We start from the raw sequence: 576,716 nt of genomic DNA on the forward strand, positions 1-576,716 counted from the left end.
TGGTAAGTGCCCTGCTCGCCAGATGATTGCCATCCAATCCAATGCCCGGCTTGGAAGCGGGGAACACCTGGAAATGCCACAACAGGCCTTTTATCACATGCAAAACCTGCCTCAGCTCTGCCCCCAAAACCTCCTGCTGGAGCTGAGGGGGCACCTGGCAACCCTACTTGCACCCCAAAGCGGGGCCTGGATCAGGGGATCCCCCACCCCTCGCCGGGGCCTGGCAACCTTTATATGCATGACAAAATAATGATAGAACAGAAGAGAGAATAGTGTAAGCCACTTTGGGTTCCCATAGGGGAGAAAGGCGGCGTATACATGAAGGAAATAAATAATGATAAACAAAAAAAAAAACAAGTATATCAAGGCATATTCAGTATTTCAAGGATGCCAGATTTTTTTTAGCTTTTCTCTTTTAGGATAATTGAAGTTGCCCACAGATCAGTATATGCTACCTCCAAATGCACTTTTATTCCTCTCTATGTATAGGGATTTTTCCCCTTGAAAGTTGTGAGTCACTTAAATCCAAGAACAGTGGCTGAAGATAAAAGAGAAGAAAAGCTTTCTCCTGGTATTTCAGTGTCGGCTGAAACCCATAATTCCGTGTCATGGGTGATGATGTAGTGAGTCAGCAAACATGAAATATCTGCCAAGGATCCTTTATTCAGCTCTTTTTCCCACCCAGGGCCTCAAGTTGTCAACAGGAAACCATAAAATAAATTTTAGATTCTAAATGAGGCATCTTTATATAGGATACTAATACATCTCTTGGCTGAAAAATGGAAGAAAATCGAATCAGGCACTGATGTAGAATGTTGTTTTCCTGAAAGAGCTTTTGCGAGGAAGCCTGAAGGATGATGCTAATGGAGTTGATTTAGGATCAAGGAAGGAAATGAATAAAACCATCTTCAACTACAAAATCTTTGGTCTGCAGAATGTAATGATTTCCTTTTTTTTTTCCCCTAGTTGACCCTGAGGTGGTTCTGTCCAGTTAATTCCCTATTTAAGTAAAGGTAGTCCCCTGTGCAAGCACCGGGTCATTCCTGACCTATGGGGTGACGTCACATCCCGATGTTTCCTAGGCAGACTATTTTATGGGGTGGTTTGCCAGTGCCTTCCCCAGTCATCTACACTTTACCCCCAGCAAGCTGGATACTCATTTTACGGACCTCGGAAGGATGGAAGGCTGAGCCGGCTACCTGAAACCAACTTCCGTCAGGATCGAACTCAGGTCGTGAGCAGAGCTTGGACTGCAGTACTGCAGCTTACCACTCTATGCCATGGGGCTCTTCCCTAATTCCCTATTTAAGGGGATATTTTTAAAAGCATACACCTATGATTACAAAAATGTAAAAGGTGAATGTGACAGAAATGAGTTTGCAAACACACCTTAGAGACGTGTTCATCTCTAGGGTTGCCAGGTCTCTCTTCCCAACCAGCTGGAGTTTTTTTGGGTGGAGCCTGAGGAGGGTGGGGTTTGGGGAGGGGAGGGATTTCAATGCCATAGAGTCCAGTTGGCAAAGCGGCCATCTTCTCCAGGTGAACTCATCTCTACTGGCTGGAGATCAATTGTAAAAGCAGGAGATCTCCAGCTAGCACCTGGAGGTTGGCAACCCTACTCATCTCAAGGCTCCATTTCCTCTGCACTTCATGGCAAACCTAGCATGCCAGGCTCTGAAGAAAACATCCAGGCGACTTCAGACAAGCCTATAGTATGAATGTGCAGGACTGGCTTCAGAGGTTGGTACTCCCGAGCACTTACTGCAGGCCCACCATCTGGGGGGTGCTCATGATCTCTCACCACATCATGGACCACTTGCTGCCTCTATTGCCATTGAGCTCTGGCGTGTACACTGTCATCCATCCCCAGGGGCTGCTCTCCCTTCTGGGCTGTGCTTTCCCCATCAAAGCCATTGCCAATGGGAGAGAAAAGAGGGCTTGTATTGGTTTGGCTATTGCTCCTTCTATTATTCCTTGCCACCAAGGTTGCCAGCTCTGAGTTGGGAAATACCTGGAGATTTTGGGGGTGGAGCTTGAAGAGGGCTGGTTTTGGCGAGGGGAGGGATTTCAATGGGGTATACTGCCATAGAGTCCACCTTCCAAAGCGGCCATTTTCTCCAGGTGAACTGATCACTGTCACTTGGAGATCAGTTGTAACCCCAGAAGATCTCCAGGCCCCACCTGGAGTTTGGCAACTCCTTCTGAACAGCTCCCCCTCCCTGCCTGGCATTCAGGAGATCGGGCAGCCCGGAGCAGCAGCAGTAAGGTTGCCAACCTCCAGGTACTAGCTGGAGATCTCCTGCTATTACAACTGATCTCCAGCCAGTAGAGATCAGTTCACCTGGAGGAAAGGGCTGCTTTGGCCATTGGGCTCTATGTAGGGGTGTGGAAAAAAACTTGGTAAATTTCGGGTTCAGGTTTATTGGGCCCGATTTTTTTCAGGAAACCTGAAATAAGCCGAATTCCCATACTGGCAAATATGGGAATTCAGCTTTTTTTCGGGTTTCCGGAAAAAAACAGCCCATTAAAGACTTTTCATGGCTTTTTGTGGCACTGGGGGGGGGGGCATTTTTGCAGGTAAAGGTCCTAAATTTTCAGGGTAGCTTGAAGGTGTAGATTGCATCAGGGGTCCCGAAGTTATGAGGTCTGGAAGGGGCAGGCCCCATCCTCTTCCATGGAGAAGAAATAGTGAGGTGGCCACGGTCAGATTCTCTATTGCGAACTTCGCTTCTATGGAGGAGCCCGGCAAAGTTTTCCTCCCTTGAAAGCAATGCTAATCAAAAAATTTTTTGCCTTTCTCCCCAATGGGGGCTAGGGTTGCCCGCTCCAGGTTGGGAAATACCTGGAGATTTTGGGGGTGGAGTCTGAGGCGGGCAGGGTTTGGAGAGGGGAGGGGCTTCAATGTCATAGAGTCCAATTGCCAAAGCAGCCATTTTCTCCAGGGAAACTGGAGGTGTAATTCCGGGGGATCCCCAGATCCCTCCTAGAGGCCAGCAACCCTAATGGCGACCCAAAGTGGTTTACATCATTCTCCTCTCCATTTTATCCTCACAACAACCCTGTGGAATAGGTTGGGCTAAGAGCATGTGACTGGCCCAAGGTCACCCACCGCGCTTCCATGGCACAAGTGGGGATTCGAACCTGGGTCTCCCAGATATGAGGCTGACAACCACTACACCACACTGGCTCAGAATGGGCTGCTTCTGTCTGAATCATCCAATAGGAACTCTACCGGGAAAAGTTAAGATCTGCCAGGGGAAGTTGTAAGTCCGAAGAAGAGGAGTTTTGAAGACTAAAAGAAGAAATTAAGTTTTAAAGGCTGTGGGGGGCAAGTTTGGCTTTGAAGACTGAGAGCTGGGAGTTAACGTTTTGGTGGCTGAGAGAGAAGCGGAGTGTGAATTAAAGATCTGAGGGGATATCAGATCTTTGTGTGAAGTTTCCTTGTTGAGGGAGCTGAGCGTACGGAGGTGATAGCGTAGCCCAGCAGGGTTTTGGTGTGTAATGTAGTTGCTGCATAGTGCTATGTTGATAGGTTACAAAGCTGCCTGAGGGAGTGTTTTCCTGATACATGTATTATGAAAAGACTTACAACCCACACCTCATGGTTAAGTGTGAATATTTACCTCCGCTGTGTGTTTTTAACTGAATAAACTTGGGTGTGTTTTTTTTTTCCACCTCTTTGACTGCAAACCATCTTGGGCCTGTCCGTTTACCTCCGTTATCAATCAGGCCTGGATCCGTTTGAACCACATTCTCTCACTTTTTTAATTTCCCGCTGGAAACCCCTTGTGCAGGGGATAGGCAGGAAATTGTATTGTGGTAGGAGGGAAATCCTCCCTGTAGGGTAGTGGTTAGCCTCCAGGAAATATGTCGCAGCCGCTTTGCAATAATAGCAAAAGTTCCACAAGTTGGAACGATGAGTTAGCCGCCAAGACACTGTTCTGGCCTAAGACACCTCCCGGTTTGCCAGGGACTTCTCTGAGCTGTCTGTCTCAAATGCAGCTGGTTTTAGTAGTAGCTCAGTGCCCTCTTCAGTAGTATGTGGGGATGGAGAGACAGATCTAGTCAATTATAAGGGGGAGAGGGATGGAGAAGAAAAATAGTCCTCAGGGTGGATTTCATGCATGTATTTGTGAGGCTGACTGTAAAAAAAATTTAGGTCAATGAGTATCATTGCAAAACCTAAAAGAAGGCATTAGAAATTTAACAAAATATCAAAATTGTACACATTACATTTACAATTAGGGAGTGCAGAAAAGCAATCCTCCCTCCCCGTCTCTGGTCCCATATGGTAATCCCTTAGAATCACCTACAGATCTCTAGTTATTGAGAACTATTAAAAGCAAACACAGCAAATGCCATCAAAACATTCTGGGCTTCTATCCTGCTTCATCTTAAATATATCCGAGAGCCTTTGAACTTTGCTGCATCTCTTGTCCCCCATCTGAAATCACTCCTTCCATACCCCACTAATAACTGACATGATAGCTCTGTACATTTAATAAAAAAACGTCTGTTGATTGACTTAATGTATTTTATTCTACTCTGGCTCCAAGTTGCTCGGGGGAGTATGCATGGTTTTTCCTTTTTTCCATTTTATACTCACTCCAACCCTAGGAGGTTAAGCAGACAGAGAATGGGTGACCCCAAATAACCTAGTAAGCAGGGATCTGAACTCAGGTCTCCCTGACCCTAATACAATGCTTTTAACTGCTACACCACACTGGCTGGCTCTTAGTGACACTATCATATTGCCATACAGGTAATCATTGATCGACTGACAGGCAAATGCATTCAGTACATCCCCAATGGCCCTTTGTTTCCAGGAGGAGTAGCAGATGTGAAACAAAAAGGGGGGAGCATGCATAACCCCTTTCCTGCTCATTCTCTGCTCTAAATTGTCCTCCAAACCACTCTCCGCCCCCCACCAGTTCCAACTGTGTTTGCCTTTGGCAGATCCATTGTGGAGTAGAGAACTATTGCCTTCAGGAATGTGTTGCACATATTTATCTGAATCTGTCCCTGGATTCTGAAGTTCTGAATTAGCTGTTCTTGTGCCCAAAGTGAAATAAATACATTAGCAGTCCTAGATTGTCTCAATTTAAAAAAACAAAAACAAAAAAGTTTGCATTTTGTGTAGAAAATTGCATACATGTGGTTTACCAAAGAATTCTTCCATGTCTTTTTCCTTCCTCTATTACTAGGGTTGCCAACCTCCAGGTACTGTGGAGAAACAAAGGTATCAAGCTCACAACAGTAATGCAAAAAGTGCTCTATTATTTACAAGTGCAAGCGTCGAAAATATCATGAACATATACAAACATAACACAATGACAATGTGTAGCTGAAAGCTACCTGAAGAAGACAAATGTTTGCAAAAGTAAGTACAATGACTTGTTTGACAACTTTCTTCTTTTAACAGAAAGCAATAATGGAGCCTAGAATCGGGGGAGGCACGCCTCTGCTGGAGCATTTGGCAGATGATTTAAATGCTTTCGCCGTCCGAAGACAGCTTTGTCAGCAGGTGGCCTCAAACTGTTGCTCCTATGATAATATAATAAAGCAGTGTTGCTAAATAGAAGCTATATAGTTTCTTTCTTCTTCAATAAAAATATATATTGCAATTCAAATTATTGTGAGCTTGATACCTTTGTTTCTCCACAGTTCGCTGTTGGTATCTGTGCTGTATGTTTGCTAACCTCCAGGTACTAGCTGGAGATCTCCTGCTATTACAACTGATCTCCAGCCGATATAGATCAGTTCCCCTGGAGGAAACTGGCAGCCCTGGCCATTGGACTCTATGGCATTGAAGTCCCTCCCCAAACCCCACCTTCCTCAGGCTCCGCCTCAAAAACCTCCCGCCCATTGCACATAGGTGGTGGTGGAAATTGCCATCAAGTTGCAACTGACTTATGGTGACCCTGTAGAGTTTTCAAGGCAAGAAACATTCAGAGGTGTATATTTTTTGCTGTTGCCTGCCTCTGAGTAGCAACCCTGGTATTACTTGGTGGTCTCCCATCCAAATACTAACCAGGGCCGACCCTGCTTAGCTTCCAAGACCAGATGAGATCGAGCTAGCCTGGGCCATCCAGGTCAGGGCAATACACATTAGAATATTGATCAAACAAAGCCGAAAGGCAATCAAGATATGACTGTATGTAGGGGGGGGGGGGGTTTGTTGTCAATGCACAGGAGTACACATATGCATCAACACATAAAAGATAAAGATTTTCATATTATTTATTTATGTATTTTTTAATTTGATTTATACCCTGACCTTTCTTGAGAAGGGCTCAGGGCCGGCGGTAACAACATGCGATTATCATACATATGTAAAATAAAATACACAATTAAAACCATAAAACCTAGTCTAAAATCAATTTAATATCAATATATATTGAATATATGTCTTAAAAAACTCATCCGTATCATCCATATGATCAGCTCAAGATACCTTTTTTGCAGTATTTTTTTGATACGCACATTCACATCAATAATATGGGGAGAAACAGATGAAGGGAAGGAACTGCAGCTGTAGAAAACTGCATGTACTACAGTTCTAGAATTAATTTTAGGAATTCTCCTTGTTTGACCAAAATTGAGGAGTCAAGAAGACAAAAGTAATGACTATTGGGGAATTATACAAGATTGAGGATGACAAAGAAATTGAAATTGTTCAAGATTTTCTGTTCCTTGGTTCCAAAAGGGAGAGCGCAACCAAGAAATCAGAAGGACACTGAGACTGGGAAGGGCAGCCACGAAGGAGCTAGAAAAGGTTCGTAAGTGATTTGATTCATTTGAAATGTGGTGTTTTACAGATACCATGAACTGCAAACAAGAAAAATAAGTGGGTTCTAGATCAAATCAAGACTGAACTGTCCCTGGAAACTAAATGACTAATCTGAGGCTATTGTACTTTGGTCACATTATGAGAAGACAAGAGTCACTGGAAAAGACAATAATGCTAGGAGAAGTTGAAAGCAGCAGGAAAAGAGGAAGACCCAACTTGAGATGGATTGACTCAATAAAGGAAGCTAACAGCCCTCAGTTTGCAAGACCTGAGCAGGGCTGCTAACAATAGGAAAGTTCACAGCATGCCTATTGGATAGTGTTGTGGTCAAGTTTTCTTAAGCTTGCTTTCTTTCTTTCTTTCTTTCTTTCTTTCTTTCTTTCTTTCTTTCTTTCTTTCTTTCTTTCTTTCTTTCTTTCTTTCTTTCTTTCTTTCTTGGAGGTTGTGGGCAAGATTTCTCTCTCTCTCTCTCTCTCTCTCTCTCTCTTTCTAGGAGGTTGTAGGCAAGATTTCTCAAGATTTCTTTACTCATTGCAGTTGGGGTGTCAAATACTGATTTTGAGGTAAGCCTGGAAAATAGGCACACATATATTTTGTTATTGTTGCCATGTTTTTGGCTTTGTGTGCAAATCCATTAGTTGCTACCCTTTGGCAGTTGGATCGATGAATAGATCTTCAATGTGGCTGCCAGTCTACATTCCCAGGTATGCACTTCTTGACTCTACCTGCTTAGGGATGCAAGACACCAATATTATGCCTCTTGCCAAGATTGTGTTAATAAAGAAATTCCATAAGAAATATTACTTGCATACAATTTTTAAGACGATCAATATATAAGCTCAGAGCAGCAAAAGGGGGGGGGGACTTTCATAATTGCTTAGAGTTACACTTAAAACTCCATGCAAACTACCATTCAATATATGACAGAAATAACCCTTCTGCATCATTTAGCTCCCTCAGCTCTGCAGAGCCGTTACCCATCTCATCTGCTTTTTTCACTGCTGAACTAACTGTGTCAAATTATTGAAACGGTTGTTTGCAGGGGTAAGGAAGACAACAAGTCAAGCCCAGCGTGCTTCCTTGTGCAAGTGGGTGGATTGGTAAGTTGCCTGCCTGCCTGACCAGCCAACAGTTGGGGAATGTAGGAACAGGGCCCATCTCTGCCTCTTATTCTCGCTCCTGGCAAAAGCCCACAAACAACCCCAGATACAGGTCTGGCAGCTCACAAAGAAAAAACTCTGTTCACTTCTCTTTCACCTTGTCAGACATCCAAAATAGACTTTACAAGATGGCCAGCTGTGAACATCTGCCTTTTAAGAGTCACATGGACGGCGATTTGCATGTCTGTGTATCACCTTTTCTATACAGCCCAGGTAATTATTAGCCAAGCTTGAATATATTCATACGGATACCTGGAGATTTGGGGGGTGGAGCCTGAGGAGGGCAGGGTTTGGGGAGGTGAGGCACTTCGAGTTCAATTGCCAAAGCGGCCATTTTCTCCAGGTGAAGTGATCTCTATCGACTGAAGATCAGTTGCAATAGCAGGAGATCTCCAGCTAGTACCTGGAGGTTGACAACCCTAGCTCAGATGGATATCATCTATGGTGGTGAAGACAGTGATGGGGGGTGATGAAACTGAATCTGAAGATGGCTTTGCTAAGTAAAGTACAGCGAGCCCCTCTTTCTGGGCTGGCATCGAGGACCAGAATCCTTGCAGACCCCCCGTCATCCCAGAAGGACCACTACTGACCTCTGACCCACCACTGCTGAGGAAATGCGGCTGCTACTACTACCACGTGTTTTTCACAAGGCAGTAAGGATCTTGCTCCTGCAGTGATTCCCTTTCTGCAGCTCCACCAATGGATATAGTGCTTCTCTATCTCTCTGCCTAGATCATGAAGGAGGATGATAGGTAAGGTTGCTGGGTCCCTCTTCGTCACCAGCGGGAGGTTTTGAGGGTGGAGCCTGAGGAGGGTGGGGTTTGGGGAGGGGAAGGACTTCGATGCTATAGAGTCCGATTGCCAAAGCGTCCATTTTCTCCAGGGGAACTGATCTGTTGGCTGGAGATCAGTTGCAATAGCAGGAGATCTCCAGCTAGTACCTGGAGGTTGCATTGAAGTCCCTCCCCTCCCCAAACCACGCCCTCCTCAGGCTCCACCCCCAAAACCTCCCACCAGTGGCAAAGAGGGACCTGGCAACCCTAGGTGGGATAGAAATCAATCAATCAATAAACAGCCCTGTAAGGTAGGCCAACACAATTATCCACATATTGCAAAAAGGGGGGTACAGCTGAGTGTGGTTTGCTGATGGCCATGTTGAGAGTGTTTGTGCACTTTCCACATCTTGTAATGTATTTTGGTTCTGTTTTATTAACCTGAAGGAATTCATGATGCATCTCCCTCCTGGTATATCATCATCTGCACTTCCATAATTCTCTGTGCATTCACACTTGTCTCATACATCTTTAGCCAACTGATCACACGAGTGAAATGAAATCACTTCTCTCAAATGCTGGTGGCTGCACATTTAAACCTACATTGAAAAGCTATTAATTGATGAAGATCCCATTGTTTCAAAGCAAGTGGCCAAATGTTGTGCTTATGTGGTCAAAGCTCGAAACAAGAAAAGGGTTGCTGGTAATGATAAAGAATCGTATTAACTACAGATCTATGCTTGGTATTGCTTTATATTATTTAAATAGAATGATACCTGTTTTGCTAGTATATTTTGAAAACATACATTGTTAGGTTGTTAGATTTGTAGCATAGATTCTGCACCTTGATATTTTCTGGTCTATGACTGCAATAAATTGTTGTTGTTGTTATTCCTACATCTATTTCAGGATTTTCCCCAAACCCAAGAATGGCAATTCTGTCAGTCCAAATGCTCCTAGGTCCAGAATCCTATATTCTGACAGGCCAAATATATCTCTCCAATAAACTTTGCAGGAACAAGAGGAACGCTGCTCACTAAGATCAATGATTCATCTAGTCCACATCCATTTCCCACAATAGCGAACCATATGCTACAGAAGGCCCATAGTAGCCCCTCCCGCAAGCAACTGGCATACAGAGCTACTGCTTCTGAACATGGAGGTCCCGTTCACCCATCATGGCTAACAAAGCCATGTTCCATCATACATTGAAGATGGAAAACGTTTCAAGCGTGGTGCAGTGGTTAAGAGCGGTGGTTTGGAGCAGCGGACCCTGATCTGGAGAACCGGGTTTGATTCCCCACTCCTCCCCATGAGCGGCGGAGGCTAATCTGGTGAACTGGATTTGTTTCCTCACTCCTACACATGAAGTCAGCTGGGTAGCCTTGGGCTAGTCACAGCTTTCTCAGCCTCACCTACCTCACAGGGTGTCTGTTGTGGGGAGGGGAAGGGAAGGTGATTGTAAGCCTGTTTGAGTCTCCGTTAAGTGGTAGGGAAAGTCGGCATATAAAAACCAACTCTCCTCTTCTTTCTTCTTCCATTTTTCATGTCCAAACACTTCATGTCCAGACACTTCCCAAAATATCTTTCGTTCAAGACTTCCTCTAGACTTTAAGAGTTTGTTAATATACTTGTTGAGCTCACAAAAGAAATAAGCATGCCTCCGAATTGTGCATAGTTTGGAAACACAGCTACAGTTTGGAAACAAAGCACCTCTTTTTATGGTACACACACCTTATGGTAAATAATATACATTTTTACTTACATGTTCAGCATTAAATAACTTTGTTTTTAAATATGTTGCACTCAAGTATTTATAGCATAATGAAATGTCTTTTCAAAACAAACACTGTTGATAAGGAGCATAATGTCTTTATCTCACACCTGGAAGAAACCACAGTCAAGGATCACATACACAGAAAGATGCTATACTGGATATTTATTCAGAGATCAAATAGCCAGAGGGTTACAAGTTCATACCCTTTGGATTTGTGCTCAGCCCATCAAAAACATATGGATTCAACAAAAACTCTTCCTTCTACTTATTTCCCCAGGTATGCCACAGTCATGTTCCCTGGCTGTTGTGAAAGTTTTGAAAAGTAAATAATCCCAGGTATGTTGCTACCTTTGAGAAAGGGAAAATACAAATGTGGAACTTTCTCATTTTTGAAACGGTGGGTTTGGAGTTTTCCAGAACGTTTAGGTTTTCTCGGTCTCTCTCATGCCAGCCAGCCACACAAGTAAAAATGTAATGGTTGATTGTGTGATACTTTGGCTGCAATACATGCTTGGAGAATAAGTATCCCTGCATATTCCTGTCTATCTGTTAGCTCCCCTTTGATACTGTGGATCCTGACATTTTGTTGACCTTCTTCTCTTAAGACACACAATTTAAAAAAAAAAAGATCTTGAATGTTTTATAGTCCACTCCCCCAAGGGAGTGCAACTAGTAAGGAGCATCTACCTGACCTGAGCGTTATTTCTCTTGCTTATAATGACTATCAAGTGAAATGACCTTTTCCCACTAGTCTTCTGTGTAGTTTTTGACTTGCATAATGATGGCTAGATGTTTGTTTAATGAGCATTGATGGTTGGTGGCTACTAGCTTGAGCTTTTTTTGTCACCTATTTGGGCAGAAGATGGAGTGGGGCCGTGGCTCAGCGGTACCTCCGCTTGGCATGCAGAAGGTCCCAGGTTCAATCCCCGGCATCTCCAGTTAAAGGGACTAGGCAGGTAGGTCATGTGAAAGACCTCTGCCTGAGACCCTGGATATCTGCTGCTGGTCTGAGTAGATGATACTGACTTTGATGGACCAAGGGTCTGTAATCAGTATGTGTTCATGAGAGAGACAGCTTGGGCAATGCAAAGGTAGCCAACAAAGAAGGCGGAAGGTCTCAAAATTTTGCAGTTGGCTATACTGGTGCCCCATACTTCTGTTTGCTTTTGGGAGGAATCAATCTGCTTTTAAAGAATCATTCTGTTTGCCTGGGTACCAGCTCAATCCCTTATGTTCAACTGGCATATCTGTAAATAAACAGATTATCAGAAAAATGACATCAATCTCCAGAGTTTCTCCCTTAAACTGATTTTATCAAAGTTTGCTCTCCTTTCTACAGGTCCATCCAACCAAGTACTGGGTTGACTAGCAATTCTGCAGGGTCTTAGGTCTTTCCTAATTGGAGATGCTGAGGAATAGGCCTTTTGCTGTAGATCTGAATTATGGTCCTAGAAAATTTGAGGGTGTGTGTGTGCTGATAGTCCTGGAGAAAGAGGATCAGACTCCAGGGCTATCAGGGCCTTTTCCCAAAGGGCTGCCTTCAGTCAAAAAGCCCTATTATCACTCCTGGCTTTAGGGGTGAATCCCTGTCAGGGACAACAAAAAAATGAGGGAGACAATCCTACCAATAGAAAAAAATGTTTGAAGAAACATAGAGTTAGAAGAAGATGTCTTATCCAGATGGCAGCGGAGAAGGAACAGAGGGGAAATGGTGCCTCTTCCCTTGCCGGGTCAATTTTGGCAGGAAACACTGTGTTGCGCACTGGTGGGGAGGGTCGCCTTTTCAGTCACATTGAGCTGGAAAATGTTCTCTCCACGGCTGGCCTGCGCCCACATTGGGACTGCAGGGAAGAATGAAGATGAGCAATTTGTTTCCAGGTGATATTTCAGTGGGCCTGGATGGGCATATCGAGGATGGAGAGAGTCCAGAGCGAATTTTACTTGGGAGCCCACAGGAGCTTTCAGCAGCCCTGTTGACTTTACATTACATCTTTTGTGACCACCTGCTAGGTTTGGAACTGGAGAGAATCGTTGTTAACTTGTTGAATGTAGCCTTGGATGTAGTCTGAACGTAGTCTGGATTTTTGCAGCTGGTGGGGTTACTGTATCAACTGCTGTTATCCATGATAAGTAAATGGAACCTCCATATTCAGTGGCACTGTGCATCTGAATGCTAGCAGCTGGAGGGGGGGCAGAGGAGGATATTGCCTTCAGGCCCTGCTTGATTCCTGGAAGCATCTGACCACCCTCTGTTGGAAACAAGAGACTAGCCTGGCCGGTCCTTTCCTCTCAGCCCGCTGGGTTCTTCTGATGTTCTTTAACAGTAGCAATTTTAATGCCGTTTTCAATCTTTAACATGCTTGCCCTCCGTATAAGATTGCATCTCCCTGTGAAATATTACGTGGACTTGAAGACGCCCATACAATCCTCACGGTCGAGCTCCGTGTTTGTCCGCAAGAGCCTGTACTTTGAGCCCACCTTTTGCTGTAAAAAATGACCTGTCCCTTTTTTATGCTTTGTAGAAAAAGTGCAACCCCTCAGTCTGGAAAGGGGACGGATTAATGCAAGGAGTTCAATCAATCAAGTTTTCTTTCGATAAAATATCAGCTCTGAATAAAATCAAAGTTAGGTTAAAATAATAAAATAAAATTATAAAAGTTGATGATTCTGGGAGGGATGATTTGAAGACGAGGAGGAAAGATTTTCTATGGGGAAAGGTTTTCAGTCAGCTGTTTACGAATCCCACTGGACCGGAGGCAAAATTTGGCTACTTGAGCGGTTATCTCCCGAGAGGAGTCTGCTAAGAGAAGGGAAGCTTTAGCTTCTTCCGTTCTCCCAGGAAAGGATGACAATATGGGGAGAATGTACCACGATCTTATGTCATTGTAGAAGGGACTTTGCTGCAGAACATGTTCTATTGTTTCCACTTTATCTGTTTTGCATGGGCATAGTCGTCGATGAAAGGGAGTACGGAGATACCAATGCAGGGAGTTAAAACCTAGCTTGCTGTTACACCTTTGGCAGTCTCTACCAAAAGTGGGGTGTTTTTTTTACTCTTTGGATTCTGCTTGCAGGTTAATGAGAGTTTGAAAGGTCTTTATCACAGCTTCAAACCCTGCAAATTGCGATACAGCAAAAAAATAAAAGAAAATAAAACGGCCCCCAACGATACCACTTGATGTGCAAAATCAGATCAACTTCAAAGGGAGAGAGACCGGCTTGGCTGCCATGAGTAATTTCTTCCCTTCCCGGCGATAACAAACAGTAACCGTTCGGCATGGATTCTGCTCCCTTCTTTCTTCCCTGAAACCCGCGGATGACTGGCCTCCCCAGCTACAGACTTTCTCCGCATACAGTCGCACCGTCAGCATCCCTTTCATGAAACTAGGACAAGAGGGGATTAGAGCAGGGATGCTGCAGCAGAAGAACTCTGGTGTCTCACCTGTACGGGCTGAGGATTGCATTTGTGTCCGGCTTCAGCGCTTTTAAGAATCTTCTCTGTTTCAAATATTCGGCGGCTGAGCTCCCCACCGTCATAAGCCAGCAGAGCTCCCCACCTTCATAAGCCAGCAAAAGAGTGCACCGCTAGGCAAGAATGAAGAGAAGGGGGGGGGGTCACAGCTGAGCAACTACAATCTGCTCTCAGGTTTCTGGCATTAGAAGGAAAGAGTACAGCGTGACTCCCAGGAACGGCTGAGCTCCAACCCCATTTTTGTTTAATGTAGAAGAAGAGTTGGTTTTTATACTCCGATTTTCTTTACCTTTAAGGAGTCTCAAACTGGCTTACAATTGCCTTCCCTTCCCCTCCTCGCAACACCCTTGTGAGATAGGTGGGGCTGAGAGAGTTCTGAGAGAACTGTGACTCGCCCAAGGTCACCCGGCAGGCTTCATGTGGAGGAGTGGGGAAACCAACCCAGTTCACCAGATTAGAGTCCACCGCTCATGTGGAGGAGCGGGGAATCGAACCCGGTTCTCCAGGTTAGAGTCTGCTGCTCTTAACTACTACACCACGCTGGCTCTCAGTTAAGGAGTCTCAAAGCAGCTTGCAACCACCTTCCTTTCCCCTCCTCACAACAGGCACCTTGTGAGGTAGGTGGGGCTGAGAGTGTTCGGAGAGAACTGTGACTGGCCCAACGTCACCCAGCAGGCTTCATGTGGAGGAGCGGGGAATCGAACCGGGTTCTCCAGATTAGAGTACGCCACTCTTAACCACTGCACCACGCTGGCTCTTTTGTTACTTCATGTCATCATATGTAGCTAGGCAGGAGTCCTAGAGCAGTTTCAGGTATACAGATTGGCAACTAGAGCTTTTCACAGCTAGGTTTTCCAACTACCTGGAGAAAAAAAACTCCATGCCTTTAACAGTGTAGGATTGCCAACCTCCAGGTGGGGCCTGGAGACCCCCTGGAATTACAACTGATCTCCCGACTGCAGAGATCAGTTCCCCTGAAGAAATATACCGCTTTGCAGGGTGGAGGCATAGGGCATTATACCCTGCTGAGGTCCCTCCATCCCCCAAAACATGCTTTCTCCCCTAAAGCTCCAAGAATTTGCCAGCCTGGATTTGGCAACTCAAGCTGGTTTTCAGAGGGAGACACATTTCACATCTAGTTTGGATCTAAAATCCACTGGAATCAGGGCATGCTTCTGAGAAATTACGAACGGGACCAGGCTGCATGGATCCAAACGACAATCCCGGCCCCCCACTTCTGAATACATCTTCTGAATGTGTTTTTTAATTAAAATTTACCAAAGGTAGAAGCCAGTGACGCGTCAGGGACACAAAGCATTTAAAGGACCTTGTTCGCAGTAACTAGGGATGAGTAGATCATTTCGCAGCAAGGGCAATACCCTCGGTTGAGGCTGAGGCGAAGAGTTTGGATTTTTAAAAATTTAAGACTAAAGGAGTTCCCATAAGCAGGAGTTTGTTGTTTTCTGAAGTCTGAATGCAGACAGAGCAGAGATTATTTAGAGTGTTAATTATTTAGCAAGAGGAGGGACTCTACCCTTTCCCCCTCTTGTCTCTGTGTTACTAATTTTGCCGGGTGGGAGGAAGGGGCTGGGGGGGAGCCATCAGCATCAATGTGGTGTCACTTCCCAGAAAACTCGAATGTGATGCCACACCTTTCTAGCAATTGCCAGAAACTCTATAATGAAACCATAATGGTTTCAGCGATTCCTAGAAAGGTGTGACGTGACGTCCCTTCCAGTTTTTCATGGAAGCAACGCTAGTCCTCTCGAGAGATTGCCATAGAGTTGCTAATGAATCCTAGAAAGGAATGACATCACTTCTGAAGAAAACCTGGAAGTGATGTCACACCATCAACCCCATGAAAATTTAATTCCCCCCCCTGCAGTGGGAAACGAGAGGCAGGGATAGGAGATTCCTGCAACCCTAATTCGCTTACCCACTATTGCTGATTGTCATAGAAGGAGAAAGGGGAATTGCATCCAAACCCTGAAATGACAAGCAACGCTCTATGAATCCTCCCCAGATCTCTATGGTCTTTGCCACAAAGATTTGGGGATTCCTAGAGGGTTACCCAGAAGTGCCATTACTTCTGGATTTGGGCGTGACCCCACCCCCTCCAATTTCTCCCACTACAAAGATCAACAGGCCTGGCAACCCGAGGCGGAGGCAATGGGTCAGCCAGCACCCATAGTTGTCACTGCTGGTCAGGTTTGAGCAGAGTGACCCCTGCAGTACTGGCAGAGCTACTCAGGGTTGGGTCTGCTTTCTCCTCGCTGTTGTGACTGTCCGGGGCAGTGGCCTAATGGGAACTTGTCCTGTAAGTGAAATGGCTAGTCTGCTTCTAAATCTCAGCCCCTTTCTGCACAGAAGCTTCCTCTGCAAAACAGTCTGATAACTTTGCCCTCAGGGAAGGTCGGGACTGTTTGCTTCTGTTGCCCGAGTCAGCCAATGAGTGTTAGAGACTCCGCTGTCAGAAGCACAATCTGGATTAACAAAAACACTTTATCATATACTTTTTTTAAAAAAAGAAAAGACAGAAATCCTAGACCACGGAAATTCCAAGACCACGGTAACACAGCCCGGATAACCTACAAGAACCACAGAAATCCTAATTTTTTGTTGGTGAATTTTAAGGGAATTGTGTACTCACTTGTGAGTTTGGCTACTTTTCACATTTTGTTCCCAATCCTGCAGAACTTCAACACTTTTAAAGTCCCATTTACTAGAACTGGAAATAAAGTAATTTCCCCCCCATCAAGTCACATCTAATTTATGACGACCCCTGGTGGGCTTTTCAAGGCAAGAAACGTTCAGAGGTGGTTTGCCATTGCCTGCCTCCACATTATGACCCTGGTATTTCTTGGAGGTCTCCCATCCAAATACTTGCCAGGGTTGGCCCTGCTTAGCTTCTGAGATCTGACGTGATCAGGCTAGCCTGGGCCATCCAGGTCAGGGCAAATTAAGCATACCTGATTGGAATTAATGGGACTTAAAAGTATTTACTTAGTGAGCGGTGGATTCTGATCTGGAGAACCAGGTTTGATTCCCCACTCCTCCGTGTGAGCGGCGGAAGCTAATCTGGTGAACTGGATTTGTTTCCCCACTCCTACACAGCTGGGTGACCTTGGGCGAGTCACAGCTCTCTCAGCCCCACCTACCTCACAGGTGTCTGTTGTGGGGAGGGGAAGGGAAGGTGATTGTAAGCCGGTTTGATTCTCCCTTAAGTGGTAGAGAAAGTCGGCATATAAAAAATGACTCTTCTTCTTCTTCTACCCTCCCTTGTTTTTCTAAAATTCCTAAATCCAGCAGTATCCATAAGGGGTAACGTGAACAAAAAAAATCCATATGCTTTTACAGACACAAATGAGCTGAGAGAAGTTGCCTGAGGATTTTTCTCCTCGAGCTGTTTCAGTTCTTGAATCCCCCATATTACTCAGAAACTTGCTTTGAGAGAATGAGAGTAGCAAAATCGAGCAGATGCCCAAACACAGACCTGTCTAGGCAGCCTTTCCTCCAAGGAACACAGGGTGATATATGGTTTCTCTTCCCTAGTTTATTATCACAACAACCCTGTGAGGCTGACGAAGCTGAGAAAGAGTGACTGGCCCTAGCTCACTCAGTGAGCTTCATAGCAGAACAGAGATCTGAGTTCAGATTCTAGTGTGGCATTCTAAGAAGAAGAGTTGGTTTTTATATGCTGATTCTCTCACTTAAGGAATAATAGAACCGGCTTACAATCACCTTCCCTTCTTCTCTCCACAACAGACACTTTGTGAGATAAGTGGGGCTGAGAGAGTTCCGAGAGAACTGTGACTACCCCAAGGTCACCCAGCAAGCTGCATGTGGAGGAGTGGGCATTCGAACCCGGTTCTTCAGATTAGAGTCCGCCACTCATAACCATGACACCACCCTGGCTCTCTGCTGGCTAACCACCGCACCGCACTGACTCTTGTATCTTTTGCCCAGCTTTTCTCTTTTGGCCTACATTCCTTTGAGCAGTTGCTGAGTTTCTATATACACAGCTGTTTCCAATGTGTTTATTTCCCATTTTCTTAGCTTCCCTAACTCTCGATGGCTTAGTTTCCTAACTGCAGCAGTTACGGGCCTCTCTCCCCCCTCATTTCTTTCAGACTTCATTGTGAACTAAGCAAAAAAGTCTCTCTTATAACCTAATTACAGTCTCCATGGGGGATGATGGAGCCATAGTGAATTTCCCCGAAGATCGAATCATTTAAAAAAACTGAGATATGTGTGTGTGTTCCCCTGTATTATTACTCATAACACAACAATTAAATAGCTAACGAAAGAGACAAAATGATGACAGCAGGATAAATTTAAGGAGGTGCAACTTCTCACTCTTTGCATGACAAGCTACAACGCTGGCATCTCCTCCCTACACTCTTAACAGGAGCTCTCCCCCCCCCCTTTGCCTCTGACCTCCCTATTTTGGGAGGGGGCAGGTGGAATACAGAGAGAGCAAAAGCAACCAGGCTTTCAATAGTTCCCCCCCCTTTCCACATTAATAAACTACTTCCTTTCTGCTCTTGCACTGAGAATAAAAAGACACTTTACATAGAGGTTTGCTGAAGAAGAGAGGATGACTGCAGTTCATTGTGGGGTTTTCAGCGTTTTCACACATACTGAATAATACACTTTCAATGCGCTTTAATGATCATTTGCAAGTGGATCTTGCCATTTCACGCAGTAAAACCCATCTGCAAAGTGCATTGGAAGTGGATTGAAAGTGCATTATTCGGCAAGTGTGAAAAGCACCTTAGATGGGGGCTTGGTAATAGTCCAGTTACAGCTGCAACCTTATTTAGGAGTTCAGGGCGGGGTTGTCTCAACTGAGCGCTTTCATACATACTGAATAATGCACTTTAACAATTGTTTGCAAGTAGATTTTGCCATTTCACACAGACCATTTATGCCTGGGAGGTTTTGCCTTGGATTTGCCGCTCCCTAGGTGCACATTTTCCCCATCCCAATTCTCAAAACTCTGCATGGGGGCTTATTGTTGAGTTTTGAGGATTCGGATGGGGAAAACGTGCATCGATAGAGCGGCAAATCCAAGGCAAAGCCTCCCGTGAATAAACGGCCACAGTAGAATCCAGCTGCAAAGTGAACTGGAAGTGGATTGAAAGTGCATTATTGGGCATGTGTGAAAATGCCTTCCGCTTTAAAAAAAATGGCCAGGTTCGGGCTGTAAACTTGCCGGACGGGCTTGTGGCGTAGGAAGCCTTTTCTAACAGTCAAAGCAGCTCTTCAGTGGAACAGGCTTCCTGGGGAGGTGGCAAGCTCTCCTCCCCTGGAGGTTTTGAAGAGGAGGTTATGTGCATCTAGAGAGTTGCAAATCCAAGGCAAAACCTCCCTGGCATAAATGGCCCAAATGAGAGAGGGGAAGGGGGGGGAACACACCCACCCTTTTTTTCTGGTCCTCCCATGTGCTGGCATCCAAATAGCCCAGGTACCACTGTGCAAGTTAAAGCATGGAGAACAGGCGCTCCCTTTGACCCCCTCGAAGGTAAAATTATCACATGGTGGGAAGGGGGGGTGGTTAGCTGGAGCTGTCCAAAAGAGCAATGAAAGAAGCCAGGCCACCTTTCAGCAATGCTAGAAAAGGGCAAGAGTCCAGTAGCACCTTAAAGACTCACAAAAATATTTTCTGGTAGGGTATGAGCTTTCGTGAGCCACAGCTCACTTCTTCAGAGCTGTGGCTCACGAAAGCTCACACCCTGCCAGAAAATATTTTTGCGAGTCTTTAAGGTGCTACTGCCCTGACCTGGATGGCCCAGGCTAGCCTGATCTCGTCAGATCTCAGAAGCTAAGCAGGGTCAGCCCTGGTTAGTATTTGGATGGGAGACCACCAAGGAAGACCAGGGTTGCTGTGCAGAGGAAGGCACTGGCAAACCACCTCTGTTAGTCTCTTGCCATGAAAACCCCAAAAAGGGGTCGCCATAAGTCGGCTGCGACTTGACGGCACTTTACACACACACAAGGTGCTACTGGACTCTTGCCCTTTTCTACTACTGCAGACAGACTAACGTGGCTACCCACTGTGAATTGTCAGCAATGCTGATTCTGTGACCTTAGGCAGATGATGAGAGGGAGGGCACCTTGGCCATCTTCTGGTCACTGGGTGTGTGTGTGTGGGGGGGGGGAGGTAGTTGTGAATGTCCTGCATTGTGCAGGGGGTTGGACTTGATGACCCTGGTGGTCCCTTCCAACGCTGCAATGCAATGCAATGCAATGCAATGCAATGCAATGCAATGCAATGCAATGCAATGCAATGCAATGCAATGCAATGCAATGCAATGCAATGCAATTCTAGGACCCGGGCATCCCTGCCAGGCCAAACGGGGAGCTGAGTTTGCAAGCCGCCCAGGGACGGCAGGCGAAATTTCTTTTGGGGGGGGGTGCCGGTGATGTCACAGCCGGGAGCCGGCGCTGATTGGACCTAATTAGACTTTGCGGCAGCAAATAGAGGCGCTCCCTCGCCCGATTGCCTTCAAAGTGGCTGCCGGTGCCAAACAACCAGCAGAGGGGCAGGAGAAGGGAGGGGGGCAAAAGTGGGCGCCTTGCATTTGCAGCCCGGAGGAAGCGAAGGAGGGGGGGGTCTTTCCGAGGGAGGGGGGGACCCGAGGTCCCGGCCAGCTCGGCTTCCACCGACCGCCCCCCCCCCCCGAAGTCAGCCTCTACCTGCGCACAGTCCTGGACAGGAGCTTTGCAAGGCGCCGAAGAGCACGCAGCAGCAGCAGCAGCAGCAGCAGCAGCAGCCGCCAAAGCTGCCTTTTTGCAAAACTGCAAGCTTTGGAAAGTCCGCAGAGGCGGGAGAGGCGAGGAAGGGGCGCATTGCAAGAGCAGAGACCCGGTGCATTAGTCTCTCGTTGGCTATGACCTCGGTCCTGGGGTCCGGCAGAGCCCCGGGGGGCCCGAGCGGCCAGCTGAAATGCAAGTCCCGGAGGCGGCGGCGGCGGCGATGCAAGAGGAAAGGTAAGCGGCGGCTCCTCTCCTTTCTTTCCCCCTCCTTCGCCTGTCTTTGCTCTTCTCCGGCTGCTCCGCTTGGCGTCCGGCTTGTTTGGGGGGGAACCGCCAACAAAGTGCGCCTTCTCTCCTCTTCCTCCTCCCCGCCCCCCAGGTTGCCAACCCACCCTTGGGTTGCCAACCTGAGAGATTCCCCCAGGCAGGTGGCAACGGGAAGCCGGAGCATGCCTTTCCGAGGGGGCTATGTTTTGCAATGGAGGTTTGTTTCTGGCTCTGGGAAACCAATGCCATTTGTGCCTGGGGGGGTTTGCCTTGGATTTGCCACTCTTTAGATGCACATTTTCCCCCCCCCCATCCGAATTCTCAAAACTCAACAATAAGCCCCCCAATGCAGAGTTTAGAGAATTTGGATGGGGGGGGGGGAAATGTCCATCTAGAGAGTTGCAAATCCAAGGCAAAACCTCCCAGGCATAAATGGCCCAAATGAGAGAGGGGAAGGGGGGGGGGAACACACCCACCCTTTTTTTCCTGATCCTCCCATGTGCTGGCATCCAAATAGCCCAGGTACCACTGTGCGAGTTAAAGGTACCACTGTGCAAGCCCAAGTACCACTGTGCAAGAACAGGTGCTCCTTTTGACCCCCTCGAAGGTAAAATTATCACATGGCGGTGGTTAGCTGGAGCTGTCCAAAAGAGCAACGAAAGAAGCCAGAGCCTCCAGGCTTCTTTTCCTCTCCTTTTTAATACCAGTTATCTCCATCAGATTCGCTTGGGGTGGGTAGGCGGATGCTTTTGCTGGGGCCAGAGCGACACATGGCCCTTCTGCACAAATGCAGGTGTGCAGAGCATCACTTCCTACTTGCGCAAGCCCCCTGTGTTGCCTCTCAGATGTTTATTTTCAAGGGGAAAGGTGTGGAGAGGGAGCATTTTGCTTGTTAACCAGATATGCCGTCAAAATAGGGTATGGGGAGGGGAGAAAGACGAACCTTGCAGTGTGGTTGCGCCCAGCAAGCTGGCCGGTTCTGTGCCTTGTTGTGAATAATGTTGCCCAGGTTTGCGATGCTTAAAGTTTGGGAGCGCGTTAGCGCTGCTCCAAGCTCTCAGAGGCGACCGGCATACTATAAAGGGGAGAAGAGTAATTATCCTAATCCCAAAAAAGAAAGAGCCGAGCTTCTGAATGTCATAGGAAGCTGAAAGTCTGCCAGAAGATTAAAGGTTTCCCCCAAAGCTGCCCTGTTTTCTCATCAAGGAAAGATGAGATGTTGCTGCCAGCGGGTTGCTAATGCTTGTCTCCACAGTTACCATTAGGATGCTCCGAATAGTTGAAATTCGAATAACTGACAAGCGCAAAGTCAGGCAGAACCCCAGTTCGGGGAAGGTGCGGTCCATTGCAAAGATGCTCAGCCCCCAAAGTCTCTTATCAGAGCAGTAAATTCCACCTAGACTACAGCTGTCATTGTTACAGAGGCCTGAGATAAGTTTCTGTCGGCTCACTCAATCACCTGGAGGCTGATGTTTTTGTGGTTGTTGATAGAAATGTTTCTTTCCCTCTCTGGATGTTAAGCAGTTCTGACTTGTTAGAGGCCTAAAATATCAATTGCACAAGCGAGTTTTTTTTTTGTATTACTTCCGCTCTTTCAGATCCGGAGTATGTGTGGCTGAAGTTTGGGGGAAGATTTAGGGGGAACCGTTCTGAATGAACCAAACCTTCCTTAAGTTATGCTAGACTCGTAATTTTCTTTCTGTTGCTAGACTCGTAATTTTCTTTCTGTTCAAGCATTCCACAGCAGGTAGTGACCCACACCCAAGTTAACTAACAAGTGTGTTGACAGGAAGGCACACGCATAAATCACTGTTAGACACATCATGTCGTCTTAATATATTTGGCGGCCTTCTTTAAAAAAAAAATCTTATTCTTGTAGTTCCATTTCAGAAGAAGCTTCTGGAAACAATAATTGAAATGTCAGTTAGAAGAAAATCCTAACGTGATTTTAAATTTCGGACTAAAAGTATCGAACATTAAAGTTTCACTACACCTCTCCCATATCGTGCTGAGTAAATCAGTGCTTTAAACATTCTGGGGTTATGAATTCTGCCTGTACTTCTGTATATCCTGAGTGCTTGTATCAGTTTGATGTGCTTTCTAGGAATTTTAAAGTGTAACATCATTCTACACTTGGCTTTTGAAATGAATCAATAATTAATTTCAGCCCAAATTCCCATGCTTGGATTGCTTTGCATACAGATTCCACTGGATACCTCTGATTGTAAGCCTGTAAGTTTGAAAATTCTTTAATGAACGTTCAGTCCATCTTTATTATTTCCTTCTGCCTGTCTGTAAGCACTGCTGCAAGGAGAAAGGATAATTCTTGGAAAGTATCACTTGTGAACGTTTGGGGTAGCAGCTGTTGGGAATAAGTTATAGGTAGCTCCAAGCATCAGTAACTATATGAGGGAACTATCGGACTGACTAATGTAAAGTAACTATATTCTGGAGTGTGAACTTTTTGTGAATGGTTATGATCTTTTACCTTTGGGAGTGTACTGGTTGCGAAGACTCCTTTGACAGTTTCTTTTTGGAGATGCATAGGACCGCGTTTCTCAAGGGACATAGGTATATATATACCTAACAATGAAAGCTGTGTCTTAAAGACACATACGGATAACCTGTTGAATTTGCAAGTTGTGTAACGGCGCACGGCAGTTTCAGAACAGACTCTGTTGTCACTGAATTAAAATTAGAATTAACAAGAGGGTTTGTTCGATGATAACCGCATACAAGGCAAGTAAGTACAGATGTTGGTTGCAAGAATGAAAGAGGTTTTTAAGCATCAATGTAGGATAAACCTCGGGGTTTTTTTACTGTATCAGGACACCTTTAAAGACTTGTATTTCTACACTCCAAGGTATATTATACTATCTATAGTAGATCTTCTTGATTATTCTTTTAATATGTAAACTATCAATACATCCATCATCTGAGATGTAAATGTCCACTTCTCACACAGATACAAACAGTGTTCGTTGAGTCCGTAGTAAATTTAAGCCAGGCTTTGAAGGGTTTAAGAAAATGAAATGCACAAATGAGCTGCTCCAATGACAAATGCTTGTCTAGAAAATGGAGTATTCTTCTTCAGCTGCCTAACACGTGATGCATTCATGTATCCCACTGCAAAGGTGTGCTTGTATTTAACCAATAATGAATGACATGAATCTGAAGTGGTTAATTTCTGTCTGATACTATAGCTTGCTTAAGCCCTCCAGGATTTCTCACTGCTCGGTGTGATGTTTTTAAGTTTGTCTGGCAATTTATATTTCTGATGTATGATGTATAGCTCTGTTTTGTTTTTGTTTTTTCCTCTTAAGCACTTTGCTGATGGGAATTGGCTGAAAAAGAGTTAAAGTGAAGAGATATTTTATGAATAGCTAAGCATTAGGATGTATTTAGAATTAAAGGATTTGCTGTGGCAGTCTTTTAATTTCTGTGACTAATTCAGAAATTTTGCTGCATGATTTGTCCTGTCCAAAGATATTTAATCATTGCTTTGTGCTTGGGGCACGATCCGGCCAAATCTAAACCCGCTGATATTTAGTTCTCTTATTATAATCAGTGGGAATGAAAAGTGCTTAACTTGAGCTGCAGGATCATGCTGTTGCTAAAGATCTAACTGGGGTTTTTATGGTGGGCCAAAACACGATTTTGAGCATTCAAGAGATGCTAAAAATCAAAACGCTAACAAATGTCCATATTGTACGGCAGGTGTGTTTCCACTGACCAGAATTCTAAACACATAATTCGAAAGTGGGCCCCTCTTCCCAAAAGAAATGCCTGCAGGATTAGAGCATGTTGCTTGCTGCCAGTTTGTTACAAGGCAAAAAAAGGGCCTCCTTTGTAGAACTGTTGGTAAATAGCTGTAATGGATGAATATATTTGCAATATCAGTCTGAAAAAGAAGACTTTGTCTTCTAATTCCACATAAGTATTACCGTTTCTTCAAAGCCTCCCTAAATAAGTTCCAGTACCAAAATGCTGATTTTGTAATGTTTTGAATAATTGTAATAGTTCCTTTGTAGTGCTTATTTTAGTTCCTTCCTCTTATTTTAATGCCTATCTATTGCAAACGTTAGCATTGATGAAATGAATTCCCCGACTTGAATTTGCTGTTTAATATGTACTAGCTTTTAAAAGCAACCAGGTTTTATTTTTATGCTGGATCTCTCCCCACCCCCACCCCCCGCATCCCGAAGTAATCGATTTAGATAACTAGAATAAGAGAGAGAACCTGGAATTCAGTTCGTACAAAAAGGAATGCAGACCATTTAAAGACTTACTTAAAAGACGGTATAATTATTTTGGGGACAAAAACACTTGAAGATGGTGGAGTCTTTATACTCAGGTGATAAACTTTGAGATACTGATAAATGTACCGAAAAAAAGAAAGAAATCCTTGAAAATATGTGGGCTGGGATTTTCTCTGTTTTCTTGTTTAATTGTTCATAATAGCAATTAAAATGACTAATGGTTTGGAGGGATGGGTTCTCCAGGGTTAGATTAGGTCTGAGGCGGTGAAAGAAGTGAGCAAAAAGTGGAATGCTACATTATGGAAGAGATGGAGGAGGAAGTGTAAACGTTGGTTGACTAGAAAGGTCTAGCAAAATGGGAACGAAATACATGCTGCAAGGGGTGTCTTGAGAAATGAGATTATAACATAATGAAATTTCCATGAAGAGTAATGACATCGCACGACAGTGTTAAAGATGACATTGTTGAGCTTGTGCGGATTTCCATTGTCCCATAATACCAAGGAAATAAATGAGTGTTTTCCATCTTGTGCGGGATTCAGGGACAAACGTGTTCTCCTACAACAGGCTGGTGTCTCTGTTCAGAACGTGCTTTGCTTATCTCTCTCTCCCACCCACTCCCCCGGCTGCTTGAGGAGAAGGATTGGATTTGGTGACAAAATTAAAATTGATCAAAACTTTGGATTTGGTGACAAAATTAAAATTGATCAAAACTTTAAGTCCGGCATCTTATTTTGAGCTTCTCTTCCACCCCACCTCCATTCTGTGATTTACCTCTGATTTCTAGTCATCTGTAGTAATGACAGCAATTGGAGATTGTATCAAAAGCATTAGCTGAAATGGCTGAATTTAAATTGAGACGGGGGGGAGGAGAAAATATGGAATTCATGACTATGCATCTACACGGTGGTGGAGTATCTCATAAATAACAGAGCTGCCTCTTTCTAGCAAAAATACCTAAATGAAGAATGCTCGATGGGAAGTGGGAAAGCAGTGAAATGAATCATTCTACTATTAGCAAAAATATATTTGGACTTCAGGTTAAAATGTGTATTTAAAGGAATGAATTGCTTATTTGACTACTTGTACTGTTCTACCTGCCAAGTTATATTAATTTTTTTCCCAATAAAATGGTGATCGCACTTAAGAGGTTTAGTTTTGGGGGAGGCTTTTTTCTTTTCTTTTCTTGCTCCTCTTACTTTTGTAAGCTCTGTAAAAAGTGTTTGGAAACGGATAACCGTCTGACTTTTAAATTTTGTAATTCTTCTTCGATCACCTGAAGCCACCCCCTTACATACCCTCGTCCCAGCTACTCATGCATAGAGCATTTGTTAATTGAGATGAATGAAGTATTTAAAAGACTTGATGCTGGACTGTCTGAGCTGGTACTGACACGTGTGAAACCCTACGATTTTTTCCGAATGAAAGTCGTATGAAAATGCCAAAAGAAAGATCAAAGCCACGTAAAGGGGAGAGCCCTATGGGTTTTCTTATCTGTGCTTCCTTTTTTATACAGCTCCATGTAATCTTGCAATCATTATAAGAAACGTGGTTAGTAAGTTTTAATATTTAGAACAAGAATACTGTCTCTTTCGATTAACTCGTTATTAGATTGCATTGCATGGACGTATTATGCATTAGCACAATGGACAGAACAATGTACCGCAAACAAAACTGAAGTGAACTACTGAATTGAGAAAATAATCCTACTTCAAAAATCTCTAACCGTGGATGAGACCCCTCTCATTTCTACCCTAAATTCATATCCCACCGCCTTTTCAGTCACTGAATTTATAGGTGTTGCATATTTGCAAAATAAGAGAATAACTGCATTCAAGGGCAAAGGAAAAATACTTTAACCAGATGAAATAATCCTTCGCCAGTGTGGCTCCGGTTATGTGAGTAGCAATGAACTTTTAATTCAGTCTCATATGTATAAAGATATAATACCGCTACAGTCTTCACAGCTTTTTACAACCTTGGTGTACGTGTAAGTGATGAGTTTTCTGGACAAAAAGCGTCTTTATACGCATTGGCAGATCCATCATTCTAAAAGGGCCTGTGATGATCTTGCTGTGTTCCTTCGTAAAGCCTCTAGTTCCCATGCAAGTTGCGCTATTCCTGGTACAGAAAATAAAAGGCTTGCATTCCTCCTTTATCTCGCCTTTTCCTGTTGGCCTGCTTTGTTTAAAGTTCTGACAACCTATCAGGGCTTGCAAGAAGCAAGTTGCGGTGATGGATGGAACATAGCAATTTGCTAATTTCTCTCAGTAGCTTGGGATCGTCCTAGTTATTCTGCCAGATATTATGCGTTTAGTATGAATGTGTCAAGTAAATTTTGAGAGCTTCTCATGTTTGAGTTCTTAATGTTGCTAGCGTGAAGGTAAGGTCTTCTGGGTTTTCATATTTCTGTGCTTGTTACATGCACAGTGTGTAAAATTGCATTTTTGAAGCCTAAATTAATACAGCCGTTGCTCACGATGAGGAAAAGAGACTTAGCCTTGATTAGAAAAGTCGCTAAATGTTAGGTCACGGGAGACCTGAATGAAAAATTATGTTGAATGCTCTTGGCAGAGTGATTCCTTAATGGATCGGTTTGCCGTTGTTAGAAGGTGGCCTTCTGTTAAAACCATTTTTTAGAAACCGAGGAGATGAAAATGATTGTGGGCATGCCTTGTATTCCTGGGGAAAGTGCACAGCGTAACGTTGTAGGTAGGCTTGCAAACAATGAGGAGCTACAGAGCAGGTGAATTGGGGATGGGGGGGGTCTTGGCTGTTAACAAAAGAATAGTCACCGATGCTGAAAAACAAAGGGCCAACTCCAACGCTCCATGAGGCTCTTGTGTCCGGAAATAGCTACACGGGATGAGGGGCTGCCCTGTTTAGTGCTGGTGTGACACCCGGCAGCGAAGAGAACACCGCAGCCCCTCGGCTGGAGCAGAAGATTATAAAATTAACTCTTTTCTATTTCCCGCTGACTCTGAATTGAAGGGATGCGATGCGCAGGCTTTAGCGTCAGTAGGAGTTACTGATGAGGATAACGAGAAACTCGTTTACCAATAATATAGTATCTTGTGCGGTCCGAGCCACAACAGTACGATGAATAAAGGCATAGGATGTGGCGCGCGAGCTGCCGTTTTGCAAGCGCAAGGTCACGGCAAGGGCATTGTACAGCTGTTCCGAGTTAACCCAGGATGTTACGTGGCTCAATGAGAGAGACTGGCGCATCTGTGCCGGATGCAGGTTTGAGGTATTGCCCAAAGCTAACAGATACGGTAGGTGGAGCTGGGGATGGTCCATCTACTTGGCATCCTAAAGGCCTTGTGGCCAATACCGAGCATGATGCTGCACTGCTCACCTAAGAGAGAGTAGGGAGGTTTTTGAGTGGAATTGCAACTGATGTACCGTTACAGGGATGGAGATGCCGTAGGAGAGGGGCCGTGGCTCAGTGGTAGAGCATCTGCTTGGCATGCAGAAGGTCCCAGGTTCAATCCCTGACATCTCCAGTTAAAGGGACTAGGCAAGTAGGTGATGTGAAAGACCTCTACCTGAGACCCTGGATATCCGCTGCCGGTCTGAGTAGACAATGCTGACTTTGATGGACCAAGGGTCTGGTTCAGTAGACGGCAGCTTCATGTGTCTCAGTTGCGTAAGGTAATGAAATGACCGTGTTATCGTGTTTCAGCTTAGCGTGTCTATAGGATCAGAGTACAATTTGCACTTAAAGACCTTCATGCCTTGCGTCCTAAGTAAATGCTTACAAAGATTCTTCATGTATAAGCAGATCACATTTATTGTTTTCCAGTGTCTTTTTGCACTTTACTGTCAGATGGCTAGAGCTGAATGGGAAGGGGGCGAAGTACTCCCAGACGAGGAAGCTGGCATGTTAAATTTCTTAGAAGGTGGTCAAGGCCAGCAGTATCTCCCTCTCCCATAATACTAGAACACGGGGTCATCTGCTAAAGCTGGAGGGTGAGAGATTCAAAACAGATAAAAGGAAGTATTTTTTCACACAAAGCATAGTTAAATTGTGGCACTCCCTGCCCCAGGATGTGGTGATGGCTGCCAGCTTGGAGGGCTTTAAGAGGGGAGTGGACATATTCATGGAGGAAAGGGGTATTCATGGCTGTTAGTTAGAATGGATATGAATCATGCTGCATACCTATTCTCTCTAGTATCAGAGGAGCATGCCTATTATTTTGGGTGCGGTGGAACACAGGCAGGATGGTGCTTCAGTTGTCTTGTTTGTGGGCTTCCTGGAGGCACCTGGTTGGCCACTGTGTGAGCAGACTGCTGGACTTGATGGGCCTTGATCTGATCCAGCAGGGCCCTTCTTATGTTCTTATCTGAGGGAATACACAGTTATTTCCAAGCATCCAAGTTCTCTTTGGACTTTTGTTCCTTTACTTCCAGGACAAATTGCTTTTTTGGGGAATGCACGGGAGTTTCACATTAAAAAGAGAGAGAAATCCCAAATTGACAGAATGCATGCAAGCTCTATCCTCTGAAATAGCGTAGCCTCAGATCTGGTGCATGCTTTACTTTAGGATTTGGGGTTTGTTTGTTTTTGTCTTCATGGGTATCCTCTTTAGGATTTGGGGTTTGTTTGTTTTTGTCTTCATGGGTATCCTCTTTCAACACAAGTTGGTGTAGTATGCAAACCAGTAGGTCAGAAATCTCATTCAGTTTTCTCCTCCATCTTTCAACTGATGAAGTGTGCTCTAGCCCCCAAAAGGTAATGCTATAGTAAAGCTGTTATTCTTTATGGTGCTGCAAGGCTCCATTTTTGCTGCAGCAGACGAACATATCTACCTGTCTGGACCCTGCTTCCAAGGTAGTAAAAGTTGCAGTGACTGATCTGTGAGTTACTGACAAGTTGCGTTGTGCCTGCGTGTCGACTGTCTTGAAAGTTGAAAATGGTAGTATCCTGTGCCAGACGTCTTTTGTAGTTACAGCTCTTCTTTTTTATAAGGAGCGTTAACCTAATCTTCAGTGCTAATTGAACAAATAAAATGTGAAGCTAAACAGATTTGATAAAGTATTTATTTTTAAAATTTATATACTTCTCTTTCCCAGCCAAGGCCAGGCTCAGTGCGGTTCACGTCATTAAAACATCAGCTAAATAAAACAATCAGTAATAGATTAACATATACGTTTACATTTAAACCATAAATTCCTAAATCTAAAATCCAGTTGGCGCCTAATTCATGGTATGCAGGGCAGTAACCAGCCTGGGAAGGAATGGTCAGGGTCCCAAAGGTAAAGACCCCAGATGGAATAAGGAGAAGGAGAGAGGGAAGGAAGGCCAGCTATGATGGAAACTATTGCTTTCCTCAACCCATAGGCCTGGTGGAACATCTCAGTCTTACAGGCCCTGCAGAACTGCATCAGGTTCCTCTTCAACACTGGCAGGAGGTTTTTGGGGCGGAGCCTGAGGAGGGCAGGGTTTGGGGAGGGGAGGGACTTCAGTGCCGTAGAGTCCAATTGCCAAAGCAGCCATTTTCTCCAGGTGAACTGATCTCTATCGACTGGAGTTCAGTTGTAATAGCAGGAGATCTCCAGCTAATACCTGGAGGTTGGCAACCCTACTCAGGGCCTTGATCTCACTAGGTAGAGCGTTCCACCAGGCCGGGGCCAGGGCCGAAAATGCCCTGGTTGAGGACAGCCGGACACTTTTTGGGCCGTGGACTACCAGAAGGTTTGGGAGAGGGGGTGTGAGTTGTATGGGGATCTGTCTTAAGCTGCACACTATAGAACTATAAAATCTGTGTTTCTTAGAAGAGTGACTTTTCCACAATTATTAGCGGTGTCTCTCCATGTGTAAATGAAGCACTAAAGGTAAAGGTCCCCTGTGCAAGCACCGGGTCATTCGTGACCCATGGGTTGACGTCACATCTTGACGTTTACTAGGCAGACTTTGTTTTACGGGGTGGTTTGCCAGTGCCTTCCCCAGTCGTCTTCCCTTTACCCCCAGCAAGCTGGGTATTCATTTTGCCGACCTCAGAAGGATAGAAGGCTGAGTCAACCTTGGGCCGGCTACCTGAAACCAATTTCCGTTGGAATCGAACTCAGGTCGTGAGCAGAGCTTGGACTGCAGTACTGCAGCTTACCACTCTGCGCCACGGGCAAGCACTAGCCTTGCATAATGAAGGGATGCAAAGGTAGCTGGGAAAGAGAATAGAGTGGGACAGGCTGTGGTGTAAAGTTTCTTTGACTTTGCAAAACAGTAAAGTGGTATTAAGCGGCTTACAGCCCCGTGCCATCTTAAGCAGAGTTACACCCTTCTAAGCCCATTAATTCAGTTGGATTTAGAAGGGTGTAACTCTGCTTAAGGTGCTACTGTTAATAGTTAAACTACAGAAACTACCTTCTTGTGTTTTAGGCATGAGCCTGTGAATAGACCCCCTCTGAATGATGCTTTAAGGCTACACAAGGTGAATGTTCTGTTAGAGTGAACAGAAGCAGACAGACTCTCTGAGCAAGGCACTAATCACTGTCAGATGCAGTGACTAAATCATGGCCGCACAATACAGTTGCCTCCATAAACCATGGTTGGGTTGTCTTGTCGAATGCTTATGTGTCGGACCTTCAAATCAAACCGAGCAGCAACTGTAAAGAGGAATAGGAAACTCGCAGTCCATTTTGGTTCCAGCTTTGGATTAATTTTGTTTTTTTTTACTCCTTGACTGAGAGCTTTAGCATATGGCATAAATACGCAGTTGACGTGTATAAACTACATGCCCTGACTACCATGGTAGTTGTGAACATCTAATATGGAAGACCTACTAAACAACAATAACAAAACATTGCAGTCGCAGCAACGTTCTTGTGGTTTCTATGGGTCTCAAATGACCCCTAGAATTGAATGGAAACTTTTCCACACCTGTTTGCAGCCAAAGCCCAGATTGCAAAATAAGCACGTCGGTGTGGTATACTGCTTAAAGCAGGGGTGCCAAATGTAAGGCCCACGGGCCGGATCCACCCCCTTGAGAGCTCTTATCCGGCCCGCGAGGCAGCCAGACACCCTTGCTCTTGATCTGGTTTAGCGAGGCATGGCCCGGCTGGACCAAATGGCATGTCTGTCATATCCAGTCCTCATAACAATTAATTTCGGCACCCCTGGCTTAGAGTGTCCACACAAACTCGGGACCTGGTTCACATCCCCACTCGCCGTAAAGTCCGCCAGGTGACCTTGGGCCTGTCATCCACTCTCTTTTTCATGGGGTTACTTTGGAGGGGTAATGTGAGAAAAGGAGATGGTTTGCAGCCTTGAGCTCATTGGAGAATGGGCAGAATAAGAACGGAATCCGTTTTGAAATGTGGGCTGTGGAAGAGCTGAAATTGCATGGTGTTGTGGTTAAGAGCGGTGGTTTGGAGCTGCGGAGTCTGATCTGGAGAACCGGGTTTGATTCCCCACTCCTCCACATGAAGCCAGCTGGGTGACCTTGGGCAAGTTACAGCTGTTAGAGATCTCTCAGCCTTGCCTACCTCACAGGGTGTCTGTTGCGGGGAAGGTGATTGTAAGCTGGTTCGTGTCTCCCTTAAGTGGTAGAGAAAGTTGTCATATAAAATCCAACTCTTCTTCATATGGACAGCAGCAAGTTGAAAACACAGAGAGCTTAAAGCAGTTCAAGACCTAATTATGTGGCGTTCACTGATATGGATGCTGCTACCCCTCTCCACCCCCCCCCCCAGTCATTATCAGCTCTTTGAATGTTTAGATTTATATGAATGGTAGCCTGGAAGCAGGAGAGGGGTTGGAAACATTAGAGGTCTCCATTGTTAAGCAGAGCAGACAGTAATTAGATTGCACCTTAGCGCTTGCTGTTTACATCTTAAGTTTAAAGGGGAAAGCCGGAATAGATGTTCCCTAATGTCATTGACAGAAGACTTTTCCTCCAGCTACAAACCGCTACACCAGACACATTGATTGATCTGCTCGGTACCGTTTATTTATGCTAAGCATCTGATATTTGTTTCTGCAGTCTGGTCTTTCAAAACCAGGATAATATTTGAAACATTGGCATCCCCGGCATGGTTTTAAAGCCACAAGCTATCCAAGCGACTTAATTTATCTTGCTCTCAACTGTTTGCAAAGCAAATGCTGCTTGTTCGGTGCATAGCGTGAACACATTTTTTTTTTTTACTTTGAAAAAAGAAAAGCAAAGTTTCTTGGTGCTGATTGTGATCTCCTCCCGCATTGGAAAAACCAGTTTTGCAGACTGCCATGAATATAGCCAAGGTCAGATGCACATGTCACTGGACAAGAATGGTGTCGGCATTTCTGTGGTATGTGGTGTTCACGTTTCTTCTGTAGCAGTTGCAGTGAAAAGCTTGTGCAGGTGAACATATACATCTTAGTCCAAGAGTCAAGAATATTTGGGCCTCTCAGGGGCGTGCTTCTGAAGTTGCATGCCCTGGCCTTCTGAATTTACTGAAATGATGCTGTTGAAGTGGTGTGGAGACATAAGGTGGAGACAGCATGGTGGAAGTGGTTTCCGTTGCGTATTACCTTTTATATTGCAACATGCAACCATGGGGAGGAGCTGTGGCTCAGTTGTAGAGCATCCGGTTGGCATGCAGAAGGTCCCAGGTTCAATCCCCGGCATCTCCAGTTAAAGGGACTAGGCAAGTAGGTGATGTGAAAGACCTCTGTCTGAGACCCTGGAGAGCCGCTGCTGGTCTGAGTAGACAATACTGACTTTGATGAACCAAGGGTCTGATTCAGTAGAAGGCAGCTTCATATGTTCACTTACATCTCTTTACAGTTCGGTCACTATATATGGAATCCAAAGCAGTGTCTTCAAGGCAGAGAATATTTGTCCAAACTACTTCCAGCACATGCCGATCATCTCTCTCTCATCAGTAGAAACCCCACTAATATGAGAACTGATTTACAGGCATGGCTACAGGCCTTATGAAGCTGTCTTAAACCTATTGGTTCATCTAGCTCACTTTTGTATCCTATGGTTGGCAGTGTTTCCCAGGGTTTTAGGAGGAAGATATCAACACCTGCTACATGGGATGCTTTCACTGAAAGCATGAGGGGTTGAACCTGGAATTTCGGCACCCAATCACACCCTGTGCCAGTGAGCTGTGGACCTTTCCTGTAGCGCAACTAGAGGCTATGTTAGGAGATCTGTGAACAAATTTCCCAGGGGCTTTTTAAAGAAGGAAAATAGAAGCCATGCAAGACCATGATTCATATTAGGACCATGGTGGGTTCACCTTACCTCATCCTGCATAAGTTTGTTGATTGAAACCCCAAACCAACCCATACTAGGAAGGAAAAAAGCAGGCAAAGAAGGACCCTTTCTTTCTTCCCCTTCCCTGCAGTATTTTTGAACATGCCTTTTTTAAAACAAGGTTGTCCCATTGGTCCAGGCAATAGATACTTTTGTTCATTATACGATCTACTTCATTCAAGCCTTAGAAAAATCTAAGCTTTTAAAATTTCATAATGACCTCTCCGCCAGATAAATGGGAAAGCAGCGATCTTGAAGAATTTTCAGAAACCTTGGCCTATTGATGAGCTGACCCTAGCATACATGCACGCCCCGCAAAGTTCAGGCATCGCTTATAGCAGACCCACCATCAGTCTGCCTTGAAAGTTCTGCCCCCTGTCCCCATTCTCAAGAAAATGTATTCTTGTAAATAAGGATGCTGAACAGCAGAGATGCCTGGTAGGGTTGCCAGGCCCCTCTTCGCTACCAGAGGAGGCCGAGGAGGGCGGGGTTTGGGGAGGAGCTTCAGTGCCATAGAGTCTAATAGCCAAAGTGGCCATTTTCTCCAGGTGAACTGATCTCTATCGGCTGGAGATCAGATGTAATAGCAGGAGATCTCCAGCTACTACCTGGAGGTTGGCAGTTTTACTGACTGATGAATGGCAAAGTCTTGTATGCCTCGGTCTTATTACTTGCTTCCTTAAAAACATGCCCAGGTTCCCCTTTCTGCCGCAATTGTAGCTTCTAACTTTCACAAAATCACACAAGGTTGGAAGAGACCACAAGGGCCATCTAGTCCAACCCCCTGGCCAGGCAGGATCCCAAAATCAAAGTGCTCCCGACAGATGGCCATCCAACCTGTGCTTAAAGACCTCCAAAGATGGGGACTCTACCCCCCCCCCGAGGCAGCACATTCCACCGTCAAACCGCCCTCATTGTCAGAAAGTTCTTCCTAATGTTTAGGTGGAATTGCTTTTCTCTTAGTTTAAATCCATTACTCCGTGTTCTAGTCTCTGAAGCAACAGAGAGCAAGCTAGTTCCCTCATTAACATGGCATCCTTTCGAATATTTAAACATGGCTATCATGTCACCCCTTAACCTTCTCTTCTCCAGACTAAACAAACCCAACTCCTTAAGTCTCTCCTCACAGGGCAGAGATTCCAGACCTTTGACCATTCTGGTCGTTCTCCTCTGGACCCGCTCTAATTTGTCAACATCCTTCTTAAATTGTGGAGCCCAAAACTGGACACAGTATTCCAAGTGAGGTCTGACTAATGCAGAATACAGTGGTAGTATTACTTCCCTTGATCTAGACACAATACTTTTTTTGATGCAGCCTAGAATTGCATTGGCCTTCTTAGCCACCATATCACACTGTTGACTCATATTCAGTTTGTGGTCCACTAAGACTCCCAGATCTCTTTCACATGTACTGTTGTCAAGCCAACTATCCCCCATCCTGTACCTTATGTTGTTTCTGCCTAGGTGAAGTACCTTACACTTCTCCCTACTGAAATCCATTTTATTGTTTATGGCCCAGCTCTCCAGTCTATCAAGGTCATTCTGAACTCTGACCCTTTCCTCTGGGATATTAACTACCCCTCCCAACTTGGTGTCATCTGCAAATTTAATTATCATGTCCTCTATTCCAGCCTCCAAGTCAGTTATAATAATGTTAAATGGCACCGGTCCCAAGGGAGACCCTTGTGGCACTCCACTAGTCACTGCTCTCCAGGATGAAGTTGTGCCGTTAATGAGCACCCATTGGGTTCGGTTGGTCAACCAAGTACCAATCCACCTGACAGTAGCAGCGTCCAGCCCACATTTTACTAGCTTTGCTTCAAGAAGATCATGGGCATTTATGGCCAGGGACTAATGACCTCTCCTGTTTTGGTCCCTCCTCCTTGTGTTTGTTTCGGAATAGGAGGGACCAGCAGGGACGGCTGGAGGTAAACATCTCCCAGCCTTGGTCTTCTCCAGCCACTTTGGACACAAATTTCCTGAGAGAGTTCAGATTGAACTAACTGGAGGGAACTCACCCATGGCTACGATTTCGGTATGTATGCCTATTTTAAGAGAATGCAAACCAGATTACAGTGCAGATGTTTTCCAGCCACTTGTAACATACTTTACTTTCTCTACATCCCTTCTCTTCTACCTAATACAATAATCTGTGGAACATGAAAGAATGAAGACGATATCATTTTTCCTACTATGTGAAATAAATGAAAATGTGCAGAGGGCTAGACCTTCAGTTTAGTGTGAATTCTGCTTTGGTAAATAGAACTAGGAAGCCGTACTTGTAGGGGGAGCCTGGTTTAATAACAGCCTGTTCTGCCAGTCTAGTAAAAATGCAAAGCATAAAAAGCTTACGACTGGCTTTGGACATGAGATGAATAGAGAGAGAGCAGGAAATGTAAGGGCCTTCCAGTTCCTGTTCTTCTGCATATTCTCAGACTCAGCTGTCTCCCAAAAGGTGAACTTCTGGAAATATGCAAGCTTTTTTGAGAATTAACTTATCTTCCAGGTAATAGAGAGGTGGAAATTCTGTTTAATACCATGGAAATGTGGGGAAATGCCCTTGGCCATTCTTAGGCCTTGCCTTGCAAACTCTGATAGGCCTATAAAACTAGGGTTGCCAGGTCCCCCTTTGCCACCGGCGGGAGGTTTTTGGGTCAGAGCCTGAAGACATTGGGGTTTGGAGAGGGGAGAGACTTCAATGCCATAGAGTCAAATTGCCAAAGCAGCCATTTTCTCCAGGGGAACTGATCTCTACTGGCTGGAGTTCAGTTGTAATAGCAGGAGATCTCCAGCTAGTACCTGGAGGTTGGCAACCCTAACTGGTGATGTCAGCAATCTGTACATGCTTGGGATGGCCTGCAGAATCTGTCTTTTGCAGAGTGAGATGACGCCAAAACATTTTAGAGTAGTCGTCGACTAGCATGAGGCGCGCACAGACTTGTGAAGCATTTGTGTTCATACTATGTGTTCATACTTTGAAAAGCTGCCTTTAATAATACCCCTTTATAACTATTAATCAAGTGCATTACCTTCCTCTTCTACTAAATAAATATGCGGCTGAACCATATTATTCGTTCCATTTGTTCCCATTTCATGAAAGGCTACTTCCACTGCTCTTAAGTATTTATTTCAACACAAAATAGCTTTCAGGTTCTTCAGGACTGTTCTTCTAGGGTTGCCAGGTCCCTCTTCGCCACCGGTGGGAGTTTTTGGGGCAGAGCCTGAGGAGGGTGGGGTTTGGGGAGGGGAGGGACTTCAATGCCATAGAGTCCAATGGCCAAAGCAACAGTTTCTCCAGGGGGACTGATCTCTATCAGCTGGAGATCAGTTGTAATAGCAGGAGATCTCCAGCTACTACCTGGAGGTTGGCAATACTAGCTTCTTCAGATTGGATGTTAAATAAAGGTGTGGGGTGCAGGAGAAAAAACTTTATTTCAGGCCATGACTCTGAGGCCATTTGTCTGCTCCTTTCTGAAGAATCCTGCAGATTCAGGAAGCCGAGTTGGAATTATGCATTCTGGGCCTAGTGGGAATGTGAGAACAGTAACGGACTGTGCCATGTAAAGGAGCACAGAATCTGTTCTGGTGATGCATATGCTTAAGGAGCCATTATGCATTATCCACTGTACTATTAGGCCCCCAACTCCTGGGTAGAACAGCTGTCATAACACATTTTGTACTGGACTGCCCCCTTCCCCAGCAGTCTTGGATCTCAGATGTCAGATTGTCCCTGAGTATGGTCTTCCTGGCCTGGGAGGAAGACCCAAGGAAGTTCCTTGTCTCCGCAAGACAACTGCCCCTCTTCTGGAAATTTGGAAGACAGAAGAAGAAAAAGTTTTGGGAGAAATGCCTTAGTTTTCCTCAACCAAAATTGCAAATAGACCTAATACTTGAAAGTTGCAAACTATTGTAACCTATTCCACTTTAGCACATGAATTTTAATTTTGGCCATCAGAGCGGTAGACAAAAAAAGTTGAAATTAAAAAGCAAATTTTAGCACAAACAGAAGAAACTATATTTGGACAGAAACAGACTCACAGTGATGACACTACCAGCATATTAGTGTTTTCAGTGTAGTATTAGCATATTGTTGCCAGGATTATTTACATTTAAATGATGACATGTATTTTTGAAAGTCTATTGAATATGTCTGTGGGGGGGTCCCCAATGGGTGACTGCTGACACCTTTTCTGGTGCCCACCAAATGTTTTTAGGAGGTGGGTGGGGCCAGGTAGGGCTTTTGCCCAGGAAGGCTTCTGATTGACTATTGGAGATTTGATTGGCAGCCATTTTATTGCTGTGCCTATTATGCGGTGTCAGAATCCCAAATGTGCCCACAGGCTCAGAAAGGTTGGGGATCCCTGGTCTACAGCATACATAGGAGTTGTCATTACTTAATTTATTTACTGTGTTTATATCTGACCTTTCTCACTGAGATTCACGCCGGGTTACACAGCGTAAGTCAATATAATCGGTATGATGAGAGATCTAATACACAACAAATTGTTGTGCACAAAAACGTTCAAGCGACACATTTTGAATTGGTAAAATCTTGAAAGACATTTGCTTTGGAAATTTTTGAAAAGTTTCACTCATTCCAAAAGAGACACTATTTCATAGGTAGTTTTTCGCACATACACCGAATTTCCCAATTTTTACACCGGAAAAGTTCGGGGGAAAGTGTGCGGGGGAGAGTTTCCTGGATTTTTCTGAACTTTCACATCTCCGTGCCCCTATCAAGTCAGGCTTTCCTGGAATACACCGTAGCATGAGCTGAGTAGCTGGCTATACTGGAAGAAGCCCCAGTAGTCCCAAGATGGTAGAGTTGTACCCTTCTAAGCCTATTGACATCTTTTGTGAACTTAGAGCGCAACTTCGTTAAGGATTAGCCGGTGTGGTGTGGTTAAGAGTGTTTACCTAGTACCTGAAAGTCCCAGGTTTTGTTCCCCCCTCCTTTACTGTATCCTCACAACAGCCTTGTGAGGCAGGTGAGGCGGAGAGGGTGTTACTAGCCCAAGGTAATCCACTGAGCTTCCTCGCCCGAGTAGGGATTCATATCTGGGTCTCTGATTCTAGTCTGGTAGTCTATCCTCTACACCACACGTTCCCAAGTATATTTCTTTCTCAGCGGGCTCACAATCCAAATAATTTATCATGAACCAGTAATGGTTAAGAGGGTCGGACAAATATCTGAGAGACTTCGAATCCACTCTTGTGCCATGGAAGCTCGCTGGGTGGCCTTCGACCAGTCACAATAAGCCTAATCCACCTCACAGGGTTGTTGTGAGGATAAAATGGAGGAAAGGGGAATGATGTAAGCTCCTTTGGGTCCCCATTGGGGAGAAAGGTGAGAGAGAGGGCTTTTACGTGTTCTCAGTTTACTCACATCTGACTTTCTGTTTCTTGGGTTTTTTTCCAGTTCTGCACACATTTTGCTCCTTCTGATGGTCAATTCGACATCACATGGCTTTAAATGAAGTGTTTCTCCCTGCAGTTTAAATCAGCAGCTTTTTGCGCTTGATAAAAATTGGTGTTACATTGAATTGACCACTAGAAGGAGCAAAATGTGTGCAGAATTGACCCCCCCCCCGAAGAAACAGGAAGTTAGATGCGAGGAAACTGGGAAAGCATAAAGCCCCCAAAGCACATAAATTAATTAAATACTTTGTAAGGTTCCCATGTTTAAATTCTGCTTTTCTCTTTTTAAGAGTTGATTGCGTTAGTATTCGAGAACAAAGTCATCTAGCAGGTATTTACAATAACAAGAATTGGTTTGCTGATCTTTAAAGGGAATAGCTGCTGGGGCGAAATGGCTTAATCTCCAAAGTTGATTTTCATTCTTGACAGCACAAAATAAAATTAAGAGGAAGTAGTAATTTAGTGAGCCATATGTAGTAGTGGCTTTGTTTCATAATGAAAAATAAGCTCATTGCAGAGGATAAATTATTTTGCCTCATTTGTTTAGACACAAATCCTCCCGGGGCTTTGCAAAATGCTGACCTAAGGTACGTGTGGAAAGGGCACAGCAGAAGCTGCTTGAGTCTATTGCAGTTTGGTCTGCACAAAATATACACCAAAACTATAAGTCCTCTGAAGCCGCTACTATCATCACAGTAGGTAGTTATTAAAACTAAGTCTTGCAGATCGCCCTCCAACCCCAAATGCATGTATAATTCACATGGTATAATTGTCTTCGCCTGCAACTACTTTTCATCAGAACTGTGCCTCTGACATCCTTGCCTGGTATAGTTCTGATAAAACCCAGCATCTTGTCTTTTTGTTTGGTGTTCGTGTGCAGAAACGGCAGCCCTATTCAATTCTGGAGGGAGAACGAAGAAAGGCGAAGGTTGCATTCAGACAACACGAACAAACTCTGGTTTGTTTGCAGTGAAAAGAACTCTGGCTTATTCTTAGGCTTGCCTCTTTCTCCTCATCTCCCCTTGTGCACAGAGTCAGTATCAAGACACTTCCTGATTTAGGAAGTCTTCAGTCTAACTTTGTTAATTGGTTAATTTTAATTTAGTTGATTTGTTGTGAGGCCTGAAGTCAAGCACTTGAGCAAATTAAGGTTGTCTCTTGTCCATCCTGGTTTAGAATCCTAGTTTGTGGACAAGAAAGAGGCCCAGTTTTTCTTAAAGGTATTTTATTAACATTTTCAAAGAAAAACAGACAAATTACATACACATTCATTCGCACAATTTGAACTCCTTCAGGGAGTCTATTTCATCATACATTTCAAACATCTTATACATTGTTCTTATATTCTACAGTTTGATTAATAAATTCCTTCTATACTATATAAGCTAATCCTTATGTTTAACAGTCTACCCTTTCCATTTAACATAATCAAAATAACATTCCCATTTCTTTTGGGATTCTTCAATCCCAAACAGGCCCAGTTTTAACATGCAATATCTGAGAACATCTTCAGGAGTACAGAGAAAGGAGCTGGGTATGTTTAGCCTGAAGAGGAGAAGACTGAGAAAGGATGTGATAACCATCTTCAAGTACTTGAAGGGCTGTCATATAGAGGAGGGTGCTGACTTGTTTTCTGTTGCCCCAGAAGGTCGGACCAGAACCAACGGGTTGAAATTAAATCAGAAGAGTTTCCGCCGTGACACTAGGAAGAATTTTCTAACAGAGCGGTTTCTCAGTGGAACAGACTTCTTCAGGAGGTGGAAAGTGCTCCTTCCCTGGAGGTTTTTATGCATAGGCTAAATTGCCATGTGTCAGCAATGCTGATTCTATGACCCTAGGCAGTTCATGAGAGGGAGGGCATCTTGGCCATCTTCTGGGCATGGAGTAGGGGTCACTGGGTGTGTGTGGAGGAGGTGGTTGTGAATTTCCTGCATTGTGCAGGGGGTTGGACTAGATGACCCTGGTGGTCCCTTCCAACTCTATGATTCTTCTATGAAATACCAAGAGAATTATGCATTTGCCCTTGCATGCACTAGACTTTCAGTGATTAGAACTTGCACATCTTGGTGTAGGCAAATGTATGATAACAGAAGTACACAAAGGTGGGAAAGTTGCACCTCGCTCTATCATGTTAAAAGCCATCTTGATGCACATGCCTGGCAAATCCCCTTGAAGCAGAGTCAACCAACGTATGCCTCCAACTTCCTCTTGACTTTTCAAGCAGTATGAACCTGTCAGTCTCGTTCTTTCCAGCCACTTGCCTAGGTATGACTGAAGAAGGCCATGAATAAGGGAAAGCACTTTGTGGATGAAGGGTCACTTGAGCCAGAATTTGGCCACCATTTATTGTTGGTGTGCTATCAGTAAATGTGGTAATTTGCAGAATGATATAAGTTTTTTAAAAAAGACAGGTAGCTTTTAAATTTCAGCAGTTCGGAAGGCAAGAGGTCAGAAAGAGAAAGTAGTAAATGGAAACAAGGGTAATTGGAATGAATATTATTTAGAACTTTTTGATGTCCAGCACACGAATGTGTGTATACATGTGCTTTTTTAAAAGACTGGTTTTTAGTAGCTTTGTGTGTGTTCCCTTTCTAGCAAGATGATACAAGTCATTACTCTTTGCTTGTGTGTCTGACAAAGGGAGATTTGACTCTCAAAAGTTTATATCCCCCAAAATCTTGTTATTCTCTAAGGTGCTACTGGACTCAAATCTAGCTGTTCTGCTTATGTGATCACTGTAGGGGTCCTTTTGTTTGTTCCTTGTCAATTTCTATTCCTTGTCTTGGGTTTTGTTCTCTGGGAAAAGCTTTTAAAATAATTTCAGTTTTAATGTTGTTTTTTAAATGACACTGTGCCCCCATGTCCCCGCTTTATATATACATACACACGAGCGCGCACGTATATACATATATAAAAATAAATAAATAAAGGTCCCCTGTGCAAGCACCGGGTCATTCTTGACCTATGGGCTGACGTCACATCCCGACGTTTTCTAGACATACTTTTGTTTTTCAGGGTGGTTTGCCAGTGCCTTCCCCAGTCATCTTCACTTTACCCCCAGCAAGCTGGGTACTCGTTTTACTGACCTCGGAAGGATGGGAGGCTGAGTCAACCTTGAGCCGGTTACCTGAAACCGACTTCCTTTGGGATCAAACTCAGGTCGTGAGCAGAGCTTGGACTGCAGTACTGCAGCTTACCACTCTGCGCCACGGGGCTTCTTATACACACACACACACACACACACACACATATATATTCATTCCATAAAGTTGCCAAATAGTAGTATAATTGTATATGCTAACTAAGTTGTTCATAATGCATTTTAGGTTGTTAAATCAACCTAAAATAATGCATTTTAGGTTGTTAACTCAGTAGAATATGTTTCAGTTGGCTAGGAAAGTAAGTACTGCATATATTTCCACACACCCACCCCTCCAGTTTCCGTCCCTCCCAAAAGAAATGGCGGGGGGGGGAGTGTGTTTTTCTGTGTCTTCGAAGTTTGCATACATTTTAAATCTCAAATTCTGCTGCTGGGTGAGCGTAGTTTGCTTGGACGAGCGTTCACAGGAATTGGCACCACTTCTGTGAGAATTATGAGCGTCGGGCCCACTAATTCAACCTGCTGGACACCAGCAGACTTTTTCTGTTTTGCAGCACCTCCTAGATCAGGAAGACGCAGGGTCAGGACGTGGGATGAGATAATAAACCAGGGCTCAGATAAATATCGGACAGCTGTGTGGAACCTAAAGGGGGCGGGGAAGTGGCTTAGAATCGATTTATGGTTTTGCAGAAAAGCAGTGGCTGGGGGCGAAGCTAAACTTCTCTCTCACCTCTCATTTCTGCCACATCGCCCTCTCCCCAAACTGCTCTTTCCCCACAGGAAGGAGTCGTTGGGTGTTGCGTAGCACATGGCAGTGTGTAGTGTGTGGTTCTACCCCAGTGTTGGTTCCTCAGGCTTCCATCCATATCAGTGGTTCCCAAAGTGGGTAGTACCACCCCCTGGGGGGGTGGGATTACCTGGGGGGGGCAAGGGGGCAGCAGGGGGGTGCTAGAGGTAGGCCTTTTCAACTGGTGTTATTGGATAGGGTAGGGGGTGCTGGGTTCGTGGAACCAAGAGGGCGGTGGCCCAAAAAGTTTGGGAACCCACTGGTCTATATCATGAGGACTACAGACTGGATTCTCTAAAGAACTTTCTTCGTTCTGTTCCCCTTTGTGCAATTTATGCTTCTAGATGCATTCTCACCTGACTACTCTTTTCTATGTCCATATTTCTCCTTCTCAAAATGAGGAAACCTGGTACGGATCCAAAGTGACAGAGATGGCTCCCCTCGACCTTTGAGGTGCCATTTTGGCTTACAGATGCACAAGGCTATCGTTACAGTATGTGTCACGGTCTCGGCAGGATCTGAACAGTGAGGCTCAGAAGTATGAGTCAAGTAAGGATGAGACGGGAACCCTGGCACAGAGCCTCTTGCTTTTGTTGATTTCACTTCAAGCATTCAAGGCTACGTTCTCAGCCACAAATGCCAGCCAGCCCCATGGAGGTATATTTACAAATAATAGCTTGAATTGACTTTATTTTTTCCTCTTCCTGGTATTCAACAGTGTCTTTCTAGTGAAAGCTGCACTGAATTGGAGAAAGCCCTGAATTAAGAAGGCTGGAAGTTTCCTGTGCATATATAGAATAGAATATAGAATCATAGAGTTGGAAGGGACCACCAGGGTCATCTAGTCCAACCCCCTGCACAATGCAGGAAATTAACAACTACCTCCCCCCACATCCCCAGTGACCCAAGTCATTTATAAAAATATTAAATAGTACCGGTCCCAGGACAGACCCCTGTGGCACCCCACTGGTCACTCCTCTCCAGGATGAAGTTGTGCCGTTAATGAGCACCCTTTGGGTTCGGTTGGTCAACCAATTACCAATCCACCTGACAGTAGCAGTGTCCAGCCCACATTTTACTAGCTTTGTTTCAAGAAGATCATGGGGGACTTTATCAAAGGTTTTACTGAAATCAAGGTACCCTACATCTACAGCAGTCCCTTCATCTACCATACTTGTCCCGCTTTCAAAAAAAGATATGAGATTAGTTTGGCATATAAATACCCCTTTCACAAATTCTCTTCTTTTGATGCTAGTTATGCCAACGGATATACAAAGAGTGTGTTCTGAAAAGGGCACATGCTCCTTGCATCCCAAAACAGCAGAAGGTGAGATTAATACTAGGGTTTCTGGCTTGGGTTTCAGAAGCAAGTTATAACTGTCCTATGGGAGATTTTGGTTGCACATCGAGACAAGTTTATGCATTTTTCCGGCAATGCCTTCTTGAAAACTTACTCCAATAATGTTGCTTAAGGTATAAAATAGCATTTTGGCTGCCTTAATACATATTCCTCACATGAAAGCTTAGACAATTATTCTGGTAGTTTCTCTGCCAGATGCCTGTTTTAAGATTTAACAGACACTTGATTTGACAGAATAATCCCTGGAAATTTTTTTCTGGGCTTACTTGTTTATTTTCTGATGGGGACCCATTGTATGGGGGGAAAAACAAGACAGCAAGCATATTTGAAGATGATTGCATTCTGGCTTTAACATCGTTTTGCTTTTTGTCACTTTTAAACCAAGAGGACAAAGGAAAGTCTTCCAGGGTAAGCAATGAACCTCCTACCCGAAACGTTCTATATACAATTCAAAAAACTAGCCTTAGTGATGTTTTTAAAGAGGCATTTTATCATGTTTCTCTCCCTAAACAGTGGGAGAGGCGGAAGGGATGTTAGGTTTTCACACCTGTTACGTCATGTTAGGTTTGATAAAGTCTCTGATTATGCAAAGAGAAATATGCATGGTAGTTAGGGTTGCCAACCTCCAGGTACTAGCTGGAAATCTCCTGCTATTACAACTGATCTCCAGCCAATAAGAGATCAGTTCCCCTGGAGAAAATGGCTGCTGTGGCAATTGGACTCTATGGCATTGAAGTCCCTCCCCTCCCCAAACCCTGCCCTCCTCAGGCTCCACCCCAAAAACCTCCCACCGGTGGTGAAGCGAGACCTGGCAATCCTAATTGTAGTTTATAACAAACCAGCCTTTGGGATAACAGACTCTCAGGCTGAGTGAACATTTAAATGAAAAGGAAAGTTCCAACATCAGTAACTTGCCATTTGTTTTGGGGTTTTTTCAAAAGTGTTGGGTTTGAAAACTGCAATTGCAAAGAGAAGGGCGCAGCTTATAACAGAGAATGCTAAAAGAGCAGCACCACCGTGAGCGAAGAAACCGCTTATTGAAAAACGAAAAGAAACCGCTGAGAATATCCAATGTGTTTTCCTCTTGGGAAATCTGCTACACAAGTCAGGCATCTCCCCGATACACTATTTTTGAACTTAAAAGAGGAGGGGGGGGGGGATTCAGTCAGGTAATCCTCCACCTATATCTGAAATGGTATAGTCCAGGAAGTGTTGAACTTCCTACTCTTATTGTTCAGGTGAAGCTGAACTAGCCCATAATGATTGTGAGCTCCGCATGGTGATGGAGATTGGGTATAATACACTAAGCAGTAGCTACGGGAAATGAGAATTCCTATCTATTTCATGCTACGTGAGAGCTGGTTGTAATGATAATTGCTTATCCCTTCTTTCTTTGGAACTTCCCTCTTTTCCTTCCATTCCTGCATTTTACATGTGCGTCAAGTGTGAATTTCTTGGGCAGGTTCTGCATTCTAGGAGGATATCAGTTTATGATGGCTGGGGGGTGGAGGGTGGCGTATTCATGCCTTATATTCGGCTTCCCTCTTCTTCCCAACAAAGGGAAGACAGCTCTGCGACTCAGAAGCTTGGCAGCCTACCAAACATAACCGGTCGGCAATCATCCCTTACACATCTGATAATATCCATACTAATGCAAACATTTGCATGTATTCTAGTAATGTGAACATTAACCAACCTACGCGTTCAGTGTCTGACATTAACTTGGTGTCATCTGCAAATTTGATTAGCATGCTCTCTATTCCATCATCCAAGTCATTTATAAAAATATTAAATAGTACCGGTCCCAGGACAGACCCCTGTGGCACCCCACTGGTCACTCCTCTCCAGGATGAAGCTGTGCCGTTAATGAGCACCCTTTGGGTTCGGTTGGTCAACCAATTACCAATCCACCTGACAGTAGCAGTGTCCAGCCCACATTTTACTAGCTTTGTTTCAAGAAGATCATGGGGGACTTTATCAAAGGCTTTACTGAAATCAAGGTACACTACATCTACAGCATTCCCTTCATCTACCATACTTGTCACTCTTTCAAAAAAAGATATGAGATTAGTTTGGCATATAAATACCCCTCTTCTTTTGATGCTAGTTATGCCAACTGATATACAAAGAGTGTGTTCCGAAAAGGGCACATGCTCCTTGCATCCCAAAACAGCAGAAGGTGAGATTAATACTAGGGTTTCTGGCTTGGGTTTCAGAAGCAAGTTATAACTGTCCTATGGGAGATTTTGGTTGCACATCGAGACAAGTTTATGCATTTTTCTAGCAATGCCTTCTTGAAAACTTACTCCAATAATGTTGCTTAAGGTATAAAATAGCATTTTGGCTGCCTTAATACATATTCCTCAGATGAAAGCTTAGACGATTATTCTGGTAGTTTTTTTTTCCAGATGCCTGTTTTAAGATTTAACAGACACTTGATTTGACAGAATAATCTGGGCTTACTTGTTTATTTTCTGATGGGGACCCATTGTATGGGGAAAAAAACAAGACAGCAAGCACATTTGAGGATGATTCCATTCTGGCTTTAACATTGTTTTTCTTTTTGTCACTTTTAAACCAAGAGGACAAAGGAAAGTCTCCCAGGGTAAGCAATGAACCTCCTACCCGAAACATTCTATATACAATTCAAAAAACTAGCCTTAGTGATGTTTCTAAAGAGGCATTTTATCATGTTTCTCACCCTAAACAGCGGGAGAGGCGGAAGGGATGTTAAGTTTTCACACCTGTTACGTCATGTTAGGTTTGATAAAGTCTCTGATTATGCAAAGAGAAATATGCATGGTAGTTAGGGTTGCCAACCTCCAGGTACTAACTGGAAATCTGCTATTGCAACTGATCTCCAGCCAATAAGAGATCAGTTCCCCTGGAGAAAATGGCCGCTGTGGCAATTGGACTCTATGGCATTGAAGTCCCTCTTCTCCCCAAACCCTGTCCTCCTCAGGCTCCACCCCAAAAACCTCCCGCCGATGGTGAAGCGGAACCTGGCAATCCTAATTGTAGTTTATAGCAAACCAGCCTTTGGGATAACAGACTCTCAGGCTGAGCGAACTTTTAAATGAAAAGGAAAGTTCCAACATCAGTAACTTGCCATTTGTTTTGTTTTTTTTCCAAAAGTGTTGGGTTTGAAAACTGCAATTGCAAAGAGAAGGGCGCAGCTTATAACAGAGAATGCTAAAAGAGCAGCACCACCGTGAGCGAAGAAACCGCTTATTGAAAAACGAAAAGAAACCGCTGAGAATATCCAATGTGTTTTCCTCTTGGGAAATCTGCTACACAAGTCAGGCATCTCCCCGATACACTATTTTTGAACTTAAAAGAGGAGGGGGGGGGGGATTCAGTCAGGTAATCCTCCACCTATATCTGAAATGGTATAGTCCAGGAAGTGTTGAACTTCCTACTCTTATTGTTCAGGTGAAGCTGAACTAGCCCATAATGATTGTGAGCTCCGCATGGTGATGGAGATTGGGTATAATACACTAAGCAGTAGCTACGGGAAATGAGAATTCCTATCTATTTCATGCTACGTGAGAGGCTGGCTGTAATGACAATTGCTTATCCCTTCTTTCTTTGGAACTTCCCTCTTTTCCTTCCATGCCTGCATTTTACATGTGCGTCAAGTGTGAATTTCTTGGGCAGGTTCTGCATTCTAGGAGGATATCAGTTTATGATGGCTGGGGGGTGGAGGGTGGCGTATTCATGCCTTATATTCGGCCTCCCTCTTCTTCCCAACAAAGGGAAGACAGCTCTGCGACTCAGAAGCTTGGCAGCCTACCAAACATAACCGGTCGGCAATCATCCCTTACACATCTGATAATATCCATACTAATGCAAACATTTGCATGTATTCTAGTAATGTGAACATTAACCAACCTACGCGTTCAGTGTCTGACATTACCGAATTCAATTAAAGTTTTGCCCTGGGCGGTGAAGGAAGCCCACTCGATGTACAATTTAATATTATGAACTAATGTCTGAGGTTGGAATTTGGCTCCTGTGTGTTTTAATTACCTGCCACAGGCCTTTAACGCAAGACCACGGTCAACTTTCCTTTTAAACATTAATGCTTTTTTTTTTGCATTCTTAAGTAGTTCCTTCAAACTACCTCTACCCTCTAATGCTTCGCCTCCCTTTCTTTGCTTTCCTTTAAAAAAATTCTTTTTATTCTGTTATGTTAATTGATAGATTAGCAATTTGAGGTGTGATCTCTCCCCCTCCCCCCTTATTCGAGCCATTTATAACCTTGGCAGAAAAGCTGAGATGGAAATTCAGCCCTGTAATTAATCTCATATCTCACTTTCCTCATGAAAAGGTCCCCCCTCCCCATTCCTTCTTTTTATCTGGCCATTCAAGAGACTCATTCACAACAGCAGTTATCCTTAATATAAAGGCAGCGGAGGAGGAGGATGGAGGATGCGAAGCTGGCTTCTCCCCGGCAGATCACTCAGCCATTTGAACATTTTTGCTTCCTAGCATGAGTAGTGATTCCGGGACGGAAGCCAGGACGAACAGCCAGCTCCTTTGCCAGCCTGACACATAACACGTGCCGGCTCACCACAAGCCTTTGCATATTACCTGCACCGCCTGTGCAAGGTGAAATGTGTGTTCCAGGAGCTAACGTCCCTCTACCATCTCTCTTCATGCCCTCAGCGAAGGTAATTGTCAGGGAAATCGAGGCTCTCTGAAGGTAAGGTTTCCCCGGGTGGGGGGAATTAAGATTGATGGAGACAGGAGCTTAATTGTAAGGCTGCTGCCGCTTGAACTGAACAGATCATAGATCATAGAATCATAGAGTTGGAAGGGACCACCAGGGTCATCTAGTCCAACCACCTGCACAATGCAGGAAATTCACACCCACACACCCTCAGTGACCCCTATTCCATGCCCAGAAGTTGGGGAAAAATAACCTTCAGGATCCCTGGCCAATCTGGCCTGGAGGAAGATTGCTTCCTGACCCCAGAGTGGTGATCGGCATTACCCTGGGCATGTAAGAAAGGGCCGCGAGAGCCAAACGCTGATGCAACCCTTCCTGCCCTCCCTCTCATGATTGGCCTAAGGTCATCGAACCAGCATTGCTGACGGCCATCTAGCCTCTGCTTAAAATGACACAAAGGAGGAGACCAAGCTGGCTCATCGTCCCAATAACTTTGAGGAACGGGACTTTGTAGCAAAAAGGGGATGCAAGCATATCTGCCAAGTGCAACGCTTCATGCCTTACAAGCATCGAGCTTTCTGGAAACAGGACATGGGATACTGTGGAAACCCCCCCCCCCCTTCAAGCCAACACTGACGTTTCAACAGTGAAGATGGTAAAGAATTGCATGGGAAGAGAAAGTAAATATCTGTATGAAAGAAGGACAGTGATAACCTCTGATGGAATGGCCAATGCTAGGGAAGTAAATCAACTACATACATTCAAAACTGACTCCCCTCTGGACTGTCCTTAGCCCTCATAGCTATGTGGGTTTCCTTCATTTGAGGGCTAATAACAGCACGGGGGTAAATTTCATGAAACCATCTGGGGGTGAGGTTTAAGTCTCTTATGCCACACAGGCCTGGGCCGTTTCTGGCTTCTATTAACCGTTGAAAAACACAGGGAGGGTCTAATCACAGACTTCCTAGATTCTCATCTAATGTAAATGTACAGAGTACCCCAGAACCCATGGTGCAGAGGGAATTCTACAACACACACTAAATTGAGAAGAAGAAGAGTTGGTTTTTATATGCCAACTTTCTCTACCACTTAAGGAAGAATCAAACCGGCTTACAATCACCTTCCCTTCCCCTCCCCTGTGAGGTAGGTGGGGCTGAGAGAGCTGTGACTAGCCCAAGGTCACCCAGCTGGCCTTATGTGTAGGAAGGGGAAACCACCCCGGTTCACCAGATTACTGTCCGCCGCTCATGTGGAGGAGTGGGGGAATCAAACCTGGTTCTCCAGATTAGAGTCCACCGCTCTTAAGCACTACACCACGCTGGCTCTCCATATTACTTCCTTTGTCAGAGTCCCCAGGAAGACAAAAATCTGGAGCTGCCTCTCCTTGTTCTGCTACTATCACGTGGCTGTTTTCTTCTTCTTTTTAAAATTACTATTGCATATTGAGGTCTGTGGCCTTCTCTGTGTTGTCCAATGGTATACTGTAAACTCCTAGGGGCACTGACTGTATTATGCTGATGGATTATCCTTCAGTAATACTAATAGCCTAATTCCATCCATCCTCATATTCTTGATGTTGATCAGGCCATGCAACCAGGCATTTGGCAAGTGAGTGCAGACAATACAATTTGGATTAGCTTGATACTACACTTTTAAATGTTTCACCCCCCCTCAACCCCATAAAATTAATTGTTTGCAGTATTTTCTGTAGTCTTATCCATATAACTAAAATCCCAAAGTTTTCGTTTTTGTAGCCTTAGAAGATAGATGGATTTCACCTTGTCATGCAGATGTGTGCCAGGTATAGGAATACACTTTTGCTCTTTTTGATCTGCTTCACCACAGTGCTGGCAGTAACAAGGGCATGGATGCTGCTCCTGTAATGCTTTGTCTGCTTGAGAACAAACTAGAATAAATATGAATCCAATATTTATTTCCTTGTTACTTTTTATAGTACCTTAAGTCACTGTTTCAATCTCCTGCTCGGAGAGCCAATGAGATTTATCCATCTAGGAAGAAGAGGTCCTCACCAGATGTCCCATAATTTATGTAGCAATTACTGTTTACTTGCCACCAAAGCAAAACCACTTATGGATATGTCAGAGCAAGGAATGAAAGCTTCTAATTCAACTTGAGACATTTCCGCTGGGGACCGTGCAGGCTTTTCAAGGGTCATTTCACTGAGAATTCCTGCTAAAGGCCTTCCCCTTGTTCCAGTGGGTTTTGGACAGAAGACCCACACATGCCCCCCTGCCTTGCACATGTATCCTACTCAATCTCTGAGACCCAGTTCTTGTAATCTCTTTTCCACCCAATTGTGTTTTAGGATGCAAGAAGTGGTTAATTGGGGGAAGACAGACTAGTAGATGGTATCTACTGATGGAGACGGCTTGTTCATAATTCCCCTATAATATGCAGCAGCCAGAGGATGCTTGGAGGCCCTGGGTCACAGGGCAGCTCAAAGACAGTAGGTCAGGGTTTGTTCACTAGGAGAAGTTGTGCTCCATTCTTCCCCACCCACTCCCTATACCTTTTATGAATGGTTGTGGATGCACACATTGTTTTTTATTGAAATATCTATAAACCCATACATGTGTGAAGTTAAATGCAGAAACACAAGAGTACTGGAAAGTCCTTTGTGGTGGTCCATGCTCAGCACCGTGGTTGTATTTATGGTTGTGGGAAATTGACCTCCTTTCATTGTTCTGGGGTTTTGCAGCTCAAGTAGAAAAGATGAATATGTTTTACCGTTGTCTTAGGGCAAATTATGATTGTTCTCCCTGCATTTTTCCCTCTCTAACAAAAACAGGATGCTGTCACAGGGGCTGCAGTTTAAAGAGGGAGTCTGGTACAGAGAGCAAGAGAGAATATTTAACTTTTAGCTCTGCTGCTGTAGACGCCCACCACACTCTGGTCGGGGAACTGCAAATCTTCCATCATTTTATCCCTATGTAGACATAATTCTTAACCATGGTTGTTTCTATTAACCATGGTGAAGGTTTATATCTAAATTTCTGAATCATGGTTTAGGATTGGGCAAACCATGGTTAGAAATGCATGGTGAAAGGCACTAGCATGCTGTTTCTCTGTTAACACCCATGGGGCGGGGGGGCGCTCGCAAGTTCAGTCAGTTTCATTGTATTTTTGGGATTTCAACCATGGGCAACGAAGTTAATGTTAACCCTGGTTAAGTGTTACGGCTGCACCAGGTTTATTATCTGACCCATTTAGGACACCCTGTGAATTTCCGTTCCAGCTTAGGACAGAGAGGTCTTTCCCCCTCTGTTAGCTGTTGAAAAGCGTCGATGGCACTCAGTATTCAAATCACAAAGAAGTGTTTCATTTCAAATTGAAATAGCTAACAAAACATGTATCAATATAAGGACATGTAGGGCACAAATGCTTCTGGTGCGGAGGAAAATTAATAAAGCAACTCATTAACATGAGTGCTGCGCGCTCTTCTCTCGCTCTTTCTCTCTCGCTCTTTCCTAATTCATTGCCACAGATCCTGATTAACTGTAAAATATTCCCAGGTTTAGGACACCGTGTCCTCCAACCGAAGGCTTTAGCAGGGAAAGGTTATTAGCATTGAATGGGGACCGTTCTCTCTGGAGGGCTTTGCAGATAAAATGACCAGGGAAAGAAATAGCACAACTTCTCAGATTAGCATAATTAGTAATTATCTCTTAATAGCCCCACTTGGCTTTAGAGACTTGGCACTTGAAATTCTGCTTAAAGTTCAGTGAGGGAAAAACAAATTTCACGCTGAAAATGTCTCAATAACACAGCTGAGCTGCCGAGGTAATCGTCTGGTGTAGGTAAAAGGCAAGGAGAGGAGCATATGGACGGCCGCGCAGTTTTCGCGGTGTTTGTGTTTGCCTGCGCACTAAACAAAGGTCTGCGGGTTGCAGCTCTTCATTTAGGTCAATTTCCTTTTAATTTCTCCCTCTGGGAAAAAGAAAAGAAAAAGAAAAATATGGTTGTTTAACTGGCACAGACCTGCAGTACGTTGCTTAGGAATAGGGTAACGTTTTTCTGTGTGAACTAGAGAGAAGCGGGTGCGGAAACGATAGCAAACACATTCGTGAAGGAAATAGCAAGTTGCATTACAGCTAGGCAGTGGCAGACGAAAAACGTGCCATTTTTGAACATTACACTTCAGGCAAAAGATTTTGTGTGTGCGCCGTGAAGTCACCGCTGACTTACGACACCCCGTAGGGTTTTCAAGGCGAGAGACATTCAGAGGTGGTTTGCCATTGCCTGCCTCCGCATCACGACCCTGGTATTCCTTGGAGGTTTCCCACCCAAACCTTTCAGGGTCGAGGCGGAGAGTGTGTGACGGGCCCAAGGTCACCCAGCAAGCTTCCATGGCAGGCTGGGGATTTGAACCTGGGTTTCCCAGATCCTAGTCCAATACTTTAACCACTACACCTCGCTGGTTTTCCGGGCAAAAGGCAGATAGGGCGAAAGACTGGCCCTATTTTTTTTCCCTGGTTCTTCATGGTGAAAACCAACTCTGAGAACCTTTCAAAATGTTTCTCTGAAAATAATTTTGCAGTTCTTACACACCCAGCTTGCTGGGGGTAAAGGGAAGATGACTGGGGAAGGCACTGGCAAACCACCCCGTAAACAAAGCCTGCCTAGTAAACGTCGGGATGTGACGTCACCCCATGGGTCAGGAATGACCCGGTGCTTGCACAGGAGACCTTTCCCTTTTACCTTTACCTTACACACTGCAGTTCTTACACACTCCTTATCATGCCTACCCAAGTAAGAAGCTTCATAGCTGATCTGAAGTTAGTGTTCTATGTGGCCTGCATCCGAGTTAACTTGGAGACTTGGTTTAAATATGATGTGTCTCAATTTTCCATGCCCATTGAACCTAGTGATAGGAGCTGTCCAATATTTGCATCGCTGATGGGGAACTTCGCAATATTTCTCCATGGAGGGGGGTAACCCCTTCCCGACCCCATAAAATCAGACCCCCTAACCCAGTCTTCACCAAACTTCGGGGGTCGTGCAATGAGAGTCCCTTCAAGCTACGCTATGAATTTGGGGTCTCTACATCCAAAAATCCCCCCCGGGTTTAAAAAAAATCCCCATAAATGGGCCCGCTTCCAGTAAACCTGGAAATAAGCTGAATTCCCATATTTACCAGTATGGGTATTTGGCTTAGTTCAGGTTGACCGGAAAAAAGTGGGCCCAATAAACCCAAACCCTAAATTTACCAGATTTTTTTTTTTTTTTTTTTTGCACAGCCTTACCTGTCCCTGAGATCTTAGGGAGCCGGTGCTCCAGAGGTCAGAGTATACAGTACTGGCCTCGCTAGACCAATTGTTTGACTCAGTATAAGGCAGCTTAGTGTGTTTAAGAAGCCAGAACACTTTAGCACACATTTGAGAAGTGAGCAAACTTTGCCACAGTATAAGATATTATTTGTACCTGCTGTTTTTTATCCCATTTTCATGAAATTGCAGGAATCTCCTCAGTCTGACAGAATCAGGAGGACTGGAAAACCTAGGGCTTAGTAGAAGGGGAGTGGGCACGTTCTTGTAAACGTCTGTAGAACTCTATATAAATTGAAGGGAAGGATGGATATGTATCTTTATCCCAGGTGATGATAAGGAAGGAAATCTGACAGCCAAGAAGGAATCTGTGAACAAAGGAAGCCCCTTGGCAAACTTTCAGTAGCTGGAGAGAAGGCTGATAGAAGAACCAGAACAGAAGGGAAGGCTGGTTCTGAAAGATCTGATTTTTATCCTTGGCATCAAAGGTTATGAGAAGGCAGTAAGAACATGAGAGGAGTCTTTCTGGTTCAGATCAGTGGGTCCATCTAGTCCAGCATCTTGCCTCCCAGAGTGGCCATCCAGTTCCTCTGGAGGTCCATCAACAGGGCATAGAGGCTGAGGCCTTCCCCTGATGTTGCCTCCTGGAACTGGGATCCAGAGGTTTACTGCCTCTGAACAGTAGCTGGTAAATCAAATACTAGGCTGTTTCTTGAATTCCTCCAAACGAGAAGCAGTTTTTTGATTGAATTTTAGGTATTACTCAGACGGCTAATGGTTTCACTAGTTGTCACTATTTCCAGCTTTCCTAGGATGATCTGGGTCCAGGATACATCAAGGATAGCCTTTCCCCACATGAATGTACCTGAAGTTTTAGAGCAGGGGTGTTGAACTCATTTGTTACAAGGGCCGGATATGATATAAACATCACTTGGTCGGGACATACAATGTGTACTATAAAATTTAATGCTAGGTGCCGGAGATATACACTTTATAGAAGATATAGGCAAAGCCTATTAATGATATTATTTTTTAACTATATGTTTTACTTAAAATACAAACATGCTTCAAACAATAACACTATTACAGTATTTTATCTTATTTAACAATCTTTGATAATTGACACTGCGGGACTTGGGGGTGGCTGCCTCGGTTGGCTTGTGGGCCAGATCCGGCCTCTGGGACTTGTGTTTGAGACCCCTGCTTTAGAGACTTGGATGTGTGTGCCTTCACCATCTGAAGTGTGGTGAATGGCTGTCCATGCCTTAAGAACATAAGAAAATCCATGCTGGATCAGAGAAGGAAGGGGGAGAGCTCATTCGTAGAGCATCTGCTTGACATGCAGAAGGTCCCAGGTTCAATCCCCGGCATCTCCAGTTAAAGGGAGTAGGCCAGTAGGTGATGTGAAAGACCTCTGCCTGAGACCTTGGAGAGCCGCTGCTGGTCTGAGTAGATAGTACTGACTTTGATGGACCAAGGGTCTGATTCAGTATAAGGCAGCTTCATGTGTTCATCAGACCAAGGCCCATCAAGCTCAGCAGTCTGTTCACACAGTGGCCAACCAGGTGCCTCTAGGAAGCCCACAAACAAGATGACTGCAGCAGCACTATCCTGCCTGTGTTCTACAGTTTCCGATATATTAGGCATGCTCCTCTGATCTTGGAGAGAATAGGTATGCATCATGGCTAGTATCCATTTTGACTAGAAGCCGTGAATACCCCCCTCCTCCATGAACATGTCCACTCCCTTTTTAAAGCCTTCCATCTTCCTTCTGAGCAGTGGCACCAAAACTATGGAGTTCAGTTCCCAGGAGGATCATCCCTACCCCGAGAGCAAGAAAGAACCACCACCATGCATTTCCATCCAGAATGCATGCATATCTTTTTGTAGAAGAGCTAACTTGATGTCTTCTCCTGGTATGCAGACATTAAAAAATAACTACACACACTGATTATCTAAATTCACTCTTTGTGGCAGGATTTTTCTGCAACACGGGCCACCTATTTTATCCTTCGGAGTTCCCATGTTAAAATAACCAGGTTTTCTGAAGTACTTGCTCTTAAAACGCACCATGTCTCTACATTTGGCAGTTTCTCTTGAGGGGAAAAAGTGCAGTACTCAAGGCTGCAGATAGGTAGAACAAAAAGCTTTTCTCTTTCTATAAAATACATGCTACTTCAGTGCCAAACCAATGTGAAAAATAGGAAATATGAAGATAAACGGCTCAGAGCAGGTTGACAGTTATTACAGAACGGAGAGGTGGCTGCTCTTGTGACCAGAAGAAGGGTGAAAGGACTCAGCTTGGAAGCTCTGATTAAGGCTAGCCAAGGTCCATTAACTCATCTCTACTCATAGCATCTTGGATTCACACCCTATGGATCATCCTCATTATACTAGTTCTAGGTGAGAAATGTGATTAAGCAATCCGCTAAGGCTCTGTGTTTCAGCCATCTCTCTCTGAAAGCTTTTCAGACAACCCTTTATCGGCTGATAAAATTCTGTTCAGAAGTGGAGAATGTGTTCGCTGGCTTGGGCAGCGGTATATGAGAGAGAAGAAATGGAACTGGATCAAATGCAATGAAATGACAGGTTGAAAATGTGGAAATGAGAAGAATCTGAATCAATGGCAAAACGGGAAAGGAATTAGAAACCCAGCAAAGCTGTGTGTAAATATTTCGAAGGAAGCAGATTTGAGAGTTGGGTGAACAGCACAGCAGTGAAGAAACCGAGCTCGCTTTCTCTTGGCAAATAAGAACTTGGAAAGCATGTTCAGTTTAACAAAGGCCTTCGTCACAACAGCAGTGACTTAATTTTATTAAATGATCTAAGGCTTGATTTGTATCTTACATGAGTTGTGGGCTATATAAGTGACCGTCTGCACAAATATCATTCCAGGTGAGAAGCCATATGCATGAAAGTGATTTCAAAACATTTCAGCCAATTCTAACCATATAATTGCTGGGCTTTTGAATTTAGGCAGATTACCACAATAATTTTATTGGGGGGGGATATTGTTGGAATTATTTGAATGGCATGAGAAGCTACTTGTTACAACCTGCTTCCCATATAGAATGAGATCCACACTTTCAGATACCTACTAGGCTATTAGTGCAGTGCATCCCATCAAATAAGTCCTGGAAAGTTACTAGCCCATAAGAATGGTACTAGCCATCCTGCCCGTACATTCCTGTGCCCTATGTATATGAAAAGAACCAAGTTTTGTAAATGGTTGCTGCATGGTTAATTGGAAGAGAGCTTTACTCACCACAGGTGATCAGGTAAGTGGCTGTTTGAAAGTCTGGTGAAATACATACAGTTCCCCTCAAAGGGGAACAGGAGTAAGGGAGGAGCAGCAGTTCGTGCGAATGTTAAGACTAAGGGTCACTGTTTTCTGGAGTGCAAGGTGTGTATGAATATCTACAAAGCAGTAGAGTCTGAAAAAATTGCCCCCCCCCCATGACTACAGAGACATGGCTTCTCTTGGGGAACCATTGGATAATGGACAATGTTAATTAAAAAATAGCAATAACAGTCATTCTTGCCCACTCAAATAGAAGAATATTCTGCTGCTTCCCAATGTATTTGGGCTCTGGTGGGCCTTCAGCCTAGGGAGAGCTTATTCCATAGTAGTAGTAAATTAAAAAGCAAAGATGCAGATAAAGTTTGAATTTAAACTACTGGATTTAAAAAGTGGAGAAACCTGATGGCTGTTTTGTTTATAGGGAAGAGATAATTGTTAAAGTACTATGTGGTAATCTGATTTTAATCTTGATAAGTTTTTTATATCCTATTTAATTTGAATTTGTTGTATGATTGTTGCATATAGTGTGCATTTATTGGTCTTTGACCGCAAATAAAATCATTAATTCATTATTCCATTTGAAGCAGTGTCCAAGAGCGGTATCTCCGTGCACTTGGGGGAGCTGTGCACCCTGGTATTCAAACACACTATGCAGGTGGTTGAGGTTACCCAGTGTGCTGCAGTGGATGAGAGTCTGGGAGACCCAGGTTCAAGTCCCCGTTCTGGCATGATACTTGCTGGGTAACTTGTGGGCACCACACCCTCGCCTCACAGAGTTTTGAGGGTAAAATAGGGAAGGGAGGAACCATATTAGCTGTTTTGTGCTCCTCAGAGGAATGGTGAGCAATGGAGAGTCTCCGTCAAAAGCATATGGTGAATTCTGTTGGTTTGATGCGTTCTGATTTAAGCAAGTTAATGTTTGATGGGCGTGCTAAAGAATATCAGCGTTTTTAAAAAGACGAGTAAATTAGAAAACCCAGCAGCCCAAAAGAAGATCTGCTTGCTTTCATCTAATAAAACTAGGTCAGTGTTTTATGCTGTTCACACTAATGTCATTTGTTTTTGGTTCTCGCTAATAAAATCTAATGGTGAGTTGAGAATTAGAGAGAGGCAGAATCTTCCAACAAGAATTTTTTTACAAATTAAAAAAAAAATCATTGAGCTATGCCTGTAACACTTTTAAAGCTATGCTAACTAAATTATATTTCTGTGCATCTTATGTTTCAGTTGGTATCTTCTTTTTCTGTGCATCTTATGTTTCAGTTGGTATCTTTAAATTTGATTTTCTTAATGTTTTGATGGGTATATTGTATTTTAATGGTTATCTGATGTTGTCTTGTAAGCCATTTTGAATGCTTTTATGGGAGACAGACAAGAATAAGTTGGGACCACTGGACGTTACTCTCTTCAGTTCCTTGAGGCTTCCCATTCCTCTCAGCAAGGACATTCAGTTTTCAACAGAACAGGTCAAGACAACTGAGATTTCAGTTTGGGACAGGGGTTTATTTCACAGTTCAGCCTAGAGATTTACTTATGTCCAGGTATGTACACACATCATAGGTCTACCAGGTTGTCTTGTGTATCTACCCAGATGTCCTGTGCACACAAGGGTGTCCCCATTGCAAAAACAACCAATCAAACAAGTCTATTTAGATTTGTTCATTAAAATCAGTTAAGAAGTTGAATTCATTGGTATATGATCAGGCATGTCAGCAGTGAAAAACTAGCAAGGCGAGGCAAGAGCTCACAGTGACAGCACATGAAAGCGAAAAGGAGCTAAACATAGCACAGCCATACAACTGAGTTTGCCAGGTTACCAACTTTGATGGGTAAACCATCTGGTGCTCCCCTTTAGCAAAATGGGAGGGGGGGATGGTGTTGTGTGATGAAGTGACATCACTTCCAGGTACTTACCCGGAAGTGATGTTTGATTCCGTTTTTGACAGCCTCTCTCCCCCCCCCCACTTCCCGCCAGTGGCCAGTGACGGGCTGGCAACCCTACATAGAACCCTATTCCATGCACTGATCTTTCTTGCTGAATCCAGAAAAAGCTGTTTATTGAGAAACCAATAAACATAAATATTAGGAAGAACTTTCCTAAGTTAGAGCGGTTCCTCGGTGGAACAAGCTTCTTTGGGAGGTAGTGAGCTCTCCTTCCCTGGAGGTTTTTAAGCAGAGGCTAGATGGCCATCTGACAGCAATGCTGATTCTATGACCTTAAGCAGATGATGAGAGGGAGGGCATCTTGGCTATCTTCTGGGCATGGAGTATGGGTGTGTGGAGGGGAGGTAGTTTGGAATTTCATGCGTTGTGCAGGGGGTTTGACTAGAAGACCCTGGTGGTCCCTTCCAACTCTCTGATCCTATGATTCTGTGGAATCAGCAATGTAAAGAACCAACTTCTGAGGTTGCACTTTTCATGATGTTTAACACATGCTTGTTGGTATCATGGGGCCCATTCTCCTGGCATTGCAAACTGTGTTTTATGCAGCTTGAGCTGCATGTATCATATGAAAAAAAGCTAGCAGCATTTCTGTTTAGCTTTTCCAGCCATTGCTGAGAAAGATTTCTTTCATTCTCTTCATTTTCTACTGTAATCACAGAAATTCCACCTTGCCTGCTGAGCCAAGGACACCTACCAAGCAATTTAAGGTATTAGCAAGTAGAGGGGCCTTGTAATTAAGGGATAAATAGGACAAGTGCCCTATTTCACCTGGTAGAAATCGAGTTGGTGAGTGGATAAAATAACAAGGCATGCTGTGTTTACTTCTCCCTACGTAACTGTCAAGGTTTATTGCAAGCCTTCTGAGATACGAGTTTCGGAGAACATCTGAGTATCCTGGATGATTTGGGACTACTTCATTCAGAATCAGACAGTGTATAGGTTCAGCTGGCCAAGGAACAACTGTGTATATTCACAAGGGCAAGCTGGTCGTGGACAAAGGTTTTGACTTTTAACTTCTCAGCGAATGACTGAGAAGGAGGAGGGTTGGTTTTTATATGCCGACTTTCTCTACCACTTAAGGAAGAATCAAACCGGCTTACAATCACCTTTCCTTCCCCTCCCATAACAGACACCCTGTGAGATAGGTGGGGCTGAGAGAGCTCTTAATAGAACTGTGACTAGCCCAAGGTCACCCAGCTGGCTTCGTGTGTAGGAGTGGGGAAACCAACCCAGTTCACCAGATTAGTGTCCGCTGCTGATGTGGAGGAATGGGTAATCGAACCCGCTTCTCCAGAGCAGAGTCCACCACTCCAAATCACTGCTCTTAACCACTACACCATGCTGGCTGAGAAGAAGGCAACTTTAGTGGGGCACTTGAATTTTGAGAGGATGGACATTTTTAGTGTATGAAAACTCAATAGTAGTGAGAAGTGGTGGTTTCTGGTGGCTCTCTTCCAAGGAGAAAGCAGAGCTGTGTGTCCAAAGAAATATGTGCATGGATAAAGCAACCACCAACTGGACACCACACACGACCAAGAGGAGAACATATGGGATTAGTCAAAAACCCATTCAAAAATGTATAACATCTGCATTTTATCATATAGTATGTACATCTTCTCCAGAAAGAACCCTGCCATGACCTGAGGGACCAATAACCACAGCCAGTTTTGATTTGGATATATCTGTAGTTTGGGTTTAGATAATCTGTTCAACATCTTGCTTTGACACCTATCAGAAAAGGGACAGGAATCTTGAATAACTGGGAGGAGTGATAATGTGTTTGGAAACATAGGTACTGTTCTCAACTAATTTTCTTCCTATGTGCTAGAACAATGACGCACCCTAGAATGTCTTCCTCCAGAAACTGTAATGTAAATGATTCGATTGTTTCCCCTGAGAATTTTTCCTGATAATGGTTTTTGACATCATGTAAATACAAGCCATAGCAAATGTTGTATTCATTTAATCTCAGTGTATGTTGTATATCAGAAAAATGTCTTTAACTAAAGGCTGGCATAAAATTATTTTGCTTTTTTGCTATTTTCAAGCACTCTAGCCTGCAAGGAACGTTGATTGATTAGATACTGCTGGCAAATGTTTAGCTTGCCTACATGCGTGGCCCTTCTGAAGTAACTGAGAAAATTCTTCTGGGTCTATGTACATTCACATTGGTTTGTTTGGATGCATGTTACAGTGGTCCTTATTCTGAACCATTGTACAGCTGTTGATTCCTTTGTAGACCTGGAACACTTGGAAGGGGCAAAGATGTTGATCATGCCACTGTGCCTGTCAGTCTGTTTTTCTTGTGTTCGGTTTTCTCTTTCCTAGTGGAGAAAGTGGTCATCTTGGAATTGGGAGGAAAATGGACAGCTGACTGCATTCTTAATCTGTAATAATATAGATAGAACACACTAGCAACATTTTGTTGGGCTGTTTCTTGTGATACAGGCAGAACACACTAGCAACATTTTGTTGGGCTGTTTCTTGTGATACAGGCAGAACACACTAGCAACATTTTGTTAGACTGTTTCTTGTGATGCAGGCAGAACACACTAGCAACATTTTGTTGGGCTGTTTCTTGTGATGCAGGCAGAACACACTATCAACATTTTGTTGGGCTGTTTCTTGTGATACAGGAAGAACGCACTAGCAACATTTTGTTGGGCTGTTTCTTGTGATACTGGCAGAACACACTAGCAAAATTTTGTTGGACTGTTTCTTGTTCACTACACATCTGTGTTGTCCAAATCTGATCTTGTTGGTTTCCCTAGTAAGGACCGGTTGCATATGTTCCAGCTGGATAGATGGACAAGACTGATCATGCACTCAATTTTCCTTCCTATCCCTCCTTACTTTCTCATCTCAAAATATTCTTGAGATAGCAACATTTTGTCTGTAACGCTGCAAGCAGCATTGGGACACTGTCTGGCTTAGGGAGAGTATTGGGGGTCAGGGATACAGGACTCCTTTTGTATGCATTGTGGTGTATGCTGGATGAGCATGAATATGCTGTTAAAGGCAGATATTCCTTTCAAGTAAGATGTCTAGCAAAACCAGGCACAATATGCTGACCCGGTAAAGTTGTGAGTTTCCCAGAATCTCTGCTTGTAAAGTTAAACAACCCAGTGCCTTGTTAGCTATCGACTTCCTGTACATGGCTAACACCATTGAAACTCACTCCTGGTTTCATACAAATTGGCTGCTTGTCCGCTTTTTTGTTGCTGTTGTTACACAGGTTCACAGCCTTAGAAGTGCTCAGGCAAGGATCATTATAAAAAACTCTTCCAGCTTCTGCTTTCTTACCCGGCCTTCCGGTCATGTTACTCTAATGATGAACTCCATATAGTTACACCATTCATTTAATTTTTTAAAAAGAGGCCTTTTACTATTCCTTGCATAATCTCTGCCTTTTTGACCTTTTTAAGTTTGCAAATTAATTATTTAATGAACTTGGCTAGACCGTTTGTAACGTTCGTTACCACCAGCTAAAACGTCTGTCTGTGTTTAACAGAATCGTGTGAATATACCTGTAGCATCGCATGATGCAGAAGAACTGTGAATTCACACGGCTTTATTATTTGTCCCGTCTGACAGTATTAAATTCAGATTGTGTTGTGTTTTAGCCATGGCTTTTCAAGATCCCATGGTTCTGTAAGCTACTTTGGGGGCACTCTGATGCACAGCAACTTACAAATACGTTAATAAAATATTAACAGTGCTTCAGTGTTCAGTTGATTCATCAGATAAAACCTTTTTATTGACTCCAAGGTGCACTTGATTAGTTTTGCAGCCTAGGTTCTTTTAAAGGTCATTAGTTTTCTTAACAGGAGTTCTTATTTAAAATTGCTGGGGGCCGGGGCTGTTTTTGACTAATCAGCACCCCCCCTTCTCCACACAGAAGGCAATGCTTCTTCTAAGACGGCACTCTCTATAACAGTGGTTGTCAACCTTTTCTGACCGTGGCCCCCTTCCGACCTGGTTTCCTTCCTGTGGCCCCCCTGTCCTACCGGTAGAAAGGTAGCTACTGAAATGTTTTGTTGGTAAAAAGCACCCCCCACGCACTGACATGCGCAGCAGTGGAGTGCGGAAGTGGGAGGGAGAAGGAAGCGGAAGCGATGTTGCCGCAGAGTGCTCATGGCGATCTATCCACTGGGAAGCATGGTCACTTCTCTGTTCACGCTACTTCTCTGTTTTCTTTTGTCTTTTCTGTTTTCTTTTCTCGGTCACTTCTCTGTTTTCTTCACTTTTCACTTCCCGCTGTGGCCCCCCATTTATTCAGTTTTCACCTGTGGCCCCCTTGGAATATCCTGGGGGGCCCCGGGGGGCCACATGGCCCCAGGTTGAGAACCATTGCTCTATAACATGTCTGCCATCTAAAAAACAATTGTTTTTTTTTAAAAAAACAAAAAACTTGGAGTGATGTTTAATTTATATCCAGCTTTAATTGTTCCATGTTGAAATCGTATGCAGAATTACTCTATTCATTTCAGCGGGCTTGGACTGGAGAAACTGTGCGTAGGATTACACTGTAAAACTTGCATGGTCTACTGAGGGCCCTTTATTTAGGGGGTGGCTCCCCTTTAAAAAGTCTAGCTTCATGACAGTTATAAAAAGGAACAGAAGATGTGAGAGCAGACTTTCCCAGAGTGTACAGAGCCTGCATCCACATCTAGAAATCTGTCTACCATCCAGAAGCTTGCCCTCGACTTACTTGGGAGAAAGTCCTGTTTGCATGACAATGCAGCGTATATTGATTCATAAATAAGTCCTATTGGGTTCAATGAGCCTTACTTTCAGGTAAGTTTGCTTGGATCAGCACTACTGACTTAAGAGTGAGCACAGAAGTGAAGTGTCCTTGATTCTCTTCCCCCGCAGAAAAACTCCTTCCTGCAGTGATTCGCTGAAATTCGAAGTGGAGCTTCAGCTCAGCTGAAGACCCATCTAATTTGAATTTGTGCAGGAGGCATAGATTTAAGCTAATATATAATGGGAGTTTCCTTTTTTTATACTTCAGCAATTTTCTTTAGAACTGGAAAAGGATATTTAGAAAGCAAATCTGGTGTAATAGTTGAAGTATTGGACTAGGACAGGAGACCTGGGTTCAAATCCCCACTCAGCCATGAAGCTCGCTTGGGGGACTTATCTAGTCTTTCTCTGTGTCTAATGCACCTTATAAATTTTTATGGGGGACAACAGGGTGGGGGGACCATGTACATTTTTCTGTGCTTTTTAGAGGAAGGGTAGAACAAAAATGTATAATATTATTTAATCTGCTATCAGATGCCACCTCAGTGTGGTACAGTGGTTAAGAGTGGCGGACTCTAGTCTGGAGAACCAGGTTTGATTTCCCACGCCTGCACGTGAGCAGCAGACTCTAATCTGGAGAACCGTGTTGGTTTCCCCGCTCCTCCACATGAAGCCAGCTGGGTGACCTTGGGCTAGTCTCAGTTCTCTTCGAGCTCTCTCAGCCCCACCTACCTCACAGGGTGCCTGTTGTGGGAAGGGGAAGGGGTTTGTAAGCACTTTGAGACTCCTTAAAAGTAGAGAGAAGTGGGGTATAAAAACCAACTCTTTTTCTTCAGCCATGTGGGGAAGAGCTGGGCTACAACCGAAAAATTCATAAATCCAACGAGTTGGACCAAAGTCTACATTTCAAGAAACGAAAGGTGAAATTGTAACCGGAAATGAAGAGAGGGCAGAACTCCTCAATTCTGACTTTTCCTCAGTCTTTTCTCATGAGGGAAGTGGTGCTCAACATGGCATAAACAGAACATGTGATGAGGGAAGGGATTTGCAGCCTAGAGTTGGCATTAGGTTAGTGCACAAACACCTGGTTTCTGTAAATGAAACAAAAAACTCTGGGCCCGATGAATTGCACCCAAGGGTACTCAAAGAACTTGCAGATGTAATTTTGGAACCTCTGTCCATTATTTTTGAAAAGTCTTGGCAAACAGGTGAGGTGCCAGAAGATTAGAGGCGGGCAAATGTTGTCCCCATCTTCAAGAAGGGGGAAAAGGAGGATCCGGGTAACTACCGACCCATCAGCTTGACTTCTATACCAGGAAAAGTGTTCGAACAAATCATCAAACAGTCAGTCCTTGAGCATTTAAAAAGGATGGATCTGATCACTAAGAGTCAGCATGGGCTTCTCAAGAATAAGTAATGTCAGACTAATCTTATCTCCTTTTTTGAGAAAGTTACTACCTTGCTGGATCAGGGGAATGCTGTAGACATAGTTTATCTAGATTTCAGTAAGGCTTTTGATAAGGTTCCACATAGAATTCTAGTTGACAAATTGGGAAAATGTGGTTTAGATCCTATTGTTAGGTGGATCTGCAACTGGTTGACAGATCATACCCAAAGAGTGCTAGTAAATGGTTCCTCATCCACTTGGAGAGAAGTGACTAGTGGAGTTCCTCAGGGATCGGTGCTGGGCCCTGTGTTGTTCAACATGTTTATAAATGTTTTGGATGAAGGCATAGAGGGGATGCTTTTTAAATTTGCAGATGATACTAAATTGGGAGGGGTAGCAAATACGGTAGACAGAGCCAAGATGCAGGATGATCTTGACAGGCTGGAGAAGTGGGCTAGAACTAATAAAATGCACTTCAACAAAGACAAATGTAAAGTTCTGCATTTAGGTCGGAAAAATCAAATGCATAATTATAGGTTGGGGGAGACTTGTTTGAGCAGTAGTGTGTGTGAAAAGGATCTTGGGGTCTTAGTAGACCAAACACTGAACGTGAGTCAGCAGTGTGATGCAGTAGCTAAAAAGGCAAATGCAGTCTTGGGCTGCATCAACAGAAGTATAGTGTCCAGATCATGCGAAGTGATGGTATCGCTTTACTCCACTCTGGTTAGACCTCAGCTAGAGTACTGCGTTCAGTTTTGGGCACCACAATTTAAAAAAGATGTAGACAAGCTGGAACATGTCCAGAGGAGGGCAACAAAGATGGTGAGGGGTCTGGAGACCAAGTCCTATGAAGAAAGGTTGAAGGAGCTGGGTATGTTTAGCCTGAAGAGGAGAAGACTGAGAGGGGATATGATAACCATGTTTCAAGTACTTGAGGGGCTGTCATATAGAGGATGGTGCCGAGTTGTTTTCTGTTGCCCATGAAGGTCGGACCAGAACCAACGGGTTGAAATTAAATCAGAAGAGTTTCCGTCTAGACATTAGGAAGAATTTTCTAACAGAGCGGTTCCTCATTGGAACAGGCTTCCTCGGGAGGTGGTAAGCTCTCCTTCCCTGGAGGTTTTTAAGAAGAGGTTAGATGGCCACCTGTCAGCAATGCTGATTCTGCGACCTTAGGCAGCTGATGAGAGGGAGGCCATCTTGGCCATCTTCTGGTCACGGGGTGTGGAGGGGGAGGTAGTTGTGAATTTCCTTCATTGTGCAGGGGGTTGGACTTGATGACCGGTGGTCCCTTCCAACTCTATGATTCTATGATTCTACACAATACCCTCTCTCATGGCTAACAAAGATTCCTTAGGGTTTTTAGAATAGCAAACACTTTTTATGGTGGTTCCTCCTCGACAGATACCACTGACAGTGGGTACCTTTAATAATACTTATTTCACTCATTATAATTCACATCAATCTCTGACTTTTGTCTTCTGGGTTTCTGGGGTTTTTCCTGTTGTTATTCTGTCTCTCACAGCTACAATAAACCTACCATTAAAATTATGGACTGGTCATTTCTTCGTCAGAGGGCAAACGGGCAAATTCAGCAGGGGATCAAATACTTTCCCCCCTCACTGTAAGTGACAGCCCTTCTAATACTTAAAGCAGTGGTTCCCAACCTTTTTTTGACCAGGGACCACGAGGACTTTTTTGTTCGGTGCAGGGACCCCAAGGTTCAAAATAAAAATTCTGAGAATTTGAAAATAAAAATTCCGAGAATTTGAAAATAAATTTTAATCATAACTGTTAGTTTAACATTAAACTTAGAATAATATTTGAATATATATATTTTATAATAGAGAACTTTTATTTATTATGGGTTTATAACTTTGTTTCGTGGACCTTAATTTAGTTCTCGCGGACCCCTGGGGGTCCACGGACCCCCGGTTGGGAACCAGTGACTTAAAGAGAGCAGTCATGTCCCCCGTCATCCGCCTCCAGACTAAACATTCCCAAATCCCTCAGCCTTTCCTCGTAGGGCTTGGTCTCCAGGCCCCTGATCATCCTCGTTCCTCTCCTCTGCACCCGCTCGATTCTGTCCGCATCTTTTTTGAAATGTGGCCTCCAGAACTGCACACAATACTCCAGGTGCCGCCTGGCCAGTGCTCCCTTACCAATCATAGAACTTTATATTTGTCTGTCACTTACTTTGCCCCATGAACATTTCTAGCTGTTCCCCCAGCACAGAATCCCACTTGTTACTGTCGTTCACCCAGTGCAAAAAGAAATGTTGGTACTGGACATCATCTGGATTCTTCTCATTTATTTACCTGCCTTGACGTCTCTCTCCCTTCTCCTTTTTCTGCTGGGCTATAAAAATAATGTCTTACGAAGTCGCTTACTCTGGCTCTGAACTTCTATTGTAATAGGCTCTGACCTTTGAAACCACCAGGCCTACCGGGGGCAACATTATAGACTTTAGATCCCTGGGTGCCCCTTAGCTGTCATAATGAAGGAAGTTTACTGTGGGAAAGTGAATGGCGCCAGCATGTTTTGAACCATATGGTAATTATCTGCTATCTGTGCAAAAGATATAAAGTGTTGTTTACCGGTTGTGAAAAGAGCATCTGAGAAGGGATTCCCTGGAGAAGTTAGGAGGAGAGATTTGGCACAGTGGCTGCTCTTCAGATGGCTGGTAATAGACCCTATAAATTTGGAATATGCTGTTGTTAATCAGCAGAGATTGGAGACGGTTGGCTCATAATGTTTCAGCTTAAAGGGGCAGGTGATTGTCTTGCCAAGCAGAGCCCCCCCCCCATAACTGTAATTGAATTATGCAAATGGTAATTGCTAGTGGGGGGAAGAACAGAAATGTGGGAAATGATGTTCTTAACTCTTTGAAGTCAACAGTGCATTTAATAGAGTGCAGGGAAAATCCCTGCTGATAAAACTGGAAAATGGATTTAAAAAAAAGGGGGTGGGAACGTTCCTAAATGACAGAGCTCGTCTGTGCTCCTTTACTCTTCCGAATGAGCATAATTCAAGTGGAAGCATTTCCACTTGCTTGCAAGGATCATGCAGTACGTTTCTGACAATGTCGCTTCTGAGAAAGGAGGAAGAAATGGTGGTCATGCTTGGAAGGGGAGCCGCACGGCAGTGCAAAATTCCAAAACGTTTAATTCAGGGTATTAAATTACTCCGAAAAGTTGCCAAGCCTCATTTGAACAAATCTCCTTAAACCGCTTCAGCATCTTAATAACAAGACAATGTGTTGTGAATTTCCAGCAGCGCAGTTTCCAGAAGCTACAGTTCAGGGCTTGTCGGGCGTTTTCTCTAATAGGGGCCTGGGTGCTGCTGTAGGCAGGCAGCTCAGCTTAAAACTATTGGCTATCAACCCCATGGCAATCACTTGTTCTCTGCCAGGGTTTCCCAAGCAAATAAGGATAAGTGACGGGATTTTTTATTTTTGTTGTTATTTACTGCTGATTCTTTGGCAAACAGTTTCTGTGATAATTGAGCTCATCTTATCTCACCATTCTTCCCATTCACGTATTGATGGGTGAAATGGGAAATAAGTAGGGTTGCCAGGTCTCTCTTCGCCACCGGTGGGAGTTGTTTGGGGTGGAGCCTGAGGTGGGCAGGGTTTGGGGAGGGGCTTCGATGCCATAGAGTCCAATGGCCAAAGTGGCCCTTTTCTCCAGGCGAACTGATCACTGTCGGCTGGAGATGTTGTAATAGCAGGAGGTCTCCTGTGACTACCTGGAGGTGGCCAACCCTCGAAATAAAGGCCATATTCATTGTTACCACTTAGAAGCATGCCTCATGATGGCGTTTGCTACTTGGGAGGTGGTCATGTTCAGATGCTGGTCTCAAGAAGAGTGTTAGTACTCCTGTATTCCTCGTGTGCAGGAATGTGGCAATTCTTGAATGTCACAAGCTTGCCTTCCTGCTGATGATTGTTTCCTTTCCTTGTTTCCTCAATGGAACACAAGGATTTTTCCACATGTGCCATCAACCGGGCGGGGTGGAGAGATATTAAATTTTCATCCTAGTTATTTACAGAAATGCAAAACCTTTTGTGTATAACTTATTGTCTTTATTCAAGGTTGTCTTTTTGGCGGGCCCATGCAGTATTTATATTTGGAAGAAGAAGCCATGTTATTAATACCTTTTACTGGAAACCATCTGAACTTACACAATGTACTGTGCCAGTTTTTGAGAGAGCTCTTCTTCATTCTGGTGGTAAAAATGGGGGACGGGAGCATAGTTTCTCAGTTCCTCTTGTCTGCATAAAGTTTGCAGGTTTCAATAGGCAAATGGGTGCCAGGTAGAACTATGATTGGTTTGCATAGGGTTGCCAACCTGCAGGTACTAGCTGGAGATCTCCTGCTATTATAACTGATCTCCAGCCAATAGAGATCAATTCACCTGGAGAAAATGGTTGCTTTGGCAATTGGACTCTATATCATTGAAGTTCCTCCCCTCCCCAAACCCCACCCTCCTCTGGCTCCCCTCCCAAAAAAACCTCCTGCCGGTGGCAAAGAGGGACCTGGCAACCTATGGTTGCACCTTTTGACCTTCTGGGGAAAAGTGTGGGGAATGAGAACCTCCAGTTGAAAATATAAAACCTGTGTTGATTAAATGTCTCTTGAATACTGGTTTTGTATGTTTATGTTAAAGTGCTATGTGTGTTCTCGATTACACTCCACTGGTTTGATGCAAACTAGTGCTGTTAGAACAGAATCTAAGCCTGTTAACATTTTTCTTGGAATCTAGGTTTTAGACTTCCATTTCTGTGATTATTCCCTATCCTCTCTGTCTTGCAATCATCAGATTAATTCGCTGTTTGGTTCTTCTTTCCCTCCTCCCCCTCCTTTTTTTTTTTTAAAAAAGTAAAAACAGGGTTGATTCACATGCAGAAGAAGAGAGCACACTTTAGCACATAGAGGGTTAAATTTTTATCTCCGACTCAATCAGCAGGGACCTTTAGTGAGCAAGAGGGTGCCAGCTCATTTGCAGAGCACATTGAGCAGAGCACATCCAACAATCAAAACCTGCTTTGTGAGCATCTGGGAGCTTTTAATTGAAAGCTCGAAACTGCTAGATTGACGCTTCATTTATTTAAAACACTATAATCCCACCTTTCCACAACTGTTCAAGGTGGCTCACAATATTATTAAAACAGATATCTACAAAGCCACAGCATAATTAAATGTATACATGCAAAAAAAATTCCAAAAACATAACAATGGTTATAAAGTTCACACAAGTTATTAAGGAAGTGGTTTTGGTTTCTGTAATCCATTTGGTATAAATTAACAAGTCTGTTCCCATTGAAAGTAGCCTGTGGGAAAGCCGTTTTGAAATTTCATCCATGCATAATTTAAAGAAAAGTTGGTGACCAAAGGTTGGGTGGGAACAAAGATGGATGAACTCTGGCAGGATCCGGTCCAATATAGTGGAGTTAGACTCGAAGGTTAGCTTCCAAGATTGTTCAAGTTAGATATGTCTACGTATACTGTACAGCTTTAGGAGCAAGACCTGAGAAACTGTACAGAGGCAAAACCTGAGAAACTGTACAGGGCCAAAACCTGAGAAACTTCACAGGACAATGCCCAGCAGGCAATTATTCAGATATTTATTGCATGAACATATACATTACAAGTGGAGTTATGTGGTTATGTGATCCAGCGTTGAGCAATATTTTTGTAATTTTGCATAAAATGTACATAATGCTTACATCAAAGGAAACAACTGACCCATAATGCCTTGTCTTACAGAAGCTAATAGAATGGGTCATCAGATGTGGGGTTCCCACATACATAAGCATTACTGACGCAAACTAGACTTCAAAGCATATCAAGGCAAATCTACTTTCCTCCAGCTCTGAGAGCTACATGTACATTTATGGCACACTGTAAGTACCAGATAATAAGAAGGTTCAGGACATTACACCCAATGAGCTACATCTTGCTTACTTTAAATAAGATTATTGAGCATAGCCAGAACATTAAGCTATCAAAATAAAAAAAAGATTTTTTTTAATGCCTTAGGCTTGGAACCTTCCAACCTCTTCCCCCTGATTAGAATCATTTTGCTTCGATGGCATGACTTCAGAGTCTGTGGTTTGAGGATGGCAGCTTTGGCCCATAAAAGCGAATGGCTCACAAAGCAGAGACCATCAAATGAACTCCAGGCCTGGTGGGTAATAAGAGCTGTGCTTTCTAGCAGGTCAGTGATCTGCTCACTTGAGAATCTTTGCTGTGGGCCTCTTTTAAAAAATTAGGCTGTGAGGACAAGCTGGGGCAATAACTCTGAGTTTAATTGCTCTGGAACGATAACTTTACCCATGTGGGGATCACCATGTTTTAGGGGTGTGCTGGGTATAAAACACTTTAATGATGCCAACCCCAGATTAGTTTAAAATTAGCTGCTTCCTGTGGGGACTACCATTGGTTGCGCTATTGGGATGCTAGGGAGACCTCCTTCAACCTTTCTGCTAATCATACATAAGAGGTCTTCCTAGTTTTAGACTCAGGATGAAGTTGTCCCTTTCAGTCTATGCCATGTTGATCTGTCACTGCATCCTTAGCACCTGTGCTGCTCAGCTTCAAATGGCCCTTCTTGCTCCGCGCTTAAAATGTCCATGAACATTCTGTGTCATCACCCGGCCAGCAGCAGCAGAAAAATACTGTTGTTCTTCCAAAAAACAACAGGCCCAGGCTTTCTTTGTACCACTTGTATAATTTTTTCACTGTAGACTTTTAAATGGCACTCAACGCTGTATTGCTGTAATATGCTTTTTTGTGCTGACATTGTCTCATTGATTGTCTACAGATTGCAGTTTGTATTGAGTTTTGAGCCATTTGTTGGGGCTGTATTGTTGAAGACATTGAATTGATTATTGTCTATGTTCTATCATATGTTGTTAGGCACCTTGGCCTCTTAGGAGGAAAGTTGGAATACGAATATTGTAAAATTGTAATATTGTCTATGTTTTATGATATGTTGTTGGGCACCTTGGCCTCATAGGAGGAAAGTTGGAATACAAATATTGTAAAATAAAAAGTAAACAACTGAATACCACTTACAGTGGGCAGAATGTAGCTTTCAGTAATGTGTTACTTACTTCAATGAGAATATTTGACATTTTTTCTCTCCAAAGGGAACCAAAGCAGCTTACAACATTAAAAAAATTACAATAGAAAAATATTCAGTTTAAACAAAACTAAAAGTTGCCAACTATAACTTGGGTTTGACATTAATTAATGGGCAAACTCATTCAAAGCTACAGGGCATGAGCCACAGGCTATAAGCCAAAGGCTTCTGCCTGTTTGTCTTATACTTTTGACCATGCTAAGGTTTTATACCTGGAGACAGGAAGAACAGCGGAGAAAGAACAAGTTAAAAATCATTTAGGTGGCAGCCATAATGGGTGTGGGTAATATTCTTTGGTTTGCAAGTGTTGCCTTTTTTCGTTTATAAAAGCTGGAGGGTATACCCTCATACTGTCCACCCACACTGAACACTTATTCTTTTCTAAACTATATCCAGAAATCCAATATCCAAAATACTCCAACATCCAAAACTTTTTAAGCGCACACAAAGGGTAATAAAATCGCATGCGTGCAGGCAAGTCACGCCAACAGCAGGTTAATCCACGATGCCCTACACGTGCAAAATTATTAAAAATATTGCATGACATTACCTTCAGGCTATGCGTATAAGGCGTGTATAAAACATAAATGAATTTCATGTTTAGGCTTGGGTCTCATCCCCAAGATATCTCATTATGTATATGCAAATATTCCAAAATATGGAAAGAGCTGAAATACGGAACACTTCTGGTCCCAGGCATTTTGGATAAGGGATACTCAACCTGTATTACATTTTGAAATCCCAACTCTGGATTTGAGGCATTACCCCTGCTCCCAGTTTGATTCACCTTTGTTATTAACAGGGCTACCGTGAGGAATCAGGTACTGATTATAGAAAGCTTTTTACAATGCAGTCCTGTATGCGCACAAAGCCTTTCCTTTCACGTAAGTCCCAAATAATTCAAAGAGACTGACGTCCAAGTGTTTAGAAACTGGCTGATCCTTCAGGGGCAGTGGTTCCCAAACATTTTGAGTCATGGAGCACTTTTCAGGAGAGAAATTAGTCAAAGAGCACTAATTTTCACCTAGCACCAATGTGCTAAACCGAACAACAGTAGTATTTTGCTTTCCAGTCTCTCCATGGAGCACTAGGAGATGTTTCCGGAGCACCAAGCGCTCCGTGGAGCACAGTTTGGGAACCTCTGCTTCAGGGAATGAACAGTCAACAACAGTCTGATCTTGGTGTCAGAGAATATCACAGGTGTCTGCAGTGAGTTGAATCTGCAGGGGAGGAAGAATGTGATTTTGTTGTGTCATAATCCATATCTGGTATGGTTTTTGAATGCGAATGTTGTCTTATTGGCAAGGCTTGCACACAGATGTGAGACATTAACATAGTGGATAATTGGATATTGCAAAAGAATTATCCAAACGTAAGTGACTAATGGGATAATATCCCCAGCTGATGCAGCCTATGCTCCTCCATCTTTCGGAAAAGCAGGAAAGCAGCTATAAGACAACAGTAATCCCTTGAATTGTACTGATTTTTTTAAAGTGGCTTTCTGTAGATTATAAGGAAAACTCACTAAATATGTGCATGTATTTGTACACACAGAGCATATCTATATTTAAATTACACTGTATGTACGAAAACAGCTAAGTCCCAATACTGTTAAATTCATATAGATATTTTGAAGTTTGGCAGCATTGCCTTTCAAAGCAAACAAGTTAGAACAGTAGTTTTAAATTTTCTAACTTTTGGGACTCCTTTGTATAATAACCAGCGGGGTATAGTGGTTAAGAGCAGCGGACTCTAATCTGGAGAACTGGGTTTGATTCCCCACTCCTCCACATAAGCGGCAGACTCTCATCTGGTGAACCGGGTTGGTTTCCCCACTCCTACACATGAAGCCAGCTGGGTGACCTTGGGCCTAGTCACAGCTCTCTCAGAAGCTCTCTCAGCCCCACCTACCTCACAAGATGTCCGTTGTGGGGAGGGGAAGGGAAGGAGATTGGAAGCCGGTTTGATTCACCTTAAAAAGGCAGAGAAAGTCGGCCTATAAAAACCGACTCTTCTTTTTCTTCTAATTTGAAAGACCTCTACATGAAACCCTGGAGAGCTGCCGCTAGTCAAAGCAGAAACAATGCTGGTCTTGAAAAAGCAGTAGTCTCAGTATAAGGCAGTTTCACATGTGTTCGCTGTGTCTTTTACTTGAGTTTTCTATCAGTGAAGAATATGCCGCAATCTCCCCTTCCTCCTCTTCCTACAGTCTGCTTATCTGTCTTTCTCTTATCATACGGAAGCATAGATATTGCATGAAATACTTATGGCTCACTCTGAACATTAGTGGATTACTTAATGTAGTATAATCAGTTCATTAGTCACAGTTTTGCTGTGTTCAGAGTTAGCCAGCAGCAGGGATTGTATCCTAGAAGATGCAGCAGAGAAGAAAAGGCCAATTTCTCCGATCTGGGGGTTCATCAGACTTCTGCTGACTCTGTTATGAGTCTAGGGGGTATACTGGACTCAGCATTATTCCTGGAGAAGCAAGGTAATTCAGTTGCAGAAGGCAGCGGTGGGGGGAAGCTTTCGTCTGTGTTCATTTAGCCTGGAAGATAGCTCCTTTCCTTGTCCTAGCAGACCTGGCCACATGGATCCATGCTACCAATGTAGAGGCTAGACTGCTGTAATGCTCTGTACTTAGGTCTGCCCTTGAAGTCAACTTGGTGACTGCAGCTCAATTACTATAGGGAACTAGGTGGGAAATGTAATTTGCACAAGGTCTGTAGTTCTGTTGGTTACCAGTTAGCTTCTGGGTTCAAATGGAGGTATTGACTGTCACCTAGAAAGGCTTTCATAGCTTTGAACCCACATATCTAAAGGATCACCTCTCCAATCTGTCCCACTGCAACTATAGTCCTGCATGCCATATACCCTGACTTGGTCTGAAGTAGTGGCTTCCCAAGGGTCTTTGCATCTCTCTTCCTGTCTGGACATCTCTGAAAACTCTGCAGGCTGAACCGTTCAGGTTGGATGACCCTAGATACTGGAAGGGTCTCAGCCTGCTCCAGAATGGGTCCAAAGTGGACCAAGCTCCAAAACTGGTGTTAGAACCTTCCACAGTTTTGTATCCTACCTAGTGGCTATCCAGAAGTGAACTTTGCGAGAAAACAAAGACCTTTGTGTGTGGTCAAACTATGGTTGGTACAATCAAGCATTAAAAGCTTTACAGCTAAAGAACACAGGGCTATTGCATGGCATTAGATAACAATGTGTGTATAGTACATACTTGACAGCACTTTCCACCACCATGAAGGATACATACATACAAGTGCATGTGTACGTGGTTTTCTCCACAGCTCCAAGAACTCTGGATCTGCCCTGGGTTGTTTGGAGAGCCTATGCTCATACATTTGTGCATCAGTAAGATTCTGTGTGGTCATTCCAATGAATGTGTACATGCTGGGGCAGAGTTTACTCTTGCAATTCTGCTTGCTACCTCACCCCTTATTCGTTCTACCTTCTAGGAACTGTAGCCCAAGGGGCTCAAGCTTTTTTGAGCCTGCGGGCACCTTTGGGATACTCAGGGTGGTAGGTGCAACCACACAATGGAAGCTGCAAGCGGTGGAGCCAACCACAAAATATCAGTCCTGGATGACTCTTCAACATTTGAGGCAGAAGCTCTGATTAACAGGATGCTTTTTAGAATGAGCATATTATTTCACACATGATCACATGAAGCTGCCACATACTAAATCAGACCCTCGGTCAATCAAAGTCAGTATTGTCTACTCAGACCGGCAGCGGCTCTCCAGGGTCTCAGGCAGAGGTCTTTCACGTCACCTACTTGCCCAGTCCCGTTAACTGGGGATGCCGGGGATTGAACCTGGGACCTTCTGCATGCCAAGCAGAGGCTCCACCAATGAGGTAGCCAAAACAACAATAGAGCCAAACAGATCTCCAATGGAGGTCCTTCTGGACAAAAGCCTCCCACTTTCTAAAAAAAACACTCGGTGGGTGCCAGGAAAGGTGTCGGCAGGCACCATGGCGCCCACGGGTGCCACGCTGGGAACACATGCTGTGGCTCTGTGGTAGAGCACCCGCTTGGCATGCAGAAGGTCCCAGGTTCAATCCCCGGCATCTCCAGTTAAAGGGACTAGGCAAGTAGGCGCTGTGAAAGATCTCCACCTGAGAACCCGGAGAGCCGCTGCCGGTCTGAGTAGACAGTACCGACTTTGATGAACCAAGGGGCTCATTCATTATAAGGCAGCTTCATGTGTTCATGCTGTAGCCATTTTCAGTTGCTCTTTCATTAGAAGCGTAATAACTGAAGTCTCAGGACCCGCCATGAGATTATAAGAGGGATCAGTTAAAGAGCCATCCTGTGAAAATATTGGTTTCTGTGCATTCAGTGTACCTGTAGCCAGTCTTTCCAGCTGAATTCTGGAGACACGTTTGAACTACCAGCCTTCAATTATTAATAACGTTCCTCTGAGTATTTAGCCGTAGATAACAAAACTTGCTTTTCAGCCCTGGGGAAAGTGCTTCGTTTGCAGCCCGTGGCTTCTAAATGCAGACTTGTCTTCTCATGACACCTTATTATCAGCAGAATTAAGATGTTTCCATTATCCTGAACAGCTAGATTGGTGATTGTGTGGGCCGCAAAAGCGAAAGCGTGCGGAAAACCTGGTTTGAGCTTAACTTACGTATTCTTTTTAAAAAAGAAGAAAAACGCCGAATGAGGTCTTCTGGGATTTTTATGACATTTCTTAGATGGAAGCATCAGCCTGACTTTTTCTGCCCTGCGCAGGATACCAGTATTTCAGTAGCTATTAATATCCTATCCCCAGGTTTGCAGCAACAGCAATTAAATATCCAGCTCCGAAGAGGCAAGTGTAGGATCCAGGGATCTTCAGCCAGAAATAAGGTGAGGTACGCAGATTTGAATCCTCTGGCCAGAAGTCCGGGTAGCATTTAGCCCGAGGAGAAGCTGCCCAGGCGATTAATCATAACTTGGTATGTTTTTGGAAAAGTCCTTGAAGACACGGTTGTCAAAGAGAGATAGAGAGGGAACGCAGCAGTCTGCATCGTCTCCACCTCTTATGTCCGGTTCTGCAAAACTTGATGGTTTTCTTGTCTGTTCTCCAGCATGGTGTAGTGGTTAAGAGCAGTGATTTGGAGTGGCGGACTCTGATCTGGAGAACCAGGTTTGATTCCCCTCTCCTCCACATGAGCGGCGGAGGCTAATCCGGTGAACTGGATTTGTTTCCCCACTCCTACGCATGAAGCCAGCTGGGTGACCTTGGGCAAGTCACAGCTCTGTTAGAGCTCTCTCAGTCCCACCTACCTCACAGGGTGTCTGTTGTGGGGAGGAGAAGGGAAGGTGATTGTAAGCCGGTTTGATATTTCCCTAAGTGGGAGAGAAAGTCGGCATATAAAAACCCACTTTCCTTCTCCTTTTCATTGCTTGCTGCTTTTGCAGAGGTGGGGAAATGTTCAGAGTGGTGGCATCGCATTCATTGTATAGATAGGTATAGATAGTTATATAGGTATAGATAGTTGAGGAAGAAGAAGAGTTGGTTTTTACATGCTGACTTTCTCTTACCTTAATGTGGTGCCTGTGGTTGCCATGCCATGGCACCCGCCAACACCTTTTCTGGTGCCAAGTGGGGCTTCTGCCCAGCAAGGGTTCTGAACGGCCTTTGGAGATTTGGTCGGCTGTGCAGATTTTTAAAAAATGTTGCTTTGGCAGTGAAGGATCTTCACTGTGTGCCTGAAGGCAAGCTGTGGCATTCATTTTTTTGGCTGGCTTCGCTTCCCGTGGCTGCCATTTTGTGGAAGTCATTTTGTGACTGTGCCCATGACACTATGTCAGAATTCGAAAGGTGCCTGCAGGCTCAAAATGTTCGGGCACCCGTGGAGTACAGAAGCCCATCTTCAAGTCTCCATTCAGTCATAAAACTCACTGGTTGACTTTGGGCCATTCACTCTCTCTTTAAACCCGTATTAGAGGGTTGTTGTGAGGGTGACGTGAAGAAGAGGTCAAGAGGAGAGCAATGTATCCTGCTCAGAGCACGTTGCAGGGAGGACAGTATAAGAACTTGATAAGCATGCTCCAGAATCCACGAGTATCATGGTCACAGGACCAGAGCATTTGTTGTACTGTTTACCTGGTGTGCAGACAGCTTGGATGTGTTTGCGCATGCGCAGAAATGCAACTGTAAATCCATCAAAAGCTCATGCTCCAGGCCAGTGTGGACACACCAGATGGATGTTCGTGCTTTTCCTATTAATTTTAATGGGCTAGCTTTGAAAGGTGGGCATCTGTCTAGGTCTGCCAAATGGTACGGTGTTCATATGCTTTAGAAGAAACGTCTGGGCCTTTAATTGTGGGTCTGAGGGAACAAGAATGATCACCTGAAGATATTCCACATGAGGAAGCAAATGCAAGATGATGCAATTGTGCATTTAAAAAAACCTCTGTTCTAAGTGGTTTAACACATCACTGAACAAATAGATTTTTCATTTCATGGGAATTCACAGTGGGAGCCATGGAATGGAAATCTAGAAAGTGTAACAGTAACAGGAAATAAATCAGCTTGTTCTGGGTTAGGTTAAAGTATCAACCAACAGTCTATTTTCCCCTTTTCTGGGTGATTGTATTCCTTTATTTTCCTTTCTTCTATTAATTTATGGGTTTTGGGTTGCCAGTTGTGTACAATGAAGAGGTAGCTGAAGATGAATGTCCTACAGATGTTTGTAAATAGTTGCTGGAACGGGTGGTTATTTCTGTAATGGGTCATATGAGGGGGCAGTTATTGGGAGATTATAATTAAAATCAGAATTCAGATAAGAGGAAAAGCATCTTTCTGCATGACCGAGAGAGAAAATATTTTCAGCTTTAAAGAAAACAATCAAACGAAACTATGTTGACCTGGATCCAAGGGAACATGGGGTATTTGGGGCTACAGTGTAGATGGAAGGTGAGAAAGTCATGCTCCACAAGTGAAAATTGTTCCACCCAAGAAATATTCTGTAGGATCAAACTCAGAATTACACAAGGATTCTCATATTTTATATTGTCAAATATTCTTCAAGGTTTCCCTTTCAGTTACTGAGCGAGTGTTTCTGCCCAAATAATACAGAATTTTTCTGCTTTCATTTTTTTAATTGTTTTTTTTTACCCCTGGCAGAAATTAAGATATACGTGCTAAGGTAGCATAGGATAAGACAGTTTGCAACTCTCTCTCAAGGATGGGTATATTTGCAATTTTTTCTTACAGAAAACAAAAACAAATGCATTTGTATAATTCCATAAATATGCCACATAGTACAATTTTATATGCCAGTTAAGTTACAAATGATGCATTTTATGTTGTTGAATCGTAAAATAAGTTTATGTTCGATAGGAAAGTAAGTACTGCATATATTTCAATTCCCCCTCCCTCAAAGGGGGATTTTATAGCTCTACAGCAAAACCAGGGCCAATGTTGGCATACCCACCAGATGTTCTGACAGGGCCTGCTGCGTCCTGCCTGGTTGTGAGCTTTTCTTCCACCTTCACACCTGGCTACGCATGTGCCCCATTGCTCCAAGGGGAGGGCGTGTGTGCTGTGTGTGCAACTGGGTAGGGAATAGGGTTGCCAACCTCCACGTAATAGCAGAAGATCTCCTGCTATTACAACTGATCTCCAGCTGATAGAGATCAGTTCGACTGGAGAAAATGGCTGCTTTGGCAATTGGACTCTATGCCATTTAAGTCCCTTCCCTCCCCAAACCCCACCCTCCTCAGGCTCCGCCCCAAAAATCTCCCGCTGGCTGCAAAGAGGGACATGGCAACCCTAGCAGGGAAAGAGGTCTATAAAATTCTGCATGGTATGGAGAGAGAGGACAGGGAGAGAAGCTTTTCTCCCTCTCTCATAATACCGGAACGCGGGGTCATCTGCAGAAGCTGGAGGGGTGAGAGATTCAAAACAGATAAAAGGAAGTATTTCTTCACACAACGCATCGTTAAATTGTGAAACTCCGTGCTCCAGGGTGTGGTGATGGCTGCCAACTTGGAAGGCTTGAAGAGGGGAGTAGACACTTTCATGGAGGAGAGGGGTGTCCTTGGCTGCTAGTAAAAATGGATACTGGTCATGATGCATACCTGTTCTCTCCAGGATCAGAGGAGCATGCCTATTGTATCAGGTGCTTTGGAACACAGGCAGGGCAATGCTGCTGCAGTCGTCTTGTCTGTGGGCTTCCTAGAGGCTCCTGGTTGGCCACTGTGTGAACAGACTGCTGGACTTGATGAACCTTGGTCTGATCCAGCAGGGCCTTTCTTATGTTCTTGTGTTCTTATGGCTTGTTTGTGGGCTTCCTAGAGGCACCTGGTCGGCCACTGTGTGAACAGACAGCTGGACTTGATGAACCTTGGTCTGATCCAGCATGGCCTTTCTTGTGTTCTTATGTTCTTGAAGATGCTTGAGAAAGTGAACTGGAACAGGGGCATGAGTGGAGGGTGGGGAGAAGGGCCTGGGCGACTCTCCGTCTCCCCCTCCCCCCAGACTTGAAACTGAGCAAAATGGGTGCTTGGTGTCCCAAGGGTGCCATTTTAGATTTGATTCGGGGGAAATGATTTTGTAGGAAGGGGAACAAATTCCAGAGAAGATGGAAGGCTCGTTTCTCGTAAGTATTTTTGTTTGAATTGTTTGACTAGTTTATAATAACCAGAGAATGCATCATATGATCTGCTAAGCAATGAATTGTGTATCATCTGAAATGCAAGAGCCCTCCCTCCTCCCAGCCCTCCCTGAATTGCACCCCAGGGCATACATGGTGATCTAAACGTTATCCTTTTATGAAATGCTCTTCCTACAGGGATGGGGAGGGGTTCTGAATAAAATTGAACTGTGAGTTTGAATACGCTTTCCTGCTATCGGTGATACTGCCTTGCATTCTGTTGCAGCTGCTGTGAAGACCCACAGTACATCAATACCGGACAAATCCATCCCCATTGATTATCTCTGTAAGAGAAGATTCATTGGTGCATCATCAACTTTCAGCAAACCAACTGCCAGCAAGACAATTTTTAAGTCTGATTGGCAGAATAAGCCCCGGGGCCAGCCACTAAAGATGGCCATTATCCTTTATTAAGCAGGTGTTGAAATGAATTGGTCTTTTTTATCGTAATGCAGATTTACAGTGCATTAGGCAATCCATTTTTCAATTTAGTGTACTGCCTTTGATAAATTAACAGATGTCGATTGATTTTTCTTTCCTCTCCCCCCCAGCCCCCTCCCCTTGGTCTCCCCCTGTTTACACCTGACAGGCAGTGTTTTATAGTTGAGCAGTTATTTGAAGTTATCAACATTATAATTAGCAATTTTTTAATTAGGTTGACAATTAACAGGAGAATTGCAAAGCTGCTAATTTGACATGTCATACTCTCCGCAGTGTTTGTTAACCACCACTTGAGTGAATTCAGTGGAATTGAACTGGTGGGGGGGATTTAAGCTTTAAGTAAACCCATTTTTCCCACTTGGGTAGCATTTTGGCACTGCTGGTAAAAAAAAGAGAATTTTGGAGAGATGTTATGGTATGCTACTGTGAGTATATAAGTAACATGCTTCAAGAGAAGATGAAGAGTTGGTTTTTATTTGCCGACTTTCTCTACCACTTAAGGCAGAATCAAACTGGCTTACAATCATCTTCCCTTCCCCTCCCCACAACAGACACCCCGTGAGGTAGGTGGGGCTGAGAGAGCGTGACTGGCCCAAGGTCACCCAGCTGGCTTCGTGTGTAGGAGTGGGGAATCAAACCCGGTTCTCCAGATCAGAGTCCACTACTCCAAACCACCGCTCTTAACCACTACACCACCCTGGCAACATGAGAATGTACGACAACGTAAGTCTCAAACTGGGGATCCTAGCAAACAGATCCACTCTATTAGTGTTAATGCTGATAGGCCTACTTAGTTATATGCAAATTTTCTGTGTTTCACGCAGTGTACACTTGAAGATTCATCTCCATTTGTCAGAGAGGTAGGCTTTTTTAAAAATAATTTAATGTAGCCTCTGTGTTAGAAATCCTTGATTTGTGTTAAGGATCTGAAAAATGAAACTGCAACTCTCAGAGCAGAAAGGGAAATGATGCAGTCCAGTAGTGCGCTGAAAGATGAATGGGATAGGCATGATGCGAGCAATATTATTGAAAGTTATACCTACTGGGAACCTACTGTGTATTCTCCAAATACGTATCTCCAGGCCCAAATTCTTCAACTTGCTCATGGATAGTTCAGGCTTCATAAAGTTGATGTTGTCTAGCATCAAGAGCAACTCAGATCTGGAGCACATGTGGAAGGGGGAGGGATCAAAGGGCACAAATTTGGGGGAGGAACATAGCTCAGTTGTAGTGCTTTGTATGCTGAAGGCCCCTGTTCCAGTCCTTGGCATCTCCAAGGATCATGGTTTGACTCCGCACATGGCAGCTTCATGTGTTCATGCATGTGTTCAGGTGGAGCAAGGACTCATGGGTGTACATGTTTCCGAGTCAGGAACATGAATCTGAGCATGTGCACTGTAGTGGTAAGACTACTGCGCTATTTATTTCTTTATTAAAAATATTTGTTTTGCACTTGTCAACAGTGCTTTCAAGGGAGCTTCTGCGTTTGTGTTAAGTGCTGTCAAGCCGCTTCCGTCGCATGGGGACCTATGACTCAATGTCCTCCAATATCCTTAACGGTCTTGCTCAGGTCTTGCAAATTGAGGGCTGTGGCTTCCTTTATAGAGTCAATCCATCTCTTGTTGGGTCTTCCTCTTTTCCTGCTGCCTTCAACTTTTCCTAGCATGACTGTCTTTTCCAGTGACTCTTGTCTTCTCATGATGAGACCAAAATACAATAGCCTCAGTTTACTCATTTTAAAATATTGTTGAAGGCTTTCACGGTCAGAGTTTATTGGTTCTTGTAGGTTATCCGGGCTGTGTAACCGTGGTCTTGGTATTTTCTTTCCTGACGTTTCGCCAGCAGCTGTGGCAGCCACCTTCAGAGGAGTAACACTGAAGGACAGTGTCTCTCAGTGTCAAGTGTGTAGGAAGAGTGATATATAGTCAGAAAGGGGTTGGGTTAAGCTGAATCATTGTCCTGCAAAAAGTATCAAAGGTAATGTGCTAACCATTGTCCTGTAAGTATCAAGATAATGTGCTAATGAGGGTGTGGTATGTTAATATGGAACCATTGTATCCTGAAGTGATCTGTTAATGTGTGAAAACCAAAGCTAATCTGCATGGCTATTGTTGACTGTAGTCTTAATCATTTAAGCTTCTAGGTTCAGTTCAGACTTGATTTGATCTATAGCCCACAGAGCTTCTACACCCAGATTAAAATAAAAATTCTATACAAATTGACCCACAATTAACTTGCCTACCCTACCTCCCAGGGTTGTTGTGAGAAATAAATGGAGGAGAGAGAAACCATGTACACAGTGTTGAGCTCATTAGAGGAAGGCATGGTAAAAATGTGCAGAGGCCGCATCTAGCCAGAAGGGTCCTAATTTTGACTGCTCTGTGAGCTCGGTAGCTGGATTCTGAAACAAGAGTGCTATTTGTACCACTGCATTAGCATTTGGGCATTATTTATTGACATCTCTGTGCCACTGTTCATCTGAGGAACTGGGACCAAATCTGAGAGTTATCCCATTTTCTCCTCACTAGAATTCTAGAATGTAAATTCGCAAGAGAGACACTAATGAGGCCAAGGTCCTCTAAGACGTTTCGTGGCTAAGTAGGTTATGGAATCTATTGCTAAGTAGGATATGGAATCTGGGTCTCCCTAATCCTACAAGACTGACTATTGGTATCACCTTTAACCCTGACCTTAGTTGGTCTGGCATCATGTTAGCCCTTCTCATAGAATCATAGATTTGGAAGGAACCACCAGGGTCATCTAGTCCAACCCCCTGCACAATGCAGGAAATTCACAACTACCTCCCCCCCACCCACCCCAGTGACCCCTACTCCATGCCCAGAAGATGGCCAAGATGCCCTCCCTCATCATCTGCTTAATGTCATAGAATCAGCATTGCTGACAGATGGCCATCTAACCTCTTCTTAAAAACCTCCAGGGAAGGAGAGCTTACCACCTTCTCAAAAGCTGCAGTAGGAACCTGCCTATTAACAAATAAAAAGGTAAAGGTCCCCTGTGCAAGCACCGGGTCATTCCTGACCCATGGGGTGATGTCACATCCCGACGGTCACTAGGCAGACTTTGCTTACGGGGTGGTTTGCCAGTGCCTTCCCCAGTCCTCTTCCCTTTCCCCCCAGCAAGCTGGGTACTCATTTGACCGACCTTGGAAGGCTGAGTCAGCCTTGAGCCGGCTATCTGAAACCGACCTCCGTCGGGATCGAACTCAGGTCATGAGCAGAGCTTGGACTGCAGGACTGCAGCTTTCCACTCTGCGCCCGGGGGGTGGGGGTGGAACCACGCAAGGCGTGCTTTAATTGGAGGGAAACTGTTTATTTTGAGCTGTTTGCTTAAGCGCAAGAGGATTCCTAATGGAGCCATCAGACCCCGCTCATTGGCTAATAGTTTAATTAGGTCCATCTGGTGCATGCTGTGGAGAGAACTGTCCCAGCTCCCATATTGGCAGGGAGGTAATTTGTCATTCCGTGGCCCCGGTGACTGGCACGCAAACGTCTTCAAAGCCAAACAGAAGCAGCGCAATCTGTCTCACATGAGAATAGCTGAAAGCTATTGGAGGCATTTTTTTTTTCTTTCAGCCGCTCACCTTGGCTCGCTGAGGAGAAATGACACCGTCCTGTCGTATCCTTGAGATAACCTCTGTGCGGAAATTAGACAAGAGTTTCTGAAAGTCGGGTCAATCTTGCCTTCGTCAGCCAGACCCATAATGATGGGAAGCTTTTCCGTGAAAGGGGGGGAGGTAGGGAAAGAAAACCATTTAAATGGTAATAATGTCTTCTGTCAGGGTCTTGGAGAGTATCCTGACGCCAGAAGTCAGCTTTTTGACGCCTGTCAAAAAATGTATAATTTTAGCTACAAGGAAATGGTGTTCTTCTAATGTGTCCATGTTGAGCAATTAAGGTAAATGTGGTTGGAAAGACAACAGGTATAAGTTGCTCAAGATACATGAGGAATGTCTAGCAGTTACTTCGGGGAACTCAGCTCATATCCTAACATAGGAATTTATTAAAAGAAATTGAGCTTGCTGGTGACTCTGAAAATGGATCCAGTAAAATACATGTTTGACTAGAAGTGGGGCTGAAGAAGAATTCGAAACGGCCGTACCCCTTCTATGATGATTTTCTTCTTGATACCTTGCTGAAGGATTACTACCAACTCTACACAACTCTACACAAAGAGGACGAATAGCCAATTAGAGATTGTTGGATACATTACCTATATGGATGTTTATTTCTCATTGGACTGAGTCACTTTTGGGTGTTACTTTGTAACTATATAGTTTATACATTTAGGATTAGGATAGGTTGCTATTCTAGCATCTCAATCTTACGGGTCCTGTGGAACTGTAGAGTTGAAGCTACTGCAGAGATCTTGACCTGAATGTAGGTGTGCGATTAGGGCTCAGATCTATCATCTTGGTGTATTTTTCCATTACATAGTTGTTCAGATGCATTTCCAGAGGACAGGCTGCAAGATGTCTGCTAGCATATATTTGTATGGGCTTCCTAGAGGCACCCGGTTGGCCACTGTGTGAACAGACTGCTGCAGTTGATGGACCTTAGTCTGATCCAGCATGGCCTTTCTTATGTTCTTAATACACATCAGAGAACTGGGTGCATAAGATGGTAATTGCTGTCTAAATAACACCAGCATTGGACAAGGCATCATGATGGAAACCACCTTTTTTCATGATATAGTCCTGCAGACATCACTTTAAGAGGTTCCATTGAGCTTTACAAGGGCTTAAACTTCAGGAATTCTACTCAAGCCCATAAAACCAGTTGTACGTCGCGTCTGTTTACCTGGCAGTCTATATAAGGCGCGCATTTCTTCCTCTTCGATTCATTCTAATATGACCGTCTCCCTCTTTACCAAATTCCCTAAAGCAGTTAACTTGTCAAATATTTCATCAACTTTTTTTTTAAACAGGCACACAACGCGGATGCTGACTAAACTAAAATCTGGCACAAAGCCCGGCCGATGCAAACGTAGCAGTTTCTGCTATAAATGACACTTAGCGTCTACGAGTGGCCTCGGGGGAAGCATCGCGAGCTTAAAAAAAATTAGTGCGTCGATAAATCATTTCCTTTTAGAGATGTCAGCTAGCTATCCCAATAAAATAAAGTGGGCAGCGTCATTGAATATTAACAAGCACACACTGATACATTCAAAGAGACGATGTATAGTGACCCCCCCATGCCAAGCTTGTGCTGAGGTTTGCACGTGTCAGGATAGCTTCCCCGTAATTCCAGCTATGTTCACATGAGAACGGTTTAAAGGAACTTAATACAGTTCCTTCCATATCCAAATTAATGGGGAGAAGAAATGTTGGCTTTTATACGCTGACTTTCTCTACCACTTAAGGAAGTATCAAACCGGCTTACAATCACCTTCCCTTCCCCTCCCCACAACAGACACCCTGTGAGGTAGGTGGGGCTGAGAGAGTGTGACTAGCCCAAGGTCACCCAGCTGGCTTCATGTGGAGGAGTGGGGAATCAAACCTGGTTCTCCAGATCAGAGCCTACTGCTCCAAACCACAGCTCTTAACCACTACACCATGATGGCTCTCTAGCCGCTGGGAGGGGCTGGGGCTTAGTGGTAGAGCATCTGCTTGGCATGCAGAAGGTCTTAGGTTCAATCTCCAGCATCTCCAGTTAAAGGATCGGCCACTTGGTGATGTGAAAGACCTCTGCCTGAGACCCTGGATAGCCATTGCCAGTCTAATTATGCAGTACTGACCTTGATGGGCCAAGAATGGGCCAATTCAATGTAAGGGAGCTTCATATGTTCAAAGTGAAGTAGGCCTGAGGCTGGCCCGTACCTGGTTGGGAGACTGGTAACATTGGGACCCCCACAGCTGTGATCTCCCTACAGTGGGGTACAATAATAACAAATACATTTAAGCCCATTCAACCCACTTTAAATTGTCTGCAATCTCATGTGGATTTGAATTTAAATGAACACGTCTCTTGCCTTGAAAACCCTACGGGTTGCTGTAAGTCAGCCGTGATGGAACACACACACATGGTAGAGAAAAAGCAGGGTATAAAAAACAACTCTTCTTTTTCACTAGAGGAAAAGCTGGCCGGCTCTAATCCTATGGGCACTTTCACACATGCCAAATAATGCACTTTCAATGCACTTTGCAGATGGATTTTACTGTGTTGAGGGGGTTACTGCATTATGTATTCCCAGCGATGTATTAAGAGTTTGAAAATGTTATAAAAAGCATTGCTTTAAAAGGGTTTTTGAATACCACAGCTAAAAAATGGTTGGAAGACGTCTTCACAGCTAAAGGGGCCGAACAAAGTGCGATCAGTATTTTTTATAACAGTTTCAAACTCTTAATACATCACTGGGAATACATAACATGGTAACCCCTTGAATTGGCAAAATCCACTTGCAAACGATCGTTAAAGTGCATTGAAAGTGGATTGAAAGTGCATTATTCAGCATGTGTGAAAGCGCCCTATGTCTTTTCACCCCTCTTCTGTTTGCAGGCAAGATTTAACTTGTGTCCTCCATTGTCACTACAACTGCTACAACTTCTGCATTTTGACTGGGAGGTTGTCTTGATCCTCAAAGAGCAATTTAGGAGGATGGGGGACTTCTACTCTACAAATACCTTCCAAGCCAATGTCTGCACATAATAGCTAATTTGCACACTTGTCTCGCTTAACTACTATACTAAATACTTGGATGAAAACTATTAGCTAAAGGTAATCTCTAGGTTCACAGGCAGTCTGTTTCCGAATTCCAGATAACCATCGCCGGGAGAGAATCATTACATTCATATAGGCTTGCTGGAAGTCTCTACCTGACCACGTTTGCAAAGTGGCTGCTAGACTAAATGATATCCACCAGTATTGCTTTTGCATTCTTAATTTAAAAATCTGCTACAGTTTTAATCAGCTGACAGCCGTAATAGGAAAATCGTAAAATAGTTTTACTATTTAGCGCAGGTTGTCACTGAATTCATAATGGGAGTTAAACTGCAGGTTTTCGAAAGACATCGCCAGTGAAGGCATTATTCCAGAAGAAGCGGTTGTATTGATTGCTTAACTCCCGTCAGGATTGCAGCCTAAAACAACTTAGCTGTTTTGATGTTGCAATTTAACGCATTTGAATGAATAATCAAGCAGAACAATTATACTTCCTTTTTTATATGGCGGTAAATACTCTTTAAGTGGTAACCTGAACTTTTTATTGTGAGTTTTTCAGTTGTTTCTGATAGAGTGTTTATTTGGCAAATATATGGCTGCATCAGCATTTGCATCTGAGAATAAAATGAATACTTCAACATGTGTGTTTTGCATTCTTTCCCGAGCTTGCCAATTTGCTTTGCAGAAGGGGAAATTATTTTCATTAATAGGGCTTGCAGCTTCCTGATAAGAAGGAGCAAGTGGACGCTTTTTTCCTGGCTGGCATTCTGCAGTGATTTTACAAGCCCAACTTATTCATATCTGAATCAAGGAGGTTATCTTTCTGAACATCTTCATCGCCCGAGGAGAAAAATGGCAGCAAATTGCCATGTTAGATTAATTTTGGCTGCCGGAGAGGGTTTTGAGCATTATGTTACTATGGTGGCACAGTATCTTGGGCTTCCAGTCTTCATATTGACTCCATATGGATTGAAAGAGCACTTTCATATGTCCTGCAGGAGGGAGATGTGCAAATTATCCCTTAGTCTCCCCACTGGGGAGATGCCAAATTCCTCTTTTTAAACCAGCTGAGCAATGAAGATGGAAGTACTTATGCCTTGCCTTACCGCAACACTGCATCGGAGAGGAATCAGTAAAGTTTAGAAAGCATGTTGCCAGTTTGTCAAAGTGTTGTGTTGCCTTTACAGTTGTCTAGCACTTCCTGGTACAAACAATCCATTTTATCCACCTTGCTGTTTTGTTGTAGGAATATTGGCAGTTAAATTCCTTGTGACTCTCCAAAACGAATGAGTCACATTGACCAGCGTGTCAGCTTGATTAAAAAAAATAATAATCTCTTTTGTGTGCTTTCTACATTCCATTAACAGCATTCAGAAATGATTCATTTGAGAATAAAGCATGCTCTAAGCATGGGAGGGGGCTGTGGCTCAGTGGTAGAGTATCTGCTTGGCATGCAAAAGGTCCCAGGTTCAATCCCCAGCATCTCCAGTTAAAGGGACTAGGCGAGTAGGTGATGTGAAAGACCTCTGACTGAGACCCTGGAGAGCCGCTGCCGGTCTGAGTAGACAATACCGACTTGGATGGACAAAGGGTCTGATTCAGTATAGGGCAGCTTCATATGTTCATGTGTACCCACTTTCTTAACAAACGTTTACGTGGAAAGGAAGACATGGGCAAATCAATTGACACCCTCAAATACCTATGGGTAACATAGGTCATATGTATCTGGTCTGCTAGTGGTGGAGAACATTTTCTCTGGAACATTTTGCAATAAAGGATGGCTCTTTCTATCAGAAGAAAGCTCCTCCGCTAGTGAAAAAGATTCACGGCCCACAACAAGAAGAAGGTGGTTGGTGTTTATATGCCGATTATCTCTACCGCTTAAGGAAGAATCAAACCAGCTTACAATCACCTTCCCTTCCCCTCCCCACAAGACACCCTGTGAGGTAGGTGGGCTGAGAGAGCCCTAAGAGCTGTGACAAGCTCAAGGTCATCCAGCAGGCTTCATGTGGAGGAGTGGGGAAACCAACCCAGTTCACCAGATTAGCATCCGCTGCTCATGTGGAGGAGAGGGGAATCAAACTTAGTTCTCCAGATCAGAGTCCACTGCTCTTAACCATTACACCACGCTGGTACCAACCTGTAGTGAGTCTCATATGGAAGTGCATTACTCAAATAGGGAACATTGGTTCTCCACTGCTAAGTAAAGTTGCAGCAATTTTTGAGATGCCCATGGGGTAGCAAACTGTGTTTTCAGAAATTTTGAGGACAACTGAATATATGAGCTGCATACATGAAGAAACAGAAGGCAAGGAAGCTGTTAGCAGGCCCTTTGACCAGGGGTAAAATTCTCTCCTGTTCTGTAGAATGGCAGTCTTTTATGGGCATCACTGAAGTTAGTGGGTCCCTGCGCATCTCTCCGCAAGCCTGGAACCGGCATATGGCAAAGTCATTGCCCTCAAGGATAGCCTCTGCAGATGGATAATGGATGACCTTATTATGTCGTTGCGTGATCAGTTGCTCTGATATTGGAGAGGAAGACCAAAATAATTTGACTCCTTTTGGTGTGCGCGCGCGTGGGTATGTTTGCTTTCTTCTAAAAGCTACACGAATGAAGCACTTGTGTTCTTATATATTAGGGGAAGTGCTATACAAACAGAAAAGCCTCTAACTGTCCATTTATCTTTGCGAACAATGATATGGTTATTTATCTTTTTAAATTGTGCTTCAATAGGCGTGTGCTGCAACAATAAATAAAACCAGGCCACAATTGGGGATGCAATGCAGAATCCAGAGGAACATCGTCCTCCTAGCTGTCCCCAGATGTCCCCTTTCCATAAATGTTGTTTTTGGGGTGGGGTGGGGGGAGGGTTTGCCTGGAATTTCTTTGTTTTCTCTCTTTCCATTTGATATATACCAAACGGCTATATTTCCTGGAATGAAGTGAGAAGCAGCTGCTGGCTGATTAAGGATATGCAGAAGATGGCAGGATTACATTAGTATGATGCATGTGTTTGTTTCTTGGGGACCAGCTCGCCTTCCGTATTTGGTGCCAGAGACGCGCACGTGGTCACGCCTGAGAATGTAGAGGTAATTATGGCACCGCTGCCGGATCCCTCTGCATGGAGATCGTCATGCCTAAGGATCTTATACCTAGCACAGAAAGGCAGTGACATGTTTAGATCAAATTTGTGTTAAGTGGAGAAGTTGGTTGTGATATTACAGAATTGGCATCTTGGACTTTTGCAGGGGGGAAATCGTTTCCATCACCGATAGTTTCCATTAAATGCCATCCATGAGTTTATCTTTAATACGTCCTTTTTATCTGCTTTTCTTTCTGGCCCTGCTGTCTGTCTGTCTGTCTGAAATGCATATATAAAATAGTAATTCTGATTGTTCAAGGTAATCTACTGCGTTAAAGCTGGCATCAGATGCTCCCCCAAACATTCTTGCATGGCTTTTGGAAGTTGGCCAGATATTTCTGTCTATTAACAGAAGAGATCTATGATTTTTCTGGCATGAATTCCAGTGTTGGAAATTGACAGGCAGCAAAGGGAATGAAAGATAAATTTATAATCTGGAGATGGGTCGTGGTGATTATAATACTAATTAATAATAATAATAATAATTGGTTCCTTTTTCTGCTCTTCTGTGAAAAGCACAAACTTACAGCAAGAAATTTAATAAATCTATTCTTTAAAAATCAACTCAAATAAGAGCAAGACATAAAACGTACCGACAATAAAACATTAAAATGCATTAGAGTGACAGACCAGAAAGGCACAGTAGGGTAGCTCAAATATAATCTGGATGCAAGTGTGGGGAAGTAGAGAAATAGGAAACCGAAATCAGAATGAGTGGGAAGAGATTACACTTTAATATCTGCTCTTTAATATTGTTTGTTTCGGATGTTTCAATGTCCAATTTGAGTTCAGCCTAGTTTTCACACTGAACTTTATTTACAGTTCTACCACCTCTGCTTCCCATTTGCCTTGAAAGCCCCTTTGCTGGAGTCACCATAAGTCAGCTGCGACTTGATGGTACTTTACACACTCACAGTATTGGAATCAGGGGAGGCAGGAGTGGTATTGGATATTGCCAGCCCAACCCAAAATATTAGGCATTTTATCAGGCCAGCCGATCACAAACCTTCAGAGAAGTCAACATATGTTGAGTTCAGTACACAAACATCACCCACACATTTATGTTGCAAGGGACAACGGGACAACTGTATAGTCTCCTGTTTGTACATTAAGGAAAACTCTGTAAGATTGTTTTAGAAGGGGCAGGGTGTAAGCAAATTTGCAAGATATGAGCAAGGTTGTCAAAGATAGGACATTTTGGAGGACTTTTATTCATAGGGTCGCCATGAGTCGGAAGCCACTTGATGGAATGCCAATAGAATGCATGCTCCGTCTAGCTCCTGATGATAGCAAAGCCACAGCATTCTGCAGCAACTGGAGTTTGAACACATGAAGCTGCCTTATACTGAATCAGACCCTTGGTGCATCAAAGTCAGTATTGTCTACTCAGACCGGCAGTGGCTCTCCAGGGTCTCAGGCAGAGGTCTTTCATATCCTGTACTTGCCTAGTCCCTTTTAGTGGAGATGCTGGGGATTGAACCTGGGACCTTCTGCATGCCAAGCAGATGCTCTACCACTGAGCCACGGCTCCTCCCCTAATGTGAATCAATTTCCAAATTGATTTTGATGGCAGACCAGTTTACAGTGCATTACAGTAGTCTAGTCCTGATGTTGCTGTGGCATGGATCCAGGTGCAGATAAGCTTACCCAAGGTCATCTTATGGGCTAGGCTGAGTTGGTAGAAAGTGAGTTTTGCAGCGGCATTAACTTTCTTCTCCAGCAATAGAGTTGGATCCAATAAGAACCATTTAACTGAGTAAACAGGATCAGCTGAACTCGCAAAGGGAAAAGTTACCATCATCATAATTTCATACTGTACCTTGTTGATCGTCAGCTGTCTCTGGTATGAGATGTGATGATGCCATTGCAGGGAAAAGAGTACACATTACACATTTCACTTTGTTGTCCTCAGCTAGTAATATTAAGTGAGAACTCAGAACTGCTGTGTTTTGCAGGAGAGGAGGGGGACCTTACTCAGGATTTTAATTTTTAGTGCCAACCCCAAACTCAGCATCATGTCAGATCCTGGCCTGTGACTTAATTGCTGGCATTGAGTTGGGGGGGTGGGTGGATTAACCTCTGAGAGTGTTTGCATTTCTGTGTCAGTTCTTGGGATAACCCACAACCACACAAGAGTTGGTGTGTGCTTGTTTTAATGGAAGCTGGCTGCGTCGCTCTGTCCCAAAGCCTGGGTAAGAAGTTTGTATGATGGATGTAGGTGGCTAAAAATAGTGTGTGTTTTTGTGTGTAACATACAAGCAAGTGAATAATTTTCTGCTGTAAGCAAGAATGCCAAGGGAGAGCAAAAATCTGATGGAAGCAGCACGCTTTAGTCACAGTGATGGAGTGCTGCTCCCAGTACAGTAAATCAGGGGCAGAACAGCTTGGCAAACTTGCCAACGTGCAGCAGATTGAGGAAAGCCCCCCCGAGAAATACTTCCTGCATTTAAAAATTATACTTTGGATATACCTGCTATATATAGGGAATTTGGTGATTTATCCTGGCTGCCTGCAAGCGGAGTACAGTAACAAATGAGGGGCTTGTTTTATATGAGAGGTTTTTTCTTCCGCTTCCCAAATGCACGGTCTCTGGTGGTGAGTATGTGCCATCCTCTTAAATGGGTTTTGCAAGAGGGTGGGTTTGTTTTCCCCAGCAGTTCTGCCAGCGCATGAATGCCGCAACCTTGCTGAAACTATGCAGGTGGGGGTCAAGATGGGACTCTTATATGTGCCACTTTGTGGAAGAAAGGTGACATATCAGCATCATAAAGAATTACATTCAAAAACAGTAATTAGCAAAGTGGAGCTGGCAGCCCAAAGCCCTATTCTTGAGAGCCAGCGTGGTGTAGTGGTTAAGAGCGGTAGTTTGGAGCAGTGGACTCTAATCTGGTGAACCGGGTTGGTTTTGCCACTTTTACACATGACACCAGATGGGTAACCTTGGGCTAGACACAGTTTTCTTCGAGCTCTCTCAGCCCCACCTAACCCCCCAGGGTGTCTGTTGTAGGGAGGGGAAGGGAAGGCGATTGTAAGCTCGTTTGATTCTTCCTTAAATGTTAGAGAAAGTCGGCATATGAAAACCAACTCCTCCTCTTCTTCGTCTTGTTTGTCTTTTTCTGCTGCTGGTGCTGCTATGTTATGGCTGTCATTTTTTTTTAAGTAGGAATGTACTGGATTAAGAATAGTTTAATGTTAGCATTTTTGGCCAGGGAGAGCAGGATATAAGAAAAATAAATACATCTTCATGTTCAAGCACATTGCTGATTTTTCTGATTTGGCTTTGATTGGTAGGGAGAAAGTGGAATAGAGCGAGCTGTTTTTCCCCCCACTCTCCTCTATAAGTTCCAGATTTCAGGATCAGCCAACAAAATTGCCATTCAGTATAGAGTTAGACCAAATAAATTGGCTACTTTTACACGGTGCACCGTCTGCTTGTTGGATTCATTGCTACAAGATGCAGCGTGATGGCTGGTAGCTTAGGTAATTTTTAAAAAGAAATTTGGCATTCCTGGAAGATAGATCTATTGATGGCAATTAGTCATAAAAACGAAATGGTGTCTCCATGTTCAAAGGTAAGTAGCCCTGGTTAGCTGTTAGTGAAGCCAGAATGCTGGTCTAGATGGAGCTTTGTTTAATCAGTATGTTATCATATGATTTGCCTGGGTAAATACTGCCTTATACACAGAGTTACAGAATACTGAACATTGCCCCTAGTTTGAACAGGGTTCCTATAGCTACAGGGTTCCTATAGCTATAGCTACCCTATAAAAGGACATAGGTGGCTGGTCTTGAGGGCTAGAAGCCTGAGCTTTTCCAGAGGATTACCAGCATAAAACTTGTCATCGAAAATTAGGGTTGCCAGGTCCCTCTTCACTACCGGTGGAAGGTTTTTGGGGCATCATAAAGAATTACATTCAAAAACAGTAATTAGCAAAGTGGAGCTGGCAGCCCAAAGCCCTATTCTTGAGAGCCAGCATGGTGTAGTGGTTAAGAGCGGTGGTTTGGAGCGGTGGACTCTAATCTGGAGAACCGGGTTTGATTCTCCACTCCTCCACGTGAGCGGAGTTTGGGGAGGGGAGGGACTTCAATGCCATAGAGTCCAATTGCCAAAGCGGCCATTTTCTCCAGGTGATCTGATCTCTATCAGCTGGAGATCAGTTGAAATAGCAGGAGATCTCCTGCTACTACCTGGTGGTTGGTAACCCTACCGAAAATGTATTGGCCACTCTACACCTTACATGAAGAACTTAGATTCCTAGTCAGCTTGAAGAATTCTGAGTATACTGCCCAAAGGAAGAAACTGGCTCGACCATGGGTGTCAAACATAAGGCCAGTGGGCTGGCCCAGCCCCCTTGAGAGGTTTTATCTGGCCCGTGAGCCAGCCGAGGCAGCCACCCTCCTCCCAATCTGGGCTGGCAAGCCTGCAGCAGCCCAGCCCGACCAAGCGACATTTATGTCATATCCAGCCCTCGTAACAAATGAGTTCGACACCCCTGGGCTAGACTATGAATTCTGAAAGGTAGAGTAGGAAGGGAAGTAGCACCTGAATTATCATGAACGTTCTCCTTCGCTGTTAAGCTCCAGTTCACACAAACTTGCCAGTAACTTGCTAAATGGATTCTGCCATTTCTGACTGCATCTGGGGTTATGGCATGGTTGACCCATTCTTTGTAAATCCACAAGCTATCGCATTTGGTAGAATGCTTTGCTAAAATATTTCTCCTTAACATGTAGTTTTTATGTGTAGGGGTCTGAGACATGGAAGACCGTTCAGGCATGTAACCCTCCCACCCCCAGTGTGAACTGGTGTAGCCAGAGAAATGTTTTTCCACCTCATCATCTGACTGAACTAGACCTTTGAAGGCCATAGGAAAAGAGGAGGACCCAACATGAGATGGGTTGACTCAATAAAGGAAGTCGTGGCCCTCAATTTGCAAGACCTGAGCAAGGCTGTTAACGATAGGACATTTTGGAGGTCATTAATTCATAAGGTCACCATAAATCGGAAGCAACCTGACTGCAAATAACACATGCAGGTTGGCCTTGCAGAAGGCTGGGAGTGCCAGTGGTTGCAATTGGAAGGGAATTCTGATATGACTGTGGGGATGAAACTGAATTTTGAAAGCTGTCTTGTTTAATTTGAATCTCCCCATTTCAATTTTGTTTCTTCCTGGCGAGAAGCAAACCTGTGAGTCTTTTTTTTCCCTGCTTTAGCGGCTCTTTCCCTCGCACCAAATGCTTCCTGTAAAAAAATGTGTGCATTTTTCAACACTTATTTTTGCGTGTATTGCATACAGATGGCATAAAAAAGAGCAAGAGGATCGTCAGTGAAAGTGAAGGGAACCGAAACCGGTGGCAATGACAACTCACGAAACCTAAAAGAAATGAAAGCGGCTATATCGTCTTATTTCTATATGACTGGCGCATTATCTTTCTATGACAACCCAAGTTCAGTGCAGTAACAGGATTTTCCTAAGAACCCGTCCATTTTCGCTTTCTAATAGAGTCACTCTTGAGCTCCTCTCTGAAGCCCCTTCAAAGGGAGAGAGGGGGTGAGGCTAATTTTCCCCACAGCACATAAAAGCCGAATGTTCCTAGCTGGGAGTGTGGCACTTGGCGGCACTTGGGCTCAGAAAGACTTCCTAAGACCTGGTCCTCCCGTAAAGCAGAATGAGGTGGTAACGAATGCCAAGGTAGTAGAATGAATGGGCTGTACTACTTCAGAATGCAGGGGTGGGCTTCAGGGCTGGATTAACCATTAAGCAAAATAAGCACCTGGGAAGGGAAGGTGGGGGCGCCACGGAAATTTTCCATTGCCGGATTTACCATGGACCGTATGGTGCAAAACTGCAAATGGTGCTGCTGAACCAGGATCTATGAAAAGGGCCCCCCACAATAAATGAAAAAATTACAGTGACTCAAAAAACAACAGTTGAACATCACAAAGCTCTTATCCTTTAAAAAACGTAAGGATGAAGAAAAAGTGGGAACTGAGAATAATCACACTGATCACACTAGGCTCAGTATATTATTATTTAACTATTAATTAATTTAATATTAATTGCTGTTTTTTACATATATAAGGGGGCGCCCAAATCTTTTAAGCGCTTAGGGCCTCTAAAGGTCTTGGTCCGGCCCTGGCGGGGTTACATTTTTCAGATGTGTTCGAAGAGTAATTCCTTTCAAATGGAAAATTACAGTACCTCTCTACCACGTCTGCTAATTTGTAATTCGCACAGAGATTTAACGCGGGGAAAGCAGTGAGCGTGTCACACCCCGCCCTGCAGCACGAAGTGGTATAGTCTGTGCTACCACCTTGGAATTGTACCTTCTCTCGTTCCACTGCATGTGCCGACCAGTTGAGAGCACATGCTCAGCGAGGTGCGCGAAAGATGCGTTTAATCTGACGGCAATATCTCAGATATTTCTAATTACGCTGTGATGCACTCATTCCAGTGATGCACACCCACACATTCTGTTTCCCTACTTTAGGAAACTATAAGAGACTGGGGTACGTGTGTCTTACTCTTTCCCCGCAGTCAGTGGTATGCAGCCTTTGCCCCATACGCCTTCATTATGTAAATAGGTAGGACAAATGTGCCTCCTTTCCCCCCCCCCATCCAAAGCCTGTGTTTTCAACAAAGACCCAGAGCAGTTGCAAAGACTGGTATTAGATTGTTCACATCATTAGTTTAAACGAGATTGCAATTATACCATCTGCATTCAATTGCGCTCCATTCAAACCCTGTCATCGCCTTTGCCAAAATTAACATCTTTTGGGGTGTTTCTTTGGAACATATTTGCAGCATCTCCAGTCTATTTAAAGATCCTGGAGCTGAAGTTAGGCTTTGTTACTTAAAGATGACTACATTGTTGGATTCCCCATTCTGTTTTTAAAATTGAAACGGTCACCTTTTTTAGAATAACGAGCCAGTTTTTTTTCTCAAGTCTGTGCCTTTAATAAGACCCTCTTGTCTTTTTTCACTTCCCATAGTTAATTTTATTCATTCTACTTTGTTATGTCTGACAGAATTCACAAAGCCGTTTAATATAAGGTCATTCCTTTTAGAGATCAGGTGGCTTGCTTCAACTCCTTTCTTACAGATATGGAAATGACGGCGAGACACAAAGACTTGTCTTAGGCTGAAATTGGATCGAAGACCAAAAAAAAAAAAAGAGAGAGAGAGAGAGAGAGAAGAGATAAACACAATTTTAAAATGGGCAGTCATCACCCACAAGCGTGAACTCTAAAGGCCAGAATAGCCTGCATGGTGGGAGGGCTTTGGACAGATCTACTCACCCTTTGTTAAAGGGAAAATTCAACTGTGGAGGGCCCTGGTTTGGATTGAGCCACAGTGCTAGGGTTGCCAGGTCCCTCTTCGCCACCGGCAGGAGGTTTTTTGGGCTGAATCTGAGGAGGGCAGGGATTGGGGAGGGGAGGGACTTCAATGCCATAGAGTCCAAGTGCCAAAGCGGCCATTTCCTCCAGGCGAACTGATCTCCATTGGCTGGAGATCAGTTGTAATAGCAGGAGATCTCCAGCTAGTACCAGGAGGTTGGCAACCCTACACAGTGCAGAGGGAGATAGGGGAGGCAGAGGGGGTTGAGCCTTTTGATCTTGTAAAGTTTTGCTGATCAAAATGGATAACGCCCTTCCTGCACTGGTAACGTCCTGGTGGAACAGCCTCTCTGGTGAGATTTCCGCAGGGCCTTTAAAACAGCTATTCTGTCGGTAGGGTTGCCAGGTCCCTCTTCGCCACTTGCAGGAGGTTTTGGTACGGATCCTGAGGAGGGCGGGGTTTGAAGAGGGGCTTCAATGCCATAGAGTCCAATTGCCAAAGCAGCCATTTTCTCCAGGTTGAACTGATCTCTATCGGCTGGACATCAGTTGTAATAACGGGGGCTCTCCGGCTACTACCTGGAGGTTGGCAACCCTATCCTCCAGGTACGGATGAGGCCAGGTACAGTTCCCCTATATATAAATGCTGGCCTCCCTAACCCCCACTGCTGCAGATTGTTCCCCATATTCAACTGGGTTTTTATTCATCCGCTTGCCCGGATGCAGTTTTATGTTCACACCCTAGAGGTGCCTTTAGATAAACGAGGACATTGTTTTATATGACTGTTGTATAGGGCTATTTTAATTGCTGCTTTAAGGTTTTTATCTATGTAATCGGATGTTCCTTTGTAAGCTGCTCTGAGCCCAGCCTTGGCTCGGAAAGCGGGATAGTAAGTTGAAATAATAAACACAATAACTGTGGAAGAGAAAGGAGGCAGGAACGCCCCTTTACTCGCATTCCTACCCTTCCACGGCTAATCGTAGTATGCAGTTGGTCAGCTTCCTTGATGGAAAATTATGCTGGGGAAGAAGGGTTGAACTCCCTCCCCACACGGTGGCCCTGGTATGAAACGGTGTCCTATAGGACTGGACCTTCCCAACATTGTAAAATGGAAACGCCAGTCTGTTCTTTGGAAGTCTGGCCTAGGTTGGTCCTAAGAGGATGAACGAAAAGAGGAGAAATTGAAGTGATGGATAACACCAAGCAAATTGAGGAGGACTGAGTAGAGCCTTTAAAAACACTTCTTGAAGGTAATGCATGGAGTGGAATGTGGGGAGAAGACCAAGGAAGCCAGTGCAAGGATCACCGTAGGGAGGTACTGAAAAATGAATTGAACCATGGCAACATCCACATGTTGTAGCCTGCATTATCTACCATTGATCCTGTTGATGTTTTCCCCGTTCTTGTGACTAAAAGGGGAACATGAGCTGTTGAAGCCTATGCGCTGCTGGTAGAAGATGCTCACCGAGGGAGGAAAGCCCTAGGTGTCGCACAAGGTCTTCCAGAAGCGGAAGTGCAGTAAGTCTGTTCATGTTTCCGCTTGCGCAACACTGGATCCAAGCAGGTGTCTCACACCCAACCAGGACGGTGCATCAAAATGGAAGCTGTTCTGTCCGTCTTGTATTAAAGCAGAACTTAACGTATAAGTTTACCTCTCATTTCCCTTGCAGCCTCCGTGGTCTTTGTAGGGTGTTGTGCATTGGCTGCAGATAGATGATCTGTCTGGGACTATAAATAATGCAGTCTTGTCCGTTTGATTAATGTCATCATAAAGATCTGAAAACGTCGCTGCTTTCACATTCCTCTCCTACCAGCCTTCCAAACGTCAGGGCTTTTGGTGTTATGTGGTGGGGGGCACGAGTGAGAAAAAAGGAGGAAACGGTTAAGGTGTGAAAATGTTGGGAGGGTGGTGAGAAGGCTGGGGAACGTCATGACCTCCAACTGTGGCAGAGAAATGTGCGCGGGGGAATGTTACATTTGACAGAGTAGGACTTTGGGGACACAAGAATGTCTAAGTGAAGAAACAAAGTTGGTTTGTATATGCCGACTTTCTCTACCACTTAAGGCAGACTCAAACCGGCTTGCAATCCCCTTCCCCTCCCACAACAGACACCCTGTGAGGTAGGTGGGGCTGAGAGAGCTGTGACTAGCCCAAGGTCACCCAGCTGGCTTCATGTGTAGGAGTGGGGAAACCAACCTGGTTCACCAGGTTAGCGTCCACCGCTCACGTGGAGGAGTGGGGAATCAAACCTGGTTCTCCAGATCAGAGTCCACCACTCCAAACCACCACTCTTAACCACTACACCACACTGCTCATTCCAATACCACATTAAACCTTATTATCTTTGTTGCAAGAGCAAACAATGAGACTCTATATGGTGCATAGGCATCAATAGCAGATAACAGAAATTTAATTTTCTCTGCATCCGAGTAATTTCCCAACCCAGAGCTGGCAACCCTAGGGTCAGAGCACCCTGTGAACAAACCCTAGATCTCTTTCAAGAAAACGTGCCTATATACAAGAGTTTTCCTGGCAGAAAGGTTGACTGTCGAAATGGCTTCCAGAAGGTAGAAAGCTTTGAAAACCACTGATGTAAAGGATTACGGTAGTGGTATGCTACCATTTCCTTCCCTTCCCTGTAATTATAAATGAGGGCTTTCCGGTTGCACATCCCGTGCTCCCCCTACAATATCCCTGGGCTTTGTACATGAGGCAGCGGAGCAGCAGCGTGATGTCAGATTGTACGATATCAGCTGGGAGCAGCAGGCTTCCTCCGTGGTTATTTATTTGACTACTGCCACCACTATTGCTATTATTTATCCTTTGCGAGGCTCCATCAACGTGTGGGACTTTGGCGTCGCATTAACAAAACATGTGTAATTGTTTTTGCATCTCAATGAACTTTTCGCAACACAACTCCGGGGGCTTTGAAAAAGTGTCACCTTCCCCCCCCCCCCCGCCCCGAAACCATCAAGGCTCCTTTCTCGTACAAATCAATCCGGTCTTTATCAATGATTAGAAGTCTGTTCGTTTCTCCACTTAGCATCTGATTTAACGTTGTGCTTCGAGAATCGTAATGCCGTCTAATGAGAGAGAGTCTTTCACTGTGGCAAACCTCCCCGTGCATCATTGAGAAGAGCCAAGTTTCCTTTCCTTGTTTATGACCTGACTCCCAATGATACACTCGGCTGGAGAGAAGGTAATTTAGAACCCCATTATTATCATGCAATCTTGAGCCGTCTTTGAAGCCGTCCGCTTCAAAAATCAACACTAGCCCGTCTTAAGTTCATTTCAAAACCCTCAGCTGGGCTTTTATCAAAAAATGGGACATAAACCTGTTTTCCGTCAGCATCCCTAAATTAGCCACTTTCCTCCCCTTTGCCGAGCAACAAAGGGAAACCTTTGCTCCGGGTTCTGGCAGTGATACACTAGCAGTGGTATCCGAAGACGCTGTGGTGGTATGTGGAAGGCGCATGCTAATTGAATTACTTAGCCTCTTTAAAAAGCATTTGCTACCCGTGCGGAGTTATGTGCAACTCCGCCGGCATGTTAATTCAGTTGTAAAGTAAATTATTTAAACTAATTATTAATAAATCATTAACTGCACATTTACACAAAAGTACTCCATCCAGCTGCCGAGATGAAGGAATATGCTGCCGCCTGCATTGGAAGGGAGAAGAGCGCTGACAGGTTTTCGTAGAGACCCAGGAGACTGGTTAAAGCTGAAGTTTTTATACTCAAATTAAGGAAGGCTTTGCTTTGGGTTCAGTCTTAATATTATGTCACGGTACTGAGTCTCAGCTTTCCATGCTATGAAATGGGCTCCTCCTGTATTTCTCAACTGGAAGTTGGTCCAGATATATTGATTGCCGCCTTTACTTCGAAGGTCTTTGGAAGAAATCAGAGGGCTTGGGAGGGGCTGTGGCTCAGTGGTAGAGCATCTGCTTGGCATGCAGAAGGTTGCAGGTTCAATCCCCAGCATCTCCAGTTAAAAGGATCAGGTAGTAGGTGATGTGAAAGACCTCTGCCAGTTTGAGTAGACAATACTGAGCACAGAGACAAAGCTGAGATTAGAAATGATGTATTAAGGGGTTCCGAACCACAAACTACTTTTGGTATTTGTTTGTAGAGATTTATTCTGGGGTGAGGATATGCAGTTGGGTTATGCTGGGCACAGATACTGAATGAAATGTAAAAATTTCCCCACTTGCTCCCCCCCTTTTTCTTTTCTGTACCCCCCATAAAAACCAATAAAATTATATAAAAAATAGCAAGTACAGAATACTTGACGGACCAACAGCCTGATTCAGTATAAGGCAACTTCATGTGTCTTGTGTCACATCCATTACTGAGGTAGAGAAATCACCATAAGATGCTTATTTGTTCTCACAGAATCACTGACACCCTGGGCTGACCCTGGTGGTCTCCGATTCAAATACAGATCAAGATCTGAGAAATCAGGCTAGCTTGGGATGAGGAAAAAGACAACTGTGTTGTGACCGCTTCCTCTCCAAGAATGACCATCTTTAAGTAACTGTATTCTGAAATCAGTGAGAGGAAGAGATTATTTTGGTTCTGTTCTAAAACAGGAAAGGATATTCTAAGCGCTAAAATAGCTCCACTACTGTAGCAAGGTAACTCTTTTCAGTGGAGTAAGAGTACTGCATAGGGATCGTCTTCCACCGTTAAAAAAAAAACAAAAAAACCAGCCTTTGGGGAGCAAAAGGATCTACTAGAGTGCAGTGTAGTGCACAAGGTTCCCTCTCTTAAGATGACTGCATTGCATTTAAAATGAAAAGCATACAAGTATTAGCTGTCACCGAGAGAGGTACTTGTTGCTAGTCAGCAGTTCCGTCATGCTTGCCAAATTTGAGAGGCTTTGTGTTTGGTAAATCAGACCTCCTCCCCCAAGCAAGTGAACCAGTATACGGGGGATGCAGTCTTGGATCCAAAAGGCCTCCAAGCATGCTCAGGAAAGAACTATTGAGGTGCACTGATGGAGCTCTGATGGCTATATTTGCCACTGTCAAAAGAGACAGGGCCCTTAAAAATTTGGAGGAAAAAAAAGGCTTGACTCTTCTGCAGCAGGAGCTGTTATGGCAAAAACAACAAGCAAAGCTCTGGCAGAAAGTAGCTATTTCTGTTTATAGCGTGGTCCCTTCTTTGGAGCCTGGCTATAACCTTCCCTAAGGAGGGTACATGTTAAAATATGAAGAAAATGTGATGGATATTTAAATGCTAGCCAGCACCCTTGTGATAGATAATACTAGGATATGTTGCTGAGAGCCGTAGAATTATTATTTTTTTGTGAAGTACAAGAGACCATACAAGACTGCTTTAGAAACTGCACTGTTGCACTGTTGGAGCGCTGATGGCTATATTTGCCACTGTCAAAGAGACAGGGCCCTCAAAAAAATTGAAAAAAAGGCTTGACTCTTCCGCAGCAGGAGCTGTTATTGCAAAAACAACAAGCAAAGCTCTGGCAGAAAGTAGCCATTTCCGTTTATAGCATGGTCCCTTCTTTGGAGCTTGGCCATCACCTTCCCTAAGGAGGGTACATGTTAAAAAATGAAGAAAATGTGGCTGCTATTTAAATGCTAGCCAGCACCCTTGTGATAGATACTACTCGGATATGTTGCTGAGAGCCATATAATTATTTTTTTGTGAAGTTCAAGAGACTATACAAGAATGCTTTAGAAATCCCCAGCAAAAGAGGTTCTGAGTACCTCTTCCAGTTACTTCAGTAGCTGGTGAGGATACTTAACATCTCAGAAACGATGCTTTAAGACTGGGATTATGTTTTTTTTAAAGGTGGAAGACAGAGTTTTTAATTTTTGTCTGGAATTTTTTTAAGTTTCTGAAGGCTTCAACTGTGGGAGGAATCCCCCACGCACACTATGAATGGAATCAGAAATCAAATTAGACCTGTTTTCTTGTCAGAGTCTCTTGAATACTGAGACCTTAATATAAATTCCAAAATCTTGTCCTTTCTGGAAACTTTTCAGGGTGTCATGCTGGATCAAATGAAGGTTCCTCTTCTTCAAAGCAAATGTAGTGGAATTGGTGGTATTCCTGTCTCCTGGGCATTAGTGACCTGGTTCACTGTGATGAGACGGGTGTGCGTATGGCAGGGCCAGTTCCAGGTTTCTGCCATTGTGCTGCGGCACTTCCAGAAGAGACAGGATCGCGTCGCTCGTGGCCGCGCGCGTGCGATCCCGGCCCCAGAATCTTCCGACAGAGGAGAGGGGGGACCTGGCAACCCTTACTGGGCCCCACCAGAAAACCTGGGCCTTGGCAGCTGCCCCTCCTTAGGGTATGCTGGTGCCAGCCTTAGCATGTGGTTTTGCTTCATCCTAAATGCCATTTAGCAATGATTCTACAGTATGAGAAATGTAGCCTTAATTGGGAAGTGAAAATGTTTTCTTGAGAACTGCCGGGCAAGAACCCCTGCTCCTAAATAAGGGACTGTACCTCCATGAAGAAGAAGAAGAAGAAGAGTTGGTTTTTATATGCCAACTTTCTCTACCACTTAAGGGAGAATCAAACAGGCTTACAATCACCTTCCTCTCCCTACAACAGACGCCTTGTGGGGTAGGTGGGGCAGAGAGAGCTCTAAGAGAACTATGACTAGCCCAAGTTCACCCAGCTGGCTTCATGTGTAGGAGTGGGGAGACCAACCCAGTTCACCAGATTAGCGTCCGCTGCTCATGTAGAGGAGTGGGGAATCAAACCCGCTTCTCCAGATGAGTTTGAGTCCTGCAGGGCTGGAAACCAAGGGGCTCTTATTCCGGCTGTCTCCGCTGTCAAGTCACCCCACAACGCAATTTATAAAAAGGTGATACAGAAAGGGTGTCCTTGGCATCACACAATATTTCATCACTTCACAGTGAATTAACTGAACCAGCGGACAACAGCCGAGCTTCAGATTTAGCCCACAAAACAGGTCCTTCAGATATTCCACAGGAAGTAAGGAAGATGCTGCCGGCTTTCTGGCAGCAACCTAGCATCAGCCGAGTTCCATTCGGGCTCAGTTTGTTCTCTCCATGCAAGTGCTTAACCTGGGTAGGCCCCAGGTGCAAACCAGAAGTCTCTTGGCCCTTGACTCTTCATCTGTGGCTCGCGAGCTTGAGGCCTGCAGTCGGCAGCTCAGCGGACCAAGACCGGCCCAGCTGGTCTTGCGTCTTCTTTGTTGTATTTGTGTAAATGGTTTTGTGATTTGGATTTTCCCGTAAGCTTCTTTGGGCCCCTTTGGGGAGAAAGCCAGCACAGAAATGCTCAAATAAATCAGAATATTCACCAGCACTGAAAAGAATAAGAGCGCACCTGTACATGCGGAACTTCACATGCACATGAGAATTTGAGCCCGTGCTCCGGAACAGTAGCATCAGGATGAATATAATATAGAGATGGATATAGATCTGTTTCAAATGTAGTTTGAAACTATGCAAATGAGCCATGAAGAACCTGAATTGGTTCAGTAGCAACCCATTCCATTTCAGAAATGTATTAGTTTCAGTTAATATGCATTGGATCTTAGAGAAACACTGACACTATCATTCAGGGCTTCAATGAAAATTGGCTTCTATAAATACCATCTGGTTTACTTCGGTGCATCCAAGTGTGGCGAAGAAAGGGGAGTGCACTGAACAAATCAGAAGAATTAAAATGTATTTATTTAGAGATGCGCCTACTGGTTTTTGTGGAAAAGCTTCCTTGGGGCTGATGCGGGATTTCAAAAATGACTACCTGTTGATTTATTTACGCGGCGTTGTTTCCATGTGTCAATGTTGGTTCCACTGCTAATGAAATGGATTCAATTAAATGGATTCAACCAAAGCGTAACAGCTAGAAAAATTAAACCAACATTGATGATGTAAAACTGCAAACATTTTGATGCACCCCTCCCCCCACAAAAAAAACCAGATCCCTAAGCTGACAGCAAATGGATGCAAAGCTGAATGAAACATACATGTGACCGACCATAAGTGTTGATTCAACAGTAAACATACCCAGTGCCCTTGCTGAATTGGATGTGGGGGCGATCTGGCTGCAACATCTGTCACCCCATTGATCGCCAGGGTTGATTCGGCTGATGTGGCTGGCTAGGTGGGTGTCCCCTACCTCCCTCACTGCTCCATGTGCATCCCTCCCGAAGTTGCGCACTCGGTGGAAGAGGACGCCCATCCCAGAGAGAAGGAGTGTACTGTTCTTCCGTCAAGGGTATACAATAGCTGCGCTCCCCTGCTTGAACCTCCAAACAACAATTCCTTGCTGAATTATGGTCATAAGATCTATTGTTTGTCTAACTTCCTATCATTAACATTTTTTCCTCCTTAACTTGAGTCAAGGAACAGGAAGTCCCAGAAGATGATGAAGTTCATATCTTGAAATGTGCTTAGTCTTCAGCATTTGCTTCAATGGGCAATTCCAGAGGCACACTGAAATATCCTGTATGATATTATCTATGTAAGATTCAGAAGTGCGCCTCGCAAGTCATGTGCAGTGTCTGTCCTGCTAGGTTGCATTTCTGTGGAAAGAGCAGAACATAGAATCATAGAGTCGGAAGGGACCACCAGGGTCATCAAGTCCAACCCCCTGCACAATGCAGGAAATTCACAACTATCTCCCTCCCCACTCCCCCAGTGACCAGAAGATGGCCAAGATGCCCTCCCTCATCATCTGCCTAAGGTCACAAAATCAGCATTGCTGACAGATGGCCATCTAACCTCTTCTTAAAAATCTCCACAGAAGGAGAGCTTACCACCTCCTAAGGAAGCCTGTTCCACTGAGGAATCGCTCTAACTGCACATCTAACATGATGTGCCGGATCTGGAAAAGGAAGGGGGGAGAGAAAAGGAGAGCGGAGATGAAAGAAGAAAGAATCGTGTTGCAGGTGGATTGCAAGCAGAGTTGGAAGGGTGTAACTCTGTTTAGGATTCCTCTGAAAGTGAATGAGATTCATTTGCTCAACTTAGTCAAACCCTGCATGGATGCCGGCCTCCAGATGGGAACTGGGGCTCCTCCAGAATTACAGCTCTTCTCCAGACTACCGTGCAGGGATATCGAGAGAATAAAATGAAATCTCTGTGTGTGCATAGTTAAATTGTGGAACTTTCTTCCCCTAGGATGTGGTGATGGCTGCCAACTTGGAAGGCTTTAAGAGGGGAGTGGACATGTTCATGGAGGAGAGGGCTGTTCATGGCTACTAGTCAAAATGGATAGTAGTCATGATGCATCCCTATTCTCTCCAGTATCAGAGGAGCATGCCGATATATTAGGTGCTGTGGAACACAGGCAGGATGGTGCTGCTGCAGTTGTCTTGTTTGTGGGCTTCCTAGAGGCACCTGGTTGGCCACTGTGTGAACAGACTGCTGGACTTGATGGGCCTTGATCTGATCCAGCGTGGCTTTTCTTATGTTCTTATGAGGAAAAATCATATGCAAACAGAAACCCAGGCAACCGCTTCATTGACTGAGAGTCAGGGGAAGCTACTCAGAGGTAGCTCTCATAAGAGTGTTCGCTTATTCCCTTCAATGAACAGCACTGACCCGTGTCGGGAAAAGTGCCACATGGTAATGAATGCATTGTATTCCTCTCTCTGTTTCCTTTCTCCCTCGGTCAGCTGCATTGCTCGTAGGGGTCAGCACCAGCTATTGAGGGGAACGCTATAAGATGCTCCAGTCTCTGCCAGCGCCCTGGTGTCAGGTTGCATTGCTGATTGGTCTGACCTGCATCACAACCACTGGTGTGAAAATTCTCCATCGGGGAACTCAGGGCTGGCTTTTTACATTTTCCCATCACTGGAGGGAAGATGAAGCTATTCAGTTCAGCGGCAGGAGAGAATTGGCTCCCGGACTCTCTTTTTGTAGAAGGTCTGCAGCTAAATTGAGCTTGTGCCATTATCTCGCTTCCCAGAATTCTGCCTGGCAATGCCGCCCACCAATCGGGGCCTCTCTTTTAAGATGTTCATTTGCAAAGGTATCACCGCATTATTCACCTGCAGCTTCTAGTTAAGAGCCTACCCCAGGACACCAATTAGAGCCTAATATGAAATAGCGCATCGCTGCGAGAGTAAATAAATGCTCAGAAGTCGGATCCTCATACTCTTCCATCATGATTTAGTTGAGTAACACTTGTCATGAGGCCTTTGAAGATAGAATGTTAAAAAAAAGATAACAAGTGAAACTTGAAGACACTATGGGGGGGGGGAAGCATTGGAACAAGGATAATTCAGCCAACTTGATACTAAGTGAAAATGCCGTACTAAAGATAGAGCTACACAGATAATTTAATACAGCAACAACTCATAAAACAGAATACAAATGTCCATGTACAATGAAACTGGGTAAGTGGGATGTGACTGTATTAATTATGTTTACAGTATAAGCCAAGAGCCCCGTGGCGCAGAGTGGTAAGCTGCAGTACTGCAGTCCACGCTCTGCTCACGACCTGAGTCCGATCCCAACGGAAGTTGGTTTCAGGTAGCCGGCTCAAGGTTGACTCTGCTTTCCATCCTTCCGAGGTCGGTAAAATGAGTACCCAGCTTGCTGGGGGTAAAGGGAAGATGGCTGGGGAAGGCACTGGCAAACCACCCCATAAACAAAGTCTGCCTAGTAAACATCGGGATGTGGCATCACCCCATGGGTCAGGAATGACCCGGCGCTTGCACAGGGGACCTTTACCGTTTACCTTTTACAGTATAAGCCACCGACGAAGGCTGTCGGCTCAAACGTGTATGGCATTTCGTTCTGTTTCATTGGATGTGGACATTTGTATTTTGTTTTGTTTTTAGTTGTTGCTATATTAAATTGACTGTACTTTACACACACACACACATTAAATTATTTGTGTAGTGTCGTGTGCATGCAATGGAATAGGTCATTATGTGTATATTGTGCTTTACATTGCTCTTTTTTCTGTTTTCTCAACCTTTTTGGTTCACCGTATCTTTATGGACTGGGTATTTTCCCCCTTTTCTTGTGGTGTTGGATCACGCCTTCTGTCTGAGGAGATAAGGTGAGAGAGAAATGCTTTCAATAAACATGTTATAGCAAGTGTGTTTACAACAGCTGCCCCATGTCAGATTTCCCTTCTCTCGTACAGCTTGCATGGTGTCCTGGCCATCGTTCTGCTGAATCTTTGTTTTCTCACAACACGAACAGCCAGTGATGTAGAGTAGGGGTGGGGAACTCAACGCTTAATGATATCAGAAAGGGAAATAATTGGACCGTGTGTCGGAGAGCCAGCCTAGTGCTGTGATTGAAATGTTGGTGTATGAATGGGGAGGTCTGGATTCAGATCTTGGCCATGGAGCTCACTGTGTGATCTTGGCCTGGGTGGCGTTCCCTCTCAGCCAACCCTATCATTTCAGGGCTGTTGTGATGATATAATGGCAGGGGGTTACCAGGTATGTCACCTGAAGTCTTTAAAGGAAAGGTAAGAAAAATATGATAGGAGGAGAGGGGAGGAAGAAGAAGAGTTGGTTTTTATACCCCGCTTTTCTCTACTGTACGGAGTCTCAAAGCGGCTAACGATCACCTTTCCTCTCCCCACAGCAGACACCTTGTGAGGTAGGTGGGGCTGAGAGAGAGAACTGTGACTGACCCCAGGTCACTCAGAAGGCTTCATGTAGAGGAGGGGTGGGGAAACAATCCTGGATCTCCAGATTAGACTCCTCCACCATCGTAACCACCCCCCATGCTGGTTCTCGAACATGACACACAACTGCCATTTTCAGCAGCAACTGCATGTTTGTTATTTTATTTATTTAAAATATTTAAGCCCACTTTTTCCCCCAAACAACTGGAACCCGAGGCAGGTAACAGATTTAAAATCATATAAAATGTGAGGTTTAAAACATCGAATGATTTAAACTTCTAGCGGTTGCTTTTTAAACGTCATCTGTAAGAGATGCCTCATAACCAGAAACTCCAGATTCCGTTCAAACGTTCCGTCTTGAAGCCCTTGTGAAATTGCAAGACAGGTCGAGTCTTCCTAATTCCTTCCGGAAGACTGTTCCATAGGGTTGGAGCAACTACAGAGAAAGTCCACGAGCGGGTATCAACAGAATGCGCCCTTATGCAGGTTGCACGGATTTTTGGCGACGGGCGGAGATTTCGGCAGGGCCGAAACCTCCTTAGGAGGCAGCGCCGCCGCGTTGCCTCCAAAGCCCGGCGCAGGCATTCCCCTCTGGAATGCACAGTTAGTCTTCATATTGGATCATTATCATTAGTACATGTGCTTTGTTTTCTTAAACTCGAGACAAATGCTATAATGAGAACTTTTTTTGGGGGGGGGGAGAAGAATCCAAATACAGAATCTTATAGAATCTATCCCTTCTCACCCTTGGCTTTTTTCATGCCTTTTTATGGAGCCCCGTGGCGCAGAGTGGTAAGCTGCAGTACTGCAGCCAAAAGCTCTGCTCACGACCTGAGTTCGATCCCGACAGAAGTCGGTTTCGGGTAGCCGGCTCGAGGTTGACTCAGCCTTCCATCCTCCCGAGGTCGGTAAAAGGAGGACCCAGCTTGCTGCTTGGGAGTAACGTGTAGATGACTGGGGAAGGCACTGGCAAACCACCCCGTAAACATAGTCTGCCTAGGAAACGTCGGGATGTGACGTCACCCCATGGGTCAGGAATTACCCAGCGCTTGCACAGGGGACTACCTTTACCTTTTTACCTTTACACCAAAAAGATATATAAGGGGAACATCTAAGGGTTTTGTTTTGTAAATCGAGACCTAGGTAGTGTGTTGATACTTAGCACCGTCTCGAAAGCACCTTTTAAAGCTTGACAAGTCTGAGGTTCCACCAGATTATTCCAAACGTCCTGGTTTTTGTTTTAACCCCGCTGCGGCTGGCGGTTCCAGAATACCGGCTTATTAAGTTCTTCTCGGTGCCATTACAGTTGCGGGATGCGAGACTGTTTTGAAAACATCCCTTAGAGCTAGACAACAATAATTAACAACGTCGCAAGTGTCGAGAAGGGAACCGGTTGATAATGACTCAGCCTAATGTCGACGGAACGCAATTAATCATGGATACTACCCATAGAGTTTAGGATTTATACTGGGTTGTTAAAAAAACACACACACACACACACATCCTGATGAGGCGGCTTCTCCATCCCAAGCACATTGTGCGAATGCAGAGGCATTAAGAGTATCGCCTCGCCATAAGCAAAAGAAAGCAGACGGGAGCTCTTGGAGGCCTGAATCAACTAATACGTTTGTTACTGCTCCATTATGCAGTTATTCACTCATATTCTCGGAGGATGGTGGTATCTAGGATAAACAGCGGCTCTCCTCCTTCTTATCTTCCCAGCAGACATGGCGGTTGCCAACGCATATAGCATGGTCTACGTCAGGACGGTGGATATTAGTCAGGCTTAATGTTACCACGTGTGCTTTTTTCCCCCCATGAGCGTCAAAAAGCTTTTCTTATTTTCCGCACATTTCTGTACTCAGGGCAACTACGTTTGGATTGCAAAACTGAGCGGGAGTCTTAAAAGGGCCTGCCGGGCTAGTCTGGGTAAAGTCCAGGGATTGTATCACCCCAGCGCTGAATACGTAGGGTTGCCAACCTCCAGGTAGTATCTGGAGATCTCCTGCTATTGCAACTGATCTCCAACTGATAGAGATCAGTTCACCTGGAGAAAATGGCCGCTTTGGCAATTGGACTCTATGGCATTGAAGTCCCTCCCCTCCCCAAACACCGCCCTCCTCAGGCTCTGCCCCCAAAACCTCTCGCCGGTAGCGAAGAGGGACCTGTCAACCCTATCAATAGGTTGCCAGCCCAGCAATGGCAATTCCCCGGAAATGGGCGGAGTGGCAGCTGTGGGGGAACTCCAGGTTTAATGAGCTGGATTGTAAGAAATAGATTCAGAGATACTTTGGAACTAAGATATGGAAGTTTAACATCAAACAATAGCAGTAGATAGACAGATAAAAGGAACCACATTTGCAAATGGGAGAGAGGAGGCATCTCTCTGAACTCAGTAGTAGGCAGCTTAGCATTTTATAGACCTTTGTAAACACCATTCCGTTGTTACCAAACCTCAGAGTCCAACCAGAACTATTCATAATTTCCCTAGGGGCATAATTATGGATGGTCCGAGGCATAAATGTCAAGTTGACCCTTTGGCACACCACTGTAAGAGGGAAAGTTCACTTCCCCACAACTGAACCCAGCTGTTGTTTCTATTTCAGCAAGGATGTTATTACAGAGTAGATGTATGTGTAAAGGTTCATAAGTGTGTTATTGCTCTAACTACTTTGGTTCATGCGTAGTATTGTGGGTATGGCCAGGCCTCAATGTCAGAATCCCCCCTTCACAACCAACAGTCACTGCCCTCAAAACCTCCCGCTGGTGGCGAAGAGGGACCTGGCAACCCTATGAGTGACCTTGGGCTAGTCCAGCATGGCCAAAGGCAGAAACATCCCCAGAAATAAGTGGATGGTTACAGCGCACAGCTTTGTGCTTCATTCCCAGTCACTGAAATCAGACTGGAATAACTGCAAAATAACTCTGTTAGTTACATATCTTTCTGTTCGCCACTTCCCACCTCTCTATGCCTTGACTGAGAACTGTGACCCGTTATTTTGCTCTGTACAGGTGTGTTCATGATTCATATTAAAAATCAGCGTATTTTTCTTTTCTTTTTTTTGCTGCTGCTATCACGTTCCACTTGATCGGTCCAGTCTAATAGCTATTTGGCATTTGGAAACTGGCCAGAACTTTAACCCTCTGAAAGTGAGCTTCTCTTTACTGTTAGGAAGTCAAAATACCATTGACAATTCCTGAATTTATCCAGTGAAACACAGCCGAGTATGAGAGAGAGAGAAAATCCTGCAAGCTGTAACTCCCATTTGTACAACATGCACATCTGTTGTGTTGAAGGCCTCCAGCTTCAACTCTCGCTGCAGTAGTTCATTTGAATAAATGGATTGTGGAGATCTGCAGAGATCTGAACCAATGACTGCTGTTTAGGTTTCTGCCCCAGTGTTTCAAAGCGTTACACACACACACACAGGGAGAGTTAATGTATTCCAGTATACTCTGCGGCGTTCTTGACTTCAGAAAGGAGATTGTCAAATGAAAGCAAATAGCTTGATAGGCCATCATTGAAACAATTGAGATTGAACCTCCTGACTGCTTCTGTTGAAAACTAGGCTGCATTGGAGTACTTAGTTTGGAACTGATCTTCACTCTACTTCCTGGGCCAGTTTCAATGTTCACTGACTTTTCTTGACAGGGTTGCCAACCTTCAGGTAGTAGCTGGAGATCTCCCACTATTACAACTGATCCCCTGCCGATAGAGCCTGGCTTGGCCGGGGGAGGGTGGAATACAAATGAAAGTTGTTTAAAATAATAATGATTATTATTATGTTTACTAGGGAAAATATTTGACACGATGTCAAGACGTTGTGCAGTTCCTGCAACGCTCCACTTTAGGGTTGCCAGGTCTCCTCTGGCCACCACCGGGAGATGGTTGGGAAGGTTGCCAGATCCAGGTTGGGAAACTCCTGGAGATTTGGGAATTGAGCCTGGGAAGGACAAGGACCTCAGTGGGGTACAATGTCATAGAGTCCACCATCCAAACATCCATGTTCTCCAGGGGAACTGATCTCTGTAGTCTGGAGATGAGCTGTAATTCCGGGGGATCTCCTGGTCCCACCTGGAGGCTGGCATTCCTCCTTCCCTTCCCCACTGACCCAATAATTTGGAGCAAGTGGAGAAATGTATGGTGCAAAGATGTCAGATCATGAATTGTTACAGGAAATTGAAGGTAGGATTGTCTTTTGGGCACTAATCTATGCTAAAGCGCAACCTATTAGAAATGTGAAGGGTATCAAGCTGGAGAAACCACCCAAATAGAAGGAGGAGGAGGAGGGTTGGTTTTTAAATGCCGACTCTCTCCCCCACTTAAGGAAGAATCAAACTGGCTTACAATCACCCCCCTTCCCCTCCCCACAACAGACATCCTGTGAGATAGGTGGGGCTGAGAGAGTTTGGAGAAAACGGACTGGCCCAAGATCACCCAGCTGGCTTCATATGGAGGAGTGGGAAAACCAACCTGGTTCACCAGATTAGAGTCTGTTGCTCATGGGGAGGAGTGGGGAATCAAACCCGGTTCTCCAGATTAGAGTCCACCCCTTCAAACCACCACTCCAAATCACCGCTCTTAACCACTACGCCACAGATTGCTAGGAAAAGACGTTCTTTTTTTAGGGAGTGGGAGAAGGTAGAGGGGGGATCAGCATTGTTCCTAAATCCATTATACTTCTTTAATTGCATGAACGGTATATTGGCACTGAAAACTAAATCAGATTTTTTTTTAAAAAAAAAAAAAACCTCTCTTCTATCCCCACACACACACATTTATAGCATCCACAAATTATATAGTTGAGAGTAAAAGGCATTCTTAATGCAATTTATGAAATTCCACTCCGATGGTTGCTAAGGCTGCTTTGCCTGAATGCAAGAGTTCTGAACTCAGCTACGATTTACAAACAAGTTCTAATCTAGAAAGACCCTGGCTGCTTTCCTCTACAACTGGGAGTCTGTGAATATGCTACCCTTCCTTTCTCTATCTTCTCTTTTTCCTCCCAAAATTGAAACCATGAATCAGTGCGGTTCTCACTTCTAAGGCACTTGACGACTTCCTAGTGCACTGTGATGGATCTAAATTTGGGCAGCTGACATTCGTGTGCATAATAAACGCTTGTTAGAGGTGAAAACGAGCCTGTGATGTATTTCGACTGCAGTTAATTTTACCGAAACCAGATTCTCACATGTTGGCTGATGCTGGGAGACAGCTCTGAATGCAGATCGGTTTAAATTGATACTATAGGGGACGGATTCACACATTGCACATGCTCAACAGAAAGGTGTAGCCAATGCTGGCTCTTTTTAAAGTGTACCTCCTGTGATGCTTGTTCTTGTGACATTCAAAATTTACATTTTTAGATGGACTCGTAAATCTTTGATGTTCACTTTTAAAGAAGAAGAAGAAGAGTTGGTTTTTATATGCCGCCTTTCTCTGCCTTTTAAGGAGAACCAAACCAACTCACGATCTCCTTCCCTTCCTCTCCCCACAGCAGACACCTTGTGAGGTAGGTGGGGCTGAGAGAGTTCACAGAGAACCGTGACTAGCCCAAGGTCACCCAGCTGGCTTCGTGTGGAGAAGTGGGAAAACCAGCCTGGTTCACCAGATTAGAGTCTGCCGCTCATGTGGAGGAGTGGGGAATCAAACCTGGTTTTCCAGATTAGAGTCCACTGCTCTTAACTATTACACCACACTGGCTTACCTACGCTGTAGTTTCATTACTGATGGGAGACTCAAACCCAGAAATAACTAGAGGTGTCGGCAAATACTTGACAATCGTACTGTCTTTAACGACACGATAACGTTAAATTATGTGCTAAACAGAGATATTATCAATGTACCGTTTATACCACTATCCCTATGAAGCTATTTATTTATTGTTATATTTGTAATTTTAAAACGATTTATGAATTCACATTTTAAAGTCATACTGTCTATAATATTTTAACATTCTATAATGTTGTGAATTTTGTTTTTATCTGATGTATGTTGCGCTCAGGATCTTTGGTCAGATGAGCTTGAAATAAAAATGAAAGGATTAGAGTCTACTGCTCTTAACCATTACACCACAGTGGCTTACGTACACTGTTAAAAAGACAGTGTGTGAAGGCACACTAGATGCATGTGTGTGTGTGTGTGTGTAAGAACCTTGAATGCCCTTGAATAGATGTTTTGTGGCATCAAGGAAAAATTTCAGCTAAATTCAGAGGTCAAAAACACACGTTCATCACCCTACCTAACCCCCCTCCCCAACAACCATGTAAAATGCCATCAAGTCACAGCTGACTTATGGTGACCCAATAGGACTTTCAAGGCAAGAGCCAACCAGAGGTGGTTTTCCATTGCCTCCTTCTGCATAGCAACCCTGGACTTCCTTGGTGGTGTCTCATCCAAGTGTTAACCAGGGCCAACCCACTTAGCTTCTGAGATCTGACAAGCTTGGGCTAGCCTAGGCCATCCAGCTCAGGGCACTTCTTGACTAGGACCAACGAACCTTGCACGAAACTGTGATTGTGTTAGTCTCTTGTTTGTCACCCTCTTGAAATGGAGACCAGGAAGAATAAAAACCTTAACAAGGTTCAGTGGTTCTGGGATATTGTCATCTAATTTAAGTCTGCAGCACCCCCCTTTTCTTCATTTCAGGGGACTACAGACTGCAGACTTCGGGCTTTGTTCATCATTCCCCGAAGCATCTTTTTCTTACCTATGTAGAACATTTCTGTGCTGCCTCTCCGGAGAGCCTGCTTGAGGCAGCTTACAAAGTAAAATAGGGTAACGCAAGAGTGGCGTAATGGTTAGAGTGTCGGACTAGGAAATGGAAGACCCGGGTTTGTATCTCTACTCTGCCCTCAAAGCTTGTTGGGTGACCTTGGGCCAGTCACGCTCTCAGCTTTTTACCGCACAGGTTGAGGGTGAAATGAAGGGGAAGAGGAGAGCCATGTTAACCACTTTGTGTCCCCAGCGGAGAGAAAAGTGGGGTATAAGTTAAGTAAAGAAAGAAAACATAAAATAGCACAAAAATTGACAATAAAAAAACAAAAGCAATAAATAAATAGAAACAAATTCATTATCATAAAATGAATTAACATAAAAATTCATCATACATAAAAAGTAAACAATTAAATTAATAAAAGGGGCCTTTTCCTCGCCCTCCCCTTCTTGTTGTTTTGTAGAACTATAGAATCGTAGAGTTGGAAGGGTCCATAGAGGCCATCTAGTCCAACCCCCTTCTCAATGTATGATCAGCCTAGAGCATCCCTGACAAGTGTTTGTCCAGCCTCTGCTTAAAGACTGCCAGTTAGGGGGAGCTCACCACCTCCCTAGGTAATGAACATCCGACTTGACAAAGAGTTCTGTGAAACTCAAAAACCTGCTCATTTTTTTGCGGCAGTTTGTTTGGGCCACATATTCCAAAACGATGTTTGGGGGAATATTTTTTTAACGAACTATTATCTACAGTCAGAAAGATTTAATCGTTTTTTATTCCACTTTAACCTGGTCCGGGGAGGGGGGAGTTCTGTAGAGAGGCTGCAGTTCATACCGCACGAGCACGCTGACATCATTTTCACCTCTGATGTTCCCCCCGAATAGCAGGAGGTATATGGAGAAGTTTGCATTGTTTTCTGTCAAAAGAGAAAAATGTCGTTTCTTAACTGCACCGGCTGCTGCAGCTCTGAATTAATGTTTCGATATGTGTGTTACCCTCATGATGAACATTTAATCTTCCAGGTGTAATAGTCAGTCAAGAAAAGTCATTTTATTTCCAGCTGAATAGGCATTCTATTGTACTGAGGAAGTCAAACAAAGTTATTATTTGGCTCCTTGCCAAGATGTACAGTGTAGAAAGGTCATATTTTTAATAGCTTTGTACTCTATAGTAATCAAATTTGTAAGCCTGGAGAAATAAACTACTTGAATATATCAGTGTTCCTTGTGCATGTTTAACCACTGGCTTGCTGTGTTGGGAGTATCGCAGGTAGTTGTGTTCTCCTCTTATCTTGCTTATTAGCTTTGTACAGGAAGGCGTAGCGTGCTAATCGTAAGCTAAGGGGGACCCGCGCAATTCGAGGAAATTCTTATTAGCGTCTCTCAGCGAAGAAAGGATTAGATGGGAGCTTTCTCCAGTCAGGCAATCCCGCAAATGCCATCCCATCCCATCCTCACTGTGCACCTCATATTGGGAAGGGATGACGTTGATCCATCGTGGTGTGATGTTTTACGTTGCTCGTAAAGAAACTGATGCCTAAGTATGAAAATATAATGTTGATACGGGGAATAGCACCTACCTGTTTTTCAAATGATGTAGAAGAAGAAGAAGTGTTGTTTTTTATATGCCAACTTTCTCTACCACTTAAGGGAGACTCAAACCTTCCCTCCCCACAACAGACACCCTGTGAAGTAGGTGGGGCTGAGGGAGCTCTAACAGAGCTGTAACTTGCCCAAGGTCACCCAGCCGGCTTCGTGTGGCAGAGTGGGGAAACAAACCCGGCTCTCCAGATCAGAACCCACTGCGTCAAACCACCGCTCTTAACCACTACGCCACGCTGGCTCCAAACCCAATTCACTTTTACAAAGCCTCACAATTCACTTTTACAAAGAGCCGCTCTCTGCATTCATTTTCTTCAGGACCTGGGTACTTGGCAGGCTTTAATGGCTCGGTGGGGTAGGATCAACAGCCCAAGTTGAGCCCATGAAAGATGGAACATAGAGCAAAGTTTTCCATACTTATTTAAGGAAAAGAGCTGGCATCTCTGTGCAGGGACGCCACCTACGCAACTCCAGACAAATTAGAGAGCGTTAATAGTGCAAAGTTACTGCAGTCTGTACCCTCTCATTTCATTGGGCTTGGCTTTAAGCAATGCTGCATAGGATTACACTCAAACAGTGCAATCCTAAACACAGTTTTGTGTTTGTATAGCTACTGAAAGAATTGTGAAAGTGCTAACCGGCAAGTTGAATTAGGTCTAGAAAATAGTAGGCACTAATGCTGTTAAGGTGGAACAGGAGTAAATATGGTTCCCTGTGTTCATTCTCTGGTGAGAGGTAAGCCCACCCCTATTCTGCACCAGCTATGAATGATTTGATTGATTGATATGGTTGGTTTATTTATATGCTGCCTTGGTAGCTTCATAAGGTGCCCTATTCAAAGGCCATAAAAATTATCTGGAAGAATGGTCGAAACGTAAATCCCAATGTAGACACTAAGTCTAGTTAACCATGGAGATAGATCACGATGGGTAGCCGCAGTATCAGTAGAAAAGAGCAAGGGTCCAGTAGCACCTTAAAGACTAACAAAATTTCTGGTAGGGTATGAGCAGTTGGGAGGTATCTGAAGAAGTGAGCCGTGACTCACAAAAGCTCTTACCCTACCAGAAATTTTGTTAATCTTTAAGGTGCTACTGGACTCTTGCTCTTTTCTAGTTAACCAGTATGTTTGCCATCCTGTTCCTCTCTTCTTGCATGTAAATCCCCAAACAAGAAGTTCCATGTATCTTTGATCGAACACTTCTTCCTCTTCTTCTTCTGATTGAGTCCAGATTAAATAAGTAACAGTAAAAAAAAAATTTTTAGAAAAAAATCTTTTGAGTACTCATTAAATACTTAACATCTAAAAAGAAAGAGAACTGGGCTGGCCTGCCAACATGTCACCAATATGTGCATGTAGGGTGTTGGAGAAATAAATTGTGTAGTAGAAAGCTAATTGTACATTCAGATTAATAATTGGAAGCACTGATGTTTCGAGCCATAGAGGATGCTTAAAGGTAAACCGATTTATTGTGAGATTTGTAACTTCCATCAAGCACGCAGAGTTAACAATTTCGTTCCGTTGAAAGCCATTTCTGTTCTTTTCAAATGTTCACGAAACGATTTTGTATGTAGTTAAAAGTTCAATTTAAATTCCTCCCTTAAATCCTTGTGTACATTGAAGACCTTAGACTGAGGCCCTTTGTTGTTCAGGCAAAAGGTGTAAATGTCAAAGTAAAGAGCAGCAGAACCTTGAAAACCACAGTGGAGAAAATGCTCACCTTTTCCCAACCTTTAGCGGAGGCAAAATCAGCTTTCTTTCAGCATTCTGGCCGCGGGTCTTTTTAATTTTAGATTAGCTTCTATTTTTGCAAGTCTGTGATAGCAGTTACTATAAATTGGCTTGGATTCAATGGACAATCTGATTGGCCAGAAGAGTTATTAAGGAGTAGCACAATGGCTGCGAGTTGAGTGCCTGCCAAGGGGATTAATTAATGTCAATTGTATTGATGTTTTTCCCTGATACGGGCCCGTGTCAGTCTTCGGCAACAATGACAACTTATCGTGCAAACAGCAGTACCTTTTAAGGTCCTTGGTCCTGTTTGACCCAAACAATCAAGGACCTAGAAGTGAAAGTAAGTCACTTAGTCACTTTACTTTACTTTTGAAGGGATGAGGGAGCATCACCTGAGCCACTCAAGCTTACTAGGGTAAGGTAGCTTTCTTGGTTATTTTTTTGCTGATTTTCTGGGACTGTCTGCTTTTGGTGGCTGGTGGCACACAGCTACATTCCTCGGGATACAAATTCAAGGGCCACTATGGATTTGTTTCCCCACCCCTACACACGAAGCCAGCTGGGTGACCTTGGGCAAGTTACGGCTCTGTTAGAGCTCTCTCAGGCCCACTTACCTCACAGGGTGTCGGTTTTGGGGAGGGGGAGGGAAGGTAATTGTAAGCCGGTTTGAGTCTCCCTTAAGTGGTAGAGAAAGTCGGCATATAAAAACCAACTCTTCTTCTTCTATGACATTGAGAGGTGGTCTGAAAAACAGCATTGTCCTGAACACACATGAACACATGAACGTGCCTTATACTGAATCAGACCCTGGGTCCATCAAAGTCAGTACTGTCTACTCAGACCGGCAGCGGCTCTCCAGGGTCTCAGGTAGAGGTCTTTCGCGTCGCCTACCTGCCTAGTCCCTTTAAGTTGAGATGCCAGGGATTGAACCTGGGACCTTCTGCATGCCAAGCAGATGCTCTACCACTGAGCCACAGCCCCTCCTCTCAGTTTCTTGTACGTGGTGCCACTTAGAAAAGGACCCACAGTTCCACATGAAACAGTGTGTTGCGGAACCTCATCATATCATCCAGTGGTTTCTTATGAGTTACATATTCCCCAGTTTAGTTGGTCTAAAGCATCTGAGGTTCCTATTGTAGTTGGGCTTCATGAATCTGAGCCCTGTGGGTTTGGTGCATAACCGATACATGTAAGTTAGGGAAAGCGTTTGTTTTAACCAATAAATAATCTCCAGCTAGCTAAATTAGAAGAGGGCTCCTTAGCAAAAATGGCAGTTGTTCAAATGGACAGATCAAATTAGTTAAAAAGTGAACTGAGATAACAGTGGTTGTGAGCTGTATCAGAAGTAACCAATGACTTCTTCAGAGTGTTTTCTTCTAAGCTGAACACGGGATGTGTCATTGGGAAGGCAGGTTGATTGCCTGTGAAAAAAAAATATTACTTAAGCTTGGAAGAAGATATTCAGTGAGCATGTAATTCACAGTTATGCAAGTCCACAACTTGATTTTGTCAAAAATAGAATTAATAGTAGTTCTATTACTTTTCCTCTGAGTGTACTTTCGCATTAAAAGAAAAGGAAGAAATCTGAAGTTTGCAAAACACGTACTTAGGGGAGGGGCTGTGGCTCAATGGTAGAGCCTCTGCTTGGCATGCAGAAGGTCCCAGGTTCAATCCCTGGCATCTCCAGTTAAAGGGACTAGGCAAATAGGTGATGTGAAAGACCCCTGGCTGAGACCCTGGAGAGCCGCTGCCGGTCTGAGTAGACAATACTGACTTGGATGGACCAAGGGTCTGGCTCAGTATAAGGCAGCTTCAAGTGTGCTTGTTTGGTACCTGAACATTGTATACTTCAGTATTTTAAGTCCCAAAACATGATGTGACACATTGAGAAGGGGCTCTGGCCCAATGATCGAGCACATGGTTTGCACATAGATGGTTCAGCCCCTGACATCTCAGTTAAAGGATCTCAGATACCACACCGGAGAAAATCCTCTAGCTCGGATCCTAAAGAAATGGCGCCAGTTAACATAGATGATTCTGAGCTAGGTAAACCAGTGGACAAACGGGTGTGAGCCAGCTTCATATGTTCATTAGCACATGTTCTCAGGATTGAAATGTGCAGATCTGTGCAGTAAGGCTTTGTGGCAATTTGTAAGAGTGCTGGGACTGTTATGGTTCAGAACATATTGAGACTTGGACCAAGAACTTGGCTTCAAATCTCTGCTTGGCCCTGAAGTTCATTTCCCGGTAACCTTGGGAATTGCTAATTCTCGGCCATCTGGTTTAAATATACATTTATGAAGAGGACCTCCCCACATTTCTTTGGAATTTTGCTGAATTTTAATGGCAACCCCAGATCTGACATCACATTCCTGTAGAAAGGGTCCTCTTCGGCTTTCTGTGTGCATGACTCAGGGCAGAAAATCAGCTCTTTTTTTCTCACCACGCTGCCAGGCTAAACTGTTCAAAAGCAAGCAGCCAGACAGTATTGTTAAAAGGGCTGAGCCCAAACAAAGCCGCTCTCTGAAGTAATGAGAAGGGCAGAGTTTGTGGCAGCGAGCAGAATTGCCTTTAATTGCCTGCCTTTAAGGAGACTGATAGATTGAAGGAATAATGCAAGTGATGTGTTCTTAAACCAGACATGAAATCACCTAGCCATTCCTTAATTGCATTCATTTGTATGAATAACGCTCCCCTCCAACAAAAGTTGTTTTCTGCAGTAGATGGCAGGCAGCAATCTGGAACCCAGCCTTTATTTTGCTTATATGTGATAAGGAAAAATAGAAGAGCAGAGAAGATCGAAGGAGCAAGAGACCCCCCCTCCGCTCATACATACAGCACGGAAAGTAATGTCCAAACTTCCGGAATGAAAATGTTTTAGTAGAGGAATGAAATCAGATTTCCAGCTGTCATTCAGGAGCTAACTCAGATGGCGTACCGGATCATGCACATACTGCTGACAGGCACCTGAATACCAGGAAAGCAGGCGATCTCACAGTGCATTGATCCAAAGTAGTATTACACTCTTCGGAGCATCTTGACTTCAAGGAGCGTAGAAGAGTGTGAGTTTGCTTAGGATGGCACTGGTGGTTTGTGTGCTGCAAAGACACAGCGCCACAAAATAGGGAAGTGGAGCCAATGAGCTGCTCAGCGGGAAAATAATGGCCGCCGCCTCTGTCGCTCGGTTTCCCCTCCCTCTCTGTTTCTTCCCTCCTCCCCCCCCCCCGTGCGTTGCTTTTTTCAAATTATGTATTTATCACACGGCCCATAGACAGCAAACGGTTAAGAGCCAAAGACAAAACCCACTGTGATGGCCAGGCCTCTGTGCAATCATCAGTAGAACTCGCTATTATAGCCAATTTAATAGCTCGAAAATGAACTCATTAGTGGTCTTTTATCAGTGGGAAAAAAGTCTATTAAATCCGGATGTGTGAAGAAGCAGTTTGGAGGCTCATTTCCATCCCGCTAGTGACCTGAACAAATCGGAGAAATGGCTTTCAGGGGACAGGGTCAGGCTTGACTGCAGCACGATATTTCCTCCTTACGGGAGTTGACCGGCTTCTTTCAGTTGGATTTCTGATGCAATTAATTTTTGTTTACGGGCTGTTTGTTGCTCCCTCCCATAAATATGCATGCCTTTGCATGCACCGCATTGTTTTTGTGACGAGTTTACCCCTTCGTGTTGCCTCCCCGTATCTGAATGGTTTGAAAGTATGTGAGCTAGGACCAAAAGCTGGTTCTTGCTTCAAACAGTGCCCCAGGTTAAGAGCGGTGGTTTGGAGCAGTGGACTCTGATCTGAAGAACCGTTTTGATTCCCCACTCCTCCACATGAGCAGCGGACTCTAAGCTGGTGAACCGTGTTGGTTTCCCCACTCCTCCACGCGAAGCCAACTGGGTGACCTTGGGCTAGTCACAGCTCTCTTAGAGCTCTCTCAGTCTCACCTACCTCACAGGGTGTCTGTTGTGGGGAGGGGAAGGGAAGGTGATTGTAAGCCGGTCTGATTCTTCCTTAAGTGGTAGAGAAAGTCGGTGTATAAAAACCAACTCTTCTTCTCCTCCCCCCCCCCCACAGAGCACCAGTATTTACAGCAGGAAATATGTGAAGTGTCAATCAGCGGTCAAGTCATAGCTGATTTATGGTGACCCCGTAGGGTCTTCAAGGCAAGAGACGTTCGGAGGTGGTTTGCCCATGTCTGCCTCCAGGTGGGCTGAGAGAGTTCTGAGAGAACTGGGACTGGCCCAAGGTCGCCCAGCAGGCTTCATGTGGAGAGGTGGGGAATTAAAGTCAGTTCTCCAGCTTAGAGTCCACTGCTGTTAACCACTATGCCACACTGGCTCTTTTGAAATGTCTGGAGGAGACCTGTATTGTCAACTGTGTTACATGCACACACCAGAGAGCCGTTGCCAGTCATGGCTCCTGAGAACATATCCACTGAATCTCTCCCAAGTATTTGGACACATATGCCTCCCCTTCGCACATTACATGTCAACCACTATATACTAGAATATGTCAGGACCTGTTAACTTTCCTCATCCTGAGAAAACCTCATTAGAAAAGGTGGAGGAGCCTGCCAAAAACCCTGGTCCTTTCCAAGGGGACATGCAGCATAGAGGTGGAGTTGAATCCAGGGTTCCTGAGATGCCCCCCTTGGCCACTGCTATTATGGTGACACATCCACCCTCATTATCCCAGATGGAAGCCACTAGTAGACAGCAGAGCACTTGCTTAGCAGCCTGATGTCTCCCTTCCCTCAGATCAGTTCCAGAAGATGGGATGCTGACCTAAGTGTTTCTTGGATGAGGACCTTTACTAATGAACCAAGAAAGGTGGAGATGCCGGAACTACAAGAAGAAGAGTTGGTTTTTACATGCCAACTTTCTCTACCACTTAAGGAAGAATCAAACTGGCTTACAACCACCTTTCCTTCCCCTCCCCACAGTAGACACCCTGTGAGGTAGGTGGGACTGAGAGTGTGTGACTAGCCCAAGGTCACACAACTGGCTTCATGTGTAGGAGTGGGGAAACCAATCCAGTTCACCAGATTAGCGCCCCCGCTCGTGTGGAGGAGTGGGGTAACAAACCCGGTTCTCCAGATCAGAGTCCACTGGTCCAAACCACCGCTCCTCACCAATATACCACACTGGTTCTCCACTACTCTAAAACCTCTCAGTTTCTACCTGGAAAATGTCCATAGACTATCTGAACCAGCTTTAACTTTTTAGCTCTGATTTCCTTGTGGACAGTTCCATTCCCGTTTAGCAATCACATCGCTGAACCTAGGTGACCTTTCACTGCTGGACAGCTCCCTGACATTCCTGACTTACCTCTGTGCTCATTTGATGGCGGAACACTGTACTGCAGTATCAAATAAACTGTGAACCGGCTCATCAGCACTTGATCTGAGGGGCGTCATGTCCCCTACCACAAAAAAAGAAAAGAAAACCGAGGCTGTTTTTGGGGAGAGAGATCAGAGGCTTCTGCTTAGCTAGCTCTGAAATTCTGCTTAGGATGAGCTGTCACTTTCCCCTCTTCAGTCTCTTTGGTCAACTGATAAGTCCGGTAATGGAATTAAATTATGTTTCGAATGTAATTCCTGACATTCTGTGCACATGTAGTTAAGTGTAAATTACCCAGTACAGTTTTAGCCTGCTCTGAAACATAACCTTATTATTCTAGTTGCAGCTTCTCAGTAGAACAGAAAGACATCATTGTGGTAAAAAAAAAAAAAATTCTTCTACATTATGCCCACGTCCCCCAACAATTCTCACTAGTAAACTGAGGTCCGGAATCCATTCATTCCAGACCACTGGTGTTATTATTATTATTATTTATTTAAAACATTTATTAGCCTCCCTTCTACCTTGCGGCACTTAAGGCGGCTTACCATATAAATAAAACGACGGTTATAAAGCACCAAAAAGGCAACAGTTTAAAATCTTGATTGGGTCTGCCAGTAAATGAAAACTAAATTAGTCAAAGGCAGTCCTCAATAAAACTGTCTTCAGCTGCGTCCTGAAGACCGACAATGAGGGGGTCAGGCGCAGTTCCCTGGGGAAGGTTGTACCATAATTATGGAGCAGCCATCAAAAAGGCCCTTTTCTCTCGTGTCTGTGCCCATCAAACTAGCATCTGCTGATGTCACCTGCCCCTTCAAACTCCTTCTCTTTTATTTATTTATTTACTTCATCTTATACCCCACCTTCTCCCGGCCAAGGCCGAGCTCAGGGCTGCTCACAACATAAAATTCCATACAATAAATACAATAAAATCAATAATTACCAGCCCCATAATATAATAAATCAATACAGTTAGCAAGTTGCACTTGTTTTGGAGTATAGGGCCACTGCAAGACATTTCAAACGTGGACGACAGTTCACTTGAATATAGTTCTTGAAACATGCTCTTCCATGTGACCTTTTATGACTGAAATGATGCTTCTTGAATCTGCATCTAACTTTTTTACCAGAGTTATCTTCACCCCGGCAAAGATATTTGAGGGCTAAAATGTCTCTGGACCTTCTCAGAAGGCGCAGGCCAATTCCCGACTCCTTTCCCCAGGTTGGATTGGTCAGCTTCGGCGCCACCAGGTGTAACCGGGACCGCCTCACCACTTTGCCCACCATTGGCAACAAAAGGCGCTGGGACGCCGCATGAGCAATTCTGTTCAGCACGTGAGACTGCCAGTGGAACGCTTACCTAAGCCACAGATCTCTAATAACTTAACATGGTGTGCGGAGCAGATGAGGGACCGGTTTAAATGGGATGCCGGGCACACGCCCTGTTGCGCGGGTAAGTTCTTCTTGCCCAATAGCGTCACATTTAAATCAGCCTGAATCTGCGGCCGAGACTTGTTGCCGAAAGAAACCGAGTGGCCGTGGCCTTTCAACCTACAATCGATACCCGACTTTCTAAGTCATGTCCATGTGGGATGTGTAATTAATTTAAGAATTAAGTACCAGAAGAAGATAAGGTGAAGTATGTTGGTTTTGCTGGCTTTGAAACAAGGCACATTCATGCAGGCAAGTCTACCAGCGGCTATTAGTCCTGAAGGCAAAATGTCAAGAGCCAGTCATTACCTAATTATCCAATTCCACCCCAAAAATGGAGGATTACTATTAGGGATGATCAGTGTTCCCCTTTTTGTTTCTTTTTACATTTGCTTATGTTTTTGTCCTGCTTTTTGCTCTTGGTTTTGTAAAATGGCTTGTGTTGTATATGCCTGTTTTGTGGGGTTTAAATGCAGCTGATGTGGTATTTATATTTACAATATACGTGCCCTGTCATATATTAATTGATCCACAAATAGATGCTTTATTTATTTATTTATTTATTTATTTACTTCATTTATACCCATCTTTTCTCTCCAGTGGGTACTCAAAGCAGCTCACATCATTCTCCTCTCCTCCATTTCTCCTCACAACCCTGTGAGGTAGGTTAAGCTGAGAGAGAGTAACAGGCCCAAGGTCACATGAAGACATGAAGCTGCCAGGGTCTCAGGCAGAAGTCTTACAAAAAATGGAGCAACCTGAAAAGAAAGCGGGGCGGGGGGGAGAGAGAAATCCTAGCCTCGGTTTTAAATAGCATTTCTTCTGCTCAGAAAGAGCTCCCAGGAAGCAGGAAGTATTTGAATCCCCGCCTCTGGACATACTGCTTTGTAATTAGCTGTGAGCAAAACTAAGCTTGTGTGTCCCGTACTTTGCCATCTGCATGGGGATTTCACCCAGGCTTTGCTCAGAGGAGAGGGAAGAGTCGGGTTAACAGAGGAACGGGAAGTCGAGGGCTGGCAGCGGGGTCATCTCAAATGGAGGGAAAACTCATGCATAACTCCAAGGAACAACCGAGACAGACGGGGGGTGGGGTGAATGTGAGTGAAAGTACCCATGCATAAACAACCATTGCCTAGTAAACGTCGGGATGAGACGTCACCTAGTGGGTCAGTAATGACCCAGTCCTGCTTGCCTTTACCTTTTCCCTCCCACAGTTGTACTTCTCTAAGGCACTGGGTTAAACCAGCTCTGCCTGGAAGTCCAAGCATCGAGAAACATGCTAATCCACCAGTTGCTGTAGGCACTGTACAAGTCCGGGACTTTTCATACGTCTGCCTGCTTTCATCTGCCCTGCACTGCATCCGAGCGCATCACAATAGGACAGCCAGGTTATTATAAAGCATTGTTACCTGTGTACAATCGCTGCCGAGGATTGCTCGAGTGCTTATGCTCGGCGAAGCTTTTGAGTTTGATGCGCTGCAAATTTGTATGTAAAAAAATTCAAAGCATTGGGGGTGTTTTTATTGTTGCCAAGCACATCTGCAGGCCAGTCACCGGTCTGAACGTATTTTATTGCCACGAAGTTAATTTAGTGTTATCTGAAGTCCTATTTTTTTCTGTTTCAAAGGCTTTCTGCATACATCACTGGGATTGTTAAGCTTTCACAAAGCAGAGACGGGGGGCGGAGGGGGAGAGGCCTTTAAATAACATGCACATTGTTAACCTGCTGCCTTTTATTCTCTTCTCCTCACACAGTATGCACTGTACAAGAAAAGAACATGGTCACCTATCTCCTTGCTAGAGGAACTGTCATTCTTAATTCATTTATACAGGGTACTTAAGATGCCTTAAGCAAAGCAAGATCGCTTTAAAGAGAAATTAATGCAGTTTGACTGTAGCAAACTAGGGTTTCCCCTCCCCCCGGATGTACGGTATATTCTTAAAGAATAGGTCACGCAGATCTTCCGAGCCGATTCATGGCAGGGGGAAAGAAACCATTATGGGGAACACCTGGCCCACATTTTAAGAGCAGGCAGAAGGCAGCATGGACCAACGTGGTACATTGAAAGAGAATCAAGGGTGTAATTGCTCCTTGGTGCCGTTCTAGTCTGTTTGGTGTTTGGCTCTGATTGGAAGCTTTAAATCGTAAGCTCGCTCCCAACATTCGTAGTGGGGGGCCCCCCCAGCCGAGGGACCTAAAGCGGCTTACAACACTCCCCCCTTCTCCGTTTCATCCTCACCACAATCCCGTGAGTTAGGTTAGGCTGAGGCCATGTGACGGGCCTGGGGTCCCAAAGCCAGCTTTCGTGGCCGAGTAGGGATTCGAAACTGGGTGCCCCAGTTCCCAGGCTGACATTCCAACCACTACACCACTCTGGCTCTCAGTCTCTCAGCCTTTGCCACCAAGGCTCGAGTTGCATTAGGACTAGGAGATCAGGGAAGTATTCTACCCCCTGCCCACACAGGCATGCCCATGGGGCATGTTAAGCGCTATGGGTCACGTTAAGCTGGCCCAAGGTCTCCCAGCTTCATGGCGGACTGTGGAGTAATCCCTATGAGTGCTTCGAATGCTACTGTAGAATTCCTGGGTTGTCCTTCTAGTTCCAAGGAATTCTGGTGAGACCAGTTCCCTGGCAGTGTCCAGTTGCCTTGGTCTCCCGCACGTCCTCATTCTCTACCACCCCAGGAATTCTTGGAGCTTTCATTGACCACATGAAGCTGCCTTATACTGAATCAGACCCTTGTTCCATCAAAGTTAGTATTGTCTGCTCAGACCAGCAGTGGCTCTCCAGGGTCTCACATCACCTACTTGCCTGGTCCCTTTCAGTGGAGATGCCGGGGGATTGAACTTGGGACCTTCAACATGCCAAGCAGATGCTCTACCCCTGAGCCACAGCCCCTTCCCTTATTATTAAGCAGCATTTCTCTGTTTGTCGGCAATATGTGCTAAAATAATTGCAATATTAATAATGCCTATTATGGTTAAACATAATCAGGGTGTGACTTATGATTTATCCCCCCCACCACCAACAACTTCAAAAGAACGAATGCTAATTAAGCATTGTTTTGTATCAGCTTGTTGGAAAATGTCAATATGATGTTAATCAAAGGCATAATAACAATTAGCTAGTGGCTTGTGCATCATATCTGAAGGGCTCAGGCAGCTTAATTGTTTTTGGAACGTTGTATAAATCTTGGGAAAGGTCACAGGATGGTGTTTTGTTTGTTCTCAATCGGAAGAAAAGAGACTCTCCAGAAAGTATTGGAGTTGAACAACAGCAACAAAACTTTTAACCAACCCTGATGTATCACAGTACATGCATTTTTTTTTCTCCCAGGGGTTAATATCAACGGCAATAATACAATAGAAAGGTGTAGGGGGGTGCTTTGGTGTTGTTGTTTGGTTTTTTTTGGGGGGGGGTTAAGGAAGGGGTTTTCAACTACCTTGAATTATTCTTAGCTGGAAAGGCAGTTTACAAATTCAAGGACTTTGTGGAACTGACATCCAAAACAGAATTAAGAAGGGTTTAAATCCATGAAGTCAATGGGTTCAGAAGGGTGTGATTCTGTTTAGGATTGCACTATAAATTCCTAACAGAAAGCCAGTACTATGGCATGAATTAATTTGATCTTGGTTGCCTCAGGTTTACCTTTAGTTAATTTTTTGCTAGCCTTGAGTGGACAAAGATTCTGTCCTGGATACCCAGGCTCAACGTGTTTGTCTCTCCGGAAATGAAGATACTATAAGTAAAGGACAAGGTGAGAAGCTGTAGGGCAGTGGTTCCCAACCTTTTTTTGACCAGGGACCACAAGGGCTTTTTTGTTCGGTGCAGGGTTTATTATGGGTTTATAACTTTGTTTCGTGGACCTTAATTTAGCTCTTGCGGACCCCTGGGGGTCCACGGACCCCTGGTTAGGAACCAGTGCTGTAGGGTGAGAGAAGATGGGATGAAGCCCACAGCCTCTGCAGTGGATGGTAGTGAGGGCTGAGGTTAGAAACAGCCAGTTCTGCCTTTTGAAGCGGTTGCTTCAGATCTGCCATCCAAACATGGCGGAAGTGATGCTTACCTGTTATTGCCTGTGTGATTTTGGTCCCACTCTTTATTCAAGGGAGCTGAGGTCAGCAGCTTAAGTGACTGCTGATATCCTCACAACAACTCTGTGAGGATGAGGCAGGTTGAAGGAAGAACGACCAGGGCCGAGGTCATCTAGTGAGCCTCATGGCAGAAGGAGGGTTCAGAACTGGCCTTGCATGCTGTAGTCTGATGTTCTTAATTATAATAAATAGAACTTTTAACTTCATGAAATATACATACACGTGTATATATGTATGCAAAATACACACACAAACAAGTATGTATGTGGGAGGAGGAGGAGGAGGAGAAGAAGAGTTGGTTTTTATATGCCGACATTCTCGACCACTTAAGGAAATATCAAACCGGCTTACAATCTCTTTCCCTTCCCCTCCCCACAACAGACACACTGTGAGGTAGGTGGGCCTGAGAGAGCTCTAAGAGCTGTGACTAGCCCAAGGTCACCCAGCTGGCTTCTTGTGTAGTAGTGGGGAAACAAATCCAGTTCACCAGATTAGCATCTGCCGCTCATGTGGGGGAATAGGGAATCAAACCCCGTTCTCCAGATCAGAGTCCAGCGCTCCAAACCACTGCTCTTAACCACTACACCACGCTGTAACAGCTCTTAAATATAACTGAATATCCCTTAGAAGCAGAAGAGAATTAATGAAAAATTTCGAGCTGGTTGCCTGCCTTCCAATAACAAAATCTTCTCCTTCGGGCAAGTTCCTTCCTTGCGGCCTCCTTCCCTGTCAACCTTTGTTGGCAATCGGTGAGCAGCGAGCGAAGGCGCTCTCATCCTTTCCACCGCTCTGCAAATTGCTGCAACTATTCAGATGGCCACTTTAATTTTTTAAAAATAAATAAAATAAAAGGTGAGCCTGGCCTGAATAAATTGCAATGATGCTAACAAGACAACAGCAGCATCTGATAATGACTTACATTTCCCAAACCTTCCTGGTGTCACAATTCCCTTATCCTGAGAGATGGATTTCATAAAGCTACCACAGGCAGGCACAGTAAATATAGCCGCCTCTGCCTCTTCAGCTGCCGGTGCGTAATGAAAGCGAGCAGTGAAGAAGGCACTGCGTGATTATTTTGATTCGCAAGATGAGGGAGATCATATTTTTCGTACAAAGATTATCGGTTGCGGAAGGAAGCGCTTAGATGTTTGCTGCGTCGAGGGATTGGAGCAAGCTTTAAGGTTTTATTGCTACCAGTGTGGCTCCGTGTGCTCTCCTTTGTGATTAGGTTAACGGTTTATTTCCGTTTCTGTTGTTTTGATTAATTATATTTTTATCCTGATGTTCCTCCAAGGCTTTCGAGGCTGCGTAAATGGTTCCCCTGCACCCATTTTATCCGCCCAACACCTCTGTAAGGTAGGCTAGGATGTAAAGTTCTCATTCCCTCAGAGGGGCCAGAGGATCCCCTGCCCCCCCCTGCCCATTTTCTGCTGTTGCTCTGAGTGGTGGCAGATAAAGGCTAATGGTATGACATCACTTCCAGGAGTAATATCACACCTCTCTAGGAATTGCTGAAGACTGTGTAGAACCATAGAGTGTCTGGTGATTTCTAGAGAGGACTGACACCTGGAAACCATGGAAGTGATGCCACACGGATGCCCATGCACTCCCCCCCCCCGTCTCCCACTAGTTGCCAGGGCGGGCTTGGCAGACCTACTAGGATGGATGATTGTGAAATCTGATGGGACTGTCTTTCACAACTGAAACAGGGTCCTCACTGCTATGGACTCTTCATCAGAAGGAAACATCTAAAAACATACACTTCGGTGATTAGGGAATCCATGAAGAGATGTGAAATCCCAGAGGGTTACCGCACTTGCATTCCCAGCGATGTATTAAGAGTCTGAAAACGTTATAAAAAATACTGTTCGCACTTTGCTTGGCCCAATTAGCTGTGAAGACGTCTTCCAACCATTTACAAGCCGTGGTATCCAAAAACCCTTTACAAGCGATGTTTTTTATAACGTTTTCAAACTTTTAATACATCGCTGGGAATACAAAGTGCGGTGACCCTTCCACTGGAAGAGAAACTTCTGAGCATCAGAAGCCCCAGGGAGAAAAATTAACTCTAACAGACCTCACTTCTAACTTGGTAGTTAAGTATTTCCACCATTACAGGCAGAACGAAGAAGAAAAAGAAGAGTTATTTTTATTTGCCGGCTTTTCTCTGCCTTTTAAGGAGAATCAAAGCGGCTTACAATCGCCTTCCCTTCCTCTCCCCACAACAGACGCCTTGTGGGGTAGGTGGGGCTGAGAGAGTTCGGAGAGGACTGTGACTGGCCCAAGGTCACCCGGCAGGCTTCATGTGGAGGACTGGGGAATCAAACCCAGTTCTCCAGATTAGAGTCCACCTCTCCGAACCGCGACACCATAGCTGGCCGCTGTGTTCGCTCACAGATTCATTCCAGCAGCTGCATCTGATATGTATTATTGTATTAATTCCCAATGACAATAACACAGTAGGAGGTTGAGAGTTCAAAGCAGTTTGTTTATTAGGCCCAATATACACACCGGGCGAGAATTGCCCCAAATGCGCAGGACAATTCACACACCAGAACAAAGGATTGCAACAACGTTTATAACTTCTGGTCAGGGGTGTTACAAACACGTAACATAGTGCGTAGAGACACAAAGACCCAATAATGGATACATTTGGATCAGCATATCCTATCAGTGTGGTTTTGAGGCGTGGATTTAGGTGGCTACATGATCTGTAATGGAGAAACGAAACTTAACATCCCCTAAATCACTGCCTTGGGCTTCATTAGGGCGGCTAGCTGTACCAGGCCTGCAAGGATGATCTCACTGGCACCTGATTCATAATGGCTTCTAGTTTATGCTAACTCAGTGATCACACAGGAGTGAATAGGAACCAAAGAATCAAACTTGACCCCTTATACATGGGGTATTGCCATTATATATGTGTGCAGAATATGGCATTGTGCTAGATGCTAACCCTTATGCCCCGGGCTTAGCATCTTTATAAGTGTGAGTATGCGGACTGAGTATAAAAGCCTACATTTCCAATAACAATGAAGATTATAGGCATTACACATCCACACCAGTTTCCAGAGACTGAGCGTTTCTAGCCTTCTGTCTCAGCCAACATTCATAAATTATGTCCCCTTCACCTCCATATTTTGCTTAGTAGGGCCGGGAGGCACAGATGAGTTTAAATGACAGCCCGCCCCCCTTCAGGGGAGCCCGCTGAAGGGAGGCGGGCTGTCATTTAAACTCATCTGTGCCTCCTGGCCGGGAGGCGCAGGTCAGTTTAAAGGGCAGCCCGCGCCTCTCCAGCGGAACCTGTGAAGGGGGGCGGGCTGCCTGGCGCAGATGAGTTTAAATGACAGCCGCGCCTCTCCAGCGGAGCCCGCTGGAGAGGCGTGGCTGTCCTTTAAACTGATCTGCGCCTCCCGGCCGGGAGGGGGGGCGGGCTGCCCTTTAAACTGATCTGCGCCTCCCAGCTGGGAGGCTCAGATCAGTTTAAAGGGCCCCCGCGCGCCTTCAGGGAATCCCTGAAGGCGCGCTTCAGCCGAATTTTCCCCCGAACTCCGGATCCCCCCCGAATTACCGGGGATCCGAAGCGGGGGAGTTCGGACTTCGGCACGTACCGACCCCACAAGGGTCAAATTCGGCCGAATCCGAACTGTACTGAATTTTTTTTTTGACAGCCCTATTGCTTAGTTTAAAAAAAAAACAAAAAAAACCCTGCAGAAATGCTACTTAGACAACTTGGTTGTGTCTGAGACTCCGCTTGCCTTCTCTTTTCAGGAACATTAACGTTGCCTTCTTCACCGCTGTCGACGCGTCAATTCTGGCTGTGTTAATTATGCACTCGAATTGGGTACCCTTCCCTCCTTCCCCTCCTACCACCAGCGGTCGTTTCCATTGAGCTTTAACGGGCTTGGAAACAGTCAGGGTTTAACAGACTCTGGAAGGGATGCTAACTTTCCCCCCCGCCCGCCTTTCGTGCATTGCATTGCCATGGCGACGAGCTAGCCCTTCTCCCTGACAAGTAACAAAGACGGCGGAGACGCCGCAGCCAAAATAGTTCAAGGACTGGCGCTGCAATGTTTTGAAAAAGATCCCTTTGCCACGAGACTCGGTTTCCTTCTTCGTGCCTTCTTATCATATTGTCGTTCCAGCTGTGGGGATGGTCCCGCAGGTCCCCCTGGGGTCTTAGCCCACTTTCTGCTCCGTGCACTGGATGACGTGCTACTCGCAAACAGAGGTGGCAATGTTCCCCATCTCTCTCCCTGTCTCTCTCGTGCTTTTCTCTCCCTCTAGCCTCCAGATACTGAAACATTTCCCTTCTCTTCTGTTAGTCACTTGGGGTTTCATCATCTCTCATCGCCTAGTTCAGTGCACAGAGTTTGGGGAATTTTCTCACTGGGGCTTCTGTGGCTCAGAAGTTTCTCTTCCAGCGGGATTTCACGTTCTCTTGATGAATCCCCCCCCCAAAAGGGTATGTTTTTAGCTGTTTTAGACCGCAGTATCACTTTTTAAAATTGATTTTTCTTTTTAACCTGCATCGGCGGAATCTTTGATTTATGTAAAAGACCCCCCCCCTTCTCTGATTGTAGCTGTTTCTGGAAGAGTAGCATTTCATAACAGGTATACATTCAAGGGCTGCACACTCTTCCAAAGCATGTACACTCTTTGCATATAGAAGGGAGAAGGATCAACCCCACATCCATGGATCTGCCAAACATCTGTAGGTGCATGTTAGTTTTTCGGTGTGGCAGTGGATGTGCGCCCTGACCTGGATGGCCCAGGCTAGCCTGATCTCGTCAGATCTCAGAAGCTAAGCAGGGTCAGCCCTGGTTAGTATTTGGATGGGAGACCACCAAGGAATGCCAGGGTTGCTGTGCAGAGGAAGGCACTGGCAAACCACCTCTGTTAGTCTCTTGCCATGAAAACCCCAAAAGGGGTTGCCATAAGTCAACTTCAACTTGACGGCACTTTACACACACACAAACACACACACACACACAGTGGATGCTGCAGAACAGTCGGGGTCTCAGTTGCACATTCAGAGCTGACACTTGTAGGTTCATAGATGTTTGGCTGAACATGTGAGGTCAAGGTAGGTCCAGAAGACCTGAGCTCATTTGTCGTCTGGTATGTACCATGTAGAACCCCGTGACGCAGAGTGGTAAGCTGTAGTACTGCAATCAAAAGCTCTGCTCATGACCTGAGTTTGATCCCGACGGAAGTCGGTTTCAGGTAGCCGGCCCAAGGTTGACTCAGCCTTCCATCCAAGGTTGACTCAGCCTTCAGGAAGCCGGCTCAAGGTTGATTCAGCCATCACGGTGCTCTACATGGTACATACTAGATGACAAATGAGCTCAGATCTTCTGGACCTACCTGGAGAAGGCACTGGCAAACCACCCCGTAAACATAGTCTGCCTAGTAAACGTCGGGATGTGACGTCATCCCATGGGTCAGTAATTTTTTTTAAATGTACCATGTACATACAGAGGCCTAACATTCAAATCTCAAGATGTTATAGTCCTGCTGTACACCGCATTAGTCAGGCTGCACCTGGAGTACTGTTTGCAGTTCTGGAGGCGTCACTTCAAAAAGGATGTAGGCAGAATGGAGTAGCTGCAGAAGAGAATGATGAGGATGATCAGGGGCCTGGAGACCAAGCCCTGCGAGGAAAGGCTGAGGGACTTGGGAATGTTCTGGAAAAGAGGAGGTTGAGGGGGGGACATGATTGCTCTCTTTAAGTATTAGAAAGGCTGTGACTTAGAGGAAGGCAGGGAGCTGTTCCTGCTTGCAGCAGAGGATATGACTCTCAATAATGGTTTTAAATTACTGGCAGAAATGTACCAGCTGGATATTGGGAATTTTTTTTTTTACAGTAAGAGTAGTTCAGCAGTGGAATGGGCTTCCTAGGTAAGTGGGGAGTTCCCCCTCATTGGCTGTCTTCAAGCAGTGGCTGGACAAAAGCTTTTCAGGGATTCTTTTGGCTGATCCTGCATCGAGCATAAAATGGACTAGATGGCCCGTAGGGCCTCTTCCAACTCTATGATTCTGTGATTTCTAATGTCTGTGCAGCCCTCATTCATGCTTTTGTGCCATGGGGCTCAGTACCTAACCACAAACTCTGCATTGGTGGTGTTATTGAACAGAAGTAAGCGAATGAGAAGAAGAAGAAGAGTTGGTTTTTTATATGCTGACTTTCTCTACCACTTAAGGAAGATTCAAACCGGCTTACAATCACCTTCCCTTCCCTACCCCACAACAGACACCCCGTGAGGCGGGTGGGGCTGAGAGAGTGTGACTAGCTCAAGGTCACCCAGCTGGCTTCGTGTGTAGGAGTGGGGAAACAAATCCAGTTCACCAGATTAGCCTCCTCCGGTCATGTGGAGGAGTGGGGAATCAAACCTGGTTCTCCAGATCAGAGTCCACCGCTCCAAACCACCGCTCTTAACCACCCCACCATGCTGAATGAGGAAGAATGGGCATTCCACACTTACATCCCTCTTGGAAAGATGACAGTTCACACACTCTCAAATATCACATTTTCCCAAGCAAATGTTGCCATTTTGTGGACATAAGGGTAGGAATCCGTCAGCATCGAGCTACTACCTGCCCAAGCTGAGCCAAATTTGAGCGCAGGATCCAGCCGGGAGACATTGGCCTGCGGTTTGGCGTCATGCGGAAAGTGGCTGTCAGATATGTACATGGTTGTTGTCTGAATTTCAAGCTAGGAGGCAAGCAGTAATGACGTCGTGTCCAAAGGGGAGACGGGCGGTTCCCCTGGGGCTTAAGGTCCCTGGTGGTCCATTTCTTTGGAGCAGCTGCTGCAGGCTGTTGCTGTCTTATGCTGTAATACTGATTGAAGCAGCAGCATGCCTGGAATCACGTCTGCTGGAGGTGCTGTGGATCCAGCACTTGCTTCATCAGAGAGAGACGAAAGAGACTGGTAGGTAGCAAGCAAGCAAGTAGACCCTGGTGGATGGATTCAGTCTAGGACCCTAACCTCAGATCAGGCTACCAAGAACTAGCCTGGGTTCTATACTATGAATGCTTAAGATTTTGTCAATGACCAATGAAGATTAATAATAATAACAATAACAACATAATAATGATAATTTAGCCTGGGCTGCAGGAGGGACACAGTGCCCTAGCAAAAGGATGGTTGTTGTTCGATTTTGTATACAACACAAACTGTGCTGAGTTAGTGACAGAATTTTGAAATAATGCATTTTTATAGAAGTCTTATGTGGGCAGCAGGGAGGGGTGGGGAAAGATCTGGGTTGGGAAATAGCTGGAGATTTGGGGGTGGAGCCTGAAAAGACGCAGGGTTTGGGGAGGGGAGGAACTTCAGTGGGGAATAATGCTGTAGAGCCCACCTTCCAGAGCAGCCGTTTTCCCCAAGCAAACTGCTCCATGCTGCCTGGAGAGCAGTTGTAATCCCAGGAGATCTCCAGCCACCACCTGGAGGTTGGCAACCCTAGGGTATTCAGAACAAATCAAATGGAAACGCTGCTAGGATCCAACCCACAGCTGATTGTATATGCATCAGTGTGGGGAATCTCATGAGGGGCTATTACTTAAAACTGAATGTTATTTAAAAGTTACACACAAAAAAAGCTTTAAGAAGTCGTTTCAGGACATGCTGTAGCGCAAGCTGAAATAAAGCTGTGCTTAGTGGCCTCTGGGAGACATCGTTGTGGAAGTATAAAAAGGGGAGAGTTCATGATCATTTGACCAAGGGAGGGAAGGAGACGAGCTATCATGTCTTTTTCAGTCCGTTTCACAAGTTAGTGATAACTTTTCTGCTTAAATATCATGTAAGCTTGACCTTTTATATTTGCACTTCTCCCCCCCCTTCCCCCCGCCTATTTCACTGTCTTTACTTGTCACACGTTCTTGAGCGTGTCTGGAAACAAGTCCACGAAACTGAGAGAAAAACTTTTGATGCTGCGTGTCTTGATTCTGTTCCAGCCGAACAGTCTGGTATTAAGCCACGAAGGTGGAAACCCGTTTGCATCGCTTCATAGCTATTCTTTGTCCGTGTTTCCATAACTCCATCTTGCAAAAAAAAAGGAAGCCTGATGCCAAAAGTAGGGAGTGTTCTCACGACAGCTTTCAGTATCCATAAATAGGATTGCCGGCTCCGGGTCGGGAAATACCTGGAGATTTTGGGGGTGGAGCCTGAGGAGGGCGGGTCTTGGGGAGGGAAGGGACTTCAATGCCAATGAGTTGAATTGCCAAAGTGGCCATTTTCTCCAAGTGAACTGATCTCTATCGGCAGGAGATCAGTTGTAATAGCAGGAGATCTCCGGCCATTACCTGGGGGTTGTCAACCCTATCCATAAAAAGCACGCTGTCTTTGTTGATAGGGTGGACTGGGCCGAAGTAGGGTGCATGTGTTTGCCCACTGAGAGCAAGGGTAAGTTCCCCAGAGAACTCTTTGATCATCAAATACCAACCTTCTGGTGGTCCCCAGCCTCCGAGTGTCCAGCTGGCCTCGAGGTCCACAGGGCCTGCAAGACAGAGCTATTCCACCAGGCTTATGGTTGAGGCCCAGCGTGGTGTAGTGGCTAAGAGCGGTGGTTTGTAGCGGTGGACTCTGATCCGGAGAACCAGGTTTGATACCCCACTCCTCCACATGAGCGGCGGAGGATAATCTGACGAACTGGATTTGTTTCCCCTCTCCTCCACATGAAGCCTGCTGGGTGACCTTGGGCTAGTTGCACTCTCTCAGCCCCACCTCCCTCACAGGGTGTCTGTTGTGGGGAGGGGGAAGGGAAGGTGATTGTAAGCCGGTTTGATTCTTCCTTAAGAGGTAGAGAAAGTCGGCATATAAAAACCAACTCCTCTTCTTCTGCTGCTTCTTCTTCTGCTTCTGCTGCTTCTGCTGCTTCTTCTTCTTCTGCTTCTTCTTGAATCATACTGCACATTGAGAGGAGCTGGAAATGTCCCTTAGGTAGAAGTTGGAATTAATGATATTGAGCAGTTTTTGAGGCAGCGGGAAGTTCAGAAATGAATCCTTCAGCTTACAGAAGTCTTGGTGGTACTTTTGCGAACTGCAAGAACAATCTTTGTGAAGCATATTGCGAGACAGTCATCCTTGACTCAACTCTGTTAGATGTAGAGGTGACTTTATCCTCTAACCAGTATGAGCAGCTAACCTATTATGTTACTAACGAGTTCGAAACTGTGAATCAGAGCCATTTCCTTAATAGGAAGATTTTGCTTGTTGCAGGGAAAGGTCATAACATCATGACAAGCCGGTGTATTGATTATTTCTGTTAAAGGCTGTGCTAACCAGCGGAATGCCTTGATTGCCAATTTATTTCAAGAGGACTTTTTCTTGCGTTCCTCTCGGCGAAAAGATGCTGCATGGCTTTACGGCGTTAATATTTCTCAAAGGCTTTTTATGAGCAGACTGGAGGCCTGGTGGTTCTCACTGCGTTGGTGCACCACTTCAGACAGCAGTTGAGCGCCCGCATGATTGATTGCTCCTCCATGCGCTGACAAGCTTTGCATATAGAAAAATAGCATGTCGGGAGACGGCTATTCTATAACCTTTTCCTCTAAAGCCCGAACGAGATGAGGTGTTACTCCACAAGCTGGGGTGCAGTTCTCCCAACTGTAGGCTTGATGCGGAGAACGAATTTCCTCAAGCATCTCTGGACCTAATTCAGATTTGGGCTACAGCACAGAGGGGGGCAGGGGACTCTACCTTTTCCCATGTGCTGTTTTCTAGAGCCAAAATGGCCCCAGGGAATCTCCCAATCCAAATCAAGTCGCACATGAACATACGAAGCTGCCTTATACTGAATCAGACCCTTGGTCGTCCATCAAAGTCAGTATTGCCTACTCAGACCGGCAGCGGCTCTCCAGGGTCTTAAGCAGGGGTCTTTCACATAACACCTACTCGCCTAGTCCCTTTAACTGGAGGAGCCAGGGACTGAACCTGGGACCTCCTGCATGCCAAGCAGATGCTCTACCACTGAGCTACGGCCCTTCCCCTCCTGTGGTACTTGGGTAAAATAAGTTCTTCACTGCTGCCATCTGGCTACAGGAAAGGCGAGTCAGATCAGGAGAACCCCGGCCGGGATCATGGTCTATTATCTCATCTGGTTGGGGCCTAACACATTTGTTTCTATGTCCAGAGATTGTTTATGGATGGAGGAGCACGCAGGCAGGTGAGTTCTGCAGTCTAAAGCGGTACAGCCCAGACCCAGGTATACCACCTCAGTGAGTTCTAGGCCTTTAAGATGCTTGTGTGTGTTTGTGTGTGTGTGTTTCAGAGTTTTGTGACAACTTAGTCTCAAATAGGGTTGCCATCCTCCAGGTGTTGGCTGGCGATCTGCTATTACTACTGATCTCCAGGTGACAGAGATACGTTCCTCTGGAGAAAATAGCTGCTTGGGAAGGTGGACTCTATGGCATTATGCCCCATTGAAATTCCTCCCCTCCCCAAACCCCACCCTCCTCAGGCTCCACCTCCAACAGCTCCAGGTATTTCCCAACCCAGAGCTGGCAACCCTACCAAATTGCTGCTTCTGCCAAGAAAACTACATGTGCTGTTGAAATGGCTAAGTTATGATGGTCATTGGTTCTCGTAGGTTATCCGGGCTGTGTAACCGTGGTCTTGGTATTTTCTTTCCTGATGTTTCGCCAGCAGCTGTGGCCGGCATATGATGGTCATCTTTAAACATGCTTAGAGTTGCTTAGAGTTGCCATCTTTCCAACTGCCCCCCTGTCACTGTGCATTGAACTGCAGCTTGATGTGCATGCCTTAGCGGTGATAATGCTTCATCGCCATTCTGTGAAAAGCCGCAGATTTCTGCCCATCAAGGTGCTGTTAAATGCAGAACTGAAAGCCGAGCCAGGGTTGGTTGGTTGGTTTGTTTTATTTCATTTAGCAGCTCTAAACATACTTGCAATCGTATGCATATTTATTGGGAAGCAAGTTCCGCTGAGCTAATGGGACTTAGACTGCAGTCTTATGCATGCTTATTGGGAAGAAGCACATAAAAGCATGACTCTCCTCCACAAGCAGCTATTAAAAATTTCAAAGTATTGAGAGGCCCACCCAATCCTACTTAGTCCCATAGTAACAGTGTTGTTTTGTCTGTGTTCCAGCTCCTCCAGATACTGGAATTCTGAATTACCTGGTCCTTTTTCTGAAGTACAACTGATGCATTATGAATCCTCCTTAGTTCTAGATTTTGGACGGCGTGCTGTGCGTGTGCAGTTTTGCCACTTTTTTTAGTTATTTCAGTTTAGTTCCTTCAGTTCATTTGCGTTTCATCCGTTTATTAGCAATGTGCTTGTGAGCTAGGGTTGCCGACCTCCAGGTGGTGGCTGGAGATCTCCCGCTATTACAACTGATCTCCAGCCGATCGAGATCAGTTCACCTGGAGAAAAGGGCTGCTTTGGCGATTGGACTCGATGGCATTGAAGTCCCTCCCCTCTCCAAACCCTGCCCTCCTCAGGCTCCGCCCCCAAAATCTCCAGGTATTTCCCAACCCAGACCTGGCAACCCCACCTGGAGAAAATGGCTGCCTTGGATGCTGGACTTTATGGCATGAAACCCTGCTGAGATCCCACCCCTCCTCAAACTCTGTTCTCCTCACGCTCCGCCCCCAAAATCTGCAAGAATTTCCCAACCCGGAGCTGGCAGCCCTATTGTGAGTGTTAATAAAACACTCCAAAAAAGCAATCTTTAGGTGAGTGTACGTGCACTCCTTTTAATCTGGCGTTGTACCAGCGCACAGGCGTGCATGTTGGTATCAGCAGAGTACCACACAAAGCTGGTTATAATAATAATAATTTATTAATACGATCGCTGACCAGCAAAAACATTTTGGAACCTACAAAGCTTCCTTTGCTTGTACAGATGGTCTTTTGCTGCCACTAAACGGTAGGCTAATATTGTCGAAGGCTTTCACGGTCAGAGTTCATTGGTTCTTGTAGGTTATCCGGGCTGTGTAACCGTGGTTTTGGAATTTTCTTTCCTGACGTTTCGCCAGCAACTGTGGCAGGCATCTTCAGAGTAGTAACACTGAAGGACAGTGTCTCTCAGTGTCAAGGGTGTAGGAAGAGTAATATATAGTCAGAAAGGGGTTGGGTTTGAGCTGAGTATTGTCCTGCAAAAGTATTGTCCTGTAAGTATCAAGATAATGTGCTAATGAGGGTATGGTATGTTAATATGGAACCATTGTATCCTGAAGTGATCTGTTAATGTGTGTAATCCAAAGCTAATCTGTATGGCTATTGTTGAATGTTGTTTTTGTCTGGAGGTTTTTCAGGGCAGGAAGCCAAGCCTTATTCATTCTTAAACTCTCCTCTTTTCTGTTAAAGTTGTGCTGATGTTTATGAATTTCAATGGCTTCTCTGTGCAATCTGACAAAATAGTTGGTAGAATTGTCCAGTCTTTCAGTGTCTTGGAATAAGACCCTGTGTCCTGTTTGTGTCAGTCCATGTTCAGCCACTGCTGATTTCTCAGGTTGGCCAAGTCTGCAGTATCTTTCATGTTCTTTTATCCTTGTTTGTATGCTGCGTTTTGTGGTCCCAATGTAAACTTCTCCACAGCTGCAAGGTATACGATATACTCCAAGATTGAAATCAGAAGGGCCATTAAACCAAACAAAAATCAGAAAACTCAAGAAAAACAGTCTCCCATAGGAAAGGTATTCTTGCCATTTATTAAAGGAGTCACTGATAGGATGGAGAAACTTTTGAAAAAACATAACCTACAAACAGTGTTTAAACCCACCAAGAAAATACAACAAATGCTACGATCAGCAAAAGACAAAAGAGACCCCCTCACCTCTGCAGGAGTATATCGTATACCTTGCAGCTGTGGAGAAGTTTACATTGGGACCACAAAACGCAGCATACAAACAAGGATAAAAGAACATGAAAGATACTGCAGACTTGGCCAACCTGAGAAATCAGCAGTGGCTGAACATGGACTGACACAAACAGGACACAGGGTCTTATTCCAAGACACTGAGAGACTGGACAATTCTACCAACTATTTTGTCAGATTGCACAGAGAAGCCATTGAAATTCATAAACATCAGCACAACTTTAACAGAAAAGAGGAGAGTTTAAGAATGAATAAGGCTTGGCTTCCTGCCCTGAAAAACCTCCAGACAAAAACAACATTCAACAATAGCCATACAGATTAGCTTTGGATTACACACATTAACAGATCACTTCAGGATACAATGGTTCCATATTAACATACCATACCCTCATTAGCACATTATCTTGATACTTACAGGACAATACTTTTGCAGGACAATACTCAGCTCAAACCCAACCCCTTTCTGACTATATATTACTCTTCCTACACCCTTGACACTGAGAGACACTGTCCTTCAGTGTTACTACTCTGAAGATGCCTGCCACAGTTGCTGGCGAAACGTCAGGAAAGAAAATTCCAAGACCACGGTTACACAGCCCGGTAGGCTAATAGTTCACATCGGCTTTTTCCCCTCTTCGTTTTTATTACTGTTTGGACACCCCTCGCAGGCCAAATTCAAACAAGTTTGGAGAAACGTTCCTGGCGGTTGCTGTGCCCGCTAAAGGTGCTTTCTGCGTTAAATTTGTGTTTAAATATCCAGTGCACCCCATAGGCGGTTTTAGACGGATAATATGGTTGTGTTGCCCCATTACCCCATCCTACTGGAACTGGGTTAGTTAATACTTCTTTCTGTCTCATTTTGGTTCCTCTCTTCCACTAAGCAGTTCAGGGCAGCTTGAATGGTTCTCGACTGCTCTGTTTTATCCTCACAACAACCCTGCGGGATGCGTTAGATGGAGAGAGAGTGACCTTAGGCCCATTACCCCTTGAGCTTTATAGCCGAGTGGGGAATTGAAGCTGTTTCTCTCCAATCCTAGTCCAGCACACTACCCATGACGTCTCATTAGTTTGGTGTTCTTAGTGACAAAGAATTAGAAGGGTAGACCCGGTTAACAGTCCTGTGGGCACACATACACAGTAGGGTTTACTTTTGAGTGAACTTGTATAACGTTTAAATTTGCTTGAATGTGAGTAAAACTTAGGGGGTAGATAAATGTCTCTGTATGTTTTCATTTTGAACAATTTCCCTTTTTTATTGCTTGTGTAGTCAGTCAGTCAGGTGTTTATTGTGCATGGCCATAGGCCTTTACAATCCAGACAATATTAAAAAAGGTAAAGGTCCCCTTTGCAAGCAACGGGTCATTCCTGACCCATGGGGTGACATCACATCCTGACGTTTACCAGGCAGACTTTTGTTTACGGGGTGGTTTGCCAGTGCCTTCCCCAGTCATATTCCCTTTACTCCCAGCAAGCTGGGTACTCATTTTACCGACCTCGGAAGGATGGAAGGCTGACTCGACCTTGAGCCGGCTACCTGAAACCGACTTCCGTTGGGATCGAACTCAGGTTGTGAGCAGAACTTGGACTGCATTACTGCAGCTTACCACTCTGCGCCACGGGGCTCTTATTACAACAATTTTATTATGATCTTATTACAACTATATTGCAACAACTTAAAACACAAATATAAAATCCCTTAAAAGTCATAAGATTAAAATACACCAGTTCAGTTCCTTTCCTCATTCAGTGGCTTTCTTTGCCCTAATTTTCCTGGCCGCTCGGCCATAAAGTGCCATTTTTCGGGAAACAAAAGGGTCGATATCGGAAAGTAAGAAAATTAGTTTGTCGGCGTCAGATAATGAGTTTGAAGCGGAAAGAATATTTACCAGGAACTTTATTCCGAAGTTCGATGTAAAGAGGGCAGGCCAGGATATACTGGGATAGATCTTCCACTGAGCTACCGCAGATACAGATACGTTGAGCCCAGGGTTTTTTCGAAAAACGACTGGCAAGAAGTTCCGTGGGCATAGTTTGAAATCGCAATGATGTGAAAGCAAACCACCTCTGTTCCCATCTTGCCTTGAAAACCCTAAGGGGTCGCCATCAGTCAGCTCCGCCTTGACGGCACTTTCTGCCACTACCATTGATGTGTTTGTTTCTTATGCGATTCATATGCAGTTTATGCATATATACAATTAACGTGTGCGGCGCATGTCATTTTAATAAGCTAAGAACATTCGTATTAACATCTGAATAATGCTGAAAAATGCACATATTTGATGGAAAACTTTGCCACGGAGTGAGATTGTGCAAGGGAAAAGCAACATCAAATGAAGCTTTTTGGGTCAAACCAATGAAGATTAAAAAAAATTGGACAGCTCCCCCCCCCCCTGGTAAAGAGCTGGTTTAAACTGCTGCCAGCGTAAATAGCATCTACACAAATCCAATTTACAGTTGTGTTTTGGCCCGCCTCTATCAGATGTTCTATAAACAGGATCAAGAGGAAAGATTTGAAGCAGGGGCTGAGATTAGCTTTATATTCTTAATTAATGGAGCTCTTCCGTGTTACCTGGGAAAAGATTTAGTTGCTACCTTTTACCCTCCTGCATTCCAATTGCAAATGTATATAATTCATTGAGATCAGTGCAAAAATACAGCCAAGCCAGAGGGAAAAAATTGATCCTGACCTTATTGCTTTAAAAAAAAGTTTAAGTTTTAAAAGTTTTATTTCAACACACAAAACAAACATAAAACATTCATATTCATACCATTTGTATGGAGCTTACTATTGAATGACTGAAAGCACATTTATTATGTGCTTTCATGCTTCTCCTACATCGAGGGCATTAATTGCCAGGCAGGGTTGAAAATAACCCCAGCCCCCTGATATATTATTAGAAGGTTTCCAGTAACCAGTATATGGGAAGAATAGAGGATTCCTCTGTCTCCTGAAATGCTGAAACCACTGATCTTATTGCACATAATATGGCAGGATACACATGTTCCTAAAAGCTTAGAGAGGGTTTCCTTTTGTAAAGAGAAAACAACTAAGTAGATACAATAGAAAAGCTGTGGGCAAGACCCAGAATTCAAAAGAGAAATGAAACTTGAGATGCATAAAACCTCTCAGTTTAGGCAAGTTCAAACTAATTTTATAAACCGTTCACCCAGCTCCGCTTTCCGTTTCCCATCTCATTTTCTCTTCTAGGTAAAAACAAATACAGCAAACAGCAGTAGACCTTGAAAAAACACATTAAAGTTGTGTGCGTGGTTCTTCCTCTTCAATATATCTCCACTAAATTGAAACACTGCTATATTTCCAAAGTGACAGCTTTAAAAGAAGCCAACGACATCGAGTCTGAAACTCAAAAAAAGGAGAACGCCAGGATCGTGTGGGTTGATTTTCCGAAAGTTTGGGCCAGGAGAAACTCCTCTGACCTCCTGTACCAAGCGCACTTAACCGAAGCCTCTTCTGGATAGAGCTTGATGCAGTGTTGCATCTTGGCTTTTCTTGTAAGCTAACAAGAAAAACTGCAAAATTGGGAGCCATAGTTTCGTTTCAGATTCAAAGGTGTGTTTCTCCATACTGTTACTGCGAGTGCCCATTTTGCCTTTATTCATTACCCTTGCTACAAGTCACCTGTCACATTTTTCATGCTTGCCTATCATTGGTGGGCTTGATGCTGTGATGTTTCTTTGAAGGGCCTTTGTGCATTGTTTTCTGAACAGGAAGTCATTCTCTCTCGGATCTTGGGCTCAGTTGATCTCCTTGTACAAACATACAATGGTCCATCTAGTCCAGCACCCCATTTAGAAGAAGAAGAGTTGGTTTTTACATGCCGACTTTATCCCCCTCTTAAGGAAGAATCAAACCGGCTTACAAACTCCTTCTCTTCCTCTCCCCACAACAGACACATAAGAACATAAGAAAGGCCCTGCTGGATCAGACCAAGGCCCATCAAGTCCAGCAGTCTGTTCACACAGTGGCCAACCAGGTGCCTCTAGGAAGCCCACAAACAAGACAACTGCAGCAGTACCATCCTGCCTGTGTTCCAAAGCACCTAATATAATAGGCATGCTCCTCTGATACTGAAGAGACTAGGCATGCATCATGACTAGTATCCATTTTGATTAGTAGCCATGGCTAGCCCTCTCCTCCATGAACATGTCCACTCCCCTCTTAAAGCCTTCCAAGTTGGTTACCATTACCATCATCTAGGGCAGGGGTCGGCAAATTCATTAGTCAAAAGAGCCAAATATCAACAGTACAACTATTGAGATTTCTTTTGAGAGCCAAATTTCTTAAACTTAAACTATATAGGTAGGTACACTGTTTATTAACTTAAATTAAACTTTAGTTAAAGTTTTAAGTCTTAATTAAACTATAGGTACACTGAATAAAACTTGATATCATACTTAATAGTGATCTTATTTATTGATAAAAATTAAATTGTAAGTCCCTGCCATTTCCCCCTCCCCGTCTGGAATCCTCGTCTGGAGGCCTGGTCTACAGCCATAAAAGCCTATTGGTAGACCTGGCCTCCGGCTGAGTCCCATTGGGAGGCCAGGTCTACCCATTGGCTTTCTTGGCAGTAGACCTGGCCTCCGGAGGCCCATAGAAGCCAATTGGTAGATCTGGCCTCTGAAGGGGGACTTTTTCCCCTCCTCGGAGTCCTGGTCTACTGCCAAGAAAGCCAGTGGGTAGACATGGCCTCCCAATGGGACTCAGCCGGAGGCCAGTCTACCAAAGGAAGCCTGCCCCTCCCAACAGCTGATAGGCGGGGGGCAGGAACCGTCAAGCCGCCCGCCCAGCAATTGCACGGCTAGAGGGGAGGGGAGGCTTTAGCCTCCCAACCATTGAGGGCAAGGGAAAGGGGGACCTGGCCATTCTCCACGGCGGGGGGGGGGGGAAGAGACAGCGTGCCCGCTCACCTGCTCTCTCTCTCTCTCAGGCGCGCCGGCTCCGCAGCCCGGCTGCCGGTGCGAGCAGGCGCGAGAGCAGGGCTCCGAACCAAGTTCGGAGAGCCGCACTTAACGGGCCAAAGAGCCGCATGCGGCTCGGGAGCCGCAGTTTGCAGACCCCTGATCTAGGGGACGGAGTTCTACAAGCAACTATGTGTTGTGTGAAGAAATACTTCCTTTTATTGTTTTGAATCTGTCACCCTCCAGCTTCAGCAGATGACTCCACATTCTGGTATTACAAGATAAGAAGAAAAGCTTCTCTCTGTCCACACTCTCCATACCATGCATAATTTTATAGACCTCTATCATGTCTCCCCTTGAGATGCCGGGGATTGAACCTAGGACCTTCTGCTTGCCAAGCAGATGCTCCACCACTGAGCCACAGCCCCTTCCTCGTGTAATGTATGCTAGAAGTGAGCATTACTTATTGGGAAAGTTTGATTATAGTGCAGAATTTTTACTTTTTCAAAGTAAAATAAATAATTCAGTACATACAAAATATACAAAGAGGAGGAGAGTAGTTCAGGCTGTGTGTGTGTAGTTTAAAGGAGGGAATAGCATACCTCTGAGTCCTCAGTCACTGCCTGAAAACTGCTTCTCATATTTAATCTTTAATAACTCTCTGAGCTGGCTAGCGGAAGGTGTTTTCGGTCCCATTCATTTCTGCAGAACTGCCAGTCCGGTGTCCTTTTTACATGCTGCGCGCACTTAAGAAAATGTATTGTTTCTACATATTGTTTTGAAGCTCAATAATGTCTTTTTGTCGAGAGCGACCATAATTCCCATTCTAATGAAAAATAGAGGTTTATATACTGATTTCATTTGACTTGTTTCATTTCATTTTTAGAACTCATTAAAATGTAAATGATAGCAATGGCCAAATCATTCAATTTGTGCCTTTTATGAAGCTTTCTTTTTTAAAACCGAAATTAACACCTTGGTGTTTGCATTGACTACCAGGCAGTGATAACCAAACAAGGCCCCGTTGTTGCTTTTCTTACATTAATGATACTGTGCAAACAGACAAAATTATCAGACAAAAGTCTCTCTTTTGCATTCAGGACAAAACCTGCCATCAACCCTGATAACACATGGCCAGCCTCACTAACATTTAGGGTTATCATGTCCCTCTTCGCCATTGGTGGGAGGTTTTTGGGGCAGAGCCTAAGGAGGGAGGGCTTTGGGGAGAGGAGGGACTTCAATGCCATAGAGTCCAGTTGCCAAGGCAGCCATTTTTTCCAAGTGAACTGATCTCTATCAGCTGGAGATCAGTTGTAATAGCAGGAGATCTCCAGTTATTACCTGGCGGTTGGCTACTCTACTCACACTGACCCTTTATTGTGGTATAATGTCTTTCTCTGCACGAGTCAGAAGGCTCGAGCTGAATAAGATGTTGGAAACCTGTAACTGGCACACGTGTTTCTTTAAATTCCCATAGCGTTGGGTGCACGACAAACTGGATCAGGAATATGGCATGGAGGGGATTGACCCCATCTTCTACGCCCTTTTCCTAATTAAAACTGTACTCAAACTGCTGTTTGTTCCGCTTTGGAAAGTTTGGGGTGTTACATTGGAAAACTAGCGTAGTGGAAAGGGCCACACCAGGTGACCCCAATGTGGAGTCTGTGGGCACCGTAGTGACTGCCGACCCATTCCTGGCGCCCATCAAGTGTTTTAAAAAAGTTGGCAGGGCAAGGTGTGGCTTAGCCCAGCAGGGCTTCTGAATGGCCAATGGAAATATGTTGAGGAGTGGCAATTAGTATTATTCATAACCCCACTCTTTGACATTGTGTGGCTGGAGCCACCTCCTGCGGCAGACATTTTGTGGCTCCATCCACCACCCTGTGTCAGAATTCCAAACTTGCCCACTGGCTCAAAAAGGTTGGGGACCCCGTAGGCGACACCATCCCTCCCCTTGTACATGTTTTTGATCTGATTCAGCCCTCCCCTTTACACCCACTGCTACTGAAAGAATTTTTAAAAGACCAGTCAATCCAAACACGGATCTCCAATATCTCATTTGCTTTGATCTAGAGATGCTATGGTCTTTTATGCATGGACACTTTGACCTACTTTCTCTGCTGGTCTGACTCGGTTTTTTGTTGGGGTCCCTTCGAGATGACCTCGCGCCCAGCCCGTACAATATCCGGGTCTTCCCGATCCTGTTGTAACGCGATTCGTCGATCTCCCCTGAGATCACTCCGGGTCAAACTGTCCCTATTTTCATGCATAAGCCAAAGCGTAGGAGAGGGGAGCGATGTTTTTCTCACAGTAAGCACTATGGCCAATTACAAAGCAGTGTTTTCAAGGGGCGGGGACTCAGACGCTTCCCAATTTAAGCTGGTGATTCTGCAGGACTCCGGAAACCCCAGGACTTTCTCCAGGGCAAACAACAACATGCATAGCATTTTTTGGATTCAGAACAGAAAACTGTGGGTCAAGAGAGTCTTGAACCCTAGGTAAAACTCCCATTCTTATGAATTCATGCTGGAGCCATAGTCCAGTTTTTGCCTAGAGTTTTGATCAAAAATGTTAAAGAAAGGGTAACAAACATTATCGAGGAGGGTTGCGGGTAGTGCGTCCCCACATGAGGTAAGGATGCCAAAAATGTGACAATTGAAAATGGTTCTTATCATAAAAAGGAATGGACAAATTTGCAGAGGAAAAGTGTATTGCTATGATAGCTCAATGGAACCTCTGTAGTCAAAAGCAGTATACCTCCTCTGACTGGGGACAAACAACAGAGGAGAGCCTTTTTCTTTCATTCCCCGCTTATGGAACTCCCTGTAGCATCTGGCCGTTGGAAACACGTTGCAGAGCTAGCTGAACTCTTGGTCTGATTCAGCAGAGGAGCTGAGCGTTTGTACGTAAAACATGCAAGTTCTGTGGTCTCCAAAAGAGGTCTGGCTGACTGTAGCTGAAATATTCACGACACAGGAGAGCAGCATCGCATTCTCGCTCTTTTTTTTTTTTTTTTTTTGTCCCACGGTACTCATCTGCTATTTAATCCGTCTCCCCATGCCATCCATCATGTAAATGAAATGTGGAACAGCCCCATGTTTCTTCAAGAGGCTATTAGCCTGCTAAAGCAAGTATTTGAGGCTTGATTAGATTAAGTAAGTAGACATGGACTCCACATTACAAATGTACTTTCCATTTAATTTATAGCTCAGATGTCAGAAAATCTGATGAACCATAATCAGCCATAAAGCGACACCTCCATATCTATCTAGAACTCGCCAGGCCCAATATATTAAGGTCACTAACATGGTGCAGTAAAGTCATCCTGCCAGTATTCCTATATGCTTTTTATTTGCAGGAAGAAAAGCCCTTGAATACCTTTTTATTAAGGCTGAACCAAAAAAAAACAGCAAACAGGGTGCAAACGCGGTTTGGTGGTACTTTGATTGGGGTTAATAAAAAGGTATTACATGGCTGTAGTTTTTGGATTTTGTTTTGGATTGATGTTGTTACCCTGAACCTGTCAAGAGGTCATCTTTTTCATTCCCCCTCCTTGCAAAAAAAACAAAAAACAAAAAAGGAAATTGCTGGACTGTCCTCAAGTGAAGTTAAACAACCCCCAAACTCACCTGGGCGCACCTTTCAGAAAAGAAATCTTCTCTTTTTGCATTTCCTGGAGGTGGGTTGCAAATTTATTCCAGACCACATAATGCGTGATCAATGCAATGCAAAGCCAACTTCAATGCAGATCCTAGAATACTGGAGGGAGTCTCAACATCTGGCTAGGCAAGGCTTGGAGGCCCCAGTTCCTTCCGCAAGCCAGCGTGGTGTAGTGGTTAAGAGTGATGAACTCTGATCTGGGGAACCGGGTTTGATTCCCCACTCCTTCACATGAGCAGCGGACTCTAATTTGGTGAACGGGGTTGGTTTCCCCACTCCTACGCATGAAGCCAGCTGGGTGACCTTGGGCCAGTCACAGCTCTCTCTGCCCCACCTACCTCACAAGGTGCCTGTTGTGGGGAGAGGAAGGGAAGGGGATTGTAAGCTGGTTTGAGACTGCTTAAGGTAGAGAAAATCAGGGTATAAAAACCAACTCTTCTGCTTCCACTTACAAAAACCTAGGAACATCAGCCCAAAAAGGACACTCATATATCAAACAACAATGTCTATACATGAATATACATTTGCCATACATAAAATGCACTTTTAATTATGGCAAATAGACAAGAAAACAACAACAACACATTTGAAAAACAGTCTTAATCAGTGGTCAAATTTAAACATACAAATTCACAGGTACCAAACGTTAAAATAGGTTGCAGCGGCCACCGTCTTAGAAGAGGAATTTCGTGTTTTGCAAGAATGAGGGGCAATAGCTATTCTATACAACTTTCCTACCACCCGTGTAAATTCTTATAGGATTTTTTAAACGTTTTTAAAGGTTTTTTTAAACAACGAATTCATCAGACCTTGAAGCTCTATCCCTAACATTGAGGGCTGCCAATCTACAGCATACGTTGCCTAATGCTTATGCCCACTGGCGAGAGGTTCTGGGGGCGGAGCCTGAGGAGGGCGGGGTTTGGGGAGGGACTTCAATGCCATAGAGTCCAATCGCCAACACGGCCGTTTTCTCCAGGTGACCTGATCTCTGTCGGCTGGAGATCAGTTGTAATAGCAGGAGATCTCCAGCTACCACCTGGAGGTTGGCAATCCTATTTATGCTGGCCCTGCGCATCCAACTACTAATCAGGTGGGGGTTTAGTGTCCTTGCACAGTCTGTATATAGCAATCATTCAGAGCATTTTATCACCTGAAGCTATAGTTTCCTTCCTTTCTGCAGGCTATCCCTGAATATTTGTTTTTATTTATTTATTTGAAGAATTTATATATGGCACCAAGGGTCTTGGAACAGCTCAATCTTGGCAAATTTGGAATCAGACTAGCTTGTGACGGGCATACCAGGCAAAATGCAGGCCTTAGAAGCTCGATGAACTCCCTGTTCTTGCAAACAGGGAACATGGTGGGCCACAGCGAGTTGGCAGTGTGGTCACCCAGCTTAATGAACTGACAGTTATGAGCACCTGGCTTTTGCCTGTGAGCTAGGGTTGCCAGTTCCAGTTTGGGAAATACTTGGAGATTTTTGGGGTAGAGCCTGAGGAGGGCAGGGTTTGGGGAGGCGAGGGACTTCTGTGCCATAGAGTCCAATTGCCAACGCGGCCATTTTTCCAGGTGAGCTGTTCTCTGTCGGCTGGAGATCAGTTGTAAGAACGTAGGGTTGCCAACCTCCAGATACTAGTTGGAGATCTGCTATTACAACTGATCTCCAGCCAATACAGATCAGTTCACCTGGAGAAAATGGCCGCTTTGGCCATTGGACGCTATGGCATTGAAGTCCCTCCCCAAACCCCACCATCCTCAGGCTGTGCCCCACCAGTGGCGAAGAGGGACCTGGACAACCCTATAATAGCGGGAGATCTCCAGCTACTACCCGCAGGTTAGCAACCCTACTGTGAACTAGCCAAAGTAAACCTTAATTTGAAGCCCTGCGGCTAATGCCAGACGTGTACAGCGCATTAAGTCTGTATGCCACCATGACTCTCTTCTTTCCTGTGTTTCATACGCTCCCACCTGGACCAGGAGCGTTCAGGAATGAAACTCAGCCCTCGTTAGCATCTACATGAGTCATATTTCTACCGTTGCTTTAAAAATTTATATGAGGTGAGGCGAGGACAGCCGGGAAGAGCTTCCTCCCTGAAATGCCACACTGACGCCGCACCAAAGCCAGCTCACAGCATTCGTGGGACCTGGAATTTTGCCCTTTGAAAGGTTACATGTCTTGCCAGTAAGGTGTCCTTAATGGATGCAACGCAGAAGGAAATCTACTCCAATAAACCCAACGCAGAAGGAAATCTACTCCAATAAACCCAAGTACACCCTATTAATTCCCTTTGGTGCCGAACGTTCACTTTCCGCTATCTCACAGCATCCTCCACCCCAAATCAAACCTGCCAGCTCCTTGCAGCTAACTTGCATTTAATTTAGTCCCGGGGAGAATCATCCCATTGTTTTCCCCCTAACCTCAGGCAGGTTCTGTTCAAGGTATGCTGCGTGGATGATTCCCTCCTTCCCTCTTGCCAAGAAATGGCAGCAAATGGTATTTTATGCATGGCTGTTTCCCTCGCCGTCACCCCTCTGACGACTTCATGTCTTTGTTTGGATGATGCATGCCGTTTCCAACCTTCAGAGGTCGCCTCGCTCTCCTCCTGCGTTTTCCCGCATTTTGCTCGCATTTTCAAATTCGAGATAAAACAGGTCCCTCAAAAAGCAGACAAAACACGGGGAAACACGGGGAAAGCGAGGCAACCTCTGACGGTCGGAAATGGCATGCTTAATACAAACATAGATGGAGGGGTGATGGTGAGAGAAACAGAAGAAGAAGAAGTAGAAGAGTTGGTTTTTATATGCCGACTTTCTCTACCACTTAAGGAAGAATCAAACCGGCTTACAATCACCTTCCATTCCCCTCCCCACAACAGACACCCTGTGACATAGGTGGGGCTGAGAGATTGTGAATAGCCCAAGGTCACCCAGCTGGCTTCATGTGTAGGAGTGGGGAAACAAATCCAGTTCACCAGATTAGCATCTGCTGCTCATGTTTAGGAGTGGGGAATCAAACCCGGTTCTCCAGATCAGAGTCCACCGCTCCAAACCACCACTCTTAACCACTGTACCACGCTGGCTCTCAAGGTATGCTGAGGGAAACAGCCATGCATAGAAGACCAATGTATAAAGGTTTAGGGGCAGCGTTAAGTTTAGGACTAATCTGCGAGATGCAACCCCTCCCTCTCACTGTTTCTTGGCTTATTTACCACTTAGAGTTAGACAAGTCCCAAAGCTTCACTGGCTGGAAAGGATGGGTAGTGGTGGGACTAGATCTGAGTTCAAATCCCCACTCGGCCAGAAAGCTCACTGGGGAACCTCGGGCCGGTCACGCACTCTCAGCCTGACCTGCCACACAGGTTTAGTGTTAGGCTCGCGAACTCCAGCTTGGACAATTGGGGGACAGTGACTGGTGAGGGTGGAGCTTGGGAAGGGGATGAGAGGGAGCTCAGCGGGGACGTTATAGGAGAACTCCAGACCCCTCTTGGTGGTTGGCAACCAGCACCGAAATGGGAGGGAAAGGTAGGGATGTGCCATGAAAACGTAAAGGAACGTAAATCGAAACGTACGATGCCGCCCACGTTTATGTATACAATACTCTGATTAGAGCAATGTTTCTTTTGCCCAACAGCGGAGAATTCAGGGTGGGTTCCCACCTGGCTTCCCCGGATTTCCCAGCGGTTGCGGGAGCGTTGTAGCACTCAGCTCACTGCATGGCTGGAGGCCACAGACAAGCGCCTCTCCCCACAGTTAGAGCCTCCACGTGGTAAGTTTTTAAGTGAACATTACACCATAAAATGTTTGTGTGGATCCATCCTTTGTGTAAACTGAACCAGTGTGTAACATTCACTCGATACAAGAAAGGAAACTAGTCTTAAAAAAAAAAAAATTGTCGTGTTAGGATAGTAATTTTAAGGTCATGTCCACGTAGGCCACTGGTTCCCAACCAGGGGTCCGTGGACCCCCAGGGGTCTGCGAGAACTAAATTAAGGTCCGCGAAACAAAGTTATAAACCCATAATAAATTAATATTTTCAATTAAAATTTCTCTATTATAAAATATATATATTCAAATATTATTCTAAGTTTAATGTTTAACTAACAGTTATTATTAAAGTTTATCTTCAAATTCTCCGAATTTTTATTTTGAACCTTGGGGTCCCTGCACCGAACAAAAAAGTCCTAGTGGTCCCTGGTCAAAAAAAGGTTGGGAACCACGTCGTAGGCCAGTCGGTTGGAGCTTGGGGGGGCGGGGACATGGTGGTCGTCACATGTGCCATGGCACTCCTTCTGTCGCTCTAGGACTGGCCAGAACTCTATGGTAAAATGGGGTCAGCAAGAAGTGACATCACTTCACTCTAGGAATCACTGGGAGTTCTGTGGTTTTATCACAGGGATTCTGGCAAGTCCTAGAGCAACATGGCAACACTTCCGGGTTTCCCCTGGAAGTAATAGCAGGCTGCGTGTGATGATGGCTTTTTTTTCCGTTTGTTCTTCTCCCACCTCCACTTGAAGTGGAGAACAGCAACAAAGGTTGCCAGCGGGAAACCTCTCGCTATAGCAGAAGGCCTGGCAACCCTATGCCCAGATGACATTGAAATTGTGTACAGCACATAGAAGGTGAGTTTAGTTTTGTGCCTCCAGGCCTGTGCATGCCTCTTGTCAGGTAAAGGTAAAGGTAGTCCCCTGTGCAAACAGCGTGTCATTAGTGACTAGGGTTGCCAGGTCTCTCTTTGCCACCAGTAGGAGGTTTGGGGGGTGGAGCATGAGGAGGGTGTGGTTTGGGGAGGGGAGGGACTTCAATGCCATAGAGTCCAATTGCCAAAGTGGCTATTTTCTCCAGGTGAACTGATCTCTATCGGCAGAAGATTAGTTGTAATAGCAGTCCTCCAGCTAGTACCTGGAGGTTGACAACCCTATTACTGACCCATGGGATTATGGCACATCATGACATTTACTAGGCAGAATATGTTTATGGGGTGGTTTGCCAGTGCCTTCCCCAGTCATCTTCCCTTTACCCCCAGCAAACTGGGTACCCATTTCACCAACCTCGGAAGGATGGAAGGCTGAGTCAACCTTGAGCCGGCTACCTGAAACCAACTTCCGTTGGGATTGAACTCGGGACAGGAGCTTTGACTGCAATACTGCAGTTTACCACTCTTTGCCCTGGAGCCCTTTTGTCTCTTGTCAAGAATCTCACAAAAACTTGAAGTCATATTACATGGCCAGGGCTGAAAATGGGCTATTCTTGCATGCAGACTATCGGTGATGAGAAAAGTATCAACGCACTCCCAACCACACTGTGCAGATAAAAGTACAGCATCTTTGGGGGGGGGGGAGCAGGGATCCTATGCCGTAACCAATCACATAACATTTGCAAAAAAACAACCCCAAAACACTCCAGCTTTTTTTGTGGCAGCAGCAGGGGACTTCTTCACCTGTTCTTCCTGTCATGAATGATCAAAGGCACTGGAGCTTGCTGGAACGAACTGACAAGCCTCTTCATGCCCCAATCCACCGGCCTTTTTGTGGAATTGGAGACTCTGATGTGTCCACAGAGTCATCCTATCCTCAATGGTTCGAATCTTCCCTTGAAGGGAAAGTGAGTTTTGTGTGTGCAAGAGAACTGTACGAAAGTGTAAGAGGAAATCTTCAGACGGTAGCTGGATGAGCGCTGCTTGCGTCTCAAAGGGAAACGTCTTTAGATGGTTCGGCGCTCGCTCAAAGGAAAGCTGGGCCCCCTGTAATTTGCCCAAAGTTGCTAACAGAAGTTCAGATACTCCAATGTCTAGCTGATTCTGGCTTGAAAAGTGTTTGTGCTTCGTGTAATTTGCCCAAAGTTGCTAACAGAAGTAGAGTTCATATACTCCAATGTCTAGCTCTGTGGTTCCCAAATGGGCAGTATCACCCTCTGGGGGGCGGTGGGATTACCTATGGGGGCACTAAGAAGCAAGAGGGCAGCAGGGGAGTGCTAGAAGTGGCCCCCTTCAACTGGGTTGATCTATTTACAATAGATCAAGCCATGGCACCATGTTGGCAAATTTGGTGGAAACTATCAGAAATTTTTTCCAGACTTTGAAGAGCTGGTACCACTGGATCAAGTTAATCAGTTTTGCTGAAAAAAATTTCAACTAAAAAGTTTTAATTTGATTTTTAATAGAAGTGCGATTAATTGTTACTGCTTTGAAATCTTATTGTTATTATCTTCTTTAGTGAGTCATGCAGACCCCTATTTTGAATAATGCTTTTTATAGGACAGGGTAGGGGGCGCTGGGGTTGAGTTTGTGGAACCAAGGGGGGGGTGGCCCGAAAAGTTTGGGAACCACTGGTCTAGCTGATTCCAGCTTGAAAAGTGTTTGCGCTTCGTGTAATTTGCCCAAAGTTGCTAACAGAAGTAGAGTTCAGATATTCCAACGTCTAGCTGATTCCGGCTTGAAAAGTGTTTGTGCTTCATGACTTCATGGTGAAAGCCAAAGGTGGGGAGGGGCAGGCTGGCCCAGGAGGGCTTGAGGCCCGTGCTCGGGGGGATTAGGCACCCCTCTTTTCCCCCATTACATGGTCTGGCTCTCCAGTTAGGTTTTAGATGCCCTGCAAGACCTTGGGATAATGAGCTTTCCTCCTGCGTCAGGTTTGCCAAATTCACTCTGTAGTTTTGATGTATGAGGATGGAAAACATTAAGGAAATTATACACACAAGCACAGTGTTTGGCATGGGCTGTTTCTTTCCCCACAATTGATTTGCTGCGGTGTCTTGTAATTTATTCATGCAAGGAAACAATGATGGATGGTGTAAATTATTCTTCTTTTTCCCTTTTGACTTAAATAATAATTGCCAATATCTCAGAACAGTATGGAAATATAGGGGGAAGACGGTATCAACAAAGTGTTGCAAAAGGCGCTACTAGCTTTTCCCCCTCTCAAAATATGGCAATTTCCACCCCCCACCCCCCAAGTTTTTTCTTGCTAAGACATTTTCCTCACTATGGTAATTTATGCATGGGAATTTTACCTGAGGTTCGTTGCTCGCTGGACCCACTCTTTCCTGTTGGGAATCTATGCACCAGCAGTCTCCAAGCTCAAATCAAGTCTCCCCCTTTAAATGCTGCTTTGTAATAGGCTTACTTGTAGTGAGAGAAAATCCCCTCCCCATCCTATTGCCACATAAAAAATCATTTTAAGAACAACAACATAAAAAATGGATCAATCTGAAAAAGGGGGGGGAGAAATCCAAGTCTCGGTTTTAAAAAGATTTTCTTCTGCTCAGAACGAGCTCCGAGGAAGCAGGAAGTATTTCAATCCCCGCCTCTGGACATGTTGCTTTGTAATTGGCTGTGAGTGAAACCAAGTTGTGTGCCCCGCACTTTGCCTTATGCATGGGGATTTCACCCAGGCTTTGCTCAGGGAAGACAGAAGAGTCAGGTTAACAGAGTGACGGGAAGTCCTGGGATTTGTGAGGGCTGGCAGCGAGGTCATCTCTAATGGGAAAAAACCTCATACATAACTCCAAAGAACAGCTGAGACAGACCGGGGGCGAACGTGAGTGAAAGTACCCATGCATAAATGACCTATGAATGAAGTTGCAGTTGGTGTGTTTTGTGTGTTTTGAGAATATCTTAAAATCTGCATATGACCGAGATATCTCATCTTGCAATCGGTAGAAAGTGCTGTCAAGTCGCAGCTAACTTATGGCGACCCCTTGTGATGTTTTCAAGGCAATAGATGAACAGAGGTGTTGCCATTGCTGGCTTCTACGGCGTGACCCTGGTATTCCTTGGTGGTCTCCCATCCTAATACTGACCGAAGCCAACCCTCTTAGCTTCCGAAATCTGAAAATACTGGGCTAGCCTGGGCCATCCAGGTCAGGGCCATCTTGCCATATATGAAAATAAATTTATATTTCACTGCTTTGTTTGACCACGTTATTGATTTGAAACATTAATTAGCCATCTTTCTTCCATAGGGAGCTCAAGGACGTTAACAGCATAAAAGCAAAATTTAAAATAAATATTCAGGACTGCTACTAAACTTAAGCATATGCAAAAATCGTCTTCAACTACCTGCTAAAGATTGAAAATGAGGGGGCCAGGTACACCTCTCTGACGAGGTTATTCCATAATTGTGGGGCTGCCACTGAAAAGGCCCTCTCTCATGTACCCACCAAATGAGGTTTTTTTTATTGATGGGACAGTCAGGAGGGCCTCTCCCTGCAATCTTAATTTCCGGACAGGAACACATGAGAGAAAACGGTCCTTCAGGGTTCTTATTTACACTTACCGCCTTATAGTATTGCGGGGTCTAACCCTAAGCTCACTTTTACTTTCTGCCTCTTCTACAGAGGTAAGTGCTTGAAACTAGAAACAGAGATTTATTCTCTTTCTGGGCGAAAACGCATGGTCGCTTTAGCCTCCTTTATTCTTTCTTTCAGCCAGGATTCAGCCAGGATCGAACACATGCGTTTTCACCGAACGTGCTTTCGATCCTGGCTGAATCCTGGCTGAAAAGGGAATAAAGGAGGCTAAAGCAACCATGCGTTTTTGCCCTTAAGTCTCTCTACCTCGTACTGCTTCTTAACATATTAGTTTTAAGCAGGTTACTAAAATATTAAAAAACTAGACCACATCTGAACAGCCCCGAAAATCAGTCACAAGGGCATAAAATTTGCAAATGAAAGAGCAATAGGTCTACTATTATCTTCTAATAAAAGAGGTAATGTCTCCCCTTGATCTATATTTTGGAGCAAAGAAAAAATTAAAGGATTTTTAGCCTCAGTATAATATTTGCATTCAAAAGTCACGTGATGTAGTGTCGTCACAACCTGTACTGCAGAAAGGAGTCTAAGTGAATTCAGACTCAGGTCAAAGAATATACTGAGCCACATGGCAATTAACTTGGCCCCGTTTCTGACCCATTCTTAAGAGGCATTGCTACAATTGCAAGCTGAATTTTACTAGCTTGAATCGTGTGCCTTTAACAATCTCTGCTGTACAGGAATATAGGCATGATGTTTCCTGGGCACGGAGAGAAAGTAACAATAAAACTTGTAGTTACTAAATTTTTGAAGACATTATTGGTATTTTCTGTTCACCATGCTTGACATGATTCTCTGTTTGACCCTTGGAGGAGTAATTAGCTCTGATCTTGTCCCTGCGGTTCCTTCTTTGGTGCCTCAGGTGTGCTCTCGCCCACAATATGATGCTTTTCAATGATTATTTGCCAAGGGGGCCCTGGAGAGCTCCTGGAATTACAACTGAACTTCGGACTACAGAGATCCGTTCCTCTGGAGAAAACGGCTGCTTTGGAGGGTGGACTCTATGGCATTAGAGCCCTGGTGAGGTTCCTCCCCTCCCCTCACCAAACCCTGCTGTCCCGTTGCTCCAACCCAAATTTGCAGGAATTTCTCAGCCCAGACTTGGCAACCCTTCCTCCACTAGATGGGTGTGGTGTTCTAGAGTCACCAAGCCCCAAAGTTAGAGAGAGGGACTAGCCTAGGATCACCCAGTGAACTTGTTGGCTGAGCAAGGATTTGAACCCCCAGGTGTCCCTGGCTCTTGTCTGACATCGTAATCATGACACCAAACCCATGTTGAGTTCTCTGCTTTGTCTTTGCAGCTTACTCCACTCCTGACGTTTCTGTGATATTCCTTTCCCCATGCTTGCCAGCTGTGGCCAGTGATGTGGGGCAGAGGTGTGGAAATGTACATAATCATAACAGAAGATGGGGTACACTAAACACTGTGGAAGGAAGAAGAGTTGGTTTTTATATGCCAACTTTCCCTCCCACTTAAGGAAGAATCAAACCGGCTTACAATCACCTTCCCTTCCCCTCCCCACAACAGACACCCTGTGAGGTAGGTGAGGCTGAGAGAGTGTGACATGCCCAAGGTTACCCAGCTGGCTTCATGTGTTGGAGTGGGGAAACAAATCCAGTTCATTAGATTAGCCTCCGCTGCTCATAGGGAGGAGTGGGGAATCAAACCCGGTTCTCCAGATCAGAGTCCACCGCTCCAAACCACCGCTCTTAACCACTATACCACGCTTAGTATATAAGTAGAGCAAAGAGAGGTCTGTCTCCCTCTACTGGCATCTTCCACCAGAAGGTGAAGACTTTTTTGTTTTGTTTGGCATACCTTCAATAAAAGTAACTGACCCTCCTCTCTGGTTCTGGTTGTGTATTTGTTGAATCATTTTATAATTTTAAATGTTTTTAATTGTTCAAAATGTTTTTATGTTAGCTGCCTCCGGGACCCCGGTCAGGTGGAAGGGTGGCGTAAAAACGTTTAAAATAAAAATAATAATAATAAGTGCAAGTTTACTCACAAATTAACCCAACTTCCTAATCGCAGGGGCGGTTTCTTCCCCTTTTCCCAACAGCTTGGCTTGATCCATTTGGCTTGAAAAGCACAATTTGTCGTGGCTTGCTTTTGGGTTGTTATCGCTACGTATCTGTATGCCCTTTTCCGTAGACGTGCTTGTCGTTCGGACTGCGTTTCCTTACTGTGGCACACTTGAAAGCTCTGCAGTCTAGCCCTGGGCCAAGAGGAATATCACATCGGCTCTGCTTTCCAGTTCTTACAAATACTCACGGCTGCCTCTTAAAGCCCCCCCTGCCGAACAGCGGGACTCTTTTCAAGGACAACTTTGAAGTCCGGATCTGCTGCCGTTGCTCCGGCACATTCTGCTGCAAGTCTCCGAGCCAAGGAGCCTTCCTGTAAAGCACTTACATGCGGAGAACCGAACAATGTCTGCTGAGGGTGAAGAGGGAAATTAAAACCTCTTAATTTTTTTCCGCCAGGCGCACTGGCCCGTGCGCACCAAAGGCAAAACTAGCATTATACTAAGAGGAGGGACAGCTAGAAAATTAGCTTTGGGACCTGCTTCCTGTGTGCGCTGGGTCTGTTTCTGCTGCCGCAGCAAAAGAGCAAAATCCTCGTGCTTCGGTGGGGAGGGCTAGCTGCAGGAACACAAAGGCAGATTTCTTTGGCCTGCTTCTGGTTTGTTTTAAGAAACAGCATCGTGCCTAATGGTGCGCTGTTGTAGTGCTTGTTTGGCTGACTGTTAGCATAGCTGCCCACGTAGCTGAATCCAGCGTATGAATTTACAGCGGTCTCCCCATCTGACCTTAAAGTTCTCAATCCCCATTTCTACTAGGGTCACCAATCTCCAGGGGGTGCCTGGCGTTCTCCCAGAATTACCTTCGGGATACATCACATCCCCAGTAAGATCCCTCCCTTCCTCAAACTCCACCCTTTCCGGGCTCCACTCCAAATCTCCAGGAATTTCTCAAACTGGAAGTGGTAACCCTAGTGTCCTCTGGTTCTTGTAGGTTATCCGGGCTGTGTCCTCTGTCTGACCCATAACAAAACATAAATGGAGAAACCCCATGCCATATTTTATTTACTCAAATTCTTAAATTTATCCCCTAAACAAAACTAAAAATTATTTTAAATTGCTCAACTTTCTTTTGTAAGCTTGTTTGACATATTCTTATCCTTTGGGGCAATTTTGGGGGCACTCCCTTACAAAATTGTTTGCTTATTCATAGTCATTTCCCTCAGGGATGGCTTCATGTAAATGTATTGGCCACTTGGGATGTTGACTTTGTCCTTGGTGGTGGTGGAAAGCGCCATCAAGTGACAGCTGACTTATGGTGACCCCGTAGGGTTTTCAAGGCAAGAGACGTTCAGAGGTGGTTTGCCATTGCCTGCCTCCATGTCACGCCCCTGGTATTCCCTGGAGGTCTCCCATCCAAATACTTGCCAGGGCTGACCCTGCTTAGCTTCCGAGATCTGACTAGATCAGGCTACCCTGAGAGATCCAGGCCCTTACCCACAGTATTCATTGAGCCTCTGGTGCAGGGGTGTCAAACTCAATTGTTACGAGGGCCGGATATGTAGGGTGGCCAACCTTGAGGTAATAGCTGGAGATCTCCTGCTATTACAACAGATTCCCAGCCGATAGAGATCAGTTCACCTGAAGAAAATGGCCCCTTTGGCAATTGGACTCTATGGCATTGAAGTCCCTCCCCCAAACCCCGCCCTCTTCAGGCTCCACCCCAGAAATTTCCTGCCGGTGGTGAAGAAGGACCTGGCAACCCTACGGATATGGCATCTCTTGGTTTGGCCGGGGCATGCCTTGCCAGTCCAGATCGAGAGCGGGGGGGGGAAGGGGTGGATGGCTCGCAGGTCAGACAAGAGCTCTCAAGGGGCCTTATGTTTGACACCCTTGCTCTAGTGGGTCTCTGTACATGATAGGGACACCGTGTTTGGTTGGCGGGTCCTGATCTGGTGGCGGAATGTGCTGTTCAGTCATAACCGACTTATGGTGACCCCATAAGGCTCCCAAGGCAAGAGATGTACAGAGGTGGTTTGCCATTTCCTGCCTTGACCTTGGACTTCCTTGGTGGGTTCCCATCCAAGCACTGACCAGGGGTTCTGATCTTACAGAGCAGAAATCCCAGATGGGAATGTAGAGAGGCACTGCTCTCTCGCATGTGTGTCATTATGTCTCAGTTGTCTCCAGCATTAATGCAACTGGGGTTTACCGCTCCCTCTTCCTTTTCTGCACTGCTTGCGGTGCCACTCCGGTCTCGCCTATAAAGTATTGTGCTTTTCCCCATTTGCTCTAGACCACTGCTGGTGCTAATGTGTAGTGACAGTTACTCAGTGCTAATGATCACCTTTGGGGATTTTTCAGAGCGCTTGCCTCTTGCTGGTCAATGGTGAAATGTAATCAATAAATCTGCCAGCCAAGCTTTTTGTGTTGCCTTTCCTCTTGGAATTGAAGGAACACCACTATTACTGATTTGCGACCAAGTCCCCCTCAGAAAGGTGCCCCCTTATGGGAATTAGGCCAGTCCAATTGATCTATGAAACAGGCTGGTAAATCTTACATGAATGAAAGGAGGAGGGGGAACAAGGAGTATTACTTACCAGAGGGCTGTTCCACAGCATGTTTTGGTTGAGATGATATAAAGAGGGAACAGTAGAGGAAGGAATGGGTTTGAGTTGTTTTCTAACTTTGGGAAAATCACTTTATTCATATACTCCTTCCTCATCTATTTAGTAGAACCAGTCCCTACCGATGCGGCCGATTTGTGGTGGGTGCCAGCTCCAGGTTAGGAAACACCTGGATATTTTTGGAGCGGAGCTTGAGGAGGGCGGGGTTTGGGGAGGAGGAGGGACTTCAATGCCATAGAATCCAATTGTCAAAGCAGCCATTTTCTCCAGGTGTACTGATCTCTATTGGTTGGAGATCAGTTATAATAGCAGGAGATCTCCAGCTAGTACCTGGAGGTTGACAACCCTAGGTGGAACCCACTCCCTGTTCTCAAAATTCCAAATAAGCACACAGGTTCAACAAGTTTAGGGACCCCCCCCCTTTAATATATATTAGATCAGCCCCTAATACTTAATATTGCTGGAATTTCCCTGTTTGTACAAATGCTGGATTTACACATCACGGCCACAACATAGAACACACTTAACTATTCCACGTGGCAGTCATGTAGTAAGTTATGCACATGGCGTGGCCCTCCACATGGTTTGGGGAATTACCACAGACACTAAAGAGCTTTGCAACAGCATGGAAAAACCACCCAGTTGGTCATGACGGGGCAACAGCCACAGTGTAGAGTTTGAAATTATTCCCAATCCATGTGGTGGCTACCAACTAACTACAATGCCTACTGCTGGTGTTAGAGGCATAAGAACATAAGAAAGGCCCTGCTGGATCAGACCAAGGCCCATCAAGTCCAGCAGTCTGTTCACACAGTGCCCAACCAGGTGCCTCTAGGAAGCCCACAAACAAGACGACTGCAGCAGAACCATCCTGCCCGTGTTCCACCGCACCCAAAATAATAGGCATGCTCCTCTGATCCTGGAGAGAATAGGTCTGCATCATGACTAGTATCCATTTTAACTAGTAGCCATAAATACCCCTTTCCTCCATGAACATGTCCACTCCCCTCTTAAAGACCTCCAAGCTGGCAGCCAGAGGTGGTGACGGCAGGTCCAGGTCTACTTCCAGGGACCTTTTTTCCATAGTAGAATATACATCTGCATATCATTATTTCATATACTTTCTGTACTTATGGAAGCAAAGTTAAGCACAAAGTTGTGTGTGATACTTTAGGAGATGCTGGTTTAGTGTTAAATAGTAACTATGGGCCAGGATGACGCCAGTCTTATCCCTCCCCCCGGGGGAAAAAGGAAATTAATCCAATCCCTTCTTGTGGGGTAATATCCCAGCACTGACTAAAGGTAAAGGTAAAGGTCCTCTGTGCAAGCACCGGGTCATTCCTGACCCATGGGGTGACGTCACATCCTGGCGTTTACTAGGCAGACTTTGTTTGAGGGGTGGTTTGCCAGTGCCTTCCCCAGTCTTTTTACTGACCTCAGAAGGATGGAAGCCTGAGTCAACCTTGAGTCGGCTACCTGAACCAACTTCCGTCGGGATTTAACTCAGGTTGTGAGCAGAGCTTGGACTGCAGTACTGCAGCTTACCACTCTGCGCCACGGGGCTTCCTAGCACTGACTAGATGCGGGATATTCCACCTGTTTAACAGCAGAGTCCTTAAACAGCCAATTCCTAGAATGTGGAGAAATTTTGAATAGCACTCATATCAAACGTTTAAGAAAAACCGTTTTAATGAATGTTCATAAAGTCTTTCAAAACGAACAACATTTTCTTTAAGAGGTTTCTGTAACTTTTACCTCATCTTAACTAAAACAGTGTAACATCTTGAGAGAGTGTGAGACAGACAGAGACAGGCACTTGTCAGTGGCAGTTAGCAGCATCAGTTAGTTACAGTAACTGTCAACAGAAGGGAGGGGCTGTTTCCAGACGAGGAAAGAATCATCTGTCACTCAAATTAGGCTCCAGAGATTTTTCCAACACACACCCCCAAATAACATTTCTGCCAAACTTTTCCACTGTAAGTTTATGCCTGGTATTAGGGTTGCTCAGCCTGGCAACTGGTGGGAGGGTTGGGGGTGGGGACACAGTAGGGGGGAGATGCAAGTGACGGCAGGTAGCTCTAGGGATCTCTGGAAACTCCATGGTGAACCATAGAGTTTCTGGCGATTCCTAGAGGTACCCGTCATCGCTTCTGGGTTTTCCCCGGTAGTAATGTTGTCACGACGGCAACACTGCCATTTGTTTTTGTTTTAAAAATTTTCCTCCACTGTTAAAGTAGTGGGCAATGAGAGCTCAGGTGGGAGATCCCACAGGGGGCTTGGCAGACCTACCTGGTATCCACTAAATTCATGACTGCCACATGCTATTTTAAGGTACAGTAGCTGAGACCTTCTCTCTGTCTTTACCAACTGATCAGCATTTGTGTACCAAACATTCTTGTATCTGCACAAGCTGGCATCCTCTTAGGGTACCTGTTGATCGGTTTGGGCAGTGCACATTGGCATGTGCTTCTTCACCTCGTGCCATACATACCAGTAAAGGGATGAACAGTATTCTTGGCTTTTAGATTAAATACCCGCAAACATTTTGTCAGTTTATTACAGCAAAACACTGTGTAAGCCGACATTTATTTTTTAATTAATGACCGGCAAAGCTTTTCTTTCAGGCTTTCCAGCTGCCTGCCGCTGAGTAATAAACAGCGCCGAGATGGATGCCAAATGCCTTCCCAGAAATGAGTCTACTGTGTCTGACAAAATTGTTACCTACTTTCCTAGTTCCTGACAAGGGCTGAGGATCTTCTTTAATTTAACGCAGGGTCTTACCGCCCATAAAAAAACCCACACTCTTCGACCTTAATGATCCAGTGGGAACTTGGGATGCATGTTTGTTAATTGAAAGATTAGTTCATGGTTTAGACCTTCAAGGAGATCAAACATAAATTCTGCCATCCCCAGAACTTCTCAAGTCCCTTGCCACTCAGCTACCTTTCTTAAGCACTCCTTTCAACCTTCTCCCCTTTTCCAGCTCTCTCTCACATTGCTAATGCTAGAGAGGAGCCATGGGTCCATGGATTGAGTAGCTACTTTCATTGTGGAAGGTTCTGGCTTCCGCCCCCTGGTCCTTTTCAGCAACTAGACTGTCATGATGTCACTTCCTGTTTCAAAACAGGACCTGACTTTCAAGAAGTCTGCGTCCATCCGGTGCTCCTGGAGATCTCCAGCCAAGGCCTGACATCCCTGCATCACGTCCTCCCCAAATTCTGCCCTCCCCAACCACTGATCCCCCAATAGGGTTGCCAACCTCCAGGTACTGGCTGGAGATCTCCTGCTGTTGCAATTGATCTCCAGCCGATAGAGATCAGTTCCCCTGGAGAAAATGGCCGCTTCGCCAATTTGCCTCTATGGCATTGAAGTCCCTCCCTTCTCTAAACCCCGCCCTCCTCAGGCTCCACCCCCAATATCTCCAGGTATTTCCCAACTCAGAGCTGGCAACCCTACCCCCCAAATGCCAGAGCAGTGTCGGGAACCTTAATCCTCTGTGTATTCAGTATATCCACTGGATCTCAGAAGCAGAGCTAGTGCTAATATTTATGGGTAGGTGCTGCTTGACATTCAGATGCCAATTATGCTCGAAAGCACCGTCCATAATAAAGAGATATTTATTAATTATTTTTGGCTTCCACGTGACTTTGAGCGTCCCCACTTAGCACTGAGTAACTGCACTATCTTCAGATACAGGAGCAAAACAAAACACCAGACCTTTTTCCCCATTCAGAGAGCTTTCACAAATGTTCCGCTTCTTTTTGTCCCGTCCTTTACCTGACTATCCTTTTTGCAAATTTATGGTCCCTTTTTAAGCCTCTGGGCAGAAATGTCCTTGTGTTTCTCCTGGGAATAATTGATATGAAGGTAAACATTAGTTGCTCTGCTTGGGGTGTTTCCGAGCAACACGGAATAAATGTTCAGGGCCGAGAGTGCAGGCATGTGATTGGCAGGTCTATTACGGCTGCCCTATGCTCCTCTCGCATTCCTTTTTATTAGTAATTATGATATGGGGACTCTGGCTTCGGAACACTGGCCACAAAGCTCACCAACATTAATAAGATGGTTGTCAATAATAATCACCGGGACTCGGGGTTTAATTTGGGATCAGAATTACTGGAGCTTAGTCCTAGCTCCTAGATCCTGTCTTTAGGGACAGGATTCATCCCATGGACAGCACGTGAAAATAAACTCTTTGAGCATGCGAACATGTAACGCTGCCTGACATGTTTTGATCCAGGGGAGATGCACAATGGTCTCGGTGCACATTCAAAACATGGTGTAGTGGTTAAGAAGGGTGATTTGGAGCGGTGGACTCAGATGTGGAGGACCGGGTTTGGTTCCCCACTGCTCCACATGAGCGGCGAAGGCTAATCTGGTGAACTGGGTTGGTTTCCCCACTCCTACACACAAAGCCAGCTGGGGGACCTTGGGCTAGTCACACTCTCAGCCACACCTACCTCACAGGGTGTCTGTTGTGGGGAGGGGAAAGGAAGGTGATTGTAAGCCGGTATGATCCTTCCTTAAGTGGTAGAGAAAGTAGGCATATATAAACCAACTATTCTTCTTCATCTTCTTCTTCTACTCCAAGTGTCAGGCTTTATGTTTGACACCCCCGCTCTACTCCCTCTTCAAATTCAATCTGGTGCATCCGTGCTTCTCTTTCCAAATTGGCATGTTAACATCAGTGGGTATTGAACTACAGCACATCTGCTTTACCTTGCCCTCCAGGCTAAGAAGAGAAAGAGTGGCTACCCCATATGCCCTTGCATATGGGTAAGAAGAGAGCATGGGGCATGCTGCCTTGGTAGAGGACATTCTAGCCAAACATTTCTGCTCAGGAGCACAAGCGTGGCCTTCTCCAGCCATTTAATGACTTTAAATGCAATAGTACAGCACTAGACCCATGCTTGCATCCATTTCCTATCCTGTATGTGTGTACAAGGGTGCTTGAATCATTATTTTTGCTGTCAAGTCATATGGCGATCCCGTAGGGCTTTCAAGGCAAGAGACATTCGGAGGTGGTTTGCCATTACCTGCCTCCCCTCGGAGGCCTCCCATCCAAATACTAGCCAGGGTCAGGGCTGAGAGTGTGTGACTGGCCCAAGGTCACCAGCAAGCTTCCACGGCATGAGTGGGGATTTGAACCTGGGTTTCCCAGGTCCCAGTCCAACACCTTAACCATTACACCACGCTGGCTCTCTTGAGTCATACCATAACAGAAATGCTATTGTGTGGTGCCAAGGAGAAAAATAATCTTTTCTGTAAATTGTTTCCGCTGGGTAGCCATGTTAGTCTGTAGCAGTAGAACAAAATCTGAGCCTTGTAATGACTTAAGATCAACAGAGTTCTCCAGGGTGTAAGCTTCTGCAAGTCAAAGCTCCGTTTGTATCTGACGAAGGTTTTGTATCTGACGAAGGTTTTGTATCTGACAAAATGAGCTTGTGACTCTATACATGGATAACTCGCCTATGGTCATTGATAGCCGGACAGTGCTTCTAGATCTAGTCAAAGAGGCTTTCTCAGTGGCTTTTGCTGGCTAGAAGATGTTCTTTTGATGAGCTCAGATGGTTGTTGCTACAAGATGGGACTCAGTGAAGTTCTTGTGCGGGGTCTGCTGGAAAGAAACTATTGCATGGTAAGAGTCAGGCATCTGAGCTCTAGCAGGTGGCTCAAAGAACAAACCTTGAAGGAGCATCGTGTTCATAGACTCATAGAGTTGGAAGGGACCACCAGGATTATCTAATCCAATCCCCTGCACAATGCAGGAAATCCACAACTACCTCCCCCACACACCCCCAGTGACCCCTACTCCATGCCCAGAAGATGGCCAAGATGCCCTCCCTCTCATCATCTGCTTAAGGTCATGGAATCAGCATTGCTGGCAGATGGCCATCTAACCTCTTGTTAAAAACCTCCAGGGAAGGAGAGCTTACTACCTCCTGAGGAAGCCTGTTCCACTGAAAAACCGCTCTGTTCCTAATGTTTAGACGGAAACTCTTTTGATTTAATTTCAACCCGTTGGTTCTGGTCCGACCTTCTGGGGCAACAGAAAACAACTCGGCACCATCCTCTATATGACAGCCCTTCAAGTACTTGAAGATGGTTATCATATCCCCTCTCAGTCTTCTCCTCTTCAGGCTAAACATACCCAGTTCCTTCAACCTTTCCTCATAGGACTTGGTCTCCAGACCCCACACCATCTTTGTTGCCCTCCTCTGGACTCGTTGGTGTTGCTTTATTTGGGGAGGAAACTGATGTCACTTCCTCTGCATGCTCTCTTGCTTCCTCATGCTGAACATGGATATTTTTATGTCATCAGATGTCACCAGAAAGCCTGTAAGCTTCCTTGCTCTGTACTCCCCTGAGGGATGCCCAGGAAGTCTTATTACATGGGGAAGCAGAGAGCTACATGTGCAAAAAAGAACTGTATTATGAATACCTCAGATCCGCACACTGACCTGCAGCAAATTACCAACACCAGCAATGCCCTTAAGCTAACATTGTGATTCAAATCCTACCTCCAGTAACACTTTCGTAAGCCCCACTGCAGTCGGTGAGATCTGGGCTCAGATTTAACCGGGTACCGCCTTGAAGTCTAGGCGTCTGTCCTCGAACGGAGAAAATGCAGGGCAAAATCGAATCGGCTTTGCCTGCTTTAGGCCCAATCTGCTGGGAGGCGTCGAACGCGAGCACATTTTCTCAGCGTGAGCACTTTGGTCCCTGCAATCCAGAGGGCTGACAGAATGAATTACGAATGGCACGGAAACTCCTTTCTTTTTGTGGGCTCTGTCGTGAATGAGTATCATTACCTGGGAGAGCGGCACTAACAGTTAGCGCTCAATGGCGGCGGGAACTTTGTTATAAATGGGTATCATTTTGTCACGCACACAAAAATGTGGAAACTTCGTCGTCTTCTAAGAGCCTGCTGGGTCCATTTAAGACCAGCATCTGAACATCATCTGCTCGCCAATATACTCCGACATATTAATCTTTTTTTACTGCTTTGCCGCTTGATTTGTGGCTCTCATTTCTCTAGCCCGAAGGCTATGGTTTTCTAAAGTGATGGTTACGCTCAGATCCTTACAGGGAGCAAAAATTACATACATAATACATTTATGGATCCCTTTTACTTACTTTGTAATAGATTCCGTATTATGGATTTCTCTCTCAATCTCCCTCTCTCTCACACACACACGCACACACCCCGCCACCCACCCCCGTGAAGAATTTTGCAAGACCAGAAGCATTAGGATTTTGCAGAGGTTGTGACACCGGGCAGGATGTTGCTAAGCTCTTTTCCCCATCCCATAGCAACCAAATGGGCAGAATGCCAGGGAGGCTTTATTAGGCATTTTACACCGTTGCCATCTTGGAGCTCTGCTGCCTTTCGGGTGTTAATAAGGCACCTAACTATCTGTTTCAGGCTTTTATGTTCTGGATAGGAAAAGGTGCTATCATCAAACATGAGCAGCCCAGCTCCCACTCCCCAATTTTTAGTATTTTAAGTATGCTTTTGCAATCTTGTTTATCTTCTTAGCAACTCGGCACTGTGGGCCACTCACCTCCGCATTGAGCGGCTCTTTAGATTTAGTACAATTTTGAAACCCGGCCTCCCAGTTCCAGTGTCTGTACTTAACATTACAGCAGTGTAACTGCTATCATCAGCGAGAACAGTAGTTTAACAGCGTGGTGTAGTGGTTAGGAGCTGTGGACTCTGATCTGGAGAGCCAGGTTTGATTCCCCACTCCTCTACATGAGCGGTGGACGCTAATCTGGTGAACTGGATTTGTTTCCCCGCTCTTACACCTTAAGCCAGCTGGGTGACCTTGGGCTAGTCACAGCTCTCTTAGAGCTCTTTCAGCCCTACGTACCTCACAGAGTGTTTGTGGTGGGGAGGGGAAGGGAAGGTGATTGTAAGCCGGCTTGATCCTTCCTTAAGTGGTAGAGAAAATTGGCATATAAAACCCAACTCTTCTTCTTTTTCTTCAAATTTACTTTTTAACTGTATTTGTTCTTTTGTATCCCGCAAACCTTTTTTTTTTTTTTTAGCAATGGGAAAAGGCATATTTTCATTTGGAAACAATGGCTGTAAGCTGCATATAAACCTGAAAATTAAATAAACCAAGTTGGATGCGAGGTGGGAGGGAATATTGAAGCAGCCGTCATCCTTGGAAACTCTGAGATTCCTGGGAAGATTATTCGAGGTTCTTTAATGAGGGAATAAGCAATGGAACTCAATTTCCCCTCCAAAGATAACTTTCTGCCCACCACTATCAAATTTCCCTGTGATGTGCAGCAACAAGTGTGTGGGGGTATTCCTGAATGTGTGCTCAGTCCTGGTTCACACATGTGGGAGAATGTGATTGTAGAATAGTCTGTACCTCCTCAGTCTATGTGTTGCAGTTTCCAGATTTGAATGTTCCATTGAGTGAAAAATCTTTCTGTAAATACAAAAATGGCCACCGCACAGTGAGAACGGTTCTGTCCTTCGTATTTCTTTCTCCATGCTGGTTTTCTGTTTGCTGTGACTTTTTAACATAGGGGAGCTTTCCAGAACATGATCTTTTATGGCTTTTGCACCTGCGGTCTGAAGGGATAGAGTCCACTGAACCACACCGCCATTCATAGAATCATAGAGTTGGAAGGGACCACCAGAGTCATCTAGTCCAACCCCCTGCACAATGCAGAAAATTCACAACTACCTCCCCCCCACACCCCCAGTGACCCATACTTCGTGCCCAGAAGATGGGCAAGGTGCCCTCCCTCTCATGATCTGCCTAAAGTCATAGAATCATCATTGCTGACAGATGGCAATCTAGCCATGCACACGGGACAACAATGAATCCCAATGAATGGGGACAACAATGAATCCCAATTTACCACGGGACAACAATGAATCTGGTGTGAAACCCAGAACCCTCTGCAGCATGGCCGAGTTTCCTTTTTTGCAGACGTTAGAGGATTTTTCAGCAGATAGGCTGTTTGGGAAAGGGTCAAATTTAGTCCTGAATTTGAACTTCCGCAGCTATTAAAAAAGTTGAATTCAACTTTTATTTTCTTGAAGTTTTGAAGCCTACGCCTAGAGTCTGTCAGTTGGATAAGATGGAACATAAAGAATGTGAATCATTTTAAAATAAGTGGCCAGTCATCATTAATTCATTTTGTGCTCATTACAGTGCCATTAATCATGATTTATGCATTTGGGTACTAATACGGAGTTCCACTGAAACTCTGGTTTGCCTCTAATTTTATTTCAAGAAAAAATAATTGGATTGCTTAAAAGTTGACCTCCTCTGCCTTGTTCCTCTCTTTTTCAGAAATGATGGCCATGGGGAAATGAATCATTTTTGTGACTGGCAAACGGGATGCAGAGCCCTCGATTCTCTGGCTCTTGCGTTAAATCTGGGACAGGGCAAAACGACAGCCCAGTGCGGGTTATATTAAATGAAGTGGAGGTGGTTGTCCACATCATGGCAAGATGATTCTTACATTGTAAAGCCCCACCACAGAGCAGATCAAGAACAGATATGACATTGGATCTGGAAGCTAGTTGGCATACCCTGTAGTCCTAGCAAGAAAGGAGCCTCTTCCTTTACTGAATACCGCCCTTTACAGCAACATTTCATTTTGTTTCTTTACCAGAGAGGGTAAGAAAATTGCTCCATAGGCTGTGGCCGTGGGCTTTCCAGCTGTGGCTGTCCTAACAGCGTGGTGTTGTGGTTAAGAATGGTGGGTTGGAGCAGTGGACTCTGATCTGGTGAACCGGGTTGGCTTCTCCACTCCTACACATGAAGCCAGCTGGGTGACCTTGGACTAGTCACAGTCCCCTGTTGTGGGGAGGGGAAGGGAAGGCGTTTGTAAGCACTTTGAGACGCCTTAAAAGTAGAGAGAAGTAGGGTATAAAAACCAATTCTTCTTCTTCTTCTAGCAAGACCACTGCAAGTACATGGAGGCTTCACTGCATGTTACATGAATTGGTTTTTAGTGCTAGCACATGACTGTTGGACATGCTTGGAGGACTTTGTTTTCTTAAAGATTTAATTTATTTTTGGAGAAAGAATCTTATTTATTTGTTCAGTTATTTGTTTACTTGCAACACCGTACCACTTTTCAGTCGTAATTGAGCAGATCTTAATGTCCAGGAGGTAGTTCCTATGGAAGAGTACAGACTGTTAAGGTTTTTAAAGATCGATACAGACACTTTGAATAGCGCCGAATGTGCTTCTTCCTTTTCAAACGGGCATAATGTATTTGCAGGAGCAAATGGCTAGCCACGTTCTGTACTCATTATTGGTGGAAAAACAACACACAAGTATAGTTATCTACTGCTGCTCCGATGAATTGTAGACTGCCTGTTAAACCTTTAATTATCTGCTTGGCTTGTAGATAGCTGTTCAGTTGTTGGCTTTTGTTCACTTGTCAGCTGCAGAAAAGCAAAACATAAAAAACAACCCATATTATTTGCAAGCAGGAGAAAAGCGCAAGACATTTGCAGATTGCTTCTAAATGTAGTTACTGTAAACTCGGTACAGAATTACATAATGTGATACATATTACATATTTAAGTTAAGTTTATTGCTCATTAGTGAAAAAAGTCATAAGCATATACAGAGACACATAGATGCCTAGAATGTATAAAATACATGTAAAAGTGTTAAAAGCTTATAATTAATTTATACATGTTCAACAATTACATAATTTTACAAAGTTTTGTATAGGCATAGTAACTTTATACTTATACTTCCCTGCAGAAAAGCCATCTATGTTGGCATGTTGCTTCATATGAAGAATTTCCTTCGTAACATTCTTCGTGTTACCGTGCAAAGATGAGAAATACAGGAAATCTTTCCTCTGAGTATAATATAGAGAGAAGGGGCAGTTTTCTCCCATTTTGGGGGGAGGGGTAAAAATAGATACCTTACAAGCTGGGAGCCGTATGGGGAAGAAATAATTGGGAACATTTACCCTCAGGCCCAAATCTCTCCCGGTAGTGAACATCCATAGTCCCATCAGACCCAGGTTTGTTTACTTTTAATTTACAAGCCAGTATTTTTCTGTACACCTTGGGAATCCAGTGAATATATAGAAACCCAGATTTGGTCTACAGGTATATCTCTTTTACTGCCTTTATGATTTGCTATGAAGGGTATATATATATTCCTCCTTCCATTGCAGAATGTATGCACTATGGGCTACAGCGAATAGATTGGATCATAAGAACATAAGAAAGGCCATGCTGGATCAGACCAAGGTCCATCAAGTCCAGCAGTCCGTTCACACAGTGGCCAACCAGGTGCCTCTAGGAAGCCCACAAACAAGACAACTGCAGCAGCATTGTCCTGCCTGTGTTCCACAGCACCTAATATAATAAGCATGCTCCTCTGATCCTGGAGAGAATAGGTGTGCATCATGACTAGTATCTATTTTGACTAGTAGCCATGGATAGCCCTCTCCTCCATGAATGTGTCCACTCACCTCTTAACACCTTCCAAGTTGGCAGCCATCACCACATCCTGGGGCAGGTAGTTCTGCAATTTAACTATGTGTTGTGTGAAGAAATACTCCCTTTTATCTTTTATCTGGTTTGACTCTCCCCCTCAAATCCATCCCACTAACAGCATGATTTCCTCTGGACGAGGAGCCTGGTGATAACACAGATTCCAGTGGAAGAGCTTCTTGTTGGGATCTAACCGCATGTGTTTTGAACCTTACTCACAGACATGGGCCCCTATCCAGATAAGCTTATTTTGACTAGATATCACAGAGCATGCACATTTGCCCCTGGAAGCAATTCTGACCCCCGTTTCTCTTCCAGAAAGTCTAATACTACCAATAAACGTGTGACTTGTTGTTCTCTGAAAGAGAGATGTATAAACATACAGCTCAGGGTCATTATGTCATGCGTTTTTTAGCATTAGCTATTACCAGACAAGATTCGGTGACCCGATTTCAATGAAAGCTGTGTGTGTTGAGTAATATCCAGGTCTGTACCAGTCTTATCTATAGCATTTTTATCTCTTCCAAGGCAAATATAGTTCTCTTTTATTCCATTTTTTCCTTACAACAACTCGGTAAGATAAGTTACAGAGAGAGAGAGAGAGAGAGAGAGAGAGAGAGAGAGAGAGAGAGAGAGAGAGAGATTGGCCCAAGATCGTTGTCATGAGCCACCAAGAGAACTGTATGGTTGAAGAAGGATTTGAACTCAGGTGTCCTCAGTCCTAGCCCATTACTCTAACCCCTACACAACACTACACAATTCCAAGACGAAGGGAGTAATTCTAAGCAAGTTTACTCAGAAGTAAAGCTCCAATCCTGGGTGAGCAGAGCTGCGTAGGAGTTAGCATGACCCCTACGCCGGTGTCCATGCCACTTTTACTGAGCAAAGTGGCACGGACACTGGCATTGTGTGACATACGCCATCGCCAGGGAGCAGCATGGCAGTGCCGGCCTCAGGTGCTGGCGCTGCAGCTTTCCCGGAAGCGTTTGCTCACTCTGGTGTCGGGGGGGGGGGCATTCCCACGATGTTCCCAGGGTTGGAGCTGACGTTAGCCCCAAACCCCTTTTGACCCAGGAACGCCCCTTCACGCTGCCACGGAGCTATGCCAGCAAAATGGAGTCTCAAAGCGTCTTACAATCGCCTTCCCCTCTTCTCCCCAGAACAGACATCTTGTGAGGTAGGTGGGTCTGAGAGAGTTCTGAGAAAACTGGGACTAGCCCAAGGTCACCCAGCAGGTTTCATGTGGAGGAGTGGGGAATCAAACCTGGTTCTCTGGAGTAGAGTCTGCTGCTCTGAACCACTATACCTGGCTGGCTCTCTATAGATTTTATAGCCTAGCTATAAAGTCCTTGACTTATATCTGGGTCGCCCTGAGGACAGTTAATGAGTTGTGAGTTGCAAGTCTTCACAGGGAAATCGATTCCCAGGCTCTTGGGGGCCTAATTCAGATTGGGACCCTGGCATACAGGGAAAGGGTGCTTTTGTCCTTTTCCCCCTTCACCATTTTCTTGACCTGAAACAACCTTGTTTGCCTTATTGGGGGATCCATGTGTATTGATGGGGTATAGATTTCCCCAGCGAGACAAATAGCACCCCTGGGCCATTTCAGGTCAAGAAAACAGTGCGGGAGGAAGCATAAACCGCCTTTCTCTTTATACTGTGGTACCTATCTGAATTGACCTCTTCACACTCCTGTGACCTTGGGGAGGGGCCATGGCTCAGTGGTAGAGCATCTGCTTGGCATGCAGAAGGTCCCAGGTTCAATCCCCAGCATCTCCAGTTAAAGGGACGAGGTAAGTAGGTGATGTGAAAGGCCTCTGCCTGAGACCCTGGAGAGCCGCTGCCGGTCCGAGTAGACAATACTGACTTTGATGGACCAAGGGTCTGATTCAGTATAAGGCAGCTTCATGTGTTCATGTGGACCTGAGGTCCCAGAGAGGAGCTTGCCCACTCACATTGGATTTTAAGTCTTTGTGGTGGACCTGGACACAATCCGAAGATTTTGTAATCCCTAATTGTATCTGAGGATTTTATATGCTGTGGTTGCATTAGAGTGGTTAAATTGGCAATTGCCCATTCACTTGCATTCTCTTTGGTGGCTCCTACAGTGTGTAATGGTCTACCAGAGGCTTTTAGGAAGCCCCCCACATTTCTGTCATTTTGCAAAATGTGCAAAACAGAATTGTTCAGGAGGGTATTCTTGTCGGAGCAAGGCTGTGGTGTAACTGTTTGGCTCAAGAGGTGACTTTTCTTACAGATGAAGTCTTTCCTGCAATGATGGTCTTGTTGCCTTTAAACAGATATGCATACAGATATTGTTTGCATGTGTTGTTTCCCTGTTCTAGAATCTGAGTCCCATGACATTGTTTTATCTTACTAGAAATCTATGCTATTAGATTCAACTATTTCAGATCTTGTAATGCACCTACTGATTGCCTGATGTTATCATCTTTTGTGATCTTTCTACTGATCGACGGAAACATTTTTTATCATACTTGCCAGCATGGTGTAGTGGTTAAGAGCAGCGGACTCTAATCTGGAGAACCGGGTTGGTTTCCCCACTCCTGCACATGAAGCCTGCTGGGTGACCTTGGGCTAGTCACAGTTCTCTTCAAACTCTCTCAGCCCTACCTACCTCACAAGGTGCTTGTTGTGAGGAGGGGAAGGGAAGGTGGTTGTAAGCTGCTTTGAGACTCCTTAACTGAGAGCCAGCGTGGTGTAGTGGTTAAGAGCAGCGGACTCTAATCTGGAGAACCGAGTTTGATTCTCCGCTCCTCCACGTGAGCGACGGACTCTAATCTGGTAAACTGAGTTGGTTTTCCCTCTCCTCCACATGAAGCCAGCTGGGTGACCTTGGGCTAGTCATAGCTCTCTCGGAACTCTCTCAGCCCCACCTACCTCAAAGGGTGTCTGTTGTAGGGAGAGTAAGGGAAGGAGATCGTAAGCCGATTTGATTCTCCTTAAAAGGTAGAGAAAATCAGGGTATAAAAACCAACTCTTCTTCTTCTTGTAATCCACCTTCAGTAAAAGTGAGAAAGGCAGATTAATCATCATCATCATCATCATCATCATCATCATCATCATCATCATCTGTCTAATGAATAGCTCCTTGGCTTATTAAGCATTAGAATCCTAGTGTTTCATCACAACCGTGAGCTACTTTCCAGTGCTGGACAGCTCCTCTATGCTGTTCCCTAGGCTGCAGCCTAAAATGTTTGTAGGAAACACGGCTGCATCGGGAAATCCTGGCGCATCCCCTACTCTATCCTTAGAGGCAATATCACTGCCCCCCATATTAAAGGGATGGGTAGGCCTGCCCCTCTCTGAAGAAATGGTGCGCACATCCAAGCCGTTGGATTAATTTTTCAGGACGCCCTTCACCCGGTTTTCACTTTTGCACACCCAGATTTGGGGATCGCCGCCCGAAATCTGTGAATGCCGCTTCAAAGGAAGTCTTCGTTCAAAGGAAATGGAAGTATTGGGCGCCTCTTGCTTTCTCGTCTTCCTCCCCCCTTTTATTGTGTCTGTGGCGCTGATAATAAATAACCTGCTGCCATAAGACATCAGAGCCAGCACTCTTGAATACTATGGTAGGTGTCATTGTGGTTATAACTGCTATATAGCAAAATGACGGAGGCTGTCTCTTTCCCAGGCTAAAATACAGAGATATGTTTAATATTTGACACATTTACATCAGCCACAGTTGCTAGATGTTGGAGGTTATGGTTCCTTCACTTTCTATTTTAACAAAGCCCAGGCTGCCAAAGAGAGAGCAGGAGAGAGATTTCCTCCGATGGCTGTTAAAATCCTTCACCCTTTCCCTCTTGTACCAGCTCTAGGCAATAAGCAATCCTTTGTTAGCCGGCTGGTGTATTTGAGCTAAGCCAACAACTGCAGGAAATACGTGTAGATTTTTCCGTAGTGCTGGTAATTTATTTGTCAGCTAGGTTTGTGCAGGGAGGATTGGCAGCAAGGATTCTCTGTACCCATTAAATCCTAATATTGTTCCTGTACTCTTTTCAAACTTTAGGCCAGAAAGGAGTCACAACAAGAGAGTTGGGTGCAACAACAAACAAACTTGCATAGAAAAGAAATCAGAGGTTTAGAACACAGCGCATGCCTAACACACGGCACTGAAAACAGATGAGGTACAAATATATTTAAGTTCTAAGTAGTAAGTCCATAATATACCACAGAAGGAAATATCCGACTTGATTCCTTAATTTGTCTTGCAATTCTAAAGAACATAAGAAAGGCCATGCTGGATCACACCAAGGCCCATCAAGTCCAGCAGTTTGTTCAAGTGGCCCAACCAGGTGCCTCTAGGAAGCCCACAAACAAGATGACCGCAGCAGCATTGTCCTGCCTGGTTTCCACAGCACTTAATATAATAGGCATGCTTCTCTGGTACTGGAGAGAATAGTTATGCATCATGACTAGTATTCACTTTTACTAGTAGCCATGAATAGCCCTCCCCTCCATGAACGTGTCCACTCCAGGTTGGCAGCCATCACCATAGCCTGGGGCAGGGAGTTCCACAATTTAACTATGCGTTGTATGAAGAAATACTTCCTTTTATCTGTTTTGAATCTCTTACCCTCCAGCTTCAGCAGATGACCCCGCGTTCTAGTATTATGGGGGAGGGAGAAAAGAAATTGGATGATGTCCAAAAGTGTCTTCAGATTGCAAACAGTCTCATTGGTTGGATGCAGCAGACTCGTTAGGCTAATAGAGGGATTTTCCTCCAGAGGAAGGAGTCTTCCTCATGCTCAAGGATTTAGAAGAGGATCTTGCATCACTGAAAGCTCTTCTCGCTAGAGGAAAGTGCCCCTGCGAGCAGGACAGATCTGTGGGATCCAGCCTAGTATTTTGTCCGCTGTTATATCAAATGAGTGGTTACGACTGTTTTTGTGGTTTCTCTTCTTTGATTGCTGGAGTAAAATATAAGTTCGTCCTAAGACTGAAGACAATTAATTAATAAGAAAATAAGTTGTTATGACAATAACTGTCAATACAGAAAGCAGTAATTATTAAAAGAGGCAACCCGATAGATAGATAGATAGATAGATAGATAGATAGATAGATAGATAGATAGAGAGAGAGAGAGAGAGAGAGAGAGAGAGAGAGAGAGAGAGAGCGAAAGAGAGAGACAGACAGACAGACAGACAAATATAGATACACACACACACAAAGTGTTCATAAGAACATAAGAAAAGCCATGCTGGATCAGACCAAGGCCCATCAAGTCCAGCAGTCTGTTCACACAGTTGACAGAGACTGCCATCCTCCTCTTCTGCAAATGGAAATGCTTTTCTGTCGGAGGAACTGCATGACTGGATACCATGCCGTTGTTTATAGGCGCTGGTGTAGCGTAGTAGCTAAGAGCATGTCCCGAATGTAAGTTGCCAGTTTGAATTTCATCTCAGCTGCAAACTCAGTAGGGAGCTTTGTATAATAATAACAGCGTGCCATCATGTTGCATCGTAACCCCCAGGATCATGGAGGTTTCTTTTTTTATTATTTTAATTTTTATTTAGTTTTCGCATTCATAACAAATAATACAAAACAAACAACAATACAACCCGCACATCTAACACAAGGCAATTCTAATGCAAAAACACTATAGCATACCAATACCTACTAATTTAATCACCGCTTTACTTTCTTCAACTATCCTTAATATAAAATAAGTTCCAACTAGGCTAATATCATATCAAAATATATATGCATTATATTTGCCTTACAATTATTATCTGTATCAGGGCTTCTTAAACTTTTTCCACTCGCAACTCCTTTTTGTCTAAGAAATTTTTATGCAATCCCAGCCATTTCCACCCAGCCTCAGTCTCCCACCCGCAATATGGGAATAAGAACACCGACAGGGCTGTTATAACAATTCCTGTGAGAAAGCACTCCGAGCTTTGAAAAGCATTACGCAAATGCAAAGTATGATTATGGACAGGCTGTTCAGGAACTACTGTGTTCATAAGCAGGGTGCAAATAGAATTAATGTGTGTGTGTGTGTGTGTGTGTGTGTGTGTGTGTGTGTGTGTGTGTAAAGTGCCGTCAAGTCGCAGCCGACTTATGGCGACCCCTTTTGGGGGGTTTTCACGGCAAGAGACTAACAGAGGTGGTTTGCCAGTGCCTTCCTCTGCACAGCAACCCTGGTCTTCCTTGGTGGTCTCCCATCCAAATACTAACCAGGGCTGACCCTGCTTAGCTTCTGAGATCTGACGAGATCAGGCTAGCCTGGGCCATTCAGGTCAGGGCATACAAGCTTTTAATGTTTAAAAAAGCTGTAAAAGAAAAGGGTTTTCTGGGAGATTCGTTCCCGCACGCTCTCCTTGCTCTCGTTATCACCCTTCCCTTAGTCGGATGATAAACGATGCCTTGACTTCTATTGACTGGAAAGGGACCACCGGGGTCAGAGGCAAGGAGATTCGGTGAGGCCAGCCAAGCAGGAGAAGCCAGTCACACCTCATTAGTAAGCACGTAGGTAGCGGAGCCTTTAGATTTGTTTCAGACCCCATTGCGCGAGGTGTCCTGACAGCATGAGTTATGTTGGCAGGTTCCCCTCAAAGGGAAAGAGTGTGTCACGCCGGAGAGATGAAACATGTTTCACTGTCACCCTCCACACAGAATAAATGGATGGCCTTACAATCTTTCCATCGGGCGGCATTCCCGTGTTTTGAGGGGGGAAAGGGGAGGAAAAAGGAGAGTCGAATTTGATGTTATAAATCACCATAATTTGTTACAATTTCCAAAGACAAATATGACAGGATGGAATTACTTTGCGGTGCTGAGACAGTCATTTGCAAAAGCCATAAAATGCCACTATAAATCGAAGGACGAGATATATTTAATCGGAGGAAACAGAGCACAATAGCCCCCCCTCCATTGTGTTTGCAAAGAACTTGCCGTGATGTCACGTTATTGCAAGTTGCCGCTTCTGTTTTATTCTTCCGACTCAAACTGGCCGTCGTGTAATCATCATAACAGCCAGGGGCAAATTCTTACGACTGGAAGAAAAACCAAAATTCACACCAACAAAAAATGTCTGATGCGTATGATAAAAAATAATAATAATCTGTGCACATAAAGAGTATTCTGGAGGAGGGGAGTAGAGAAGATGGGCAAGTATTTTTCTAATAAAATTATTCTATTTCATTTTTTCTGCTGCCTTTCTGACCTCAAAAAGGATCCCAAGACAGCTCACAACAATGTAATATAATTTGCTGTTAAGGCAATGAAAAGTTTCTGCCTTCTAGTGGATACTTTGAAAATAAAAAAGAAATAACTGGGGAAGTTCAATGCAACTTGATTTATAACATTGACCACTGTGATGGAAAAAGTTCAGGATAAGGCAATAAAACTCAAAACTTGTTATCTTTTGAATCATTTTGAAAATCTCCTCGTGAGCCCCCGAGTCCAGTTCCCCCTGATAGGTGCTTCAGAAACCCCACTCTGTCCCCATTTTTGCAGGCTCAGGCAGGTATCAACATCTTTACCAAGTATTCTAGTGGACTGCCATAAGTCACATACTGGCCACATGTTCTGCAGATCTGATATAGAAGTACATGACCCTGAATGATGCTCAGTCAGATTCCTCTACATTTGAACAAATGCAGTGGGGAGGAAGGGTACTCAGTTGTCTTTGTTGTGCTGATGTGCCCCTGTCCCCTGTTCTTTTCGTCTGTCCCCTTGTTGATCCCAAGTCAATGGCCAGCATGGTGTCGTGGTTAAGAGCGATGGTTGGAGCAGTGGACTCTGATCTGGAGAACCGGGTTTGATTCCCCACTCCTCGGCATATAAAAACCAACTCTCCTCCTTCTCCTCCTCCTCCTCCTCCTCCTCCTCCTCCTCTAGTGACACGAACTAAGGTCTCAAGACAAAAGAGGAGTAGCTAAAACTGGAGCCCTCTGATTTTTTTCCCTTAAAAGATTGGCTCAACAGGGTTTTGTCTTTTTTATATTTTTTTATTGGATTTTTCATAATGAAAACATAATAAAAACATACAAAAAAATCTTAAAAGAAAAGAAAAAAAGAAAAAAAAGAGAAAAAAAGAAAAATTTCTCCTCTTTTTTATAAATTTTTATTGCATTTTTCATAATGAAAACATAATAAAAACATGGCTCAACAGGGTTTTGGAAGTACGAGGAGATCTTATCTGCTTCCCTTTTCATACGAGGGGAAATTACTGTCAGCTCAGGTACATGGTCAAGTCTTCCATAATAATGAAGAGGTCTGCCAAGAGCCGTACTATCTTGGGTTCCTTTCCATACACTGTGACCCAGACTGCGTTAAGAAGTTGACGTAAATTTGCGATCTGTGATGCAACCAGGGTTGCCAGCTCCAGCTTGGGAAATTCCTAGAGATTTGGGGGCAGAGTTTGAGGGCGGCAGAATTCGGAAAGGGGTATGAGCTCAGAGGGCATGTGATGCCATAGAATCCACCCACCAAAACTGCCATTTTCTCCAGGGGACCTGATCAATATAGTCTGGAGGTCAATTGTAATTCCAGGCGAACTCCAGGCCCCACCTGGAGGTTGGCAACCTTAGATGTAGCCAGTCATTCGAATGGCCTCTAAAAGAGAGCAGTCTTCTGTGTCACACGGCATCATTAAAAACAAAAAGCAGAGGCAGGCTTTGATGTGGAAACTCTTAATTCGGGCACCTCTGGCAATCTCTTCTCCGAGCCTTACCTGTTCTGCCCTTTTAAATCCTCATTTTCTGAGTGTCAGAAAATAGATTTGGGTGTAATCAAGACAGAGACGAACTGCTGTTGTGTGTGCTGTGCTGAATAAATCAATCCCCAGCAGTGGAGCGTTGCTGTTATGAAAACCTCCTCCACGTGCAGAATCAGACAGAAGGGATGAAATGCTCCCCCCCTCCCTCTCCTCTTAGCTGGAGATCCTGATATGTTTATTCTGCTGCTGGGGAGGAAACCAGGAGGCATCTGAAACCTGAGGATGCAACAGGACCTTCAGCAGATGCTGACAAGAGGCGTGCAGGTGTTTCCTCCGCTTTCCATCCTCCTCTCTATAGGGGGCACCTTGTTTCATCCTTTGGCTGCTATTCACAGAGCATAACATCAGTGTCAAGGCAGCCGGCAGCCGCTAGCTTCACAACTGTCTCTTCTTTTCTCTCTCTCCCGCCACCCCACAATAAACCTTCCCTTCATTCTTGCCCAACTGCATGAGCGCGAAGTCCTTCTTCACAGCTCTTAGGCAGGGTTCCTTGCTCAGTCACTTGACTTTTACATCCATGCGCCACAGGAGAGAGAGCAAAGAGGAAAGGGTCGAGGCCCTGGTTGTGTCTGATATAGCTCTATGGCTGGCGCTGCTCATTTGATGTAAAAATTGTAGGTAGAGCCGCACTGGATTGGTCTAGGCGTCCACTTGTCCTGCTTCCCGTTTCCCACCTGATGCCCCAGAACGCCTACAGTTGTTCCCGGAGGACAAAACCGCCACATGTTATTGCTCCACAGAAACTAGTAATCCGAGGAATATTGCCTCATGTGGGACCTTCAGCAATGCATTGTGGCCCGCTGGGAGCTTGACAATCTTTTCTTCGGGCAGATACCCAAAACAGGAAGTGTAGGTTCCTAGTAAGTTGCTGTGTGGGGGATACGGGCTGGGGTTTTTTGCCTTGGAGGATCACAGATTGTACAGACCTCGTCCAGAGGGATCCTGGAAAAGCTGAAAGAGGCGAGATGGGAAGAGTGACGGGATCAGGTTCAGTCCCTGGACCTGACGTGCCTTAACCTTGCTGGCAATCTTTTAGAATGAAATTGAGAACACACGAGTTTGGTAACGGGACAGTTTAAAGAAAGTAAATCGGATCTCATTAAGAAGAGTTTTTGCATAAGGGTATAAGTCACAGGGTCCTGACCTGGCTAGCCTGATCTCATCACATCTCAGAAGCTAAGCAGGGTCGGCCCTGGCTAGTACTTGGATGGGAGACCACCAAGGAAGTCCAGGGTCGCTACACAGAGGCAATGGCAAACCACCTCTGTTTGTCTCTTGCCTTGAAAACCCTGTGTGGTTGCCATAAGTCATCTGTGACTTGGCAGCATTTTACACACACACACACATGAACACATGAAGCTGCCTTCTACTGAACCAGACCCTTGGTCCATCAAAGTCAGTATGGTCTATTCAGACCAGCAGCTGCTCTCCGGGGTCTCAGGCAGAGGTCTTTCACATCACCTCCTCGCCTAGTCCCTTTAACTGGAGATGTCAGGGATTGAACCTGGGACCTTCTGCATGCTGAGCAGATGTTCTACCACTGAGCCACAGCCCCTCCCCTAGCCACTGCTAGTCATTGCTGTGTGTAACACACAAGTCAAAAGTCAGTCAATTAGACCAGATATTTGGCAGCATAGGATTAGCATTAATGTGATGCAGGAGACACGTGCATCTCCTGTTTTTTACACTGAAATGCAGCTGCATAAGAGCAGTGCATATGATTGGCTCTGTGGAAGGGAATGGGAGGAAAGGTGGCATGGTATAGCCCGATCTTGTCAGATCTCGGAAGCTAAGCAGGGACGATACTTGTAAGGGAGGCCACTCAAGAAGACTCTGCAGAGGAAGGCAATGGCAAACCACCTCTGCTTCTCACTTGCCTTGAAAGCCCCTTGCTGGGGTCACCATGAGTCAGCTGAGACTGTTCCCATCTTCGCCTCTATTTTGGCTGTCATCCTCTCGCACAAAGAGTGTTGTGGATTTGCAGATAGCTGGATAACATAACCTACCTGGTTTCTTTAAACAGCAGTGTCTGCAAACCTGACACCTGTTTCTCAGGAATAGAGAAGGGAGAAGAGTTAATAAAAATAGCTTAGGAGCATTTGCAGCTCCCTGATCCCTTATTTACTTGTCCACGGTGCTGCCTCAGCTCAGGTGGGCCAAGGGGAAACTGCTTGTTTCCTCTAGTTTGTATTTACAATTAATCAAGGGCTTCACAAATGTCTGGAAGGTAGTCCAGGAGCACTAAAGCATTTCTACACTAACTAGAGAGAAGGGACTCAAGGCACTAGTTAATCTCCTTATAGGCGTGAGGAGATCAACAAGTGTTTAATAATGTTGGCAATGATCCAGCAGTGGCTAGGATGCGGTTTTTGCTTTGCAGAGGGAGAAGACAAGAGCTTCCTGTCTTCGGTTGCTTTTCAACTGGGCATTACAGAAGCACATTTAATGTTCTCCTCAGTTTGTACTCCTGATCCTTTTTGTCTCCATGCCCAGTAAAATCTTCTGTGGTTGCCATGAAAACTCCCAAGATGGGCCAACTTCTGTGTGTAACTTTTTGGAAGAAGTGCTTCCAAAGTTGCACTGGCCCACCTGAAAGCGTGCTGAGGGTTCAGAATGTCCACAGGATTAGGAAGAACATGTGAATCCATGCCCCACAATCTGACTGGTAAAAGCTGGGACAAGGGTTGTAGCAACCATAGAATCGTAGAGTTGGAAGGTACCACCAGGGTCATCTAGTCCAACTCTCTGCACAATGCAGGGAATTCACAATTACTTCCCCCCACACCCCCAGTGACCCCTACTCCATGCCCAGAAGATGGCCAAGATGCCCTCCCTCTCATCATCTGCTTAAGGTCATAGAATCAGCATTGCTGACAGATGGCCCTCTAACCTCTTCTTAAAAACTTCCGGGGAAGGAGAGCTTACCACCTCCTGAGGAAGCCTGTTCCACTGAGGAAGCGCTCTGACTGTTAGAAAATTCTTCCTAATGCCTAGATGGAAAGTCTTTTGATTTAAGTTCAATCCGTTGGTTCTGGTCAAACCTTCTGGGGCAACAGAAAACAACTCGGCACCATCCTCTGTATGACAGCCCTTCAAGTACTTGAAGATGGTTATCATATCTCCTCTGTCTTCTCCTCTTCAGGCTAAACATACCCAGCTCCTTCGACCTTTCCTCATAGGACTTGGTCTCCAGACCCATCACCATCTTTGTTGCCCTCCTCTGGACACTAAAGCTAAGCAGACCTGGGCCTAGTCAAGGCCTGGATTAGAGACCTCCTAGGAATCCTGTGCGTTCTGCCTAGAGTTTGAGAAAAGAAGAAAAGTGGGATATAAATTTAATAAACAATAGTTCTCTACAGGTGTGGAACTCCCATCATTAGTCCAAAACAAAAGATACTGGTTGGGTCACCCCCTCATATGTGCTACTGCCCTCTATCCTAGCTTTGTTTTCTCCAACCACAGCCACTACAGTGTCCTCTAGAATTACCTGTTGTCCCTTCTGCTCTGAAACTCCCAAAGTGACTGTGGCGAGGCATTCGGAGGGACATTTTTCAGCTCCGCGGGAGAGAGAAGTAATCCCAACGTAGAGGCCTCCCTGAGGTGAGGCACAGTTCTTAATGGAAGGCATTGAGGACATTGGTGGCTTTATCCAGCACAACGTGCCACTACTCCTAAGTGTCAGCTGGCCAGGCCACCGCTGCGCAAACCATTTCCACCGCCATTTCCACCTCTTTACCCCTCAGGACTCAAACAACCTTTAGTTCAGTGTTTTCATTTTGGAAGACGTTGCCTCTATTTTAAAGCCACCGCCAAATATATATATATATATGAGAAAGAGGGCACGTACTTCCCTTTCTATCATCTTTTGGAAGCTGTTACTAAACCGTGTAAAGCTTCAGCCAGTGAGGAAATGCTTTGAGGGCAATGTCAACAAGAAGGAGAGGGAGCTGTGAGAGGAACCTGAGAAAAGTACAGGAAACGCTGCGAGCTTTTTTGAGCCAGTCAGAATGAGAAATCTTGTTGTTTGCTGCAGGTGGGTTGATGTTTATTTGAAGGGGGGGGAGAAAGGACCTGTCTCGGCCTGCTTGCTGATGAATTATTTGTGTTGCCCCAAACCCTTTTTTCGGATTTGAAATTCTTACCATGTGTTCACGTTCACGGATCCCTTTTATTGTGGTGCGGTTAGAGAAGGATTTGACATTTTTAAAAATATATATATATTGCTTTTAAATGAGAGTGGGGCTGAATGAGCGGGATACGGGGATGTAATTGTAGAGAACGGCAGGAGCTTGCTTCCTCAATAGCTGAAGAGGTGGATAGGATAGGAGTAGCAATAGCTTTGAATTTCCCATCCCTACTGTTTCAATCTGAAAATGCCCAATTTCAAAATCACTTTTCTGCAAATTCTGTTTCCTAGCACTGAATTTCCTGCAAAACTTATGAACACAAGAAGCTGCCTTCTACTGAATCAGACCCTTGGTCCATCAAAGTCAGTATTGTCTACTCAGACCGGCAGCAGCTCTCCGGGGTCTCAGGCAGAGGTCTTTCACATCACCTACTTGCCTAGTCCCTTCAACTGGAGATGCTGGGAATTGAACCTGAGACATTCTGCATGTCAAGCAGATGCTCTACCACTGAGCCACAGCCCCTAATTCTTTTTTCCGCGTCTGTTGAGATTCAGTAGATCAGCATCACACAAGCAGAAACCTGCAAGTCTTGCAGAGGGTGAATCCTGCCCTCCCCACTCACCCACCCACCTGCATCACTCTCACCCTCCAGCTTCACCAGATGACCCCGCATTCTAGTATCACAAATATGATCAGCTTTGTTCCCTGACCTGCATCATTTTAGGAACACAAAGGTCAGAGGTACAGTACAAATGTATACAGGTTGAGTATCCCTCATCTGGAAGGAGGTTGTAAGCCGGTTTGATTCTTCCTTAAGTGGTAGAGACATTTGGCCTATAAAAACCAACTCTTCTTCTTCTTCAAATCAAACCAGGTAGCTTCAGACTTCAGTCAGTATACCTAGTTTGGAAGCACTTCAAACATGCTCTCCTCTGTCGGTCACAAGGTTAAGACAAATGTGCTGGTGTGCAAAGAATGAGCAGAAACGTGCAACAAACTTCAGTACCCCCACCCCAGTCAAGTACAGCTGCACAGTAGGCAAATTGGAGCAGGTTCAGGAAGGGCAAAGACTTCTCTGCTGCTCTGGAGGCCAAGGCTTGATATAATGGGCTTAAGTGACTGGAGGTCTGATTTCAGACAAACTGTAGGAGAAACTTGCTAACAGAAATGTAGTCCAGTAGTGGAACCAATTACCTGTGGGGAGAGGCTCTCCCTCCCTAGGGGTTTTCAGGCAGAGGCTGGACAATTCTAAGCAGCTATAGCTTTGGCCTTTCTGCACTGAGTAGGGGATCAGACCTGTATGTCCCCTTCTGATTCTATGCCCAATATCAGTTTTGCCCAATATCTGTTTTTATGCTATGGATTTCCCCATTTGAACCTCTCCCCCCACCCCCGACCCTTGTGGAAGCTTGTTCTACCCAAATCTTCCGTCTTAAGTTTCCCACAGGGATGGACTTCAACCATTTCCCTTGGAAGATCATTCTACACGCCGCTAAATCTCCCCATTAGCAAAATGCTCATGATATTCAGCCTACTATATCATGGGTCATTACTTCTTCACTTTCTGCCGTGTGTGCCGCCCCCCCCCCTTCTCTTGGTAACAAGATATTCAATCTGAAAATAATTCCTTTATTCTTTGTTCAAACACTTGATGTGTCTTTAAGCAATAAATCTCAATTGCCTAGTATCTTAAGCAATGAAGTTGTTTGCATAATAACGCTTTGGAAGTACAATTTGTAGTGTGGGAAAGACGGGTGTTTGGGAGGGGGAAGACTGTGTATTATACTCAGTATAGTGCTATCCTTGAGAAGAGAGTACTGTAAAGGCATTGATATATAATGTGGGTGATAAAGATTGGGAGTTGATGTATTTGTGATGTAAGGCAGAGGTGTATATCAAAACTAGAGGGAGAGCTTTGTCATAAATAAAGATGGCATGTAGTCGTGAGGTGTACCTGAGGGAAAAGAGGAGTAATTCTACAGCCAGGGTTTTTTTAAAAACCCGAGAAATTGAATAGAGTGTTCTTGAGAAGGCTCAAATTGAAATCCCTGTTATATCTGTTGAGTAGTTACACTGAGAAGAGCAGAATTACAAGCCACTCTCCATATAGAATGGAAATTACTTGGATTAGTAAACCAATAAAAGGCTCAATTGGTAAATTAATAGGGGTGGCTTCAAATTTCTCAAACTTGTTTTTTTGACCCACACCCCACCTTCCTATCATGCTTTCCCGTTGTGTGAATCAAACTTGTGATTTGTTCATTTTCATGCCAGCATCTGTTTCCTCTCACTGAATTTTCTCATAAAAATGTACACATTTTTTCAGCGTTAGTAGTACGTCAGTAAATCAACATTATACTCATAAATGACATATACCATATTATAAAATGGCATATAAATTATGTATTAAAACCATATGACTTTTGCATACAATTCAACAAAATACCATGGTACAAAACCACTGACAAAAATGAAAAGAAATAGGGAATACTTAATACTTAGTAGGGAATGCTTATTTATCTCTGTTAATAAACCTGTCTCCTCAAGGCCGGCTGGGAATTTCCATCCTGCAATTCTAATGCCATTTTGATAAGCCTTTTGAGACATGGCCCTCTGGGAGGTTTACTCGTACAAGTCCTACCATGAGGTTTGAGTGGTAGAGCCTCTGCTTGGCATGCAGAAGTGTCCCAGGTTCAATCCCCGGCATCTCCACTTAAAGGGACTAGGCAGGTAGGTGATGTGGAAGACCTCTGCCTGAGACCCTGGAGAGCCCCTGCTGGTCTGAGTAGACCATACTGACTTTAATGGACCAAGGGTCTGATTCAGTATAAGGCAGCTTCATGTGTTCAACTCTTTTGTATATCCTATTCATTTCAGATCATCTGCCCAAGAGATCAATTAGACCTAACACAAAAGTTTTAATAGTGTTCCCTCCGTTCTTGCTAACCGAGAATTTTCAGAAGAAGAAGAGTTGGTTTTTATACCCCGCTTTTCTCTACCGTTAAGGAGTCTCAAAGCAGCTTACAATCGCCCCCCCTTCCCACTACAGCCACCTCATTAGGTAGGTGAGAAAGTTCTGAGAGAACTGTGACTAGCTCAAGATCACCCAACAAGCTTCATGTGGAGGAGTGGGGATTCGAACCCGGTTCTCCAGATTAGAGTTCGCCGCTCTTAACCACTACACCACATGGCTCTCAGCACCCTCACCGAAGTACAGTTCTCAGCTGTGATAATTAAAAGCGGTATAAAACTGATGTCAATCTGTAGTACAGTTGTAGTCTTTGCCTCCAGTTTTGTTAGTTCAGTAGAGATAGGGTTGCCAACTGCCAGGTAGTAGCAGGAGATCTCCTGCTAATTCAACTGATCTCCAGCCGATAGAGATCAAATCGCCTGGAGAAAAATGGCCACTTTGGCAATTGAACTCTATGGCATTGAAGTCCCTCCCCTCCCCAAACCCCGCCCTCCTCAGGCTCCGCCCCAAAAATCTCCTGCCGATGGAGAAGAGGGACCTGGCAACCGTAAGTAGAGAACATGGCCATATTGCCCAAGCTACTTTCATTTGCTTTCTTTTGTGGGGAACAGGTACGGTGCTTATTGTCTCACAACTACAGGAGGAAATACCGGTAGTGGAGGAGGGGGAAATGAGATTTCTCCTCACAAGACCTTGTGGATTCTCACTTGTACCATATAATAGCAGTTGGTGCAAATTAAATGTTAAAAACAATGTACATTTATTGGGGAAATTCAGCGTGAGGAAACAGAAAATGGTGCAAAAATAAAGGAATAGGTTGCGCCTGCACAAAGGTAAAGGTATTTTGCTCCTATAGGTCAAACTTCTCCTAAACTTGCTGCTGGAATATTTAACTTTCATAACTGGTGGTGTAATCCTGATCAAGATTTACACCCTTCCAAGTTGTTTGACTCCAATAATCTTAGAAGAGTGTATCTCTGCTTAGGATTGCACTGTTAGTGAATAGGGGTTTGGATATGGATCTCACAAGTCACATCCATTGTGGGGAGGGGCTGTGGCTTAGTGGTAGAGCATCCGCTTGGCATGCATGAAGGTCCCAGGTTCAATCCCCGGCATCTCCAGTTAAAGCGACTGGGCAAGTAGGTGATGTGAAAGACCCCTGCCTGAGACCCTGGAGAGCTGCTGCCGGTCTGAGTAGACAATACCAACTTTGATGGATCAAGGGCCTGATTCAGTATTTGGAAAGTCCAGTATCATAACAATATAAATGTGAATTGTAAATTAAGAACATAAGAAAGGCCATGCTGGATCAGACCAAGGTCCATCAAGTCCAGCAGTCTGTTCACACAGTGGCCAACTAGGTGCCTCTAGGAAGCCCACAAACAAGACCACTGCAGCAGCATTGTCCTGCTGCAGGATAGCACACAGTATAATAGGCATGCTCCTCTGATTCTGGAGAGAAAAGGTATGCATCATGACTAGTCTCTATTTTGACTAGTAGCCATGAATAGCCCTCTCCTCCATGAACATGTCCACTCCCCTCTTAAAGCCTTCCAAGTTGGCAGCCATCACCACATCCTGGGACAGGGAGTTCCACAATTGAACTATGTGTTGTGCGAAGAAATACTTCCTTTTATCTGTTTTGAATCTCTGACCCTCCAGCTTCAGCTTATATATATATATATATATTTGCCCACATTTTTGCTTGGGCATAGTAATATTTTAAACAAAATATTTTGCTGGGAAGCTTTACCAGCTGCCCTGTTTGCCAAAGAAGGCTTTCTATAGTTCTGTTGCCCTGCCCTTTCCAGCAGAAGCCTGCCTCGCTAGAACTACATATGGATTTAATATATATAAACTCACGTTAGTAATAATAAAGCCATGTTTTCTCAGGTGAACAATTCCAGTGAGCTATAGAGGACTGAAACTGCGTAACAAAAGACTGTATAGAAAAGCAATTGATAAGGAACGTGTGCTTTGCGTGCAGGCTGCATGCACAGTTTGTAAAATGCTTTATACCACTATTCAAGCACACCTTCTCAACACCCCTGTGAAGGAACTCGTTGCAGCCAGAAAACTTAGGCTGAAAGAGAAAACGTACCAGGACCATACAAAGTTTCTCCTGGTTTTGCCACAAGCAAATGGTATTCAAAGATGCACGGCCTCTGAAAAGGAAGGTTCCATTTAGCGATTGTAGCGCTAAACCATAAGTGCTACATCCATGAATATCATCCATGAATATGTCAATTCCCCTAGTGGTCTTCACTACAACCTTTGGCACTGAATTCTTCCAGCTAATTGCTCTTTGAGTGAAAAGGTGCTTATTTGTCTGTCTCGAGTTGCTAAATTTGAATTGCGCGTTTGGGGGTGTGTGTTGCGTTTTAGAGGGATAGTTGCAGCGTGTGGGCGTAGATGGCCTTTGGGACTCCTTCCAGCTCTGCAACGCTGTGTTTTGTTGTCAATGTGAACATTTACCGTACTCCTCGATGTCTACACAATGTTTCTGAAATGCTAACTGCGGAGGACTCGTTTAAATGTACCTGGAGGGTGTCATGTAACACCGCTGAGCAATGCTAATTAGTAGACAAATTAGGTACTTTTATCTATATCTTCTCCATATAGAAATGGCAGGTATAATTTTGCAATTATCCCCCAGGCCTCCAAAATGTCATTTCATTAATTGGGGGGGAGGGGGCGGAGAACAGATTGAGCGTGGGTACAAATCACTTGGTGGGAGTGACAGAGAAGATGGTATCTGTCACGCTACCTTTGACCCCTTCCCCACAACGAGAATCGGTATGCAATGACACACTCCCCGCTACCGTAATCTAAACACTGTATTCGCGTCGTGCTTCAGTATTAGTGCAGAGAAGCTACAATACACGGGAGACCATTCAGAAGTTGTTCATTTCCTCACCGATGACTGACAGCAAAACAGTACCATATGCTTTGCAATATATGTATCGCCTTATCGGGGGAAATGTGTCACGCAGTCTTGAAGTAAAGACGAAACATTTGAATGTTCTGCATCCCCCTTGAAGATTCCCGTCAGGCTTTTGATGGCCATTTAGACAACGCTGTGGATCAGTCGGCGCAGCCGTGGATTCCTCTTTCTTTTGAGCCGTTTCATCTGACAGCTGCTGTTAGTTTGAGAAAACGTGCACTGTGATTCATTCTGCTTCATGTCTGGAGAAATGGCAAGAGTGCAGGCAAGTCGGGATGGTCTACCTAAAAGGGTTTTAACCCAGGTTGTTTATGCATGGGAGTTTTACTTGAGGTTCGTTGCTTGCTGGACCCACACTTTCCTGTTGGGAGTCTATGCACCAGCAGTCTCCAAGCTCAAATCAAGTCCCCGCCCCTTGAAATGCTGCTTTGTAATTGGCTTACTTTTTAGAGCTTACTGTGAGAGAAAATACCCCCCTCCAATCCCAATTGCTGCATAAAAAACAATTTTAAGAGCAAAAAACAGAGCAATCGAAAATGGCTAGGGGAGAAATCCAAGCCTCGGTTTTAAAAAGCGTTTCTTCTGCTCAGAAAGAGCTCCAAGGAAGCAGGAAGCAGGAAGCATTTGAATCCCCGCCTCTTTACGCACTGCTTTGTAATTGGCTGTGAGAGGAATCAAGCTTGTGTGTCCCGCGTTTTGCCTTATGCATGGGGAGTTCACCCAGGCTGAGCTCGGGAGAGGGAAGAATCGGATTAACAGAGGAACGGGAAGTCCCAGGATTTGTGAGGGCTGGCAGCGAGGACGGATAAACTCATTCATAACTCCAAGGAATCTCCCAAGCATAAATTCTCTGACAGAACAAATAAAGAGGCTGGGGTTCATTTTCAATTGAGAAAACAAAGCACTGCTCCTTGATAGGTCTCCTCAGCAAGTGTTCCTTTTTTAAGGACCAAATTTGCACATCTGGAGTTCCAACATCATGGGTCATTCAGCCTTAGAGGCACTATCACATATTACAACATGATACACTTCTGACTTTCAGTATTTGAAATCACCTGATGTCATTATATTATATCTCCTCATGTGGCAGCCAGTGATGTGAAATGGGAATGAGGAAATGGAGGACATCCTGACGTTATTACATGGGATAACTTCTGTTATACTGAAGAGAGGGGACGGCAGCCCTTGTGGTATGTCATTCTGCCCCAATAGAGTTTCACACTGCGATTTTTGCAAGACAGATCAGTTTCCTACTCTAAACGCCTTTGTTTAATGATGGAAGACAAGAACAGCATTCGACTTAGGAAAACTCAGCTGTATCTCGCAAGGTTCGTACAAAGTACTGGAAATAGAGGAATTTTCATGACATTCAACAGGCAGGAAATTTAAACCATTGTCAATATATTTTTGTGTGAATCATCAAGGTGCAAATGGCTAAAAATTCTGCAGACTTTATAAAGTTAAGTTGGGTTTATGCCAGATACTGGTTTTGGCAGGGAAAGAGATGGATTTTGCTGACATGAAGCACAGTTATGTGTTTTTAATGGACACAGAGATATCTGATGCCAAAGTGACTAGCAATGCTCCAGTAATTTCAGTAAAAATCCGCTATTACTCTTAATCCCCACTGATTTCAAAGAGAAAGTTGAGCACATACTTAAACCTCTTCCACTAAAACCAGCAGAACTTCAAAGGTCCCTGGGTTTTTTCTAGATCCTTCCTTAAATCCCAAACAACATAGTTATCCAGTCCTTCATCAAGGTTAGGATATGACCTTGGCTGTGGCTTAGTGGTAGAGCATCTGCTTGTCATGCAGAAGGTTCCAGGTTCAATCCCTGACATCTCTAGTTGAAAAGGGCCAGGTAGGAGGTGATGTGAAAGACCTCCTCCTGAGACTCCAGAGAGCTGCTGCCCGTCTGAGCAGGCAATACTGTCTTTAATGTACCAGGAGTCTGATTTGGTATAAAGCAGCTTCACGTGTCCATGTGGTGTATAAACCTATATGACACTGATTGTGCTAGAATGGGGCTACAGCGGCATGCTAAGAATGAAATCTTGGGTATTTTTTTAGCCAGGAAGTTCAGTATACTTCCCTCTTTCAGGAGTCCTCCTCTGATATCTTTGTGATAGTGCAAAGTATATGAATGTAGATCTAGATTGTCCTCTTTCCAGAATATTAGTTGCGATCTTTTGACTTGCTAATTATACAGCCTGTCTGTCTTCATTATGGCTGCGATCAATACCTAATGCAAAGCATAAGGCGGAACAGAGCAGACCGAGCTTGGAAAATACAACTAAAGGAATCTTCCCCATTTTTATGTTTGGTTTGGTTTTTTAAATGCATTTGGGGGAAAACTAGATTTCAGCTGTTATTAAATATTGATTCTTTTCTTCATTCAAAGAGAAAAAAACCTGAAGTCCCACTAGTATCTTAAGTGCTATGCTGCGGTAACCTGTGAGAATGCTTGAATGTTGTTTCAAGCTGAGAGATAATACTGGGTTTCCTAAACTGAAAAGGGTGTGATCTCTAGTACTTCCTCTTCCCATTCCTCACATTATGGCACTCTCTTAATTGTAAAGAGACCAACTGGTCATTCTTTTGTTCCTGAAAGACGTGTGCATCTCGCCCTCAATTTCTGCAAATTCTGCATAAACAGAGCAATGCCAATCATTGCAATTACTTTAGGAGGGCAGAGCATCTCTGGGCACTGGAATGCATTGCCTTTCAAGCCCTTCGCTTGGAGGCTCTTGAGGCAAATGGTGGATTTTGCATCCACCCTAACATTCTTCTTCACTTCAGCCATCCCAACTCTGCTTACATCGCTATGGGGGCGGCTTCGGTTTATTTTCTGCATTTATACCCCAGGTTACTCCCCACTGGGGACCCAGAGTGGCTTACAACATTCTTCATTTTATCCTCACAACAATCCTTTGAAGTAGGTTAGGCTGAGAGTGCGTGATTGGCCCAAGGTCACCTGGTAAACTTCCCTGGCAGAATGGGGATTTGAGTGTGGGGCCTTTTCTGCATGGCTGTTTCCCTCGCCGTCACCCCTCCAACGACTTTGGGTCTTTGTTTTGATTATGTGTGCCATTTCCGACTGTCAGAGGTCGCCTCGCTTTCCCCCTGCATTTCCCCGCATTATGTCCACGTTTTCAGAGACCTGTTTTATTTCGAATTTGAAAATGCAGGCAAAACTCGGGGAAACGCAGTGGGAGAGCGAGGCGATCTCTGGTGGTCAGAAACGGCATACAAGATCAAAACAAAGACCCGCAGTGGTCAGAGGTGTGACCGCAAGGAAAACGGCCATGTTTAAAAGGCCTGGATCTCCCAGATCCTGGTCCAACACTCTAGTGTAACCAGTACATCATGCTGGCTCTTACTACTATATCATACTGTTTGCTGGGTGCATTTAAATAAGGATGAGGTTCATATATAGCATGTTACTTTGACTGGCATTCAGCATTATTAGGACAAGAGAAAACTGGCCTGGCTGCCTTGGTAATGTGTTTATTTGTTTTATTTATAAAATTTGTATTCTGCCCTTCTGCATCTCCCACCAGCATTCATGAGGCTTACCAACACTAAGGTCTTGGAAAAGCACACACAACCCCTCCATTTTTGCTCAATGCATTACTAATTCCCCTACAATGAACTGCTTTACAAATTGAAAATGAAAGCACATATAACTTTTTGAAAACTCAGAATCTAAAACACATAGTGGATCCTGATCTGTAGAAATGATAGGTCGAGGAGGCTGAAAACTCAAGAAAGACAGATAGAGAAAACTTTAGGTGAGGAATACCTGAGGCAAAAGAGAAGGTTTAAGAGTTTATTGGAAGATGAGAAAAGATCCTCAAAAAACTCAAGAGGAAGAAAATTCTATAGAATTCCCTTATAAAGAAGAATTTTGCTTCTGTTTTGATTTCATGTTCTCAGTAGGGCCTGATTTACACATTCACGAACATCACTTGGTTACTGTACCCTCGTTTACTGAGCACTTTGTGACTTAAAGTAGAAAGTGTAAATGTATTTCATAGCAAAGGACTTTCGTTAATGGTAGTATAGGTCATGAAATCTCTAGTGGGAGGGGCCATGGCTCAGTGGTAGAGCATCTGCTTGGGACATCTCCAGTTAAAGGGACTGGGCAAGTAGGTGATGTGAAAGACCTCTGCCTGAGACCCTAGAGAGCTGCTGCCAGTTCGAGAAGACAATACTAACTTTGATGGACCAAGGGTCTAATTCAGTATAAGGCAGCTTCATGTGTTCATGTGGTTTGTACGTGTTGGGCCTTGCATAATAAGCATATATGTGTGATCTAGGCTGTACGTTCATAAACTATGTCTGTGAAGATACTCTCGGGAGGCAGTTTCAAATGGTAGTTGTGTTAGTCTGCAGTAGAACATCTGATGAGGGGAATCTTGACTCTCAAAAGCTCGTACCCCTCAAATCTTGCTTCTCTGTAAGGTGCTACCGGACTCGAATCCAGCTGTTCTTGAAAGGCAGTTCATCAAACTGTTGCGCGACCTCCATTTATTTTCATGGGGCTGGGCTTGCAAAGGAGCCTGCCCATTCCTACATAAACTAATGTTTACCGTGCTTCAAAATTTGATGGATTGGATCCATTGATGTCCCACCTGTCTTAAAGACAAAGGTTAGAAGAGGTTGTCATATCGAGAGACTACAAGGAAATCTATTTGCGCCATTCCCCCAATCAGTCAGCTAAGGGTTTGTGAGATTGACTTTGTGGAATCACTAGAGCAAGTTGTAAATGATGTATGAAATGAAAAAATCTTTGTCCACTGCACACAGAAAATGGGACAGTGCGATGCATTCTCGGTGGCCTACTCCTATCTGTTGCGCTAATCAAATAAGACATGATCACACACACACATACACACAAAATCGAAAAAGCAGAACGAAAAAGACGGAACACCACCAGTATCAAAAGTATATTATCCAGAAGAAAGCTGGAAGGGGCTCAAACATCCATGTTCATTACTTATTCCCCAAAGACTCATAATGTAGTGACTCAGAGCTGGATGTGTGAACAGATTCCACAGAAAAGCACTGAGCCTGAAGTGTGGTGATGAATTGAAAGTGCTGCCTCTGGTGTCTGACCTGTGATGGTGGTTACTGTATGTCACAGCCAACGAATGACGGTCATGCATGTGAATCATCCCTAAAATAGGCTTTGTGTGTTCAGGATGTGGGGGGTGGGAAGAGTGACTCATGTTGCTTGTTTCCTCACTTTTTCATAAACGTAAATAGAGGCTTGTTCGTCTCCCTCCATATGCAGGGATTTAGAAGTTATATAGAAAGGACATGGTCTATAATACGTGTGTCAAACTCAATTATTACAAGGGCCAGATATGACATAAATACCACTTGGTTGGGCCGGGCCATGCGTCGCTTGGCTCGTGGGCTGGATAAGAGCTCTCAAAGGGCCGAATCCAACCTGCTGGCCTTATGTTTGACGCCCCTGGTCTATAAGGATAGTGGCAAATAATATGTTTGAATGAGGTGCTAGGGTCTGTGAGAAATTATTTCAGATCATACCCCTGACCATCTTTGGTTTGGTCCAAATTTGGCCCATTGGAGGCTTCCGGCCCCTGGCTCACATGAATGACCATCTCAATATGCCAGGGGCTCTAGACCGACACTATACTGGAAATGTTTATATAATGGAGAAATCACTCCCTCAAAAAAAGAACTTGGAAGCTAAGCAGGGCTGGCCATAGTTAGTACTTGGATGGGAGACCACCAAGGAAGAGTGGGGTTGCTACATGGAGGAAGGCAATGGCAAACCACTTCTGCGCATCTCTTGCCTGGAATGCTACATGGATGGGGCCAGCCGGAATTGGTTGCAACTTGACAGCACATTCTTCTTTTGCCCTATTCTGGATGACCCAGACTAGCCCAATTTCATCAGATCTCAGAAGCTAAGCATAGTCCGACCTGGTTAGTACTTAGATGAGAGACCGCCAAGGAAGGCCAGGGTTGCTTTTCAGAGGCAGTCAATGGCAAACCATGCCTGTTCGTCTCTTGCCTTGAAAACCCTACAAGGTCACCATAAGCCGGCTTTGATTTCATGCCATTTTCCACCACCTCTAAGATGAGGGCGAGGATCCTCCACAGAAACCTTTCCCTTTCGTTGACTTTTGACCTTTTCCCATGTTCCAATTACGATCGGACATATAAACCCCAGGTTATTTATTTATTTATGTGATTTATAATCTGCCCTCCCTGGCCGAAGCCAGGCTCAGAGCCTGGCATATAAAATACATTAATATAATCAATAATAAAATTAATCCCCCCAAAAATCTAAATTTAGATCAATAAAATCCCAGTTTAAAACTTAAAAACTTCAAAAACTATCAGTGGTGCCTAAATACTCCTCATGTTGCCGGATCTAAGCAGCAGGTTACCCCTCAGTTGTCATCAGTAATATAACAGGAGGGAGATAGGAAGGCCAGCTGATGTCCTCAGCCATAGGCCTGGCGGAATAGCTCTGTCTTGCAGGCCCTGCGGAACTCTTTAAAATCCCGCACCAGATGTCACCAGACAGAGCATTCCACCAGGTGGTCCTGATGTCACCAGACAGAGCATTCCACCAGGTGGTCCTGATGTCACCAGACAGAGCATTCCACCAGGTGGTCCTGATGTCACCAGACAGAGCATTCCACCAGGTGGTCCTGATGTCACCAGACAGAGCATTCCACCAGGTGGTCCTGATGTCACCAGACAGAGCATTCCACCAGGTGGTCCTGATGTCATCAGACAGAGCATTCCACCAGGTGGTCCTGATGTCACCAGACAGAGCATTCCACCAGGTGGTCCTGATGTCACCAGACAGAGCATTCCACCAGGTGGTCCTGATGTCACCAGACAGAGCATTCCACCAGGCCGGCGCCAGGGCCAAAAAGGCCCTGGCTCTCATCAAGGAGAGCTGCACACTCTTAGGGCCAGGGACCACCAGTAAGTTGTTATCAGATGATCATAGAGATCTTCGGGGGGTATACCAGGAGAGGCGGTCCTGAAGATGCGAAGGTCCCAGGCCGCGTAAGGCATTAAAGGTCAAAACCTGCACCTTGAACCTGATCCGATACTCCACCTGGAGCCAGTGCAGTTGGCAGAGCACTGGCGTTACATGCTCTCGGGGCGAGACCCCTGTGAGGAGTCTCACCGCCGCGTTCTGTACCAGCTGGAGCCGCCGAGTCAGTCTCAAGGGCAGCCCTACATAGGCTAGCATTTCAAGCGCAGCAGTGCAACCGGGCGGAGAGACTTGAAACGGCACAGTGTTGCTTTGTGCTCCTCCTGGAGGAGATCATTTCATTTTCCGGAGCGATTTCCAATGCTTTCTGTTTGCGAAGTTAGTCTGTCTTGCCCCTTATCTCTCATACTTTCCGGCTCCAGTCATGAGTGACGGTCCTGCGCTCGGTGCTGAGGACTCAAAACTCTGCATTTAAAACTCCAGATAGGAGATCTTTCCCAAGTGATATTGAGAAGAGGCAGCTTGACTCAGTGGGCGCATGCCGACGCATCTGTTCAGAGCAGACTGGGCAGCAAGTTGAAAAGCTATGGGGGGAAGGAAATGGGCCCGTGGGTGTTAAGAGACAAGGTGGCTTGCCATTTCAAATTAATATTGACTCTCCAAACACACGGCAACTGCAGACTCCAAGTCTGAACAAATGTCTTATAAAGGCACCCTCCAGTACGACATTTAGGTTCCCTCTTAAGGAATTTTAATATAAACGCTTGTGAATTTAATATAAGTCCTCCTGTCAAGGGCTTTATTACAATTCACGCTGTGCTGTCTATATTTCTTGCATCAGAGAAATGGGAGAAAGTCTGTGGAAGGGATACCATTTTTATTACTTCATACCAGATGTTTTGATGCTGTCAGTCGATAGGGCCCAAAACTATATATATATATATATACTACACATACACATAATCTGCTTGTGAATTTTAAATCTAGACAGTGCTGTCTTCCTTAATTGTGTCTGGAAACTAACCTGTAACCCAAGTAGTGACTGCAGAATAGGTGTAATTTGCACACTCCACCTAGCTCCTGCTAGGAATCGACTCACAGCTTTCTCTACCAGCTGGAGTTTCTGAGTAGTCTTCAAGGGCAATCCCACGTAACGTGCCCCTCAGTAGTCTAGTGGTGAGGTTACCATGGCATGGATCAGTTTGATCAGATTGGCCTGATCAAGGTAGGGAACTATTCTCCAGGCAAAGTCTAATTTTAGAAGAAATGGCCCTCACCAAAGAGACAAGAAATAGAAATGAATCTGGATCCTTTCACACATGTGGCTACCAATGCAATACTCTAGGGACTTAGCATCACACCGATACTGGAATTTACCCAACATGTTACCAGTGCCAAACAGGGTTACTATGATAATACAGGGTCTAAGCATAAATATTCTTTTTAGAACTGTTTTGGGCACAAAATGGAGGATTTGGAAGTATGCAAAAGTGGTGGCATCTCGTTCATATGTTCCTGGCTTGGTGGTAATTGTGGGTTGGATCCAGCTTACCTGTTTTACTTGTGCTGGTCATTGACTGTAATAAAATTTCTATTCTTGGGTTGGATCCAAACTAAATTTTCTGCTATCAGAAGTGGTGGGGTAATTTCCACCAGCTCCCTCTTCCTGCGGCAGACCCCCAATTTGAGGGTCCCCTGTCCTCCAGGAGCAGCATTTTAGAGAGATCAGTAGGCTGCAGTAAGAACATAAGAAAGGCCCTGCTGGATCAGACCAAGGCCCATCAAGTCCAGCAGTCTGTTCACACAGTGGCCAACCAGGTGCCTCTAGGAAGCCCCCAAACAAGACAACTGCAGCAGCACCATCCTGCCTGTGTTCCACTGCACCCAAAAAAATAGGCATGCTCCTCTGATACTAGAGAGAACAGGTATGCAGCATGACTAGTATCCATTCTAACTAATAGCAATGAATACTCCTCTCCTCCATGAATATGTCCACTACCCTCTTAAAGCCCTCCAAGCTGGCAGCCATCACCACATCCTGGGGCAGGGAGTTCTACAATTTAACTATGCGTTGTGTGAAAAAATACTTCCTTTTATTGTTTTGAATCTCTCACCCTCCAGCTTTAGCAGATGACCCCGTGTTTTAGTATTATGGGAGAGGGAGAAAAACGTCTCCCTGTCCACTCTCTCCAAACCATGCATAATTTTATATACCTCTATCATGTCTCCCTTCAGTCGCCTTCTTTCCAAGCTAAACAGCCCTAAGCGTCTTAACCGCTCCCCATAGGACAGTTGCTCTAGTCCCCTAATCATTTTGGTTGCTCTTTTCTGCACCTTCTCAAGCTCTGTAATATCCTTTTTTAGGTGTGGCGACCAGAACTGTACACAGTATTCCAAGTGTGGTCTCACCATAGATTTGGAGTGGGAGTGAGGGAGGCAGGAATGTTCTGTTCCACTGACAGATGTCTCTAGCTTGAACGGAAACTTTAGACTAGATCCAACCCTAAGTCTTCTACTGCTGTTGGGCACCATTTTGTTCTCTTACTTTTTACGCACAGGATTCTAGAATAAAGACAGGGCACAAAGCTGTATGCCTTCCCTCAGTTATGACCCCAGGAGCTATTCAAGCAACCACATCTCGTTGGTTATGAGGTGTCATTTAGCTTGAGAAGTAGATGTCAACTTGTTGTTAAAATAAAATTTAAAAAAATTAGTGGATAGTGCTGTTGCTTCTGTTGGTAAGTGGTTGATGTTTACAAGGATCATATCACCCTGTACAGAAAGAGCTACACTGGCTACAAATCTCTTTCATGGTCTGCTTCTGGTATAAGTCTGTTTCGCCAATATTTTTCTGTTGTTTTTACGTTCCTGGCTTGTTCTTAATGCCTTGTTTTGTTTTTATATTGATAATGTAGGGTGATTTTATGGTATTGTTTTTGCCCTGACCTGGATAGCCCAGGCTAGCCTAATTCCGTCAGATCTCAGAAGCTAAGCAGGGTCGGCTCGGTTAATATTTGGGTGGGCAACCAGGGTGTGAGGCAGAGCCAGGCAATGGCAAACCACCTCTTGAGTGTCTCTTGCCTTGAAAACCCTACGGGGTCACCATAAGTCAGCTGTGACTTGATGGCACAAAAAAACAGTAGGGTGATTTTATGGTATTGGTTTTAGTCGGAAGTCACCTCAAGCAGGACTCAGGAGAGGTGGCATAAAAACATTCCTAAATAAATAACTAAGTTGGGACCTGGTTGCAACTCCTTTACCACCAGATTGACCAACATTGCAGCTTGTGAACAGATTGGAAATTGGTGGAAGAGTTCATCCCAGAATTACTGTAAATCAGAGGTTCCCAAACTGTGCTCCAAGGAGCACTGGGTGCTTCGCGAAACATCTAGTGCTCCATGAAGAGATTGGAAAGAAAAATACTACTGTCATTTGGTTTAGTATTTAGGTGCTAGGTGAAAATTAGTGCTCTGTGATGAATTTCTCTCCTGAAAAGTGCTCCATGACTCAAAAAGTTTGGGAAACTCTACTGTAAATCATCTAGATCATGGATTAAACCTCTTTCAGCTTTGAATATTATACGAAACGTTGTGCCAAAACATACTTCTATCAAATACTTCTATCAAATCAGCTTATTCAGAATATTTTGGTGTTTTCCCAGCAACTGTCATTTGGTATTATATTCTTACAATATCTGTTTTCCTACAATAGTATAAAACTTGTTCATGCTGAACCATTTCCTGTAATCCTGTCAATTTATGGAATATAACTGATGTTATTTATTTATCTACACAAATAATTATTATTCTTTCCCAGAGGCTTGAGGCATTTTACAACATCTTAAGACAAAAATTGTGGTGGGAAAGTTTTAATAAATAATTAATAAACACACGATAAAACTGTCCCGGAGTTACAGTAAATATTGCATGTCTGTTTTCCAATTCTAGCTTAACCGCTGCTACAAAAAGGCAGTTCAAACAGGAAAGATTTCAAAAAATGCTTGGCTTTGTCTCCAACGGGAGTGAATCCCATAGTTCTGAGGGCTGGTTGGATCCAACCTGTTGTGCCTCCGCCTGCCTGGGGGTGGAAAATAGTGACAGATAAGTCTATGCTCATCATGATGACAACCTTCACCATTGGCTGGTTCTAAGCTGATGAGGGCCGCTAAAGTTGGTCCTGTCCCATTTTAGTGGTCCAATCTGCCCCAGCCCTCATTAATGATTTCTTCCCAGTGGCTCTCTCTACCACCCAGAGAGGAAGAGAAGATGAAGGAGCAGAAGCTGTCATTTCTCACTTCCCACCAGAGTGGTTAGGAGCATCACTGGATCAGGAATTGTGTGTGTGTGTGTGTGTGTGTAAAGTGCCTTCAAGTCGTAGCCGACTTATGGCGACCCCTTTTTGGGGTTTTCATGGCAACAGACTAACAGAGGTGGTTTGCCAGTGCCTTCCTCTGCACAGCAACCCTGGTCTTCCTTGGTGGTCTCCCATCCAAATACTAACCAGGGCTGACCCTGCTTAGCATCTGAGATCTGATGAGATCAGGCTAGCCTGGGCCATGGTGGGCTTTTCCAAGACATGGGGCCTTAGAGCTGCCCAAAGATACTGACTGACTTTGTTGCCGGCTCTCCTTTCTCCCGCAGTAGCATCTAGTAACTCAACATGGCATCCTCTCATCCCAAGTTTCCTTGCTGCACTCACTTCGTTGGCTGAAGTTGAACAGGGAAGTGCTCATAATCTGACGACATGACATGATGTATTAATCAGGGGAAAGGGGAGGAAGAGGACATCTAGGCTGTTGTTCTCTGTGGGTGCCTTGGGCCTTGTCACAATCCAGCAATTTTTTATGTCTGTGTAGAGATGCATATGTTAGCTCGACATCTAGTTTAGGAGCTTTAAAAGAAGTCCATCGACAAAACGTAGTAAAGGTTATTCTTGGAAGTTAAATCCAGGCCATATTTTCCTTTCTCAGTTCTAAGCGATTCACGTTTATGTTATGTTTCCGCAAGGAGGGGGGAATCTACAACTTTAAAAATACGAAATCCCTAAACAGCAACTCTTGACAAAACAAGTTAATAAACAAGATGGTATCAAGTGGCTTCCATAGTTCCACATCAGTTTTTAGAGTATTTGAAAAGATATGAAATATTCCCTGAGGGAAGCAAAAGAATACTCTAGCAAAAACCTTTTATAGCATTTCAGTGTCACATTCCTACTTTGCAGTAGATATAGCAGTTCTTTTTCTCAGCAAGAAGTCCTTAATTTGGAGCACTTCAGTGCCCATAGAGATTTAAGGACTGGTTCGCTTCTCAGAGAAGTTTATAACAAAGCTATAAGTTGTAATCACACACAAAAAAAGGAAACCCATGGTTTCCTCAGTGTTGTGTTGGGAGATGTCACTACATTGTAGGGTTGCCAACCTGCAGGTGGGGCCTGGAGTTTCCCCAGAATTACAACTAATCTCCAGACTACAAAGATTGGAAGAAATGGTGGCTTCGGAGAGTGGACTGTATGACATCATGTCCTTGCTGCGTTCCTTCCGCTCCCCAAATTCCACCCTCCCCAGGCTCTGCCACACAATCTCCAAGGATTTCCCAACCCAGCGTTGGCAACCCTACCACACCATCAGTCTGCTTCAGAAGTTCAGATAAGGCCTCAGACATCTTAAAAGGAGAGGACCAAGCAAAGGAGAAAGTAGTGTCCAAAACATTCTTTTTGCAAGCCTGCCTTAAAAGCTAAAGAACCGGTAAGCCATTTCTTGAAAATATAACTGGTTAATGCTACTGTTGGAAGAGGAGACAGTGACTTAAGGGAGTGAAGACCCGCCTCATCTAAAGCAATAAAATGCAGGTACAGACGGATAGAACTTTGTATTAGTCCTCCATCTTTGGAGACACCAGAAGAGTTGATTAATATATCTAGAGTTTCCCTCCTCCAGTTTCTTGGCCACTGGAGGAAATCTCTGGAAGAGATTCACCACGAAAAATAATGTATGTGCAAAGCTGTGCCTTGTGCTGAAGACACAAACTAATCAAACAAACATATAGCAATTATAGCTTCAAAAAGCATTAAAAGAAGAAGAGTTGTTTTTTATATGCCGGCTTTCTCTACCACTTAAGTCAGAATCAAACCGGCTTACAATCACCTTCCCCTCCCCGCAACAGACACCCTGTGAGGTAGGTGGGGCTGAGAGAGTGTGACTGGCCCAAGGCCACCCAGCTGGCTTCGTGCGTAGGAGTGGGGAAACCAATCCAGTTCACCCGATGAGCCTCCGCCGCTCATGTGGAGGAGTGGGGAATGAAACCCGGTTCTCCAGATCAGAGTCCACTGCTCCAAACCACCGCTCTTAACCACTACACCACGCTGGCTCTTGACACAGAACTTGACCCAGGACAGCCAATTCTGGCAGTGCCCCTGTGTAGTGTTGCAGCAGGCGATGATGCGGCATGGGGACAGGGCTATGATGTCTAGCTATGTCACTGCCTAAATGCCAGGAAGAGAATTTGACCCGGGGCTTCCATTTGGAGCAGCAGCCATGCGTAGCGTCGCATCCGCCCTCAAAAAGGTCCTTGTTGCCAAACTTTTCAAAAACGAAATCTTACAACCACGCTGGTACCTGACTTGAGACGCATTTCCCCTTAACATCCCTTCTATCCCAGTTGCCGCATCTGTAATATAGCATAACCTTCCTGACGCGATAGGTTTATTAAAGGCAAATAGTCATCCGATGCTACAAATCCTTCAGAATACAGTGTTCGAGTAAATGACATTTAGCAGCTACGTAGCTCTAATGGTAAAGAAAACAGAAGCGGCTCAGTACTTAAACCTCTGTCCCAAAGCGAATATAATTTTCAATATCCTGTGGAAAAAAAAAATTCTTTGAAGTGTTTGTACCCGGCCAGCCCCAGTGGATTTACTCAGAATTAGTTAACGGCGAGAAAGCATGGAACGAAATTTATTGGCTATAGTCTCTCATGAATGCATTGGTGGTGGGGGGGGGAATTAAAAGAAACCCTCCACAGAATACTTTATCAGGCTCCGTAACGGCATCATCTCTGACAGCGAGGCAATAAAAGCATATTAGTGACCCCCTGATGAAACATGTTTACAAGCGGAGTCAAAGAGATGGATCCTTCTCTCTGCCAAGTGGCATTTTCGGCATATCTGCTGGTTGCCATTCGTCACAAAAGCACGTGGGTTGTGTAATGTATATAGAAAGGTAAATGTCAGAAATAGGGTCTGCTCATTATGTGCCACCTACTCCTGAAAACTCACCTATTACCATTCAAATCCATCCATGTGTCTGGGTGCACATCTTGAGGATGACTTTGAATTTTCATCCCTGCTGTTGCCACCTGAAAATCCCCATTTTGATTATGCTTCTCCTTTGTGCACGCTGAGCCCCTTTTCTGTTTCCTAAAGCAGCATTATACGTGTATAGGTTATACGCGGCATGTATAAAAACCTCTAAACATTGCAACGAACACTGTACAATATGTGTTCTTTGGACCAGATTCCCTTTCAAAGTTGTTGCGGGGATAAAGTGGAAGAGGGGACGAACCACTCTACAAAACTGAAAGTGAAAGGGAGAAACAAAATGATTGATAAAAAATATGGAATGGACCTGTCATTTCTTCATCAGAGGGCAAACGGGCAAATTTAGCAGGGGATCAAATACTTTTTCCCCTCACTGTAAAACATGCCGAAATGGACCCAAATAGGCAAAAGCACTGCTCCTCACTGTCTTGAGCGTTTTTTCTTCCTTTTCAGTTTAAACAGGAGGGGGGGAAAGGCGGCTACTGGAACTAGAAAATAAATGAATCACTTATCTGGAACTTGTTCAGTCAGGGAGAATAAAACAGCAGCGAGGGACAGATAAGCTTTGTTTAAGACCCCAAGTCAACAAACCAAGCATAAAATCCCTCTGCTGACCTCAGAAGAAGGTGACCAGGAATCAGAGATACCAGCAATGTGGCGCCCTTCACCTTTCAATATAAAGAGTCAGGAGATTGGCGGTTGTCAGGGCTGAAGTGGCGTCCTAGCGGGGGACGAGCCTGACCCAGACTATTAAACCGGTTGCCCTTGTGGAGTGACCTTGAAAAACCACTTGATTTCTTTGTGCCTCCAAGACTCCACACGAAGTTACGGCAGAATGAGTAGAACTGGGTTTCTGGAGTGGATGAACAGAGCAGGATAAGAAGAGAGGAGATGAGGATGAAAGTTTTGAGTCTGGGGAAATGTGGTTCATCTCAGGATGTACAGGTTAGATCCGACCATCTTTTCTGCTGGAGAAAAAGAAGAAGAGTTGGTGTTTATGTGCCAACTTTCTCGACCACTTAAGGGAGAATCAAACCGGCTTACAATCACCTTCCCTTTTCCTCCCCACAACAGACACCCTGTGAGGTAGGTGGGGCTGAGAGAGTGTGACTAGCCCAAGGTCACCCAGCTGGATTCGTGTGTAGGAGTGGGGAAACCAACCCGGTTCACCAGATTAGCCTCCGCTGCTCATGTGGAGGAGTGGGGAATCAAACCCAGTTTTCCAGATCAGAGTCCACTGCTCCAAACCACCACTTTTAACCACTATGCCACGCTGTCTCTCCACACCATGTTGGTTCTCAAAAAAAAGGAAAGAGTGGTCTTCTTTAACCACCAGAAAAGGCAATTCTGAGGGTCATGGGACTTTGCAGGGAGAAATACGATGGGGGACAGAGGCAGTAGCAAGAAAAGGAATTGGGTGATATTGAGTGAAAAAGCTGGCCGGATCCAACCCTATGAAAGCCAGCATTCACCTCATTTGTGGAATTTTCTTGTACCAGTTTTCAATCGTATCAAGCAAAAAGATGCTTTCTGAAAGGCTTGCAATTACCCAAATCAGAGTACCGTTTGTGAATGTAAAGACAGGAAAATCAGCAGCTTCCGATATACAAGAAGGGTGACTTGATGATCCCCTCCAAACGCTCTCAGGACTGAAATGATTCCACTTTAGGCAGTTTCACGTGCCACGGCAATCAGCCCCTCAAAACGTGGGATGGGTTTGATGACTCAACTTCATTTTGTAAAAGAAGTTTTAAAACCATCAAAAAGAAGCCCTTTAAGTATCTTGAGGAAGATTGGTCCAAAGGAGGGTCCCACAAATGAAAAGGCCCTGCTCATAGAATCATAGAGTTGGAGGGGACCACCGGGGTCATCTAGTCCAACCCCCTGCACAATGCAGGGAATTCCAAACTACCTCCCCCCCACACCCCCAGTGACCCATACTCCATGCCCAGAAGATGGCCAAGGTGCCCTCCCTCTCATGATCTGCCTAAGGTCATAGAATCAGCATTGCTGACAGATGACCATCTAGCCTCTGCTTAAAAACCTCCAGAGAAGGAGAGCTTATAACCTCCCGAGGAAGCCTGTTCCACAGAGGAACTGCTCTAACTGTTAGAAAATTCTTCCTAATGTCAAGATGGAAACTCTTTTGATTTAATTTCAACCCGTTGGTTCTGGTCCGACCTTCTGGGGTAACAGAAAACAACTCGGCACCCTGCTCTATATGACAGCCTTTCAAGTACTTGAAGATGGTCCCAGTTGCCCTGGGTGCTTTGCCATCCTGTTCTCAGGTTACAAAGTTTGGGGGAAATTTAAGTAATCTGGGGATAGGTTGCAAATGAGAAGCAATGTGCTCATCTTGCCTTCACTCTGTCATGGCTTTCTGGCATCACCACATAACCAATGGGATCTGCCAACATGCTGACATCTGAAGCCAGAACATTTAGGCATTTTGTGTATATGGGGGGGGGGATGGTGCAACAGCAGTGGAGTGCACTATCAGGGAGTGTGCAAAAGGCACCAGTTGTGAAAAAGGTGAGTGGGGGTTCCAGGTTTCATGGAAATCTTACTCTCCCAACTCCCACTATGCTGTTTCAAATCCAGATCCATTTTATATCCACGAAGTTCTACAAAGACTTATCAGCTCAGCTTCAGTTATTTCACACACTTCAAAGATTATTTCTTCCAAACACCCCTTCCAAAGGCCGCCTGCAAATCCCAAGGACTATTAAAGCACTAAGCTGCAGTACTGCAGTCCAGGCTCTGCTCACGACCTGAGTTCGATCCCAACAGAAGTCGGTTTCAGGTAGCCGGCTCAAGGTTGACTCAGCCTTCCACCCTTCTGAGGGCGGGAAAATGAGTGCCCAGCTTGCTGGTGGTAAAGTGTAGATGACTGGGGAAGACAATGGCAAACCACCCCGTAAACATAGCCTGGCTAGTAAATGTTGTGATGTGACATCACCCCATGGGTCAGCGATGACCCGGTGCTTTCACCTTTGCATTTATAGAACCTATCCAGGACCCGAGCACTGGCAGAAAAGATGGGAAGGAGCTCCTCCCCCTGCCTTGCCATCGTTCTTTGAGTCTCCCCTCCCCCCACTGCCCCTATGAGAGTGCCCTGAACCCTTTTCTCTTAACTTGGCGCTCTTGTCTTCCTTCTCCTTCCTTCCTGGTCTGTAACTAAATATCTGCCTTTGGAAAACTCTAGCCCATCTCGATCGTTAGAGACGGGCTGTGTTTTTCGAAGTTAGCCAAGTCCCACTGCAATTATGGTCAGGGGAAAGAAGGGAGGTCATCCAGTAGGTGAACCAAGGCAGGATAGCGAAGAAGCAAGACAGGACAGCAAAGAAGCAAACAGGATCCCCAGGTTGAGTCTGCCATTGAGAGCCAGTGTGGTGTGGTGGTTAAGAGCAGTGGACTCTTAACCACTACACTACTAATCTAATCTGGACTCTAATCTGGATACACCATTCCTCCACATGAAGCCAGCTGGGTGACCTTGGGCTAATCACAGTTCTCTCCGAACTCTCTCAGCCTCACCTACCTCACAAGGTGTCTGTTGTGGGGAGAGGAAGGGAAGGCAATTGTAAGCCAGTTTGAGACTCCTTGAAGTTAGACAAAATTGGGGTATAAAAACCAACTCCTCCTCCTGCTGCTGCTGCTGCTGCTTCTTTCCTGTCATCATGGTGCCTCAAGCAGCCGCTTGGGTGATGGGCTGGTCCTTAAAGTCCTCAATGAGACTCCTTAAAGATAGAGAAAATCGGGGTATAAAAATCAGCTCCTGCTTCTTCTGCTGCTGCTGCTGCTGCTGCTTCTTCTTCTCTATCATCACGGTGCTTCAAGCAGCCGCTTGGGCGATGGGCTGGTCCTTATTGGAAGACACTGTTTTATTACACTAACAGTAAGACTCTTCCTCACTCCTTAGGTTTTCAGTGCAAGTTCAGAGTTGTAGATGTCTTTTATGGTGGCCTAGGACCTGTCAGATTCTGTTACATGCTACATACTGTGCATTTCTCTGCTTGATTGCAGCACAGATTTTGAAAGCACTCGGGCTATGAGCTTTGAATCCCAAGCTCTAAAGCTGTTAATGAGTTAGATACAGGCAATCTGGTAGATGCTGCCAAGCCGAAAAAACATTCTTAGCAGCTAGTAACCCTGAGATGCCTGTAAAGGAAGATACTCTTTTGTTCCTTTTGGCTTGGGAGGTGAGAGTGTGCAGAATCCTTGTTAAATTAAACTGCTGAGCTATTCCCCCCCCCCCCGGTGTGCATTGGAGTTTCTCATTGGCCAGAAAGCAGGTTAATAATTGAGCTAGCCTTGTATTTGCTGGGCAGGGAGTCAATAGGGGACAGGGGACATGGCTCAGAGCCTCTGCTTGGCATGCAGAAGGTCCCAGGTTCAATCCCCGGCATCTCCAGTTAAAGGGACTAGGCAAGTAGGTGATGTGAAAGACCTCCACCTGAGACCCTGGAGAGCCGCTGCCTGTCTGAGTAGACAATACTGACTTTGATGGACCAAGGGTCTGATTCAGTAGCAGGCATCTTCGTGTGTTCAGGACAATGCTGCTTTTCAGACCACCTCTCAATGTCATAGAAGAAGAAGAAGAGTTGGTTTTTATATGCCAACTTCATGTGTTCAATGAAGCCTGCATTTATTGGACAGAGAGCCTGAGATTCAGGACCTGATTAGATAGATAGCCATAACATGAGATGACAAGTGGTGACAGTGATAATCGGAAGCAGTTAGGTGCTCTGAGTATGAAGAATGAAGGGAGCTTGTACACAGATGTAGAATGGCTTTGGAAAGGAAAAGAAAGAATTTGGAAGAATGAACTGGCTATGTCAGGCGATATATTTATAAGATACTACACTGTAAAATGGTGTACTGCAGTGGTGGGCAAACGGTTGACCACCGCCCACTGGTTGTGTGTGTATTAAGTGCCATGAAGTCGCTTCCAACTCATAGCGACCCTATGAATCAATTTTTTCCAAAACATCCTATCTTTAACAGCCTTGCTCAGGTCTTGCAAATTGAGGTCTGTGGCTTCCTTTATAGAGTCAATCCGTCTCTTGTTGGGTCTTCCTCTTTTCCTGCTGCCTTCAATTTTTCCTAACATGATTGTCTTTTCCAGTGACTCTTGCCTTCTCATAATGTGACCAAAATATGATAGCCTCAGTTTAGTCATTTTAGCTTCTAGGGTCAGTTCAGGCTTGATTTGATCTATAACGCATTGATTTGTTTGTTTGGCAGTCCACGGTATCTGTAAAACTCTCTTCCAACACCACATTTCAAAGGAATCTACTTTCTTCCTATCAGCTTTCTTCATTGTTCAGCTTTCACACCCATACACAGTAATAGGGAATACGATGGCATGAATTAACTTGATCTTGGTTGCCAGTGACACAGTACCCACTTGGTTGCCAGTGACACAGTACCTCCAGCAAATTTCATGGGGCTGCCAAAGAAAGAGGGGTGGCTACTGTGAATTAAGGAGCATGGGCAACAGCAGCATGACTTCCCAGCTAATTTCATGATAACTGATCTAGAAAGGGTTCGTGTTGCATGACGGATGCCAAGAGAAAGGAAAATTATAGGGCAACCCACCCAAGCATTTTCTGTAAGGCTTCCAATCTCAAGAAGAATGCTGTGAAAGAGAATCTGGAAACACGAGGGCTGTACCCATGGGCAAATATTCACAGGTGCCGCAGAAGACCGATTTGAGTTTTAGAAATTGGCCTGGCAGGTGTCAATCTGTTCAGCCTATTTTCCAAGGGCATTTTTAATGCAAAAATTACAAGTATATGCACCAACGTGAAGTAATTATTCCCACTGTCATTTTATACAGTGTACCAAATACCTTGTCTGTAGAATACCAGTAGGTTTGCGCCAATAAACTTTCTGAATCTCAATTTTTTAAAGTTATTTCCTTTAAGATGAAAGGGTACATAGACATTATAACAGATATAAAATGTGTTTATCAAACCATTCCCTGTAAAATATACAACTGCGTTTGTATTTTAGTTTGTATTTTATCTGTTTCCATCCATTGTTCAGCAGAGCCTCAGAGAACTTTTTATAAATGAATTATTTCACACCATTATTTTAACTGTGTTTCCACTGACAGGCCATAAGTAAAAAAATAGTGGTGAGCTATTTAATGACGGGGACTACCTAACACTCCCTTCTCTTTTTGGAATTATTTCCTGAAAGAACTAGCTCTTTTTCTTCACTTACCTGTCTCTAGAAAGTTACTTCTCACTGTGATGGATTATGTGGCCTCAGTGGTCTCATGAGTGGGGGGGGGTAGAAACTAAGAAAACCCTTACCCCCCCCCCAACCAATACCTTCCCCACATAATCTGTATACAAAATAAAGCCTACATGCTTTTGTTACAGCACATATGGGCCCATTTCTGTTGACAATGCAGTCTATCATATTTTTGTCCCATTTTTCCCCTGAGACATTCAAGGGGACATATGGGTATCTCCTTTCTCGTTTTATCTTCACAACGATCCTATGGAATAGACTAGGCTGGCAGCAAGCAACTGGCCCAAGGTTACCCAGTGAGCTTTGTGGCCCAAGCAGGGATTGCAACCAGGACAAAAAAAATTACGAAATGGTCATTGGGCTGGCAGCGTGGCATCCCTTCCAGGGAAGCCATAGAGTTTCCAACAATTCGTAGCAATATGTGTCATCACTTCTGGGAAAACCCTGTTGCTGAAAGCTGCCCCTCCCCACGTCTCTCACTTGTTGCCTGTCTCTGCTATCCATGTCTGATACTCTAACCACTAGGAGAGCCAGCGTGGTGTAGTGGTTAAGAGCGGTGGTTTGGAGCAGTGGACTCTAATCTGGAGAGCCGGGTTTGATTCCCCACTCTTCCACATGAGCGGCAGACACTAATCTGGTGAACCGGGTTTGATTCCCCACTCCGCATGAAGCCAGCTGGGTGACCTTGGGCTAGTCACAGCTCTCTTAAGAGCTCTCTCAGCCCCACCTACCTCACAGGGGAGGGGAAGGGAACGTGATTGTGAGCCGGTTTGATTCTTCCTTAAGTGGTAGAGAAAGTCGGCATATAAAAACCAACTCTTCTTCTTCTTCTTTTCTCAGACAACACATATCAGATTATTCACACATAGGTCAGATTTAAATGGTGTAGTCCTGAAAGGATGGCTGAAGGCACCAGAGGAAGGAAAGATGAACCAGGTTGCTTAGGGAAAAGGGCATGCCTAGCTGTGCGATGCTATGCAGAGTTACAGCTTTCATTGACTTCAGCGGATTTAGAATAGTGTAACTCTGCTTAGGACTGCACTGTAAGAGATGTAACATTTCTCGACATTTTGAAGGCGTGGAGAAAAAATACTGGCAGTTTAATATTGTAAGTTTGCTGAAGTCCTATTGATGATTTTGTCATTGGGATTGTTTCGTCGGCAGATTTCATATGTAGCCTTGGATGGAGGAAAGGCAGTATAGGGATTTGCAAGATCAGTCGCTAAAAATAAATAATAACTGAATGTGCCTTATTCGTGCACGTAGGGCTTGGCAGCCCTGCAAGGATCATCTCTAAAGCTTGACTGTATAAACGAGTTTCTCGAATGCAAACTTTTATCCAGTCAGCTGCAGGGAGAATTATGTGGCAACGCTGCCTTCTGCTAAAAGCATGTTGCTTATGAACCAAGTGATGTTATTTAATTATGTGGTAGCTGCCATCCTCCTGCAAACTCCGTGAGAGGCATTTATGGGATGGTACATTTAAGCACAATCGCTGGCGCACCATATGGTGTTAACGCCACATCAGGAGGCACCCCAGGAGCGCGTTTGCTGAATGCTCAAACGTTTCGCCTTTACGAGATCTTTTCGAGGTAAACTGTTCCTTCTCGTTTGCGTTTGTGAAACAGAACAGGAAGAACCATGGCTGGGCTTAAAGCAAAAGTGACAATGCGCGCACAGGTGAAAAACGTTCTTTGTGTTTTTAACTTTCTTTGGCTTAATCCAAAATAGTAGTGGTCAGGGCCATGCCTGCATACCTTAAGCCAGGGGTGTCAAACATAAGGCCTGCGGGCCGGATCCGGCCCCTTGAGAGCACTTATCCGGCCCGCGAGGCAGCCGAGGCAGCAACCCCCCCCCCCGTCCCGATCTGGGCTGGTGAGACATGGCCCGGCCCAACCAAATGACAATTTAAATCATATCTGGCCCTCGTAACAAATGAATTCGGCACCCTTGCCTTAAGCAGTATGACTACAACATGGCCCTCGCGTGATTTCATGGTGAGAGTCTTTTTTTAAGGAGCAATGTATGTTTTCTGCTTTTTGTGGTTTCATGGTACACAATACCTAGTGTTTGTATACTTTGAAAGAGGTCAATAGCAGTTTAAATGAACTGGCTTTTTAAAAAAAAATTATGTATGTACTGGTTTCTTTGAGAGTGGGAGTTCATTACCGAGCAACTGTTCCCTGATGTAATTGTTCATGAGTTGTGTGGTTAAACGACGGAGTGTGATGTGAGTATGAGTAATATGTATATATGTGAGAAAGATTAATGTATAGATATAGATAATGTGTGTGTGTGCTTAATTCCTCTGGGAGATTTTTTTCTTTCTTTCTTTGGAGGTGTCACACAAGATGTCCTATTAAAGTTCCATTTGATCACAACAGCATATTCCACGTGAGCACACTATTGGGACTGACTGTTCGGCTGAAATTGTTGCGCTCGGTTCAGTTTTAAATATTAGTTATTTTTTAGGTTTATACCCTATTTTTTGCATAAACTCACAGCAGCTAAGACACAATAAAGCAAAACAAAAATTAAAAACACCCTGCCATAAATTAAAAAGGTACACAAAAATTTCATTTGCTCAAGCCGTTTAAAAAAAGCGAACACAAAGCATCCTTAGAGCCTGTTCAAATAGGGAGTGGTGTGCACCTTTGAAGGCTGAAAGGCTTTGGCAGACACAGTTTTCCAAAAGCCCCAAGGCACACAGAAAAAGCCCTTCTGTATTCCCAGCACCAGTAACAGGAGCCTCTAAAGGCTTATACATACGGCTGCCAACTTCCAGGTACTAGCTAGAGATCTCCTGCTCGTACAACTGATCTCCAGCCAATAGAGATCAGTTTCCCTGGAGAAAATGGCCACTTTGGCAATTGGACTCTGTGGCATTGAAATCCCTCCCCAAACACTGCCCTCCTCAGGCTCCGCCCCAAAAATCTCCAGGTATTTCTCAACCTGGAGCTGGTAACCCTACTTATACATATTGTGCGTGTGTTAAGTGCCGTCAAGTCACTTCCGACTCATGGCGACCCTATGAAGGAAAGTCCTCCAAAATGTCCTGTCTTTGACAGCCTTGCTCAGATCTTGCAAATTGAAGGCTGTGGCTTCCTTTATTGAGTCAATCCATCTCTTTGGTTCTTGTAGGTTATCCAGGCTGTGTGACCATGGTCTTGGTATTTTCTTTCCTGGCGTTTCGCCAGCAGCAGTGGCAGGCATCTTCAGAGGAGTAACACTGAAGGACAGAGACACTGTCCTTCAGTGTTACTCCTCTGAAGATGCCAGCCACAGCTGCTGGCAAAACATCAGGAAAGAAAATACCAAGACCACGGTCACACAGCCCGGATAACCTACAAGAACCAATGAACTCTGACCGTGAAAGCCTTCGACAAATCCATTTCTGGTTGGAGACAATTTATTGAGTCAATCCATCTCTTATACATATTGCATGACAGCAAATCCAAGTTTGAGACTAGGGTTGCCAGTGGGGGAGGGGATGCCCTGTCCCCACCTCTCATTTCCCACCACCCCTCGGAGCAGCATCAGGAGACAAATGTAAAATATGGTCATCAGGCTGGTGGTGTCACATCACTTCTGGGGGAAAACACAAAAGTGACATCTCTAGGAATCACTGGAAGCTCTGTGGTAAAACCATAAGAGTTTCCAGTGATTCCTAGGGAGGAATGACATCACTTCTGGTTTTTTCCTGGAAGTGATGTCATACTGTCACCAATGGCTGCCTTTCAAATCCCACCCACCCCCAGTGTCCACCAGTCCTGAACATCCTGTGCAAATAACTATTTGTAAATGTTTATTGATACTGTACCAGCCAGACAACAATAAATATATACTCTTAAAAAATACAAAGTTAAACATCCTGTGCAAGTGGGCTGATCCTTTCAGCTTCCGCCGTGACGCATCTTCCTTCCCTGTCTCACTACTTCCTTCGGCTCACTTCCTCCAGTGTCTAGGGAATTGTCTGCTGCGGCTAGGGAAAGGCAGCCCATCGACAGAAAAATTGGGAAATGTGTTTAAATAACCCATCCATGGCTGTTTGGAAAATAGCACATCTGCTTTATGTTGCTGAGCAAACATTTGGTTCTATAATAGTTAATCCTTTAGTACACCTTGCGAGCATAGCTGATGTAAGCTTGATTCAAAGGCATTCATTTTCCTTCAGGTATACGTTCCCAAAAACTGGTCAGGAAGTGGAGCCGCGTCATCAGTGCCGCTCTGCTGATACAGGCACTTTGTGGATTACTGTCCAAATATTTTCTTTACGTTGGCAAGAAGCAGAGCATTAAGGGCCTGCCGCTCAAAAGTGAAGTTTAGCCAAAATCACTTCCTTTTCTGAGATGGTGAACAAACATAAAATAAATATAGTTTTCTCCTAACACTCAAAGTCACCTTGAGGTTCCTCTACAATTGTCCTAGTTTTGCTTCTCTCTAAGTCTTGGCAGAAAGAGCAAGAAAAGGAAAAGAACTCACTCTTGGGTTAATTGATAACGGGATAGGTGGGGCAGGGATCGATCCACCAAGAAGCTCTCCTGCACAAAACCCACTGAAATGGATGGGAGTGGTGCAAAATGGAGGAACTCCTATTCATTTAACTAGACATACGGGAGGAGATTTAAGGGTACATTGTGCCCCAAATTATTATCAGTCCCTGTAATAAAGTTAATTGCCGACTGCCGGTTGTGAGGGCAATGCAAGACGGGACAGGGGGAGGGGCTGTGGCTCAATGGTAGAGCATCTGCTTGGCATGCAGAAGGTCCCAGGTTCAATCCTCGGCATCTCCAGTTAAAGGGACTAGGCAAGTAGATGATGTGAAAGACCTCTGCCTGAGACCCCGGAGAGCCGCTGCCAGTCTGAGTAGACAATACTGACTTTGATGGACCAAGGGTCTGATTCAGTATAACCAGCTTCATGTGTGTTCATTTGGGACACCTGTAGACAATGGGTGGGATCCTGGCTCAATTTTCCAGTGGTAGCATGGAGCTTTCCTGCCACCCCCCTCCCACTGCAGCTATGAAATGCTGCTCCTGGAGGTTATGCAACCTTGAGGAGGACATGAGGGGAAGGAGTCTGTAGCAGGAAGTAGGGATTGGTGGAAATTGCCAATTTAGTCTAGATCTGGCCCAATGTACATTTGGCAGGGAGAATATTTGACATACAGAATGATGAGAACTGGCCGTGATTGTTGCTTCCTAGGACACATTGACTGTTGAGGGCAGTTGAGCATCAGCTACAGGGAAAGAAAAGGGAAATGAAGAAAGAAGGGAACATCGGCCTGCAAGAACGCCTAAGAATTAAGGAATCCTGAAGAGACAGTCTGAGTCAGTGGGGAATTTCCCAATCGATTATTTCACCCTATTCTCTTTGGCAATTCCCCGTGGACCCTCAGCTCCTGGTTAGAACATCCAAAGCACTTTTCATTGTTGAGTTTGCATTCCGCACCTGAGAGTAACATTCAGAAAAGACGTGCGTTACAGTAAATGTTCCTGGTAATTGAACCACCATCTATAGTGCCCTTTATTTCCTTGTCAGATCTATTCTTCGTTCAACGTATAATACTAGAATGTGGGGTCATCTGCTGAAGCTGGAGGGTAAAAGATTCAAAACAGATAAAAGGAAGTATTTCTTCACAAAATGCATAGTTAAAGTGTGGAATTTCCTGCCCCAGGATGAGTTGATGGCTGCCAACTTGGAAGGCTTTAAGAGGGGAATGGGCATGTTCATGGAGGAGAGGGTTATTCATGGCTACTAGTCAAAATGGATACTAGTCATGATGCATACCTATTCTCTCTAGTATCAGAGGAACATGCCTATTATTTTGGGTGCGGTGGAACACAGGCAGGATGGTGCTGCTGCAGTTGTCTTGTTTGGGGGCTTCCTAGAGGCACCTGGTTGGCCACTGTGTGAACAGACTGCTGGACTTGATGGACCTTGGTCTGATCCAGCATGGCGTTTCTTATGTTCTTACAAATTCTCAAAGCCAAGAAACCCAAATATTAAAAACAAGATGTACTTTCAAATGTTCATGGCAGACCACATGATTGAATGGTCTGCTAACTTTGGTAAAAACCTGCACATGAAGGATGTAAACTTCAAGGAACAGCTTTTGGGTTGGGAGAAGAACCAAGACAGGCAACATTCCATTTATTTGCAATGGAAGTGGGGTCTAGATGGGTGCCCTTTTTAATCAGTATCTGAGTACACTGGTACAGGGATCCAAATCCTGCCCCTTCCTGCCCCCTACTCTGGCATTTCCTGCTTTCATGTCCCAGCATAGTTAAATCCCAGTATTACAGCTGGTGAGAAAATGCTTTTGGCCCAAGTAGGGATATGGCTTCCCCCACCTGTACATTCTATTTATAAAGAGGTACCTCCCCTCCCTTCCACCTGAGGAGTCAAAGGAGGGAAAACTCACATGCCAATTCATACCTCCCTGTCCCAGCTATGCAAAGGAGTATTTATTTGCCTGTGGCTGCAATTCTAAGAACACTTTTCTGGGAGTAAGCCCCATTGAATAAACTGGAGCCAACTTCTGAATAGACCTGTTTAGGAATGCTCCCTATGAACCCCTCCTGCATCTGCCTGAAATCTGAATTCTCTGGGCGAAGAATGCAGTACCTGGTAATTTCATCCCAGTGGGATGGAAAACAAAAAAAAAAACACATCCTGAAATGTGTTGCCTGGTTAATCCAATAAGAAACACTTAAAAACAAGATTTTTAAAACATCACAACTAGTGTAATAATAAAGAAAATGAACAAAAACATTAACACTATAAACTGAAGATGAACAGATACCATTTCTATGCGCAGCCCTAACGTTTTGCTTTATTTAAAAACTGTACCGATGAATCAGGAACAATCCATAATCTGTACAGACTAATACTTACCGAGACCCACAACTCTGTTTGCCTGTCTTCATTGTCCATAATACTTTTCACCTTCAAAAGGTGTGTCATTTACTTTACCAGCCGAAAAGCATTTTGTCTGTACAGTTCCTTAATCATCCTCAACAGGGCACATTATCGTTGTCAGGTGGCAATAGTAAACTTGCCATATTTAAAAGGAAACGGAGCTTAAGGCTACGTCGGGGTTTGGTGATCTCCCAAGCTGAAAATAGCATTTAACAGGCTTTTAATCTATTTCATAGGTTAGTGGTCCCTGAGAGTGCCGTTAGGAGTCTGCAGATAAGAAAAATGAGAACAAAGGGTTATTTTCACTTACGACACAGCCACTGACGGTATTATTACTGAGTCGTTGGCAATCAAATGGAGGCATGCTAATAACAGTACTCTGAAACGTGGAAAAAAAAACAAGAAAAAAAACCAGAGGAAACCATAGTAAACGATTGCATTTTCAAATCAAACGAGAATAAATTTGACAGACGTTCCCCATCAAATGTTAGTGCGGAAGAATGCCGACAGAGCCAAGGATCTGCTAAAGAAATTGCTTCTCGAGCTAGGGGTTGATGTTGTAAGGCAAAATTTCAGGAATTTGGGATTTTAATTTTAAAAAAAAAACGGGTCAGAATTAGCCTGCCCTCATTCGTCTTTCAGATGTTAGAGTACAGCAAATAACATACACCAGAATATACTTTTGAAGTAGAACAATTAGAAATATGACCTGGTACTTTCAACCTTATAGCTGAGGAGCATATTAAATAGGATGAGTAGAAGACTGTACCAATTCAGATTGTGGGTGGGGGCCTTTTTTTTCATACTTCTCCATATCAACAGTAACTTGCATATAGTAAATGTCCACATCAGAAGAAATTCATTTATTTCTCTCTAATGAATTAATTTCTAAATATGCAGTGTTTTTATGTGGGGAAGCGCTCACAAATTTGTTTAATTTATTTAAAGCATTTCTCTGCTGCCTTTCAAGGCAGTGAACATTAAATCATTTCAAACATTCAAGCGTTCAAACATTTCAGTCACCAAAAACAACATGTAAAATACATATCTGTATCTACCTAAATGTAAAAATATTCAAAGCAATTTAAAAAATGTATAAACCCGTATAAATACACACACCAACAGGGTGGAGGGCTCATAAGAGTTAGTGAGGGAACACCGAACCAAACAAAAAGTCTTCATCCCCTGGTGGAAGACAACAGTAGAGGGAGAGAGACAAATCTCACTGGGGAGGGAGCTCCAAAGTTTCGGTGCCACTACTGAGCAGGCTCTTTTTGGGTTGCTACACGTCCAGGCTCACATGGTAGGGCACCTGGAGCAGGGCCTTTGGAGATGACCAGAGAGGTCAGATAGGCTCATATGGGAGTAGATGGTCCTCCCAGCAGATTTCCACGCAAATGATGGTTGTGTTGAATAGATACACTTCTAAGACTCTTTTGGTTTTGTGTTCCTGTGCCCCAGGATGTGTTAAAGATAGTCATCGCTGGTCACTGATTGCTGGTTTTGACACACACAACCACAGAATCCAAGCTGCCCTCTAACCTCCCTCACTCTAGAAGATTATAGGGATGGTGATTGTATTTTCTAAGAACATAAAGGTGTTAACAATGCAAGATGCCAGTCGGTATGGCATCGGCTAGAATCAGGAATTCTCTGTGTGAATATTTGAAGTCCTTTACTTCCTTTCTAGAAAGGACACTACTTTCCCCTCTTTTTAACTAAAGAAGCTGGTCTTTGAACATTTGAACATTTTATGTCGGCTCTGATCAGTCCGTTGTTGCCACATCTGTGTTTTCTCATGAATATCAAACCCCTAACTAATGCGAGGTGGCAGCTCCCAAATTTTGCCCCAAAGCCAATATCATATGAAACTGTCTTATATCGAACTGAACACATAGTCCATCTAGCTCAGTGTTGTCTCTTTCAACTGGCATAGCTCTCCGGGGGCTCAGGAAGAGAGAGGTGTTTCCTAAATCCTACTATCTTTGATCCTCTTATTGGAGATGCCAGGGACTGAAAACAGGACCTTCTATATATATAGTCTGCGCCCTACCACTAGTTATACTTCATCACCTGCTAGTTTGGCTTTCATCCCACTTGCCAGTAGTGATCAGGGAGTCAGCCATTTACCAAGCTGTTCAGAAGCATCGAAACAAATTCAGCTGTGTTCAAAATATTGTCGAAGGCTTTCACGGTCAGAGCTGTGTTCGTTTCTCACACAGACTGCTTTCTTGCAGCTGCTGTACCACCACCCATTGGCTGCTCTGCCTCCAGTTGTTTAAAGGCATGAAGCTAAAAGTGTGTGTGTGGGGGGGAATCCATTTAAAAGTTTTGAACTGTGATGTACTACTTAGATGTCTCTGTGGCCTTTGGGTGTCTGCCTGCGAGCCTAGCAAATTTTGCAATCAGTTCTTGCAATTTCATCATGAATAGTGTCCAGTGTTAGGTCATTTAAAGGATGCGTCCCACTGTGCAGTCACAAAAGTGAACAGAACTACATGTGATCCCATGCTTGACAAGTAGATCACTTTATTGATCTGGCCATCCCCCCAGGGATTGTGCGCTTCTTCTCCAATAGTTAAGAAGATTTAGATAAGTTTCTTATTTATTACTTATAGGTGCAAAGCTTCTCCACACAGTGCTCGAGAGGAATTTCAACAAAGAAACATTAAGGCAAACTGATTGGGGCTCACCTTGCCTGCACTTGCCTGCACTCAATCAAGGTTCATATCCTACCGCTAAGCTATAACCACCACAGAGGCATAGCTCTTTTTGTTTAAAATAATTTTCACCAGAGAAGGTGCAAACACTAATAATGGAATCCGCAAATTCATACACGCATCATGAAAGCAAAGGATGTCTCTACATAGATACTTTTATGTTAACAGGGCCATCTCAAGAGAGGGTAGGCTTAGAGAATCCCTAAACTGTTACGCAGCCAACTTCACAAGCTTGTCTAGTTAGATAAAGACTGCCGAGGATTCAGTGGTGAATTTTGATGGAAATGCCCTCCATGAGGGTCTGTTCTTATTACTATCCCAGAAACATTGCAGGAGAGAGAAGAAGCTGGTGTTGGGTGTTGAGATTCATGGATGCCTGAGGAGCGAACGTCTGGTTCTCTGTGCCACCAGAAATATGGGTTCAAACTGCAGGTGAGCAAAATGGCTCCCCCACACGATGGCTCCTCCATTGAAAAAGAAAAGAACCTCACACTGGGAAGAAAATTCTGGTGTATACAAACTAGCCTGTTGGTCCATCTACCTGAGAACTGTCTATTCCGGCACGCAGGAGCTCTCCAAGGTCTAGACTCCAGACCCTTCAGTGTACCAAGCAAGTGCTGAATCTCACACCCCACCTCCAATGGAGGACTTATGAAAGAGCGCGCACATTTACTCCTACACCATGGGTGTATTTATGCTGAACATTTTTGTGCAGAGCTCAAGCCGCTTTGCTACACTAAATAGTTGTGCTGCCTAGTTCACTGTCGTCTGAAGCACAAGGAACATTTGCGCTGGTAGCGAATGCGTCTTTTTCACACTTTGAACTGTGGAGCATGCGGCTGCCTTCAACGAGGGCCAGGGCTTTTTCGGCCCTGGCCCCGGCCTGGTAGAACGGCCTTCCAAGTAACATCAGGGCCATGCAAGACCTAAATGAGTTCTGCAGGGCCTGCAAAACGGAACCGTTCCACCAGGCCTACAACTGAGGGCAGCTACATGTTCTGTCCCCATTACTATCGTTGCTTGTTTGCCGGGGGGGGGGGGTGCCTGCCTGAACACATTTTTCCAGTGCCTATGATCCATGAAAACGAATGCCATCTTTGTTATTGTATTGTTTTGGAGTATGTGATTTTAAAGTATGTTTCAATGCCATAGAGTCCAATTGCCAAAGCGGCCATTTTCTCCAGGAGAACTGATCTCTATCTGCTGGAGATCAGTTGTAATAGCAGGAGATCGCCAGCCACCACCTGGAGGTTGGCAACCCTAGCTATAAATGTAATAAATCAATAAAACTAAATATTGGACTTGAAAGTGCAAGGACAGGAGTATGTGATTTTAAAGTATGTTTTAACTGATGTTTTTATGATTATAATTTTGTGACCCACTCTGAGCCCAGCTTGCTGGGAATGAGGGAGGGCTATAAATAGGTTTGCCAGGTCCCTCTTCGCCACCAGCGGGAGATTTGTGGGGCGGAGCCTGAGGAGGGCACGGTTTGGGGAGGGGAGGGATTTCAATGCCATAGAGTCCAATTGCCAAAGCGGCCATTTTCTCCAGGTGAACGGATCTCATCTGCTGGAGATCAGTTGTAATAGCAGGAGATCCCCAGCCACTACATGGAGGTTGGCAACCCTAGCTATAAATGTAATAAATCAATAAAACTAAATATTGGACTTGAAAGTGCAAGGGTGATTTTTGTCCCCAAATAATCCAGTTGAAACGATCTCAAGGGGTGGGGAGGCCTTCTCTGAGTGACAGAAGGTATTCTGGTTCCTCTGCTTTCATGGAAAAAGAAGTGCAGCAGAATAGGGGCGCTTATGGGAAGAGCGGAGGAGGCGTCGGGAGAGAGTCAGCCGGAAGCTTCCACAAAGTTATTTTCGAAGTATTTTCCATCTTCAAAATTGAAGTGGCTTATCAAACCCAGTGGTGTCTGAAATCGGATTTCCTTATCCTGAAGTATATGTCACCCCCTTGGCTTGTCACCAGCGAGTGCTCAGCTGAGAAGAGTGAGATAGGAGATTTTTTAAGGAGACAGGAGTGTGGTTATGAGCAGGCCACACTGCCGATTTGCAATGCTGATTCAAGCTGGGGGTAATGGCAAGCTTTCAGGGCCCTCAAACATCTTGCTGAGCCTGTGTTCAGAAGCCCTCGATGATTCTGGCTACCAAGAAACAACTCTAAAGATAGAGCTTCTCAAATGGCAGCGTTCAAATAGGAAGAGGAGGTGAGAGACTAGGGTTACCAACCTCCAGGTACTAGCTGGAGATCTCCTGCTATTACAACTGATCTCCAGCCAATAGAGATCAGTTCACCTGGAGAAAGTGGCCACTTTGGCAATTGGACTCTATGGCATTGGAGTCCCTCCCCTCCCCAAACCCCATCCTCCTCAGGCTCCACCCCAAAAACCTCCCGCCAATAGTGACGAGGGACCTGGCAACCCTATGAGAGACACATAGAACTTGTGCCCCAATCTCTAGAGTTTCCTCTGTAGCACCAGCAATTCCCCAAAACTTTATTAAGGGCGGATGCACAACAAGCCTGGTGGTTGTTGTTTTTAAGGGTTGTGTATTTGCAAAAACTGCAAGCGTCCGTTCTCTAGCAAATTTTAGAGTCAGTCAGCAAACTCATTTAAGAATGCCAACGAATAACAATGGGGGTATTGTATTTAGCGGAGCTCCTCTAATAGCATTAGGCCTTTTGTCTGTTTTTACGCCAGTTCAGTGGTGCCGCTGCTGAAGGTCACTCTTCAGGAAAGTCCCTAATTAAGATTTCTGCCTGCAGCAAATTGTAGGAGCTGTAATACATCACACCGGAGCAACCCAGCTGCAGATCATTGACTGTCTTGATCCAGTCATGTGATAGGAGCAAATAATACGGTTTTCATAGCGCCAGGGATCATTTGACAACGCAATTAAAAATGCAGTACCTTGGGTTTTCTCGTACAATGTCACTAAAAAAAAAAGTTATACTCTTGCCAGCCAAACAGAATTGTTTAATTTGGAGAGTGAAGGGCAATCCCAGAGAAACATCGTTCAGTGTCCGAGAGCTGTAATCCTAAACGGAATGACACCCCTGTGAGCTAGGGTTGCCAACTCCAGGTTGGGAAATACCTGGAGATTTTGGGGGTGGAGCCTGGTGAGAGAGGGGTTTGGGGAGGGACCTCAGCAGGGTATTACACCATAGAGTCTACCCTCCAAAGCAGCCATTTTCTCCAGGGGAACTGATCTCTATCAACTGGAGATCAGTTTTAATTCTGGGATATCTCCAGTCTCCACTTAGAGGTTGGCAACCCTACTATAAGCCAACTAACCTCTGGGTTTAACTCTCATTAGGATTTATTTTTTTTGCCATCAAGTCACAGCAAACGTATGGCAACCCCTTTGGGTTTTCTAGGCAAGAGACATATAATGGTGGTTTGCCATTACCCGCCTTTGCGTAGCAATCCTGGTATTCCTTGGTGGTCTCCCATCCAAATACTAATCATTGCCGACCCTGCTTAGCTTCCAAGATCGGGCTAACCTAGGCAACCCAGGTCAGGGCATATTTAGGACTGAACCATAATAATCGTTCCATCCTGGGTCTTCAGTCCCATACCTTCAACAGATGCGTTCCGGCATACTTCTGGAATGTGATTTGTATGTCTCTTGCAAGTGAGGACTGATACATGCATGCATGCTCAATACTAGAAGCGCTCATAAGCAGAGCAAAAGTGGAGTTCAGTAGCACCTTAAATAATACAGCGTATAAGCTGTCTTGTAAGTTACTCCAGGGTAAATTCATTGAAACCAGTGGGCTTAGACTGGAATAACCCTTCGTAGCAGTGCAATGAAAGTCATTATTTTTGAGGTATAAAACTCTCCTCCCCTAGATTTCATTGTGATCTACAAAAGGCACCTCCAGTGTTTGAAAAGGCAAATTTGGCGCTTGTCCCTTTAGTTTAGAGAAACTAGGTGTTTGTTTTTTCTTTCCATGCTTAAGATTTCCAAACGAGTTTGACCAACAGCAATGTGAAATGTCAGGCTTGCATGTGTACTAGAGACACAATGCATCTGCTCCTGTCTCCGTCCCCATCCCCCAATTAACTCTTGAAGACTTGAGGAAGGGAGCTGAATCTTGCAGAGTGGCAACTCATACTAGCCACATTTTATAAAGGCATCTCCAAAACCTCTACAAAAGGCAGAGAATGGGAAACAATTGGCCGGGGACAACTGGGTAAGCCGATACAGCCATTTTCATTTCTGCTTGAGTTCATATGAAGAAGAAGAGTTGGTTCTTATACTCCGCTTTGCTCGACCGAAAGGAGTCTCAAAGAGATTTACAATCACCTTTCCCCCACACCCACACACAACAGGCACCTTGTGAGGTAGGTGAGGCTGAGAGAGTTCGGAGAGAACTGTAACTAGCCCAAGGTCACCCAGCAGGCTGCATGTGGAGAAATGGGAATCAAACCCGGTTCTCCAAATTAGAATCCGGCTCTCTTAATCGCTACACCACTTTCAATATGTTATCATTAGCTTCAGTTTGCTTTTGTTTAGTTGCTCTCCTTGATGATTCTCTTGTTTTTTCTTTGCCATTTTATACACAACTGGGGTAAACTCACACTGAAAAACACGTTAATTTTTAAGGGGACATTTCAGCACAAGGAAAGAGAAAATGGTATGGCAAAAATACGGTCAGGTTCGTTTCTTTGCAAGGGAGACACGAATATGGGCAGCGAGATGTTCGCGCCGAACTGACTACCTTTCACAGTTCAGTTTCATCCCTAGCCAGTGCCAGAAAACACGGACTATCTTTGCCAAATAAGTTCTGTTGGGCCAAGTGAATATAACATGCAACTCAAGGGAACCTTCACAATCATTACCGCCTCCCTTTCAAAAACTAAATTACACCATGCTACTGCAAAGCATTGGTAAAGTCAACAGGAGGCAGGGCAGGAAAAGTACATATTTCTAAGAGGCAGAAAGACAGAGTACTGTGTTCCAAGGCCGCGACGGTGTCCATTACCTTAATCTCCAAGATCATACCTGCCCGGCTGCCTGCGCAATAAATTTCAGACGCACGCACCTTTAAACTGCCAGCCATTTGCCGAAGGAAAAAAACACCCTTGCCTCATTTTTATAACATTAACTAGTTCTTTATAAATCTAAAACCCGGTTGTAAAGGGTTTTTATTTTTAGGGTGGAGCATTTATCACTGGGAGCTGACAGTACAGGAAAGAACAAGTTAAAGTTTTAACCTTGGGGGTCAGGCTCAGCCAGTTATCAGTGGCAGCTAGCGGGAGCCGGAGACGCATTTAATATGGCCTTTTATACAGGATGGCAGCAGACACAGCCTTGAATACCTAAGAAAAACTGGTGGGATTTTAATAGGAGATGTGCATCCTAAACCCAGGGGAGAGAGCATCGTTTTCTGTCTTCCCATTGGGAAAGCACTCCCATTGATGGCAGAGACTCGGGGAAAGACAAAGGTGACATTTCAAAGCAATCAGGAGTCTAGAAGGGGGAAATTATCGCTGATTTTCTTTCCTCCCATCCTCTTCCGAATTTGCGATTCCAGCGATAGATGCCTCATGAAAAAAGCAGCCGTCATACAAACAGCAGCTGATTTGCCTGTAACTTTTTTACATGTCGCTTTATGAACACGTCTTCAAGGATTCATCTCCTTCCCCCCCTTGCCCCTACCCAGCAGCCAAATGTGAGAAATATAACCTGCACGCGAGAGATAATATTGTCCAGGGAAATATCCAAGGGATTAATGTATTTTGACTGAAACTAGGGGGGGAACCGCGTTTCAGGTTTTCCTTCTTGTAAAATATGTCACCTTAGGAACAATGTGCGATACACGATCCCTACGGCTGTAAAAATGTTCACATACCATACACACGAAGGCAAAATGAGTCCAATTTTAGAATAAATATGATGTATAACATATCCTTTCATTCGGTTGTCTTAAAATCCGCTGTCTTTTAATGAGAAAAAAAGATCATTGTCTCTGGGTTGCTTTCATGAAGTATTAATTATTCCCGTGTTGTCCATTGGTAAAGGATTCTTCGACAGCTTAGCCGCGGATTCAAAGAGCTCGGGTTTAGCCCGACAGGGTCAGTTCGACGGTACGGAAGAGGGTTATACGTATGAAAGCAATTTCTTCCTTTAGAAATACAAAGCCAGAGAATGAGCACAGAAAAGCTATCGAAATCCCTGATTCGACTAGGCTGTAGCTGTATGGTAAATGGACGGATGAGGTGAAGCACAGCCGAGACTGAGCTGTGAAGGTTCATCAGTAATGGCAGGGAAATATATGATGTATCCAGAGTCAGCTCCTGCATATGCCACTTATACACAGCTGTGGCTTGGATTTCTCTGGGGAAAATGGGGTCATCTGTCAGGTTTGATGGCGTCATGTTATCCTTCTCTCACTAGGTGTGGAATATGAATCTGTGATTCTAAATGCCATTGAAGTGTTAAACAGAGACAGTGGGATAGACCCTGCTTTTTATAATAAATGGCTTGTGTGGGGAAATGCCTGAGTCTGAGACTTCCTGACTGACAGCCCCTGTGAGTTCTTTTAATCAAAGGGGTTGTTGGGTGTGTGTTTTTAAGTTGGGTATAGGGCTGCCAACCTCCAGGTGCTAGCTGGAGATCTCCTGCTATTACAACTGATCTCCAGTTGATAGAGATCAGTTCCCCTGGAGAAAATGGCCACTTTGGCTATTGGACTCTATGGCATTGAAGTCCCTCCCCAAACCCAGCCCTCCTCAGGCTTCGCCCCAAAAACCTCCCACCAGTGGTGAAGAGGAACCTGGCAACCCTGGTTGGGTATGGAGCTTCAGTATTGCAATCTATGCTCCTCTCCCTTGGGAGTTTTTTTTTATTGATTTCCAAGATCATGTTCCATAAAATTAGTCCTTGGAGTAAGAAGTAATGAGCAGTGATGAGTGAATTTTGACCCCCAAAATTGCATTGTGTGTGTGTGGGGGGGGGGGGGTAATGGCATGATGAACCTTTGAGCATTTGGCCCTTATTTCCCATTGTTTCTGATACGATTCCATCACCAGTTGTGTATTTTTATCCCACCTTGCAGGCAAAATTGGCTTTCAAAAGTGACTTACAGACATTTTCTAAAATGATACACATTGAAATGCAACACAGGTCTTCCTTGAGGGAAGAAGGGATTCTTAACTGGAGCGTAATCTATGTAGAAAGACGTGTACCTGGCTGCTTCCTATCCTCCATCTGATGGCCCCATCAATGTCAGATAGATTTCACTATAGAATCACAGTTCTCCAATTTGGATCACAGACACAAGGAACTCATAAAGCTGGCTTATTCCAAACCTGGCCATTGGCCTAACAAAGTCAGTATTGTCTGTTCTGACTGACACACACACTCTCCAGGGGCTCCAGTTGCAATCTTTCACATCTCTTAACTGCTGATCCTTTTAAATGGGAGATACTGAAGATTGAACCTGGGAGATTTCTAGATGCAAAGCGCGTGCTCTGCTACTGAGGCACAGTCCCATCCGGGAGAACCATAGGAGTACACATATGAACACATGAAGCTGCCTTATACTGAAGCAGACCCTTGGTCCATCAAGGTCAGTATTGTCTACTCAGATCAGCAGCGGCTCTCCAGGGTCTCAGGCAGAGGTCTTTCACGTTACTTACTTGCCTAGTCTCTTTAACTGGAGATGCCGGGGATTGAATTTGGGATTTTCTGCATGCCAAGCAGAGGTTCTACCACTGAGCCACAGCCCCTCCCCTAGTGTGATCTCATAATTTAAAAACCATGAACCTTTCCACTAACGAAACAGTAGAACAATTCAACGAAAAATGGCAGTTATTCTACGATTACATATCAATAAATCTGTAGATATATGCAGTACAGTATTAGAAAATAATTAATCATTACTTAATCTATTAATACAATAGTATGATACATTGTGTATAATGTTGAAGATACCTCAAGCAGTAAATGTTTAGTTAAATCTTGCGGATATTTTAAATGTTTTTTCTGCATCTATTAGCTTGAAATAATTTTATGCTTTTTTGCTTAGATTTATGTTTACGCTTTTGTCAACGCAGACACACTGCCTTCCCCCCCACCTTTCCGTTCTGTATCCCCTTATTAAAAAAAAAATTATTGAAAGAAAGAAAGAGAGAGAGAGAGAGAGAGAGAAACAAACAAACAAACAAACCATGGAAAATGTACTCCTGGAGCTTTCCTAGCATTTATTAGTTTGTTTGTTTGTTTATAGATTTGTAGACCACCCTCTAACACCAGCCAAGGCCGAGCTCAGAGCGGTTCACATCAAAATAAAATGACATCTTCAATAATACAGGAAGTTTTAATCCTAATTAAAATCACTAATATTAATATCAATTGAAACAATTTAAAACAGTTTAAACAATGGCGCTCAGCTAGCTGCCCACAGGAGCAGGGACCAGCCTCCGGAAGCAATTGGGGTCCCCTATGAAAATCAGGTGGATGAAAGGATCTTTGGAAAGTTGGGGGAATCTTTGGGAAGTCATGGGAGTACCTGGGCCAATTCCCTAAATTGCAGGATTGTGCAAGTACACTCCTGTGGAACTTGAGAAAAATGTTTCCCCGTGTCCAGTTCCAAGGGGGGGGGGAACCCTAATTAAATTGCAAAATCTGATTAAATCATATTTGGCAATCACTCCTACTTAAATATTTCAAGATCCTTCCAATTTTCAGTCTACTTCTGGCATCGTACCTTTGGATATTTAGCACTCGAGACAGGATTCTCTTACTTCGGAAAGAGGGAGAATGAGCTACCTGTTGTTCAGATGTACCTTCTGCCATGGATACGTTTCCAATTACTCTTATTTTGTGAGCATAGAGGAAATATCCCCTCGCGTCCTGTCCAGGTTCAGTACATTACAAAGGTAGAAGTTAATTGAAACAGCCTCAGACAGCAATTGTACCCTTGAGCCCCTAAATGTCTCCGAGCCGACTGTGGCCAGTAGTAAACCCTGTGTGTTTCTCTTTAAAAATGATAGACTGCATGGCTGTGCTGTCAGTCTGCCCTAGAGAGCCTTCTCTATGTATCAAGGCTTCTTTCTGTAACTGCTCGGTAGTGGAGTCAATTTTCAAAACAAGGGAAGTTGGCAAAACGGGCTGGAGCGAGATCACGGGAGCAGGACAGTGATGGAGTCCCTGGAACGAGGGCCGGGCTCAATAAAGGCCAGGCTGCGAGGGAATTAGAGAGAATGTCTGCTGGAAAGTATTTCCCGACGAAATTGTTTTGATCCCGTGTGCTGCTTGCTTGGCAACCAGGCTCACTCAAAGCCAGGCATCCCTTTTGCAGCGCATGGTGGGTAATTCGGCCTCAAATTAAGCGGCTTCCAATTATTGGTAATTGTTATCATTTATATGGCAACGGGAGCATGAGGCTTAGAGCAAGGATTCATTGAGACCATCTAAGCACCCGAAGAGACCTTTGGGGCATAGCAAATGCATTGTTCGATTGGAATTGGGAAAGCCCCAGGTTCAAATTCCTGCTCACTCCATCGATGCCTTTCAGCTTCACTGGTTTCAAAGTGCTGTTATGTAGCCCGTGTTCACTGCCTTGAACTCCCTGCAGAAAGGGCAGGATTCACACAGGATTAGTAGTAAGGTAACAGTGTCAGCTCCAGTTAGCTTATAATCACCCTATTGCACGGGTCTCAAAACTGCGGCTCCAGAGCCACATGCAGCTCTTTGGCCCGTTGAGTGCGGCTCTCCGAACTTGGTTTGGAGCCCCTGCTCTTCCGCCCACTCGCGCCGGCAGCCGGGCTGCGGAGCCGGCGCGCCTGAGAGAGAGTGGGCGAGCGGGCGCGCTGTCTTCCCCCCCCCCCCCGCCATGGAGAATGGCCGGGTCCCCCTTTCCCTTGCCGTCAATGGTTGGGAGGCTAAAGCCTCCCCTCCCCTCTAGCCACACGATTGCTGGGCGGGCGGTTCGGCGGTTCCTGGCCCCCCACCTATCAGCTATTGGGCGGGGCGGGCTTCCTTTGGTAGACCTGGCCTCCAGCTGAGTCCCATTGGGAGGCCATGTCGACCCACTGGCTTTCTTGGCGGTAGACCTGGCCTCCGAGGAGTGGAAAAAGTCCCCCTTCAGAGGCCAGGTCTACCCATTGGCTTCTATGGGCCTCCGGAGGCCAGGTCTACTGCCAAGAAAGCCAATGGGTAGACCTGGCCTCCCAATGGGACTCAGCCGGAGGCCAGGTCTACCAATAGGCTTTTATGGCGGTAGACCAGGCCTCCAGACGAGGACTCCGGACGGGGAGGGGGAAATGGCAGGGACTTCTGACATAGTGTGGTGGGTGCAGCTGCAAAACGGCTGTCACAAAATGGCTGCTTTGGGAGGCAGAGCCAACCACAAAATGTGTGCCACAGTGGACAGTGGAGAGCCACCGCCAGTCTGAGTAGACAGTGCTGACTTTGATGGACCAAGGGTCTGATTCAGTAGAAGGCAGCTTTGATGGACCAAGGGTCTGGTTCAGTAGAAAGCAGCTTTGATGGACCAAGGGTCTGATTCAGTAGAAAGCAGCTTTGATGGACCAAGGGTCTGATTCAGTAGAAGGCAGCTTTGATGGACCAAGGGTCTGGTTCAGTAGAAAGCAGCTTTGATGGAACAAGGGTCTGATTCAGTAGAAGGCAGCTTTGATGGACCAAGGGTCTGATTCAGTAGAAGGCAGCTTCGTCTGTTCATGTGTTCAGAGTTCTGAAAGAACTGTGACTGGCCCAAGGTCACCCAGCAGGCTTCATGCAGAGGAGTGTGGAATCGAGCCCAGTTCTCCAGATTAGAGTCCGCCGCTCTTAACCACTACACCACACTGGCTCACCTCCTTTTTAGACAACTGGATTAAAGCAGCCTAACTTGGTATCAAACCAAGCCTTGGCTAGTCATTACCGCAAATGATCTTTTATTATGCAACTGCAGTAGAGTACTTTTTTTTTTCTTAACAGTTGGAGAGGGTTACTGCCCTCAGCCAAGAAGCAAGAGTATTCCCGACAACCTCGCCGGTCTATTAAAACCGCATCGCCTGGGATAAGATGATTATAAATAGCCAATGTCGTTGCTCAATACATTACTGTGGTAGACATTTGATTCCTCTATAATTATAGAACGAAAGCTTCAATATCTGCAGTGGGCGAAGCATTTAAAATTACAGCTGAGGTAGTAAATTACTGGCCCTCGGTGTCCTCGTCGGACAGCTTGCTTTCAGTACACGAAGAGAAACGCAGAGTTGTGTCAGGTCCAGATTCCCCTGGTGAGCTTAATGTGTTCTATTTAAAAGTATGAGAGGAAGTAAAGGAAGGAGTAGAGGGTTATTTTTAAACAATTCGCCTGCATCGACAGCTATTATTTTTGTTTTGGTTTGGCTTTCCAAAATTAAGTTGTGAAAGTCTTTCCTTGAAGATGCTTACTTCATTTGCATTGATTTCCCCCACTTTTACACATCCCTAGAACATCAAGGGCCCTGGCCTGGACTGGCCCAGGCTAGCCTGATCTCGTCAGATCTCAGAAGCTAAGCAGGGTCAGCCCTGGTTAGTATTTGGATGGGAGACCACCAAGGAAGACCAGGGTTGCTGTGCAGAAGAAGGCACTGGCAAACCACCTCTGTTAGTCTCTTGCCATGAAAACCCCAAAAAGGGGTCGCCATAAGTCGGCTGCAACTTGACGGCACTTTACACACACACACACACACACAGAACGTCAAGGCAGGTTTTCTTGGGTTCACTGGAACCTGTTCCTTTGGGTAAGCCTCTCCAATAAAGGTGTGGGTTTATTTTACCCTACAGACCCCCAAGCATATTTACCAGTATGCTCTTTTAATTATTGTTTTAACAACTGTGTGTGTGTGGGGGGGGGGGGGTTATCGTTACTGTGAGACACTTTTAACAGACCAAATGGCATAAAAATGTTAAAAGTGAAATAAATAAAGGTTGATTATTCCTTATCCGGACTAATTGGGACCAGAAGTGGTCCATATTTCAGATGTTTCTATATATTGGAATATTTCGGAATGTTTGCGTATACATAATGAGATATCTTGGAGATGGGACCCAAATTCATTTATGTTTTATATACACTTTATACACTTTTCTGTAGTTCAAAGTTTTTGCTTCTTGTTCTATCCTTTGTCAATAACATGAATAATCTTCCTCCTCCCCCCACCCCGAAGTATTTGATAAATGTCCAGTTTATCTCCATGCAACTCTCAGGGAGGCTTTCTCCTAAGTGTATGTAGAATCATTGGCTCATGCAAAGAAAAGCTCTGCTCCTTCAGCCTTTCCTCATATGATCTGTTCGCACAGTTATTTGATTCAGTTTTCTACGATCTTTATCCCATCCGACGAGTTATCGCCTGCTTAGGATGTAAGACGCGTGCTGCGGACCAGTTGTTATATTTAAATGGGTTTTGCCGAAAATGTGTAATGCATACGTTAGTTACGCACAACAGGAAATCCCATCCAGAAACAGTGGCCATGTCAGTTAATGGAGTGTATCTTTCAGCCTGCTGCCAGTTGAAGCTCTTTGCCGGTGTTAACACAAAATCCAGTTCTTTAAAGAAAAAAACAGTCAGCAACTAAGTGGCATCCATTCTCAATGGTTCCATCTGGGCCGTGCTAAGACTGGAATCAGGACCTTTTATAAGAACTTCACTACCAGTTAGTTTCAGAGGGTAGATGTGTTGGTCTGCAGTACAACAGCTGTATTTGAGTCCAGTAGCACCTTAGAGGCCAACAAGATTTTCAGGGTACAAACTTTCGAGAGTCAAAGCTGCTGAGGAGAAAGATCTCAACTTGCATGCCTGTTACATTAGGTGCTTGGAACTAGGCTAGATGGCCATCTGTCAGCAGTGCTGATTCTATGACCTTAGCATCTTGGCCATCTTCTGGACGTGGAGTAAGGGTCACTGGGAGTGTTGGGGGGGGTAGTTGTGAATTTCCTGCATTGTGCAGGAGGTTGGTCTGGATGACCCTGGTGGTCTCTTCCAACTCTATGATTCTATGAACAAAGGCAGGATACTACAGCTAGCGGAGGGACCTGTTAAACTTGCTAGCACGCACTCTTCTTTTCACCCATCTTTTCTATTGCCACTTGCCTTCTTGAATTAAATAGCATAAGCTTGAATCCCAGGGGAGGGGCTGTGGCTCAGTGGTAGAGTCTCTGCTTGGCATGCAGAAGGTCCCAGGTTCAATCCCCGGCATCTCCAGTTAAAGGGACCAGGCAAGTAGGTGATGCGAAAGACCCCTGCCTGAGACCCTGGAGAGCCGCTGCCGGTCTGAGTAGACATTACTGACTTTGATGGACCAAGGGTCTGATTCAGTAGAAGGCAGCTTCATGTGTTCATGTGTACTGCAGTCGCCTTGTTTGTAGAGGTACCTGGCCGCTGTGTGAACAGACTGCTGGACTTGATGGGCCTTGGTCTGATCCAGCATGGCTTTTCTTACGTTCTTATAATCTGCATGTAACCAAATGGGTATGGCTGTGGGGTTCCCCCCACCCCCCAAGTGTGTTCTTTCAAAGGAGAAAAGCACTCTTCATTCTCAGAAAGGCTTCATTCCAGTTTTAAAGAGAAGTCTGTATATGCTCAAAGGCACTCAACCTATGGTTCCAGCTCTTTTTGACGGCAGATTTGTACAACCCAGTTGTCAGATGTACGAGAAACCGAAGCGGCTTGCTGAAACATCCGGCACCTGTTATGCCCCCACACACGGTCTCATGGGCCGCTTTCAGCCTCGCGCCCCCGTGTCACGCAGACTGCTGGATAGCCCTAACCTTTCGCAGTGCCGGCTGTCAAAAAGCATTTTCCCCCTTTTCCATACAGGAGAGATCAGTGTAAAACTTTTTTTAATCCCAAACTGACCTTTTCGGCGTTTTCTTCCACCCTGTCTCAAAACGTGCCCTGACAGCTGCCCTGTTCCTTCTAGCATGTGTTAGGGACCGTTCCAAAAACCACATTTCCACAGCTATAAACAGGAGGTGTTTCTTCAGAAGTAGCTGCCGAGCACGGAGGCTGAGCGAAAGAGGAAAGAGGACCTTTAAAACCATCATGTTTCGAGGGCCTCGGGTTACCTAGATCTCAGCACCCTCCTCATGCTAAAGCAGAAGGGGGGAAGGAGGAGGAGGAGGAGTTGGTTTTTATATGCCAACTTTCTCTACCACTTAAGGCAGAATCAAACCGGCTTACAACCACCTTCCCTTCCCCTCCCCACAACAGACACCCTGTGAGGTGGGTGGGGCTGAGAGAGCTGTGACTAGCCCAAGGTCACCCAGCTAGCTTCATGTGTAGGAGTGGGGGGGGGGAATCCAGTTCACCAGATTAGCGGCCGCTGCTCATGTGGTGGAGTGGGGATTCAAACCCGGTTCTCCGGGGGGGGGGGGGAGAAACGGCTCCCCTAGATGGGTTGACTCTTAAGCCCATCTGCAGGGCAGAAAAGGCATAGTAAGGTAATGAACTAGCGCGGAAATTGTTAGCCGCGTAATGAAAGAACAGGTCACAATGCACACATACGCACACGCACAAAGCACCCTGATTATTACAGGGCTGATCTTTCAGCTCGTAAAGTGCCAAGTCGATAAATTAGATTGAAACTCTTTTGGTCTCTTTCTAATTATGTATTTGAGGTTACCCCCAACTATTAATTATCCAAGAAGAGCACATTTCATCTAACCATTCTGAACGGCATTTATGATCTACTCAGTCCTTTTCTTATACATGAACTTTGTCCCTAAAAACACAAATGTTGCTTTATTTGCCGGGTCTATTACCTTGTAAAACCAGGCACAGTTTTCAAAGGGCAGCGGTAACAGTGGTGTATTTTACGAACGGAGTCATGAAAAAAGTCTAAGGCTAAATGTCAATTGTCAGTAGTGTCCACAGTAAAAACATGGGGGGGGGGGTTTACTACTACTGTGGCTTCTGTGTGACCACACTTTGTTAAACTGATGTGTTGCGAATAGACAAAAGGATGGTTGTGAGAGGGGATCTGGGCCTTAATCAGAATTTTGACAGCGGGATAGCAAGAAGAAGGTAGGAACAAAAGATTATGGAGATGAATATGCTAAATGCATTTGCCCATACAATACCTACAATAGACAAACATGCATTTAAAGCCAACTCCAGGGAACTCAGGGAAATGTAGTTTTGTGAGGGGAGGTATGGCTCATTAGCAGAGAAGTCTCGCCAAACTACAATTCTCAGGATTCATTGAGGGGAATTTGCCTCTTCTTCTTCCTCGCCCCACCCTGCCTGTTTCTCCCTCCCCAGCTGTCCCACCAGCTTAAGCTCCCTCTCTCTTTACCACTGTGTCCTCTCCCTTCTCCCACCTCATCTTCATCCTCTCCTCTCTGCCAGTGCAGTTGCCTCCTCCTCCACATCCTTCTCAGATCGTACCCAAAGAGTGCTAGTTAATGGTTCCTCATCCACTTGGAGAGAAGTGACTAGTGGAGTTCCTCAGGGATCGGTGCTGGGCCCTGTGTTGTTCAACATCTTTATAAATGATTTGGATGAAGGAATAGAGGGGATGCTTATTAAATTTGCAGATGATACTAAATTGGGAGGGGTAGCAAATATGGTAGAAGACAGAGCCAAGATACAGGATGATCTTGACAGGCTGGAGAAGTGGGCTAGAACTAATAAAATGCACTTCAACAAAGACAAATGTAAAGTTCGGCATTTAGGTAGGAAAAATCAAATGTATAATTATAGGATGGGGGAGATTTGTCTGAGCAGTAGTATGTGTGAAAAGGATCTTGGGGTCTTAGTAGACCAAACACTGAACATGAGTCAGCAGTGTGATGCGGTAGCTAAAAAGACAAATGCCGTTTTGGGCTGCATCAACAGAAGTATAGTGTCCAGATCACGCGAAGTGATGGTATCGCTTTACTGCGCTCTGGTTAGACCTCAACTAGATTACTGTGTTCAGTTTTGGGCACCACAATTTAAGAAAGATGTAGACAAGCTGGAACGTGTCCAGAGAAGGGCAACAAAGATGGTGAGGGGTCTGGAGACCAAGTCCTATGAGGAAAGGTTGAAGGAGCTGGGTATGTTTAGCCTGAAGAGGAGAAGACTGAGAGGGGATATGATAACCATGCTCAAGTACTTGAGGGGCTGTCATATAGAGGATGGTGCCGAGTTTGCCCAAGAAGATCGGACCAGAACCAACGGGTTGAAATTAAATCAAAAGAGTTTCCGTCTAGACATTAGGAAGAAATTTCTAACAGTTAGAGTGGTTCCTCAGTGGAACAGGCTTCCTCGGGAGGTGGTAAGCTCTCCTTCCCTGGAGGTTTTTAAGAAGAGGTTAGATGGCCATCTGTCAGCAATGCTGATTCTGTGAACTTAGGCAGATGATGAGAGGGAGGGCATCTTGGGCATCTTCTGGTCACTAGGTGTGGGGGGGAGGTAGTTGTGAATTTCCTGCATTGTGCAGGGGGTTGGACTTGATGATCCTGGTGGTCCGTTCCAACTCTATGATTCTATGATTCTTCCCCAGGGTTGCCAGGTCCCTCTTCGCCACTGGTGGGAGGTTTTTGGGGCGGAGTCTGAGGAGGGAGGGGAGGGACTTCAATGTCGTAGAGTCCAATTGCCAAAGCGGCCATTTTCTCCAGGGGAACTGATCTCTATCGGCTGGAGAGCAGTAGTAATAGATGGAAATCTCCAGCTACTACCTGGAGGTGGCAACCTTATTCTTCCCCCATTCTCCTTTCTATACTGCTACTTCCACCTTCTGTCTCTCCTCCATAGGTTCTCCATCCTCCAGGTGGGGTCTGGAAATCGCTTGGAATTGCATCTGGTCTCCAGGCTACAGAGATCAGTTCCACTGGAGGAAATGGCTGCTTTGGAAGGTGGACTCAATGGCGTTATACCCCACTGAAGTCCCTCCTCTCCCCAAACTCCATCCTCGCCAGGCTCCACCCCCAAATCTACCATAATTTTCCAACCCTGAGTGGGCAACCCTGCCTCCCATCACTTGCTTTCCACCTCTTTCCTCCTGATACCTCCTCAGTGTCTATAACATTGTTTATTGAGGTTGCTACACCGCCTCCCGAATGGAGGCAGAGATTTCATGGCATCGCGTCATATTTTTTGCTTTTTTTCTACAAACCTGACAGTTCCCCCAGGTATGTAGAAAAATCTCCCTCATCTTTATATGGCCACATTATGTAGACTTTTGATGCACGCTCTGGGGCCATGTTCAGAATTAGATATAAAGTTGTGTATATGAATGTCATAGGCGAATGGTGTGTGAGCAGTATGTGATGGAGGCATGTGGGAGAATGAAAAGCAATAGACTCTGGCGCTATTCCTCACTGAAAGCAATATGCATAATTGAAAGTGGGCGTCTGCTTGTCCTTTTTAAATTCTACATCCTTTTTTACCTGTAAATACATACTACCTATTAATAAAAGCAATCTGCAATTTTTTTGGTCATATCAAAGCAAAGGGTGTTATTTAATGTGCAAATAAATAAAACCAACCCAACATCGGCACTAGCTCTTGAGGTAAATCATTGCTGCTGTTTCCTAAGCAATTACCATGCATAACCCTGATAAATTAAAATTTCAAATTCAGAAAGCATTAGGCGCTGCTACATTTTAAAGTGACGTCGAATGATTAAATTCTTTCCAGGTGCTGCTTGATATGCATCTGGCAAAAGGAACTGGGAAGCATCTGCTCCCTAACAAGGAGACTTCTTTTCTTTTGGACATCCCACTAACAAACATCTGTTGGCTTATGGCACGCATACGCAGGGCTTGGATTTGTGCTGGCAAACAAATTGTACCTCTGAAAGTCACATTGTGAGGCACGAGCACAGAGATTCTTGATACATAGAGAGAGGTGAGTTGAGGAGGGAGAGGGGTGGGAATAACCATGGTTAATGGGAAGACTCAGATCCTATGCTATTAAGGGGAGGGGCTGTGGCTCAGTGGTAGAGCATCTGCTTGGCATGCAGAAGGTCCCAGGTTCAATCCCCGGCATCTCCTGTTAAAGGGACTAGGCAGGTAGATGATGTGAAAGACCCCTGCCTGAGACCCCTGCCAGTCTGAGTTGACAATACTTTGATGGACGGACCAAGGGTCTGATTCAGCAAAAGGCCGCTTCATGTGTCCTCTGGTTGTCCTGAGATGATGGGACGGGTTGCCAGAGAAGGGGAAGGCCCTGCTCCTCTCCCCCAGCCTTTGGGAAGAATTAAATTGCTAGTTGATTGCTATTAGTTCCTGTGCAGTTAGCAAAAGCAGATCTCCTAATGGCTGAGAGCAGCAAGCAACCCTGAACTGAAAGCTTTTTATAGCGCCACCTGATCTGCTCTGCCCAATAGGAACCAGGAGGCTTCCTTGGGTTTCTCTCCCTGCCCTTCCGTTTTTATCGGGCACTTGGTGGTGGCAGCACCTGTACGCAGGTGGTCTTACCTCAGGTTCTTCAGCTCAACGCCCGGCATAAGATTTAGTCCCAACAATTGCGTTGACTCAACTTGAGCTTTCGGAAACTAAACTGTTGAGCTACTCTCGTGGATAGTACGGTGTTGACCCTTTTATGTAGTGTCTTCAGTACAGTGGCCTTGTGGCTTTTGTTGTAATTGGTTTGGGTCCTGAGCAGCTCAAGAGGAGTCGTGCTAGACAAAGGCAGCCTTCCTCCCTTCCTGCTATTAAGCAGCCCACAAGGAGCAGTCTGTGGGGACAATGTGGGAAGGCAATAATAGGAGGGGGAATAGGTGAAAACCACCCTTCCTGTCCTCCATAAACAGGGACCATGATTTCTTTTCCCCTTCTCACCTGTAAGCATTGTAAAGCTCAGCTTCAGATATATTGAAATGAGTATGTTTTCCTTTATCTTCCAAACCAAGTAGGACTCATAGCTTCAGTCAAATTTCATGGATGGCTTCTTTTAAAACCAATCCCCACTTGGAATTTTGCTGCTTGATTCTCAGGTATGTCTGTATCAAACTGTCAGGCAGAAACCAACTTTTCCTCTTTTATTAGTGACTTAGATGTTACATGTTCAATATAGAATTAGCCAAAGAACCCCATTTCCTTTCTCACAAAGTGAATTCTGCTGGCCTCCCTATCCCCCTTCCTTGCACCTCTATGTTACTCTTGTTAATTGGAGGGGGGCAAGTTGCTGATTATTCCAGGCACTATTGGTTAAATTAGGCACCATCTGGAGTTTTTAAGGTTTTAATTGGATTTTATTGTTTAATTTTAGAATTATTATGAATTTTATTGTCAATAAGTAATGTGTTTTGGTTGATGTTACCCGCCCTGAGCCTGGTCTTGGCCGGGGAGGGCGGGTTATAAATTGAATGAATTATTCCATCAATGAACTATTCCATCAATGGAACCATAGTTATGCTAATGGAGCAGAAAATGGGGGTCCTTGCCCTTGTTTGGGAAGGGAGGTGTTTTGTAACACAATTATTTAGGCTTTTAAAATTCATGATATCTTTATGCTGCCTCTCGGTGGAACATTGAGAAGAATGTAGGAAGAGCCCTGCTGGATCAGACCAGTGGTACATCTAGTCCAGCATCCTATTTCACACAGCGGCCACCCAGATATTTTGGAGGACCAACAACAGGGCATAGAGGCCAAGGCTTTCCCCTGATTTTGTCTCCTGGCACTGGGATTCACTGTGTCTGAACATGGATGTTCCCTTTAGTCAGCATGGCTAGTAGTCACCAATAGACCTGTCCTTCGTGAATCTATCAAATCCCATTTTAAAGCTGTCTGTCCTTTATGTGGAATGCAGATCAGCCACTGTGCCTTTGACAGAATCATAGAATCACGGGTAGAAGGGACCACAAGGGTCATCTATACAATGCAGGAAATTCACAACTGCCTCCCCCACACACCCCCAATGACCCCTACTCTATGCCCAGAAGATGGCCAAAAAAAAATCCTTCAGGATCCCTGGCCAATGTGGCCTGGAGGAAAATTGCTTCCTGACCCCAAAGTGACGATTGGCATTATCCTGGGCATGGAGAAAGAAAGAAGAAGAGAAATAGGAGTAGGAGTTGGTTTTTATACACCGACTTCCTCTACCACTTAAGGGAGAATCAAACCGGCTTACAATCACCTTCCCTTCCCCTCCCCGCAACAGACTCCCTGTGAGGTAGGTGGGCCTGAGAGAGCTGTGACTAGCCCAGGATCACCCAGCTGGCTTCATGTGTCAGAGTGCCACGAGAGCCAAACACTGACACAACCCTTCCTGCCTTCCCTTTCATGATCTGCCTAAATTCACAGAATCAGCATTGCTGAAACACACATGGAACCAGTTTCACACCTGTCTTGCAGGGCCAGGATTCCAGTCAAAAGAGAGAAGAAAATCAATAACTGGGAAGCTGTGGGAGTCCGTCGGTAGCTCTGGTGCCTCCCTCCTTCTCAAGCAGGCGGAAAAAGCTGTTTAATGTGTATGAATTGACTGCCTGTGGGATGAATGCTGGCCTGAGTACATGCAGAAGAATAGGGACTTTGCAACAGATGCACCGCTGATCATCTCAGTGCCCCACACATGCTTTTTTTAAAAAGCAAAACATGTGAATCATGCTTCAAAAGTGTGAATATTTCTCATTTGTCGACTGAAGCATCAAATGACGACTTGTATGTGTGAATGTGCCATTACAGGTGATCGGCGCCGATAAACTTTTTTTTTTTCCTATCGAAGTCAGTTCAAGCATGATACGTTTCAGAGGAGACAGTTCACACTTTGGGCTGTCGTCGACTCCTCAGAGAAACCTGAATGTGCGAACCAGCCCTTTGCATGTGTTGATCAGGGAGTCAGCAAGAGATCTGCCCTGTGCCCCCTTTTTATTCTCTGCAATGCTTTCACGAAAGTTCACTGCATGAGGATAGAGCCCGTCCGACATGAATCAGACGAGTAGAACCCATGTTTAAACTCCCAGTTCCTGTCACCACCTGACAAACATAATCACGGCCTGTATGTACATTAACGGAGAGCCAGAAAGATTTCTTCTAGGGTAAAATCAGTCACTTTTGCCTATAGATGTTCAGTGTATTCAGGGGTTGTGGAAGGTTAAAGATGATTACTTGCAGCTGCAAGAGTATGGATGACATATTATAGATAGTTATTATTATGAATATGTCAATAGAAGGCGTTAGAGATGGTTTTGAACTATGACATTAAGCACCCTATTGACCTGCTGGTCTCTCTGACAATCCATAACCATTGATTGAACCATTCATTAAAACATCTGAAAATCATTTTAATGAGAGGATTTTCTTCTGTGGTGTAACCTCAAGAGTGGTGTCTTATCCCGTTCCTACTAGAACCAGGACCGTCTCCTGGCTGTGGCCTGTGGGTAGCCATCTAGGTAGAACTTCGGTTTGCCCGACCTTGAGAGCCAGTGTGGTATAGTGGTCAAGAGCAGAGGACTCTAATTTGGAGAACCGGGTTTGATTCCCCACTCCTCCACCTGAACGGTGGACTCTAATCTGGTGACCTGGGTTGGTTTCCCCACTCCTCCACATGAAGCCTGCTGGGTGACCTTGGGCTAGTCACAGTTCTGTCTGAACTCTCTAAGCCCCACCTACCTCACAAGGTGTCTTTGGGGGAAGAAGAAGGGAAGATGATTGTAAGTCTGCCTCCAGGACCCTTCCAAGCCGCGGGCCAGCGGGGTGGAGTGCGGAGCCGGCGGAGAGGCAGCCATGGGACCAGGGGGCCAGGCGCCGGTGGTGTCTCAGCATGAAGGGGGACCGGTTTGAGCTGGAGAAACGGGGGGGGGGGTTGTTGGCTATCTGCCTCCGTTCACTATATTTACTCCTCCATTTCGGGTAGCGCTGCTGCTCGCGCATGCGAGAGGGGTAGGCAGCTTAGTGCCGGCCTCTTGGCTTTCTCGTCCACGCATTCAAAAAATTGACGTTAAAGCGTGCAATATTGCAGGGACAAACCTAAGCCATCCCAGCACATGTTAACAGCCCTCGACTCCCCTTCAAAAACAAACAGGCAAGTGCAATCTCCAAAGCTAGGAATAAGGATGTGTGTTCACTGAAAAAAGCCTTACTTTCATACCTCTATACTTTTCCCCCCCTTTTTGCATCTTTTCCTGTAGAATCAGAACAGACCATTTTCCGGGGCAATGCTTGCGCGCTTAATGTTGTCGGGGAGCCAGCTTTGCTTTCTGAAGAGTCGTCTCACCCAGCACTGTCAACACATTTTTGACAAAGCACTGAATGGGAGTGGTGGTGGAGGATAGAGGTCAGATGACTGTGACTAGTCAAAGTTTCATGACTGGGTAATGAGTTTCACCCTCAGAGACAGAGGCTAGGAATAAACTGCTCCGAGTGAGGGTGGGCTTTTGGCTCTGGGCTGGCTAAATATTGGGAGCCAGCGTGGTGTGGTGGGTTGGAGCGGGGAGTCTGATCTGGAGAACCGGGTTTGATTCCCCGCTCCTCCACATGAGCGGAGGAGGCTAATCTGGTGAACAGGATTTGTTTCCCCACTCCTACACATGAAGCCATCTGGGTGAACTTGGGCTAGTTACACTCTCTCAGCCCCACCTACCTCACAGGGTGTCTGTTGTGGGGAGGGGAAGGGAAGGTGATTGTAAGCCGGTTTGAGTCTCCCTTAAGTGGTAGAGAAAGTCGGCATATAAAAACCAACTCTTCTTCTTCTATTGGGGGAGCAGGGCCAGGGTGGAGCCCTGAATTCCCTGACTACGTAGCCTCTTCTGCCTGGGCCCCCTCTGATGCTCCAAGCAGGTGCTGGCTGCGGGCCACTGCAGCCCCACCCCCTAGCGTCACCCGATCCCAGCGCCATCTCACCCGCCCCGGCAGCTTCCCCCCTTTCCTTGCTTCCCAGCCCCACACCGCAAATGTGGCCCCAGGTAAGCCCGGGGGGGTCAGGGCTTCCATGCGTAGGAGACAGGGCTAGAAATGAATCTCCATCAAAAGGTGTCAACGGGCATGTATAAATCCATATACTCCCACCAAAATTGGAAACCCGTGGTCTGCACTCAGATTCAGTAAGTAGGACAATGGTTTGTCGTCACACACCCTGCTAGAACGTCACATCCCACATTGACAGAGACTGCTAGGAGCAAAATGGCTAGAAAGTAAACCCTCATGAAGTGGGAAAGGGCTGAACAACCTGTCTCCCAAGAGGAAATTATAAATTCTCTGGACAAAGAGAAGAAGCTCTTTCATTCCTCTTGTTCTTCTTGGATCGTTACAACCCATGGAGGAGTAAACGTTTACCTAGGGACTCCATCTTGCCCATCTTGGTGAGAGACAATAAAGAGAAGTCCCAACCATAAGATCTAAGGTAATGCTAAACTTTAAAGCACCGCAACTTCAAGTAAAACTTAGCCTTTCCCATTTGAACATTATTTAGGATAAGCACCAAGTGCAGGGGAAGGGTATTGAGTGTTTTCACCTTTTCTTCATAACCTTACTCAGCCCGAATGCTTGAACAGACCATATATGGTCTTTTTATTCCTTTATTCACCATCCACTCAGATATTTAACGTCCAGAGATTCGAGGACAGAGGTCTGAGGTCTGAAAAGTATGAGTGTGTAGTACTAATTTTTTTAAGGCATCCATAAAAGGCAAAATAAGGACAACGTTTTATCAGAGATGAGTACAAGAAAACAGAGCGAACTCCATGGTAAACAAGGACAGTTGAAGTGTATGGTAGCATTTTAATCAGATCATATTATGGAAGTCTTCCTCTTGATGGATGTATCAGCTCATCTCAATTGAGATAGTCTTCCTACAATATTGACAAAGGGGGGGAAAAGTGGTTAAAAATCTGACACATGCTTTTCTTCCGTAATGGAGCATCCGTTGTGTGTGCAGAACTGCCTTCTAGCCAACAGAGTGCAAAATAACAAATGTCTTTACACTAATAGGGACCACACAAAAAAGTCACCCTAGATCAGAAACTCCAAATTCTCATTACCCACCCAAGTTTCTTCTTCAAGATAAATGAGATGCCAGTAGAGAAGTAGCACACACTAACCCTTCAAGGTTAGTTTAACTAAGTAGGTCATTTAAATGCAGCAGTAAGAGCTATTTTAATGTTTTGGGATGCTTTCTCTTTTTATCGTGTTGATCTTCCGGACAGATTGACCCTATGGCCTTTTCTTCAGCTAAAGAGCATCATGCCAAGGTCAACTGTGTTTCGGGGCTGTTTTTGCTTTCTCAATGTAAATTTGGCTGTGAACTTGAAGCAACCAATGGGTTTTTAAAGAACCAATTAAGCGTTATGCATCGCTAATAATATAATTGGGGTGTAAAAGAGATGGAAGGAAAGGTTCACTTGTATCAGATTGGATACCGAATGGGTAAGCCCAAGGCAATAGTTTGAAAGGGCAGCTTTGTACATTGCAACCAAGTGAGAAGAGAAAATCAAATTTGTTCATCTGGTCTCTTCCAGCCCTGGAGTTCATCAGAAGTTATGTGGTTATGAATTACTAGTTATGTGGCCATGAATTACTATGAAAGGGGGTCATGATGCATACCTATTCTCTATAGTCTCAGAGGAGCATGCCTCTTATACTAGGTGCTGTGGTGCACAGGCAGGATAATGCTGCTGCAGTCATCTTGTTATGTCCACTCCCCTCTTGAAGCCTTCCGAGTTGGCAGCCATCACCACATCCTGGGGCAGGGAGTTCCACAATTTAACTATATAGTTTGTTGGTTCTTGTGGGTTATCCGGGCTGTGTAACCGTGGTCTTGGTTACACAGCCCGGATAACCCACAAGAACCAATGAACTTTGACCATGAAAGCCTTCGACAATATATAGTTTGTGTTCCCTGTTTGATTTACATTATATTTTTGTGTTTTGTAAGCCACTTAAGGTCCTCACAGAGATCAGTTCATCTGGATAAAGTGGCTGCTTTTGGAAGGTGGACTCTATGGCATATACCCCATTGAAGTCCCTCCCCTCCCCAAACCCCACCCTCCACAGGCCCCATCCCCAAAATCTCTAGGTATTTCCCAGTCCAAAACTGGCAACCCTACAAGTTGTGGTTTGCCGTTATATATGAATCAGCATCGGTTTGTTCCTTTGTAATACAACCCCCCTCCCCCCCCCTCCGGCATGTGAGTAGTTGCACAACTGTCTTGAATTGATAACAAGGCAAAGTATTTCCACTCCTTCCTGGACCCCTTTCCATCCTAACCATGTTTTCTTGAAAGCCATCTCCCGTTGATTCCAGCACAAATTACTTCCTCGTAAACGTGCTTCGGATCTCACTTTCCTCCCTTTCTTCTTTTGCAATTATCATTTTTTGCACAACAATTCATTATTATTTATGAAGCCTCAATGGCTTCAAATAGTATTTCAGAATCTCAAATGGAGAGTCCAGCACACACACACACACACACACACACACACACACACACACACACACACTTTGATTAAGGTGATGAATATTTCCGTCCTTAAGATCTGCTTCCTAGGTAGCTTTGGCATACATGGGAGCCAAGTGAGAGAATATATCTCAGCTCCAAATGTTCAGTAGGAGTTTACCTCAAGGGAGTTTCCCATAGCAGGATTGTCCTATTTATGATTTATAGGCCACAAAGTCTCATTTTTATGCCTCCAGTATTCAAGCAGATAATAAGAACATCCCTGCATATCATTTCTCTTCCTCGAAAAGAATGTGCAGGTCCTTTCAAGACATTTCTATCTCCTATCTTTTCAAAGATAGGACATTTTGGAGGACTTTCATTCATAGGGTCGCCATGAGTCGGAAGCGACTTGACGGCGCTTAACACACACACACACACACACACACACACACATCTTTTAATATAGGCCACCATCTGTTTAGTTTGCCATGGGAAGTGCTGAACAATTTACCCTTCCCCAATTTTTAGAAGTTCCTGGTAAGCAACAAAAAATGGGTGGAATTGAACCCATGTTGTGCCACCATTTGGTCTGCATTCATTGTGGTGGAACAAAAGTAACTTGCACCCTGACTAGGAAGGGCCAGGCTAGCCCGATCTTATCAGATCTTGGAAACTAAGCAGGGTTGGCCCTGCTTAGTACTCAGGGAGGATGAGGAAGAAGAAGGAGGAGGAGGAGGAGGTTTTTATATGCCAACTTTCTCTACCACTTAAGGAAACTAAGCAGGGTTGGCCCAGGTTAGTACACAGGGGGGAAGAAGAAGAGGAGGAGGAGGAGGAGGAGGAGGAGGAGGAAGAAGAGTTGGTTTTTATATGCCGACTTTCCGTACCACTTAAGGAAGACTCAAACCAGCTTACAATCACCTTCCCTTCCCCTCCCCACAACAGACACCTTGTGAGGTAGGTGGGGATGAGAGAGCTCTTAAGAGAGCTGTGACTAGCCCAAGGTCACCCAGCTGGCTTCATGTGTAGGAGTGGGGAAACCAACCCGGTTCACCAGATTAGAGTCCGCCACTCATGTGGAGGAGAGGGGAATCAAACCAGTTCTCCAGGTTAGAGTCCACCATTCCAAACCACCACTCTTAACTACTACATCATGCTGATGGTAAGATACCACCAAGGAAGTCCAGGGTTGCTTGGCAGAGGCAGGCAATGGCAAATCGCCTCTGTTTGTCTTTTGACTTGAAAACCCTACAGGGTCACTATAAGTTGGCTGCAACTTGACAACACTTTCCACCACTACTAGTTACCTTGAGCTGACTGAGCTTAACAGGTTTATCAATATGACTGCTAGTTTTCAAAAGGCAATGTAGTATGCTGTTGTAGAAATATGAGTCATATGAGTTGCCTGTTTGATATAAGAGCCGTACAGCACCTCTTTTCACTGGTTTGCTGTGGGGTTGTAGAGTTGGACTTGGATTACGGAAGGCTGGATTCACATCTTGGCTTGCCCACAAAACTAATTGGGCGATCTTGGGCCAGTCACAAGCTCTGTACCTAACCTACCTCACAGGATTGCTGTGCAGGGAAAACATTTCATGCTGCTGCTTGCTTTGGAGGAAGGGCACAGCTTAAATGGGATAAATGAACACTCTGTCAGATTGTACAAAACCTACTGGCATGACTGGAAGCTGCATGAAACAAAAATATCCCAGTAGATTTCACCCGGTGTGCACAAGTTACCATTGTACTGAATTTGTACCAGTGTTGGATCTTAGAAGCTAATTGTTCCCATTTGGCTGGCAAAATACAATCTGTCGTTCTTGGAAACTGGATTTCACACGTTTGCCAATATGTACTGAATTTGGAAATGCCACATATTTGAGCAGCGGGAGGTTATGTGACAACAAGAAAGATGTACCAATTTATGACATCTAAATGTGTGTGCGGGGGGCCGTGTACTTTCTGAATTATGGGGAAATGTGTAGTTTGAAGAGAATGTTTCCAAAATATTCTTGACAGTGTGCACTGCCAAACCGTATGGAAACAGCTGGCTCTTTTGCCGTGATTGCTACCATACGAACCTGCGTGGTGTAGTGGTTAAGAGCGGTGTTGTAGGTTTGGGTTAAATATGGGGTCTAGAAAGGTAGAATGCCACTGTTATAGATCTAGCCCCTGCCAATGAGCTAGCAGCTAAGGGGTGCTTTGTGCAGTAAATGTTGTACTCCAACGGGATGTATATCAAAGTTGGCAACATCCTAGAACTTGCTGAAGATGAACTCGGTTGCCTTTTGCGGGGAGCTTGTGAGAAGGCACTCCGATCCTCTGAATCATAGAATCATAGAGTTGGAAGGGACCACCAGGGTCATTTAGTCCAACCCCCTGCACAATGCAGGAAATTCACAACTACCTCCCCACACACACATCCAGTGACCCCTACTCCATGCCCAGAAGATGGCCATGATGCCCTCCCTCTCATGAACTGCCTAAGGTCACAGAATCAGCATTGCTGACAGATGGCCATCTAGCCTCTGCTTAAAAACCTCCAGGGAAGGAGCACTTACCACCTCCCGAGGAAGTCTGTTCCACTGAGGAACCGCTCTAACGGTTAGAAAATTCTTCCTAATGTCTAGACGGAAACTCTTTTAATTTAATTTCCACCTGTTGGTTCTGGTCCGACTTTCTGGGGCAACAGAGGTTTTGAGTTTGAACCTCGCTTCTGCCACAAACTCACTAGGTACCTTTAAGATCCATGAGATTTTTTCATCCCGCCCGTTCTCCAAAGAGCTCAAGGGAACATACCTACATGGTTCTCTCTTCCCCTTTTTATGCTCACAACAATCCTGTGAGGCAGAGCCCAAGGCCACCGAATGAGCTTCATGTCAAAGAAGGCATGCGAACCCTGGCCTCCCTGCTCATCCTACAACTGCTACACCACACACTGGCTTGATAGGCATGCTGCTCATTCTCAGCCTCAGCTCCCCTTTCTGCCCTATGGAGATGATAATACTACTGGCCTACCTTGCAGTGGTTTTATAAGAATTGCAAGATTATGTGTGTGCTTTTAAATTTTAAGAATTATATATGGCTGTACTTTGGAAGCTATGTACAAAATACTTTCAAAAAGTAGTCTCTCGATATTGCAGCAACTGCTGTACGGGGGTATATTTTGAAGAGTCTTCCTATTACCTGATAAGCATAAGTGATTTCAAGATTTTTATACCAGTGCCATTTAACACCAGAGAGGATGGAACTGTTATATCGCAAGTTCTCTGACATGTGCTGAAAACACCACGTTTCAAATACCAGCTATCTATATATATGCGGTGGTCTTGTAGCCACATAACCTTTTTCAGGGCAGAAAAAGTGTTGACAGTGAGATCACAGGCTGCACAGTTCTTTTTCACCCGCTTGTCATCTGAAAGGGATGTATCTAAAAGGCAAAGATTCAAGTTGTTCAATCACTGAGAAGCACATATGTTTCTGATGGAAATTAGTCAAAGGTCTCAAAGTAGACCAGTGTCTAAACAGGCTTTGACGTCAGCTGGAAATGATACTGACTAGTTAGTATGAAAGACGAAAAAGAGCACAAAAACATAAACCTTCCCAAGAAAGGTGGTCTTACCTGGAAGGGGCAGATTAAAAACAGGGCAGGCATTTGCAAGGGTATATTGAGTATCCTGCATTTTTCTAAGTAGTAGAAGAAGAAGAGTTGGTTTTTATATGCCCACTTTCTCTACCACTTAAGGGAGACTCCAACCGGCTTACCTTCCCCTCCCCTCCCCACAACAAGACACCCTGTGAAGTAGGTGGGGCCAAGAGAGCTGTGACTAGCCCAAGGTCACCCAGCTGGCTTCGTGTGTAGGAACGGGGAAACAAATCCAATTCACCAGATTAGCCTCCGCCGCTCATGTGTGCAAGTGGGGAAACCAACCTGGTTCACCAGATTAGCCTCCGCCGCTCATGTGGAGGAGTGGGGAATCAAACCCAGTTCTCCAGATTAGACTCCACCGCTCTTAACCACTACACCACGCTGGCTCTCAGTGAGGGAGAGAGGGAGTGATGGAGAGAGGGAGAAAAACTGGAAGATGTGGAGACAAAGGAAGAGAAGGAGAGAGAGAGAACTGTGCGTTGGTTGGGTATCTGATACGGGATAGCATAACTGCTGCCTGCAGAAGGACCTATTTGCCTCCACCTGTGTTCTGCTTATATATTTACAGATAGAATAGACATGACATAAGTCTCCAGTGTTCTGTCAGTCAAAGAAAAGGGTGTTCATGTGGTCCTGGTAGAGCGGCGCCTGGTCCTTTGCACTGCTTGGAGAAGTGTGCAACATTATTATCCTGTCCTTGTTTGATGAACAAAAGGAGACATTATGACAGGCAGGAGCTCAAGGTTGGCTTGCAAAGTGTAAGGACTCTGGGAGGGGGCTGAAGTCATATTGAAGATGGGGTAAAACTTGTTAATGTGAAATCTCAAGGTGTTTCAGTCTGCCGGCCGATAAAAACCTCCAGGTATCCAGAGCTTGTTGTGGGGGTAGAATGGGAGAGGAGAAAACCTTGTATGCCACCTGAACCCTTTGTAGGAGAGGTAGGGTTGCCAGATCCCCCTTCACCACTGGTGGGAGGTTTTGGGGGCAGAGCCTATGGAGGGCAGGGTTTGGGGAGGGTTTGGGGAGGGCAGGGTTTGGGGAGGGGAGAGGAGGGACTTCAATGCCATAGAGTCCAATTGCCAAAGCGGCCATGTTCTTCAGATGAACTGATCTCTATCGGCTGGACTTGTGAATGTTACCCTTCGTGGGAATTGAACTATATCCAGCACTTTGTAATTTATTATCAAGATGTGCAATGTAAGAGGAAAATGCTTGAAGGACTGATGAAGAATTCAAATTGTCAAGAATTTGAAACGGCCGTATCCTCCATGAAGTTATTCCTCCTGAATTAATATTTATTACCTCTACTTACCTGCATGGGATGAATACAGAAGACTGTTGAGCATATCTTGAGAGAAACTGCACCTTTTTATTGAACTTTTTCCATTCACCACCATCCTAGAGATGATTTTGTGTATGTGTGTTACAACTGTATGAATGGTTCTTTTTGTATATTTATGAAGTGCGTATTGTATTAGACACGGTAGGATATAAATATTTGTTTGCACTTATAAGTATTCTTCGCTCCTGTACTGAATTTCTTATCCTTTGATACTAGTACAGTGGTGTCTATTTTCTCCTCCAGTACCTGGAAGTTGGCAGCCCTAAGGAGGGACAAGATAGAAAGACACAGCATCCCATCACTCCTAATATAGCAGTGTAGCAGAATTATCTGTCTTCAGAGGAGGCTGCCCGTCGTATCTCTGTACAAGTCACTGTTCCCGCCTGGCTTCCAGTTAAGAAGCACAGCCAGAAAGTGACTCAAGCAGAGATGTAGAGTATGAACTCTTCTACGGCTGGGTAATTACTAATTGTACACATTTGAAGGTCGCCTTTTTGACTGTTAGAATGAAGTTACTGCCAGTTTAATTCATAAAGTGTCTTTTACTGCATTTGATAGCAGTGTGATTTATGCTTTACAGCTTTATGATGCTTTGTGGTTTATGATACCTTTGCAGCAGTTTTGCAGCACTGTTTGTCAGCAAGATCCAGGCTGCTTTCAGCTCTTTGCGGTTTTCATAAAAGAGCACAGGAAGAGATTAACCCCAAACGGAGAAGCCGGAAATAAATAGATGGCCTTGTAATTTGTTTGCACCGTTTTCTCCTGAATCTCCCAGATAGCTTTCTAAATAAAAAGTTTCTGGTTATGAGAGCCAGAGTAGAATAGTGGTTAAAAGCAGTGGTTTGGAGCGGTGGACTCTAACCTGGAGAACCGGGTTTGATTCCCCACGCTATGAGCTGTCTTTTGTACTACGCCTGTTAAAGGTTATTGAATTGAATTGAATTGATGCCCCACTCCTCCACATGAGCGACGGACGCCAATCTGGTGAACCGGGTTGGTTTCCCCACTCCTCCACAGGAAGCCAGCTGGGGGACCTTGGGCTAGTCACAGCTCTCTCAGCCCCACCTACCTCACAGGGTGTCTGTTGTGGGGAGAAGAAGGGAAGGTGATTGCAAGCCGGCTTGATTCTTCCTTAAGTGGTAGAGAAAGTCGACATATAAAAACCAACTCTTATTATTATTAGTGGTGGTTTGTTCTCATAATAGGATGGCCTCAGCTATCAAAAGTTGGAGAAACAAGCAGCAGGTTAGCAAGAGGACATCAGGCATTACTGACCTCATAATGTGGTGCTTGCTGTGTTAGGAAGGGGATGGATGTCAACGCTTCTCTCCGCTGTAAAATTTGCAGTTGCCAGGCCTTGAGGAGGAGATTGTCGGTCTTGAGCACTCATTAGCTAAACTGTGCCTGAGATGAAGAGGCTTCTCTAAAATCCAGAGACATGAATTTACATGAGGATTTATTACCTCTTGGCACTTTTCTTGAAATAAGAATTTGTATAATAACAATGAATTACGGGCCAGAGCCTCTCCCTCTAAAATTACTACATCTTCCGTGCACAAAAGCCCTCGCTCAGTTTGGGGGCCTCTTTTTTTTTCCTGTCACGAAGCGGGGAGGGAAACAAGGCATTTAAATCAATTCTGTCTGGGAATAACAAAGGAATTAATTGTCCGCCGCGCAGATAAAATGAAGCCGTGCTCTTCTTTATCGCGACAAATCCTGGGGTTCCCTTCTCTGGAGCTTGGGGGAGGCAAAGATGGGGAGTTACAGATGGTGAAGGTATTCTGCATCAAGCGAACTGTCAACTCCCGCACCAGACTGACCATCTCCAGCTGCACGGGAAGAAAAAGACAGGTGTGCCTTCTCCCTACCCATATCCATCTGGCCTTGACTTCTGCTTTCCTCCTTGGCCAGGCTTGAAGGGGGAAGAGAGGTCCTAAGCACTCTTTCAGCCACTTCCAGTAGTGATTTAAAGGATGCCTGGGGTCCAGGTTTAAGGGACAGCTGTCCTAAAACGAATCCATATATCAATCCGGGATCAGAGGAGGTGGGTGAGAACTTGGAAGGCATTAAGAGGAGAGTGGACATGTTCGTGGAGGAGAGGGCTATCCATGGCTATGAGTCAAAATGGATACTAGTCATGATGCATACCGATTATCTCCAGGATCAGAGGAGCATGAAGAATATATTAGGTGCTGTGGAACACAGGCAGGACAATGCTGCTGCAGTCGTCTTGCTTGTGGGCTTCCTAGAGGCACCTGTTTGGCCGCTATGTGAACAGACTGTTAGACTTGATGGACTTTGGTCTGATCCAGCATGGCCTTTCTTATGTTCTTAACTGCAAAGATTCAAAGTGTTGAATTTGGCATATCCCTTCCTGATAATGAGACCCCCATGTCATAGTGAGCTACCCTTGGGCTCCTGCCCTCTCAAAATTGTCTCCCTCACTGGCTGTTTTACCATATCCTAATATAATTTGTGTAAACCATTATATATGGAGACGCCAATCTCCAGGTACTAGCTGGAGATCTCCTGCTATTACAACTGAACTCCAGCCGATAGAGATCAGTTCACCTGGAGAAAATGGCCACTTTGGCAATTGGACTCTATGGCATTGAAATCCCTCCCCTCCCCAAACCCTGCCCTCCTCAGGCTCTGCCCCCCAAAATCTCGTTATTTCCCAACCCGGAGCTGGCAACCCTAATTATATAAGGTGACGCTTGAGTTGGCTTGTTTACATCTTACTTCTCTACCCCTTGATATCATATATTTTGTTTGTTTTTGAAGATTCTGTGGGACCTTGTACTGTGGTAGTCAGTTAAAAAGGTAATATAATCAAAAATAAAATGACTTGCAAGCCATCCCAGAAAATATTAAGATATTAAAAATGTCAAATATTTAAATGCTGATTTTGAAATATTCAATATAGATGGGAGGAAAGGCCTGTGCTAGTGTTGTCATTCCCCCCCCCCCCGTGGTCATTGGGTTCATTGCATGATGTCATTTCTGAAGAAAACCCAGAAGTGATATCAGTCATCAAATGCCATGGTTTTACCATAGAGTTTCCAGCAATTCCTAGAGGGTCATGATGTCACTTCCAGGTTTTCTTTAAAGTGACATCACTCCATTGCTGATGGTCACCCCTCCCCCATATATCTGCCCTTTGGTCTCCCATGCCTGGCAACCCTAACCCATACTAAGAGCTAGGAAAACAGAAATGTCTTCATCTGGTGCCTTAAAATTCTGCAGAATTGGTACCAAAGTTCAACAGACATGGAGGAGAAGTCCATCAATGGCTATGAGCCATGTTGACTGAAGATAGCCTCCATATCCTCATCTGTAAAAAATAAATTGCATGCATGCACTGCAGCAGTTTGAGTTGGGACCACATGGGAAAAAGTGAAATCGCAGCTTTTTAGGAAGCTGAATTCTGTACCCAATATCATATGCTGTGTTGTGTGTGCATACACATGCTCTTGTGGAATGGTAGCATGTGAACAGTCACACATGAACACATGAAGCTGCCTTCTACTGAATCAGACCCTTGGTCCATCAAAGTCAGTATTGTCAGACTGGCAGCAGCTCCCCAGGGTCTCAGGTTCTTTTACATCACCTACTTGCCTAGTCCATTTAACTGGAGATGCCAGGGAATGAACCTGGGACCTTCTGCATGCTAAGCAGATGCTCTACCACTGAGCCGTGGCCCCTCCCCTGAGTATAGCTAGGACAGTAACGGGAAAAACAATAGTAAGTTGCTTATGCAATGCACGAGACAGTAGAAAATCCATGCATTTTTCAATTTGTGGAGAGATCAATGCTTTGTGCACAGATCACTCCCCTTAAGACCCTTAATAGCACACAATTGTGTCGCTTATTCAGGTGAACAGGAAGCATTCAAACTTGAAAATGTATTTTTTCCAGATATGCAATTATCACATTTCCCTATTTATTTTTTTCTTCCTCCCAAATTGCACAAATATGGTTAGGGTAAGATTAATACAAAGTGTCACAGAATAAGTAGTACGGAACTCGACATGATATGTCTTCTACGAGAATCCTCGCCTTGAAGGGGTATATAGTCAATACTAAATCAAAATGCTGCAGGGATACATGAAACAGCTGCATTTTCATCCAAGGGAAATCAGAGCTTTTTTTTTTTATTTAAATGGAATAGCTGATTTAAAGGCAGAATGTAAAACCTTAAATGACAGTTAAGGCATCCTATCCTCAGGGGAAATTTAGATGTACCTCGGTACATTATCAGTTTTAATACTGATTTTTCCCCCACTTAAAGCTGTTCTGGTTTAAGGGTTCTTTGAAGACTAGAATTGAGCGTTACACTCTATTACTGTATGTGGGATATTGCCTTACTACGAGTCCACACACAGCATTCCACATGGAGAACGGCCCAATTCTCATTCATTGTAAACCAAAAAGACTTTGTGCAAGCTTGAAAAATGCAGGCGACCTGATTTTATTACCTGTCCTGTTAAATTAGCTGGATGTGAACATTTAATTAAATGGCACCAACATCTGTCCCATGCCAGCTTAGAAAGACTCATCAGATCTTGAGAGCCAACATGGTGTAGTGGTTAAGAGCAGTGGTTTGGACCAGTGGGCTCTAACCAGGTTTGATTCCCCACTCCTACACATGAAGCCAGCTGGGTGACCTTGAGCTAGTCACAGCTCTCTTAGAGCTCTCTCAGGCCCACCGACCTCACGGGGTGTTTGTTGTGGGGAGGGGAAGGAAAGGTTATTTTAAGACGGTTTGATTCTTCCATAAGTGGTAGAGAAAGTCAGCACATAAAAACCAACTCCTCCTCCTCTTCTTCTTCTTGAACTAAGGTGTCAAGATAGAGGAGGAGGAGCTAAAACTGGAACCCTTTGATTTTTTTTTTCTTAAAAGATTGGCTCAACAGGGTTTTGGAAGTACCAGGAGGAGAAATTACAGTCAGCTCTGCTTCTTTTGCTTCTGCTTCTTCCTCCTCCTCCTCGCTGGAATCCCAAAGCCGATGGAAGACATCCTGGCAGTAAACACAAATATCAGCCCCTCTACTAATTAGTAGAGATGCAATCCACTGGGGACATTTTCTTGTACAAGCCAAACCAGAACGAGCGGCAGCTGTACCGCAAGTGTTTTCTCACATACCATTCATTTTAAATGGGGTTTCCTCATGAGGACTATAGATTATTTCTCACGGTCAGTTCTGCCTGTCTCCCACTGTGTCATCGTTATGGTACCCATACGCCCAGCCGAGGCTGCCATGTTGTCTCAATTCTTGGTAGGGCCATCTCCTTTTATTGTCAGCCCTTAACAACAGCCAAGGCACAAACCCCCATCTGACCCTGCTGCATCTATGGACACCTCTTGTTCCATGGCTGAGTTTCTCGTACGCTGCAGGACACCCCACAATCACCCCCTGAACTCCAGGAGTAAGAATGATGACAAATGCAGAAACCACCCTTCAGATGATGAAGCATTTGCCGGTCAGGTCAGGCTGTGCTCCTGAAGAAGAGATCCTGAGTTTTGGCTTCAATCAAGACGCCCCACTGACGCCCCAGGAAGAGCGGAAGGGGGCTGCAAAGGCCCAATATAAAAACTCTCAGCTTAGGGTTGCCAGGTTCCTCTTCACCACCAACAGGAGGTTTGTGGGGCAGAGCCTGAGGAGGGCTGGAATTTGAGGAAAGGAGGGACTTCAATGCCATAGAGTCTAATTGCCAAAGCAGCCATTTTTTCCAGGGGAACTGATGTCTATATCCTGGAGATCAGTTGTAATAGCAGGAGATCTCCAGCCTCCACCTGGAGGTTGGCAGCCCTAACCCATGTTGACGTCCTCCCTATTTCCCTGGATGTTTCAACAGTTGTGATCTGGGGCCTGTCCTAGTCTTAGATACCTTTTCCTGCTAGATGACTTCCTTCTCTTACACATGAGCCCTCTGGCCCTGGTGTCAGAGCGAGCAGGCCATGGTTAGAAGACCAGTGATGGCGCAGACCAGCTTCTCTGAAAGAAAACTCAAGGGCAGTGTTGTGCAATGGTAAGAGTGCCAGACGAAGGTTTGGGAGAACCATGAGTTAAATTATGGTTGTGATCAAGATACGGATGCTGCCAGCAGTTACCAAATTAGATGTTATGAGGATTTGTGGCTGTTGCTGACTCAGATCTTCATAGTAAGAGCCAGTGTGGCATAGTGGCGCTTGAGTCTCTCTCTCGCTCTTTCTTTCTCTCTCTCTCTCTCTCTCTCAGCCTCAGCTATCTCACAGGGTTGATGTGAAGTAGGGCTGCCAACCTCCAGGTACTAAGTATGGATACGGCTAATTCAATTAAAGTCAATCACAATTACAATACAGTCTCAGGTATACAAAATTTATCGCAATCCAGTGCTCAGTGCAGTGAAAGACATATAACATACAACACACAATACTATTTACAATCCTATGCTCATGATCCTACAAGGTAATAGTCTCCACAATCCTATCTAGAGTAGTCTGAGCATTGGATTGCGATAAATTTTGTATACCTGAGACTGTATTGTAATTGTGATTGTCTTTAATTGAATTAGCGTATCCATACTTATTTCCTGACTGTGAGTAGTGGTGTGGTGGTGGTGTATAATTTGGTTGCTTAACCTCCAGGTACTAGCTGGAGATCTCCCACTATTACAACTGATCTCCAGCCAATAGAGATCAGATCACCTGGAGAAAAATGGCCGCTTTGGCAATTGGACCTCTATGGCATTGAAGTCCCTCCCCTCCCCAAACCCTGCCCTCCTCAGGCTCTGCCCCCAGAAACCTCCCGCCGGTGGCAAAGAAGGACCTGGCAACCCTTAGTGTGAAGTTAAACGGCAGGGATCACCATGTATGCTACTCGGAGCTACTTGGAGGGAGCTCAGGAAGAAAACATGATTGAAAGATCTCTTGCCTTGGAATTTCAAGCCAGGGGGAGGGGAGTAGGATGAGCCCTCTCAGTATGGCTGGAACAGCGCTGGGAACCAATAATCCTGTAATCAGCCCTCTGCGTGAATTGATTGCATTGTATTCCCAAGAACTCTGTGCAGGCAGGTGGAAAGGTTTCATGAAGGAAGCGAGCTTGAAGCCCCACTGTCTTAGGCTAATCCTTAACCGCAACTCCCCCCCCCAAAAAGTGATGCCAGATACGCTTTCTATCAGTCCCTGGTGTTGCAAACATTTGGTAAATTTACGAGCGGTTGAGAAAGGGAAGTTGGTTCTGAAAAGCAGCACAGATTTGTGTGAATGTTCATTTTTAAAAAAAATTGAGAGCTTTAAAAGATGTATTACTATTATAAAAATATGTTGCATTACAATACATTGCCCTTTTCCAGTGATTTTGCTGGGCCGCATGCTAAGGATCCCTTTTTCAGACCGGCTGTGTCCCTGCCCTCTTCAGTCAATGGACTCGTTGGTACATATCCTTTTTCATTGTCCTTAAAAGTACCAACTTAGGATAAAATTGATTATACCATGTTTTAACAAATGGTGCACATTTTCTTAAGCAATTTTGGAGCAAAAGGTTCAATTCCTCTTAGAGGACTCTGACCCTCAGCATACTTATTTTGTTGCTCGTTTTTTGGAGGCTGCAGAGAAGAATCGAAGGGAGGTGTTTTTAGAGATGGGTCTTATATAAGTTTTATGGTTTATTGTTCAAGACCTCGATCTTAGAACAGTGGGTGGGAGGGAGGGAGGGGGAGGGAGGGAGAGAGAGAGAGAGAGAGAGAGAGAGAGAGAGAGAGAGAGAGAGAGAGAAAGAAATGCATTATAATACATGCACACATAAACACACATCTATATATTGGTACAATTAACTTCATATGGCGTCCTTCCTTCTATTTTATGCACCATTCCATTCTGCTCCACCAAAATTAACTTGGTTTTAATAAGACCTCTTCAAATCCAGACCCAAATGGTGTATTGGTTAAGAGCGGTGGTTTGGAGCGGTGGACTCTAATATGGAGAACCAGGTTTGATTCCCCCCTCCCCGACATGAGCGGCGGACGCTAATCTAGTGAACCAGGTTGGTTTCCCCATTCCTACACATGAAGCCAGCTAGGTGACCTTGGGCTAGACACAGCTCTCTTAGAGCTCCCTCAGCCCCACCTACCTCTTAGGGTGTTGTGGGGAAGGGAGAGGAAGGTGATTATAAGTCAGTTTGATTCTTCTTTAAGGGGTAGAGACAGTCGGCATATAAGAACCAACTTCGATAAACAAAGCTGTAAAAATACAGCTCGATAGCAGGTAGGCCTTTTCTTTGTTGGTGTGTTATATATTTGCCCTGGGCTTTCCTCCCTAGACCTAGACAGACTGGGTAGGTTCCCACTATAGCGAGGAGCCTCCAGGTGACTCCGCCACCTGCAGAGACTTCCCTTTCAACCTACTTCCACTTAGCCTCTTGTCAACAGAGCCTGGGCTCTCTTTGTACTCTCAACAGCAGCCAAGAAAGAGAGAACCAGGATGTTAGCAGCAAATGAAGACGAGCAACTTATCACGGAGAAACAGGGCAGGTGAGCCCGCTGGCACGGCAACATTCCCACCCTGCTACGGTGAGAAACTGCTGTGCTCTGACCCTGCTGTGAACCTAGTGAGGTTTAGAGGTTTATTTTCCTGTGGCCATTTATTCATGGAAGGTTTTGCATTGGATTTGCCACTCTTTAGATGCACTTTTCCCCCATCCATATTCTCAAAACTCAACAATGAGCTGCCATGCAGAGTTTTGAGACTTCAGATGGGGAAAATGTGCATCTATAGAGTGACAAATCCAATGCAAAACCTTCCATGTGACTGGGATGGAGCCGTGGCTAGGTTTGCCAACCTCCAGGTGGTTGAAGATAACAGACAGCACCCAAGCTCAAAATGATCATGAGAAATCTATTCACAATAATGAGCAAATCATACAGAAAAACAGTAACAAAAATATGAACAGATATACAGTATAGACTAAACTTCCAGACTAATAAAGTCCAAGTAATGAAACCAAAATTACTTGGACTTTATTAGTCTGGAAGTGGACGGTGAAGTAACCTTTTCCATTTATTTCTGGAAATTTATCTTTGAGGACCACAGTGAAGGTTTGGGATTTCTGGACCTTCTTTGAAGATTTCTATACTGTATATCTGTTCATATTTTTGTTACTGTTTTTGTGTATGATTTGCTCATTATTGTGAATAGATCTGGGTGCTGTCTATTATCTTCAACTAACGTTATTACAGCACACGTATCAACTGTTTAACCTCCAGGTGGTAGCTGGAGACCTCCTGCTATTACAACTGATCTCCAGGCGATAGAGATCAGTTCACCTGGAGAAAATGCCCGCTTTGGCAATTGGACTCGAAGCCTCGCCCCTCCCCAAAGCCCACCCTCCTCAGGCTCCACCCAAAAAATCTCCAATCGGTGGCAAAGAGGGAACTGGCAACCCTAAGCCGTGGCTAGGGTTGCCAACCTCCAGGTTTCCGATATAGAAATGGAACTGATGATGAATACAGAAACGATCATCTTCCTAGCAACTTCTATATGAAGAATTCCTTGATGCTTGGCTCTAAAACTAGCAGTTTGTACCTTGGACTTTGAAAGAGTTTTGTATTATATTGTGTGTTTGTTATATGTTAATTTGTACACTTGATACACTTTGTCACACTTGTGTGTTGTCTGTTATATCTCAGTAATTCCAGCAATTCCTGCACTTTTCTTCTTTACCTGTGGTATCAGTGCAGTGGTGTTTATTTTGGTTGCTTAACCTCCAGGTGGTGGCTGGAGATCTCTCCAACTGATCTCTAGGCGATAGAAATCAGTTTCCCTGAAGAAAATGACTGCTTTGGCAATTGGACTCTATGGCATTGAAGTCCCTCCTTTCTCCAAATCCCACCCTCCTCAGGCTCCACCCCCAAAATCTCCAAGTATTTCCCAACCCGGAGCTGGCAACCCTAGCAATGACTCAGTGGTAGAACTGAAGGTCCCAGGTTGGATCCCGGGCATCTGCAGTTAAAAGGACCAAATCACAGGTGATGTGAAAGACCTCTACCTGAGACGTTGGAGGGCTGTTGCCAGTCAGAGCAGAGAATTTTTCTGTAACCTGAGTCTGTCTGCAGGAACCTCTACCTTGTCTGCAAGTGGCCTGGATTTGCTCCTTGCTTTATTGACACAGGACCCAGCCATTGTCCTGTTAGATGCAGAGATTTTAATTTTATTTTGTGACATTTCACACTGTATATGTGAGTTAGGCTTCGGGTAAGTAGCGGGAGAGGCGTGTTACAGGTTTGTATCAGGCCCAACGAAATGATGCTCGGACCTTGCATCTAACATAAAAGCGACTTATTCTGCCCCCAAGCGCATGGCTTTTGCTTCCTGTTTGGTGCCGTTGAACCAATTTTCCAAATTTCCCCTCCGCTTTCACTCCGGAATGACATTCTGGGTTTAATCCTCCCATAGGTCAGCCTGCCAGTCACCAGTCGATTCGGCCCGTTGTTTACCTTCCACTGATCCCTCAAAGCTTTGCCAGGTTGTGATGAATTGAGGCGGCAGAAAAGAAAGGACCTCAGAAAACTTGCGAGGCAGGTCGCCTCCGTCCTCCCTTTTAAATGCTTTTTGAGTATGGAGATCCCGATTGGAAGCGAAGGAGCAAACTCCGGGCTCGCTTCCACCGGGGCCATCGTCCTATTTTCGGTAGCTCGCAGAGGTTATGTTTTTTTGGGGGGAATTGTTAACACATTGATTCCCAACAGAAACAAGGCCCTAAAGGAAGAGAGGACATGCAAAAAACCTGTCACATCTGGTTTGCGCAGAGGGGAAATGCGGCAGACAGGCGAGGCTTTTCCAAACAAGTTTTTGTTTAGTTGACCCCAACAGAGCTTTCTGTCTAACACAAGTGGGAAAAATATGTATGTGCTAGATAACATTTACATCAAAACAGGCAAAAACTGGTTTACACCAGAAGTAGTAAAATACCTCTTTTGTGTGTTGTACTCTGCATGTTCTAAAAGTTGGGGTCTGGAGTTCTTGTTTCCCTCTTCCCTTCCTCTCCCAGATTCCCTTTGTCTTGTGGGGTATGTGTATTATGTGTGTGTGTGTGAAGTGCCGTCAAGTCGCAGCCGACTTATGGCGACCCCTTTTGGGGTTTTCATGGCAAGAGCCTAACAGAGGTGGTTTGCCAGTGCCTTCCTCTGCACAGCAACCCTGGTATTCCTTGGTGGTCTCCCATCCAAATACTAACCAGGGCTGACCCTGCTTAGCTTCCAAGATCTGACGAGATCAGGCTAGCCTGGGCCATCCAGGTCAGGGTGTATTATATAGTGAACTCCCTTAAATGCAACAGCATTTAACTATATATGTATGTATGTGCCGTCAAGTCTCAACCGACTAATGGCAGTCCCAGTGAGGGACTTTCAAGGGAAGTGAGAAGCAGAGGTGGTTTGCCATTGCTTTCCTCTGCAGAGTCTCCCTTGGTGGCCCCCCATCCAAAACCCACCCTGCTTAGCTTCTGAGATCTGACAGGATTGGGCTATACCATACCATTCCACATCCCACTTAACTAAACAGTGGTGCATATTCAACCTTAGGCTCGAGGAAGTTCCTCCAACGTAAGAAGCCTGCCTTCAGCCTAACAGTGTAATTGTACGGTTGCCAACTCTAGGTTCAGAAATTCCTGAAGATTTAGATGTGGAGCCTGAGCAGGGTGGGGTTTGGGGAGGGGAGGGACCTCATAATGCCATACAGCCCACCCTCCAAAGCAGCCATTTTCTCCAGGGGAACTGATCTCTGTGTTCTGGAGATCAGTTGCAATTTTGGGAGATCTTCAGACCTCCAGTTAGCTTCAGTTAGCAGCCCTACTTACACCCTAGAAGTGTAAGTAGACCTCAAGGTGGGGTCTGAAGATCTCCCAAAGTTACACCTTCTAGGTTGTAACTTTGCTTAGGACTGTGCTGTTGATGAGCCTTCCTCCTAAAAATTACTGTGCTGTTGATGAGCCTTCCTCCTAAAAAAAGTGCCAGTGTGGTGTAGTGGTTAAGAGCAGTGGTTTGGAGCAGTGGAGTCTAATCTGGAGAACTGGGTTTGATTCCCCCCTCCTCCACATGAGCGGCGGAGGCTAATCTGGTGAACTAGATTTGTTTCCCCATTCCTCCACATGAAGCCAGCTGGGTGACCTTGGGCGAGTCACACTCTCTCAGCCCCACCTACCTCACAGGGTTAGGGTTGCCAACTGCCAGGTAGTATCAGGAGATCTCCTGCTAATTCAACTGATCTCCAGCCGATAGAGATCAGATCATCTGGAGAAAAATGGCCGCTTTGGCAATTGAATGCTATGGCATTGAAGTCCCTCCCCTCCCAAACCCAAATCTCCCGCCAATGGCGAAGAGGGACCTGGTAACCCTACACAGGGTGTCTGCTGTGGGGAGGGGAAGGGAAGGCAATTGTAAGCTGGTTTGATTCTCCCTTAAGTGGTGGAGAAAGTCGGCATATAAAAACCAACTCTTCGTTTCCTTTGATTTCTAAATCTTCTGGCTAGAATAGTCACCTGAATGTAACGATGGGCTAGGTGTGTACACCAAGACACCCACACACATGGTGAGAAAGAAGATAAAATCTGTCTCCAAATTAAATTGCTCCCTCCCCACAAATGTGGAAGGTCTAGAGGAACAAGAATCTGGTGGCATCCTGGCCTTGCGCGTACACACACCTCTGGCTGGTGCCATCCTATTTGATGGCTGCCAGAACAGCTGGTGAATTCCTGCCGGTTTTAATCCCCAAGTGGCCAGCAGCCACTTGCCGCATCTTCAAACATCTCAGGACAACCAAAACGCGACAGGATGACAGATCGCCCCCTCAATGGATACTGACAAACAAATTAGTGCCAAGATGCTTTGCAGAGCATACCAGATGTGTTGGGTTCTCTCGTATGGAGCAGGCAATGAAAAGCTGTCTGTAGCCCATCTGTGCTTCTGAAGCGATGGCTGCTTGTGGAGTAGATGGCACTGTAAACATTTGGGCTGTGTTTTTAAACAGTCTTGGGTCTTGGCCTTATCATGTGTTGAAAGCTTTTTCTACTTACAAATTCTTTTTTTTAAAAAGAAAGAAAGAAAAAAGGCTAGGGTGGAAAATCCAGCACCGACTGTTAGGAAATTATGTGGCGGCTGTACTGAGTTTAAAATTCTGTCAGTCCTGAACAGAGGGTTGCAAATTGGGGTTATGTTGTCTTCTGTCCTGATCCTAACTAGGATATGTTTTTTGCCTGTTTCTTAGATGAGCTGTGTTAGCTGCTAGGCATGGAAAAGGTACCAGATGAGGACGGGGATTAGTTTAATGGCTGCTAGGAGAGGGGCCGTGGCTCAGTGGTAGGGCATCTGCTTGGCATGCAGAAGGTCCCAGGTTCAATCCCCGGCATCTCCAGTTAAAGGGACTAGGCAAATAGATGATGTAAAAGACCTCTACCTGAGACCCTGGAGAGCCACAATACTGACTTTGATGGACCAGGGGTCTGATTCAGTATAAGGCAGCTTCATGTGTGCATATGTACTCTCATAAAGGATTCCCTCTTTCCCTCAGTTAAGGTAAAGCCGTCCAGTTTCCCTCTAATGCTCCTATAGGAAAGTGGCACTAGTGGGGGAAACTCTCCCTGATGTGAAAAGTCACATGTTCCTTAACCACAAGGGGTACCTCTTCCACGTGTGGCAGGCAGATAGGCATGGCTCAGGTGTAACCACAAACCATGATCTGGCACTGTGTAAGGAAACCTGGGGCAGGGTCAAATCCTAGTTTCGGATCCCAGTTTGGGAGGGAAGAGAGCAAACCATAGTTTTTGGGTTGGACATAGCAGCAAACTGGTTTGTGGCAAAAGTGGAAGTCTATATATTCATGCAGCATCACATGAAACACATGAACCCAAGATCCCAAGGGATCCTCAACAAACCAGATTTGCCTTAGAGCCAAAATAACTCCATTTGCTTATATATGGGAGGGTCCCAATCACATTTAAAGCCAGCGGTGGGTAAAGGTTAGGTTTGTAAAAAAAACACCAAAAAGGTGGCCCACCCACCCTCGCAATTTTCTTCTCAGCCAAACTCCAAAACAGGAAGCAAACTTGACTTGGGAGAAATCATTAGAGCATAGAGTAGTGGTTCCCAAACTTTTTGGGCCACCACCCCTTTGGTTCCACGAACTCAACCCCAGCACCCCCTACTCTGTCCAACAACACAGTCAAAGGAATCCACCTCTCATGCCCTCCTGCTGCCCCCTTGCCTCTTAGTGCCCCCCTAGGTAATCTCACCACCTTCCAGGGGGTGGTACTGCCACTTTGGAAACCACTGGCATAGAGCAAATGGTAGATGGGGTGAGGATTCAGCTGTCTTCCCCATCCTTCTTGCTCTAAAAATTGGGCCCTCATTGCCTGCTTGATATGTAATTGGTGTAGACTTGGATTTCATCTTGTCTACCTTGGCCCTTAGATGGAGTTCCCATCAAGGTGCTGATCCTTTTCCTCCTCTTCCTCCTCCTTCAGCATGCTTTGGCTGCAAGTGGCAGTGGCAGGTATAGAATGGCAGCTAAGAAAATTAGCTTTAACCGTGATCTAAATCTTGCTCTAAGTTGCCATCTCCCTCAGTGTCAATGCCCCATCAGTTCTGTGACAGTAATACTAACCTACCTCACAACGTTGTTGTACAAGTTACAATAAGATTAAATATCTGAAATGCTTGACGCTTAGTAGTATCAGTGAAGCTCAAGGCTTTTGGGTGAGAATCAGAAAATAGATGTTCTGAAGAAGTGGTACAAGAGACGGAATTGCTTTTGGGTCATGCATACATTTCTGCTCTTACAGTGCAGAATTACTCCAGTCTATGCCCCCCTCTCCGCTGCCTGGTGTTTGCTAGATTCATTTTTCTTTTCTGGCACATAGGTGGAGTGGGTGTCAGCCGAGAAGGACGGTTGATCATACCCTTATTCCAGTAGTTGAATCCACCTTGTATCCATCATCTTTAGAAAGAAGTCCAACACCTTTTTCGAGTTTGTTGGGCAATGCTTATATACAATCAGGTTCATGTTCACTTTATCCTTTTGAAGAATGCTGTTGAGCAAAAGTTTGTCAACTGTTAATCCTCTGCCTGTTTTAGCAAGTCAACTCAGACACACCAAAAGCTCCCATCTAGCCCTATATCCTGTGGCCAACAGTAGTCAATCAGACAATCTCAGAAGCTCACAACCAGAATTAGATGGAAACAGCCATCCCCTCTCTGTCCCCAGGTCCAATAATCAGAGGTATACTGCCACTAGGATATAGACAGAATAAAGTCAAAATATGATGGCAATGATTCTTCCCACAAAACGGCATAAACACCCCTATTTCTTTATCTCTTAAGATGGTGCTGCTACTGCCCCTAGGTGTCGTTCATTGACTAATTTTACAATTGTGTCACATAAAATATGTTTTTAAAAAAACCTCTTTCAATATCCCTGCCATTTATTTTTTTCCTTGCTTTTCATTCTGATTCCTCCTTCAAGGGTGGGATGGGGTAGGGGGGATTTTATTCTCATTGGGGATTTTATTCTCCAGCGTGTAAAAAACCGTCGCTTGCAAGCTAGTTTCTGCCTGGCAGTCAGAAAGGAAAGCTCAGCCCAAATCAGAATTTTATAAACCTCTTATATCAAAATACCCTCTGCTGTAAATGTGCTGTCTCTATAATTAGATGTCTACGCTGGGCCGCTTGTCTGCAGGAGAGCCCAGGAAATAATCGGTGCCTGCATGGGGTATGAAATGCCCCTTCCCTGTGTTCGATGTCATTGGCATTCTGTCACCGTTTGGAAAAGTGTTCGATGGGGAGGATTGTTTATAGGAGCCGCTATACGTTAGGAGTTAAAAGGCTGTTTGGCCAAGGGAACACAAGGGAAAAGGCAATGTGTGCTAACGGATAAATGGGAGGTGTGTGTGTGGGGGGGGGTTCTCCACCAGTAGGTAAAGGGCTTTTAAATTCTCATTTGATCGTTTACAAAAAGCCTCCAACTTGATTGTTGAATGTTTTCTCTTGTGCTTAAATTTCATGCAGGAGATTATTAAAAATTGACTTTACAGTATTTATTTTACTTATCTACCCAAGCCAGCCTGTGCTGAACTCATAGATTTGGTGAATTATTAAATTTTAAAAAGCCATTTGTGTTGGATTTTACACTCTGGCTTTCTCTCTGTCTGTAGGGACAAACACCTCTAGTCCTAAAGTTGGAGATGAAACGCTTCGATTCATCTGTAACCTAAGAGGTGTGTGTGTGTGTGTTTGGAACTGGAAAACAGAATGGCAATCTCCAGTGTAATGCTTAACTAACTGCTTACTTTTTAGTGTTAACATTTAGAAGTATACTATGAAGGGCAGTGGGGGAGAAATGATACCCTTTTCAATAGGTTACCCAAGTAGTAACGCCCAACAGCATAATTAATTCCCTCGGAGAACACAACTCTTTTCAGACTTAATGAGACGCTAATAAAGGTCATTGTTGCTACAGACCCCTATACTACACTCATGTTAAAAAAGCCCCATGCATCTTGAATATAGGCTTCAATGTACACAACTTGAATTTTCTTAGATGTGGAAAGCCCCCCCCCCAAAAAAATAAACTCCCGAAGGCATATCCACTTAAATGAACAGAAATATCACGTCAGCGCGGGTGTCATTTAAGGTGTCGGGGTTCAACTTTCCAGTCCTACACAACCCTGCCCTCCTCAGGCTCTGCCCACCAAACCTCCCGCCGGTTGCGAAGAGGGACCTGGCAACCCTAGCCATGGTGGCAACATGGGCCCCACAAAGTACGTCTGTGAATCTTGGAGAAGTGCCAGCAAGGCTTACTGTTTCTCCCAGTGGAAAGAAACGGATACCAAATGTGTAGATAAATCTCCAGGGTATTTTGAACATTGCTTAGCTGGCTTAAACATCAGAGCCTGTCTGGGTGCTCCATCAGCCTCTTATCTGGTGTGGTGGGAACCCCACCTATGAAGGGAACCCCAAAGTTTTGATGATAGATTTCACACATGCCAATTTTCTCTACCTTTAAAGGAGTCTCAAAGCAGCTGACAAGCACCTTCCCTTCCCCACAACAGCAACCTTGTGAGGTAGGTGGGGCTGAGAGAATTCAGAGAACTATGACTAGCCCAAGGTCATCCAGTTGTCTTCATGTGTAGGACTGTGGAAACCAGCCCAGTTCACCAGATTAGAGTCCGCAGCTCATGTGGTGGAGCGGGGAATCAAACCCAGTTCTCCAGATTAGAGTCCACCGCTCTTAACCACTACACCACGCTGGCATAGAATAGACAGATAGATGCTGTGTATGACATGGTGTAGCAGTTAGTTGGTTTGCCAGTTCTGGGTTGGGAAATACTTCAGCAGGCTATAATGCCTTACAGTAAACTGTCCAAAGCAGTCATTTTCTCCAGTGGAACAGATCTGAGTTGGCTGGAGACCAGTTGTAATTCCAGGAGATCTCCAGCCACCACCTGGAGGTTGGCAACCCTAGCAGTTAGTGTTAGACTAGGTCAGCGATGACCTAAGTTAAAGTCCCTGCTCGCCATTAAACTCACTAAGTGGTTCTTTCATCTTCACCCATTCTGTAAGATTGTTGTGAAGCTAAAATGGAGGAGGAGGAGGAGGAGGAGGAGGATCGTATATGCCACTCTGAATTTCATGGAGGAAGAACAGGTTGAAAATGAAAATAATAATACAATTATCAGATAAATGGCTGTGACAGCTCCGGGTCCTTTTGTCATCCCATTCAACAAGCGTGTGTGAAAGTGCTGCTCAAGAGGTCTTTATCTGAGAAAGCAATGGGACCATAACTCACACCCATTAAGTCTTGTTTACTGTGTACCAAATGGAGAACTGTAAACTGCAGAGACTCAAAATTAATAATTAAAGTTTAAGTAATTGTTTGCGTGGAGAAAAATTACCGTGAACGCTTGCCATACTTGAGAAAATGAATCTTCACAGCCTACTCAGTAAACACCATTTATTGGAAACATTTTGGAAATTCATGCGTGAAAATGTGTCTGCATAAAAATATGGGTGGAGGGGAAATCCAGCTTCCCATAAACTCTTTCACATTCCACCATGCCCATCCATGTTTCAGGAATTTGGGGATTCCTCTCTGCTCTTCTGGGAGCAGCAAAGAAATGTTTTCCTCTTGCTTTGGCTTACAAGTGAAAGATAATTTCAGATTACTGAAATGTTTTTGCCTGTTGAATCCATTTTGTCAATATGCTTGATACTTTAAAAAGAATCATAGAGTTGGAAGGTACCACCAGGATCATCTAGTCCAACCCCCTGCACAATGCAAGAAATACACAACCACCTCCCCCACACACACCCCTACTCCATGCCCAGAAATGGCCAAGATGCCCTCCCTCTCATCATCTGCCTAAGGTCACAGAATTAGCATTGCTGACAGATGGCCATCTAACTTCTTCTTAAAAACCTCCAGGGAAGGAGAGCTTACCACCTCCCGAGGAAGACTATTCTACTGAGGAACTGCTCTAACTGTTAGAAAATTCTTCCTAATGTCTAGATGGAAACTCTTTTGATTTAATTTCAACCCGTTGGTTCTGGTCCGACCTTGTGGGGCCACAGAAAACAACTCGGCACCCTCCTCTATATGACAATCCTTCAAGTATGTGAAGATGGTTATCATATCCCCTCTCAGTCTTCTCCTCTTCTATTATATTGATATAATTGTTCCATCTTTGCCTTCCTCCCACCAAGAATGGAGAAAAAAAAATAAGCATTCTGTAAAACTAATAAACTCAGGGGAGAGAAGATGTGCTGCGATTCTTCCTTTCCTACGCACATAGCTCGGCATGTGTTAGGGGATGCCTGTAAATTTCAGTGGAGCGCTTACCTCCTCCTCCAGTTGTGGTCTAGGTGTACATACATCAACCAGCTATTTTCCAAAATGGGACACTGAATGTTCACCTGTTTCAGTTCTTATGGGGGGGGGGGAATCCAGATTTAAAGAAGCTGGAATAAAATTTGGAAGCCCTCTTAATGGTAGAGGATGTTTCCTCTGCTTTTCAACCCCCTTTGTTATCACTGTATCTGCTGTTGCTTTGCCACTGGTTTCTCCCTTACTTAAGAGTTCCTTCATAAATTGATCCCAGACAATCAGGGATCTTATAATGAACATCAGGGGGGGGGGCAGCCTTTTTGAGCCTGATGGCACCTTTGGGATTTTTAGAGGGGGTTGTAAGCATCGACCCAAAATGACTGCCACAGGAGGTGGAGCCAAACTCAAAATGGTTACCTGAGGAGGTGGACCCAAATGAAATACCTCCCTCCTCACACGTTCTGGGAAGAAGGAATTCCTAAAGAGAGAGAGGAAGCACACAGTGTCTAAGGAAAGCCCAAGTGCTTACCAGTCCTCATCCTCCAGTGGAAAACCCTTTCATTTGCGTGAAAGCAGCCCATAATAAGCCCTGTCTTACAAAAGCCCCACCCACTTTCTGAAAAGCTTGGTGGGCACCAAGGGAAGTACTGGTGGGCACCATGGTACCCACAGGTACCACACTGCATCTGGTGAACTAGGTTTGTTTCCCCATTCCTCCACGTGAGGCCCGCGGGGTGACCTTGGGCTAGTCACATCTCTCTTAGAGCTCTCCTCCTCCTCCTCCTCCTCTTCTTCTTCTTCTTCTTCTTCTTGGTGTAGTGGTTAAGAGCAGTGGTTTGGAGTGGTGGATTCTGATCTGGAGAACCAGGCTTGATTCCCCACTCCTCCACATGAGCGGCGGAGGCTAATCTGGTGAACTGGATTTGTTTCCACACAAAGCCAGCTGGGTGACCTTGGGTCAGTCACACTCTCTCAGCCCCACCCATCTCTCAGGGTGTCTGTTGTGGGGAGGGGAAGGGAAGGTGAATGTAAGCCAGTTTGAGTCTCTCTTAAGTGGTAGAGAAAGTCGGCATATAAAAACCAACTCTTCTTCTTCTTCTGTTGGGGAACCCTGATGTACATGGTTGTATCATGATGACCAACGAGCCTGGATTGACTGAACACTTCTGTTCCCATTTGCAGTATCATTGAAAGGTTGAGCACCTTCGATCCTGCCAACAAAAGTTCTCAAAAATCACACATATACTGCTTTCAGCTCAGCCTCAACAATAATGAATAACAATGACAACAAGCATTCAAGTACCTCAAGGGATGCCTGACCCCTGTCAGCTTCCCCCACTTGCATGGGTTACCAAGTGAATCCCTGTTCTCTGCTCCTCTGTCATCATAAATCCAAATTATGGCTACGTGGCTTTCTCAGGTGTGGTATTTTTGCTGGTGTGTTCCCTCCATAATGGAGGCCCCCAGGCATTGTCCTTTCAAATTTTGGGAGGAGCCGACTAAATAATTGTGTTTTAATCTTCATTTTATTATTTATGTATTTATTTATTTGAGGCTATTTATTTACCATATGCCAGCTGGGACTCTCAATGCTATAGAATAAAATATACATTCGTTAAAAAAAAAAAAATCCTAAAAATATGCATTAGTAAAAGCAAATTAAATCAACAGCAAATAATACGGGGGGGGGGGGACAATGGAAGCAGCTGCAATAACAATTCTAAAAATACACTACATTTTCCCCCCAAATGCAAAGCAGCACACATGAAATAGATATTGTAAGCACTTGGAATTGTGCTTAGAAACAAATTGGCAGTCGGCCAGTTGGAGCGCTTACAAAACTGGCAAGATGTGTTTCCTGCCATGCAGATGTGTCAGTTAGGAAAGTGGTGGCAGCACTCTGCACCTACTGAAAGGTTCTGACTAGCGTTCAAAGGCACTCGCCGTCACCCCTCCGACGACTTCGGGTCTTTGTGTTGATGATGCATGCCGTTTCCAACAGTCAGAGGTCGCCTCGCTCTCCCCCTGCACTTCCCCATGTTTTGCCTGTGTTTTCAGAGACCCGTTTTATCTCAAATTTGAAAACACGGGCAGAACTGTCGGAAACATCATGCATAATCAACACCAAGACCCAAAGTCATCGGAGGGGTGATGGCGAGTGAAACAGCCCTGCATGAAAGACCGCAGATACTTTATTCCTGGTGGGACATTCAGGGTTTCTGCCCTCCATGTTCTGCCTACAATAGTGAGGAGGAGAACAAACAGCAACTAGTTTGGGGAGCTCTTTATAGACAAACGGAAGTCTAGGGCCAATTTTTCCCATTGGCTTAATTTCCTAGATGAATAAATATGGACAGTGGACTAACCCACTCTGCTACCTCTGCATATCTTTCATGTCACTCCAACTCTATATATCTCTGTATATCTTGTAAGAATTCCCGTGAATCTGTACCGTGCGTCTTCATGTCATGCCGTTCATAACAGACTCACAAGGCAGTCCCACCAAGCTACTTATTTGGTTGGTACTGAGTAAGGGCATAGACCTCGGTAACCGTGACCCACAGTAGATGATAGCAACCAAGGTAGAATGGGCCTTCTAAATGAAAACAGTCTCTTAGCAGCCGTCCCCTGTGTCAGGCTTTTATCAGCTGAACCAGCCCTGCTGGATCTCGCCGACTGACAATGGCATGCAATAGAAGGACAAATCTACACAAAAGGGTCAGAGATGGTATCATTCAGATTAAATTGTTGGAGGAAAGACTCTGTCAGCAGAGTTCCCTAAAGGAGAGTTCATGAAATGACCTTCTTTTGCACTCAACGTGCCGCGCAAACCCTGTGGAAATGAACGAGTGCATTCTTTTGACAGGCTTAAGAGCCATTCTCACACGTTGGGAATAAGGAGGGGATAAAACTCTGGTCTTGAAACCAAATTAGAGTTCTCAGGTCCCCATCTTCTCAAACCCCGAGAGTCATGGGGTAGGGCCAGGTTGTTATTGTTATTGAGGACAGTCTGTTATTGATGTCATTCGATGGGACCTGGTGATGTCCTGGGGCAGGAGTTGACCATGTCACACTGAATAGCAGTGCTGGTGTTAATACTTCCATAAAAAGGTAAAGCTGGCAGGTCATTCCTGACCCATGGGGTGACGTCATGCCCCGACGTTTACTAGGCAGACTATGTTTATGGGGTGGTTTGCCATTGCCTTCCCCAGTCGTCTACACTTTACCCCCAGCAAGCTGGGTACTCATTCTACCAACCTCAGAAGGGTGGAAGGTTTAGTCAACCTTGAGCCGGCTATCTAAAACTGACTTCCATTGGGATTGAACTCAGGTCATGAGCAGAGCTTGGATTGCAGTACTGCAGCTTACCACTCTGAGCCACTAAAAAAAATAACCTTATAGCGGGTTGATCCCAACCAACTTTTCAATTGGTGAAAAGGAAGGAGGAGTCTCCATTGGCCAGCCCAAAAAAGGCTATGTTGGGGGGATCATGGAACCTCTATGAACAAAGCCAATGTGGGATAGGGGCTGTAATAAGGAGGGGAATTAGCCAACACTGAGCGGAAAGGCTGGCTGGGTCCAACCCAGTATCTATGAATGTGTGTAATCATAATCATACTGTTCAGCACACAGAGAGAACCTTGGGGTTCTGGCACTAGAACCTAGCCCTTTGAATTAGCCAGGATTGTGTGTACTCAGGCCCTGACCTGGATGGCCCAGGCTAGCCTGATCTCATCAGATCTCAGGGTCAGTCCTGGCTAGCACTTGGATGGGAGACCACTAAGGAATACCTGGGCCGCTATGCAGAGGAAGGCAATGTCAAACCACCTCTGTTAGTCTCTTGCCTTGAAAACTCTACTGGGATGCCGTAAGTCGGCTGCAACTTGACTGCACTTTACACACCCAGGTGTGCTCGGTCAGAGCCTCCTTCAGCTGCTGACTATACCAGACTCTGTGATTGGTAGGCAATATGATGCCTCTGGATTGGCTCATATATACTATGTGTTTTGCCGTTGACTAGTCGTCACTGAGGTGCATTTCTCCATGCCGGTCTCCAGTGCTTTCACCTTCTCCAGTCTTCTGCTTTAGGCTGCGGAATTGGGGACTTTGAGTTGTAGAAGACACCCCCACGTCTAAACTTGAGTGCTGCCCTCACAGCCCCAGCCTGGTCCTCATTCAGACTATATCCTGGACCAACCTGCTCCCACCATTGCGATAATGGTGCTCAGCATTGTTTTGTCACAAGCACAGGTAGTTTTCTGGCTTTTGGCTGGGCTCCCTGCTTTTTAAAAATCATTTGGCAGAAAAGGAACTCCTTGGCATTAATGCCGTAGCTAGCTTTGCCACGTATAAGAATCTCGCATATTTTAATCAGTGTACTTGGAAGCTTAGCCATGCCTTAGTGAATAGGATCACTAACTGTATAATTGCAATAATGATCGGTGCTTTAAGTGGATTAACACCAGCCTGTTAATTGGAGCAGCATGGAAGACTGAAAGTGCCGTTTATGGGTTTGATTCTACCTGAGGCTCTTTGCCTTGGATCCTTTGGTTGAGGGGTAGGGAAGCAAAACAAACTGTCCAAGTCTGGCATAGTTCAAGAAGTAGAGAAGAACATAAGAAGAGCTCTGCTGGATCAGACCAGCGGTCCGTCTAGTCCAGCATCTTGTTTCACACAGTGACCAACCAGTGGTCCTGGAGGGCCAAACAAACAGGGCCGAGAGGCCAAAGCCCTCCAATGCTTCCTCCTCTAAGCACTGGTATTCAGAGGGTTGCTGCCCTCTGTATATGGAGGCTGGTGGTCAGATGGTTAAAACAATCCTTTCATGATGTGTGTTGCATTGCCAAAAAGCTTATAGGTATATAATGTATCAGAATGTTTATTCTTTTGTAGAATAGGATGATTAATAGTGAAGCAATCAGAGGAAGAAAGTAGATAGGGAGAAAGCAGATTCCTTTGAAATGTGGTGTTTGAGGAAAGGGTTATGGATACCATGGACTGCCCAAAAAACAAATCAGTGGGTTCTAGATCAAATCGAGCCTGAACTGACCCTAGAAGCTAAAATGATTAAACTGAGGCTGTCGTACTTTGGTCACATTAAGAGTCACTGGAAAAGACAATCATGCTAGGAAAAGTTGAATGCAGCAGGAAAAGAGAAAGACCCAACAAGAGATGCATTGACTGTATAAAGGAAGCCACAGCCCTCAGTTTGCAAGACCTGAGCAAGGCTGTTAAAGATAGGACATTTTGGAGGACACTGATTCATAGGGTGGCCATGAGTCGGAAGTGACTTGACGGCACTTAACACACAAACAATCAGAGGGAGGCAAACCAGTAGAATGACCTACCTCCATTATGTCTGGCTTCAACAGAAGTCACACACACTCTATCTTTTATCGTTTTACCTCTAAAAATTTAAACTGCCTTGAGCAGCCTTGTGTTGAAAAGTTCTTATACACAAACACCCTAATCAATTATAGGGGCAAAAATAAATAGGCTTCTAGGTAGTAGATGGAACCAAAGTTTGATCTTTCCATGTGCATGCAGTAGCTCTTCCTGTGTCCTGGCCCACCCCTACGTGCCAGTGGGCCCCACAGATAGTGGCAGAGTGAAGGGTAGAGAGCTACAGGCAGCAAGACAGAAATGGAGTCAGGAAAAGACCGATCATGGATAGTGCAGGACTCACTCAGGAAAAAGGGGACATCAGCAGAGAGGCAAGCAATACAAGATCATAGTGGGAGAGTTGCCAGGAGAAGGCCCCAGTGCTGGTAGATCTGGAGTGTCTGGCGTAGGGTGGCTGGTTTAAAACAAAAGAAGAGACTGTGGCTGTGGCTCAGTGGTAGAGCATCTGCTTGCTATGCAGAAGGTCCCAGGTTCAATCCCCGGCATCTCCAGTTAAAGGGAATAGGCAAGGAGGTGGTATGAAAACCTCTGCCTGAGACTCTGGAGAGCTGCTGCTGGTCTGAGTGGACAATACTGACTTTGATGGACCGAGGGTCTGATTCAGTATAAGGCAGCTTCACTTGTTCATATGTTCAAGAGACTTGTAGTCGGTGCAGCTTCTCTCGTTGCTGGAGCGCTGCAGTGTGTAAAGCCTCATCTCCTGAAATGGGGAATCCAACACAATTTGGTCCAAACGCACTGCTCCAGTAACCACATTAGGGTCAGATCCAGAGCTGGAGAAGGCTGCCGCACCTTTCAGGTGTTAGAGTCACCTCCAGATCTGGACCCCACAACCCTAACGATGTCACTGGAGCATCCCCTCTCCCAATTGGAACAAAATTGTGTTGTGTTGGATTCCCCACATGTGGCCGCTCAATCAGATGGTCTCTGGTAGCCAGCTGCTGTCGCAAACATCCTCCAAAGGGAGCGGAGCAGAATCTGGAAGACAATACAAAGTAAGTGCTGTTTTCCTGCTAAGCTAATCAGTACTGTTTGAGGACGGAGGGATGTGTGCCAGCTGAAAATCAATGCCCTAAATCAACTTGGCGCGCGCCTGAGCACCGCCAAAGTGTCAGCTGCTAACAAGGGAATAAAGGAAACAGTTATTGGATACTTAGGAGTCTTTTGTAGCTGCTTGTGTAAAATAACATATTTAATTTAATGCAAAGTTATAAACCTAATTGGGCTTTATGGGCATTTCAGCAGGGAAGCCAGGAGTACGCGCCGTCTCCTCTCTCTGCTCTGAGAACCGTAGAGTCCTCTCCGAATCGTAGATCGCCCTTCGCAAACACGTGTCTGTGATGGAGAGGTGCAACTTTTTGATAGGGATTGACGACTGGGCCCCTTTCATTTGTTTTTATTTCCCAGTGGTGGGGTATGAATATTTTGCATGTGTTTACTTTTTCGTGTGTGTTTCCGAGTTGTTTATTTCTTTTGTGCCATTTTGACGATTGATTCGAAAGCAGGCATCCATTTTGATTACAACAATTCGGTAAAATTGCATCTGTGTGGTTGTGGGGAAAGTCTGTGGCAGCTTCATCCTGAGTTGGGACAACACATGTCACAAACAGGGATTTTCTAGTCAAAATTCGGCTGCTCTTTTTCGGTGGTTTTCCCCTTTCGGTAAGTGATGCTTTGGTGGCCTTTCCTACTTCTGCAGACTCTGTGAGCAGTTCTCTGACCATTTCCTCTCCCAGTTCTCATCTTCTTCCTTCTCTTAGCCCCCCACTCATTCTTTTGGGCCATTTCTTGTTCATGATCTCCACCTTTATTTCCAAGGCCTTCTTTGGTCTCTTAGCCTGCACTAGGGTTGCCAACTCCAGATACTAGCTGGAGATCAGCTGTTACAAGTGATCTCTAGCCGATAGAGATCAGTTCACCTGGAAAAAATGGCCGCTTTGGCAATTGGACTCTATGGCTTTGAAGTCCCTCTCCTCTCCAAACCACACAATCCTCAGACTCCACCCCCCAAATCTCCAGGTACTTCCCACCCCAGAGCTGGCAGCCCTAAGCAGGAGCCTGCCTATTCTTCCTCTTCTTTTCCCCTCCATCAGTGGGAAGGGGGCTGTGGGTGGTCAGGGGCCTCACAGCCCAGGGCACCTGCCCCTGATGCCCTGTAGCTAAGACCCCTCCTGAGAATTTGGGTTTGTGCGCAGGTGGAAAATTGGAGTTGGATTAAGTCTCACTGGCATTTTTCATGCTTATGGTTTCTGTAGCCTTCCTGGCATGTATTCCTATGGCGCTCGACTCCCAGCAAAACGATCCTTTTGCAGGCAATCCCTTTAGCATGTCTTGCCTTTCGCATCTCCTTGCGTCCTTTGCAATCCAGGAAATAAAATCCCAAGGTCCCTCCTGTTCCAGTTAGTCTCCTTGACTCTGTCAGCAACGGCTGTCTCCTATGCCAGAAGCATCAGATTAGCCCAATTCACTCATCTTTCAAAATGTGGATTTGTTGCTGCGCACGGGAACATTCTTTGTAAAACTGCCCACTAGCAAGCTGCACCGTTCACATCCTTTATTTACACCTCTCCCAAATCACCCGAAAACCATTGCCAGCCTTGGAAGAGCTAACTCTGACGGACCGTGTGTCGGGAAAGGTTGTAAGAAAAAATGACAATGTAAGCGGGCGCAGTAGCACAGGAAATAAGCGAACTCATCTCTGGAAAATTATTGGACTGTGTTAACATTCAAGAGGGATGCTGTCCGCACAGTGGGAGAGGACTAAGACGCACAGCCTCCATTATTATCACTGACGGGAGTTACATGTCATGCACTACCTTCATTCCTCTCTTCTTGGAGTTCACTGCCGGTCACAAATCTGCAGGCGTCTGAAGGAATGAGATTTGTCTGCTAGAAGAGCTTAACCAAGGCTTCATCAGGATAGGACGTTTTGGGAGGCTGAGTGCCCTTCCCTTGTTCCCCAGACTGTGATTCCTCTTTCAGCAGGCTGGTTCTTGACTTGATCCCATGTCAGGAGCCAGGGTTGCCAGCCAAGAACTTGAGCAGTGGAAAGCAGGCACCTTATTCTGCCTTACCACGGCTAATTGTGGGAGTGAGGATCTGATAGCTACCCTTTCCTGCCCTGCAGCATAGGGTTGCCAGGTCCCTCCTTGCAACTGGCATTTCAGAGGCATCTGGCTGGCCACTGTTGGAAAGGGAAGAACAGTCTAGACCAGGGGTGTCAAACATTCGGCCCAGGGGCCAGATCCGGCCCCCCGAGAGCTCTTATCCGGCCAGCCAAGGCAGCCACCACCACCCCAGTCCCGATCTGGCTTGGCAAGGCATGGCCCAGCCTGACCAAGTGACATTTATGTCATATCTGGCCCTTGTAACTAATAAGTTCGACACCCTTGGTCTGGACAATCTGATCCAGCCTATGTTCTTGGGTTCTTCAAACAAATATTCCATTACCCAATAATATGCCGTGTTTATAATATAGTAATCCTAGGATTGCCATTCCCCTGCTAGTGGGATTCCCTACTCTGAGCTTCCTCCAAGCCCCCTCCCACTGCACCATTCAGCTGGCTGGCAGGGGGACTTTCTTGCTGCAAAGGGAGGTTGGAGGGAGGCCAGCATCGACAAGGCAACATAACTTCTGTAAGTGATGTCATCATGTTGCCGACAATCTTGATGACGCTCTGGTATTTGGGCAGAATTCTATTGTAAAAATGGCTTCTACTATATAGTTTTTGCCCAAATTCCAGAGCATCCCCATGATCCCTTCCTCTAGCCTCCCTTTCCAGCTAGTAAGTCCCCCCCATCCCCTCATCCCCTGCCAGTTGCCAGAAGGTACCTGGCAACCCTAAGTAATCACATGAACAAATATATGGAAAGACCACAATCCAGACAATATATGCATTTTAGGGTCAACAGGGGAAGGGGCTAGCAAAACTCACAGAGGAGGGAAATACTGTTTCCTGGCTTTTTTCTTTTCCCAACCTTTGCTTCATTGTATTCTCCCCATTTTATACACCCTGTGTCTTCCCAGCCTTTTCTCTATTTTGTCCCCCTCCCCACTCACTACATTCTCTTCCCCTGCCAGCTTCTTTGTCCTGCTGAAATTGCCTAGGCCTAATTGCTGGGCAACCCCACAGTGCTGTGATCTGTCAAGATTTTGTGAAATCTCAGTCAGCACACTTCAGTTTGGGAAAGGGTAACCTTCTCTTTTTCACTTTTTGGAGCTTTCTGCAAACTTTCCACCAAGTCTGTAGAAAAATCCCCCATCTCTGCATGGCCCCATTGTGCAGACTTTGTGATCTGCATTGTGAAGCCATGAACAGAATTAGATATATTGATAAGTGTTCTATAAGCAGCTTTAGACATGTTACCAACTTGCCAAGGGCCAAATCACACTTAGTTTTCTTCTACTCGGGTATTGGAAAAGATGTTCCCACTGTAGAATCAGCAAGTGACATGGAACTGAGCAGGAACAGTATCCACATACCACTCCCCATGCCACTTGCTGACATTCTCCCCCTACACATTGCACCTGTTCTTTCTACACCATGGAAAGCTAAAGTAAAGCCATTCTTAGTACATCTACTGCACCATCTTAAATAGGTGAAAAGGTGATATGATAACCAAGTATTTGAAGGGCTGTCATATAGGGGACGGTGCTGAGTTGCTTTCTGTTGCACCAGAAGGTCGGACCAGAACCAACAGATTGAAATTAAATCAAAAGAGTATCCATCTAGACATTAGGAAGAACTTTCTAATAGAGTGGTTCCTCAGTGGAACAGGCTTCCTTGGGAAGTGGTAAGCTCTCCTTCCCTGGAGGTTTTAAAGCAGAGGCTAGATGGCCATCTGTCAGCAATGCTGATTCTATTACCTTAGGCAGATCATGAGAGGGAGGGCATCTTGGCCATCTTCTGGGCATGGAGTAGGGAGTCACTGGGGCTGTGGGGGAGGTAGTTGTGAATTTCCTGCATTGTGCAGGAGGTTGGACTAGATTACCCTGGTGGTCCCTTCCAACTCTATGATTCTATGACCCCCAAACTAAAGGGGGAGAAGTACCCCACAAAAAGGAATAATGAAGATATTTAACATGCTTTTTTAAAAGAGATTTTAGAAATGAGTATGAGCAGCAAAAGATCAACTCCCAGTACAAACCAGAGGCCAGGAGAGGATTAGGGTTTAATATGTATTATTGCAAACGTACACAAGAAGGTCATGCCTCCCCCAATCTGTAGTAGATACAGGATTAAGCGGAGAGCCTTTAATCACTAATCACTTACTGTACCTTTCAGAGGCAGTACATGAAAGACAAATAGCCATGAGTCAGCTCTTGCTGAGCAGCCTGCAAAACCAGTGGGCAGCTCAACAGAAGCCACAAAAGGCAGGATACCGCTTTCTAACCCAAAGATCAAGGCCTTGCTCAGAGCATGGCCCTTAACTTTTTAGCTCCTAGGCAGGCAAGGAAAGTTCATGAAGGTCCAACATGTTGCAAGGGACATACTGGTTTCATCGCTAATACAGTTGCACATGCAAGAACTTTTCAATATATCACAGAGAAATTGACAATCCAAATCGGCCGTCAGTTTCATCAGCTGCTCATTCTGGCCATACACATTCAATTTCACTGTGTTTATCCAAAAGGAAGACAACCCTGAATGTAAAAATGTTACACATAATAAGTTAATTGTTGTACATACCTGTAACTTGTATGCAAGTTAAGATGACCCCCTGTTTTTTTCTGGTGACACACCTGGGGGGAAAATTAATCTTCCTTTTGGGAAAATGCTGTGTCAGAGGCCCAGATTATCCATGACGTGTCCCATGGACTCAGCATCACTATGGACAATGTACAACCACCATCACATAGTCCAATGATCAGACGCCCCCGACTTTACGTCAAGCGATACTTCAAGCATTTAGGCTGTCTTTCTTTAGCTTTCTTGACATTGCTACTGGCTAACAATGATGTGGAACAAGGTTGAGAAAACTCCTTATGCGAAGACCCTGAATTTCAAGTGATGCTATATATTAAGGTATGGAAAACTCGCCATGATCATACTGATCCGTTATCCTTGCTCAGTGGACCATCCATCTCTCTTTTGCGGCAGCTGGATCTTGCACAAATGTGTGCACAAGCCTTAGTTCACACTAAATGCACATAAGAGGAAGCACACAACTCTTAAAACTGAGGGCCTGAAATCTCACCTTTATACTACTTCCTGCGGTGTCTCCATGGCAAATGTAATGTGCTTCTATCTGAAGGTGCTTGGGGGTCAATATCTATTTAGGGTTGCCAGGTCCCAGGCACCCTGAACCCTGAAACTCATGGGGTACAAATAGTAATACTATGAGTTGTGTAGGATTTGGTGATGTCCCGCTGATTAGCAGTATTAACAGCAGTGCATCCACACGCCACTAGAAGTTGTGCTACATGACATCTGTAACTGCATCACAATAAACTATTCAAATGCAAAAAATTAAAGATAACAGAGGCTAACTAAGCGCAAAATGTAAAATGTGAGTTGTTAGTGCCAGATTATTGCCTCCCGTCTCCAGTTTACATGTGCAGTAGTTGCCACAAGCAAAAAAAGTCATCTAAACATGGCTCTAGCAGATGGTCCTAAGATTGTGACCTGCTACCCTTAGAGTGAGATCCAGACCTGATCCCAGGCAACCCTTTGTGTATGAGACTACATTTATTTGCACCAGTGTTTAAAATGCTGGAAGCATTTTTCCAGTCTGACTTCGATTACAAAGCAAAAACGAAAATCAATATTACATTTGTTAATCTGATGTCTCTTGGTGTTAGGACAAGGAAGCAGAAAGTTAGTTAATGCGGATTCTGCTAATTAGAACATTAACAAGCTAAGCTGGCGAGCAGGACTATATAAGGAAAGGTAGTTCTTCAAGCATGTGGACCCGGGCCCAAGCCTGTGAAAAGCTTTAAAGGTAAGAATTGGAACCTTGAATTCTACTAGAAAATAAGTAGGCAACAAGAGCAGCAGTTTGAAAACTGGCTTTATATTCCATACCCCAACCTTTTTGACCCTGCAGGCACCTTTGGAACTCTAGCACAGAATGGTGGGTACCAGCTAGGGTTGCCAGGTACCCCCAGGCCACCAGGGGGGTTGGGGGAGGTCTTACCAGACACAAAGTTAGACCTCAATGTCATCGGTGTGTTGACATCACTTCCAGAATTGACATCATCATGTCACCGACAACGTCAGAGACACTCTTTATATTTGGGCAAAAAAATTATGGTCGAAGCTGTTTTTACCAGAGTTTTGCCCAAATACCAAAGTGTCTCCCACATTGTCGTCGGTGTGATGATGTCACTTCTGGAAGTGACCACAACATGCCAACAGCGTCAAGGCCTTGGCCTCAATTTGCGCCTGGTAAGACCCCTGCCAGCCGGCTGAATGGCTCCGGGGGGAGGGGGCCCAAAGCAGGGGATCCTCCGCCCCTGGCAGGAGTCCGGCAACCCTAGCACAACCACACAATGGCTGCCACAGGAGACAGAGCCAACCACAAAATGTCAAGGAGTGAGGTCTTGCATAACTCTAATAGTAACACTTCAGCATTTCAGGCAGAAGCTCTGCTTAACAGGATACCTTTTAAAATGAACATACTGTTTTAAAATATTCTTGCTTGCACACAGCTTACCTTCAGTCACAGAGTGAAGATCTGTGTGTGGAAAGCAATTTTTTTAGTCTACGCAGCCAATCAGAAGACAGTTGGGCAAAAGCCTCACCTGGCCCTGCCCTCTTTCTAAAAAAAATGTTGGGGACGCCGGCATACGTCTGCCAAGGGACGGGCTGCTGCATTCTGTGCTAGGTGGACCCTTCAATAATGGAGACTGCCCCCAGAGACAAAGCAGTTAACAAGGAACAATACACCTGTATTTCCAGTTCCACCCTATGAGGGCTTCACAGAAACATTGGAAGGGTGAGAACCAGTGTTTTTGCAAATAAATGCTGGCCCCTTGTATCTAGGGACCAAACCAGGGATACCAAGAAAGGGAGGAAGTGTCTGGGGCACCCCAAGGCCAAAGGCCCCCAACTTATTGACTGATATTGCTGAAGGTTAGTAGACAAATTAAGTCACACCCATCTGACCTTTGTTGATCAGGGCAGTGGCATGCAGATTAAAATAGGAAGCGTATTAGCCTATCTAGTGAATCAGCATTCATTAATTAGTGAATTTACAGTGCATTCCTGAGCGGGATGCCTGCGCCGGGCTTAAGAGGCAAACCAGTGGCGTTGCCTCCTTAAGAGGTTTCGCACTGCCTAAACCTCTGCCTGTCACCAAAAACCCGTGCAACGGGAGATACGCCAGCTAAAAAGGGGCGTTCCCGAGCCGAAAGTGCTCGGGAGGCCGACTAATGTCAGCCGGCGCCGGAACACCCCAGAATGCCTCTTGGGGCGCCGGAACACCTCCTGGCTCGCCGCTGCGGCCTGTGCCGGTGGCCAGAGGCCGGCGGGAGACTGCAGCAGCATCCGGGCCAAGCGCTGCCACGGCGGCTGGGGACTGGCGCCCGGGCCTGCACTCCGGCGCTGGGGCCACTCACGCTGGCGTACACCTTCTGGGTGCCGACAGTGTGGGCCCCTGCGCCGGCAGAGGCCGTAGTCAGCCTCCTAAGGGGTTTGGGCACACCCGCCAGCACGCCTCAGGAATGGGCTGTAAATGTCTTTAAATACCATTTACTAAACTGTATAACTCTTTTATTATATTAATATCTAGGGCTGTCAAAAAAAAAATTCGGTACAGTTCGGATTCGGCCGAATTTGACCCTTGTGGGTTCGGTACGTGCCGAAGTCTGAACTCCCCCGCTTCGGATCCCCGGTAATTCGGGGGGATCCGGAGTTCGGGGGAAAATTCGGCCCCAGCGCGCCTTCAGAGGGATTCCCTGAAGGCGCACGGGGGCCCTTTAAACTGATCTGCGCCTCCCAGCTGGGAGGCGCAGATCAGTTTAAAGGGCAGCCCGCCCCCCTTCAGCGGGCTCCGCTGGAGAGGCGCGGGCTGTCCTTTAAACTGATCTGTGCCTCCTGGCCGGGAGGCGCAGATCAGTTTAAAGGGCAGCCCGCCCCCCTTCAGCGGGCTCCGCTGGAGAGGCGCGGGCGGCGCAGATCAGTTTAAAGGGCAGCCCGCCCCCCTTCAGCGGGCTCCGCTGGAGAGGCGCGGGCTGTCCTTTAAACTAATCTGCGCCTCCCGCGCCTCTCCAGCGGAGCCTGCTGAAGGGGGCGGGCTGCCCTTTAAACTGATCTGCGCCTCCCAGCCGGGAGGCGCAGATCAGTTTAAATGACAGCCCGCGCCTCTCCAGCGGAGCCCGCTGAAGGGGGGCGGGCTGCCCTTTAAACTGATCTGTGCCTCCCGGCCAGGAGGCGCAGATCAGTTTAAATGACAGCCCGCACCTCTCCAGCGGAGCCCGCTGAAGGGGGGCGGGCTGCCCTTTAAACTGATCTGCGCCTCCAGTTTAAAGGGCAGCCTGCGCCTCTCCAGTGGAGCCCGCTGAAAGGTGCGGGCTGCCCTTTAAACTGACCTGCGCCTCCCAGCTGGGAGGCTCAGATCAGTTTAAAGGGCAGCCCGCGCCTTTCAGCGGGCTCCCCTAAAGGGGGGCCGAATTTGCTGAATTTATTCGCGAACTCCCGAATTCGCTTAATTCGGGCCCCCCCCCCGGTTGCCCGCCAGTTTTGAGTTCGGATCCGTCCGAACAGAAAATCACCGAATCAGGGGAAATTCGGTTGATTTTCAGTTCGGACCAAACCGAAGTGACAGCCCTATTAATATCCCTTGTATTTGAACATGGGTTGTTATCTACTGACAGCTTTTGGGGAAGTGCAGGAAGAGGACTCCCAACATGGGGCGGAGCCTGAGGAGGGCGGGGTTTGGGGAGGGGAGAGACTTCAATGCCATAGAGTCCAATTGCCAAAGCGGCCATTTTCTCCAGGTGAACTGACCTCTATTGGCTGGAGATCAGTTGTAATAGCAGGAGATCTCCAGCTATTACCTGGAGGCTGGCAACCCTACCCCAACATGATGCTTTGCTCCTGGTTTTGGATCACCTCTCTGCAGCCCTGACCAAGGAAAGCTCCTACCCACAATAGAAAAGCTATTTAAATACAGCACATCTAGGACAGTATTATTTTGATATCATGTACGAAGCTGAAGCTCTCGGGCATCCCACCAAACATAAAAAGTACGTTTTTATGAGCAGTTTCCACAAAGGAATATAAATGGGAGTTTGAGCCGACATATCTTGCAAGTGATCCTTCAGCACTCCGTAACAACCCTCTCCAAACCAGCTTAAAAATGTAGGGCTCTTTACAGAACGAGGCGTGTTTCATTGTGAAATATTAGTTTTTTATTACTTCTGGTAAACAGCAAAGTTTAAGGGGGGGGGGGAATCCCAGTGCGTGAGATGGATTTTCAATAAGAGAGGCAAAGTGTTGTGTTGTTCTCTATTAGATTCTGCAGAAATCAATCTGAAATCTGGTTCAGGCTACTAAAATTAGATATAAAACTATTTAATTTGGTTTCAAGAGTGTTTTCCCCCTTTCCATCGCCTAGCCTGAGGACACAAAGAGATAAAATACCTTGAGTTATTATCACTTTATGGGCACCTCAATCTCTGAGCGAGGATTATACAGTATTATGTATTTTTCAGAAGTTCGGCTTGAGCTGTACTAGCAGTCCGCAAATACCATGTTTTCTTCCATACCTTTCAAGGCATTTGACCATTCATTTACCACCACCACCACCCCATGGGTATGTGTATGGAAAATGAAACGTAACTTAAGTAAGGGCTGTGTTGTGTTGGTTTGTTTTGATGGAAGAAGAGTGTGTCTGACCTTGATAGTATGATGGACCTTATCAAGGTTATAAGGAAAGGGCCAACCATGCTGTAGTGATTATAACAGAACATGATCAACATATGACCTGCAGGCCAGATGCAGGCTATGAAGTAAATGCCTAGCATGCCTAACCAAATTTCAATCCCATATTGGGGGGGGGGGTTGATCTAGTACTAAAGGTGGTGAGGTCAGGCCCAACCGACCCACTGCTCTACAAATGTTACTTTTGCCTTCCCTCGAAAAGAAAACAGCAAAGGATGGAACTATACAATCATTCTTTTCGATATTATCCAAACTGACTGTTGACCCGCAGACACCTCTGTTCAATGTCCTTCTCATCTGTCTTCTCTTTCTCCACGCAGCCATTCACTTGTCTCCACTGTACACACAGTGCAGTCTTTCTCTTCTCATATCTCTCGTTGAAAACAGAAGCACGCAGATCCCAAATTCTTCCCAGATGCTACTGCTCTCCCACATGCAGAATTAACCTTCCATTTGTTCACCTGGTGGCTTCCAACACTATGCCACCACCTTTGTCATCTTTACTGACCAAGCAGTGCCCTTGTATAAATTAGGACCACGCAGTACTTGAGGCAAAATTTTATCTTTTCATTTTGATCTTTTGGCTGTTCCAAAGGTGGCAGTTAAGGTATTCCAACCTACAGGCTTCCGATTTTATTTTTTTTTATTTATACCCTGCCCTTTCCTGACAAGCCACACTCAAGGTGCCTTCCAATAATAATGTGTGTGTGTGTGTGTAAAGTGCCGTCAAGTCGCAGCCGACTTATGGCGACCCCTTTTTGGGGTTTTCATGGTTTCAGACTAACAGAGGTGGTTTGCCAGTGCCTTCCTCTGCACAGCAACCCTGGACTTCCTTGGTGGTCTCCCATCCAAATACTAACCAGGGCTGAACCTTCTTAGCTTCTGAGATCTGGCGAGATCAGGCTAGCCTGGGCCATCCAGGTCAGGGCTCCAATAATAATAAATTACACTATATTTAAATATCATCATCATCAGTGACCAGCATAACAATTGCAGCAATACAATACAATTACCTCAACATTTATCCGGCTGTCTCTCGTGCCAACAACGATCTCTGTATTCTGAGGGCAACATAACAGAACTTCGCCGCTGTGTATGGAGATAGCGGTGTTCTTATCTTCGAGCAGAAAATTTGCCACCAAAGTGCTAGCATATCTAAAAGAACTATATAAATACAAGATTAAAACATATAATTAATGAGGCAACCCTGCTGCCCGAGTATGTAATCTGAAGGGGGCGGGAGGACTGGGAGGACAACATTCCCGGGGCTTTGGTCACCCATTGGTGCCATGGGACCAAAAGGTCATGAGATTTGTTTTTATATGAAATTTGATTTGGGTCTGGATATCATTAAGGGTGCCCCAGAGAGGCTATTTTTCTGGGGGCCACGGTGGCTGTAGACAGTCCTGGAAGTTGCCCACAATGTAGAGTTTCCCAACTTCTTTTATATCCAGAAATGTTTATTTGCCACCATTGGGGAAGTTACTTGTTCACAAGATATATTACCCAACTTAGACTGTATTTGCTTCCAGTTGATGTACTGATGGCCACAAGTATAGATAGGATTGCTAACCTCCAGGTGGGGGTTGGCAATCTCCTAGAATTACAGCTGATCCCCAGATGACTGAGATCAGTTCCCCTGGAGAAAATGGCGGCTTTGGGGTGTGGATTTTATGGCATTATACTCTGCTGAGGTCTCCCCCCTCCCCAAGCCCCTCCCTCCTTAGGCTCCACCCCCAAAATGTTCCAGAATTTTCCAACCGAGAGCTAGCAACTGTAAGCATGGATAGCTTTCAAAGGGTATTTGACTGATTCATGTATAGGGTTGCCAGCTCTGGGTTAAGAGATACTTGGAGATTTGGGGGGTGGAGCCTGAGGAAGGCAGGGTTTGGAGAGGGGAGGGACTTCAGTGCCATAGAGTCCAATTGCCAAAGCACCATTTTAACCAGGTGAACTGATATCTGTTGGCTGGAGATAAGTTGTAATAATGGGAGATCTCCAGCCACCACCTGGAGGTTGGCAACCCTATTCATGGAGGATAGAGAGGGAAAACCCTTTGCCTGCAGTGCTGGTTTTCTGCTTTCAGGGAGCCTTTTCATGTTGAGGTTAGCATTCAACAATATCATCTCCGCCCCAGCATGCTGTCCATTCTGTCACATTCGATTTTTACCACTTTATTTTTCTGCCTGTCTGGACCAGGCCGTTGGTCAGACTGAAACATAACGCTGGTGGGGGAAAAAAATATACCAGTGCAGTGGAGAATGCATCCAAAATTTCCTTTAAACTGTGTGCTCCACCATTGTGCGGGCAAAATTAGCATGCCAGAGGTAGGTAGCCTGGGCAGGTGTTTCACCAGCATGATAATGTTGCACGCGTGCAAGTAAACAGCCCAATTTACACTAGATTCACTGGAAAGTTTTCCTTGCCCGTCTGCTTATCTTTTAATCAGACCATAGCCACTTCGGTTTCAAAGTGGAAGGAAGGGATTGTGGGTTGAGATGCGAAGAGGTGACGGATGAGAAAGCAGATCCCGGAACATTTCCAGCTGCTCTTTATTGGGGGAGCTTTATATTCATAAGGTCCTGTCCAGAAGAGATAAAATGCAAACGGTGGTTTGGTTTGGAAATATGCCGAAGCCGTACAGTGTGCGGCAGTGAGGTGATATTGGTCTGGCTGTAGCTGTGATACATTTGATGAGGCGGGCCCTGGCCCACAAAACCTCATGCTGCAATTCACTGGTTAGTCTTCCAGGTGCCACAAGACTTGTTTTAACAAAAACAGGCCTGAAACGGCCACTCTACTGAAATAAATGGATCACACTGTCATGATAGGCAACCGTTTTGGCCTGAGTCCCAGGAAAAAACATAAGAACATAAGAAAAGCCCTGCTGGATCATACCAAGGCCCATCAAGTCAAGCAGTCTGTTCACTTATTGGCCTAACCAGGTGCCTCTAGGAAGCCCACAACCAAGACAACTGCAGCAGCATCCTGCCTGTTTTTCACGGTACCTAATACAATGGGCACCCTGACCTGGATGGCCCAGGCTAGCCTGATCTCGTTAGATCTCAGAAGCTAAGCAGGGTCGGCCCTGGTTAGTATGTGGATGGGAAACCACCAAGGAAGACCAGGGTTGCTGTGCAGAGGAAGGCACTGGCAAACCACCTCTGTTAGTCTCTTGCCATGAAAACCCCCCAAAAGGGGTCACCATAAGTCGGCTGCGACTTGACGGCACTTTACACACACAATATAATGGGCATGCTCCTCTGGTATTGTAGAGAACAGGTATGCATCGTGACTAGCATTCATTTTGACTAGTAGCCATGGATAGCCCTATCCTCCATGAACACATCCACTCCCCTCTTCAAGCCTTCCAAGTTGGCAGCCATCACCACATCCTGGGGCAGGGAGTTCCACCATTTAACTAACTCGTGCAGATGGTGGTGGTGTCTCAGCAGTCAATTATGATGGGAGGAGATTAATTGGACCTGAACATGGAGCAAGCCAAACTCCAACAGCTCTGAAAGCACCCCAGGGCCTGACCTGGGGCCCAGCTGGCAACTCTGCAGGTCCTGGAGGTGATGACAGTCATAAGCCATATCCATCACCTCTGCCCTTAACCTCCATGCCCTGTTTGTTGGCCCTCTCGGGCAACTGGGTCCGAAACAGGAAGGATGTTGGATTGATGGATCCAGCAGGGCTGTGCTTATGTTCCCATGCTGCTATCCCTGGCACTGCTGCCCATATCAGGGGCCCTCCTCTCTTGCTTGGGGGGCAAACTGGCCCTGTGCACCTAGTAAAGTGGTCCGGCATGCAACTGTTGCAGCACATTTGGTGGAGGTTGTCTGCCACTGTTATGTGTGTGGGTAAAATGCCTTCGAATCACAGGTGACTTATAGCAACCCAGTAGGGTTTTCAAGGTGAGAGACTAACAGAGGTGGTTTGCCATGGCCTGCCTCTGCATAGCGACCCTGGTGTTCCTTGGTGGTCTCCCATCCAAGTACTAGTCAGGACCGACCCTGCTTAGCTTCTGAGATGTAACAAGATCAGGTTAGCCTGGGCCATCCAGGTCAGGGCACCGTTGCTATACCACTATCAATATATACGGCATTTTTCAGAGTCTCCAAACAGAAAACTTTGTCCCCAGACAGTTTACAGTCTACATTTGGATAGTGGGGAAGTCAATGGAGGAAGAGATGTTGTAGGGCAGGAGGGAGACAAGGGTACCAACAGCTACACTGGCATAAGCATGGTTACAGACAGGGCTGAATTCAGTTGAGTCTGCTGTAAAATTAGTCAGAACACGTCAATGCCAAAGAAATAACACCGACTGCCTTAGCCAAGGAAAGAATCTGAGTAAAATCTCACCATGTTGGAAACATGGCGCTGGCACACATTTCACAAGGATCTGCTTTTGTTTTCTCGTTTCAGAAAAAGTGAGCATTTTGTCAACTTTCATCGCACCCTTCAAGTATTTAAGTCCTGGCGCAGCGAACGTGGAAGACGAAGACAATTTAAGTAAGCAGTTTCTCTACTTCATATGGAGGTGAATAGTAAAACCAACAGGAAGTTTTGCATGACGTGTATATGTGGCTGAGGACAAATCTTTCGATTTTACACGTAGAATGTAACAGCCGATTCAAGCCACCATTTTTGTCCAGTAGAAAGCGAGCCTGAAGTCTACCATATTAACAAGAGCCAATTCAACCTGCCGTTTTTTGCCCATAGAACACGAGGCAGAATTCTGTCACATTTGTACAGATAGTGAACCACTTATTCAAGAGGTCCTGCCCATGCCCAGGGTCGAATAGTAACTGGAAGTTGTACTTCTTCACACGCTTTTCTATAGGATTCATCATGTAGTAATTGTTTATAAATAGCAATTTAATGTTGTATTTGACTCCTGGGAGTAGTGTAAGAATTGGTAACTCACGTGCACTTCTTGATCCTTGCGCTTCTCTGGATACACATGGTTCAGGGGCTGTGGCTCAGTGGTAGAGCATCTGTTTTATACGCAGAAGGTCCTGGGTTTGATCTCCAGCATGTCCACTTAAAAGGATCAAGTAGTAGTCGATGTGAAAGTCCTTTGCCTCAAACTCTGGAGAGCTGCTTCTGGACAGAGGCCTTATATGCATGGCTGTTTCCCACGCGGTTGCCCCTCCAACGACTTCGGGTCTTGGTTTTGGTTATGCACGCCATTTCCCACTGTCAGAGGTCTCTTCGCTCTCCCCCCTGCATTTCCCCTTGATTTGCCTGTTTTTTCAGGGACCTGTTTTATCTTGAATTTGGAAACTCAGGGGGAGAGCAAGGTGACCTCTGACAGTCGGAAACGGTGTACATAATCAAAACAAAGGCCCCTAAGTCGTCAGAAGAAGAAGAGTTGGTTTTTATATGCCGACTTTTTCTGCCACTTAAGGGAGAATCAAACCAGCTTACAATCACCTTCCCCTCCCTACAACAGACACCCTGTGAGGTAGGTGGGGCTGAGAGAGTGTGACTGGCCCAAGGTCACCCAGCTGGCTTCGTGTGTAGGAGTAGGGAAACAAATACAGTTCTCCAGATTAGCCTCCGCCGCTCATGTGGAGGAGTGGGGAATCAAACCCAGTTCTCCAGATCAGAGTCTACCGCTCCAAACCACCGCTCTTAACCATTTCACCACACTGGCTCTCACCACACTGGTTGGAGGGGTGACCACGAGGGAAACACCCATGCATAAAAGACCAACATAGACAGTAGTGACCTGGATAAATCTGTGTTCTGGCTCAGTATAATGTGTATGTGTTCGTACATCGTGCAAGAGTCATTCCCCATTGAACAATCCCACACTGCTTGCAAGTGAATGTGAATGAAGCAACCATGGGTAGGTGGTGCCAATCATGTGCATTTTCCCCACCTGATTGATTACTGGCTTGGGGTTGGGGAATGCACTCATTGTTACTTCGTTCACACATAGGCACAGGGCTTCCCGGGAGAAGTGGCTCCTGTGCTACTCTAGAGCTGTGTGAATGGAGCCACCTTCCAATTCAGAATCAGTCTTGACCACATGAAGCTGCCTTACACTGCATCAGGCCCTTGGTCCATCAAAGTCGGTACTGTCTACTCAGACCGGCAGTGGCTCTCCAGGGTCTCAGACAGGGGTCTTTCTCATCACCTACCTGCCTAGTTCCTTTAACTGGAGATGCCTGGGATTGAACCTGGGGCCTTCTGCATACCAACCAGATGCTCAACAAACTGAGCCACAGCCCGTCCACAAAGCTATTCTGTGACACATGAACACATGAAGCTGCCTTATACTGAATCAGACCCTCGGTCCATCAAAGTCAGTATTGTCTACTCAGACCGGCAGAAGCTCTCCAGGGTCTCAGGTAGAGAGGTCATTCACATCACCTACTTGCCTAGTCCCTTTAACTGGAGATGCCGGGGATTGAACCTGGGACCTTCTGCATGCCAAGCAGATGCTCTGCCACTGAGCCACAGCCCCTCCCATCCTGTACATCTGCTCTAAGGTTGGAGATAAGCGTCCTCCAATTTTGCAAGGACCCATCTCTGCATCTCCATCTTGGGACAAAGATGGATTGAGATGAGGTGCAGAAGTACAGGGAACAGGAAGTCCAAGTCAGAACAGGAAGTCCAAGCCAGAAGGGACATCCTGCTCCCCATCGCCACCCTTTCTGTCCTCGCCAAAATTGTTTCCGCCGGTACATGACGATGCTCTGTGCAAGCAAATGAGACTGAGAACAGGGAAATGAGTGGAAAGAAAAATGGAACGACTAAGAGCCAAGTGGCACTGGGTGGACAGCATGTGGCGCATTATCCCATTCATCAGCCCCAACATTAATTTTTTGGGCATCGTCTTACCTTCTTGTGGTAGCTTATTGCTGGATTTTGGAGAAAGAGGAAGGAAGCGTTCAAACCGAACGAGGCGCTTCTGTTTATTTCCGTCTCAGCTACCAGATGGCTCCCTTTACCAGCTGGGGAACAATGAGGAGCTGTCCTCTTGGAAATGACGGGTGAAGAAAGTAAATTTGTCTCTGTGATGCTGGTAATCCGCTTTTGTATTCTGCGCACCGACCCGCCGGTACATGTGTGCAGATCTGTCGGCGTTGTAGGGCTCCAGTGTACCTAAGGCTGGCACAACACACAATACAGCGGGGACTTAAAAAAAAAACCCTCCTTTTAACCTACTGTTGCGTTGGCTGTTCTGTGTTTTGTTTCTGATTTCAATGATTCTACCTTAGCTTGTTCTGTCATTATTGTAAACCACCTGCTGCTTCTCCTCCCAGGTCACCTGGGAGGGGCTGTGGCTCAGAGGTAGAGCCTCTGCTTGGCATGCAGAAGGCCCCAGGTTCAGCCCCCGGCATCTCCAATTAATTAAAGGGACCAGGCAAGTAGGTGATGTGAAAGACACCTGCCTGAGACCCTGGAGAGCCACTGCCGGCCTGAGTAGACAATACTGACTTTGATGGACCAAGGGTCTGATTCAGTATAAGGCAGCTTCATGTGTGTTTACCTGCTGCAGCCACATTTCTCTCAAGAAGGGTTCCAGACCTGCGCTTCCAATCAAGGTCGGTTCCAGGGTTTTTTGGGGGGCTATGCCCATTACTTATCCACCCACCTGCCCCCACCTGCTTGCTCATCCTTCCTCTGCCCATTTGCAAGCTCTCCCACCGCCTGTGGTCACAGCTGCCCACACTGCCTGCATGCCTTTTTCCTGACGGTGCTTTGTGCACCACCCACGTGCCTGTCTCTGGCGGCGCCTGACAGCATGTGCAGCCGGGAGCACAGGTGATCAAGCATTCACAAGCAGACAGTGGGGCAGTGAGAGTGCAAACATCAGAGCAGATGCATGCATAGGGCGTCAGCAACAGTGGGCCGGGCCCCGCAAGAATCTATAAGCCCTATTAATGCATAGTTAAACTGTGGAACTCCCTGCCCCAGGATGTGGTGATGGCTGACAACTTGGAAGGCTTTAAGAGGGGAGTGGACATTTTCATGGAGGAGAGGGCTATCCATGGCTACCAGTCAAAATGGATAGCCATGATGCATACCTATTCTCTCCGGGATCAGAGGAGCATGCCTATTATCTTAGGTGCTGTGGAACACAGGCAGGATGGTGCTGCTGCAGTCATCTTGCTTGTGGGCTTCCTAGAGGCACCTGGTTGGCCACTGTGTGAACAGACTGCTGGACTTGATGGGCCTTGGTCTGATCCAGCATGGCTTTTTTATGTTCTGTCAGCTGCCCCACCTCAGGGTATGCTGACACCAGCCCTGCTTACAACCTCAGAGCCAGATTGGTGTAATGGTTAAGAGCGGTGGACTCTGATCTGGAGAACCAGTTTTGACTCCCCACTCATCCACATGAACGACGAACTCTAATCTGGTGAACTGGGTTGGTTTCCCCACTCCTGTATGTGAAGCCAGCTGGGTGACCTTGGGCTAGTCACAATTCTTTCTGAACTCTCTCAGCCTCACCTACCTCACAGGGTGTCTGTTGTGGGGAGGGGAAGGGAAGGAGATTGTAAGCTGGTTTGATTCTCCTTAAATGGGAGAGAAAGTCGGCAACTCTTCTTCTCAGCGTATTTCGCAAGCTCATAAAATCTGTTCATCTCTCGTTTGCTACAGATGCCATTTCTTTTTTCATCCGTTTCTGACTTTCCTAACCTGCCCCATCTCTTAAATTGTGGATAGCCCACAATTTTAAATATGGCCACCCCATCAAAGACGTCGGAACCATTAATCTTTATCAATAATATTTACTCAGGTTTCCAGTGGCTGGGGACATTTATGAAGATACCTTAGCTGTGCAGATTTTTTCTGTATTTGTCATGGGCAAATACCTACTCTGCTAAGCTAATTGTGGATCCTTCCTCGGAGGAGGAGGGAAAGGGCCTCTTCTGCTGGAGGGAGCTGAGTCAAGAGGCAAGATGCAATCCATGCGCGATACAGATAAAAATGAACACCATTCAGATAACCCCATAAATTTCCCCAACCACTTTTTGAAAACCTGGCTAAGTAATACGTCTTTTACAAATTGCTTCTGGAAGATGCCTGGTCTCAAACTTGGGCAGTCTTCCAAAGAAAACATGGGCCAGATCTGGAAGCAGACTCATCGTGGGCTTTCCATATCCCTTCTCTCTGCATGGCAATCTCTTGTTCTTAATTATTTTTCTAGCTCTTTAAATGCTCAGAATTCTTCACAATCTCTTTCTCCCATTTATTTACTTACTTACTTAATTACTTATTTAATTGGATTTTTACCCCGCCTTCAATCCATGGCCAAGGCCAGGCTCAGGGCCATTTTACTGATGGGGAACTAGGGTTGCCAACCTCCAGGTGGTAGCTATTTGTGTGTGTGTGTGTGTAAAGTGCCGTCAAGTTGCAGCCGACTTATGGCGACCCCTTTTGGGGTTTTCAAGGCAAGAGACTAACAGAAGTGGTTTGCCAGTGCCTTCCTCTGCACTAGGGCTGTCAATTCTGTTCGGCCCGAACTGAAAATCAGCCGAATTTCCCTTGATTCGGCGGTTTTTAGTTTGGGAGGAACCGAAATCAAAACTGGTGGGCAACCGGGGGGGGGCCGAATTCAGCGAGTTCGGGAGTTCGCGAATAAATTCGGCCAATTCGGGGCCGTCAGTAAGCAGCATAACCTTCAGTAAGCAGCATTCTCCTCCCCCGGCCAATCGGTGGCCAAGCTGGGTCTTCTTCTGGCCAATCAGTCAGGATTGAGTACTGGAGGAATCAGCTGATGTACGGCCGGCCGGGGAAAGAGACAGAGAGAGGGAAATCCTCATGTGTGTGTGAGGGGGTGCTTGTGCACATTCTCTTCTTTCTGTGGCTGCAGAGGGCGCATTTTTGGGTGTGCCGACCCCAAACTTTCAGCGGAGCATCAGACAAAGCTTCTTAAGATACCCCCCAAGTTTTGTAAACATTGGGTCGGGGGTCCCGAGATATGGGCTCCCCCCCTTTTTCTTTCCATGGCTGCAGAGGGCGCATTTTTGGGTGTGCCGACCCCAAACTTTCAGCGGAGCATCAGACAAGGCTTCTTAAGATACCCCCCAAGTTTTGTAAACATTGGGTCAGGGGGTCCCGAGATATGGGCTCCACCCCTTTTTCCTCTCCCCCCTTTTCCATTTTCGTGGCTGCAGGGGGCGCTTTTTTGGGAGTGCAGCCCCCAAACTTTTATCATAGCTTCAGACAATCCCTCTTAAGAGACCACCCAAGTTTTGTAAAGATGGGTTCAGTGGGGGCTGAAATATCGGCTCCCCCCCTTTTCTCTTTCCGTGGCTGCAGGGGGCGCATTTTTGGGTGTGCCGACCCCAAACTTTCAGCGGAGCTTCAGACAAGGCTTTTTAAGAGACCACCCAAGTTTTGTAAACATAGGGTCAGGGCCCCCCGAGATATGGGCTTTCCCCTTTTCCCTATTGGGATGAATGGATCACCCTCGAGAGATGCATACATATGGATCTCATATTGGATACAAATGGAATCATATTGGTTACCCAGCCTCCCAGCCCCTCCTGCTGGAACAGAAGACAGCCACAGTAAGACCCCTTTGGGGGCTTTAATCTATAATTTTTCTTTTCTGTGTGTGTGTGGGGGGGGGAAAGCAGAGTCTGTGTGTGTGTATGGGGAGGGAGCAGTTTCTGTGGGTGGGGGGGGGGAAGCCAAAGGGGGCTTTTGCCGGTTCTGCCTGGGGTGTGTGTTCCCCCTCCAGTCTCTCTCTCCCTGGTTTGAGGGGGGGCTTCATTTTTATTCTTCAGGTTTTTCCTCATTCATAAGATCAGTTAGGTTATTTTGATGCTTGCTCAAAACTGGTTTTCAAATGGTGACTTAAAGAATGCATCTGCCTGGTCCCAAGTCCAATGCAAAAGGAGAAATTCCACCCCCTCCTGCTCATTATGCATAGCTAGCTGCCTCTGTCCCTTTCCATGGTATGCAAACTCCCAGGTGTCAGGTGTTGCTTTGCACTGTTGCAAAGGTGTTGCATTGCGTGCTTGTGTTGCTTTGCAGTTGTATTGTTTTGCAAAATTCTTCACACCTGCCCCGCCCTTTGCATGTTTGCAAAGGTGTTGCTTTTGTTGTGTTGCTTTGCAAAGTTCTTAGCACCTGCCCTGCCCTTGCTCTCATCAGATGTTTGTCGGGGCTGGGAGCTTTGTGCGTGGGCGGCAAGCTCTGCTGAGAGATGCACATTCAGGGTGGGGGGGACCCCTTTCAGGGCCCATATCTCAGCCCCCCCTGACCCAATCTTTACAAAATTGGGGAGTCTTTCAATATACGTCCTTTGAAGCTCTGCTGAAAGTTTGGGACCTCTAAGCCCAAAAATGCCCCCCCCAGAGCCGCGGAAAGGCGCGATTGTGTTTTTAATGGCTTTATTCGGCCGAATTTTTATTCCGAACTTTGAATTCCCACCGAATTGAACGGATCCGAAGTGGGGGAGTTCGGACTTCGGCACGTACCGAACCCACAAGGGCCAAATTCGGCCGAATCCGAACTGTACCGAATTTTTTTTTTTTTGACAGCCCTACTCTGCACAACAACCCTGGTATTCCTTGGTGGTCTCCCATCCAAATACTAACCAGGGCTGACCCTGCTTAGCTTCTGAGATCTGACAAGGTCAGGCTACCCTGATCTCGTCAGCTCTCAGAAGCTAAGCAGGGTCACAAAATAAGCATTACTTTACTAATCTGTATTACGCGGTTCAAAACAATATCTATACAAGTCCATACACTAAAGCAACTTTAAGACTTACCCGAGTTATGGACTTGTCTAGATATTGTTTTGAACTGTGTAACACAGATTACTGCATGCTTATTTTGTGACAAAGTGGTCACTGTATATTATTAGAAACATTTATATTGACTAAGGTTAATTTTTGACATTTTATTAAGTAAATAATTACACTTTTGAAAGACTGTGGTTGGAAACTGTCGGATATTTGCTAATATCTAAGTGTACACAGTGGTGCTTATTTCCTACAACCTCCAGGTGGTGGCTGGAGATCTTCTAGGACGTCAGCTGAACTCCAAGCGACAGAGATCAGTTCATCTTGGAGGAAATGGCCTCTTTGGAAGGTGGACTCTATGGCATTATACCCTATTGAAGTCCCTCCCCTCCCCAAACCCTGCTCTCCTCAGGCTCCACCCCCAAAATCTCCAGATGTTTCCCAACCTGGAGCTGTCAACCCTAGAAGTAGCTGAGTGAGATACAATGGGTCTCTGACATTTGGGACTCAAAACTGGGTCTCCCAGCTGGAAGTCAAACCAGCCCCCTTTCAAAACCCAACAAAGGGAGGGATTGGGATTATATGAGCTGTCTCCCTCCCTGACCTACGCAAAGGGTTAAGGAGTATGTATGTGTGAGAGAGGGAGACAAAATTCCAGGGGGGCCAGGGAGCTAGACATCTCATATAGAATCATAGAATTATAGAGTTGGAAGGAACCACCAGGGTCATCTAGTTCAACCCCCTGCACAATGCAGGAGATTCACCACTACCTCCCACACACACCCCCAGTGACCCCTACTCCATGCCCAGAAGATGGCCAAGATGCCCTCCCTCTCATGATCTGCCTAAGGTCATAGAATCAGCATGGCCATCTAGCTTCTGCTGAAAAACCTCCAGGGAAGGAGAGCTCACCATCTCCCGAGGAAGCCTATTCCACTGAGGAACCACTCTAACTGTTAGAAAATTCTTCCTAATGTCTAGACAGAAACTCTTTTGATCTAATTTAAACCCGTTGGTTCTGGTCCGACCTTCTGGGGCCACAGAAAACAACTCGGCACCCTTCTCTATATGACAGCCCTTCAAGTGCTTGAAGATGGTTATCATATCATACTTTCATACAGTATTTGGGTTGGGTCTGAGTCTTTGTCTAGGTGTCCATGGCTAGGCCGATCTTGTCAGATCTCGAAAGCTAAGCAGGGTCAGCCCTGATTAGTACTTGGATGGGAAACCACCAAGGAAGTCCAGGGTTACTACGCAGAGGCAGGCAATGGCAACTACCTCTGTTTGACTCTTGCCTTGAAAATCCTATGAGGCATCATCATAAGTCAACTGTGACTTGACAGTCACCGCCACCACGGTAGTTTCCAGAAGCCCTGGCTATACCCATTCAGTAGATGATCCCATGAAGCCCACATATACAGAAGCCAATGGGGAAGAATATACAGTGAGAGAAGAGTCCAGAGTCCAAGAAAAACCCTTGGGTCACAATACTTTTGAGTTGGGACAAGCATGACAAGTCACAGAGGTTCATATTCCAAACCAGGGAATTACAGACTTCAGCTACACTAGTAGGCCACTTATTCAGAGTCAATTTTGATGCTCACTGACAGCTGCTTTTTTAAACCCGTCCTTTAAAATGACTATTCACAGTCTCGATGCAAGAGGAGAAAGTCAAACAAATTCCAACCCCCCACTCGCCTGCTCCTTCGTTCCTTTGTTTGCATAGCCATTAGCAATGGCCGTTTGCAAAGCTAAGCCGCGGCTGTGATTTTTCATGGTTCCTTCAGTAAATGCTTCAATGCGGGGGTGGAGCAAATACAAAAGGTCACATTAAAGAGGCTCTTAAGAAATGCAAAGCAGGTATTCACCGGCTTCGCAGTGATGGCTGGAATGACGGTTCAGCGTGAAGAAATAAAAAAAAATATGCGGGGCACTTCAGCCTGGGAAGTGCTGCTAATTACCAAGCATAAACGGTCATAGTTCCTCTTCCACTCCTTGCCTGGGGCTATAAAAAAACAGGAGAGGGGTGTGTCAAGATCCTGGCAGGCCACAATATATAACTGGTGGGCGGGATGGGAGACATGCCATTTGTCATGGTGGACCATTGCCATGGGGGCTAGATAGATACCTACAGCCATTTCACCTTGTGATGGAAGATGCTCATTTTTGTGTTCCCAATTGCACTTCATTAATCATCTTTATATGAATACAACTTTACAGCCCATTCCTGAGAGGGCCGAATGGGCTTAAAAGGCGCCGTGAGCCCTTCGCCGGCATCCATGCCACTTGCGCCAAGCAAACTGGCACAGATGCCGGCATAGTGCGACTTGCACCACCCATCCTGGACTGCTACAGCAGAGTGGCCCTCAGACTCTGGCTCGGCCTCCCACTGGCGTCCTGCCAGCGCAGGTCCTTGTGTTGGCATCCTGGGAAGTGTCCTCAGGGTATTTCGGGGGGCTGGGCTGCCGGTAGCTAGCTTCCTAACCCCTTTCAGCCCGGAAACGCCCCCTTAGCAACAGCGGTGCTGCGCCAGCTTTTTGCTGGTGCAGCATCTCTGTTTTCAGTGGGACTTCCCCCCCCCCTTTTCTTATTTTTCTTTTTAAAAACACCCTTTTTCTCCCCGCTGCAGCGGCCAAACCTCTTTGGAGGTGCTGTGGCACTGCCGCGGCCGCACCGTCCCCAGCTGCTGCAGCTCTCAGGAAAGGGCAGGAACAGAGTTGGGCATTTGCTTAAAGTCGTCCCCAACAAAAGCTTTTCTTGTACGACTGGGGGAAACTGCACAGAAGTCGCACTCTTGTTGATACGCTGGCTGGGTGGGAGCCGAGGAATTCCCCCCCACCCCCCCACCCCCCGAGATTGCTCCTCTCTCGAAATCCATTGTTTGCAAGTATGTCAGAAACGATGGAAGTGAAACCTGCTGCCCTCTGCACATGGTATGAAGTAGACGGGCAGCGAATAGCAAGCTCTGCGCGAGAAGGGCAAAGAGGAATGGCTCTTGGAAGCTCGAGAAATGGAAGGCTCAAGGGAACGATCTCACCAAGTCAGCCTGTCTTGCTGAGTGGGGTAAACCAGAGCAATTAGTGTAACTTTCCCGTGTGCCCTTAAAGTAGCGATTGCAGACCAAGTTGTAGCTTGAGAGGGATGAGTGACTAGCAGTTGTTTAAATTGCTGCCCTTAAATGCTTTGCTCCAGTTTTTCCAATCAGAAACAGCTGGCCTGGATAGGCCAACTCACAAAACAAGTCCTCCTCCCGCCCAATTGATCTCTTTAGGCCACAGCTTCTCTGCTAAAGTATGTGGGGGACAGTTTTCACAGTTCGTGCAAACTGTGCCTCTTAAGCCAATCCTTTGGTCCAGCTTGCTAGTTGCTTCAGTTTCTTTTGATTTTGTTTCATGTGTTATCTGGAGCATGTGCCTTGGTTCAATAGATGTGCACACTCATGTTCAGGATAGTCACGTGGCACACCTATGGTTGCCAGGCAACCTGCACCTCGCAATCCTGGGAGAATCTGAGAGCCCAGCATGGAGAGCAGGGGTATCATGCGATGCCAGTGTAGTCAGGTCACTTCCAGGTAAAGAGACGAAAGTGGTGTCATGCGAGTCTCTAGGAATTCTCCCAGTCTCTTTAGTAAAGTCTATAGAGATGAGGGAAATTCCTTGAATGTTGTGAGCAAGGTGACACTACATCTGCAGTGTAATTCCCCCTGCCCTACATTTGTGGGTAAGTTCGTGGGGCGGTTTATGGGTTTGTGCTGGGGAGGGGCTGTGGCTCAATGGTAGAGCCTCTGCTCGGCATGCAGAAGGTCCCAGGTTCAATCCTCGGTGTCTGCAGTTAAAGGGACTAGGCAAGTAGGGGATGTGAAAGACCCCTGCCTGAGACCCTGGAGAGCCGCTGCCGGTCTGAGTAGACAGTACTGACTTTGTTGGATCTTGATGGTCTGATTCAGTTTAAGGCAGCTCCATGTGTTCATGTGCCCCCATTTTCTCCCATGGTGACAGCAGACAGAGAGGGCAGAGCCGCCAGGGACAGGAGACAGCCCCGTCAAGTCTAGGCATGCCCTTGTCAGGACTGTACCACTTCAGAGAGCAGGCAGGCACGGAGCCAAGCGTCATTTGCCCTGCGTCCCGTCATGAGGTGACTGTAAGATGAATGTGCCCTTTGATAACCAGTGTTGATGCAGTTGACACCCACTTCATATGCAAACAAGATTTATCCTTTCAAGAGGTTTTGTAACGGAGCGGTTGCCGGTTGCCCGTTCCTTTTCCCCCATCGAAATTTCGGACCACCAGGCAGCCGAATAACCTTCATCAGGAACAATATTATCCCTTCAAATGTAGCGTGGAGTATCGGATGGCTAGTTCTTCTGAACCCTTATGACCCAGAGACAAAGGCAGTGTCGTTATTAGTGAGGCATTACCGTTCTCGATAGCTCTTGATGATGCGAGCGCTCCGGGTTAACACCGCCATGCATAATGACCAAAAAGGAGAGGGGGGGAGGCGTCTACGAGAGAGACGGGGAAGGAGCAAAATAGGAAGCGAAGGGAGGAACGTAGGAGGGGTGCTTGCCAGTTTGCAGACAAATACCTTTCGCTCGCTGCTCGTTTTCACCCTGATAAACAGAATTCTATCAAGACAGAGCGCTTTGGCGGCCCAGCATAGACAGATCTGTGCATCCTATTCAGAGGACAGTGTAAATACGCTAAATTAATGGAAAAGGGCCGGAGGGATTGTGCTCGCTGGCTCTGAGGCGGGTGTCCCTGCATTCATCCCAGTCTGTGCCTTAGGTGAGCAGGTTTCTGTACCTATTTGGTTCTTTCGTTCTGTTCCGCCTCCAGAGGCCAGCAATTGCCGGACCAAATGAGCCTACCATCCCATTTCCTTATTGCAGCTCCGTGGTTAAGCCTTCGTGAAACCTTGGACTCTCTTCTTGTTATGTCTTTAAATACACCCCTAAGATATATTTTTTTAAATAAAAAGACATTTTCCTAAAAATATAAAACTGAAAACTTCATATCTAAATGCAACCCACTTATTATGCAGCTGGGATGGGCCCCATTTCCATGTCGAGTGTATGAGCATGCCAGATCCTGGTTCTATGCTGTGCAGTGAAGAACAATGAGTCTGCTTTTGTCGCGATATGTTTTTTTTTTCATTCTCCAGAAGAATCATTTTGATGCGCCAATAGTCTAAAAACACAGTCCTAAGCATAGCTACACCCTTCAAAATCCATCGAAGTGAACAGGCTTAGAAGGGTGTAACTCTGCTCCGGACTATGCAGCGCTTCACTCATAATTCCTTCCAATGCCGCCGCCTCCTCCTCCCTCGAAATATAATATTTGGGGGAAATTTTAAAGCAAAGTCATAACTACAGATAATAAGAATGAAAGGGATCCTCACGTTTTGCATCTTTCCTCATGTGAAACCTTGGACCCTTATACTCAGGTTTTAGTGCTCCTTACTAAAAGAATTCTATTATCATTGCTCACAGTACATATCTGATGTATTTCAGCATCAGAGAGGAAATGCGCATAACTATAAGGGGCATAATTTTGTAGTTGCTATATAGAGGTCCCGAAGAGCCCCGTGGCGCAGTGTTAAGCTGCAGTACTGCAGTCAAAAGCTCTGCTCACGACCTGAGTTCGATCCCGACAGAGGTCGGTTTCAGGTAGCTGGCTCGAGGTTGACTCAGCCTTCCATCCTTCCAAGATCGGGCAAATGAGTACCCAGCTTGCTGGGGGTAAAGGGAAGATGACTGGGGAAGGCACTTGCAAACCACCCCACAAAGAAAAGTCTGCCTAGGAAACATCGGGATGTGGCATCACCCCATGGGTCAGGAATGACCCAGTGCTTGCACAGGGGACCTTTACCTTTATATAGAGGTCCCATCAAAGCCAGGTTTCAAAGAGATCAGATTTCAAAGACACCTCAAAATATAAGGCAATTTAATTGAATTCACCGTTCATTATGTAACACAAAAATCACTAGGCTTTCTCTTTCTTTCTTTTTTTAGAATATTGTGGTTTAATTTAGGCTGCCCTGTTTCTTCTCCTACTGACATCCAGTATTGTCAAAGGGTTGCCTGATGGGAAATGCGGTCCAACAATGGGAATCTCTAGGAATCTTGCTATCTGTGGTTGTATCAGTGATGTTTATAATGTGTATAAAGCAGTGTGGCCTAACACAAATATATCTATTTTAGGCTGCATAAAGATGTCGTTTATTTCATTTATCTCTTTTTATTTCATCTTTCCTATTCGGATACCCAAAATCCTTAAGTTGGGGTGTGACCAAGTTTTTTATAGTACTGACATTAAGGTAAGGCCAGAGAAAACTTTCAGACCTCAAAGGGAATTGTGTACTTTATGTTATCAGAACTGGTGTACTTTATGTTATCAGAATTGGTTAGGCTACACGTTCATGGTTGATCACGAAGTCCTAAATATGAATTATTTACATTCATAAATGCATGCAACCAGCATGGGAAGAGGAGGTGAGAGAGTGAAACAGAGATTTGAAAAGGCAATATGAATTATAAATACAAATAACCCCCTGTGTTTTCTTATTCAGTGGTGCAGAATCAATACAAATTCTTTTCAAACCTGAATAGAGTGTGAAACAAGAGCTATCTTTCTCTCCATGCTTCCTGACTTCAATATCATTATGTACAATAATTGGGTCTGTAAAAACCTATTAGATGAAGAGGGAGAGAAGAGAGATGTGGATCTGAGAACCGACCCTACTTTCCTGTAGGTAGATACAAGTCTGAGAACAAAATGGGTGTCTGGTGGTGGTGGTTGTTTTTTAAGTTAGTATTTAAAAATATCATTTTTGCGAAAGTATGATAGGTTTGTTTATTATTTTGTTTAAAGGAAGACTGTGCTCATTAGATTCAGAGGAGATAAAATGCAAGCCAATGCATTGTAGTCAACAGAATATTTATTTGTTACATGTATTTGTTATTTATTTTTTGTCTTTCTCCCTAGTGGGAACCCAAAGCAGCTTACATTGTTGTTCTTCCCTACATTTTCCCCCTCAAAACAACCTTGTGAGGTTGGTTAGGCTGAGAGTGTGTGACTGGCCCAAGGTCAACCAGCTACCTTCCATGATAGAGTAGGGATTCAAACCTGGGTCTCCCAGATCGTAGTCCAACACTGTAACCACTGTAACACTTAGGGTTGCCAATCTCCAGGCACTAGCTGGAGATCTCCCACTATTACAACTGATCTCCAGCCGATAGAGATCAGTTCACCTGGAGAAAATGGCTGCTTTGGCAATTGGACTCTGTGGCATTGAAGTCCCTCCCCTCCCCAAACCCCGCCCTCCTCAGGCTCCACCCCCCAAATCTCCAGGTTTTTCCCAACCTGGAGCTGGCAACCCTAACTACACCAGACTGACTCTCAATATTGAAATTGTATGTGTGTGTGTTAAGTGCTTCCGACTCATGGCGACCCTATGAATGAAAGTCCTCCAAAATGTCCTATCTTTGACAGCCTTGCTCAGATCTTGCAAATTGAAGGCTGTGGCTTCCTTTATTGAGTCGATCCATCTCTTGTTGGGTCTTCCTCTTTTCCTGCTGCCCTCAACTTTATTGAAATTGGCCTGGAGAAACTGGCAATCAGATACCACGCAGCCACAAAGTTCAAAAAGTGACTTAACAGTGCCATCCTGCACAGAGTTACACCCTTCTTTGTACACTGAAGTAAATGAACTTAGAAGGATGTACCTCTGCTTAGTGTAGCACTACAAGGGAAGCAGATTGTTAGCTTGGGGTGCTTACCTGCTGTTCTCCTCAATGGGGACCCAAAGAGGCTTACAAAAATATAATTTAAATGGACAAACAAGGAAAGTATAATAAATGGTGTCCTGGGTGGCTCCTGGATCCACTGTACCTCCTCACTCAAGCCACAGGCTGCACGTCATAGGCAATCGGCAAGGGCCAAGAGCCCTTGGCTCATGCCCTTTGGCATATGCCAAAAGGCTTCTGCCTCTGGCTACGCCTAGACTTTAGTACCTGCAAAGAGGAAGAGAAACAGCAGCTCAGCCTAGCAGCTGACAGAGCTGTTTCAAAGGTTTCCCCTCCCTTCCTAATAGAGCCTCTGTTTAAAATGGCTATCACCTATTGGCCCATCCCTAAGCTATTCGAAACAATGCAGCTTGATAGACAATAATGCAGCTTGATAGAAAACAATGCAGCTTAATAGAAAATATTAGTGAAACCTCTTCTTCATGCTGTTGATCTTAGATGTCACAACGGCATCAATAATGTTGGCGGGCTTCTTCTTTTTCTGTTTTGCTAACAGGTACAAGCAGCGCAGAAGTAAAGGAGAACCGCAACATTGGCAACCTGGAAGATCACCCAATCACCTCTAATGATAGGTCGAGAGTGGGAGTTTCCAGCCTGAAAAGGAAAAGGCCCCTGGAAGAAGGCAACGGCGGACATTTCTGCAAACTCCAGCTCATCTGGAAGAAGGTCTCGTGGTCAGTAACGCCAAAGAATGCTCTGGTCCAGCTCCATGAACTTAAACCAGGTTTACAGTACAAAATGGTGTCTCAGACAGGCCCTGTCCACGCCCCGGTATTTGCAGTCGCTGTGGAAGTAAACGGACTTACGTTCGAAGGCACCGGGCCAACCAAAAAGAAGGCCAAAATGAAGGCTGCCGAATTAGCCCTGAAGTCTTTCGTTCAGTTCCCTAATGCGTGCCAAGCTCATTTCGCAATGGGGAATTGTTTCAACCCTTCCACGGACTTTACATCAGACCAGGCGGACTTCCCAGACACTCTGTTCAAGGAGTTCGAACCATCGACGCGCAGCAAGGACTTCTCAGTCTATAACCCCGTTAATAGCGAATTGCTTTCTACGGCCTACCGGCACGGGAGGTTCCTCTACCACACCTTGGACTTAATGGGCCGCGGCAAACAAAACAAGCGCAAGATGGCTTCCGGCACAGAGAGCGAAAAGAACCCCGTGGTGTTGCTCAATGAGTTGCGGTCGGGGCTGAGGTACGTCTGCCTTTCGGAGACTGTGGAGAAGCAGCATGTCAAGAGTTTTGTGATGGCAGTCAGAGTGGATGGGAGAACGTTTGAAGGCTCGGGACGTAGCAAGAAGCTGGCCAAAGGTCAAGCAGCGCAGGCTGCACTGCAGGCCCTCTTTAACATTCGGCTGCCCAGCCACCTTCCCGGCAGGAGTAAATGTAATCATTTGCCACAGGTGAGAGCTCTCAGGTAGTCGCCATCCGAGCAGAAGGGATGCTTTAAGATTAATGTCATTTGTTGTTCTTCCAGCTGTAAATTGTGACTGTCTCAGAATCCTCTCCTCACAGCCAAGTAAGTAATGTGTTGCGGCAAACACCCCGTTTCCTCACAGAGGCCACGCGTAAAACCCTTTGCATGTATTTACTTTCAGGACTGCTTTACCTGACGGACAAAAGGGGCAATTTCCCAGGGTCTACATTCACTGGGGCTCACCACACATGCAGGAAAGAAGCAAGGCTCATATTAGGGCTGTCAACCTCCAGGTGGTGGATAGAGATCTCCCACTATTACAACTGATCTCCAGGCGATAGAAATCAGTTCCCTGGAGAAAATGGCTGCTTTGGCAATTGGACTCTATGGCACTGAAGTCCCTCCCCTCCTCAGACTTCACCCCCAGAATCTCCAGGTATTTCCCAACCCAGAACTGGAAACCCTAGCTCATATACATTATATATTGGGTTGCAGGCAATGCATGTAGAGGGAAAGTGGCGCTCAGCATGGTGGACGTGCCCCACATTCACAGCCAAGCATACTGGCCCTACCATCTCCTATGCGCATTCATCCAAATGGGGGCACGACACCGCCATGTGTATACCCTGGCATGTATCCTACCACTTTGCTTTTTGAAACCTTCCTCCCGCCAAGAGAGTCATTTCCTAGTTTAAATGGCTCTTCCACCTCCAGCCTAGAGAGTCATTTCCTAGTTTAAATGGCTCTTCCACCAGAAGAAGAACCACTTAAGTTGGAGGAAGGCTCCTTAAGCCGGAGAAAGGCTTCAGACTTCAGTGGCAGAATATGTTCCACTGTCCCTCATTACTGGTGATGCTGCGTGGGTGAGGTCCTACTCACCTTCTATGGCTATCCCCCAAGTATGGGTTCCCACTTGGCGCATCTGAGGCCATCTTGCTTAGGGCCCTATGAGATCTACAGCCAGTTCTGCTTACTTTGCTGAGAACCAATTATGGGTTCTTTTCTAAAGAGAAGTGTGAAGGAATGTCATTCTTTTGTCCACAGGTTTATAACACAACCACATGTCATGAAAGCAGATATCTCTTTTTTATAAGGTTGCACTTGATCTTTAGAAAAACTACAGGTAACCTATGATTTGGGATGTCCTTGTTTCGTTTGCTTTCAAGTTACTCTTAGATCATTCTCTGAAAAAAGCATCGTGCAAATGGTGACTTTTTCTAGATCTCATCCCCAGACAATTCTGCCTTAGGCAAGGTTTAAAGATCTTTGTGTGGGTTGTCAAACTTCTGAGCGATGGAAAGGAAATGATTTCTATGTCGTCTTGCCAATTGTACGAGCATTCAAACATAAATATAGGCCAAATGTAGGGCATGATTCTTCCTGAGTCATGGATAACACACTGAAAAGGCCTCATATTTGTGAAATGTTATTAGTTTTGATGGAAGGCTCCTTTCCTTGGTGGAAGACTCCTCACTTAGAAGAAGGGAATAGATGGATCCAACAGAGGTGAATGTTGTGAAATATTAATAGGGAACAAATGAGTTGTGATTGGTCAGATCAAGAGAGGCAGCTTTACTAGAATCTGTGTATGAGTTTTAGTCTCCTGATTTCATTTTGCCATTGTTAGTAACAGCTGAAGCTAATTATCTGTAGAAGCAGATAATTCCTTAAGTTTCCATGAGTTTTTGAAGAATAAGGTGGAACAAGCGCTTATATGTTCTTTTCTTTCTGAGAAGCATCTGCTTTTGAAAAAGTACTGCCTTATTTCTTGTTTTGTTTTTTTAAGGGCTTGTGGTACCTTAAAGATTCACAGATTGATCATGGCTTAGGTTTTCATGGACTAGAGTCAATATAATTAAATGCATGAATTGTATCTGCTTAGCTGGCAGACACATACATGGGTATAGAGAAAACAATTGTGCACAGTAGGGTCAAAAGACAATAAAATGCAAGAGACAGTCTGTGACATTTCATTGTAAAGCTCAGATCATATAAGATAAACACAGTGACCATTCATAAGAGTATTAGTGATAAGAGAACCTTAAGGTAATTTACCATTTGCTGGACTGATCTTGTCAGATCTCAGAATCTAAGCAGGGTTGGTCCTGGGTGGTACTTGGATGGGAGACCACCAAGGAAGTCCAGGGTTTTTATGCAGAGGCAGGCATTGGCAAACCACATCTGGTCGTCTCTTGCCTTGAAAACCTAATGGGGGGTCAGCTGCAACTTGACAGCACTTTCCTCCACCACCAGTGTGAGAAGTACTTATAATTCTCATTGAGCCCTAATTGGATAGTATTGTACTTAGTAAATTCTCATTTATCAAATCTGGAACTCAGTTGCTCCTCTGGATATTCAGAGCATTGTTGGTGTTCGTTGGGTTATTCCTAGGGTGGCCAACCTCCCAGTACTAGCAGGAGATCTCCTTCTATTACAGCTGATCTCCAGCCGATAGAGATCAGTTCCCCTGGAGAAAATGGCCGCTGTGGCAACTGGACTGTATGGCATTGAAGTCCCTCCCCTCCCCTAACCCCGCCCTCCTCAGGCTCCGCCCCAAAAACCTCCCACCGGTGGCCAAGAGGGATCTGGCAACCCTGGTTATTCCTGCTTATTTTAGGAATGGGTTGTAGCTATGCAGAATTAGGAAAATGTGATCCGGAGCCCATATCTTTGCCAATAACCTCCAAGGTCTGTTTCAGTCGCAGCTGCCCAAGCCGCTTTAAAAGGGATTTGTGTGGCAGCCAATTTTTGCAGCTCAGGCTAGCTCACCTTTTTCCCCAATGTGGTGTTAATGTGCTTTTTCTTGCGTGTGTATCTGGCCTTCTGTTCCTCTCCACACTCCCACATTAGAAACACACCCTGTGTTCTGCCGAGCTGGCAATTGCTGAGGCAACTGTGCGGCCCTGGAGTTCAGTCATCTTTGTAGGTCATCCTGCTTTTACATATCTTCTGTGCGCTGAACAATTAAACTTCTGTGTGTGGTGGATGTGACTGAAATTTCAAAGAAGTATGTCGGGCATTTTCTGAACTGAGTCTTACCACACAGATCAGGACTCGTTGAGCAGATGTCTCATCGCTTTTCACTGTTCCCACACCCTAACTTTGAAACGGGAGGAAAGGTGAACAATTAAGAGGTAAGGGGGAATATGATCGGCTTTAGCTAAAGACAACAGGAGTAAACGGTTCTGGTTTTCCTCACATTCAGTTTGGGATAAATAAGAGACAAAACAAAAGTGATGTTTGAAGTTCTGTGAATGGAGTTTCCAGCATTTTTCCCCCTTTAGGTAGCAGGTAAAGGTAGTCCCCTGTGCAAGCACCAGGTCATTACTGACCCATGGGGTGACGTCACATCCCGACGTTTACTAGGCAGACTTTGTTTATGGGGTGGTTTGCCATTGCCTTCCCCATTCGTCTACCCTTTACCCCCAGCAAGCTGGGTACTCATTTGCCCGACCTCAAAAGGATGGAAGGCTGAGTCAACCTTGAGCTGGCTACCTGAGAACGACTTCCATAGCAGGGATACTAGGCCCCAATTAGGATCAATACCACAATGTGAGGGAAGGTTTATATTCCCAGTCTGAAATGACCCTCAGAGCTGCTATTTTCGTCATCGGGACAACATACAAGTATTAACAAGTATACCTATTTACCCCAGTGGGGCAAAAATGACTCAGTACGCTAGTTCGTGTGTGTGTGTGTAAAGTGCCGTCAAGTCGCAGCCAACGTATGGCGACCCCTTATGGGGTTTTCATGGTAAGAGACTAACAGAGGTGGTTTGCCATTGCCTTCCTCTGCATAGCAACCCTGGTATTCCTTGGTGGTCTCCCATCCAAATACTAACCAGGGCTGACCCTGCTTAGCTTCCGAGATCTGACGAGATCGGGCTGTACCATGCTGTCTTCCCTCCCAGGCTAGTTCATAGAGTTCCCAGAGTGACTCTCAGGCCATTTATGCATGGAAGGATTTTCCTTGGATTTGCTGCTCTCCAGATGTACATTTTCCCCATCCAGATTCTCAAAACTCTGCATGGGGGTTTATTTTTGAGTTGTGATAATTTGGATGGGGAAAATGTGCATCTAGAGAGCAGCAAATCCAAGGCAAATCCTCTCATGCATAAATGGAAAAAAGGTGGCATAAGTCAGTTGGACCATCCATAGCTGCTTATAACATCCATGATGCAGTGTAACTGTGAAACACAAGTGCACAAGAACAGTTGATGCAAACTTGAGGCTACAAAACCAATAATGTAGCATGTCTGTGGTGATAAGCAGTACATGTGAGAGCCTGTACAGGAGGCAAGAAATCGCTTATATTGGAGATAAGGCAGAGCAAGAGGGTCTGACTTTAATCGAAACTAGGGGATGGATTTCCTATGGAAAATCCATTGCTTTGGGCTGGGAAATGGAATTCAAGACGTAATTCCGCTAGGGGTTTTCACACATTCCTGATAAATTGGCTTGCTGAGTCAGACCAGCTTGAGAAGCAGAATGTAGCAGTACACATTTTAAGTGTAGAATAGAATAATGTGTAGGAATGAGCGGAGAGTGTGAGTCTGACTAAATAAATGAATATTAGCTTGAAAACATGACCAGGGATCCACGTGCATGAAGGACCGCCTGTCTTTGTACAACAGCTTTACAAACTGTGCCATTCCTGCACAAAGTGAGAATAGTTGTGGCCAGAAGCAGCTGGATATTTACTAGGCTTGCCAGCCTCCAGGTACTGGAACGGTATAGTACAAAATGACAACAACTATATTGTGTTTAAACATGCAAAAACAAGCAAGTGGGAATACACACAAGTAGCACTTATAACAAATATATACAAAATATACAATCAATGTTCGATGCAGTCTCAATGCAATATAGTTTTCTTAATATATTTGTAGGAATTCTCATTAAAAAAGTCCATCAGGTACATGTATGAATAATCATTGGATCGTCATAATAGAAGGTGTAGATGGGGGATGGCCGTTTCAAGGATATTTCTTCAGCCCCAATTCTATTCAAGTTTCCAAAGTAATAAAGTATCATGCAACCTATAATCAGTTCACTGGTTCCCGTAGGATACTCCCAAGTGTAGCCAACAGCTATGCTCGTCTAAAATCCACCTGACTTATGCACAGACATTTCACCTGGGCTGAGCTCAGGGGAAAGGGAAGAATCAGGTTAATAGAAGGACGGGAAGTCCTGGGATTTGTGAAGGTTGGCAGCGAGGTCATCTCTAATGGAGGGAAAACTCATGCATAACTCCAAGGAACATCCGAGACAGACGGGGGGTGAATGTGAGTGAAAGTACCCATGCGTAAATGACCATAGAGTTGGAAGGGGCCATACAGGCCATCTAGTCCAACCCGCTTCTTAATGCAGGATCAGCCTAGAGATAAGCAGGGTCGGCCCTGGTTAGAACTTGGATGGGAGACTACCAAGGAAGTCCAGGGTTGCTATGCAGAGGCAGGCAATAGCAAACCACCTTTGAATGTCTCTCTCCTTTAAAACCCTACTGGGTCGCCACAAGTCGGCTGTGACTTGACGGCACTTTCCTCCACCCTGACCTCAAAACCTCCCGAAACAGAGCTGGAAGGGGCAGTAGCGATCCAATCCTTTTTTAAAAAGGGAAAGTCACATTCCCCTTCCATTTCTTCTATAGGACTTCCCTGAATTATAGATGGGCGTTTGGCAAATTTTTAATTAAAAGACATATACAATCTAGCTTTCGTTGCCCAGGGTGTAAAATGGCACTTTTGAGGATGACTGTCTGTGCTTTTATAAACAAAACCACCAAAATTATTCCTTTCTTTCCAAATGTGCTTCTCTCATCAGTAATTAAACATTATTTCCTGTGACTAAAGCCTAAACCACTGGTGCTAAAAACAAAAAGCAAGCTTCTTCTTAAAGGCAATCTGGCAATCTGTCATGCGCAGGGGAATTCCAAAACATACTTGGAGCTTCCATTTCAGTAAACCCAACAGATTTAGATGCACATTAGCATTGCTGCTGAGGCTACAGCATTTAACTGATTGATCAGTTAGATTATTGATTAAAACCTCTTGTATGCCAATAAAGGTTTGTTTGTTTGTTTGATTGATTGATTGATTGATTGATTGATTAAGAACATAAGAAAGGCCCTGCTGGATCAGACCAAGGTCCTTCTAGTCCAGCAGTCTGTTCACACAGTGGCCAACCAGGTGCCTCTAGGAAGCCTACAAACAAAGCAAAGGCTAGTCACAGTTCTCTCTGAACTCTCTCAGTCCCACCTACCTCACAAGGAAGGGAAGGAGATTGTAAGTCAGTTTGTTTGTTTGTTCGTTTGTTTGATTGATTGATTGATTGATTGATTGATTGATTGATTGATTAAAACCTCTTCTGATTTGGGCAATTCTTAGGCTCATCTAGACTTTTTTAAAAAATTAGATATTTATACCCTGCTTTTCTCACTGACCCGAGCTTACAACATCCACCTTGGACCATGAGAAAAGGCAGGATATCAAATTTTTAATAAATAAATAAACATCATTTCCCCCCTATTTTACCTTCACAACAACCTTGTTAGGTAGGTTAGGCTGAGAAAGAGTGACTGGCCCAGTGTAATCCAGCAAGCTTCTATGGCAGAACAGGGATTCAGACTCAGGTGTCCCATATCCTAGTCTGACACTCTAATCACTACATTACTTTGACTCAACAACTTGGGGGCATCTAGGTTCTCTCACTAAAAAAAAAGGAGTAATGTTTTTATTGGTTGACAATCTTAATAGATACAGAGTGGTGTAGTGGTTAAGAGTGGTGGACTCTAATCTGGAGAACCGGGTTGGATTCCCCACTCTTACACATGAAGCCAGCTGGGTGACCTTGGGCTGGTTACAGCTCTCTCTGAACTCTCTCAACCCCACCTACCACTCAAGGTGTCTTTTGTGGGGAGAGGAAGGGAAGGAGATTGTAAGCCAGTTTGATTCTCCTTTTAAAAAGTAGAGAAAGTCAGCATATAAAAGCCAACTCTTCTTCTTCTTTGAATCATAGAATCATAGAACTGGAAGGGACGACCAGGGTCATCTAGTCAAACCCCCTGCACAGCACAGGAACTTAACAACCACCTCCCCTTCACACACCCACTGACCCCTACTTCATGCCTAGAAGATGGCCAAGATGCCCTCCCTCTCATGATCTGCCTAAGGTCATAGAATCAGCATTGCTGACAGATGGCCATCAGGCATCTGCTTAAAAACCTCCAGGGAAGGAGCACTTACCACCTCCCGAGGAAGCCTGTTCCACTGAGGAACCAATCTAACTGTTAAATAATTCTTCCTAATGTCTAGATGGAAACTCTTTTGATTTAATTTTAACCTGTTGGTTCTGGTCCGACCTTCTGGGGCAACAGAAAACAACTCGGCACCATCCTCTATATGACAGCCCTTCAGGTACTTGAAGATGGTTATCACATCCCCTCTCAGTCTTCTCTTCAGGCCAAACATACCCAGCTTCCTTCAACCTTTCCTCATAGGACTTAGTCCCCAGACCCCCTCACCATCTTTGCTGCCCTCCTCTAGACCCGTTCCAGCGTGTCTACATCTTCCTTAAATTGTGGTGCCCAAAACTGAACACAATACTCTAGGTGAGGTCTTCTTCAAAGACGACCATGCGTTTAAATGCACAGCTATCACTCAAGTGCTTTTCCTGACCAAAACTGCCCCGTCCAATTAATACACGAAAGCTTTGTCCCGGGACGAGCCCCTCCGGGAGCCGCCCGGGCCGTGCTCAGCCCCCACCAGAGTCCCCGGCAAGGAGTCCACCCACCGTGGGGGCGACGGAGCGGAGCGACAGAGGGGCCAACCCCTCCGGGGGCCGGCCCTGCGGCGGCGCCTCACCTCTTTCTTTTCCCCCAGGCTCCCGGCGAGATGGCAAGAGAGAGGGCCCTCCAGGAATCGACGAGGTCAGCCACCAAGCCCCAGCGACGGACGCAGCCGGAATGACGTGCGCCGCCAAGCCCTGCCCCGCTCATCAGCTGGGCTGCGGCCGGGCGCGGGCGGGGCGGGGCACAGCTTGGCAGCCGGCGGCTCCAAGTTTACCCCGGGGCTGGGCCATCCGCCCTTATTTGGGCCTTCTGGGGGCGGGCCGGGGAGGAGGTCAGGGGCGGGACCTCTCTGGCCTGGGGGGGGATATAAGGCCAGAGAGGAGCCTTGGCCGGGGAGGATGGCAGCAAGAGGTTGGAGAGGCTGAGCTGACTCTCGACAACCTGGCTGTGCCCGAGGGGGAGGCAAGCTCCGATTCTCCCTCGGACTGGTCTGAGGCCGAGGAGGCTCCTCCGGTCAAACCCCCCCAGGGCAGAGACCCCGAGGGTGACAGCGGCGCCAGGGAGGCGTGACAAGCTTATTTTAGTTAATTACAATTTGTTGCCCTAAGACTTAAAAAAAAAATAGATTCCTGGATGTGACCTGGCTGTTCTGGTGCAGGCCACTTTGCGTGCAGGAACCTCTTTCCACAGAGAGATCGTGGGATGCTACAAAATGTTGCATTTGGAAATGATGTTTTATGGTTGCTTTATTTCCAAAGGAGGCATAACTAGCTTTGCGCTGGGTTGCTCTTGAATAACTTTCTTCTCATTTGAATCTTACCAGCTCTGCCTGTGTGTAATGTAATTAACAAAGGGCATTATACAACCACAGTTAAGTTAAATGCATGCTTAAATCAATGGGTGTAAAAGTACTTAACCTTTGCCAGATCGCACTCAGAGACTCTATATCAACTCTCTGCTTCCTTGTCTGAAAAGGCAGCTGAACATCAGGCCAGCGTCACAAAACCTTAACCCGGTGGTTATCTGCCTTTTGAGGCGGAAAAGCAGAGACCCAATTTTGTTTTTGGGAGGCTGGTCTGTATGTTTGCAGAGGAGGTTTTCTCCTGAGCATCTATGCCTGAAGAAGAAGAGTTCTGTGTGGATTCAAACGCTCTCTTCCAGCTCTTCTGCCTGATTAGCTCATATAAATGTCATCTTGCCGGCTTTAAAGGAAGATAACAGGGCCCTTTATAGCTCCTGCTAACTTTGACTTATTTACTAATTTGAACAGAACTGTCCTCTCCGGAGAGCTAATGGTGAGGATTTGTCCGCCGACAGGGCACTGAATTATTACTGTTCGGAGCCATTATCGCGAGAGGAGCTTGTTCAGGAACATTACATCTCCAGCAAAGAGAGCAAGAGTATTTATTAGATGAAAGCTCGGTGTCTCGGTCCAGAGTCATCATCTCATAAAGATGCCTGTAAAAGAGCCCCTCTTACAGTTATCAGGGACTTCTCTGTTGCTTTTTCCAGCTCTGCGAGAAAAATGAGAGGAACTCTTTAAAAATCCGCCGGCCCTCATTAAGGCTGGTGCTTCCTCTTGGACTCGCATCCTCGTATTGTTTACGAGGCTCTGTTATTATCGACTTTGCACGAGCTGAGATCATCGCATCCTTCCAAGCAGGGTCCCAACGCAAACGCATGGCTCGAGTGAGCATACTTCTGTGTGCCTGGGTCCTGTGCTCACCTCCTCCTGCTTGGATCAGGCTCCTGGTGTTCGTTCCCAAATTGCATTTTTTATCTATTTAGGGCCAGTATTCACATCTTGGAAGATCCACGTTTATTCTAACGGCTTTTCCTTTCCAGAATGCAGAGCAGCAGGTTGGTTCGGGCTACCGCTGAGTTTTGACTCCCTCTTGTGGTGCTGGTGACACATCTTACACGATGTTTTCTTGTTCCCTTCGCAGGGAAATCGGAGGGAAAGGAAGATGCAGTGGAAAACACTGCAGTGTAGAAACAGGCAGGCAAAGCAATGGTCCAACACCTCTTATCATCAATAAGGGATCTTTCATTGCATACAGGTTATGAGAACCCTTGCATATACTTTATATATAGGAAAGATTGAGCGTGAGAGAAACATGAGCTACTGAGATCCAGTGTACATGTGATTTATTTATTTGCTTACTTATTTAGAAGAAGAGTTGGTTTTTATATGCCAACATTCTCCACCACTTAAAGAAGACTCAAACTGGCTTACAATCACCTTCCCCTCCCCTCCCCACAACAGACACCCTGTGGGGCTGAGAGAGCTCTAGGAGAGCTGTGACTAGCCCAAAATCACCCAGCTGGCTTCATGTGTAGGAGTGGGGAAACCAACCTGATTGACCAGATTGGCATCCACCGCTCATGTGGAGGAGTGGGGAATCAAACCTGGTTCTCCAGATTAGAATGCACCGCTCCAAACCACCGCTCTTAACCACTATACCACGCTGGCTCTCCTCATTTACTTCATGTATACCCTGTCTTTCTCCCCAATGGGGACCCAAAGTGGCTAACGTTTTCCTCTCCTCCATTTTACCCTCACATCAAGCTTGAGACAGATTTAGGCTGAGGGACTGCCCCCCCTCCTCCATAGACAGCCATTGCAAACTTTGCAATGATTGTCTATGGAGGAGGGGGGGCGACCCCTTCTGAACTCCTAAAATCGGACCCCCTGACCCAATCTTCACCAAACTTTTGGGTTTGTGCAAGAACAATCCCTTCAAGCTACGCTGTGAATTTTGGGGCTCTACCTCAAAAAAGGACCCCCAGGGCCCGAAAAAAGTTGCATATATATTCAGCTTTTTTCCGGAATTGCCTATTCTGCTTCAGCTTTCTCCCCAGCTTTTGAGCATTTGGTAAACCTGAACTGGAAATTTACCGAAATGGCTAATTTCGGGTTTATTGATATGCAACACCTAGTCGCACATGTGATGGAAAGTCCTCATGTTCTTCCCACCAAAACAGGAGGACTTTGTAATGTATAGATGGTGCCAGGGAGTGTGTGACCGGCCCAAGTGGGGATTCAAACATGGGTCTCCCGGATTCTAATCTAACCACTGCACCATACTGCCTCTCATGTGATGGCATGCCACTCTTTATTGAAAGAACTCCATATACTCATTGGTAGAGCACAAGCTTTGCAGGCCTAGGGCTGAACCACCGGAAGTTTTCTGCCCGTACTAGGATCCTTGTGGAATCATGAAAAAAAACCTCACACTGGTATTTCTTCACACAGTGCATAGTTAAGAGGGGCGTGAACATGGTCATGGAGGAGAGGGCTATTCATGGCTACTAGTTAAAATTGATACTAGTCATGATGTATGCCTATTCTCTCCAGGATCAGAGGAGCATGCTGTGGGACACAGGCAGGATGGTGCTGCTGCAATCGTCTTGTTAGTGGCTTCCTAGAGGCACCTGGTTGGCCACTGTGTGAACAGATTGCTGGACTTGATGGGCCTGATCCAGGATGGCAGCATTTTCCCTGGCACAACTGCTCGCGCTGGGATCAAAGGGGGTGTTTCCAGGGCGGGGCTGACTTTTGCCAAACCCCCCCCCCCGAGCCCTTTTGTCCTGGGAACACCCCATTTTTTGTCCCCAATCCGAGAGTTCCAGGTAGGGTTGCCAATCACCAGGTGGGACTAAGAGAGAAGGCAGCACAAGGCACAAAGGACTTCAAAAGGAGGCATTTTTAGGTAAAGTAAATTATTACATTTACTAGGAATGTCAGAGCAAAAAAGAAAGCAAAAAATAAATGTATGACGCCTCGCAGGGCTTAAGGCTGGAATAACTAAACACAACCACACAGGGTTAAGGACTGGCACTAGTAAGGCATACAATAAAGAAACAATGGGCGCCACAATTTAAGAAGGATGTAGACAAGCTGGAACGTGTCCAGAGGAGGGCAACAAAGACGGTGAGGGGTCTGGAGACCAAGTCCTATGAGGAAAGGCTGAAGGAGCTGGGTATGTTTAGCCTGAAGAGGAGAAGACTAGGAGGGGATATGATAACCATCTTCAAGTACTTAAAGGGCTGTCATATAGAGGATGGTGCCGAGTTGTTTTCTGTTGCCCCAGAAGGTCGGACCAGAACCAACGGGTTGAAATTAAATCAAAAGAGTTTCCATCTAGACATTAGGAAGAATTTTCTAACAGTTAGAGCGGTTCCTCAGTGGAACAGACTTCCTCGAGAGGTGGTAAGTGCTCCTTCCCTGGAGGTTTTTAAACAGAGGCTAGATGGCCATCTGTCGGCAATGCTGATTCTATGACCTTGGGCAGTACATGGGAGGGAGGGCATCTTGGGCATCTTCTGGGCATGGAGTAGGGGTCACTGGGTGTGTGTGGGAGAGGTAGTTGTGGGTTTCCTGCATTGTACAGGGGGCTGGACTAGAGGAACCTGGTGGTCCCTTACTACTCAAAAAAAGAAAAAAATTGCATACCATTTAATGAGATGATACGGCTAAAAACAGGCTGTCTTCATGTCATCTGTTGCCTGCAAGTCTCACTTAGCGATTAGTTGAACTACTGTGATGTTATGGAGATCTGAGCTGTACATGTGGAGTTCTTCTGCAGGTGCTGGTGAGGCTTATACCTGCTTAGCTGTTAGAGATTAAGTTACATCAGATGCCTTCAGGCCATTCTCTTGGCATCTCGTGGTTCTGTGATGCTTGGCAGTCTTTCCTCCGAAAGGAACCCTTTCCTTCCCTTCCCCACTCCTACCTGTGATGCTTGGCAGTCTTTCCTCCCCCTTAAGTTGCAAAACGGTAAATTTAGAGAAGTTCTACCAGTCGAAGCCCTAATGCTCCCACGTTGTCATAGAAACATCAAACAGAGAAAGAAGACGGGGTGGTTTTTTTGAGCACACACGTTAATGCGAGTAATGATTCAGGGAAGGAGAGGCCTGGTGTGTTTACCTCCGACAACATCCTTTATGTATCTGTGCTTTGATGGACGTTAAAATAGAAGGATATTGATGCTGCTGTCATTGCTTTAGAAAAGTGACGGGGGCAAATGAATAGCATTCCCCCGATTCACTCCAAAAACACCCCAACCAACCCGAGTGACGAAACTTGCCTCTTCAAATTTCGCTTTGGTTTAAAAAAAAAAACCCTCCATAAAATATCCTCCAGATTTTCTTGCCTTTGATGTTGCTGTTTTAAATTCCCTCTTCTGTGGACAAGGAAGAGCAGCAAAAGAATGTAGATTTGTGTGTGTGTGTTTTTTTCAATAAAACCAGAAATATGCATGTTTGCCTGCACGCTTCTTTTGATGCCGCCGTGGATTGCCGACAAACGTCAGCAGGAACACAACCGTAAGTCCGGCCAATCCCTTTCATGTTTCAGCAACGCTGAGAAACAAAGCAGAGTAGAAAGCTGAGCTCCTTAAAGAGCGAAGCGACGCCCAAGAGAGCAGTGTTATTAAAATAAGTCTAAATGGAGCAGGAGGCTAGCCAAAAAAAAAAGATGCTGTGCTTGGCTATCAGGGGTGACCTGCATGAATAAAAGGGATCAATTAAGCAAGTGTGCAATAACGGGTTTGCAAGATAAACGCCGATGGTACCAGATTGATCAGCGGGGGAGAAAGAAAACATTGCCAAGGCGAGCCAAAAAGAGGCTTTCCGTCTGCCTCTGACAGAAATTGATCCGAGTAAATTAAACACTTGTTCTTCAGCCGTCGGAGTTATCGGGGGGGGGGGATGGAAAGTGTCCCCGTTGTTGGGAAGCTGGCTCCTCGGTTTTTACGAGCTTTGGAGGAGGCTGCGGTTCACGACAAAAATGTGGACTCTACGGACCTTGAAAGCAAAGCTGATAGTTCTGGTGGGCAAAGCATGGGATGCAGGAAGCAGTCCCTGGAACTGATAGAAATGGTGCCGGAAGGATGGGCAGGCCGACCAACATCTTGGTTGAAAATGCATTCGCTCATTTGTTCGTTTATTTATTTACAGGGTGTGTGGGGTTTTTTTTTTTTAACTTCTGCTAAAACAGGACCCAAAAGCAAAGGACAAGAAAATAAAAAACACCTTTGCTCGTGTGGTGTAGTGGTTAAGAGCAGTGGTTTGGAGCAGTGGTTAAGAGCGGTGGTTTGGAGTGGTGGACTCTGATCTGGAGACCCGGGTTTGATTCCCCATTCCTCCACATGAGTAGCGGAGGCTAATCTGGTGAACTGGGTTGGTTTCCCCACTCCTACACGTGAAGACAGCTGGGTGACCTTGGGCTAGTCACAGCTCTCTCAGAGCTCTCTCAGCCCCACCTACCTCACAGGGTGTCTGTTGTGGGGAGGGGAAGGGAAGGTGATTGTAAGCTGGTCTGATTCTTCCTTAAATGGTAGAGAAAGTCGGCATTTAAAAACCAACTCTTCTTCTTCTTCCTAGGAGTTAAAAGGGATTGTGGCGAAGTTGCCAGGACGTGCTTTGCAACTAGCAGGGTGGGGTCCAGATGGGGACATGGGGGCATGCCACTATATACAGCACTATAGCACTTGTGGGGAAAACTGAGAAGTGGCATAGAGTAGCTCTAGGAATTACTGGAAACTTTAACGTAAAACCCTAGAGTTTCCAGGGATTCCTAGAGCCGCACTTCATTACATCCAGGTATTCCCTGGAAGTGATGTAACTGGGCACACGATGCGGCCTTGCCAGTACCCAGTTAAGGGAAATCCCACCCCAACTGGGGCCTGGTAAGCCTAGACTGTAGAGAGGGGAAATATAGAAGAAAAAAAAGACTGAAAATACACATGCCTTATTTGTGTGTATTGGGAGGATGGTAGGTAGTGCAGTCTGTAGGAATGTAAGATAGGAGAGCTAAAAAAAGGAACAGCTGAAAAAGGCATATGTAAGAACTCACAGATCCTTTTAGCCTTCACTAGGGTTGCCAGGTACCCCCTGTCATTGGCACGATGATATCACTTCTGGAAGTAACGTCATTGTGCTGTCGACATGGAGGCCTAGGTCTTATTGTTCGCTTGGTAAGACCCCCCACCAGTAGGGTTGCCTCTTCGCCATCGGCAGGAGGTTTTGGGGTCGGAGCCTGAGGAGGGTGGGATTTGGGGAGGGGAGGGACTTCAATGCCATAGAGTCCAGTTGCCAGAGCGGCCATGTTTCTCTAGGTGAACTGATCTCTATCGGCTGGAGAGCCATTGTAATAGCAGGAGATCTTCTGCTATTACCTGGAGGTCGGGGAGAAAAAAGGCACCTCTGTACTAATACCACGAGGTTAGGAAAACAGTACAGGATAATATATATACACAAAGTGCAAATTTTATGAGCTACTGAGATGAAACAAGAACTGGTACTGGTACCTGGTACTCTGTTGAGACCTTTGGAATCATTTCTGCTTTATGCGGATTGTATATATTGTATATATTTGTGCTTTGTATGTGTTATGTATATGGTCCTTATTTCATCTCAGTAGCTCATAAAATTTGCACCTTGTGTATATATATTATCCATTACCTGAAGGTTGGCAACCCTACCCACCAGCCAGCTGGACAGCACCGGGGGAGGGGGCCTATGACATTGACCAACTCTAGTCCAAATCCAGAGACTTGGACCCTGAATGGGACTTAAATTAGTTACAGCTAAGTGGTGCCACCGATCTCAATGGCACAGCTAACTTTCTCTGGATCAGGACCTCTGTGCACCTGGTAAACTGGCTCCAGCATTAGAACTATATCATACTTCTTTTGTGGCTGGTTTTGAAACCCATCACTCTGGCAGGTCGGTCAGTTTTTATCTCTGCAGCCTAGATCTCTGAGGTTTTATGGATACGTAACACAGCCTTTGCTATAGATTGGAATGAGTTCCACAACATTAGTACTGATTATGTTTTAAGTTCTTTATCTGTGTCCTGGTGGTTTGCTGGTTTACAGTTTCCCATCTGGCTTTACGCTCTGTTTACATGAGCTGTGGTAGAGCTGCAAAAAGTGGAATCGATAGGGCAGAGATCTACAGCACCTGTATCACAAAGGTTACTGCAGAGGGAAAATAGCTGATGAAGGCTAGATGTAATGAGGTGGAACATCCTGAAAGTAATTCCTAGCAGCACTAAAGACAATCATATAACTTAGCCTGGCACAGGTAATCCTCGATAGAATAAGGAAATGTTTTTTTCCCCTGGAAAAAAATTTTGTGATCTGTGGAGAGCTGACATAAGATATGGGGGATATCTTCCCAGTGAGAAATAGTTCATAATTCAAGGGAGGGAACCTAAATGAAGTCACAAAGGTCAGCCCGAGTCCATCACAGGAAGAAATACTCATTGCCCTGTATATCGCTCACACTGCCTGCATATGTATAGCCTGATTCTAGGGTTGCCAACCTCCAGGTACTAGCTGGAGATCTGCTATTACAACTGATCTCCAGCCGATAGAGATCAGTTCACCTGGAGAAAATGGCCACTTTGGCAATTGGGCTCTATGGCATTGAAGTCCCTCCCCTCCCCAAACCCTGCCCTCCTCAGGCTCTGCCCCCAAAACCTCCTGCTGGTGGTGAAGAGAGACCTGGTAACCTTACCTGATTCTAACCATGTTTACTCAGACATACATCCCTTTAGTGGTCTGAGTAGCTCAGACTAGCCCCCGCTTGTCAGAGCTTGGAGCTAAGCAGGGTTGGCCAATGGCCATGGTCTGTACTTGGGTGGGAGAACACCAAGGAAGACCAGGGTTGCTTCACAGAGGAAGTCAGTGGCAAATCACCTCTGTTCATTTCTTGCCTTGAAAACCTTATGAGGGGTTGCCATAAGCTAGTTGTAACTTGATGACATGTTGTTGTTGTTATACATCCCCTTGGGCTAGACCCAGACTAACTGGCAGAATGGAACCTATCTATGTCAAGTCAAGTACATTTTTTGCGGCATTGTGCCAATAAAGAACCTATCTATGTTTATTTGTTCATCTCAGCCGTACCCACAGATAATCAAATTTAACGGTGAAGAGAGAAAGGAGGTAGGGATGGGAACAGCAAAAAATAACATGATATGACTGTGAGCAAATGCGGCTTTACGGGTGTAGGCTTCAATGCAATTGGGAATGAACATAAGAAGTTTGAACAAATGGTTAATGGGGGGAAAGGAAGAAGAATCTAAAGGGAGAAAGAGGGGTGAGAGCATTCTGGGGCAGCAGTAAGAACCATTACTATGTCCACTGGCCATAACTAGATCCAGTGGCTCCTCTGCTGCCAGAAAGAGTGAGGGTCTTTGGGTGTAGGGGGGCATTTGGTTGAGACTATGGGAAATAATCCATTAGAAGGGACCCATTCTTCTGATGGCAAACTGATATTATCTTGTCTAGAGGAAATCCTAATGGGAATGGGGAGGAGGGGGTCTAGTGGGAGTCCGAGGTTCAGTCCTTAAAAACATAGATGGGTCTTTGGTGGGCATGTTTACCACATGGTGATTTGCATATATGGGCAAAAACTTGCAGGTAAGACATGCAGTCTAGATAGGTCGATAGGTACTGCTGGCAAGGAGCCAGTTGTCATAGTGTCCTGGTATAGATCTATGGTGCAACTGAATTTGGATATTATATACAGTTCTGATGGTCACGTCTCAAAAAGGATGTTGTAGCACTGGAAAAAGGTGTAGGAAAATGACTAAGGGGTTGCAGCACCCTGCCTATGAGGAAAAAAACTAAACGGGGAGTAATTTAGAGAAAGTGCAAAAGAGGAGGGAAACATGATAGAATGAATGTATAAACGTATGCTTGGGTGGAGAAAGAACTTGGTCTCCCTCTCCCATAATACTAGAACTTATGGACATCCAGTAAAGTTGGGTAGCAGACTCAGGTCAGACTAAAGAAAGTCCATGGGCACTCAGAAATAATTGAGGTAAAATAATGTACCTCTGCCCTGACCTGGATAGTCCAGGTTAGCCCGATCTCATCAGATCTTGGAAGCTAAGTAGGGTCAGGCCTGGTCAGTATTTAGATGGAGACCCCCCCCCCCCCAATGAATATCAGGGTCACTATGCAGAGCCAGGCAATGGCAAACCACCTCTGAATGTCTCTTGCCTTGAAAAACACACAGGTTGTCATAAATCAGCTGCGGTGGTGGTGGGAGGACCTCTATATGCTTCAGGCAATAAGGGTAAAATAATAGAAACATGTCATATATGTAGATGAAGTTTGAAGGCAGGGGCCATGGCTCAGTTGTACATGTTTTCCCGGGAAAGCGTTTCCTCCCCTTTACGCCGCGTTGCTCGGTTCTCGACAGCGGCAAGACTTCCGTTTCCACCTTGGAATTTAACATCTGACCATCTTTCCATTCGTTGGACTTGCTTCACGTCCCCTTCTGGAGACTGCCATTTGGCTTTTTTTGCATTCGCTGTTGTATTTGTGGAACAGCTGTTGCATATTGTTGTATATTCGTATGTTTCACTAGCTTGACTTTTGCACTTGTAGAATTGTGCGTGTTTATCGAATGTAGCTTTTTGATACCCCTGTTTTATTTTCACCCACACTACCTGGAGGTTGGCAACCCTACCCTAATTGCAAATCACTTTTTTTTAAGGTTCATATTTGTTTCAAAATTAACAGTAAACCGCATGCAATCTGGACAGGAAAACACGAATGCAGTGGCACAAATCGCTGGCGTGCAGAGCGTTTCGTACTGAGCTGGGACGGCAGCCACACACGTTCTGATGCTTCTCCTATGAACTGTATTTCACTCCGGATATAGTTTATTGCGCCGCTTTGAGAGGGAGAATGGAGTGTTCTATCACATTTTCCTGCCAACCCTCTTGTGTCGGATTTCATTCCCCCCCACTTTTAAAGAATTGTTTTTATCATCTATCTTTTACTTTTGTATCGCAGTATTATCTCCCCCTGTTAGAGAGCGAAAATGAATGGACTTAAAGCATACTAGAGACTGACAGCAAATCATCACTTAGATGCTCCCTTCAGAATGTCAGATATACCCAGATGGAATAGTGACTAAATAACTCATTGTGAGAAACTCTCTTTTCTGCAGACAGTTATTAAATTGGACGCATTACAGGAAGGGAATGTACGGCTCATCTTGGCCTTGGCGGTCATTTTTCTTTGGCTATGGATCTCCGCGTTCTTTATTTTTCCTCGCCTCAGAAGCGGCTACAGAGCGGGAAGCCAGCCAGGGCCTGACACAGGACATGATCCGCTGGGGATACCTCCTGGACAAGAGCATGAGAGATACTGGGCCTTCTCCAGCTTAATTTGTCACACAAAGAAGAAAGGGGGAAATTGGCTCAATAAGAACCAATTGGCTCAATAAGAACGAGAAGAGGGAGCTGCCCTTCAGAGCTCTCAGCCTCCGTCCGTAACCAGCCAACAGCTTTTGCAAATTGCCTTCGTATGTATTGCTGTGCCCTCGGCATCATCGGCGTGGGAGGAACTCAGCAGGAGAGTTAGGGAAGCAGAAAGGAAGGACAACTGAGTGACACAAAGGGAAGACACGGATGCCACATTGTAGGATGTTCAGCATCCACCCTCACAACCTGACTGACACCAACGCCCCCAAAGCATGAAATCTGTGTCTTCCTTTTGCATCACTCAGTTTTTCTTCCTGTCTGCCTTCCGAACTCCCGTACTTAGGGCCGAACTAGATGTTCGCAATCACATCACTTCCAGAGTTACCCTGGAAGCGCCAGCATTGCGACGGGAATGCTCTAGCATCCCCCCCCCAAAAAAAACTCTAAGGTTTCCATAGAGTTTTTGGAGGACAATGCTAAAGCATCCCGCACAATGCTGGCGCTTCTGGGGTAAACCCAGAAGTGACGTTGTTGCGCCGTGAGCGCGCGGGTCGCTATCCCCAGCCCAGCCTCCACAAAGCTCCTGCCAGTGACTAAGGCAACCCTTAGAGATCTCCCAGAATTACAACTGATTTCCCGACTACAGAGATCAGTTCCCCTGGGAAAACAGCTACTTTGGAGGGTGCATTCTGTGCCATTATACCTAGCTGAAGTCCCTCCTCAAACCCCATCCTCTCCAGGCTTCACCCCCTACCCAGGAATTCCACAAATTTCCCAACCCAGAGCTTGTTACTCTGTGCGCGGGAGGGTGCTTGTGTTTTGGCACTTGACAAGGAACCGTGGGGCGGGACACGAGAATGCCTCAGCCAACTGCTTCACAGGTTCTTGCAGCATTTTAAAACGACTTTAAAATGGCAGCAAGAATACAGCACACATACCAGCACCATCCAAGGTTGCCAATCTCCAGGTGGTGGCTGGAGATCTGCTATTACAACTGATCTCCAGCCAATAGAGATCAGTTCTCCTGAAGAAAACGGCCGCTTTGGCAATTGGACTCTATGCCATTGAAGTCCCTTCCCAAACCCCAAACCCCTTAGGCTCCGCCCCCAAAACCTCCCTCCGGTGGCAAAGAGGGACCTGGCAAACCTACTGTACAAGCATCTAGAGCACTTGCAGGTGCTTTGGCAATTGGTCCCCAACATCTCCAGTTAAAGGGACCAGGCAAGTAGGTGATGGGAAAGACCTCCGCCTGAGACCCTGGAGACCCACTTCCAGTCTGAGTAGACAATCTTGACTTTGATGGACCAAGGGCCTGATTCAGTATAAGGCAACTTCATGTGTTCATTTGTTCAATGCGTTAATTTATTTTGTGCATTTAAGTCTACTTTTTCAGAAGTGCAATCAAGGCAGCGAAAAATAAGCAGAAAGCAATAATTAATAACATTTATGAAGGCATTCACTTCTATTTCGACACATTGGTGCCTCCATGTTGGGAGGGGAAAACCCCCGATGCATGTAATTTACCCCATTTCAGCACCATCTTTTTCAAACAGAACTTTGCCCGTCACCAGGTGCTACCAGTGACCTCAGATTGGGCATCAACAAGTATCTGAACTTAATCTAAGCATTATAACATCCATTTTCTCCACTGTCATAACTGAGTTTTGTCTTTCTGAATACTCTTTCTATGTACTGAAAACCAGAAGAGAGATTGACAGTGTATTATAAAGAACATGCACTTCTATGATATACTCCGCACCACCTGGCTGTAAAAATATTTATGGTGGCAATGATTCACTCTTAAAATATAAGATGTAAATCATTATATTTCTGCCTTTTGAATGACGCCCGGCTGAAGCTGGAAATTAAAAGCTCTAAAGTAAAGTTCATATATACAGTAAAATCTTTCACATTAATTGCTCCTGAACATATCTGTGTACTCAGGAATCCTGACATAAAAGTTTTAATTTCTATGCAAAGCAGATAGAATGATTGAGTTATAATTAAAATGGTAATTATACCCTTAATGCTCCGTATTTGACTTTTCAGGGGGGGAAAGTTATGCTTCAAGAAAAGCTATTTAAAGATCAGAGCAAAAAAAATATTTGAAAACGAATGTATTTTAAACATTCTAAAGGTTTTAAAACCCAGTTATTGATTCTTGCATTCTTTTGGGTGTCATCCCAAATTATTTCTCCTTTTTTTCTTTTCTTTTCTTGTCAGCAGCAACAACAAAAAATAATTGGAGTGTGAAACCCTTCAATTAACACAACCTTTCCAGCTATGACAACCTTTCCAGCTATGACATTTATAATTACCAGCTTTTTAAATTGGGCCTGATCCTGTGCTTCAGACAGCCACTGGACCCAGGGCACTTCAATAGGTGAAGCTTTTCCTTCAGAACAGTAATGGGAAAAGCTTCACCTGCTGAGTATCTGACTGTGCAGCTGCTGTGAAAGGGATCAGAGAAAGGCCATCAAAAAGTTGGCAGAAGGGAAGTATTAATTCACACAAGCCATAGTTAAATTGTGGAACTCCCTGCCCCAGGATGTGGTGATGGCTGCCAACTTGGAAGGCTTTAAGAGGGGAGTGGACATGTTCATGGAGGAGAGGGCTATTCATGGCTACTCGTCAAAATGGATACTGGTCATGAGGCATACCTGTTCTCTCCAGGATCAGAGGAGCATGCCTATTACATTAGGTGCTATGGAACACAGGCAGGACAAGGCTGCTGCAGTCCTGTTGTTTGTGGGCTTCCTAGAGGCACCTGGTTGGCCACTCTGTGAACAGACCGCCGGACTTGATGGGCCTTGGTCTGATCCAGCATGGCCTTTCTTATGTTCTTATGGCAGCAGAAAAGAGCAAGAGTCCAGTACCACCTTAAAGACTAACCAAATTTCTGGCAGGGTATGAGCTTTCATTAGCAGGCACCTGCTACAATGCTACGCGCACTAGCCCTGTGGATAATTCCCATGGATCTTAGTGAGGCTTTCTTCCAAGGAAACAGGCATTGCAACAGGCAATAAAGCACCAGAACTCTAATGCAGAGCAGAGAGCAGGTTGCCGGAATGGAGCCCCATGATTAGCTGTGTTCCTTTCAGTATGGTGCTCATCAAGAGACAAGCCAGTTGTGGCTTTTCATGCACACAGCACCCTCCTACCCCCTCACTAGGGCTGCCAACCTCCAGGTGGTATACCAAAACTGTTCACAGTGCGATGCAAGTGGCTATGCAAAAACAATCAGCACCCGGCTCTTATTCTAAACATATATTCTATAGAGAGACCATCAGTTCAGAAAACAGTGCAGAAATATCTACAAGTGAACAATCGTCAAACAGGGAAACATTGATACAACTAAATAACAAAGCTATATACAAAAATCTATGTCAAAAATTTCCCTATGAGTTCTCAGGACTTTCCGTGTATAGTAACAGTCTTTGTAAGAGCTGGTCCACGTAAATAAAGAAGCAAGTCCTTCTCTCTCTTTTGGAGGGTCCCTGTCAATGAGCGGACATCGCAAACCGCTGGCCAAATGTGCTGCGGAATATCCAACGGGGACCAAGCTGGCACTAAAGAACGAACGGAAACGTCTTCCAGGTAATAGACTCTTTCACCAATAATGGCTTAACTTCTTCTGCCTTAACTTCTTCTGCTGCGTTGCAGTCTAAGAAATGATTTTAGTCTCAAGACTAAAGTTAAGGCTGAAGAAGTTAAGGATTACCCCTATTTTAATTAAATTAGCTGCCACGGTAAAGGTAAAGGTAAAGGTCCCCTGTGCAAGCAACGGGTCATTCCTGACCCATGGGTTGAAATCACATCCTGACGTTTACCAGGCAGACTTTTGTTTACAGGGTGGTTTGCCAGTGCCTTCCCCAGTCATCTTCCCTTTACCCCCAGCAAGCTGGGTACTCATTTGACCAACCTCGGAAGGATGGAAGGCTGAGTCGACCTTGAGCCGGCTACCTGAAACTGACTTCCGTCGGGATCGAACTCAGGTCGAGAGCAGAGCTTTTGACTGCAGTACTGCAGTTTAACACTCTGCGCCACGGGGCTCCTGCTGCCACTGTAACAAAATATTAAATAGTCCCCCTTTTTGCTGGCAGATAGAGACTCAAGAACACCACCGGCCAAATATCTCTCCACCATATTTTCCTTAAAGAAATAAAGGCTCCCCATTTACTGCTCAAGACCTTTGGGTCACGGGCGCTTGAAAAAGGAAAGGAAAGGGTAGCCCACGCTGTCTTTTCCTGCACTGTTTCTCCCCTACAAATAAATGCCCCTTTTATACGCTGCTGCCTTTATAAAGTCTAGTTCTACCCTCTGTTCACAGGTTTTTGAGTGCTTTGAAACCTTCAAAATCCTGTAGGGCAGAAGCAATGAGTGTATTCTTTCTATTGGACCACATTCAGCTCTCGGTGGGGAGGGGGGAGCCATGGGCCTGACTGAAAGCCTGATCTCTTGGAACAAGGCAGGCTCTGGATCCACCTTTTGCCTTGGGAAGTGTCGGCCTGGGCTTTGCAAGCTGTAGAAGCGATGTTTCCTCTGATTCCTCATTGTCTCGGGGGAGGGGGGGTAAAGTGGAAAAAACACACACAAGGAACACCTAAAGCCATACATCAAATGTCAGCCATGGCAGCCTCGTGGAACCGTATCAATATAACATGATGTATGGCTTGCTGGGAGGCTTTTGAAACGTTGGCCACGCCAACAATGACACCCGCTATGCTTTGCATTCGCTCAGCCACGGTGTGTGCCCAGAGCCGCAGCGAACGAATGCAAGAGTCCTCGTTAGACATGCAGCGAGGACATAAATGCGTGCATGGCTTTGGTCCTGGTGCAGCGACGGGGGGGGGGGAGAATCTATCGAAATCGCTAAGATGTACATTCATTGCAAATGTGTTTTTACAGAGTTTCTGATGACCAAATGAGAGCGTAAGAGCAGGGAGCCTTTCCGACCCGTAGACTGGCTGATCTTCATGGTTTTGCATGTATCTGATGTGCAGGAGTGGCTGCTACAGCTGACTTAATTGACCAGGGAAATGGCCAACTTCACAATGGGGGGAGGTATGTTTAGGAAAGGCAGAGACCTCCAGGGAGTTGCAATGCATCTCTAGTGCACAGATCCCTTCCCTTAGGGAGTCTTTTCAGTGGAGGAGGAGGAAGAGGAAGAAGAAGAAAAAGAAGAGTTGGCTTTTATATGCCGCCTTTCTCTACCACTTAAGGAAGAATCAAACCGGCTTACAATCACCTTCCCTCCCCCTCCCCACAACAGACAACCTGTGAGGTAGGTGGGGCTGAGAGAGTGTGACTAGCCCAAGGTTACCCAGCTGGCTTCATGCGGAGGAGTGGGGAAACAAATCCAGTTCACCAGATTAGCCTCGGCTGCTCACTTGGAGGAGTGGGGAATCAAACCCGGTTCTCCAGATCAGAGTCCATCACTCCAAACCACCACTCTTAACCACTACATCACGCTGGCTCTCTGAAAATGTTGAATGTCAGAATAGGATTCTTCACCACACTGTACAAATCTGTTTCCAAGTACATCACTAAGGTCACCAACCCCAGGCTGGGAAATGCCTGGACATCTGGGGCTGGAGCCTGGGGAGGGCAGACTTTGCGGAGGGTGCCATAGAGTCCACCCTTCAACGCTGTCATTTTATCCAGGAGAACTGATCTGTGTGGTCTGGAGATGAGTTGTAATTCCAGGAGATCTCCAGGCCCCACTTGGGGTTGGCAATCCTGCACAGCACCTAATTTTATCCTATTGAGCTATTATTCATTTATATTGTGGAAAGCATAACAGTGATATCCCTGAGATAGAGCTAATAAACTCAGTCCCTGTTCTCCTCTGAGTGCAGGAGGTCCAGTGTAGCAGCAGGGCTGAAAAAGGAGCTATTATCTGAGAGGTCACAGCTCACACCTTACCACTGCCAAAAACTGACCAGATGGCCTTCAGCAAGCCAGTCTCATCCTCAACTCCCCATGTGTAAATATAAGGATGATGAACTGGCCTTCTTGGCAAGGCTATTGTAAGGATCACAGCAAATAGTGCATGTAAAGCACTGTGACTGCTGAAAGAGCCATATAAATGTTGGCATTATTCTCCAAGAAGTTGGACTTTTCTTCATTCTTGTTTTCCTCACTTTTATGTTCCTGTTGCTTTGGGAGGGGTTCTGTTCCACGTGTATTTTGCTTCCTCTAATGGTCAATTCGATATTACATCCCTTTATGTCCAGCATATCTCCCTGCAGATTTAAATCGCAGGTTTTTATGCTGGACGTAAAGCAGTGTAATATCGAATTGGCCACTAGAGGGAGCAAAAATGTGCAGAACAGACCAAAAAAACCCTGAAGCAACAGGAACACACAAGCAAGGAAAATAAGAATGCAGAAAAGCCCTTTGTCTCACAGAATCCAGTAGGAGATTTTAACCAAGCCAGCCCTGGCCTACAAAGCCTCATTCCTTCCTTGGTATATTGCCACAGTAGGATTTTTAATTGATTTGATGTTTTAATTATACAGGATCAACACAGGCAGCAAAAGGAGATCACAGAATGTAGCACTTCAGATTATAAGTGGGAGATGCCACTAAAGAATGGTCCCTTATGTAAAATACACCCTTTAAACAGAAAGTGCACAATTGGGGGAGAAAGATTCTCGCCCAGTCCTTCGGACACTGTGCTCATCTTCCGTTTGCAGAGACTTGAGCATAGGTGAACATTCAAAATTAGGATTCTGTACCGGCAGCATGGAGAATCACATTCTTCTCCTTCATTCTGTGGCATGTATAGATCGGGCCAGGATCTGGAGCTTTTACGAGGGTGATAAGGAGAGAAAATAGTTGAACACACGGAGCTGCCTCATACTGCATCAGACCCTGGGTCCATCAAAGTCAGTATTTTCTACTCAGACAGGCAGCAGCTCTACAAGGTCTGTAGCAAAGGACCTTATCCTTTAAACTGAAGATGCCGGGGATTGAACCTGGGACCTTCTGCACACCAAGCAGATGCTCTACCACTGAGCTACAGCCCCTCTGTTGCTTTATCTATTCAATATTGGAATATGTAGAAAACTGGGTAGCACAATACCTTTCTTTCTCATTTGCTTTTTTTAGGATATTTCTGTGCTACCTCTTCAGAGTCCTCTAACTGAATATAATCGTACTCCGTTTATTTCATGGAGATGGGCAGGAAAGAGATAATAAGAGATTCCACAGTAATGGAAAATACTAAGCCTTAATTAATAGATTAATAAAATGCCTTCAAAATAAAATAGACTGGTTGCTGGAATAAATAAAGCCAAGGTTTTTTTTTCCCCTGCCGTGCCCCTTCCTTTTTAATGCCTCAATTGTGGCCTCTTCAAAAGCCTCTTGAGATCGGTGGAGAAGCTGGAGCTCATTTCAATCAGCCTTATAAACAATTAACGGTGTTAATTACTTCTGGTCTGCCAGCTACACCTTCTTCACATATCCTGAGCGGTGATAACAGGCAGAGCTGCGTTTGATCTGTATGAGGCAGGGGGCTATTACACTGGAGGAATCTAGATTCGGGAGAAAGGTGCATAAATATACTGAGAGCCATATACAGCAGTCCCATACCCCAATCGCCAGAAAATCTGATCAAGCCTCATTCACAGATCTGGGAGCATCCCGCAGTTGCCTTGGCAACCTGCTGACTTTTCCAAATACCCCCACGTGACAGTTCCTGAGCAGCAGTATGAGAATGTGTGCATTGACCCTTCCCCCCAAAAAAGTGGGCCTACATAGAATGAGGATTTGAGCATTTGAAGATGGCCCTTTCAGTTGATGAGCTAACTGCAGTTTGGTTCAAGGAAGTTCGGCATAAAGTTGTACAGACCTGGTGTAGATGAACACATAAACACATGAAGCTGCCTTTCTACTGAATCAGACCCTTGGTCCATTAAAGTCAGTATTGCCTACTCAGACCAGCAGCGGCTCTCCAGGGTCTCAGGCAGGGGTCTTTCACATCACCTACTTGCCTAGTCCCTTGAACTGGAGATGCCAGGGGTTGAACCTGGGACCTTCTGCATGCCACGCAGATGCTCTACCACTGAGCCATGGCCCCTCCCCAGTAATAATAGATAATGCATAATAATAGATAATGCATGATGCAGTATTATCTCCAGACCTAATGCCTGGGGAAAATGCCCAACCTGTTCCGAACGTGACCCACCCAAATGTGGTTTTGGAGCGAAGAAATTGGGGCACGTAGTTTGCGGGTCAAAAGCCAAGTGAAAGCATTGTTTTCCAGTCCAGTTTCAAATATGAAAAGCATGAACAATACGAAGATGCATCAGAGTATGTTGATGTTTCCTTGAGGTGCGCTTTGTTGATGGAGAGGATCCTGGCGAAGTTCGTTAAAATGCCCGAATTGTATTGAAACCGCTGCGGACTGAGTTTGTTCTCAAAACGCAATGCACATTTAAAGTTGTTGATTAGCTCTAAAAAGGCACTGAGAAGCTAATTGAGGAGCCCATTAGAAGATAATTAGTCAACACAGAGACATGTGGGAAATGCATTGTGATAACTCACGGTGCTAGAAAAAGTTAATTCAGATTGGATCTGCTACTACAATAACTGCTTTTTGCTGCTCAGGTGATGGAAGAAACAAATACGCTGTTGTGTTTGCTGTTATAAAATAATAGTTGTTTCTTTGTTTACATCACAATGTAGATGCACCAGGAATGGGTCTAAGGGTGATTAAAAGAACAGTTCTTAGAAAATCTGTTATAACACAATAAGGGTGTACATTTGGTATATCCGGAGCCAAACAAATACCTGAAAAATACCCCACCAGTATTTTTTGGCTCACTTTTCTGCCGACTAGCAAATGAAAGAGTCTAATGCTAGCAATTTGTCCAGATCCCGAAAAAGCTGAAAAATTAGGCTTTATTCAGGATCTTTTCAGGAATCCCCAAGACTAGCTGTAAAAATGGGGGGGGGGACTACTTCTGCTGGGTTTGCACTGTCAGAGTGTGCTGGGTTCTTCTGAAATTTGCAATTGGTTCTGCTGAGCTTCTGCACATTGCACTCTCTCCACACACCCCTTCCACTTCAAAGTACAACCAGAATTGTACTATGGGATATTGAGCACAAGAGGAAGGGAGCACGCACCCGGGTCTTACTCTTTGCTCCTCTTGCCTGGCTTCTCCGAGGGGAACACTTTGGATGCTGGGAACGGCCGCTGCTGCCACCACTCTGAGGGCACCCCTGCTGCAGTAATGGCAGCTGGTCTCCACGTGGAGAGCTAACTTAAGTCCCAGGTGGTTGCTGGCTTGGGGCTTCCGCTGCTGCTGCTGTGTGTCACTAGCTCCCACCCCCTTTGGAGCTCTCCACTCCAGCCTTTTGAGGCATGCTTTCTCGCTTTGGTTTCCTCATTTAGCTTCAGGCTGAGAGGGGGGCGGGCTGCAGTAGCATCTATAATTTTCATTTGGTTCTGCTGGGCTTCTTCACATTGCAATGGGTTCTGCTGGGCTAGCAAAAGTGCACACAACCTTCAGTTTGTTCTGCAGAGATTCTCTGGTTTGACATAGGTTCTGCTGAGCTTACACTGTCAGTTTGCCTGGGTTCTGTGGGGCTTCTGCACAATGCTATGGGTTCTGCCAGGCTAGCAAAAGTGCCTCCCTTCAGTGTCCCCCAGAGGGGGCCTGGGTTCTGCAGGGCATCTGAACATTGCCCTGGGTTCTGTTGATCTTGCTAAAGTGCCCCCTCTTGATTTCTTTGTGGTGTGATTCTCTGGTTTGACATTGGTTCTGTTAGGACCTGCCGCATTGGCTTGTGGTTCTGCTGGATTCCTGGGTTCTGCTTTGGTTCTTTTGGGCTTGTGTTCTTAATGTGGAAGACATTGGCCTGTGGTTGCTCACAGGAAAAAAAAGGCTGCCCCCCCCATTGGAAACAATGGAGGATGGATGGGAGCACCTTCTTTGGGGGGCCATAATATTCAACCCCCTGATCAAACCTTTACCAAACTTGAGGGTTCTTATGTGGAGAGGCCCTAACAGCTTTGCTGCAGATTTGTTCACAAAATTCACAACTACCTCCCTGCCTCACTCCCCTAGTTACCCCTGCACTATTCTCAGTGGAAGGCCAAAAACCTCCAGGGTCCCTGGCCAATCTGGCCTGGAGGGGAAAAAATTCCTGACCCCAAAATGGTGATTGGCAGGAGAGCCGAGCTCTGAATCATCCCTTGCTGCCCTCCCTCTCATGATCTGCCTAAGTTCATAGAATCAGAATTTCTGTCAGATAGCCATCTAGCATCTGTTTAAAAACCTTCAAAGAAGGAGAACCCACCACCTCCTGAGGAAGCCTGTTCAACTGAGGAACCGCTCTGACTGTCAGGAAGTTCTTCCTAATGTTCAGCCGAAAACTCTTGATTAAATTTCAACCCATTGGTTCTGGTCCAATGTATTTCTGAATGCATCGAAACAGACCATACATACCAGGGCCATAGGCTCTGTGGATCTCTGTGGAACATACCTATCAGTTATCCAGGCCCTGGTAACATGCTGCGCACTTCCAACAAGTTGTTATTATCCTACGGAAAATCGCAATCAAACCAGACAAGCTGGCCAATAAATTCAACAAGGCAACTGAGACAAATCGAATCAAGGACGGGTTCTCAAAAATTCATCAAAGGTTTTGAACACACTGATACTGTTCGCAAATGAGAAGTGCTCTCTTCATTTTAGTACTACAAATTAGGTTTTTTTATTAGTGATGAGCTAACAGTCCCGAGAGGCCCAGGAGGCAAACAGATGAGAAGATGAAATAATTGGCTGATGGCTGGCTTATTGGGAGTTCTCTGTGCCTGGCCATTGAAGTTCTACAGTGAGATCAAACTATAGGCTATACTAGGTGATACCTTTGCTCCTCACTCCCCTGCCTGTGGTAGGGCAAATAGGCATACTTGCCCAATACCCCCTCCAAATGGGATATATATGTACAGACATATCATGTAGCTGATGCTTTTTTAGTAACGTGGGAATCAACAGCATGCTTGTCTGATTTTGGTGTGAAGCCCCTGCACAAATGTTCAGAGTAAAAACCACTGCCACCAGCAACTCAGAGAATCTCCTGCTAAATGTACTCTGTACCTGAGTTGCTGTTTAGAGGTTCTGCCTCGTTACCATGCCTCCCACTTCCCACCTACAAACAAGTGCGGGGGGAAATCTATCACAACTTCACAATATCAAGCTATGACGCTCCAGGAATGGTGAGCTTACCCACTGTCCCTCCTTGTTAGCACACTTCAGGTAGCGACTGAATAGGTGTGGTGTGTCTCCAGAAATCTGGCTTAGAGCACTCAAAATGTAAAAGGAATACATATGGTCTGTTCAAGCATTCAGCCTGAACAAGGGTACAAAGCAAAGGTGAAAATATGCAACCCCTTTTCCCCACACTTGGTACTTATCCTAAACAGTGTTTAAATAGGACAGGCTAGTTGTACTTGAAGTTGCAGTAATTTAAAGGTCAGCATCATCTTAGATCTCATTGCTAGGACTTCTCCCCATTGTTCCTCACCACTTGGACAAGATGGAGTCCCTACATCCTTCATGAATTGTGCTTCCATGATCTGTAGCCAGAAGATGAAAGAGTCCTCTGTGTCCAGACAATTTATTATCTCCACTTGGGAGTGTGTGTTCCCCTCTGTTCAGATCTTCCTGTTCCACTAGGATCCACCCCTTTAGGTGTGACATTCTGGCATGGTGTGAGATGGGAAACCATCATCTTACTTTGGCCAGGGCAATTAACAGATGTAAACACCCAACTACACAGTGCTTGATTCAGCCAGGATTGAACGCACATTCAGCGAAACGCTTCCGTTCAATCCTGGCTGAAACAGGGAATAAAGGAGGCTAAAGCGACCATGCGTTTTCGCCCATAGAGTATTGTTTTTGTAAAGATTTGAGATAGCCCCAGAGTAGTTTAAAAGAAATCAGAAGGAGATTGAGACTAGGAAGGGCAGCCATGAAGGAGCTAGAAAAGATTTTGACGTGTAAGGATGTGTCACTGGCCACCAAGACCAGATTAATTCATGCCATCATATTTCCTATCACTATGTATGGGTGTGAAAGCTGGACAGTGAAGAAAGCTGTTAGGAAGAAAATAGATTCCTTTGAAATGTGGTGTTGGAGGAGAGTGTTACGGATACCGTGGACTGCCAAAAAAAACAAATCAGTGGGTTATAGATCAAATCAAGCCTGAACTGACCCTAGAAGCTAAAATGACTAAACTGAGGCTATCATATTTTGGCCACATCATGAGATGACAAGAATCACTGGAAAAGACAGTCATGCTAGGAAAAGTTGAGGGCAGCAGGAAAAGAGGAAGACCCAACAAAAGATGGACTGACTCAATAAAGGAAGCCACAGCCCTCAATTTGCAAGATCTGAGCAAGGTTGTCAAAGATAGGACATTTTGGAGGACTTTCATTCATAGGGTCGCCATGATTCGGAAGCGACTTGACGGCACTTAACACGCACACACACAGTTTAAAAGGACTATATAAACTAGTGTAGTGAGTAGGGTTTCCAGGTCCCTCTCCACCACTGGCGGGTGGTTTTAGGGGCGGAGCCTGAGGAGGGCAGGGTTTGAGGAGGGGAGGGACTTCAATGCCATAGAGTCCAATTGCCAAAGCGGCCATTTTCTCCAGGGGAACTGCTCTATATTGGCTGGAGATCAGTTGTAATAGCAGGAGATCTCCAGCTAGTACCTGGAGGTTGGCAACCCTAGTAGTGAGTGTGCTTGCCCAGAATAACATACCTTCCTCATTCCTTTCAGCACTGCCGGTTTTTTTATTAGAGATGTTTGCTGCCTGCATGCACTGAGCTGTCACCCATTTCTGCCTCCATGGCGCTTTTTGAATCCTCCGTAAGAGCAGAGGCCCTATGCATTCCTCCAGTTGATTGCTTACAAAGAGCTAAGCATGCTCTGGGTTCTTTCTCACTCGCTCTTCTTTCTCCCCCCTCCCCCCAGCTGTCTTTTGTTGTGCATTTACTAGCCCTTGGAAGACAACACCCTGCTGACACACAGAGAGGCATCAGCGTGTAGAAGTCTGTTGTACAGGCTGCAAAGCCATCTGGACTTTGCTGCTGAAAAGGTTGGACATGGTTTTAGGCAAGATTTTATCACATCGGGAGGAATAAAAAATCTCAACACAGTACATCTTCCAAGGTTGATGTCAGGGATTTTATTTTTATTTTTATTTTTTTGGTCGGCTGCAAGGGGGGGGATGACAAACAGTTGAATGGCAGTAAAGGAAGAAGATATAAATCTCTGGAGGACAGTTTGTCAAAGGTAGTGAAGTATAAACAAAAAATAAATTAGTTTAGGCTTTATCAGAAGCTGGTCAGACTCCAGCTCGTGTGCAGGGTTTGTCTCTGACTCCAGAGTCCTCCTAGACAACGTTTGCCAGAAGACAACCCTGTAGTCACTTTATTTAAAAAGATATTTTGCTTGCTGCAGGATGCTAATAATTAGAAGATGCTAATCACTCACAAAATATTGAATATAAACAGTTCAGTCCTAATAGCACTTCCCTGGGAGTAAGCCCCATTGCAGAGAACTCAGTGAGACTCTGCGTAGACTTGCTTAGGATGGCCCTGTTAGTCCCTGTTACCAAAGAGGCAAATCAGGATGCATGGAAGCATTTGATGTCAACTGAACTTAGGGCCAAATTAATAAAAACAGATGCGCGCAAGTGTACCCTTGAGGGAGCCAAGATTGCACAGACCAAGGACCCCCAAAATCCCGCTGGCTCGCCAAAACTGTTAGCGCCACCCGTAGGTTACGCTAAGGTTTGGGCCTTGGTGCTTTTGTCCCAAGTCAAATAGCCAGACACACAAACCGGTTAAGAAAAAAAGATTTATTATGCATAATAGACCACTGCCAGAAACTCAATGGGTTGCTAAGACAGTGCGCCTTTGACACGAGCATAATGTCACCTTATATACCTTTTCACTGGTGTGTAGTAATACAACATTATGACTTGCACGTGACAAAAACGTACTAGTGATATTTGAGTTAGTATAATCAATATTGGAATGTGGACTGGCGATACATTGGTTGTTGGGGTCTTCTTTGAAATACGTGGACAACCTTGAGAAGTCAGATTGTCATCATTGCTTTAAGACATACATTCTTCTAGCATAGCCTCTGGATACTCACTGTCCTTGCGAGGTTCCATAAACAATATGCCTTAGATCTCTGTTGGCGCTACAGTCCTTGTTATTTACAACAGCTCCCTGTGGCATTTTCTCAAGGAATCTTTCCCGTCACCATTCTTTCCCATAACATTCCTGCTCAGTAGGGCAGAGTGTAATCAAAGCATGGATTAATACAAAATCTAATACAGAAAAGGGTTGATTCAAGATCTTAATATGGCATGTGTCCTATCAACCTGACCCTCCAACTCCACCATGTAGACACTGCTGTACTTGGCAGTGAATCAAGGTGAAGGCCATGATTTGTTTAAACCAGTGGTTCCCAAAGTGGGCAGTACCACCCCCTGGGGAGCGGTGGGATTACCTAGGGGGGCACTAAGAGGCAAGGGGGCAGCAGGGGGGCGCTAGAGGTGGGCCCCTTCAACTGTGTTGTTCACTAATTTACAATAGATCAAGCTATGGCACCACACTGGCAAAGTTGGTGGAAACTATCAGAATTTGTTTCCAGCGATGAGATTGGAGAAGGCCGCTCATTTAGATGCGCAGGGCAAAAAGGGAGCACCGAAGAACGGAGCCTTTTCTCGGACGAGACGAAGCATTGGTTTTTATTACCAAGATCGGGCTTGTAATATGAATTGAAAATCTAATTTTGGGGTGGGGGGTTTATAGCGCACAAACGGCTTTCCCAAGACTTAGCCATTCACCAGCGCCGGTGGCTTTATAGAGCTTTTATCTAGTTAAAGAAAACCCAGTCGTGCTAATTTAATATTGGTGGTAGTACAACAGCTTGGCACCTGAAGCTTGTCCTAACGCTGCGGCGACGCGGCAGAATTGAAAAAAACACGCCATTGTTTTGTTTTGAATTATTCAGCACTTGCAGCCAGCCTTGTCTGAATCCCTGTAGGGACAAGTCTTTGGGTTAAGGATCACTAACACGGAGGAGGGAGAGGAGGCCGAGGAACCAGCCGGCTCTGTTTGGTACTTTCCGGCAAGCGCAGGGTTGGCGTCAGGAACGATTCTGCAGAATTGGCGGGGACGTTCCTCATTGCCTAAGTAACGACATGCAAAAACCGAGGTAGAGACCTGGCGAGCGGGGAGGGGCTTCCTCGAGGGAACAGCTGTTTCATCCAGAAGCAATTCATTGAGATGGGGCTGGGGCTCGTTGTTTGGGTCTTTTTACAACTGCAAACAGCCATGAATCATCCTCAAATGGAAAGTCTCCTCCGTTAACGTCCCCGCATTAACCCATCACTGTGAATTTAAAGTTTCTTATTAAACCTAGCTACAAAATGGCTTGGGAGGGAAGACGGCATGGTATGTCCCGATCTCTTCAGATCTCGGAAGCTGAGCAGGACTTCCAGCACCAACTTCCTGTCTCTGAGGACAAAAAAAAAGTCCTCCACAAATAGATGGTCTAGGACACTGGTTCCCAACCGGGGTCCATGGACCCCCAGGGGTCCGCGAGAACTAAATTAAGGTCTGCGAAACAAAGTTATAAACCCATAATAAATTAATATTTTCAATTAAAAGTTCTCTATTATAAAAATATATATATATTCAAATATTATTCTAAGTTTAATGTTTAACTAACAGTTATGATTAAAGTTTATTTTCAAATTCTCTGAATTTTTATTTTGAACCTTGGGGTCCCTGCCCCGAACAAAAAAGTCCTAGTGGTCCCTGGTCAAAAAAAGGTTGGGAACCACTGGTCTAGGAACTGCAGGAGGTATACATAGGGTTGCCAGGTCCTCCCTCTCTACCGGTGGGAAGCTTTGGGGGGCAGGGTCGTGTGCATGTGCGGCCACACATGACATGCTTATGTCACTTCCGGAAGCGCCGTATTGTGAAGGGGCCCTTTACCGCTCAAACCCCCATGTATTTGAGTGGTAATGGGCCCCTTCGCGATGTGGCGCTGCTGGGACTAAACCCAGAAGTGACGTAAGTATGTCATGTGCGCCTGCACACCTGTGCGGCCACCGCTCCAAACAGGCTGCTGGATTGGCGGGCAGTTGCCCACCGGTTCCAGCAACCTGGCAACCCTAGGTATACAGCATCATTGGATGGGAGACCACCAAGGAAGAAAATGCAGAGGAAGGCAATGGCAGACCACCTCTGCTTCTCACCTGCCTTTAAAATGCCTTGCTTGGAGTCTCCATAAGCTGGTTGTGGCTTGACAGCACTTTACACACATTTACACACACGCACATGCACTCTCAATGGCTTGCAAGTTGAAAAAAAAACCATAATGTTTAGAAAAGCCAGGGTGTTCCTTTTCTTCTTCTTTTCATTGGCTTCGTTCCTTTTCTGTCTATTACATTTTTATCCAGTCCTCCTCTGAGGAGCTTGAGGTGGCGTGTATGGTTTTCCTCTCTTCCGCGATACCCTCACAACAACCCTGTGAAGTAGCAAAAAAAAATCAGGAATTTTGTAACACCTTAAAGATTGATGTGTTTTTATTCTAGCAAAAGCGTTGCATGAACCCATGAAGCTGACTTATACTGAACAAGACCATCAAGCCATTATTGTCTACTTAGACTGGCCACGGCTCTCCAGGGTCTCAGGCGGAGGTCTTTCACATCACCTACTGGAGATGCCGGAGATTGAATCTGGGACCTTCTGCATGCCAAGCAGATGCTCTACAACTGAGCCACAGCCTCCCCTACAGAGGTCACGCCGGCTCCTAAGCTGCTTCAGCCCCCCCACCTCCCTGTTAGGATTGGGCTGTAAATCTTTGGAAGCCACATCTTCCAAGTGGGCTCATTTGAAATGAGTCCAAATTTCTGCCTCGTATAGAATCTCTAGAGGATTCTGTCTTTAATATGTGCTGCATTTAAACTGTAAAGTCTGAAGTACTGGCTTCCTTTTGCTATTGAAGTGCAGTCCATTTATCTCATCCCTCTGCAAAGGTGACAATTGCTTCTAGCTATGATTTCTACACTCTATAGATTTCTATTAGTCCCTGTGCTCTAAAATGGATAAGGATCTGCCTAATAAAATCAGAGGGGAGGAGAACGAGGCACCTGGAAATATTGCTTTCCCAAGCTGGTTTCGGTCTTGGAAATCACGAGGGACTTGATCTGAGGCTGAAGAAAAGTTGGATGCTTCTCTTCCATCCAGGATCATTCCGCACAATCTTCATGAGGTTTTCAGCAAAACTAGTTTTTTAGTGTGCTGGTAAAATAAATCACAGTGCATTGAAACAAAGGCTTAAAACAATCACTTTTGTTAAAGTTACCTGGCAGCACTTGAATGCATAAAGCAATACGTGTTAATGCACTTTGGTATCATTTATTGCTATTCAGGTAACATGAATGCATTTCAAATAATTCACCAAGGGCTTACAAAGTTTTTTTCATTTCTGATACTCTCCTCTGAAGACCTTAGAAGGAAGATTCTCAACATTTTGAAGGACAGATGAAGGGATGTTAATGGCTGCTGCACTGCAGGATGATTTCACATCCTCAGTGCAAAAAGCCAAAAAGAACTCATGGACCAGTTGGGCATCTTCACCTGGATTCTGAAGAAGGAGGACACGCATCTCTCCTGTAGGAAGACCCAAGTGGGTTGTGTGAACATCTCCCCACGGAGAAGGCACAAGATATAAATCATCCCAGAAATGTGACTCACTCTTTGTACTTGGAGAGCCAGCATGGTGTAGTGGTTAAAAGAAGTGGTTTGGAGATGGACTCTAATCCGGAGAAATGGGTTTGATTCCCCCACTCCTCCACATGAGCGGCAGACCCTAATCTGGTGAACTGGGTTTGATTCCCCACTCATACACATGAAGCCAGCTGGTGACCTTGGGCTAGTCACAGCTCTCTTAGAGCTCTCTCAGCCCCACCTACCGCACTGGGTGTCTGTTGTGGGGGGGCGAGGGAAGGTGATTGTAAGCCGGTTTGGTTTTTCCTTAAGTGGTAGAGAAAGTCAGCATATAAAAACTAACTCTTCTTCTTCATTGCCTTCTTCTGGAAAACATGGCACTACGTTCTCATTGGATATTCCATTGTCAGTGTAAATTCTACATTCGCAGTGGTGGTGAAGGGGAAACAGGGACTCCTAGTTATGTGGATGCAGCCTTAGTCAACCTGGGTACAAGTAAAGGTGTGTTTTAGTTAATGTGATAGGACTTTTACTAAAGTGTGTCAGAGGCATTTTTTGCATGGGAAGTTTGCTTTGGATTTGCCGCTCTCTAGATGCACAGTATTTCCATTCGAATTCTCCATACTCTGCAAAAGGGCTTCCTTCCCCCCAAAGAAATTATAAGAGTACCTTTTGTTCAATTATGCATCGCCTGTGAAAATGTGGAGCTTAAAAGCCCATCCCCACCCCCTGAAAATGTTGCTTTGTAATTGGCTATAGTGTATTTTTTGAAATATGTCACCAGACCCTGCCAGCCCCACAGCGGGATTCTTTCATTTGAAATGAACCATTTTACAGCCAAAGCAGAGACGGGTCCAGGCAAACCCTCTCCCCCCCACAACCAATTTGTTTCTAGCTATCTTACTGCAGGGATCATAAGACATAAAAACACTTGCACTGTCATTTTCATTTCATCATACCGTCGATAAACTTGCACTCGCAAACGGGAAAAAAGGATTTCGTGTCTATAAGAGGACCCCTGATGAGTGATAGCACTCACTGTGAAACTGAGCAAGAGGATGGGGGGAATCAGCCTGCCTGTGCTCGATCCCTGATGTCTGAAAGCACTCGCTGTGAAACTGACCAAGAGGATGGGGGGGAATCAGCCTGCCTCTGTTCGATCCCTGATGTCTGAAAGCACTCGCTGTGAAACTGACCAAGAGGATGGGGGGGAATCAGCCTGCCTGTGCTCGATCCCTGATGTCTGAAAGCACTCGCTGTGAAACTGACCAAGAGGATGGGGGAATCAGCCTGCATGTGCTCGATCCCTGATATCTGAAAGCACTCGCTGTGAAACTGACCTAGAGGATGGGGGGGAATCAGCCTGCCTCTGTTCGCTGTGAAACTGACCAAGAGGGTGGGGGGGAATCAGCCTGCCTGTGCTCGATCCCTGATGTCTGAAAGCACTCACTGTGAAACTGACCAAGAGGATGGGGGAATCAGCCTGCATGTGCTCGATCCCTGATGTCTGAAAGCACTCGCTGTGAAACTGACCTAGAGGATGGGGGGGAATCAGCCTGCCTCTGCTCGATCCCTGATGTCTGAAAACACTCGCTATGAAACTGACCAACAGGACGGGGGGAATCAGCCTGCCTCTGTTCGATCCCTGATGTCTGAAAGCACTCGCTGTGAAACTGACCAAGAGGAGGTGTATGAGGGGAGGGCAGGAAATCAAAGAATGGGGGTGGGGAGACAAACCCAAAGCAAAATTATGCACACGGCTGGCTTTCAATTTGGGATTGAGGCAGACTTTAAATGCGTGGCAAAACAACATCCTGAAAACGCGGGGTGGGAGCAAAGTGACTTCTGAAGGTTGGAAAAATCGTGCATAATTGCAACGAAGCCCTGAAGCAGTCTGGCGGTGATCGCGACGCTAACTACCCATGCATAATAGGCCAGAACCTCATACAGGAATGTGTTGCAAGTCACTGTTGATACCACAAACTTTTTGCTGCTGATATCATAAACTTTTTTCCTCTTGCGAGTGTGATTCAAGGGAATTCTCTGAACAGGGATGCAGTTCTGTGATTAGCTGAAAGGAAAACATACCGCTATGCCAAGTGACTTCAAAAAGCAATAATCTTTTCAGCTTGTCAAACAAAAAGCTGCATCTACACGTTATCTTCAATACAGTAGAAGTTACAACACTTGGGGAAATAATTGTTATATCTCCTCCTGGTAATAGGCTCCAACAGGCTTTTTGGAAGTATGGGGTTCTGTGAGGAAGACTGTATGAATGCAGAAAGAATGAGTTTGAAAGGCGTCAGTGCTGTACCTTGAACTGTGTTCTTATCCCTCTAATGCAATCAGCATCTGCCCCAAATACTGTGATTTATCTGTACTTAAAGGAACACTACCCTTTGATACCTTTATAGGGCCATATTGGGACTATCAAAAAGTAAGACTTTCTGGGACCATCCTCATATGGCAAGCATTTAGGAAGGCCTCTAAGATTTGCAACACACCGCACCAACCTCAGCTATTTCTGTCTGGCAGCCCACCAGGGGTTTGCTAAGCCTGCTTGTATTGCTGCCTGCCTGGGACTGAAAGAACAGGGTTGCTGTGAAACATCTGACAGCCTTGATTTATAGCCAGGCAGCTGCATTCCACTTGGTAAGACACACATTTCGGAGACCTGCATCAAGTATCCTGCATACATACATGGATAATGACCAGATTGTGGGTGAGCACGAGCCAGTACTGCATTGCACAGGGGGCGGTTCAAAATGTATCAGCGATTGGATTTGAGGATAATTTCAGCTGTCCCTCAGAACTTTTAGTACAATGAGGAGTTGGCAGTTGGCGCTTGTGGATGTCTGAGTAGCTTCTCATAGAATCATAGAGTTGGAAGGGACCACCAAGGTCATCTAGTCCAACCCTTCACAATGCAGGAAATTCCAAACTATGTCCCGCACACACACACACCCAGTGACCCATACGTCATGCCCAGAAGATGGCCAAGGTGCCCTCCCTCTCATCATCTACCTAAGGTAATAGAATCAGTATTGCTGACAGATGGCCATCTAGCCTCTTCTTAAAAACCTCCAGGGTAGGAGAGCTTACCACCTCCCGAGGAAGCCTGTTCCACTGAGGAACCTCTGTTAGAAAATTCTTCCTAATGTCTAGATGGAAACTCTTTTGATTTAATTCGTTGGTTCTGGTCCGTCCTTCTGGAGCAACAGAAAACAACTCGGCACCATCCTCTAAGTGACAGCCCTTCAAGTACTTGAAGATGGTTATCATATCCCCGCTCCATCTTCTCCTCTTCAGGCTAAACATACCCAGCTCCTTCAGCCTTTCCTCATAGGACTTGATCTCCAGACCCTTCACCATCTTTGCTGCCCTCCTCTGGATCCATTCCAGCTTGTCTACGTCTTTCTTAAATTGAGGTGCTTCTCCTGCATTAAAAGCACCAGGGATACAAGGGTCGTGTTACCCCTGTGATGGAAGATCTGCACTGGTTGCTCATCTGTTTCTGGGCCCACAATTCAAAGTGCCCTAACGGCTTGGCACTGGGCTACTTGAAGGACCACCTCCCACCATACTGTCCAGCCCACCAGTTCAGATCTTGTTCCCAAGGCTTGCTCTCTCTGACCCCGCTTGCAGAGGTGAAGCGGGTGGTGCCCAGAGAGAGGGCTTGTTTCAACGGTAGCCCCTCCTCTGTTCACCTTAAGTGATGCTTCACAAGAGTGGGAGGGGGGAAAGGAGAACTCAACAAAGGGTTGCTGCTGTTTTTGATGAGGGGCTTATTATCGTTCCGCCCTGGAGTGAAACTCAAAGGGAAGGACCTGAAGATGAGTCCACCAATTGGACCCATAATGTGACGGGTCAGGGCAAACTTTTGATCAGTGGATGAACAACCCAATGAAATCAACAACATTTGATGGAGGATCACTCAGAGAAGCGGAGTTCACACTGAAAGGGCCAGAGGTGCAGGAAATCTTAATGCACGGTTCTCATGATGTGCCCTGGTTTCTGAAATTTAAAAATAGGTTTTTATTAGAAGGAGGAGTTGGTTTTTATACCCTGATTGTCTCTACCTTTAAGGAGTCTCTCCACCCAGCTTACAATTGCCTTCCCTTCCTCTCCTCACAACAGGCACCTTTTGTGAGATAGGTGGGGTGGGGCTGAGAGAGTTTGGAGAGAACTGTGACTAGCCCAAGGTCGCCCAGCAGACTTCACGTGAAGGAGTGGGGAATCCAACCCGGCTCTCCAGGTCAGAGTCCGCCGCACCTAACCACTAGGCCACGCTGCCTGCCCGTTAGGCATCTGTTCTCTTAACAGTGGTGCTTTCCTCCAGCCAAGGAAGGGTTCTGCTGGCATGAGCTGAATGAGCGCAAGTCTCCTCGCTCCAGGAGATAGCACTTCTGTTTCTGGAACGGATTCACACAATTCCATCCACCGGTTTCTCTTTTCCTGTTTATGTTGAGAATTTGGTGCGCAGCTTTCGATGGCTGTAACTCCCTTCTTGCAAAAAAGATTTGTTGCTCATTCTCCATGCTCAATATTTGCCCCCAACTGTCAATAATGTAAGACAAAATAAAGTCCAGGGAGGGAGGGCGGAGGGTTGGCGCAAGCAAATGCAGTGTCGCGGCAGGCGCCTCTTTAGCAGACTATTTCATCCCACCCGTATGCAAATCTAACCTTTCTACTATTTGAGCCCAATAAGCCCAAAGACAGGATTTCAATAGGAAATGTTTACTAAAGACTTTCTCCCTTATAATCTGTTGTTTTTAATATCCTTACCACTCCCGCTGAATGTCAATTTCCCCCTGAAGACTGCCGCTGCAAACTTGAATACATTTCCTCTTTATTTATACCATTTAAAATAAGCATTGAGAAATGAATTAAAGTTCTTTTTCTCTGATTTTCTAACATTGCAGTCCAAAATTTGATCATTTGTTTCCGGTATGAATAACAGGTAGCAATTTAATATGTCAGTCAAGAAGAGATTTTACCTTGTTTATGACACAGCGCATCTTCAATGGGAGGGAAATTTGCCTTCCTAACATGTTTATGTAGCATTGGCTTAAAAATAGTCAGTTGCTAGGGTTGCCAGCTCTGGGTTGGGAAATTCCTGGAGATTTGGAGTGGAACCTGGGGAGGATAGGGGCTAGGGAAGGGGGAGGACCTTAGATCTGAAGCAAAGGGTCAATAAAGCAAGGGGCCAAGGTATGGTTGCCAACCTCCAGGTGGTGGCTGGCGATCTCCCGCGACTACAACTGATCGCCAGGCAACAGAGATCAGTTCACCTGGAGAAAAATGGCTGCTTTGGCAATTGGACTCTATGGCACTGAAGTCCCTCCCCTCTCCAAACTCTGTCCTCCTCAGCCTCCACCCCCAAAACCTCCAGGTATTTCCTAACTCCAGGTATTTCCTAACTTTGACCCCTAGGTCAAGGGCCCCTTCTGGTCTGTGCTATGTATTTGTGCTAGAGTTGCCAACTCTGGGTTGGGAATTTCCTGGAAATTTGGGGGTGGAGCCTGGGGAGGGCACGGTTTGGGGTGGGGAGGGAACTCAGTGGGGTATAATGCCATAGAGTCTACCCTCTGAAGCAGCCATTTCCTACATGGGAACTGATCTCTGTGGTCTGGAGATCAATTTAATTCCAGGAGATCTCCAGGCCCCACCTTTGGGGGCTCTAACAAGTCCATGGATTTCCTTAACAGTGGGCTCTGGTTTTGTTCCCCACACACACATACTTTTCAAAACCTGCTCAACCTATTTTTACTAACTTCTCGTGGAATGGATTTACTGCGTTGAAAGTCCCTGGTCAGCCTTTTTGAGTTCATCAGAAGCTGGAGGCCCTTATCCTCTCGATCGCATGCCAACGACTTGTTCCGCCTCGATTTGGTGCTCTGCTCTCCCATGCTTTGGAACGGGCTGCCAACTGGAGACAAGAAAACTCTGGCCGGTGCGATTTCTAAAGCCGACGCTATAAAAAAGCTGTTTGTTCCCTTTAGCGTTTTAAAGAACGGTTCTTCTAGTAGCCGCGTGTGCCTCTGAGCTAATTAACTCCTAATGAGTATGAAACACCCTGGGAAGTTTACATGAAGGGCACTGCAGAGACAAAAAATGGGCCAGGCTGTAGGACTGGGAGAGATTAAAAATTATGATTTTATCCTTTAAAAAAAACACCCAAGATGTTACTGAAGGAGTTTTTCAATATTTTGTTTTAAATGGAGCTGATCAAATCAGCCTTCTGTGCGCTCTTCTGTTGAATTTAATCCTTCCACACTCCCACATCTTTTCTATAGGTCTCTTTTCCTTGGGCAGATGCAGTGGATTGGCGACCCTCAGCATCTGTGACCAACATGTTTGGAATTGGGAAGGAACTTTCTCCCAATGGTTCTTGTAGGTTATCCGGGCTTTCTCCCAAGTTGGGGCTTCAGCGGGGTGTAGTGGTTAAGAGCGGCGGACTCTAATTTGCAGAGCCGGGTTTGATTCCCCGCTCCTCCACATGAAGCCTGCGGGGTGACCTTGGGCCAGTCACAGTTCTCTCAGAAATCTCTCAGCCCCACCTACCTCGCAAGGTGTCTGTTGTGGGTAGGGGAAGGGAAGGTGATTTTAAGCCGCTTTGAGGCTCCTTAAAAGGTAGAGAAAAACGGGGTATATAAACCAACTCTTCTTCTTCTTCTGTTGGTAAGACGCTGGGACGCCACTTCTGCGGAAAACCCAGAAGAGATGTCACACTATTCTAGAAAGCACCAAAATCTCTGTGGTTTCACCACAGAGCTTCCAGCAATTCGAGTGGCGTGGTGTTTTACCATACAGTTTTTGGTGATTCCTAGGCCAGCATGGCAAAATTTCTGGGTTTTCTCTGGAAGTGACATCATGCCATGGTGCCAATGGTGATTTTTCTCCTGCTGGCTGAAGGAATGATGGGGGGTGGGGAATGGGGCTGCTGGAGGGAATGGGGCTGCTGGAGGCCAGGAGACCTGGCTACCCTACCTTGATTGTTTTTAGTGGCTGGGTTTATTTGCATAATTTTTAGTAAATAGTGGGCAAGTGCTGCATAGCCAGAGACAAACAGGGGTCTCCTAGCATCCCATCTTTTGCTTGGAGTAACATGGCAGCTTAAAGACATGTGACGATAACATTCCCTTTAACAGGAACAGAGGGAAGAGAGGGGGAAGAGATGTCAACATAAGAAAGCCTGTATGGCTTACATCTGTCCAGGGACAGCTTGATCTGTGTACTGTTAGTCTGAGACAGCTTCCCCGGATTTATTTACAGCAAATCTTAATAATTAATGAGCAGTTATTATTATAGCGGCTCCAAAAACCATATGGCATGCAGGATGTGAACAAATCTTTCGAGACGGAGCGCTCGGGCGGAAGCTTGTTCTGATTTTGCTGCTTTCTGTCGGAGCAGAAGGCGGAGGTGTTTCCACAGCATGGAGTGTTTACTTACAGGTTTTCGTTCAGAAGGGCTTCTGTCTGTTGAGGCCCCTGACTTTGGAATAAAAACTCCGGGCCGATCCGAGACAGATCTGCCATCTGGAACCGCATGTCAGAGGGGTGTGGGAACCCCGGTGGCATCCAGTCGGACCCCCTTCGCCATGGAGCATCGGAGTCAACAACTTTCAGGATCATGATTTAGGAAGGCCAGGGTCTACATTTCAAACATACCCTTCAGTAGCACAGGCTGGTCCAAAGAATTTAGACTGTGTGGGAGGCAGCTTCCAGACTGGCATGAAAAGCTGCCCTGCCATTGGGGTTGCCAGGTCCCTCTGCGCCACTGGCGGGAGGTTTTTGTGGCCGAGCCTGAGGAGGGCGGGGTTTGGGGAGGGGAGTGGCCATTTTCCCCAGGTGATCTGATCTCTATCGGCTGGAGATCAGTTGTAATAGCAGGAGATCTCCAGTTATTACCTGGAGGTTGGCAACCCTACCCTACCTGCCATAGCAACAGCAGCAAGAGCCACACAGGGACAGAATCTGCACACCCCATTCCCATGCCGCTTGCTCTGCCCCATTCACACCCTCTCTGCTCCCCATCACACCTGAGCTTTATGCAGCTCCTCTAGGGTTGCCAGGTCCCTCTGCTCCACCGGCAGGAGCTTTGCAGGGGCGTGACGCAGACGATCTAGCAATCTCTGCTAAAACGTAGAGTTTGGGCAGAGATTGCTAGAGCGTCCATGTCGCTTCCGGGTATACCCAAAAGTGATGCCAGGATGGCCTGTGCCTCCCCCTCCGCCTGGCCCTGTTTTGCCCGTCGACCAGGTGATGGTTGGCGGGCAGCACGGTGGATTGGCAGACTTTTGCCCACCCCCACCAGGCAATTGGCAAACCTAAGCTGCTCCCACCACTTGCGCCCCCTTTAAAGGGCTTCCCTCCCAGTAGTGACAAAATGCGGCTCAGCAAGGAAATGAAAATAGCCCTTAAAGGACTTAAAGGGAAGGAATGTGGAGAGTAGCTCCACCGTTTTGAAGGCAGAGCTTAGTTCTGTTTTCCCCTCTTGGCAGTTACAAGGGACTAGTCAGTAGTCAACTCACAGCCATCCAGCGGCTTAAACCTTAAAAAATGAGGTGCTTTTTTTTTTTTGCTGGAGTAAAGGGGAAAAATGGGAGCCAGAAAAGTTGTAACCACAACTAAGGTTACCAGGTCCCTCTTCGCCATCAGCGGGATGTTTTGGGGGCAGAGCCTGAGGAGGGCGAGGTTCGGGGAGGGGAGAGACTTCAGTGTCATAGAGTCCAATTGCCAAAGCGGCCATTTTCTCCAGGTGAACTGATCTCTATTGGCTGGAGATCAGTTGTAATAGCAGGAGATCAGCTAGTACCTGGAGGTTACTATGTAGAGAAGCAGCACGTGGCTCTATTAGTTGCCACTGTTTTCAGCATAGGTTCCTTTCTCTCCCAGTACCTGGAGGCTGGCACCCCTAGCACAATGTCAATCCCCATTACTGGGAGGACTTCCTGCTGTCCATGTGGGGAGAAATCCCCATGTGGAAGCAACCGGAGCGCACAATAATCTAACTGCAGAGTCAAGCTAGGGTAAACAATCCAGCGGAGATCTCAGGTTTGTCAGTGCAGGGGACAGGCACAACCGCAAAACTAAATGATCGGTCAGCCTCCCTTTAGGACTGGCAACTCTGCGTTGGGAATTCTTGGAGATTTGGGGTGAAGCCTGGGGGTGGCAGGGTTTGGAGAGGGGAGGGACCTCAGTGGGGTATAATGCCATAGAGTCCACCCCCCAAAGTAGCCCTTTTCTCCAGGGGAACCGTACCCGGGAGGGTATTTGAGAGCCCCGGAGCTACAGCAGCGGTGGTGCTTATGCTGTTGCTTGAAAGGCATTAGGGCAGGGCCAGATCCACCTGCAAGTGCTCTAGATGCTTGTACAATAGGTTTGCCGGGGGGGTCATGGTTCAGAGGTAGAGCATCTGCTCGGCATGCAGAAGGTCCCAGGTTCAATCCCCGGCATCTCCAGTTAAAGGGACCAGGCAAGTAGGTGATGGGAAAGATCCTGGAGAGACGCTGCCGGTCTGAGTAGACAATACTGACTTTGATGGAGCCAGGGTCTGATTCAGTAGAAGGCAGCTTCATGTGTTCATGTTCTCTTCACCACCCGCAGGAGGTTTTTGGGGCAGAGCCTGAGGAGGGCGAGGTTTGGGGAGAGTCCATAGAGTCCAGTTGCCAATGCGACCATTTTCTTCAGGTAAACTGATCTCTATAGGCTGGAGATCAGTTGTAATAGCGGGAGATCTCCAGCTGCCACCTAGAGGTTGGCAACCGTATTGTACAATAGGATAGTGACTGGCCCATTGCTCGAAGATGGTGACGTTTCTCACGAGGTGGGCGTTCTCTGTTTTGGTCCTCGAGATTGCCACGACGACTGCTGGTAATACAAAATATTAGCACAACAATGGTCATTGATGCATGGGAGTTTTACCTGAGGGTTGTTGCTCGCTGGACCCACACTTTCCTGTGGGGACTCTATGCACCAGCGGTCTCCAAGCTCAAATCAAGTCCCGCCTCTTTAAATCCTGCTTTGTGACCGGCTTGCTTGTAGTGCTTACTGTGAGAGAAAATCCCCCCCCACCCAATTGCCACATAAGAAAGCATTTTAAGAACAACAATATAAAAAAGGAGCAGTCTGAAAGGAGTGGGGGAGACATCCAAGCCTCGGTTGTAAAAAGATTTCCTTCTGCTCAGAAAGAGCTCCCACAAAGCAGGAAGCATTTGAATCCCCGCCTCTTTACACGCTGCTTTGTAATTGGCAGCGAAAGAAACCAAGCTTGCACGTCCCGTGCTTTGCCTTATGCACAGGGATTTCACCCGGGCTGAGCTCAGAGGAGAGGGAAGAATCGGGTTAACGGAGGAATGGAAAGTCTCGGGATTTTTGAGGGCTGGCAGCGAGGTCATCTCTAATGGAGGGAAAACTCCTGCATAACTCCAAGGAACAACCGAGACAGATCGGGGCGAACGTGAGAGAAAGTACCCGTGCATAAACAACCCTAGTCTTTGTGGGAATGCTCTGAGATTGGTCCCGTAACATGATTTGACAGAGCGCCTTTATACCGATGGGGCCTCGTTGTCGACAACAGCAAGGCCACTCCGCAAAGGAGATTGGTGGCAAGCGATTGTAAGTCAGGCAGATGCCAGCGATTGATGTTGTCTACGTGAGTGAAAAGAATGGCTTCTGATTGTCTTTTCAGGAATTTGCCGATTTCGTGTATCGAATGGTTACACAGAAGTTTCAAGAGGTGACGGACCGTTTTGCTTCCATCCATGCACGTCACAAATCCCTTGCGGGAATTGTAATGACCAGAGGTAAGCGGTGACTTTATTGCATGCTAGTTTGCTACCCTATAATTTACGTAGGGTATTTTTTTTCCTGGTACATTTTTCCCCTCTAGTGAAACAATAGTATACCGCTGCTACCAGGGTACTAGATAACATTTTTGTAGGTATTTAGGTCTTTATTATATTTACATTCAATTAATCTTTGTTGCAATTAATCTGGCAGTACATTCCTAAAAACAGTTATGCTCTTTTGAGTATTGAGGTCCTTGGGCTCAGAAGGGTGTAACTGTGCTTAGCATGGTGTAGTGGTTAAGAGCGGTGGTTTGGAGTGGTGGACTCTAATCTGGAGAACCGGGTTTGATTCTCCACTCCTCAACATAAGTGGCAGAGGCTAACATGGTGAACTGGATTAGTTTCCCCACTCCTACACATGAAGCCTTCTGGGTGACCTTGGGCTAGTCACAGCTCTCTTAAAGCTCTCTCATTCCCACCTCCCTTACAAGGTGTCTGTTATGGGAAGGGGAAGGGAAGGTGATTGAAGAAGAAGAAGAATAGTTGGTTATTATATGCCGACTTTCTCTACCACTTAAGGGAGACTCAAACCAGCTTACAATCTCCTTCCCTTCCCCTCCCCACAACAGACACCCTGTGAGGTAGGTGGGGCTGAGAGAGTTTGACTAGGCCAAGGTCACCCAGCTGGCTTCATGTATAGGAGTGGGGAAACAAATCTAGTTCACCAGATTAGCCTCCGCCGCTTCTGTGGAGGAGGGGGGAATCAAACCCGGTTCTCCAGATCAGTGTCCACCGCTCCAAACCACCGCTCCAAACCACCGCTTTTAACCACTACACCACGCTGTTAGCCACTTTGATTCTTCCTTACGTGGTAGAGAAAGTCGGCATTTAAAAACCAACTCTTCTCCTTCTGTGGACTGAATTTCCAGTGCAATGCAATAGATAGTGTATGAGCCTTCGATGCGGAATCCTGTTCAGCGGTGATGCTTCCTACCAAGAGTGAAACACCTTGTCTCAGCCTAAAGATTCCCACATGCTATAAAACTAAAATCCCCCTCTAGCTGAGCAATGGGCTTCAAATAGGTTGCCAGCTCCAGGTTGGGAAATTCCTAGAGATTTGGGGGTGGAGCTTTAGGAGGGCGGAGTTTGGAGAGGGGAGAGAGCACAGCAGGGATGGGATGCCATTGAGTCCATCCTCCAGAGCTGCCAGTTTCTCCAGGGGGACTGATCTCTGTCACCTGGAGATCAGTGGTAATTTTGGGAGATCGCCAGACCCCACCTGGAGGTTGGCAACCCTAGCTTCAAATGCCCTCAATATTTGGGTTTTTTTAAAAAAAAAAATATCCCAGCAAACATACAGATAAAAAGAATCTGCCCTTATGCAGGATGGTCTCCAATCTATTTCTGTGACATGAACACATGAAGCTGCCTTCTACTGAATCAGTCCCTTGGTCCATCAAAGTCAGTATTGTCTACTCAGACCGGCAGCGGCTCTCCAGGGTCTCAGGCAGACGTCTTTCACATCACCTACTTGCCTAGTCCCTTTAACTGGAGATGCCGGGGATTGAACCTGGGACATTCTGCATGCCAAGCAGAGGCTCTACCACTGAGCCACGGCCCCTCCCCTAGACTTCTGCTAATGCATCTTGGGTATTAGGCTGCTGTACGTAAACTGGCATGGAAGCAGCATTGGTAGATTCTATCTCTGTACAACAGCCTTTTTGACAATTATACCTGCAAGCTGCTCATGTGACAGGGTGATATGCATCATCCCCAAGATGGCGGTGGCAATAGGTGGTGGGCCAGACCACCTATTGGTGGTGGGCCAGACATGGACCAGTGGAACAGACACTGGAAGACAGCTGTGAGGGCCAAACTTCTCCTGGGAAGATTGCATGTGATGCTCAGTTTTTGGTCACTTTGACTTGTATACAAAGCCATATGGACAGCTCTTCTCTTGACCATACTCAGCAAGCTTTCCCCTAAAAATCTGCCTGGTAATGCAAAGTCAAGTGGAAGTCTCAGCTACTTTCGTCCCCGTTTAAATCATACCTGCTTTGGCTTGATTGAGCAGGGATGCCTGCCTTTTCCTGGGTCATCTACAGCAAAGCTTCTTAAACTGTGGGTCATGACCCCATATGGGGGTCGCGTAACTGAATGTGGGGGTCGCGGAAAATTTGGCAACAGTAAATGGTAATTGGTCCTCGTAGGTTGTCCGGGCTGTGTGACCGTGGTCTTGGTATTTTCTTTCCTGACGTTTCGCCAGCAGCTGTGGCCGGCATCTTCAGAGGAGTAACACTGAAGGACAGTGTCTCTCTTCAGTGTTACTCCTCTGAAGATGCCGGCCACAGCTGCTGGCGAAACGTCAGGAAAGAAAATACCAAGACCACGGTTACACAGCCCGGATAACCTACGAGAACCAATGAACTCTGACCGTGAAAGCCTTCGACAGTAAATGGTAAAATTATGTGTCTACCAAAGAATTGTTTCATAATAAATTTCTTTATGATTTATTATCAGTAAATGTTTGATTTGTATACCTGTTTTATATACCTATATACCCAGAGTCTCGTAAAAATTTCTCGTGCGAAAAGGGGTTGCGAGTGGGAAAACGTTTAAGAAGCCCTGATCTACAGCATCATTTTCAACGGTCACTGTTGTACTTTCTACCCCAAAGCAGTGAATGTGTAAAATCATTTTTATATATAAAAAGACAATACTGAATACATCCTTAAAACACCAGCAAGAGAAACAGCACAGGTTACCCATGCCTCTACTGATTCCTCACTGGAGAAGACGTTCCGCAACATAGGGGCTAGCACAGGAAAGGCCCTGATCCGAGAAGGCAACATCTTAGTTTTCACAAATCATGGAGCTTGGATTATGGGCACATTAGATGATTGGACTGTTTGAATACATTTGGTAGAATTTTACACTACGTGCAGTTTAATTCCCTCCAGTTCAGATAAATAAGAGTGCTACTTCCCAAGGGGTAAACGTTAGGGTATTGGATAACTGAGAGTATTCAAAATTGAATTGTTTTATATTTATATTTTATTACTGTTAATAAAAATACAACCAATATATTAACAACAGAGACATTACCTATTATACTGAGCTGTGAGTCAAATCTCATAACAGTTCTATGTTGTTTTTTTAGTGGTTTAACAGCAGTGGCATTTGTCATAACTCTCCGGAGTTAGATGCATGGACGAAACTTTGGAAGTATGATCCAATCCCAGGTGTTTTGCATCCTACACACAGTTTCATTTCAGCTCTGAAAAGTACAAAGGCAGCAAATCGTGTATCAAATGCTGATGATTATCTCAAGATATACATATGTTTGGAGCCTGACAGACAATTTTTCAGAAAAGGCAGGAGGTATCCGATGCATATTCAGAGGAGGCTTGCTAAATTATCTGGAACAAACTGGCATTATGCTGTAGGCTCAGGCTGTGCAATATGTTAACTGCTACAGGCATGTATTAGATCACCAAACCGAACTGAACCACTGTAGGACTGGAATAGAACGAAGGCCTCCTAATCCACCATCATCCCATCCCTCTATTAACCAAAAGTCCATTCCAAAATCCATATCATAGAACTATGGAGCTGGAAGGATCCAGGTGGATCATCTAGGCCAAAGCTTCTTAAGCTGTGGGTCGCGATCCCAGACGGGAGTGCATAACTGAATGTGGGGGGTCGCAAAAAATTTGGCAATAGTAAAATTTCTTTATGATTTATTATCAGGAAATGTTTGATTTGTATACCTATTTTATATACCTATATACCCGGGGTCGCATGAAAATTTCTTGGGCAAGAAGAGGTCGTGAGTGGAAAAAGTTTAAGAAGCCCTGATCTAGGCAAGGGATCTGGCCTCATAAGGTTTTCAAGGCAAGAAATGAACAGAGGTGATTTGCCACCGACTTCCTCTGTGAAGCAACCCTGGTTCATAGGACAAATCTCATCTCTTACTCAACAGAATGTGTTTTGGCTACTTCCTGCCTTATGTAATTCCTGGTATGAAGAGAGACAGCTTGGTGTGAGAGCCATCAGTGGTTAAGAGCGGTGGTTTGGAGCGGTGGACTATAATCTGGAAAAGCGGGTTTTATTCCTGACTTACAGAATCATAGAATCATAGAGTTGGAAGGGACCACCAGGGCCATCAAGTCCAATCCCCTGCACAATGCAGGAAATTCACAGCTACCTCCCCCCTCCACACCCCTAGTGACCAGAAGATGGCCAAGATGCCCTCCCTCTCATCATCTGCCTAAGGTCACAGAATCAGCATTGCTTCACTTCACTTCTACACGTGAAGCTAGCTGGGTGACCTTGGGCTAGTCACAGCTCTCTTAGAGCTTTCTCAGCCCCACCTACCTCACAGGTTGTCTATTGTGGGGAAAGGAAAGGAAGGTGATTGTACGCCAGTTTGATTCTTCCTTAAGTGGTAATGAAAGTCGGCATATAAAAGCCAACTCTTCTTCTTTTTCTCCAAAACTCAGTGCAAATGGAGAGATGGTCCCACTACTCCCCCAAATTCCCTGCATATAGCCAAGGACTCAAGTGGGGTAATCAAAGATAATATCAGGCTTCCAAGCTGAGTCGAGATTTCTGGGGCCCCAAAGAGCCAGACATGCATTTTGACACGCACTATGTCCTTTTCACTTGCCTTGAGTAATCAGGGTCCATAACTAACCACGAACACACTCAGGAATTGTAGGGTATTTCATACAGAACCCACAGAGATGTGGTCCTACCACTACCAGATACCATGTTTCTAAAAGAAAGCCCGAAATATATTTAAATATTATTTCTGGAACCTTTATGATTTAAGACAGTCTTGATTTGGGAGTGAGGTTTGGTAATACGACTTTTTACTATTTGGGATTTGTAATAGTGCTTTCCCTCCCCACCTGTAATCACCGGGCATCATAAAGAATCCCTGTCATGCATTCTACGGCTCATCTATTATTTCCAGAGTCCCTCTTCAGGAAATAAAGCCCTGCACTTTTACAGCAGATGAAGGGAGGCTAGTATTTAAACACAATTTTCCCATTTGAACTCGATACATCTTGACAGTTTAAATATAGACAGAAACATTACTGTCCTTTTTTCTCCCCTCTTCAAAATACATAATCTAAGAAGTTCAGTCCTCTTCAGAAGAGGAGGTACGGAATCTCACAGAAGAGAGCTATACATTGATTTCTTTTCTCTGTATCTGACTCCAATTTTCTCTCTCCTCTTTTTTTGTTATGAAGCTGACAATCACTTTGATCTTAAAAGCAAGCGGGGAGGCCTTTTCGGTTATCTTATATGAAATAAAGATGAAGTGGACAAAAGGGGCTCCAAAACAGCAATTTCACGCTGTGATAAAAGACGGCAAATTATCACCCATATCTCATGAAATGGATCTTAATAATTGCTAAGTGGAGTAGCAGGAGGAAAAGTAAAAAGTTGGCCGTCTGTCTCCATGGATCTTGCTAGTCATTTTAGGATTCACAATGCACGGCACCCAAGTGTAATCAACAATATTGACGGGCAATCGATTTCTAGCCCAGAGTTTACCACCAAGTTGGAAGCTAGTAAAATATATTACCAGAGGGTTACAATAGACCGGCAGCTTAAGGACCCAAGATGCTATGCTAAGTGTTAAGTCCGTGTGGGGAGGACACACGAGGTCGAGACGGAGTTCCAACACAATGCTTTATTGTAGTACAGAACAGAACTGAGAACTGTGTGAACCGGCCCCGCTTATATTTCCCCCTGGCCGCTTGCGGCCACTCCCCCCCTGATCCGTGATAAGGGGGAACAACCCCCGGGTCGCCAATGGCACAACCCGGCTTAGGGCCAATGGGGCACGCTGGCTTGGGCCAATAGCGCGAGCAGGGTTTAGGAGCCTTCACCTGGGACTCAAGCTCCTAGGTCTCCCCCTGCTTACCCACCTAACTATTTACATACATAACTCTAAGCATCCTCTGAACTCAAAACGGCAAGATCGAGCATGCAAGCTTGACGAAATTCTTTCCTGGACAATGCTCAGGGGGACTTCTTCACACATTCTGTCGTGGATGGCCCATACATTTAACCATACGTAGTGGTTAAGAGCAGTGGTTTGGAGCGGTGGACTCTGATCTGGAGAACCGGGTTTCATTCCCCACTCCTCCTAGGGTTGCCAGGTCCTTCTTCGCCACCGGCAGGAGATTTTGGGGCAGAGCCTGAGGAGGACGGGGTTTGGGGAGGGGAGAGACTTCAATGCCATAGAGTCCAATTGCCAAAGCGGCCATTTTCTCCAGGTGAACTGATCTCTATCGGCTGGAGATCAGTTGTAATAGCAGGAGATCTCCAGCTATTACCTGGAGGCTGGCAACCCTAACTCCTCCACATGAGAGGCGGAGGCTAATCTGGTGAACCAGGTTGGTCTCCCCACTTGTACACATGAGTGGGAGACGTTCATCTGGTGAACTGGATTTGTTTCCCCACTTCCACACACGAAGCCAGCTGGGTGACCTTGGGCTAGTCACACTCTCTTAACCTTGCCTACCTCACAGGGTGTCTGCTGTGGGGGGGGGGGGGAGAAGTCTGCAAAGTCATCACATCCACTCCTCCGCCAGGGCTTGATTGTTCCCGATAGTCCACAATTTAAGAGGGATGTTGACAAGTTGGAGCATGTCCAGAGGAGGGCAACCAGAATGGTCAAAGGTCTGGAATCCATGCCCTATGAGGAGAGACTTAGGGAGTTGGGTTTGTTTAGTTTGGAGAAGAGAAGGTTGAGGGGAGTCATGATAGCCATGTTTAAATATTTGAAGGGATGTCATGTTGATGAGGGAACTAGCTTGTTCTTTGTTGCTCCAGAGACTAGGACATGGAGTAATGGATTTAAACTAATAGAAAAGTGATTCCACCTTAACGTTAGGAAGAACTTTCTGACGGTGAGGGCTGTTCGACGGTGGAACGCGTTGCCTCGGAGGGTGGTGGAGTCCCCGCCTTTGGAGGTCTTTAAGCAGAGGTTGGATGGCCAAACACACAGGGAGAGCGATGGAAATCTAGAGTCGTTCCTCCTCCCCCTGGAGTTGCAGCAGCGGATAACGTAGCCCCCCCCCTCCAAAAAATGTTTTGATTTGTGTGACAAGCTACACGTGGCTATTAAAATACAATCGTACTTTGCATCATAAACCGCAGGGGGTAAATCATAGACGAGGGTCTGAGAAGTTCTGGAAATGATTCCCTGACAGTCCAGATACCGGGGCCGGAGCCAGATTCACAGCTTCCTCTATCCCAAAACGCATTGATCAAAAAAAAAAAAAACCCAGCAACAACGCACAATTCTCTGGAAGAGCGGCAGAGGGAGAAATTATTCTGCTAAGTCAGTGTTCTCCTCGCCGGGGCTCCATTCTTTTCTCTTGGCACAGAGGGGAGTAAATGAAATGGGCCATAGAAATGAGAACCGGAGAAGTCTGCAAAGTCATCACATCCACGCCTCTGCCAGGGCTCGATTGTTCCCGATAGTCCACTCTCTTTTCCTAATCGAGATTTAAATGTCTCAATTAGCAGAGGGGCTCTCAGCGCTTCCTCTGGGAGATCCTTCCATTCTAAAGAGCCTTCGCTGTTAATAATAGCTCTCTTTTGTTGTTCAACTCTCCCTTTTCCTTTCTTTGTTTTTGTTGCTCTTTCTCTTTATAACACCCCCCCACCCCAGAAAATGCTGAACACCCTCTCCTTCTTTGGGCTCGCCCCTTTCAGATACTTGTGGGTGGAGATCCTATTCCCTTAGCTGTCAGGGAGCGAAGCGATACGCTTTTGTTTTAATCTCTCCTTCCAAACTTGCAAACGCTTAATCGGGTTTTGTGGCCGCTCTTGATTTACATCCAGTTTGTCAGCATCGGCTTCTCTCTGTCCTGTGGTGTTCCATGGGCCTGAGCCGACTTGTCTTGGATCCCTAGTGAATAGGGCTATAGAAAAACTGGGGAGAAATGGGGTTCTCTTTCTGAATTCCCTTGAATGGGAACAGAAAGTGCGCTAATCTTCCAGAGGTCACGAACACATGAAGCTTCCTTATACTGAATCAGACCCTCGGTCCATCAATGTCAGTATTGTCTACTCAGACTGGCAGCGGCTCTCCAGGGTGTCAGGCAGAGGTCTTTCACATCACCTACTACCTGGTCCTTACCAGAGATGCCAGGGATTGAACCTGGGATCTTCTGCATGCCAAGCAGATGCTCTACCACTGAGCCACGGCCCCTCCCCTTACTTACACATAGCTTGTTTGGCCTGGATTGGATGCTGTTTTCCCACCTTCCCACAGCATTCTGGTGCTTCTGTGCATCCCCTGGTTTTTCCCCATTGATCCTGCAAATCCAAAACTGCTTTGCTGTGACTCTTTGGGAAAGACCACAGCAAAGCTGGGGTGGCATCCATGTGGATGAGAGAGTCGGGATCTTCCTAGCCGCACCCACATTAGCATAAATTTCCCTGCCCTTTTTGTTGTGGAACTGTGCTTTTCCCCTTACATCCTTGCCATGAAACAGACTAGAGACTGCCTTTTTTAATGTTGCTGGGACTTCAGAGAACTGTAGCGACAGACTATTGTAAAGTTTTATCACAATAATGGCCTGTCAATTGATTAAAAAAGAAAAGGCTCCCCATCTGTGGCATATGGGGAGAATGGCTGCCATGGAGGACTGGGGTAGGGAAACGAAGCCTCTACTCGGGGCAACCTTCAGTTTGAGAGCAGGTTTTTGGGGAGGGGTGATATTGGAGCCAGCCGAAGTCTTGACCAAGGCAGCTCTTGTGAAGGAGACTGCTCATCCACACGGGTGAGCAGTCTTCTTCAGAACAAAGCTTGTTCAGCAGCTGTTGAAGCTGGTGCTTTTAAGTTGGAGGGTATATCCCTCTGGACGGGACTGGGTGAGCCCCATCTTTTCAATGACGCTTCTGCCTCCAAGACTTTCCTGATCCAGTTCACACCATTGAATGGTGATGGATAGTTTGAAGATAAATGTCACACAATTTTGAAAGCAGAGCTTAGCTCTGACCTCCTTCCTGTAGTGGTGATACAGGACATATCCACAGCCACTGTGAAGATTCCCCTTAGATGCCCTGGGAACACCTCCAGACATGTTCAGAATAAACCCAATGTCATGTGGATGTACCCTTTTAATCTGAGAACTTCGTGGGTCCTGACAGATCTCTAGCTCAGAAGGATCTAAAACTGGTGATCCGCCCCCTCCCGCGGAAAGGAATAGCCTCTATTCAAGGCAGATGTGAGTTTGTTTTGCCGAGAAAATGAACCTTTCCCCCCCCCTTTCAGAAGAGTCATTAGCTATGGAGCTGCTAGGACCACCCAATAAACTGTATTAACCCTTTCCCACCAGGGCCATGGAGAAACGTATTGATCAACTAATTGTTAAGTGGATAATTTTGTACGGACCCCGAATGATGTTATAAATATCCAAATTTCCCTTGGCGGAAAAAAGGTTCCCCACCCCTGCCATAGAGTTTTCAAGGCAAAAGATGTTCAGACGTGGTTTGCCATTGCCTGCCTCTGTGTAGCGACCCTGGCATTCCTTGGAGGTCTCTCATCCAAATACTTGCCAGGGTCGAGGCCTTCATCAAAAGCATGCTTCTCCAAAATAAGCATTCCTTTCTTGTTGATTATGATGGGTTTTCTGACTGGTACCATCACAAAAGAAACCTGGGTTGTCCACGGTGACTGTCTAGGCTACTGAAAAATATTCATGCCTTAAACTAAACCAAAGTCTCTTCCACAATATAGAATGGATAAAATTATCAGGAGTAGAGGTGGAGGTTTATTAAAGTTCTGAACCCAAATACAATAGCTATATAAATATATCTGTGCATGCATTCATACACCAGTGTTGGCAGAAAACAATAGAGAATTCTTTTGATTGATTTGTTAAACAGGAAACAAAGAATGAACACCAAATTATTGCTTACCATCTAGAGATGAACCATCGTTGAAAATTACATGAAATTGTATGCCATGAATAATTCACAAGGGTGACTTTAAACTATCATTATTTCTAGCTCTCCTTTATGGTGAACAAGCAGTTCATGTCAGTCATCACCAACCTAATAAGAGGTGGATTATATATCTATATTATATATAGATATCCATATATTATCTATCTATCTATCTATCTATCTATCTATCTATCTATCTATCTATCTATCTATCTATCTATCTATCTATCTAAAGCCTGATTTGTGCAGGGGAAGGTTGCTTGTTCCATATGCAAGTATGTAGAATAACAAAGTTATCTTTTTTGTGTGCCGCTGTATACGAAGCTTGAAGGCTGATGGGTTTTCTTATTTATTTAGCACCTTTGTATATGTTCCCTTACAAGTTAAAGACTGTGGCTTCCAGTCACGGGGAAAAAAAGATGATTAAGTGATTATGGAAATTCATACACTTATGCATAATATGGAGTAAGGGGACTGAAATATCTTTTTCTCCCTCTCCTAAAACACTGGATCTCAGAGACACCCAATGAAGTTGATTGGCTGGGGATTTAGGGCAGACCAAAAGGAAGTACTTCTTCATTTAATGGGCAACTTGTGGGATTCATTCTTATAAGAGTGATGGCTGGTAACATCCATGACTTTAAAAAAGGAGATTAGACAAATTAATGGTCGCCAGGGCAGCAATGGGGAACAGGGTTCTTGCGCAGGGGAAGGTATAAACCCTTTCCCTCCATCCTCTTTTCTTGGTTTCAGTGCTCCCATCCATCCAGAGCTGCTTTTGCTCTGTGGAAGAAACACGTTGGGTAATTTGCCTCAGGAAAATGGTGTAGGGAAAGAGGTTGGGGAAAAACCCGTGTGCTACAATCCTGATCCGAATTCGGCTTCTGCCCAAACCATCAAAAATCCATGGCAGATTTGTTCACGGATCTTATTCATTTCTTTACTTCAATTATGCCCTGCCTTTCTCCATAGTGCGGTCCCAAAGCAGATTACATAGTTCTCCTCGCCTCCATTTTATCCTCACAACAACAACCCTTTGCAGTAGGTCAGGCTGAGAGTAACTGGACCCAGCGAGCTTCCAAGGCAGAGTGTGGATTTGAACATGGGTCTCCTAGATCCTTTAAAACTCTAACCTCTACACCACACTGGTTAAAACTCTAATTTCTATACCACACCTCTACATCTTCTGGCATTAAGGTTACCAGCTCCAGTCTGGGAAATTCCTAGAGATTTGGGATGTTGCCCCAGTATGGCAGCATTTGGGAAGAGGAGGGACCTCAGCGGGGTGTAGGGGAGGGGCTGTGCCTCAGTTTGTAGAGCTTCTACATGGCTTGCAGAAGGTCCCAGGTTCAATCCCTGGCATCTCCAGTTAAAGGGCCTAGGCAAGTAGGTGACGTGAAAGACCTCTGCCTGAGACCCTGGAGAGTCGCTGCTCGTCTGAGTAGACAATACTGATTTTGATGGTCCAAGGGTCTGGTTCAGTATAAGGCAGCTTCATGTGTTCATGGGTTCATGCCGTGGAGTCCATCCTCCAAAGCAGCCATTTTCTCTGAGGGAATTGTTCTCTGCAGTCTGGAAATTCTGGGATTTCCAGTGTGATTCTGGGAGAGCTCCAGGTCCTACCTGGAGGTTGGCAACCCTGTCTGTTATCACAATGCTATTGTAAACAGAATTACACTGTTCTAAACCCATAGTCTTTCCTGGATTTAGAAGGATGTAGGAGTGAATTGCCCTGACCTGGATAGCCCAGGCTAGCCTGATCTCGTCAGATCTCAGAAGCTAAGCAGGGTCAGCCCTGGCAAGTATTTGGATGGGAGATCTCCAAGAAATACCAGGGTTGCTGTGCAGAGGAAGGCACTGGCAAACCACCTCTGTTAGTCTCTTGACATGAAAACCCAAAAAAAGGGGTCGCCATAAATCGGCTGCAACTTGACGGCACTTTACACACACACACGCAGGAGTGCATTGCTAGTCTGCCAGCCACAATCCCGATTAGCTCCACCCTTCTTGTTTCTGCAAGGCCTTATAGCCTTCTTTTTTTTTTCCATCAAGTCACGACTTATGGCAACCTAGGGTTGCCAACCTCCAGGTACTAGCTAGAGATCTCCACAACAGATCTCCAGCCAATAGAGATCAGTTCTCCTGGAGAAAATGGCCGCTTTGGCAATTTTCTATGGCATTGAAGTCCCTCCCCAAACCCCGCCCTCCTCAGGCTCTGCTCCAAAAACCTTCCACCAGTGGTGAAGAGGGACCTGGCAACCCTATGGCAACCCCTGGTGGGGTTTTCAAGACAAGAGACATTCAGAGGTGGTTTGCCATTGCCTGCCTCAATGTCACAACGCTGGTATTCCTTGGAACACTGAGATCTTATGAGATCAGGCTAGCCTGAGCTATCCAGGTCACGGCACATATAACCTACACACTTTCCAGTTTTTTTTCTGTTTAGCTGTAAATCCCAGAAACTTGCATTATTCATGAACGAACACTGAAATTATCTGCATGCTGAATCCAGTGTTTTTTCTAATAAATTCTACACTTTCGTTGGGCAGTCATTGAATATAAACTGATGGTAAGCATTATTCAAACATTGTTGGTAGGTACAATCAGCAACAGCTCACTGTTTCTTACATAGGAAAACTTCTTCAGGTAGGGATCCAAATCCCATTTTCCAAACACTTTTCTGTTAGGTCTGTCCCAGACTCTCATCTTCTAACGGGCAAACTGGAAATTGCCCTAACACATCTTGGGGAGGAAAGAAAGAAAATTATTTCTATGGCATATTACAGGTTTGCTGACCAAGCTAGAGTTACATTTTTTTTAGTTGTGTAAGAGTTTGGAGCCCTGACCTGGATGGCCCAGGCTAGCCTGATCTTGTCAGATCTCAGAAGCTAAGCAGGGTCAGCCCTGGTTAGTATTTGGATGGGAGACCACCAAGGAAGACCAGGGTTGCTGTGCAGAGGAAGGCACGGGCAAACCACCTCTGTTAGTCTCTTGCCATGAAAACCCCAAAAGGGGTCGCCATAAGTCGGCTGCGACTTGAAGGCTCTTTACACACACACAAGAGTTTGGAAGCTTTTATGTTTCACGGATCTCTTCATCAGGCAGAAGGGAAAGGTAGCAATGTTCCATTTTTCAAGAGAGCAAATTAGGTTGCATGGGACTGATAACATTTGCATTGCTGATAATGGGTTATTTACAAGGCTGAAAACATTTGCATTGCTGATAATGGTCTATTTGGAAAGCTGGGTTACAAGTAACTGAAAACATTTGCAATTTACAAAATGATTCAGTGGGGTATTAGAGACAACAGAGCTTTAGGAAGGACTCACAGCATGCAAACGATTTTGGGGGGGAACCTACAGTAAGTTGTAGAAGAAGATTTTTACCCTTTTATTTCAACAGGGCTAGAATTGCCGTAGAAATCATTCATAATCAGAAAAAGTAGCTTGAAAGCAGGAATTTAAACCCCAGACCGACCTACATATTTGGGATCTAAACTAGTATATGGAGATGGCCATAATTTGTTGCTGGAGCGCGTGCTTTGCAGTCCATGGCATCTTTGGGTAAAGATTGGGAATGATATTACCTTTGGACCTCAGCCAATACTAGACGAACCGATGAACTGATTCTGTGCACAGCAGTTTCTTATATTTCTCCCTCCACCCATCCCACCTAACCTCTGCCACCTCATATACCATGTACTTAGAATCATAGAATTGGAAGGGAACACCAGGGTCATATAGTCCAACCCCCTGCCCAATGCAGGAAATTCACAACTGCCTCCCCCCCACCCCCAGTGACCCCTACTCCATGCTTACTTCCATACATTAAAAGAGTCAGTTGTTCAGTAGTGTTCCAAACCCTCTTCCTTTTGTGTTTACTTTTAAATTTGAGGATTTTACCAAAAGGGCACTAACGGTTTCCACATGGACGTTTGCTCCACCTTGGTTTCTGTATATCAGCACTGCTTTGGGAACATCCATATGACATCATTCTCTGCTCACCCTGCTTCTGTCTTTCCCCCCTCTATGCTGCAATCGTTTCAAATACTGGTTTAGTATAATCTTGGAAAAACCACAGTCAAAATGTGTGTAGATGGAAAGGTGTGTATTGTTAGCCTCCACAGCCACCATTTCCCCCACAACTATACACACCCCAGAGGACTTTTAAAAAATCAGTAATTGACAGATTACTATAGCTCAGTAACGTTATAATGTTATAACAATCTATTGCAACACTGTCCTAGATTGCAGCTTTCTTTCTTTCTTTTTAAATATGCCTAGCACTTTTGCTGTGGTGTTTTAAGGGGAAATGTGTAAGCTGTGTATTTACTCTTATAACTCCACAATGAAAAGGGCATTCCCCCCAATGATATGGGAACTATTAATTATTCCAGTAGGTAGTTATAATGTTATAACACTACAGCGGTCTGTCAATTCTCAGTTCTTTAAAAAAGCCCTCTAGTGGAAGAGACAGATTATAGCTGTAGGGGACTGATATAAAGAAAATGTGGAGAGAACTGCTGTGTGAACATTCGGTTACCACTGCGAATTCCTTAGCGTTTTCTGCAGGAATAAGAGCAAAACGCAAGTGAATAATTTGGCGCCCCCTGGTCTCAGTTTTTCCTGAGCAGGCTTATGGTAAGACTCTGGTCATTTGTGGACTGCTTCTTAGGTGTGTTTGATCTCTACCTACAGATGCTTTCCAGTGGTTTTGCCCCCACACACACACAAACACACATTGTCATACCCTTTGTAATGAAATAGAGAAATGATTACCGATTCTTACTTCTTTATGCATGTGGATGAGTGAGCGGGCATTCAAGCCTTTCTGTTTACCATTCTGTACCTTTGTAGAACGGCATGGTCAGACACTGTCCAGATGGTTCTCGTGCAATGTCAAGAGTTGGCAATATTGCCGTTCAGATATAAAGGTATAGTCAGCACCCTTCCTTTCTGGCCCAGCTCAGGCATGGAAAGCTCTGGAAAATCAAATCTATAGCAAATAACAAGCAAAGGTGTTGCAAATGAAGTTAATAAACTTCATTTCTTCCCCCCCCCCAAAGAAGACAGCACAAAATATCTTCCCCACTAAAAGCAATAATTTCCCTTTGCTTTTCTCTTTCCCTCCTCTCCATCCCATTCCCCCACACATGCTGACACAGCAACTCTTCCACCTCATGCTTCCCCCCCTCAATGCAGTTACCTTGCTCCATTTCCTTTTCAAATTGAAAACTATTATGAGGGTTTAGCCCAATAATAAAAACCTATAGTTATAAATTTTTCACCCATTATTTCTAGTTTTTTTATCCCAGACGTTATTTCATGCAAGGCTTGGAGGGGGAAGAAATATTCAGACATTTTTCCAGGCAGATGGGTCAGGTGTCAAGGTTATAATAACGAAAGAAGTTCTGTTTCCCTGGTCCATATGAAATTGTGTGGCTGTAGGGTGGTAAATAATTGGTATGGCAGCATAGTCGGATTTAAAGCAGGGTAAAAACAAAACGCTACATTTCTCTCTCTCTCTCTCTCGCTCTCTCGCTCTCTTGCTCTCGTTCTCTGTTGTGTTAATGCTATGTGTCTCCTGAGCTTAATTCTTTTTAATGGCTATTTAATTACTTAGACTATAGTCGTTCCTCTGGGCTGCCAGAAAAATGAAACAACAGTCTTGCAAAAACTTATTACACTGCAAACATTTTTGAGTGTGCCATTTACAAACAGTTTGTATCATTCATTTTTTACCCATTCATTTTTTACCCATTCATTTTACCCATTTTAAGTTTAAGTTTCCCTGGAAATGACATCAGTCCTCCCTAGCAATTGCTGAAAACTGTTTTCATGTCAACTTTGGGCCTATAGGTTTTATCATAGAGTTTCTGACACTTCATAGAAAGGCATGATGTCACTTCCAGGTTTTCCCAGAAGTTACATCACACCATGCTGATGACCCCCAGTGTCCCAATGGCTACCCTAACTCTGGATCATGTGAGCACAGTGGTAGGGTTGCCAGGTCCCTCTTTGCCACCAGCGGGAGGTTTGGGGGGGGGAGCCTGAGTAAGGCGGGGTTTGGGGAACCACTTCAATGCCTTTGGGTCCAATTGCCAAAGCCGCCATTTTCTCCAGGTGAACTGATCTCTATCGGCTGGAGATCAGTTATAACAGCAGGAGATCTCCAGCTAGTACGTGGAGGTTACAATACAAAATAGGCACCTCCGTGCCAGTACCAATGGTTAGAAAATCTGCAACGGAGTCTTCACCAATAAGATTTTTTGCTATTTTTGTACTGCTTACACATATAACAGCAACAATACAAGAGTGAAAGATACATATAAGAACAGTCAAAGTTATATACAGTATGTACAATCTAAATAGGGTGCAGTCTCAGTGCACCAATTGCCATGTTCTTTCAAGTAAATGTTCCTCGGGGGACTGAGAACAGAGTGAAAGATTTGACTATTGGGTACGATTTGGATATGTTTACTGTAAGTATTGCATAGTGTATTGATACATAAACAGCTTACTTTTGAGATGTATACTAGATGCAACACTGTATGCTTTATTTAATTTAGGTTTGGGGCTGAAGAAAAGATTTGAAACGGCCGTCCCCCACCTTTTCCCAAAAAGTGTGCTTTGGGGATAGTACCTACTACTGGACTTTTTGAAGAAAATACAACTTTTACTTGAAAGAACATGGCAATTGGTGCACTGAGACTGCACCCTATTTAGATTGTACATACTGTATATAACTATGACTGTTCTTATATGTATCTTTCACTCTTGTATTGTTGCTGTTATATGTGTAAGCACCAATAAGATTTTTTGCTACTTTTGTACTGAAGACTCCGTTTCAGTACCTGGAGGTTGGCAACCCTACACAGTAGCCAACATAGTTTTGCCATTTGATAATATACAGTGCAGTTCTAAAGACAGCCTTCTGTGTGGGTAATGGTAACCCCATTCTGTCATAACCAGGGTCAGCAAAATACATTGATAAGCTAGCAGAAACATTTATGAGTAGGCTTGCCAGCTCTGGGTTGGGAAATAACTGGAGATTTTGTGGGGTGGAGCCTGAGGAGGGTAGGGTTTGGGGAGAGGAGGGACGTCGGTGGGGTATAATGGCATGGAGAGTCCACCTTCCAAAGCAGCCATTTTCTCCAGGTGAACTGATCTCCGTCGCCTGGAGATCAGTTGTAATCCCAGGAGATCGCCAGCTGCCACCTGGAGTTTCAACAACAACCAGCACGTAGGCTCCAATGTAAAAAATGGCACTAACACAAGCAATATTCCAACAATAACTGTAATCTCCTTCAAAATAAGGTAAGTTAACATTGACGTTGACAGAACCGTAAGGAACTCGGACTTTGCAATATTGTTCCTGTACACTTTGGACTGTTCTGTACCCCCACATGGGGAACTCATTAGGGTTGTTCACCTAATTCTTTTTTTGAGATTGCATTGATTTATTTGTGTTACTGTGGGGAAACAGTGCTGTTAGCTCACCTTATTTTGAAGGAGATGACAGTTATTGTTGGAATATTGCTTGTGTTAGTGCCATTTTTTCACATTGGAGCCTACGTGCTGGTTGTTGTTGTAACTTAAGTTAATTTCAGCATAAGTGAGTTTGTTAGCACAGCACCACCTGGCGTTTGGCAACCCTGTTTATGAGCGAGTGAATCCTGGTGGTGAGACAAGTGAGTTGAGAATAATAGAATAGAGCTTGTGGGGCTAGAACAGGGTTGCCGGCCTCCACGTGGCGCCTGAAGATCTCCCGCTATTAGTATTAATCTCCAAATGACCGAGACCAATTCCTATGGAGAAAGTGGCTGCTTTGGAGGGTGGAGTCTCAGGCTTTATACCCCATTGAAGTCCCTCCCCTCCTCAAACCCTATCCTCCCCAGGCTCCACCCCCAAAATCTCTAGGTATTTCCCAACCTTGAGCTGGCAATCCTAGGCTAGGAGAAGACCCAGTACAAGTAACTGAGGAATGCCGCAATAGGGGCTGGCTTTTATTTAAAGATCCAGCTGAACTGGCAAGATCTGTGTCTTCCATATGGCTTCTAAAGAAGAGGGGCGCTAAACCTTTTTTTTTTTTAATACTACGTTGCATGGCAATGAAAGCTCCCATTACGGGGAGCATATGTTTCTATCATTTAAAAAACAAAACAACCCCTGCCAAAAATTCTCACCATGGCTACTATTTATTTCTCAGTGCTGCTGGAGACGCCTTTATTCCCTCCATACAGGATGTGCATCTCCTGTGATGTAGTTACAGCGATGTAGTTACAGTGATGTAGTTACAGTTACAGCGAGGAAAACCTAGCGGCTGGCTTTTATCTGGGAATTAGCAGTCCAGACAAATGGGACCGGCATTATTCTAATAGGGCCGCGATGTGAGATTGCGGCGTATTCCAAGGGCCACGTAATCATCTTCGGTAGCACCCTATTACAGCTGTCTCTGCCGCCGCATGAAAGTGTGGTCTTCAAGGACTCGGACAATTACGATGTAGCTCTGACAGCCAATTGTAAATCTTCCTTGCTGAAGTTAGACTATGAACAAGCAAAAAGCTTAGTTAAACAAAGGACTGAGCATGTAGAGCGACAACACGATCTTAACAAGACACCAGGTTTCAGGGCCCCTATGAAATCTAAACATATTATTATTGGGTTTTATATTTGGTTAATATAGCAGAGTTTGCCCAGTCATGGAAGCGAGATACTGAGTGCAATAAATTCAGTCTTCCCAAGAAGTAAATTGCAAAAAAGTAGAACTTACATTTATTCAGGTTTAGTTTGTTAACATTCCTGTTGCAGTTGATAAAAGATAGAAAGCCTCATCTAAAGAATACATGTCCCTATACAAGTGGCTAGCTAATCCAGTGTCATGTGAGTGCAAGTATGATTTTATGGTTTATGCAGGAGAGACCTGTAGAAACGTCTGCCTCCTTTGCAGACCTTGTGGAAAGAGAGCGAGACAAACTGAGAAAGGAGGAGGAGTTAGAGGGCAGCCCCCAAGTTCAGCCAAACAGCAACATCTCATTAAAGAAACAGCAACTACAAACTTAGAGAAAAATAGCGTCCCCCCAATGTCAAGGCATGCTGAGTCGCTCTCACTCCAGCAATTATGGCCCCGGCCCCTTATCTCTCATAACTTGAAGCCCACCGAATTAGGAGAGCCTTCACTCTGGCAAGATGTGAGGCTATGCTCTCGGCATTACTGGATGGCAAATACAATAAAAAAAACCACACCCATATCTAGAGAGACTCTGCCCGTGTTCCATGGGAGAGGTGGAGACAATGAAGCATGTCTTTTTTCGATGCCCATATTATAGTGGTCTGAGGGTTAAGTTTGTCCATCCTATAGTAGTTAAATTCGCAGAAAGTCCAGAGCAGGTATGGCTGGATAAATTATTAAATGACGAAAACTCCATGATCTCAAAACAAGTGGCCAGTTTTTGTGCTGGGGTGATAAAAGCAAGGAGCAAGAAAAGCAACCAAAACGATACAGCACTAGGCTCTTGAGTAGAAAAAACATGTATTACAATCAGAAATCACAAACCTATTACAAATTACTAAGACGACACCTGTACGATTACATGTAACAAACAATCACCCTCATGTATTAAGGCAAACCAAAAGTCTCTTAAAGCAAGGAGCTGTAGAAAAAAAACTTGCAGCTGAACGCATAATAAGCAAGATGCGGGAAAATCCTGGGCGGAAAGACCCGGTCTTGGGGAAAACAACCCGGCTCGCTTCTGGAGGCTGGTCATGTGCAGTACTCGATGTCAATGAGAGGAACTTCAGTCTCGGTCTTGCCAAGAGACCGACTAATCATGCGCAGTACGCGATATCCAGCGGAGAAACATCAATATTGGTTTTGCCAAACAAATGCTGCTGATAGTATTTTATCTGTATTTTGTATTCTGTTACCAATTTTTAATGTAAGGTTTTAGATTTGTAGCATAGCAATGCAATATATTTACTGGTCTATGACTGCAATAAATTATTATTATTATTAATAATAATAATAATAGTAATCATCATCATCATCCTTGTTTGCGTAGTTGTTATTTTGTTTTTGTCTTATCCCCCCCTCCCCTCTTTCTACAGGTTTGGACATCCGGCAGGGTCAGGTTATTGTGCTGGCATCGGGTACCAAATGTATAAATGGAGAATACATTAACGACCAAGGACTGGTGGTCAACGATTGCCACGCGGAGATCGTGGCGCGGAGGGCCTTCCTTCACTTCCTCTATTCACAGCTGGAACTGCACCTGAGGTAAGCTGGCTTGGGAGAAAGCTGCAGTGTGGTATGTCGTAGTGGTTAGAGTGCTGGACTAGGATCTGGGAGACCCAGATTCAAATCCCTGCTGTGCTATGGAAGCTCGCTGGGTGACTTTGGTCCGGTCGCCTGCTCTCAGCCTAACATGCCTCACAGTGTTGTTGTGAGGATACAATGGAGAAAAGGAGGACGTTGTGAGCGACTTTGGTCCCCAACAGAGAGCAAAGTGGGGTATAAATGAAGTAAATAAATAAAGAAGAGTTGGTTTTGATATGCCGACTTTCTCTACCACTTAAGGGAGACTCAAACCGGCTTACAATCACCTTCCCTTCCCCTCCCCGCAACAGACACCCTGTGAGGTAGGTGGGGCAGAGAGAGCTCTAAGAGAGCTGTGACTAGCCCAAGGTCACCCAGCTGGCTTCATGTGGAGGAGCGGGGAAACAAATCCAGTTCACCAGATTAGCCTCCGCCGCTCCTGTGGAGGAGTGGGGAATCAAACCCGGTTCTCCAGATCAGAGTTCACTGCTCCAAACCACCGCCCTTAACCATTACACCACGCCGGTAAACAAACCATGTGAGTAAACAAAGAGGTTTCCGGTGTTCATCTCAGTTAGTCTGCCTTAAGTAGAAAACAAGAGTTGTTTTAAGCTTTCCCCCATGTTAAAGAAGGAAAGGTGAGATCAGGTCCTATTAGGTAGCACTCGTTCGCAAAAGAAAAATCAGATTCCATTGCTAATAATGCACCTCTGTGCTCTCTGGCAACAGCATCACTGCAGCCGTGGATAGGGTTGCCAGGTCCCTCTTCACCACCGGCAGGAGGTTTTTAGGGCAGAGCCTGAGGAGGGCAGGGTTTGGGGAGCGGAGGGACTTCAATGCCATAGAGTCCAATTGCCAAAGCGGCCATTTTCTCCAGGGGAACTGATCTCTATCGGATGGAGATCAGTTGTAATAGCGGGAGATCTCCAGCTAGTACCTGGAGGTTCGCAACGCTATACACAGGCCAGGTTTTGGACTATATTGAAATATTGTGTCGGGGGGCAGCAATTCTGACCACTCGGTTTTGGATATGTAAGCTTTTGTTTATGAAAGTTCCAATGTAATTGTTTTTCTGACCCACTTATCACAAAGTTTTGGGGTGACCTGAGGCCAAGTAAGCATACGAATGGCATCAGATTTTATCTGGAGCCATTTTGTGCCAGTCTGATTTTCCTCCAGTGCCTGTTGGCGCCTTAATGTTAAAGTCATGCTTTGTGGCGAAGGCTTTGAACGCAGGACTGATAATAGCAGTAAATGGCCAGAGATTGAAAGACGAGACGTCTTCTCATTATAGGTATTTTCCTTTCTTGTGGCTGCTGAGTCACGCAGTAAAAGTTATTTGCAACGAACCTGCTCTGCTGTACGGCGGTGGTTATTAATACATTGGTTGGGTCGTAAAAGAGCCACCCACTGGTATACGAAGCAGACAGTAGCCCTGGAATCCAAAACTGTAGGTCGTAATAATCCCTTTCTAACAACGCCATAGGAAGCAGCTAAAGAATTAGCTTGACCTAGATGTCTCGTGGTTGGCAGTATCTTTACCGAGCCTTTCCCATCTACTTAGCTTTAAGACGAGCCATTTGTTAACAGGTTTTCCATCCAGCGTCGTATAAATCCGACATTACTACATGTTTTTTCAATTTGTTATCCGCCTTGGTGGCCCTTGTGAGGACAGAAAAGGGTGTTATACATTTTGTAAACTAAATAAACAACAAAAAATAAACTTAAAAGGAGGAGGGAGAATATGAGAACCCTACAGGGATCGGCCATAATTGATATTCTCTCCCTTTATAGTCTCTGCTTCTTTCATGTTCGGTTTACATTAAATTATTACGTTTTCTCCATTTAGCGATCCCAGCGCTTGCTTTGTGCGGAGAATGGCATCGGTTTCTCTAGGGACAGGAGTGCAATCATTGTGTCTTAAGCTCTGTATCGATCCATCTCCATTGTACATTCAGTTATGTTATTATGTTATTTGGATCAATGCTACATTTTTGTGTGTGAAGGGAATTTTTGGAGCAAAACAAAACTGTGTTCCCAACAGCTTCTACAGATGTCTCTCTGTCTCGGTTTAGCCCGGAGCTTACGCCTCTGCTCTCCTGACGCACACATAGACCCACACTTCCTATCCCCAGTGCCTTTGGAAATGAGAGTTGGATGGAAACTACTTCATACCTAGTTCTGTTCCCTTTTGCAACGCATGATCCTTTTGAAACCTTTCTGTCGCCCTTTGTTCACACAGTGTTGACCGGGTTTGTAGGATTGTCAGCACCAGGTCAGCAGCTTCCTGGAGATTTGGGAGCGGAGCCTGTGGAGGAGAGGGTATAATGCCATAGAGTCCACCCTCCATTTCCTTGAGGGGACCGATCCCTGTTGTCTTGGGATCTGTTGTACAGTAATTCTGGGAGATCTCCAGGCCCCACCTGGAGGTTGGCATCCCTATTGGGTACCATGGGTTCAACTTAAAAATAGTTCTTGGTCTGAACAGGCTTCATGCACTTCTGGCAAAAGGATGTCAGAAGAGAACAGGCTCCCCAACCCCTTCCCAGCTTCCTTCTTTCTCCTCTCTCCCAGAATCAGATATTACTTTAAAGAATTTATTTACATATTTATACCCAGCTTTTCTCCACAGTGAGGCCTGAAGTGGCAGACGTCGTTCTTCCTCCCTCCATTTTATCCTCACAACAACCCTATGAGGCAGGTTAGGCTGAGAGTGACTCGCCTAAACTCACCCAGCAAGCTTCCACGGCAGAGTGGAAACTCGAACCCGAGTCTCCCAGATCCTAGTCCAACAATCTAACCCCTGCTGGCTCTCTGCGTTTCAATAATGGTCTGTTAATGGCACTGCTCCCCTTGCCTCCTCCCAAAAAAATAACTTTCGGTCACATGAACACATGAAGCTGCCTTATATCAGACCCTTGGCCCATCCAAGTCAGTATTGTCTACTCGGACCGGCAGTGGCTCTCCAGGGTCTCAGGCAGAGGTCTTTCACATCACCTATTTGCCTAGTCTCTTTAACTGGAGATGCTGGGGATTGAACCTGGGACCTTCTGCATGCCAAGCAGATGCTCTACCACTGAGCCACATCCCCTCCCCAAATGGTCTGATGGAGTCAGACATTTGGAGAATGAAAAACCGTAGTCAACACCAGGTCATTTACTGTTTGGCATGAAGAAACAATGTGAGTCACCTTTACCCATTTTCAACTTTTGCAATACTACAGGGAGGAAATTCGTCCATGAGTCTTATTTAATCTAGGCCAATATAGAACCTGCAGAACTGAGGCCTATTCCCATACTCCCACCACTAGGGCTGCCACCCTCCAGGTGGTACCTGGAGATCTCCTGCTATTACAGTTGATCTCCAGCTGACCAAGATCAGTTCCCCTGGAGAAAATGGTGGCTTTGGAGGGTGGACTCTACGGCATTATACTCCGCTGAGGTCCCTCCTCTCCCAAAACCCCACCTTCCCCAGGCTCCACCCCGAAATCTCCAGGTATTTCCCAATCCAGAGCTGGCAACCCTGCCCACCATACATCATACCCGGTATTATCTTCCCAACACATGTGTATGGACAAAAGAGAGTCTCGCTTCAACTTTCACAAGGTACACGGTTCATGTGCACAAAGTATTAATACTCACAACGTCTGAAAAAGTAATGATAGCTCTTTACTCCCAGGTTTCTTCAGCATAGGGTTGCCAACCTCCAGGTACTACCTGGAGATCTCGTACTGTTACAACTGATGTCCAGCCGATAGAGATCAGTTCACCTGGAGAAAATGGCCGCTTTGGCAATTGGACTCTATGGCATTGAAGTCCCTCCCTTCTCCAAACCCCACCCTCCTCAGGCCCCCAAAACCTCCCGCCGGTGGTGAAGAGGGACCTGGCAACCCTACTTCAGCAGCGCATTTTAACAACAGCAGACAATAACTCTGTGCTGTTTTAGCTCTGATTTTTTTCAGAATAGGTGTGATTTCTAAAAAATCTCTTGAAGTAGTGAGGTTTTCAGATATTCCGTTGTTCCAGAGTTTTCTGCCAGGGTGATAATGCAATTAAGGTGGTTCGGACGAGTTCACGGAAGGTGGCAGGAAAATGAGAGAGCAGCGGGGGGCCGCCCTCTCCTCGGGAGTTCCTAGTGGCGCCGTGCTGCTGTCAAGCAGGGTAATGTGCCCGTAAATTTCGCTCGACAGAAAACGCATCACAGCGTCAAAAAACGACAAAACAAGCAAACCGTGGAAGAGTGACAGCCGAGCGGTTTGAGCAGCATGCAGACTGTGCTGGAAGGGGAGGCGGTGATCAGGCAAGATGACAAGCTGGTAGAACGAGAACACAAAGAGTTGCGAAGGATTGTCAAGTGTACCGAAGGAAAAGAAGGAAAGTAGTTTAGCTGCCTGCAGACTTTGCAAGAACACCAACCGCTCTGGGATTTTATTTTATTTTTTAAAAAAGATTATTATCTATCTGTAGGAGAAACCTGAAGACCCAAGTGAAAATCCTGTTAATTAGTCCCATTAATGAATGAGCTATCGTTAGTTTTCAGACATGATGAGTACTAATAATTTGTGCGCATGTGCTGTGTAGCTTGTGAAAGGTGAAGCGAGACTCTCTTTTGTCCGTATACATGTGTTGGGAAGATAATACCGTTGTCAGGGTGGTGCCTGCAATTCGTATATTATAATGTAGAAAAAGAAGAGTTGGTTTTTATATGCCGACTTTCTCTACCAGTTAAGGGAGATTCAAACCGGCTTACAATCACCTTCCCTTCCCCTCCCCACAACAGACACCCTGCGAGGTAGGTGGGGCTGAGTGAGCTCTAAGAGAGCTATGACTAGCCCAGGGTCACCCAGCTGGCTTCATATGTAGGAGCAGGGAAACAAATCTAGTTCACCAGATTAGCCTCCACCGCTCATGTGGAGGAGTGGGGGGGAATCAAACCCGGTTCTCCACATCAGACTCCACCGCTCCAAATCTCCACTCTTAACCACTACACCACGCTGTAATATTGCTTTTCTCAAGAAAAGCACTCATACTCTTGTTCAACAAAAAAATTAGGAAATGAGAGGGATTTGCTGAGGAACCCCCCACACACACACACCATAATGTGAGGGTCTCTGTCTATGTGTCTCTGCTTCCCATCACCTGCTTTGTTATCAGTGAACTCGTAAAAGCAGTTCACACCTTCTGGTCTCAGGCGCCAGGCCTGATTGCCCCATGTATCTTCCCCCCCGCTGTTCTTCCTGTCAGTACTCCCTCAGGCCGATGCGGCCTTGGAAGTGTGATAGCTTCACCAGACTTCCTGGGACTCGTCTGATGTTTTGTATTATGCCAAGCTTGTAACTTCCCATAACAATAAGTGTGAACCCCAGTGCCCCAGTGCCCTGGAGTCAATATATTCTGTAAACCCGAATAGCCCCTCACTTGCAACTTTCTACCTGTGCCTGTCTCATCTCCTGATGTCTTCAATAAATCCTTTGTTTCTTTACCACCGTCTGAACATTTGATTTGGAGAAGCAAACTCAGAGAGAGGGGATCTCTCACACATATATAATCTTAACCATATACACACATAGTTATTGTATGTGCACCTCTTTAAAAATATTATTTTATATCCTCAGTGTATCCAAGGGACTGCCCTAAGTAAACCAAGTTAAGCTCATCATACCGGAGTACGATTTTATACTTTGTAGTTCTGACAAATTCTCAGTTATTACAAACATCTGTGCCGACGCAAGCATCGCACGAGGGACGGTTTTTAAAAAGAGGGCAGAAAATCGGCTCGCTTGGATTGATTCTCCTTTTGTACTATGGAAAAACTGGCATCAGCCACTAAGGAAGGTCTAAAGGGGTCATGCAGGCAGACCTTCGGCTGGTTTACCCCAACCAAGATGGCTGAGCAACGAACTGACCCCGGGCTTCTCTACATATCCTTATTTGTGTTCCTTCCCCCCCACTTCTTCTTCAAAGCCAGACCACTTTAAAGCAGCTTCCAGCACCAATTCCCCGATCTTTCTCAGTGTCGAAGGACTGCAGGTCCGCTGCTGGGTAAATCCATTTCCATTCGGCGCTGACCGGAGGCAGACTCGTATTGCAAACAAGCTTGGGGACCCCTTGAAGAAACAGAGCGAGGGCTGAGGCCATAAAGGCATCGCTAAGGGCCTATTCTTTTACTACTTGGCCCTTGGGAGTTTGGCTGAAGTGAAACTGCTCTCCTCCTCATGGTTAGAAGTTTACAACTAAACAAGAGCTTTCTTTAAACCGGCCTCTCTCTGTTCAGTCATCAATGTCTACCCTGAGGCAGGGGCAGGGGAATAAATTGGGGGAAGGCGACCTGCGCACCTGAAGCCTACTTCTGACATAATTCCAGGGACAATCCCTGGGCAACATAATAAGGACATCGGGGGTATTTGTGAGAATTTCTCATTTCCGCCATCCCGTACGCACACCATTTTTATCGCCCTTTGCTTTCTGTCCCCAGTTGGTTTGGAAAGACCAATGCATGTTTCGTTTCCAAAACAGCAATGGTATTTTCTAGACTGGCTGCAAACAGAACGATTCGCAAAGTTAGTTCAGAGTTGAGAAATATGGGTGTTTGCATCTTCCTACCGTGCAAAGAAGGCACGGGTTTCCAGGCTGGTCATCCTAGCAGTGCCCCCCACCCCCACCCACAAACTACAGAAGATCCCCCTTCATTGGTTCCTCTCAAATTGATTTATAACAAAATGAATGAAGACTGTGGTCTTTTAGGATCTGTGGAATTTACAGAGGAATCCACTTGGGTTATTTTCAAGTAAATGTTTCTAATCATCAGTGTGTTGGGTTTTAGTCTTCAAACATCTTATTCTCAACTTATCCTATTTCCCCTGATGGCCCAAGCTAACCCAGTCTCATCAGATCTTGGAGGCTAAGCAGGGTCAGCCCTTATTAGTACTTGGATGGGAGACCACCAAGGAAGTCCAGGGTTACTCTGCAGAGGCAAACCACCCCTGAACATCTCTTGCCTTGAGAGCTCTATGGTAGGGATCCCCAACGTGGCACCCATGGGTACCCTGCCAACACCTTTTCTAGTTCCCACCAAGAGTTTTTAGAAAGTGGTTTTTACCACATTTTATTTTCAAGATTGGCTGAAAACAGAATGACTCACAAAATTAGTTCAGAGTTGAGAAATTAGTTCAGAGTTCAAAATTAATTCAGAGTTGAGACTGCCTTGGCTCTGAACTTAGGCAGCACTACTGCCGATTTCATACCAGCCACCTCAGTTAGGGCCTTACCAGTCTACTCTAACCATGATTATATAAATAAGCTTAAGCTCCCTGATACAGTATGAAGCAGGTGAAAAAGGAACTCTTTCATGGCCAATTCAAGTCCCAAAAAATTCCTGCTCAGATCCCAAAGCTACCAGTTACTCCCCTATTTTAAACAACCTAATGCACATAACATTCTGCATCCTCAATGTAGGACAATACATTAAGAAAAAGTATACTTACTTTTCCATTCATAAATTGGTGGTTATAGGTTCTCTTCTGTTCCTCTTATATAGGGAAGGGGCTATCTTCTGTAGCATTTTTAGTTTGTATCTACCACTCAACGAAGAAAAAGAGTTGGTTTTTATATGCCAACTTTCTCTACCTTTTAAGGAGAATCAACCCAGCTTACAATCTCCTTCCCTTCCTCTCCCCACAGCAGACACCTTGTGAGGCTGAGAGAGCTCTGAGAGAGCTGTGACTAATCCAAGGTCGCCCAGCTGGCTTCATGTGTAGGAATGAGGAAACCAACCCGGTTCACCAGATTAGAGTCCACCACTCTTAACCTCTACACTACACCAATGGTTTAAAAGATTCCCTTTTCACCTGCTTATAAATCATAGTATTTTACCACATATTTTCCCTTCTTTTTAAACATGCAAAACAATAAAAAAGCACTTGTATCTAAATTCAGTGGCCAAACAGCCTTCAGATGTATTGGATTTTAAAAGTTGAGGGTGAAAAACGTTGAAACACCTCCAGCTGCTTAACTCTAAAACAGTTGATCTTTTAAAGACTGCATACAAATTATTTCGCTGTGTGTAAGTGGCGTGACGATGGCTTGAGCCTTAATTTTACTAGGATGCTGGAGTTCATACCTAGAAAGGGAGGATGCAACGCGCTAGAGAAGAAAATGTGTATGCCACCAAATAGGCTGCAGACTAACCCGTAAGGAGAGCGGAATTAGTTCTGATTTAGAGTGTAACAAATGACCTACAACCTCTCTTTGTGATCCTAGCAAGCGGCAAGAAGACGGGGAGCGATCAATCTTCGTGCGGTTAAAAGAGGGAGGCTACAGGCTAAAAGAGAACGTTCTGTTCCATCTGTACGTGAGCACTTCGCCCTGCGGAGACGCACGCCTCAACTCCCCCTACGAAATCACGACTGACTGTAAGAACTGTGCTTCCCTGCTCTTATTTCTTTTCTTTTTTTCCTATTAACATGTTCATTCCGTGCTTCCTCCTAAGGAGATAGCAGAAATAGTGCAACAAAGCTTCAGAAACAGGAAAAAATATCCTTCTCTCCTTGGGCTGGTGTAGACATAACACTAATTTCCTATTTTTTTGCGGATAAGGAGTTGGGACTCAGGAGTTCATTCTGGCCATTTTTGCATGGTAATTAGCAGCACGTTCCAGGCTGAATTGCCCCGCATATTTTTTTTTAAATTTTGCACGCTGAACCGTCATTCCGGAAGTGACTGCGAAGCCAGCGCATACCTGCTTCGCATTACTAAAGAGCCCATTTAACATGACCTTTGGTGTTTACCGTGAAGAATCCCCCTCAAGGAACAATGCAAAACAACAGAGGTGCGTTAGCTATGCATATGCTAATGGCTATGCAAACAGGAACAAAGGAGCAGGTGAGTGGGGGGAGTGGAACTTCTCCTTTTGCGTCGGGACCGTGAAAAGGCATTTTAAAGTTGCATTTTAAAAAACAGCTTTGAGCGAGCATCAAAATTGACCATGCAAAAATGGCCTCTGTCTTCTTGCAGTTCGTCCTCTCCCCAAAGCAAATTCCCCTCTTCCTTGGGTGCATGGTTTTTCAACACCAGTGTTAACCAAGGTTAAGTTTAACCAGGATACTTATTTAAATAGTGTTTGAAGCTATGTAATCTAGGTTAAACGTAACTATAGTTAATTCTAGTGGTGGTGAACTTTTTAACCATGGTTCAGGCAGGAGAAGGAAATTTGTTCCAAGAATGGAGGGGCTTCAGATATATAGTATTATCAGGGGAAGGCACATTTTGTCTGCCCCAAGCTCAACAAATAGAAGATCACCTTTCTGCCATGTTTAACCTCACCAAAAGCTGTCTTTCCAGTAGGACATATACGACAACCTTTTCTTTGGGCATTCAATATTTGGGCTAGCCCAGAGGTTCCCAAACGGTGCTCCGCAAAATATCTCCTAGTGTTCCATGAAGAGATTGGAAAGAAAAATTCCACTGTCATTCGGTTTAGTATATAGGTGCTAGTTGAAAATTAGTGCTCCGTGATTAATTTCCTGAAAAGTGCTCCATGACTCAAAAAGCTGGGGAAACTCTGGGCTAGCCCAATCTCAACAGCTCTCAGAAGCTAAGTAGGGTTGGCCCTGGTTCGTACTTGGATGGGAGGGAACTCCAGGGTTGTTACTCAGAAGCAGGCTATGGCAAACCACTTCTGTGTGTCTCTTGCCTTGAAACCCCATGGGGTTGCCATAAGTCGTCTGTGACTTGATGGCACTTTCCACCACCATTACTGGAAATATCTGACAATTTACATTTATTAGATAGGTCTCCTGCCCTTATCCTCCCACCTTTTCATTTACTTTTTCATGACAATAAAACCAAGACAAATGTTGTTACCCTTCTCATATATTCAGTCAGGGAGTTATTATCCTAGAGCCAGGATAACCCATCAAACACGCAGGATGAGCCTCTAAAGATGCATTAACATTTTAAATGCCGCATCTTGCCTTGATTTTTGCATGGCAACTTCACAAAGCCATTCTTCAAATCTCCTTCCCAGTTCTTCCTGCATTATCCACTGTGGCTTCCCCAAGTACCTTTTGGGGAGGCCACAACTTCCCTCTCTTTCTCAAGCGCTTGGTTATTGTAAGAGAGAAAATCAGCTACCCTCAGAAGACAGACTCCTAAAGCATGTGGTCCTGCTAACAGTTAAGGTGGCACATTAAGGATTACAATTTTGTAGTTTTCTGCTGCCATGCCGGTTGTAGCAAAAAGGAGACGATTGATAGAGTCCTCCTGTGCGTTGTGTCTTTGTGTGTCTCTTAAACGTGGCAAGGTTGTCTAATACAACCATAATTTTAGTTCATACTAAAAGGGGGCTTTTTAGTTAAGACTGAGCTTACTCTTGTTTTTGTAAGTTGTCTTTGTAATTTCTCATCTTTTGTCATTTTCTTTCACAGTGTCTTCATAATGCTATTTGTAACCAGGGTAGTAAAGTTTCCCAAGTGCCAAGCTTGCTAGACAAAATGAAGCCTTTTCCAGAGCAGCTCCTTTGCAAGCTATTTTATATCTGACGAAAGGAACTTAGACTCTCGGAAGCTCATACTCCCCCCCCAAAAAAATTGGTCTCTTGAGGTGCTACTAGACTGGAATCTAGCTGTTAATTTGGAATTGTTGTCCTCTTTTCTCCCTTACTTTTCTTTCTATCCCTGTGTTCCGTTTCCGCTAAAGTTAAGATGTTTAGAAATTTCACGTGTAAGCTTCTCAAGATAAGGATCTCTCTTTTATCCTGGTGCCTTTCTGATAAGCACCACACAAATAATTGGTGCTATATGATGATAATAAGGATTAATAATAGCAATGGGCAAGGACAAAAGCATCTTTTAAGGGTATTTTGAGGTCTTAAAAATCTCCACTTGGGAAAAGACTGAGAGGTTTTCTGAAGTAGAAACTTGGTTCCTTGCCTTCCCCCCGCCCCAGAAGACGATTTTAAAGTAAAATGGAAGTCAAAACCCAACCAATGGTCTCCTTCTTTTGCCAAGCCTAGGGTTGCCAGGTCCCTCTTAGCCACCGGCAGGAGGTTTTGGGGGTGGAGTCTGAGGAGGGTGGGGTTTGGGGAGGGGAAGGACTTCAATGCCATAGAGTCCAATTGCCAAAGTGGCCATTTTCTGCAGGGGAACTGATCTCTATCAGCTGGAGATCAGTTGTAATAGCAGGCGATCTCCAGCTAGTACCTGGAGGTTGGCAACCCTTGCCAGGCCATTTGCTCTCAGTCGGTCATCGCCTTCCAATTTGTCATCCCTAGACAGTCTAGGGAAGCGGCAAGCGAATCAAGTCTGCCCTGGGGCTGTCTCCCTCCTCTTCCCCCTGGGTTGCTTTTCTATCTTCTGCTAACATGTTGCATTGCCTTGTGCCATTGACTTCCTGATAGCCCAGCTCCTGTTTTATCCCACGGTCCCGTTAGGTCTGAAACACACCATTGCATCTGCTCCACGTGCCGTCTTCCTCCTGCTTGCCTATTAACCTACAACTGTGCCAGAGCTGCGATGCAGACACATTCCATAGCGCTTCCAACTCAACAGGATCCGTGCCCACCACCCCCACAACTGGGTCGTTGAGTTTGTAGGTAATCCAGGGGTGAGAGTCGGAGCCAGGATTTCCACTCGCCCTGGTGGAGACCTAGCAGAAGAAAGCAACAGATCAAATATAGATCTCTATGGGAAGCACGTAAAACACGCATCAGTTCTATGGCAAAGAAACCAGGGCTTCAGGCTTTAGCTGCCTTCGCTGATAGATTTATCAATCAAAATGTTAGTTGGTCAGTTGGCAGGAACTAATTTAAAGAATTTTAGTTCAGGTGCCTTTTCCAGCCACAGAAGAAATGGAAAGATCATTTCCAATTTAATGCAGAAAAGCTAAGGCACAATTATATAAGGCCATATTAATAATAATAATAGTAATGATAATAAAGTACAAAATCTATATAACGGAACAAGTCGTGAAGACTAAAAATGGAAAAGATAACAATAGAACAGGGAAAAAAGCATTTAAATCAAATAATATAATACGTACAGTCCCATATCACTTTGGAATGTTTCTAAATTGAAACCAGGTGCATGCAACATTACTTCTGGCAAAAACCAGAACTGATATCATTATGCTGGGGATGACTCAGAGTTTGAGCGAAACCTAGAACATCATCCCGATGTAATGACATCACTTCCCGTTTTCTTTGGAAGTGACCTCACACACCATTGTACGTACCTTGGATTTGAGTTAGGGATTAGATGACTCCCCCATTCCTCCAGGGGGTTTGGCAGCCCTAGTCCAGAATTTGTGAGTCATGTTATTTCATTCTGTTATGCCTTTGTGTTTTGCAGCATTATCTCTTGAAAAGAAAATACAAAAGGGCAGGCAGAACTTTGAAAATTTCCAAAGTACCTTTTTTAATGTCAGGGACCCCTACTTTGTGCTATGGGACCTGTGCACTTTCAAAATGGTGGCATCGAAATGCTAATTTTAGATGAGTGGTGCAATTAGTAATTAAAAATAATACTCTTGAAATCTTCAAGCTGCACTTGCTTTGATTGGTGTCTCGAAGCAAGCCACCTGTACAGAATCTTAATTCCTTTGATTAATTTTTTTTTGTGATTTCACTTCACTTTCTGATATATAATTCAAATCCTGAAAAGCGATAGGATTCTATTACTAAAGAGAGCAACTAATCCTGGCAAGGCAAAACTCTGCTTCTGAAAATCTCATCTTGTATAATATTTCCAACCCTCAAATATCATTGTGATGTACAAATGGCATCTATTTTCTCCTTTTCTCTAAGGGTGAAAGCAAAAACGGGACCTGGGCTCATGAGTTTGAACACATGTCTTACTTGCTTTTGTAAGATCAGGTGGGAAATGGATTACAAAGTTGTGGAGTTCTGGTTAATGAAAACCTTCATGTTTTTGTTGCGGTATCTCGGAAGCTAAGCAGGGTTGGCGCTGCTTGGTACTTGGATGGGAAACCACCAAGAAGTCCAGGGTTACTAAGCAGAGGCAGGCACTGGTAAACCACCTCTGTTCACCTCTTTGCCTTGAAAACCCTGTGGGGCCACCATAAGTCAGCTGTTGACAGCACTTTCCACCACAAAACTGACAGTTTGGTGTTTTACTGGTATCTATTTACAAAACTCGTATCAGGAAGATCCAGAGAAAAACTGCAAAGAAATAGCAAAAGACTTACCTTTTTCCAACTTTGTTTTGGGTTTATTTCATTCCTGAATCCTTGATGTGAAACAGCAACTGGCTGCTGACTGGAAAGCAACGTGTCTCTTGCTGAATCACAGAGAACTCCATTTCAGCCTTTGTGTACTTTTTGTGGCACCTGTAAGCCAATATGCTCTACCTTCCTCCTCCCCTAGCACTCTATAGTTTTTATGGTCTCAGCTAGGCATTTATTGTTATGGGCTATAGCTGGAGGTAGGGTTGCCAGCTCCGAGTTGGGAAATACCTGGAGACTTTGGGGGTGGCGCCTGAAGAGGGCGGGATTTGGTGAGGGGAGGGGCTTCAATGGGGTATAATGCCTTAAAGTCCACCTTCCAACGCGACCATTTTCTCCAGATGAACTGATCTCTGACTCCTGGAGATTACTTGTAATAGCGGGAGATCTCCAGCCACCAACTGAAGGTTGGCAACCCTAGTTGGAGGGTAATGTGGCCATCTTTCTGAAGGACTCTCTTTCCTTATATGAGCCCACATACCTGCTCCATTCTTCCAGAAGGCTTCACTCTCTGCACCTTTTCTTCAGAATGTTAAGTCAACTGTGGCCAGTGCTAGTTTTTTCCCCCCAGTGATGGCTTCATGTTTCTGGAATGGACTGCCAAGGAAGGTGTTGGGTTACTTGTCTTTAGGACAGCACGTAAAACAGCATTATTTTGGAGGGCCAATACTGTGATGTTGTGGTTCACTTTAGTTTATTATGTTGGATCAATGGATATGGTGTGGTTTTATGGAAATATTATCGATCTCCAGTGGACTTTATGTTTGCACATGGCATGGAAACCACCTTGAGCCTCACAGGAAAGGTCGCCTACAAATGCTTTTAAAAAATAAACAAACTGCTGCAGCCGGATTTGTTGAGTGAGGTGCCACGAATCAAGCAGTCACATCAAAGATTCATGGATGAGGATCATAAAAGGATTTGCGCACGACTTGTGGAAATGCTTTCAGGGCCAAATTATACATAATGGCAGAAATGGCCCACCCATGAACATCTGGCAGTCTTAGACCAGATGTGTACAGCAACTGGAACAGAAAGGCACAATCTCATTCCTTCCAGGCAATGATGTTGTACCCACAGGGTAATGTAGGCAATTGTCCCTAAGCTCCTGCCTGAGTGGGCCAGTCATGACAAGCTTTTGATCTCCGCTGTTGTTGTAGGATTATTAGCTTATCTCACTCACTATCTGGTGTAGCCTAGTAGCGCGTCTGCATCCCTGCCCTGCAGTGACTCTTCCTCATCAGTTTGGGTGCTGTTGATCCAGCCTTAGCTGCCTCAGAGCAGCAGAGATGAGAGCATCATCAGCTAGGCTTGGTGGACCAGTTCTTGGATTCTTGGCAGCCCAAGATTATAGTCTATCCAGACCTCTAGCCCTAGATCAGGCTACCCAAAGCCATCCTGGCCTATAGTTTGTTTGTCTTTGCTAAACCACAAGTTCTTACCATAGAGTTTCCGGCGATTCCTAGAGCTACCCTTTGTCACTTCTGAGTTGTTCTAGGAATCGCCAAGAGGTCTATGGTAAGAACTCCCTATAAGTTGACGAGGCCTTATTTTTCTATTTAAAATTTTCTTTGGGCAGCAGGACCTAGGCAGCTAGGGTTGCCAGGTCCCTCTTTGCCACCAGTGGGAGGGTTTTTGGGGCGGAGCCTGAGGAGGGCAGGGTTTGGAGAGGGAGGGACTTCAATGCCATAGAGTCCAATTGCCAAAGCACCCATTTTCTCCCGGGGAACTGATCTGTATAGGCTGGAGATCAGTTGGAATAGCAGGAGATCTCCAGCTAGTACCTGGAGGTTGGCAACCCTAGTGACAGCCCTATTTATGTGGGAAGAGGAGCAAGGAAAGGGAAGACTGGGGTATGCAGTTAAACATGGAGACTATTTTGAAATAATGTATTTACTTTAAAGTTCACATGGCAAATGGAGATGTGATGGGGAAGTAACAATAATGTGCCCTGCCCTGGCTAAAGCAGACTAATATGGCTGGCTGTCATTTATTCTCTGTTATAGCCATGTACTAAAATAAACAAGCATGCCCTTAACTTTCAACCCCACCTATTAAAATTTGCCTTTGCCAATTAATCAACAAAAGCATTCACTGAAATCTGCTTAAATAGGTTAGAGCCTTTTTATATAAGCATCTGTAATCAGAAGGATTACTGGATTTCACGGCTGTTTGAATTGCCATTTGTTTCCAAGAACTCTTACAACACTTTATAAACTACACTGATGAACTGAAAGGCCAGTAGAAAAGCAGCGGGTGGGAATGCAAGCGAGCTCCCCTCCCTTCATAGTAAAAAAAAAAAAAAGAAGAAGTAGCATCCAGTGAAGCAGAGAAATAGAAAATGAACTTCAGAGGCAGCCGCATGTGAATTTCAGACAGGTTTTTACTCATGTGATTCTGTTTAATCACCATTCATTTCCAGCGTTTTTTTAAAAAACTGGGTAGAGGCGTGAAAATTGTTTAATTTGCTTTTTACTTTTTTTTAAAAAAAAAGCATTGTCTGTCATAACAAAAAGGCCGAATTGTTGTAGATTGCTGCTAAAAATATTCCATTTTAGTGTTTTTTTAAGAGGGCAGGGTTTTCCCCCCTATCCATTCAAAATACAAAATTGATGCTAATAATTCTGCATTTCCTTTTTCTCTGACATCCTGAGAAGTGATTTACACATCTAATGTCTAGTCAGGCACACATCATAAACCCACTCCAAACGATTTTTAAATTGGTCCTCTCTAAAGCTGGGGTCGGGTTGACATCTTGTTCCAGCTGAAGGAACATCTTGGCTGCTTTCTCTGCACCTGCCCCCCCCCCATTCTTCCCCCTTCCCCAGCCATTAGTGAAGGTAAGCAAGAGGAGAATAAGCTATGCAAAGATCAGAAATCCTTGCAGTCGTGGAAGCTTTGATCAATCCGAAGAAGCAAGCAACAGCAGACTGGACCAGGTAATTTAGCAGTACATAAATAAATACATCTTGGAGATTCGTCTTGTAAGAAAGCTGACCAAAAATAACTGTTCCAGAAAACGGAGCTTACATTAACTGCTAACAAACATTTTGCTGCCCAGTTCAGGACTAAAATTTCATGTTGTGTGTGTGTGTTAAGTGCCGTCAAGTCGCTTCCGACTCATGGCGACCCTATGAATGAAAGTCCTCCAAAATGTCCTATCATTGACAGCCTTGCTCAGATCTTGCAAATTGAGGTTTGTGGCTTCCGTTATTGAGTCAGTCCATCTCTTGTTGGGTCTTCCTCTTTTCCTGCTGCCCTCAACTTTCGTGTTAGGCAGGCAAATACAACGTCAGTTAATTTTTCTCTACATCATTTGTCTTATTTCTCCACAGGGCTGCTGAGAGGGTTGCTTACCCACATCCTAACTCAACACTAGGTACCTGTATTTTTTCCTCCTGAAACACACATAGCAACCAGGGGAGGTTATTTTGATCAGGAATGGGGAGAGCGGAGATTACACGTTTTCTCCCTCTTCCTGCCACTTCTCCAAAAAATTGGCAGCATTTCTGCTTTGTAAGTCAGGAGATCTCACATAACATTTGGCCCGAGGCTTAGAAGGTGTTACTTGCCTAAGGTCTTCCCAGATAGTTAAGAGAGTAGGGATTTGAACACAGGTCTCCCTGATTCAACTACAACATTTTGTCTGGAGTTACGCTCAAAATCTTGAGAAACAGAGAACCAGAAAGGTTAGACTAGGCAGGAATTGATTAACAGTGCAATTCTGTGAGTAAGCCCAGTGAGCAAACATGAGTAACATTCTGCAGGAGATCTCTCTACCTGGAGGTTGGCAACCCTAGTGTAGCCACATGTACATGTCTGTGTATATCAATTTCATATTGTTCCCTTTTTGCAATAGCATGAGTGCATACGGACTTGTATCCCCAAAGGAGCAGGGAATGTCTACATGAACTATGAATAAGTTGACTAGTGCTTCCATGGAGATCTTAAATATTATTTGCTTGAACACATGAAGCTGCCTTATACTGAGTTGGATCAACAGTCCACCAAGGTCAATACTGTCTACTCAGACAGGAGCTCAGGTAGAAGTCTTTCACATCACCAGGTCCTTTTAACTAGACATGCCAGGAATTGAATCTAGGATCTTCTTCATGCCAAGCAGATGTTCTACCAAAGAAGAAGAAGAAGAGTTGGTTTTTATACCCCTATTTTATCTTCCTTTAAGGAGATTCAAACTGGCTTACAATTGCCTTCCCTTCCTCTCACCACAAACACACACCTTGTGAGGTAGGTGGGGCTGAGAGAGTTTGGAGAGAACTGTGACTAGCCCAGCGTCACCCAGCAGGCTTCATGTGTAGGAGTGGAGAAACCAACCTGGTTCTCCAGATTAGAGTCCGGTGCTCATGTGGAGGAGTGGGGAATCAAACCTAGATCTCCAGATTAGAGTCCACCACTCCAAACCACTACACCATGCTGGCCAAATACCAATTCAGAAGATAGCACAGGAGCAAATGTGTAAATGGGCTGCTTTTCTTAAGCTGTCTGGCACGCTCTGTACACACGTGATATCCTGTAGAAGAGGAAGAAGAAGAGTTGGTTTTTATATGCCAACTTTCTTTACCACTTAAGGAAGAATCAAACCGGCTTACACTCACCTTCCCCTTCCCATACTAGACACTCTGTGAGGTAGGTGGAACTGAGAGAGTGTGACTAGCCCAAGGTCACCCATCTGGCTTCATGTGTAGGAGTGGGGAAACAAATCCAGTTCACCAGATTAGGCTCTACCACTCATTTGGAGGAGTGGGAAATCAAACCCAGTTCTCCAGATCAGAGTCCACCACTCCAAACCATCGCTCTTAACCACTATACCACGCTGGCTCCCAAATGAATGGTATGAATTTGGTTATATCCTAAGAATTTTTCACCTCCCATGAAACCAGGGTCGCCAGCTCTGGGTTGGGAAATTCCTGGAGATTTGTGGGTGGAACCTAGGGAGGGTAGAGTTTGGGGTGGGGAGGAAGCTCAGCAGAGTTCCCTCTAAAGCAGTCATTTTCTCCTGGAGTGGGGAAACAAATCCAGTTCACCCGATTAGCCTCTGCTGCTCATGTGGCGGAGTGGGGAATCAAACCTGGTTCTCCATCGCTCCAAACCACCACTCTTAACCACTGCGCCATTCTGTGTTCCTTCTTACATTCTATTTGGGGATGGAACAATGTGGTCTGTGGTATGTCATTCAGTCCTGGGTGAGGTTGTCCTTGAGGGGACTTTGGGAAGGAGTTTGGACGTGGGAACCTTTCCATCCATTTCAGCCCTGAAAAAAATCTTTAAGTGCATAACTGTGAACTATAAAAATAGGTTTCAAATACATTTCTGAATCTGCCTGGAATATGAGTGAAGTGAGCAGAATGCCTGACAAGGGCTGGCTCCTATTTGTGTCTGAATCCGTTTGCATTTTGTAATTACGTCTGTCAATGTACCTTGCTCAGGCTTTGATCCTTGTCAGCTAACATTTACTTAGTATAATCAAAGTCATGTAAATTACAGCATATTCACCCTGTCCTGGAATTGCTGGTATTTTCAGGTAATGCTGTAGTGTGTGTGTGTGTGTGTTTGTGTGTTTCCCTTCTACCATTTCTACTGTGCAAGCTTTGAAATGCGAACGCTAAATACAAAGCCTTGGTAGCAATTTGAGGACTTCAGATCTGGAAATCAAAGAGTAGGCCAGTCAGAGTTGGAAGAGGAGAAGGACGATTTTCAAGGTGTGAGTCGGTGCATTTGTGAGGATGAAGTAAGGAGAAAATTAGACAAGATAATGGAACATCTGAAAGCTTTCCACAAGCCACTGATTTCTGGGGATAACAGCATGCAGCGGTTCGGGGGCACGCAGCTTTTTTTCAGGCCTGGAGCAATGATGTCATTAACTGGAGATTCTGGTGGAGAGAAATTAGGGTTGCCAGCTCTGAGTTGGGAAATACCTGGAGATTTGGGGGCAGAGCCAGAGGAGGGCAGGGTTTGGGGAGGGACTTCAATGTCATAGGGCGAAAACGCATGGTTGCTTTAGCCTACTTCCCTGTTTCAGCCAGGATTCAACCAGGATAGAACGCATGTTCGGCAAGACGCATACGTTCGATCCTGGCTGAATCCTGGCTAAATAAAGGAGGCTAAAGCGACCATGCGTTTTCGCCCTATGAAGTCCAATTGCCAAAGCAGCTATTTTCTCCAGGGGAACAGATTTCTATCGCCTGGAGATCAGTTGTAATAGCGGGACATCTCCAGCCACCACCTGGAGGTTGGCAACCCTAAGAGCGATGGTAGCTTCAAAGCAGGCTGTCACCCACTCAGAAATAACTCCATGTTGTGGCTTGACACGCCTATGGGTGCAGTTGTATGCCAGGATTTAGAAACACAAACACAGCCAAACCTGGCCTAGGATCTGCATTCCCTAGAATATCCACTTGGTTTTGCTTGATGGTTTGTTTTTGCTGTCAAGTCATAGCTGACTTATGGCGATCTCATAGAGTTTTCAAGGCAAGAGACGTTCAGAGGTGGTTTGCTACTGCCTGCCTCCGCATCACGACCCTGGTATTCCTTGGAGGTTTCCCATCCAAATACTAGCCAGGGGTCAGGGCTGAGAGTGTGTGACCGGCCCAAGGTCACCCAGCAAGTGGAAGTATTTTGGAAATTAGGAATAGCCTAGGGTTGTCAGGTCCCTCTTCACCACCAGTGGGAGGGTTTTAAGGCAGAGCCTGAGGAGGGCATGGTTTGGGGAGGGGTGGGACTTCAATGCCATAGAATCCAATTGCCAAAGCGGCCATTTTCTCCAGGTGAACTGAACTCTATCGGCTGGAGATCAGTTGTAATAGCAGGAGATCTTCAGCTAGTACCTGGAGGTTGGCAACCCTAACCTCACTGCCTCTTGACACAGCTTTCCCAAGCAGGGTAGGGAATGTTTATATCCAAAACCTTCATATTTATTTGTGTTTTTATCCCACCCATTCCTCCGAGGAGGTCATGATTCCCCCTTCTCATTATATCCTCACAACATCCCTACGAGGTAGATTAGGCTGAGAGTGAGAGAGAGAGACTGACCTAAAGTTACCCCGGTTAACTTTCTGGCAGAGCAGGGGTTGACTGGGCTACTTATTGGTGTTTTCTTTCCCATTTAATTTCAATAAGTCCATCACTAGACAACTTGCTGCACAATTGTGCTCCTCAACTGGAAAAGCTACACCTCTCAACCTATATTCTTCCGTTATAAAGTGTGGGATTCAGGCTCCCGGTTCCACAGTGCTGTTCTATTAACAGTGTTGCCAAGCTCCAGGTACTAGCTGGAGATCTGCTATTGCAACTGATCTCCAGCCAATAGAAATCCGTTCACCTGGAGAAAATGCCCCCTTTGGCAACTGGACTGTATGGCATTGAAGTCCCTCCCCTCCCCAAACCCCGCCCTCCTCAGGCTTGGCCCCAAAAACCTCCCGCTGGTGGCAAAGAGGGACTTGGCAACCCTATGTATGAATAAACACGGTTAAAAGATTATTCTGTCTGCTTTGTGCATAGGGTTGCCAGGTCCCTCTTCCCCACCAGTGGGAGGCTTTTGGGGCAGAGCTTGAGGAGGGTGAGGTTTGGGGAGGGGAGGGACTTCAATGCCATAGAGGCCAGTTGCCAAAGGGGCCATTTTTCTCCAGGTGAACGGATCTCTATCGGCTGGAGATCAGTTGTAATAGCCGGAAATCTCCAGCTAGTACCTGGAGGTTGCAAAAAAATAGAGCGTACTGATATGTATGTTAGGATAAACCCTCAATGAAGGAAAAAAGCTACAGTAATGCAACCACAATATGCTTACTAGATTTTATAAATTCAAAGTCTCATTATTTCTCATCATTGAACCGCCTTATGGATGGAATAAGAACGACGGAAGTCCACAGTTGAACTGCTTGGTCCGTGTATGGCGCATTATTCATCAGAGTCCTTCTGCAGGTTTTTCTTAGCAGCCTTATGCTGTGTTGGGTCTGATATAGGATACTGCCTAATTTTTGTAACATTGCATGTACATCCTAGTCCTGTTCTTACTTGTTCTGATTAGTATAAATGAGAGATTGTGCAAATAACGAGAATTTGAATTTATAAAATCTAGTAAGCATATTATGGTTGCGTTACTGTAGCTTTTTTCCTTCATTGAGGGTTTCTTCTAGTACCTGGAGGTTGGCAACCCTATTTGTGCAAGATGGTGACATGTTAGGTCTCAGTTCCTTTGTGCAGGCCCCAGGAGGCGACAGTGACCACCATGATCAGGAGCCAGCAGAACGGCTGGCAGGCCAACGCTAGTATTGCTATTCTACATGTATTTGCTCTTCTTTCTAATCCCAGGGTTCTGAACCAATTTATTTTTCCAATGCCTTTTTTTTCTTTTTGTAAAAAATCCATTGGCACCAGCCAGAGTCAAATCAATTTCTTCAGTTGTCGCTAACAACCATAGAATAAACTGTGACAAAGCCAGTGGGGTCTGGCAAAATGACGAGAGGGACTTGATAAAAGCTGCTCTGCGCCCAGTGGCCTCAAAACAGCCAGTTGGCTCTCAACACCTCATCTTTTATTTCTGCCCAACGAACAAGGCCCTTGTAGACAAGTCAGCCGCTGAATGGATGGGACGGGTCACCTTCAAAAACAGCTTTCCGGACAGACGCATGGAAATACGCACGCCCCTTCTCTCTTCAGCTTAGAAAACTCCATTTCGTAGGGACATGGGAGGCCTAGCTAGCTCACGCCTAGGGTTGCCAGTCTCCAGGTGGGACCTGAATTGATCTCCAGAAGATAGAGATCAGTTCCCTTGGAGAAAATGGCTGCTTTGGAGGGTGGACTCTATGGCATTGTACCCTGATGAGTAGGCTTGCCAACCTCCAGGTAATAGTTGGATATCTCCTTCTATTACAACTGATCTCCAGCCGATAGAGATCAGTTCACCTGGAGAAAATGGACGCTTTGGCAACTGGACTCCATGGCATTGAAGTCCCTCCCCTCCCCAAACCCCACCCTCCTCAGGCTCAGACCCAAAAACCTCCCGCCGGTGGTGAAGAGGGACCTGGCAGCCCTACTGATGAGGTCCCTCCCACCCCAAACCCCGCTTTTCCGTTATTATGCTTTTCTTGGTAAGCCACCTTGAGCATGTTCTCCAGAGAATAAATTACTTAAATAAATAAATAAATAAATAAATGCATGGGGCCCAGTCATGCAGCCCAGTCCTTTGCGGTGCTTTCTCAGAAGTAAGCTCTGTTAAGTTGTGGATCTTGTTACAGAGCTGACGACTTGGATTAACTCTTACGTAGAGCGCATTTAAGCTGCTCTGTGTTCCCAGTCTGGTCTGCTCAAGAAGATAAACATAAAAATATTTGGTTCTCGTAGGTTATCCAGGCTGTGTAACCATGGTCTTGGTATTTTCTTTCCTGACGTTTCGCTGTCACTGTCCTTCAGTGTTACTCCTCTGTAGATGCCTGCCACAGCTGCTGGCGAAACGTCAGGAAAGAAAATACCAAGACCACGGTTACACAGCCCGGATAACCTACGAGAACCAATGAACTCTGACCGTGAAAGCCTTCGACAATATAAAAATATTTATTTGCTCTCTCCTCATTGTCGTTTCTCTTTCTCTCTATTTTTTTAAACCCAGTGAACAGCAGCAAGCACATAGTAAGGAAGTACCGCGGGCATCTCCGAACAAAGATTGAATCTGGGGAAGGAACCATCCCAGCCCGATGTCACAGTGCGGTTCAGACGTGGGACGGCGTGCTTCTGGGGGAACAGCTAGTCACAATGTCTTGCACAGACAAAATTGCCAGGTAATATCATACTGAAATTCTAAAACAAGTGATGGGTGTGGAAATGTTATCGAAGATTGTTTCCTGGTGGGAAAATAAATCTAGTGATGTGGAAAATGAAGAGTCTAGCCCCTGATAATTTACTAGAAATGGGCTTGAACATTGAACTGCAGAATGAGAAGGCCCTTCTTCCAAGACCATACAGATTACTAAAGAGTTGGGAGGGATTCTCTTCGGCTCCTTATCTAACCTCCATCGCTTTTACCAAATTTCGATGGGCTTTTTCAAGAGCTTGTTTTAATGCCTTTCCGCCCGCCTTGCTCGGCGGGAGATTCCAGCATTTACCTTTGGAGTCTAGGTTGTGCCCCTGTAACTCTGATGTTGAGACAACTACCCATATTTTACTGTATCGTGAATTTTATCAGGATATCAGAAATAGGCTGATTTTGCCCTTGTTGACCAGAGTTTTTAGGCATTCCGATGATTTTATTATTAAATAGTTACTTGAGGATAAAGATGCCAGCGTTTCCGACAGTGGCAAAGTTTTGGTACATTGCCACTAGAGCTCGGGTTAGCGCATCAAAATTGTAATCCTGGCTCTGTGTTGATCGGTTTTAACAATGTTTATCTGCTGGTCAAATGACTGTAAATGAATAAACTGAACTGCTCACCTTTCAAAAATGCCACATGAGCGCTGGACTGAGGGTTTATTTTACTGTCAGGAACTGTTCTGGAATACTCAGTGAAACTGATGGAAGTGGATGAGTCCTTGCTTGTGTGGGACTCCGTATGCCCATGAGAAACCTCATATATGCCCCGAATTGGAACTAATAAAGCTTGTAATTTAGGCTGCCCCTGCGATGGTTGCCATCTAAAACAATAGTTTTCACACTTCGGGGAACCCTTTCCACACACTTCAGGGAACCCTTTCCACACTGACATGTTCATCAAAGAATAGGGTTGCCAACCTCCAGATGGCCCTGGAGATCTCCCTCAATTATAACTGATCTCCAGACCACAGAGATCAGCTCCCCTGGAGCTGCTCTGGAGGGTGGGCTCGATGACATTTTACCCCACGGATCTCCCTGCCCTCCCCAAATCCTGCCCCTCCCTGTCTCCACCCCCAAATTTCTAGGAATGTCCTAACCTGGAATTGACAATCCTACCTACAAGTACATTCACTGTGGATGTTCCCCACAGTAGAAGATCGGTCATTGGTAAAGCTCTCTTTGGGGGAAGTTAAACTGCCTTTACTCAGTTTTCTAACTGGGGAAACTTCAGCTTCCCAGGAAGCTGGAAAACAACTTAAAAGCCATAGTTTTAGAAACTACATGCTGGTAGACACTCACACAAATGTTCTTAGCTAGTGTTTGATTGACAGGCTTGCAGCTTTCCTAGAACACAATAGAAGACATATATCTTCACCGGAAAAACAGCGTGAAATGTAATGTGTGTGCAGCTGCAATGTTTTGAGGGATAGGGGATGTTTTTCTGAAGTTTCGATGTCACTCCTGTAAAAAAATTACTTTTAGATCTCACTTCACTGAGACAACTCTCTGATGTCAGTGTTATATAATCAAGATTGAAGGATATTTTTATTTGAGAGGAGGTTCATAGAATCATAGAGTTGGAAGGGACCACCGGCATCATCTAGTCCAACCCCCTGCACAATGCAGGAAATTCCCAACTACCTCCCATCCACATCCCCTGTGACCCCTACTCCACGCCCAGAAGATGACCAGTCTGGCCCGGAGGAAAATTGCTTCCTGACCCCAAAGTGGTGATCAGCATTACCCTGGGCATGCAAGAAAGGGCCACAAGAGCCAAACACTGACACAACCCTTCCTGCCCTCCCTCTCATGATCTCCCTAAGGTCATAGAATCAGCATTGCTGACAAGATAGCCATCTAGCCTCTGCTTAAAAACCTCCAGGAAAGGAGAGCCCACTACCTCCTGAGGAAGCCTGTTCCACTGAGGAACCGCTGTGTTAGAAAGTTCTTCCTAATGTTTAGCTGTTCTGGGGGTTAGTTTGTTTTCACATGATTAGACCTGGCTTTTGGGGGATACTGGGCAAGATGATGTAATGTGCACACACAGATGTACACACCCCTTCCTGGAGAAGGGTCTGAACACAAGAGAGAGAGAGAGAGATGCACTACTGGGTCCATCCTGTTTCACACAGTGGCCAACCAGGTGCCTTGGAGGGCCAACGAACGGGTTAGAGGCCAAGGCCTTCCTCTGACGTTGCCTCATAGGGCTGATGTTCAGAAGTATACTGCTGCTGAATGGGAAGGTTCCCTGTATGGTTAGTAGCCACCTAAGGACCTCTCCTCCATGAAAATGTCTGAACTCCTTTTAAAGCCATCTATGCTAGTGTCTACCCAGACATGGATGGCCCAGGCTAGCCTGTTCTTATCAGATCGCGGAAGCTAAGCAGAGTCTGCCCGGTTAGTACTTGGATGGGAGACCACCAAGGAAGTCCAGGGTTACTGTGCAGAGGCAGGCAATGGTGAGCCACATCTGCTTGTCACTTTGCCTTGAAAACCCTACACCATAAGTTGGATGTGACTTGATGGCACTTTCTACCACCATACTTTCTACCATCCATCGCTACATCCACTGGCAATAAATTCTGCAATTTACTTACTCGTGTGAAGAAGTACTTCCTTTTGTCTGTCCTAAATCTATCACCCATCAACTTCATTGAGTGCCCTTGAGTTCTAGTATAATGAGAGAGAGAGAGAGAGAGAGAGAGACTAACTCCTTCAACAGCGTGGTATAGTATTTAAGAGCAGTTGTTTGGAGCAGTGAACTCTGATCTAGAGAACCGTGTTTGATTCCCCACTCCTCCACATGAGCAGCAAACACTAATCTGGTGAACTAGATTTGTTTCCCCACTCCTCCGCATGAAGCCAGCTGGGTGACCTTGGGCTACTCACACTCTCTCAGCCCTACCTACCTCACAGGGTAGGTGACTGCAAGCTAGTTTGATTCTCCCTTAAGTGGTAGAGAAGGTCGGCGTATAAAAACCAACTCCTCTTCCTCTTCCTCTTCCTCTTCTTCTTCCTGATGTCAAAGTGACTTAAAGGAGAACAAAAAAAAGCCATGCTCCGCTCCCTCCAACTCCCCTGCTGAGAGAAGTCCCCCCCACCCCGCTTTTAAGTGCCTCTCCCTGCAGCAAAGGGGAGGTGGCTCCAGAGGCCCACACAGAGGCAGCAATGCAGACTTCTTTTGTGTGAGGAAATCATGCTCTGCTGCCTCCAGATGCTTCTCCCAACAGGAAATAGGAGATCGCTCCCGAGTCCCTTACGATGAGTTTCCATTCCTGGTGGGAGCAGATACGCGAAGCATCTCTGGTTGGTTGCCGTCTCTGCGCTGGGTCATGTGCCTCAGCAGATGCTCCTCATGATAATGAGAGAATCCTGTGGCAATATGTCGAGATTAGCTGACAATTAAACAGTCTCCAAATAATGATGCGTCAAGTTGTCCCCTGTTGCAAGACATTGACATCAAGTGGTAAAGGGAGGTCTCTGTCCCTATTTTCAGTTTGTTATCCTTTCCTCGTTGCTTCTGAGTACGACACGGGTTTAAGAAGCAAACCTCAGGCAGAGCAGAATAAAGAGCAAATTAAGGTTTCCAAACTGAAATGCTGCTGTCTCTGTGATTTTCTGAGTGTCAATAGACAGTAAATTAAATATAAACTTCAAAATCAAGATTATATGTAATATTGATGGGAAAGTCAATTGTAATATAGAGCATCTAGAGATGCATTTTTCCCCAAACCCATCTGTTTTTCTCCAGTACAAAATCAGTATTTTGTATTTTAAGATTCTTTGCACACCACCGGAGCTGAAAAATAATGTGACATGTTGCCTTGTTGTATGCTTTCAGGATCAAAAGAAAAACCTCTTTGTTTTGATGTTCAAAGTATTCTTCCTGTTGATGTCATTGCTTAATAATACCACATTAAAATAAATATGCACTCGGTTTAGACACCCGTTAGGCCTGGTCTAGATATGCCACAGTGTGAGGTGATGGAGTTCTGAGGTGATCTAATGGATTGCACCACTTCGAACTGCGAGAGAGATGCTGTCTTTTGAAGTTCCCCTAGACTACGCTTTGAAGCTCCCATACTAGTAATGCCTCTGTAAATGGAAAACTAGCACAGGAGGCAGCGCTAGGCTGGAAACATTCGCTGTGATGTACTGAGAGCTTTTACATGAGGGGACATTCAAAATATGCTTCTCCACTAGGGTTGCCATCCTCTCGGTACTCCGTGGAGAAAACAAAGGCTCAGTGCTGTAGAAGTATTGGAGAACAAAAACAGCACAGAAACAATATATGCAATGCTTAATTTTATAAGTGAATAAAGTGCAAAAGTGACAATAAATATATACAATATATTACAACAAGATACAGGTAAGTAATATATCTCAATCCAGCATATTCAGGACTTGGAAACCTCTCAAGTCCATTCAGATGTAAGTCCAATATGTCCAGTAGTTATATAGGAAGAATATTTCCTCTCGGTACTAGCTGGAGATCTCCAGGATCTATTCCAGCTGATCTCCAGGACAGAGAGATCAGTTCACCTGCAGAAAATGGACGCTTTGGCAATTGGACTCTATGGCATTGAAGTCCCTCCCCTCTCCAAAGCCAGCCCTCCTCAGGGGACCTGGCAACCCTACTCTCCACACCTACTGTCTGAGATGTTACAACCCATTCTACCCCCTCAGGTTTCTTCCGCCTCATCCTATCGCATGTGTGGACTAGGCCATAGACGCCAGCGCCAAAGGAAAAGCGACGTTATATAGGTGAAGTTTCTCTCAATGATCCCTCTCTGGGTTCTGTTTGAGAGACTACCCTCAGGAAATTTCTTTCTTCATGCTCCTGAGTTCAGGCTGGAGCCACATTCAAACTCCTTTTGCCGTTCTGCCCCTGAGCAGAAAGAGCTTAGCCACATGTTATGGGTGTGCTGCCCAAAAACAGCAACTCCAAGGTGAGGTTTTTCTGCCATAACACTTTACGCACACACGATATAATATAGCCTGCCTTCCATGAGTACCTCTCAGGTTGTTCATGCATTGGTCTGGCTTTGCTTTGCTTTAGCAACTAATGTTCAAATGAAGTCATATTTGCCTAAGCAAGATTTTTGAGGAAACTTCTTCTTCGACTCTACTCATTCCCCTTTAAGGGCTTTGAGCAATTTAGAGAAAAATTTCACACTGAGAGCATTGGTCACAGTTGCTCTAAAACAGCCTATTTTGCATGAATTACAAAACAAAGGAGGTCCAGAGTGGCAGTTTTCTGCTATATTGGAAAGAATTACTAGAGTCAAGCGAATAATGCACAATTAATAATTTATCCAGCAGCTGCTTCCATATTTCCTTGCTCACAAGGTATTTGTAAGCGTAAAAGCCATTTCCTCAATTTGATTATCATTCAGAGCATTCAGCAACTTTTTGCTGTGCGTGGAAAATTGCATCACAAGTAAACTCTCTCTTAGTATTCAGGGCTCCCCTCCGCATGCCGGTTATTGAGAGGCGTTCCTTGTGGCTGCTTTTAAGTTTTGCAGCTCTTGTTTCCTAGACTTCTAACCAAGTGAGAGGTCTGAGAATTGTACTTCCTGTTCAGCATGGTTCTCCGTCAGGAGAGGTGGCTCACCGTGATTTTTTATTGTTTTTGTTTTTTAATTTTTTTCCCTTTTTAAAATTGTCTTTAAAAAAAACGGGGAAAAACCCAAAGAAAAAAACTTTTTTAAAAGATTCACATAAAGACAAAAATATAGCAACAATGGTGGCGGGTCTACACATAAGAATCAATAAGTGGCTTCTACATATCTAAAAATAAGTCAATTACAGTTACCATCTATATGCCATGCTTTCAAATATTGATAGAGTTCTGAGGTCCTCAATCCATTGACTTACCGGAGATGGGCTTTTATCTTTCCAATGTTGTAATATGAGTCTTTTAGCTTTAGTAAGGGCATGGAAGGAGCCCTGTGGCGCAGAGTAGTAAGCTGCAGTACTGCAGTCCAAGCTCTGCTCACGACCTGAGTTCAGTCCCAACGGAAGTCGGTTTCAGGTAGCCGGCTCAAGGTTGACTCAGCCTTACATCCTTCTGAAGTTGGTAAAATGAGTACCCAGCTTGCTGGGGGTAAAGGGAAGATGACTGGGGAAGGCACTGGCAAACCACCCCGTAAACAATGTCTGCCTAGTAAACGTCGGGATGTGACGTCACCCCATGGGTCAGGAAGACCCGGTGCTTGCACAGGGGACTACCTTTACCTTTAAGGGCATGGAGGGTCTATTTTCATTGGCTATCGGTCAGCCTCCAAGAGACAGGCAAATAGTTTAAAAGTACACCAACATCCTCAAAAATCAGTGAATTCTCTAATACAAAATTGATATGAGTTATAACTTCCCAGAAAAACCAGATGACTGGACATGCCCCAAGCATATGTTTTAGGGACGCGTCCAGTGACTTACAATGGCAACAATTAGACACTTTACTCAGTCTTTTGCTAAAGAGTCCCTGTGGTTTCCAGTATATCTTGAACATAATTTTTTTTGCTGAATAAGTCTCAAGATCCATGGAAAGAGCAGATATAAACTTTAAGGCCATCTCCCATTGCTTTGGCAAAATAGGTGGATCTAGTTCGTTCCATTAATTCCTGAGACTTTGCATGTCATATTTATTAATCAACATCAAATATTAGTAAAATGATATCGTAGGTTTTGTTTTCTGCCTTGAATCAATTAGAGTTTCCAGGACTCTGAGACACTTAATGCTGCATGGCCATATTTAGATACCAACAGATGTTGCAACTGTAAGTATTGCCATTTAATCTAAAGTGGCAACTCATATCTGGACCTCAGCTCAGAAAATGGCAAAAACTCATCATTATTACCTATCAATTGATCCAATGTATTGGTCCTATTGGTCCAAGCCTTCCATAAAAAGCATTTCTTAACAATTGTAACAACATGCAATATTTTAATAATCATAAAGCTATCCATACAGATGCCATGGCACTGTCAGTCAGTCAATTCAAAGGGCCTGCCAAAAATGAAGTGTCTTCAACTTTCTTTAGAAGAAGACCTGTAAAGATGGTGCCAAACTCACCTCCCAAAGGATGGATTTCCAAACCTTGGGGAAGCTGGAGAATAGGCCCTGCCATGAGACCCAACCAGTCTTATCTCAGGTAATGCAGGTTCCTATAGGAAGGTCTCAGTTATCAATTTCAGGGCTCAGGCAAATGGAAATAGGAGGAACTGATCCTTCATGTACAGTGGGCCCAGCATCGGAACCAAAACCATTTAGGGGTTTCAAGGTCAAAACCAAAGCCTTGAAATAATAGGGTTGCCAAGTGCCACGTGGTGGCAGGCAAACCCCTGCCAATCCACCTGACTGCCCGCTGACCAGCTGAGGGTTGGCGGGCAACGCTGCACACATGCCTGCCTGCTGCATCTCGTCACTTCCGATTTACGCCCAGAAGCGCCGCATCACAACGGGCCTTTTACCACTCAAACTGGGAGTTTGAGTGGTAAAAGGCCCCTTGCGATGTGGCTCTTCCAGGTATAAATGCATCGCAAGGAGCCTTTTACCACTCAAACTCCAGTTTGAGTGGTAAATACCCCTTGAGATGCAGCACTACCGGGTGTAAACCGGAAGTGACACGAATGCATTGGCGCGGCCGCACGCACCATCTTTCCCTCACCTCTGCCCAAAAAACCTCCTGCCAGAGAAGAGGGGAGTCCTGGCAACCCTATGAATTAAGCAACAGAATGTGTTTAATGTGTTCATTATGACAGGTTCCAATAAGAATAGTTCCTGTTGCATTCTGCACCAGTTAAGGCTTCCAAACAATCTCCAAGGGATGCCCTGTATAAGGTGTGCTGTAGCAGTCTAAATTGGATATTGCCCAAACGTATGTGATGGTGGCTAGACTGGCTTTCTGTAGAAATAGTCATAGCTGGTGAACCAGTCTAGGATGGAAGCAGGTGCCCTCCTGTGCTTTCTCCGTCTCCCAAGATTGGTGCACCCTTATGAAGTCTCTGGCTGTCCAAACTAGTCTCTTGCAAGTCTTCCTTCTTTTTCCATTGAAGTCCTGAAAGCCATAAAGCCACCCTTGGAAATTCTGTAGCTCTAAAGAGCCCACATTTCCAACAATGATCTAAGCAAATGGAGCTGCAGGCGAGAGAAATGGTAACAAGTAATGTTTCTTTTTTTTTGAAAAATGTTAAAGCTTTTACAACTCCTTTTAGTGATAGACTGTCAAATCTGTTGGAAAGTTGGATCCTGGAAACTGCAAGTCGAGGGGGGGAAACAAGCCACTTCAAAAGCTGCATATTAATAGAAGTGGAAATCCATTAACTCAGCTAGCTCCACAACGAGACAATCTGCGCACTTGATACAAGTCAATTCGTAATCTTCTTTCTCCCACTTAGCCCGTTTCTGGATCAATCAGAATCTGGCCTCCATCATTCACTACCAGATACAAAAAAAGATGAACCACCTACTGCTAAAATACAGATCAAAACCTAATGTGGTAGTTCCAGTTTCCAAACCAATAATAGCTAAATTGTCATATAACTAGAAAAACAGCAGGTGTTCTGAGGCAGCAGACGACCATGAATAACAGTCCCTATTGCGTGAAAATATAGAGGGAAACTTTGATAATTGCTTGCATGATCTCCCAGCGTGGTAAACAGGGAAATCCCTGTGACTGTCCTGGCTCACCTGTAGCCTTCGACTTCTTTTCGGGGTCTGCACAGGTAGAAGAGCTCAGGGGATTCGCTTTTTGGAAGCCATTGTCTTAGCACGTAAAAAAAAAACATCTCCACAAACCAACTCTTGCTGAAGGCACAAAAGAACATTTAGTACTGCCTGGAAAAAAACCTGTATAGTTTCCTAGATCAAGGGACACTCGAAATCCTGGGTTTAAGGAGTGCTTTTTTTCTGTACATGTGAACATGGTGAATATGGTCTGAGGAAATCTGTTTGATTCAAAACAAACCATGATGGGTAGCTGTGTTTGTCTGTCTGTAGCAGCAGAAAAGAGCAAGAGTCCAGTGGCACTTTAAAGACTAACAAAATTTCTGGCAGGGCATGAGCCTTCTGAAGAAGTGAGCTGCGGCTCACAAAACCTGCCAGAAATTTTGTTGGTCTTTAAGGTGCTACTGGACTCTGGCTCTTTTCTACTGATTCAAACAGTAACTTCCAAATAACTTGACTAACTTGCCTCGCAATTCCTAAACAGAGGTGCTTCACTCTAAGGGGTTAGACTAGATGTGACCGCATCCCCTGGTCCAACCCGGGGACATTTTCTAATAATATCGAGACTTTTATCTAGACCAAGAGCAATAGCCATTTTTCAATGAATTGATCAAATTTTAGTCTCATAAGGTGTGGGAGAGAGCACAATACTTAGAGGCATTCCATACAGTGGCAGAGGAGAAATGACATGTTGTTTCCTGGATGCCCCCACTGTGTTGACAAAGGAATCCATAATGGGGCTCTTCAGAAGATGGCTGCCCACTACCTAGGATGGTATCTGGGGCAAATGTCCTGTATCTCCAGTGCCTGAACCAGCCAGCGTGGTGTAGTGGTTAAGAATGGTGGTTTGGAGTGCTGCACTCTGATCTGGAGAACCAGGTTTGATTCCCCACTCCTTCACATGAGCGGCGGAGGCTAATCTGATGAACTGGATTTGTTTCCCCACTCCTACACGCGAAGCCAGCTGGGTGACCTTGGGCAGGTTACAGCTCTGTTAGAGCTCTCTCAGCCCCACCTAGCTCACAGGGTGTCTGTTGTGGGGAGGGGAAGGGAAAGGTGATTGCAAGCCGGTTTGATTCTTCTTTAAGTGGTAGAGAAAGTCGGCATATAAAAACCAACTCTTCTTCAGCAAATACATGGCTGAGCACTGGCTTCATACATGGGATATGTGTCCTCCAGTGAACGGAAGGCTGGCTCCTCCAAAATTCCTTCCTTTTCATCTCTGACATTTCAGTTGTTGACAGAAGGGGAATCACATATATTTAGACAGGGATTACCTAGACCGAAAACTGAACAAAGGATTTTCCATCTCCTGCCATAAAAATGGCAGCGATGATAGCAATGAACAGAAGAGGAAGGTATCTTTGCACTTAGCCCTAAGCACCTATTTTGCCCTCCCCGTGTTAAAAATGAAGACAGAGGCCTTTAGAATCATCATTATTTATTTTTACTACTGAGAATATTTGAAGAAGAAAAATCTATGGCTAACAGCCTGATCCACTATGGTCTTTTATGCATGGGTTGGATCTCCCTGCTTGGACCTGGGTTCATTGCACATTAAAGTAACCCAGGTTGGGGAAAACTGTATTCATTGGCTCGAATGATCAGGGAGGAAACTGTCTGCTAATCAAACCATGAATACAGAAAAGCAGTCTCCCAAGCTCAGATCAAGTCCCACCGCTTTAAATGCTGCTCTGTAATTGGCTTACTTCGCAGTGCTCCCTGTGAGAGAAGATTTCCTTCCCCCCAAACCCAACTGCCGCATAAAAAAGCATTTTAAGAACAAAAAACAAAAAACGGAGCTACCTGAAAGAAGGGGGGGGGAATCCAAGCCTCATTTTTAAAAAGCCTTTCTTTTGCTCAGAAAGAGCTCCAAGGTAGCAGGAAGCAATTGAATCCCCGCCTCTTTACACACTGCTTTGTGATTGGCTGTGAGAGAAGCCAAACTTCTGTTTTCTCCTGTTTAATCATTGGCATTCTGCTTTGAGGAGGGGGTTGGAAAAGGGTGGGGCGTGATGGTGCGGGGAAGTGCAACCCGAGAACGGAGTATGCACACACTGTGACTCTGGAATGAGCCAGGATGAACAGTTTAATTCGGGCCAGAAGAGGAATGGGAAAAGCCGGGTTCGTTTTGCGTCGAAACAGCATTTAGCTTCCAAGGAATGAGATATCGTGCATACTGAAAAATTTGATCCTGGCTGAAATGGGGAATCAAGGAAATTAAAGTGACCATGCATAAAATATCTATTTGATTTAAGCCTAAAAACTTGGATTTTAGCCAACTCAGGCCCACTGAATTCAGAGTCAATAAAATAACTTAAATCCAAATATTTCCTCTGAATCCAGCTACCGTCATGCAGATAAGTCACTTTTACCTTAATGACAAAAGTTATTAAAAATGATGTTATCTAAGAAAGAGACTTGTCCTTGAAAGGGGCATTTAGAAACTCTTGCACAATTAGAAAAAACGTAATACAATTCATCATATGTCTTCTTACCAAGGCAAGTCACTTTGATATATTGAGAGACCAGAATGCTACAGTGCATTTACGCTGCATAATAATGTTAAATTTGAAATGCTTTTTATAGAGAAGGCAGTGGAATCACAGCTACTTTATGGCACTTCTTGTTGGGGGAAAAACCCTTTAGAAATTATTAGGGATATGCATTCAGAAATTTACTAATCCATATCCAACTATAACAACTCCCATTTCTAAATATAGTCATCCAAACATAATTATTTCTGACATTCATGAGCTGTTGAAAACCTTCCAGTCTGAAAGTTATCTGGCATATCACTGTCTGGTTTCAGTTTCCAGGGCAGGTGGAGAGGCAGTGAGGAGAGAGAGTGATTTAGCAGATATGTGCCTGACAGGGACATCACCCAACCAGAACAGTTAACCCATCTTCCACTGATCATCCCAGCCACACAGCAAGGCAATTAGGACTTCCTGTGGCCTTTCTGGCTTGGGAAAACATCACAGAAGGGAAAATCCTAGTAAGTTTGGTTAGTTCCCCCACATCATGCCTCTCTGTTAAAAGGACACAGAAGTGTCAGACGTAACATCTAGTTTTCCTGCCAGTCTTCCTTCAATGGAGAAAGACTTCTCTGATGGAGGAAGCCTCTCTCCATTGGAAGACACTTTGGCAGAAGGGAGTCACAGCATCCAAAATAGTGGAAGGGATCCAGGCTAGAGGTTCTAGGGCAAAGAAGGAACCTGTAAGATAGTGACTGCACACTGTGTGTAACATGGGAAATGGTGACAAGTACCCCAGCATAAAACCAATTTCATGTGTCTTCCATGGGATTAAATTACTGTTTTTCAGGCAAAAGCCTTCTTTTGAGACAAATCACTACATGCTGCAGTCATATAAAGAAGCCTACAGAACCCTAGGATTTGATAATGAATAACTATTAGTTTACCAGTTGGATTAAAAAATGAACCCTAGAATCATAGAACCATAGAGTTGGAAGGGACCATACAGGCCATCTAGTCCAACCCCCTGCTCAATGCAGGATCAGCCTAGAAGATCCCTGACTAGGGCTGTTGAAAAAAAAAATAATTCGGTAAAATTCAGATTCGGCAAAATTCGGCCCATTTTTATTCAGGAAATGCCGAAGTCCGAATCTCCCCAATTCAGATCCATGGAATTCAGCTCTAAGTTCGGAGTTCGCGAATAAATTCGGCCATTTAAAGCCATTAAAAACACATTCGCAGCTTTCCGCAGCTCCGGGGGGACATGTTTGGAGGTAGAGGTCCCAAACTTTCAGTGACCCAATCTTCACAAAACTTGGGGGTTCTTGCAAGAAGGGTCCCCTCAAGCTACACTGAAAGTTTGGGACCTCTACCTCCAAACATGCCCCCCAGAGCCGCAGAAAGGCACGAATGTGCACACACACACCCCCATGAGGATCTCTCACACAGAGACACTCTCTCTTTTTCTCCCCGGGCCGTGCAGCAGCTGGGCTCACGCACTCATCCGAGACTGATTGGCCAGAAGAATACCCAGCTTGGCCACCAATTGGCCGCGGGAGAATTCTGCTTCGGGGGCACCGAATTTGCCCAAGTTTATTCAGCATCTGCCCGAACTCGCCAAATTCAGCTCGTCATTTTCCCACCTTTTTTTGAATTCGGCTCCATCTGAACTGAAAACCGCCGAATCGGGAAAAATTCAGCTGTTTTTTAGTTCGGGTGGAACCGAATCGACAGCCCTATCCCTGACAAGTGCTTGTCCAGCCTCTGCTTATAGACTGCCAGTGAGGGGGAGCTCACCACCTCCCTTGGTAACTGATTCCACTGTCGACCAACTCTTACTGTAAAATATTTTTCCCTAATATCCAGCCGGTACCTTTCCGCCCACAATTTAAACCCATTGGTACAAGTCCTATCCTCTGCTTCCAACAGGAAAAGCTCCCTGCCCTCCTCTAAGTGACAGCCCTTCAAATATTTAAAGAGAGCAATCATGTCCCCCCCTCAACCTTCTTTTCTCCAGACTAAACATTCCCAGCTTCCTCAGCCTTTCCTCATAGGGCTTGGTCTCCAGCACCTGATCATCCTCATCACTCTCCCTATGTCTGCCCAGAGATTTGTATGACATTCTTTGCTGTTCCAAGTATTTGGGTTTCAAATGCGCATCAGAACTCATGAACTATGAACAGTTCAGGGCCAAACTAGACAAGACAGGTTCCTCCAACCCAACTCTGATTGTGTCACTGTGAAACGTTGCCTTAGGGAAAAAAATCTTGAAGCATACTGGGTCCCTATTCAGTTTGGACCCTCAGTCTCTCAGCCTAACCTATTTCATACAAGCTTTTGTGAGGGAGAAAAGGGATGACCCCCATCATGGAAAATCCTTAGAGCTGTGGATCTTCAACTATGGTTTGGGATGTGAGTTCAGGAGACAGGAAGAGACAAGGTATTGGGAGAGGAGGCTCTGATATCAAATTTGTGTTTGTGTCTGTAGTGCATAAAGAACTTGAAATAGAGCTTGTCAGTCAATAATGCTATATGTTGATAACTACTAAAACATAAGTCATGTGTTGATAAGTGACGTGAGTTTCCTGGGGTTTACGTTGGGTAGAGGGACTTAGTGTGGAGTTATTTTCAAGTGGATCCCAAAAAGTACAGTAAGTCTAGAAATTAGGTCTCAAAAATACAGTAAGTTAGTGGGTCCCATTTATAACAGTTTGAGAACCACTGCCTTAAAGGCAGAGTGGGCTAATGAATGAAGTACTTTTACATAGAACCTGCAGTGAATATGCATCACAATCCTGTCCGTGGATAGTCAGGAGTAAGTCCCACTGTGTTCAGTGGGGCTTACTCCTAGGAAGTTGCTTGCAGCCTTACGGAATTGACTGCCACCAGATGGCGTTTCAAAGAGGTTAGACAAATTCATAGAGGATAGATCTAACAACAAGACTCACATGGAATGGAGGAAGTATATACGCCTGAATACCAAATGCTGAAAAGGGTGAGTGGAGGGCTGTTCCTTTTGTGCCCTTTTGGTGGGCTTCCCAGAGGCATCTGGCTGGCCATTGTGGGAAACAGGATGCTAAACTGGATGAGGTGTTGGCTTGATCCAGCCGGGCTGGTCTTATGCTCTTAAATCAAAAAGGACACTGACAATATTTAAAACTGGTCATTTATTTGTATACAAACCCTCTTTCTCAGTTAAGTAAATGAGACTTTTTTAAAAACAGGGTCACAAATGATAATTGAGGTCACATGTAAATTTCTGCTTAAAAGAAAATACCGCTTTCAGGTGTCTTTACTTTGTTTAATGAATTAATCCCGAACCGTCTGAACATTCGCATAACTTTTCTCTGTTTCCATTCTTGATGTTTCGTTCAATCTGATAAGGCGCGCCTTTAGAAGTGAATATTTTCTTTCGCAGAAATGACCAAGATATATATTCCCCACCCCCACCCCACAAAGCTATGCAAATCAGATAGACTAAAGCAAATGTTTCATAAAACCAATGACTGTTTAAATGGTAGGACTAAATTGTTTGTATATAAATATTACCTTTTATCTTCCATTTGAGTTTTATGTAGGATGAACACATTACTTTAATGACCCACATTTACAGAGGGAGAGAGGGACAGCCTCACTCGGAAACCTCTCAGCAGCCAGATGGCTGCCTCGTCTTCCATGAGATTAAAAGATGTTTCTCAATCGCAGTCCCGGCTTCAGAGGCAAATTAATATAGCCAACTAAATTGCCTGTGGTTTAGGGAAGGAGGGGGGGTGGGGGGTTGAAATAAAAAATTTTAAAAGAACTTCTGAAAGCCATTTTTGTCTCAGGTTCTGCGAGCAGATTGCTCTCCAGGTACAGCATGCTGGTTTTAAACATTCGGTAATTAATGGAAAGTATTTCGTGTTAATTGACTGCTTCAGGAAAGGGAAGTATAATGGCTCCTTATTAATCACAGAAAGAGACATACAGCACAGAGGCTCCGCAATTATTGCACTAACGGTTGAGAAATGTTAATTAATGAAAAGAACAATGATGTAAGAAATTAGCTACATAATGCTTCCTGCTGGTAGAGATTTGCACTTTGAATGCCTTCTTTTTTTTTTTTTTTTAGCATAGCAACCACTGGATGATTCCTTAAATAGCAAAATCTCTCTAACCTTTTCTGTCGCACTCTTAAATGTCACCTATGTTTGGGCTCGTATGAGCAGCCAAGTCTGCTGAAGACAATTTTTGTAATAGAACCTTTCATGTGGACTGGTATTCAAGAATGGGGCATATGAACTCTGTAGGGAAATATTACTACAGGTTGAGTATCCCTTCTCCGGACTTCAAGTGGTCCATATTTCAGATCTTTCCATATTTGGGATTTTTTTGGAATTTTTGCATATACACCACGAGATATTTTGGGAATGGGAACCAAGTCTGAACACGAAATTCATTTGTTTAAAATGTGTTTTATACACATAGCCTTGAATGTGATTCTAAGCAATATTTTCAATAATTTTGTGCACATTGAACCATCAGAAAGCAAAGAAGAAGAAGAAGAAGAAGAAGAAGAAGAAGAAGAAGAAGAAGAAGAAGAAGAAGAAGAAGAAGAAGAGTTGGTTTTTATATGCCAACTTTCTCTACCACTTAAGGGAGAATCAAACCGGCTGACAATCACCTTCCCTTCCCCTCCCCACAACAGATACCCTGTGAGGTAGGTGGGGCTGAGAGAGATTGTGACTAGCCCAAGGTCACCCAGCTGGCTTCATGTGGATGAGTGGGAAATCAAACCCGGCTCTCCAGATCAGAGTCCACCGCTCTAAACCACTACATCACACTGGCCTCCCACCAAAATACCTGTATCAGCTGTTAAACAAGAGCAACAACAAAGAAACAAACAACGACTGTTACTGCAATAGGTATTGCCAGCGCTGTATTAAGAGTTTGGAAATGTTATAAAAAATACTGTTCGCACTTTCTATGTATTCCCACCGATGTATTCAGAGTTTGAAACTGTTATAAAAAATACTGTTCGCACTTTGTTTGGCCCCTTTAGCTGTGAAGACATCTTCCAACCATTTTTTAACCATAGTATTCAAAAACCCTTTTAAAGCGATGTTTTTTATAACATTTCCAAACTCTTGATACATTGCTGGGAATACCTAGTGCGGTAACAGCCAGTGGCAGGCTTTCAGTCTCCACCTACAATGCAGTGTACACTGTGTTTTAATTTTTTTTTAGGTGAGAGGAAACATTGAAAACAGGCAGCAATGATCTGCCTGCATGCCAGCTCGAAGGGTCCGGATTTTGGATCAGTCTGGATATGGGATGTCCGGATAAGGGATACTCTACCTGTACTAATAACAACAACAACAGTAATGGCTCTTGTGCATATCTCACGAAGACCGGATAGAATAAGAAAGCCTTTAGGGATTCATAGGGGGAAAGCATTAAACAAGCAGGGTGCCACTGAAAAAGCCCTGCTCCTAGTGGGTGCCAGGGTTGCCAGGTCCCTCTTCGCCGCTGGCGGGAGATTTTATGGGCGGAGCCTGAAGAGGGTGTGGTTCGGGGAGGGGAGGGACTTCAATGCCATAGAGCCAATTGCCAAAGCGGCCATTTTCTCCAGGTAAACAGATCTCTATTGGCTGGAGATCAGTTTTAATATCAGGAGATCTCCAGCTAGTACCTGGAGGTTTGATACAAAAAATACAGCACAAGGCTCACAAAATGCTTAACCCACAATGCAAGATGCTTTTTGTGAGCCTTGTGCTGTATTTTTTGTATCAAGTCACACTTATTGCAGCATAGGGGATTACTTTCGTTTGTTTCTAGTACCAGGAGGTTGGCAACCCTAGTGAGTGCTGATCTCATCTCAGACCAGAAAGATAGTAGAAACAGGACCCACCTGAAAATGTCAATGTATGCTGTATGCATGCACGCCTATTGTAGCCCATCAATATAATTGAGGACTCCTAGAGTATTCTTGATGGCTCTGTTGTGCGCACAAAGCTCCACTTATTCAAGGGTAGCCTTTGATCTTTGAAAACTCTATGGGTGCATCAAAGTCCTTCAGAACTTTAAGCCAAGTGTTTAGGATTAGAACAGTGCTGTGTTACTATGCCGGTTCCTGGAAATGGGAGGGATAGGCTGCTGCCCTAAGCCTCAGAGCCAGCATGGCGTAGTGGTTAAGAGCAGTGGTTTGGAGCGGTGGACTCTAATCTGGAGAACCGGGTTTGATTCCCCGCTCTTCCACATGAGTGGGGGAAGCTAATGTGGTGAACTGGATTTGTTTCCCCACTCCTATACACGAAGCCAGCTGGGTGACCTTGGGCAAATCACACTCTCTCAGCCTCACCTACCTCACAGGGTGTCTGCTGTGGGGAGGGGAGGGGAAGGTGATTGTCAGCCGGTTTGATTCTTCCTTAAGTGATAAGAGAAACTCGGTATATAAAAACCAACTCTTCTTCTGATCCGTCAAGCCAAATTCTACACACCAGCCATGTACTGGGGACCTAACCCTCTCTGCCGTCCCTGAAAGAATCTCCTGTTTTCACACTGCAAAAAAATTTTTTTAAAAAAATAGCGTCACTGAAGTTTAATTTAGCAAATATCTCCATCTAGGAAAATGCAAATTAAAAAGAAAACCAAGTGACTTCTACTTACGTATCTTGTTTTGCCATCCACAGAGTTATTCACTTGCCTTCTCTTGCCTTTCCAAATGCCTTCCTACTGTTGGATTTCTTTTCCAGATGGAATGTCCTCGGGTTGCAAGGTGCTCTCCTTAGCTACTTCATCGAGCCTGTGTATCTGCATAGTATCGTTGTGGGAAGCCTCTCGCACACCGGTCACCTTTCGCGGGTAATGAGCCATAGACTAGAAGATGTTGGTCAACTGCCAACTTCATACCGGCGCAATCAGCTGCTCCTGAGTGGTAAGCGCAAAAACGTACTTGCTTGGAAACGAACTGTTGGCTTTCCCGCTGCTAACACTGCTGGAACCCTGCAAGGAACCTTATGAAGTCCTTTCCTTACTTAGAAGTAGTTCTGGTTTTTCTTCCACACTGCTGGCAGCAATGCATTCTGCACACTAGTTTGAAACCTCCTGGTCTCCATTTCTGATTGGGATGGGTATTCTCCCTAGGAAGAACTCCAGTACCAGGAATATTCATTGTGAAATATTTATCAATAAGGACAGAATTGCCCTGACCTGGATAGTCCAGGCTAGCCCAGCTTTATCAGATCTTGGAAGCTAAGCAGGGTCAGACTTGGATGGGAGATCACCACAGAAGACCAGGGTTGATACACAGGGGCAGGCAATGGCAAACCACCTCTGTACATCTCTTGCCTTGAAAACCCCATGAGGGGTCTCCATAAGTCGGCTGTGACTTGGTGGCATTTTCCACCACCAAGAACAGCATTGAATATTAGCATTGAAGGGCTTTATGAACTGATGGTTGTTACTAGTCATTTGATGTGACCTAACTTCATATCACCAGCAAAGTGTCTAGTGGGTTCCATACCAGATCACCATAGGAGTGAACCAGCCCATAGTGTTCTCGTGTCTTTCTATCTTCCCCTCAATATCTAACAAGTGAACATGATCTGGCAGCCCTTGGTATTTTGAAGGACGCTGTATATTTATGATTTATTTAGGTATTCAGACCCTGCTTTTCTCCCCATCGGGGGCCCAAAGCAGCTTACGTTATTATCCCCTTCTTCATTTTATCCTCACATTATCCACCCTGTCACAAAGTTTAGGCTGAGTGATTGACCCAAGGTCACCCAGAAAGTTTCCATGACAGAGAGGGGTTTTGAACCTGGGTCTCCTAGATTCTAGTCTGACACTCTAACCCAGGGGTGTCAAACTTAAGGCCCATGGGCCGGAGCTGGCCCCTTGAGAGCTCTTATCTGGCCCATGAGCCAGCCGAGGCAGCCACCTCTACCCCACTGTTGATCTGGGCTGGCAAAGCATGCCCCAGCCCGACCAAGTGATATTTATGTCATATCCAGCCCTCGTAACAATTGAGTTCAACACCCTTGCTCTAATCACTACTGCATGCTGGCTTCCTTTTGTCTTCCATAAATCCATGAGCTTTGCAGATCACCAGATGGTCACCCAGAAGACTTTAAGCAGTAAAAGTAGTTAAGAACGTAAGAAGAACTCGGCTAGAAGGGCATTGTTATTTCATGGGCTAGCATCTCGGGCCCAGTCCATAAATTCAAGTTGCCACTATGGAGGAGCCCTCTTCAAACCACAACTATACGGAGGCCGTATTATGTAGTAAAACCATTTTCAGAAGAGCCTCCATGTGATTTGTATGGTTTTGCCCTTGCCCAGTGCAAACAGAGAGAGAAGCTTGGCTGAGTTGGGCATGGTTATTATTGCCCAGTCTTAGTAGATTTGCCACTCACACGAATGGTTCGCACATGGCGCTGTGTGAATTGGACCATTACAGTGGCTTATTCTATGGCTGAGTACTACTAGAGTTTTTTAAAAATGCCTTGCACCATTAAGCATAGTTAAACATATCTTTGGCTAACCAAAAAGGCCATATAATTGGAAGCAATCATTATCCACTAGACTTGGCGTTTGTGTGTATATCAGCTCTTACCCAAGGACCTTTATAAGTGTTTAAACCCAACTAGAGCCTCGGCTCATAAAATTTACTTATGAACAGATTTAAACCTATTTCCCATTCAGTTATCTGCTTAAGCACATCAGCTTAAAGTGCTAATTTAAGTACCATGAAAGAGCTTTTACTGAATGGCTTGGGAGTCCACTGAAGGAAAGAGGAGGGGTCAAGTGACTAAAAATGGCAGCCCCATATAGTGCTCTTCCTTTTTTCTTGTAACATCTAGGCATACTTACTCAGGCTGATATGCTCCATATTGTGTATTTCCTTGCTCCACTCCACATCATTGCTTTTCACAGATGGAGCCAGGGAAATGCACAACATAGATCAGTATGACTAAACATTTCAAGGAGAGGCTGGAGAACTTGACATTAGGGCCATAGGTAGCAGTCCCATGTCAAGCACAATTCTGGTTCTGTCCTTATGCCATCTTTGGTCTTAAATCACTGTAAAGCAAATGTCAGCAAGGATGTGTATTGGATTCCTCTTCTGGCTTTTATCCTGTACTGATAACATTCACACCTGACACCAAAGGATTTCTTTGCATGAGGTTGCAATAATGGTAGCCGCTGCAACATTGCTTAACTTCTGAAGGATTTACAGCATATTCCAGAATTTAAACTGAAGGGATCAGATTTCAGATGACTTAACCCACCGACACTCCCCCCAGTCACTGACTTCGGTGATGGACTTTATGGCTATGAACATATATTTCATTTATGTTCTTCAGAAAATCTACTTAATTGCAGTTGGACCACATTTCTCACCATTTAATTGTCATGGCAGGTTATAAACCGGAACATGCCCTGCCAAATTGTGTACCATATAGTCAGATGGTGTTGATTTCCTAGTGGCTGTTCTTGGGACTGCACCCTTAGTCCTTAAGTGTTTCCTGGACAGAGTAGTTAGAAAGAACAAGGACATTTTAGGTGAAGAGGCAGGAAACGTGGAAGCCCCATAAGTGACAGAACACCAAACATACTTGTTTTACTATGATCGTACCAAGCATTCTTGTCATTCCTCCCCCCTTCTCGGTTTCACGTTCAGACAAGCACACACTGTTATCCATTTTGTCCTATGCTGTTTGTGAAATAGGTGGAGGCAGAGACATACAGTCTCTCCTGATTGGCTGGAGGGGGGTGGGGAAAGGAGGAAGAGGAAGCAATGGGCTCTCAGGGTAAGAGGAGTTTGCCCTGTATCTTGTTTTTGTGTTAGTCAAAGGGTATGCAGATACTTCTCCTAAAATTTCCCTTGGTATCTTTGGCTCTCAGAAGTTTATGCCCCAAAAATCTTGTTGCTCCAAGGGGCTACTGGACTCAAATCTAGCTGTTCCCCTAAAATGTATGATTTCCCCTGCGCTGTTAACTTACACATATGGGTGTTGTTGTTGTTTTGGATTTCACCCTCTTAACAGCCCTCTGAAGGTAGGTCATTAGAGTTCCCATTTTTGCAGATGGAAAACCATTGTGCTGGAGCAACACTTTATGGCTAAACCATAGAGTTTTTGGTAAATCCTAGAGTGTTGCACTGACGCGATGGTGAATCCTAGAGCGTCATATCAATGTGATGAACTCACTTTCAGTTTGCATTACATTACAGCATTGGCACAACACCTAATTCCCCCAATCCCCCAACCCTCCCTGATGAGGAGTGTTGGGGAACAGGGGGTCTGGGGCAGGAGGTCTCCCGCTATAGCAGAAAGCCTGGCTGCTCTACCCTGCTGGGATTAGTGAAGCTCCCAAATAGGAACATGAAGGGAAAGACCATCCTTCAAGTACATGGACCCCAAGTAATGACTGAAGTTACTAATGCTATAGCACATAGTTGGTGTTTTGATACAGGTTTGCATGGTTTGAAACACTCCAAATCCTTCCATTCCAGTGAACAGGAGAAGGCTTCTGGGTAGGGTTACCAGCCTCCAGGTGGTGGCTGGAGATCTCCTGCTATTACAACAGATCTCCAGGCAACAGAGATCAGTTCCCCTGGAGAAAATGACCACTTTGGAAGGTGTATTCTATGGCATTACACGCCATTGAAGTCACTCCCCCTCCCAAACTCTCCCAAATTCAGATCAGCTGGCAATAGGTTCAAGATGGAAGCAGGTGAACAACACGTGGTTTCAGCACAAGAGCTCTTATATATATTTCAGCAAATTGTTTGTTTTTTTCCCCTTAAGATACAAACTGATCACTATGGTTGCCGACCTCCAGGTACTAGCTGGCGATCTCCTGCTATTACAATGGATCGCCAGGCAACAGAGATCCCCTGGAGAAAATGGCTGCTTTGGCAATTGGACTCTATGACGTTGAAGTCCCTCCCCTCCAAGGCCCATCAAGTCCAGCAGTCTGTTCACACAGTGGCCAACCAGGTGCCTCTAGGAAGCCCACAAACAAGATGACTGCAACAGCATTATCTTGCCTGTGTTCCAAAGCACCTAATATAACAGGCATGCTCATCTGATCCTGGAGAGAATTATGTATGCATAATTAGTATCTATTTTGACTAGTAGCCATGAATACCAATCTCCGCCATGAATATGTCCACTCCCCTCTTAAAGCCCTCCAAATTGGCAGCCATCACCACATCCTGGGGCAGGGAGTTCCACAATTTAACGATGCGTTGTGTGAAGAAATACTTCCTTTTATCTGTTTTGAATCTCTCACCCTCCAGCTTCAGCAGATGACTCGCGTTCTACTATTATGAAAGAGTTCCAATGCCAGTCATGATGGCAGTGAACAGGGGCCCTACACACCGAAGCCCCATTTCACATTTGCCAGGGCAGGGCAAAGGATGTGTGAACACTACCAATCTGAATCCTTTTGGTGCTTTCTCTTTCTCCCCTGACAGGTGTGAGTAACGCTGAGATGCGGCAGCCGGGGAAATCGCCTGGCTTCAGTGTGAACTGGATCACGAGCACCACAGACCTCGAGGTTATTAATGCTACAACGGGCAAAAGAAACTGTGGGAGTCCTTCGCGACTCTGCAAGCACATGTTTTACACTCGCTGGGCAAAGCTTTATGGAAAGGTAAGGATCCTTGGTCTGGAGAATCGGAGAACCATTGAGTTGGAAGGGACCACCATGGTCATCTAGCCGAACCCCCTGCACAATGCAGGAAATTCACAACTACCTCCCCCCACATACCCCCAGTGACCTCCATGTCCAGCCACAGCACAATTCTGCTAGCCATCTCTGGCTTAGCACCACCAGGTTCCAGCATGGATCGTTGTCTGGAATGCATGTGATGCTCGTCAAGTGGGAAGTGTGTATTTTTCAGTCTGTCCTACTTTTTTAAAAAAATGCAAGAAGAGAATCTGTATGTATTTTAAAGTGGGAAATGGCACGTACCTTCAATAGGAATACATTTATTCTTGAGAATTCGTATCTTAATATTCGCATTGAGAATTCGTATCTTAACTGCCCTGAGCCCAGCTTAGGTTGAGGAGGAGGGCGAGATACAAAACCAATAAATACATCAATATTAAAACCCTCGAATTCTTCCTATGTAACCATATGTATCTGTGCATCCCCCTCCTGATATTATAACTCAGTAGCATCAAGTACTCAGACATCCATTTATGACTCCATCATGTACTATCCAAAGCTGCACTAAGATCCTTCTCTTTGATTCTTCTTTCCCTGCTTCCCTTCATTTGTCTTCAATGCACAGTGTTAAAAGTAACATATGTGTTGGCTCATAGGATGGTTTGGATATGAGAAATTTCATGGTCTCTCACGTACCCTTTTCAGGACTGCATGAGAGAGTTAATGTGGTACAATGGTTAAACCAAGGAGACCTGTGTTCTAATCCTTCCTTGACCAAGAAGATGACAGAGTGGTCGTATGTCACTCACTACCTCTCAGCCGAACATACCTCATATGAAGCTATCTTAAATTGGATCAGACCCTTGGTCCATCAAAGTCAGTATTGCCTGCTCAGACAGTGGCTCTTCAAGGTATCAGGTAGAGGTCTTTCACATCACTTACTACCTGGTTCTTTTAACTGGAGATGCCAGGGATTGAACCTGGGTGCATCTACATGCCAAGCAGATGCTCACCCACTGAGCCACAGCTCCTTTCTTACTTTACTTGATTACCATGATGATAAAGTAGGTAAGCTACCCTGAGCATACAAATGTTATTATTCATAGTTATAAGTACAAAATATACAGAGATTGCATCAAATATGACTGGGGCCCACATGTATTCTTTGCAACTTTTCTTTGCTAAATACTTGGAGGAAGGGGCAGATAATCCACATATGGGCCTTTTTCCACATGCATATCTGGACCTTTCTCCACAATCCTCGGTAGTTTATGCATGGGAGTTTTACCTGAGGTTCGATGCTCTCTGGACCCACACTTTTCTGTTGGGAGTCTATGCACCAGCAGCCTCCAAGGTCAAACCAGGAAGCATTTGAATCCCTGACCCTTGAAATGCAGCTTTGTAATTGGCTGTGGTGAGAGAAAAGTTCCTTCCCCCCCCAAACCCAATTGCCACATAAAATAGCATTTTAAGAACATAAAACAAAAAACGGCGCAATCTGAAAAGAATGGGGGGAGAAATCCAACCCTCGGTTTTAAAAAGCCTTTCTTCTGCTCAGAAAGAGCAGCAGGAAGCAGGAAGTATTTGAATCCCCACCTCTGGACATGCTGCTTTGTAATTGGCTGTGAGCGAAACTAAGCTTGCGTGTCCCACACTTATGCACGGGAATTTCACCTTATGCACGGGAATTTCACTCGGGCTGAGCTCAGAGGAGAGGGAAGAATTGGGTTAACAGAAGAACAGGAAGGTCCAGGATTTGTGAGGGCTGGCAGCGAGGTCATCTCTAATGGAGGGAAAACTCATGCATAACTTCAAGGAACAACCGAGACAGACGGGGGGTGAACGTGAGTGAAAGTACCCATGCATAAACGACCCACGTGTGTTTTTCCTATGTAGCACAAAACAGTAGTGAGAGACACACCCCTGAGAAGTCGCCAATTCACTGGTTTGTAAGTGCGAGACTGGACTTTCACCTACTGTACAACATTCCCCAGACTTTTGATTGCTTTCCAGAAATGTCAAAGACTCACTCTTGGCTCAGTTGCGCTTAGTCTTTGGCAGGTCAGAAAGGAGGTCATTGATTTAATCCTCCTGCCAAACAAAAAGTTCTTTCTTCTCGGGGGCGCATGTGCTTGGAGTGATTATTGGTCTACAGACATGTGTCTTTGTCTCAGAAGAGTTTCTGGCAGGCAGCACTGGGTGTTGTTTCAGAACATTCGCTGGCCGTTTTCCCACTCAGCAAGACTCTCAGCCTCTCTCCGCGTGTATGGCCTCTTAGCTATACATGCCGGGCAAATCCCAGATGCTCAGTTACTGCTCTATGCTAGGCATGTTTCGCTCTCTCTCTTATTGTAAAAATTTGAAGAAAGAGAAGAAGAATGGTACATGTGGTCTCTTTTTCGAGAGCTTGTCTGTCTGAAGCCTCAAACTGCTGAATTCCCTTCTCACAAACCCAAGTGCATCCATTTCTTTTAACGTTGCCACTCCTCCACATGAGCATGGTGAGCCAGCATGGTGTAGTGGTTAAGAGCGGTGGACTCTAATCTGGAGAACCGGGTTTGATTCCCCACTCCTCCACATGAGCAGCGGACTAATCTGGTATATCATGAAGTTTGGCCCCCTCTCTCTCTGCATCTTGTGCAGGAAGCTTTGATTTTGATGGACACGGGATACTTTAGCTGGTATCAAGTTGCCCCCTTGGCATGCTGGGAAGAAGAGGCAAAAATGGATGCCATTCAGTTGAAGCTTATAAATAGAGTCCTCTGACCACCCTCCAGCTGGCTTGCAGTCTTAGTTTTCTCCCCGAATCCCTCTCGAAGTCAGAATAATGTGTTGTTGTTTTTTGTGCGTTGCGTCCAGGCTTTCATGATGGAAACAATATCTTATCAAGTTTCTCTTCTACTTCCCCCCCCCACACACACACACACACTTGTTGCCAGAACCCAGAAGCAAACACATTAAGCTTACAAACCGTTTGCTCGTAGCTTATGAAACATAGATGGAACGATTATAGACAGCTGCTGTCGAGCCCGCTGTTTTCCCTCTTTGTTCATTTGCCTTTTCTCTCACCCCCCCTTCCGCCCTTCCCTCCCACAGCTGAGCACACGGATACCAAGCCATGGAGATTTGCCATCCACATACAGTGAGGCCAAGCTGGTGTCTCGCACGTACCAGTCCGTCAAGCAGCAGCTGTATAAAGCGTTTCAGAAAGCAGGCCTGGGCATCTGGGTGAAAAAGCCTCCCGAGCAAGATCAATTTCTACTAACTGTGTGAACCGTTCAGCCCCTCTGCCTCGCGACCCCACGACAAGGACTGGAGAGAAGGACAGGGGTTCTTCCAGAGTCTAACGGATGCAGTCTAGGACTTACCTCCAAAAGAGCTTGGGAATCCCAGGCTGGGAAATACGTTCACTATAAGGCGCATTCTGATTAATGCACTGAACTTGACTTTAGGAAAAACTGCTATGACGTACCCATCCCTTCTCAAGGATGTACAAGCCCAGGTTACAAAAATGACCTTCACTGTTCATTCCTTGTTTGTAGCACATTATAGATCGCTGTAATTATCCGAGTGGCACCTGCATTTCAGGCGACAGCAGGTCCTACTTCTGGCGAAAAATACGAATAACACGGTTTCATTCCCCCTTCATCGTTAGTGCAATAATGATCATTGGGAGGAGGAAAGTTTTTTTCCGAGTAGCAAACACATGGCGAGGATTTCAAGAATCAGCAGGAGGTCAACGTTTGCTCTGATCCACATGAGGAAAGCTTTATATGTATGTGTAGGTGGAGAGGAAAGGGTGGTACAATTCAGGGTCGTGAACTGCAGGAAGGAGAAATGTTTTTTAAAAATATAGTAAGCCAGAGGTTTTTGCACTCCTGGTTCTATTACGAGTCTGTGGGTACCCAGTGGCAGAGCAGTTATTTCCTCCCCCCCCCCCAAAAAAAATCCGCAGGTGGATAGCCACATGGTCTGTACAGCCCACATAGGTCCAGGGGCCATCCCTTGAAAGCTGTGCAGACCAACAAGGGATCAGGGTGGACAGAAGCACAATGCACAGCTGGACCGCACAGCTCAGACGCACTGGCGCAGGGCACCTGATCTCCAAAATAACGGTCCCTGCGGCTGCTCCCCACAATTGCCGCCCTGGAAGAAAGCTGTTCACTTACTCCAGAATGGGAAGGCTCAGGACCTGAAGCTGTTCTCCCCAGGTGCACATATGATCAGCTTCGAGACACTCTTATTGTTCAGTGCAGTCAAAAGCAGCTTGGAGTGTATTGAATAGCTGCAACATTTGAAAAAAAAATAGTTGCAGGATTGATCCACTGGTGGTGATCATCCAATTCCTGGCACTGCAGAGCTGCCATACAACACTTTTACCCCTGCTGAATAATGCACTTTCAATCCACTTTCAAAGCACTTTAGAGATCATTTGCCAGTGGATTTTGCAGTTTCACACAGTCAAATCCAGCTGTAAAGTGCATTGAGAGTGCGTTATTCCGCATATGTGAAAGGGCCAGGACAGGAGCGGGAGAGAGGATTGCCCCAATGTGGCACAGGGGCAGAAAAGCACATGAAATAATGGAAATGTAGAAAGATTCTACTGAGGAACATGCACACATTACCGTTTCAGACACACAATATCAGCATACTTTTAAAAAAGAGCACAAAAAGGTATATTAGTCCTTGCAGCTGTGAAGATATGCTTGAAGGTGTGTAGCCTATGCCTTCTACTGTCTTAGAAACCAAACAGTGAGCAGCCCTACAAAATTTCTGGTTACAAAGAAGAGGGGATATGCTGGGCTGTGTGCCTGTTATCCCCTCTCCAAAAGCACAATACGTTATGCAAAACAAAAACGCTCCAATCTAGCCACCTATCTAGGGTTGCCAATCTCCAGGTGCAGCCTGGTGTTCTCCTGGAATTGTAATTGATCTCTAGACTATAGAAGTCAATTCCCCTGGAGAAAAAGGCTGCTTTAGACTCAATGACATTGTACCCTGTTAAGGTCCCTCCTAGGGTTGCCAACCTCCAGGCAGTAGCTGGAGATCTCTTGCTATTACAACTGAACTCCAGCTGATAGAGATCAGATCACCTGGAGAAAATGGCCACTTTGGCAATTGGACTCTATGGCATTGAAGTCACTCTCCTCCCCAAACCCCGCCCTCCTCAGGCTCCGCCACAAAAACCTCCCACCAGTAGTTAAGAGGGACCTGGCAACCCCAGACCCTCCCCAGGCTCCACCCCCCAAATCTCCAGGAATTTTCCGTCCCGGAGGTGGCGGCTGCACACCTCTCATTACCAATCGGAACTCTAGTGATCATGTGTAACCATTCTGAAACATCGATGCCACAAGTTCCCAGTGGCAATTCTCATGGTTATGGTGGCTGAAAGATAACGCCTACACTTCTTCCCCCATGCCAATATAACCTTAGGACCTTGAGGGTATGTTTGCATGGGCCTGTTTTGTAAGGTGTTGAATAGTCCTGCACTATTCAGTCAGATAAGGCACATTGCATAGAGACTTGTGTAATGTGTGAACCGGTCCTCTGATCTGACCTGAAGCTGCACTTTGATATGGCGCCCAAAGGGAGAAGTTACAGAAAATCTGAGCAACTTCAGAATTAACCTCTATCCAAACTTTAGCTTTGTTTTCATTTTGTTTTGGTTTTTTGGTTAATTTTCAAATGACAGGATTTGCGGGTATGTAACTACTGTTTTCTTTTTATCCTTGTGGTTTCCATGAAATGTGTATATACTAACATGCTGCTACCGATCTGTGATCTGTTCTAGTGTTTCTCCTTAGATCTGTCCAACTGAGTTTCTTTTCAAATAAAAGCACATAGCTCATGCCCCACTCTGCTCCTGCTCTCTTACCCCAGGTTTCCTTTACGCTATAAATCTTTTTTTTTCTTTTTGGCTAATAAAGCTAGATGCTCTTTATATAAGATTTGGAGAGCCATATTCAATGGATACATTTCTTTATGGATGCCCACAATAGTAATAGCTACAATATTTTGATGAAATTTTATTTTTTAGATTATAAAATTACAAGATGTATCTATAGTGTCTTGTATTAAAAAAATTATTGTGATAAACTAGACTTTTCAAATTAGATTAAAAAAGAGAACACCTCCCCTTATAGAAATGTTTTCAACAATCAATACATTCCATATTATCTACCAAAAATATTCCTTAGAGTAGAAAAAAAATAAGAGAGCTGAATTCCTTCAACAAGTTAGGAATGGGAAATGATGACGTATTCCAGTAGCATGAGCCTCAATTCTAACACGAGCAGACCTTTCATAAGGCCATGTATGTATTTAGCCCGGGAAACTTAATTTCTAGATGGTGTGTAGGTGAACATAATGGTGAGAAAAAATATTAGGGCACAATCCAGAGAAATCCTGTCAAATAGATTGGTCAATTGCGTGAGAGATGTGGCAACTTTTCTCTTTATAGTGTCAAGGAACAATTAAATTTCATTTCCCCTTTTTAAAGAGTGAAGTGGTTGGTGGATAGCCTTTCTAGGGAAAGGAAAATCCAGAGAAACCCTAGGCTTTCCTGGAAGTCCGCCCTACTGATTAAAATAGGACTTACTTCTGAGTAAGCTCATTGGGGTTGCTCTCTTTAAGTCTCGTTGAAAAGAATGCGATGTATGTGCCTGAATACCATGGACAGAGCCACGTCATCACTCAGAGCTGGTCTACAGAATGCAAAAAGAAACTTTTGCCATCTTCGAATTCTTCCCCACTGAACAAATTAAAATCCCTCTAGATGGAAAAGTAGCGCATCTGACAGAAAGCAAGGCTCAAACTCTTCTCCCTAACAAACTCACTTTCCACACATAAGGTGTGTGTTTTAGGTGGGGAAATGTTCAGTCATCTTCACATGCTTTCATGCTGTCTGGTCTGAGGACAGCTCTACCACATCAATATTTCTGATTATGTTTCTCCAATTGAGAAATCTGGTATGGCAGAGCACACAGGGTGCTAGGGAGACCTGCTAGGCCCCACTTGCAGAGTGATTCTGGGCCAATCACCTTCTGAAGGCCATACTAGACGTTCACTTTCAAGAGTTGGGGGGTATTTCCCAGGAAATAACTCCCCTTCCCCTGCCAGCACTGTCTCTACACAGAAAATGTGGGAGAAGCAGGAGCTCTTTCTCCAGCCACAGCAGCTTTTTATAAAAAAGGCAAATGTCTAGTTCAGTTGTCAGCCTCAATTATCTCACAAGATTGGTGGATAAAATGAGGTACATCGATTCTAGGGCCAAATTCTTAGCAGGGTCACATTGAAGCTTCCGTTGTTGCCATTGTATTTATAATTCAACTCTTTCCAGAGTTACTTTTTTTGCTGGAAAACAGATTTTAAACACCTACTTGGGAGCCTTCATAAACACTGCATTTCTTTTCCACATACAAAGTTAAGTTATGAGGTTTTTGTATCCTCCAGAATATAGGACAGCGCTGTGATTGGCAACCCTAGGCAAAATTTAGATTGCCTCTGGCCCCATTCCTTTCCTTAGCAGTCATGGATAAAAGTTGATTTGAACTCTGCACCCCACCCCTTCAAGGGCTGAAAGGAGACATTTGGTGAGGACAACAAGGAACATGATACAGAAGAATAAATTGTCTGGCTGGAGCACCAATGCACCAATGTCAACGAGGGAGTTGAAAGGCTTCCTGAGTAGCTGCAGTACAAACCTTGGGATTGCCACCTGTCTCACACAAAATATCACAAGGAAACATCGGAAGGATATTTGGGACAACTCCTCCAATCACTGACCATTTGTAATAACTTAACAATCTTTTCCCTCCTGCGATCACCTGTGGGCAGGGCGGCCTAACATTGTGGAAAGGCATGGTTGGTTTTAGAGATACGGCAAATTTCATGCGTGCCGAAACAAGCTGACCTAGACCAAAAATAATGACTACGCCAGACCCTGTGAACCTTGCTATGGGCCCGATTTGATAACCACTGAAAGTGTAGGTTAGGTTTTGTTTGAGCATTGAGAGCTGAGTCCAACCCTAAATTATTTTTCCCCCTTCAGTACCTTGAGGCATTGTGATGGAACCCAATCCTAGTACTCAATCTGAATTTCCTGAAGAAAGAGAGAATGACTCAGCAGGAATTCCGAAGGGAAGACCATGTACATAGCGAGCATGAGTGAATGGCAATACTGTACGAATGGATGTACATTTGTAATATTTGTACAAACAAAACAAAAAAATAAATCTGAATTTACAGATGTGAATTTGCTGCTAAGTTCTGTAAATTGCACTTCAATGATACCTGATAAGTGAATGTTTCTGTTATAAGTGAATAAAATGCCCAGAAAATTGTCCCTTTTTTCACTGTTTGCTGACCTTTCTTCATTCTGACCCCCAAAGCTGACAGGAGTTACTACACTAGCAAAGTGCCCATCATGCTTGAAAGGTACAGGAAACAGTGTGTGTGGTGGGGGGGATAAAGCTCCAAGAAACTCAGCATCCTCCTCCTGTGACTCCCCAAAGAGAACAGGAAAACACGCAAGAGGAGAAGCACGATGCTATCACAATCCTTAAGAAGATCTCCTTGTTGACCACTTGTTTGTTAGGCCAAGCTGCGCGCCTGAAAATTTGAAAGCGAGACCCCCCTGACAGGACTCCTTTACATTTCTCATGTATGCCAAGTTAACTGAGGGGCTCCTATGGCACTCCAGCCAAGGATGCCATTTCAAGTTCCAAAGAGATACTCATGGGGAAAATCCACAGGAAGGTACAAAGGCCCACTCTTCTGAAGATTCAACATTAACTGGCAGAAAAGGGCATGAATGCCTAATGAGTAGGGTTGCCAGGTCCCTCTTCGCCACCGGTGGGAGATTTTTGGGGCGGAGCCTGAGGAGGCTGGGGTTTGGGGAGGGGAGGGACTTCATTGCCATAGAGTCCAATTGCCAAAGCAGCGATTTTCTCCACGTGAACTGATCTCTATCAGCTGGAGATCAATTGTAATAGCAGGAGATCTCCAGCTAGTACCTGGAAGTTGGCAACCCTACTAATGAGCAAAGCAATATTATCCCACAAGTGAAAATAGTCACAGGAACTCATTTAACACATTTAATTTTAACAATAAAGACCCACACCTGAGGAACTACCTATCACCTGTGAACACACAGGTGGGGCTGTGGCTCAGTGGTAGAGCACCTGCTTTGCATGCAGAAGGGACCAGTTTCAATCCCGGCATCTCCAGTTAAAAGTTCCTGAAGGAGGTGGTGTGAAAGGCTATGATTAGCTACTTCCAGTCAGAGTAGGGAAGGCTGACCTTGATAAACCCAAGGGTATGACTGAATATAAGGCAATGCCTTGTGTGTTCATATGATCTGAATCATCAGAGGGGCTCCCTCATGCACTCTCTAAATGGCACCCCGACTCCAATTTATACTGTAAGAACCAATTCTATAATGATTTTAAACAAGATCCCATTTTTGTTCTTACTACATTTTACGCCTGAAATCACTCTGTTTAATAGAAAAGTGGCTGCCCCTTGTGTAGATGATCAAAGCGCCCAGGTCTCCAACAGGGAAGACAGAGGTCTGTGTTCAGGGGGCAACTCCAGGTGTACAGCAAACTATTGCTTTGTAAAAGAGAAAAGATCCTAGTTAAGAACCCTATTTGGGTGGAAAGGCAGCACAGCAATGTTTTAAATACATAAATAAAGGTATGGAATGTTGAAGGCAGCTGAGCAACAGTTAAAAGGGGGGAAGGCAACCATCCTGCTCAACCTCTTAGAATTTAGGGAACCCTGGAGGGGGAGATTTAGGACGGATTTCTACATCTCCCTCATAATTTCTGATTGGCCCCCCAGCATGTCAGTACATATAATAGAAAAGTGCCTGGCCCCTGCTGAACAGCCAACCAGCCCTAGGGGTGTGCATAACTCATTTGCTCATGTTTTTCTTTGATTCTACTGATTTCCCAAGCAATGGCATTTTCCCTTTCCAATCAGCTCCTTGCATGGGAAGAGCACAGAGTGCTTCCAGCCAATCACCTTTGGAGACAAGCCACAAAGAGCTGCAGTTCTCTTTCCCTTCCTCTTTTGTAAGGACATAGCCTTTTCCTTTGCAAGTCCTGTGGCTAGGAAGCTAGAGAGCTGGGGGCACATTATTCAGGGGCTCATAGAATTCATCTCCATGGCCCAATTTGCTTGAAACTTTGGGATTCTTTACAGGATAGGCAGCGCTGACTCCACTGCAATTTTGGTGCTATTTGGTTGAAAAACAGCCACTCCAGCCCTCCAGGAAAAAAACCCATAGGGAATAATAAAAGTGCAATTAAGATGGCGGGGGGGGGCAGCTTGCTCAGGGGCCCATGGAATCCGTCCCTGTAACCCAATTTGCTTGAAACATGGGAGAACTTTAGAGGACATGCAGCACACATTCTGCTGCGATTTTGGTGGCATTTGGTCAAAAACAGCTACTCCACCTTCCCTCCCCAAGTCCTCCATAGGAAATAATGTCAGGCCAACAAAAAGGAATGGGGGGGTCTACAAAGGAAGTTGCTTTTACTTTGTGAAAGGAAATAAAGAGATCACAACAAGCAAGGATAGCAAATATCTTTGCAAATAAGAAATTGGTGTTATCAGTCAGTCACTGCAAGGAAAATTCAGACAGGGTGTTTGTTTTTAATGCTATGGCCGGCCAGAGCTCTCCTGCTAAGCTGCTGCATGACTGCCATTTTGGGAATCAGTAGCAAGAAGAGTGGCAGCACATTTCGGATGTCTGTAAAATTGAACCCCTTTGTTCAATCTACTTGAAAATTAGAAGGTCTTTAGATTACAGGTAGGATTGTATTCTGTCCAGAACCACATGGATTTGAATCTGTACAAATTTGATGTCATTATCTTTACAAACAGCTACCACAAACGCTGATATACATTCCCCGCTGAAAATAATGGTCCTCAATTCCAGAACCACATGGATTTGAATCCAAAAATGGTAATGCCCTACCTAAAAATAAGTAATCGTGACAAAAATCCCAACCCCAAAATTCAGATCCAGAATTATAACAAAAATATTCTCGCCTCACACCCCTAACCAGGCCACTCACAGACAAGTCAAGGGTATCTCATACTTGGGGGCCTACCTCGATATACAGAAAAATACACCTTTGTACATTAACTAAAAGAAAAAGAGAGGTACCCCCCAATAAAAACCTGCCTGATGAGGACTAAGTATATTGCAGAAGGGCTACAATACGGACATCGCCGTATTGGGCAAGGGCCGGACAAATCACCTTGCTCAAGTCCCTGAAATCTTACTGAATGCTGGAAGGGAGACTTTTGGGGGGTTAGGGATGGATTTCCAAATTGCTCCTCTTCCTTGCGGGCTCCCCCAGCTTTTTCATTTTTCTATGCGAACTGAAACGTTGTCGAATTATTTCCATTTGCTACTAACCTCTGGGCTTTTCTTTTTCATTCCACACAGTTCAAGAATAGCCCTTGACTGAGTACCTAGGAGCAGAATACAACTATACAAAACAACAACAAGAATAGTCTAAAGAGACCTTTCAGCTCTCTCCCTTCAACACTCGGGCGCAAATTTGCTGCGGGCTGCAATCAACGGGATCAAGACACTCCTCTGATGGGGGCAGCAGATGTGGGGGTCACGTTTGTGTTTTCCTCCCCTTCATAACATGGCCGTTGTCAAAGAGAGAGAAAGCTGGGTCTATTTTTAATCATAAGGATGTATTGATTGATGATTTCAGGCGCTTTGTACAGTTACTTCTTTGCCACAATGCATCCCTCTTTTTAAGTTTTCTTGCTAAGACCTTCCATGCTTGTGCCTTTGGGTAGCCACACAGGAGGATAAGCTCTTTGCACATGTCACTTGCCCTGAGCTTCTCTTTCACCCAACGGCAGCTGAAGCATGAAAACAGGCACACGGGGGGGGGGGATTCTTAATCCTTGGACATTTAAGGATGCTTCTACCACTATTTCCCCACAAATAAACACACACGTAGAAGAGCACCCAGAAAATGGGCGCACATTATCATAGCAGAGGAGGTCCCATGTCTATCCATAGGGTTGCCATCCTCCAGGTACCACCTGGAGATCTCCCGCTATTACAACTGATGTCCAGCCGATAGAGATCAGTTCATCTGGAGAAAATGGTTGCTTTGGCAATTGGACTCTATGGCATTGAAGTCCCTCCCCTCCCCAAACCCCACCCTCCTCAGGCTCCACCCAAAGAACCTCCCACCAGTGGCGAAGAGGGACCTGGCAACCCTACCATACATACAAGGCAAATGTCCAGAATTAGTAGGGAGTCGGGTTGCCAACCTCCAGGTACTAGCTGGAGATCTTCTGCTATTACAACTGATGTCCAGCCGATAGAGATCAGTTCCCCAGGAGAAAATGGTCTCTTTGGCAATTGGACTGTATGGCACTGAAGTCCCTCCTCTCCCCAAACCCTGCCTTCCTCAGGCTCCACCCAAAAAAACCTCCCGCTGGTGGCAAAGAGGGACCTGGCAGCCTTACCTATCCATCAGAGGAGATCATAGGCCACCATTTTCTAAGCACTTCCTGTTGTGCCCTTTTAAAAGGCTGACTGTGAGGAAGTTTTCTCATTTAAATTTTGGGCACTTCAAGTGGTATAAGCTTCTGAGAGCCATCATCACACCAAAATGTAACGACAGAAGAATTAATGCCCACACACCATGATCCAGAGTCCTGTGATGTGCTGTACAAACAAGCCCTGTTCACATGTTACAGTGAACACCTGAACATCCTGCCTGTACATGCATACGTTTGTTTTTAAGGCCTTTTATGCAGGGACGTTTCCCCGTGGTCACCCCCGCCGACTGCTTCAGGGCGTCCTTTTGATTATGCATGCCTTATCCACCCGTCAGAGTAGGCTTACCAGGTCCTGTCAGTCGATCGGCGGGAGGTTTTCTGGGGTGCGCAGTGCAGGCGCGCGCCTGGCTTGATGCACCCGTGCGCCCAAGCGCTAAAGCACCTACATCACTTCCGGTTTACTCAGAAGTGATGAGGACGCTCTCTCAATCTCGGCCGAAACTCTATGGAAACCATAGAGTTTCGGCTGAATTTGCTAGAGAATCCATGTCGCTTCAGGATAAACCCTGAATTGATGTTGGCACGTCACATGTGCGTGCGTGCATGGGGTGCCTGCCAGCCCTCAGCTGGTCGGCGGGCAGCCCGGTGGATTGGCGGTAGTTTACTACTACACTTGGCAACCCTACATCAGAGGTTGCCTTGGTCTCCCCAAGTGTTTTGCCCGCATTTTCCAGATTCTGGTTGAAACAGCACCTGGAAAACTCAGGCAAAACACGCGGGGAGAGCGAGGTGACCTCTGATGGGCGTATAAGGCATGAATAATCAAAAGGAAGCCCTAAGCAGTCAGCTGGGGTGACCGCAGGGAAACATCCCTGCATAAAAGGCCTAAGAAAGAGCCAATGCATGAACTTTACTAACAAAACCTGGGTAAATGGGGGGTTTGTATCACACACTCAGCTTTAGATGCATTGACTGTAGGATGAAAATATTCAATGTACATACGAAGAACAGTCAAGTGTGCACTGTACATGGATTGTATTGTGTTCACTGTAATTTGTGAACAGGTCTACTCACACATGCATAAAACACTTGTACTCTGTGGCAGCTGAAGACACCGCACTTAGAGTAAATAGGGGAAGCCATCCAACCATCCAGCCATTTCCAGCTGCTAAAGGAACCCTGTATTTATTAAAGAAATATAGGCAAAGGCTTCATCAAGGATGCAACTTAGCCATTGTTTCCCACAGAAATAATTCTATGGCAGCTCAGCTTCCATATTTTGGATGATTAAAAGTAAACATACCAAGCAGTCATTTGGATGAAGCATATGCATGACTTCTGTATTTCTAAATCTCATTTGCTTGAAAGATAAACACCAGATTTATATTTGAGTCACACTTTGCAGGCATACACCCACACACACAGAGAGGCACCCGTTTATGTGTGTGCGCGCGTGCACACACACTGCCACATTCATTCTGATATCAAGAATAGATTGCTGCAAGCAAGGGACCGGGCATATGGAGCTGCTCCCTTTGTTGAGGTAAATGGGTTTCCCATAAACTGAATGTGTCCTTCAAAACCTGGTAAGGAATTGCTGGATTGAAACAATAAAAACAGACCAAGAATCCTAAAAGCAGGTTGGCAGCACTAACGGTGAAAGGCATATTGCAGAGATGCCACTGAAAATGGGATCCCTGTGTCAAGTTTTCCCTAACTCCTTAACATGTAGGATTACTTACCCCTGATTGTGTTGTCATCATATTGCATGCCCACATCATTGGCTGTCTTTGGCCTTTTATGCCTAGTTGTTTCCTTCACAGTCACACCTCCGACAACTTCAGGTCTTTGTTTTGATTATGCATGCCGTTCCCAACCGTCAGAGGTTGCCTCGCTAGGGCTGCCAGGTCCCCTCTCGCCTCTGGCGGGAGGCTATTGGGCTGCGTTTGGATTGCACGCGCATGCACGTCACTTCCAGTTTACAACCAGAAGTGTGCCTCACGAGGGGCCTTTTCCTCTTAGTTTGAGTGGTAAAGCGGCCCTTTACCACTCAAACTAAGAGGGAAAGGCCCCTAGCAAGGCGGCACTTTCGGTTGTAAACCGGAAGTGCCATGCGCGCGGGTGCACGTTTGCCCACCCACCCTCAAGGGGTCAGCAGGCAGAGGGGCAAATTGCCGGGGGGTTGCCCACCACCACCGGGCACCTGGCAACCCTATGCTTCGCTCTCCCCCTGCGTTTCCACAGGTTTTGCCCATGTTTTCAAATTTGAGATAAAACAGGTCCCTGAAAATGCGGGCAAAACATGGGGTGATGCAGGGGGAGAGCGAGGTGACCTCTGACGGTTGGAAACGGCATGCATAATCAAAACAAAGACCCAAAGTCCTCGGAGGGGTGACCGCGAGGGAAACAGCCATGCATAAAAGGCCTTAGTTTGCAGCACACACTGTGTAGTTCTTTCCTGAGTCTAGTAAGACGTGGGAAGAGGTGATTTATTTCCGGAGTCTCCCAGATGCCCAAGTCGATATATGCGCTTTCAAGATTATGAAAGCGATTTTGCACCACATACTCCCTGCTTCTTTTAAACTGGAGGTCCTGAGGATTGAATCTAGAACCATCCGGATGCAAAACATGTGCCCGGCCCCTGCCAACAAACTACGGCCTTTCCTCTAAATGCTCATGATTTTTATCACTGGACATCCTGGCAGGTGCACTCCCGGGAGCCCCAATAATAATTGCCTTTTTAAAACATGGGATGTTTTGCTACAATTGTAAATGTTCGCAGTCCAGTGACATGGGAGCTTCTTGTCAGCGTAAAGCTCAGCTGGATAAATGATGTGGCCTTGGAGAATGGGGATTAATAATCGCTGGCTTCCCTTTACTGAAATAGTTCTGCATGAATACCCTGTGCAGACCAGCTTTCCAGGTAATTAAATCCCACAGTGGTGCACTTTATGTTCTATTTTATCAACTCTCTTCATGACCCTGAATGCTTCCATTAGACAATTAAAATTTTTGTTTCTCCCATCTGAGAAAACATTCAGCCTTCCATTTCTAACCAGTGAACTTTCAGGTCTCTAACAATGTGGACAGCCTGCATTCTTCCTATATTTCTCAGTGCAATTATGATATTTGAGCTTTATATATTTGGAGCACGTAGGGTTGCCAGGTTCCTCTTCTTGTGTACAGTTCTGATCACCACACCTAAAAAAGGATATTACAGAGCTTGAGAAGGTGCAGAAAAGAGCAACCAAAATGATTAGGGGACTAGAGCAACTGCCCTATGAGGAGCGGTTAAGACGCTTAGGGCTGTTTAGCTTGGAAAGAAGGTGGCTAAGGGGAGACATGATAGAAGTCTATAAAATTATGCATGGTATGGAGAGAATGGACAGGGAGAAGTTTTTCTCCTTCTCCCATAATACTAGAACATGGGGTCATCTGCTGACCCTGGAGGGTGAGAGATTCAAAACAGATAAAAGGACGTATTTTTTCACACAACGCATAGTTAAATTGTAGAACTCCCTGCCCCAAAATGTGGTGATGGCTGCCAACTTGTAAGGCTTTAAGAGGGGAGTGGACATGTTCATGGAGGATAGGAGTATTCATGGCTACTAGTTAAAATGAATACTGGTCATGATGCATACCTATTCTCTCCAGGATCAGATGAGCATGCCTATTACATTAGGTGCTGTGGAACACAGGCAGGATGGTGCTGCTGCAGTCGTCTTTTTCGTGGGCTTCCTAGAGGCACCTGGTTGGCCATTGTGTGAGCAGACTGAAGGACTTGATGGGCCTTGGTCTGATCCAGCAGGGCTTTTCTTATGTTCTTATGTTCACCTCCGGTGGGAGGTTTTTGGGTGGAGCCTGAGGAGGGCAGGGTCTTGGGAGGGACTTCAATGCCATAGAGTCCAATTGCCAAAGCAGCCCTTTTCTCCAGGTGAACTGATCTCTGTCAGCTGGAGATCAGTTGTAATAGCAGGCGATCTCCAGTTAATACCTGGAGTTTGGCAATCCTAGAAATACCTGGAGATTTTGGGGGCAGAGCCTGAGGAGGGCAGGGTTTGTAGAGGGGGGGATTTCAATGCCATGGAGTCCAGTTGCCAAAGCGGCCATTTTCTCCAGGTGAACTGATCTCTCGCTCCTGGAGATCAGTTGAAATAGCTGGAGATCTCCAGCCTAGTCCTAGTGAGAAGGACGGACTACTGATAATGTAAATAAATAAATGAGTTCAAATCCCTATTCTGACATGAATTTCACGGAGTGAGCACAGTAGTCCCTCTCCCACAGCCTAACATGTCTCATGGGATAATTCCGACGAGAAAATAGAGGAAGAGAAGAACCACGCAATCCAGAGATGAACTGTGATTCTGGGGGATATTCAGGTCCCACCTGAAGGCTGGCATCCCGGCGGGGTATGAGGGGTACAGTTGCCAGATTCAAGTTGAGAAACTCCTGGAGATTTGGGGATGGGGCCTGGGGAGGACAGGGACCTCAGTGGGGTACAATGCCATAGAGTCCACCCTCCAAAGCATCCATTTTCTCCAGGGGAACCGATCTCTGTAGTCTGGAGGACCTGCAATTCCAGGGGATCCCCAGGCCCCACCTGGAGGTTGATACTGGAAATTAATTTCCACTATCAAGACTTTTCCCCCCGCCGCGTTGGCAGCCAATGCCTACACTGAGGAGAAAAGTTAACTAAAAGGAAGCTGAATCCATAAAGAAAGCAGTGTGGGGATTTAAGGGCCAAGCGAACTATGCGTAGCTGCCAACATGGCGGGGTGGGGGGGAGTCTTGATAGTGGAAATTAATTTCCAGCTGTTGCTGGAAGCTCAGACAACCTCTTTCACCTTCATGGTCCTTACCTCCCATTTTCTCCAATGCTGCTCCTTGACATTTCCTTTGACTTACTTAACAAGCCGCCCTCCAAAGAAACAAAAAGTTGACAGGCTGGCAAGGGTGCATCAGACCCTCATCCGAGTCCATTTTTTCCCATCCAGCTTGTTTTTTCAGCTTGGAGTGGCTAGAAAGGTCGAGAGCAAATAACAAAAGTTGGTGCTAAGGCTCACCCAGCATAAGAGCTTCACAGGTAGGGTTGCCAACCTCCAGGTTTGGAGCGGGGGACTCTGATCTGGAGAACTGAGTTTGATTCCCTAGTCCTACACACGAAGCCAGCTGGGTGACCTTGGGCTAGTCACACTCTCTCAGCCTCACCTCTCTCACACGGTGTCTGTTGTGGGGAGGGGAAGACCTCAACTAGAGTACTGTCTGGTTAGACCTCAACTAGAGTACTGTGTTCAGTTTTGGGCACCACAATTTAAGAAAGATGTAGACAAGCTGGAACGTGTCCAGAGAAGGGCAACAAAGATGGTGAGGGGCCTGGAGACCAAGTCCTATGAGGAAAGGTTGAAGGAGCTGGGTATGTTTAGCCTGAAGAGGAGAAGACTGAGAGGGGATATGATAACCATCTTCAAGTACTTGAAGGGCTGTCATATAGAGGAGAGTGCCGAGTTGTTTTCTGTTGCTCAAGGTCAGACCAGAATCAACGGGTTGAAATTAAATCAAAAGAGTTTCCATCTAGACATTAGGAAGAATTTTCTAACAGTTAGAGTGGTTCCTCAGTGGAACAGGCTTCCTCGGGAGGTGGTAAGCTCTCCTTCCCTGGAGGTTTTTAAGAAGAGGTTAGATGGCCATCTGTCAGCAATGCTGATTCTGTGACCTTAGGCGGATGATGAGAGGGAGGGCATCGTGGCCATCTTCTGGTCACTAGGGGTGTGGAGGGGGGAGGTAGTTGTGAATTTCCTGCATTGTGCAGGGGGTTGGACTTGATGGCCCTGGTGGGCTCTTCCAACTCTATGATTCTATGATTCTAAGGGGATTGCAAGCCAGTTTGAGTCTCCCTTAAGTGGTAGAGAAAGTCAGCATATAAAAACCAACTCTTCTTCCTGCTAATTACAAATCATCATGCATGCTGGCCTTCGCTCCTCTCACGATAGGGTTGTCAACCTCCAGGTACTAGCTGGAGATCTCCTGCTATTACAACTGATCTCCAGCCTCTATGGCATTGAAGTCCCCCCTCCCCAAACCCCGCCCTCATCTGAATCTGCCCCAAAAATCTCCAGGTATTTCCCAACCAGGAGCTGACAACCCTATTCACAAGTTAGGAGCAGATGTATCAAACATGCCTGGTGCATTGTATGAAGGGTTGCCAGCCTCCAGGTGGTGGCTGGCAATCTCCTGCTATTACAACTGATCTCCAGTCGATAGAAATCAGTTCCACTGGAGAAAATAGCCGCTTTGGCAATTGGACTCTATAGCATTGAAGTCCCTCACCTCTCCAAACCCTGCCCTCCTCAGGGTCTTAACCCAAAATATTAACGTATTTCCCAACCCGGAACTGGCAACCCTAATTATATGTGAAACCAAACAAGAGGTATGTGATGCGTCACTGATGTTCAGCGTCTTTAAAATTATTTTTGAGTGCCACTGTTATCATACCTAGATATAAATGTGGAAAAGCTGTTAAAGGCCTGATAAAATTGCTTTGGTGAGCCACCAGTTGGTTCTTCCTGCCTCATAAAATCATTTTGTTTGAAGAAATGGTAAGCCGTTGCTTAATCTTGCAGTAGATCTGGTTGTCCTTATTACAGAGTAACAGGAACCGAAAACGCACTCAGTAACATTGATCCTGCGGGTAGGCATGAAAGGAACATGAATGCAGAGAAGCATACACTTCTTTAAAAAAAAAATTAAAAGGCATCTCCAAGATCTCCCTTGAAGGCAAAATATAAACAAAATAAATTACTAAGGACAGAAAACGGGCTATCTCTGGTAAATAAGGGCACCTAGTTTCAGGAAGACTCAGCTTAAGGATCAGCACTGTTCATCAGTTTTCAAAAGTTAGTATGTTGGGCTGAGGGTTGCCAACCTCCAGGTACTAGCTGGAGATCTCCTGCTATTACAACTGATCTCCAGCCGAAAGAGATCAGTTCACTTGGAGAAAATGGCCCGCTTTGGCAATTGGACTCTATGGCATTGAAGTCCCTCCCCAAACCCCACCATCCTCAGGCTCCACCCAGAAAACCTCCCACCGGTGGCGAAGAGGGACCTGGCAACCCTAGAGTTTTAGAGATTCTCAGCCTATTCAAACTGCCTTTATAATCCATTTGAGCAGCAGGCTGCTGATGGATTTTTTGTGTCAGTTCAGACTCAACCAGTTTGGCTCCTGGCTGCTAACGGATTTTTTTTCTTTTACCTGTTCAGACAAAGCCGCTTGTGTCCCATTCGCAAAGCGAGGCTGAGCCGGTTTTTATGAAACCTCTTTCAGCCGTTTTCAGTTCTTCCTTGCGCCTCTGAATTGCTCCAGTGTGCTGTTTGAACTGCCTGGAGTTCTTTGGGAAGGACCGCAATCGTTTTTCCGCCTTTTTTGCTGGTGCGTTCTTTGCTGGCTTTTTAAAACATTCTGAGATTTGCATTATAGCACTATAGCGCTATATTTGCATTATAGCACTATTAAAAAAAGGTAAAGGTCCCCTGTGCAAGCACTGGGTCATTCCTGACCCATGGGGTGACGTCAAATCCCGACATTTCCTAGGCAGACTTTGTTTACGGGGTGGTTTGCCAGTGCCTTCCCCTGTCATCTTCCCTTTACCCCCAGCAAGCTGGATACTCATTTTACCGACCTCGGAAGGATGGAAGGCTGAGTCAACCTTGAGCTGGCTACCTGAAACCGACTTCCAGTTACCCAAGTAATAAAAGAAATATTTAAAAGTTGCTAATCATATGATATGATCAAAAAATGATTGCCTTATCACATCTATCAAACACATTTAATATCTCTGCAATCAAAATAGCTATCTAAATACAAAATTAAGTTAAATATCTACTCTCTTTTTTATTTTTGTTAACATTGGGCCTCAATATATTTGCAGAATAGTTTCCATTTTTCATGAAACTGCTCTAGATTCATGTCATTGTCTGTATTTATCATGTTGGTCGGTAGGGCATACTCTTGTTGTGCACAGTTGCTAAGTTCCCAGACCGTGTGACGGTAATACCTGAAAAGCACTAAGGCGTTAGCCATATTCTTATTGCCTTGAAAGGAATGACCAGCTCCTTCCAAACAGGTTCAATCTCTGGCATCTCCAGCCGAAATAAAAAAGATCATGTAGCAGGTAATGTGAAAGACCTCTGGAGAGCTGCTGCCAGTCTGAATAGACAATACTGACCTTGATGGACCAAGGGTTTGATTCACATGAACACATGAAGCTGCCTTACACTGAATCCGACCCTTGGTCCATCAAAGTCAATATTGTCTACTCAGACTGGCAGCGGCTCTCCAGGGTCTCAGGCAGAGGTCTTTCACATCACCTCCTTGCCTACTCCCTTTAACTGGAGATGCCAGGGATTGAACCTGGGACCTTCTGCACGCCAAGCAGATGCTCTACCACTGAGATACAGCCCTTCCCCAGTATGAGACAGCTTCATGTGTTCATGTCTGATTGCCGAGTTCCCAGATCAAGGCCCCATCTGACGAGACAGCAAAGAATTGATATTTTAAACCTATTTGGCGTTTTCAGCCTTCTTTTACATCCAAGTTACCTAGATTAGGTTTTGAAAAGCATTCAAAACAAGCCAACATGGCTGCACAGAAGACATTTCAAACCCAGGAGAACGGGCAGCTCTTTCGCTTTTCCTGTGTGTTTTCTCTTAATCGAAGCGGGGCATTCTGAGACTCAGTCTGGCGTCATGCTCTGATTATTTTCAGAAAGAATTAAACGGAAAGTGGCAGGGGTGGGACGCTAAAAAGTATTCCCAGGAAGTCTTTTCATTTTGACTAAAGTTTCCCTGTACTGTTGTGTTTGTCCAAACCACTTGTCAAGATCCCGTTAGCCTAATTTACAAACACCCAGCAGCATGAGCGAACAGGGCTTGGAAGGAAAATGATGACCTTCTTACACTTTGAAAAGGCAAAAGAACTTGTTTCCTGGACCACGCTTGCAAGCAGCTGACACGGAAGTTGAATAAGTGACTTCTAAGTTTCATCCAAGCTGCTTGCAAGTGCAAGTTCAAGATGTTTAATAAGAAAAGTTGCCAACCTCCAGGTGGTTTTTGCCGGCAAGTCACAGCTGACTTGTGGATAGGGTTGCCAACCTCCAGGTATGAGCTGGGGATCTCCTGCTATTACAACTGATCTTCAGCCGATAGAGATCAGTTGCCCTGGAGAAAATGGCCGCTTGGACAGTTGGACTCAATGGCATTGAAGTCCCTCCCTTCTCCAAACCCTACATGATCTCCATAAGTAGGGCTGCCAGGTCCCTCTTTGCTACCGGCAGGAGGTTTTGGGGGCAGAGCCTGAGGAGGCCAGATGTGGCCCCTTGAGAGTTCTTATCCAGCCCACGAGCCAGCCAAGGCAGTCACCCACTCCAGTCTCAATCTGGGCTGGCGAGGCATAGCCTGACCTAGTGGCATTTATGTCATATCCGGCCCTCATAACAATTGAGTTTGATACCCCTGCCGTAGGGTTTTTAAGGCAAGAGACTTCAGAGGTGGCTTGCCATGGTCTGCCTCCACGTCACGACCCTGGTATTCCTTGGTGGTCTCCCTTAAAAATACTAGCCAGGGCCGACCCTGTTTAGCTTCCGAGATCCGACGAGTTTGAGCTAGCCTGGGTTTTATAAACCCTACATTGTTCACATCCTGCATATCTAAGGGTTTCTCTCTTTCCGTGTGATCCTGGCTACCCAGAGGTAGGCTGTGGCTCAGTTGCAGACATCTGCATTGTGTGCAGAAGGTCCCTGGCATCTCTGTTAGAAGAATAAGGTTGTAGGTGACTTGGAATGACCTCTTCCAGAGATCCTACAGATCCATGGCCTGTCGGAGCAGACAATACAGACCTTGATGGAACAGTGCTCTGACTCAATATAAGGCATTTTCACACGCTCATCCTTTATGAACTGCTGGAGGCTAGGGTTGCAAACCACCACGTATTACTATGTGCTGCAAGCAGTTAATGCTAAGGTAAACATACAACACTGAGGCTCTCAACTAAATAATGTATTATTACTTACTTCATTCAAAAACACCATAAATTATACTATTTCAAACATTTGTTGTGTATTCGGAGGATTCTTTCTGACAGCAGGACATTACATGTTTCTGATTTTGATTTGGACTCCGTGAACTTTGGGAGGTGCTTTTTCGTATTGTTTGTGTGCTGGTGGATTTTGTTGTTATAAAAGTGTAGTTACTTGAGCAAATAGTGCAAACTTACGTTTTGAATTAATATAATTTATTAGAGTAAATAGCATAAAAGAATACACAACAAATGCTTGAAATAGTATAATTTATGGGTGTTTTTGAATGAAGTAAGTAATAATACATTATTTATTTGAGAGCCTCAGTGTTGTATGCTTACCTTAACCTCCAGGTATTAGCTGGAGATCTCCTGCTATTACAATGGATCTCTCGCCGATAGAGATCAGATCACCTGGAGAAAATGGCCACTTTGGCAATTGGACTCTATGGCAGTAAAGTCCCTCCCCTCCCCAAACCCCGCCCTCCTCAGGCTCTGCCCCAAAAACCTCCTGCCCTTGGTGAAGGGGGACCTGGCTACCCCGCTGGAGACACTCTCCGTCAAGCCATTTGAGAGAGATGCCAATGGGTGCCCTGTCACCCCCAACTCTGTGGAATTTCCTTCCATGTGTGATACATGGAAAATAGTTTCCTTCCATGTATCACACATGGAAGGAAATTCCACAGAGTTGGGGGTGACACAGTCTGCAATAGTTTAGAAAGTAGTATGGGAGCCATTGCATAAAATTTCACAGTGACACTGAAGTATCTTGTACAGTTTCGTAATTGGGTTTTGTTGGCTCCTATTTAGTGCACTGTATGATTTTTGCATGTTGTATCGTCTGAAGCTTTAGTAGGCTGCCTTGAGCAGAGAAAATACACTGCTTGATGTATCCACATCCTTAAGAGCCCGGCATACAACAGAAGGTGAGACAGTGAAGCCAGGTTTTAACAGATAAGAAGAAATTTACAGGGAGCTTCACTGTACTAGAAGGGCTTTTGGATATTTCTTACTGCCCATTATGTTATGATTATAATATTAGGATGTGTGATAAGTTATAATTTTATACTGACCACCGAGGAAGGCCTTTCCAGCCCGAAACACATCTGGTCCTTTTTGTATCTCGTATTGGTCAAAGAAAGATTGTACATCGCAGTTGTGTATGTTTGTATATACTGAATGTGTAAGTTTTTGCCTTTACTAGGAGTTTTATGCTTTTAATCGACATGTGCACCTTATTAAAATTTATAAATTTGTAATTTTAGCATTTTCCAGCTCAACCTCTTTGGTTTGCTTTAGGAGAATACGTCCTAAAAAATAACTGACGGCATTCCCATTTGTTTCAAAACAAGCTTCGGTTCTCAAGCACATCTGACAGAGCAAGAATATTACCCTATAATGCCAAAAAGGTATAAAAATCATAAGCCGGTGTATGTCAGCCTAATAGTCAAATAAATACACCGGCTAGTAATTAAAAGCACACACTCCGATATCTTGTTCTGCCCCCCAGTGGAAGTTAAAACCAAGAACAGTTTTTGCGGAAAAACATTCTCCGTGGGAAAAAACCCACAATTTGATGCGCGGGGCAGGGGGGGGATCTGTCAGAGATCAAAACGGGATGGAGAGGAGAGAACGACAACGGACGCATTTGGCTATCCGAGGAAGAAAGTGCAACACGAAACAGTTGAGCTCAACAAGCCTGTCCGTGAAAGCATTTAAGGAAACCGCCGTTTCAATCAACATGACAAGTATTCTCAACAACCTTCCGGAGATAAGAGGCAACTTCCAGGCAGAAAAACCGAGACGCTGACATGTAGTTATGTGACAGAATGTGGTTGTGTGGAGTGGAGGCGCATATCATGAACACAGAGCAGAAGTGCATTTCTCCACCCAGAAACGCACGTACACACACACACACAATCGCCAGAAGGGTTCTTTCTTACCTGCTATTCCTGCCAAATCCTCAAACTGAACTGGAAACAAGAAACCAGTTGGGGGGTTGGAGTTGCGTCTGGGGGAAACTGAGGCCAGAGAATACATGCCGTTCGTTGTTTCGCCCCTTTTAGGGTCCTGATGAGGCAGAACTAAGTAGGGCAATGGAGAATGATTTCGGGGTCAGCCATAGGGTTGCCAATCTCCAGGTAACGCGGGAGAAAAAGGCACCACTGTACTAATATCGAGGAGATAAGGAATTCAGTGCAGAGGCAACATTATATGCAAAAGTGAAAATGTTGCCTCTGTACTGAATCTCCAGGTACTAGCTGGAGATCTCCTGCTATTACCACTCATCTTCAGCCGATAGAGATCAGTTCCCCTGGAGAAAATGGCCGCTTTGGCCATTGGACTCTAAGCGAGAAGAGTTGGTTTTTTAGTCTTAATTAGGGTTGCCAGCCTTCAGGTGGGGCCTGGAGATCTCCCAGAATCACAACTGTTCTCCAGACCATAGGGATCAGTTCCCCTGGAGAAAATGGCTGCTTTGGTTTGTGGACTCTATGGCATTGCACCCCACTGAGGTCCCTGTCCTCCCCAGGCTCCATACACACAGTCTCCAGGAATTTCCCAGGCCAGAGTTGGCAACCTGATCTACAAGATGCAAAACACCACACACATTCTCACCTGGTAGCCAGTAAACAAGGAGTGGGTTTTTCACTCCCAGAGCTCCTGGGGACTTTGGTGCTATTTACACAGCCCAAATAATGCACTTTCAATCCACTTTCCATGCACCTTTGCAAGTGGATTTTGCCAGTTCACACAGTAAAATCCACCTTCAAAGTGCATTGAAAGTGCATTGAAAGTGGATTATTTGGGCTGTGTAAATAGCACCTTAGACTCCAATCTGGCCTGATGGTGGAATTAAACTGTACAACATAGTACAGCACTGTGGAGAATGGGAGCTGTGCGGAGTCCCCGGCTCACCTCCCCGGAGAAGGAGGAGGAGGAGGAGGAGGAGGAGGAGGAGGAGGAGAAGTCCAGCTCACCAGATTAGCCTCCGCCGCTCAGGCGGAGGAGTGGGGAATCAGACCCGGTTCTCCAGATCAGAGTCCACCACTACAAACCGCCGCTCTTCAACACTACACCACGCTGGCCACCACTTTACTATGTGTTTCCCCACCAGTTGCTAAATGTAAAGCCTCAAAAAGAAACCGTGCTAGACATGGTGGAGAAGAAAGAACGCAACTCAGGACCGGCTGCCATTTTCACAGAACACAAGGAGGGGAATAGGTGCGGTGCTGACCGAGCAAACTAGTCTGGATCACAGCCATGATGAAAATGCGGCCCACCTCCCTCAAGTTTGGGGACTTCAGCTGAGACCCAGGTGCAATCCGCTTCCTAGTGCTTCATTACTTTATTCAATTGGACCGGGTTTTTGCTTCTTCTTCTTCTTCTTCTTTTTAAAGGGGAGTCAGGCTGAATTTGTTGAACGGAAACGCACAAAACACACGAGGGACTGACGGTCGGCTGCCTCGATAGACAAGCACGGTGCCGAGAACAGATGTTGTGTCAACTCCGCAGTGCCGGCCTGCCAACAGAATTGCGATTCTAGAGTGGAGACAGGCGGCAATGCCAAATTTCTCAGGGTTTAGACACATGAAGCAGGCTGCAGCAGAAGCGGGGAGGCCGCCTAACGCGGCTCTCGGTGGCAGAGACCAGGCTCATGAGGAGAAGGCGGAGGGAGAGGCTCTGCCAACAGCTCCTCGATAACCTCTCGTTGAGCAACCCATCTCTCACTTCACAGGTTCATACTAAGGGTTGTGCATAGGGTTGCCAACCTCCAGGTGGTCCTGGAGAAAACAAGGGCTCGGTGCTGTGCGGATAATGGAAGAGATCCAAACAGCACTCACAATTATGAATAGAAATTAATTTATAAGGTGCAAGAAAGTGCAAAAAGTGAGCATATATATACAAAACACAATCCTATACTATAAGATACACATACAAATTTCATATCAATCCAGCATAATGCAATAAGGTTTATAAATATCCTGTGAAACAGATGTGTGTGTGTAAAGTGTCGTCAAGTCGCAGCCGACTTATGGCGACCCCTTTTTTGGGGTTTTCATGGCAAGAGACTAACAGATAAGTCAATATATATTGTCCGTGGTGGACTGATAAGCATAAAAAAGTCCACCACGGACAATGTATATTGACATACCTGTTTCACAGGATATTTATAAACCTTATTGCATTATGCTGGATTGATATGAAATTTGTATGTGTATCTTATAGTATAGGATTGTGTTTTGTATATATATGCTCACTTTTTGCACTTTCTTGCACCTTATAAATTAATTTCTATTCATAATTGTGAGTGCTATTTGGATCTCTTCCAACCTCCAGGTGGTGGCTGGACATCTCCTGCTATTCCAACTGATCTCCAGGCGATAAGAGATCAATTCACCTGTAGAAAATGGCTGCTTTGGCAATTGGATTCTATGTACGGTTGCCAAGTGCCCGGTGGTGGCGGGCAAACCCCTGGTAATTTGCCCCTCTGCCCGCTGACCACCTGAGGGTCAGCGGGCAAATGTGTACGTGCGCGTGCCGACGCAACCGGAAGTGCCGCCTCGCAAGGAGCCTTATGCCACTCAAACTCTTAGTTTGAGTGGTAAAGGGCCGCTTGCGATGCGTTTACACCCGGAAGTGCCACATCAAGAGCGGCCCTTATGCCACTCAAACTCCTCTGAAGGAGTAACACTGAGGAGTTTTACTCCTCTGAAGATGCCTGCCACAGCTGCTGGCGAAACGTCAGGAAAGAAAATACCAAGACCACGGTCACACAGCCCGGATAACCTACAAGAACCAATGATACAATTAATAGTTACTAAAAAAAATGAAAATGCACACAATGTTAGGAATGAAACAATGAGCAATAAAACAAGTACATTTAAATATAATATCAAACAACATAAAGATTAGAATTTTGAGTGCAAAAGAGTACACAGGTTAAGAAAGAATGAAGGGGAAGTTTTTCTTTTTCTTTTCAATATATAATAATGATGTATTTTCAACAACGGGCTGATTATGAAATATTCCGTAACTCTCGATTGTTTGTTGGAAAGCTTATATGTAACTTTATGAAAAATAAAAAAATTCTTTATATATATAAAAAACGAGTGGTGGTTTGGAGCGATGGACTCTAATCTGGAGAACCAGGTTTGATTCCCCACTCCACCACATGAGCGGCGGACTCTAATCTGGTAAACCGGGTTGGTTTCCCCACTCCTACACATGAGGCCAGCTGGCTGACCTTGGGCTAGATGCGGTTCTCTTAGAGCTCTCTCAGCCTCACCTACCTCACAAGGTGTCTGTTGAAGGGAGAGGAAGGGGAAAGGATTGTAAACCGATTTGATTCTCCTTAAAAGGTTAAGAAAACCGGCATATTAAAGCCAACTCTTCTTCTGATCCAGAAGGGCTCTTACACCCCCCCATCTTTCAGACGGGTATTGAAACTCAACAGGGGCTGAGGCAAAAGGACTCACCCATGAGGTCTGCAGTCACACGGCACCTTGCTTCAACAGGGCTGCCACCGGTGTAAAGAAGCTACACATGCTATGTAGCAGAACAGAGTCCAGAAATGGGTTTCCTACAGCAAGGCTGTGAACCGAAGTACATTAAAGCTCTAACAGACCGCAGGAAAAAAGGAACACGGCACCAGTCTCATTCTATCTCCTCTGTGGTTTTCACCCAGTACATCAAATGTCACATCTCTTTCCCTGGCAGGATTAACAGAAGCACGTCATATAGTACTGCAAATCTTCCTCCAAGACTGGCTCCATGAAAAACCTTTTTTGTTTTCCTTGGCTCCCGATGAGTAATGCTGCAAAGGTACAGATAAGGTTTGGACTAAGCTCGATAAGAAATTAAAATCAGATTAAACTTTATGCCATCGTTTCCCTTTTGAATAGTCCAAAGCACCTTCCTCTGGGGATGTCATCCAAGCTTGTGAGAAATCCAAACGCTAAACAATCTAGCGATATTAACTTGTTGACTTTCCCCAGCTGGCTGGCTTTTCTTTTGTTTGTAAAAAAAAAAAAAAAAAAAAAAAAACCCGGACTGGTACAATGTCCAATCTGATTGCTGCCCTGCCCTGCTGCTGATCTCCTTCAATAAGGCATCCCGGACTCATGTTCACAACCCCGCATGTAGAATCGGGCTGTGCATATCCCTGCAACCATATAAAACCAAGTAAGTTTCATTCAGGCTAGTACTAAAAGTCAGAGAGGAAGAGCAAGAAACTATTCCGGGAACTGAAAGGCCAGCTACAGGTTCTGGACATTGTGTGTGTGTGTGTGTAACTGGCATCAAGTCGCTTCCGACTCACGGCGACCTTATGAATCAATGTCCTCCAAAACGTCCTATCTTTGACAGCCTTGCTCAGGTCTTGCAAACAGAGGGCCGTGGATCCTTTACAGAGTCAGTCTATCTCAAGTTGGGTCTTCCTCTTTTCCTGCTGCCCTCAACTTTTCCTAGCATGATTGTCTTTTCCAGTGACTCTTGTCTTCTCATAATGTGACCAAAGTATGATAGCCTCAGTTTAGTCATTTTAGCTTCTAGTGTCAGTTCAGGCTTTGATCTTGAACCCACTCTGGGTGCAGAAGATCCCAGGTTCTATTCCTCTGTGTGTGTGTTAAGTGCCATCAAGTTGCTTCCGACTCATGGCGACCCTATGAATTAATGTCCTCCAAAACATCCTATCTTTAACAGCCTTGCTAAGGTCTTGCAAACTGGTGGCCATGGCTTCCTTTATAGAGTCAATCCATCTCTTGTTGGGTCTTCCTCTTTTCCTGCTGCCTTCAACTATTCCCAGCATTATTGTCTTTTCCAGTGACTCTTGACTTCTCATAATGTGACCAAAGCACGATAGCCTCAGTTTAGTCATTGTAGCTTCTAGGGTCAGTTCAGGAGGAGGAGAGTTGGTTTTTATATGCCAACTTCCTCTACCAGTTAAGTGAGAATCAAACCGGTTTACAATCTCCTTCCCTTCTCCTCCCAACAGGCACCTTGTGAAGTAGGAGGGGCTGAGAGAGTTCTGAGAGAGTTCTGAGAGAACTGTGACTAGCCCAAGGTCACCCAGCTGGCTTCATGTGGACGAGTGGGGAATCAAACCCAGTTCTCCAGATTAAAGTCCACCACTCCAGACCACCACTCTTAACCACTACACCATGCTGGCAACAAGGCCTTCTTTGTGGGATTCCCAGCTCAATTTTCATACAATACCTCCATTAGAAAGAGTTGTCTCCAGTTGCATATCTCTAATGAAACAGATCCATTAACTTCTCCCCGAAGGGAGGCTGTCTCTGCTTCCTTGCACTCCGGGGGAAGCGCCACTGTTAGCAGAACAGCTCTGTGGGATCCTAATCTCACTTGTGGTGCTTGACAAACCTGACATATAAGACCTTTGAAATGTGATGGATAACAATTCTGCAGGAATATTTTAGGATGCATCGTTAGCGACGTGAGAAGTTTCCATAGCAATTTTAACTCATTTCATTTCTATATGAGTGCGACAATCTTTGGATCACTTGTCACTCATGACTCCAGCTTTATTGTAAGTGGTATCAGTTATTTCTGTTCAGTCTGTAAAGTGTTTCATGATACTCCGAGGGCTGTTGTATCAAAATAAATTGTACTGAAACTATGTTTTGACTTGGTTCTTTAAGTAAGAAAAATCTATTTAATGTAACTCTGGGGAAACAAGCCACAAGGAGGATGTTCATAACCTGTGTAGCAAGATGCAATTAAAGATTTGCTCGCACGGAATACGGGAAGACACAAAAAGGGACAAAAACACCTGTCAAAGCCACTTTTACGTTATAGACTTCAAGCGACAGGGTTCATTTTATTACACAGACAAATCCCATTTTCCAAAGCCAGCTTGGACTTCTTCCTGCCAACCATTGCGTAGGATAAAACTAAATGTTATGAATGACACAGAGCTACTGTTCAAAATGAACTCACTGCGTCATATTCTTCTCCAACTTCTTTGTAACATCTAGAGATGCTCAAGGTGTGAACTGTGCGTTTCTTTGCTCGTTCCTGGTATGTGTCCCAGAGAACGCTCCGTTCTCTCCTGGTATGTGCCCCAGAGAATGCTCCATTCTACAAATAACAATCTCCTGGTGGTCCCTGGCAAAAGAGTGTCTGGCTGGCCTCGGCCAGGGCCTTTTCTGCCCTGGCCCCTGCTTGGCAGAATAGGTTTCTAATTGGACCAGAGGGCCCTGCAGGACCTTAGGGACTGAGCTATTTCACCAGGCCTATGGTTGAGGTCAGCTACGGTTCTCCATCAGTCGCTGGCCTCCCAAACCCACCTTCTGTTTCTTCTTTAAATCATTGTTGGGGTGTGTGTGTGTGTGAGCTGATTATCTGCTGTAGTCTGCGCCGCAAAGTGCACCAATATAAGTTTTTTTACAGGGCATTTTTATTTAAGAATTTAAGAATTTTTATTTAAGAATGTCTTGATTTTAAAATGATGTTTTTAAATATGTTGCGCGCCGCCCTAAGCCCAGCATTGCTGGGGAGGGCGGGATATAAATGCAATAAAATAAAACAAAAATAGTAAGTGACAACTCATGTGGCAAAGCATGGGCAGAAAACATTGCATCATGCGCCGAGGACAGCAAAACAGATAGTTACTGTTTTCGAGTGCCATAATGCCCAATCCCACCACTAAAAACGAAACAAGAAGCTGGAAAAGTCTGAATTAGAAAGAAGATAGTGTGATTACTTTGACTTTGCGGATTTTGAGAGAATGGAGGTTTTACAAATTATGTTATTCAGAACTTATTAAAAACACAAGTTCTGGAACTCTGCTGAATGATTTAATGGTATTTTTAAATTGCAACAAACACTGAACATCTAAAAAACACAAATCACCAGAACATTAGTAAATTAAAAAAAGTGGTTCTACATTGACATACAAGCACAGGATTTTTCCTCCTCTGAGGAAGCATGTTTTTCAAAGACTTAGGCATCGAAAATAAGATTTTTTGATTCTGAAATAGTTACAGATCTGCAAAAAAAAAAAAACAGCAACGATGTGAATGTTAAAGAACATTTACACACAGAGAAACAGAGACAGACAGGTCTTTGCAATTTGCCCAGTGATACAGCAAAACTAAGTCTCAATACTGAAAATATGTAACAGACACTTTCCTTCTATGTGAAATGTGTGGGACACAATAAGACTCACAGCAGCTGGAACACCGGACCGGTTTGAGATGGAGACCCCTGAACATGAAATGTGCGACCAGCTTCATTTTTTCACTTCTGCCATTCAGCTACTGTTGGGATGGAACCTATCAGCTCAACACAGCATTTAAGACATTGCACAAGCTGAGTTAGGCAACCTGCTTGCTCCTTGCAAAGAAGCCAGGCTGTCGAGATGAAGCGAGAATGAGCACGTTGGTAAAAACCTTACAGGTCTCAATCCCGTGAACTACCCACACAGTCAGAGCCCAATATTCCCAAACTGCTTAACAGGAAAGACCTGGGTCGACAACCAAGAGGCAGCCACGGTTTTGCCCAGTCGAAGGTGGCAAAGTTCATACATCTAACTTGTTTGTTGCTCCCAACATGGGCAGAAGTTCGGCTGGCATACCATCTGCTCCATTAGCCAGGAAACTCACCGGGAAAGACGATTTTTTAAAATAGTGAAAAATCTTCAGACACTATAGAGCTCACAGCCTTACTTTGGTTTCTCTTGCAATTCGAAATGATCACCGAGGGACGAATGCCGAGGGCTTCCCTCTGTCTGCATCCCCCCCTTCGTGGCAAATGTTGTCTAAATACACAAAATTCTGTTAACTGAACACACAATAAAGTAATCTACCACTGATTCAAATCTTGCCATGGGCTACCAAGGCAGGGGGAAGAGATTGGGTAGAACCAAATTGTATGCCTTAAAAACACACTTGCACAACAGTAAGGTTCTCCAAAACAGACCAGGGAGGGCTTGAAGTCCAATGGGCTTAACGCCAAATTCCAATCATCTTTTCCAAAAAGTCTGAGTCACTTATTCTGTATCAACATACAAGATGGACCACCACATACTTCAATTATTATTCACCCCAAAAGGCTGCAATTTTAAGGATCTACTTGAGCTCTGGCATCACAACCTTCTGCCCCGATAAGATCATGCCACTAATCCTTTATGGCATAAATTATCTTCCAGATTCTCCACTTACCACCTTCACTTTTGTATGCCCACTTACAATGTAGTGTTTCAATTTGCCTCCAGGGTTTTCGCTCTCTTGTAATGGGTTCCTTTACTCTCAACCCATTCCATCCTATGTAAGCGGGGGGGAAAGAGTCCGCCTATCACATTCATCTAGGACTGAGCTGGGGAGGATGCGTGTCTCCACAAGTCATAACAAAATGATCACTACACCAGATGTTTTACAGAAATCCATTTTTAAAATCGATTTATAAGGGAGCTACAAGTCTATTTAATCCTTCTGGGCTCTCAACCCTGAGATGCTGAAAGGAAAACCATTTATGAAGCGACGCTTCTGTGAAGGAGTCTCGAACACACCCTTCAAATCCTTCAAACAAACAATCAGTAGCAAAAAAAAAAAAGACCTTGCAAATATGAACCAAGAAAGACTTAATGTAGAAGGAGCAAAATCCATCCAGGTCCTTTCAAGGGAAAGAGAAGAGAAACCTGCAGGGACGAGGACCTCTGGGCCCCGATGAAGTGGACAAGTCATGTTTCACTGTAAGCAGAACGTTGGCTATGATTGTCTTCACAGCACATCGCAAGGGGATACAAAGTGCTGAAGTGAAACAGCAAAACTCAACGTTAGCCCCACATTCATTTTTGAGGTAGCACTCAGTTACAACTGGGGGGTGGGGGAGGAGATCTGGAGAAGTACATCCAGCACCCCTGAACTCTTGGCTATGCCCAGTGGGACTAGTGTTTTTATTTTTTTCTTTGAACAGCAGACACTCCTCCCCTTTCCAGGCTAATGCTCAGGTTGCTGTATGGCATGAGGAGGGAATATTGCTGCAGGAACACAGGCCCGAACCGAGATCTAGCCACACAGGTCTTTGGATTTTGATCCATGTGGCGTCAGCTCAAACAGACCCGAGGCGGGAGAGAGCCTGTTTAAAACACGTGAAATACGGGATGCGTTTAAAAAGAAACAAACCAAAACCGTGTTTATTCTCTGGCACGTGGGGGGGGGGGGGAGAATCACAGAAACGCAGCTACGTAAATCCTTCATAGATAAGTCTCACATTCTCTAGGAAAGTCATCTGATGCTTACAGAAATGGTTTATAACAACTGCTATAAACTAAAGTGCTTAAAAGCTCATTAAGATTACCATGATTGCAATATTTCATAGTTTGCCATGTGTGTGAAATTCCAAAACACAATGCAGTGCTCAGGTCAACGGGCTGAGAATGTCAGCTAGTTCTTGAAATGCTGAGGAGGTTCTCAGTGCTACTTATTGTCTCCTTGTGTTTCCAGCAACCGGATTAAATTTGAGTTGGAGCTGTCGCTACGTCGGAGTGCTCGAGTCAGACTTCCTACGTATAAGTGAAATTCACCCTTCATTTTAAAAGTTTGGCCCTGTATTCTCTTCAATTGTAAGGGCGGATATGTAAAATGATGGGGAGGGAGGGGAAGGCAGACTATATATTCTTCACAATAACGACACAGAATTCACATTTAAGTCAAACGTAATGCCCTACAGTTCATCTATGCTGAATAACTTATAGACACTTATATGCTCTGTAGGAAAGCCAAGCATCCTTTTATCACTGGCGGATGCCAAGATATAAAAGTTCATACTCAGGAACCTAACTTCTTTGAAAAGGTCACGTTTTTTTCTGTACATTTCATGCAAACTGTGCACAACATGGTAACAACATCTGCAACACACCCCCTTTCAAGGTGCACCTTTTACACAACGAGAGCAGACTTGCTTACAAGGAAGCGTCTGCCAAAAAAAAGGTTAAAAGTCTATGGCAACAAAAAAATGAAAAGGAGGAGGAAAATTCTTCCAGCATCTTATTTTTCTTGAAGCAGGGCAGGGATGTTGATATTCCACCCTATAGCTTGGCGATCGAATCCGCAGGTGAACAGGTTGCATGTTGGGTGGTCTTCGCTCCACGCTGAACAACACACCATTCTTCTGTGACCCTGTGACAGCAAAAAAAAAAAAAATGCTGGCATTACAATAGGCCACTCTTGAAAGCTATTAGTTTCGACATATGCGGACCAAAGATGGTTTATCATCCATATCAGGCTTAACCTTCCAAAGGCCTGAGTTCTCAACAGACCACTACGTGACTTGTTAATCATTCCTTGCCGGAATAAATCAAGTTGTGCCGAGCACACAGACAGCGGCCGCGATAATCCTCAAATGTTGTCGAGAACAACAGGGCCTCACAATTTTCAGGACAAACACTAGCTGGCAGGATCAGATCTTTACAACTAAATGCAAAGGTGCGCACCTTTTTTTTTTTTTTTTTTTTTTGCATTTTTGGATTTTTAACACACACATCCTTAAAGGGCACAATCCAATTCAAACTAAGCACTGTCAGGTTCCTGTGATACCACAGGAGAATGATGCACGTGTTTAAATATCTCTTACTGCAATCAGTGAAATAAAAGTGCCCTAATATTAGCTAGAAGAAGAAGAGTTGGTTTTTATATGCCAATTTTCTCTACCACTTAAGGGAAACTCAAACCGGCTTATGATCACCTTCCCTTCCCCTCCCCACAACAGACACCCTATGAGGTAGGTGAGGCTAAGAGAGCTCTAACAGAGCTGTGACTAGCCCAAGGTCACCCAGCTGGCTTCGTGTGCAGGAGTGGGGAAACAAATCCAGTTCACCAGATTAGTCTCCGCGGCTCACGTGGAGGAGTGGGGAATCAAACCTGGTTCTCCAGATCAGACTCCACCGCTCCAACTACAGCTCTTAACCACGACACCACGCTGGCTAGGTTGTGACCCAATAGCAACTTTGGGCAGAACTTCTTTTCAGCTTGTGGAAATTAGAATTTCATTCCAAGAGAGTGTATAGATAATATCACATCTGGAAATTCATTCCATGGGAACAAATGGGATTTACTTTCATTTAAGAAGTGTTTATGACAGGGTTGTAAGACAACAGGGTCTCTATAATGGGAAGGAACATCATGGTGAGAAGGACCGATTTGCTTCTGAAAGAAAGGCTTGAGAGTCTGAGATTTGTTCACCTCAAACGGGTGGAGAGAAGCTTGGGTTGCGCTACTATGGGACAAAGCGGCTACCCCCCAAAATCTGTGGACTGGAGATACCAGAAGTGTCCCGAGGCACATCTGTAGCGCCATGTTTGGTACAGAAAATGGGTTTCTTCACATATGGTTGCATGCTGGGCGTTCGCCTAAAACAAATAGGTGAAACTGCCCTGAATCCTCAATGTTTCAAAGCTAACGTGGGCACCAGGATGAGGCTGGACAATGGGATGGTCCCCATCCCAGAAGCACTCCAAGAAAATACCACTGGGTGTGAAGGTTGCAGCAAACAAGAATGCACACAACTTTTCAACACAAGATGCTACAGCCTTTCCACTAATTACATGACTATTTTGCCAATATACTGAAGTACACCCCCCAAAGAACATTACGTTCTGCAGAGAATAACTTAATGGTGGTCCCCGTCCTTAAGAGTGTGAGGCTGTCCTCGACAAGAGCCAGGGCCTTTTCAGCCTTGCCTCCGGCCTGGTAGAACTCCCTCCCTAGCAGGATCAGAGCCCTGCGGGACTTGAAAGAGTTCTGCAAAGCTTGTAATATGGAGCTGTTCCACCAGGCCTACAACTGAGGGCAGCCGCGGATGTCACCTTTGCTGGCCTCCCTACGTTCCCCCCCCCCCATTTCTATGTGAATTATGCTGTAATCTGTGGGGGAATGTCTGGGTACAAGACTCTACATCGGAACCAACTTTAATTGCGCCATCTGTTGTTGTTTTAGTATAATTTAGCATTGTTTTAACTGTTCTAATTCGGATTGAATTATTGTTATGCCTGTGGGCTGATTTTTCAATTGTTGTTACCTGTACTGAGCCTGGCTTCAGTTGGGGAGGGCAGGATATAAGAGGGAGGAAGAAAGGGAGGAAGGAAGGAAGGAAGGAAGGAAGGAAGGAAGGAAGGAAGGAAGGAAGGAAGGAAGGAAGGAAGGAAGGAAGGAAGGAAGGAAGGAAGGAAGGAAGGAAGGAAGGAAGGAAGGAAGGAAGGAAGGGAGGGAGGGAGGGAGGGAGGGAGGGAGGGAGGGAGGGAGGGAGGGAGGGAGGGAGGAGAGAGAAAAAGAGAGAGAGAGAGAGAGAGAGAGAGAGAGAGAGAAAGAGAGAAAGAGAGAAAGAGAGAAAGAGAGAAAGAGAGAAAGAAAAGAGAGAAAGAAAAGAGAGAAAGAAAAGAGAGAAAGAAAAGAGAGAAAGAAAAGAAAAGAAAAGAAAAGAAAAGAAAAGAAAAGAAAAGAAAGAAAGAAAGAAAGAAAGAAAGAAAGAAAGAAAGAAAGAAAGAAAGAAAGAAAGAAAGAAAGGAAAGAAAGGAAAGAAAGGAAGGAAGGAAGAAAGAGAATTCAGATGTATTCAGTACATGACATTATGGCAGCTTCAAGAAGAGGTCACATTTGAATCAAACCCATCCAGCGATCATCTCCCAGTGAAGGTCATTTGATCCCAACACCCTGTGAATGACAAGCTGACTCATGCAAAAAAACAAAAAAACGGACACACAGAGCCATGAATGTCTCTTTATGTATGCAAGTGAAATGTCCCGGTACCTGTCTGTTGCTGCGAGGGAGCCGTGCTAATCTTACTCCAGACATGTCAAACAATCTAACCTGTCGGTTGTCATGTGGAAGGGCAATGATTCTTTGGCCGACGCAAACGTTAATCCTGCATCAGAGAGATAAAAGTAGGTTAGGGGCCCAACGGCGAGCCTGACAAATGGGAACTGACAGTTCTTCGAGCTCGCCGAAAGTGATTTAATTGAAGGATTTATATCGTACACATTTCACGCAAATACATATTACTTGTGTGTTTTTTTCCTCACAAAGAGTGAAGGAACTGGAGAAAGATTTATTTCCTTTAAAAGGTGGTACTGACGGTGGCGTGTTAGAGGGGATTTTTTAAATTCCCCTTGATCGTTCCAACTCCTACTGCTGTCAACAGCACCGAAGCAGCCCTCTCTGGCTGAGAACAAAACACAAGGCTACTTTCATAGGGGGGCCCTTCCATGGCACGGCGGCCACCGAGGGCCAGCGGACCCACCAAGCATCACTTGACAGAGCAAAAGGGTTGCTACCAAAAGTCAGAACTCTAAACCCGCTCTCCCTTCCAGGGTCATACAATGACCACGGAGCAAGTGCGTGGTCCTTGCTATCAGGCCATACACAAAATGTGGTTTATCATCACCAACATTTAGGATCAAACTAAACGTGATGTTTTATTCTTCCCTGAGGTCTTCCTCTTTTACAAAATGCAACTGTGAGTACTAAATCATCAAAGTCAGTATTGTCTAAGTCAGGCAGCAGGTCTCGAGGGTCTCAAGGTAGAGGTCTTTCACATCACCTACTTGCCTGGTCCCTTTAACTGGAGATGCCTTTTTTTTTCCTTTTATCCCTTAGAAGCTCCTTGATCAATTGATCTTGAGCAGCATATATCTAGTGTTGGAGGGATATAAGGACTGAAACAAATCTTGCCACTGACAATGTAGCCTTGGGGTCCCTATCACTTAGTAAAAAAGGCATTATGTCAGTCACAGAGGCATTGGATTTGTATATTAAAAGAGGGGAAATATAGTGCGATCGAAGATCCTCGTAAAAGTGGCATTCCAAAAGGGCATGGGCTAATGAGTCAATAGAGCCAGAAGAGCAAGGGCAGATCCTCTCTGAGTATGGTATATTCAGAATTCTGCCCTGCATTAACATAGAAGGGTTAGCATTCAATCTAGCCAAGCAAAAAGCTCTACAGAGACGAGGAGTTGTTAGATAATATGTATAGGCAGGCAGACAACGTGGAGGGGGTATTCCGAAGAACTGGGATGAACAGACACGACGAGCACGAAAAGTAGTGCTGTTATAATCGAGCTCTTTAATGCGCTTTTTAATTTTGGCAAAAGCTTCAGTTTTCCCAAGATCTGATAACATATCCTGCGAGAAGCCCAACAATGCCAGTTTCTCATCTAAGATTTTTTGCCATGAGGATTTAAAAGGGTCATGCTTCAGAGAAGCTAGGAACCCCTCAGTGCTAAAGCACAGTTTAAGGTGTAGTTTAAAGGCGGCCAACCACGCCCTAGCTTCAAGTGACATTTGGCCAAACTCGGAACGAAGAGTAACGCCAGCAACACATCGAGGGGCATTTAGAAGTTTTCGTAAGAACTGAAGCAGTGGACGATCTATAGATTCATTGATGACTGTAATCCAGATGGCAACACCAAAGAGGATAATTGGGGTAATTTTCAGGTTAAAAACCTGAATAGCCCCTGGAATATATTTCCCACCTTTGGTGTGAAAAAAATTGACAATAGCACCAACCCCAGGTTTAATTTTGTTGGACACTGCTTTTTGATGGGCATACCAATTTAGGTTACGGGAAAAAAGAATGCCAAGGTAAACAAACTCCTTGACTTGGTCAACCTCAAAGCCATCTAATACCCAGCGAAAAAGAGGCAATTTTCTCCTCTTAGTGAAGATCGTAATCTTAGATTTATGATGGTTTATTTTAAGACCTTCCCTAGAGCAGTACTCAGAAAAGGTTTGCAAAGATCTTTTCAAACCAATTCTTGTGCGGGACAGGAGAACTGCATCGTCAGCATAGAGCAGAATCGGGGTGGGATGACTTGCAAGCTTTGGGGGGTGGCAAAACTCTGAGAAATTGGTTGCCAAATCATTCAGGTATAGGTTAAACAAGAGAGGAGCAAGGAGGCAACCTTGTCTAACTCCCTTGGCCAATTCAAAGGGCTCGGTTAGTTCTCCTTGGTTGCCACAGCGAACCTGAGCTGTGAGGTCAGTATGAAATTGCTGAATAAGCCATAGTAACCTCCTATCCATAGTAGAATGTGATAGTTTCAACCATAGCCTCTCCCTCGGGATGGTATCAAAAGCTCCCTTAAGATCCATAAAACCAGCATAAAGGGTGCCATTTCTGGGGGAGGAATATTTCTCTGCTAGATGGGAGAGCACTAAACAGTGGTCCGTGACAGACCAACCCCTTGTAAAGCCAAAGGATGTCATTACTCTCAACCCAGTCCAACAGCCTCTTTAATAAGTAGGAGGAATACAATTTGCCTAAGCAAGACAAAAGGCTGATTGGGCGATAACAGCTTGGGTCAGAGCGCTGACCCTTTTTAAAGATTGGGACGATAATAGTATGTCTCCAAGATTTTGGAATAGCTCCTGAGGCATTAATTTGTGTGAATACAGGAGCAAGAATGTTGGCCCACCAATCGCTGTTGACTTTAAAAAGTTCGTAGGGAATTAGATCGGGACCTGGGGCTTTACCTGAGTGTAGGCGATCAATGAGCGGTTTAATTTCCTTAGGAGACACATCTGGCCAGGAATTCAACAAAACAGAAGGTGCTACAGGTATAAGACCCTGGTTTTCCACAGAGTAGGAGAAGAGGCTCTTGAAGTAAGCTACCCAGACCGAAGACGGGATACATGCGGGGACTCTGGCATAGCCATTGCTTAAAGAATTCACAGTCCGCCAGAAAGTTGAATTATCATTGTTGTTTATAGCTGTAATCAAGCTCCTCCAATTTTTATATAGGGCCTCTTTTTTCCTCCAGTTTACCAAGTCCTTGTAGTTCTTTTTAATAGTTAACAATTCCTTCAATACTGAAATAGTATTGTTCCTTCTGAATTCTCTATGTTTCCTAGTTATTGCTCGTTTGAGTAGTCTACACTCGTGATTAAACCAAGAATTTCGTTTGTATAAAGCGTGAAAGCTTGAGGTGATTTCTTTAGTAAATAAAGGTTTAAATAAATCAATTAATCTGAAAAAAACATTTAAGACAGTAGCTGCAGACTCTTGCTCAAGGAGGGCAGCTTTCAACGAAGTCACCTCCAAAAGCTGCATTTTACCACGCACCAAGGAATCAAGCTCAGGGCTCCAGTAAACACGAGCTACGGCTTTTTGGGATTGGTGCAATATTTGATGGTAGGACGGTAATAAGTGTGGAACACATAACTGGTTGATTGAAAGAGAGATAGGGAGATGGTCACTGCCCATGTAATCGCAGACTTCCATATTACTGATTAGAGGTAAGAGATCTAATGAAACCAGAAAATAATCGATAACACTGGCACCATTTTGGTTAAAAAAAGTGAAATCTCCATTAGGGTCGATCTGCGATCGCCCATTGACTATTATTAGGTTCCTCTGAATAGCGAATTGGGCCAGGCTTAAGCCGGAAGAATTGATTACCGAGTCCCTGGAAGTTCTAGTATACCATAGGGAGCTCAGGAAAGATTCATCAAAATTCCCTATAAGATTTTGGAAGAGAGCATTATCATCTGGCCCTATTCGTGCGTTAAAATCACCAGCCATAAGAACTGGAGTAGTTGGGTGGTTATTTTTGATGTCATCAAATAGTTCTCCCAGACGGGCCCAGTTTTGTGCAGTATTACTTGATCTACCAGGAGGAATATAAACAGAAAATAAAATAAGTGAAGAAAAAGTCAGGTTTACTTTAATTGCTAGCACCAGCTCTTCAGCCAAAAGAAGGTCAATTGAGCTTATGCTTAAAGAAGTGGAGATAAAGCATGCTAGTCCTGCACGAGGGTGGCCCACAGAGCCTTTGATTGCTTTTTGGGTAAAAGAGGTAAAGCCTGGGAGAAAGATCTCATTTGTGGCCCAAGTTTCCTGAACAAGGATGATATCAAAGGTCGAAAGAAATGACTGTATATCAGGATCAGTAAGTTTAGCTGACCATCCAGCAACATTCCAGCTAAGAAACCGGAGATGCCAGGGATTGAACCTGGGACCTTCTGCATGCCAAGCAGATGCTCTACCACTGAGCTACGGCCCTTCACATGAAGCAGCCTTATACTAAACCAGACCCTTGGTCCATCAAAGTCAGTATTGTCTACTCAGACCATCAGCGGCTCTCCAGGGACTCAGGCAGAGGTCTTTCACACCACCTAGTCCCCTTAACTGGAGATGCCGGAGATTGAACCTGGTACCTTCTGCATGCCAAGCAAATGCTCTACCACTGAGCCACGGCCCCTCCTTCTGGCATGTTTTTTGGTAAAATACCGCCTTTGCAGCCACACCCCCATATCTGGAAGATGCAGGAATACACAATCGGGTGCGGAGGGAGATGTAAGAAGCCCATTTCTCAACCTCTCCTGATATTCCTTGTTAGACTGCAAATGAATCAGATTGTTCGACTGCAGAAGAATCACAAGGCACCGTTACACAAAACTGATCATCGTGTGTTGGTCCTCAGTAGCTTCAAGGCAATTCAGGAAAGTCATAACTGCTGTCTTTGCTCACGAAAACTCATAAAATATCATTATCACATGAGCATTTTGATGTAATTTAGGGGATTTGTTTTTGATCTGTTAGATTAAGAAACCTAGACTGATTTTGCTTTGAGGTCAGAAGGCATACTGAGCTGTCCAAGAGCTGAAGTCAAACTGCTTTGGTCGTAAATACACTGTCCAGAAACCAGGCAACCATAAATGGAACTTTTTGGAGGGAGTACAGTTTTTAAAGAAATAGTATTTCCAACCCTGAAAACTATCTCATTTGTACACCATACCTGGTGTACAACTCTTTTTCTCTGAAAATGCAAATTACCACGAATGCCACTATTCTGACTTAACACCAGGCATTCAAGATGGCAGCACACTAATAGGAGAGCTGCCATTTTATGATGCTGTTCGGCATGAATTCCAACCTGGAGGCGTTCTGGCTGCCCTGCCCAGTCCAGCCTTCACAAGATATTCCAAGCAATGAAAGACAGGAAGAAAGGTAGGAGCTCCAAGTTAAGATGGATTCCAGCTAAGCCTCAAAAACTGAACATCAACTGGATCCCCAGATTTAGTTCGAGGAAGTCAGCCAGCACCTCCCGCATATAATCTCATGGCTTTGCTTACCTGTTCACTGCAGAATCTGTACGGATAGTTGCAATAGGTGATCTCATATTTTTCAAGTCCCAAACCTTCACAGTACGGTCATCACTTCCAGAAACAACATTATCCCCCACGGTGAAGACCGCCGAAGTCACAGTGCTAAGGGGCAGGAGGAAAATACAGAGCCACAGTTAGCATTGCTACAGAAAATATGCTTGCCAATCTCCAAGTCTACCTGCAGCTACTCTTCCCCCTCCCACTAGAGGAAAGTGCTTGGAACTCAAACTTCCTTGAAAATCAGAGGTCCTCAGTGGCAGAGCATATACTTTGCAGGCAAGAAGCCCCAGAATCAATCCAGCATGACTTGCTGCAGCGGTCGAGAAACACTTTTCTCTGCCTGCGACTCTGGAGAGCCATAGATGATTGGGAGGGGCTGTGGCTCAGTGGTAGAGCACCTGCTTGGCATGCAGAAGGTCCCAGGTTCAATCCCCGGCGTCTCCAGTTAAAGGGACTAGGCAAGGAGGAGATGTGAAAAACCCCTGCCTGAGACCCTGGAGAGCCGCTGCCGGTCTGCGTAGACAATACTGACTTTGATGGACCAAGGGTCTGATTCAGTATAAGGCAGCTTCATGTGTTCATTGACAGCCAAAGGAGACAACAGAGGTTGACCAATGGTCTCACTTGGTATAAGACAGCTTCATATGTTCCACTGCTGAGGCCCAGAAGAAATTAAGCCCCCATACAGACAACACCCCATGTATATCTTTAGTACACTGTAACTGCATATATAAATTGTTGTCAGCCACTTACAGAACCAGTTTGGTTGAAAAGTCAGATATAAAGAAAAAAGGGTGCCTTAGCCTGTATGGAAAGAGCAGACGATATCACTCACGTAAACAGAGGCTGGACAAGCACTTGTCAGGGATGCTGTGGTTGCCAATCTCCAGGTGGTGGCTGGAGACCTGACAACCCTAGCCTCTCCCCCACACACACACACCGGGAGAGCTAAACCTGGTTATGGCCCCCAAATGATGTTATAAATGAGCAAATGGCCCTTGGCAGGAAAAAGGTTCCCCACCCCTGCTCTAGGCTGATCCTGCATTGAGTGGGGGGTTGGACTCAATGGCCTATATGGCCCCTTCCAACTCTATGATTCTACGATTCTATGTTACACAGCTGAATGTTACAGAAGTAAGAACATTTTATCATCTTTTCCATATTTGAATTATAATGGCCAAGTCAAGGAGGGTAAAAATATTTAATCCCGGTGACCCAAGAAGACATTAGCTGCTAAAATCTGAAGAAACAAACACTGAAGTTTTAAGCCCTTCCTTCTGTTTGAGTCTACAAATTTCGTTCCCACCTCTGCTGCTTGCTAACAAACCATTTCCTTCCCGCCCCTGGTTCATTACAGTGTGCTTCCCAGCTCAATTGCTATGGATCGCGTCTAATGACCTAGCCAGCATAGCTTGGGGGTCACATACATCAATTGCTTGGAATTTAGTAATTTTAATTTAAGGTGTCAAGTTGCTCCTGTCACTTCTATTGTGCTGTGAGAATTTGATTTCATGTCCTATTCAGCCCACTGATTGAGATTAGTATTATCCGAGTCACAACGGACTAGCATGCGCGAGCCTTCTTAATTTAAATTGACATCAAATTAAGCTCTAATTAGATCCAAACACCATTGTATCAGTGGCACAGAGTTTTTTAATGCTGCATCAGGGTGCCACTGAGCTGCCCAGGGTAATTACGTGGCACGAAATAAAGGTCTTCGCTCCAGCCTTCTGGTCCTCAGGCTCCCAACACCACATTATGCATGCATGTGTGGCCAAACTGCTGCGCGAGGCACAAATGCTTAAGAACAGTCATTGAATCCATGGAAGATCTGGGGGGGGGGGAATCGACACACAATCACAGCCGCATGAATGTCGAGCCTCCCGGGGTACCTGCGTGGCAGAGCACTGCATACTGAAATATTCATGCCAACGAAGCATTCCACCGTTCCACAACACATGACAATAGATTTGATTCTCTCATCATGCATTAAAATTATTCATCTAGTTAAGATTTAAAAGCAACTGTTCAAAGCTCTCTGCTTTTCACCTTCAGCTTAAAAACCGGAACAGTTTGCTGTTTGATGTACTGCAATTTGCATCCTGACCTATATCCCAAAGGTGCAGTGTGGACTGCAGGTTTTTAACAGATTTTTTAAAAAGGTAAGAGATATAGCCAGTGTTGCGTAGCGGTTACAGCAGCGTTTCTCAACCAGGCTTCTCCAGAACCCTAGGGTTCCACGAGAAATAATGATGAATAGGCTAATCATATGTAAATCATATGTAGTCATATGTAGGGGTTCCCCAAGACATGAATATTATGTCAAGGGTTCTGCAAGGGTAAAAAGGTTGAGAAACCCTGGGTTATTGAGTCGGATTAGATCTGGGAGACCCAGGTTCAAATCTCAATTCAGCCATGGCAGCCTGTTGGGTGATCCTGGCCTAGTCACACACGCACTCAACCTAACCTTCCTCACACAGGGTTTTTGTGAGGATAAAATGGAGGAGAGGAGAACAACGTAAGCCCCACTGGAGAGAAAAAAAAAGGATATAAATGAAGCAAATAAATAAGAAGTTAATTCTGACTGAATTCTTTGCATCTAAAGGTTAAGGTAAAGGTCCCCTGTGCAAGCACCGGGTCATTCCTGACCCATGACGTCACATCCCGACATTTCCTAGGCAGACTTTGTTTACGGGGTGGTTTGCCAGTGCCTTCCCCAGTCATCTTCCCGTTACCCCCAGCAAGCTGGGTACTCATTTTACCGACCTTGGAAGGATGGAAGGATGAGTCAACCTTGAGCCGGCTACCTGAAACCGACTTCTGTCTGGATCGAACTCGAGTCGTGAGCAGAGCTTGGACTGCAGTACTTCAGCTTACCACTCTGCACCACGGGGCTCTAAAGGTTAGCGTACTGCAAACAAGTATTAACTGCATTGGCTATGGAAAAGCCTCATTCTGGCACACAGGCATAGACTTGAAAGTGCTCAGCAGTGACCTTGTGCACCAAATTTACAGTAAGCACCTCTGGTTAATAGTGGTCCCACCCACCATGTGATGCCTCTTTCTTTTTTTTTGGTGCTAGGATTTCCCAACTCAAACCGGAAACCAATGCTACTCTAGCATTTCTACACTCATTCCTACACTCTGCATCCAAACCCTGCACCAGACCTCTAATCTCACGCTTACTGGTAGTAACCAAGTCGGTAGGGGCAGACGGCAGCACAACCTCCTAGGAGACTGGATTGTCTCGTTTGCTTTTTGCTCTTGAGCTGCAACGTAACACAAAGTTCTCTGGTGTATCACCAACAGGCTATTACAGATTAAACATGTCTTTTTTGTTGTTGTTGTTGTTGGGAAAAGAATAACTTTGTTATTAACATCTTTCAAAAACTACCCTCACCCTCTAGAGTTAATTTCAGCCACGATTTGACTGAATGTGGTACCACAAGTCACAAATTTATTTAATACAGTCCAAGACCAATAAAAATAGAATCAATACAATAATTCAAACTTCCAGAATATCAATTAACTCGTGGGAGAAAACATTTAAAATTGTAGAACCACAGGATTATACAATATCCTATAAAACTTATAGCTAAAAAGCCTATTTTTGGCTTACCCAAGTTTCTTAATCTTGTAGGCTATCCAACCAAATTTGGCGACCTTAAAAGTGATCTCTTGATTCTTATCTGCTAGTATTAGTGAGAGGAGAGTCCTATTTTTACCAGGATGGCAGGTGTACCACAAGGCTACTCAAACCACATGTGGAATCAGGTTCAGTAGCCACTCATTTCCCCTTTCCGTTCTAGTTATTTCTTGAAAAGCCAGAAAGCACATCCTGTAATACTGGCACCGAAAGAATCCAGGAATCAACATCAGAATGGAATTACAGCCACCTTCATGCAAACCAGATACTCTACCAACAGCCCCGCGCATTGCTTTGTGGCTATTTCAAAGGGCCGATGATGTACTTCAACATGTGTCACCTTACTCATTCAGCTCAGACACAGTTCATGAAGCGGCCAGCATGGAGACAGATCACGCTAACCACAGCACCATTAAAACACAGCTTTGTGTGACATTGGATTTTCACCCGAATGTCGAACCCATTCATATTTTTATATTGTTCATTCCCCGCCCCCAATTTGTGGTTGCCACTCTTTTTTCCTGAACTTGATCCATTCTCCTGATACTGCGCAGGCTTGCAATACAGCAGCTCTTGTGAGAGAGCATGAAGTGGTTGGAGCAATGGGGCATCCTGAAGGACAATCCAAAACATATTGATAGAGTGAAAACCTAAATAGATTTAAGTTGGACAAAAGAGCTAATGGCAGAAGTGACAAATGAAACCAAAGCCACATATCCTGTAGTGAAGACACTTCTAAGGTTTGCAGAAATAAAGATTTGTTGAACTAGGAGCCAGCTGCAAACAAGCAACTGAAGATGATTGGTGGCAAGCAAGAAGAAAGGCCAGGAGACTATTTTCCTTGTTCAACATATTTGAACTATTCTTCACCCTTCTATCTCGCCTTCCCCCATCAAGGAGAACAAGAAACAAAGTCCATTCCCAGGGGACCCAAAATTTGATGCTTAGTTTGTTAACCATGATGTGCTGAATCTTACAACTAAACAAGAAGAACACATCAGAACAGGGTAAAACCTCAGAGTATTTCTTCATCGCCATGTTTTAAATTTAACATTTCTAATACTGTGGGGAATCTGTCTGTTTGTGTTCATTGACGGAGGGTGGTTATTTGTAAAGGAGAGAACAACTCGCAGGACTGTACACTTGAAGAGGGACATTTGTGCCCTTCTCTTGTGATGCGCTGAAAATAGTGATTAAAAACCCAATAAACTGTTGCGGCAGTGGTTCATGATATGATAACTCAACTAAACACCCCTCAAAGTCTCTGAAAATTTTGTTCTACAAGCTTTCCTGAGGCAGGAGTTACATTCTTTCCCTCACCTTTGTAAGCCCTCCGGAACACCATCTTCAAAAACTAGGGAAGAGCAGTTGTCTTAAGCTTGCTGCGGTGAAAGCAAGGAGGCTTGTGACATCTTAAGGACTAACTCCAATTTATTGTCAGATCTGACACTTCCTTTGGCTCAAGCTGAAACCTAGACTGGCCAAGTCACTGGAAACAGAAATTCTCTCCTATGTAGCACTGTGTAAACGGTCGGTAACCAGCAAGGCATGGCTGGGCCTGACCCCACCTACGGGCTATGGGCTTGCAACTGAAGCCTGTTTATTTCAGTTGTTTGGATAATAATGTGGGGTATTTGAACATGTTCATTTTTTTAATCTTGTTTCGCAGAACAGTGGAGGTTGATGTGAACCATTTTGGAATGAAATGTGTAGTATAACTGAAACAAATGAGATAAATACAATAAAAGCATTCATACTACTAGCGGACCATTATCTTCACTATTAAGTTCCTGGATCTGATGGACTACGTGGAATATTGCTCAAGCCACAACAAATGTGCTCATTCTTTCAGGTGTCAGGCTCTTCACTGTTTTTAAAAACTTTGTGTGCTCCTACACACCACCACACACATTTATTTAAATGGGCAAGAAAGATCCCCATGGATATTTCACTAATGCTTTAACGACCAGGTTAATTTTAAGAGAACAAGAAACCAAGTCCATGTAATACCTTCTACTGGGGCCAACCAAAATGACACATAATACGGTGCAAGATGTTAAAACACATTTAAAAAAATGATTTTTTAAAATTTTCCAGTTCAAGATCTTAAGGCCCTGTCTTGTCATGCGGCTGTTCACAACTTTTTTTCCAACTAAAAAACAGCCTGTGAATTTAAGTCTGCCGTGAATGGAAGCTCAAAGCATTCCAGTAAGGAGCGCATCTCTGCTCTGTACTAGGAGGGGAAATTCCTTCGCATTGCGCTGCAAATTCTGACTGCCTCGATTTGTAGCTCCCTCTGAGATTAGAACAATACCGGGACAAGAATAAAGTCACCTTTTTTTTTGCTTACAAACTAAATTGAGGCTTGAACTCAAAGTTAATGGAAAGCAGGAGGCTAAGTAGAGCATTTGGTTAATGCGCTGGCCTCTTGTTTGGAGGCTTAATGACAAAACGCACACCGCCCAAAGCTCAAGTCTGGAAAGTTTAAATAAAGAACTGGGGAAGGGAGGGCAAATTAACATCTCCTGCACTCTCCTCCCCCAACACTTCTCCCAATGCTGGGTCTTCCAGAAGTTGTAGCCAAGTTAAAACGGTGGTTAACATCCCCACGGCTAAATTAATGAAAAATGTCAACAAAAGATCATTAGACTCAGTGTTAATGGAACGCTAAAAGGCATTAGGCTTTTAATAACTCAATGTGGATGACAGGTATCCGTGGGGATTAAAAAAAAAGGTTGGCAAAGAAACGGTAGTCTTGTGACACCCCTAAACTGTGGGTCCCCCACAGGGAGTTTGGTGTGCTACTACCATTCTCCGAAAAACTTCAGTCTCTGCCAAGCTCCAGCAAAGCTCATTTATCTTGTCGTAGGGAGCAGCCGAGCATGTACTTTCAGCTGACAGAGTGGCACTTTCTCACCACACACCGCTGCCTGATCTGGAACATTCTGCTCCCTCCGTGGGTCTCAATCAAGGAAATACTGTAATGCTAGCACTCCTCATTAGGACTAACAGCTGTCTCCCTAGTCACACAGAGACACAAAACTGTTTTGCATAACAATCTGCTGAAATTTCACACTCACGGGGGGAAAAATATGATGCAGAAAATGCTGGACCATGAAATGCTGATGCGGTATGCTGCTTGGAACCACTTCAAAAAAATTAACACTATGGTGCCCATTTCACTCCTGCAGCATGGTATTGGAGAGAGTGAGGGCAAATGGTAGGGAAGAACAACCAGGACTGTTACATTATGGGAAGAGATACGCTCACCACTAAATTGTAAAAGAATTCAGGCAGAAATCAAGGCCAATTTGAACTTTCATCCAGTGAATAAGCGAAAAGTTGCTTATGTTTCGGGATTTTACTGTATTGAGACTAAGCCTTTTTCTCTATGGATCGTTTTTGGGATTCTCATCTTTGGCTCTCCTTCCCATAAGCCTTTGCAAATATACTTCTGTGAGATACAAGAATGCTATGCCTTGGTGTTGGCCTTTGGTTATGTTATTCCAGCCATTCCAGAGCCTAGTTGTACTATCCTTAAAGTCTAAACTTCCAAGAGACTCTGGTATCAGAGATTATCCTCAATGGTGGCCTAACTAGGGCCCAACGTTCTTTGAGATAGAGCAAGGGGCTTGGACATAATTCTCATGTGATGTGTGTACTCCCCCCACCCAGCCACATCATCTTGGAATGCCTGGATATTGTACCTTCTTGACTGACATGTATTATCTCTTCTATGAACTGCAAAAGGTATTAAGCTTGGTTGATTCTTCTATTCCGGGCTTCATGCCAACGCCAATGCTTTACACGGGCCTTGGTATGCGGACAGAATATATTTCTTTGTATTAATCTTACTATATTATGCATTATTGGTGTACTCAGATGTAGCTGCTACGTATGTTTCTTTTCAGTTTACTTTATAGTATAATAAATAGTTATAGGGTGTTTAACTGCTCTCTCTCTCTCTCTCTCTCTCTCTCTCTCTCTCTCTCTCTCTCTCTCTCTCTCTCTCTCTCCCTCTCCCTCTCCCTCTCCCTCCCTCTCCCTCCCTCTCTCTCCAGGATCTGGACATCCAACCATTCACTCCATCCAGCCCATGAACCTGCAGCTCCAGGTTCAATCCCCGGCGTCTCCAGTTAAAGCTCCAGTAAAAACCCTCCTGGACACACTTAAACAAAAACAGTACTACAAAGCCAAGTACAAGGACCCAAAGAAGGGTCAAATCATGTACTGCAGGTGAATTATTGAAAGATACAAAATGCATGTGATAAATACCGCATCCAGAAAGACATTTATTTAATTCAATGAAGCAGCCAGGCTTGTTAATATTTGCTATGTAGGTACACACAATCCAAGCATGTACTCAAGCATGTACTTAAACAAGAGGAAGGGGATTCTGTGATGGTATAGATGCAGAGCAGAGGGTGTTTCCGTCCAGAGGAGCATTAATGTTAAGAAAGGTGGGGCTTTCTAAGGGTGAGGAGAAGAACAAAGAAATTCACATTAAGGTAACCTGTACTAGGAAACCAGCGGATGAATCAGTCAATCCCAAGTGTATCTTCTTTAAATGCCAATAAAGGTTCTGTATTCTGTTAAGTGTATCTTCTTGCCTGGAAGTTGTTACTCATTAGAAATAATCTTTTTTTTCTTCAGGAAGAGATCATAACTGTGACTGGAGATTGCATCCAAGGACTAGGAAATGGCAACAAATACACAAATACACAGGACTAGAATCTTTGTTTAGAAGTATTTGGAGCCAGCAGCATCACCTACTCCATGCTGGTAAAAGCGGACCGGGAAAACACGTGAGGGCCCATCACCTAGCAACCATTTCAGAGTCTCCCTCTTCAGAATTAATAATAACGCGCTATCAGTGCGCCTGGCGCTTCACAGAGTTCAAGAAGACTGATACCCGCCTCAAAGAGCTTGCAATCTAAAACGTAGCGTAAGGAAGATAACAAAAGGAGGGGAGGGAAGAGATGACGTTCGTCCCAGCAACACAGGCCAAGTTTCAACAGGAAACTAGCGGGTTACACCAAAAGCTTCTTGATGAGAGATTTGCAGAAAGTCAGAGAGCTGCAGCGGCCGGTGTTTGGAGAGGGAGTGCCAGGCAAAGGAGAACAGAGGCATCTGAGGGAACAAGACCCCTTTGGTTGGGCTGGAAGAACAAAGGCCACGGGCAAAGATGTATCCTGGTTCTTTGGCTTTGATTTACCAATACCTGATTAGATCAATACATAGCAATAGCTTTTTTACACACACACACACAAACACACACACAGAGAGAGAGCTGGGCTATAAATACTGAACGCTCAAAGGCACATGAATCTGATACAGAGGATTTAGTTTGTGGGAAGCATTAATAGCAAGAAGAAGAAGAGTTGGTTTTATATGCCGACTTTCTCTACCACTTAGGGGAGACTCAAACCGGCTTACAATTACCTTCCCTTCCCCTCCCCACAATAGACACCCTGTGAGGAAAGGTGGGGCTGAGAGAGCTCTAACAGAGCTGTAACTTGCCTAAGGTCACCCAGCTGGCTTCATGTGTAGGAGCGGGGAAACAAACCCAGTTCACCACATTAGCCTCTGCTGCTCATGTGGAGGAGTGGGGAAGCAAACCCTGTTCTCCAGATCAGAGTCCACAGCTCCAACCTAAAGGATGCCAGAGTCTTGCTAGGACCTTACTGACAATATTGTAAGATACAGGTCGCAGCAACTGTCCAGAAGAACACTACTAGACATCATAATTGTTTCATGGGGAAACACTCTCTTCCCCAAGTATAAGAGCAGTAATGCTGGGGGAAAGGGTTTCTATCCCACAGATTCAAAGTAGCGACAGAGGAAGGGGCAACCGATGTGTTCACACAGAGAATAATTCCAATTCTGAACACACAAGTGCCAAATTTGGGGATGTTTATCTCTGTATCCTGCTACAGGGTATAAGCTTTCTGGACAAATTTCTGACCAAAAATAATGAGATGTCCCCTGACACAGGAAATTCTCTTTCTACAGCAATGAACCTCAGATGCCTTCCATCTTGCAAGTCCATCCAAGAAGCATTCTTTCAGTTTGCACAGCTCCCTAGCATGCGATGCAACAGCAACTCAGCTATGAGTACGCACACAACTGAGCTTCTCAGCCACATCTAATTTTCTTATATAAATTCTCCAATCCCCACCTCCAACGAACCAATTTTTCCTCTCGCACAACTAGACAATGTTCCTCAAGGCACAACTCGAACTTTAATTTAATTCACAAGAGTCACGTTTATATTTTGCGTAGGGAAGCTCACAACCATCACTTTATTATTCCAACATTTCCTCTGCTATAGAAGCAAACATTTTATATTCTTCCACCCTTGAATTTATAAATGACATAATTTTAACAAAGGTGCTCGAAAATTCCTACCTAGAAGGTACCTATAAAGCAGCAAGGTGCTTAAAAAAAATACCCGATGCTGTTATGTTTAAGGCTATGCTCAGAATTGTCTCAAAAACGGGTATGTCTAACATTAGAGTTGACATTTTCAGGTTGAAGACAGAGTTAAAGTGCCATCTGCTGGAAAAATCTATGCCAACAGAATTTTCTTTTAAAATTCCACTGTAAATGTCCAGCTTACAGCTGTAAAGATGGTACTACCTTGCCATTAGGCAAGCCATCCGCTTCCCAGAGGTACTGACTCAACTATTCTATGATTCTATCTCCCCTTACCTTACAAGGGAGAGCCTCCCAGAAAAAAGCTTTTCATGGACTTTATTTGTACATACAGCTCTGAGTCATCATGTCGGCCCTACCATTCAGAGGAACTTTGTTTTTCTTTTTGCTAATGACCAATGTGGGTATTCTTTATACAAAATTAAATGCCTGGTTTTCGGCACAGGCAAACAAGAAAAACAAAATGGAGATGGGTAAACAGAAACAAAACAATCAAAAAATGTACGCAAGACAGCAACTGAAATTCAAGAGTGAAATCACCACCACAGCATTTGTTCCTTCTAATTACACTACACCACAAATGTCACCATGCAAAGTGAATGTATTATATGCAGACCTCCTCGTTCGGGGGAGAATGACCTAGCCTGTAAAAGGCCACCCACCAACCCCTTAGCTTAAGGTCCCATTTTCAACCATGATCTCTGCTTTACTTAGACTGAGCTTCAGTTTAGTGGCCCTCATTCAGCCTGTTACGGATTCCGGGCCATGAAACTGACTCCCTGGGATTTCAGGAGGATATACTAATTTTATTTATCGATTCAAAATATTTACGAGCCTGCCTTTTGCCCAACAAAGTTGGGGCACAAGGCTGGTAACACAATCAAACATGCACAACAGTAAGTTACTAACTGGAGGAAAGGCAGCATGGTATAGCCCGATCCTGTCAGATCTCGGAAGCTAAGCAGGGTCGGTACTTGGTACGGAGTCCACCAAGGAAGATTCTACAGAGGAAGGCAATGGCAAACCACTTCTGTTTCTTCCTTGCCTGGAAAACCCCTTGCTGCGGTCGCCATAACTCGGGAGTGACTTGATGAAACGTTTCACACACACACAAGGTACTAATCCCCAAATGACTAAACCCAATCCATAGAAAATGCAAATGCAAACCAAAATAGCCAGCAATAAACCAAACAAAACTACTGACAATGTCTAAATAAATGCATATTATCTCCCTTGAGCAGAAACAACCGAATAAGCACATGGAGCGCTAACTATGGAGCCCCAAATGCCTACCTAAATACTTGTCTTGCAGCTCCTCCGGAAAGTTAACCAAGTGGCAACTTTCCTCGCCTCTTCCAGAAGACTGTTCCAGAGGAATGGAGCAGCTGCGGAAAAAACCCAAGTATGGGTTGTAACTGAATACCATCAGCAATACGGATGATGGCTCCGCACCCCAATTCTCCTGACAACCGAGTGATTTCATACAGATCTTTTAAAAAGCAAAATTAAAGGTAAAGGGAGTCCCCTGGGCAAGCACCGGGTCATTACCAACCCATGGGTAATGTCACATCCCAACGTTTACTAGGCAGACTAAGTTTACGGGGTGGTTTGCCATTGCCTTCCCCAGTCATCTACACTTTACCCCCAGTAAATTGGATACTCATTTTACTGACCTCGGAAGGATGGAAGGCTGAGTCAGCCTTGAGCCAGCTACCTGAACAGCCACACAGAAACCTGCCATAGATGAGGAGTCACCCCCAGCACCATCTTCTGAAACTTAAAAGAGCAGAAGCGCCAGAAAGCAGTGCAACATGCCACCTCAATCCTTCCCAGCAGTCCAGGAGGGTACCATGGTCAGGCTCCACCCATAATATCTCCTGCAAAGACCCAACTCCTGTATCTTTGACCCCCCGTGTTTGTGAAGCGCTGACCTCCCCTTGCTTTCTAACTGTAACAGTCAGGAAACTGCAGATCCAGCAAATGGTATGGGGGCACCTGAAGTTGTAGTACTGCTGAAACTCAGGAGAGCTGGACATGACCAGTATGCGTATATGAAACTACCAGGAGCCACATGTAAGTGACTCTGAGCTGTCCAAGTGAAGAGCAGAATATAGCCTTTATTCACTAAAATATAGTGCTACTTCTACTGCAGATCGCTGGGGCTGCTGACAGCCAATAAGCTCAGCCTCTAGTTTTTCGGAGGCATAAAGCTGAAGAACTCTTGTCCGGTCAGTAAAAGACACTGCAGGGCTTCATGGTTCTTCTGCTTTTACCTGCTCACACTCCTGTCATGAGTGATACAACTTCTCTGCCTTCTACCCTTTTTCATTATTCCTATAATTCCCACAGGGCCTTAGCAAGGAACGGGCTTTTTAAAATCCAAACATCCAGTTGTCATTGGAAAGAGTCCACCAATTTTATTTCTCTGACCTGGGAAGGATGATTATGAACACCAACAAAAATATTTAATATGCTTAAGGCTGCCTGGTTGCCCCACCCTGTTGTCCCAGCATGTTCTCCGACTCATTTCAGTAGTTCCTACAAAGAATTATCATCATCTTCTTAAGCAGCACCCCTCTCTTAGAAGCAGGGTGCAACCAAGTATCTCTGCCCCAACTACCTCCATCAGAAATCCTGCAAAACTCTGGGGGGAGAGGGGAGCTGGGGCCTCTGTCAAATCTTTACACCTCTTGCTGTACTGAGTTTACCATCATGATGCTGCACAAGTTCCAGGAAGGCAGGATTTTTCCAGTGCCCTGAGATATAGTGGAAGCGGCTACTAGAAAACCCAACAACCTATACAGAGTGCAGCATAGTACCGTAATAAGAACCTTCATTTCAAGCATACATACAGGCTTTTCAAACCCATAATGAGTGTCCTCTCTTACTTTTTCTTGGCAGTGATCTATTTACGTTATTTATAGTCTGCCTTTCTCACTTGGACTCTAGGCCACTGGTTCCCAACCGGTGGTCCGCGGACCCCCAGGGGTCCGCGAGAACTAATCCAGGGGTCCGTGAAACAAAGTTATACCACTGGTTCCCAACCAGTGGTCCGCGGACCACCAGGGGTCTGGCACGAAGCTCTCTCCCTCTCTCTCAGCTGAGCTGCGGCTCAGGGGCCATGTGTGAGGTAAAGCGCCCTCCTCCTCCCCCTCTTTCCCTCTCCTCACAGTGCGGCTGGGTTTTGCACGCGGCGCTCGAGGGCGAGCAGCGCCAAGGCAGGCGGCGGCAGCAGCCAATCAGCGGGCGGGATTTTCCCGCTGGTTTTGGCTGGCGGAGAAGGCCGAGGCGCTGAGGACGGGCGGACGGCAGGCCCCCTGGGGAGGGAAGGTAGGAAGGAGCCCAGACGGCGGCAGCGAGGAGGAGGTGGTCTTGGATTTGTCTTCCCGTGGCGATCCTCCTCGGCCTCCACCCCATTCCCTCTTTATAGGGCTGTCCCCCTCTTAAACGCCTCCCCTGCCCCCACACTGGGCTGGGCTGGGACTTCCTTCAGCCCGACCCTTCGCCTTCCGCCCCGCCCGCGTCCCGGCCGGGCTCGTCCGACGCCCAGCTGGCCGGTGGGCCGCTCAGAAGCTGGTGCCATGTGTCTTCGCCTCCCCCTCACTCATCCTCCTGTCTCCCGGCCGTTTGTGGGGAGGGCCCTCGCTGTGCTCCTCTCTCGTAACGGCTTCCTAGAGGAGAGGGGACGTATTGGCAAGGGACCGGCTGGGCCTCGGTTCCCCCCAGCCCCCAGGCCGCTCACGCGGCCACCATACTCCCTCACCGGCGACGCGACTGAAGGGGCGCTTGTTGGTGCGCATGCCGCCCTCCCGGCTCCCTCCGTTGGGGACGGAAGACGGCCCCCCGGGCTAGCCTCCAGGCATGGGTTGCCCCCCTGTGCGGTAAGTGTGCGGCGTTGTAGAGGGCCCGCGACGGAAGGACTAACTGCTGTCACGGGACGGGATTATTGGCCATTTGTGAATGGGAGGTTTTGCCTTGGATTTGCCACTCAGGTGAACGTTTTCCCCAAAACTCTGGGGAAACTCCCAGAAACTCCCAGAAACTTTTGCCACTCAGGTGAACGTTTTCCCCAAAACTCTGAGGGAACTCTTCCCTCAAAACTCTGCATGGGGAGTTATTGGCCATCTGTGAATGGGAGGTTTTGCCTTGGATTTGCCTTTCAATAAAAAGTTGTTTGCATCATTGAAAGCTCTGCTATTGTGTTTTTCTTTTAAGGCAAAAGATGTTAACGTATGAGTTATTTTTTCTAAACTAAAACCTCAGTATTCAGGTTAAATTGCCACATTGGCACTCAGAATTTTTATTTTGAACCTTGGGGTCCCTGCACCGAACAAAAAAGTTCTAGTGGTCCCTGGTCAAAAAAAGGTTGGGAACCACTGCTCTAGGCGGATTTCACAGAGTGAGTCAATACAATCGACGGATGGGACATTCAATAAACAATGCAATAGGATTAGGGTGGCAGAACCAAGCCTAAAACCAGAACTGAAGCAAAGCATAAGTACTAACATAACCCATTAAATGATGCAAAATTCCACAGTAGGATCTTAATTTCTTCAAGCTATACACAGTAGTATAGATCAGAGGCTAATAATTTTCTAAGTAACTTCGTGCCGTCATAGAAAAGCCCCCTTGAATAATTCATTTTTACATAGTTTGCGGAAAGCCAGGAGAGTGGGACACTTTCTGCCCTCCTCAGGCAGGCCATTCCACAAGATGGGGGCCACAACAGAGAAGGCATGCATACTGGCGGTTGATTATTTTGCTCACTGCAAGTTGGCACCGGGGTTTCTGAAAATGTCTTCGAATAAATTAAGGAAAAAATGGCAAAACCCAGAGGATAGATAACTTTTGGCACAAGCGGCCCAATGCAATTCCTCCTTAAAAGCCCTAGGAAGCAGCTGTAACTTACTCTGTATGGCCCTGAAAGACATTCACAGAATGGATAGAAGGGTCTCTGAAATCCCACAGACGGAACGTTGTGTCGCGTGATGAGGTCACCACAAGACGCTGGGTGGGATGTGTGCAACAGTGCGTAAGTTCCTGGTCATGTCCTACAACCACAGATGAAAACACATAAGGTACCAAGGAATACAAGACATTTCATTTTCCACAAACACTGGACACGGAAAACATCAGAGACAATATCTACATACTGGTGGCAGTCAAAATGGCCGCATACTAACATTCAGGCTTTTACACTAACTCGGCAGGGCTAGCACAAAGTTTTGGTTGCCCTAGATCAGGGGTTCCTGACATGGTGTCCATAGGCATCATGGCACCCCAGAGAGAATCTGGTCCAATTACGCCTTCTGCGTTTCTTATGTCTAATTATGGGGACATTTCACAACACATCGTGAATGGTCACGGAGGACGCCAAGCTTCCATTGATCAACCATGGCATCACTGGCCGATCTTGGGCTAGATGCCTTCTCTAAGCCTAGCCTACCTCACAGAATTGTCATTAAGGATACAGTAGAGGAGGGGAGAATTACAGAAGCTGCCTTGAATCTTCAGAGAAGAAGCAGAGTAGTAGTAATAATAATTAAGTGCCATCAACCTACTTAAGGTGACCCTGTGAAATTCCATCTCATGGGGTTTTCAAGGCAACAGATCAGCAGAGGTGGTTTGCCACTGCCTGCCTCTGCGCAGCAACCCTGGACTTCCTTGGTGGTCTCCCATCCAAGCGCTGACCACGGTCAACCCTGCTTAGCTTTCCAAGCTCTTAAGAACTCGGGCTGGTTTGGGCTGTGACGCTTCGGTAGTTAATACCTGGAGCAGAAAGCAGCCATGCAAGAAATCTGCAGGGGCTCAAAAACTATGTTAACGTCTGACAAGAAAGATCTCGAGTTTACGGATACATATTCTGGAAAGCAGAACAACCCCATGTCATTTCTAATTGACATACCACAGTTACTAAAGGCGACAGGTTGGCCTCAATAAGACCCTTTGTATGGCAACTATGTAACGGACAATCTTTTTTCTTTGTGGCAACATAAATATTGACCGAGGGTGCCCAGAAATAGCATTAAGGCTCTCAGCATTCTGAGAGTTCAAATTCATAACCATTCACAGAATATACTCTATTAGACTCCCCGGCAAATACAAAACCTATGGATTTCTAAACTCTCTAACGCTGGCGCTTGGAAGCGGCAGCGAGCATCACAAGCAACAGATACCTGTCAGAGAATGCACAAGTTCTGACGTCTCCACGTCGTAGAGGTTTGCTGTCCTGTCCCACGAAGCTGTCACAGCTTGCTTCCCTCCAACCAGCCAATCCGCTGCTATGACGACGCCCTGGTGACTTTTCAGGGTGGTTAGAGGAGCCCGGATGGTGGGGCAGTCGCTGGAACCGTCTCCGTCTCCGTCAGCTTCATCCTTATCGGAAAACTCGACTTCATCTTCTCCAGACATTTGCTGTTAATATTCGAGAAGACATAATAGGAATTAAGCCCACCAAGCTGAATAAGACTTAAGCCCTATCAGGGTCTGCAAGATAGAGATGTTCTGCCAGGCTTATGGTTGAGGGCAGCGATGGTATCCATCTGTGGCTAGTCTACCTTTCCCCCTGATTGTACCATTACCTCTTTCCTTCCCTTCTTCCCATTCCTGTGTCCTGCTTTTCTTGTTTTTTCCTCATTGTCCATCTCCTCCCCCCCTTGAGTTATGACCCTAACGTGAGCCTGGTCCGCTGGGGGAGGACGGGGTATCAATAAAATTTCTATTCTATTCCATTAATATATTGCAAATACCCATTTCCCACCACGGTCTATATAGCCCATATAAATACATGAGAGATTACATCAGAAGAAACGGCAATTGATGATGTTAGCCGCCCTGAGCCCAGTCTGCCAAGGGAGGGGAGGGTATAAATAAAATTTCTATTCTTTTAACATATTGCAAATACACAGGTTCCCACCAAGGTGTATATAGCCCATATAAATACATGTGAGATAGCATCAAAAGCAGCAATAGGGCATTGTAAGGGAAGCATGATTTCTTCAGGGAGTTTAAAAATGTGAAGTAACATGGTAAAGTAATAAAAAGGAGTCTTGGCAATAATACCAAGTATTCACAAAAGGCTCAACACATCCATTTTTTAAAATAAGCCAACAGATTATGCTTTTAAAAAAAGTAACAGAAATCATACCAGAACCAACAGGTTGAAATTAAATCAAAAGAGTTTCTGTCTAGACATTAGGAAGAATTTTCTAACATTTAGAGCGGTTCCTCCGTGGAGGTGGTAAGCTTTCCTTCCCTGGAGGTTTTTAAGAAGAGGCTAGACGGCCATCTGTCAGCAATGCTGATTATATGACCATAGGCAGTTCATGAGAGGGAGGGCATCTTGGGCATCTTCTGGGCATAGAGTAGGGGTCGCTGGGGGTATGTGTGTGGGGGGGAGGTAGTTGTGAATTTCCTGCATTGTGCAGGGGGTTGGACTAGATGACCCTGGTGATCCCTTCCAACTCTATGATTCTATGCTTAGTACCCTGAAGTACACACATCACTTACATTGCAGTCTGCGGTTGGCTGAGGGGTAGGCAACTGGACCATGTACCTCCAGATATGAGCTGTCTGGTCTCCAGACGCTGAGGAGCAAAGAAGGAAAACAAGATTCCATATATTTGAGGCCGAAACGCACTTGGTCCTTATTTAGTCCTACTTTGGTCATTGTACAACTTCACTGTGTATGAATTTTGTGTATTTATTGATTGTGAATGACTCGCCTATAATATAGGCCTTATGTTTTTAACTTTACTGTGCACCATATTAAAATTTATATATTTGTAATTTTAGTGTCTTTTAACTCAACCTTTTTGGTTTGGATATGTCATCTTACAGTCACATACAAATTACAAAGGTATACAGTAATCTAAAAAAACATCACGTGTAACATTTTTTTGGGGGGAGCAGTTTTCTTATATGCTGGGTTGTCTTCCTTTCAAGTAAACAAGGTCGAAGTTAAAGGGCCAAAGGCCCTTTATGAGCCCCCGGTTGCTCTCCTATGCATCGTGAAGAGCAAAAGTAAGCATGTGTCTTACCTTCCCACCCACCCCAGTAAGACTGCCCTGCCTTCGACACAACAGTTGTCCAAGGGGCCACTGAATCCAGCTTATGCTCCAGTTAAATTCAGCACATGTAGCTATAACCCAAAGTGCACAGGACAGTTTCCCAGATAAAACCAAAGAATCAATCATTTGAACCTAAATAAATTAGAGTTATGTGAATGACTGACGGCGTCTGAGAGCACACAGGACATTGGAGGGAGCATAAGGTGGCGGGCAGACTTCTTTTTGAACGACTCCCCAAGCTTGAATATGATCGCCAATACAGGTAAAGCAACAGAATCCCCTCCCACCCCCCCATGGTTGCAGTTTATATCTCTACTGTGCTTACACTGGGGAAAAACTCACCGCTTAAGGCATAATAAACAATCACACTTGGCAAATTTCTCTGAACTAAAAGCTTACTGCCTTAGGGCTGGGGGTGAGGGGATATCCTATACAGGCCAGAAATACACACACCAAAATACTACATTAATTTCTTGATCAAATAATCAGACGCCTTCTGTAAACATTCTGGAGCCCACTGATAAAACTATAAACCTCCATCTTCCTACGCACAAAGACAGAATAACAGCTGAGACAAAGAGGAACAAATCTTGCGCCCAACATTTGTTGGAGCGAGACAGGAGGCAAACAAAGCGGTGCAGAGGAAAAGCTGACAAAGGTAATAAAGTGATGAAGCTACTCTGCAGACGCATGCCCATGAAACGAATGACAAGGGAAGGTGTTATTTAACCAACAGGAAGACTAGGGTTTTTTTCCCCAGATGTGCCATTAGGAAAAAGAGGGGATCGTCTTACATTTGCATCCAATTTAAAAGTATGGACAGTAACTGAAATAGCTGTGTATAATATTGTAGGCTTGGGGGGGGAGTCACTTTACATACAGGATTTTTGGGGTAAAAACATACAGGATTTTTGGGGTAAAACGCAGGCAGTTTGTTCTAAAGTTTTGCGACTAACAGATTGAGCACAAGATATTTACGTACCTGGAAACTTTATTATGAATATGTGGCAAACCAACCCTCGTGAAATAAGCTCTTAAAAAGGAGATTTTCTGTTATCAGTTAAAAACGCCAAGTAGCTTATCAACAGTAGCTCTCAAGGGGGAGAGTAAAGATAATGTATAAGAATATTAAATGTACATAAACATCCACTTGTTATATATAATAGTAGACGATATATTAGATTATATTAAGTAATATTAGTTAAGCTTTATACGGTAAATTTTGTATGAGGGGGGATTCAATAATGTAGAGTATGGTACCTCTGCTCACGGGGGGAGGGGGGACGAAGATCTTGTTTTAGATATGTTTTAAACATGTATCTGTGTTGATGAACATGGAGTGTATGTTGTATATTTGGTGTGTTTTGTTATGTTGCTATGTTTGAGATAATTTTAAAAAACCTTTAAAAAAAGATATTTACGTACCTGTAAGACCCACTTGTTCAGTTGGATGGAACTTGATGGAATTAACTGTGGTAAAGTACAAATGCACAACAGTTTAGAGCACTAAACCCACTGCAGGAAGACTTCATTCATAACATCACCCTTCCTCTTAACACACAGCTTACCTGAGCCAGCATGCCCGACGTATTTGACGAGGCACTTCCCTGTTTCTATGCTCCACAGCAGAGCGGTGTGATCTGCAAAGTTTAACCAGAGAGGAACATCATGAGTTTCTCGAGAGATGAACACGTTTCAGCTGAACGCATTGCAAAACTGGAGAGTGAGAAAGAAAGCATATCAACCTTGTCCGGACCAGAGGTAGCAACCTTGCAGGCTGTACTTGCCACCAAAAAGAGATAATGAGATCACATGCACTTGTTAGTGCAGAAATCATAGGAAATCTCCCACAGCTCCTGTTTCTGTGACTCTTGGTAGGGAACGAACTTTAACACTTCATGGAGTCCAGTGTTTAGGACTGATTCACACATGCATGCACACCTCTTGATTCCTCAGTGCTTGGTGGCTTGCAGCTGAATGTGAAAGCCTCCCCTAAACTTTGGCCATTGATGAGGAAGCGTTAGCTCTCTTTGAAACAAGACTCCCTGCCCTTTGGACGGCCACTAGATGGCACTAATGTATCTCGGGCTCCTTTTAGTAGAAAGGGGGGAGGGGAAAAGCCCCTTCTTTCGAAGACCTCCTACAGTGGGGGGCCTTTAGTTTAACTGCCAATGTATTTGTGGGTTTCACATAAGGCCAAATACAAGACATGCCCTTGGGGGGAAAATACTTTTATCAAAGGAATGGATGTTTGCAAATGGAAGCTATACTTGTTCACAGGTTTGCCTTCTTCGTGCATAAAGTGTGTGGGAGACGGACAGCATAAAAGGAGCATATGAGCAACAGGAGAAAAGCGCTGTCCTCTAGGTTTGGTCCCTGCAGCACTTTCCGCCAAGCCCAGCTCCAACCCCAAAGACAAGCTGAGCTGGGAGAAAAACTGCCTGAAACAATGGGGTGTGTTGAAGTGAGGCAGGGTGGATAAGGGTTCAGTTCCCTTTGATACCCACATACCCTTTTACTGTAAAACACATAAAGGGAAGAGCCTTCAACAAAGGGGGTTGCACAAGTGAGATCTACTTTAGAGACAAAGAAAAGGTGGAAAAAGTAAAACCTCCAAAGTAAAACCATTATTAAAAGACCAGAAGAATGCAAGAGAAATCCAGGATCTGAGATACTGGTCTACAATAGAACAGCTACATTCTAGTCCAGTAGAACCTTCCGAGACCAACACGATTTTTAGCGTATGAACTTTTGAGAGTCAACGCTCCCTTCGTCAGATCAGACAAAGGAAGCTTTGACTCTTGAAAGCTTATACTCCAAAAATCGTGTAGGTCTCTAAGGTGCTACTGGACTGGAATCTAGCTCATCTCAACAAACATAATTGATCTAACCTTCTTAACTGCTGGTAAAAGTTTTTTTTTCTGCACCTTAATTGCTAAGAAGAAAACCAAAAGCTAAAATACAGTCGTTGACTCTAGAAGAGTAAATAATTAACCCAAACAATGAATTTAGCCATGGATACTTAAGCACGGAATCAATTGGTCTAGCTAAGTACCCAAGTCTTAACCTAAACAGCAAGGGGCACGAAGTTACAGTCTATCTAGCCATCAGACAAAAATGCAAATTTCTACTTAGCTGCAGAGGGACAAATCCATAGTTAGAGAAGCATGGACTACGTCCTCTTCAACAAGGCCAGATTTAGGGGGTGGGTGGGAAGCGTCACTGACATACAATAAGATACACCAGACACATAATCTGGTGATCAAAACCATAAAGGAAGCTTGTGAAAAGACATGAACGCATGTCACGTCTAGGGCTTTGATATAAAAAAAGCCAAGGGCTATGATGAGAGTACCCTGACCTGGACAGAAGGTCCCAGGTTCAATCCCTGGCATCTCCAGTTAAAGGGACTAGGCAAGGAGGTGATAGGAAAGACCTCAGCCTGACACCCTGGAGAGCCATGGAGAAGGGCTGTGACTCAGTTTTTAGAGCATCTGCTTGGCATGCAGAAGGTCCCAGGTTCAATCCCCGGCATTGTCACGGTCTCTGACATAATTATGGTATTTTGTGTACATGTGCAGAATTAATTCCCTGTAGAGTATGAACACATCATGCAAACTGAGCCACAAACTGCAGAGGTTTGTGTAATGAAAAGCCTGTGTAATGCAAATGTCCTTAGAGCAGGCTGACAGAATTCTCTCAAGGTCAGCTCTTTCAAGAGCTAACTAACTAATTAACTGGTCTTGCCCTTGAAGGGAGAAAAGCAGAGCACCTTTCATTATCTGTCAGAAAGATGTAACTAAAATCACCTTTTCTGACTCAGATGTCAGCTGAATCTCAAAGGCAGAACAGTTTTGCCCTTTTCAAGGTCTACTGAAAATATCTTAATGTACTGAGAGTGCATTAATAGCTTAAACTTTGCTTTTTATAACTTAAAGGCATTAAAGATTCCTGCAGTCCTATCAAAGATATGAATAACATGCTTTCTTGTTTTCTGTAATCTTGCTCAACTGACCAGATGGTCACAAAGTGACAATGTAAGCAATAATTGTGTTTTATGAGTCATACAGTTAAATATTGTGCTACAGAGTTCTAAGTAGTCTCATTTAATGCGTATTGTCCTAACAAAGAGGATGGTATAAAAATTAAGTATATAACGTGATCATGGAACTCAGAAATGAGTGTTTATACTTTAAGCAAAATAGACTGAAAGGAAAGGAAGCCCATATATGGTCATGGGAAGCTGAGCAGCTGTAACTATGGCATTACTGCACTGCTCAGAATATCAGATAGAGGGAATAAAAGGTATTCCTCTTGATGAATAAAAATGTTGTTTGAAAGTGGGGATAAAAGATTTCTCTTCACTCTTAATGAGTTTGAAACAGTATAAATACAGCCACAGTACAGCCAGAGAATCAGAACCTTCCAAAAGGCTCTCAGAAAAGGCTGAATGGTATGTATGGCTTAAATACTTTACTCTAGACTTTGTGAATTAGACTTTGTGAATTACTTTGAACTGAATCAGAATAATTTGGCTGTTATATTTTAAAAGTTGGATTTTGAAACTGAATAGTATGTAAGACTTGCTTGCTTTTATTTCATACATTGTACATACATACATTGTACTTTGACAAGAGTTTTTATAGAAGTGTTAAAGATTTGATAATCTGCATTTATACATATTTTACTAGAAGTATATCAATAAAAAGACTTGCTTTTTAAAAGTAAGTAAAGTTGTTGAGTCCTGCTTAATCAATGACTGGCTGAATAAGATACCTTCACTTCTCAGTAAGTGAAACATTCTAAGAGCCTGTCATCTGAACAGCACGACCCGCTTCAGCATCTGCAGTTAAAGGGACTAGGCAAGGAGGTGATGTTCAAGACCTCCGCCTGAGACCTTAGAGAGCCGCTGACGGTCTGAGTAGACAATACTGATTTCGATGGACCAAGGGTCTGATTCAATATAAGGCAGCTTCATGTGGATAGCCCAGGCTAGCCTGATCGCATCAGATCTCAGACGCTGGTTAGTATTTGGATGGGAGACCACCAAGGACTACTAGGGTGGCTTTGCAGAGGCAGGCAAAGGCAAAACCACCCCTGAGTGTCTCTTGCCTTGAAAACCCCACAAGGGATCACCATAAGTCGGCTGCAACTTGGATGACAGCATGTATGGTTTTAATATAGCAGTGGCCAAGTCCTTCAGCCAAGGAAGGGAAGCAGCCAAAGGCTGGGTTTGAGAACCAGGTTTGATTCCCCACTCCTCCACATGAGCAGCGGAGGCTAATCTGGTGAACTGGACTGGTTTCCCCACTCGTACACACGAAGCCAACTGGGTGGCCTTGGGCTAGTCACAGCTCTCTCAGCCCAGCCTACCCCACAAGGTGTCTGTTGTGGGGAGGGGAAGGGAAGGTGATTATAAGCCGGTTTGATTCTCCCTTAGGTGGTAGAGAATGTCAGCATATAAAAACCAACTCTTCTTCTTCTATAGGCAGCCTGGTGGTGGAAAGTGTGGTGAAGTCGCCATTAACTTATGGCGACCCCATAGGATTTTCAAGGAAAGACATTCCAGAGGTGGTTTGCCGTTGCCTGCCTCTGTGTAGGCTGAGAGAGTTCTGAGAGAACTGTGACTGCCCCAAGGTCACCCAGCAGAGTTCATGTGGACGAGTTAGAGTTCAAATTAGAGTCCACCGCTCTTAACCACTATGCCATGCTGGTTCTCCATAACCAGCCTAGTGATCTTTAAACACAGACAGAACAAACAGCAACAGAGAGGACAGAAGGCTATTACCAGCAGATGCCGTCCCCAGCACTACTGGCTGAGTCTTTGTGACACTAACATCCCAAATTCCATCCCGATGGCCAATGTACTCTTTCACCAGCTGGCAAATGGCTCTTGAGGTTGTGGTTTTGAAGCTGGATACAATCTAAGGGGAGAAAGACACCGTTTTTTAAAAACAAGTAGAGATATAAGCTGCTTCCTACGCCCCCACCCACCTAGTACACAAAATCAAAGCCACTGATGATGTTTAACTATAGCACAGTTTAAGGATGCATAAGGTCTTGGATGTTTTCTCATTAAAAAAATGGGACCAAATTTCTCCTGTGTCAGGTCAGGACACTTTATCGTGTGCCAGAGCAGAATTTGGCCCAGTGGAAGTAATTTTAGGCGGTCAAAGCGCAACAAACTCTCAGATTTTCCCTCCCCTCAAAAAATAATAATAATAAGGGTGGATATAATCTGAGGAACACTATGCTTTATTCTGTCTTAAATGTATTGCGTGTGCCGTAAAAGTTTGTTTAATACATACAGGTGGCTAGGAATGGGTCAGGTCGGGAAGAAGCTGCACAAAAATCCAAAGACCAGAGCAGTGTGATGCAAAGCCATTGGATACTGGAACAAACAATTAGCCTGCAAGCACAGGCCAGTTCCTTTTGCATGACCATTAAATTTCCATTCCAAGAAAAAGCACAAAAGATTTAAAAAGTGATTCAAACAAAAACAAAAAAGACACTAATGAACGCTTACTTGAAACACTTTGTCTGCTCTGATTAAGTGTGTTTAAAAAAATGAAGAATTCTGATTACTACATAAAAAATAATGGGGGGGGGGAGGAAGCAGCAGTTAATTTTAAATTCACAAACAAGGGTACTTTCTCCCTACAGGGTACAGAGATTTAGGAAAATGTTGAGCCATTGGATAAAAAAGGGAGGAGAAAAAGCCTGGGAAAAACAGGCGTTGTGCTGAAACATGCAAATATCCAGAATTAAGCAAAATGAATTAGCTTGTCCAATTGAGGACAGTTTCCAGCATTAAACCATTTGGTCTGAACTGGCGGGTCAGGAGCCACTCCTCTTTCTTCTTTTAAAAGAGGAAAAACACAGGAGGGGGGAACAGAAGGCTCCTAAACGTCCTCAGTGGGGTCCATAGCATGCCCATTGCTGAACCATTGGGGGGAGTAGGGTTGCTAGCTCCAGGTTGGGATATACCTGGAGATTTCTGGGGCGGAGCCTGAGGAGGGCGGGGTTTGGGAAGGGGCTTCAATGCCATAGAGTCCCATTGCCAAAGTGGCCATTTTCTCCAGGGGAACTGATCTCTATCAGCTGGAAATCAGTTGTTATAGCAGGAGATCTCCAGCTAGTACCTGGAGGTTGGCAACCCTAGGGGGGAGGCTAGAAAAAAAAACACCTAGGGGTAAAAGAGATGGCCTACAGTGGCTACTACCTTGTGTTATCGCATCAACCACTAGTCATTTCATGTGAATTAGGGGGGCAGGTGCCAAGCACTTTGGGATCGGCAGTTCTTTATAGGGCTTGCAACCCAAAATGGAGCAAGGGAAAGGGAGACTTGGATAGATATTTAGACTGGAAGAACTGGGGGCGGGGGGAGATCATGAGGATTTTGGAGATCACACGTGGAACAGGGAGCTTAGACGGAGGAGCTGAATGGGGTGCTTGGGCCCAAAGAGAAAGCTAGGAAACTGAGGAGAGCCGTGATGCTAGCAAAGGGGGGGGTTGTTAGGCAAGACGGTGAATGATGGTGGTGGGATGGAGGAGACCATTTTGAGGGGCAGTGGCTCAGTGGTAGAGCCTCTGCTTGGCATGCAGAAGGTCCCAGGTTCAATCTCCGGCATCTCCAGTTAAAGGGACTAGGTAAGTAGGGGATGTGAAAGACCTCTGCCCGAGACCCTGGAGAACCGCTGCCGGTCTAAGTAGACAATACTGACTTGGATGGACCAAGGGTCTGATTCAGTATAGGGCAGCTTCATGTGTTAATGTGTTGAGATGCTAACCACTGGCCTTGCTGCTGTTCCCCTGCCCATAAAAATGGGTGATTTTGAGAGACAGTGTGGGAGTGGCCCCAGACATCTGACCCATTGGAGTTTGACACCTTTGATATAAGGTAAAAATTGAAGAGGAGATACCACAATACGGGTGGGGGTTTGAAGGTACATACGGCATCAAAGAAGTTGAGATATATGGATTACTACAATATTCCAATATACCAATCCCCTGCCTGAAATAGTAAGAATGAAAGGGTAATATACCCATATTCATTTCCAGTAAAGGCATGGTCTCAGAAGTGTTTGCTTTACAAGCACATTCTAGAGACAAAAACTACACTCAACTATTTATACCCTGCTTTGAGGCATGGAGAGAAGAGTTCAAGAGCATTCTTAGGATTCTAAATTCTAGGGGAGAAAACAGCCCAAAGGAATCCTAATAACAGAGTTATCCTGAGGGCTGGTTTACACAATATCTTTTTTTTCTTTTTTGCATGCCCCTTTATTGGTATGCCAATAAAGGTATTGAAATTGAAAAGGAAATATGAGAAACATTTTTAAAAATATCTATTGGCGTACAGCTGGGGTTGGTTGTGGCTCTCTAAAATGCGGTCTTTGTGACAAACCTGGATTTGTTGCTGTGGAGTCGCCCTTCAGATAGAATAGTTATCTAATTATGAAATTTGGCCATCATTTCAGCAAAAGCAATATAAAAGGGACGTCTTCAGCATAACCACAAAGAATTATAAGGCAAGACGGAAGTCTCCATTTTAAAAAAGTTTTTTAAAAGTTAAGAATTCCAGAAACTGCCTTAGAATTATAAGCAGTTAAGTGTTCAATAAACAAGCAGTTGAGTATTGCAAATCCTGGTTGCAACATATACCACCTTGCAAGCAAAAGTAAGAAAGATTTCAATTATACTCAATTCTGTTATTGCAATAAAGCCCTAGAAATGTTTGATGACTAAAACAAAACAAGAAAAGAAAAAAAAAGTATTCTACCAGCATATTAAATTTTGGGCCTAGGGTGGGGGGAGATTTAAGGACTTGAAGTTTGTCACATTTTTGGAAATTGAAGTATACCATTTTTTCCTCGTGTTAATCTTTGTAATGATGAAATGGGTCCTAGATGGAATTATAATTAGCTGGTTAATGAGCAGAATTGTTTCAAAGCAAGTCGAAGCAATAACTACTACGGATGCATTAAAAAGAAAACAGGTTAATTCTTGCAGGTAGAGATTAGTACTTGATCTAGGTAGAGATTAGTACTTTAACCATTGTGTGGAATTTATCATAAAAAATGTCAAGGCAATATTAAAATGCAGTTGTCAGATTTAATAGATGTCTTCAAACAAAATGGAGTTATGTATGAGAAGTGGAACAGTAGAATAAATTATAGCAATAGGACCAGCATACCTTTCAACTGTTAACAACAAGTGGATGAAAGTCCACTGGGCTCCTTCGCCCCTAACCTCATCTCAAGGAGCTGAATGAATTAAAGGAAAAATTCTTTCTTCCTTCCTTCCTTCCTTCTTCCAGCCCCTTTGGCTACATTTTTCAGCTGAAGAACCCTAAATGCCTCAAGAATTCTGCAAAACCATTACTGATGTGGAAATGATTATTTTGCCTTACTACAAACGGACATTTCTTTCGAAATCTTAATTACCCCTGAAAAGTCCAACGAAAGAGGAAACATGGAGGAGTGTGTTGCCTTGGGGAGACTGCAAATCCTTGCACTATGAGCACAATTTGTCTCCAGTCTCTGCCTTGTCTGGCCAAAGTTCTGGAAACTGGGGCATGTATCCTACCACTCCATTCCACAATGTTTGAAGACCTTCTCCAGGGGAAAAAGCTTTCCTCCAACTTACATGGCTCTTCTGCCAAAGGACTAACCACTTAAGCCGGAGGAAGGCTCCAGGCTTTGCTGAGTGAACTGATAAGATACCTGCCACTCTTCCACTTCACCTTGTTACACTGTCACTCAACTGTATGCCCAATCAGCACCTGTGGTGAAAATGGCTGTCATTCTCAACCATTTGTTGCCGCACATAATAAACGTGGAAGCCCATTGCTCTGTGCTCAAAATACCAATGCTTGTTTCCCTGTTTCCTCCTCCCTGTACTGTCAGCATATTTATCAGCAATCATTTCTAATACTGTTTATTTTATTTCTAATTCTATGCCACCTCTGGGCATCAGTGGTACAGAGCATGTTGTTCCTTAATATCATGGAACTGGCGCAATCCCACCAATCAGGTGAGTGGTTTTGTTTGAGGCAAGGGAAAGTCAGTTGCTTGGCAGACTTTCAACATGGTGGCATGGGATGAACAGCGGTTGTCTGTCAGTGAGTTGGAAACATGCAAACAGGGAGAGGAAAATGAAGGGAAATGGCTGAATGGCTGCTAATGTCATAAAGGCTCTGAAGCCTACGTATGCGAAATTGCCTTGCTGCAGTTCTTCATAGATGCCATGCGGAAAAGCACTGAAAGAATTTCTAAGGCGTGAGAGGGACAGAGGTGTACTAAGCATAAAGTGAGAACAACCCCACCCTGGAATTTTGAAGAACACCTGACACACTCAGGCCAACAAAGTTTATTAGGACAGGAAGGCGGGCAGATAGACTTACAAATGAAGCTCACCCCATATAGCTTCAACCTTCCATATGGCAGCCTGCATAGCCCAGCTTTGCCTGAGCTCATTTGGGCTTGGGAGCTAAGCAGGGTCGGCCATTGTCAGTACTTGGATGGGAGACCACCAAGGGAAGTCCAGGGTTCCTGAGCAGAGAAAAGCAATAGCAAATAACCTCTGCTTGTCTCCTACCAGGAAGGCCCATTGATGGCGTCACCATGAGTCGGCTGTGACTCAACAGAACGTTCTTCAGCTTTCTATAAAGCCTGAAATCATTTATTGCCAACATTTTAGGCAACCATACTTGGGTTAAAACCTTTTTAAAGTTAAACCTTTTTAAAGGGGCTTACTTCCAAAAAAAAAAAAAAATCCTTCCAAACCTCTGCACTAGTTAGATTTTGAGGGAGACCAGGGTGTTCTTTCCCAGTACAGGTGCCATCCTTGGATAAGATAATTCTAGCCGTTTTAAGCTGCTCTTTCGCTTTTACGGGCCAACTTTTTAAAACACGCAAGTGACCAGGATCCTTTGTGCCATTTCTTAAGCAGCCACAAATGGTCCAACCCTAAAATTTGCTACACTAATCAAGAAGTTACTAACAAGAGGGCCTGCCAACTGCCTCACCACCTCCGTATCACTAATCAGAGCGAGCATTTCAAGGAAATTACACCAACATGCACCCTTAGGCACGCACACTAGCATTTTTTCTCACAGGTGATTTTAGATTCTACAGGTTTAGAAAAGAATGACTCTTCCGCTTGATTCAGATAAAGACCCTTGCTTTGGATTTTCCTGCACTGAAATGGAGTTCTTTATTTTCCTATTGCAGAAACAGGGGGATTCGCACAGCAGTCCTAAACTGAATGGTAGCCTTCTAAGCCCACTAACTTATGATCATAGAAGGATACAACTCTACTTAAGGAATGCATTGTTAAGCTAGCATAAGTGTGCTTCAAGAGCCCAGGCCTCTGTGGAATCGTATCGAACAAGCTGTTTACCACTTTGAATCATTGTTAAGAGCAGCCGTTTATATTAGTGAGAAGCCTGAAAGACAAAGGTGTCTTTCTCCCAATTTAGGGCAAAAATAAAGAACAAAGGGGTCATGACCACCTTCTTTCAAAGCCAGAACAGGCATTCTCCACAGTTAAGTATGATGCCTAAAAAAGAGCCAAATATTGACCTCCCAGTTTAACATGTTACAAGAGAAGTTATAATTTAACTTTATGATTTATATAATTTCCAGTTTTCACTCAACAATTCACATACTGGTATGTCAGGGACATACAGCCCTTTATAATTTTTATCATATATTGTGCTCTCTCAGCTTAATACAAGGGGCCTGCTATGAAGCTCTGAACTACACAAGGTTCTACTTCTAGCTTCAGAATCCTATTATGCCCTTCATTGGCTAGCGCAAGGATTCTTGTCACACTCACAAGCTAATGCTGGTCTATTTGGTACTTATTTTCTGAAGCAGTACAAAATGAATCCTTAAGACTGCTCACGTAACAAGTGTCTCTTGGGGCTACAAAACAACCAAACACTGACAGAAGTAGGGTACTGGATTACACTGCAGTGATTAAATTAAAGGAATAAAACACATCCCATTTAACACTCACTAGGAAGTCAGCAGGTATTAAGCCAGATGGGCATTAATACCTTCCCCATATGTTTCCACATTTTCACCATTAGTCTCTGGCAATGACAGTAACATGGGATGTAGTCACAACCGTCTACAGACTGATAGTGTAATGCAAGCAAAAACAAATCAATGGGTTTGCTACTCACAACCCCTTCCATTTTGAAACAAAAGACCCTGCATCTTTGCAGGCCTTGGATACCCCCCCGCCACTGCACTGAATCAAGTTAATTTTCATTATCTATGCCTTAAAAAAAAGGTAAAGGTCCCCTGTCCAAGCACCGGGTCATTCCTGACCCATGGGGCGATGTCACATCTCGACGTTTACTGGGCAGACTTTGTTTACGGGATGGTTTGCCAGTGCCTTCCCCAGTCATCTTCCCTTTACCCCCAGCAAGCTTATGCCTTACCTGCCCAAAAAATGTATTTGTAGTATGAACCAAAATGGAATGTCAATCTTTTTTCCTTTTAATATTATCTCATCACTAGATTTTCCTCTTTTCTCCTCCTCGTGGCTCTGAAGGCCAATTCAAATTTCGGCCCTCACATGTGCCACCAAAGAATGTTGCACGGGGTGGAGAGAGTTGACAAAGAGAACTTTTCCTCCCTCTCCCAAAACACTAGACCTGGAGGGCATCCAATGAAGCTGATGGGCAGTAGATTCAGGACAGACAAAAGAAAATCCTTCTTTACACAGCGAGTGATTAAATGTGGAATTTGCTTCCAGAGGATACAGTGATGGCCACAGGCAAAGAAAGCTTTAAAAGATGATTAGAAGATTTGTGGAGGATAGGTCTATCAGTGGCTACTAGCCATGGTGACTAAAGGGGGCCTCCATGTTGAGGCAGTAAACCTCTGAATACCAGTGCCAGGAGGCAATATCAGAAGAAGGCCTCGGCCGCTATGTCCTGTTATTGGACCTCCAGAGCTGGTTGGCCACCATGTGAGACTGGATGTTGGACTAGATAGATCACTGGTCTGATCCAGCAGGGCTCTTCTTGTGTTCTCTCTATGTTGGCAGCCTAGGTGACTTTTTCATTCTTTCAACTTCAGGTCCTAGGCTTTGTCACTACTGCTTTTATACGAAGTTTGCCGTGTGCCATTCTGAGGCGATGAGGGAAGGAAGATTGCTGTCCATGAAAGTCCATAGCTTTTTGGTCACACTGAATTAATGGCCCAGCTCTTGAGAACCTGCTGTCCCTTACTTACTTCTTTTTCATGGTTAATTTAGTTGGCTTCTATGGCTTTTAATGATAAGGACTGCTCCAGAAATTTTGCCTAGAGCAAATTTTAAAAAAATGAATTATGCTCCAAATTCAAAAAAAATTATTTATAAGCCAAGAAAATTCTGTTGAAACATATGTGTTTCTGACATCCCAAGCTAGGGGAGGTGAAAAACTGCTGAAACAATTTCCACATGCAGAAGGCTGCTCAAGAACTGGCCCAGCTTTATCTCTGCCGATCAATGGAATGGAACAGCCCAGGAGGTTGCTTTTATAAGGGAAAAGGACAGAAGCCTACGTCAATATTGTTAGAACTCACCTTGCTTTATCATCCACCTTTGTAACCCACTTTCTGCATTATGGTATGTCATGCCTTAGACAGTACTATGTTTGTACTGTTTTCCAGTTCTGTAACCCTGCTCCTATTGTACTGCTCACTGGATACGTTATGCTGTATGACTGAACTATTTTCCGTACTTTGTAATATGCACTGAGTCTCGGTGCAAAAGGCAAACTATAAATGAAATACATTAAAAACTGGTATCTCATGCTTGAACATATTTATGTAAATGGCATTAAAAACATCCATGACACACAGTCTTTGGCATGTCGTAAAAATGCTTTTAAAACATATAACCCGTTATGATGGTACTTTTTAAAGTACTTTCAACAGTACTTTTAAAAGCTGTTCTTTATATGTCAATATAAGGGGGGGCACAGGCCTCCTATTCCCCATAATGTCCTGGTGCTGAGTGCCCGTGAGTGTGTACTTTGGGGGAAGAGCAGAACAGAGGTTCTTAATCCTTATGAGTCTGGGGACACTGTGGGAGGGATCATGTCCTATGTATCTTACCGCAATATTCACTTCTAGTAATCGTTAAAGGAACAGGAAAAGAAGCGGAGGAAATCTAGCTACTTCTATGTTCTGCCTTCCATTAATATCTACAAGCAAAAGCGGGAAACGACTAACAATGGGCAGCACCAGGTCTTCCAAGAAAGGCACAGTTGACAGATACGGTAGCCATATAGGGAAAACTGGTTAACATGATATTCTGCATGTTCCACCACTCACTACTGTTTAGCTGGGCATGCATGCTGGCACACTGGGAAGCAAAGCAGTTACCCAAGAGTCTCCACCCCATATTTCCCAGCTTCCCACGTTGAAGTTGCGAGGTCCACCTGATTTGCCTGGGAAAGAATTTGAGCGCTATGCAGCAAGTAAGAAGAGATAAGTGTTCAGCACTTGCTTTTTGAAGAACAGTGATTTAAACACACAGTTAACATTCTTTTTAAAAAATTTAAAGACTGAATAGAAATGAACTCCACATTGTTCGTTTTCAATATATTATTCAGACACATTAATAAAATGGAAGGGGTACGTTTCCCTCCTACCACATGCACATCGACAATGGAAATGATGCAGAAAGACATGGTCAAAGTTTTGGAAACGAAAATGAATACATGTAAACACAGCCCATTACCAAACTAAAGCACTGCAACAGTTTGCTGAAATTCCTCCCAAGAACTGCATATGCCTTAGCACAAGCCCCTCATTAATGGAATTTTAAAATTTTATTGGTTAACGTGACCGGCGCCATTCCATTTTGCCTACAAACCTTTGCCCGCTGCCCCTAGTCAGCGACCCATCAGCCAAGAAATATCTGTATATTATTTCAGGCTTGACAGGTGAGGTAATCCTTGTCTTGCATTTACATTAAATTTCAAAGACTGATTTGAATACTCTATGGGACTGGAAGTCCTCCACTCACTCTCTCATTAGCTAGTTATCATTCCAAGCTTTGTAATATTTCAACCTACACCTTCTTATGTCACACTTTCAGCTAATCAAGTCCAGTTTCAACCCCCTGGGAAGTTTTAAAGAAGAACTGGTTCTTTTGCCTGTGATTTTATTTTTCTTTTTTAAACTCTTTGGGGTTAAGATTCGGCAAGCAGGGAATGAGTTCTTGTTGTTTACCAACTTCTTTGATCTAAAGAAAGGAACATGCAGCCAGCTCCACTTGTAAATGTCTTGAACAGAAGAATTTTGGTAAAACAACTAAGCCTTGTGTCCTATTCCGGTTTTAACATCTAGTATCACTCGGTATGGGAAGCTTACTGTATTTTCCCGTGTATAAGACAATGTTTTTTTCTTTAAAATTTTAGTAAAAAATTGGGGGATGTCTTATACACGGAAAAAAACGGGTGGGGAAGAGAGCGGGGCTCATCGGAAGGCCAGCCACCGGGTGGCCAGGGTGACCGGGTTCTTCCCTGCCGCTCTCTTCCCCACCCGTATTTTTCTGTGTATAAAACGCCCACATGTATAAGACGACCCCTGATTTCTTAATTCTGGGTTCAAAAAAATAGGGGTGGTTTTATATATGGGGGCTTCTTATACACAGAAAAATACGGTATATTCTATCACTTTGGAATGCATTTTGCTATTTTTAGTAGTTCTGGGGTTTTTTCTTACCTCTAAATACCAAGTAATTCTGATTTTCTTTTATAACAAATCTGTTTTTAACATTTTGGTTATAACTGTCGTTTCTAATCATTCGCCCTCCGTCTACCCATGCCAGACGTTGGTCATATTAACTGGTTTGCACCCAGATAATACTGAGGTGGTTTGACGAGGAAAGGCAGGATATAAATATTTTAATTAATAAATACAAAAGAGTTAAGAAACATCTTCAGTGGCCCAGTTACTAAGAGGTAGTAGCAACATTGCTAAGGTTTAATTAGTCTGGACTCAGTCAGGGGACATGACGAGGCTCAGGGCAAAAGTTTAAGCAAATAATAACAATAATAATAACTTTGCACATCTCCTGGATTAGATTTAACTATTATTACTTTATCCAATGGTAGAAAGTTGAGCACAGGACAAATCACATGCAGTGAAAAAGCAGCAGATCAAAAAATGACAAGAAGAAGGACAAAAGAAAAACGGGCTGATATCCCCTACAGCAGGGGTGTCAAACTCGTTATGAGGGCTGGATATGACATAAATGTCACGTGGTTGGGCCAAGCCATGCCTTACCACCCCGGAACAGGAGGTGGGGGGGGTGGCTGCCTCAGCTGGCTTGCGGGCCGGATAAAAAATCTCAAGGGGCCGGATCCAGCCTTCGGGCCTTATGTTTGACACCCCTGCCCTACAGCATAAGAACAGCACGTGGAGTAACACCACATAACTTCTTCCTCTGCTGTGAATGCCCACTGCCGTTCTGAGATTCAGAGAGGGGAAAGGGGCAAGGCTGAACTCAGAGCTTTTCTAACTTCCCACCTGCTTGCTTCTAGAAGAGTTGGTTTTTATATGCCAACTTTCTCTACCACTTAAGGCAGAATCAAGGCGGCTTACCTTCCCCTCCCCACAACAGACACCCTGTGAGGTAGGTGGGGATGAAAGCTCAGAGAGCTGTGACTAACCCAAGGTCACCCAGCTGGCTTCATGTGGAGGAGTGGGAAAACCAACCTAGTTCACCAGATTAGCATCTGCAGCTCAAGGAGAGGAGTGGGGAATCAAATCTGGTTCTCCAGATCAGAGTCAACCGCTCCAAACCACTGGTCGTAGCCACACCACGCTGGCTCTACAGGTAGGAATGACTTCAGCCGTACCTAAGGCCAGTCTTGGGGTGTTTTGAGCCTGAGGCTGGTGGTGAAAGCCAGCGCTCAAGGTCCACATGGGCTTGCCCTATCCACCATCTCCCAGGCTCCTCATAATTATCATGGCAAGAGGAATTGAGGGAGAGGGAGAGAGAAAGAGAGAGAGAGGGAGGGAGAGAGAGAGAGAGAGAGAGAGAGAATGAGAATTTGAGGGGGAAATTAACCTTGCCCTTAGATGTTGGCAATCAGGACTCAAAAACATACTGGTGACTGAAGACCTTATTTAGCATTGACCAAATCTAACACCTAAACAATGAGGTTTGCATCTAAAAATCTGATTCATTTTGAAAGCCCAGGAAAAGATAACAAGGTTAAAAAGCTCACATGCAACCTTTGCTCCCCCCATTAATGGGTAATACCCTGCAAATGCTAAGGATACACTACAGCCAGCATATGACTGACTGGGAAGGACCGTAGCTCAGTGGTAGAGCATCTGCTTGGCATGCAGAAGGTCCCCAGTTCAATCCCCAGCATCTCCAGTTAAAGGGACTAGGCAAGTAGGCGATGTGAAAGACTGCCTGAGACCCTGGAGAGCCGCTGCCAGCCTGAGTCGACAATATTGACTTTGATGGACCAAGGGTCTGGTTCAGTAGAAGGCAGCTTCGTGTGTTCATGTGATTCTTCAAGACAGCGATTGAGTTACTGACAACTGCAATCAGAAAGGAAACCCCACCAACACAGGAGTCCTCGTTCTGAAAGGCACCGTTGTATCTTACAGTGCGTATGGGAACGGGGGACTAATATGCAAATAGATTTAACTCCTGTTTTAAATGCTGTTGGTTTGGTGACACCTTTAAATAAAAGAACACCCATCCTGCTGCAGCTTTCTCTTGTGGCAAACATCCCTCTTTTTAATATTTGCCTTTTCTTAATAATGCGTTTATTGAATGCATCTTGGAGCAACATTAAACAAGGACGCCTGTCACCCCAGTAGCCTCAACAGAGCAGGCATATAAACAGTCAGTACAGAACATAAAGGTGCAGGCTAGGCTGGTAAGTAAATACTGAAGGGAACGGAAAAGTTCAAGACGCGCCTCATACCTTGCTGGTAGATGCCTTGTAAGTAGTCTTTAATTTCTGGGAGAGCTGACTGGTACTATGGCTGGCTGTTGAGACAAATAAATTGAAAAGAATATTTCAAAAAGAAACTTGGTCATTGGCTTACTCGGGCATTGGTGTTAATACCCCTCCATTATATTGCAAGCTCAGATTTATGAAAGGCATGTTTCGCCAACCTACCTTTCGTTTTCAGCTGCCCCTTGCTCAGTTCTGCTCCATCGATGGTTTGGCCTTCAGCGGCTAAGCGCTCGTTAAGTGTATCAATCTCTCTACGTACTAGCAGTGACATAAAACGTTGTGTTAATGCAGACAGTAAGTTATGCACTCACAACGTTTACATTAACCATCCCAGTTCTTCTGCAGTAGTTCCAAAGCCTCAACTCTGCAAGCTCCAGGTAACATACAACGTGTTCATTTACTTTGGTTTGCATCTCCCTTTATGGTGATCTCTGTACTCTGTATAAACTATTTGAAAGTTTTGTTATCAGCAGCCTCCAAACCAAGATTTTTTTAAAAAAAAAACTCACACTGATTAAAAAAACTCACATTCTTCGTATGAGGAATTTGCTTTCTAGTCAGGTTCCTTAGGAGGCCGGCGCTGATGGAAACAGCTGTCAGAATAACTTAAATTCAGGAAGGATTTTCCACCGTCAGCACACCAAAACGCTTATCTTTGCATTCAATTCTCTCCGTTTCGGAAACAATGAACATACCATTAGAGCTTTGTCATATTATTGCCTAGTAGAAAGAACACTCGTTCTTGGGAATAGCAAGCTTGAATCAATACGCCGAGTAATGAGTAAGAACCTCAGCACCGTCATACTTGGAGACCTAGGCATGCACTGTTACGCAAGTGCATATTTCTTTGTTATTTATTCAGTTTCTGTGCTGTCTTTCTACCAAACTAGGGACTATTTTCAAGGCAGCTATTGTTACGATGCAGGGCATTCATGCATCTTCTAATGTTTCCTGTTGAGTTTCTGATTTTGCTAGGCAATGGCTACTCTATAGCTTAAAACAGCCATTGTCTAAGTAAACTCGGGAACTCAACGGGAAACGTTAAAAGATTCCTGAATGTTCTGCCTCTTAAAAATAAAAAGAACGATACATCTGACAGATGGCACTGGCTTCAAGACACATATATTTGTATTATGATAAGTTAAGAGGCATAAGATAATGTTAGTGAGGGTGATGTCAAACCAGTATGCCGTGAAGACCGATCGATCAAGCAAACTCGGGACATTTCATGCTCAGTGTAAGCTCTAGTCCTGCGGCAAATCCATAAACAGACTCCAGCAGACGGCAAGTCCACTAAAGCAGTTTTATTGATTAAGCACGACAGGTTACAGAAGTCATATTCAAGATGTTACTAGTGACAGGCTAAGGGAAAGCATTTGGCATATATACAAAGCAATAAGAGATAACCAGTAACCCTGGCAACCCCTCTCCCAGTGGCAGGAAGGAGAACTTGGCAATTCCCACACTGAAGGAATCTATGAAGTCTAAACACGGGGCACGGAGTGGTGATCTAATCTGGCCTTGGAGAGAACTGGCAAAACAACACCTGGGAGCGCAGCCATGAACTGTCTTCATGGCCTGCTCCTGACACTCAGCATAATTTAAAATAACAAAGGCACAGAATAGCTAGGTTCGAGTCCAGTAGCACCCCATAAGCTTTCAAGAGTCAAAGCTCCCTTTGTCAGATATAGTCTGAATGGAGATTTGAGTCCTTATATCCCATTCAGAAGGTAGGAGGGGTGTTGCAAAGAACAAACTCAGAATGCAGAGTTACAAAATGGGCACTGTAATCAGCTTGTTTAGAGCAGAGGGGAAATGCTTGGGGGCAGAAAATTAGCATCTGTAGTGAGATAAGAATACTATGTCCCTATTCAACCCTGGTAGCCCATCCTTGTGAACTGGTGAATCAACTCCAGTTCAGCAAGTGTTATAAGCTCCCCTCAAAGCTTCTCTGTTTGAGAGCTGCCATTCTTAGGCCAAGAATGGAATGGCATGGAAGATTAAAATGTTCTCCCACAGGTTTTTGAATGCTGTGGTTTTTAATGTCGGATTTAGGTCCATTTATTCTTTTGCGCAGGGTCTGACCAGTTTGTTCAATGTACAGAGTGGAAGGGCAGTGCTGACATTTGATGGCATATATAACACTGGAAGATCAACGAGTGAATGAACCTGAGATGGTATGGCTGTTGTTGTTAGGTCCTGTGATTGTGTTGACAGAGTGAATATGGGGACAGAGCTGGAATCTTGATTTGCTCCAAGCCCTGGTCCCGAAGTCCGTGTCCATTTTGTAAGGGCACAGGTGTGGGTGAGAAGTTGGTTAAGGTTAGGAGGCTGTCCACGGACAAGAAAAGGTGTCCCTCCCAATGCTTTTGAGAGAGCTGTATCATTGTCCAGCACAGGTTGTAGGTTGTTAATGATGCTTTGAACCGGTTTGAGCTGAGAGCTGTATGTGACCACAAGTGGTATTCTGTTGTTGCTTTGTCTGGGCCTATCTTGTAGCTGGTTATCCCTCGGTATCATTCTGGCTTGATCCTTACTACATCAAGTAGGTACTGTAATTCCAAAAATGTCTTTTGTAGTTGATGCAGGTGAGAATCTGTCTGAGGGATCAGAACAGATGTGGCTGTAGCATACAGCTTGCCTGTAGACAATGGATTGTTTGGTGTGTTTAGGATGGCTACTGGAGGCATGTAGATATGTTTGGCAATCAGTACGTTTCTGGTGGGAGGGAAGGCAGCATGGTATAGCCTGATCTCATCAGATCTCAGAAGCTAAGCAGGGTCAGCCCTGGTTAGTATTTGGATGGGAGACCACCAAAGAATACCAGGGTTGCTGTGTAGAGGAAGGCACTGGCAAATCACCTGTTAGTCTCATGCCTTGAAAACCCCATAAGGGGTTAAATCAGCTGAGACTTGACAGCACTTTACACACACACACGTTTCTGGTATACGGTAGTTTTTATGCTTCCATTATGTATTTGTACAATGGTGCCAGAAAATGTGTTTTATGGTCAGGTTGATAGTTTAGTTCTATTTAGGGCTTAATAGGGACACAGGATTCTTAGGTCACTACAAATGATAATTTTCTGCCCCCAAGCATTTCCCCATGCTCTAATCAAGCTAACTACAATATGCACTGTACCTCTGCATCCTGAGTTCCCTCTTTGCAATGCTCCTCCAACCTTCTGACTATATCCCACCTTCTGACTGGGATAGAATGAGAGCTCCATTCTGAACATATCTGACGAAGAGAGCTTTGTTTCAGATGGTCACCGTGTTGGTCTGGAGTAGAACAGCTAGATTCAAGTCCAGTAGCACCCTAGAGACCAACAAGGTTATCGGGGTATAAACAAGGTTTTTGGGGTATAAACAAAGCTCATTAGATGAAGGGTGCTCTGACTCTTGAAAGCTTATACCCCGAAAACCTTGTTTGTCTCTGAGGTGCTACTGGACTCAAAACTAGCAGACCAACACAGTTACCCTCTTAAACTATCTTCATAAAAGGCCCAGAACAAAGATCTGGATCAAAACTTCCTTTCCAGTATATAATATATCATACCAGCAGTGCCCACTTCATTTGAACTTCTTTTCCGTTCACTAATAAAATAAGTGAAGATCAACTCACATTCTAGATTTTCAATGTAGAGGTTCTCAAATTCTCTTTCTATTTGGCCAAAGAGATCCAGAAGTGTATTTCTAACGGATGTTGGCAGTTTGGAATCCTAAAGGGGAGGAAAATATCACTAATCAATGTTACAGTGAAGTCTGTCCGCTTTTTTGCTCACCACAGCATTTGGCATGAACCCTGCTGTTTGCCCATTCTGAAATAATGTTTTCATTTTTTAAAAAATTCACAGCAAGCCATGGGACACTATCTCAATTATCAGTTCAAATGTGAAGCTCTACCTGAACTGAACGCCCATCTTTCTGCCTGAATGTTTCTAAAGAGGAACGTGGTGAGGTTAAACGAAGGGAAGGGCCCACAATCCTTAAGCAAGCTGTAAGATGCTCCCCATAGGCCTCTTTGCCCTTCTTATCTGAAGAGGTGCTCTTCCATGCTGCATCAACACACACACACACAAAACCCTCCTGATGATATGGAATTAGTCATATTGCTTGACAGAATGTTATCGAGGTATTGTAATGTAACCTGACCTGACATAGTAGTAAAGATACCTTATTTGCAAGACAAGAAACGCTCTTCAGTCCAGGCAAACCTACCTGGCCTTCCAGCATCTCTCTCTGCAATCCCGACCGCTCTTGCTCGGAACTGTTGGTTCTTCGTATCGAAAGACTGTGAGATTTGCGTTTCTGCTTTGCTTGGCGTGCACTGGCACAACTTCCACTTTCTGTGGGCATTACTTCAAAAAATAACTTCCCAAAAGCTCCTAAGAGAAACTAAAAACCAAATATTAAATATCACCACTTGGCCTATATAACAAGCTACTCTTAGAACTATTAACAGGAATGGAAACATTTAGGCCTAATGAGTTCTTGAATCATTTCAGGGCTTTCCAGAAGGGAAACAAAGATTTGCTTTGAATTAAGATAAGCACTTTAATTCGTTCTATAAACAAACCAGATATTGCTTTTTAATTACAGATGAACACACTTTAAAACAGTGGAATTGTTACATTACATTTTTCACCATTAATTGTTAATTAGCAAGGCCATTCAAAAAATAAAACAATTTAATCCCCTTTATTCCTACTAAGTGTTTCCCAAACCCAGTGAGCATCCATAAATGCTTCCAGGAAACAACCAAACACCCATTGTCACACATGCAGAGTCAAACCCAGCTGGAAATACAGGAAGATGATGTTTGAAGAACAATGCCAGGTGAAATATTTAGAATCAAACATCTAAGGATGGTTTGGTTTAATATTCCAGAGTTTTCAATACTCCAGAATGTGTTCATTCATAAAATATGTGACTCTTCAGTAACTGATTCTGTCTATGTAATGAAAATTTTTCCAATTTCATTTATTTTTGTACTCTGATTCTACGCATTAATGCTATGCAATTTCAAGCCTAACGTCTCTAAAACTAGTTTGAAGTATGCCTAAATTAACAGACAGTAACCTTCAACCACTGTCACCATGCAGGAACCATTTTTCTCCCCCAAATAAAAGCGACCATGCTTATTGAAAAATGGTCAAGAAAATGCATTGAATCCAAGACTCACAGACGTGAGCCCATTTAATCTGCAGTATTTCCAAATACTTTTCCAACATCCATGTTTGCTAGGGTTACAATGTTTGTTCACCCTATACGATTAATTGATTAGAAACCTTTCAAATGATTAAAAAAGCAACACCAATTCATCCATGTACTCACAAAGGCAGCAAGAGCCAGACACCATCTTAGAAGTGGTATCTTCAAACAACGGAGAAGACCTCTTCTGTTGTGGTGCACTTGTCCCATATATAGAAGAACGCTTTTTGTTCAAAATGGTCATTTTAGACATATGCATATTTAATCAATTAAAAGTCATATAATCAATCAAGGTTTCCTTCTTCTAGCGATGGCCCCAATTTTACCCATCGTTTGAATTATGTCCATGTCATTGTTTTAAAATTGAGGTCAAAAACTGTCAACTCTGGAGACCAAGTCCTAAGAGGAAAGGTTGAAGGAGCTGGGTATGTTTAGCCTGAAGATGAGAAGACTGAGAGGGGATATGATAACCATCTTCAAGTACTTGAAAGGCTGCCATACAGGGGATGGTGCTAAGTTGTTTTCTCTTGCCCCAGAAGGTCGGACCAGAACCAATGGGTTGAAATTAAATCAAAAGAGTTTCCGTCTTGACATTAGGAAGAATTTTCTAACAGTTAAGAGTGGTTTCTCTGTGGAACAGGCTTCCTTGGGAGATAGTAAGTGCTCCTTCCCTAGAGGGTTTTAAGCAGAGGCTAGATGGCCATCTGTCAGCAATGCTGATTCTATGACCTTAGGCAGATCATGAGAGGGAGGGCATCTTGGCCATCTTCTGGGCATGGAGTAGGGGTCACAGGGTGTGTGTGGGGGAGGTAGTTGTGGATTTGCTACAGTGTGCAGGGGGTTGGACTAGATGACCCTGGTGATCCCTTCCAACTCTATGATTCTAACTCATCCTTGACAGAAGGCAACAACAATTCCCAGAAAAAAGTTTCAGAGTTGTAGTGACAGCCCAAGAAACACATCCAGCATTTTACAATGCAAATAAAGTACAAAAAGAAGTTTTGAGTAAACTAGGCTATCACGGTTTTAACTAATAAGGGTTTGATTGTTGTTTTTTAAACTTTAGATTATGGTATATACAGCCAGGGACAAATCCAAGTTTCCAAAAAGACATAAATCTATAAAGAAGAAATATGGCACCTCAAATCACTACAGAAAAATTCTATTGGCTTCATTCAATCACAGTAATTAAAGATTGCAGATGCCACTCCTTTTGATACACGAATATGAGCAAAGGTCATTTTTCAAATACCTAAAGCAACTCCTCTTGCCAATCTACTAGCCAACCTCCATGTCCAAGTGGCTACCAAATACTACAAGTCATGGCACTTTGGGAGAGGTCTCTATGAGACTCGCCTTATGCAAAGTAAATTATGTTCATTTCAGGGGAGGGGGAATTAACCTTAGACCTAGGATCCTCCTATGCTAGCTTTGCTACATGTTAGTAAAATACTTCCACTGGACTCGCCTCATGTTTTGGTTTTAAAGCTTTCCTTTTGAGGAATCAGAAAAATTGCGTTCCCTTCATTTTGTGTTATCTACGCTGTCACCATAAACCTAAGTATCTATAATATACACAATTTGCACTGTGTTCCCTGCACAAACACCCATCTGCTCTTTTGTTAATTATTTAACTCATTTCACAGCATCAAGGGAGCCAATTTCTGCCCACTTAAGGGCCCTCTGCAGTTCTTTCCTGAGCATCACAAAAAAGAAAACAGAAGCTACAATTAACGTGATACAAGCTCAGGATCAAAAGTAGGACGAAACCATGTCAGCGCCTGCTATCTAAAACCTTTTTGTCTACTATTATTGGTGAAGCACACGGCTCTCCTCCTACCCGTTTTATTCTCACAAGCAGCCCCAACATGATGGGTGAGGTTGAGCCAGAGTGACAGATCCAAAGCAACTTCGGTTTGTGTTTTTGTCAAAATCATATTTTTTTAAAAAAACAACGAGCTGGTATTTTTGCATGCTTTCTACAGTGCCTACAGCTGGCTTCAGAACTGTCTTTCAGTCGACATGAACAGAAGGCCCCCTTTGGATTCAGCCCCTAGATGCTCTTCTGTACACGTGAACTTAAAGGAAACCCTTGAAGCCAACCATCAGCAGGCGCTAGGCAAAGCGCACGAAAATACAAGCCCAATCGGTTTCTTTTAAAATGTGGTTTAGACAAAAAACACAAACTGAAGTTGGTTTGGGTCCGTCACTCTTGCTCAACCTCACCTATTGCATTAGGACTGCCTGTGAGAATAAAATGGCTAGAAGGAGAGCCATGTATGCCAGCCTGAGCACCTAGGGGGAGGGGGGGGATGTAATAAATAAATAAATAATAACAATACAAGGCTAAAATAGGGGAAGGCAAAACGCATTTAGACACTGCCAAAACCTAAAACTAATGCAACTTGAGAACCAGAGAAAAGTGATTTGTTCACAAAAATGCTAACAGTTTAGTCAGTTGGACATCATCATTCTGCGTTTCATCATACTAAAATGTTCTCTTGCACATTTTCATGCACCCATACAAACCGAAAACTCATGCATTATTTGGGGGAAGCGTACACTTCGCATGCAAGCCTTCCCAAGACCTTGCAGAAAGATATACCTTACATTTGAAGCAGCGGCAAGCAAGCAGATGCACAGGAAAGAAGGAGAGACGTAACAAGCGGGATCAATCTCCAAGGGACAGCCGGTACGTGACATTTCTCCCACACTAAGAATCTGCGCAGAAGCGGCACATACACTATCGTATGTGAAGCCAGAGCGAATGTGCGAGTTGTTGCAAGTGCACATCAGAAAGCTAGTGTGGGAAAAACATCATGTGCAAAGCAGCCCTGAATGTGCTTGGCATTTAGTTTAAATCTGCCCACAAGCCACTTCATTAGGAAAATAGAAAAGCCTTTACCGTTTTCTTAAAAAAAGAAGAGGTGATGCTTGAAACATAAAGGAAAACACTACCACCCTTTCAAGAATTTTAGAAATAAATCACTTCTCCAAGATGCAAAAGTGATGGGGGGGGGGGGAGAGTCAGAATCAATAGCACATTTCACCACAAAAATTTTAAAAACTTAATACAAAACGTTAAATTAATGGAATACGCCCTTGGCAAAATGATGCTGCAAAGGAGATACACAGATGCTCATTTCTGTCAATTACCTGGATTTACTCTATTGGATTAGGTTTTCAAAAACAGTGGAAATTACCTGTCCAGTATATCAGTGTCATGTTAAAAATCCTATGAAAACCATATTAAATAAAGATTAGTAAAACAATTCAAAAAACCAGTCAAAAAGACTTTCACATTTTAAAAGTTAATTATACTTGAAGCATGCAAAAACCGCTACCTATACTTTAATCCTCCTGTTATCGTGCGAACTAAGGGTCACGAGAAATGCACGAGTGAGAAATGGCACAATACACATTTTGCTGTTTGCAATTATTCTGCTCACTTGAAAGATTCATGGACCCAACAGCAGCTATTGTACACTTACAGCACCCCATCGGCATACTTACTTGAAAGCAAATTTTTACTTATTTCAGTGGCAATTGTACTGAAGATGTGTTCTTAATATCAGCAGAATTATTCTAAAATGAGGCCCAGAAAAGCCTCAAATAGTAGAGTGGACTGTTCTACTCCAGGTTGCAGGTAAGGAATTCTGGGTTTGAATGTTCCTATACATAAAGAAAATTCCATGCAAAAAGTAACACAACAAGAGAAATGTTCTACCTTCTCACTTTGCTTGCTCTGCTGCTAAAAAACCAACATAGGGTAACTCTCCAAAACTGATCCTGCACCTGCAGTCGGAAGTGGTCAAGTCCAATCTACCTTCTCTGCACCCTAAGTAGTTCTACTCAGAATCTTACTCAGGTCTATTCAATGGAGCTTGTTCCCAAGGAAGCATTTAAAAGGACTGCACTGTGAATATATCTATATCTACTGTGGCAGTAGTAACAACATATTTGATTACCCAGAACAAATCTGCTGAAACACAAAGGATCTTTTGAACACACATAAGCAAAGTTTTACTGTGATCAACTGGGTCCACAAAAATCATTTACCACAAAAAGCTTACAAGCTAACAAATCTACACGCACGATGTAGAAAAGAAACGCCATATTCCACACAACACTAATGCAAAATTAACTGTTTATACATTTTTGAATAGTTATTTCAATTTTATCTGGGAATATTTTCATATGTTATAAGTATAATGGCATGCATGAAACCTAGCTTGGGGCAATATATCGTATTACATTTTGGAAAACAAATAAATGTAAAACAAATGTTTTGAAATAAGGAGCTAAAATGACACGAGAGTAATGAACATCAAAGTTCAAGCAACGGTGTTAGGATCTCCCTGATAAATCACCTACTCCAGCAATAGCTGGTATTCTTCAGCTTGCTTTTCTGATGTTTAACAATCCAGATGGTTTGTGTAATGGAAGGGAAAAAATCCCTAGGGAATATATGCCTCTGAAAGGCAAAGAGACCATCTTAGCGTTTTCAGGAAAGTAGCAGGATGCGGAAGGAATGACTAAAGCTGTGTGCTTCCTCATTTGTTCATTTAAAATGGCTTACAGATTACAAGAGAGAGAGGATGGTAGATCAGATATAAACGCTTCAGCAAAACCTCCATCCCTTTCCATTCCGCTGCAGCTTAATTCTGAATGCAAATTTTAAGCACGGTTAAGCACTCTTATTACAAAAGGATACTTTCAAAAGACAAGGAAATGAAATAACGCAACTAAACTCAACAATGTCTTCCTTAAAATTTCAGTCCAAAAAGAGTTGTGAAATTTAACTTCTAGCTGCAGCATAAGATTATGAAGAGCAGTGCTTTGTACTACAGGGAACTCAGAGGTCCATTATTAGAGGTTGCTCAAAAAAAAAAAAAAACCGCACAACCAGTCATGATGGACAAACTTTAATGAATGACCAATTCACTTGTCAATGGCAACCCCTATCCTTGACCACAGGAGAGTCTAAGACAGGGTTCCTCAACATGGTACCTAAGGGTGCCTAGTGTCCACCAGAGCTTCCCTTGGCAGCCACTGAGCTTTTCAGAGAGTGATTGGAACGACTGTAAAGAAGAAGAGTTGGTTTTTATATGCCGGCTTTCTCTACCACTTAAGGAAGAATCAAACCGGCTTACAGTCACCTTCCTTTCCCCTCCCTACAACAGACACCCTGTGAGGTAGGTGGGATTGAGATAGCACTAAGAGAGCTGTGACTAGCCCAAGGTCACCCAGCTGGCTTCATGTGGAGGAGTGGGGAAACCAGTCTGGTTCACCAAAAATTAGCCTCTGCCGCTCATGTGGAGGAGTGGGGAATCAAACCCGGTTCTCCAGATCAGAATCCACCGCTTTTAACCACTACACCACGCTGGCTCATTCAAATGAAAGGGTTGTCCTCATTCAAATGAAAGGGTTTTCCAACAGGCGATTGGGAGGACTGGTAAGCACCTGGGCTTTCCCAAGTCAGTACGTCATTCCCCCTTCAGGCTTTCCTTCTTCTCAGGACGTGTGAGTATGGAGTATTGTGTTTCCTTCCTCTTCATGCGAAAGCCATTTTTGGGTTTGGCTCTGCCCCCTGTGGAAGCCATGTTCGGGGTGGCGCTCACCACCCCCTGTCAAAATTCCAAATGTGCCCACAGGCTCAAAAAGGCTGGGGCCCCTGATATAAGAGGTGTTCCAAGACATACACTTTCCCTTTAAGTAGGACGGAAGAGAGAAATGATGCCCGACTGGTCTGGTGAGAGCAGGACGTGGCAGAACTGCAGCCAAGAATTACCTGCAACATGCCAACGTGGAAAGGGCTGCTTGAAGGCAGAAACTCAGAAAGCTAGTGACATACAGGTAGTCAGCTTCCCTAAACTGATGGAAAGCACCTCACATTCCCAACTTTCATTGTTACAAAGTACACACCAAAGCAGCAAATAGGCATTTGTGAAATAGGTATTGTGCAACAGCATCTAGGCCGTGTTCATTTATTTGTATGTTATACCCTGCTTTTCTCCGTAATCAGGACCCAAAGCAGCTTATCACGTAGTTCTCTTCCACTCTATCCTCACAACCACTTTGCGAGGAAGGTTAGGCTAGGAGATTGTGATGGGCCCAAGGTCTACATCATGAAGGTACCACATCAGAACTGTAGATGGGGTCTCACATATAGAATACTCTCTCACAAAAGAAAACCCTGCACACAGAGTGAACTTTCCAGTGGGAAAGCTAAGCTAAAACCTTTTCTCTCTGATGCCTAACTTTCTATGTACAGGGATATTTTTGTTTTGTTTCTGTATGGGAAAGCTTTTGTTCTTGTGAGCCCCCAACCAACAGACGGATATGGTACAATGAAGATACAGGCTTACCATCTCAGTGAGAAGTAGGCCTAAATTCCCATTCAGTTAATCCATATGTTTTACTTTTATAAGCAACCAGATCCCTTAGCTCCCATAATCTTGCTGCTTGGGGAAAAAAATAAGGTACTTTTGAGCGGCTGCAAGCAGAAACTAGAGCGCTGGTGTGGCAAAGAAACAAAAACCCACCACCAATGACACATGACAACAAAAATTACAATCCTGTGAAAATTCTTGTAAGCTTGAGACATCAGTTGCAGCGATCCAGTTAATAAAATACAAAACATGCATTGGTTTATAAGAATTAAGTTGAATGTTTGTAAAATGGCCTCTCTCCCCTTTGCGAAAAGCCAGAAAATGTTAACCCTAACAAAACTGATGTAGGAAAATTGGGCTTTGTAACCATTTAAAAGCGCAGCCCTGAGTAATCGTGTCATCCATATGGATTAGTCTTCTGCTGCGAGTGGGCAAAATGACGTTGATAGCTGTAGCTTCTGCTGACTTTCAAAGGGAGTCTTGCTGACATTACGTGATGCAATTACATAACACGGTGCTACAGGTAAATCTAGCCAGGCCTGGCACAGTACAAGACCAGCTTTACTGTAGACACGCAGTTTTCTGCAGGCACGGACTAAGCAAGCAAGGCTGCGATTTTAGCATTGACTTTATGAATTTAGCAGCAGTTACCACTATCCCAGCATTGTGACAGCCCTAATAAGATATTTTAGAAGAGCAGAGAATTTCTCTTTTGAAATTTCATATAACATTTCCAGGAGAGGTTAACAGAGTGACCATGCGTCAAATAGGAATTGTGATTCTGCAGTATAAACAAAACATATAAACCCAACCAACACTACAAAAATTAGTGGAACTGGTGTGTCTAGCCTATTTGATGTTGATACTGAAATATTCATATGAATCTCCACAGCATATTCATATTAAGCGGGTAAAACAACCATATTTCGCTTTACCCCTCAACTTGGAAGGCTTTAAGAGGGAAGTGGACATGTTCATGGAGGAGAGGGCTATCCGTGGCTACTACTCAAAATGAATACTAGTCATGATGCATATCTATTCTCTACAGTATCAGAGGAGCATGCCCATTATATTAGGTGCTGTGGAACACAGGCAGGACAATGCTGCTGTAGTCTAATTGTTTGTGGGCTTCCTAGAGGCATCTGGTTGGCCACTGTGTGAACAGACTGCTGGACTTGATGGGCCTTGCTCTGATTCACCACAGCCTTTCTTATGTTCTTATGTAAAAGCCGATCAGACTCTGGTTGGGGTATGAGCCATGGACAAACCCCAGTCCTTGCACATAGTCCAGGCATGCACAAGCTGTATTTGCTTTCTTTAGCAATATCATTTAAATTAAATATAAATCAGAAAATTTTCCAATTCAGATTTCCCAGAAAACTCACATTAACAAAGTTTCTCTCACTGATACAGGTCCCTTTAAAAACACTGGGGAAAACTCAAGTTAATAAAAGCTTCAACCCAAGATGAAGCATCTCTTATTTACATGCATGTTTTTGTTTTTTTAAAACCCTGTTCTATAATAGGAATTATGCATAATGCGGGTGTTCTCCAATCTTGGTGGATAATCCAACAAATTTTAGAACACCAAGCTTAACTGCATAAAAACACTACTTAGCCCAGGCCTCAACAAATCCCAGATACCAGGTTGCCTGGAAGTTTTATCATGGTGTCCAGTTGTGCTGTGTATTTTTTTTTTCAAAAACACAATCCCTTAGTCCTCTTACAGCGCAATCCTAAAGAGAGTTATTCCAGTCTAAACCCATTTGTTTCAGTGGGCTTAGAATGGAGTAACTCTTCATAGGGTTGCACTGTTATTGACTCTCAGCTTGGCTGCTCCTCCTCCTAACAAAACATGTTCACTCCCCCTCCCCATCTATAATTAGAGGGGGGCTGCTAGTTTCCAAAAGCTCTACCCATCCTGATTGTTAGGGACAAGATGGTTATTAATGGGATGAAAAGGTGTAATGTAATATTCATAATGCATTAACACACCTAAGTAATGGAAATTGAAGCCCTGATATCTTTAAAAATTTTAATGGAAATGCCACTCGGGCATATTTGTAAATTAATCCCTGGGTTCTACTTATTCCCCCCCCCCCACAAAACATTTCTGCTGTTCTTCAAAAATGAGTGTTTTATATCTGGGTAAGAGATTAGCTTTTTATCATTTCAGAGGTAGCCATATTGGTCTGCAGTAGAACAACTCGAATCCAGTCCATTAGTACCTTAGAGATCAAAAAGGTTTTCGGGGATATGAACTTTCGAGATTAAAGCCCATACTCCAAAAAATCTTGTTGATCTCCAAGGTGCTGCTGGACTGGATTCTAGCTTTTTGTCATGGTGATGACAGCCAGGGTTACCTCTGTATCTGTATACAACATGCCTGTCATGGCACTAATAAAATTGTAATAAACTAGGGGGGGGGAGAGGTTAGGATTAGGACTTGTGCAAGCAGTCTTTAGAAAATGTGGTCACTAGAATGAGAAACATTGAAAGTCTGACTCCTAAATCCAAAGAAATTTGTCAAGGCCTGACCTAGCCAAAGAAAGATGTTGCTTATTAATATGAACACACAATGACTTGCACAAGAATGAACAAGGGATTCAGAAAGTAGAATTGTCCTTTTCAGGTAACAGCAAATGATGAGAAGGCATGCCTCAATCATTGGTTGATAGCCACTTATATGCATACAAATATATTCTTTCAAAGCAACTCAAAGCACCAATGACTAACCAAAGTTCTGCAAGAAAGATGGACTTTAAATGAAGAAAAGAAAGAAAAGAAACCAACAGTTTCTAAACTGTATGGGGTGTGTCAAGCAGAACATTAAATTTGATCCAATGAAGGTTCTGCAGGTACAAAACAAAGCACAAATTGTCAGAAACACAGATGTCAACACCAAGAAGGAAAACATCAAGCACTTTATCTAAATTAGCAACTCCAGCAATGTCAGTTTTGCAACCTAGCGAACACAGGCATCACTTGCTGTTTCAACTTAGCAGCGCTGAAATGACCCTGAGAGTTTTATCACATGGTCAGTAATAAAATCACGTAAAAACTTAACTATGTGGGCTTGTATGTGCAAGCTTCACGTTTATACTCAAAGGTTCATATACAGTCATGTAATGAACCCTAGTTACAGTTTCATGATGCACTGGCGTGCTACCGCTGTACACTAAAAAACAGAACTGAAATGTATTGTAGCCTTGCTTAGGCAAGTTTCCTTCAGAAGTCCAATGTTGCTGCCAAGCCTGATAGCCAGAATGTACCATCTCTCAACATGGATGCTAGATTTTAGCTAGCAGTAACCAACAGACATATTCAGCGTGAATGTATTTTTCTTCTTAGCCACACATACCTAAGGCTATCCTGAGCCCCGGAACAAGTTTCTGGCAAACATTCTTTCAGTGTCACAATTATCATCTGATGCTGACAGATTAATCTATTTGCTTTCAGATATGGACCCTTACATTTCCCAAAAAATGGCAATGTTTGGCCTGGTGGCCAAGAAAATCAAGGCAAAGCAAATCACGAAAGATGGGCATATTTTAATTTCTTAATTTCCATATTCTTTTAATGATTTTGGTTTTGTATATTTCAACTTGCTATACTGTTTTAGATTGTAACGGCCTACGGCCTTATACAATAAACTTGATCTGATCTGACCTAAGGCTATCTCCAAAACACTATGAGGATTAATTCAATCATCTGAGTTGTGTCACATGCTCTTGTCTGCCGTAAGCCTCGTCTATACATTTCACTGGATGGCATCCTACAGCCCGTGAGCATGTAAGCACACTAAATAGTTCCCCTTAAAATCACATAAATTCTAGAACTGTCAAAGGGGATTCATTCTACATACATCTTGCAGGTTCACTGGGCATCTGCTTCCTTCAAGCAATTAGCACTAAGCAACTTGTTTGAGGAAAATCATCACACTAGGAGATCAAAGTGCTGGTAACAGCTAGTGTGGCATATTGGATAGGAGTCATGAGCAATTAACAGGGAAGACAATATTCAAATATTGCATCTGCCATGAAATCCTCAACTGGTCTTAAGCAAATCACTATCTCCCAGATCTCATGTATAAGGGGATAATGATATTGACCATATGTGATACTGTCCATCTCAGAAGGTGGAGCACTAATGCTTATCATTTTTAGAAAGAAAAAGCAACCACAACAACAACCTCTGCAGTTCTTTGTTTTAATATTCACTTGGGCAGAAAAATTCTCCTTACAGCCTCCAGAACACACCCCCACATTTCCCAAGCTGTGAAATCCTTTTTATTACCACCAACGAAAAAATGTGTAGTTGGGAGGGAGAAGTTCACTGCAACCCTGCAGGCTAATTGGCAATCCTCCTTTGCGCTAATTACTCTGGCACTCTCATTTCTTGGTGGAATAAGTTCCTTAGAGCATTAATTAACGTCTCTGTATTCAAACACCGGTGTTTACTTCCAGGATATTTTTGAGAGAGGCTGCCGGGAAAGCATGCGTAACCTAAAACGGCCAGCTCGATGCTGATTAATATGAAACAAACACTTTAGCAGCTAGCATCATTCCCCAATTCCTTGCCTTCCCCGCCCCAGCTGCTCCCATCACAACATTCCCAGATAACCCCAAGGTTTGGAGACGGGCCGTGGCTCAGTGCTCGAGCATCTGCTTGGCATGCAGAAGGTCCCAGGTTCAATCCATGGCATCTCCAGGTAAAGGGACTAGGCAAGTAGGTAATTCACAGTGGGTAGCCGTGTTAGTCTGTCTGCAGTAGTAGAAAAGGGCAAGAGTCTAGTAGCACCTTAAAGACTAAAAAAAATATTTTCTGGTAGGGTATGAGCTTTCGTGAGCCACAGCTGAAGCTGAAAGCTCATACCCTACCAGAAAATATTTTTGTTAGTCTTTAAGGTGCTACTGGACTCCTGCCCTTTTCTACTAGGCAAGTAGGGGATGTGAATAGACCCCTGCCTGAGATCCTGAACAGCCGCTGCCGGTCAGAATAGACAGTACTGACTTGGATGGACCCAGGGTCTGACTCAGTAGAAGGCAGCTTCATGCGTTCAAGGGGGTTCCTTCCCTTGCCTGCTTCTCCTGCCCGCGCCCCGGTGTCTACGTGCCCTCCCGCCCAGGGAAACGTACTTGTGTGTGCGTGTTAAGTGCCGTCAAGTCGCTTGACCCTATGAACGAAAGTCCTCCAAAATGTCCTATCTTTGACAGCCCTGCTCAGGTCTTGCAAACTGAAGGCTGTGGCTTCCTTTATTGAGCCAACCCATCTCTTGTTGGGTCTTTATTTTTCCTGCTGCCCTCCACTTTTCCTAGCATGACTGTCTTTCCCAGGGACTCTTGTCGTCTCACGACGTGACCAAAATACGACAGCCGCAGTTGATTCATTTTAGCTTCTAGGGTCAGTTCAGGCTTGATTTGATCTATAACCCACTGATTGGTTGTTGTTTTTTTGGCAGTCCACAGTATCTGTCACACTTTCCTCCAACACCACATTTCAAAGGGATCTATTTTCTTCCTCAGTGGGTAGCCGTGTTAGTCGGTTTGCGGTAGTCCAAAAGGGCCAGAGTCCACCTTAAAGACTAACAAAAATATTTTCTGGTAGGGTGTGAGCTTTCTTCCTATTTTCTTCCTACCAGCTTTCTTCACTGTCCAGCTTTCACACCCATACATAGCAATAGGGAATACGGACTTACAGGCTCATAATTCTCCCCACCCCCACCCCCACCAGGATAGGAAGAGGGGGGGGGAGGCCACCGAAGGCCCCGCGCTCACCTGTGACGTCCAGCTGAGACGCGGCCCCGGAGCCCAGAGGAGGATGGGGAAGGTTAAGAGAGGGTGGGGGCGAGCCGAGCGGGGAAGGGCGGGCGGAGGCGAGGAGAGCGCCGGCCGGCCGGCCAGGGGCGGGCCGCAGGGAGGAAGGGAGACAAGGACGAGCAAAGAAGGCCGAGGCCGCCCGGTCTCGCTCCGAGCAGGAGGCGGAATGCGCGGAAACCCGCTCGCCCGAGAGCGCCTCAAGACCACTTCCGGTCCTCGGCGGAAGCTCTCCCCCCACCCCGCCCCCCCAAAGCCAGCGACCATAGAGGCAATACGGGGCGAGCGGCTAGACGGAGGTCGCCGTTAAGGCCCGAGAGGGCAGAGAACGGCTTGGCTGTGTGTCACGTGACGTCGAGGCGGCCGTTGAAGGGCGGCCGTTGAAGCCTCGTTAGATTCCGGGGGGGGGGGGGATTTTAAAACAAAACATGCAAACAAATAAAACCGGAAACAGGAGTTTGCAGCCTAACAACATTCACGCAAGCATAAGCTTTCACGATTGGAGCTCATTTCAACAGATACACATGAGTGGAGTTGTTTCGAATTTCCTGGGGTTGGACTAGATGACCCTGGTGGTCCCAATTCTATGATAGAATATCATATGATAGAATATCCTATCAATATGCCTTATACTGAATCAGACCATCAAGGTCCATCCAAGTCAGTACTGTCTACTCAGACCCGCAAAGGCTCTCCAGGGCCTCAGGCTGAGGTCTTTCACGTCACCTCCTCGCCTAGTCCCTTTAACTGGGGATGCCGGGGATTGAACCTGGGGACTTCTGCATGCCAAGCAGAGGCTCTACAAACCGAGCCACAGGCCCTCCCCTAAATCCATGAGACTCTATTCATCTGATGCAGAAAGGCGGGGTGGGGGAAAATGTTTCAAAGCAAGATCAAAAAAAAAAGGGGGGGGAGAATCACTCCCAACTATTGTTATGTAGGGAAAGTAGGAAAAATATAAACTCTAGGGCAAAATAAATAGGCATTGATGGAGGTGTAAGTAATATACAAGTATAAGTAATTATAGGATGGGGTGTGCAAGATACTAGCATCTAAAGTGCACGAGGAATTCCGGGTCACTGTTAAAACCTGGGTAAATAGTTTGGGACGTAATAAATTGGAATCAAGCAATTTGATTCGAGGTTTGCTTGTGGGGAAACAGCCTGTGCACGTGTCACAGGGAATGCATGCACATCCCACCTGTACGTTCATACATCTGTTTGCAAAAGTGAGCCAACACGCATTCACTTTATGAATGAATGAAACCTGGGACCAATACCTGAATAACTGTGGGTTTTAAATCACATGTTCAGCTGTACATGCATTGAACGTAACACGATAATCACACACCTACGAAGAAAAATCAAGCGGACACCGAACACACATTCATTCTTTGTAACTGGTGAACAGGGTTAGTGAGTTCAGCAGCAGAGCAGGAGCTCTGTCTACTAGAGATTCCACCTTCTGTCTGTTGGCATCTGTAATTTACAGGAAGCAGTGGTTGGCCAAGACCTGCCTCTGCCTGACTTTAAAAAAAATGCCTTATTTATAGCCTGCCTTTCTCACAGGGACTCAAGGCGGATAAATACGGATCATGTTGTGCCACTTTGAAAAATATTACATTGGGGTTCAAAGGCGGGAGCCACAACGGCGAAAGCACTTGCAGAAGCCCCTGTTTGGGTTGCCAACCTCCAGGTACTAGCTGGAGATCTCCCGCTATTACAACTGATCTCCAGCTGATAGAGAAAATGGCCACTTTGGCAATTGGACTCAATGGCATTGAAGTCCCACCCCTCCCCAAAACCCTGCCCTCCTCAGGCTCTGCCTCAAAAACCTCCCGCTGGTGGCAAAGAGGGACCTGGCACCCCCAGCCACAGTACATAATACTGAACTAGATAGCATTGTCAAGATCCATCTATCCCAGGATAGTCTTATTGACTAAAATTGGATTACTCCATAACATTTTTAAAATAAAATTTTATTATTTCAAACATAACAAACATACACACAACATTGCAATATCATATTCGTATGTGTGGCTCCTTATCTAAAACATAACTAGAACAAGTTATTTATTTGCATCCCAATAAACAAAAAGATTATATTTTATCACGTTATATTTTATCTCCCTTATACAGAATTAACCATATGACATTTCATTTTTATACTACAGCTACTGGTTCAACTACTTTAAAGTCTGACAATTAATTAATTGTATATATATATATATAATATTCTTCACAACAGAACAAATCATTACTTTCCACTATCCACTATTCAAAAACTATGGTTATTAAGCTACATAATATCTTGGTATAATAACAAAAGCTTCCCTTCTATAGGCTTGTTTCACTTTGTGAAAGTTTACACACGAGTTTGGGTTTCACTTCCATTGAGACAACAAGGAGCATCCCTTGAGAGTTTTTATGAGTATGTGACGCATGCCAAGTGTACCGTGCTCAATTTGTACTGGTTCGTGGTGCAGCCACCCTTGCAAGCAGGTCTCTCGATCAAAGTCACACAAGATAATTACCATTACCATTTTATGGGTAAGAATGAAATTAAGTGGGTTGTCAAAGACTGTCCACAGCCTGATCCTTTGTGGAGTCAGGCATACCTACCTTAATTGAAAACAACAGGTTTAGGCATGCCCAACTATGTAGAGGAACCAGATGTTGAGGAGTTCAAAACAGAAGGAGGCTTTGAACTCCAATGTAATATTTTTCAAAGTGGCACAAAGTTATCCGTATTTATGTGTCACCTTCAATGTGCATGGTGCACAAGAGGAGAGGTTCCTGTTACACAACTGGCCCACAGGATGCCATATATTGTGTCAGAGACCACTGGTCACATGAACACATGAAGCTGCCTTAAACTGAATCAGACCATCAAAGTCATCATTGTCTACTCAGACAGGCAGCGGCTTTCCAGGGTCAGGCAGAGATCTTTCACATCACCTGCTTGCCTAGTCCCTTTAACTGGAGATGCTGGGGATTGAACCTGGGACCTTCTGCATGCTGAGCAGATGCTCTACTAACTAAGCCATGCCCCCTCCCATCTAGCTCAGTATTACTGGTAGCAGCACTCCAGGGTCTCAGGCAGAGAAGGGCCTTTCCCATCACCTGCCATCTTTTAGCTGAAGATGCCAGGGATTGAACCTGGCACCCTCATCACGTAATGTCTGTGCTCTCCCTCCTTCTAGAAACCCTTTGTCTTGTAGAAGTCACCTCAAAGTGGAACTCGAACCCACTTCAACCCTCTTTCCCCTTGCAGGCCTCTTTTGCCCACTGAGCTATTAGCTTGGTCAACTACTGCATACAACAGTGTACAAGATAGGATTTATTGCGTAGGGCCAAAGGCTATTACAATTAGGATGTGCAAAAGGGAACAGAGAAGCTACAACAAAAACAATAATATAATGTTTGGAGTAAGTTAAAACACACTAAAAACACATAAGCACCTTCCCTATGTACAAATAAAGTAATTCAGCCTTTAGCCTGAGCTCTGGCTTGCATTTTTCTGGATGCCAAGAAAAACTGTGCCACTCTATAAGAAACATACTGGTCCATACTGGTCCATACTGGTAGGGTTGCCAGGTCCATGTCTACTTATGAGACGCTATGGGTGTTTTCTGTTTCATACACTGTGCCATTTATATTCGCAGGGCCAGCCAGAGACCAAATGGCCCGTTTCCAGCGCCCCTCTTATTTATTTATTGCTCCCCCCAATCTAAATTTATCCTCGCACCAGCAGCCTACCTCCGTTATTTAGAGATAAACAGATATAGAAGGGCCTTTAGCCTGGTTAGGTGCGCAGCCTTTCACTCTCCATGCTAGAGGGGAAATTTAAGAAGATACCTAGGGCGGAGAGATTCTGCCCCTGTAAATCCGGGGATCTAGAAACTATTGAGCATGTCCTTCTATACTGTAATTTTTATACAATACCTCGCTCTAAGTTTATTGAGCCCCATATACAGAGAATGGGACCCGACAGGGAAAGAGATCGAAAAGCTCCTACAAGGTGATAACTCCTTTATTACCTCTCAGGTCGCAACGTTTTGTACAGCAGCAATGAAAATACGTCATCATAGAGTATTCTCTTAGCCCAAATGCTAGAGGTAATCTGGTTGATATTTTAAGTGAATTAAGACTTGGACTGTAAATTGTTGTCTGTAATTTTATCTGGCTAAGGGCCGTAAATAAACAATCTAATCTCTCTTTATTTGATTATTTATTTCTAAAATCTCTATGCTGCCTTTTTACCCAAACAGGGTCCCCAAGGAAGCCAACATTAAAACATTTCAACAGTGAAACAGCATTTAAAATAGAGTATATATAAAATATTTAAACGCTTCAGTAAAAACACAGAAACATGGTGTACCATGGATCTGGTCTTCGTCAGTTTCTGAATCTGTTGTCAGGCAGCCTCGGACAGTGTGTGTGCTTGTTCAGGTTTCTTGGCATAAAGCAAGACAGGTGTGAGGAAACCTTACTCTGCTGACAATAAGAAATAGACAGATCTCCAGTTATCTCTGGTGCTCGGCAGGGACCAAGATGAAAACATATGCTGGAAATTAAAGTACCGGAATGGTGAAGTGCCCCAAATAAAGGTATTTTACCTGTGGCACTATTAACTGCCCCGTGTACATAAACAGGTGCAGGAATTCTCCTTTTAGACGTGACACCCATGTAGATAAATGCGTGTCAAGAACCCCACCCCCTTCCTCTCTTTCCTCTTGCTTTCTATTGACATAATCTGCATAAAAGCACAAACATTCCTCAGTCTGCAACATTCCAACCTCTGCCGGATTTGCTCTGCCTTGCTAGCTTGTTATCTCATTACAAAGACCTTTGCAAAAGAACTGCTTTGCACTTGCTTTACAGAGACTGTTTGTTAAGAATGACAGCATGAGAAAAACAGCAAAGTATCATTATTGAAGGAATTGAAGAGAAAGTGTATAAAAGGTCAATCAATGCTAAATGAAGATGTGATTCTTTCTTTTGCTTTTGGGCTGGAGAGATTTGATCCCAGCGTGTACTGTTTAAAACTTGACACCATTAAATAGTAAGCTGTTAAAATAATTCCTGACCTCCAGTGCGTTATCCTGGATCGGACCTATCTGGATAGCATTTTTCTAGGCATAACAAAGGTATGGTACACCCTGTCCTGGATGGCCCAGGCTAGCTTGATCACATCCGATCTCAAAAGCCAAGCAGAGTCGGTCCAGGTTAATACTTCACAGTGGATAGCCGTGTTAGTCTGTCTGCAGTAGCAGAAAAAGAGCAAGAGTCCAGTAGCACCTTAAAGACTAACAAAAATATTTTCTGGTAGGGTATGAGCTTTCGGGAGCCACAGCTCACTACTTCAGATACAGCTAGAATGTGAATCCATCTGTCTTTAAGTAGAGGAGAGTGAATTCAGACAAGCATTAGTATGTAAATGTTAACAGTATGTACATGTGAATAGCAGGCGTGATGGGATTAGGTGTGGTATGCAGAAGAGTCTGTGATGTCCAGGGGAGAGATGGGTGTGGAGAAATCAGCACTGGTAATGAGCCATGAATGCAAGGCCTTTATTCAGCCCAGGTAAATGCATTGTCTTTAGTTTGAATATCAACTGTAATTCAGCAGTTTCTCTTTCCAATCTCCCTTTGAAATTCCTTTGTAAGAGAAATGGACATAAATGGACATAAGTCTGACATCGGAAACCACAATATTCAAAAACCAGTGGGAGAACATTTCAACCTTCCAGGACATTCTGTTGCAGATTTAAGCGTAGCAGTTCTCTTACAAAGGAATTTCAAAGGGAGATTGTTAGTCTTTAAAGTGCTACTGGACTCTTGCTCTTTACTACTACAGGTTACTACTTGGATGAGAAGCCTCCAAGACCAGGGTTTGGTACACAGAGGCAGCAAGCCACCTTTGCTGGGTTCATCTCTTGCCTTGAAAACCACAGCATTTATTGATTCATTTGCTTTATTCATAGTCCGCCTTTCTCACTGAGTTTCAGTGCAACCCAATAGGATGAGACTACTAGGGTCAACAACTCTGGGTTGGGAAATTCTATTTCACCAGTCAAGCCGGAGTAGGTTGTAGCTCTTAAAGCCTTAATTTAAAAGTTACTAAACCCAGTTTTAATACTGACAGCCTTAACCTCCCCTCCTCTCACCTTGCAGTTCAAATCCTCCTTCTCATTGGCTCTCCCATCTACCCATCCCTCGCTCCTTGCTAATCCCATTGGCTCCTTGCTAGCCCCACCTTTTTCATTGTATCCAACCCCCAATTTTCATTTCCCCCCTCCCTCCGGCTGTTTGTCCCCGCCCCTTTTTTCCTTCGACGTCCTTGCGCTATTCTGCTCTGGCCCTTGCTCAGCCTCGCCCTCGGCGCTGTCGGCTCCGTCCCGATTGGGCAGGCGCCCGGCAGGCGGACGCCTCCTCGCTACCGATTGGCTGGAGGAGCCGTGGCCTTTTCGTGCCTCGTTGCGGTGGCGCGATCGGCCCACGGCGTGACGCACGGGCCTAAGCGGGCCCCCATTGGTCGGGGACGCGGAGGGGCGGGGCGACCGGCGATGGGGCGCGCGGTGTGGCGGTTGGCGTCCGTTGCTGCGGTTGTGGGGCCAGGTGGGGAAGGCTCTGCCGCGCGCACTCTTTCTTCGGCCGCCTCTCGGGTGCGTCGCAGTGGGTGCCTCCGCCCTAGAGACTTCCCGCCGCCGCTTGCTTCTGTCGGCCTGAGGGGCAGGGCGGTGTGGCCTGGAAACGGAGAGCGGTAAGGACGGGAAGGGGGCGACGGGTGCCCAAGAGGGTCAGTCGCGGGGTAGGGGGGGGGAGGCGCTGCAAGAGCAGGAGGAGAGCCCCGCTGAGCCTCTGCCGCTCCGTCGAGTCCCCCACACGGAGCAGGGCGTGAGGGCAGTTACGTTTTCTCTGCCGTTTCTTTCCGGGGGGGTACACTGCGCCTGTGCATGGAGGTTCCATTTCACCGCTGCTGCAGCGAAGAACTTCCATCTCCAGGTCAGGCAAGGGCCAATTTCGAGCACTTGTGCCGAGAACTGGGGGCACAGGACAAACTGGAAACCTTGCCGTGCGGCCGGCTCTGTGGCTCCCTTGCCGGAGGGTCAGAGAGTATAGTGGGTAGAACGTCAGACCATGATCGAAAAGCAATTGGTTAAAAGGATTGGTTATAATGGAAATAGAATTATATATGATATCAATTTACTAGAAAACAATATATGTTAAATGAGAGCTAGGGAGAAATGGAGGATTTATAAAACAGTTAAATTTTAATGGAAATAGTTAAATGCTTTTTACTATACTAATCCACTTATATGTAAGGAGATTTACTATTTCTTTTTCTATTTACTTTTTTTTAATTATCTCTCCTTTATATGACATTATTAATTATAAAAATCTATTTTTTTTCTTTTTTTCTTATTTTGCTATGGAAAATATGATAGAGATTAATAAATATTAACAATAGAACTAGGATTAGAAATGTATGCAAAAGAGATTACCAATTTGTTGCAAGACGTAGGGAGATGTAGGAGAAGTTCAATTTTTGATTATTTATATATTTTTAACAAAGCTACCTATCTGTTACTGCTTCTTACTGTTTATATCTTTGTTAAACCCTGTGATTAATAATTTTGGAAAAATAAAAAATTTGTTTAAAAAAAAAAGAATGTCAGACCAGGACTTCAGGGGGCTGAGTTCAAGTTCCCACTTAGCAGCCAAGTTCATTGGATTGGCTTTCTTTCAGCCTAACCTACCTCACCCAGGGTGGTGGTGGTGGGGGTTTAGTCAAACTGGAGTAAGGAAAGAATAATGTATGCCATTTTGAGCTTTGGGGGAGGGACAGTGATAAAAAATGTTGTCTTCCTTGTCCTTAGATGTAGCTTCCTTCTTTCTTCTTCTCTCCCCCCCCCCAGCCATTACTGGTATATTATATTGGTTATGCTTAAGTGAGGTGTACTTGAGTACATGCTTAAGTGAGCATGTACTCAGTACCTTGAAATGTGCTATTTCATAAGTATGTTTGGGATTGTAGCCTTTCAGATCACTTCTTTGTCTGATATGTCTGTATTCTTATGCATCTTGCCTTGCAAAGTGCCAGCTAAAACAAGTAAAGACTGAACACTTTTTGAGGAGGGTGAGCATTCTGGATGAAGATCAAAGAAGCAATGTACAAACTTTAGTTATTGGGAGGGGGGTCCTGAGGATAACTTATATAACTATCGTATTCTAGGTGCAAAATTCCAGATCATACTTATTTAATATATATTTTATCCTGCTTTTCAGCATTCTGGCATGTGATTTGAATTGTGGCCTACTCCAGAATTCTAACGAGTATTTTATTTATTTACTTACTTAAAATTGCTACCCTGCCTTTCAGCCCTCATAAGGACTACCAAGATGACTGATGAATTAAAAACATAATGAAAACCAAATCTTAAGAACCACTAAAACAAACAAAAAGCACACCGTTAAAACCAGAGCTGAAATACACATGCAAAACGATAAAAACATAAAACAACAATTAAACACTATGCCATTCTGGTTCTCAATGCAGTAACCAAAATGGTTACAGGAATCAGAGTTTAATATATGACAACCTTCGTTCAATACAAAGGGTTATCCAGAGGTTCTGTTCTAATGTTGGAGGCTTCTTCTAGTAGAAGGCTGTTTAAACTAGAGAAAGACTAGCAGAACAGAATCCATCTCAAAAATGATCCTCGGAGGAAATAAGCCTGATGTTGGTAGGTCAGGTACAAGCTATAACTGACTGTACACATTAGTTTCTCTTTTTATAGAAAATGTGTAACTGGTGAACCTTTTAACGAAGTGATCAGTATGGTTGATTAAATATATAATTGTTTTGGGGGGGTGCTTTTTTCTGAGTGACCTTTTTATAATTCGTATTCGTCTTAGGAAGATCAATATTGCAACCATGCCAGAAATAAATACAGATGATCTGGATGAGCAGCAAGTACAGCTGCTGGCAGAGATGTGCATCGTTATTGATGAAAATGACAACAGAATTGGAGCGGATACCAAGAAGAACTGCCATCTCAATGAAAACATTGAAAAAGGTATTTCAGAATTTTCCAGTTCATTTCATGTAAAGTTGAAAGCCTCAGTTGGACATTGCACTTGACCTATCTGATACAACTCAAGCGCCTCCAGGGGTTTTGGTCCAGTTTTACAAGATAAAAAGAAAACCTGAGGATATGAAACCAGAATACAAGACTAATGTAGGTGAACCAACTGATCTTGTAAAACCATCTCCAAGACCGGTTTGAATTGCTGATAGGCTTTTTTGTGTACTGAAAGGGAAGTTGAAAATCTCCTTGCACTTGCTAACTGGCTTCCAGGTACCCACAAATTGCTCACTTTCTCTACCCTGCCATTCCATTTAGCTTTCCCCTTGTGGGGAGCTGCAGATGTTTGCTCCAAATATTGATAGAGGTGTATAAAATGAGCCAAGATGCTTATTTTCCCTTGTACAGACAAAATGTCTTTTGGCTCTAGCATATAAGCACCTACCTTGTATTTCTGTTTAACAACAAAAAGGTCTCCAGGCAACTTACAAAAGATGTATTGACATCAGTTGACTCTAGTGGCTTTTGATTGAATGGCTGGCTATTAAAATCTGGAAGATAATAGGTGTCATGCCATGTCAGGGATGGAAGCGTGTATCAGTCATGTTTTCATGTGTATCACTTCTGCTCAATCTGTTAAGTCACCCTTTGGATACACTTTTCTTATGGCCAGAATATGTTGCCCTTGCTAGGGTTTTAAGACTGAATGGCTTCATTTGGAGTTCCACATTTGAACAACAGCCTATCTGAATAAAGACACAAGGACAGGCAATGTTACCTGTGCCCAGCTTAATGGAAGGATCAGCTTGTGGCTTGCTGGAGTTCATGTGGGAAACTGACATTTGTGCTCAGCATAATATTTTCCCCGAAGGTCAGAGAGACACAAAACAAATCCAGAGTTTCCATTCTGTTCCGGTGTGTTTGATGTTATATTTTGCTATCAGTTCTTGTGCTGAGCATGTAAAAGGTAAAGGTCCCCTGTGCAAGCACCGGGTCATTCCTGGCCCATGGGGTGACGTCACATCCTGACGTTTCCAAGGCAGACTTTGTTTGCGGGGTGGTTTGCCAATGCCTTCCCCAGTCATCTTCCCTTTACCCCCAGCAAGCCGGGTACTCATTTTACCGACCTCGGAAGGGTGGAAGGCTGAGTCAACCTTGAGAGATCGAACTCAGGTCGTGAGCAGTTTTTGACTGCAGTACTGCAGCTTAACATGGGGCTAAGTATGTACTTGTATTTAAATTGACTCCAGTGAAGCTCTCCAAACTAAATTGTAAGAGGATCTTCAAGCAAATAGTTGACTAATAAGAGAGCTTACTGTAATTCTTCTCTTTTAAGCAGAAAAGCTCGCAGTTGTGCTTAGAATACTAGCTAATGTTATATTATAGGAACAGAAGTTTTCTCCTTTGCCCAATATGCATTTAAAATTAAAATCTGGTGTTAATTGAAAACAAGGATTGAATTTGCTGTTGTTTAAAGTACAACATTTTGAAAAATTACTTACATATCTCTGTGTTACAGGACTGCTGCATCGTGCTTTCAGTGTTTTCTTGTTCAATTCCGAGAACAAACTGCTTTTGCAACAGAGATCAGATGCAAAAATCACTTTCCCAGGTCTGTTTCTTAATAATCTTGATTTCATAATGCAATATTGATTATGCACAATTATGAGATGGTCTTACATAGAGAAGTTTGTGTTTGGTTTCTGTTTTCTTATGAACAAACAAACTGATTAAAAATGTCCAACCTATTTTCAACTAATGGTTTTCCAACTCTGAGTGGAATAAAAATTCAGGCTTGGAATCCAATAGTGAAATCTATGCAAGAGTATACTATATATAGTAAGTATAGTGTAAGAGGACTTTGAAATCAGTGACACTGGTGAAACACTGATCTTCTGAGTGTTGCTCGATTCCGACTTCCATGAGCAGAGTGGAACTTGTGGAAGAAACTGTTCCTTCTTCTTGACCCCCCCCCCATTCCATGAAAACCCATTGCTAAAAGTGTAAGGAGATTCTTAAGAAGAGCATGGGATGTGGTGTTGCGGGGGGGCAGTGGGAAGGGGGAATTGGCAGAATTTTAACTCTTGCGTGAACAGAATAGGAGCTTGTGCAAGGGAGGCAGTTTTCGTTGATTTCTCTCATTTCACTGCAGCCCCCTGAACAATATCCCACAGTTCCCAAGACTCCCCCAAACCTTGGGAATGACTTCTCAGGGAGCCCATTTAGTCCTTTGCAAAATGTAAATAAAGTTGATGGGATGGACCACTTGTTTCACTGTATAGTCTGTGACTGTGCTACACAATATTAATCCACATATATGCTTTGTAGATTGTTTTACCAACAGCTGTTGCAGTCATCCCCTCAGCACACCACTAGAGCTGGAAGAAAATAAGGCAATTGGAGTTCGACGAGCAGCACAAAGACGCCTCCAAGCGGAGTTGGGCATTCCACTGGAACAGGTAAATAATATTCCGCCTTCAAAGAATGACATCTCTGTGGGGAAAGGAGCTGAATAGCATCTAGCTGTATTTGGAGCCCTAAATACTAATTAGAGCTAATTGGAAACTCCCTTGTTTCCAAAGTTTTAGCCTTTGGGACTATGTGTCTGTCACAATTCCAGGAAACAATGTTTTTCAATAGGCAAAATGGCCAACACCTTATAGGTGCCAGGCAACCAAGAATGGGGACAATGCAGAAAAGAACCTGCCAGTATCCAAAACCAGCATTTTAGATTCGTGTTAACTTCTTTATGCTAAATGTGATCAGAGAATCATGACAAGTATGTACATAGATGTAGTTAGCAGTGGTCTATGTAATTTGCCTAGCAGTAGATCAGGAAACCTAGTGTTTTTTTTTTGTGTGTTTTTTTCAACAATCCTTGAGACCAACAAGGAGTGCATTTAAGTCAGTGCTTGTATTAAAACTGCTGTTAGAAATTAAAGCAAAAAAGCAGTTCCCCAACCCTCCAAATGCTGAAATCTGGTGTTCTCTTTGTGGAGAACAGGCTTTCATCGAGGGGTTCTGAAAAGGTGCCTATCTCTTGGCCATCAATCTTACACAGTTTTGGATTGTAGGTAACTCCTGAAGAAATCTTCTACCTGACCAGAATTCACTACAAAGCCAGGTCCGACGGGATCTGGGGAGAACATGAAATCGATTACATCCTGTTTGTGCAGAAGAATGTGATGCTGAATCCAGATCCAAATGAAATTAAGAGCTGCTGCTATGTGACACAGGAAGAACTGAAGGAACTACTGGAAAAGGCATCACGAAATGAAATTAAGATCACTCCCTGGTTCAAACTGATTGCAGAGACTTTTCTCTTCAAGTGGTGGGATAACCTGAATCATCTGAAGAAATTTGTGGATCATGCTAAAATACACAGAATGTGAAATTAAATGTGCTGATATAAAAGGGTGCAATAGCCTTTAAAAAAAACACTGATAAATTACACGTTTGAATAACTGTTTTTAAACATACTGCAACATGGCAGTTTAATTAGGAAGAGGTTCCTTAACAATGAAGGGAATTTGCTGTTGTGTGGGATTGTTTGGATGACTTATTGCTTACCTCTTTCCTTTCACTTAAACAGTTTATAGTGCTAAAAAAAACTGCCAGTGAGTATGCTCCTGTCAGAATTTGTTACTAGCACCTGACATTTTGGTACTAACTGGCTACTTGCTCAGGGTAGGTGTATGCTGGTCAGAATCCAGAGAGCGCTATAACTCAGTTCCCTGTGCAGCTTTACCTGGAGAAGTGCTTTTGAGAATACCAAGTTCTAAAGCAGCTTAAGATAGCAAAGAGAAGGGGGTCAGCTGTGGCAAGGCAGTGAGCAATCCCACAAGGCATATAGAAGCTGGGGACAGAAACAAATAGGGGTGCCTGCTGCAACTTTCCCCCCTAGCCCTAAAGGCTATATTATAATCCTGTTGGAGATGCTAGGAAAGGCAATTAGGCCACACCCAGCTGAGACCTGGCATGTTTCAGTCACACATTTTGAATGTTGGGCAGCTGAAGCATCAATTGAAGGTTAGAGGCTCCAGTAGTTCCTGTTCACCTGGAAATGCACTAGGCTAAATCAACTGTTTCTGAAGAGAACAAAAAAGTAGGTGGTGGTATTTCAAAACGAGGAAGATCAAGTCAAGGACAAAATCTAAAAATACCTTCCTTATGCAGGTTATTAAAAATTAAAATCCTGGTGAACCTTAGATTTTCGGGTAGACTTGGAAGCCTTTGAAAGGCAATAGTGTAGCGCATTATTTAACCGAAGACTAGGGACAGTCCATTATTGTGTTTGTAATTACTAAAAAATCTTCTGAGTCATGAAAGTCTTAAGAAATTACATTACTTTGAACAAAAACAAAATTGCAAGTGGTTTAAGTGTGGAAGTGTAAGTTAGTAAAAAAATGTATTTTGTACAAATTTATTTTCCCCCTCAAAAATAAAAAAACATGGGCAAAATATGGAGAGTTCATTTTCCATGCTATAAAGAGGTTTTTGGACTTCTTAAATAACAGCCTTTTCTGAAGCAGAGAGGACTTTCGAAAGCAGTTTGTGATGGGGCTGTTTTTTAAAACTTGCATACAGTAATTAAAGAGAAATGCTGTTTTCATATCAAGACAAATCCTGCAACCTGAGAAGTTGAGCACAATGCTACATTTCTCTTGTATCACATATTCCACTTCTATCACCTTAGTCATCCTTTATAGACCATACGTTTTCCAGCTTGTCTTAATTAGTTTCCCCCATGCAATGTAAAAGAGAAGTTGCATACAAAACTCAGCTCTCCGGCCTCTACCAGCTCCTGCTGCCCAAAGCCTTAAAACCAAGATCAACAAGGCCTGAATTTGGAGCCTTCTGCATGCAAACCATGTGCTCTACCATTAAGCTACAGGTTCATCCCCTTTGTTCAATAAGTCTGTTTACTATCCTTAGTTTAAAGTGATGGTGTGACTTCAATAAGACTATTTGAAACACCAAAGTTTAAGCCACCAGTTAAATAGATTTAACAACCCTCCAAGCATTCCATGCAGAGATAATGTGGCCTATCCTGGAAGTAAGCTGTTACATTTCCTCAGGAACATGAGTTTACATAACTAGGTTAGGTTGTGGACATTTCTTGGCGTTTCCAAAATTCAAACATTTCCACAAGAAGTTTTTCTTACATTTTTAATTTGTTTTAGTAAAAGATAGCCGTTCCTTTTATCGTCCACTGTTAGCCACTTATCTTCTCTGGTTTGTACCAGATTTCCTCTTGCCAGAAAACAGATGCTTGGGCTTAAGGTCAAACACGTGCCTGTCCCCCTCGCCTTTCCTGCCCAACCGATTCATTTTCTTCTGAGCTTTCTTCATCATGGTTTTAGTCTTCTTCACCATCTACACAAAGATATAAAGTCACAGAAGTGCAATCATGTTTCTGTACTTAAGCTTTTCCCAAACACCTTGAAAAGCAACAAACTGTCACTTTGTTTTATAAAGATGGCCATATCAGATGTCACCCCCAGTGGATTTGGTTGACTAAAGAATATTCCCAGAAACAAATGTGAAGCTGGACACACTGGAGAAAATTATGTCCTGCTGTAAGCAAGATCCATTTTACAAGAAGCAGCAGGACAATGATCTAACTCAGGTCTTTCAAATATTGGAAGTGCCCTCGCAGAATCTCAACACTGCAATGCTGTTGGATTATAGAGACAAAAACTTTGATAGGTTATTTAAGCTCACATGTTAACTGGAGCTCCTGGCCCCACGCACCTCTCCTTGCTATGGGTTATCTTATTTCACTAGGGCACTATTTCTTTCACTTCTTCATCCTATGTTTTCCTGCCTTCTCTGCCCCTCTGATTTTGGGGAACATCTCAGCTAATCACTGTCAGAGGCTTCGCCAACATCTCTCTTGGTGCATCTGTATAAAAGTATCGGTGAATTTGCTTCTCAAAGTAAACTGTCTTCTCCCCCACCCTTAAAAGAAAAAGCAAATGCACTCTGAAAATACAGTATTAAAAGAATGGCGAGACATATGAAAAATTGAGCTTCAATATATCGTTAATTTTTAAAGGTACTTTTCAGGACTGTTCAAACAATTTATGTTCCATGGAACCCAGATTCTTCATCCTCGCCCCCACAAAATATTATAGCAAAACTACATGAACTCAGTTGAGTTCAAAGTGCTTTTAAACAAACCCCTAGCATCTATTTAATCACAATAACACAAAATGTCTGTTTTATATTAAGACAAATTACTATAAAGTGTCAACAATGTTAATAAGCCAAAGCAGACCTTTGCATCTCGAAGACCGGATACATCACGAGGTGTACGTGAGGAGCTCCGACTTCGTGCAACAGACGTGGGCGGTTCTGACTCCTCTCGTTTACGTTTCCGGGTCACGCTACGGGATCGTCTTGCCTGGGCCACGTAATGAGCCTGAAAAGTCACAAAGAACCCCGTGAAATGCAGTCATAAGCCGTGATGGTGGTGACAACCAGCTCATGTGACTTCAAAAGGGAATCAGACAAATCCACTACATGTAATAGCCCACTGGCATGACAAAAGTATGGGGGGAAATGGTAGAGGCCTTTACGGACTTGGGGGACTCCCCATGTGTGAAGAAGAACAGGGCTATAAATCAACCCAAAGAAAAATCAAAAAGGGCACGGTGAGCTCAAAATATTTCTGAGGGAATTGAAAGTGGAGAATAGCTGAGTGTCCATCAAATTAAAAGAAAAGGAGAAAAAGCAGTTAGCTGGCTCAAGCCCTTGAGAGTTCATGGAGAATCCTGGAAGGGGAGATTTCAAAACTGTTCTCCCCCCACCCAGTGATTCAGCACAGATCCCCAGCTCGACAAAATGGATACTAGTCATGATGCATACCTATTCTCTCCAGGATCAGAGGAGCACGCCTGTTATATAAGGTGCTGTGGAACACAGGCAGGACAATGCTGCTGCAGTCGTCTTGTTGTGGGCTTCCTAGAGGCACCTGGTTGGCCACTGTGTGAACAGACTGCTGGATTTGATGGACCTTGGTCTGATCCAGCATGGCCTTTCTTATTTCTTATGACAACAAATATCAGCTATGGTGGCTCCATGAAATGTTCCAGTGTACCTCTGATTAGCACTTGCTAGGGGAGAGCCATGAGACAAATGTTGCCTCCACACCCAGCTCCTGGGCTTCCCAGAAGAACTGTGGGAAATGGGATGCTGGACCTGATGGACCTTTGCTGTGACCCAGCTAGCTTCCCAGAATGTTCCTGAAACCACTTCTTCTAAATTAGATGCTCAAGTGATCAGACACTGTGCTAAAGTCACTTTTGTCAAAGGTTTGCAGCTAGTCACATGTAAAACGATCATGGGTCATTCCATGTTCCCCCTCCTCCCAGCAGTCCTTTCAGAACCAGGAAAAGTTGGTTCCCAGGGTTGCAGGACCCACGTGGACTAATAAACTGCACTATTGCACTGAGGGAGGAAAACAGGCAAAATTCTCTCCTTTCCCATGCATCAGAGCAGCTCTGCTGACAGAAGAAACAGGAAGGGCAATTTCCTCTCTGCAGTCTCCCGACCCATGCAGCCATTAGTCCTAATGTGTCCTGCCACCTTAAAAAGGTAACGGTAGTCCCCTGTGCAAGCACTGGGTCATTACTGACCCATGAGGTGACATCACATCCCGACATTTACTAGGCAGACTATGTTTACAGGGTGGTTTGCCATTGCCTTCCCCAGTGTTCTACACTTTACCCCCAGCAAGCTGGGTACTCATTTAACCAACCTCAGAAGGATGGAAGGCTGAGTTAACCTTGAGCCGGCTACCTGAAACTGACTTCCGTTGGGATTGAACTCAGGTCATGAGCAGAGCTTTTGACTGCAGTACCGCAGTTTACCACTCTGCACCACAGGGCTCTATATCCTGCCACCTTAGGAATCAACTTTTCCTGGGTCTTAAAGAACTGCTGGGAGAAAGAGAACATGAAACCGTTCGTGACCATCAGCAAATTCCACTGGTAGGCTGCTGAATTCAACTCAATATTTTAAGGGTAGGACACATCCTGCTTTAAAAGGACAAAACTTAATTTTCCAGAAACAATAGGGATTTCAAGTGAGAATTCAAATGATAAGGTTCCCCCTACTGTATTCCTTTAACATTACTCTATTTCCTGAAACCAAAAGAAGTGGAACGATGACCTGTTAAAATAACAAAAACAAGGTACGTCAAAAACCAACTTTTAAAAAATAGTATTTACGTAACTCACTTCATTTTTGTCTGTCATGTCCACTCCAAGATCACTCATCTCCTTCTCTAATTTCTTCCGTTGGACCTACAGCAACAAGGAACCCGTTATTTTCTGCATCAGCCATATATTTCTTATTTTGTATTGATGCAGCACTGAGGAACAAGGAAGACATTAAATACGAAAACCGCAAGAGATACTCTGTGGTGAAAAAATGTACACGGAAAGCAACAGCTGGATGCACCTGGATGAGAAAACATAGTTTGACCCCCTACCATGCTTCACTGCCCCCTTTTTGCTTTGGCATAACGCAACACATGTTAAAATCCATGCACGGTAAATTCAACCCATGCTTACTAGATGCACAATACCACAATGCAAAATGTAGGTAGACAACATTTCCATTAATATAGCAACAGAACAACCATCCTTAGCATCATTATAAAAGCCACCTCGAATGGGATGCAGTCCCCACATTCAAGACGAGCTCCAACTTGAGCAAATCTTAAGGAAACTGCAATTTGTGCACTATTTCTACGTATTTGTACATGGCAGAACTGACTTTGAGTTGCTTCATCCATCAGAACTGTTCAGGCTGACTGGCAGTGGCTCTCCAGGGTCTCGAGCAGGAAAGGATAATTCTGAACCCCTGACACCGGAGATCTTTTCATTGTATGCGCTGGGGGACTGAACCTTGACTCGCCCATAAGCAAAATGCGTGGCTCCTCTGAAGCGAAGGCCTCCCTTTCCCCTTGGGCATGGGCCTGGCTGAAAAGTGAACCTGAACTATCGCGTCTACAACGAGCATCACGTCTAGACCAACAAGCCTGACTCGATATGTCCTTGTGCATTTCCCTGTCTTAATTCTAACATAACTATGGGAAAGGGGGGACACAATGACACATGCAGTCAATCAAGTACACGGAAGAGACACAGCAGACTGAATTTAATCCCGTAACCCCCCGCCATTGTACCCATCACACTTGACTGACACCACAAGGTTTCTTCCACTTGCCTTTTTAGCTGTCCTTGGCATCCTGGGCCCCTGTGTATCTTTCTCCTTGGATTCCAGCATCCTCAGTTTCTTCTTCTCACGAATCTGTTGCGCCAACTGCCGGATTCCCGCCATTTCGTCATCTTCGCTCTCTGAATCACTGTCGTATTCTCCGGCCGCTTGCCTGAGTTCCTCCTCTTCCTCCAGCTGTTGCAATTTCTTTGAAGAGATCGAACGAAAGGCGTCAGTGTGTTGGCTTCCCAGTGTGGATTCTTCAGAGAGGCCAGCAGCACTTTGGCTTGCCAGGCAATCCTCAATCACCAACTCTGATCGGCTTCTGGTTTTAATTCAGCAGCTGACGTTCTAACAGCTTTGGCAGAATGCACGAAGCCGCCTTATACTGAGTCAGACCCAGTGATCCATCATGGATGGTATTGTCTACTCCAACTAGCAGCGGCTCCCCAGGTCTCAGATAGAGGTCCTTCACATCATCTACTACCTGATCTTTTAACTGGAGACGCTGGGGATTGAACCTGGGACCTTCTGCGTGGCAAGCAGATGCTCTGCCACTGAGCTATGGCTCTTTCCTGTTGGTCTCTCAGGACATGGAGACCTCTTGTCCTTGGGAAGAAGGCACAAAAGGAATGAACCCAGCAATGAAAAGTTATATACTGGGAACGGGAGGTGAGGGGAAAGAAGAAGAAGAGTTGGTTTTTATATGCCGACATTCTCTACCACTTAAGGAAGAATCAAGCCGGCTTACAATCACCTTCCCTTCCCCTCCCCACAACAGACACCCTGTGAGGTAGGTGGGGGAGCTGAGAGAGCTGTGACTGGCCCAAGGTCACCCAGCTGGCTTCATGTATAGGAACAGGGAAACAAATCCAGTTCACCAGATTAGCGTCCACCACTCGTGGCGTTTTGGGGAATCAAACCCGGTTCTCCAGATCAGAGTCCACCACTCCAAACCACTGCTCTTAACCCCCACACCATGCTGGTAAGACTATACTTTAAAAATATAAGTGGGTTTGAGGACTTTATAGTTGGGGGCAGGAAAAGATATTAGCATAACACATCAACCAAGCTGCCACTTTTTGATCCAATAGGAGTAATGAGGCCAGGACCTTTAGCAAAGAAACATCGGGGTAACACTTTTATACAGTCAGCCAATCAGTGCTTTCATCTCGTCCTACACCTTGGCGAGGAGGAGTGAAAAGGAGACACAGGCAAGTCCCATACATTCTTGTTGCAACACGAACTCTACACACAGCAAAGTACTATAGTAATGACATAACACTTACCTTCATGATGTCTGGGTCAATGTAGTCTGCGATGTTATGGCCTTCCCAGACCTCCGGTACCTTATCATACTTTTCAGACGGATTCATTAGATCCCAGTATTCTAGAGCAAAGGGAAAGAGAATAAAGGAATTCAGGAGCGGACAAGGAGAAGCTTTTCTCCCTCTCTCATAATACCAGAATGCGGGGACATCTGCTGAAGCTGGAGGGTGCGAGATTCAAAACAAATAAAAGTATTTCTTCACACATCGCATAGTTAAAATTGTGGAACTCCCTGCCCCAAGAGGTGGTGATAGCTGCCAACTTGGAAGGCTTGAAGAGGAGAGTGGACATGTTCATGGCGGAGAGGGCTGTTCATGGCTACTAGTCAAAAGGGATACTAGCTAGGATGCATACCTCCAGGATCAGAGGAGAATGCCTATTATATTAGGTGCTGTGGAACACAGGCAGGATAATGCTGCTGCAGTCGTCTTGTTTGTGGGCTTCCTAGAGGCACCTGGTTGGCCACTGTGTGAACAGACTGCTGGACTTGATGGGCCTTGGTCTGATCCAGCATGGCCTTTCTTATGTTCTTATGAATTCCAATCCTTTTTTGCAGCTTAAGAGCCCCATCAAACTCAGCAGTTGCCGAAGCGATGGAAGGAAACACCCACATCCTTCAAACATTAGTTATGTCCTAGCTGATCCCTTGTTTCTTTCAGCCGGCAGTCCTCTTGATTTCAGGGTAGTGTAAAGTATTATGTAAAGCCTGAACTAACCCTAGAAGCTAAAATGACTAAACTGAAGTTATCGTATTTTGGTCACATTATAAGACAAGAGTCACTGGAAAAGACAGTCATGCTAGGAAAAGTTGAAGGCGGCAGGAAAAGAGGAAGACCCAACAAGAGATGGATTGACTCAATAAAGGAAGCCACAGCCTTCAATTTGCAAGTTCTGAGCAAGGCTGTCAAAGACAGGACATTTTGGAGGACTTTGATTCATAGTGTTGCCCTGAGTCAGAAGTGACTTGACGGCACTTAACACACACACACAAAGGTTTGGGGGTTTGCTTATAAACAAAATTCTCTCCAAAACTCTACAAAAACGTCATGGGATTCTCCACTGACCCTGAAAACCCAAGTATAAGGAATGGAGCATAGCTGTAAAATTTCAATAGCAAAACATACAATTAAATACAGGGGGGGAAAAGAAAGTGGATTTATCCAATACAGTAATAGGGGGGATGCACACATCAACTGTTGAGGTTGATGCACTGTTTTTGTTTTGCTAGAACTGTTCCACTCCAAGACCTCACATGCTAACAGCTGAAGTTCTGCACAACATTGGGATTAATATATTAACACTTACTCTGAAGATCCAAAACATAGTCATCTCCCAGTTCCATTTCCAGATCTTTCTCCTGCAAGAAAGCACAGCCATTAGTACGGGCATTATTTCTAGAGTTCCTAAAAAATGTTGGAATTGCGCCCCAAATCCACAGAAGAGAAACTTTTCAAGACGTGCTTACCAGTTTCCTCTTAGGCATGTCAACAACCTCCATGCGTTTTTTGCGCAGCAAGGCACCCTCCGGAATAAAAGGAGGCCTTTCCTGAGACAAAAAGTATAACATCAACATTTATTTGTTTATTTATTTGTATTTAAGTACTGGGATTCTTCTATTTGCCATAATAAACCTTTACTAAGCAATCATGGTCACATGTTGGGGAGTCACCATGGCATATTGGAAATAAGCAGACAAAATATTGTTTATATCTCTACTTCACAATGGGGAAAAAATTATAACAACAACACCAAACCAACCTTGTTGTCTCTTTGGGTTGGGAGAGCTAGATGTAGCCTGTTCAAGACATCATGCACCTTGTTGCCTTTCATTTTGGTTTCAACACGATGAGCCAGGAGTTGATCACAGGCCTGCAAGCATATGACATATTAATTCAAACAGCGTGCAAATGAATACTGACTCCCTGCAGCTATCATGTTTGCTGACCTCTTATAGATTCAGGAATAGGGAGCACCCCTCCGACTCGCATGCTCCCTTTCACCATCTCCCTTTCACCAAGCTCCCACACACTGTTTCCTTCTCAGCACTGACCACGGTGTCGAGTTCTGCAGGCACCAAGGTTAATGCAAACAAGGGATTCCAAAAGAGCTTCAAGGCCTGGATTCAAACTAATTATAGTAGCCACTGGCACTGATGTAGATGTCAGGCTACACTGTGATTAACACTGAAAAGGAGATGGGGGGGGGGGAACTGTGCGTGCCAGGGGTGGTCCAACCCTTACTTCAGACATGTTGCTGTAGAGGGATGGAAGGACAAATGTTTGTAGGCAGCTGTGTAAAGAGAGAAAATATCATTCCCAGAGTTACAGCGGTTTAGTGGTTACGAGTGTCAGACTACATTCTGGGAGACCCAGGTTCCATTCGTCACTCTGACATGCAAGCTAGTCTGAAGAAGAAGAAGAGTTGTTTTTTATATCCTGGTTTTCTCTACCTTTAAGGAGTCTCAAACCGGCTTACAATCACCTTCCCTTCCTCTACCTACAACAGATACCTTGTGAGGTAGGTGGGGCTGAGAGAGTTCTAAGAGATCTGTGACTAGCCCAAGGTCACCCAGCAGGCTTCATGTGTAGGAGTAGGGAAACCAACCCGGTTCACCAGATTAGCCTCCGCCACTCATGTGGAGAAGTGGGGAATCAAACCCAGTTCTTCAGATTACAGTCCACCACTCTTAACCACTACACCTTGCTGGTAACCTGTAGGTGAGCCAGTCACACTCATTCAGTCGAGCCCACCTCACAGGGTTGTTTTGAGGATAAAATGGAGGAGAGGAGAACAACATATACTGTTGGGCGTCCCCATGAGGGAGAAAGGTGGGGTATCAATGAAGTGAACACACCCCCAAAAAATATTCTGACTTCTAATATTTGGGATTAACCGGCCAACATCAGATGCAACTAAAGAAGACACTCTTGCAGAACAAATTCCCATGTCATTGTGGAAGACATGCTCACTTGTCAAACAGGTTCACTGAATAGGTTTGTCAATCTCCGGAGCAAACACAGAGACTCAATCACAAGGAAACTGGGGCTACTGCAGTTACTTTTTCTAAAGAACCTGGAAAACTATCCCAAGAGATAATGCAGTTGGCTTTAGCCAAGTATCTCTTTTTTCTTTACCCATGTGTCGCAAATATTTTACACGATTCAGACCAAACATGTAAAAAACAATATAGAACAGTACAGGCTGGATTCCACAACACCCTTCATCCAACTCCTTGGCTCCACACATTAGTTTTCAAAAGCTCAGTTGTGTAAGAGGTATGAAAGTTCTTGCGCAAGCACAATACTCAAGGCCCTCTGGATCAAGCCCAAACTGTGGGTCTAGAATATATTTTGTACAAGCGAGAGAACATACTCACTTCAGTTTTAACTTGAATCACTCCTTCCTCAGTGAGGGTGCTTGTCTCTATTATGGGAAGTCCATCTGCTTCTAAATCCGCAAACATTTTCTAGAGCAGGGAATGGACATGCTTGAATTAACGAACAGTCCCTTAAATTTTTCCAACAACTGAAATATTTTCTGTCACTTGTTTCTAAAGAACTTAAATAATACCAGATCATTATAAAATGAATAATCTATAAAACATTTATCAGGATTTACAGCAACTGACAGGTGATAAGTTGTGCATATACTGACCAAACCAGGGGCTCTATACATGTCAATATTTATGGAGGGAGTTCAGGGGGAAGAAGAAGAAGAAGAAATGGACTTTTCTGAACCAGAAAGTGGGAAATTTAGCATGCTTCCAGAATAGATGGAAAACTGAGACTTGGTATACATAAAAGCTAAAAAGGCAAATGAGATCTTGGGCTGTATTAACAGAAGTATAGTGTCCAGATCATGCGAAGTGATGGTATCGCTTTACTCTGCTCTGGTTAGACCTCACCTAGAGTATTGCGTTCAGTTTTAGGTACCACAATTCAAGAAGGATGTAGACAAGCTGATAACCATCTACAAGTACTTGAAGGGCTGTCATGTAGAGGATGGGGCCGAGTTGTTTTCTGTTGCCCCCGAAGGTCGGACCAGAACCAATGGGTTGAAATTAGATCAAAAGAGTTTCCATCTAAACATTAGGAAGAACTTTCTAACAGAGCAGTTCCTCAGTGGAACAGGCTTCCTTGGGAGGTGAGCTCTCCTTCCCTGGACGTTTTTAAGCAGAGGCTAGATGGCCATCTGTCAGCAATGTTGATTCTATGACCTTAGGCAGATCATGAGAGGGAGGGCATCTTGGCCATCTTCTGGGCATAGAGTAGGTGTCACTGGGTGTGTTGTGGGGGAGGTAGTTGTCAATTTCCTGCATTGTGCAGGGGGTTGGACTAGATGACCCTAGTACGGTAGTCCCTTCCAACTCTATGATTCTATAACAGAGAGAAGACTGGGAATCTGACATTTTCCCCACATTATGGTCAAAACTTGAAATATGAACCTTACAGTATCCCATATAGTGAGGCTAAGGTTGCCATGAAGGCAAACAAGCTCTCACTAGAAGTGAAAAACTGACAGGTAAAGGGACAGAGCTGCAGGTAAAGATATACCTGCAGTTTGAGCGGAGGACGTGCTGGCACAATTGCATTGCTCTTGGACTGAGAGATGGAGAAATTTGCAGTGGCAGCCAGGAACGTATCCACTCATGCAAAATGCAAGCTGATTTACTGGTTCAGCGGTTCCCAAACTGTGCTCTACGGAGCCCTTGGTGCTCCGCAAAGCATCTCCTAGTGCTCCGGGAAGTGATTGGAAAGAAAAATACTACTGTCATTCGGTTTAGTATATAGGTGCTAGGTGAAAATTAGTGCTCCGTGACAAATTTCTCTCCTGAAAAGTGCTCCAGGACTCAAGTTTGGGGGCCACTGTACCAGTTTATACGGGTACATATATACGCACCCTAACTCCTTGTAAAAGCTTCCTACCTGGTTTTCCTCACTCAGTTCAGAAATCCTCTTCACGTCACATTTATTGGCAACAATTAACAGAGGCTAAATGGAAAGAAGAAAGACGCATTAAGCTACATTTGTTGCTCAGATTTCTACAAGCGATCCGTAACTGATGCTCCATAATCCCAGCCTTACCTTGTTTGCAAACAGGGGCTTAATATTCTTAAAGAGTTCGAGCTGCTCCTCCAGGCTGTGGCCGCACTGCTCAGATATATCCATGATATACAGCACAGCGGCACGAAGGTGAGCAAGAGCCGTTATTGCCTGCATCTCAATGGTGTTTCTCTCTTCCAGAGGATGATCCAAAATACCAGGGGTGTCCACCACCTAAACAGAAAGACTACGGAATCAAACTCAGGTATTTGGTCTCACAGGTTTTTTAAAAAAGCAGAACAATTTCGTTAAAGGGTAAAATAGCTCCCCCATCTGAAGAGCTGCTATGGCAAAAGGGGGCACACGATGTCCACATGACCAACAGCTGTTACCTTTCCCTTAAGATATATCACGATGGTTAGCCGTGTTAGTCTGTCAATAGCAGCAGCAAAGAGCAAGAGACCAGTAGCACCTTAAATATTAACAAAATTACTAAAGCACCGTGGCACACAGTGGTAAGCTGCAGTACTGCAGTCAAAAGCTCTGCTCACGACCTGAGTTCGATCCCGACGGAAGTCGGTTTCAGGTACCCGGCTCAAGGTTGATTCAGCCTTCCATCCTTCCGAGGTTGGTAAAATGAGTACCCAGCTTGCTGAGGGTAAAGGGAAGATGACTGAGGAAGGCACTGGCAAACCACCCCATAAACAAAGTCTGCCTAGGAAACGAGATGTGATGTCACCCCATGGGTCAGGAATGACCTAGTGCTTGCATAGGGGACTACCTTTACCTTTATAAGCTTTCATGCGCTACAGCTCACTTCTTCAGATGATCCTACTCTGCCAGAAAGAACGTCTTTAAGGTGCTACTGGACTCTTGTTCTTTCCCTTAAGAAAAGTGGAGAGATCATAGCTCAGTGGAAGAGCACATGCTCTAAATGTAGAAGGCCACAAGTTCAATCCCCAACAGTTTCACTCTAAAAGAATCTCAGGCGGCAGGGCTGGGACAGAACTCTGCCCAAGGCCCCCGTGAGTCACAACATGGTGCTAAATTGATTGATTTTTTGATATTGCATAAGGCAACTGATGTGCCTTCTAAGCCTATCCAATAATACTAGCCATGATTAAAAGACTAAAATGGAATTTCACAGAACTGGTAACCAAAATACTCAAGATTGAATTCATGCCCCTGTAAGTACTCAAAGGCGCAATTCTGCACATGACAAATTCAACAGGAGTAAGTCCCATTGAACTTGCTGAGCCTATTGCTGAGTTTTAAAAGCACAGGAACTGACCGCCGCAGGGCTAGGTATAGTCCCTTACACTTTGAAAACTTGTACGGTAAGCAAACCGATCCATCTGGCTCTTCAGGCCTCTAGACTGCACTCAATTGGCCATCCCCAGCACATTTGGACAGGTGTCCTCAGTGGTTCTGGTGACGAATCCCATGCTTTTGGACAGAGCTGGCAGAACGCTAAGGAAGCATGAAACTATCAAAGACTACAGCTGAGGAAGATGATGTATTGCTATTTTTCTACGGATACTGAAGAGTTGATTTACAGCTGATCTACTGATGTTGCATCGTTGAAGAAATATCCATGACACATGGAAGAACAAATTTAAAGGATTGCAACAGGACTCTTGCTTCTATGCCAGTAGAATTATTGTGGATTGTAACCTTGGATGTATTTTAGTCAGTATATATAGATAGTCATAATGTTTGTACGTGATAAATTATGAGTTTATGTCCCTCAGCCACAGAGTGAAGGGTAGCACTGCCTGGTAGAGTGACAGAGTGGTTTAGCTCTCTCTCGGGGAGAGACTAGCGTTCCCAATTGTTAGGCCTTGCACCATTTATGTTTAGCCTGAAGAGAAGACTGAGAGGTGATATGATAACTATCTTCAAGTACTTGAAAGGCTGTCATATCGAGGAGGGTGCCAAGTTGTTTTCTGTTGCCCCAGATGATTGGACCAGAACACGCAGGTTGAAATTAAATCAAAAGAGTTTCTGTCTAGACATCTTGTGGGCATGGAGTAGGGGTCACTGGGGGTGGGGAGGAGGTAGCTGTGAATTTCCTGCATTATGCAGGGGTTGGACTAGATGACCCTGGTGGTCCCTTCCAACTCTATGATTTATTCTTGGGAAAGGGCAGGCTGGTGTGGGTGGAATCCTGAGTGTGTGTGAGAGGATCCAACCTAGCTAATCAGTAATAGCCTGTTTGTGTCTGAAAGCATTAGAGAAAATTCTAACTACTCTCTAAAACAGCGTTTCTCAACCTTCTTACCCTTGCAGAGCCCTTGAAACAATATTTATGTCTCAGGGAACCCCAACATATGATTACGTAAGATTAGCCTATTCATCACTATTTCTCGCGGAACCCCAAGCGATTTCTCGCAGAACCCCTAGGGTTCCGGGGAACCCTGGTTGAGAAACACTGCTCTAAAGCCATAACAGGTTTAAATTTATTTGCCTCAGCCAGGTCTCCTTTGTCAGCCTGGAGACTTGAGCTGCTGATCTATTTCCTGAGACTAACCTGTAAACAAATAAATCTTCTTTGTTGTTTGTATTCAAATTCTGCCTCAGGGATCTCCATAAACCTCTTGCGCACCACATACACTTCCCTCACAGCAGTGAATGCAAACCCTACACACTCGCTACCTTTACAACACCTGGTAACTGAGGGAAAGGTTTCTAGGTCAAAACAACCCAAGATCCCAAAAAATTCTTAGGAGGCTGCATGCATCCCCCTCAGTAGGGAAAAAAGGTTTGTCACACTGGGTATTGGATCATATCAGCCAGGGGGAGAGACCTTACCTGCCACCGCAGATACTTGTAGTCCATGTGCCCCACAAAAAGAGATTTTGTCGTAAATGCGTATGGCTGTACCTCCACATCAGCTCTTGTCACCTTAAAAACAGAGAGGGGGGATATACCTTAAAAGCCGTTCTGTCACTTCCTTGATGATTACCTTTTCAAATGAGAGGGGCTGTGGCTTGGGGGTAGAAGAAGGGTTGGTTTTTCATATGTCAACTTTCTCTACCACTTAAGGCAGAATCAAACAGGCTTACAATCACCTTCCCATCCCCTCCCCACAACAGACACCTAGTGAGGTAGGTGGGGCTGAGAGAGCTCTAAGAGAGCTGTGACTAGCCCAAGGTCACCCAGCAGGCTTCATGTGTAGGAGTGGGGAAACCAACCCAGTTCACCAGATTAGCCTCCGTTCATGTGGAGGAGTGGGGGAATCAAACCCGGTTCCCCAGATCAGAGTCCACCACGTCAAACCATTGCTCTTAACCACTTCACCACGCTGTGCTTAGTCTGCAGAAGGTCCCGGGTTCAATCCCTGGCATCTCCAGTTTAAAAGATGAAGTAGCAGATGAAGTGAATACCTCAGCCAGAAAACCTGCATGGCTGTGGCCAGTCTGAGTGGGCCAGTGAGTGTTTATTGAGCATCAAGCAGCTTCGTGTGTTCAAATAATATAAAGAGAGGGTATTTACAATCCGTACTGAACTTAATTTCTTACATGATAAAAGTTTATAAACCAGTACAGTATAGATGAGAATGCATTACTTTCTTCACGGCTAAGTGACCACAGTGTGATCTTTTATGAAGCTCTTGACAGTCTATGTAGAATGGGGCATCATCGTTATAATCTAATTGGCAGCTAAGAAATGTAACACAAACTGGTGAAGCTAACAGGCAACAGGATCCTCGCAGGATCCATGCTAAATTCAAATGACTAATTTTCTCTGAAGCAACACTTAAAAGTCCACCGACCTTATTTATAAAGCTGGATTTCCCAACGTTTGGGTACCCACACAACAGAAGGGTCCGTGTGTTTGGATCGATGGTTGGCAATCGAGATAAATGCTGACGCACTGAGAAGTTGAAAAAGAAAAATCATCACTCATTGTCACTGAGGAGGAGGTTTAAATAGAGAGAAGAATTCATTTATTTGTTTAGCCATAGGCCATTACAAAAAATTTCCTTACATATGTACAAAAAGTTTAAAAAGGGATAAAATTGCACCAATATACATTGCCTGGATAAAAACTAATTCATACAGAATCACTATTAAAACAAATATTGCACTCATTAAGGTTTAAATAGAGAGAGGAGGAGGCGGCAGCATTAGTTTTTATACCCGCTTTTCTCTAACTTTAAGGAGTCTCAAAGCAGCTTATAATTTCCTTCCCTTCCCACAACAGGCACCTTGTGAGGTAGGTGGGGCTGAAATAGTTCTGAGAGAACTGCGACTGACCCAAGGCCACTCAGCAAGCTTCATGTGGAGGAGTGGGGAATCAAACCCAGCTCTCCAGATGTCGATGGGGCTTCAGAAACATGCACAGGTCTATGGCCCTGATGCCTCATCTCCTGCTCAACATTTCCTAATGGCCGCCCAAACACAACCTTCATCTTTTCCTACTCTATGCCCACACCCCAGGCACCATGGAGGGAAAGTGATTTCTTTGAACACCTAAATTTAAAAGCAGAAGCAATTATATACAGGCACACCCAGCTGACCCTAGGCTATCCCCACCCTCCCAAAATCAGTAAAAGCAGCCGCTTAGCTGACTGGAGGGGTCTATTCTCTAACTTTCATCACAGATGTGTTCCCCTATACCCGTGTTGGCGAACCTATGGCACGGGTGCCACTTCCGGCACGCGTAGCCCTTTCTGCCGGCACGCACGGTTCCTCCAAGCCGCTGGCCTTTCCGGCTCTGCCCCACCCCGGATGGGGGAGGCTGTAGCACAGGGGTGGGGAACCTCCGACATGATTGGCGGTGGCCTCCGGACTCTCCCACAGAAGCTGCCGCCATTGCCGCCGCTGGAGCGTGCGCGGCCAGCCAGGCGGGTGGGAGAGCGGGGAACAGAAGCCGAGCGCTCACACTCGGCATGGCCGGCGGCTTCTCCGGCGCCCTCTGGGCCTGTGCGGGCGGAGGGGCATGGCTGGTCGGTGGGTGCCAAGGAGGCGCCCTCTGCCCCACCCTGCTCGCCTCTCGCAAGCCTGCCGCCGCGCCCCACCGAGTGGCAAATCCAAGGCAAAACCTCCCATGCATAAATGGCCTCTTTCTTTTTCTGTCTCCCTCTGTCCTTTTCTTTCTCTCCCTTGCTCCATTTCTTTCTCCCTTTCTCTCTCTTTTTCTTTCTTTCTCTCCCTCCCTTCCTTCCCTTTCCCCCTCCCTTCCCTTCTTTCCTTCCTTCCTTCCTTCTTTCCCTCCAGCGGCTTCTCCGGCACCCTCTGGGTCCGTGCGGGCGGAGGGGCGTGCAGTCCTATTCCACCTTTGAAGTGCCCACAAGCTATCCTCCAAACCCCTTTCCATTTGTCTTGATATGTAGAGAGAAAACACTAAGGAACTAGTTGCCAATCTCCAGGTACTAGCTGGAGATCTGCTATTACAGGTGATCTCCAACCAATAGAGATCAGTTCCCCTGGAAAAAATTGCCACTTTGGCAATTGGACTCTATGGCACTGAAGTCCTTCCCCAAACCCCGCCCTCCTCAGGCGCCACCCCAAAAACCTCCCACTCATGGCGAAGAGGAACTTGGCAACCCTAGCCTCTCCCTCTGGGCCCCCTCTGGGGGTGGTATTCAGGTTAAATTGCCGCATTGGCACTCGGCGATAAATAAGTGGGTTTTTGGTTGCAGTTTGGGCACTCGGTCTCTAAAAGGTTCGCCATCACTGCCCTATACCATAATGGGCGGTGACTTGGCTGGAAAACTGATGCACACCAGGAAGTTCAACTGGGACCGACAGACAGACGGGCCTCACTGCTTCTTAGATTCATGACAGTCCTATTTAGACAGGTTAACTGTCCCGCTACCACAGCCGAGATACACCACCTTGTTCTAAGTACTCCAGACTCTGCTTCTGCCTTTTGATGATCGTACACATCCGTCCCAGGGCGGCCCGCTTCAGCTGCTTGCATCGGTAAAGGGAGTCGCCGTACTTCATCAACCGAACGTAATCTTTGGCGACACTGTGTTGCAGATTGGGAAAACAAACCTGAGTTCTGATCCCAAGGAAAATTTTACACTCATGGCCTTTTGCCCCACCCCAGTACCTGAACACAAGGCTGGGACTTTCGCAAGGAGACTGGGCAGAGTAAGTATGGAGGAGAGGAAGAAGAATTGGGTTTTATATGCCGACTTGCTCTACCACTTAAGGAAGATTCAAACCGGCTTACAATCACCTTCCCTTCCCCTCCCCACAACAGACACCCTGTAAGGTAGGTGGGGCTAAGAGAGCTGTGACTAGCCCAAAGTCACCCAGCTGGCTTCATGTGTAGGAATGGGGAAACCAATCCAGTTCACCAGATTAGCGTCCGGCGCTCATGTGGAGGAATGGAGAGTCAAACACGGTTCTCCAGATTAGAGTCCACCGCTCCAAACCACCACTCTTAACCCACTACACCACGCTGGCTCTCCTCCATATCATGAAGAAGCTTTATAAAATCCTGAAACTTTAGCAAACCCCGAAATGCTGGCCAAAACTGACTTACATGAAGCTGACTTACATGGAGCAAAAATACCGGTCCCTCTAGCTCAGTACTGTCTAGTACTATGGCTAGCAGTGACTCTCCAGGCCACTAATACTCAGTGTCTTGGGAGCCTCCAGTGGCTCTTCTGGGTACTGTTCTCCATTGTGGCCCCTGCCTCATGTTCCAGGAAAGCAAGGAAGACCCCTGCCCTATAGGACTCGTGGTTGGCAGGTGGCTCCCACCTTGAAGCAGCTGGCACTGCAAGGACTGGAGGGCTGGTAAGGTGCAAGCTGGGGATGGGAGCAACATGCCCTTCTCCAACAACAGCCCACCCTTCTTTGAAGCACTCTATACTCTCATCCCAGCACTTATGCGGATGTTGGGACGAAAGCAAGCTGGCCACAGAGTGGGTTTTTTAAACTGATTTTACTGCCCCTTCTACATGACTGGCTGACTATCTAGGATAATAGAATCAGAGTTGGAAAGGGCCAGACAGGCCATCTAGTCCAACCCCCTGCTCAATGCAGGGTCAGCCTAGAGCATCCCTAACAAGTGCTTGTCCAGCCTCTGCTTAAAGACTGCCAGTGAGGGGGAGCTCACCACCTCCTTAGGTAGCTGATTCCACTGTCGAACAACTCTTACTGCAAAAAATTTTTTTCCTAATATCCAGCAGGTATTTTTCCGCCCGTAATTTAAATCTATTACTTTTTATTTTTTAAGTTGTTTTTTATCTGCCAATTTTCTCTACCTTTAAGGAGTCTCGAACCAGCTTACAATCACCTTCCCTTCCCCTCCCCACAACAGGCACCTTGTGAGGTAGGTGGGGCTGAGAGGGTTCTGACAAAACTGTGACTGGCCCAAGGTCACCCAGCTGGCTTCATGTGGAGGAGTGGGGAAACCAACCCGGTTCACCAGCTTAGAGTCCGCCACTCACGTGGAGGAGTGAGGAATCAAACCTGGTTCTCCAGTTTAGAGTCCGCCACTCCTAACCACTACACCACAATGGCTCTGCATATAGAACTGTAATCTTTTCATTTCTATCTTAGATCACAGTACACGTGTGTTTGGTGGGGTGGCACACAGGCTGTAGCATAATCATGTGGCTCCTTTTGGTTGATGGTAATTGCAAACCTGGCTCTCCATGAGCCACAGTGAATACCACTGCTCCAGAGTCTTAAGCTGGTGAGGGCCCTTCCTTGCAGTTCCAACTAGAGATCCATTAACTGGAGATATCGGGGATCCACCTTGGTTACTTTTACATGCAAAGCATTCACTCTACTGCTGGGACAGAACCTCCACAACAATCTAAATGAACATTTTACATATAAACAAAACATGAATATGTCTTACTTGTCAATCAGATTTTTAGCGATATTAATTTGCCCCAAAGCCAACTTGTAATGATCTTTGTCATAAAGAACGTTCATCAGATCTGCATAAAATGGATGAATGTCCTGAAAGAGAACCAAAATACATCACTTTAAAAAAAATTCTCTTAGGAAGATACACGCGTTTCAGTAGTTTAGCCTTTACTAAGAAATGTGGCCAGGATCCAAAGGCCCAAGAAATGAGTTCTATAAACCCAAAGAAGATCGTTTCCTCCTCCAATCGCACCTTCCCACATCAAACAGTAAAGTATTTTTGAACATGTATGGTGTTCAAAACCGAGTTTGCGACCCTGCATGGGGGTGGCTGCCGGTCAACTGTTCAGCAGAAGAAAGTAAAAAATTCCACTAGGCTAGCACAACTCGATGAGTTTTTAATGCTGGAAAGGAAGAACAGAAACGTGGTGTCCACACTGAGTTCTGAAAAACAAGATTTGTTCACTCTTTCTGGCCCTGAACCTTTCATAAGGCGTTGCTCAACCTCATGTTCTCCTTGTCTAAGCGCTACGCACAGTAAAACCGATACTAAAGACAGACCGAGCTGTACCACATAAGAGTAATTCAACCATGCAGCTTCCAAAGGATGGGCAACGCAGAAGTCAATGGAAATGATGACATCCTCCATTGCATCAGCCCAGGTTGGTGTAGTAATTATGGAAGTTTCCAAGCTCCAAGGAACTCTTAATTGGGAAAGAGATCCACAAAAGTCTGCACACTCCCTCCCTGACTGATGACATTTCAGAAGGAGACATCATTTTATAGCCTAAATAATAGGCCTTCAAAAGAGATTACTATTTACCTTGTCGAAAGCACTGCTACAAAGCTAGGTTAAAGTTTTCACACCCAAATACGAATTGCACAAGAAATCCTACAGAATTGCATGACACAGTAATATAAAAAATTGACATATATCCCTCTACAAATGTACTTTTCACTGTAGTTAAAGCGGTCAACATTTCCCTCAAAAGTTATCAACATATATTAAAACATACAAATAGAATCTTCAAAGCTTTTCAAAAGAAAAGATCAAGTCTGTACTTCTTCTCCAAAAGAGATATCTGCACAAACTCGGAATATAAATATAGTTATTTATATACCTTGCAAAATATAACTGTGAGCAAAAATTATTCCTCCCCCCTTTCCACTTACATCTAGCTTGGGGAAATCCATTATGATTTGGGTGAGTCTGTCGTGGTAATTTTGCTGAGTGTATTTTACTTTTCTCATGTAGAACTGCCGGATGCGGTGAATTTGATAATGTTTATGAATGACAGTAGGAGTCTTTCGCTGGGTCTTGGACAACGTCAAATCTATGAAGTCCTGTAGTTAAAGAAAGAACAGTAATTGGTAGAGATTTGATTATTGCAAACAGTATATATAAATATTTAAATAAAGAGTTGTGGTGTAGTGGGTAAAGCTCCAGACTAGGATCTGAAAGGCCTGGGTCCAAATCTATACTCTGCCACAAAGCTCACTAGGTAACCTTGCGCTGGGCATGGTCTCTGAGCCTGATTTGTAGAGAGTGACACATATGTGAGGAAACATTAACTTGCAGGACTTTACAGAAACGAGATCCTCAGGGCACACAAACCATGGATTCCAATGTCTCTACACTAATGCACAGAGTATGGGAAACAAGCAGGATGAACTTGAAGTCCTAACACAGGAAGGGGTCAAAAGGTAACAGCAGTCCCCTGAGCAAGCACCGGGTCATTACTGACCCATGGGGTGATGTCATATCCTGATGTTGACCAGGCAGACTGTGTTTATGGGGTGATTTGCCATTGCCTTCCCCAGTTGTCTACACAGGAAGGGGCCTATGACCTAACAGACATTACTGAAACTTGGTGGGATGACACTCACAATTGGAATATTAGGATTGAGGGGTACAACTTGTTCTGAAGAATTAACCCAAAACTATGTCGCAAACAGCTAGTTTTAATGAACAAGTTTACTCAGAAATAAGGCCTTTGAAAAACTGTTGCTTCCCAGACAAGGGAACAGAAGCACTTACAACTCTTAAGTGCAATAAGAACTTCTCTGGATAGTTACAATCCACAGTTATACAAAGGAGCACAAATGTGTTCACAAGACATAATGTGCTCACAAGACATAATATTCATCCAGGAATAGAGCCTGACGCACTCTGCCAAGCGCATGAAAATATCTGCTCTGATTACCAGAGGTTTTACCACGGTCTCAGGCCAAGATCTTTTTCACTGGGAATGCCAGGCAATAAACTTGAGATCAGCTGCATGCAAAAATATGTGCTCCACCACTGAGCTAAGGATGTCCGCTTCAACCCGGGTCAATCTTACTCCAGTGCTGCAGAGGGCCTGGCCTTCCAATGAAACTTACAAGCCTTCAATGGATGCCTAACAAATCAACAGAAAACGGATATGGACCTTAAAATCCATTTGGATAAATACAGCAATATGTGGGGCAAACAGACACAGCTTTCTTGGTTGGAGATGATCAGTTCTGTCCTGTGCCCGGGGAAGAAACAGCCAAAGAAAGAGAAGGGGATAGAAGAGGCTGTGCTTTAAGCTCTGAGCAACATCAATTAAAACTGCTTAGGTGCACCCAATAATACACAGTACAGGGACCAGGAAAGGAAAGAAGAATCAGTCTGCACACCAAACTAAGACTATGCTTGTGCGAGAACTTCAGCCGTGCTTTGCTCAGCAGGGGTTTCTTTTCGCTATGATCACCACAAAAATACACTGAAATCCTAAATCAGGATTTTATTTAAATACTTTACTTATGCTTTGCCTTTCTCCCCAATGGGGACCTGAAGAGGCTTACGCTGTTCCACACAACCACAACCCTGTGAGGGAGGTCAGGCTGAGAGTGTGTGACTGGCCACCCAGCGACCTTTCATAGCAGAGTGAGGATTTGAACCTGGGTCTCCCAAACCCTAGCCCAAGACTTTAACCAGTACATCACACTGGTGTAAAGTATTTCACAGGGTGTGGCACAAATAATTATTTGACAACATATAGGCAGGCAACCCCAATTATGTGTAACAATCAGCGGTATGCCACACCGTTTTGTTCAGTATACAGGGGCTGCCCAAGCTACTAAGGGAAGCCACGGATGTACTGGCAATACCAGTGGGACTGGAGATGCGGGAGAAATGCCCAAGGCACAAGTAATGCCACTGAGGCACAGCTTGTTCCCAGTGCGTGTGTGGTTATGCACAAATCTCATCCTCCCTCCTCTCTTACTGCCATCCGCAGGCATGTTTATCACCCCCTAGGTAGCTGATTCCACTGCTGAACAACTCTTACTGTAAAAAAAAAAATCCTAATATCCAGCTGGGATCTTTCCGCATGCAATTTAAACCCATTATTGTGAGTCCTATCCTCTGCTGTCAACAGGAACAGCTCACTGCCCTCCTCTAACAGCCCTTCAAATACTTAAAGAGAGCAATCATGTCCCCCCTCAACCTCCTCTTCTCCAGACTGAACATTCTCGACTCTTCACACATAAATGTCGAAGCCGTTGGCACTCAGGCAAAAACAACAACTGCATCCTCTGCCATGACACCATGTACAACAAGAAGCCCTTTCAAGTATGGCAGTACATAAGAGCATAAGAAAGGCCCCACTGGATCAGACCAAGGTCCGTCAAGTCCAGCAGTCTGTTCACACAGTGGCCAACCAGGAGCCTCCAGGAAGCCCACAAGCAAGACGACTGCAGCAGCATTATCCTGCCTGTATTTCACAGCACCTAATATAATGGGCATGCTCCTCTGATCCTGGAGAGAATATAAGAACATAAGGAAAGCCATGCTGGATCAGACCAAGGCCCATCAAGTCCAGCAGTCTGTTCCCACAGTGGCCAACCAGGTGCCTCTAGGAAGCCCCAAACATGACCACTGCAGCAGCACCATCCTGCCTGTGCTCCACAGCATCTAACATAATGGGCATGCTCCTCTGATTCAGTAGGCAATGCATGCAAAGCATTCTAAGCAAGACCAGCTTTTTGCAGAGCAAGCAGCTGGTCTGAAAAGGAGGGTATATTGTGGGGGGGAGGGGAGTGATATACAGTAGTGCTACATTGCACCGCAAGCCTGTAGCAAATACATCTGCCTAGGAAATGGATTTGGCACCAATTCAAGAGCCTGCGTTGGCCCACATGCGACCCCTTTTGCCCCGTCACTCGCTCCTCTCCCTCCCTGGCTATTAATATGGCAAGCTCCTCGGGGCGCAGCCTCATCTACTGTCAGCTACATCCCAGAAATATGGAGACAGCGGCAGATCCAGATTTTTTTTTAAAAAGCTACCTAGGGACAGGGATGGCTACTCTTCCCCACCCCCGCAGGATTCCCAGTGCTAGCAATAGCTCCACATTGATATGGTAAACCAGAGGTTCGTGGGGGAAATAGAGACCCGAACCGTTATTTCAAGAAGAGTTTATGCTGGCAGCAGCGACCCAGAGGCTCTAATGGGCAGAAATCTCTGAGTCCCGATTATACTGGGGAAGAGATATTTATCCAAATTCAAGTTATGACGATACATCAACAAGTTACGCATATCTGATTGTATTACAGAAAGGTGACTCAGTACAGTTGCAGTTTTCATCCAGTTCCTCCTATCATTGTTTATCGTTCACCCTGACACTCCATGACTCTTTTTTTTATATAATTTTTTTTATTTTTCTAATTAATTCAAATTCAGTTACAAATATCCATTAACATATTATATGATCTAATAAGTTCTATCTTATCATTTAACAAATTATGTATATATATATATATATATATGACTTCCCCTCTCCCCTCCTCTGTCCATTTATTATTATTGTTACTCTCTTTGTATTTATTATCTAATTCTTTATAATACATCACCCGTGTTGTTATCATATATATCTAATTGACCATTGTCACCTCTTAATTATCTGACACTCCATGACTCTTAACCCACTTAGTTAAAGCGCCCAGAGAGCAAGCCTGCATCCAGGTAGACATTCCTTCCCCCAGCTTCCCTAGCAGTCTGGATGCCAATTATTACCGGGAGATCTTTGGGGCCACGGTTACAACATGCAGGCAGAAATGCACCAGGAAAATGACTCTTAACCCACTTACTGAAAGCGCCCAGAGAGCAAGCCTGCATCTAGGTAGACATTCCTTCCCCCAGCTTCCCTAGCAGTCTGGATGCCAATTATTACAGGAAAGATCTTTTGGGCCACGGTTACAACGTGCAGGCAGAAATGCACCAGGAAAAGCTCCCGTACTGAACAGAGCGCCTCCTCTCGAAGCCCTGCCCCGTTAAAAGCAACCCAGGGCCGCTCCGAAACGCAGCTGCGGTGGCCGAGAGGAGGACGACGACGCCTCCCCTCCCGACACGTGGACTCAGGCCCGGCACGCCACGCCACGCTCCCGGGAACGCGGCCGCGGCAATAGCGCAGCCGCGCAAGAAGGGGGCGCTCGCGAACCGCCGCCGCCGGTCGGGCTTTACCTTAGCGGACGGGACCACCATGATCTTCTTGAAGTGATAGAGCGCCATGGCGGCGGCGTGCTCGCCCGGCCGCTCGCCGAACGCGGAGAGGCAGGAGCGGAGGGGGAAGGAGGACTTCCGGCGCCGGCCACGCTCGCGAGAAGAGCAAGCCGGGGCGAGATGTGAGGAACGAGCGAGTCGCGGGCGTCCCGGGTCTTTCCTGCAGCGCCCTCTTGCGCTCGGGGGTGTGAAGCGCAGGGCCAAGCGTGGCTGCGTGGGCCAGCTGGCATAAAATCCCTTTCGGTGCTGTTTATATGTCCAATTTCTTTCTTTATATATATATGTGTGTGTGTGTGTGTGTATATGTATATATGTATATATATAAATATGTGTGTGTGTGTGTATATGTATATATGTATATATATATATGTTTGTGTGTGTGTATATGTATATATGTATATATATGTGTGTGTGTGTGTGTGTGTGTGTGTGTATATATGTATATATATATGTGTGTGTGTGTGTGTGTGTGTGTATGTATATATGTATATATATATGTGTGTGTGTGTGTGTGTGTATATATATGTATATATATATATGTGTGTGTGTGTGTGTGTGTATATAGTCTTGTTTGTGGGCTTCCCAGAGGCACCTGGTTGGCCACTGTGTGAACAGACTGCTGGACTTGATGGGCCTGGGTCTGATCCAGCAGGGCCTTTCTTATGTTTTTATGTTCTTAAGTGACTATGAACACATGCAGAAGAGCTCTTGAAGACTTCAGCACCACGGCCAGCCATCATGCTTCTGTTGCTTCCAGACAAATTTGGCTCCCAACATTTCTCATTCTTTGGTTCTTGTAGGTTATCCAGGCTGTGTAACCGTGGTAACCACGGTTACACAGCCCGGATAACCTACAAGAACCAATGAACTCTGACTGTGAAAGCCTTCGACAATATTTCTCATTCTATTTGGGAGATAATTTCCCTCCTAAGGCATAAAGAAAGTTGTTGTTGTTGTTGTTGTTTTAATTGCACCTTCTTTCCTAATTTCCCCTGGCTTATTTTTTTTCCTCCCAAAGGTAGCTTCCGCCGAACAAATAATAACATATTGGCAACTGTCGGTACATTTGAATAGCATTTTTCGTCCAGTCAGCCAAGCGATCGATTAATCCCTTTCACCGCTTAATTTCAGTAATTAATTAACGAGCACTACTCATCACACAAAAAGGCAGATAAAACCACAGACACTACAGTCTCTCAGGGTGTGTTGACAGCTGCCTTATCATCCTGGAAGGTAAATGACTTTACAAACACTTTAATGCATTCAAGCCCTGCAGCCTGTTATGTTAAAGCCACATGATGATTGATGTTTCCATTGAGACGGAATTTGGGTTATGGGAGTGCCTTAAGAGACAGAGTTTGAGTACATGAGATAATTCAATTTTATACTATGGACCCTAAGGTGAGCTTGATGTTATGTGACAGATTAATAAGGCATTGTTCACAAATCTTCAAAGCACTAAAATTGCTTTTGAGTTTCAAAGCACTAAAATTGTACTACTTGGGGCTTTTATGCATGGTTGTTTCACTCGCCCTCACTGCTCCAACGACTTCAACTTCAGGTCTTTGTGTTGATTATGCATGCGATTTCCAGCCGTCAGAATTTGCTTTGCTCTCCCCCTGCGTTTCCCAGTGTTTTGCCCGCATTTTCAAATTTGAGATAAAACAGGTCCCTGAAGTAAGGTTGCCAGGTCCCTCTTTGCCACCAGCGGGAGATTTTGGGGGCGAAGCCTGAGGAGGGCGGGGTTTGGGGAGGGACTTCAATGCCATAGAGTCCAATTGCCAAAGCGGGGAACTAATCTCTATCAGCTGGCGATCAGTTGTAATAGCAGGAGATTTCCAGCTAGTACCTGGAGGTTGGCAACCCTACCCTGAAGGAAGGAAATGGTGACTTTGCAGGGCACACTATATGGAATTGTATTTCCCTCTGAGCTCACACTTCGCCCCAAACTCTGCCCTCCCCAGGCTCCTCCCCCAAATCATCAGGAATTTCCCAAGCCAGCGTTGGCAACCCTACAAATAAGGTTGCCAGCTCCGGGTTGGGAAATACCTGGATATTTGGGGGATGGAGCCTGAGGAGGGCGGAGTATGGGGAAGGGAGGGACTTCAATGGGGTATTGACTTTGGTCAATGGAGTATTGACCTTGCTCAGTTCCGCAGGGCCTGTAAGACTGAGGTGTTCTGCCAGGCCGATGGGTTCAAGACAGCAACGGTATCCATCGTAGCTGGCCTCCCTTCCCCTATTCTCATAAATGTCCATCTTATACTGTTTAACTATGGACTCTGATTGTTTTTCCCTGTGGACCTCTATGATGATTTTAGCACCAACTGATTACCGGTAATTAATAATAATTTTTATTGTATTGATTGACTTTTAACTTATATATATGTGTATTGTGTTTCACGGTTGTTAGCTGCTCGGAGCCAGGCTCCGGCTGGGACATAGAGCAGGGTGTAAGACTAAAAATAAATAATAATAAAATAATGCCAGAGAGTCCACCTTCCAAAGCAGCCATTTTCTCCAGGTGAACTGATCTCTGTTGCATGGAGATCAGCAATCCTACCTACAAAACATACATTCATTTTTGTGCAATAGCTAGTTGCTGTTTTCTTGAAAAGGACACAGGGTTAGCTAAGCCCCCCAAAAAGGCATGTCGAAGCATCATTTGTTCACACAACGTATAGTTTCCTGGTAACTGTTGTAAGTAAATACTAATTATTGGTTCTTGTAGGTTATCCGGGCTGTGTAACTGTGGTCTTGGAATTTTCTTTCCTGACGTTTCGCCAGCAACTGTAGCAGGCATCTTCAGAGTAGTAACACTGAAGGACAGTGTCCTTCAGTGTTACTACTCTGAAGATGCCTGCCACAGTTGCTGGCGAAACGTCAGGAAAGAAAATTCCAAGACCACAGTTACACAGCCCGGATAACCTACAAGAACCAATGAACTCTGACCGTGAAAGCCTTCGACAATATTTTAAATACTAATTACTTTAGCACCGGAATTTCTTATTTTTGTTATACTGTTCTCACAGCACAGTAGTTTGGCCTAGTTTTTCTGAAGCTGGAGGTAGGGATGGATCTGATCACTAAGAGCCAGCATGGGTTTCTCAAGAATAAGTCATGTCAGACTAATCTTATCTCCTTTTTTTGAGAAAGTTACTACCTTGCTGGATCAGGGGAATGCTGTAGACATAGTTTATCTAGATTTCAGTAAGGTTTTTGATAAGGTTCCACATAGTATTCTAGTTGACAAATTGGGAAAATGTGGATTAGATCCTATTATTGTTAGATGGATCTGCAACTGGTTGACAGATCGTACCCAAAGAGTGCTAGTTAATGGTTCCTCGTCCACTTGGAGATAAGTGACTAGTGGAGTTCCTCAGGGATCTGTGCTGGGCCCTGTGTTGTTCAACATCTTTATAAATGATTTGGATGAAGGAATAGAGGGGATGCTTATTAAATTTTCAGATGATACTAAATTGGGAGAGGTAGCAAATACGGTAGAAGACAGAGCCAAGATGCAGGATGACCTTGACAGGCTGGAGAAATGGGCTAGAACTAATAAAATGCACTTCAACAAAGACAAATGTAAAGTTCTGCATTTAGGTAGGAAAAATCAAATGCATAATTATAGGATGGGGGAGACTTGTTTGAGCAGTAGTGTGTGTGAAAAGGATCTTGGAGTCTTAGTAGACCAAACACTGAACATGAGTCAGCAGTGTGATGCTGTGACTAAAAAGGCAAATGCAGTCTTGGGCTGCATCAACAGAAGTATAGTGTCCAGATCACGCGAAGTGATGGTATCGCTTTACTCTGCTCTGGTTAGACCTCAACTAGAGTACTGTGTTCAGTTTTGGGCACCACAATTTAAGAAAGATGTAGACAAGCTGGAACGTGTCCAGAGAAGGGCAACAAAGATGGTGAGGGGTCTGGAGACCAAGTCCTATGAGGAAAGGTTGAAGGAGCTGGGTATGTTAAGCCTGAAGAGGAGAAGACTGAGAGGGGGGATATGATAACCATTGTTCAAGTACTTGAAGGGCTGTCATAGAGAGGAGGGTGCCGAGTTGTTTTCTGTTGCTCAAAAAGGTCGGACCAGAATCAACGGGTTGAAATTAAATCAAAAGAGTTTCCATCTAGACATTAGGAAGAGTTTTCTAACAGAGCGGTTCCTCAGTGGAACAGGCTTCCTCAGGAAGTGGTAAGCTCTCCTTCCCTGGAGGTTTTTAAGAAGAGGTTAGATGGCCATCTGTCAGCTATGCTGATTCTGTGACCTTAGGCGGATGATGAGAGGGAGGGCATCTTGGCCATCTTCTGGTCACTAGGGGTGTGGAGGGGGGAGGTAGTTGTGAATTTCCTGCATTGTGCAGGGGGTTGGACTTGATGGCCCTGGTGGTCCCTTCCAACTCTATGATTCTATGATTCTAGGGTTGCCAACCTCCAGGTAGTAGCTGGAGATTTCCCACTATTACAACTGATCTCCAGCTGATGGAGATCAGTTCACCTGGAGAAAATGGCCGATTTGGCAACTGTGGCATTGAAGTCCCTCCCCTTCCCATACCCCGCCCTCCTTAGGCTCCGTCCCAAAAACCTCCCACCGGTGGCGAAGAGGGACCTGGCAACCCTAGCTGGAGGAGAGGATGGTAGGGTTGCCAGGCGTGGCCACATAGGAATCTGAACCTAGGATTTCTCAATATAAATCTGACATTCTGTCTATTCTGGTTTTCATAACTGTGTGATTCTTGGCATCGTTCTTAGAAATTAAGCATTCAATGATTAAGCATTCAAATTAAGCATTCAATGAGAAATTAACCATTCAATGATTAGGGAACTAGAGCAACTGTCCTATGGGGAGCGGTTAAGACACTTAGGGCTGTTTAGCTTGGAAAGAAGGCGGCTGAGGGGAGACATGATAGAGGTCTATAAAATTATGCATGATTTGGAGAGAGTGGACAGGGAGAAGTTTTTCCCATAATACTAAAACACGGGGTCATCTGCTAAAGCTGAAGGGTGAGAGATTCAAAACAGATAAAAGGAAGTATTTTTTCACACAACGCATAGTTAAATTGTGGAACTCCCTGCCCCAGGATGTGGTGATGGCTGCCAGCTTGGAGGGCTTTAAGAGGGGAGTGGACATATTCATGGAGGAAAGGGGTATTCATGGCTGTTAGTTAGAATGGATACTAGTCATGCTGCATACTTATTCTCTCTAGTATCAGAGGAGCATGCCTATTATTTTGGGTGCGGAGGAACATAGGGAGGATGGTGCTGCTGCAGTCATCTTGTTTGTGGCTTCCTGGAGGCACCTGGTTGGCCACTGTGTGGACAGACTGATGGACTTGATGGGCCTTGGTCGGATCCAGCAGGGCCTTTCTTATGTTCAAAGAAAGTCAAAGAAAGGCAGGTTTTCTGCTGTTAGGGAGGTACAACTGTTAACAATATTTCTTCAGTCAGAATTCAGCCCTCCGTGACCCCTGAGGCAACTATGCCTTTGCCAATAATGTATGTAAGTGCGGTAGAAATCCCACTCTTAATCTTTTATCTGTATCTCTTCTGATAACAAGACCGGGGGAGAAAAAATCGTTCGAGCATTAAGAAAAGATGACAGATTACAAGAGGAGAGCCAGGCTGATCAGCCAAAGGTGCCTTTTCTGTGCTGAGTTTTTGTTTTGTTTTTTTGTAAAAGGAGAATCACACTTTGTAGTCCTTTCCATTACGTTACAGAAATAATGATGCTTAAATATTTACTACATTTCTTAGTCAGAGATGACCTCTGTCTGTTTGAATTGATCTTTTTAAATTGATCTGATTTTTATTTTCATAGAGCAGGGGTCTCAAAACTGCGGCTCCAGAGCCGCATGCGGCTCTTTGGCCCTTTGAGTGCGGCTCTCCGAACTTGGTTCGGAGCCCCTGCTCTTGCGTTCGCTTGTGCCGGCAGCCAGGCTGCGGAGCCAGCGCACCTGAGAGAGAGAGAGAGAGCGGGCGAGCGGGCGCTCTGTCTTTCCCCCCACCACCACCGTGGAGAATGGCCGGGTCCCCCTTTCCCTTGCCCTCAATAGTTGGGAGGCTAAAGCCTCCCCTCCCGCCGCGCGATTGCTGGGCGGGCGGCTCGGCGGTACCTGGCCCCCCCGCCCATCAGCTGTTGGGCGGGGCGGGCTTCCTTTGGTAGACCTGGCCTCCGGCTGAGTCCCATTGGGAGGCCATGTCTACCCACTGGCTTTCTTGGCAGTAGACCTGGACTCCAAGGAGGGGAAAAAGTCCCCCTTCAGAGGCCAGGTCTACCAGTTGGCTTCTATGGGCCTCCAAGAAAGCCAATGGGTAGACCTGGCCTCCCAATGGGACTCAGCCGAAGGCCAGGTCTACCAATAGGCTTTTATGGCGGTAGACCAGGCATCCAGACGAGGACTCCGGACAGGGAGGGGGAAATGGCAGGGACTTACAATTTAATTTTTATCAATAAATAAGATCACTATTAAGTATGATATCAAGTTTTATTCAGTGTACCTATAGTTTAATTAAGACTTAAAACTTTAATTAAAGTTTATTAAGTTAATAAACAGTGTACCTACCTATATAGTTTAAGTTTAAGAAATTTGGCTCTCAAAAGAAATCTCAATCGTTGTACTGTTGATATTTGGCTCTTTTGACTAATGAGTTTGTTGACCTCTGTCATAGAGGAATGACCAAAGTGTGACACATGATAAACTCTTCTCTGGTGAATTGATGGGTCGCTTTAGCCTCCTTTATTCCCTGTTTCAGCCAGGATTCAGCCGGGATCGAACGTAGCGTTTCACCGAACGTGTGTTCGATCCTGCTAAATCCTGGCTGAAACAGGGAATAAAGGAGGCTAAAGCGACCATGCGTTTTCGCCCTATGTGATTCCCTCCCAAAGGCAATTTCACCACACAGAGAGAATTCTCTATATTATTTTCATGTCTCTTTATAACGCTTTTCCATAAATACACTTCCATAGATGTGAAATGGTAATATAATACAGGATTTGAACAATTCTTGCAATTAAGAATTAAGCTCTTTATGTTTATTTAAAATATATATATAATGATATTGAAATTATACAAATCTCAGGAAGATTTGAATCCACTATATTATCCAGTCTCATTATGTTTCAGTATCTAATGTGTGTGTGTCAAGTGCCATAAAGTCGCAGCCGACTTATAGCGACCCCTAGTGAGGTTTTCAAGGCAAGTGATTAAGCAGAGGTGGTTTGCCATTGCCTTCCTCTGTACAGTCTTCCTTGGAGGTTTCCCTTCCAAGTACTGACCTGGCTTAGCTTCCCAGATCTGATGAGATTGGGCTATACTATACCATTCTACATCCCAATATCTTGTTTACCCAACATTTAATATTTTACATGTTGTGTACATAATATACATTCTACAGATTGTATGCTGTTTCATTCATGCTGCAGAGAACCAACGTTGTGTAGCGATTAGAGTATTGGACAAAGATCTGGCAGACCCAGGTTCGAATCCCCACTCTGCCATGGAAGCTTGCTGGGTGACCTTTGGCCAGTTGTTCTTTCTTACCTAACCTAGCCACAGGGTGGTCATTGTGAGGATAAAATAGAAGAGGGGAGAAAAATGTTGTAAACCAGTTATTGCTTGTTATCCCATCTCAGCATCCCCTGCCTCCTGAAGCTCATTAATCTTATCACTGTCAGCAGGGAGTGCTCCTCACTGGGCCTACAGTCTAGCACTCCTTCTTCACTCATGTAGCTGTGCCCTGAGTCTCCTGCACCTTTGCTCTAGCAGCTTTGGGGGGCTCTCTGGTGGCACTGCCTGTGCCTGGACCTCTGACACAGGTGAGTCTCCTGTGCTGGGTGGCTGTAGACACGGGCAGGACCTGTCTGCCTGAGGCTCCTCTACCTGTGGCTGCAGACTCAGGGAGGACCCATCTGCCTGAGGCTGCTCAGCCTGCTGCTGCACCTCTCTTCCATAGTGTTCAGCTTCAAGGTCTTCATCATTCGAGGAAGCCCCACCAGACTGATCCATGTCAGTAGCATAATGTGAAAAAAATTAAGCAGGTAAACATTAGCTATTGTGTATGCCAGGAAAAGCGCCACCTTGTAATACAGCTTCCTCTTAGTTGCCACCTAGCGGTCGAGGGGAAAATCTGAGCAGTCAGATTCTGCAGTCAGATTTTCCTGGAGAAAAGCGGGGCTCCTTCAAGTCTGATTCCAAAAGGGATGCCTGGCCGAGGTTTTGTCCGCTGCAGTTCTAATAAAGCAGATTTATAACCTCGACCTGCTGGTGTGGACTCCAAACTGTACACAGCTGTCTAATGGCTTTGTGTCAGGCTCCTGCAAAGCCAAAAGACCGGGGCGGGGGTTTCCTCTTAAGTGACAACCCCAGCATTCGGGATAGTTTCCCCTCTTTTTTCTACCTAGCGGGGAACCATCATCCTCCCTTCCTTTTTAAGTTTCCTGTATGATCTTCCAGCTAGTGTCTTGGGCTTTTATGCTGATTGGGGTCAAATGGCCTCCACCCGCTGGAAGCGACCCCAATCAGTTTCCTCTTAACTCGAGCCTATCACTTTCCACAAAAAGAATGAGACAGGAAGCTGGGTTCCTTTCCTCCCCCATCTGAGTCTTCCACACACTCTTTAATTTGTAATCAGACTTTTTCTCTTGCCCTGTGCTTAACCTTCTCCCTCTGTAGCAGGATTTGAATTTCTCAAGCAAATGTCTCTATCAAAATGGTTTTTGCAAGCCTGAATTAGACTTGCCCAGTGACACAGAACAAGGCCGCCCCAAGGAAAGGACATTTTTTAACGGAAAGGTACTTACTTCAATAGAAGTGGATTAGGGTACTTCGCGTAAAATCACAATGCAGCGATTCTGGTTTGGCCTGACTTTTTCACCCTTCTCGTCCACTTGGACTAAAGGCAATGCTGAGAGAAGACACAGAACAACATTTAGACACCAAAGCCTAAGGATGTAACTTTTATCCACCATGGTAGCCTTGGTTGAGCAGAAAGGCGAGATACATATTCTGTAAATAAATAAAAGAATGTTGAAGGGTGAATGACAGGTTTTAAGCAATATGTATGTGGAGAGGGTGTGTGTGTTTAACCTAACAGCAAACTTCAACAAACGTGGAAATCACATGAGGACAGAAAAATAAGTTGCTCAGTCAGGTAAACTAAAAGCTTGGCCTTACTGGTCTGACTATGAAAATGTGTAGCAAAGAGATCTATCAAAATTAATGAGTGAAATGTATTAGGCTTCTTCTTACCGCACCATATAAGCATGGTTTTGCTGTCTATGAGATGTAGATTGTGCCCTTCGAATAGAGAATCTGGCTTCTCAACAGGACCATTTTATTTTGAGCCAGTGCCAAATCTCTGCCTGCCTCAGTATGTATGAGGTAGTGCTCCCTAAGTTATTAAAAATCAAACTCTCTCATTTGCAATTATCATTACAAAGGGCATCTACACTAATGAGCCAAAGAGCTTTGGAGTGTAATGAGTTTGTCACTCAGTGGATTATAATGCATTATCATTTCACTTACGGCAGCCTGGCTGCTCCCACTCTCCGTAATGCAAGGATAATGCATGTCACTAACAATTTTGTTGGCGTCATTTTCTTCCCTCCTTTGCAAAAATAAAAACAAAAAAGCTTCCCACTTTGTCAAATTAAATAAACAGACAGATTGTGCTAATGGCTTGTTTATATCAGACAAAGGGTTGTCCTTTGCACAGCTCCACCCTATAATACAGCTCCCTAGGGCAGCACCTCTAATGCTACTGCAACCAGTGATATGGAACAGAGCGGGTAAAGGCAAAATTAGGAGAGGGGCTAAGGGAGGGACGAAGAGATGGAAGGTGCAGCATCCACTCAAAACCTTTTTAAAAATGCTCCTTCCTCATCACTGCAACCATCATCCATGTTAGTAGGGTTGCCAACTGATCTCCAACCAATAGAGATCAGTTCACCTGGAAAAATGGCCGCTTTGGCAACTGGACTCTATGGCATTGAAGTCCCTCCCCTCCCCAAACCCCGCCCTCCTCAGGCTCTGCCCCCCAAAATCCCCAGCTGTTTCCCAGCCCGAAGCTGGCAACCCTATGGGTTCCATGCGAACAAAAGACTCAGGAAACGGGAGCTGTAGCGTGGAGAGGAATCTGGTGAGGTGGGGCCCTGGAATTCTCCTGGATTTACAACTGATGTCCAGACAATAGAAATCAGTTCCCCTGGAGAAAATGACCCCTTTGGAGGGTGGACTGTATGGAATCCCATCTTTGCTGAGTTCCCTTCCTTTTGTAAACGCCACTCTCCCCAGGCTTTACCCCGCCCCACAAATCTCCAGGAATTTCCCAACCCAGAGCAGGCAAACCTAGCATGAGTGGGAAAACTGGTAAGATCCAACCTCAGGTGAAAGCTGCAGTACTGCATCAAAAGCTCTGCTCACAACCCGAGTTGGATCCCGGCGGAAGTCGGTTTCAGGTAGCTAGCTCAAAGTTGACTCAGCCTTCCATCCTTCCGAGGTCGGTAAAATGAGTACCCTGCTTGCTGGCGGTAAAGTGTAGATGACTGGGGAAGGCAATGGCCAACCACCCCGTACACATAGTCTGCCTAGTAAATGTCGGGCTGTGATGTCACCCCATGGGTCAGTAATGACCCGGTGCTTGCACAGGGGACTACCTTTACCTTTAAGGTGAAAGAAAAAAAATTGAATACCGCAGAATCAAAAGGCCATGAATACAGAATGTACATTCAAATGTTATCATGATAAGTACCGTGATCATTCACTATAACAGTGACTGGTGATAATAGTTTCCCTACTTCTGCTTGGACTTTGTTCAAGTCTTGGGAAACATGGTCAGGTTTCTCAATGAATTATAATTTAGTTGTCTCAAGTTAGAGTCTCCTTTTGAAGTTCTTTTGTTGAAGAAGGGTGTCTATTTATTCTTTTCCATACAGACTGATCTCTCTGTCCTGTTTAACCTTGGCCATCAAACACACAAATAGAGAACAGTCTGGTTGACCGTAAAGCAGCGTATAATGAGCTAAATAAAATTCACGGAGCGGCAAAGCTCATTAGATAACCAACAGAAAAGTTAGTTGAGAGAAGATTACATTTCTAACCTGAGAATCAAAAGTTTGAGACTGTGATATTCTTTAATTATCAGAATGATCTTTAGAAGGCAGAAGTGTAATCCTTTAAAAAGTAATACAGTAATGCTATTGAAGGTTACAATTGCATACAATTTCCTAGAATTGCAGATGGTATACCCAGGTCTGTTGTGTCATTAAGAATCAGCAGGTGGTGCTTTTGAGTCATGGGTTGTTCCCTGTTGGTAAATTCAGCCCCTGCATTAAACATGACAACATTATGCAAGGTACTTTATGTAATGGACAAAGGTCCAACGTTAGTAGCTAATGGCCAATTTATACAATCAGCTGAAGTTTTTGCCAGACTGTATTATTTCAGTCTGCAAGAGGGGGAGGGAATCAATACCGTGCATTTTTATCCCACTCTTCCTATGAGAAGCTCAGGTTAGCATGCGTGGTTCCCCCTTCCTTCATTTTATCTTCACAACAATCTGTGAGATAGGCAAGACTGAGAGAAAGAGAGAGTCCTTAAGAGCACGGCCAGGCAACTTCAATGCTATCTGGGTGGTGGGGACATGGGGGTAGGGTTGCCAGCTCCAGGTTGGGAAATACCTGGAGATTTTGGGGCAGAGCCTGAGAAGGGTGTGGTTTGGGGACGGGAGGGGAGGGACTTCAATGCCATTGTGTCCAATTGCCAAAGTGACCATTTTCTCCAGAGGGAACTGATCTCTAGCGACTGGAGATCAGTTGTAATAGCAAGAGATTTCCAGCTAGTACCTGAAGGTTGGCAACCCTACACGGGGGTGCTGGTGGCAACAGCATGAAGTCACTTCCTGGGAAAAGCTGGAAGAGACGTCACACTTCTCTAAAAATCACCAAAAATGCTATGGTGAAACCAATAGGGGTTCAGGCAATTCCTAGAGCGGTCTGAGATCACTTCCGTTTCCCCCCAAGAAGTACCACATACGCTGTCGCCTTCTAAAAATATTATTTTTCTCCCACCAATTGCAGGAATGGTAGCGGGAAACAGGAGCCGGGGCTGGGAAATTTCAGCCATGACTAGACTTTGGACCTCTGTCCTGCACGAATTGTACTCAACCTTCTCTGGCTGAGGCTCAGTGGTAGAGCATCTGCTTGGCATGCAGAAGATCCCAGGTTCAATCCCCAGCATCTCCAGTTAAAGGGACTAGGCAAGTAGGTGATGTAAAAGACCTCTGCCTGAGACCCTGAAGAGTAGGGTTGCCAACGGCCAGGTAGTAGCAGGAGATCTCCTGCTAGTTCAACTGATCTCCAGTCGATAGAGATCAGATCACCTGGAGAAAAATGGCCTGCTTTGGCAATTGGACTCTATGGCATTGAAGTCCCTCCCCTCCCCAAACCCTGCCCTCTTCAGTCTCCACCCCCAAAATCTCCCGCTGGTTGCAAAGCGGGACCTGGCAACCCTAGCTAGTAGACTCTTGAACTCTATGGCATTGAAGTCCCTCCCCTCCCCAAACCTTGCCCTCTTCAGGCTCCGCCCCAAAAATCTCCCACCGGTGGCGAAGAGGGACCTGGCAACCCTACTGAAGAGCCGCTGCCAGTCTGGGTAGACAATACTGACTTGGATGGACCAAGGGTCTGATCCAGAATAAGGCAGTTTCATTTGTTAATGTGTTCTCACTGCAGGCCTGCTAGTATTAACAAAAGAGTTTTGTTTTTTTAATCTGGCCTTTTAATTGATTGTTATCCCTGGTACAGTCTGTGTTTTAATTATTTACCTTTCCCCCCCCCGAGCTATCGTGGCCCTACTTTTATGGAAAGGCCATTGTATAAATGCTAGAAGATCAAACTAAAGGCCAGGTTTCTAATATTTGCACGAGGCCAGGCCAATTCAGAAGCTTCACAATGCCAGCCAAACACCTTCAGGTAAGGCAGCTCCCAAAACCTGGTCCCAGCTTCCAACCAGGAGGTTGCTCCTCACACAATGCTGTCCCCACGTCTGTTGCATTTATGGCCCGTAAATCCAAACGGAGAGGATCAGACAAAAGCAATAATACAGTTTAGACATGTTGTGATTGATTGTACAGAAAGTCTTTCATCTCTAAAACAGTGCATCACTTTTAGCCTTCAGGACAAATTTATTGCTTCCCCTCTTGAACATAATTCATGCCTTCGCATTTGTTTCCCTATATAAACCTTCTTTGGGGAAGGCACTGGCAAACCACCCTGTAAACAAAGTTTGCCTAGGAAACGTCGGGATGTGACATCACCCCATGGGTCAGGAATGACCCGGTGCTTGCACAGGGGACCTTTACCTTTTATAAACCTTCTTATGTTACATCGGAGATAAGAGAATCTGTATTATTAGAGGCAGTTACGGTTCACTTCCTCTCTTATCCGAATACTGATAAAAAGGGTTGCCAGCTCCGGGTTGGAAATACCTGGAGATTTTGGGGGGAGTGGAGCCTGAGGAGAGCAGGGTTTGGAGAGGGGAGGGATTTCAATGCCATAGAGTCCAATTGGTTTGGGCCTGGCAACCCTAGACTTTCCATCTTCTATAGGGTTGCCAGGTCCCTCTGCCACCGATGAGAAGTTTTTGGGGCGGAGCCTGAGGAGGGCGGGGTTTGGGGAGGGGAGGGACTTCAATGCCGTAGAAACCAATTGCCAAAGCGGCCATTTTCTCCAGGTGAACTGATCTCTATTGGCTGGAGATCACTAACAGTTGTAATAGCAGGAGATCTCCAGGTAATACCTGGAGGCTGACAACTCTAATCTACATAAGAACATAAGAAAGGGCATGCTGGATCAGACCAAGGCCCGTCAAGTCCAGCAGTCTGTTCACACAGTGGCCAACCAGGTGCCTCTAGGAAGCCCACAAACAAGACAACTGCAGCAGCACCATCCTGCCTGTGTTCCTGGAGAGAATAGGTATGCATCATGACTAGTATCCATTTTAACTAGCAGCCATGAATACCCCCCTCCTCTATGAACATGTCCACTCCCCTCTTATAGCCTTCCAAGTTGGCAGCCATCACCACATCCTGGGGCAGGAAGTTCCACAATTTAACTATGCGTTGTGTGAAAAAAATACTTCCTTTTATCTGTTTTGAATCTACTTTGAGCCCCCCAAGAAAGAAAATATCAGTAAGCCATTTAAATTATTTCTCCTCTGGAATAGGTGTTCACAGAACAATCATTGCAGTCTGAGACATTGCACACTGAAAGCACTGCACAGCACAATGGATAGGTACCCTGAGATATCTGAGTCATACAGCAAAGCCATTATTCAACTAAACTTGATATGCATTGAACTGTATCTCATTCTTATCCCTCATAAGTCTGGCGAGGTTCATTAATTCAGCGGCTGAGTCCTTGACATTTTGGGTAGATGCAAATATAAAACCTAGAAACAGAGAGAAAGATCAATGAATGACCAACGCATGCTTGACAGATGGAGTTTAGTGTGCTAAAAAAAATACAGTTCTATGGTTCAAAAATAACCGAACTATGAATATGTTTACTGTATTATGGCCCAGGCTAGTCTGATCTCTTCAGATCTCAGAAGCTAAGCAGGGTCAGCCCTGGTTAGTATTTGGATGGGAGACCACCAAGGAAGTCCAGGGTTGCTGTGCAGAGGAAGGCACTGGCAAAACCCACCTCTGTTAGTCTCCTGCCATGAAACCCCCCCCAAAAGGGGTCACCATAAGTCGGCTGCGACTTGCCGGCACTTTACACACACACTAGTCACGTTGGTAGCCTGTCTTTCTTTCACGAAACTGAGAGCAGCATTATAACTAGGG

The 576,716-nt window shown here is 44.9% G+C and overlaps 4 protein-coding genes and 1 non-coding gene across 8 annotated transcripts; 3 read left to right on the forward strand and 2 right to left on the reverse strand.

Moving 5' to 3' along the window:
* The first annotated feature begins 157,359 nt into the window (after positions 1 to 157,359).
* Positions 157,360 to 430,820, forward strand: ADARB2 (adenosine deaminase RNA specific B2 (inactive)). The gene is made up of 11 exons (XM_056857121.1): positions 157,360 to 157,372; positions 157,482 to 157,616; positions 297,183 to 297,269; positions 312,771 to 313,678; positions 361,186 to 361,300; positions 381,373 to 381,541; positions 389,839 to 389,990; positions 404,441 to 404,609; positions 422,578 to 422,759; positions 427,308 to 427,486; positions 430,601 to 430,820. Exons 1-11 carry the CDS (start codon positions 157,360 to 157,362, stop codon positions 430,775 to 430,777), a joined length of 2,286 nt encoding a protein of 761 aa, XP_056713099.1. The 3' UTR covers positions 430,778 to 430,820.
* Positions 282,291 to 282,359, forward strand: TRNAS-GCU (transfer RNA serine (anticodon GCU)). Its single transcript has one exon. It is a non-coding gene; the product is annotated as a tRNA-Ser (tRNA).
* Positions 430,821 to 461,688: 30,868 nt separating the features above from the next.
* On the reverse strand, positions 461,689 to 523,824 carry WDR37 (WD repeat domain 37). 4 transcript variants are annotated; one of them, XM_056857301.1, is made up of 16 exons: positions 523,776 to 523,824; positions 514,810 to 514,841; positions 510,614 to 510,790; positions 510,018 to 510,114; positions 506,556 to 506,651; positions 506,358 to 506,422; positions 502,783 to 502,866; positions 494,181 to 494,316; positions 489,961 to 490,032; positions 489,818 to 489,862; positions 487,833 to 487,909; positions 486,500 to 486,737; positions 485,233 to 485,374; positions 470,210 to 470,344; positions 464,888 to 465,002; positions 461,689 to 462,262 (listed from the first exon to the last, which is right to left on the reverse strand). In XM_056857301.1, exons 3-16 carry the CDS (start codon positions 510,749 to 510,751, stop codon positions 462,131 to 462,133), a joined length of 1,572 nt encoding a protein of 523 aa, XP_056713279.1. In that variant the 5' UTR covers positions 510,752 to 510,790; positions 514,810 to 514,841; positions 523,776 to 523,824; the 3' UTR covers positions 461,689 to 462,130. The 4 variants fall into 4 exon arrangements, with proteins under 4 accessions (XP_056713279.1, XP_056713280.1, XP_056713281.1 ...); XM_056857302.1 differs by lacking the exon at positions 514,810 to 514,841 and having other exon boundaries at positions 523,776 to 523,802; XM_056857303.1 differs by lacking the exon at positions 523,776 to 523,824 and having other exon boundaries at positions 514,763 to 514,855.
* A 6,557-nt stretch (positions 523,825 to 530,381) lies between these two features.
* On the forward strand, positions 530,382 to 536,319 carry IDI1 (isopentenyl-diphosphate delta isomerase 1). Its single transcript, XM_056857587.1, has 5 exons — positions 530,382 to 530,578; positions 532,735 to 532,895; positions 534,424 to 534,516; positions 535,233 to 535,363; positions 535,979 to 536,319. The coding sequence occupies exons 1-5, from the start codon at positions 530,382 to 530,384 to the stop codon at positions 536,294 to 536,296; spliced, it is 900 nt and encodes a 299-aa protein (XP_056713565.1). The 3' UTR covers positions 536,297 to 536,319.
* A 1,775-nt stretch (positions 536,320 to 538,094) lies between these two features.
* GTPBP4 (GTP binding protein 4) lies at positions 538,095 to 561,917 on the reverse strand. Its single transcript, XM_056857288.1, has 17 exons — positions 561,831 to 561,917; positions 557,518 to 557,688; positions 556,334 to 556,437; positions 554,346 to 554,482; positions 552,279 to 552,379; positions 551,315 to 551,407; positions 548,546 to 548,737; positions 548,387 to 548,452; positions 546,838 to 546,927; positions 545,220 to 545,330; positions 544,927 to 545,007; positions 544,767 to 544,818; positions 543,422 to 543,522; positions 542,142 to 542,339; positions 541,148 to 541,213; positions 539,185 to 539,328; positions 538,095 to 538,280 (listed from the first exon to the last, which is right to left on the reverse strand). Exons 1-17 carry the CDS (start codon positions 561,876 to 561,878, stop codon positions 538,128 to 538,130), a joined length of 1,908 nt encoding a protein of 635 aa, XP_056713266.1. The 5' UTR covers positions 561,879 to 561,917; the 3' UTR covers positions 538,095 to 538,127.
* Positions 561,918 to 576,716: the final 14,799 nt, after the last annotated feature.

The sequence above is a fragment of the Euleptes europaea genome, chromosome 11, assembly GCF_029931775.1.
Source record: "Euleptes europaea isolate rEulEur1 chromosome 11, rEulEur1.hap1, whole genome shotgun sequence".
NCBI classification, from domain to species: Eukaryota; Metazoa; Chordata; class Lepidosauria; order Squamata; family Sphaerodactylidae; genus Euleptes; species Euleptes europaea.

Coding starts and splice junctions, on each gene's coding strand:
- ADARB2 (XM_056857121.1), top strand. Junction 313,679..361,185: donor AATGTAATCATTTGCCACAG/GTGAGAGCTCTC, acceptor TTGTCTTTTCAG/GAATTTGCCGATTTCGTGTA. Junction 389,991..404,440: donor CTACGAAATCACGACTGACT/GTAAGAACTGTG, acceptor TTTTAAACCCAG/TGAACAGCAGCAAGCACATA.
- WDR37 (XM_056857301.1), bottom strand. CDS start 510,751: ATGCCCACAGAAAGTGGAAGTTGTGCCAGTGCACGCCAAGCAAAGCAG. Junction 506,423..506,555: donor GGGGCAGCTGAAAACGAAAG/GTAGGTTGGCGA, acceptor TTGTCTCAACAG/CCAGCCATAGTACCAGTCAG. Junction 485,375..486,499: donor ACTTGTGCATTCTCTGACAG/GTATCTGTTGCT, acceptor CTGTGGTTGTAG/GACATGACCAGGAACTTACG.
- IDI1 (XM_056857587.1), top strand. CDS start 530,382: ATGGGGCGCGCGGTGTGGCGGTTGGCGTCCGTTGCTGCGGTTGTGGGG. Junction 530,579..532,734: donor TGGCCTGGAAACGGAGAGCG/GTAAGGACGGGA, acceptor TATTCGTCTTAG/GAAGATCAATATTGCAACCA. Junction 532,896..534,423: donor CAATGAAAACATTGAAAAAG/GTATTTCAGAAT, acceptor TCTGTGTTACAG/GACTGCTGCATCGTGCTTTC.
- GTPBP4 (XM_056857288.1), bottom strand. CDS start 561,878: ATGGCGCTCTATCACTTCAAGAAGATCATGGTGGTCCCGTCCGCTAAG. Junction 556,438..557,517: donor TGGATTTCCCCAAGCTAGAT/GTAAGTGGAAAG, acceptor GTTCTCTTTCAG/GACATTCATCCATTTTATGC. Junction 541,214..542,141: donor TGCCAAGGACAGCTAAAAAG/GCAAGTGGAAGA, acceptor TTGTTGCTGTAG/GTCCAACGGAAGAAATTAGA.